At 37.9% G+C, this 576716-nt stretch overlaps 7 protein-coding genes and 2 long non-coding RNA genes across 62 annotated transcripts; 4 read left to right on the top strand and 5 right to left on the bottom strand.

The window, feature by feature from the left end:
* Window positions 1–28635: 28635 nt before the first annotated feature.
* Window positions 28636–30735, bottom strand: LOC125803981 (uncharacterized). Its single transcript, XR_007440461.1, has 5 exons — window positions 29991–30735; window positions 29537–29587; window positions 29417–29461; window positions 29274–29338; window positions 28636–29187 (listed from the first exon to the last, which is right to left on the bottom strand). It is a non-coding gene; the product is annotated as an uncharacterized LOC125803981 (long non-coding RNA).
* Window positions 30736–39531: 8796 nt separating this feature from the next.
* camk2d1 (calcium/calmodulin-dependent protein kinase (CaM kinase) II delta 1) lies at window positions 39532–164092 on the top strand. 16 transcript variants are annotated; one of them, XM_049482047.1, is made up of 21 exons: window positions 39533–39850; window positions 42762–42856; window positions 105437–105496; window positions 110342–110396; window positions 113867–113932; window positions 117680–117752; window positions 124097–124199; window positions 127897–127980; window positions 130596–130690; window positions 133939–134061; window positions 135992–136075; window positions 136787–136829; window positions 141902–141936; window positions 149253–149312; window positions 150992–151036; window positions 152070–152118; window positions 157706–158005; window positions 160629–160704; window positions 160835–160929; window positions 161046–161277; window positions 162327–164092. In XM_049482047.1, exons 1-21 carry the CDS (start codon window positions 39789–39791, stop codon window positions 162328–162330), a joined length of 1839 nt encoding a protein of 612 aa, XP_049338004.1. In that variant the 5' UTR covers window positions 39533–39788; the 3' UTR covers window positions 162331–164092. The 16 variants fall into 16 exon arrangements, with proteins under 16 accessions (XP_049338005.1, XP_015464116.3, XP_049338004.1 ...); XM_049482046.1 differs by lacking the exon at window positions 117680–117752 and adding an exon at window positions 114772–114844 and having other exon boundaries at window positions 39534–39850; XM_049482049.1 differs by lacking the exons at window positions 117680–117752; window positions 149253–149312 and adding exons at window positions 114772–114844; window positions 144468–144497 and having other exon boundaries at window positions 39534–39850.
* Window positions 164093–166891: 2799 nt separating this feature from the next.
* ank2b (ankyrin 2b, neuronal) lies at window positions 166892–447896 on the bottom strand. Of its 29 annotated transcripts, none has more exons than XM_049483040.1 (51): window positions 324809–325058; window positions 280774–280875; window positions 266297–266395; window positions 263139–263237; window positions 262847–262945; window positions 260180–260365; window positions 258551–258574; window positions 252785–252883; window positions 250710–250808; window positions 238630–238728; window positions 237201–237398; window positions 235595–235693; window positions 233481–233579; window positions 233261–233359; window positions 232793–232990; window positions 229138–229236; window positions 227724–227822; window positions 227201–227398; window positions 226294–226392; window positions 224179–224277; window positions 223988–224086; window positions 223785–223883; window positions 222606–222678; window positions 222419–222466; window positions 219877–220018; window positions 219020–219107; window positions 218188–218285; window positions 215757–215792; window positions 212426–212650; window positions 210622–210720; window positions 208814–208968; window positions 208438–208649; window positions 206893–207097; window positions 204886–204982; window positions 204568–204796; window positions 204324–204449; window positions 203347–203469; window positions 200911–200943; window positions 200084–200105; window positions 193452–195851; window positions 190893–192998; window positions 190095–190172; window positions 189832–189963; window positions 187070–187216; window positions 186688–186874; window positions 186523–186598; window positions 173059–173142; window positions 171470–171634; window positions 171199–171387; window positions 170985–171076; window positions 166892–168548 (listed from the first exon to the last, which is right to left on the bottom strand). In XM_049483040.1, exons 1-51 carry the CDS (start codon window positions 324941–324943, stop codon window positions 168290–168292), a joined length of 10452 nt encoding a protein of 3483 aa, XP_049338997.1. In that variant the 5' UTR covers window positions 324944–325058; the 3' UTR covers window positions 166892–168289. The 29 variants fall into 29 exon arrangements, with proteins under 29 accessions (XP_049338997.1, XP_049338998.1, XP_049338999.1 ...); XM_049483041.1 differs by having other exon boundaries at window positions 190893–192995; XM_049483042.1 differs by having other exon boundaries at window positions 194070–195851; window positions 324809–325057.
* Window positions 183215–184204, top strand: LOC125804001 (uncharacterized). Its single transcript, XR_007440517.1, has 3 exons — window positions 183215–183302; window positions 183864–183932; window positions 184125–184204. It is a non-coding gene; the product is annotated as an uncharacterized LOC125804001 (long non-coding RNA).
* Window positions 447897–469416: 21520 nt separating the features above from the next.
* Window positions 469417–490941, bottom strand: nsmaf (neutral sphingomyelinase (N-SMase) activation associated factor). Its single transcript, XM_007231061.4, has 31 exons — window positions 490691–490941; window positions 490038–490133; window positions 488497–488575; window positions 488353–488417; window positions 488083–488119; window positions 487928–487978; window positions 485892–485963; window positions 485755–485802; window positions 485589–485641; window positions 484210–484339; window positions 483994–484065; window positions 483794–483902; window positions 481591–481767; window positions 480938–481017; window positions 480254–480344; window positions 480054–480117; window positions 479900–479951; window positions 479667–479787; window positions 477821–477952; window positions 477309–477351; window positions 477010–477176; window positions 476316–476424; window positions 476163–476221; window positions 475982–476049; window positions 475331–475398; window positions 475107–475230; window positions 474096–474179; window positions 473728–473878; window positions 473509–473611; window positions 471895–472004; window positions 469417–470041 (listed from the first exon to the last, which is right to left on the bottom strand). The coding sequence occupies exons 1-31, from the start codon at window positions 490726–490728 to the stop codon at window positions 469947–469949; spliced, it is 2748 nt and encodes a 915-aa protein (XP_007231123.2). The 5' UTR covers window positions 490729–490941; the 3' UTR covers window positions 469417–469946.
* Window positions 490942–493610: 2669 nt separating this feature from the next.
* ggh (gamma-glutamyl hydrolase (conjugase, folylpolygammaglutamyl hydrolase)) lies at window positions 493611–498577 on the top strand. The gene is made up of 9 exons (XM_007231062.4): window positions 493611–494044; window positions 495248–495356; window positions 495894–495944; window positions 496044–496128; window positions 496400–496538; window positions 497468–497574; window positions 497764–497854; window positions 498037–498171; window positions 498343–498577. Exons 1-9 carry the CDS (start codon window positions 493951–493953, stop codon window positions 498462–498464), a joined length of 933 nt encoding a protein of 310 aa, XP_007231124.2. The 5' UTR covers window positions 493611–493950; the 3' UTR covers window positions 498465–498577.
* Window positions 498578–499424: 847 nt separating this feature from the next.
* Window positions 499425–508098, top strand: LOC111194246 (gamma-glutamyl hydrolase). The gene is made up of 10 exons (XM_022677723.2): window positions 499425–499458; window positions 499928–500098; window positions 500920–501028; window positions 501191–501241; window positions 501330–501414; window positions 502724–502862; window positions 506689–506795; window positions 507168–507258; window positions 507567–507701; window positions 507898–508098. The coding sequence occupies exons 1-10, from the start codon at window positions 499425–499427 to the stop codon at window positions 508017–508019; spliced, it is 1044 nt and encodes a 347-aa protein (XP_022533444.1). The 3' UTR covers window positions 508020–508098.
* Window positions 508099–508354: 256 nt separating this feature from the next.
* On the bottom strand, window positions 508355–547914 carry unm_hu7910 (un-named hu7910). Of its 10 annotated transcripts, XM_022678208.2 has the most exons (21): window positions 543701–543916; window positions 539379–539528; window positions 538211–538282; window positions 522315–522371; window positions 520967–521071; window positions 520761–520796; window positions 520009–520038; window positions 519835–519870; window positions 519700–519753; window positions 519341–519532; window positions 519163–519248; window positions 518969–519055; window positions 517085–517235; window positions 516865–517001; window positions 515310–515408; window positions 515116–515205; window positions 514862–515002; window positions 513935–514070; window positions 511856–511947; window positions 511258–511391; window positions 508355–509817 (listed from the first exon to the last, which is right to left on the bottom strand). In XM_022678208.2, the coding sequence occupies exons 1-21, from the start codon at window positions 543744–543746 to the stop codon at window positions 509667–509669; spliced, it is 2082 nt and encodes a 693-aa protein (XP_022533929.2). In that variant the 5' UTR covers window positions 543747–543916; the 3' UTR covers window positions 508355–509666. The 10 variants fall into 10 exon arrangements, with proteins under 10 accessions (XP_022533929.2, XP_049337862.1, XP_049337864.1 ...); XM_049481905.1 differs by lacking the exons at window positions 508355–509817; window positions 511258–511391; window positions 511856–511947; ... (13 more) ...; window positions 520967–521071; window positions 522315–522371 and adding exons at window positions 524477–528440; window positions 528561–529732; window positions 530293–530343; ... (2 more) ...; window positions 536615–536788; window positions 547734–547809 and having other exon boundaries at window positions 543701–543782; XM_049481907.1 differs by lacking the exons at window positions 508355–509817; window positions 511258–511391; window positions 511856–511947; ... (13 more) ...; window positions 520967–521071; window positions 522315–522371 and adding exons at window positions 524477–528440; window positions 528561–528620; window positions 528651–529732; ... (2 more) ...; window positions 535940–536002; window positions 536615–536788 and having other exon boundaries at window positions 543701–543895.
* A 1749-nt stretch (window positions 547915–549663) lies between these two features.
* On the bottom strand, window positions 549664–576377 carry LOC103044635 (syndecan binding protein (syntenin)). 2 transcript variants are annotated; one of them, XM_007231065.4, is made up of 9 exons: window positions 576162–576377; window positions 575390–575477; window positions 558112–558223; window positions 557130–557236; window positions 556875–557036; window positions 555183–555358; window positions 553994–554165; window positions 551282–551373; window positions 549664–551150 (listed from the first exon to the last, which is right to left on the bottom strand). In XM_007231065.4, the coding sequence occupies exons 2-9, from the start codon at window positions 575438–575440 to the stop codon at window positions 551096–551098; spliced, it is 927 nt and encodes a 308-aa protein (XP_007231127.2). In that variant the 5' UTR covers window positions 575441–575477; window positions 576162–576377; the 3' UTR covers window positions 549664–551095. The 2 variants fall into 2 exon arrangements, with proteins under 2 accessions (XP_007231127.2, XP_049338694.1); XM_049482737.1 differs by having other exon boundaries at window positions 576276–576296.
* Between the last annotated feature and the right edge of the window lie 339 nt (window positions 576378–576716).

Genomic DNA, 576716 nt, shown 5'->3' with positions numbered 1-576716 from the left:
CCAAAAACGCAAAACAACAACCCTAACACATCTATTTCACCACAAACTAACATCACAATACCTCAGAAAAAATCCTCCATACACAATTCCTTAATTATTAATCAAATTAAAAAATTTAACTGCACCCCAATGCATCCTGGGAAAGCTCTATGTCACAGTATCACATGACACTGTGTGGGTCAGTGAGTGTTCCTATTTTATATATAAAAAAAAAACAGTAAATAGAAAGCCAGTGCCGCAAAACAACTAACCTAACTCACTAAAGAGCTCATGACAAACATGTGATTTAAAGTGGGATGGACATTGTAAAATAAATAAACTTTTGTAAAAGAGATTAAAAAGTGAACAGAAAAAAAAAAAATAAAAATAAAAATAAATAAATAAATTGTACCTATTTCCCTGAATACCCATTTTTTTCCATTAGATTTCCCTTGTGTTTTTGATTTGACATACTTTAGACAAGCACCAGTTTCTCAGTGTTCAGTACTGACTACAGAGCCAACACATTAGTGCCTGGGAGACGGGGGCCTTTTAAAGCACGGTTCCAGCACGCTTTACTTCTTCATGGTGACTGCTCAGAATTACCCAAAAACGCAAAACAACAACCCTAACACATCTATTTCACCACAAACTAACATCACAATACCTCAGAAAAAATCCTCCATACACAATTCCTTAATTATTAATCAAATTAAAAAATTTAACTGCACCCCAATGCATCCTGGGAAAGCTCTATGTCACAGTATCACATGACACTGTGTGGGTCAGTGAGTGTTCCTATTTTATATATTAAAAAAAAACAGTAAATAGAAAGCCAGTGCCACAAAACAACTAACCTAACTCACTAAAGAGCTCATGACAAACATGTGATTTAAAGTGGGATGGACATTGTAAAATAAATAAACTTTTGTAAAAGAGATTAAAAAGTGAACAGAAAAAAAAAAAAAATAAATAAATAAATAAATAAATTGTACCTATTTCCCTGAATACCCATTTTTTCCCAGTAGATTTCCCTTGTGTTTTTGATTTGACATACTTTAGACAAGCACCAGTTTCCCAGTGTTCAGTACTGACTACAGAGCCAATACATTATTGCCTGGGAGACGGGGGCCTTTTAAAGCACGGTTCCAGCACGCTTTACTTCTTCATGGTGACTGCTCAGAATTACCCAAAAACGCAAAACAACAACCCTAACACATATATTTCACCACAAACTAACATCACAATACCTCAGAAAAAATCCTCCATACACAATTCCTTAATTATTAATCAAATTAAAAAATTTAACTGCACCCCAATGCATCCTGGGAAAGCTCTATGTCACAGTATCACATGACACTGTGTGGGTCAGTGAGTGTTCCTATTTTAAATATTAAAAAAAAACAGTAAATAGAAAGCCAGTGCCACAAAACAACTAACCTAACTCACTAAAGAGCTCATGACAAACATGTGATTTAAAGTGGGATGGACATTGTAAAATAAATAAACTTTTGTAAAAGAGATTAAAAAGTGAACAGAAAAAAAATAAATAAATAAATAAATTGTACCTATTTCCCTGAATACCCATTTTTTCCCAGTAGATTTCCCTTGTGTTTTTGATTTGACATACTTTAGACAAGCACCAGTTTCCCAGTGTTCAGTACTGACTACAGAGCCAATACATTAGTGCCTGGGAGACGGGGGCCTTTTAAAGCACGGTTCCAGCACGCTTTACTTCTTCATGGTGACTGCTCAGAATTACCCAAAAACGCAAAACAACAACCCTAACACATCTATTTCACCACAAACTAACATCACAATACCTCAGAAAAAATCCTCCATACACAATTCCTTAATTATTAATCAAATTAAAAAATTTAACTGCACCCCAATGCATCCTGGGAAAGCTCTATGTCACAGTATCACATGACACTGTGTGGGTCAGTGAGTGTTCCTATTTTATATATAAAAAAAAAACAGTAAATAGAAAGCCAGTGCCACAAAACAACTAACCTAACTCACTAAAGAGCTCATGACAAACATGTGATTTAAAGTGGGATGGACATTGTAAAATAAATAAACTTTTGTAAAAGAGATTAAAAAGTGAACAGAAAAAAAAAAAATAATAAATAAATAAATTGTACCTATTTCCCTGAATACCCATTTTTTTCCAGTAGATTTCCCTTGTGTTTTTGATTTGACATACTTTAGACAAGCACCAGTTTCCCAGTGTTCAGTACTGACTACAGAGCCAATACATTAGTGCCTGGGAGACGGGGGCCTTTTAAAGCACGGTTCCAGCACGCTTTACTTCTTCATGGTGACTGCTCAGAATTACCCAAAAACGCAAAACAACAACCCTAACACATCTATTTCACCACAAACTAACATCACAATACCTCAGAAAAAATCCTCCATACACAATTCCTTAATTATTAATCAAATTAAAAAATTTAACTGCACCCCAATGCATCCTGGGAAAGCTCTATGTCACAGTATCACATGACACTGTGTGGGTCAGTGAGTGTTCCTATTTTATATATTTAAAAAAAAACAGTAAATAGAAAGCCAGTGCCGCAAAACAACTAACCTAACTCACTAAAGAGCTCATGACAAACATGTGATTTAAAGTGGGATGGACATTGTAAAATAAATAAACTTTTGTAAAAGAGATTAAAAACTGAACAGAAAAAAAAAATAATAAATAAATAAATAAATTGTACCTATTTCCCTGAATACCCATTTTTCCCATTAGATTTCCCTTGTGTTTTTGATTTGACATACTTTAGACAAGCACCAGTTTCCCAGTGTTCAGTACTGACTACAGAGCCAATACATTAGTGCCTGGGAGACGGGGGCCTTTTAAAGCACGGTTCCAGCACGCTTTACTTCTTACGCTTTACTTCTTCATGGTGACTGCTCAGAATTACCCAAAAACGCAAAACAACAACCCTAACACATCTATTTCACCACAAACTAACATCACAATACCTCAGAAAAAATCCTCCATACACAATTCCTTAATTATTAATCAAATTAAAAAATTTAACTGCACCCCAATGCATCCTGGGAAAGCTCTATGTCACAGTATCACATGACACTGTGTGGGTCAGTGAGTGTTCCTATTTTATATATTAAAAAAAAAACAGTAAATAGAAAGCCAGTGCCGCAAAACAACTAACCTAACTCACTAAAGAGCTCATGACAAACATGTGATTTAAAGTGGGATGGACATTGTAAAATAAATAAACTTTTGTAAAAGAGATTAAAAAGTGAACAGAAAAAAAAAAATAAAAAAATAAAATAAATAAATTGTACCTATTTCCCTGAAGACCCATTTTTTCCCATTAGATTTCCCTTGTGTTTTTGATTTGACATACTTTAGACAAGCACCAGTTTCCCAGTGTTCAGTACTGACTACAGAGCCAATACATTAGTGCTTGGGAGACGGGGGCCTTTTAAAGCACGGTTCCAGCACGCTTTACTTCTTCATGGTGACTGCTCAGAATTACCCAAAAACGCAAAACAACAACCCTAACACATCTATTTCACCACAAACTAACATCACAATACCTCAGAAAAAATCCTCCATACACAATTCCTTAATTATTAATCAAATTAAAAAATTTAACTGCACCCCAATGCATCCTGGGAAAGCTCTATGTCACAGTATCACATGACACTGTGTGGGTCAGTGAGTGTTCCTATTTTATATATTAAAAAAAAAACAGTAAATAGAAAGCCAGTGCCGCAAAACAACTAACCTAACTCACTAAAGAGCTCATGACAAACATGTGATTTAAAGTGGGATGGACATTGTAAAATAAATAAACTTTTGTAAAAGAGATTAAAAAGTGAACAGAAAAAAAAAATAAAAAAATAAAATAAATAAATTGTACCTATTTCCCTGAAGACCCATTTTTTCCCATTAGATTTCCCTTGTGTTTTTGATTTGACATACTTTAGACAAGCATCAGTTTCCCAGTGTTCAGTACTGACTACAGAGCCAATACATTAGTGCTTGGGAGACGGGGGCCTTTTAAAGCACGGTTCCAGCACGCTTTACTTCTTCATGGTGACTGCTCAGAATTACCCAAAAACGCAAAACAACAACCCTAACACATCTATTTCACCACAAACTAAAATCACAATACCTCAGAAAAATCCTCCATACACAATTCCTTAATTATTAATCAAATTAAAAAATTTAACTGCACCCCAATGCATCCTGGGAAAGCTCTATGTCACAGTATCACATGACACTGTGTGGGTCAGTGAGTGTTCCTATTTTATATATTTAAAAAAAAACAGTAAATAGAAAGCCAGTGCCGCAAAACAACTAACCTAACTCACTAAAGAGCTCATGACAAACATGTGATTTAAAGTGGGATGGACATTGTAAAATAAATAAACTTTTGTAAAAGAGATTAAAAAGTGAACAGAAAAAAAAATAAATAAATAAAAAAATAAATTGTACCTATTTCCCTGAAGACCCATTTTTTCCCATTAGATTTCCCTTGTGTTTTTTGATTTGACATACTTTAGACAAGCACCAGTTTCCCAGTGTTCAGTACTGACTACAGAGCCAATACATTTGTGCCTGGGAAACGGGGGCCTTTTAAAGCACGGTTCCAGCACGCTTTACTTCTTCATGGTGACTGCTAAGAATTACCCAAAAACGCAAAACAACAACCCTAACACATCTATTTCACCACAAACTAACATCACAATACCTCAGAAAAAATCCTCCATACACAATTCCTTAATTATTAATCAAATTAAAAAAAATAACTGCACCCCAATGCATCCTGGGAAAGCTCTATGTCACAGTATCACATGACACTGTGTGGGTCAGTGAGTGTTCCTATTTTATATATTAAAAAAAAAACAGTAAATAGAAAGCCAGTGCCGCAAAACAACTAACCTAACTCACTAAAGAGCTCATGACAAACATGTGATTTAAAGTGGGATGGACATTGTAAAATAAATAAACTTTTGTAAAAGAGATTAAAAAGTGAACAGAAAAAAAAAAAATAAATAAAAAAATAAATTGTACCTATTTCCCTGAAGACCCATTTTTTCCCATTAGATTTCCCTTGTGTTTTTGATTTGACATACTTTAGACAAGCACCAGTTTCCCAGTGTTCAGTACTGACTACAGAGCCAATACATTTGTGCCTGGGAAACGGGGGCCTTTTAAAGCACGGTTCCAGCACGCTTTACTTCTTCATGGTGACTGCTCAGAATTACCCAAAAACGCAAAACAACAACCCTAACACATCTATTTCACCACAAACTAACATCACAATACCTCAGAAAAAATCCTCCATACACAATTCCTTAATTATTAATCAAATTAAAAAAATTAACTGCACCCCAATGCATCCTGGGAAAGCTCTATGTCACAGTATCACATGACACTGTGTGGGTCAGTGAGTGTTCCTATTTTATATATTAAAAAAAAAACAGTAAATAGAAAGCCAGTGCCGCAAAACAACTAACCTAACTCACTAAAGAGCTCATGACAAACATGTGATTTAAAGTGGGATGGACATTGTAAAATAAATAAACTTTTGTAAAAGAGATTAAAAAGTGAACAGAAAAAAAAAAAATAAATAAAAAAATAAATTGTACCTATTTCCCTGAAGACCCATTTTTTCCCATTAGATTTCCCTTGTGTTTTTGATTTGACATACTTTAGACAAGCACCAGTTTCCCAGTGTTCAGTACTGACTACAGAGCCAATACATTTGTGCCTGGGAAACGGGGGCCTTTTAAAGCACGGTTCCAGCACGCTTTACTTCTTCATGGTGACTGCTCAGAATTACCCAAAAACGCAAAACAACAACCCTAACACATCTATTTCACCACAAACTAACATCACAATACCTCAGAAAAAATCCTCCATACACAATTCCTTAATTATTAATCAAATTAAAAAAATTAACTGCACCCCAATGCATCCTGGGAAAGCTCTATGTCACAGTATCACATGACACTGTGTGGGTCAGTGAGTGTTCCTATTTTATATATTAAAAAAAAAACAGTAAATAGAAAGCCAGTGCCGCAAAACAACTAACCTAACTCACTAAAGAGCTCATGACAAACATGTGATTTAAAGTGGGATGGACATTGTAAAATAAATAAACTTTTGTAAAAGAGATTAAAAAGTGAACAGAAAAAAAAAAAAAAAATAAAATAAAATAAATAAATTGTACCTATTTCCCTGAAGACCCATTTTTTCCCATTAGATTTCCCTTGTGTTTTTGATTTGACATACTTTAGACAAGCACCAGTTTCCCAGTGTTCAGTACTGACTACAGAGCCAATACATTTGTGCCTGGGAAACGGGGGCCTTTTAAAGCACGGTTCCAGCACGCTTTACTTCTTCATGGTGACTGCTCAGAATTACCCAAAAACGCAAAACAACAACCCTAACACATCTATTTCACCACAAACTAACATCACAATACCTCAGAAAAAATCCTCCATACACAATTCCTTAATTATTAATCAAATTAAAAAATTTAACTGCACCCCAATGCATCCTGGGAAAGCTCTATGTCACAGTATCACATGACACTGTGTGGGTCAGTGAGTGTTCCTATTTTATATATTTAAAAAAAACAGTAAATAGAAAGCCAGTGCCACAAAACAACTAACCTAACTCACTAAAGAGCTCATGACAAACATGTGATTTAAAGTGGGATGGACATTGTAAAATAAATAAACTTTTGTAAAAGAGATTAAAAAGTGAACAGAAAAAAAAAAAATAAATAAATAAATAAATAAATAAATTGTACCTATTTCCCTGAAGACCCATTTTTTTCCATTAGATTTCCCTTGTGTTTTTGATTTGACATACTTTAGACAAGCACCAGTTTCCCAGTGTTCAGTACTGACTACAGAGCCAACACATTAGTGCCTGGGAGACGGGGGCCTTTTAAAGCACGGTTCCAGCACGCTTTACTTCTTCATGGTGACTGCTCAGAATTACCCAAAAACGCAAAACAACAACCCTAACACATCTATTTCACCACAAACTAACATCACAATACCTCAGAAAAAATCCTCCATACACAATTCCTTAATTATTAATCAAATTAAAAAATTTAACTGCACCCCAATGCATCCTGGGAAAGCTCTATGTCACAGTATCACATGACACTGTGTGGGTCAGTGAGTGTTCCTATTTTATATATAAAAAAAAAACAGTAAATAGAAAGCCAGTGCCGCAAAACAACTAACCTAACTCACTAAAGAGCTCATGACAAACATGTGATTTAAAGTGGGATGGACATTGTAAAATAAATAAACTTTTGTAAAAGAGATTAAAAAGTGAACAGAAAAAAAAAAAAATAAATAAATAAATAAATAAATAAATTGTACCTATTTCCCTGAATACCCATTTTTTTCCATTAGATTTCCCTTGTGTTTTTGATTTGACATACTTTAAACAAGCACCAGTTTCCCCAATGTTCAGTACTGACTACATAGCCAACACATTAGTGCCTGGGAGACGGGGGCCTTTTAAAGCACGGTTCCAGCACGCTTTACTTCTTCATGGTGACTGCTCAGAATTACCCAAAAACGCAAAACAACAACCCTAACACATCTATTTCACCACAAACTAACATCACAATACCTCAGAAAAAATCCTCCATACACAATTCCTTAATTATTAATCAAATTAAAAAATTTAACTGCACCCCAATGCATCCTGGGAAAGCTCTATGTCACAGTATCACATGACACTGTGTGGGTCAGTGAGTGTTCCTATTTTATATATTAATAAAAAACAGTAAATAGAAAGCCAGTGCCGCAAAACAACTAACCTAACTCACTAAAGAGCTCATGACAAACATGTGATTTAAAGTGGGATGGACATTGTAAAATAAATAAACTTTTGTAAAAGAGATTAAAAAGTGAACAGAAAAAAAAAAAATAAATAAATAAATAAATTGTACCTATTTCCCTGAATACCCATTTTTTCCCATTAGATTTCCCTTGTGTTTTTGATTTGACATACTTTAGACAAGCACCAGTTTCCCAGTGTTCAGTACTGACTACAGAGCCAATACATTATTGCCTGGGAGACGGGGGCCTTTTAAAGCACGGTTCCAGCACGCTTTACTTCTTCATGGTGACTGCTCAGAATTACCCAAAAACGCAAAACAACAACCCTAACACATCTATTTCACCACAAACTAACATCACAATACCTCAGAAAAAATCCTCCATACACAATTCCTTAATTATTAATCAAATTAAAAAATTTAACTGCACCCCAATGCATCCTGGGAAAGCTCTATGTCACAGTATCACATGACACTGTGTGGGTCAGTGAGTGTTCCTATTTTATATATATAAAAAAAACAGTAAATAGAAAGCCAGTGCCGCAAAACAACTAACCTAACTCACTAAAGAGCTCATGACAAACATGTGATTTAAAGTGGGATGGACATTGTAAAATAAATAAACTTTTGTAAAAGAGATTAAAAAGTGAACAGAAAAAAAAAAATAAAATAAAATAAAATAAATAAATTGTACCTATTTCCCTGAATACCCATTTTTTCCCATTAGATTTCCCTTGTGTTTTTGATTTGACATACTTTAAACAAGCACCAGTTTCCCCAATGTTCAGTACTGACTACAGAGCCAACACATTAGTGCCTGGGAGACGGGGGCCTTTTAAAGCACGGTTCCAGCACGCTTTACTTCTTCATGGTGACTGCTCAGAATTACCCAAAAACGCAAAACAACAACCCTAACACATCTATTTCACCACAAACTAACATCACAATACCTCAGAAAAAATCCTCCATACACAATTCCTTAATTATTAATCAAATTAAAAAATTTAACTGCACCCCAATGCATCCTGGGAAAGCTCTATGTCACAGTATCACATGACACTGTGTGGGTCAGTGAGTGTTCCTATTTTATATATTAAAAAAAAAACAGTAAATAGAAAGCCAGTGCCGCAAAACAACTAACCTAACTCACTAAAGAGCTCATGACAAACATGTGATTTAAAGTGGGATGGACATTGTAAAATAAATAAACTTTTGTAAAAGAGATTAAAAAGTGAACAGAAAAAAAATAAATAAAAAATAAATAAATAAATAAATTGTACCTATTTCCCTGAATACCCATTTTTTCCCAGTAGATTTCCCTTGTGTTTTTGATTTGACATACTTTAGACAAGCACCAGTTTCCCAGTGTTCAGTACTGACTACAGAGCCAATACATTAGTGCCTGGGAGACGGGGGCCTTTTAAAGCACGGTTCCAGCACGCTTTACTTCTTCATGGTGACTGCTCAGAATTACCCAAAAACGCAAAACAACAACCCTAACACATCTATTTCACCACAAACTAACATCACAATACCTCAGAAAAAATCCTCCATACACAATTCCTTAATTATTAATCAAATTAAAAAATTTAACTGCACCCCAATGCATCCTGGGAAAGCTCTATGTCACAGTATCACATGACACTGTGTGGGTCAGTGAGTGTTCCTATTTTATATATTAAAAAAAAACAGTAAATAGAAAGCCAGTGCCACAAAACAACTAACCTAACTCACTAAAGAGCTCATGACAAACATGTGATTTAAAGTGGGATGGACATTGTAAAATAAATAAACTTTTGTAAAAGAGATTAAAAAGTGAACAGAAAAAAAAATAAATAAATAAATAAATTGTACTTATTTCCCTGAATCCCCATTTTTTTCCATTAGATTTCCCTTGTGTTTTTGATTTGACATACTTTAGACAAGCACCAGTTTCCCAGTGTTCAGTACTGACTACAGAGCCAATACATTAGTGCCTGGGAGACGGGGGCCTTTTAAAGCACGGTTCCAGCACGCTTTACTTCTTCATGGTGACTGCTCAGAATTACCCAAAAACGCAAAACAACAACCCTAACACATCTATTTCACCACAAACTAACATCACAATACCTCAGAAAAAATCCTCCATACACAATTCCTTAATTATTAATCAAATTAAAAAATTTAACTGCACCCCAATGCATCCTGGGAAAGCTCTATGTCACAGTATCACATGACACTGTGTGGGTCAGTGAGTGTTCCTATTTTATATATTAAAAAAAAACAGTAAATAGAAAGCCAGTGCCACAAAACAACTAACCTAACTCACTAAAGAGCTCATGACAAACATGTGATTTAAAGTGGGATGGACATTGTAAAATAAATAAACTTTTGTAAAAGAGATTAAAAAGTGAACAGAAAAAAAAAAAAATAAAATAAATAAATAAATAAATTGTACCTATTTCCCTGAATACCCATTTTTTCCCAGTAGATTTCCCTTGTGTTTTTGATTTGACATACTTTAGACAAGCACCAGTTTCCCAGTGTTCAGTACTGACTACAGAGCCAATACATTATTGCCTGGGAGACAGGGGCCTTTTAAAGCACGGTTCCAGCACGCTTTACTTCTTCATGGTGACTGCTCAGAATTACCCAAAAACGCAAAACAACAACCCTAACACATATATTTCACCACAAACTAACATCACAATACCTCAGAAAAAATCCTCCATACACAATTCCTTAATTATTAATCAAATTAAAAAATTTAACTGCACCCCAATGCATCCTGGGAAAGCTCTATGTCACAGTATCACATGACACTGTGTGGGTCAGTGAGTGTTCCTATTTTATATATTAAAAAAAAACAGTAAATAGAAAGCCAGTGCCACAAAACAACTAACCTAACTCACTAAAGAGCTCATGACAAACATGTGATTTAAAGTGGGATGGACATTGTAAAATAAATAAACTTTTGTAAAAGAGATTAAAAAGTGAACAGAAAAAAAATAAATAAATAAATAAATAAATAAATTGTACCTATTTCCCTGAATACCCATTTTTTCCCAGTAGATTTCCCTTGTGTTTTTGATTTGACATACTTTAGACAAGCACCAGTTTCCCAGTGTTCAGTACTGACTACAGAGCCAATACATTAGTGCCTGGGAGACGGGGGCCTTTTAAAGCACGGTTCCAGCACGCTTTACTTCTTCATGGTGACTGCTCAGAATTACCCAAAAACGCAAAACAACAACCCTAACACATCTATTTCACCACAAACTAACATCACAATACCTCAGAAAAAATCCTCCATACACAATTCCTTAATTATTAATCAAATTAAAAAATTTAACTGCACCCCAATGCATCCTGGGAAAGCTCTATGTCACAGTATCACATGACACTGTGTGGGTCAGTGAGTGTTCCTATTTTATATATAAAAAAAAAACAGTAAATAGAAAGCCAGTGCCACAAAACAACTAACCTAACTCACTAAAGAGCTCATGACAAACATGTGATTTAAAGTGGGATGGACATTGTAAAATAAATAAACTTTTGTAAAAGAGATTAAAAAGTGAACAGAAAAAAAAAAAAAAATAAATAAATAAATTGTACCTATTTCCCTGAATACCCATTTTTTTCCATTAGATTTCCCTTGTGTTTTTGATTTGACATACTTTAGACAAGCACCAGTTTCCCAGTGTTCAGTACTGACTACAGAGCCAATACATTAGTGCCTGGGAGACGGGGGCCTTTTAAAGCACGGTTCCAGCACGCTTTACTTCTTCATGGTGACTGCTCAGAATTACCCAAAAACGCAAAACAACAACCCTAACACATCTATTTCACCACAAACTAACATCACAATACCTCAGAAAAAATCCTCCATACACAATTCCTTAATTATTAATCAAATTAAAAAATTTAACTGCACCCCAATGCATCCTGGGAAAGCTCTATGTCACAGTATCACATGACACTGTGTGGGTCAGTGAGTGTTCCTATTTTATATATTTAAAAAAAAACAGTAAATAGAAAGCCAGTGCCGCAAAACAACTAACCTAACTCACTAAAGAGCTCATGACAAACATGTGATTTAAAGTGGGATGGACATTGTAAAATAAATAAACTTTTGTAAAAGAGATTAAAAACTGAACAGAAAAAAAAAATAATAAATAAATAAATAAATTGTACCTATTTCCCTGAATACCCATTTTTCCCATTAGATTTCCCTTGTGTTTTTGATTTGACATACTTTAGACAAGCACCAGTTTCCCAGTGTTCAGTACTGACTACAGAGCCAATACATTAGTGCCTGGGAGACGGGGGCCTTTTAAAGCACGGTTCCAGCACGCTTTACTTCTTACGCTTTACTTCTTCATGGTGACTGCTCAGAATTACCCAAAAACGCAAAACAACAACCCTAACACATCTATTTCACCACAAACTAACATCACAATACCTCAGAAAAAATCCTCCATACACAATTCCTTAATTATTAATCAAATTAAAAAATTTAACTGCACCCCAATGCATCCTGGGAAAGCTCTATGTCACAGTATCACATGACACTGTGTGGGTCAGTGAGTGTTCCTATTTTATATATATAAAAAAAACAGTAAATAGAAAGCCAGTGCCGCAAAACAACTAACCTAACTCACTAAAGAGCTCATGACAAACATGTGATTTAAAGTGGGATGGACATTGTAAAATAAATAAACTTTTGTAAAAGAGATTAAAAAGTGAACAGAAAAAAAAAAATAAAATAAAATAAAATAAATAAATTGTACCTATTTCCCTGAATACCCATTTTTTCCCATTAGATTTCCCTTGTGTTTTTGATTTGACATACTTTAAACAAGCACCAGTTTCCCCAATGTTCAGTACTGACTACAGAGCCAACACATTAGTGCCTGGGAGACGGGGGCCTTTTAAAGCACGGTTCCAGCACGCTTTACTTCTTCATGGTGACTGCTCAGAATTACCCAAAAACGCAAAACAACAACCCTAACACATCTATTTCACCACAAACTAACATCACAATACCTCAGAAAAAATCCTCCATACACAATTCCTTAATTATTAATCAAATTAAAAAATTTAACTGCACCCCAATGCATCCTGGGAAAGCTCTATGTCACAGTATCACATGACACTGTGTGGGTCAGTGAGTGTTCCTATTTTATATATTAAAAAAAAAACAGTAAATAGAAAGCCAGTGCCGCAAAACAACTAACCTAACTCACTAAAGAGCTCATGACAAACATGTGATTTAAAGTGGGATGGACATTGTAAAATAAATAAACTTTTGTAAAAGAGATTAAAAAGTGAACAGAAAAAAAATAAATAAAAAATAAATAAATAAATAAATTGTACCTATTTCCCTGAATACCCATTTTTTCCCAGTAGATTTCCCTTGTGTTTTTGATTTGACATACTTTAGACAAGCACCAGTTTCCCAGTGTTCAGTACTGACTACAGAGCCAATACATTAGTGCCTGGGAGACGGGGGCCTTTTAAAGCACGGTTCCAGCACGCTTTACTTCTTCATGGTGACTGCTCAGAATTACCCAAAAACGCAAAACAACAACCCTAACACATCTATTTCACCACAAACTAACATCACAATACCTCAGAAAAAATCCTCCATACACAATTCCTTAATTATTAATCAAATTAAAAAATTTAACTGCACCCCAATGCATCCTGGGAAAGCTCTATGTCACAGTATCACATGACACTGTGTGGGTCAGTGAGTGTTCCTATTTTATATATTAAAAAAAAACAGTAAATAGAAAGCCAGTGCCACAAAACAACTAACCTAACTCACTAAAGAGCTCATGACAAACATGTGATTTAAAGTGGGATGGACATTGTAAAATAAATAAACTTTTGTAAAAGAGATTAAAAAGTGAACAGAAAAAAAAAAAAATAAATAAATAAATAAATAAATTGTACCTATTTCCCTGAATACCCATTTTTTTCCATTAGATTTCCCTTGTGTTTTTGATTTGACATACTTTAGACAAGCACCAGTTTCCCAGTGTTCAGTACTGACTACAGAGCCAATACATTAGTGCCTGGGAGACGGGGGCCTTTTAAAGCACGGTTCCAGCACGCTTTACTTCTTCATGGTGACTGCTCAGAATTACCCAAAAACGCAAAACAACAACCCTAACACATCTATTTCACCACAAACTAACATCACAATACCTCAGAAAAAATCCTCCATACACAATTCCTTAATTATTAATCAAATTAAAAAATTTAACTGCACCCCAATGCATCCTGGGAAAGCTCTATGTCACAGTATCACATGACACTGTGTGGGTCAGTGAGTGTTCCTATTTTATATATTTAAAAAAAAACAGTAAATAGAAAGCCAGTGCCGCAAAACAACTAACCTAACTCACTAAAGAGCTCATGACAAACATGTGATTTAAAGTGGGATGGACATTGTAAAATAAATAAACTTTTGTAAAAGAGATTAAAAAGTGAACAGAAAAAAAAAATAAATAAATAAATAAATAAATTGTACCTATTTCCCTGAATACCCATTTTTTCCCAGTAGATTTCCCTTGTGTTTTTGATTTGACATACTTTAGACAAGCACCAGTTTCCCAGTGTTCAGTACTGACTACAGAGCCAATACATTAGTGCCTGGGAGACGGGGGCCTTTTAAAGCACGGTTCCAGCACGCTTTACTTCTTCATGGTGACTGCTCAGAATTACCCAAAAACGCAAAACAACAACCCTAACACATCTATTTCACCACAAACTAACATCACAATACCTCAGAAAAAATCCTCCATACACAATTCCTTAATTATTAATCAAATTAAAAAATTTAACTGCACCCCAATGCATCCTGGGAAAGCTCTATGTCACAGTATCACATGACACTGTGTGGGTCAGTGAGTGTTCCTATTTTATATATATAAAAAAAACAGTAAATAGAAAGCCAGTGCCACAAAACAACTAACCTAACTCACTAAAGAGCTCATGACAAACATGTGATTTAAAGTGGGATGGACATTGTAAAATAAATAAACTTTTGTAAAAGAGATTAAAAAGTGAACAGAAAAAAAAAAAATAATAAATAAATAAATTGTACCTATTTCCCTGAATACCCATTTTTTCCATTAGATTTCCCTTGTGTTTTTGATTTGACATACTTTAGACAAGCACCAGTTTCCCAGTGTTCAGTACTGACTACAGAGCCAATACATTAGTGCCTGGGAACCGGGGGCCTTTTAAAGCACGGTTCCAGCACACTTTACTTCTTACGCTTTACTTCTTCATGGTGACTGCTCAGAATTACCCAAAAACGCAAAACAACAACCCTAACACATCTATTTCACCACAAACTAACATCACAATACCTCAGAAAAAATCCTCCATACACAATTCCTTAATTATTAATCAAATTAAAAAATTTAACTGCACCCCAATGCATCCTGGGAAAGCTCTATGTCACAGTATCACATGACACTGTGTGGGTCAGTGAGTGTTCCTATTTTATATATAAAAAAAAAAACAGTAAATAGAAAGCCAGTGCCGCAAAACAACTAACCTAACTCACTAAAGAGCTCATGACAAACATGTGATTTAAAGTGGGATGGACATTGTAAAATAAATAAACTTTTGTAAAAGAGATTAAAAAGTGAACAGAAAAAAAATAAATAAAAAATAAATAAATAAATAAATTGTACCTATTTCCCTGAATACCCATTTTTTCCCAGTAGATTAGCCTTGTGTTTTTGATTTGACATACTTTAGACAAGCACCAGTTTCCCAGTGTTCAGTACTGACTACAGAGCCAATACATTAGTGCCTGGGAGACGGCGGCCTTTTAAAGCACGGTTCCAGCACGCTTTACTTCTTACGCTTTACTTCTTCATGGTGACTGCTCAGAATTACCCAAAAACGCAAAACAACAACCCTAACACATCTATTTCACCACAAACTAACATCACAATACCTCAGAAAAAATCCTCCATACACAATTCCTTAATTATTAATCAAATTAAAAAATTTAACTGCACCCCAATGCATCCTGGGAAAGCTCTATGTCACAGTATCACGTGACACTGTGTGGGTCAGTGAGTGTTCCTATTTTATATATAAAAAAAAAAACAGTAAATAGAAAGCCAGTGCCGCAAAACAACTAACCTAACTCACTAAAGAGCTCATGACAAACATGTGATTTAAAGTGGGATGGACATTGTAAAATAAATAAACTTTTGTAAAAGAGATTAAAAAGTGAACAGAAAAAAAAATAAATAAAAAATAAATAAATTGTACCTATTTCCCTGAATACCCATTTTTTCCCCATTAGATTTCCCTTGTGTTTTTGATTTGACATACTTTAGACAAGCACCAGTTTCCCAGTGCTCAGTACTGACTACAGAGCCAATACATTAGTGCCTGGGAGACGGGGGCCTTTTAAAGCACGGTTCCAGCACGCTTTACTTCTTCATGGTGACTGCTCAGAATTACCCAAAAACGCAAAACAACAACCCTAACACATCTATTTCACCACAAACTAACATCACAATACCTCAGAAAAAATCCTCCATACACAATTCCTTAATTATTAATCAAATTAAAAAAGTTAACTGCACCCCAATGCATCCTGGGAAAGCTCTATGTCACAGTATCACATGACACTGTGTGGGTCAGTGAGTGTTCCTATTTTATATATATATAAAAAAAACAGTAAATAGAAAGCCAGTGCCGCAAAACAACTAACCTAACTCACTAAAGAGCTCATGACAAACATGTGATTTAAAGTGGGATGGACATTGTAAAATAAATAAACTTTTGTAAAAGAGATTAAAAAGTGAACAGAAAAAAAAATAAATAAATAAATAAATTGTACTTATTTCCCTGAATACCCATTTTTTCCCATTAGATTTCTCTTGTGTTTTTGATTTGACATACTTTAGACAAGCACCAGTTTCCCAGTGTTCAGTACTGACTACAGAGCCAATACATTAGTGCCTGGGAGACGGGGGCCTTTTAAAGCACGGTTCCAGCACGCTTTACTTCTTCATGGTGATTGCTCAGAATTACCCAAAAACGCAAAACAACAACCCTAACACATCTATTTCACCACAAACTAACATCACAATACATCAGAAAAAATCCTCCATACACAATTCCTTAATTATTAATCAAATTAAAAAATTTATTTGCACCCCAATGCATCCTGGGAAAGCTCTATGTCACAGTATCACATGACACTGTGTGGGTCAGTGTGTGTTCCTATTTTATATATTAATAAGTACACAGTACATAGAAAGCTAACTAACTAACTCACTAAAAAACTCATGACAAACATGTGATTGAAAGTAGGACGGACATTGTAAAATAAATAAACTTTTTAAAAGAGATTAAAAAGTGAACAGAAAAAAAATAATAAATTCCACTAATTTCCCTGAATACCCACCTTTTCCCATTAGATTTCCCTTGTGTTTTTGACACTACATTCTTTAGACAAGCACCATTTTCGAAGTGTTCAGTAATGAGTACAGAGCCATTACATTAGATACACTTGCACACGTGATAGCCAAGGACAGTCTCTTTCAAGTAGTAGTAGAAACATTGTGGCATTACGGGCCAATCTTGAGTAATTTAATTTAAAGCATTAATTAAAATAGCTAAAAATTAATATAAAATCAACCATACAGTGAAATTTGCCCAAACTTGCACAGGTGATAGCCAAAGACAGTCTCTTTTAAGTGGTAGCAGGCCCGGAGTGACTAATCGGGAGATTCGGGAGGATTCCCGCTGGGCCGGCTCATGTCAATCTCGAGTTTGTTCCGCTTGGACGGAAAAAATAATTTTGACACTTATCTGTCACTTATCTAATCTTATTCTTGCATTCATTTCTATCCAACTACGCATGCATTCTATCTAGCCTATTTAGCTGTATATCCTTTCAGAAAATAAACATTTAGGGCGAAATATGCCTTGTTTATTAGAATTATGATTCATTATTACCATATTATGTTTTATATATTAGATTCACAAGCTAAGCTGTTGCAGAGGTTAAACAAAGGCTTCGCCTGTGCACATTTTCCAAGGGTTGTGAGCACCTGTAAAGTGGACATTTATTGCCTGATTCAGTAACTTTGGTCTCTATAAATCTGCGGCCAACCTAAACCCGTCCATTAACTCTCTGAAAACACGATGTCGGTTGGTCGATTGGCTAGGCCTTCAAGTAATGTCAAAAACGGAATTATAATTAAGCAATAATACACGAGAGAGAGTGCTATAACGTGTAATATCGGCAGTGCTGTGATGCAGTTGTAGATCCGTAGATGCTGTAAATCAGCACAGCAATGCCAATATGACACGTTATAGCACGATTCTCAAGTGTATTATTGCGATTATACCACACTTCCATTATCACTGTTTATTAAAAGATTTTGAGTTAAAGGGGACGAGAAAATACGATCGGTTTGGTTGGAAACACTCAACAAGTTAAAATAGTTCCATAGCTGCTCTGCTTGTAGCTGCGCTGTAAGCTGTGCCTTTTCGTCCATTTCAGTTAAAATTGTGAAAATCTAAGCATACTGTAAGTAAACGGAAGTGCTTTACTCACCCAAATAAACATGTTTTTTTTTGGAGAGAAATCTGTGTGTAGATCAAAGTCCAGTGCTTGTTTTACTTAAAGAAAATGTTTTTTTTTTTTTTAAGAATTAAAGTTTTACTTTGGCGCACCCCGGCAGCAAGACCTGCGGAATTACAAGACCTTACATTCAGCTTAAAATATATACACTTAAGCTTTTATTTTAATAATAACAACTCTTAACCTGATATTAGTGGCTCATAATGTGTATAATTATCCCTTTTTAAATGAGACCCCTGGTCATTATGGCTGGGTATTAGAACCTGGAAAACTGCCCTATAGGAGTACGTGCAGTTTGGTGGGTATTGATCAAAGGGAATATTAGGATTTGTTAAGAAGGAAAAATTAGTGGGAGGAATGAGAAATGAAAAAAGTACAGCTGTGGATTATAACCTGGGGAACTGCGCTGAAAGATTTGGTGAGTAGTGGACAGTGGGAACATTAGGATTTGATGAGGAGGGAAATTAATGGGAGTGAATGGGACAGAAGCCAAAACAGCTCCTCAGCTCTGACCCTATTCTGAATGTATGAACGGAAGCGTTAATTTCAAAGATGAAAACTACGACGAAAATTTTAGTTTACGACCAATTTTTCATGATGAAAACGAGACAGAAACTAAATAAAAATTAATATTTGAAAATAAAAACTACAATACAATTTATTACACTTTTCAACAACTTTAAAAACTAAATGAAAACGTCAAAGACGAATGAGGAATGGGGAAATTATTTGTAAATAATTAATTATACTGATGAACAGTCATCTGTCATGTTTTTACAGCGATTAATTGATAAGTAATGTAAATCTAGTCTACTGAAAGCCAGTAATGTTAGTATAAATCTGTACTGGGGAAGAGGTGTAACATTTCAGAAACTTGGTTTTATCTGTCCCACCTTCTTTACAGATCACTTACTTTAAAACATTTTAATGTTAGCATAATTAAATTATTAATGAATTAATATGAAATTAACATTATATGGTTATATGCAACAAAACGTAAAGGTTATTATTTTATCAAACATTAGCAGTAAATAATCTTAAAATAACAAAACAAATCTAAAATAGTGAAACAAAAATATGTTAAACACTTTTTATCTGACTAAAAGTCATTATAAAACTAGATTTAAAAAAATAATAACGAAAAAACTAAAATGACAAAGAGGTTTGACTGTAATATCTGTTCTAAAACTAGTGTTGCAGGGTAATACAGTTTTGCACTGGCACTTTATTAACCATGCTGTCAGTGGCTGAAAGAAATATATATATATTTTTATAATGCTACTTTTATTCAGCATTAAGTTTTGTTTAACATATCTATTTATGTTTAGCAAAATATTTTAAATACTTACATTTATAATGAGTGTAGATCAATTAACCATGCTTCTAACAGTAACAAACTTGTTGTAAAATGGTTGATTATAGCCTCAACTAGTCATTACATTTAGTAATATGTGATAATGGCTTGTTTAGAGTCGTTTAACAATTTTATTTAGTATAAAAAGAAGTTTGGCTCTAAGCTGAGTTTGGACCGGTGACCTTCAGTATGGAGGTCTGATACCTTAACCACTGCACCACTGAAGAAGACTGACCAGAACTGCAGGACTCAATACCTTATATGGATCAGAAACCTGCACTTAGCTTAATACAGAGACAGAGCAGCCAGATCTCCTCACCTAGCTTACCTTAACACAAGCCTCTATCAGCAGCACCTTCACTCCCTAACTCCCTAACTATTATTATGGGATTTCACCTACACTTCTTTATTTATTATCCTAGCAACACCATAGCAGCAAGCTAGCAACATCTTAGCAACCACCTAGCAACCACTTAGCAACATCCTAGCAACCAACAGCTATACCATAGCAACAACTTAGCAATCACCTAGCAACCACCTTGGACAAATTAACAACCACCTAGCAACAACTTAGCAACCACCTAAAACACCTTAGCAACCAACTGGCAACATCTCAGTTAGCAACAGCTATACCATAGCAACACCTAAGCAATCACCTAGCAACACCTCAGACACATTAACAACCACATAGCAACACTGTGGCAACCACCTAGCAATGCCATATCAATTACCTGGCAACATTGTAGTGATCAACAGCTATACCTTAGCAACACCCTAGCAACCACATAGCAACACCTTAGCAACAACGTAGCTACCACGTAGCAACATCCTATCAACCAACAGCTATACTATAACAATGCTTTAGCAATTACTTAGTAACACCTTAGCAACCACCTGGAAACCACTTAGCAATCTTAGTATCTTAGTGATCAACAGCTTTAACTCAGCAACACCTTAGCAAACACCTAGCAAAAACTTAGCAATCACCTTGCAACAACCTTGGACGAATGAACAACCACCTAGCAACAACTTAGCAACCACCTAAAACACCTTAGCAACCAACTGGCAACATCTCAGTTGGCAACAGCTATACCATAGCAACACCTTAGCAATCACCTAACAACACTGTGGCAACCACCTAGCAATGCCATAGCAACTACCTGGCAACATTGTAGTCATCAACAGCTATACCTTAGCAACACCCTAGCAACCACCTGGCAACACCTTAGCAACAACCTAGCACCCACTTAGCAACATCCTAGCAACCAACAGCTATACCATAATAATGCTTTAGCAATTACTTAGAAACACCTTAGCAACCACCTGGAAACCACTTAGCAATCACCTAGCAACCACCTTGGACACAATAACATCCACCTAGCAACACCTTGGTAGCCACCTGGCAACATCCTAGTTAGCAACGACCATACCATAGTAACACCATAGCAACCACTTAGCAATCACCTAGAAACCACTTAGCAACAGCATAGCAACAACCTAGCAACATCTTAGTGATCAACAGCTTTACTTTAGTAACACCTAAGCAACCACCTAGCAACACCTTAGCAACCACCTGGCAACATCTTTGTTAGCAACAGCTATGTCATCACAACACCTTAGCAACCACCTAACAATAACTTAGCAATCACTTGCAACCACCTTGGACAATTAACTACCAAATAGCAACACTGTGGCAACCACCTAGCAATGCCATATCAACTACCTGGCAACACTGTAGTGATCAACAGCTATACCTTAACAACAAATTCGCTGAACCCACTTTTGTCCAGCAGACTGCCAGCTAGAGAAGTGAAATTCATTCATTTACAGAACACATTTCTGGAGGAATATCCAGGAATGTCAAGGATTAAATATTTAATCAAGAATTCAAAATTCAATGTGATTCACGTAAATTGTCTTTATTTGTAAATCCTGATTCCTAATTTACTCATTTTTACTCAAGATTGTCTACAAATAATATTTGTAGCATTTGTTACCTGTCCCCACTTTCTAAATACAAATTTTGGGAAAATCACTAGAAGTTGCTCAGTGTATTCATGTTATTAGCATAGCCACCATTTAGCTAATTTTCACGGTTTCATGCTAATTCTATGCTAAAACATCCTTGCTGTTACTCAAAACATAACAAGTAATAGGACTGAGTGCCAGTAACAGGAATGAGTACCAGTAACAGGAGAAAGTTCCATTAACAGAAGTGAGTTCCAGTTACAGGAGTGAGCTGAAGGAGCGGAGCTGGAAGAGCAGAGGCTCACGGCCTCGCGCCTCACCTGCAGAGACTGAAAATGGAAACTGTTTTTACAGCTAAATAAACATAATTTACCAGGTCTAATCAGCAAATTTACACCAGAAACCTACTTCCTATCTGCAAAGCAGTGTAACCTTTTAGAAATATTGTGTGCTGTCCTTTGGATTTCCACATCAGATATTCAGCATGACTTTACTGCACAGGTTCAAGCCCAAAACAGGCTACATTGTTTTATAAGAACAAAAGATAGAACAAACATACCAATGCATTTATTGGATTTTTTTGTATAAAGTTAAGTGATGCTGGTCTTTTGAAAAACGTGATTTATTTTTGTAAAGTTGTGTATCTGATAGTTCTGCTAGTTTTTTCATAAATGTTCTTTAAATATTTATTTAACGTTCTTAACATTTTCATTACATCGCTGTAATGTTTCATTTACTGTTAGTTAAAGCGATGAGGGTCTTTCAAAAACGTGCTATTTTAAATCAGGTGCTGGTCAAAACAATGCAAAATATTTACTGTTTTCTAAACTGAACCATTACATCTTTATTTAATAATTATAGAATCCACCACATTTTATTGTATCCTTGTAATGTTTAATTTACGTTTAATTTACTTAATTTAGTTTTTTTTATATATAAAAACCCAGATAGCCACCGAGTGCTGGCCCAGTACTGGGCCTTAGCTGGTTTCTGACTGTCCTCAAAGGTGGCCCAGAACCGGCCACCGGACTCGGCCCAGTGTATTTTTGAACGTAGGACCAAGTCTGGGCCTTATTCGGTTTCTGACTCCTCGAAGCTGGCTGAGAGTCGGTCACCGGACTCGGCCCAGTGTCTTTTTGAACGCAGGACCAAGTCTGGGCCTTATTCGGTTTCTGACTCCTCAAAGCTGGCTGAGATTCGGTCACCGGACTCGGCCCAGTGTCTTTTTGAACGTAGGACCAGGACTGGGCCTACACTGGTTTCTGACTGTTCTTGAAGCTGGCTGAGATCCTGCCACCGAACTTGGTCCAGTGCCCAACACAAGTTAAGCAAAACTTTTGTAACTGAAGGTACTTTGTCTTTTACTGTTGGTGAATTTGTTTTCTAAGAACTAGGAGCAGTGTTGGGAAGGTTACTTTTAAAATGTAATCCCTTACAGATTACTGATTACATCACTTAAAATGTAATTTGTAACGTAATCAGTTACATTACTTCAAGTGAGTAACGTAATCTGATTACTTTGGATTACTTACAATATTGTCATTTTTTAAGCCTGAATGAATGTAGCAACCACATATTGCATATTATCCTTTTATTTTTCTTTCCAGTTAACAATTAGATAAACAAATAAAACAGCCTTTTTAATCACTCTATAAAAATACTTATGAAAACATTTCATCAAACAATTTTATGAAACACTTCTATAAATTGATGATAAAACCATTAAAAAACATAAAAAACCAAACAATGTAACAACAACTGTAAGCTATCTATTTGCAGGTTTGCCACCAGTGTTAATTTTGACAACAAATTTTGATTTAGTCTTAGTCATAGTTTTGTGACGAAAATAGCATTTAGTTTTAGTCACAATTTAGTCATCTGAAATGTTTTTAGTTTTAGTCGACTTAATGTCATAAGAATATAGTCGACTAAAATTACAGTAAATTTAGTCGACTAAAATGTAAAGGGTGTAAATGTAAATGCTTTTTCATCAGTTCCCTTGAATTATTAACTATACACTTATACGAAATGAAACGTTTAATAACCACTTGAGTAATATTGTTAATGTTTGAATGTGAAATATATTTATATATGATTTAATGTATATTATTATTATTATTATTGTAGGTGTGTGACTATACATATTTTACATTTAAAATTTTGCTCTAGAAATCAGGTCATAAAACATCTGAATAGTTAAATTATAGTTTAAACAGAGCTGTAGATGCAAAAACAACTTTTAAATGATCTAGTTTTATCTCCAGCACATCTACTGGAGCTACAGTCTATAAATGAGATCAAAAACACACATTCACTCACTGTCCTGTAGAGATGCTCTCAGGATGTACTGAGAGACTTCATGAGTTAAAGTGAGAAACTTATGAGAAAGTGCTGTAAGAAACTTTACACAGACTTTTGGGTTCATAGATTCACTTATTTTATTGTTTTATTTTCGTTATATTATTGAGTTCTTTCTGACCTGTTCCTGTTTTAACACTAGCTATATCTTTCCCACTGTGAGACTAAACAGATGATCTGATCTTAATGAGTGAGTTCTGTATCAGTTCTGTGTTTTAGTGCACTGCCGAGTTAAACACATCAGCTCATGAAATAACATCAGCATTAAAACGCGGATCTCTGCATGGAGATCCACGCGGTTTACACGTTATCTTGTTTTTCGCGACGTCAAAGGAGAAATATATCGCCTCTCCCCTCTCTGTCTCTCTCTCTCTCTCCCTGCTGAACACTGTCGAGTTAACTTCCAGTCGAGCTCCGTAACGACAGGTTAATTCCCGGGTTTGTAACTGAGCGCGCGGCGCTAAAGTAGCAGTGATTGGATCCCTTCTTAACTGGTCCCTACCTTTCACAGAACTAAATCAGTTCTGATTGGATTTCGTCCCTGCCAAACATTTTCGTCTCGTTTTTATTCGTTGACCAAAATGTCAGTTAATTAAAAGGTCTCGCTGTGTGAGCGCTGTCTGCCCCTCTTCCCTGTGTGTGTGTGCAGCGAGACGGGAGGAGGGGCAGAGAGTTCCCTGTCATATCAGAGCGATTTCACCGCAAAATGTTATTTGCGTTTTGTCAGTGTTGGATTGGAAGAGCAAAAATAGGAAAGTACCGCAATGTAATCCTTTAATTTTAGCAGAGTAACTGTAATCTGATTACCACTTACTGAAGCAGTACCTGTAACGGATTACAGTTACTTATAATTTGTAATCTGATTACGTAACGCCGTTACATGTAATCCGTTACTTCCCAACACTGACTAGGAGGTTCAGGAACCTACAATGTTATTCCTACTACTACAAGCTACAAGCTATTTGTACATAAAATTTATGTAAATAACCACTTTGTACATCAGTACATCAATATGATTATTATATATTATTATAGGAAACACTAATAAGGAATTTACCATTGGTTTAAATAGAGTATTCTGTTTACTCAATTAGTGTTAATGAGAGAAAAACTTTGTCTGGAAGCTCAAAGAAAGACATAAAACAAAGATTTATATTAAATTTACGTTTAATTCATAAAGTTTACATATTTAAAAAATAAAGGGAAAAAAAGAAAACAGAAACAGATTACAATTTGCAAATTCTTTTTAACTCATTCAATTGAATACACTACAAAGACAAGAAATTTAATGTTGCAAATATTCACTCATTTTGAATTTGATGCCTGTAACATGTTCCAAAAGTTAAGACAGGGGTAACAACATTATGCATGCATTATGAAGACCAAATACGAGAACGAACACCCCGGACTGTTTCTTTAACTAGCTGAGCTCTGCGGTACAGTTAAAAAGCTCCCCACGACAGTGCTCTTACTGCCTCTCCCTATTAGGCTACAGAGGGGCATGTAGTGTTGTGTTACAGTGTTTGTTGTTGCGCCACTAAAGTATGGAGGATGAAGAAAAAGAAATCCAACTGATTTGAAAGAATCAGGAAAAAATTGAATTGTGACCCCAAGAATCAATTTTGAATCGAATTTTGGGATTCCCAAAGATTCACAGCCCTACTTTGTACTATGAAAAACATTGGTTTAATAGGTTCGCCCAAACAAAGGTTTGGCACCTGTGGACTTCTTGTTACTTTTTACCGTATTTATTTTTATTTGTATCTGTTTTAATACGTGGTACCTTTGCCAAGTAAAACTCAATATTAACTCAACTTAATATTGAGATGATTGGTTTTAAGAAATTTGCATCGGCCTAAAACATTTTCACAGTACTGTACATATACACACATACTGTATAGGTTTTTGTGTGTGTGTGTTTGAGCTGTACTATGGAGGACCAAAAATGACATAAGTATAAATAAATAAATGCAAACATAAATGTAGAAATAATAAATATATACATGAATAAATGAATAAATAAATAAATGTTGAAATAAATAAATAAATATATAAATAAATGCACATATAAATGAATGAATGAATGAATGAATGAATATTTGCATAGGTAAATAAATAAATTAATACATTTCTTATTTATTTATATATTTATTTATATATTTACTTATATGTGCATTTATTTATTTATTCATTCATTTATTTATTTCAACATTTATTCATTTATTTATTTCAACACTTATTTATTCATTCATTTATTTATTTCAACATTTCTACATTTATTTATTTATTTATTTCCACATTTCTTCATTTATTTATTTATTTCCACCGTCCTGTACTTCCGGTATCAGTGAGACAGAACAAAAGGGACGGCACAGCAACATCGCGGCTATAACCCCTACTGCAGTAACAACTGCTGAAAATGAATGAGGGTCAACAGCTTAAAAATGTCGCCGCTGCAGGCCAAGGCAGGAGCAGTGTCACTACCCGATCTGTACCCCCTGCCCGATTTGTTCCGCGCATGCGCACGCATTGCAAACTGAGCAGGGGCACAGATCAGGTAGCCACGGCTGTTACACCAGCCGTTGTGCGCATGCGTCAACAGTTTTCGGCTCTGTGAGGTCGCTGCTCAAGCTTAACTTCCGTTTTCTGAATTATAGATAGACTGATAGGTGTTTAAACGAAATATTTCGAAAATCAAACAAAATAATCTATTAAAATGTATGTATGTGGTGTTTTTTTTTACATATGCCAAGTCTGTAAACTACTTCACATTTTATTAACTTAATTACACCTTTAGCGATAAGATTAACATCTACATGCTCAAGTATCAATTTATAATGCTTACCATGAATTAATGAATGAATAAATTCATAAATAAATAGAGCCAGAACACAATAATTCGCATAGGCTAACTAGCAGTTTATCTTTCTGTAATCTAGATAGACTGGGAGATATAAATAAGTAAAATACAAACATCAACTAGAAAATAATGTTCTTTGTTCTTGAGCAGTTGATATATAAACTGTGCATTTTATGCTTTGTCAAATTTAGTATTACAGGGTGTATGAGGCATTTAAAAAATTTAATTTGTTTACCATTATAACAAACCTGTTTGGGTTATATCCATTATATGGGGTGGTGGTGTGGTCTTTGACCATTTGTAGTATTCCTCAAGCTAACAAAGAGTTTATTAATAAAAAACATTTATTTTTGCTTAAAATACACAGCAGAATGTTTAGAAATGGGAACCAAATACCATGTCTCTAAATGTGGTCCTGTATCAATATGCTACTAACCATTAAAAATAAGGTACAACACATTTATCAAAATACCAGTTTATTTTCTTCTCAGAGAAAGCATGAGAGCAAAAAGCAAAACAAAAGAAAAACATCCCTCTCAACACACAACCACCCAGCCACTCCCACCCTACCTCACCCCACCTCACCCCGCCCCACTCCCACCTCACCCCGCCCCACTCCCACCTCACCTCACCCCAACACACCCCACCCCACCTCAACACACCCCACCTCACCCACTCCCACCCCACCTCACCCCAACACACCCAACCCCCCCGACACAAACACCCACCACAACACAAAAACCCACCCTCCCCAACTCAAAGTACCCCGACACAAACACGCAACCACCCACCCAATTAAAATGGTAGTCACAATAAATAAACATTCATACAGATATTTCAAACACAGGTAACTGTTTTTACCTTCTGCTGTAGTTAGGACCTGAAAGAAACAACTCTTCAGCCTCTTGTATAGTTATTCCCTGTAGTGTAGACATGGCTTGGGTGATGCACTAACAAAAGGGTTAAAAAAATTAAATATAAATTATAAAACTGCATTATAAAGATTCAGCACTGCAGTGCAGTGATTAGAAGTGATTAGCAATGGTGGTGGTGTATGAGGTGTTAGTGCATGTTGTGCTGGTACAGTGAGTGGATCAGATATATCAGTGCTGCTGGAGTTTTTAAACACTGTGTCCATTTATTGTCTCTCATTCTATTAGACACTCCTACCTATCTGCACCACAGTGTATATGTAAAGTCAGATAGAAGCTCTGAGTCTGTTGCTGCATAGTTGGTGCTGTCAATACTCTAGTCCTTCATCAATGCTCACTGGATGTCCACCGCCGGTGGACTATTCAGGTCAAGCAAGTGAAACTGAGGTGTTTAAAAACTCCAGCATTAGCGTTAGTATCACTGCTGAAAATGACCCAATAACTGTCTGAGAAAATGTATTGTGGTTATCATGGTCTCACAGTACTACTCTATTGGATTTTAAAAAAAGATACATTTGATTAAAATTTTTATGTAACTTAAGTCACAACAGGCTATTTAACATTGTTAATAGATATTTACTGCATACCTAGTAACCTTACCTCTGGGAACAAAACATCCAAAATGAACTGCACTTGATCCTCAATGTGGAATTCTACTGGTGCAGATTTCAGGACATCCTGAAGATAGAAAAATAGGGAGTCCTGTTCTTCCTCCGAGTCCAGGTACACTGGCACCCGTAGAGATGATCCCTTCTGGATTCTGCTGAGCCACTTCGAAGGCTCTTTTCCACAGAGTACACCCTTAGGTCAAAAGGCAAAGTGCCAAAAGCACTTCATCAAAACATGAGCAAACATTTAACATTTCTAGTTGAATGTCAAAAGTAGTTTATGTTAAAAGTTTTGGACTGTAAATCCACATTAAAAAAAAAAAAAAAAAAGTCCCCCAACACATGGTGACAACAAGCATGAATTATAAGGCCTTTTGCTTATTTGCTTATAACACTGTAATGGTAAAACAATGTGCAAATTGTAAATAACAAACATTGTTAATGTGTGACAAACATACCAACAAATGTTGCCGGACTCCATGGTCTTGTACAGCAAAGTCTACCAGCTTCTTTTCTTGGGCTGTGCGGTTGACCATGGTTTGCACATGAGGTGGAATGTCTGAAGTGATTGACCTAGATACCCTAAAAAGTGGCTGAAGGGTCCCTTGCAATAGCCTGCTAGCCCTGTCAGTCCAGAAAGCAAACCTCTGGCCATGTCTGTTGAATCAAAAAACTTAATCAGCAGGTAATCAAATGAAATAAAATGCAGAAAAGGCATGAATACTTTAGCAGAGTGGCCTTACCCTTCAATCTGAAATCTTTCCATCAGTAAGATGCACCACCACTGGCGGATTAATGGCACATCATTCTAAAACATATATAACAATGATCAGACAATTGGGGTGGGGTTTGAAATATTTTTTCTATATTAATAGATGCAACTGACCTCTGTGAAGATAAATGGGGTATTGGTGCAGATACAGAGGGCATACTGTAAAAAAATAAATCTCTCTATTATACCCAATAACTCAAAATGCTGCTTATCACAACTTAAAAGGATGCTTACAATGAGTATAAGGATGCCACAGTAGTTCCCAGAAGTTTGTTGAGGGAAGTGCTGGAAACAAAATATTAAATATTACTGTTAAGTAAAGGTGTTGAACCAATAGAAACAGATGTAGACAAGTGCTTCACTAAAGTAAGCTTAGGTTCCCCCTTACTGAGTTACTGCCAAAAGCCATTAATACATGAAGTAGATGTGCTGAAGATAGAGATTGTTTCAAATTGTGTAAAATAGACAGAAAGTCCCTAGGTCTGGACAAGAAAGAATGTATGGTGGAAAGAAGACGAATGAATATAGCAAAAAGTATCAACTGGTGGGCTAGTCATGGCTCAGTTTCCCAAAATCACAGTAGAAAATTCTCTTCAAAAGAAAATATCTATAGTCTTACATTACATTTAAGCCAACTGATGTCCAGAGTTTTATATAACCCAGTAAGAAAATAAAGAAAAGGCTTTACATCAAAACTTCTGCCGGTCTTCTCTGTCCAGGGTCTTGGGTCAATCTGGCCTGCAATATGTCTGCACATAAAATGGAAAAAAAAATTAATTATGGACACACACTTACTGAAACCTATAGTCATACAATTGTTCTCCATGGTCTTGTTTCATAAAATGAGACCTAATCCTACAGCCATCGAACAAGGCTTCTGCGTAAACATAAAACAAAAGAACAAAGCTATAAATAAGCAGCCATAGAACAAGGCTTTTTGTAAATCATCAGCCATAGAACAAGGCTTTTTGTAAATCATTAGCCATAGAACAAGGCTTTTTGTTAATTTTCAGCCATAGAACAAGGCTTTTTGTAAATTATCAGCCATAGAACAAGGCTTTTTGTTAATTTTCAGCCATAGAACAAGGCTTTTTGTAAATCATCAGCCATAGAACAAGGCTTTTTGTTAATTTTCAGCCATAGAACAAGGCTTTTTGTAAATCATCAGCCATAGAACAAGGCTTTTTGTAAATCATCAGCCATAGAACAAGGCTTTTGTGTAAATCAGCAGCCACAGAACATGGCTCTTGCGTAAAATATTATTGGTAAAAGCCACTGAACAAGGGCAACTTTTTCCTCTCTCTTAACCTAAATATCGTTTTGTACGAGTCATCTCCAAAACCACCAGGGAGTACAGAATCTAGAAAAATGATCTCTCTCTCCACAACCAGTAAAACCTGCAATGGACATATTTCAAAATGATAAGCTAATCAACAAACTTCATTCTAAAAATCTGAATATCTATTTTTTGAAACTGTAACTCAACACATAGCAAATAGTGATCCAGTTGATTCTGTTGCATACTCCATGCAGGGAACAAAATCGCATCCTTGGAACACAGATTGTTCTGGTGTAGAGAAAGAAAATGCAACCATTCAACTACTGTGCATTGTACAGAAATCATTGCATTAATGTGCAACTGTCTGTCTGTGTGTGTGTTTAACTTCACTTTACCGGTAAACTTGAGAGTGGGTCCACATTCATCGTTTTCCATGTGGGAACCACATACATGTCAGCAATGTAAACATCTTTCCCCTATTTACAACACAACAAGATTAGCAAATGTATACAAGTACCCATGAAGAAGTATACAAAATAACAATGTTTGAGCTTCTGTAATTAATTACATGTTTTTGAGCAGCTTCTCTGATGATCTTAAAACATGCATTCCCAATCTAGACGTAATAAAACAAAATAAAGGCATAAATTACACACAAAAAAAACTATTTCTGTGCCTTTGAGCAAGCATGCTGCAACATGAATATACTTACAGTAGACTCCATGCACTGATTTAACCCAAGACTCCACAAGTCCTCACGTGTAAGACAGATATTGTCATCTTTAACAATCAATTCTGCTGCTGGAAGGCTTTTGTCCAGGACATATTTCAACTGCAATTAAAAGAGTTAGCAAGGGAGGGGGGGTGAGAATGGTGTGAGAGTGTAAGTATGTGAGAGATGGTCTGAATATACGATTGCAAAAAATTATTGGTAGTGTCTAACAGTGTGTGAAGGAGAGTGAAATTTGGAATGGGCTAGGTGGAATCATCCCCTACCAGTTTTTCCTGGAGAGGACCCAAGTCTTTTTCCCATTTCTCTCCAGAAAAAGCATAAGGATGGTCCTGTTGCTTCATCAGGTGTACCATACTCATGGTCCTGAAGTGACACACATGGAACTGCTCCATGATCTGAAGAGACAATAAAAAAAATTAAGTCTAATATTAATAAAATAAACTTTACAATATACACCTTACATGTCAACCATTAAAAAAAAAACACTACTTAGCTCTTACTTTCCAACCTGTAGAAAGGCCTTAGCCGTGAGACATTGATGCAACATCGAGTCCCATTATCTTTCACCACTGATGCCACACCCTTTTTAGAGATACTATCCACAGTGAAAGGACCTTTGTGGCGGTCAGCAAGGGTGCCAGGACTGATTGTGCTCATAAGCTTTCTCTTACGGTTCCTGTAAGACTTTTGTTGTCTTTTCTGCGCATTTTCAATGTTGCTAAGCACCTGAAAAAAAAAAAAATTACACTTTACTACATGCCATTGAATAAAAAAAAAACTTCTGTGGTCAGACTACATGAATTTGGACCTAACCTTCTCATTTAAAATTTTCATTTCATTTACTCGGGTGTCAAGATCATCTTCTGGGTCAGCAATTTTAAAGTCTTCTCCCATGGGACAGGCGTTCATAACCTCTGGCAAATGAGGGTGCCGATGGAAGAATAAGAAATACGGGGTGTGCCTGGTTGAAGACTGGTTAAAAACAAATTAAGTTATCAGAAATAAAACATTATATATCGATTACATTATATATCGACCATAATGAATGTATAATGAATACCCACTTGCTTAGCAGTTAGTACCATACACAACTGCAGGTAAATGGATGTCCCAATCATTATGGCTTTCATTTACATACTTCCGCAATACACGTTTGACATTTTGATTTGTTCGCTCATCCTATATATATATAAAAAACAACAATTAAAACATTTCCTAATTTTTTTTAACATTACAGGGAAATGTCAAATAAAATTATGTTGAAAATTACCTGCCCATTTGTCTGAGGGTGGTAGGCACTTGAGACAGCATGTTTGATTTTCAGAGTTGCAAAGATGTTTTCATTCAGCTGTGTGCAAATCATCAAAAAGGAAATACAGTGTGCATAGCAGAATGTCAGAAAAACATGTGTGCTAATTAAGATAAATATCAATGTTAAGAATTCACATTATACTAGACTTTTACCTCATTAACGAACTCTCTCCCTTGGTCAGTAATAATCTTGACCATGCCGAACAAGTAGAGTGTCTTTATGATGGCTGCTGACACTTCAGTTGCAGTCTTATTTTGCAGTGGCTCAGCAACAACCCACTTTGTATATAAATCAGTCATGGTCAACACATACTTGTTTTTTTGACCAGTTTCTCGCAGTGGGCCAATTAAATCCAGGCCAATCACCTCCCATGCAGCCTTCACCTAAACACATATTTTCCATTACCTTTCAAAACATTTATTTTCTCTATTAAACAAAACAGAATTTGGAATACCTTAATAGAATGTAACACTGGTGTCCCCGTCTTCATGGGGTCATTTAGTTGGCAGCGGCGACAACACTTCACCTAAAAAAAAAAAGAAGAATTAAGTTGGGACAGTGTCTAAACATGTACAAAAAGTAAAATAAAATGCATATCATAAATACATATTAGAACAAGGGGTGTGCTATATAATTTCGTGCACAATAATATTTGTCGTTACATTACTTTGTTTTTGTTACACTATTTTTATACAAAATCAGAATCTTGGTAACTATCTATGAAAGATTTCTTTTGTTTCTACTGAATAAATAATATGAGGCTGAAGTTGGTTTGATATTCGCAGCTGCCGCTTCACTGAACCACCGTGAACTAAAGGGAGCGTTCACAAACTGTTCCGCATATTATATTTAACACCTCACATATCAACACTGAAGGAGCTATAATGAAGAAAAGCAGTACAGCTGTTTATTAACTATGTAAATATACATTATGTTATAAAATGCAATTTTATATACACGACCTTCCACTTATTTTCTGTTCTAGTGTAATTCATTCATTTCCTAAGTAGAAAACATCTTAAATAGAGAATTAGCCTCCTACCTTAAGGGAAAACCTGGCATTAGCCTGGCCAGAGCTAACTGTTAACTGTAAAATATTTATTTTAATTACTGAATATTAAATTAATAAATTTTATATATAATTTAAAAAATACAATAATATTTTAAAAGCCGTTGCGCTCAAAAAAAAAATATCCAGTGTGATTTTAAGAAATTTTTCATCTTGGGCCAGACCAAATACTGATACTGATAAATGATATGAAATTCTAGTCTCCTATTTTAAGGAAAACCTAGAATTAGCCTGGCCCGAGCTGATTTTATACTTTAAAATGAATTAGCAACATAGCATACACAGCCATAATGCAGCAAAAATTTAATATAAGCTGATGGTCCAGTACGATTTTGAAGGATATTTAATCTTGGGCCATGCCAAATACACATGATATAATGAGTTTTAGTCTTCTACTTTAAGAAGAACCTGAAATACTTTATACTTTAAAACGAACTGGCAACATGGCATACAAGCTATAATGCACAAAAATTAATGAATATAAAGCCAGTGATTCCAGTGCGATTTTGTGAATACTAGAACTCTTCATCTCATGTTTATTTGTTCTGGTCCAAAATGAAAAAGTCCTTCAAAATCATACTGGAACGTCAGCTTAATATTCAATTTTTGGTGCATTATGGCTCGTATGTCATGTTGCTAATTCATTTTACAGTATAAAATCAGCTCAGGCCAGGCTAATTCTAGGTTTTCCTTAACATAGGAGACTTCAATTTCATATCATGTGTATTTGGTCAGGCCCAAGATGAAAAAATTATTTGAAATCACATTGGAACATTAGCTTTTTATTCATTTTTTGTGCAGTATGGCTCACAAAGGTTTTTAAAATATAATTTTATTAAATATTTTTTTCATTATATATTAAATTGTTAATTATATATTCAATAATTAAAATAAATATTATACAGTATACAATTAGCTCTGGCCAGGCTAATGCCAGGTTTTCTCTTAAAGTATGAGGCTAATTCTCTAGTTTAGATATTTTCTACTTAGTAAATGAATGAATTACACTAGAACAGCACGTTAAAGTAAAACTGGAGAAAGTAAGTGATGGAAGGTAGTGTACATACAACCAAACGAATCAGGAGCTGCGAATATCAAACCAACTTCAGCCTTGTATGAATAATACTGTAATATTTATACTAAATAAAACATTTATATGTACTGTGTTGCAGTTTTACGCTCTGGAAATAAATAAGAAATTGTGTTATAACTTCACAACATACCCACTCAGTTACATCTTTCATTAGGGTAGGCCAGAAGTATCCAGCAATCACCCTGTCTCTCGTGCCTCGTACACCGTTGTGGTTGCCGGTGCCGGAGTTATGGCACTCCATCAAAACAGACCTTTTTTCCTCCTCAGTACAAACAACTAGTCTCATATACGTTTTATTTGGTCCAGTGTAAAACAATCGGTTGTCTGCCGAAAAAAAAACACGTTTCATATTTAATTACTTATTGATATAATAAAATACTCCGAGCTAAATTAGCTAGCATAGTTAACCTAGCTATACTAACTAGTTCACATAACGGGACACTTCGCTTCCTCAGCTAACGCAAACCTTTCTAAAATATGATATGATTTTAACTTACCTTTTGCTATGAAGTTTTCAGACACACGCCGCATTTCCTTGCACATTTTTTTGTTGCATGGTGGAGTAAATGTTCCACTTAAAATGTACTCTTTCAGAGCTCTGTAAAAACGTAAGTCCTTCATTTTGAAACCGCGTTTTACAAGCTGTTTGCGACAGTGTGAGCGGAACCACAACTTGGCATTGCCTACCTGATCTGTGCCCCTGCTCAGTTTGCAATGCGCATGCGTGCGCATGCGCGGAACAAATCGGGCAGGGGGTACAGATCGGGTAGTGACAAGCAGTAGAACCAAAACTTTTGCAGCTCAAAAACCAATCCTGCTTTAGAGCGAGGATAGGACCGCCTACCTAACTATCATACAAATGCAGAAATACAGAAATAAATAAATTAATAAATGTGGCAATAAATCAATAAATAAATGTAGAAATGTTGAAATAAATGAATGAATAAATAAATGAAAAAATAAATAAATGCACATATAAATGAATAAATAAAAATAAATATAAAAAATTAGAAATGTATTTATTAATTTATTTATTTACCTATACAATTATTCATGTGTGTATTTATTTTTTATATATTTATTTATTTATTCATTTCTATGTGTATTTATATATGTATTTATTTATTTCAACATTTATTTATTTATTCATTTATTTATTTCAACATTTATTTATTTCTACATTTATATGTGCATTTATTTATTTATTTATTTATACGTATGTCATTTTTGGTCCTCCATACTGTAATACTTAAATATATAAATACATCTACATTAATTATAAGGAAAATGTGTTGATTATAAAGATTAAAATAATATAAAGACAATTAAAATAAAGATAATTTAATAATTCATTGATGTCTCCTCCTCAGTAAATTTATATCTTACTCCCTGAGAGCATTACACACCCACCAGTATAGTTTTTCTTATTTATATTTTCTGAGTAGGCTCTAAAAGCAAGTTATACCTTCTCTACACATATTTAATTGTACGCTTGTTTCTATAGATACAACTATCAACTAATAGAATCAAAGTACAGTAATAGTTTAATGTTAAATATGTTTATTGCAGTCATATTTACAAATATAATGCTGTTATGTTTTTTCTTTTGTATGACATGACCATTTTAAATTCAGCATCACATTCTTGAAATAAGTACTTGGAAAATTGGGCACCAGCAGAAGCGAAAGTAGGGGCAGCAACATTAAAACATATTAATTTACTGACAATAATAAAATGTATCTATGATTTTCCTATTTCCTTTTTTGCCAATATAAAACATGAATAATTTAATTGCTCTGAAAAGCTCCACTATTTTACTTAATGTTGTTAAATTCTCCTGTTGTGTCTAACAGGATAACTGTGTGTGTGTAATTTAATTTTAAACTTTTTCAAGTAAAACATTTTTGTCTCTAGTATACTAATATACTGCATACACAAACAACTTCTAGTGTGATTTTACAAATTAGAGAAATGTTGACTAAAGCTTATTTGGTAGTAGTGAGTGTGTTTATATAAAAATGTGCTAGCTAAGTTAATAACATACACTTTTAACGAAGTAGCAGAGTGTGCAGGAACGTATTACTGAACTCTGGAATAAACAATACAAATAAAGATTTTTTTATATTAACTCACAGACACAGCACCATTTTATTTAACTAAAAAGCTAGCTAAAACAAACATTACACAGTGACTTGTAGAGACACACAACCACTAAGTTAACCTAGCTGACTAGCTAGCTAATGTACAACATCTAAACAAAAGTTCTGTGGAAGCATTTAGGTTAGCTAGTAAAGACCAATTCGCTAGCTAACTACCAAATTGGTTAACTAGCAAGCCTAAATGCTTTTACAGTATGTATGTTTGTAAAAGCATTTAAGCTAACGCTAGCAAACTGGCTGGTTTCTATCCTAGCTAGCTAACTGTTTATAGCTTAGCTAACGTAAATACCGAAACAGTACTTCTGTTCTGGCCTTGTACACTAGTTAACAATTTGAATTTCAAGTAAAAACATACTTTTTGGTTGTCTGTTAGTAACTGTTATAGCTACATTAACATTTACATTAACATGAAATGTGTTTAATGCTACATTCTGAGATAATTTAGCTTCAGATAATATCACCTTGATATGCTGCTAAGTTAGCTAGCTTAGCTAACTGAAGAGGCAACACAGATAGGGTTATAAATCATATTTGACGGCCAAAATATTTATTAAGTCAAAATAAATTATATTTCAAAAAAGGTACGTAATATTAGTTAGGTTTCCTACCTACCTACAAACTTCAAAGGTTTCAGGATAGCTGACAGTTGAGGAACGTTGTAATGTTTGAGGAATCCGCGCGCCAAGTGCTACGAGAAACCGCACGGGTTGAACTGGGCTGATGCGCAGGGGCACCAAGGTAAATATCATCTAGATTCATTTACACTCTAAACGTGATCACACGTTTGGGGTGTGCGCGACGGTTGGTTTTGGGGTCTAGGGATGCTGATCGTGTGTGTGCGTGTGTGTGCGTGTAGCAGTACTATAACAGGCTCTGTGTGTGTGTGTGTGTGTGTGTGTGTGTGTGTGTACTATAACAGGCTCTGTGTGTGTGTGTGTGTTTGTGTGTGTGTACTATAACAGGCTCTGTGTGTGGGTGTGTACTATAACAGGCTGTGTGTGTGTGTGTGAGGAGCAGCATAACAGCGGGAGTAAGTATTCTTACGGACAGGAGTCATCTATAACTGTAAATAAAAAGAAAATATACAAGTCAGCTTTGGTAGAAAAGTGCTAACAGTAGGGAACAGTCAGTTTTCCACTTTGTTAGTGCAGTGCTGGTACAGGGTCGTCTGCCGTATTTGAGCCAGGACACACCTGTGTTCAGAGAATCAGCAGGTTAGGTGCGACAGTCGTTCACCAGCACCAAAACGACTGCTCAGTGACACTGATGTAGAACACTCAGAAAGTGACACTGGGCCAGCTGTGGGCCAGAAGTATTTTTCTGCTTGCGACTCTAAACCAGCAGTGCCGACTTAGAAACGACTCCGGGCCAAAGTCGCTGGCTATCTGGGAAGGGTTATTATAAATGCTGTATGCCCTGGTTCTATACTGCTTTGCCTGGTTTGGCAGTAGATCATAATGAGTGGGTTTGTTTATAGTAATATTTTTAAAAACAGAGCTAATGATACTGGCTAAATTGATGTATGAAGTAAAGAAATAAAAACGTTGCATGTGTCTCCATCAGATAATGATGCATTATAGGGTTTATGAAATAAAACATTCATAAAATACATGCAGAGGGGTATCAAGTTAAGTCAGTGATTGGAGTGTTTGGATTACCAAGTTAGACAGCTTGCTGCTAATACTACAAGATAAGCATCAAAAGGGGTACAAGCCAGTAAGCAACAAATCCACACAGTTTAGCAAACGTTACAAAGTGTAGTCAGTTTAAACTGGAAGAAGTGTTTAATTCGCCCTTATATATCCCTGCCTCTCATGTTTACACTGACAGGACTGAACCAGAACGTCTCTGAATGAACTTCTCCAAAACAGTCCGCCGCTTTTGTATGACTCAAAGAGCCAATCAGAAATAAGCAAGGAAATGTCTTCGCGTTTGCGCAGCAAAATGTGTTTTCGTGATTGGTTCAGATATGTTTTCAGAGATCATTTAAAAACAGTCGTTTCCTGCATTGCGTGTTATTGTGGGTTCTGCTGCTATCAGTCTACTGGGATGAGTGTGAGCATGTGACTTTCAGCGGATTTGCAGATTATTCGTTTAAGAGGATCGCTTAATTGGACGCAAGCTAACCCAAGGTGAATTTACCCCCTGCTTGGGTAGGAAGAGAGCGAGCCTTAGAAGAGCCTTTGTCTTAGTTTAAATCAGATATCTTTAGTCTCTATAGCGTTATCAGCTCAGTATAAACTCAGATTTAGCGCCTCCCTCCATAGAGTAAGTTACAATATAACTACAGCTCTGGAAAACATTAAGAGACTCCTGGTGCAAAAAAATCAAGCAGTTCAGCTTGGTTAGATGGGTTGTGATCATCCATATTGCTCTTGATTATAATACAGAGGTTTTCTATTTGGTAAAATCAAAGAAACATCATTTTAAGTGGTCTCTGTATACTGTAACAGTGGCTGAAGCACTGATACTGACATATTATTATTATGATCTGCAGTTCCTCTGACCGCCGGTAGGTGGGAGCGCTGCATTAGAAAACCTGAGTTTCACCATCAGGAAGCGGCGGTGAAGGCGGTGAAAGCGGCAGCGTCCAGAGTCAAAGCGGCAGAAGAGCTGCTGTGTTCACCAGCTCAACTACTTCTCCAGCCTGCTCCAGCGGAGAACCGCCTCCTGCAGCCCCGGGGCTGGACTTTTCTCCCCTTCCTCCGACTGAAACTCACTTTAGTTCAGTGCTAAAAGGAGCTGTAAGAAAGAAGAAGCAGCAGCAGATATACTAAAGAAGAAACACTGACTTCTCCTCCTTCACCTTCCTCCGCTTAGATTTATTTACCCTCTCTCAGCATGGCTACAACTACCTGCACCAGGTTCACCGACGAGTATCAGCTGTTTGAGGAACTGGGAAAGTGAGTTCTGCTACTTTAATCTCAGTGCATGCTGTCTTAGCCCTGTTACTGTGGTTAAACTGGTGTTCGTGCTAATTGTTCAGGTGTTTGGTTGGTTAGTTGCAGGGAATAGTTACTTGCTGTAAGGTTTTTGCGCTGCTTTGCTTTCACTTCAATCTGGATTAAATAGCACGTTCCTATTCCAAAAAGGGCCATATATGTATTTGTATTAGCTGGGGATTATTTATCATGATGTGTTTTATTTATAGTATACTATATAGTGGTTGTTAATCTGTTAAATGTCTCAATAAGCCATGTAGTTTAACCCTTTAAAATGTCTTGTCCCGTATACAGGCTACAGGTGTGGGTGATACAAAACCTCTTTTCTCTGCAGTAAAATAAACTCTTTACAATCTGAAAATTTGAGCGCTTTGAAATCTCCTACATTATAGTTAGAGAAGCTGCTTGGTCACTCTCTACTGCACTTACTTATTTAATTCCAGATCAGTAACAGAAATCAACCTAAATTCTGCATGTTTAAAATATACGTAAAAACTAGACAAACATAACGAAATTAAAGGTCTGCAGGACATGAACTATTTTATTTGTATTCAGGAAATTGTTGATTTTAAAATGAAGTTCAGGAAAGAGCCAATTTTACGAGTTTATTCATTATATTTTCACAATAGCAGATCTACTTACGTGTTTATGTTTTCTATTACGATTACAATTATGCAATGTTCCTTATCAAACATGAAAGCTTCTTATGTAATGCTTGAATAGAAATCCTCAAGATTTAGTAGTGTAAAGTCAGTCAGACAGTTGATAAAAATGTAAGGGGTTAAAGTGCTGTGTTTGAGAGTGTTGGTTTCTTAGCCTACCTGTATGTTTATTATTTGGCTGCTTTTCAGCCAAGTAATAAGGAGCCACTAATGCCGTCCATACACTACACGACTTTAAAAAGCCCCTGAAAAGACTTTAAACAGACTAAGGTCTTACACCCTCTCACATCTAAAGATTAGTCTCAGACTAAGATTTGCAAAGACCAGGGATCTTGCAGAGTCACTAGATTCTTTCTGAGATTATTTCCCACCATGCATCTGGTTTACATATAATACATATTCCATGTTAAGTTACACATAATGTGTATATCAATACTGTGATTTATCAGAGACTCACAACTTTTGTCCCCATCAGCAGTTTATTTTTCTGCCACACTGTTATTTTATGATATTTTATTAGTGTACATTTTGGGTTTGGCTCTGCCTATAAGTTTCTACCCTCCCCTTTTTTTTGCTATAGCTTTGTATAGCAAAGAATCACAGTTTCACTGCTATACATTTGCCTTTGTTTTAGATAGAATTAATGCAAGAAAAAAAAACATAATTCTAGCAAAATGTGTATTGCAAAATAAAATAATTGTAAATATAATGACTAATACAGTGCTAACTGTATTTTGAAATACTGTATGTATTAAAGTAAGAACCATATAAGGCATATTAATTGCAAAATGCCTTGCGGCTTCCCGTAGCATTCCTATTGGCTGTTGACACTGTACTCGTCACTATTTGCGTGGGCCAAGTCTCAAGACTTACGATAATATTAAACACAGTTGATTTTATCTGAACGCCAGGACGAGAAAATGACTGACAAAAAGCTTCAGTCTTAACCACCTTACACTGAACCATCGAGATGACGCCGACTTGGACGATTTGTTAAGCTGTGGGAATGAGAAAATAATGGCCAATAATGGCAAGGATCTCTTTCATGTGCCGCAATACAGTGGTATGAAAAAGTTTTGTCAGTTTTTCCTGATTTTCCTTTAGAAATCGGATCAGCAGTTTCAGTTAAGTATATCATATAGCAGATGACCACAGTGATATTTGAGAAGTGACATGAAATTGATAGGACTTACAGAAAGCGTGCAATAATTCTTTAAACAAAATTAGGCAGGTCCATAAATTAGGGCACCCTTGTTGTTTTATTAATTTGAGTACCTTTAGCACTAATTATTAGAACACAAAATTTGTTTGGTAAGCTTGTTGACCCTTGATCTACACACACAGGTGAATCTAATTATGGGAAAGTGTTAAGGTGGCCAATTGCATTGCATGTCAATTAGTTTTACTGGCTGACTAAGTCCTGTAAGATGCACCCTTCACTTTATCTTCTGAATTTCTATAGGCAGTTCAAAAAATAACTGTAAAAGTCAATAGTTTCCTGTTAATTTAAAGGTTACCATTTCTATTTCAATACTGCCGGGCCATGCACAACACATTTTTCTTCTCTACCGATTTTTCTTTGGGATTTGTTTTCAGGGTTAGCAATAATTGAATAATTGAAAATATTGAGCATTGAATCAGTCAATATATTCAATACATTGTAGCTGCAAAGTACATCAAAGCCCCCCCTGCCCTCAATATACACTGCCTGGTTCATCTGAAATTCTTAACTCTGACATTTAAAGGAGATTTCCACAAATGTCAGACACATGATTTAAGCTATGAACCAGCTGTAGTTACATTCCAGTCAGCTACAGATAATGTTGTAGTTCTTACTGTCTGTATAGTAGTATTACAAATAAAATTTACATTAAAAAGCTAAAAATGTACAATACAACAATTATATTGTTGTTTTAAATAATAACCAAACACAAACTGTGCAGACTTTTGTGTTAAGCAGATTTTATCTGAAAGAAAATCTTAAATGGAAGATCAGAGAGGTACCCTGGTACAGTGACCCATTTCTTAGATTGTAACTCTACAATGCTTCACATTGTTTTGGTCTTGCTTCCTGAATTTAATGGTATTTGTGTCTGTATCCTGTATAGAGTAAGTTGGGTAACCCTCTCATAAAGTTTAGTTTTTTTGATGATGTGGTGAAACATGCCTATAAGAGAATACGCATTAATAGTTTTGACTTTGCCTTACAGGGGGGCTTTCTCAGTGGTGAGAAGATGTATGAAGATCTCCACTGGTCAGGAGTATGCTGCCAAAATTATCAACACCAAGAAGCTGTCTGCCAGGGGTGAGCACATAAGATTGTCCATGTTGTTGCCTTTTTCCAATATCCCAATATGTAGCTGCCTTTTGTTTGTCTTGTTGACTACACAGGTGATCCACACAAAAATTAATACTGCATTATAGCCAGTTATGAGTAACTAGGGTGCAACTATGCTTTGACAATGCATCAAAACAAAAAGAATTCACACTGTAGTATTTGACTGGACAGACTTTAGCTTTAATTATGTCATACATTCATTGTGATATTGCATTGATAATGGGAGATTTAGAAGAAGACTGCATGTGGTCTTCTCCAGTTCATCCCAAAGATTCTCAATGGTGTTAAGGTCTGGACTCTGTGGTGGCCAATCCACATGATGTCTCATGTTTGCAGAACCACTCTTTCACAATTTCAGCCAGATGAATCCTGGCGTTGTCATCTTGATAAGAAAAAAATGCATTGATGGATAAACCTAGTCTTCAGTACGTTCAGGTAGTCAGCTGACCTCAGTTTTGAGCACATACTGTTGCTGAACCTAAACCTGACCAACTGCAGCAACCCCAGATAATAGCAATGCCCCCTATAGGCCTGTATGGTAGACTTTAAAAATGTTGAATGCATCACTTCAGCTGCCTCTACTCTTACCCTGATGTGCCCATCACTCTTGAACAGGGTAAATCTGCACTCATCAGACTTCACGACCTTCATCCAATCTGTATGCTTCCTTGAAAATTGAAGCTGTTTTTGCAGGTTTACACAGCTTTTTGACTCTTCTGAAACAGATTTTTTCACAACCACAGTATGTGTCTTTCCACATGAACAAATGAGAAGCTACTCACTGCACCAGTTAGGTTTAAATAACTTTCCCATGCAGTGATTATCCAATGGGAGGCTCTTATCTATTTGCTTAGTTAAATTCAGGTGGTGACCTTGTTTTTGCCCAGGCAGCGTATATTTACTTACTAAATTTCAGTGCATTTTACGTTTAAACATATTAAAGGCAATGGAATTCTACTTTTAACTGATTCTTTAATTTTTAAGTCAAGCACATGGGCATGACAGAAATAATGGCTAAATAATCGAAAAATCATCATTAGATTAGTCGACTACCAAAATAATCATTAGATGCAGACCCAGGCTCCAGTAGTAGGTTCTGTAGTTTTCATTTTTTGAATTGAATTGTACTCATGTACCAGTATCATAAATCATGGGATGACAATACTAATATGAACATTATGAAATAACCATATTTTTCACCTATAAGGTGCACCGGATTATAAGGTGCACTATCAATAAACGTCTATTATTTGATCTATTTTCATACATAAGGTGCACTGGATTATAAGGCACATTTTGTTACACTAGTAAGTAACAAGTGTGTCGCCATGTTTTCTTTCTACTTCCTTCTACTCTAGCAGCAGTCCCGCAGCTGGGTGGTGGTGGAGGGAGTAATTACTTAAACAAAACTGTAATTCTTTAAAAATATATATATTTTAAAGTCAAACTAACACTTTGTCCTGAAAATATTTTTTTTTGGGTGAGTAAAGCACTTGTGTTTATTTACAGTAAGCTTAGATTTCCAGATTTCCACTAAGAGCAAGTGCAGCCACATTAGCATTAGCAGCTAACTGCCAGCGCTAGCCGCGGTTAGCACTAGTAAATGCTGTTTGACAGCGCTACACTGAGGACGAATGAGCGCACCACGAAAGCCAGGGCGATATTAGGTAGCGGTTCGTCCCAAATAACTTATTTTAGCACAGTAAACATGCAGGCTGCAGTCCAATAATACTAATCTCTGATTGGCAAAAGAGCTAGCACTTAGCGTGGTTAGCGTCTAGTGCTAATGCTGCTCCAGCCTTGGTGCTGGGGAACTAAACTGAAACTCCTGCACTTCAGTGGAGTGGGTTTACTGCTCCTTAATACCTGACTGGTAAAATTCATACATAAGGCGGACCAGATTCTTCATAAATAAGGCACATTGATGATATTTGGGAAAATGAAAGGACTTTAAGTGCACCTTATAATGCGAAAAATATGGTACATGTACACAATATTGGAAAACATGAGTTTCTCTGTACGAGTACCACCAATTACTTTCATGCACGTGTATTTCCAGTTGTTCAAATTGTTCCATTGTTGAGTAGAATCAGTTCTTTTTGCTACGAGAGCAGACACAGGACATTGCTGTTTGTCCTGCTCTGCATTTCACAAAGCTTACCTCGAGCCACTCTTATCATTGCTGTGATCAGTTATAGTTTAATTACAGGCAAGAACAGCTATAATAAAATCCACTTCCCAGTGTACAATAACCAGCATACAAAGCCACAAATAAATGTCATATTTTAGTACTATCTTCAGGGGCGCGGCCCACGACCTTCCACCCACACCAGCTCCTGTCCTTACCTCTTGCCTGCATAGTGGCTCGGGCAGCCAGTAGCAAAATGAGCCTGTGGACTGAAGCGCCATGTCCTTTCATGTCTAGCAGGGCTTTCACTGGCAGCTGTTTGCTAAGTGGAAGTGTGGGATGGCCCTGGTGTCTCTGTATTGAGTGAATCCTTAATAGACTGGTGAGAGATTGAGTGAGAGAGATGGACGGTGTGTATGCAAGTGTGTGTGTGTTCATGTTTAGTAGTTCATCTGGCTGTTTGTGTGTGGAGAGCAGGGGCTAGAGGAAGCGTTAGGTAAGAGGTGGAGAAAGGAAGGAAAGGAATTTGACTGGTGGAAAGGTTGAGTGTCGATAATTATAGAAGGGCTGCACAGTTTATTCATTGTTAATCATTAATGACCCTTTTGTTTTTGCTAAAATATTTACATGAACAAGGCAGTAAGATCCAGTCACCATATGCTAGTTTGTGAAGCCTGTTGGACTAAAATGCACTAAAAATGTTGTTTTATCGTTAAATATCTTTGTTTGGTCTGTGTAACAATTTAATACAGTAATCCTCTGTACTTTCCATTACTCTCTGTTACTTAAATCTAAGGAATAGGTTACCCATAGTCCTGGACTATACACCTTTCTTAATGAACATAAATGTGGGGTCACTTCTCCAGATATGGATAAAGCCTAGCCTTGGACTAAACAATTTTATATGGATTCATCCAATGAAATTAAAATTTAGTCTATGCCTAGGTTTGATTCCTATCCAGGAAATCAACCTTGAAGTTTCCCCAGACAGGGATTAAGCTAAGTTTTGGACTACACTGCATTTTAAATAGTGATTTATTTTAAAATTGAAAACATAGACTCAATCTCATTTTACGCCTTGACCCTACTACTTAGCCCTACCCCTCTGTCTTACACATGCATGTCTAGAGGTAGGATGTCCCGATTCTTGTTAGGCTGGAGGGGCAGGAGGAAGTGTTCGAGCTACATGACCTTTCAAACTGAGATTTTTCAGAGGTACACTTAAAACACAAGCAACCAAAGCAACCAATAAATTTTAGTATTTTCCTTGTTTAAAAATTATATTAACTACTATATAAATATATAGTTTGTGCATCGTTTCATAACAAGAATACAAATATTGGTAGTAGTTTGTCTCAGTTGCGACCTAGCTACTTCTTTCATTTTACTGTTCCACCTTAAATAGCGCAACAGACTGCAGACATTGCAGCATTTAAGGTGGAACAGAAAAATAAAAATAAAAAAATAATAAAAGCTAATTTCAGCTCCCCATTACAGAAGAATTAAGGAATGGACCCTCTCTTCCAATGTGAAGGGTTACACTTGAAAACAAGCGATAGAGACAAAAGAGAAATGTGATTGGGCCATAGCCTACATAATATAGGCTACACACAAGTATAGTATAATCTAGGGTTAAACTCAAACCCTGTCTGGGAAGTTAACTATTAGTGTTGTATAAACTTAGTATTGGTATTAGATGTGGTATAATATATGTATATTGTAATACCAAATATTGTAATCTCCAAAATGAATGACAGATTTACTGTAGAAGACAAAAACTTTAAAACTTGCAATGGGTATCTGTGTAAAAGAATATGCTTTTAGCTAATTTTGAGGCATTTCTATCAGTCAGTTTATCATGATGTAAAGAATGTTTGCTAGATTGCTGTTATGTCAAAATACTGACATTTTAAAAAAAAAGTATGAATGTAAAATAATGTAATGTAAAATATTAAACTTGCAGTGTATGTATGCTAAGAGACTATTAGGTGATGCCTGAGGCTGTTGATTTAAGAATTGGCATTTATTTCAGTTGTGTTCTCCTGGGATTGGAATTCTCTGAATGATGTGTGTGTGTGTGTGTGTGTGTGTGTGGGCGCATCTACAGACAGCTTGATGGTCATCCATATGCAATAAAAAAGAAACCCCATCCTCTTTATCACCCACTGAAGGTCACCTCAGACTAGGGATTCCCTCTGCCTGTCAGTGTGAATGTGCTCTGAATAGAAATGAACATTAGGAACAGACCCTGCTGCTGGACTCCAGGGCTGTCTGTGTTTACTATGTGTGAATTGTTGCCATCACAACTAATTGTCCAAATTATGATTTAGCAGTTGATGATTTGCGTTAAGAGCACTTTAGTTTTGGAACAATTTGTCTTAATTAGATTTAGCTAATGGTAATAATGGACATTGCTTTCAAAAGGGCTTGTTCTGTGGCATTGCTGAAAATACCCTTTGTAGTACCTTGATTTATAACAGTGTGATCCAACAATTGTGCTTAATGTCAGAAACAGTGATGGGGTGAAAAGGCTTTATTAGAGGAACAGTAAGCCTGAAAACGAACTAATAAGGGCTCAGTACCCTTTTTTTAGGCATTTTACGAAGAAAAAGTCTATAAGCCTGTAAAAGATTGCAGTAGTTATGATAATTTTTAACAAAGTAAAAGCTATATTTTTGAGTTTCTTTAGTCACTTGTGCAGCCAAACCTTGCATACATTTGCAGGTCACTGTTTTAGAAGCCAGTATCGTGATATACTTAACAAAAGACCCGCATTGTGTGGCTCTAGTATTGGAATAGATAAGAGCAACACAACAGGAGTTCATAACTATCCCTCCTGTGAAGTCAGAAAGGAGTGATTCACAGTGAAATTACCTGTGTTCATTTTCATATCGTTTGAAAGCAGCACTCCACTCTCAGTAACCACTTGAATTTCAAAGGATGCTGCTGGCCAGGCTGGAGACAGTGCGTCTGAACGAGTGACATCATGTCTCTGCTGAAGCTTTTGCCTGCTTTGATAGATATGGCCTAAGCCTGGACGCGCTGTGATTTTCTGCTCAGAACGCTTGCTTGTAATACAACAGGGGTGTTAATCTGTGTTAAAACAAATGTTTATGTTCTCAGTAGAGTATATGTTAACAAGTCTATATAAAGCCTCTAAATCTCATGTTTTTGAACACTTGAACACTTCTTATAAAAGTTTGAGGTAGTTATGAAGCTCATTGGAATTCAAGGACGTTTCTCTGGCCTTCAGGGATCTCAATTTGGGTCATCACCTGAGAATGGTGACTGGAATTAAGAGCAGCTGCAATCATTTATGTTAGCCTTCAGGCCAAACCTACGCACTAACCTAGACTCTATTTGGTGTCCTTGGTGTAACATCCAAAAAAAGCTTCATTTCTTTTGAGTGTTTACTGACTTTAAAGGTCAGGAATGTCTGTAGGTTACACTAGACATGAGGTAAACATTTCTGAGAATTTGGAAGAATTTGAAAGATTGAATCTATAAGCCCAGTGAGCTGTGAAGAATAAAGTAGAAGCACAGGCCTGAGGTCACTTGGGAAAGCACTTAAATATTGAACCCTGGGGTCAAAATAATGCGTGGGTTAGGCTTGATTTCCAGACAACATTATGAGCAGAGGCTAAATATCCTGGTTTCACGTTTCAACCAATCAGACATGCTCAAAATTTGATTTACTTAACCCAGTGTATAGAAATATATAGTGGTAAGGCTTAGGGCTGAGCGATTAATAGTTCTTCAACTGGAATCTTGATTTAAACAGACACAATCTTTGAATTGCTGGAGCTGTAATTGGAATTAGCCAATAGCTTGCAAGTGTGTTTGTGAAGACGAAGCCTGCTCATCCGGAGAGGCGCCACAATGTTGCAGCATGTGTGCTGTGACTCCATTGCGTTTGTAGTCCGTAAAGTGCTGGGGATTGTAGTTACTCCCATGCTTAGCGGAGGAAGTGTTGTATAAGTTGTGGCCGGCGTGACTGTCTTAATATTTATGTCTATCAGTTTTGAAGTGAAAAAAAAAAAAAATAAAATTAATACATAAATGCATATTATGCTTATACGCAAACACACAAACACACACAATTTTTTTTTCTTCTTTTGTTTTTTTTTTCACAACAACAAAAATGAAACTGACAACTGCAGGGTTCCGAGAACCCTGGGAATATGTATATATTTATAATCGCAATCGCCTTATTCTATGTAGGGTTGGGCGATGTCTCCTTAATTGGCAGATGACGATGTTTACAGTGAAACATTGCGATGGACGATGATACCGTCCTATTTGACAATATTTGATTACCTTTACAGGTCCTCACTCATGTTAATTTATTAAACTAAACTGAGTTGTTATATTATTTGTAGCCTCGCGCTGAATTCAGCTCAGTGCTGCGGGAGGGAGAGAGGGTGGGGTGGGATGGGAGGGTGAGAGAGAGAGCGCAGCGCGGCGCATTTTGCCTGATTTCTCTTGATTAAATATCTATAAATATGTGAATTTCACTTGATAGGACCTATTTATTATTATTATTTTATTTTTTTTTATAATCGCAATGCCGCGCACGCGTTCCTTATGACTGACACTAAACTATTTGATCCAGCTGTTATATTATATTATGTTATATTAATACCATTTTAACGTTTTTCGTTTCTATGTTTTGAAAATCGTTAGATTATATTTTTGTCAACATTTTGGGTTTCATTTTGTTTGTTATTTTTCTAATAATAATAGAAATTACATAATTTATTTTCTTTAGTACATTTTTTAAGGGGTGAGAAACAAAAGTATGTGCATGTTTCTGGAAAAACAAAAAAGTGGGCGTGGCATCGCGATGGTTACCATCCATCGCAATGTTGGGTCACGATGATATCGTCCATCGGCACAACCCTAATTCTGTGGAAAAATTGCAATCAGATATTTAGCCCAAATCGTGCAGCCCTAGTAAGGGTTGTGGTGGTGTTGATGTACCAATACTTGATGGATAATTATTGTTTTTCCCCTGGTGCAGTAACATATTTAAGGTTCTAAAATTCAGTGCAGTCATGAAGCGTTTGTGTGGGTGTGGGGGGTGGTTGTAGAGTTGAGGGTTATGGGTTGTCAAGGTGTGAGGCATTTGTTGTCAAGGCTGCCACCCCAACAATAAAGCACTACGGGAAGCCCTGATAAATCTGCCCAATGTCCTTCTTGAATTTATGGACACTAGCTCCTTATTATTGAGAAATTTTAAATTATTGAGAAAATTCTTATAATTGTTACATTTTAAAAACAATATTTATTGCAGAGTAAATCAACTATTGCAATGCCAGTTTTTTCCCAATATCATCCAGGCCTGATACCTTTCTCATTCTCAAAGCTGTTGTTATAATATTGAAACCAATATTATTCCATAACATTTACACAGTAGTGTACATACATCTACTGTGGGGAAATAAATAAAGCGTTTGCGTGTATCAGCTGTTTGTCCTACCAGTGAAGACGGCCTGAGATTCTCAGGTCAGTGTCTGTTCTGGTTGGAGAGCAGACTGCTTTTACTTCCAGATGGCTCTGTTGAGCTCATCATTCCTGGAATCAAGATTAAGGACCTCTAGGCGAGTGGTTTGTGCAAACATATTCTCAAACATTGACAGAAGATCCTCTTAGTGCACTCGATGGTTTTTAGGGGGAAGTCTGATGTTTAGTGGCTTAGCTATACTCTGTGGAAAGTGTTGGTGATGTCATATAATATGTCTTCATTATATTCATTACAGCATGTAATACAACTGTACTCGTACAAAGGTGATGTGAGCGATTTGGACTGTGTATTGCTTTTTTTTATGATCTGAGCCCTGTCTGGCTTTTCCTTTAGCAGGGCCTTGAATCATTTTCCCAGAAAGCTTGTCACCAGGGATAGAGAGATGAACAGATGGAGTGCTTTTTTTTTTTTTTAAATAATCACTGCTGGGCGGTATGACCAAAAATGCATATCACAGTATTTTATCACAGTTTCATGGTATATCACAGTATTTTTTTAATTTATTTATTATTATTTAATACTACTACTAGGCTTTTATATATAGGTTTGTGACTTACTTTACTGTCAGGAGTACATATCATCTAAAACACTAAGCCTTTAAATTAAGGCATTGGTTACTGTTGGGTTTACTTTGTCCCACGAATTTACACAATATATGAAGAATTCAGACTTCATTAACAGAAAAACAGCTGAAGAATGTAAACAACAGACCTGAAAAAGAGCTACGCAAACAACTTAAACACAGCTTTTATTTTAAATAGTTTCATTAACACTATAATTGGATAAAATACTTTAAAATATTAATATTCTTATGGTCTATTGCACAAATCAATTTACAAAATGTGATTATTAAAGCCAAGGCATTACAGTATTAAAGTTAGCCATAATTCCCTTCTCAGGGTTCCCGTGGGTCCTTAAAAGGTCTTAAAATGTCTTAAATTTACTGTAAATTTGCTGTTGGTATTAAATTTTAAGGTGGTGCGTTTAATGCCGGTGGGAAAGCACATACTAACATTAGCGATGAGTTAACGGGGAGAGAACTAAGGTTACCGGAGAGCTAGCTAACATTAGCTGCAAGCTAGCTAACGTTACTGGGGAGAGATATAAGGTTTGCAGATAGTTAGCTAACATTAGCTGCGAGCTAGCTAACATTTCTGGGGAGAGAACTAAGGTTATCCCAGAGCTGACTAACATTAGCCGCGAGCTAGCTAATAGTACCAGGGAGAAAACTAAGGTTAGCCGAGTTAACTTTTGCAATGAGCTAACTAGCGTTACCAGGTACAGAACTAAGGTTAAAGGAGTTAACTTTAGCAGTGAGCTATCTAACATACTAATGTTGGTGGCAAGTTAGCTATGTTACAAGGGAAAGACTTAGAGGAGAGCTAACTAACATTAGTGTTGAGCCTGCTAACATGCTAACATGTTCTGCATTACAATGGAACAAAATTGAAAAGAAAAAAAAAAAATATATATATATATATATATATTTTTTTTTTCTTTTCAATTTTGTTCCATTGTAATGCAGAACATGTTAGCATGTTAGCAGGCTCAACACTAATGTTAGTTAGCTCTCCTCTAAGTTATATATTATATATATATATTAGGGGTGTCACGATTCTCTAAATCCTCGATTCGATTTCATTTTCGATTTGAGGGTCACGATTCGATTCGATTCTCGATTTTCTTGTTTTTTTTTCTTGTTATTATTTTATGCCTCATAAAATTTAAATAATATATTTATTATTATTATTATTATTATAAATATTATAAATATTATTATTATTATTTATTAAGATATATATGGTAATGCCATCTAGTGACTTTTTTTGGTAGCAACAGTGTGCACTATTAAAACAAGCAGTTTATCAGAGCTGTGTGTGGATGGCTGGTGAAACTGCTCATTACATGAAGCTGCAGTTCTTCATCCAACCACTAGCAGCAGCAGCACAAGCCCCGCTCTCTTCACTCAGTCACTACTTCAGTACAGCCCAGCCACGGGCTACAGAGCTCAGCCAGTCCGTTTTTACTGTTTCTGTAAACAAATAAAGGTTTTAACCCCACTAACCGGATAATACAGCTCACTACAGTTCATCTTTCAGCCCAAGCAGCTAACAGCAGCAGGTTAGAACAGCCGACACGGAGTCACTGCTCGGATTACATTATAAACAGGTCAGTTAGCGCGCTGCTAACCTCAGGATGTTTATAACTACGGAGTTTAGTGGACACACCACGGCCGCCAGGTAAGTCTTTTAAAGGCTACTGAAGACTATTAAAGGCTATTAGAGTGTAACCCCTGGCTCCCAGGGGTTACAAGAGGTTATTGAAAGCATTATTGGGGGGCAGAAATCAGTACAGGCTGGTTAGATAAGTGATGTGGGTATTGTCTTATAAATATTTACACATAACTTATATCTCTCCTGAAAAGCTTTTATTTTAGTCAGAAACACGCTTGTGTTTACTTTATCTGAGAGAAAGATGTTTTTTTAATTCAATGGAAAGCAACAGGTGTAGTCAATTATAAGTTTAAGATTTTTAATCCACCTCACTGTGATCTATAGTCAGTGTTCTCAAGTCACACTGACACACGCATTTCAGCGAGTTCACACGCTCTCACCTGCGCGCACCCACCCCTCCGTTAGATACAGATACAAAACCTGTGCGCACCCCAACCCCCGCCCCCCCCTCCCCCCCGTTGGACAGATAAAAACAGTGATCACACTCCCGCCGACTGCGCTCATGCAGTGGCTATCTCTATTTAAATGAATAGGATGCGCTGTGTTGGTGCCGCGCCATTTGCGTAGCGCGCTGCGCTATTTGCGTAGCGCGCGCGGGAGGGATCGTCGATCCTCTTTTTGACTTCGATACTCGAGATCGTGACCTCATTTCGATTCGATTTCGATAAAATATCGAGATCGTGACACCCCTAATATATATATATATATATATATATATATATATATATATATATATATATATATATATATATATATATATATATATATATATATATATATATTAAATTTGACTTTTAAAATGGAGCAAGAACCGTGCTTCCTTCTCCAGATAACAAATAACATTCAGTTCAGTGTGCATTAAAATTAAAGCTACAGTATTATTATATCAGTATCAAGCTACAGTATTAATATATTTATACAGGGCTATAGTTACTTCCTCGTATCCAAAGGCAGGTCTGAATCTGGACTTGTCTGGGGCACAAGAGGAACGTTTGAATCGGTATAACGCCCAGCACTATAATCACTACCTTTTTTTTCCCCTTTTTGAATCTTAGTATAAATTTTAGCATGTCTAAAATGAATGGATTTTCTGCTTAAGCATAAACAAAACACTAATGAACTCTCTGGGTCAGCCAGTGGCTTGTTTAATGCTCGTTTCAGTCAAAAGTCAACAAAATGTTAAGCAAAGCCTTTTTACCCTCTATTTTTCATACTTACATTTTCATACATATTCGTATTGTATGAATGTGTAGCTCAGTATTGTGTACACTTGACATGCAAATGTCCGTGTCTTAAGCACGAGGGCTTTCCTACAGTAGAGCTTAGTGGTTAAGGGCGATATTAGCATGTGGGTCAGGGTCTGTTCATGCTACATTAAAGATTACCCCCGTGGCTAGTGGTCCCTCCCCTTCACAGAAATATGCGTAAGCCTTGCTTGAGCTTGTATAGAAGAGTCTGTAGACGGAGGAAAAAAAGATGCATGACATTGAGGTTTTTATTTTTTCCACCTCTGATTGTCACAAATGATTTTGTTCAGTCAGATCACAAGAGATGTCTGACACACTGTTATGCTCATAGTAGAACATAGTGTGTGTACTGGTTATTTCTGTTGGCTCTTGTATCAGCTGGTCTTTTTTGAAAATGTAGATTTAGGGTTCATTCCTCATTTATTCGATTGTAATTTTGAGTAATTTGATTCTAATTGACTTGGATGTTAATTTATTGTCAATTTAAAGTGTGTAGTATTTTAGCGATCTTTGGGTGATCCATCAACCATACCCTGTGCGTCTTGATTTTATATGTTGCCTTTGCTATCATAACAATGGGAAAAGTATGTCTCAAACACAAAAAAGGCATGTACTAAATCTCTTAATTAATCATGGGTGTGTTTTGGAATGCAAGAAACCAATCAGTGTGTCACTTGTCATGCCCTATAAGAGCTGGGTGCATTTTTAATACAAATTATACAATTTTATTTTTATTTTGGTGCATCCCCCCAAAAAATATACGTATATATTTGTGGTGTCACTCCAAAAAAAAAAAAAACATTATCAGATTAATCTCAACAATATTCTGTGCTTAAATAAGATTAATTAGACTTGTTTACACTTGTTTTATGAGACTTCCCTGTATTTTATGAGGGAGACAAAACTAACTGTGTTGCAGATCCTATATATATTTTAAATTTTCACACAAATCAATCAAAACCCCTCAGGCTCTACTGCTGCTTTCCAAATGTGCTGCTGCAGCTGTACAATATTTACGCACCTCTACCTCTGATGAAGACTGACAAGTTATTAATATGATGGGTATGTCCTCAGTGATTTCCTGTGTGTCCATTGTTCAGTTTCTCACAAAGCAAAGACAGATCTAAAAGATTATATATTACGCAATAATATACTTTAACATATTCTTATTTTTTTTAGAACCATATGGGCCATCAAGTTACAACTATTTGCTATTTGTAGCAAAAGAAAAAAAAAATCACACTGTTCTAATTTTTTCATTAAATAAATCACATTTTTTTTTTACTAGTGCATTATTAGTATCGTGACTACCGTATTTTTCATACTATAAGGCACACTAAAAATCCTTTAATTTTACCAAACATAGTCAGTGTGCCTTTTGTATGTGAGCAGTAAAGCCACTTCGCTGAAGTGCAGAGATATACAGGAGTTTCAGTTTAGTTCTCCAGAACCGAGGCTTGAGCAATATTAGCATTAGCTGCTACTGTCGATAAGCGCTAGCTCTTTCGCTGTTTAGAGGTGAGTATACCTGAATAAACAGTTTTCAGGAGCAAAATCTGTGTTGGTTAACAACATGGTGACACCCGTGTTCCTTACTATTGTCGCTTAAAATGCACCTTATAATACGGTGCGCCTTATGTATAAAAATGGACGAGAAAATAGACGTTTATTGATAGAGCGCCTTATAATCCCTTATAGTGTGGAAAATATGGTAATCATGTTGGATCATTGGCTTCTGTTACAATTTGGTGAAATTTACAATTTGGGGGCCTTATTAAATCAAGTAAAATTTAATATTCTTTTTTTGCAGTAGTGTATTTTGGATTTATTTATTATTTTTTTTTGTTAATTCAATGTTTTGTCATATCGTAAAGAATATTATTTCATACAAAAAAACCTTGAAACACTGTTATATTACTTAAGGGCCATATAGCTCACAAAACAATGAAGTATCGTCATATCGTAAATGTCCGTGTCCATACTTTTGTACACTGACCCTCTACTACTGAAATAAAAATAAAAAAACTGCCATGTAGAAACACTTATGACATGTGAAGAATTGGATCATGGCCTTAAATGGAGCATGATTTCAGTTAATATGTCAACTCACATCAGCTGTCCTGCCATGAAATAAAAAAAAACATGCGTACACACTGTCACTAGGCCAGACTAACCTCTACCCCTTTCCTACACAAACACACACATATATATATATATATATATATACACACATACATACATACACACTCTCACACACAGGGAGCTCCTTACATAACACACTCGCTTGCCTTTGATTAGCTTGCAAGAGAGGAAACCACAGCCAACACATGCATGGAGTGCAGCACAAGAGAAACGAATGCAAAACGTCACACCACACACGCACACACACACCTTCTCAATGCTGGGTTAGACTTTGCTCTCTCCACCAATCGCAGCATTTCTGGACTCTTTGTGTGATGTCAGAGCGTGGTTGTGTATGCATTCAGGGAGGTTAGAGCTACCCTAGGGCTCCCTGGCTGAGCACAGTGTGAGTCTGCCAAAAATAGATCATTTAAGGAAAGACTGTGTGAGTGAAGAGAGGAAGAGAAAAGAGCAGGAGCCACAGATGGACATATAGAGGGACAGATAGAGGGGATTTGGCTGTATTGTCAGAATTGATTCTTTTGTTATTCAGGCTCCTGCTGTGTTGCTCAATGGTAGATTAGATCAGTCTGAGGGGTTGATTTGTGAGAGACGATAAGAAGAAGCTCTGATTAAGGCAGCTGACTGAGGCTGAACAATGCACTACGTGTCCAGATGTCGATGTTGTGGACACTCCTTTTAATGAATGTATGCAGCTATTTATGTAAAAGTTGCACCATCCCTTGTTAACACAGATGTGCAAATGCACATTAACACACAGCTTGTTTAGTCCCTGTAGGTATGTTCTAAATTAAACTCTCTGGTACAGACAAACATGAACCTATTTGCACCATGTCTGATTCCTGGTATGGGCTAGAGGGAAACTGTATTCTCCATCAAATTAGAATAAAATTTAGAGGAAGTATCATAGTGATGATAGTGATCATTATTTGGTGAAATAAGTGAAAAGACTAATATATATAAATTTATTTAAAGTCGTCGTTCAGTAGGGATGTGTCATATTGTATTGTATGCAATAATATGACCAACATTTTTAAATATCATGAAATATCTTGCCATATCACCCAAAAATTCACACTGTTCTCATTTCCCATTATAAATCTACTAGAGACAGATTATATCTGTCCAGTATATATGGATTTATGAAGATTTAAAGTGCATTATTAGTATCATGACTTCTGTAACAAATCTGATAAAATATTTTTTTTATATCTTAGTTAGGGGTGTGCCATATTGTATTGTATGCAAAAGTAAAATTACATTTTCATTTTGTCTCAGTAGTGTATTCTTGAAATATTTGTTTTAATTCAATGTTTTGTCATATTGCCAAGAGTATCGTTACCGTGAAAATACCATAGAATATGGTGATATTATTTAGGGCCATATTGCCCACCGCTGTTGTGCAGTGTTTTTCCTCTAATGTTATTTTTTTTTATGCAGCAGCAGCAGCATTTGGTCATATGTTGTTTTTGTTTGGTTTCAGTTCTGATCAAAAAAATGTATTTTCTGTGCATTTCTTCTTCTGACCAAATTTCAGATTATAGATAGATTATCAAATAATATTGAGGTCATGCTCATTTATTGTGTGATAAATGAATAATGTAATTATCGTGACAGGACTGAAGTAATGAAAAATAAAATGCACAATACCAGATGGCCATAAGAACAGAGCTCACAGATAAACACATGGGTAGAGGTAAAGACCTATTGGTTATAGACATGCATGTTAATGGTAAAAAAAAAATGATGTTAATTAAACTACAGTTTTGGCTAACCAAAGCACAATCCAGAAATGGCAATATTCACAATAATGTCTTTCATCTGCAACATGCATTCCCATTGGAAATGTATTGCATAAGAAATGAACACCTTTTTCAGCTTAAAGTTGCATATGGAATTTAGATATTTTAATATTTGTAATAAAATGTGTTACTACAAAAAACTGTTTAATCTATGTCCCATCACTACATACTTTCCTAGAATTATGTAAAATGCATGGCTTTTAAAAAGTGTGTTTGCTTAGTTTTTATTCTGAGGTTTCTATGTTTCTATTTGTTCTATAAGTTTGCTCCTTTGGGAGCTCCACTTACGGCCTGGCAGATGAGAGAACCAGAGAGACAGAGACAGAGAGAGAGAGAGGGAGAGAGAGGAAGAGAGAGAGAGATGGGCATTATATAATCAGAGAACAGTCCCATTCACAAATCCAGCACAGCATGCACATTCACATCCTTTTTACATTATATCAGTCTTTATATTTGACGGCATTGCCGTAGATCATACTGAATTAATAATAATTTGACTGTGAAGTAAGAGTCACATGATATGATGTAAAATGTATGATTCTGAAATCTGGACATAAATTCCATACAAAAATATAACATGCACACCCATAACTGAAATAACTACATTAGTTGTTCTGTAGAGGTGAGGCAATATATTGATATTGTAAAACATCATATTGTTTGGTTGTTTTATTTTTGTATAACATCAATATTTTATGTAAAATATTGATATTTTTATTAAAACATGGGTGCTCTGAGCTCTTTAAGCCTCGTCAGCCAGTTAGACTTAACTAAAGTGACTGCTTAATTACTCCATAGGTTAGCTGCTAATGCTAAAGCTGCTGCACCCTGCCTTAATGGAAATCTGGAAATGTACGTAAGCTAACTGTAAATAAACAGAAGCGCTTTACTCACCCAAATAAACAGTTTTCAGGAGAGGAATCTGTGTAGATTAACATTAAGCGCTTGTTTGACTTTGAAAGATTTTTTTTTTTTTTAAAGAATTAGTTTTGTTTATTTAACTTAGCTACCCCCACCACCACCCAGTGTCGAGACCTACTGAATTAGAAGGAAAACATGGCAACACCCCTGTTCCTTACTAGTGTTGCATAATGTGCCTTTAAATCCAGTGCGCCATGTGTATGAAAATAGATCAGAAAGTAGACGTTTATTAATGGTGTGCCTTATAATCCCATGTGCCATATAGTCCGAAAAAAAATTCATTTAGTACAACAGATGCTGTGAAGTATCAAAGAGAACTGTCTTGCGATATATATAATTAAGTGTCGCAGAATAACAATATTGTGAGATCATATTATGAAAAAAAAGTTTTGTAAGATTACCTGTGATTTTCACCCTTACTGTTCACTTTTATGTATTTGTGCATGTAAAAAAAACAACCTCTGCTTATAATCATGCACCACATTTCTTGTTTTTATGGGCAGTTACTTTCAAGTAAGATAATAAGTGTTGGATAATGTCAGAAATCATATTTGTTTAATGTTACATTTTTGCTTGAAGCATTCACAGTGAAAATATGCAGTAACTGTAAAACAGGCCAGAAGGAGCAAACACTATTAATGTTGCTGTACTTTAATATCTACACTCATTGTCTGTGTCATCAGATACTCCAACCCTGTAGGCGTGTTTTAGGGTTTGAACAGCTCGTTGTTTATACTTAGCTGAGAACAGTCTTCTAAACTGAAAAAAACCCAATAAAGTGTGTCTATAGTCAGAAACTGACCCCTGAAAAAGTACTAGAGCTAAAACTACATTGCTAATTGGTCTGCAAGAACCAATACAGCAAGGGTGTTCAAAAATCACCAGTTCATCTGTATGTTTACATTAATTTATATCTGTAGAACCCCAAATCAACCTATTTGGGTTGGAGTGTCTCAGACATCCCAAGTTGCAAAAGTTGATTTCAGGGAGGTTAAATACTCATAAATAACAAATATCATAAGTTATGGATTTGTTGGTGTCAGTTTTACAGAATTTACGATTAAAGCCATTAGAGGCAATAATATATTTAAGTAGCTGTTTATCAGTCACAATTTCCCTGGTTCTCCAGTCAACAAATTCATTCAGTTCAGTGTGCATTAATATTATCCATCAAGCTACAATATTAGTATATATAAAAGGGCTATAGTTACTATAGTTACTGCTCTTGAAACTTCATTTTACCTTATATCGAGGATGTTTAGGAAGTTTTATTATTTGTTCTAAATTCTGCTAACCAGGTCCGATTCTGGGCTTGTCTGGAAGGTCTGAGCTGTGAATCAATTGCGTAATTCTATTCCTCTCTTTTTCTCTGAGTGAATAACTGCTGTCTGTTGTTGTTTTTCTATTTTACTCAGATAAAAACTCTGTGAGGAATAGCAACAGGAGCTCCTCAGATAAAGTGCTTTTCTTATATCACATAATGTTTCTCCAGGCAGGACAGAGTGAGACAAGCGTTTGACTCCACAGAGCTGATCTACCGTCACTCCAGTTTGTTAGGCTAACTTGTTATGTTAACTGGCTAGCATTAGCTAGCGAGCTGAATCAGTATGCTTCTATGGTGGTGCTGTTCTACGCAGCACTCTATAATGCCCCTAGTGGTATGGCGGGATGAAAAAAATGCGTAACTGAGGGGAAATTAAAACAGGTATAACAGATGCCCTGATATACAGCCCAACAATACATTCTGATAAGCTTTGGAAAAAAATATCTTGCTTGTGGAACCAGCATAACTCTGCATAACCCTAACAATATAAACAAAGTCTAGCAAGAGTGTATTGTAAGCTAATATCTATTAATTTGTTCTGTGTTAATTGCATTGTATTTCATTTAATCTAACCATCCTTAATGCACTCAAAAAAACGCTACTTATATGTTGCAAAATAAACTGGCAGCCTCAAGAATACTCAAGCCTCAAGTGTTCCTGTGCTTCTAAAGTGGTCAGCTGATTACAGAAAAACAACATTTATGACACCAGATAATTCACATTGCTGAGATAATCTATACTAATAGCACGGAGATGAGCTAGACCATGGCAAGGGATAATCCTTGCACAGCCATTAAGCAGAGTTTTATACCCAGAACATCCCCGAACATCCCCTCGCTACAAGCCAAAGCTTTATCTCCCCTGATCAATTTCTTGTCTATTTCAAACATCAGGCTGGAAAAGTAGATTGGTCCCTAGAGTCTTCAATCGACATCCTAATTTACACAAGTAGGCCAGTGGCTCTGAGGAGCGTTTAGCTTGGCTTAATTAGAACGTTTTTGTCTTTTTAAAGTGGGAGGCAATCTGTGGAAGCCCAGAGGTGCCCTTCTACTTTTAATAAACAATGGTGCTCTACTCTGGGGCAGACTTTCTCAATGGCAAAGGTTAGAGAATTAAAGGTTTAAGGATGATCTGCAGGTACTGGATGGAAACCAGCAGGTAGTTATTCGATATCCCTTTTTTTTCTAATACTATTTCTAATGCTATTTTTTTTAAATTGCAAAAATACTAGAATTGGCATGACTGCTGGCATTGTGACACAACATGCTATTTACAATACTTTGATAGTTTCAGAACACACTGTGTGTGTATTTTTTCAAAAAGTAGTTAAATTTTTTTATCCACACAAATTTGTTGCACAATATCCAGATAAAAAGGTCTGATGATAAAAATACTGATGGTCATTGTTTAAGAACTGTCAATACCCATACAATATGTTCATCATGATACTTTCATGTATCGCCAAGAAAAAATAAGTAAATATTTCTCACTTCCTTGATGTTTTTTTGCCCCTCATATCCAGTGTTTTAGGGAGTCTTATCTCTAGTGCTGAATAAATGATTCCGCACCCAGGATTGATTCTGGGCTCATCTTGGAGACAAGATGAACTTTTTTCTGAGCTGATGATGGATAACATAATTCCTTTCCTCTCTTTTTTTCTAAATTGTGAAAACTTTGCTCGTTTGCTGTTGTTTTTCTATTTTACTCAGATAAAAACAGTCATACAGTGAGCTTCTCTCAGGACAGAGCAAGACAATTGTTTTACTCCACAGAGCTGAGCTGCAGTCCCTCTAGTGTGTTAGCTTGTTATGCTAACTGGCTAGCAAGCTGTAATAGAAAGCTGTTGTGGTGGTGCTGTTCTACACAGCGCTTCGTAGCACCTCTAGCCATATGGGAAAAATGCATACCAGTGCTTCAGTAAATATCAGTACCCAGACATCAATGTGTATTGTAAATTGTTATCATATTGCACACATTCTGTGATAAATAGCAGTATCCTGTGAGTGATTATTTTTGATGATGATTTAAAAAAAATCTGTATCATCTGCCTTTTTCAACAAATATCTGTGTACAGACAATAATGATTTGTGATACTGGTTCAACATGTCCTACTGCCTACCTTTTTTCTTTGTATAGAAATATTGCTATCGGGAAAATAATGATTCATAAAAATGGCAGATTGCCTGCCTCCTTTGATAAATATCAATATCTGAATATTAATGTGTTATTTTGATCATGATACAAAATGTCACGTTGTCCACCTCCCTCAATAAATATTGATTTCTTGCCAAAAAACAATTTGTGATAACAATTAAGAAATGTCATGTCATATTGTCTCACTCCTTCAATAAATATCAGTATCCAGACAATAACCATCTGTGATAATAATTTTAAAGAAAATCCAATTTCCTGATTATTTGTTGAGTATTGTGTTATGGTTGATATTGTGCCTCTCTTTCTATCTGGTCATAGTGTGTAAATAATTTTAGATACTTTTTAAAATAATAGTTGAAGTGGTACAAATAAAGCTTTTTCTTTTAGTAGTTTTCACATCTGTATTAGATCAGAAAAAGACGTATAATGCACTAATACCTAATACATTTAAATTATTCAAACAGTTTACTGCTTCACCCCTGATATCATTGACATTAACATGCGTGTACTGATGTTATCATTTTGACCTACTTTAGGGTGAACCATTTATTTGCATTGCTCAGTTCAAATACAATGTGCTGTAATTATTATTTATGAACACCACTATGACTTTTCCGGTAGAATAACATTTGCACATGTAGCACAGCATGTTGTAAGAATCTGTATTTCTTGCTCCTGGACTCCTGGGCGATTACATCCAGCATTATGCAGGTTATGTAGCCTTGCATAGTTCTGAGGAATGTTGCCCTACCCACTTCCCCAGATACTTCTTTTCCACCAACAAAGTGCTGGAGCCGGAGCCGGTTCCTGCGAACCTTTTAAGAACCGGTCCGTGTTTCCACTGCTCACTACGCATGTGAATGTGGGCATAAACAGAAGTTGGGGGGGCAATTTGAAAACAACACAGTGGAACCTGAGCTCCTTTTAAAACTTGTGCTGCTGTCCTCAGTGGACCACTGTTGATTCATTTTCATTCATTTAGCTGCTTCTGCTGCTCTTAGCTGTGAATGGAGCTGAGGTTTGTAAACAACTTTGCCCTGGAGACGATTCAACGCCCCAGCCTTTGGCCGCTCGCGTCACAGGTTCGCTGGTTCCAGACCAGCAAGATTGTGTGGCCAGAATGGAACCAGCTTTTCTGGCCTGTGATTTTGCAGTGGAAATGCAAAAAAACGTTCGAGAACCTGGCACCAGCACAGGCACCATGCCGGTGGAAAAGCGCCCAGAGTTACATAGTGCAGTTAGCAGCACGCCAATCCTGGAATAGCAATGATAGAGGAGTCTAGCATACACATGATTCTGAAGCTTTTTAAAGTGAAAATGGTACATAATGGAGATTTTAACTGTTCTGGTCAGGTATTTTTTCATGGAATAAAAAGCCCTCTACTATAGGAAACTGTAGTTAAGTTCCAAATACAAAGATAACTCTGGAGGAAAGTATAGAAAACAGAATAGTATGTTATGGGGTTTCAGTTGTGTAGTGCACAGGTCAGAGCAATCATTATTTGTGGTAGTATCTTGCCCAGTGGCTTTGCATTAGTGCTTTAGTTTATTGTAAGTGATTCAAAATCTTTATCTGTGTAAATGACCTTCAGTGTCCATAATTCTTTTAAAATGAATTTAAAATCAATATTTTCACATATTCAATATATCACATATCAATATAGTCACATATTTTCCTTCTAACTCAGCAGGTCTTCATGCTGATGGCATGAATAATAAAATATTATTATTTGGGTGAGTAAAGCGCTTCTGTTTATTTACAGAAAACTTAAATTTCCAGATTTCTACTACGGCTGGGTGCAGCAACAATAGCATTAGCTGCTAACCACAATGCTAGCGGGTTGTAAATGCCGCCCAACAATGCTACGTTGTTGAACCCTACAGGCCCATAACACTCACCTCTGAATGAGCTAGAGCTTTGTGGGTTTGTGCCAGTGTTAGCAGTGGTTAGCAGCAGGCTACAGGCCAAACATACTCACCCCTGAACAGCAAAAGAGCTAGCGCTTGGCGTGGTGAATGCTAATACTGCTCCAGCAGTGCTATCCAGGGTAAGCAGCAGGCTACAGTCCGATATTACACACCTGTGAATTCCGAAAGAGTTAGCGCTTAGCGGCTAATGCTCCAGTCTCTGTGCTGGAGAACTAAACTGAAACTCCTGTATAACCCTGCACTTCAGCGGATTGGCTTTACTGCTCCTTACAACCCGACTGGTAAAATGTACATTATTATGAGTAGAAGCCTGAATGGAGCCCAAGCAGAAGAAAGAAGTTCTTCCCAACCTCAGCATTACATTAGAGTTAATCTGCATTTAAAAGAAGGGTTTGCTGAAAATGAATGTTCCCTAACTTATCCCAAATGAAGTCGTTTAGAAGATGTTTACTGTTAGATATGTGCTTCTTTAGTTTAGAATGGGAAATGCTATTTTTGTTGCTTGTAAATTACAATCACTAGGTATTAACATCACTAAATTACCATTGGATATTCACAGTATTGAAAGAAAATAACATTGATATACATTGCAAATATTAAACACCCTTTTTTGTATTTTTATTTTGCTAGATTTTCCCTATATCCGCATATTTAACCTGTTTTTTGGTAGATGTATCACACAAAATAAGAAAATATGAAAATATTCTACTTTTGTGTCAGACAAGTTGTTTGTCTTAATTGAAATGATATTTTATGTCCTTTAATATGACTATTACACATGCAGATTGTGATGACTAGACTTAAACAATATATTGTGAACCCCTTAATCAGTTCCTTTTTAAAAAAAAGCAAATATATCTCTGAACATATTGTGAACATATATTATTCTGGTTGGACAAATAGCATAGTAGCAGCTGCTTACGTCTTCGCCTTTTCTGCTATATTGTCATTATTTACAGTCAAACATGTGCACAATAATGGAGCTACACTACATTATTTTTTAAATCCTAAACATTGGCAAGTTTAAATACCTGACTAGGTATAGTAAACCTACACTAAGACAAATGCAAATATCTGTATATTTGAAGAGCCGTGCTTATCCAGTGTAAATAGCAGAGCGTTTGTGCATGTTAAAACAGGTCCTGACCAAGCCATTATCTGCAAAAATGCAAAGCTTGCAGTGCTTTTCTCCAACTCCAATATTACAGGTGCTGCAGACTCTACAGATTCGTCTTCATTCTCACTCCCTGCTTTACAAGTCCTAATATGTTAGAGATGGTCATTAGATAGCTATTACACGCTGTAGATTCTGCCTTAGAGAATTAGCAGCGAGGAATGAAAAATGAGTGTCTCCGTCAGTAATTACACTCGTCTGGACGGCCCTCTGTGGGAAGGAGGCAAAGAGGAGCCAACAAAGAGTGCTAACAGGACAGTGAAGAGCATAGAAAAATAAACTGGGGATTTGAGCTTCAATTATCCCTGATATAATAGCCATTTTAAGGTCGTAAATATTCTCCGAACTGATTAAATCTGCCTGTGTAATTTTATATGGTGGGATATTAAACTCTAAGGTGCAGTTTTACTCAATTAGTTCCTTGTTACGGAGAGTTTATGCAGAGGTGGTGGTCAGTTTAGCAATTAACAACTCTCATACAAATAAATATAGATAGATATGACTTTATATTTAAAACATGAACCAGCAAAATATAAGCCCCTGTTTTACTTAAGTATGTTTTGTATGGAAGCCCTTTTTTTACTTTTATGTTTACTTTTAATTACTCAATTTAAAAACAGAAATCACTAGAAAAATAATGACATTGTAGGATTGCTAAGTAGTGTTACTGAATGTTTCATTATCTCATTCTATTGAGAACATAACATTTCCCTGCTGGAAGGAAAAAACAGTCAACTTGCATTACCAAGCTGGGTGACCAGCTTGTCCAATGTGGTTAAACAGACTGACCAGCAAGCTGGTTAAACAGCTTTATGACCAGCTTGGTTGAATTCCACCTACAACTGTGACATTTAAAGAACTGCATGCCCTCGGTCACTTTACCAGCCTTAAGCTTTTGTACCTCTATATTGCACTATTGTGTGTACAGTTTCTACTGTCATTCACTCTCTAATAATCCCTCCCATCACTATTGCACTATTGTCTTGTGTTTCTTGTCTCATGTATGTCTATATCTGTGAGCTTGTTGTATTGTACATTTAGTGTCTCTCATTCTTATATTATTTATAATTTTATTTTGCAGTACTTGTAACTTTGGGAAGGAGAGTAACATAATTTCAATCCTCTATATGTCCTGTACATACTTGACTTGATTGTGCTGGATGCTGTGGCCAAAATTTTATCACAATGTTTTTTTTTTTTTAATTACTGAACTATAGTGACACAGAATGAATGCCAAATAATTTATGATATTATTCAATCTGGGCCCCAAAAGCATCTTATGAGAGAGCTAGAGAGGCAGAGCTAGAGAGGCAGAGCTAGAGAGGCAGAGCTAGAGAGGCAGAGCTAGAGAGGCAAAGCTAGAGAGGCAGAGCTAGAGAGGCAGAGCTAGAGAGGCAGAGCTAGAGAGGCAGAGCTAGAGAGGCAGAGCTAGAGAGCCAAGAACCTTTTGGGAAACTCACTCCAGTTCAGTAAAGCTCTTGACCAATGTGACCAGTTATGTTTTTGAGTTCAAAGGTTTACTTGGACAGATATACAGTATAAAGCCAGAACATGGCTACAGTAGCCTGTAGTGTTCTGCTGTTTCTGTTATGATCAATAGACAGTCACACATGCCAGATGTTATTTTCATCATAAATATGCCTTAAACAGTCATTGTAAAAAATACTACCACCTTGACTATTAAAGCCCTGCTTAGACCTTCTTAAATCCAGCTGATCTTGAAATTTTAGCAAGGAAATCATTGTTTTGATGGTATATAAGAAAGAATAAGGCATCAGTCAGAGGAGTTGGGTATTCTTTTCTCATACAAAATATTTGTCAAAACATGGTGTCTTAATGTTAAAGCATATAGGTTTGGCTGCATTTTCTGCATGTTTGTTTTGTAATTAAATATTAGTGATTTGCTGTCTATTTTTTTTTTAACCTGTATATTCATTGTAGAAAGTGCTGTGTTGAAGCCGATACCAGTATCAGTCAGGCCTACTGTAAATCCTGCTTAGTTAATGTGACATCTCTCCCACTCCCTCTCCCCTCCCTCCCTTATAGTGTATCTCTTAAGCTTTACTTAAAGCACAATTTCCTTCTTAATCTTTCCTCCACTCTGGCGGTTTGGCCAGCTGTTGTTTGTTTGAAGGCTTCCATTAGGCCTCATGAATGCTGCTCATGGCTGCTGCTTGTTCTTTCACAGGGAGATGAATGAGGAAGCTTTATTTTGTTAGGTCTATATTTCACTGCAAACTGTATTTGTGTTTAATGTGCTTGGAGGTAAATCTACTCTAAATGAGGTAATGGGACGACTTAATGAATCTGGTTTCTAGCAAATGACTTAAGGGGGAGCTGGATGATTAGTGTGGTCTCATGTTCAGACTTGCTAGGGCCTAGATGTCTAGCCTTGTACATCAGAGTTGAATCCAGCAAGCTTAGAATTAGTGTGTTGGGTGCTTAATTATGTTTAACCAATCACAAATGACAGCCAGAATGAGAAAGGCAGACCTACTCTTGTATCAGCATTGTTTTTTTGTTTCAAGTCTGTATGTAATTATTGTTTTGGGTTTTGTACAATAATGGTCAGAATTAATTTTTAACTCTCTGTATCTTTGAATTTAGCCAGCTAAACATCTAAGGCTGATTTATATGTAAGTGACCACTGATCTAATTGACTGATCTAATTGGCTTTGGTCTCATTCCAAAAGCATTTTAGGTCTGACACTAGAACATGAATAGACAAGCTAAACTGCTTTGAGTGGATTTGTCAGTGTTGACATCCCAAAAATGCCAGACAAAACTGCCAAAAGCCTGCTTTAAATTCAAATTCACATTATTCACAAATTTAACTCATAAATAAGTTTACCATATTTTTCGGACTGTAAGGCGCACTTTAATATTCCCAGAAATGGTCAGTGCCTCCTATAATCCAGTGCGCTTTATGTATGAATTTTACCAGTCAGTTTGTAAGGAGCAGTAAAGCCACTCCTCTGATGTACGGCATCATAAGGGGGTTTCAGTGAAGTTTCTTCAGGCTGGAGCAGTATTGGCATTAGCCGCTAACCGCACTAAGCGCTAGCTCTTTTGCCATTTAGAGGTGAGTATTATCATACTGTAGTCTACTATGTCTTAAAACAATAAATGAGGGACGAACCGCTAGCTGATAGTGCCCTGAGTTACCAGAACACTTATGGTTCCTCAGTCTACTTCTGTCAGGCTGGCTAGCACTACTAACCAGGGCTGGCTAAGCACTTGCTAACCGGGGCTAGCGCTCACCCTTGAACAAAATACTGGAATTCTAAGCTAAGTGTAACGGAAGCACATTACTCATCTAAATACACAGTTTTCAGGAGAGAAATCTGTGTAGACTGATATCCAGTTTGGAAAAAAAAAGTTTTTATTATTTATTTATTTATTTATTTTTAAAGAAAATTTTCGTTTTTGTAGCCACCCCTAGAGGCGAGACCTGCTGAATTAGAAGGGAACAATGGCGACAACTAGTATGCATTCATAGTGTTGCTTAATGCGCCTTATAATCCGGTGCACCTTACGGTCAAAATTAATACGGTCGATTTTTTTTGCTCAGAATAGATTTGGCCATCTTGATGGTTCAATTTGATAAATGTTAGTGACCTGTATCTGTCTGTAACGTAAATTAATCACATTTAAAATATACAGGTTGTAGCTCTTTTTTTTTTTTCGTTCATTTTTGTTTGTGTTTTGGCCTGTGACTGAGGGAAACAGAGTGTTAAGAGTATATATAAAGATACATGTTTTTAAAGCAGATTTGCCTTAAATTAGCAATACACTTGTTACATTAAATGCTTAAGTAATTAGTTAATGAAAAATGTAACCTTTATTACCAATGACAAATTATTACTTCAATTATAAATGTGTTACAGGCTGGTGGAGTCACAACAATACATGTGTACATGTGTTAGTATTTTTTTTAAGGGGACACTGCATGAATACACACAGGAAGGGCTGTATTGACAAAAAAGTGTGTAATTTGCTGGATAAATCATTGAATGTCTTTGAAAATATATAGATGTATTAAACACAGATTGATCCATTTTAAGCATTTATTTCTTCTATTGTTGCTGATTATGGCTTACAGCTAATAAAACCCCAAAAATCAGTATGTCAGAAAATTTGAATATTAAATAAGGCTGATTTGGTACTATCTGCAGTGTGGGCAGTGTGCCAAGTCCTGTTGGAAAATGAAATCTGCATCTCCATAAAAGTTATCAGCAGAGTGATGCGTGGAGTGCTGTAAGATTTTCTTTAGACTTGATATACGTAACACAGTGAACCAACTCCAGCAGAAGACATCTCCAAATGGTCTCTCCAAACCATCTCCAACCACTGATTGTGGAAACTTCACAGTAGACCTCAACCAGCTTCGACTGTGTGTCTCTCCACACCTCTTCCAGACTCTTCTCCCTTGCTTTCCAAATGAAATGCTAAATTTACTGATGGTAAATTATGGATTGGCATGCTTCCCTTTGTTGACAACTTTTATGGAGATGCGGATTTAATTTTCCAGCAGGACTTGGTCCACTTCTCACATTGCTAAAAGTACCAATTGGTCTTATATAATATACACATTTTCTGGGACACTGGTTAAAAATAAAAGAAATAAACTTTTAAAATAGATGTTAGGGTTCTGGCAGTTTAGATGAACTTTTAATCAATTGTCCATAGCCACTGATGTGTGCTAATGTGTGCATTATTTTTGCTATAATTAATGTGCCGGACCTTAATATACATCAGAATCCATAATCTGTACACTGAAACAGTGAAATAGATTATTTTTAAGCAAAGTCATGTTGTAAAAGTGTCTATTTCATTAAGTAATTTTAAGTTTCACTTTAATAAAACATTTTACTTTTTTTTTTCTTCTTCTTCTTTTCTTGTTCCCACAAAAATCCCCACAGTCACCTTAGAAGCTATGCTATCATTTTCATTTCATAGTGTGAGAACTTCTTTCCGTTTTCTCCATGGCTCTGTGCTCCTCAGTTGGCTTTTCCACTCTTTGTGAAACGTTCATTTTTTCCGCTCCACTGTGGCTAATTAAAGTCGCAGTGACTGGACTCCTCACAGCAGTAGAGCGAAGCAGATGGCAGCTGGATATTGCCCGGCTGTATAAACGCTGGTTCACCCTCTAACAATGAAGCAAGCACTTTTCTTTAAACTCGTGCTTCCAGATTTAATTCAGGTGGCCTCAGTTTTAATTGGACTGTTTCTGACCTCTACAAAAATAGAAGCAGCACTTTTTTGGCTTTTGAAATGAACAAGATCCAACTAAATAACCCAAATTAGCACAGCTTGACTTCATGCTAAATGCAAATACGCGTTTAGACTTACTGGGGTTTCTTTTCTTTCCTAGTTTTGTGTGCCAGCAAAATGTCTGTCAGTCTTTTCTTTTCCTGTGTTTGTTCCAGACCTCAAAATCCTTTCGATTTATGCTATGAGTCAACATGTAGAGTAGGGCTGCGCAAAATATAATTTCCTCACATCCTCATCGCATGTGCTGTAGTGCAGTAATGCCCATTGCAGTTTAAATCAAATATGTTGTGCTACAACTTCTTTTTTTTAATGCAAAATCTAATTTAAATTTGCACTGTTCTCATTCTTAGGCAGGTTATATCTACTGGAGCTGTGCTTTGGCAAGAACGTGACAATACAATAATATACATCACTATACAGGGCAAATTACAATTTAATGTATTGTGATATACTGAAATACTCTCAGTAAGAAGATGTATTGCGAATCTGGATATATGATTCATGGCAACAATCCATTGATCTTTCTGCTGACCACAATTCCTCTGCAAACATATTTGTTGGTCATCTCCACAAAGACTAAAGCAGTGAGTGTATATCGCAGCCAAAAATATCCTTTTTTCAGTTTCACTCAACCCTGTTGTAATGGAGGTTACTTATTTTCCTTTTGTGTTGCCAAAGAACACTGAGTAGCCAGAAAAAAAATCTGACCTGTCACTTTAAAATAAGCCCCTTGTCCCGTAAGCAAATCATGTATTTAAATTTTGTGTGGGCTGTTTTCCGTAAATGGAAATGGGAACTTTGAATACAGAGACCAAAAGAGCATTGATGACCCGTGTTCTTGAAGAGCATTACTGCTTCATGCTCAAAAAGAGAGACAGACAGTCTGTATCTAGCTAGTCTTTCTTTATCGTTCAAAAACAAAGATAATCATATACAGCTCTGAAAAAAGAGACCACTTGAAAATGATGAGCTTCCTTGATTTTACCAAATGGAAAACCTCTGGAATATAATCAAGAGGAAGATGGATGATCACAAGCCATCAAACCAAACTGAACTGCTTGAATGTTTTGCACCAGGAGTGGCATAAAGTTATCTAAAAGCAGTGTGTAAGACTGGTGGAGGAGAACATACCAAGATGCATGAAAACTGTAATTAAAAAAACTGGGTTATTCCACCAAATATTGATTTTTGAACTGTTAAAACTTTATGAATATGAACTTGTTTTCTTTGCATTATTTGAGGTCTGAAAGCTCTGCATCTTTTTTGTTATTTTAGACATTTCTCATTTTCTGCGAATAAATGCTCAAAATGATATTTTTATTTGGAACTTGGAAGACATGTTATCCATAGTTTATAGAATAAAAAAACAATGTTTATTTTACTCAAACATATACCTATAAAAAGCAAAATCAGAGAAATTGATTCAGAAACTGAAGGTCTCTTAATTTTCTCCAAAGCTGTATATTCAAACTTACTTTTTATATTAAGCCACCTGATTTTAATTTACTTTGACTTACTTTGATTTAATAAACGAAATAATACACATTAATCAACATCATTTTATAATATAAATGTACCAAAATGAAATGCTGGAAATTTCTTCTTTTCACACAGGTCTAAACAGATTACCCAAGTGTTTAATGGTTAGAGAAAGCTAAAGGTTGTAGCTGGAACACTAATCCTGTATCAGAGCAAAAGGGGAACTTCTAACCGACTGTGCTCAAACCGCTGCAGTTGCAGGTCATATTAAGTGTGAGTGTAATTGTGCAGCTCTTGTTTCAGTGTGACTCAGTGAGATGTTTGAGGTTTCTCTGGTGGGAGGGAACCAGAACAGGAGGTTTCAGAGCGAGTATGTACATGACTGCCTCTTGTTTGTGAATTTTTGTTTGTTATATAATTACAGCAGGTATTTAATACTACCAGATATTAAAGCTTAGTAATAAGCACTGTGTTCATTTCTTTACAAAATAAACCAAAACCTAATCATTTTTCTGTATTATAACATGATCTGAAGTAAAATCCCTGGTGGCCTTCTTGTGGTATTGCTCCAAACAAGCAACCTGAAACCTTTTGTAGTTGGCTTTGTTGAAAGGGTGGAGGATTGCTGTTAAAGTCTGTGGGTTTGTGCAGGGCTGGATACAAAATTTCTACGGTTTGGGGTCACAAAAACATAAAAATATATATGTTAAGTGTATTTTTGGACTATAAGGTGCACTGGATTATAAATCGCACTTTCAATGAAGGTCTTTCATACATAAGGTGCACTGGATTATAAGGCTTATGAAGCAACACTAGTAAGGATGCCTACATTGAAGTGAGCAAGGATATTGCCATGTTTCCCTTGGTGAAGTGCCTACGGAAACAAAATTATAGTTCTTAAAAAAAAAGTATTTTTTTTAAATGAATGCTGGATATTAATCTTCACAGATTTTTCTCCTTCAAACTGTTTATTTTGGTGAGTAAAGTGCTTTCGTTGATTTACAATAATCTTAAATTTCCAATATTTTGTCTAAGCAGGACATAAATGCTTCCATATAGTGCTAGACTGAGGAATCCTGAGTATTCCGGTTACAAGGGTGTGATCTCACGGTAAACACGCAGATTACAGTCTACAGATTTTTTTTTTACTTTTAATAAAGACTGGACCCAGCTTTGTGCTCCCATAGCCTAAATAGGCAGTACATTCCTACAGGCAACTTAACCTAATTCCTGGTGCAGTAATACAATAAATTTATAGTAGAGTGACTAATTAGTTCACCTACAGCTTCTGGTTTGGCCCTGATCCAAGGGTTTTCATGTCTTCTGCACCATCTGCATCTGTTTTTTTTTTTACAGATAAAAAGGACTTTTCCAGGTGTAAATCTGTCCCTGTGTTGCAGCGTCTCTGAGATGTTCCATCTGTTTGTTTTGTTGGATATTTTAAGAATAGGTCTGCAGTGCCATTCAGTAATTGTTCATTGTTATGAAAGTGGCTCAGGATGTGGGGGTTTAACAGGACACTGCTTGTGAGAGACTTGAGTCACTCAAGATGTTAAAAGTGGTCTTTCATGGGCTTAGCACTCTCTCCACTGGTAAAAACCTACCAGTGCGTTGTGCACATTTCTGACTGTTATTTTACCTTATGTCTCATTTGGAATGTATCAAATCTGCATATAGACGTACATCAGTGTTGTGGATTACAGCATTGCATTAAAAACTAGGTTCAAAGTGCATTTTACTGCCGTCAGCTAACTTGAATTAGCTTTTAGACTAATTTTAGTCTTCAGATGCTGAACTGTGCCACCTGTTCGGACGCTTCTACAATAAAGAAAGGTATTCAATACACATAAATGTGTCACCCATCATGTTTAGTAATGTTTAGTAAGTCAGTATACTGTTTAAGGATTTTTTTTCCAACACAGCAACACTTAGAGAACTTAAAAAAAGAACCCTCATGTTCAGAATTGAATGTTCTACGTCCTCTTTAGGTCCATATTTTTGGCAGCACACATCACAAACAGTGTCTTTCCATAAGGGATTATCCATTAGGGATTATATTTTCTGTGGTAACTCATAACATGATCAGGATGTATCATCAGACACTGAAACAGTATTTTTTTAAACTGTGTGATTCATCACAGAAATCTTTGTGAGTTGTGGCTTTCAAATCTGCCCACTGTCACTCCCTTAGTCCCATTTCCACACTCAGGTTTGTCAGGTATAGACAACAGCACACAAACATTGTGCTGCAGCCATGAAAACGGATGTTCTGACTCTTTATCTGCAGAACTAGTAATCACTAAGCCTCAGTAAGGTTGCTAACCATGGCTGGGTAATTTAATACAGCCACTAAAGTAGTAGAAATGGGCATTTTGGACATTGAAACATATATATTTACTGATCAGCTACAGAGTTAGACTCGTTGTTGCTTGCCACTGTGTGCCAATCTGGCAACCCTTTGGGAGCTTTGTGTCTCTAGTGTTTGTAAATTGAACCCTTGTAGACATTTCCCACACTCTCTCTCTTTTATTACTGTTTGTTCCTTTAAAGGCCGTAACTCTGTTTAACATTAATATTAACTGAGTTGCCTTGGACATAATTTCAGTCCACAAAATGACTTCTCTTTTAAAGACTGTCCAGAAGTGTATGCATTTAGATGGTTTTTGGTAGATGCTGTTAGTAATTAAGTTTGGCTCTCTTTCCAGCACAAGGAATTGTTTTCAAACCCCCAAGATTCCAAAAGCTAACCTAGTCTTCCCAAAACAACTTCCACATTCCACTGTAGAGCCTCTGTTCACCATTATCTTAGTGATCTTTTCTTTAGCTTCTAAAACTGAACAAGGCTCTAAAACTCTGGGCAATGATATAAATGGGAGCAAGCGCAGGGGTGACTAATCTTATCCACAAATGGTGTGACGAAGTTTTCATTATACACAACCAGCAGTGCAGCTGATTCCTCTTGTTTAATCAGTTGGTCAGTATTCAAACATCTGATCATGTGCTTCTACTTGGCTATAATAAAATCCTGCAGTCACACCAGCGCTTTACAGATAAGATTTGTCACCTCTGCTAAAGGTAATGTTGGGACAATGTTTACTGGCATCTTCACCTTCATCTCTATATGTAAAATGAAAGGCATGCATTTTTACTGTTTCCACAGAGCCTAGCCAGGTTAATTTTTACATAATTGTAACCTTGCAGCGCAGGATTCTTCCCTCAAAACATTTGATTGTCTACCTGGCCAAAACAATATGGTGGTATAGCATCAGTGTAGTGTTAAATCTTTGAACTTTCGTACATAAGTAAAAATCCGCTCTTAAAATCCTTTAATTTTACTGGTTGGAGCAAAATTAGCATAAGCCCCTAACTGTGCCAAGCGCTAGCTCTTTCACCGTTCAGATCTGAGGATTATCGGCCTGTAGCCTGCTGCTAACCTTGGCTAGCACTACTAGCCTGCACAGTTACTGTGTTAAAACAAGCTACGTGGGACGAAACGCTAGCTAATATCGCTCTGGTTTACCATAACACTCAGGGTTCCTCAGTCTAAACTGTCGGGCGGGTTTTACTAGAGCTAACCATGTCTAGCGCTAATGTTAATGGTGCTGCACCCACTCTTAGTGAAAATCTGGAAATCTGATTTTCACTAAAAGTATAGTTATTGTGGTCGACCTTAAGATGCTAATCTCTGAATCTAAGGCTATTTTCTCACAACAGATAAAACAATTGGCCCAAATTCAATTTTCTCAACAAATCAGATTTTTTTTTGGCCGTTGACATTATATGTTTTATGTGATCGATATTTAACATTTGCCTAAATAGTTGTTGCTGCACTGTGTACCTTATGTGCATACAGTTAAGAGACACATTTCACGTTTAAGGTTTGGTTTAATCCTTGTTTGACAGCTGAACTGAGATCACTAGGAACTTGATCAAACTCTCTGTAAAGAAAATGCACATTATTCTGCAAGGGCCACTTCTTTGGTTTCTGTCCTTGTTTTTAAATAAAAATGTTTAGCTTTTAAAATTTCTGTTGACTCTGTGGCTGTGTTTGCACAGAGACATCACCCTACATACTTATGAGGTCTGTTACTTCCCTATCCCACCACAGAAACTCAGAAGCTGTTGTCCATTTTCTCCCATTTTAATTGCCTTTTTTCTTGTCCTTTACATAATTGTCACCTCAAGTCCAATTGATGTCCCTTTGCTGCGTACTAGATTTGTGTTAAAAATGATGTTTCTTTGATTTTACCAAATTGAAAACCTCTGGAATATAATCAAGAGGAAGATGGATGATCACAAGCCATCAAACCAAGCTGAACTGCTTGAATGTTTGCACCAGGAGTAAAGGCATAAAGTTATCCAAAAGCAGTGTGTAAGACTGGTGGAGGAGAACATGCCAAGATGCATGAAAACTGTGATTAAAAACCAGGGTTATTCCACTAAACAGTGATTTCTGAACTCTTTATGACTTTATGAATATGAACTTGTTTTCTTTGCATTATTTGATGTCTGAAAGCTCTGCATCTTTTTTGCTATTTCAGACATTTCTCATTTTCTGTAAATAAATGCTCTAAATGACAAAATATTTTAATTTGGAATTTAAGGAAATGTCTGTAGTTTATAGAATAAAACAAACATGTTCATTTTAATCAAACATATACCTATAAATAGCAAAATCAGAGAAACTGATTCAGAAACTTAAGAGCGGTATTAAAGTGACTAAAATCTGAATCTAAAAATGTCAGATTTTGTGTGGGGCTTTTTTTTAACTTATTTTTTAAGCTTTTTATTTTAAATTGACTCACAACACCCCAAATATTTATAAGGTCTGGTACATCCCTGTTTCACCACAGAAATCCTTCCTCGCTGCTTTTGTCCATTTTCCTGTCTACTTGTGTGCTTTTTCATTTCTTCTCACTACCTTTTTGTCTTTGTCCTTGACATCAATGTCAATTGAATTCCAGTTTAGCAGGAGTAAGATGGCTGCATATTGAATTTTTGTGTCAGATTTAAAAACCACATATTGAAGTGACCCAAATCTAAATAAAAAAAAAATCAGATTCTGTTGGGTTTTTTTTTTTTTTGTTCACACTGACACACAAATGACTCATTGAATTCGAGTCACTTTATCTTCTTCTCTCTATACATTTTTCTCTGTCTCCCTCTTTCTCTCCCTTTCTTTCTTTTACAATACTTACTCGATCACCACTCACCTTTCACTTTTTCTTAGTGATATAAGAAGTGAAACTGTCTCTGTACCGTGTATATAAACGCTGACAGCTCATGAATGTTAATCTGATGAACTTTAGGTCAGCAGTTTTAGTTCCTCGTGTTGTACTCTGTTAATTCGATGCTTGCGATGTGCCGTGTAGTCTCGTAGACGCAGCTGACCCCAGCGTGTAGGACTCAAACGCACTTTTGGTGTAACAATGCATTCCTCCCACACACACAACCTCACTGCTGACTGGCTTTTACTCATAGCCCAATTTCAGCTCACCTCTCAATGCTATTCTGTGTTCAGTGCTGGAATATGAACAGCTTGACTAATAGAACAAACACAACTGCATGGTATTTATGAGTCAGACTGCCAACGCACATGAACACACACACACACACACATACATACAGTGCCCTTCACTTCAACCCCCTCCAGCTTTCCCTTTTAGTACACTCTTCACATCTCTCCCGTCTTTCCCTCTATCTGCACACACACTCCTGCCCTTTTCTCCATGTCCTTTGGGTACATGCACAAACAGGAATACGCACTTCTGCCCACCTCAGTGTCCCCTCTCCACACACACACTAGGCTCTTCGGAAACCTCTTTATCAATACGCATTACCCTTGTGCACATGCTTGCACTCTTCCTGTTGATTATGCTTCTGTGCACACACACACACACACCCCTAGTTCAGCTCCCGAAGGAGGCGGGGTGAGTGTCTGTCAAGTGTGAATCTCACTCTAAGCTTTAATGAAAGGTTGGGTCATGTGATTAGGTCTGGAAGGCAGTGCCTTGGATTGATCAGAACTGGAAAATAATGAAATCATTAAATGAAACCTTGGAATGGTACACAGAAGAAAACACACAACCTGTTTATTTATATTCTTTTTTTGTATTAGGTGTAAAAGAACCATAAAAAGGGAGTTTGATGATGAGAGATAAAATAAGATGATGCCCAAAGTAAGCTTTGGAGAATTGATAAATTGGTGGTGTAAATCTGTTAAGGGAGTACCAAAGTACCAAAGACTCCAAAGCGCTGACCCTAGCTCTCTGTTGGTCTGGATTAGAGCTTAGGGTTGGGCTCCAGAGAATAGTCTGAGACCTAGGTATCTGTTTTTTAATGCTATTTTTATTTTATATAAAGCTATGGGGTGATAAATACAATCTAGCTAAGTAACCAAGGTTACCTCACGGTCTGTGGCGTTATGTCATTTTCTTGTTTCAGTGCTTGCGCTAGCCGTGAAATGCTGCAGAATTCTGCATGGGGTTAGCATATGAGCGTGAGGGAGATAAAAGCATGTGTTTTGTAGTGAAACAGGAGATGCAGTATGCAAATTAAAATCCTCACAAATATCCTCACAAGTCCATCTGAGAAGCAGCTGTGAGAACCTTTACCTGTAAGTAGCTCATCCACCAGAACACCCCACGCCGGAGGATGAACTGATAAATCTCTGAAAAATCTCTCTGAAGAATTAATATTAACTAAACTAAATCTAAGCACTTATGACTTGCATCACTGTGTGTAGCTGTTCTTACACATTTTTCTTAAATAATAGGTCTGTGCTCCTTCAGTGTTGCAGTGTTAATTAACATCATTCTGAACAGATTTCGCTCATTTAACCAGCCCGGAAACAAATAGTTTATGGGTCAGGCCAGGCTCTGGCTCATAATGACAGTTTATGGATCGGGCAGAGCAGGCTCGGGCCGGGTTGGGTCTGTCATGAGACAGTGCACAGGTGGAGGCAGGGCTGGTGTCACGTCCTGCATTTTTGAATATCGCAAAATTATCTTAAAAAAAATGCTATGTCCAATTTTTCCAACATCGTGCAGCCCTAGTTGAAACTGGGATCATGGACACGTGACATGTGATCTTGGTGCAGACCACGGTGCTGCCAGGCAGAGGCAAAAAGAAGAACTTGTCACTGAATTAATTTTGTCACTAAATATTTATTTCCACTGATCTTATGGTTTAGACTCTGGACGGGGGAGTCAGTTCTGAAGAACACCAGAAGCTTTAATTCAATAAGCATGTTATTTTTGTTCTGTTGATTTTTAAGTGTTGTTTTGGTTGGCCCTATGCAGACAGGATTAGTTTCTTAGGGGGTCCTGGGGTAATTTTTCTCTTTTATGGTGGATCCTCTGTGATTTTATTCCTGTCCGGAAAGGCCATGTTTGTGTTCTTCTCAAACGTCCGCTGAGAAAATTACAGACTGAAACCTTGCCTTTCGTAAAATAGCTATTTGTCCTTTGCTATGCATCGTAATTACACTTTGGGCACACGTTTCCACGGAGATCCACATCAACACAACAGAGAGTGGAAATGGAGGAGCTACTGAACACGCAGACACGTGACCAAGAAAGCCAAAAGACTCACAGGTCCTCCTGTTTTTTCAATTGCAGTCTGGATGCAAGAGTTTTATGACTGAGTAGAAGTCAGAAATATTTTTTTACAGACGTCCCCCTGATGAACTAATGCCGTCCTAATATGGCTTTTTGGATGGTGCCTGGTTTTATCTGTTTGTCTGTGTTTTTTATGAACATTTTGAAGTACAATTTGCATCTTTTTCTATCTTTATCCTCTTTTTTAATCTCTTTAGAAACATCTCTTACAAAGTGAATGGCTTTAAGGGAGTTCCCTGACTTTATCACTGTATGATAGCTGAATATGTTATGCCATGTTATTCAGGTATTTAGCTATTCACTCTCATACAGAGACACTTTTAGTAATGGCTAAATTCTATTCAATAAGCCTTCTTTGGGCTGGCCGTTAGTATAGAAGTTGCATTCCATCCTGGATGAGACCTGCAGTGTTATCCACTTTGTTTGTTTGCATGTTTAGGCTCCCAACCTCACCCTATACCAAATAGTATAGAAGGCAGGTTCAGACATGTGAGGCAGGCCAGGTGCAAGTGACAGAAATCCACATTCCTGTGAAGGCCTTTATTCTCTGCAACAATGCGTGCTGTGCTTTAAATGTGGTGTTTAGTGAGTTTTTTTTGTATGTTCAAATGTTCAAATCTAGAATTAGCACTAAAAGCCCTGCAGACTCCCAGTTCTGCTGCAGCTCACTCAAGTTTCCTAAATAAAGGCTCAGGAAATGAGTGATGGGTTTACTTTAAGGCAAAGGAAGGCATTGAGCTGTGCAGTGTGGTTACAGTTCCCCAGAACTGGCTTGGCTGAGTTGCAGTTCTAACTTTTACAAGAGTGTATTGACCCTCAGTATCCACTGGTCACAAGCCCTCTCAGCATGTGTGAAAAATGTGTGTAAGAGGGTGTGGTCAGTGGACTTGTCACTCCTTCTAATGCATTTGAACTTGATTAAAATGCAGCAGGGATCATGTATGTGGGGGAAAAAAAATAATAGATCAAAAAAGAAGAAAAGATGTTTACTTATTTATAGATCTATACTTACCTACATTCAAGATATGCAGGTCAAATTTATTTAACTACACCTTTTAAGTGTCAACTTAACTTTCTATATCTGGAGTTCAGATCACATCTTGCCATCTGTCTGTTTTATGTAATTATTTAGTGATGTCAATTGTAGGGCTGCACCAATTAGTCAACGTTATCCACAATGTTGATTGTAAAAATGTGTCGACTAATTGTTTGTAATTGCACCAGACTACACTAAGTGCTGGGTACAGAAACACAATGAGAAGGGTAAGGGCTGCTCACTCATTTGATTAAGATATTAAGATAAAATTTAATATTCATGTTTCTTTGGCCATTATTTAATTTGCGGTGGGAACTTTTACTGTTAAGGCAGAGATTTGAGCAGGTGAGATAAAATGTGCATTAAAACAGGAGTCATGCTCTCGGGAAGCAGGGATTGAGGGGATGGCAGTAGAAGTCTCTTACCTAATCGACTAATTGAAATAATAACCGCCAGATTAGTCGACTGCCAAAAGTTACTGCTATTGATACTGTTACTGTTGTTTTTACTTTCACCTTTGTTGTTACTGTTGTTTTAACTTTTGTTTTTACTGTTGTTACTGTTATTGTTATTGGTGCTGTCTGGATTTGTGAATGTGGGAGGAGCTAAAACACCCAATGAATTATTAATGCAGAAAACATGATTGAGTAAGATGCTGAAAGAATTTTTACTCTAGGTTACATAGTTGATGGCATATTGGCCACAATGCAAAGCACTGCTCTATAGCGCCCCCACTAGGCCAACTGTGGTCATTTCATGTGGGTACCCAGCTATATCTACATACAAAGTATTTGGATGTCTTTGGATGACTTACAGTTTGGTCTCCACAATTTACCAAGCTACCTCTGTCTCTATTTTAAATCAGGTCTGAAAACTTGTTAGGGATTTTAGTTTATTTGTGTTTTATCATGTTTTTATTTATCTTATCTGTGTGTTTTTTTTTTATGTTGGACTACTTATTTTAATATATTATTTAAGTGATTTCTTTTGCCTATGTTTGGTTGTATGTATTATGTGTTGTCATTAGTCTTTTAAGGTACAGCACTTTGGTCAGTGCAGGCTGTGTGAAGAGTGCTTTATAAATAAAGCTTACTTACTAACTTATCACACAATCATTCCTAACAGAGAAAAAAATATATAAGATGAAGAAATAATCAAAAAAGTGGGAGTGTCCTAGTTCGTTTTCACACAAAACACTCGTGTTCATTTGTCCCTGTTTGCACTAATTCTAACTTACTTCACCTTACATTTCTCTCTTTCTCTCTCTCTCTCTCTCTCTCTCGCTCATATTTAGTGTAGCACTCTGCCAACAGCTGGTCTTTCTCAACACTCAAGTCCCCCACACCAAAGCACATACGCACACACACACACACACACTCTGTGATGGGTGATGAAAGCTGAGAATTGTGCTAAACTGCAGTAAGAATAAGGCAACAAGACAGCATTGTACAGTTTTGCTCTGGAGACTGCTGAGCTTTCCCATAGGAGTTCCTTTAGCATCACGCTACCCCAGCTCTTCAGTGCCAAAACATACACACACTTACTACTTCATTCAACATCCAGCTCATTACTTTCTTCCTGCACACAGTGAAGTGTGTCAGTGTACGTACAGTATATGAATCCAGTTTCATCAAGGTTCCTCTGTGAGTTTATGGTGTGATTGATGAATGCTGTCATTGGGCAGTAATCGAGTCCTTCAAGATATTGGATTTAAATGATTGTTCACTTAAATTGGAGCTACCCCTCAACCAGGCTTTGTTTACCTTTATTTTCTTGCTTTATGTAATGCGTGTGTGTGTGTGTGCGTGTGTGTGTGTTTTTGTGTGTGTGTGTGTTTTATTTATTTTTATTAAAGGAGGTCAATGATCTTGTTTTATTACTCAAATGAATTAAAAATTAAGATCTGTCAGCTGTGCAGAGCCATGACAGTCTGATTTATGACAAGAAAAGTGCATTTTTGGAAGGAAACATTGATTTGTTGCACAGCTAAAGTGGTTGCCACTTCCAGGCAGTTGCTATGCTGTTGCTTTGTGGTTGCTGTGGTAGTCCATGTGGTTTCTATGGTTAGGCAAAGGTTAATTGCTGTGATGTTGCCAAGTGTTTGCTTTTGTGTCACAGTTGATTTGCTATGGTTTTGCAGGGTGGCTACTATGGTATCCAAGTTGCATCGGGGTTAATGTTCTTATCATATCAACTGCTCTTTTAATGTTTTGTATGCAGCAAAAATGTCATACATTTCATTGTTCTGTGCATGAAAAATTAGATTTTAGTTAGAGTATCAGCATAAGTCTCAGCATAAATATACCTGTTCTGTGAAGGCCTCAGTGATTTGTTAGAGAACACTAGTGAAGAAACAGCATCATAAAGACCAAGGAATTCTCCAGACAGGTCAGAGATAAAGTTGAGGAAAAGTTATAAAAGGTTATAAAACATATCCCAAGCTTTGAGCATCCCAATAAGCACTGTTCAATCCATCATCAAAAATGGAAAAAGTATTCTACAAGTGCAAACCTACCAAAACATGGCCATGGTCCACCCAAACTGACAGATTGAGCAAGGAGAGCACTGGTTAAAGAAGCAGCCAAAAGGCCCATGGTCACTTTGAAGGAGCTGTGGAAATCCACAGTTTAGGTTGATAATCTCGAGAATATGTCCAAGTATTTTGAAAATCTGGCCTTTATGAAAGAGTGGCAGGAAGAAACCCATTGTTGAAAGACATACATAGAAAGTGCTGCAGTTTGACACAAGCCATGTAGAAGACACAGCAAATATGTGGAAGAAGGTGCTGTGCACAGATGAGTCCCAAGTTGAACCTTTTGGCCTAATGCAAAGCTCTATATGTGGTGGGAAAGTAACATTGCTCATCACCCTGAACACACCATCCACACTGTAAAACATGGTAGCATCATTCTGTGGTTATGCTTTTCTTCAGCAGGAACAGGGAAGCTAGTCAGAGTTTAATAGAAAAAAGGATGGAGTACAAGAAAACCTGGAAAAAAGCCTGTTGGCGGGTGTAAAAGAGTTGAGACCTTTCAGCAAGACACTGACCCTAAACATACAGCCAGAGCTACAGTGGAATGGTTTAGATAAATGAATATTCATGTGTTAGAATGGCCCAGTCAAAGTCCTGACCTAAATCCATTGAGCATCTGTGGCAAGACATGAAAATTGCTGTTCAGAGACACAATTCATCCAACCTGGCTGAGCTTGAGCCATTTTGCAAAGAAGAATGGGCAAAAATCTTTGAATACTTTTGCAAGCTACTGTAAGTATTGTGTATCGTGAAAACATCTTTAAATGTCATGATAGAATTTTTGTACAATAACTCATTGTTCTACTATGAGGTTGCCAAGTGCTGCCAGTGACATCTCCCTCTCTGGTGGTTGCTATGGTGTTGCTGTAATGTTCAAAAACTAGTGCAGAGCATCTGACAGATATCACAGCAAGAATGCAGACAAAACAGGAGTTTCTTGTCATTTTTACAGCCCCCCTTCTCCTTCTTCCTTTATCTCACACCTCCTATCTCCATCTCCCACCTCCTCTTCCCCTTACAAACCACAGCTCGCCATCCAGCTCCTCAAATGAACTGGCTCTGTTTGTGCTGGTGAAACAATGGGGTGCATGAGTGCAGAGCTCATTTGAATGGAGCTGGAGTTATCTGATGCACATTTGCATATTCAGATGCGGGGGAGGTAGCCAAAATTAGAGGAGTCAAAAAAAAAGAGGAAAAAAAATGTAAACAAGAATCAAGAGCTCGACTGACGGATCAGTAGAGCCTCAAAGATCCACAGCAGACAGCTGAATGAGATATACCTGCAGCTGAGGAGACGTGGATTAGAGATGCACAGTATTAATATACCGATATATAATTAAATACCAATATAGTGAAGGGTAGCATTTGTAAGGCTACATGATGCCTACAACCTGTCAGAGGTTTAAATACACTTGGCATGGACAGAAAATGGGTGGTTTTGGTCTTGATCTGTAGCATACATATTTAATACACACCTAAACTTTTGTCTTTCACAGAATTACACATTTGCCAAGGGCTGGTTGATTTGGTATGAATATTGTCAGCCTTTTAACGATACAGCATATTAATCATGATCCAGGTAGTCACAGTCAAAATGCATCAGTAGCTACAGATCGTTAAAAAAATATTTAATCGAACATTGACGGAAAACAACAACATACCGTATTGACCCTGTTAAACAAATAAGACAGAAAATGTTATACTTGGTCATTCATTTTTTGATCCAAAATTATGAAAATAATATTTTTAGTACTATAAGGTGCACAGGATTATAGGACACAATCAGTAAATGTCTATACTCAGGTCTATTTTCGTACATTAAGCACACCAGATTATAAGGCTCATTATATGTGACACTGGTAAGAAACAGGGGTGTAGCCATGTTTTCCCTTTACATTATCAGGGTAACAAAGTTAAGTAAAGCTAAGCTAAATAAACAGAACTAAAGTTTGGTGGCCTCTATTCTCTTTATAAGTTTATTATAAATAAATGTAACCAGTTTACTCACCCAAATTTCAGAAGAGAAATGTGTGTAGATTAATATCCAGGACTCATTTTATTACTTATTTATTTATTTTTTAAGAATGAAGGTTTCGGTTACTTTGGTGCTCCTCAGCAGAAAAAAAATAAAGGTCATACAAACACAGGATAATAATCTAAAAAGATTTCAATACTTTAGGAAAGAGCTTCTGTTTATTTACAGTAAGCTTAGATTTCCAGATTTCCACTAAGACTGGGTGGAGCAGCATTAGCATTAGTGGCTAACTGCTAGTACTAGCCATGGTTAGCGCTAGTAAATGCCACCCAATTGCGCTACATTGAGGAACCCTGAGTGTTCCGGTAAGCCAGGGTGATAGCAGCTAGCGATTTGTCCGATGTAGCTTGTTTTAACACAGTAAATGTGCAGACTACAGTCCGATATTCTCGCCTGTGAATAGCAAAAGAGCTAGCGAATAGCATGGTTAGCAGCTAATTTTGATGCTGCCACAGGCCTATAATACCTCTGAATGGTGGAAGCGCTAGTGCTTAGCGTGGTTAGCGGATAATGCTAAACTAAAACTCCTGTATAACTCTGCATTTCAGTGGAGTGGCTTTAGTGCTCCTTACAACCTGACTGATAAAATTCATACATAAGGGGCTAGATGGCTGGGTTTATGAGTTCTTTATGAGTAGCAAACTTAAAACAGGGTCAGATAGAGCATGAGATCAGACAGTAGAGAGAGAGAGCTTGTGAAACCAAGGCTGTTTTGCGTATCTAAAAAAAGTCTCTTGTGAAACTCACACAGCAGTATTGTTTGTGTGAATGTTGCAGTATATCCTATTACTAAACATCAGAGTAAAATGTTTAAAGGATCCAGAAACAGAACCACATGGTGAATGACCCACACCAGGTTTCAGCAGAACTTACCGTCACCACTCACTACTATTAATAGAGAAGTGTAGTGAAGAGGGACTACCTCTACGGGGTATTTTTGAGTGTAGGAGTGTGCGGGCGTGTGCTTGCTTTTAATGGCATCCTGTCGTTTTCTAACAGCTCTAGGGATTGCTCACAGCTGAGGTGAATCAATGGTGTGTTTCACAGTTTTCCTTCCTTCTCTCTGGGCCGCTAGTGCTTGAGCAGCCGCTTGTGGTCTGTTTGTGTGCGTGTGTTAACAGCAGGTGGTCTTTTCCCTTTCATTATCAACAAACTGTGCTTTGCTTTGTGCACCATGTCATACTTTCACTGGGAGCCAGCTCCATTCCCATAAGAACAGATACAGTACTATAATAGTTCATGGATAGCAGACAATACTGGACAGTATTTAATAGGGATAATATTTATTAGGCAGTGTGTTTATGATGATTGGCATCTTTTGAAATATGAGCTTTGGTTACATTTCTCTGCATTTTTACTACTTAATGAACCCTCACTGTTGGTGCTTGGAGTTTGACAGCGATTTAAATGTTGTTAAATACAAAAGGTAAGGTACATTTTATCTTGTGAGTCAGTGCAGAACATTGCAGAAGCACTGCATGATGATGCATTACCAAGTATTGAATAGGAAGGGTTATGTGACATCCAATCCCACCATCAATTGGTATTAAAATCATGCTGAAAGTCGTTCTGCAAACTAAGTGATCCACCTGTAGCTTTAAAAAGACAGTAGCATGAAAGCATGTTATTTGCATTTATCCCAATATAAGTGTTTTACTGAGAATATGAATACGTTTTTCCAGTTTTTAAATGCTAATATTAAATGTATTCATATTTGTACAGTGTCTCACCTCTGAAGATGCCCAATTCCCCCGTGAGAGCGAGTGTAATTCGATCATGCATTATTTTATCTTATTTTGCATGTTGTATTCTTGTCAGTGAACACTAATTTGCATATCAGGTACATAGCGGCCACCCCTGGTGACTATCAAGCTTTATCACATATTTTAGTGTTTGTTTCATCAAACGTTCTGTCTGGTTATCAGATTTTTTTTATAATGTCATGCTCAAGGTCTTTTCTGAATAGTAACAGAGGTGACATTTGTGATAAAGCGTCATTTCTCTGTTTCAGCATTTCATGTTGAAACAGAGAAAGAGTTAAGTTGAAATTCTGGGGAAGATGTTTCAGTTGATGAGTCAGAAATGCATTTGTTTATTCCAGGGCTGATATTTCTAAAGAAATTAAATTCATAAACAAATATTCATATATATAGTCTTCCTCTTAACCCCAACTAAAATAAGTTAGAGTTATAGTAAGTAAAGTTGTTTTCAAGGAGAAATACGGTGTGAAATGGACTTGGGTTGTAGTAAACATGATAATGAGATCAAACTTTTAGCGAAAAGCCCACCTCTGTTCACCCCCAGCAATTTGAAATACAGCCTTTTTAGCAAACGCTCCCAACAGGCTTACAATGCTAGTGATGGGGGCATAGTTTTGCCCGTGTTAAGAAATCACTATTTTTACACCATTAACAAGCTCAAGGAAGCTCCAAACTTCACTGTGTAGAATTCTGAGGGCCCTGACATTTAAAACGAGGCACTGAGAACTTTGAAAGTTCACAGATAGTTTATTAAAAAAAAAAAGACTAGTTTGTACACACTAAAAATCTAAATGTCTAAATATTGTAAATATTCAGCAAACTTAACTAATTCAAATGTAAAAGACAATAATTAATACAGAACAAAGATTTTTTGTAAAGCAGGAAAAAAATACATCAAGACCATTTCATTTCACTTGAGTGATTAGGCTAATGATTGAAAAAATGAATAAAAAACAACAAATGAAAAGCAGTATTTGGTCCTTGGCCAGTGGGTTATTTTGTTGTGTTTTGACCAGTAACGTTTAGGTAAAAGCAGTTGTAAACTTCTGTTAGTGATTGTGAAAGTTGCCCAATCATGCATGACTGACTACACACTGAGGGCCAGCTGTTGACTTCATGATAAATGTGTGTATAGGTGGGGTGACTCTTTTGCAGTGCTGTGTTCTAGCTCACGCTCTTTGATTTCTGGTATTCTGGCTCATGATCAATGAAGTGCAGAGGTTTCCCAGAGACCCCTACCTAACTCTTGGATTAGAACTCAGAAACTGTATCACACAAACAAGCATACATTCACAGAAAAAAGTAAACTGATGAAGTTGTGTCCAAAAACTAAATGGTGGAATACCATACTTTGGCTGATAGAGAAATGTCCAGAAACATTTAGATAAATGCTATAGTCCAAAAATGTGTGCTAAATGACAGGACACCCATACTTTGGCTGACAGAGCAGTGTCCAAAAACTTTTAGCAAAAATGGTTGAATGCCAATCAATTTGTTTGATACAGCATTGTCTTAAAAACTTTAGGCAGTTGCTAAGGTATTATAGTTGGTTGTTAAGATGATGAGTGAGATGGAATGTTATGGCCCACCATAAATTTTTATGAGGAGAGAATGTACGTTAATTTTACAAAAAGCATGAATTGCATCAGTTCGACAAGCATGTATTCTGAAATGTCTTTCAGTATATCAGCATACTGAATTTCGTGGTTCTAGATAAAAAATTGTGACCTGTAGAGCCATATGTTTTGGTATTTTTTGACAAAAGTTTTTGGACATTTTAAAATGAATTCATTTAAAATGGTGAGTTTCTTTGATTTTACCAAGTTGAAAAATCAAGAGAAAGATGGATTATCACAAGCCATCAAACCAAGCTGAAATGTTTTATATTTTTGCACCAGGAGTGGCATAAAGTTATTCAAAAGCAGTGTGTAAGACTGGTGGAGGAGAACATGCCAAGATGCATAAAAACTGTAATTAAAAACAGTATTATTCTCTCAAATATTGATTTTTAAACTCTTAAAATTTATTTGAGCCATTTCTCATTTTCTGCAAATAAATGTTCTAAATGACAATATTTTTATTTGGAATTTGGGAGAAATGTTGTTTATAGAGTAAAACAACAATGCTCATTTTACTCAAACATAAACCTATAAATAGCAATATCAGAAAAACTGATTCAGAAACTGAAGTGGTCTCTTATGTATTTCCAAAGCTGTAGGTTGCATGTAATCAGAGCTGCACAGTGTGAGTTTAGGGATCCAGAGCCCTCTCAGGTGGAAATATGTAACTGCCACCGCCGTGTGAGAGGGTATTTTTGTAAAATCGCAGCCTGTTCCAGTTCATACTTTTATTTATTTTTTTTTTTTTCCCATTTTCTCCCCAATTTACACGGCCAACCCAATCATTAGGACTCCCCCTATCACTAGTGATGCCCCAACACACCAGGAGGGTGAAGACTAACACATGTGAAGCCAGCCACCGCTTCTTTGATGAAGACTAACACATGCTTCCTCTGATACAGATGAAGCCAGCCAGCACGCTCGGAGGAAAGCGCAGCGGCTCGACTCCGGTACATCAGCTCACAGACGCCCTGTGCAGTGGACATCACCGTAGGAGTGATGTGGGGAGAGAGCGCCATCTACCCACCCAGAGGGAGCAGGGCCAATTTTGCTCTCTCTGACAGCTCTGGCAGCTTGATGGCAAAGCTGCATGAGCTGGGGTTCGAACCTGCGACCTCCTGCTCATAGTGGCAGCGCCTTAGACCGCTGGACCACTCGGCGCCCCCTGTTCCAGTTCATACTTGTGGTCGTCTGTACTCGTGTTGGTTTTCTTGTGTTTTAGGTTACATCCACGAAAACACATGGTGCAAAACCACACTTGGCTGATGTTTTTCCACGTTTAACAGCACCAGCCAGTGCTGCTACTGATGCAATAAAAAATAAAGATTAAGATGCATATAAAGAGAAAATATAACCCTTTATTTTTGAAGCACTACAAAAAAGGATTTTATCTAACGACCTTATCAATAACATTTTTGCACTGAATGTATACATCCAATCACCAGCAAATCTTGATTGGAACAAGCTTATTGTTTTTGGATCAATAAAGTGGATAAAACTAAATGTGTTCACTATCTAGGCCAAGTTTAGGATCGACGTCACTGACTCAAGACATTCCTCTGCAACTTCACTGTGCTATCACTTCACAGCATCAGTGAGGAAACCCCCCCCCCCTTCTCAAAAAAAAAAAAAAAACAGCCAGGCCAACCAGCCAGACCTTTGTTTGAACCAAAGCATGTGACATCCAGGCTGTACAGATCCAGCGAATTGACTCTTAAATTAATATTTTAATATTTTAAAATTGGCAGCCAAATATAGAACGTTTTCTTTAGAACGTTTTCTTTGTTGATTAATACATTGCTTTCTATAGAAACTTTTGCTTAAAGCAGCAGTCCCCTAAGTTTTATTTTATTTTCATTCTAAAACAGAGTTGTCTGGTAGGTTTGTTGTATGTTACTGCTTTCTACATTTTCTCAGTTGCTCTGTTGAGCTTTAATGCAGCTTTCTTTCATTTTCATTTCACCAGTCACTGCAGAACCGTGATCTCCAACCTTCCTCCAACCTTTGTATAATTGTTGTTGCCAGATTTACCTAATGTACTTTGGTTTATTCTGTAAGGCTAGCGGAGTATATAAAGGGTATGGACTGGGGAAAATGGGGCGCTTGGAGACGAGAAGGGCTGACTGGATGTGTTGAACTGTGATTTTTTTGCAGAGCGAATAGAGGGACTCCTTTACTGATTGTGGTAATACCTTACAATCTAACCTAGTTATTACAGCTGACTCAAAGCTAAAGTGTATAATATGTACAGGTGCATAAAAAAAAAAAACATAATTAAAAAGTTACTTTATTTAAGTAATTCAGGTCTAACATGTGAAATTCATATATTATATAGATGTATTACACAGAGAATAATCTATTTTATGGGCTACAGCCAATGGAAACCCAAAAATCAGTGTCTCAGAAATTTTCATATTTTCATATAAGACCAATTGGTACTTTTGGCAGTGTGGGAAGTGTACCAAGTCCTGCTGAAAAATGAAATCTGCATCTTCATAAAAGTTGTCAGCAGAGCGAAATTCTGCACCTATTGGAAAAAAAAAATTCTTCTGTCCCATCACAGACATGGGAGTCTGCAGCATCTGCTCTTTTAACTTTTTGTTCTTACACACACATGTTTTTCGCACTTAAGGGCACACTGGATTATAAGGCGCAGTATTCGACACTTGTAAGGAACAGGGGTGTCGCCCAGTTTTCCTTCTAATTCAGCAGGTTTCGCTGCTGGGTGGCAAGACCTGTAAAGCTAAGCTAAGCTAAGTTAAGTAAACAAAACCATAATTGTTAAAAAGTCAAACGAGCACTGTATGTTAAACAGTTGTTTAGGAGAGAAATCTGAGTAGATTATTTGGGTGAGTAAAGCACTTCCATTTATTTACGGTAGGCTTAGATTTCCAGCTTAGATAACCCTCTTGTGCTAGCTGGTGTTAACGGCTAATGCTGCCCGACAGCACTACACTGAGGAACTGAAGTGTTCCAGTAAGCCAGGACAATATTAGCTACCGGTTTGTCCTACTTAGCTTTGTAAACAATAGGGGTGTCTCGATTCTCTAAATCCTCAATTAGATTTTATTTCCAATTTTAGGGTCACGATTCGATTTTTGATTTTCTTTTTTATGGTTTTTTTTTACAGCAGAGACGCTTATGCCTGTTTTAGATTAGTCTATGATCAGTCATTGGTTTGATTCATCAAATTTACAATATCTTAATTTAAAAGGTGGGCTTGATATAAGTGATGCAAAGGGATACAAGTGATCTGTAATACACCACATTAGGAACTAATGGTCAAATTTAAATAATTGAATAAATATATATATATATATGTAATGCCATCTAGTGGCTTTTTTTGGTAGCAGCATGACATAACTTCGATCGATTTCGATGAAATATCGAAATCGTGACACCCCTAGTAAACACGCATGCTAAAGTCCGGTATACTCCCCTCTGAGCGGCGAAAGAGCTAGGGCTTAGCATGGTTAGCAACCAAGTTAAAGAATTTTAAGTGCGCCTTATAGTGCGAAAAAGGTTTTGCGCTTTTATTTTATAGAATGTATTTTTGCACAAATACAGGGGAATTTGGAGGCAAAAAAAAAAACATAGCTCGATGGGTAGCTTGCTAGCATGGTAACCGGCCACGCCAATACACATCACTCACGACACTGTAACACTAGCAAGCTGTTTCCTGCCAGCACTGTGTTGGTTTTAGTGCAGTTTTTTTTTACATAGATGCTAAAAGCTAGGGCTGGACCCGAATACTCGGGTATTCGGATATTCGTTCGTTGAGTAGGTATTCGGTTTTTAATTTTGGTATTCGGATATTCGTTTTTTTTCTCCTTTCCAGAGTTCCACCTCACTCTAACCACTTCTGTTCTCGCGGGTCCCGTCAGAATATCTTGCGCGCGGGACAGAACTGAACTGTTATTGGCTGGAGCGGGAGTTTAATCCAGACGATGCGGGAGCAAATTAATAAATAGTTAAGAAAACTGTAATAATTGTAAAAAAAAACCTAAAGAAAACTCTCAACGCGCAGGATGGACCGACACACACACGCACACACCGATGGTGTTTGGACTGGGGTAAGGAACGGGACCGCACTATTCAGCGCTGCTGTTTTAATAAATATATAAGTAAATTTGAAGCATTAAATGTAGTTTATTTAATTTATATTAGGAACGTGGGGCGGGAGCGGCAGAAATGTGTATGTGGCGGGCGGGCGCGGGATTAAAAGAAGCAATTTTTTTGCGGAGCGGTAACGAGACAGAAACGCGGGAGCGTGGAAGAGTGGGTTTAAAAATCAGTCTCGCGCAGACCTCTATTATACATGATAAAAAAAAATGCAGGCTCTTCGAAACTGATTTATATAATAAAACGTAAGGGGTAATGTGGCAACAGTAGGGGCTAAATCGGTTACAAAAGCCTGGCCTACAAAAATGATGTCTGAACGAATTTCCTCTTATCTAATATAATTTAAAATGGTTTAAAAATATAAAATAATTTCTAAGCAAACGAAATATTTAATATTGAGCTTATAGCCCAAGTGCAAAAATACAAAATCAGTAATATGGCTATGCCCTGCACAATCCTTAAACCGAAATAGACCAAGTACAATAACGTCATTAACAATGACTTTCCTCTACTCTAATATAATTTAACATGGTTTAAAAATATAAAATAATTTCTAAACAAACGAAATATTTAATATTGAGCTTATAGCCCAAGTGCAAAAATACAAAATCAGTAATATGCCCTGCACAATCCTTTAACCGAAATAGACCAAGTACAGTTTACAATGACTGTCCTCTAATATAATCAACAATGTTTAAGAATATAAAATACTTCCTGAACAAACGTTTTTTTTTTGTTTGTTTTTTTAAGCAAATAGCCTAAGTGTGAAAACACAAACAGCAATTTACTGGGCTGGCTTGCGCAGCGGAGAAACCGTGCAGCAGCAGCCTCCTAGCCTGCTTATGCAGCGGATAAGCCGCGGTGTGGGGCAGCAGAAATTCCGGGATAAAAACACAAAGAAATCTGGGCTAAAAACACAGAAAAAATATGGGGTGAAAACACAAAAATCCGGGATAAAAACACCAAAAATCCGGGGTGAATATGTCTCGTCGGTCAGAGCAAATTGAACATTTTTCAGTGGATTAAAGGGGCCGTGATTTGCTTTTTTTATTTTTTTTTTTACCTCTTTTTTTAAAAACGAATATTCGAATATTCGCTTCGAATCAGTGCCGAATATCCGGAGCTCAAAAAACGCTATTCGGGCCAGCCCTACTAAAAGCATGAGAGGATTAAGATGTACATGTTGTTGTCATTAGCGTGATGGTGTGTTTGCTATAATAATGTGTGTAGCATTTTGTACTATTTGAGCCAAGCAGCTCCTTGAGAGTCTAAAAACCATATTTTTATCAATGAATGTTTAAGTAGAAATCCTAATACCTGCTTTCAACTTCCAACTCCCTCTACTCCCTTCTCTCTCTCTCTTTCTGCTATTAATCTCTCTCTCTTTTGCTTGCTTGACATCTGAACAGAGCTATTTTTCACCTCTTATCGCGCTTATAGTCGCCCACGTCTACTGCATTCCTGCTGCGGCTGTTTTAGAGCACAGTGCACACAAAGGGGGGTGATATAATGGCAAAAATAGTATGATATGAAGGTACTTGAAAGGATTTTCATAATGCACATCATGATGTTTCATTTTTCTGAAGATTGAAGTAGATAAAATTAGTGTTGCCGCCATACTTGAGTTCCCAGACTCAATACAATTTAAGAATAGTATCAACACTCAGACTAGTGGAAACAGATCGCCAGTAATTGATCTAAACAGCAGTGGTTAGAGGGGTTTAAAGAGTCACATTGGTTAACCTGCCATTGTTGACATTTTTTAATGTTTTAACATAATGTGATTCTGGCTGTTTTTTAGTTGGGGCAAAATTTAATAAAGCTTTGAATACAATTGCTTTTTTTGCTCTGGAACAAAATAAGAGACAACTTGAATTTTCTGGGTTTTTACCAAGTTGAAAACCAAACTGAACTGCTTGAAATTTTGCACCAGGAGTGGCATAAAGTTATCCAAAAGCAGTGTGTAAGACTGGTGAAGAAGAACATACCAAGATGCATGAAAACTGTGATTTTATAAACCAGGGTTATTCCACCAAATATTGTATTATTTGATGTTTGAAAGTTTTGCATCTTTTTTGTTATTTCAGCCATTTCTCATTTTCTGCAAATAAATGCTCTAGACAATATTTTTATTTGGAATTTGGGAGAAATGTTGTCCGTAGTTTTTAGAATAAAACAACAATGTTTATTTTACTCAAACATAAACCTATAAATAGCAAAATCAGAGAAACTGATTCAGAAACTAAAGTGGTCTCTTAAATTTTTCAGAGCTGTGTTCATGTGTAATATAAGATATCTGCATCGGGCCAGAACTTTCACATCGGTACATTCCTATATTAAATCAAATAAAACTAATAGTTTTATAAAAATCACAGGGATGCAATAAATATTTTGCAACTGAAAATATTCAGCCAAAATTGCTGAAAAGTCATTTCATCAATATAATAAAAAAAGAAATGGGTTTTTATACTAATTCTCAATTATTCAGATTTTTTCATTTCAGCCTTTCGCAGACAGAATAAAAAAATAATAAAAGTTTAATCTTCTCTTTTCTTTTTTTTATATTTTTGTATCTTTAAACCCAAATACGGTGGTATTATTCAACTTGCAAAATGCAAAAATGAAAAGAAAAATCAGAAAATAAAGGAAAGTTAATTTTTTCCTTTTTTTCTGAAATTCTGATTGTGAGGGGTAAAGATAAAAAAACTAAAATTGAAAAATGGATAAAAACTTTCTTGTACACTGTACTAAACTGAAAAATAAATGAAATATTCAGCTTTTAAATCCAGTTTTCTATTTTTGCATTTAGCTTGTAACGGTCAGAAAGTTAAATTAAAAAACGTTACACTGGCCACTGCTTCCCTGCTTTTTGTGGCTTCCTATTTTGCTACCTGACCTGTTTGTGTGCGTGTTTGTGTGCGTGTTTGTGTGCGTGTTTGTGTGTGTGTGTGTGTGTGTGTGTCAGGGCTCAGGTGTCGGATTTGTAAGGATAGCTGTAAGCTTTTGAAGTACGCTACCTTTTTCCTCCTCTGGCTGCCAGGGCAACACTGCATGACACGGCCTGTGTGTGTGTAATATATGTGTATGTGTGTGTGTGTGTGTAATATATGTGTGTGTGTGTGTGCTGGGTGGGGGTGTTGGGGGAGTGGGGGTGGTGCTAGTGGTGAGGAGAAGATGCAGTTGGGTAGGGCTGGGGCGACGCGTCGACATAATCGACGTCATCGATTACGAAAATACATCGATTTGCATAACGTGCGTCGGCGCGTCGTAAATATGTTAATTAACACGGTAACATAGAAGCATAGAACTATTATTTAATTAAAATGATTTTTAAGAACAGCTAAACACAGTTCTGCAAGTCAAACGCGGAGGAGTTCACGTGCGAGAGAGAGAGAGAGAGAGAGAGAGAGAGAGAGAGAGAGACACACACACAGAGAGAGAGAGAGAGAGACACACAGAGAGAGAGAGAGATTCGCTTGTTCTGGTGAGAGCTCATATTCTAGTCCCATACATAATTCTGCAGCTCCCTCAGTGTTTTCTGCCGTATTTTGCGGCTAGCGCGAGCGCTTACAACTGACACCGCGGACCGCGAGGTGCTGCCGCGCTTGTGCCGAATCCGACTCCCTGCTGAATCCGACTACCGCTTCGCGGACAGAATCGGCACAACACCCCCGCTGTAGAACTGCGGTAGTGAAAACAGCTACAAAAAAACGCCAGCGGGCATCTAAAGTTTGGGAGCATTTCACGCAAAAGGGCAACAATGTGCTCCTCTGCCATATGTGCAAAAGGAGCACTTGAAGCGCAAACATACAGGAGCACTATGTCAACAGGGTCACACAGTAAGTTACCGTTTACATCAGGGTCTCCGCGGGTGTCCTTAAAAAGACTTAAGGCCGTCTACCAAAGGTTTTAAACCTGCCACAGGCAAAAAATATACATTTTTGGTTTATATTTGTGCATGGCATTTCGCAGTTTCCAGAAACAGTAGCATTATTCATAAGTTCAGGTGTTTAGCTAAGCTAGCTGCCTTAAGTTATTTTAGCTAGCGCCGTCGGCGCTGCGGTGTTACACCGTTTTCTGTCACCGTCGGAATTTTGTGACCAGTGCTCACGGTTATGAGCGTTCATTGGCAAAACGGAAGCTTTCTATACCTACACCTTACCCTCAGCCCTAAACTTAACCGTTTTGGCCAGTCGGGGTAAACATTAGAAATGAACACGTTTCGAATCGGCCAGTGCACCGGTCTGCTGAGAACTACTTGCCCGTGGTCACAAAATCTAGCGGTCACAGAAAACAGTGCAACACACGGTTGTGGTGTATGGGAGCTTATTCATTTTTAGCGTTATAGATCTAAACGTGTTGTACATGTAAGTGATTATAAGTGTGGGGTTTGGTTTAGTAGGCTTGTGTTGCTGTTGTTGTTATTATATATAAATATAGTATTTTATCGTTTGCTTTAAAACGTAAAATAATAATTATTTAAATATGTTTCTCAATAAATAGATTAGTCGACTAATCGAAAAAAATAATCGTTAGGGACAGCCCTACAGTTGGGTGGGTTTAGGTTCTAGAGGTCCTGTCACACAGCAGCATCACACTCCAGTGGATGATTCTTAAACATGCATGCACTTTCATATCACATGACTCTATAAATAGAAGCACACTCTCATGGTTGCATTCATACATGCATGCGCACACACATACACGACTATATACTTCCCCCGACTATACACATTTTTTACAGTTTCTCTTCTTGCGTTTTTTTTTTTTTTTCAAACTTTCTTTCCTCTTTTTGCTGATTTGCATGGTATGCAAATTTGTCCCTCCTTTCACTGCTGCTGGTCCGAGGCCATCGACTTTGCATATTTACACCCCTCTATTAGCCTGCTATTTGAATAAAGGGACAATCTTGCATTATCTACACAGTGTTTTGTGTTAAAGATGAGAAGTGGATATTCCTCTTTTTTCTGCATTGTGTCGGTGGCTGAATCTGCTTGAATGACATTTTGAAGCATGCCACTGCAGCAGTGATGAATCAGCCTCTCTTTGATGTTGAGTGGTCTGTGTTTGTGTGAGAGAGTGCGCATATAGTGATGTGTCTGTGTGTAAGTGTGTGTTACTGTCTCTCACAATTATCGCACCAACCTGAGAGCTGACTTATGAGCTTTTCTCAGGAATGCTTGAGGGAGCACAAGAACACGTGTTGAAACCTTTGTCTATTGAACGCAGACAAATCCTCTAATCTGTGTGAATCTCTGTCAGTGACAGTTCACTGCAACTGCAGGGACAATGTCGAAAAATCCCTGTTAAAAACCTTGTTAAACCCACAGTGAGAAAATGTACAATACCAGCCATTCTGTAGTCCCTAATTTGTGAGTATTAAATGTGTTTTTACCTGAATAAACAAGAACTGTACAGTGCCAGTCAAAAGTTTGAACACATCTACTCATTAATATTAAACACATTACAACAATTAAAGGTCTCCTTTCGCTACAATCCACTTTTTCTTGTTGTTTGTATAATACTATAGGTCTCTCTGAGTTGTATATGCATGCTGTTTCTCAGCCTCCTTTATCTGCAGTGGCTAAGAAAAGAAAATCCTCAGAAATACGAGCTGATCAGAGAGATGTTGATGAACTCCATTCTTGTTTAATGTTTTCCCTATTGTAGATTTGTCAGTAAAAATGTTAACATGTGTCAGAGATTTCTGTAAGTCTTCAGCTGACACTCTAGGATTCTTCCTCACCTCGTTGATCATTCTGCACCAATAAAATACAAATACAGATTCTCAGTTTGCTTGAGTAAAATGTTAACAGCAGTTGTGAACTGTGAGCAATGAATCCTAATGTATAAAAAAATGATACATACATGTTCTACATGATTAGTGTAATTTTATTTAAGGTCAAATAAATTCTATAGTTTTAAAACCAAACTTTTCTGGCAATTATTATGCATGAAGCAGCAGTTAATTGTGTTTAGCAGTTTAGTGTTTTGTAGTCATTACCAGTAATACAGTTAAGATTTTCATTTCTCAGAGCTGCAGTTAATTTAGTTGCATTTGACTGCTCTTCTGTGCGTAAACTGCAAATGGGTAAACTGCATGAATAGTCATGCAGCTGTTGGTGTATGTACACACACACACAATCAAACGCCAGGACTGATCGGTCTTGCAAAATGATGAGTGACACATTACCATGGAAACATCTGTCTATTTATAGTCCCTGCCTGTGTACAGTAATGAATGAAGTCAGGGCTGTATTCATGAGCGCACATCTGTCACTTTTTCATTTTTCCTCCTGATCACCTAAACCAGCGTTCATCCTCCATTCATTCCTCCCTCCTTCATCTCAGACGCCCTACATCAGGTTCTCCCGCATTCTCTCTCCTCCCTCCAGACTGAAGGAACAATCTTCATGGGAATGGACGCTTTATTTATAGCTGCTAAACTAGATAATCTCTAATATGATTTTAATGAGGGAGACTCCTTTTCTCTTTCCTTTTTCAACTTTTAATTGAGCTTGTCTTTGTTCCATCGTCTTTTTTTGGCATAGTATGAATAGTGAGGTGGGATGTTCTCTGTATTATCATGGGAGGAACATTTAGACTTTTATTTAGTCAGTAAGGGTTTTAAATGCACCCCCCCCCCCCTTTTTTTTAAATATCTTGATTTGATTTTGCAATACTGATTTAAACTGATTAAATGATAATATTCCAGTTGGGGAAAAGGTTTTGTGAGCTCAAGAGGGTCTAGCTGGTTGACTGGCTTAGCTCTTGACTATTTTGTTTGAGTTTGACTGTTTAGCTGGTCTGCATGATCTGTATTTTTCACACTTTAAGGCGCACTGGATTATGAGGCGCACTGTTTGATAGTATTAAGGAGCAGGTGTGTCACCATGTTTTGCTTCTAAAGCTTAGCTAAGTAAACAAAACTGTAATTATTTAAAAAAAAAAATTCTTTTAAAGTCCAACGAGCGCTGGATGTTATTTTACACAGATTTCTCTCCTAAAAAATGTTTATTTTGGTGACTAAAGTGCCCTCTATTTCTTTACAGTAAGCTTAAACTTCCAACTTTTCAACAGCATTAGCATTAGCAGGCTGACAGCGCCACACTGAGGAACCCTGAGTGCTCTGGTAAGCCAAGGCGATATGAGGTAGCGGTTTGTGTCCCACGCAGCTTGTTTTAACACTGTAAACACACAGACTACAGTCCAATAACATTCACCTCTGAACATCAAAAGAGCTAGCGCTTAGCACAGTTAACGACTAATGAAGTGAAACTCCTGTATAATGCTGCACTTTAGCAGAATGGCTTTACTGCTCTTTACAAAAGGGGGACTGGTAAAATTCATACATAAGGCGCAGCGGATCAAAAGGTGCACTGATGTTTTTTGGGAAAATTAAAGGATTTTAAGTGCGCCTTATAGTGTGAACAATACGGAATAATGAACTTGACCAAGCTATATAACGAATATAACCAGGCTTGACTTGCATAACCAGGTTTGACCAAAATCAGATATGCAACATGAACTATGTTCGTTAAGAGCTGGTGAGTCAGAGTATGTTTTTTTTGCCTAGATGAGCAGCTTCTCTACATGCTTTACCCATAAATACCAATTTATACCATCTGAAACCAGCAACAAACAAATGTTGTCTTAAAATTGCTTTACAGAGATAAAGGTCCAAGCAAGGTGGTGGCCGTGGCAACAGTGGCAAGAGAAATCTTTTTCACACTAAGTCTGTTTTCACACCTGTAGTTTGTTTCCATGGTTCAAATGAGTTGATGGGTTCGTTTACTTGTGGTGTTTTTTCTTCCTCTGTTTGGTTTGACTTCACACAGGCATGAACCTAAACGCACCAAAATGTGCACCAATAAACTACAGAAGCACGTTGCCCCTCTGATTGGTCATAGCTGTCTGCCTTGGGAGCAAGAAAGTAAATAAAGCGAGAAGATTCTGTGTTCCAGGGCATATGTATATCAAACACGATATTTTCAATACGACGTGCAGCTGCGACTAGTGAATGCAGCGCGAACAAAGTGCATGTAAACAGCATGAAGCAGCAGAAACAGCGATTGTTCATAGCTGTGGTAATTACCATTATCTGGCTAAAATATGAGATTAAACTGTGCTTTATCAGCAAATAAAAGGAGTATATTTGATAGCTTGGTCAAATCGAGACCAGATTAATTTTTTTACCAAGCAAAACCATTCCAGAGTACGGTTAAGAATGGACTGAGATGACCTTCACAAGCAGGTCTCGGTCTGGTTGTTTTGTTCTGCACCCGAGTGCGATTACTGGATTCAAACCTGCTCAAATAAACCACACTAAGCGTATAAATGAACCAGAGTCCGATTTAACCAGATCAAATAGTGCTGGTGTGAAAACGCCCTTATACACATTCTCAGAAATTTTTAAATGTTTGCGTCTATTCACAGTAAATGGAACATACTCCAGTGATCGATTAGAACAGAGTCACTGAACAAAGTCTGATGTTCTCAGGCAGTTTCTGTTCTTTCTCTTCCTCTTCTCTTTCTTACAGGAACAATATAGAGCAGTTTACAGAGTATTTTCCATCATTTGCACTGTAACATTTTCTGCTGGTTAAGTGGCTGTACAGTCCAGCAGAGCATTAGACCAGAAAGACCTGCATGTTTCCACATATGACTCATGCGGAACAAGATCCAATTTTCTTACTCCACAGAACTTCAAGTGTGTTGGCTCATGGAACTGTGCTTGTGAGCTGCTCTGTAATGTTTTCTATGAAAGAGTCTTTTATTTGTACTGTGTGTGTGTGTGTGTGTGTGTGTGAGAGCGTGTGTGCTTGTGTGAACTATGTCTGTGTCAGTGTGTGCCTGTGTGACATAATTGAAAATAGCCGCCCCATTTCCTGCATTCCTTCTGTCATTTGGGACTTTGGTGAACTGGGTCAAGCCAAAACTTTCATCCACAGAAGATCTAGATCTGAATCTGAGTCATGCTTACAGCAACAGGAGAAGCTACTGAACATACTGTGACATTTCATATATTCATAACATGATTTGCGTACAGGTACTTTACTTGCCTGGACTTGAAAGGAATGCTGTTTGATGTACAGATGATATTCTGTAAGGTGTCAAAATAGTACAGAGAAAATATAAGCAGTTTTAAAGAAGAGACAACACACAGGTCTACTTCCTGTTACTGGTATTAGAGTGTATACCAGAAAAGGCTGTACAGGATATAAAAGGGAAAATAGTAACCACTCAGTTTGACTCTAATTCTGTTTTAAAGCTATTGTGCATTATAAAGTAAAGTAGGTTGCATAATAACTGCAGGATTCACTTATACATTTATATCAAGCATGGCAATGGCTAAACACATGGCTACTGCACTGGATCAGCACTCTTCCAGTACTTTTTCACATGACATTTTATTATTATTATAAATATTATTAGAGGTGGGAAGTAAGAAAATACTTACACTTTGTTACTTGCCACCTGTGTTGAAACTGCTTAAACAGTATATGTATTTTACTCTGATATTTCAGTCACTTATTAGTGGTTTAACTTCTTCTCTGTACATTTCACTAGAAAATCTGTTACAAAGCTTACATAAACATTTGAATGTAACTTTTTTTAATCGTGCAGATTTTAATCTGGCATTAAGGCATATAAAAATGTGTGTGCTGCGGTTGGTTTGCCCCCTGCTGCAGTTCTAGCATAATCCTTTATTTTTACTGTATTAGGCTTGTGTTCATTTATAACTAATCTTAAAAAAAAGAAATTGCTTAAATTTAGAAATTATCCTTTTATACTTTAAATACACTTTAGAGCAGGTACTATTATACATTTACTGAAGTACAAAAATAAATTATAAATAACTTATATAACTATATATAGATAACTATAGATAACTATAAATAGCTTTAACTTAAAGGAGAAATCCAGAGTGAAATGGGCTTGGGGTGTTGTGAAACATGATTATGGGTACGAACCTTTGTTAAATAGCCCACCTCCATTCAGCTTTCAGAAATACAGCACTTTTGGTCGAAGCTCCCAACAGGCTTACAATGCAAGTGATAGGGGCATAGAATTGCCTGTGCAAAGAAATCACTATTTTTACACCATTAACAAGCTTAACGTAGCTCCACACTTCATTGGTAGAATTTTGAGGGCCCTGACATTTAAAGTTCTTGTTGCCTTTTTTTTTTTTTTTTTTTTAAAGTGCACAGGGAGTTTAGTTCTCCAGGTGCCGCTCTCTTAAAATGAAGTCACAAAAATTCAACTGATATGCATTAATAAATAGTTATAGGGGAACAGGATTGCAAAATGTATTCTGTGAAAATGCATGAATTCCAGCTGTTTCTGAAAATATCTTTGTAATATATATGCATTTTCACAGAATATTTTTTTTATCTGTTTGAGCTTGTTAATGTATATATTATTTTTATTTCACTAAAAAAAGTTATTAACGAAACAGTTGCCTGCATCTAAAATACTTTTACCTGTTTCATTTTATTTTAAATCACTTAATCACTTAACTAAAATGCTTAACATAAAAGTATCATATTTTCTGGTTTCTGTGGACAAGCCTTAAACATTTGTATTGGGGGGAAAATGATATCACAATCATGCTATATATAGATAATATCTCTCTCTCTCTCTCTCTCTCTCTCTCACTTGCTCTCAGTGTGAGTCTAAATGTTGATCTTTAGTGTGTAATAACGGGATTGTGTAATGACATTCATTCAAGACTGCAGGGAAGAGCGAGAGAGAGAGAGAGAGAGAGAGGGAGAGAGAGAGAGCAGGAGGAAGACATGGTCATTAGACTTTAGAGCAAGTGAACAGTGTAATCCTGTTATGTCACAGATTACCCATCCTCCCTCATGAGGAAGAGCCAGCTGAATGCTCAGGGCAGCCATGCAAATGGTTCAAACAGGATTACAACTATTGTAAAACAGGATGTGATTGAAAGGAAAAGTAGAGCATTGTGAATCAACCTTGACTGCTGTGGTTAGGATTAGCGCTGAAGAAATAGCATATCTGGTTGGACCACCAGGGTTAAAAGGCTCAGGACAGAGTGGTATTAATATGTCAATGTTTGTTTGCCACTGAATAGCCTTAAATCCTGACTTTCTTTGATAATAATCAGGATTATATAGATTGTTTGCACCAGAATGAATGCAGCCTGAACAAGGAAGGCATTTCGGGCTCCTCCCCTTTCACGACCTGGAAAATAACCTGCTTAAGCCATTTTGTAATTTCTTTGCTTGCTAGATATGTTTTGTTTGTGGTTTGTTTGAAATGAAAAAGATAGCATTACAATTAAAATAGTTGTTTAAATTGTTATATTAACTACAGACATAGTTTTTTCCCAAATTCCAAATAAAAATATTGTCATTTAGAGCATTTATTTGCAGAAATTGATAAATAGCTGAAATAAAAAAGATGCAGAGCTTTCAGAACTCAAATAATGCAAAGAAAACAAGTTTATTTTTTATAAAGTTTTAAGAGTTCAGAAATCCAATATTTGGTTTTTAATCATAGTTTTCATGCATCTTGGCATGTTCTCCTCCACCAGTCTTACACACTGCTTCTGGATAACTTTATGCCACTCCTTATGCAAAAATTCAAGCACTTCAGCTTGGTTTGATGGCTTGTGATCATCCATCTTCCTTCTTATTATAATCCAGAGGTTTTCTCATCATTTTAAGTGGTCTCTTATTTTTGTCCAGAGCTGTATGTGTATGTATGTATGTATGTATGTATGTATGTATGTATGTATGTATATATATATATATATATATATATATATATATATATATATATATATATATATATATATATATATATATATATATATATATATATATATATATTTTTTTTTTTTTTTTTTTTTCTGTTTTAGTTTTTTGTTCATTGGCTACAAACCAATACATAGTGGTTTATATATTTATTCAGTGTCTGATGTTGGGTCTGGGATGAGAGCCCGAGTCTTAACAACATCTGTCTGTTATCCTTCTGATGCATGTGATCATGTTAAAGTATTGGTAAAAAGATGATGTGAGATTGTCTTTAAGGATTTTTTGTTTTATCGATTCCATAAAAACTTAATTAATTCATGAGTTTATTTAGCTCAAGTTCCTGGTGTCATTAGGACAAAATAAGAACTCAATCCAATGCTAAACTTCTGAAATTGATCTCTTATCTACTAGAATATTCTGTATTTTTGTCTACTTTGAAAAGGTTAGAATCCTAACATACATCTGTGCTAGAGTTTGGCTAAATACAGAAGTATAGGTATCTACAAAACAGATACATAATGCTCAATAACAACATACTATACTGAATGATAAGGAATCTTAAGGAAGACAAGAGTGCAGACATAATTTAGCATTTTTAATGCATATATTATAAGCTTTTTAAAGTGCTGTTGAAAGAGATGTCACTTTAGTCTGGGTTTGAGAGCGATATCACCTGACATGCTCTTTTTTCTTTCTTTTTTTTTCCAGATCACCAGAAGTTGGAACGAGAGGCCCGCATTTGCCGTCTGCTAAAGCACCCCAACATCGGTGAGTGTCACCACCAACAAACTAAAGTCTTGTTCACACCCACTCTGATGTTCACTTCTCAGTGATGGGGTCGTGGGTTCAAGTCCCTATCTGGGTGGAGTTTCCATGTGTACCCCGGTTTTCCAACAGAAACATGGAACCCTATTTCACACCCTGCACAAAGCATGTCACAATGCTCATTGCTATCTTACGCCCCACCAACAGTCTATTTTCACATCTTGCACCTGTGTTGTTTTTAATAGCAATGGTGTATGTGAATACATCTAAGCTGATGAAATGAGATGTGTTTAGGTACATTACTGGCATGTTGCTATCTTGGCAACGGAAAACACGGAAGCGTTGCACACCTCCATGTTGCTGCGCACCTGATATAGCAATCTGTCTAAGACAACACAAGATAAAAAGTGCATCATACTTGGTGCAAAGGTTCTTCTACATTTACAGTTTTTCTCGGTCACTTTGAAGCAGTTCTCACATCAGAAATCAATTTCATAAAACCAGTTGTTCAATCTGCACATCATGTAGTGCACATCACAGAGGACATTTCTCATTTATTTTATGCAAATGCAAATAAACTGTCTGCTGTTTCGTAGAACTCTCTGCTGTTTCCCAAATTATCAGTCGCTTCTGTCATGCAGATTATAGTCAGTATATTATTCTGTGCTGTGTTGAACTGTGGTTAACTAAGTTAAGTAAAGCTAAGCTAAGAAAAAATAAAAAAAGACTTTCTTTTAAAGTCAAACAAGCACTGGATGTTAATCTACACAGATTTCTCTCCTGATAACTGTTTATTTGGGTGATTAAAGCACTTCCATTTATTTACAGTAAGCTAATGCAGCTCCAGCAGTGCTAGCTGGGTTTGGCAGCAGGCTACAGGCCGATAATACTCACCTCTGAATGGGAAAATAGGGGCTAATGCTAATACTACTCCAGCCTCAGTGCTGGAGAACTAAACTGAAACTCCTGTATAACTCTGCACTTCAGTGGAGAGGCTTTACTGCTCCTTACAGCCTGACCGGTAAAATCCATGCATAAGGTGCACTGACGATATTTTGGAAAAATTAAGGGTTGTAAGTGAGTTTTATAGTGCAAAAAATACAGTATTTAAACAGTAAAATAAAAAGGTGAATTCTGTCCAATTTCTTACAGTCATGCTCTTATAAACAGTATAACAAAAACTGGAGACTTTTTAAAAGATTCTCAGTCGGACAGCAAAACGTTAGCATTAAGAAAATCCTTATAGAGTAAACTGAAAGACGAGTACATGACTAATCATTTGTTTGTAATTAATGACTAAATAACTTTTAATTCTAATGACTCTGACAGGTTCACTCATATAAATGTATGTCTTTTGGGTAATGAACAAAGGATTTAGAGTGAAGTACAGGCATTAGCTGCTCTTCCATTATGTGGTGCTGTTTGTACAAACTGTTAAAAAATGTCCACACTGTGGGGCAAATTTTAAGAAATGCGTCTAAGCGAGTAAGTGAGTAAAAACTGTAAATTGGTGTGGTAATTGGTGTGAATTAGCCTTAATTTATGGTGACCTGCCCCTTAATGTGCAGCTTAAAAAAAAAGTCCTTGTTTAGAGAAAAAATGAAGATCCTATTTTCATTTGGTCACTGGATAACTATAAAACTCATATTCCGTAAATGCTTTTGCAATTTGCCTGCCTGCTTAAACATCTCAGCCTGCTATAGTGCATCCATAACACACAAAATAACCTGTTTGCACCTTTTTTCTTCTTTAAAAAAAAAAAACTGAAAGAAGCGAAAACAACAATGAATGTTTCTCTTTAAACAGGGCATGTGAATTCGACCTCTAATTCAAAGCACTGATGAGTAATGTTGACCCAGACTCTTCACGGCCAGCCAGAGCAGGCGTGGGTGCTCAGCGGCCCTAATTAAGACTGTTGTAGCAGACTGTGGCTTCACCCCAGACCTTAGAAAAAAGGAGAAACATCTTTCCTTCTGCACGGCTGGTTGCACTGATTACTGCTTCAATTCGCTGCTTGTCCTCGTAGAGTTTCATTTGTGGAATATAGTTTTTGTGGGTCTATAATTTTGGTTTTATGAAGAGATGAAGGCTTGACTGGGGTGATTTATTGCTGGAGAGCTGTGCTCAGTGGTTTTAGTTGGGTTGTAAAATCTTTCTTCTGTTTTTCCCTTGGTTTTTTCCACTACTCACCACATAAACACGACTGAAACAGAAAAGAGAACCAAGCCGCAAACAGATGTTCTATCACGCTCTGATAAATATCTTTATATGGAACGCTCTCTGGTGCCTCATTTATTTTAGCAAATTTACTGGTGAACAAAATCGAGTGTTGAGTTCTCCTGTCTAGATTTTCAGTGATTGCACTTGAAACATAAATGTTCCCTTATGGTTCTTGGCCTTAATATACTTAATATACAGCTCTCAGAAGTTCCTTTATTCATATGAAATAGACCTGTCACAATAACTTTTTTGTTGGAACGAGATCTATTTTAATGTATTTATTGTGACAAGACTAACCAGAACCTTACATTGTGTTTAGGTTCTGATAAACCCTAAAAGAAGGTTCTTCTCTCACATAATGTTTACTAGTAAAGGTTCTTCAGGGAACATTCTGTGATGCCGTTCCAAAGCAGCATATTTTTTTAAGAGCATCTCTGCCTTAATCAGCCTCTTTTTCTCACACACTGAGCCCAAACTGGAGCGGGTGCTCCCTTTTTGTCCCTGGCAACCGTTGCCGGGAAAGCCTGTCTCCCCTGGTTGCTATGGAAACAGAGAGATGTGGTGAATCACTGCTGAGAGGAGATGCCTGAGATATTGATACTAAGGGGATTCCTTTGCTGCTGCTGTGTCCATACTTTCCTTTCATACCCTTTTTTTTTCTTTCTCACACCATCTCTCTTTCTCTAAAACTCTCTCTTAGCCTGTTTCTCTTTTTCTTTCTCGTGCACTCTTTCGTGATCTCTCACTTATATGCATGCCCTCTCTCTCCCTTGCTCTTTAACTTATTCTCTCTTTTAAATGCTCTCTCACTCACACATTTTATGTGTTCTCTCTCTCTCTGTTGCACTCTCTTGCTCTCTCATTTAATCTTTCTTTCTTGAATGCTTGTATCTCTTTCACACTCCCTCAGTTATTCATATGCTAACTCTGTCTCTTGTGTGCTCTCTCTTTCTCATTCTGTCTCTCATGTGCTCTCTCTCGCTTGCACCCTCATTAACTCTTTCTTCCTCTCTTATATTCTCACTCCTTCTCTCCTTCTCTCTCATTTACTTATAGTATATGCATGCACTTTCTCTTGTATGTTCTTATACTGTATCTCTCTCTTTCTCATGTGCTCTTACGCTCTTGCTTTCTTGCTATTTTTTCCCCTTTTGTCCTGTCTCTCACTCTTTGTTGTGCTCTCTTTCCTCTTTCTCTCTCTCACTCACTTTCTTGTGCTGATATGTTCTCTCACTCTCTTGGGCAGGGTTCTCTTTTCCTTTGCTTTTTCTTGTGTGCTCTCTTTCTCATACACATGCATGCACTTCCTTTTGTGTGCTCTCTCTTTCTCTTGCATGCACTTTCCCTCACCCTCTCTCCCTCTCTCTCTCTCTCTCTCTCTCTCTCTCTCTCTCCACTGTCTCCGCTGTCAAAAGGTCAAGCTGTCTCATTCCGCAGGGAGATTACAGAAAGAATGGTTTTATCTAACACTCTTTCAATCAAACATCTGTAATGATCTCTCCATCTTCAGTATGATCATTCCCTCTTTATTCTCTCTGTCTGTCAGCAGTGGGGATGAGGGCTGGGGAAGGGTTGAGGATCAGGGGATCACTGTTCGGAATAGAGTGCAAGAGGTTGGAATTTCAATGAAAGTCTTTTGGTTTTGAAATGGAAATGTAGATGTTAAGAAACATTTAAACATGAGGAAGGAAATTTATGAACAGACCAGTAAAGAATGTTGGAACCCCGTTTTTCATATCTAGTGTTCATAATTTTATACCATATTTTTTTCACTATAAGGCGCACTGAAAATCCTTTAATTTTCCTAAAAATCAACAGTGTGCCATATAATCTGGTGCACCTTATGTATGAATTCTACCAGTCAGGTTGTAAGGAGCAGTAAAGTCACTTCGCTTATACAGCAGTTTCAGTTCAGTTTTCCAGCACCGAGGCAGAAGCAGTATTAGCATTAGCTGTTAACCGCAGTGCTAGCTTTTTTAGAGATGAGTATATCGGTCTGTAGTCTCTGCGTTTACCATGTTAAAACAAGCTAGCTCAATGTAGCTTTGTCTGGGGCAGTGTTTACTAGCGCTAAGTGCTGCTAACCATAGCTAGGGCTGCTGCTAACCAAGCAGTTGAAAATATTGAAAATCTAAGATTACTCTAAAAACCTCACCCAAACAGTTTTTAGAAGAGAAATCTGTGTAGATTAACATCCAGTGCTCGTTTGGCTGTGTGTTTTTTCTTCTATAAGATTTGACCTGTGTTAGTGCTTAAATGGAATGGTGATTTTATATTTGTATAATTGCTTTCCGAGGTGTGTGTGTGCGCACGTTTGCGTGTGTGTGTGCGTGCGTGTGTTTTCCATGTCAGGCAGTAAGATTCATGTGTTGTTTATATAGATTTAAACTATACTAAGGATGGAATGTAGACGAGCGTGGGAGTAGAAATCAGTGTAATTCATCTAATGGACAAGTTTTTCCTCATCCAGAAGACATCTTCCCACACGCACACATACACACATACACATACACACAAACACACACACACACACACACACACACACACACACACACACACAAAAGTGGGTATGTCTGCTAAGCTGAATTGAATCTAATCATCTCTCTGTTTCTGCCTCTCCCACCACAGTGAGGCTTCATGACAGCATATCTGAGGAGGGATTCCACTACCTCGTCTTTGATTTGTAAGTATTTGGAGTGTGTGTTTGTGTTTTTGTGTTTTTGTGTGTTTTTGTGTGTGTGTGTGTGTCGTTAAAGTTTAACACATACTGCACTGACACACGGCTCATGGTAAGCTCCTCCCCTTACCAAATATAACCAAAATAATGATATTGACTCCCTGCTAATGTGCACCATTGCTGTCTGGGTGAATGCACACTAATTGGCGTGTATGTGTGCGTGGGTGTGTGGGTGGGTGGTTAAATGGCGCTCCAGCATTTGTTTACCTGAATTCTTCTCCCTCGATACCAGTGTGTTTCTCAATGAGTCCTCAGTGCCTTTTCTTTATGATGTAGCACAAGAAACTACCACCGTATCGCACGTATTTATTATGAAGTATTTTTCATTGGATTTTCATTGATCAGCTATAAAGGGATCCCCCGATCCGATCATGTGATCAGAACTCGGGTCTGATCACTTAATTTTTGAAAGGATCGTAATCGGGAAGGAAAAATCCAAATCACTGATTTATCTAGTCCGTACGATAAACACTAAAGATTTGCTGGAAAAGGAGAGTAGACACGTAGAAACAGTAGACTAGTAGACATTAGACTTGTGCTAGTTGTGTAATTTTTAAGGTTCTAAAAATATATATATATATATTTAAATGTAAATGACTATTAGTACTTATTAAAGTTATGATAAAAAATCTTTTAACTGATTTGCCAAAGTATCAGATCAGGATTTGGTTTTGTCAGACACTCAAAATCAAATGACAAATTGTTATCAGGACATCTATAGTTCTGACATTTACTCAAAAGCAGCTACCAAACTCTGCAAATTCAAAACTGCTGCATTGCCCAAACATGTTTTAATTATTAATTAGGTCTTTCTGAAGGAGAAATTAAAAACAGTCAAAAGTAGTTTTAGTTCCTGAGCTTTTCTGGTCTCCTTGGATATCTGGAGAAGTCTCTAAATACCGCTGTACCACTACATTCTGTAATGAATTACAATAAATTATTCATTCTGTTAAAGTAGTTCTAACTCTAAAGATTAAACATCCAGACTGAAGCAGAATTTAAGAAAACACTGAGCAACTTCTGCAAGTTTCCATAGGATCCGGATACACTGAACTTTATAGTGGCTTGATGTTGAAGAAATTGAGGAGCTGTGTATTTACATTGATCTGCTGATAATTATAATTTTGCAGATTTATCTTGAGAACTGATCAGACCATGCTCTGATTGCACATGCATTTTGTTGATGCAACATTTGCGAGGTTACAAGACACTTTACATCCTCATTATCCCTTTTTTCATTGGTTATAACTCACACCTAAATATTTGTTATATATTTAAAAGTAATGTGCCTTATTGTGGGAAACAGAGTAAAGATGTAACACTAACTGGTTACCCCTTTTAAGAGTACATACTTTGAAACATCAAGGGAGACAGCAGGGGAGTGCTGTGTGATCCAGCGGTCTAAAGTGCTGCCACTATGATATCACTGTTTCAAATCCTGGTTATGTAGCTTGCCTTCAGCTGCCAGAGCCCTGAGAAAGAGCACAAATGTCCTTGCTCTCTCTGGGTGGGTAGATGGTGCTCTTTCCCCTCCATAACTCCTAGGATGAGTCGCTGCACTTTCCTCCGAGCGCGCTGTGATGCTACTCGACAATTTGGCAGTTCGAAAAGAGGGGTTGGCTAACTTCACGTATATCGGAAGAGGCATGTGCTAGTCTTCACCCTCCTTGTGTTGTGGTATCACTTGTGATTGAGTATATACAGCTAAGTAGCAGCTAAATGGGTGGGACCATTGGGCTAGCTAAATTGGGAGAAAATGGGGGGGGGGGGGGAATTTTTAAAAATGTTTTAAATGAGGTTTTTGACTGTTTTAAATGAGGTTAATGCCATAAACTAAAGTGCATTCCATCTTGATTTTCCTGTACATTGACATCTGGCACAAAAGCAACGACCAGTTGATTTCTAGGATTCACTTTTAAATACTAGTATCATTTTGGTTAGGAAACCCATTGAAATAGTATGAACCTAATGTTTTTGATTTTTTACCAATGTATTGAAATGTGATGTCTCACTATAATTGCTAATTATTTATCAATATTTTACACCTTTTTGTTTGCTGAACAGCATTTATCTGCAGCCTAGCTTCTGTTGACGCATTTATCTTTTATCTCTGAAACCAACAAATGTATTGGCTTTTCTGCGCACCTGACTGCTGTCATTGTGTTAAATACAGCATTCAGTCAATAGAGCACTTCACTAATGCAGACTAATAGAGCTAAATAGCCTAACAGCCATCTAATAGCACCCAAAGGCCAAAATCAAAGATCCCATCGACATTCTTATTGACAAGAATGCCCGCCGTCTCACTTCACAGCGCAAACATCATCAAGAATTGTGCCCTTTTCTGAACGTCCATATCAATATTCCCCACTGAGAGATTCATTTTTCTCTGACAGCCTTCCTCTGTTCTTCACCCCGTGTTTCTCAGCTCTGCCTGGTTGTCGATTGCATTGTCGATCAACTTCCGAATGTAATTGAGCTAATTGGACTTCAGTGCTATTTTTACTGTGAACATATTTTTAGTGTTAATCACATTTCTGCACACGGGCAGGGACACAGTTTGTGAGAGTGGTCTTTTTAAAGGTCATTTTACAGAGGCCTTTGTACAATATATACATTTATTATTACATATGTCATATTACATATTATTACATATGTCTATGCAGTATATTTATTAAAAAATTAAAGCAGTACTAAAGCCCTTTATTAAAATATTCAGTTGGAGTGTAAAAATTCACGGAACCGATTTGCATTCTTTATCAAGGCAATATTTTTATTATAATAATTTTATTTATTTTAAGTTTAGTTTGTTTTGTTGTATTTTAAACACATTAACCATAAGCAAGCATATTAGTAACAGTAGACTACAATACAGTTTGAATGATGTTTTTATTCTTAATATATAATTCAGGTAACAATCTCTGGATCTCTGCTTTAATCTTGTGTCATAGTGATCTCATTCATGAAAAATGAAAAAACCTAGACATTAAAAGCCTAATTTGGAGCCTTTCAAGTTGAAGTCAGCTGGAAATAGGAGCTTCAGAAGAATGAACCACACTACATATTGTTCTCTTTTAGTGGGCTGGAGTCTTGGCTTCTCCCATTTTAGATGTTTTATTTTTGTCAACTCTGTTTTTCTTTTTTTATGTTTTTATTTATTTGTGTTACACTGGTTAAAATACATGGGTTACATGGCTATCAATTAAAAATGTCAGGCGTTGTACAAACGGTATAATCTATACATTTTAACACCTCAAATATGGAAAATCAAATCCTGAGCTTAGGTTTAAGAACTATATTCAAGTTGAAATATTTGTATGGTTTCACCAGTAGGATTTAATACAAAAAATATCCTTGAAATTGGCCTTTTTTTGGATTTCATGGTGGGATTTATTTTCTAATTCTAATGTTTTCAGAGTCACAGGAGGTGAACTGTTTGAAGATATTGTTGCCAGAGAATACTATAGTGAAGCAGACGCCAGGTAAGTGTCCTTACCTTAGTGTGCTTTCTCTCATTTCTGTTTACATCAGTATACTACCCCTACCACGACATATAATGAATTAAGTGCAATGATTTCACACATAATGAGTTAAATGTGTTATTAGTAGTCCCTTTATTCAGCCAATCAAAAGAAATTAGCAGAAGTTTACTCCTTATTTCTTTCATGTGAATGAATAGAAATGCTAGTGGACAGGCAAATTGATAGACTTGATGAATGAAGATTTGCATTTTTATATATACATAATAAAGCTTGTTGTCATAAAATGTAAGCAATGACTGTTGCTAGTGGCCTTGTTTTTGTGCCTTTTGTTTCCTGGTGCACTTACACTTATATCCTTTCACATTTCCCTGTGATGAGCTCTAGTGATGCTTTAGCTGTGAGGTGCGGGTCCAAATGCTCCTTTTGTTCCCCTTTAGATTTGAATAGAAAATCTCCATGTCCATGAGACGATCCATATGCGTACCAGTTGCAAACCTACTGTACCTGTTCATTAAATGTTTTGTATTCATTGTATGCAACGTCAGTAGTGCAACCTAAGTTTTCTCTCGCTATTTATATAAAAAGTAGACTCTTCATTCAGTTTCAGCTGAATTTGAATCACTGCGCACTGTGTGTAAAAGCAGTGCGGGTGTTTTCCACTCAGTTCAACCAATTCAAGTCGCCGCATTTAACTTCAGAAGGAAGTTTTGCTGTGTTCACTCGTTTTTTTCCTGTTTGTTTGTGGGTCATTCTGTCGTTTGTTTCTTATTGTGCTTGCTGAATTGTACTTCTCTTCTTTTGCTTCCCCCCGCCATGTCTTTCTCTCCCTCTCCCCACAGTCATTGCATACAGCAGATTCTAGAGAGTGTAAATCATTGTCATCTAAATGGCATTGTCCATCGAGACTTGAAGGTTAGTATGGCAGGCCAAAACCTCCGTAAACGCTGGCGCCGAATCTCCAGACGAACAGTTAACAGGCAGTCGCCATGCCCAAGACTCTCCTCTGTCTCTCTCCTTCTTCCTCTCTCTCTTTCTCTTTCTCTCACTCTCTTCCCCTCTACCTCACTCACCTCCTGAAGCCCCACTCGCGTGCATTGAGCCGTTTGCATTCGGGGGTCTGAAACACACTGCCCGATAGCTGAGGCGTTGCGCATGTAGCGTCGGAGAGACATGCTCTAACCAGTCGCTGTGAGGTTTGACTCAGTGCGGTGTTGTTGTTTTTAGGTGGCCTAAAATACTATTTATATATATGTATATATATATATATATATATATATATATATATATATATATATATATATTTATATATATATTTATATATATATTTATATATGCATATTTATATATAATTTTTTTTTTTTTTTTGCTAGAAAGTCATGAGCTAATAATAAACCACCCCTGCCAATATCATTATTGAGTCAAGCCCACAACCGCCCCTTGCGCAAACACCACTTCTGCTTTGAGGTCAGTGGCGGCAGCATGGGGAAGATGCTGAGGATGTTGTTGATGATTGGTTGTCATTCATCAAAGCTAGATGATATCAAAGGAATACCCCAGTGGTTTTGATCATAATTTTGATTCGTTGTATCTGTAGCATACAGATAATTACCACAAACAGTAGCTGCAGTAAGCTTAAAAAAAAAAAAAAAAAAAAACAAGACACCCTATTGACTATTGACATCTACCACCCCTGTAGCATACAGTGTCAGTTACTACAGACAGCATTCCTGTGATTTGTAAAAATAAATAAATGGTAGGTGAACACACCAACTTACACACTTACAATAGACCCCAGTGAGGGGTGCTGAAGTGAGTGAGGAGTGCTGAAGGGTCAATATCAGAAATGTGTTCCTTTTGAATGACGCTCATCAAAAAGTGATTGGTTAATTTAACTTAAAAAGTTGTAAAATGTCAAACTAAAATCCAGGTAATAAAGGGCTTAAATTGTTTTAAATTTACAGTAAATTTGCTGTAGGAATTACATTTTCAGACACAAAAAGCACAGTGGTCCACCATAAACGTATAATCCGGGACGAGAACTAAGGTTAGCAGACAGCTAGCTAACATTAGCAGCGAGCTAGCTAACATACTAATTTCAGCAGTGAGTTAGCTATGTTAACAGAGAGCTAGCTAACATTAGTGACAAGCTAGCTAACATAGTTACATTATTGGCGAGTTTGCAAACGTTATCGGAATGAAGGTTAACGGAGAGCTAACCAACATTAGCTGCGAGCTAGCTAACATGCTAACATACATACGCTAGCGGTGAGCTAGCTAACTAGGAGGTCAAAATAAGTTTTATCAATTGCATAATGATAAATGGACACTGCTAATTATTAATAGAGAAGATACTTTATTAATATTATTATTTTTTTAAATTATTATTATTATTTTTTAGTAGTATTAGTAGTAGTAGTAGTAGTAGTAGTAGTAGTAGTAGTAGTAGAAGTCGTAGTAATATAGTAGTAGTACAAGTAGCAATGGTGGTAGTAGTAGTATTAGTAAGTTAACATTAAGTTTTGATTTCTAATACAATAAATTATTTTCTACCAAAGAAATTATGACTACATTTTTGGGTTTTCAATTATATTTATTGAGGTCTTAAAATAGTGCAGGAACCCTGTTATAGGGTTGAATGTGCCTTGTTTGAAAGTTTCAAGTCAAAATGGCATTTACTAGGGCTGCAACTAACGATTATTTCAATAATCATTCATCTGTTGATTATTACAATTAAACAAGTATTAATCTAATAAAAAAAAATGAATACACAATTCATTGACACAAAACACACTTACCGTATATTAAACGCTGATGCGGTAGTGTTGTGGGGCCAATTTCAGAAATAGGTTTCTTTTTAAATGGTTGTCATCAAAAAGTGACTGTCATTTAACTCCTTTAAAACCATTCAGTTGTATCACATTGAAAAATGTAATGAGGTTGAATGTGATGGTTTTGATGGTTTGGGCAAAATGGCAAAAAAAAAACATTCTAGGGCTATAACTAACAATATATCATTTCATACTAGATTAATCTGTTGGTTATTTCTATAATTATTCCATTATTATTATCTGATTAAAAGGGTAAAAAGCTGTTGATAGTGCACTCTAATGGAAAATGTCAATGAGGGCACAATGCTGATATTGGTCAAAACAAACTCAAGCTAAATGTTTATTAAAGGAGACATCTGGTGTGAAGTGCCTGTTGGGAGCATTGGCTAAAAGCTCTGTATTTCAGAATGCTGGGGTGAACGGAGGTAAGCTATTCGGCAAAAGGTTGTACTAGTTATTTTCCACTACACCCCAAGTCTAAGCTCTCCTTTAATTAATACAATAATTAAAGATAATATCTTCAGCATTGCATTGTAAAACCATGTTAATCTGTTACATATTGAAAGCCAGTTACACTAAATGTTTTTTGCTAATTGATAATATTAACCATATGTTTTAGAGCTTAAACTACACCAAATGATGAGAATCGCTCTAAAGCTTCTTTCTCCTGGCATCCACTTTAACTTTTTTAACTAGTTGATTTATAAGTAACTGATCATATGCTACATGTGTGCTAAATGGCAAAATGCATATAGTTCACAATCACAACCCTATAAAAAGTATATAATAAATACATAAGTCCCTCTTACTGCTATCAGTATCAGCGGCAAAGCTTCCCTACCTCCTCTGGTCTCAATGCAAACGCAGATAGTGAGTGTGTGCTTGTCACTAACCCACACCCCCTGGTGTTTGCATGCAGTCATTGCATTCAGCAGATCCTTGAGGCCGTTCTCCACTGCCACCAGATGGGAGTGGTCCATCGTGACCTAAAGGTGAGTATAGACACTGGGGGTCCTAACAGACACACACAGATCCTTCCTCCTCTTTCCTCTACTCTTTCCCCTCACAGGTTGTTCCTGTAGAGACCTAATTTAATCTTCTGGAAGAGCAAAGGTCATTCTATAGTACTAATTTTTAAGATTAAACATTGAGATTAAATAGGATATCCATCACTTGTCTGGAAAGCACAATTCAAAAATTCAAATCAATTACAATGGTGTTTATGATGGGAGCCAGGAGATATAATGTCTAGAATGCATATTTTATTTTTATATGTATAACTACGCAATAATACAATTGAGGTTTGTGCTATAACATGTAATATTGGCATTATACTGCTGTGCTGCGGCCACAGATTAACACTGCAGTTCCGATATTACACATTATAACACAAACCTTAAGTGTATTATAGTGATTATGCAACAGTTACATTATCCCTGTTTATTTTTTATTTGAAGTTAAAGAGGACAAGAAAATATGATCTGTTTGGTTATAAACACTCCGCGAGATAAAATAGTTCCATTGCTGCTCTGTTTGTAGCTGTGCTGTTTGGCTTGTAAGCGCTTTATCTTTGCTAGGTTACCTGTATGTGGCGAAGCAATACATGGAGAGCTTCGGTTACAGTGCATTACCGGCTCAGCCAATCACATTGCAGAGTCGGATCTAACTGTGGTATATCTCTAAATATATACACTCATCATCAAAAATATACCATCACCCAAAAGGAAGTATCTGATTGCAGTGATATTCATAAAAAGATCAAAAATACCAGGAACAGTAAATGATTAAACATTTATACTGTTTTGGGTCTTTTTTATTAAGCTACACATACAGAAGTAATGTATAACATACATATGTGAAACACAATGGAGTCTAGAGTTGTAGAGGTTCCTAATAGGGTCCTGCAAAAATCCATTCCATGCATGGGGTGCAGTGTTCAAAGCATGTTTTATAGCATCCTGCACATCTTTATATGGGGATAGGTCTAGTGAGGCCTCTGGCTATGGTATAGTATCTGTATCTGTCTTCAAGGCAAGTTTTTGAGATGGCAGCAGTATGTGGACGAGCTTTGTCGTGGATAAGATTGCCTTTAGTAAAGGTAGGGCCAATATTTGCAGCAACTCCTAAAATTGGACCAACGCAATGCAAAAGTGTAATGAAGACCAAAGGTAATTTTACATCATGCAAAATTGCACTCCATACCATAGGACCAGGTTATCTTTGGGATGACTGTGGTGCCTCCACAGACAGATTTGATGGGGACCACACACTCTCACACGTCTTTCTTCTGAATAGCAGTGCAATCTGACACTGTCCTCAATTATTGTGCAATTATTATTTATTTGATAATGAGTGTATTCGATTTTTATTTTTTAAGAGAATGAGTGCTGATAACGGTTTACTGAGGCCTGTCTTCAGGCTTTAGCATTCATCTGGCCGTATTGGAATTCTCTAGAGACATGATACATGGAGCATTGAGCATTTGTCTCAAATCGTCTTGTAATTAAAGCTAGTAAGCTTTCATTCAATCTGATTGATAGCGTACGCCTGGGGAAATCCTTGCTGAGTGAACGCAATGTTATCTTAGCTGAAGATACAGCCTTTTCCCTCCCCCACCACGCCAGTGCCAAGGCGCAGCGTTGCAAGCTCTAATTTGCTAATCAAATGAGCCAGGTGCAGCTAGGAGCTCGTTTTCTGTCCTGGAATAATCCTCCCCCTGCTCTTGTAGTCCCAATTCATCTCCGTGATTGGCTGTTGCTATTGTGTTACCATGGTGAACCTAAAAAATAGACCATTAGAGACAAAAGCATTAAGTGAAGAGTATATTGTGTAGCCTAGGTATCTTGTTTTAGAGAAAGATGCATGTATAATGTATATCCTGCTGGGAATTATTCTGCTATTAACTGACTGCTATGTGCAGAAAGTTACAGAAGTCACACTGTTGGAACTTCTAGGAGTTCTTTCTCTCTAGTTGGGTCTTGCTTTATGTATTTTCATGCATGGTCTGGTGTATTGAATGAAAATGGAATAATAATCACAATTCAGACAGATATCAATAGAGAGATAACTAGAGGTGGATAAATAGTTTGCTAATTGAAAGAAAAAGTGCATTTGTCAAATGATCAGTGTGAGGGGAAAAAATTGACTTCTTGCTTTTTAGTGTCTAGTTGTAAACTACCAAATATCACTCTGTTAAATCAGAAATTGCTCTTGGGCTCCCACTAATTCACCGATATCCTCTTCACAGTAACACTGTACACATGCCTTTGTTGGCAAGTGGAATTGAAAGAAGAGACGTGGGCTGTAAAGCAATATTACAGGTTTTACACGAACATTAGGCTACCTAAGTTATGCCGTTATCACCTGTCAGTGGATTTAATTTTCAATCTAAAAGGGTATAAAATACAACCACACAATCAAACAAAACTGCAGTGCATGTTATGCACATTATTATTTCTCTGAAACTCTATGGGTCGGTTTCTTGATCTAGGATTATGCCTGGATGTAGACTGTGTTTTCCTTTTAATAGAAATACAATATCCATTCAAAATACTGTGTAATCCAATCTCACAGACCAGACTAAGGACAGACCCTCGCAGATAACAATCAAAGCTAAAGGGACTAGGCTTACAAAAGTTGTGAGGGATGGGCTCGGTCAGTAACAAAATGGCAGCAAATGTAAGCAAAAATGGTGATACGAAAAGGGTTGATAACAAAAAAAGGCAAATACAAAAGAATGTATCATAGAAGAGTTAGGAAAACTAGATTCAATATTTAGCACTGAGCATAGCAAACTAAGGTTTATTTATACAGGGGAGGACAGTTGAAAACAAGTAATAGCTCGGAGAGAGGGAGACGGCGTAAAACAAAATCTTAGCAAATGAAATTTTTATTTCAAGGCAGTTTTTTTTTGTCTAAGCATTATAAGCGTAAGATTATTTTGCTTATTTTAGGAATAATGATCTTAATCAGTCTCACTTAGATTTTTCAACATATTTTAAAAACAATTGGCACAAAAAGTCACCAGTTGAGTTATTCTGATTTACATGTCCAAATTTAACCCAAAAGCTCTGTTACTTTAGCTTGATTTAAGTCTTCATTTACTCATTTTGAGCTTATTTTAAGGAATCTTAAGAAAAAAATTGCTCACCCTAGGTTTTGCCAATAGATTTTTTTTGCAGTGTGGTCATCAATAATTAGATTATTAATTTTATCAGAGACAGACCTCTTAATGTGACACATGGGCATAGTGATGACCAGCTTTACAGAATGATGCCCCACTTAATTGATTGCTCTCCTCCGTAGCCTGTTAGCACCTTATTAGTAACACAGAGCATTTATTTAATCTGCAGCAAACACTTATGATGGCCCAACGCATTGTACTGTAATGAACTGACCCACTGTCAGTAATTTTATGATATCATTTCTTCGCTGTTGATGCTGTGCAGCATACTGAATACAATATGTTTGAACATATGAGAGCTGGATGAGCTGGATAACACAATCATAAGCATTCATCACATTCTCTAGCCAAACACTGACATATACTGTACATGAGTGTCAGTGTTGTAATCTCTGATTCATCATCCCATGGGTCATATTTATAGACCTGTGTGGTGTAGGTACTGAATCTGAATATGAAGAATGCTTCTTGAATTAATGAATTTTGTAATGAATGTGTTATCAGGCTCAATTAGCGTCATCTTATGAAACTGATTAACTAACTAATCTGTGTTTAAATACGATCTGATTCACTGCACCGTGCCTTTTCATATTTGTTTTTGTTCACAAGAATTCCATCTCTTGTGCTGTATTATAATCCACTGCTGGTCTGTTCAAGGCCTTTCAAATATGTCCGTTTTGCTGGTCTTAATGGGTTATGCATGAGTTGTTGTCCAACTCTCTTCATGTGACATATTGTTGTTGTCAGATCAAAACCTTGTACAGTTTTTGAAATAGCAGCTGTTCTCTACATTCTCAGTCAAAGTACTACAAAATACATTCAAATATATAATTTGTGGAAGCATTACGGGAATCCTCAGGATGGCAACTTTTAACTAAATAAACTTAAATGCAATATTTTGAATCATTTTAAACATTTTAATGTAGATTACAGAACAACTGTCAGATTCACATTTGATCAAAAAGTGAAAATGTTCAAAAATGCAGATTCAAGGTTTTGAGGTACAGCAACAATTCACATAAATATGCACTTTTTGCATTTTTATAATTCTTTTTAGCTTTTTCCTAATAATTTTTACAATTCGGTACTGTGCAAAAATCTTCGCATTTATTATGGCATATTTATAAGCTACTATCTGAGCAGTATGTGACTGTTGGTATAAAATAAAATAAATATAAATAACATATTTTTCGGACTGTAAGGCACACTTAAAATATGTATAAATTGGTCAGGTTGTAAGGAGCAGTAAAGCCACTCCGCTGATGTACAGTGTTATAAAGGAATTCCAGTGAAGTTTCTCCAGTGCAGCAGCATTAGCATTAGCCGCTAACCGTAGCACTAGCTTTTTTGTCGTTTAGAGCTGAGTATACCAGACTGTAGTCTACACATTTACCATGCTAAAACTGGGGCTGGCTAGCACTGCTAACCAGGACTAGCTAGCACTCACCCTTGGACAAAATACTGGAATTGTAAGCTTACTGTAAATAAACAGAAGCACTTTACTTACCTAAATAAGTTTCCTTGTGAGAAATCTGTGTAGATTAACATCCAGCTCTCATCAACTCTCAAGTGTTTTTTTTTTTTTTTTTTTAAGAATTAGTTTTGTTTACTTAGGGGCCCCCAGCAGCGAGACCTGCTGAATTAGAAGAGAAACATGGCGACACCCCTGTTCTCTTTAAGTGTGCATTCTTACTAGTGTCGCTTAATGCCCCTTATAATCTAGTGGACCATATAGTTTGAAAAATACGGTAACAATCTGTACAGCTGCACTAGATTTCTCTGTAAACATTGCTTTCCTGAAAAGGGATTAAGCCTGGGTGTAGACTGTATTTTCCTTTCAATAGAAGATGTAATTTTAGCTGTAGTTTTACTAAAAGGATATTGGTCAGATTATTATTATTATTATTATTATTATTATTATTATTATTATTATTATTATTACAGATTATTAAGTCAAACTTCAAAATGTTAAACATGATATTTATTGGACTTTTAATACTCCTGACTATTTTAAAACCCATATAACTGGAGATTTCCAGCACCTTCAAAATTGTATTTATGGCCTCTGAGTGGTCCAGTGAACTAAGGTGCTGCCACTATCAGGAGATCTCTGGTTCAAATCCTGGTCATGCTCCTTGCCATCAGCATGCAATTTGTTTTTTTGCTATTGGTGGTTATAATGAATTTGTACATACATTGACTGGTGAGGTTTGACATTATTTTGCACAGTACTGTATATAATGATCAAGAATCTTACTTGTCTAATATATTTCTATATGTTAAAACAAAAATTAAGCAGTAGTTTCCATTAACAGCTTCAGTTACCTGCTGCGCCTGTCCTTTGTCACCTGATCTGTTTATAAGAAGCTTCATTGAAAATGACTGAAATTTGAACATTGCTGATAATACTGTTCATACTTGTTCAGCTCTGTTTGTAATAACTGTGCATAACCCTGAAGACAAAACTGACTGTTACGCATGGCCTGGGTCACAAATGGAGCTGTGAAGATGTCTGAAAGAATGTATTATCTGTGCAAAACACTATTGTATCGTTTCCTTTTGTACTGCTGAGCATGCGGAACATTAGTAGATTGAGTATAATGGAAATGACCCCCATTACAGTCGTTTGCCTTTTTGCGGCAGTAAAGCGTAGGTAGAGTTAAAGACACACTTTTCATTTTTGACCCCGGTCTTGTGTAATAAGACAAATCTACATAATTTGTGTGTACAGTCTTATGCAAAAACCATGTACCCCTGGTCAAATTGCATGTGGTGTTGATTTTCTAAGTGCACTCAAGTTATCCTCCTCTACAGAGAACAAGCTTCTGCACAGTCCAAATCATTTTACTGTTTAATAGTTTACGTAATGTAGCTTATTGCATGTGATGCATACAATTTGTTTTTTTTTTTATATTTTAATTTGTTACAGTAAGAAAATAAATAGGACTGTCTAAAATCAATTTAAACTAATATTTAAAGTTTTGTTTTTTGTAGAGGGTTTGTTTACTCATTTTCATCTTAGAAAATCAAAAAAGATGCCTTTGCCATTGATCCTGGGGGGTTCAATCTTTTGAATATGACTATATAAAGGTAACACATGACTTACTGGGCTTAGACTGCATCTTACATTGAATTAATGTTCTGTCTTCAAAGCCAGAGAATCTGCTTTTAGCCAGCAAACTAAAAGGAGCTGCTGTTAAACTTGCTGACTTCGGCTTGGCCATTGAGGTGCAGGGAGACCAGCAGGCATGGTTCGGTACGTATCTGTTCGATTGTTTGTTTGCTATGTTCTTTAAGACGGCAGTATTGTATTTCTTTTAAAGGTGAGTAATCTGTGTTACAGTATAAAGCTCTAAATGTAATGGGGTGTATACTATTGACTAAGGCTTCACAACATTGAAAAAAATTGACATAATTTTTTTTTTTCGTCTACGATATATATCACGATTTTACAAAAAGTAGGACCCGTGATGTCACCAGCCCCATCCCCAGGCCATGTGGTTACCTCGTGTTTATGCCCGCTCCCCCTCCCCCTTGTGCTTCTCAGGCAGCAGTAGTATGTCAGTGTGAATGCTTTGAAGGCACAAAACGGGAAAGAGTAGTGTGATCGACTGTTTTAACAGATTCTGAGAAATATCGCAGCTATCATTTTACAGATTGGCAAAAGATAAAGAAATGAGAAGAAAATGGTTTAATGCAATTCACAGAAACGACTGGAAATCAATGCACTGGTACATATAGCTTTCAGGCTTCTTTTGTGTATTTCCCTGGCATTAGGATCAGGTATTTAAAACGATGTCAGAAAACTTTTATTTAATTGCATCTTTTATTTTTGGTTTGGGCATTTCTCCTAAGAAATGCTGCCATGTTGTAGAATGTTTTGCCACTCAGTCCAGTGTTAAGCCCTATCTGGACGGGATTAGTTTCTCAGGGGGATGTCTGTGAAAAACATTTCACACTTCTACTCAGTGATAAAACTCTGCAATTAAACTACAATTGGAAAAAAAAACATTAGGACCAGTTTTTTTGCTTTCTTGGTCACATGACATCGCATTGTCACGTGGTATCACGTTTGCACATGGAGCTCGATGGCGGCATCTAAGCATTCTAAAAGACACTGGAGCAGAGAAGAGACACTCTTATAATCGGTTTGGGACAAAGCCAAATTTCAGCAACAATTCGAAAGGACAAAGTGTGGGAGTCCGTATGGAAGCTCATCTGTGAGCTGCGTCCCTCCATCGGTGCCACACCTGTACTGTTGTGTTTATGTGGATCTCCGTGGAAAGTGTAATTACGGTGCGTGGTAGTGGACGAATAGCTATTTTATTAAACACGAGGTGACGAAGATGTGAGTCCAGACAGGACTAAAATTACCAGAGGACCACGGAGTTCAGTGAAAACCAGTGGATAATTCAGCCTGTAATTTTCTCAGAAGACATCTGAGAAAAACACACACATGTTCATTCCAGATGGGAGTAAAATACACAGAGGACCCCCCCATAAAAGAGAAAATGACCCCAGAACCCCCTGAGAAACTAATCCCGTCCAGATAGGGCTTAAGGAGACAAATTCCGGTGGGAACGTGGCATCAATGCATACTCTCAGTTAATTTTACTTTATTGGTGTATTGGGTAGTGTAGTGGTGTATTTACTGAGAGTGTATTGCATAATCATTACGATTAAAACGAAGGACTTTACAAAATAAGAATTAAAAAGAATTAATTAGTACCTAACAAAAAGGTGTTTTTTTTAACCTTGCATTTATTTTAGAGTAATTGGTTCAGCTCTAAAAATCATATACTAGACTTCTCTTTTGTTTTTGCTGTTTAGTTTTAGTTTAAAATCTTCAGTGAAGTTCAGATGGATCAGCATGAGCACTCACATTTATTCCTCCACTGAAAATGAAATGATCACACATCAACATTGCCATGCCTTCAGTAACGTTTCTTTGGATTGTCTAATTGGGCTCAGAGGGAATGATTATTCTGTAAAGCCTGCTGTCAAACAACATTACGTGAAGGGCAGTGATGGCATCTCAGCTTTCAGTACAAAATACACAGAAGAAAAACAAGATCACACAGCCATTCATTGATATTCATTATTGTTATTTTTATATGGGTGTAGCGTTTTATGTAGTTGTAAGAATGAACATTTAAAAATCACTTTTGAGATGAGTTGCAACCAAAAAATTTAAAATTACTATTGTTAAAGAATGGTGCATCTCTCACTCTGTAGCAAAAATAGACCTTATTTAATTAAAGACATGACGTTTAGAAGTAATTAGAAACCTTACAAACAATATTGATCTTAAATGCAGAGTAACTGATTAATGATCTAAATATGTAGTAGCAAACTTCATAATACTTATTGGGTAATCTACAATCTCTTAATCTACCCTATTTTTCGAACAACAAGGCACACTTAAAATTCTTTAATTTTCAGAAAAATCGACAGTGAGCCTTATAATCCAGTGTGCCTTACAAATGAGTTCTACCAGTCAGGTATTAAGGAGCAGTAAAGCCACTCCACCGAAGTACAGCATTATAAGCACTAAGGCTGGGTGCAGCAAGATTAGCATTAGCCAATGACCGCAGTGCTAGCTCTTTTGCTGTTCAGAGGTGAGTATATTGGACTGTAGTCTGCGTGTTTGCCGTGTTAAAACAAGCTAAGGGGAAAGAAATACTAGCTGATAGCACCCTGGGTTACCGGAACACTTAGGGTTACTCAGTTAAGGGCTATCTTGGGCATATACGTCCCACTATTGCTGTGGTTAGCGGCTAGTGCTAATGTATAGAACTAAATTAGTGCCAAAACTACGCAAATAAAGGAAACGTGTTTTTGTACATATTATACCCCTTGCAAACAATCACTACACTTTTAACAAATACAAAACACGACTATCTAACACACACAGTGTTTTTTACAAACACAAAACCTGATGGTTGTAAATATATATGTAACCTTCAAATAAATATGCCACTGTTTTCTAATACATTGCTTTTAAAAAACAAATATAACAGGTTGTACAAATGCAAAACAAATACATAAAACAAATAAAACATGATTTTCAAACATTACTGTGTCATGATTCAGGAACACGCACAGCGCATTTGTAAATCATGTTTTATTTTTTTGGCACACTTTTAGCAGAGTCGCAAATTCAAGCATAATATAAAGTATTTCAGCATGAAAGCAGGTATTTGTAATGTGTAACAGCATCCTGTCTCATTACTACATCTCTGCTGTTTGTAACAAACCAAACTGTTTGGAAATCGGGTATAAAATGGTAGTTGGAGTTGTGATTAATATAGATGTATTAAACACCTTAATCAGTGTAAATTAATGCACTGGGGAGCGCCGGACAGGAGAGCTTGCTTTGCTGAACAGCCACATCTTGTAAAGTGTCCCACAGCGCCACCTGCTGTTATGGGGCAATGCATTTGTACGAGGTGAGGTGTATTTTTTGGAAAATCTCAACACAAGTTTGCGTGCCAAAAGCCACGTGATTTACAAATCATGTTTTATTTGTTGTATTTATTGCTTTTTGCATTTGTAAAACGTGTTATATTTGTTTGTTAAGAGCAATGTATTATAAAACAGTGACGTATTTATTTGAAGGTTACATATTTACAACCATCAGGTTTTGTGTTTGTAAAACACACCGTGTGTGTTAGATAGTCGTGTTTTGTATTTGTTAAAAGTGTAGTGTTTGTTTGCAAGGGGTATAATATGTACAGAATACGTTTTCTTTATTTGCGTAGTTTTGGCACTAATTTAGCTCCATGCTAATGCTGCTGCACCCAGCCTTAGTACTGGAGAAACTCACCCTTAGACAAAATATTGGAAATCTAAGCTTAGTAAATAAACAGAAGCTCTTTACTCAGACAAACGTATAAACGTATAAAAAACTGAATCATTTTTATTGATATTTATATCTTTGGTTGGTGTTACAGGTTTTGCTGGAACTCCTGGTTATTTGTCTCCGGAGGTGTTGAGGAAGGAACCCTATGGGAAGCCGGTTGATATGTGGGCCTGCGGTATGTATTCTTCTTCAACAAGCTTTAACTCAATAAGCACAGTTACCTATTGTTTTAATGAGCTTTAATGCACTAATTTCTAAAGTATATGATTTGTTTTGTTGTCAGTTGGTTCAGTAAACATTGCATTTTGAAAAATTGTCACAAGGTATTCTTATGAACCAAAGTCAGGGTTACTAGCTGATTATTAACCAACTTGTCCCAGTTTGAAAGCCACTCAGCAAAATCTGCAGGAACTGAGGATATTGCATTAAAGTTGCTAGGGATGGATTATCATAGAACACCATTAGGAACCTCTACAACTATTACACACTATCAGATGCTATATCTGTATGTATAGCTCAATAAATATTGCCCATATCAATCTAAATTAGTAACCATTTATTAGTGTAATGATGCACTCTGCTCACGATTCTGGATTCACCATTCCATTTTTGTTCTCAGTATTTAGAACAAACTTTGATTGACAAAAAAATTAAGGACTTTTTTTCTTTTTATTTCTTTATTGTTTATACAATGAAAAATACACTGTTAAAATGACTGACATATCCTTTACCCTTTGCTTACACCCACTGGTTCTTTGACCTGCACTACCAGGATTGCGACCTCTGGTGTTCAATTATTGCATAACAACTGCATAACATTTTATAAACAGGACAGAAAATCGTATGTTTCCACAATGCACATTTGTTCATTTTTTGTTCCCTCTGGGTACAAACCCATCACATGTAACTGATTAGGACTTTATTGTGTTCTTTGTATACATTTGTATGTGTTCTAGCAACATATATTTTTTTCTTCACTCCCTATTGATCCACTGCTTATTATGTTCTGCTGAATGGAGTAAATAATGGGAGTGAAATACAATACAGTGAGGTAGTGCTTACAGCCCTACACAGGCATTCCCGCTATCTTTTTTTTTTTTTTTTTTTTGCATCATGAATAAAATCAATGGCGGTGTAGGACAGCCTTAACAAAAATATAGATGCTTGTGACATTTCTACAGTCTAGTTTTCCAGATAACAGAAAGGTTACGTTGACAGGTGGGATTATGTAGGGAACTAAATATATACGTGTGTGCTGTTTGTGAAAACCCATGAACTGGAAGGTTGTGAACGCTTTACCTATAGAGAGGATTGTGTTCCTGGGGTTTGCATTGTGTACACAGTGAGAATAATTGACTCATGTGAGTGTTTGATCCAAAGTGGAGAGGCTCCCTCAGCTCACAACCCTATTGTATTCACTTTCACATGTGAGAGAAAAGGGATGGATCATGAAACCAAAGAAACGTCTCCATGGAGATTGTGAGGAGACTATAATAGGATAATATAATGGGAGCAGTGATAAAAGTACCTCCTCTGCTATAAAAACAACAGTATTAATGATGATCTGAGTAAACATACTAGTTAGTGGCTGACATGACCTGTGTGTTGTTAAATAAGTGGGTATAAAGTTTATATATGAAAGAATCACGATTAATCACACGTTTTCTTCCTTAAGCTTTTAATAATAGGAATTTAAATGTGAATAATCAAATAATCAGAATAATCTTAGATTTATTATCGGAGCCCATTGTTTAAAAAAATAATTGTATTAATCACAAACATATTCTGTGACTAAATCTAGATCATTTAAATAGGGCCTAAATGACAGTCAGAGGATAAAAAAGGTCAGTTTTGAATAATCATAGGTTGCATACCCAGCCCTAGCTATACAGCTCTGGAAAAATTTAGAGACCACTTCAGTTTCTGAATCAGTTTCTCTGATTTTGCTATATTTATAGGTATATGTTTGAGTAAAATGAACATTGTTGTTTTGTTTTATAAACTACGGACAACATTTCTCCCAAATTCCAAATAAAAATATTGTCATTTAGAGCATTTATTTGCAGAAAATGAGAAACCTTGAACCTTCTGATAACTCATGCGATTAAGAGAAATTCTCCTCTTATTAATAGTTATCTACCATAACACTGCAGCTGTCAGACTGACAGATGGATGAGCAGATGAACAAATGTATTAATACAGTGGTGCTAGAATACTAGAAACTAGAATGTTCTGCTTTTTCAGAGACTTTTCTGTACTTGTTCATAGTTTATTTGATGTTGTTATGGCTGTAGGTGAGGCGTTTTAGAGATGCTGAGCTCAGGTTTTGTTTTCTTTCTTACATACATAATTTATTACATAATTTACATTAAATAATTTATCTATTTCTAGCGTTTTATAGGGTTTGTCTTGGTGCATCCTAAAAATCGTATATGTTATTAATGTCTGAAGAATTCCTAAAAATATATATATATATATTTTTAATAACAAGATATTGAAAAGTAACTGCAATGTGATTTATAGTATGATTATGGTGTTGGTTATGGCGTAGTGGATAACACCACCACCTGCTTGTGAGCTACCACAATTTCCCTGTTCAATTCCTTGTCTGGGTGACTGCGTTTGTTGTAAAGCTCCTAACACTAAATTGGCCCATCTCTGTAATAGGAATAACCTTGTAAGTCACTCTGGATAAGAGTGTCAGCTACATATCGTAAATGTAAAATATAAATGATTATTTATATGATTTATTATGATTTTATAGTAACTCATCATGTATGTTGTCTACAGGTGTGATTCTGTACATCTTACTGGTGGGTTACCCTCCATTCTGGGATGAAGACCAACACAGGCTCTATCAGCAGATCAAGGCTGGTGCATATGATGTAAGCTCCCATCCTCCTTTCCTATCACACACACACATTAATATCTTCTGAAATGAAAGGCGTTAAAAGAGTTAATCCTGCTTATGTTTAAAAGATTGTTTACACTGTCCAGTGTAGATATTATACAAGATTTTGAAACATGGGGGCTCCAAGTGGTCCAGCGAGCTAAGCGCTGCTACTATGATCAGGAGATTGCCGGTTTGAATCCTGTTCATGTAGCTTGCCATCGGCTACTGGAGCCCTGAGAGAGCACAATTGGCCTTGCTCTCTCTGGGTGGGTGGATGGCTCTCTCCCTTTCTCTCTCCCCACATCACTCTAAAGGGTGATGTTGATCAGCACAAGGCGTCTGTGAGCTGATGTATCAGAACCGAGTCGCTGCGCTTTCCTCCAAATGCGCTGGCTACTGGGCAATGCTGCATCATAGCGGTGGCTGACTTCACATGTATCGGAGGAGGCATGTGCTTGTCTTTACTCCCCTAGAGATAGGGGGAGATAGGGGGAGTCCTAATGAGTGGGCTGGGTAATTGGCCTTGTATATTGGTAAGAAAAAGGGAAAAATAATTATGAAATAAAATTATATAAAAAAGATTGTGAAACATTGCTGTAAAGATTTTATTCTTTCAGCAACTAGAGCAGCCTTAGTGAGGTCAGTATGTTGGATCCAACACAGGTTCATTGCTCCACAGCTCAATGCCGGGGACTTCAAACTCTTCTAAACAAAGCCTGCTACCACTAAGTACATATTCCTCTGCTCCAGAGATTACTATTTTATTGGGAATACTTCTTTACAGTGGAGAGACAAACTGAGTAACTTAAAGTAGCTGAATGCATTCAATACAAGCTGTCTCAACAATTCACATGTATGGCAAACTGAGTTTTAAAGACCACCCTGAGCCGAGCTTGCACCAGCCTTCTCAGACAGTGTCTCAGAGAGAACGAGAGAAAGAGAGAGATGTGACATGAGCAGCACAGCAGCTTTCTCCCAGCTTGGCTTTGTTTCAAAGCTCCTGGATTAAACTTGGATTAAAGTGTCTCTAAGAGTTTCCCAAACCCTCAGTCTTACTGTTCCTCTGCCAGCTTCCTCTTTCCATCTTCACTCTGAAAGTTTTGCCTGTACTTTCCACACTTCATTAACTGTAACTTTATGCAGAGTAATCATTTAGCATAAATAGAAATCATTATGCCAGGAGAAAAGCCTCAGTTCTGTTAAACTCTTAATAACTCACACAGATCACATTGCAACTGGAGTGTGTGTGTGTGTGTGGTACATGAAAGATTTATGGAGTATTTGGAGAAGTTAAAAAATTAGTGCTTTTGTAACAGCAGTAAAGATGCCTCCTGTTCTTAGAATGGATTGGCTGAGATGCATTTATGCGCACACACATGAATAGGGTGCAAATGTTAAATAGTGAGCAGCTTACTAGAAACAACCCTTATACATGTACAAGATTGACTTAAACACTATGTTGTGTAAAATACTTTTTTTTACACTATAAGGCTCAATAAAAATCCTTTAATTTTCCCAAAAATTGTCAGTGCGCCTTATACAGGAGTTTCAGTTTAGTTCTCCAGCACCGAGGCTGGAGCAGTATTAGCATTACCCACTAAGCGCTAGCTCTTTTACCGTTTAGAGGTGTGCATTTCGGACTGTAGTCTGCGTGTTTACCGCTTTAAATCTTAAAATTTAAGCTTCCTATAGATAAATGAAATTGCTTTACGCACACAAATAAACAGGAGCGAGTTTTCAGGAGAGAAATCTCTATAGATTAACATCCAGCACTTGTTTGAATTTGAAATATTTTTTTTTTTAAGAGTTACAGTTTTGTTTACTTGGCTTAGCTGCGGAATTAGAAGGTACACATGGCCACACCCCTGTGCCTTACTAGTGTTGCTTAAAATGCACCTTATATTCTAGTGCGCCTTGTAGTGCGAAAAAATAAAGGTAAAAAAATAGTGTAGAATAGGATCTTTCTAAAAAAAAAAAAAAAAAAAAACCTAACAGGTCTGTGAGAGCCTTTAAAATTGCAAAATTGGCAGCGTATCAAATACTTTCTTCCCCACTGTACATACATGATTCCCTACAGGATAAGCTCAGGAACACTTCCAGAAACTGATGGCTGTGAACACAGTCCTCTGTACAACACACAAATGCAAGTTAAAGCTGTATCACTCAAAAAAGAAACCATTCAGAAACACTACTGTCTAAGCACAGAACAGTTTTTCATTTAGCCTCATGTAGTTTGAAACAAACTTTGGCCCAGAGAATTTGCTGATTCTGGATTGTGTTGATTATATCACACATACATACAATCACTCTAACCTTGTGTATCACTTGCTCACTAAGCTTTTAACTGGAGAATGAGTAATTCCAGGTCTCACAGGCTTAAGTGAGTTTGAGCTATATTCAAACTGTGTAGGAGGAATCTGTGGAGTATCTACTCATCACATGGACATATACTGTGTTTAGCCTAACCTTTTGCTCACGTAAGCAGGTGATGTCTGTGTGTTTTACAGAAAGAATGACTTTAGTGAGAAAAATGGCAATTCTGAACAAGTCTGATTGATTTCTAACTGCTTTTGTTGACTAGCCAAGTAATGGGGCCAGTGTCAGCAGCAAACAGCGCTTGGTGTACCGGTAGTTTCTTTTACAAGCATCAGTACATGGCAGCTGCACAAAGTATGTCTTTAAATCCCTATCTGGACAAAATTTGTTTCTCAGGGGGTCCTGAGGTAATTTTCTCTTTTATGGGGGTTTTATCCGTAATTTTATTCCCATCAGAACAACCATGTACATGTTTTTCTCAGATGTCCTCTGAGAAGATTACTGGCTGAATTATTTACTGTTTTTTGCTGAACTCTGTGGTCCTCCAGTATTTTTAGTCCCGTCCGGAGTCACATCTCTGAGTTTCCTCACCTCGATTTAATAAAATAGCTATTTGTTCACTGCCATACACCGTAAGTACACTCTGGGTGCTCTTTTCCACGGAGATCCACGTAAACAAAACAGAGAGTGGAAATGGAGGAGCTACTGAACGTGATGTTGTGACTGAGAAAGCCAAAAAACTCACTGGTCCTCCTGTTTTTACAACTGCAGTCCAGATGCAAGAGTTTTATCACGGAGTAGAAGTGTGAAACATTTTTCACAGATGAGATGAAACGAGACACTAATCCCGTCCGGATAGGGCTTAATTCTGTGTTGTGCAAAAGTGACATGCTGTGTCTGAATCTGTGTGAATTTTACCTACAGTTTCCTTCTCCTGAGTGGGACACCGTGACCCCAGAGGCCAAAGATCTGATCAACAAGATGTTGACCATCAACCCTGCCAAACGCATCACTGCCGCAGAGGCCCTCAAACACCCTTGGATCTGCGTAAGAATCTTATACATCTCGTACTGTCTCATACTGTACATATACAGGTCAGAACAGACAATCCCAAAAACTAGAACAGTCATTTATTTTACTTCCCGTTTCATATTTTATTCCACATTATTACATCCAATTTAACTGGGCTATTTATGCCGTCTCCTGGTAATAATGTGAAAGCTTAGACGGCAGCCCTTGAGAGATCCCTTTTTAATGAAAATTTAATTTGATTTATTGAATTAATTCATTTATTTGAAACACGTACTTGACCAAAGTATTGGAAGCACTGATAAAATCATCTGCTTATCACAGAATCATGCAGTGATGAGATTTACTTGAGATTTTTTGCTAGGGATGCATAAAAATATCTATATTTTTTTGTCCAAAACTGTACAAAAAACATGTCTTTTTTGTAGTTTTTGGTTAATTTTTCAAATTAAAAATTCACCACAGAATAAATTAAAGGAACAATCAGTAATAACTGTAAGAGAGTGTGTGAAATTCCTACAGTTTTTTAATTTCCAAACACTTAATAGACATTTCTGCCAAACTGACCATTCACCAGACGCCAAGCTTACACAGGTTGCCAGATTGACACACAGTGGCAAACAACAATGAGTCTTACTCTGTAGCTGATCAGTGTATACATATATACATTTCAGTGTCCAAAACCATATCTCAATTACACTAGTGGCCATGGTAAATTACCCAGCAACCTTACTGAAGCTCAGTGATAACCTGTTCAGCAGAAAAATACTGACACCAGCTGCCAGTGCTTAAACTCAGCATGTTTTCTAAATATCTGATGATACATACTATCCATATTATGAGTTACTACAGAACATATATTCATTAATGGTCCTTTAAATAGTGTAAATGTATTTTGTTCTTAAACTCTTTAAAAATTCCCGCAGACAAACTAACAAAATATCATACATGTACCTTTGTTATTCTAACCATGAACTTATTTCAGCAATGCTATTCTAGTCACAAAATTTAGTTACCTCTGCAGTGAAACTTAAGTCATATATTTACCTCATCAGTGCTACTCAAGTCACATGTGAGGGAAAAATACACAAAGAAAGGCAGCCAGGCTTTTGGTGAACAAACAAATGGCACGATTAATTAAGCTAGCTATTTAAGCTAGCTACCCAAATAGCTACTTACCTCAGCTAACAACTAATATTACTGTCCTAGTCCTGTGCAGCTGGAACACAACCAGCTTGTAAAAAGAAAGTAAATATATACCAAGCTTTATTATTATTTTTTGTTTGTTTTTTCTTCAGAAAAGAACTTTTGAATTTGTATTTTTTTAAATAAACTTAAACCTGCAGTTTAGTGTCTACCAGCTAGCCATACAGCATTGTATTGCTCTGGAACTCAACACAGTTTGGGACCAGGGAAAAAAGGGGTGTAGTGTGGGCCTGCTACACCCACTGCTAAAAATTAATGTCTTAGAATAAACTATAGATTAGTCATTGTTCAGTGTAAATTATTGTGTACGTCACTTATACACTGAAAACATTTAAAGTGTTTTTTGCTATTTTTGGGCAACTAATTTAGATTTACCACATTGCAGCAATATACCAGATGTCAAGCTATCTCATATAAAAACTCATTAACAGACGACTCTATTTCAGTCTTTAAAACTCAGGCCCTCAGGCTTTTTATTACCCATAATTACTTCCTCTGTAAATCTTCTTCTTCTGCTTATTTTCATGTCACATTATTCCCCTTGCTGTTTGGCTTTGTGGATTTTCTGAGTCTTTGAAGCAGCACAGTGTGACATTTGGTTTCATTTTTAGTTATGCCTGTACATACACCTACACGTTTTACTGCAGGAGCTCGCCTACATGGATTATATATAACCATATCAGACACTGTACCGACTATATATAAATTCTCATGCTTTTAACTAATTTCTCTGTTTCTATAGCAACGCTCCACAGTGGCGTCCATGATGCACAGACAGGAGACTGTGGAATGCCTGAAGAAGTTCAATGCCAGGAGAAAACTGAAGGTGAACACATCACCACACACAAGCACACCATACAAACAAACACATCATACACACATGGCAAATTGTGGGCCAGAGCTTTAGGAAGCTTTATGTTTTCTGTCCAAATTGAGACATTCATTAGAGTTGAATGATTCCTATACCACCAAACAGTTGTGTGGAAATGTCAGCTTTCTAGCTAAGCTGTTGTTACTTCAGTGAACTAATAAAGTAAAAGCCCATTACTTAAAAAGAAGACTAAAGTAGAAATACAAAAGTAGCAGCTCCAAAAACTAAAAAAAAAAAACACTTAACGTAATGTACAGAACAGTTGTGTAACTTTATACTACATCCAGCAGCTATAAGTATATCAACACTGTCATGCAGAAAGCTTGTATATACATTTTTACCATGGTATCTTGAATTTTTTACTTAATTATAGTCTGGAAGTTGTTCTATTGAGGTTAGTACTGCTAGTACTACAAGTTAACCCCTTGTCCCATATACAGGCTACAGGTATAGGTGTTATAAAACTCTTTTTTTTTTTTCAATAAAATAACTTATTTACATTCTAAAAAGTTAAGGGGCATCAGAAAAGCATGGAATCATCAGAAAGCAAGTGGACTCTAACCTGCATGCGCCTAATTATTGTCTTAGCTCAATGTTCCACACAGTTATGAATTAAACCAGGTTATACTTTGCTCTCACTCTTCTCATCTCTGCTGTCTCGTACAGGGTGCTATCTTGACCACCATGCTTGCCACGAAGACCTTCTCAAGTAAGATATAAATTTTTTTGTGTTTCTGCTTTTGAAAAAATATATTTCTTTAATGCATAACTGATAGTTTTATGGGGTGTTAAAGCAATCTGACTTTACAAACATTAGTAAAATAAATGGGTAGTTCTAAAGAACTCACTGATTTTGAGAGTTTTACTGTAATAGGATTCCACCACTGCAACAAATCAGTTGGTGAAATGTATTCCATCCTAAATATTATTTCACAGTCCAATGTGGTGTCTAGGTGTGTGTGTTGTGAGTGATTTTATGGAACAGTGAAGTGTTTAGGAACCACGGCAACTCGGCCAAGAAGTGTCAGACCACGTAAAATTGGCAACAGAGCGGGATATCCGAGTGCTGAGCAGTGTAGTGTGTAAAAGTCTCAATTTCTGCTCTCCAAAACTGCATTCCACACCTGCTGTTAGAGCTGCATAGGATGGGCTGACTCCACACTAATGACTATGGATTTAGAATGGGATATCATTTCATAAAAGTTTGTGTAGGCTTTGTATTCTGTAGGCGTTGAAATACTTTTGTACATATAGTGTAATCATTATTCTGTAAACAGTTGATATACATTTATTAAGAAGCATTATTAGTAGCTAGCTAGCTAAGTTGAAGAAATGTAAGCTAAATAAACGAAACTGTAATAAAAAAAAAGACTTTCTTTTAAAGTCAGACCGGTGCTGGATGTAAATCTACACAGATTTCTCTACTGAAAATGTATTTTTATTTGTGTGACCAAAGCACTTTCATTTATTTACAATAAGCTTAGACTCCCAACTTTCTCCAGTACTAAAGCTGGAGCATTAGCATTAGCAGCTAATCGTTTCAGCAGTGCTAGCTGGGGTTAGGAGCAGGCTACAGGCAGATAATACTTCTCATCTAAACAAGGACATAGCAAGTGTGGTTAGCGGGTAATGCTAATGCTGCTCCAGCAGTGATAGTTGGGGTTAGGATGATAGTAGGCTACAGGCTGATAGTACTCCCTCTGAACAGGGAAATAGTGGTTAGCGGCTAATGCTAATGCTATTCCAGCCCCAGTGCTGGAGAACTAAACTGAAAATCCTGTAGAACACTGCACTTCAGTGGGTTATTGCTTCTTACAATCTAACTAGTAAAATGTATACATGAGATGTGCTGGATTAAAAGGCGCACTGACTATTTTTGGGAAAATTAAAGGATGTTGTGGTGGAAAATAATGACAGGAAGAAAGAAATTTCAGAGTCTCTGAGTCTTGATCAGAATGAGTAACAAGATTTATTGAGAAGACACACGTATGAATACAGAGTGATCTCCTGCCTTGGAAAAGTGCCACGCTCTCTTTTATACCTTTTCAGATCCTCCCAACCCTTTCTGTCTTACTTCCTCAATTATGGGCACAGTGCCACCATTGTGACACGTCAACTTCTTCTGACATGTGATATGACATAATCCCTCAGTGAGCATATCAGGCTGGTCCTCAAAATACTGCAAGCAGAAAGGAAGATGACCCTGGCGCCAGGACTTGTAGACAGAACAGCTGTGACGTGCATTCCTCAACACACATACACACACACATAGACACACACTGCTGGCGCCAGATAGAGAAAACTCTTACTCAGCATTTCAGAAAAGCTCACTGAGGGTAAAATGTTCACAGTACACATTATCATCGCATAGAACAAAAAGTAATATCATTAATAGTCGTCATTGTTTATGAATCATCACACGTCATTGATTATGAATCATTTCAGTAAACACTTTCCATCACAATGTGTGCCTTGTAGTGCAAAAAATATGGTAACTTCTTTTAATTCATCATTTCAACATACAGAAATGTTCTGACTGTTAATTTGTTCAGAGATTAGTCAATGTAGAATCTGGAAAAACTTAGCTAGTGTAAAATTATAGATGTATTGGGTTACTCTTTTCATTCTTTTACTGCATAATGTTTTGTTACAGTTTTATTTTTAAACAAGTAATTAGTAGGGAATGTGAGCAAGTGTGTGTATAATGGCTAAAGCAGTCAAATTTCCAAACACTGCATAAAGTTTTCTGCCCCACCTCCTTCTCCCCAGAAGCAAAGCTCACTGATGTTGCTAGATTGACACAAAGTGGCAAGCATTGCGAAGTGTTGCTCTGTATATAATCTGTAAATATGACAAGCTTTCACATATATACATTTCAATGTCTCTACTACGCTAGTGGTGGTAATAATTACCCAGGTATGGTTAGCAACCTTACTAAAGCTCATTGATGACCTGTTCATCAGAGAAACAGCCAGCTCACCCGTTTCCATGGCTGCAGCACGCTGTTTTGAAGCTGTTGTGTTTTTTTTTACTTGACAACCCTGAGTGAGGAATTGGGACTGGGGGACCGGTGGTGGGCTGGTGGTGGGGTGAGACCACATCCCACACAGATTTCCATGGCATACGGCACAGTTCAAATAAGAAAACACTAATGAAGCTCTGCTGACACCAGCTGTCGGTGCTTTAAACAGCATATCGTATCTGTCCCTAAGTCAATTTTTTTCAAAATCAATCACATTTTAAATTTGACAAGCTTTCACGTGTAGTAGAGTATAGGCTGTACAGCTTATGAATGTCCAAATCTTTTGTTGGTGATGGATGAGGAGAAGTTAATCAACAAAAATGGATTCATTAGATAATAAATCATCTAAATGTCAGATTGCTTTATCATCTTCTGTGTAAACAAATCGTTATGGCACTCTCACTTTAGCTCTTTGATGCTTGATGTGCTATATCAGGTGAATGACAGCCTTTTGAGCCAAAAATATGAACAAATTATTTTCAACTTCTTAAGAGGAAATTTTAGAATGTTCTGTTCAATCTCTTTTCCTAATATGTAAACTAAGATGCAAAAACAGTTTTTTTTTTTTTTTTTTTTTTTTTTTTTTAAGAGTTTAATATTTGTTTTTTAACTATATTGGCCTCTTTCAACCCATTCAGTGTGAAGCAGTTTACCTCCACCCTTCTTGCTGGAGTTATGAGGAGTGTTTCAGTCCAGACTGCTTTTTGAGTTAGGCATAGGACAGCCAATCAGTACAGAGCTAATTTAGATACAGTCTGTGCAGTAACAGAAGCTGTTTGTTTAATTCTAGGGAATAAAGGGAGGGAAAAAAAACACTAGAAACACTAAATAACATGTATGTATAAATAAAATATATGTGTGTGTTCTGTATGCATGCAAGATACTAGCATTTCTTATCTTCTGGAAAAATGTCTGTCAGTGGCTCTCAGCTCGCTGACATTGTGTGTGTAACTCATTATTTCTTCACTGTATGGCGTTCAGAATTCTGCAGATAATTACAAGGTAGTTTGGGTAATTATAGTTGCAATACATAAATTACTCTGTCATTCAAAAGCTATTTTTCTCCCTTTACAAGCATCTTTGTCTCTATACTGTCGCCACCTCCACTCCAGTGTGAGAGAAGTGCGCAGCTAATTGGCCACCTGCTGCAGAGTGAACTAGAGTGTGTGCGCGTGTGTGCGTATATGCGCGCAGGTGTTCATATGGATAGTGTGCAAATGCAGTAGTGTGCAAATACAGCACTGGAAAAAAATGAAGACCACTTCACTTTCTAAATTAGTTTCTCTGATTTTGCTATTTATAAGTATATGTTTGAATAAAATGAACCTTGTTGTTTTATTCTATAAACTACAGAAAATTTCTCCCAAATTCCAAATAAAAATATTGTCATTTAGAGCATTTATTTGAAGAAAATGAGAAATGGCTGAAATAACAAAAATGATGCAGATATTTCAAACCTCAAATAATGTAAAGAAAACAAGTTCAGAAATCAATATTTGTTGGAAAAACCCTGTTTTTTAATTACCTTGGCGTGTTCTCCTCCACCCGTCTTATACACTGCTTTTGGATAACTTTGCACTCCTGGTGCAAACTTTCAAACCATTCAGCTTGGTTTGATGGCTTGTGATCATCCGTCTTCCTCTTGATTTTATTTCAGAGGTTTTCAATGATCAAAATAATTTTTAAGTGGTCTCTTATTTTTTTTTCCAGAGCTGTATTTAGGCACCCATGCTCAGAAATTTGGTTATACTGCTGCAGATTAGGTGCATATTCCAGAAGAATTGCCTGACAGCACTTCTTCAAGGTCAAATTGGAAGAGGAGATGCAAAATGCCCGAAAGGGGGTCACTCAGTTAAAAAGGTTAAAGGAGAACTCCGGTGTGGAATTAACTTTTTGTGTGGTAAAACATAATAAAGAGTACTAACCTTTGTATAATGGCCCACCTCCATTCTCCCGCAGCTTTCTGAGATCCTGTAATTTGGTACTTTTTGCTCAGCACTCCTTACAATGGCCACTTCGGGGCATATTTTGCCCCAATAAATCACTTTTTACACAGTTATCTAGGCTCAAAGTAGCTTCACATCACATTGGTAGAAACCGAAGTGCTCTGACATTTAAAACAAGGCATTAATAACTTTAAAAGTGCACAAGAAGCTTATAAAAAACACTATTTACAACCCGTACCTTTAGCTACAGCTCCAAGCACCGCCATTACTGTACTGCTCATGAGTATAGACATGTATACATAGATGTTGCATAGCTTTCCTCCTGGCGTAGCAGCCGACTGCTGTATTAGAGGAGTCAACCACGCGAACCCAGCAAGGTGTATAAAACAAAAAAGCTATTTATCAGGGCAAAATATGCCCCAAAAGTGGTCTTTGTAAAGAGTGCTGGGCAAAAAGCACAAAATTCAACAAAAGTTAGTATTCTATCATGTTTTACTACACCAAAGATCAATTTTACGCTGGAGTTCCCCTTTAAGAACCCCTGCCCCTGCCTGGCTGTGCAACCATCCTGCATTGGTTGCACTGGAAAAAGTAGGCCTAGAAGATGATTTGTGCCAATTGTTATGCTTGTATCACAAAGTGAGTGATTCTTTCACTAATCTGCAGCACTATTAGTGTGGTTAGCTGAGTATATTATGAAATCATCTCCAAGTAACAACTGTTCTGTTGTACAAGTGTAGCTCACTACAGTGTGTATAAATACAGTCCTCTTAATCTTTCCCTCATTTTCTCTTTCCTTTTTTTCGTATTCAGGCAAGAATCCCTACAAGAAGCCTGACGGTGTTAAGGTAGGTTCATTTCCAGATACCAGTGTAGTAAACTGAATGTTGATTTATAAGGTAATCAGGTGGTTTCTATAGATTATCATACTCAGTACTTCCACTGTGCGTTGATCTTGTCTGTAGTTTCTAAAGGAATAGCTCACTCATGCATGCTGATGTAGCTCGCTAACAATGAATGAATGCCAGTAGCCACTGTTTTGACAGTTTTTTTTAATTTGTTAATTAGTGGCTGTTTGCTTTCAGTCGTTAACTGCATAGGCAGTTTTGTCTGGGTCATGTCTTTAATGCAGATAAATTGTCTTATACCCAAAATCTCATACACTTAGGCCCAATCCCAGTTCTCTTTTTACCCCTACCCCTTGTTTTTGAAGGGGTGAAATCCTTCCCCTAAGAATTGGGAGAACCCTTCAGGAAACAGATACAGATATAGCTATAGCAGTGAGTGCTAAAATTCAGCAATCTAGCTGCTGCTGGTTAACTACTTAACCTCGGGGCATTGTACGTCTTTAAAAAGGGGGCAGGTAGTGCTGTAATTAATTATTATTGTCCATTTCCTAATTCCTCTGTAATGGGGAGATGAAATTAGCGTATTAGCTTTATTTTCTTTTGTTCTTCCTTTCCAACTTTAATGCTGCAGCTTCTGCCTTCTGTTGCACCGTTTAAGGTGGAACAGGAAAGTTAGCTAGCTTGCTAGCTACTGAGACAACTACTTTTTATGCTTGTTATGAAAGAAATTACTAAAAACATTGAAACTGTGTTAATGTAGCGATTACTGTCATTTTTAAAAACAAAAAAAAACTTTATTTATGGGTTTCTTGGGTCAATTCTGTCACTATCTTGCCGGTTACCTCCAAAAATCTCCATTTGAAGGGGCCATGTACCCTTGCCACAAAGGGGGGTGAAATTGGATTAAGCCTAGGTAAATCTTAATCAGTGATTGAATCATGCCCCCAAATGTACTACTATGCTGGTATTACTATTACTTGTACTGTTTCTTCCACTCTTATGCTACTAGACTATTACTTTTACTATGTCTACTGCTATTGCTTTTAATCATACTACTACTGGTACTACTAATACTACTATTGCTATTGCTCTACTACTATTAAACTGTTGCTACCACTGTAATCACATGACGACTGCTGTTAGTTTTACTACTACTACTACTGCTGCTATTACACAATTACAACTAAAATTGCATGTATAATAGTATTGATAGTACCAGTACTAGTATTATAGTAATTACTGCTACTAACGCTACTAAACGTTGTACAACCTGTAATATGTATAGCAGCTTTTTAGAGTTTGTGAACCCTTACAGAATGTTCTATATTTCTGCATAAATATGACCTTAAACATCATCAGGTGTCCTGAAAGTAGATAATAATTAGAACAAAGTAGACAAAAATATTATATATAGTCATTTATTTATTAAGGAAAATTATCCAATATAATATATATTTGTGAGTGGTACAGTTGTGAACCTCTGCTTTCAGTTCCCAGATTGCAGAAATAACTGCAACTTAACATTTCTGGTACCTGTTGATCAAGTTGATGACTTGTGGGTTCAGGATCGTTGTCTTGCTGCATGACCCACCTTCTCTTGAGATTCAGTTCATGGAGCTGACATTTTTCTTTAGAATATATATTTCTCTGATATTATTTAAAATTCTTGATTCAATCAATGAAGGCAAGCCACCCTGGCCTAGATACAGCAAAACATGGCCTAACCATGCTAATACCACCGCCATGTTTCACAGTTGGGATAAGATTCTTATGCTGGAATTCAACATTTTCAAACATAAGCTTTTCAATTAAACAAAAATTCTATTTTGGTTTCACACTTCCATAAAACATTCTTCTAATTGACACAGCTTTGCCCAATAAAATAAGAAATAAATGACCAAGTATAATAGTTTTGTCTCAATTGTTTGACTGGGTTCTCTCTATCTACATTTAGGATTGATTATGTTTCAGGTCATATTTATGCAGAAATATAGAACATTCTAAAGTGTTCACAAACTTTCAATTACCACTAAAACACCCCCCTTCTCTTAATCCCTCATTTCATGTGTTTTGCTTACTCGCTGTTTCTCTCTTTTTCTAGCTTTTTCACATTTATTTATAGAAGTCTAATATTATAATAAAACACCTCAAACTTTATACCTTTGGGTAATTTCTTTTTAAATCCACTGGAAGTCTGTTTTAATCAGCTGCAGGAGGCTGGGCATCTGCTGGATAGAAATCTCAGTCTGTGTTATTTAGTGGGATTAGTTTATAATGTGTAATAGGGGGATGTTCTCCACTCCTTAAGATGTACAGTATGTTTGCTGGGTCAATAAAACCAGTTCATTGCACCTTTCAGATGGACAGAAATACATGTTTGTAATGGGTACATGAAATAATAGTAATTTAATATGATTGTGGTTAGAGCTGTTAGCTATTTTGTCATTTGTAATGATAGGAGAGTTACAGATGACTCCATTTAAAAAGAAAGTTTTTTTTTATTATTTCTGTTTTGCTACATCTTGATGCAGAAAAGGAAGTCCAATTCTGAGATTATAATGGTGAGAGGTTTAGGGAGATGGTATTGGTCTTGTAGCTCCCCTCTAGATACCAAGTCTGTGTGTGTAATTTTCCCATAGCAAATGATATACAGTACCGTATTTTTCGCACTATAAGGAGCACCATATTATAAAGTGCTCAATCAGTAAACCTCTGGTCTATTTATTTTCTGGTCTATTTTCATACATAAGGTGCACTGAATTATAAAACACATTTTAAGAGACACTATATGGAACTTATAGTGGGTGGTGGTGGGCGGAGCTAACTAAGTTATGTAAAAAAAATACTTTCTTTCTACTAATCTACTCTGATTTCTCTCCTGAAAACTGTTTATTTAGGTGAGTAAAGTGCTTTTGTTTATTTACAGTAAGCTTAGATTCCCAAATTTCTCTAGCACTAAGGCTGGAGCACTAGCATTAGCGGCTAACCGGTAAATGTTAGCAGCTAATGCCATCCGACAGAGCTACACTGAGGAACTCTGAGTGCTCTGGTAAGCCAGGGTGATATTAGCTAGCAGTTTGTCCCACATAGCTTGTTTTAACACAGTAAACACTAGGGGTGTCACGATTCTCTAAATCCTCGATTCGATTTCATTTTCGATTTGAGGGTCACGATTCGATTCGATTCTCGATTTTCTTGTTTTTTTTTCTTGTTATTATTTTATGCCTCATAAAATTTAAATAATATATTTATTATTATTATTATTATTATTATTATTATAAATATTATAAATATTATTATTATTATTTATTAAGATATATATGGTAATGCCATCTAGTGACTTTTTTTGGTAGCAACAGTGTGCCCTATTAAAACAAGCAGTTTATCAGAGCTGTGTGTGGATGGCTGGTGAAACTGCTCACTTACATGAAGCTGCAGTTCTTCATCAAACCACTAGTCGGAGCTGCAGCAGCACAAGCCCCGCTCTCTTCACTCAGTCACTACTTCAGTACAGCCCAGCCACGGGCTACAGAGCTCAGCCAGTCCGTTTTTACTGTTTCTGTAAACAAATAAAGGTTTTAACCCCACTAACCGGATAATACAGCTCACTACAGTTCATCTTTCAGCCCAAGCAGCTAACAGCAGCAGGTTAGAACAGCCGACACGGAGTCACTGCTCGGATTACATTAGAAACAGGTCAGTTAGTGCGCTGCTAACCTCAGGATGTTTATAACTACGGAGTTTAGTGGACACACCACGGCCGCCAGGTAAGTCTTTTAAAGGCTACTGAAGACTATTAAAGGCTATTAGAGGTTATTGAAAGCATTATTGGGGGGCAGAAATCAGTACATGCTGGTTAGATAAGTGATGTGGTGAAACTGTGACTAGCGCTGTCACAGTGATGTTTATTAACGTCTGCGTAGCGCGCTGCGCTATTTGCGTAGCGCGCGCGGGAGGGATCGTCGATCCTCTTTTTGACTTCGATACTCGAGACCATGACCTCATTTCGATTCGATTTCGATAAAATATCGAGATCGTGACACCCCTAGTAAACACACAGACTTCAGTCCAATATACTTACACCTGAACGACAAAAGAGCTAGCGTGGTTAGCGGGTAATGCTAATCCTGCTCCAGCAGTGCTGGTTGGAGTTAGCAGCAGGCTACAGGCAGATAATACTCACCTCTTAATGGGGAAATAGCGATTAGCAGCTAATGCTAATGTTACTCCAGTCCCAGTGCTGAAGAACTAAACTGAAACTCCTGAATAACACTGCACCTCAACGGAGTGGCTTTATTGCACCGGATTATGAGGCACACTGGCGATTTGTGGGTGAATTAAAGGATTTTAAGTGCCCCTTATAGTGTGATAAATACGTTCATGTTTATTCCAGTATATTACTTTGAAGCTGAAGATAGTTGCAAATACCTGAAATAAGAGATAGTGGTGGTTTCCTGTGAGATTCCAACCACTGTTCTCCCCTCACTGTAACCCATTACATCTGTTTTTCTTGGTGTGTTTTGTGGTGAACAGGCTAATGTAAGATGATCCCATTGCCACTGGACAGATATTGTTGTTGAATGTTTTCATTTTAAAATGACGTTATTAAGCCAGAAGGAAATAGCAGCATTATAATACACTGGACAAATTGCAAATTGAAAACTGTGCTTTAAATTGTGTTAAAATATAATGATGAACAGACCTCCATGAACAGAAATGACCATCCTCTCACTCTCCCTCTTTTTCTCTCTCTCTCTGTCTTTCTCTCTCTGTCTCTCTCTCTGTCTTTCTCTCTCTGTCTCTCTCTCTCTCTCAAACACACAAAAAACATATATTATGACTACCTCTTTGTTCTAGACCATTTTTTCACCCTTACTGACCGTGTAGTTCTATGATTACAGACAATAGTCCATCTGTTTCTCTACATACTTAATTAGCCACCACAGAGCAGGTCTTATTTGGGTGGTGGGTCATTCTCAGCACTTCTGAGACACTGACATGGTGGTGGTATGTTGTTAGTGTGTGTTGTGTTGGTACGAGTGGATCAGACACAGCAGTGCTACTGGAGTTTTTAAACACCTCAGTGCTGGAAAAGATAAAATAAGATAAGAATACTTTATTAATCCCATAATGGGGAAATTTGGAATGTTACAGCAGCACAGAGGAAAGAACAGATAAACAGGTCAGGAAAATATATAAACAAATAATAATAAATCTATATATACAGAAGATTACAGAAATATATATATATATATATATATATATATATATATATATATATATATATATATATATATGATTATGGTAGGTTGTGATCAGTATTATTGCACAAGGGCTAACAGTGAATAAATAACAAATAAATAGTAGATGAAAAGGTGAGAAAAATGGAGCAAATGATGATGAAGAGATGACAGTACACATAGTGAATGTGGACATAGCACACAATAAAGCATTACAGCTATACTGAGTAAGTAGTTCTGATTTTGCATGAAAACCCGACCTAGCCCATGCCGTAAACTGTCATTTTGAGCCCAGGCCTGATTTAAACCCAACATTTTTTTTGTAAAATTAATGTTAAAACTGAGCTTTTACCAGAATTCTGAGTTGTAGGTGCCTTTACTGCATGATTTATGCCCCCAAAAAGTTTCTGTTATCTTGCCTGTAGACCACATACTCACCCACACTATGTGTGCAGCTATGGACAGGTGGAGGAGCTGCCGTGTGCACACTGCACATGCCGGTGCTGTGTGATTATACCATTCTAACTTATGCAATAGCACTTTACTTTGCTTTATTGTGATTCACAGCGTAGTTTTACATGAAATAAAACCAATTGCATTAAAAAGAAAGGGCTACGTCACAGACCATTTTCTTGAGCCTGACCTGAAAGGGCTTGAGAAAAGAGGGGGGAATTCTCGGCACGACCAGGGCCGAGTACAGGTTGGGCATTAAGTTGGGCTCGGGCAGAGATTCTAAACCCAGCTGTAGGCAGTGTCCTATGGGCAGTTCCCTAACACACTGTGAAGCAACAGATGAGCTCCTGTCTCTGACTTCATGAGAGCATCTACATGAGAGATCAGCTATGTAAGAGTGTTTAATGTAGTGTGGACAGTGAGTGATCAGTGTTTAAAAACCCTAGCAGCACTGCTGTATCTGATCCACTCATACCAGCACAAAATACCGTATTTTTTAGACTATAAGGTGCACCGAATTATAAGGCGCACTGTGTTTAAACATCCATTTTCTTACACAAGGCACACTGGATTATAAAGCACATTTTAAACAGCACTTGTTAGGAACAGGAATGTCAATGTCAAAAGTTAATTTGGGTGAGTAAAACGCTTCTGTTTTATTTACAGTAAGCTTAGATTTCCAGATTTCCAAATGGCATGGTTAGCTGGAAATGTTAATGCTGCTCCAGTAGTGCTAGCAGCAGACTACAGGCCGATAATACTCACCTCTGAATGGCCAAATGGCTAGCACTTCGCGGGTAATGCTGATAGTGCTAGAGAACTAAACTGAAAGTCCTGTATAACGCTGCACTTCAGCATAAAATATTCTGGATCACCAGTTGTCATTTCAGTAGAAGCTAATATAATTGTGTTGTAGTAGTATAGTATTTTGATATAGAGCATTTATTTGTTACTGTTGCGTTAAGCAGATGAGGCATTGTTGTGCTTTTAATTCCAGCCTCCTCAAGCAGTTCTAAAAATACACTGAGTAACAGATAATCACATGAAGAGCTGGGTGTTCATCAGTGGGGTGCTGTGCCTTTTCCTGGAATGATTAACCTCGTTTGAACTATAAGAGAAAAAGAAGGCTGGGAGAATAGGGGCATGTTGTATCGAGAATACGGAAATTGTTTTTCTCCCAGTGATTAATGAGTTCTTTACTTCCTTCAGGAAATGGCGGAATAGCTTACAAGAGCATGTCCTCTGGTGTTAATTTCCTCTTGCAGATTTCTTCTGGTTTTCTTCAGACACTTTTGATGTATTTAGGTGTTACTAACTTTTTTTCCCCCTTTTCAGACCTAATTAAACAACTATCATGCATGTGACGCCAAACATGTGGTGCTATTGCTACTCTACGTCTAAAAATAAGATACTATAATGATAATGATGATATCTATTTGGCAGTGGTTGCCAAATATTCAGAACTGGAATCATTTCATTAACTGGTTGAGCTTAGAAACCGAGCGCATTGCTCGTGTATGCAATAGCCCCACATGTTGTACATTTTCAGAATGGGTCTCACCATTCCCTGTTCCTTCACTGGTCAGCTCTGCCTGTCTTGTTTCTGTCCACTCCCCCTTATAGATCAACAACAAAGCCAACGTAGTCACCAGCCCTAAAGAGCCCGCCCCCTCTCCTGCTCTGGTACTCTCCGTCTGTCTGTCTGTCTGTCCGTCTATCTGTCTATCATCTCTCATCACACTGAATCATCTCCTCTCACCATGTTCTGTGCTTTTGCTGCTGTTTTTAGCTTGAGACACATTTTCTTATGTAATAATCTGTTGCACCCCTGAATACTACTACTAATAATGATGTTGTAAGAAATCTATAGAACATATATATTCATTCCTATTTTATTCCCAGTAACTACTGCATTTACCCATATTCATTTGGTGTATTAAGTATTGTTGTAACTGGTCTTTCTTTATCTTTATAAGTTTTTATTATTTCTTAGCACAGGACGTAGCAAGTAGCAACGTATTGTTGCTGTCATACAAAAAGAACATGAATCTTCATTTTTGCAACTTTGTACTTTTTTGCCAAAATCGAAATCAGGAAGTTTTTCTGTTTACATTCCGTCTATTTGTATTATAGATAAATCCAGTGATATCGGAATCTTAGTGGAATTGTTTGCTTTAAAGAACATAATCACCATTTGAATAATGTGACATTCAGTGAACAAAACTTCTACATTAAGCAAAATGTCTGTTGATGCAGAATGATACTTATTTTTAAAAAGAATAACTACCATTTTTTCTACACTAAAGGTGTGTCATTGTGTGCGTGCGTGTGTCCCTGTTTTTGTGTTTTTTGTTGAAGTAAATAATTGTACCGTTGCCATTAAACATTTATTTTAACCATTTTAACAAATCTGCACATATGTTCACTGTAGATGATTGTTCCCTTTTTAACTAAGACATTGTGCACATTTAAAACATTTAATTTAACCAGCATTTCCCAGGACCTTGGCCCACAACTCCCATATTAGTACATCCTAAGGTCTTAGTGTGTCTTCTATTAGTTGTATGAATAAGTCTGGTTAAAGTAGAAGTAAATGTGAAATAAACAGTGCACTTCTGTTCATGGAGAGCCATGATGATGTTTTTTTGTTTGTTTGTTTTTGCTGTGCATATTTTTAGTTGTGGATTAATGTGGTGATGTGTAGTATTGTGTTTTCTCATCATATAATGCTAAGTTAAATTAATATTGTGCTGAAAACTCTAGAACTGTAGAACTAACAATTAAGGATATAAATAAATGTTTAGATTGTTTTCACAGCTCTTGATCTGTAGTTGGTTAAGATTCTCATGCGAGTTCCCTTTTACTGTTTACCTTACTTTCAGATTTTAGCTGCGCATCTGCATCCCTCATAATTCCTATTTCATAATGTCTAAACCATTGATTTACTCTTTTTCTAAAGACCACCAAGCATGTATTGGTAGATGTTGCTAGTTTTATGCACAGTTTAAGATGATGCAGTTTTTTTTTGCTTAAGAAGTACACTTACAAATGTGAAATATTAATTGTTTTGTCTGTAGTTGACCCTAAATATTCATTATATAAGTGTTTTAATCAAGTTTGAACCTTTTTATTTTTTATTTAGTTATTTATATTAAGTAGGTTTTTGTAGCCACAAATCTACATTCTTTAAAAGTATAAGGGGTTAAATTGCTGGTTAAACAATGTTTAAAGTTCAAAACAGAGATTAAAACAAAGTGATGCTTGGTGACCTTTAGGCTTTACCTTTCTATTTACCAGAACATTGCTCTCAAGTCTTTCCTTTTCACTCTTTCCCTCTTTTTTCCTCCAAACCTCTTGATCAGGAGCCTCAAACTACTGTTATCCACAATCCAACTGATGGAAACAAGGTATTAAATATATAAATGGGTGTGCTTGGGTATGCTCAAGCGTGGAGCTTACTAAAGTTATATATTTGTACCACTGTGCTGAAGTTTCTTTCCTGAGCTCAAAAGGATTTAATAGGGTAGCTAAGAATCTGTATAGCAAAATATTGTATCTCCAAAAGAAGCTGTGCATGCGTTTTACACTGATATAGTGGTGGTTGTGTGCTTCTTTCTTTGTATTTTTGTCTTAAATGTAAGTCTAGTGCTTTTTCCTGCATGTTTTAAGCTTTTTGCATGTTTAATATTAATGCATGGGGTGCATAATTTGTTGCATGCTTTATGGGGAATACTAAAAAAAAAACTTTTAAGCAGGTGTAGCGGGTGTTTAAAAGATGTCGTGTTAATGTGGTTTTTCAGGTGGATATGAGATGAATAAAGCAATGTTTAAAAGCTTCATGTCAGTGTAGCTATACTGATAGTTCATTTCTTATTACAAAAAGTAAATGCAAAGAGAATTCGTAAAATATATATTTGCAAAATACTGTATTTCACCAAACATTGCTCCTCAAACTAGTCCTCAAGTTCCTTAAGCCAGGGGAGCTGAAAGCACTTTTCTAAATGGTTTATATCTTTTGACCAATCGCAGAACTCATAACTAACATCCTACAAACCAATTTATATAGACGAATAGAGAGATGCAGGCCATGTAGCTGATGATGACAGGATATAATAAAGTTTTTTTAATGAAACCAAAACTATCCGGACCAGTCCACAGTCCACTTCTTTGTTCTAACTCGGCTTCCAACAATGGGAGAGTTTAGTGAAAAGTATAGTCTGTTTCTGATCCCATGAGGACTGGTTTTTGAGCCGCTGTTGTTCTGTAAATTGATCCCTACTGTGACTTTCTTTTTTAAATCATCAAATTGCTGTCCAGCATTGTGTCCAGTATTTTGTACACTATGTTGCTGACCGGTGGTTCAGAGTTCACCTTCAAACGTGTGCCTTAAATCATATATTTAGAGGTTAACAACTAACTTTTTTCTTCTTTTTTTCCCAGGAATCCTCAGAGAGTGCCAACACCACTATTGAAGATGAGGATGTGAAAGGTACAGTAGAGCTGTGCCTGTAAACTAAGATCACATGCAAACATTTTCAGAGATCCTGATTTAGCTGTGGTTACAGAAACCAGTAGCCATGGTTATGAACATCAAGACCTTTTGACACGAGACGTGCAAGACCTACAGGTGCATCTTGAATGTCATTGAAAAGTTACTTTATTTCAGTAGCTCAGTTTTAACATGTGAAAGTCATATATTATATAGAGGTTTTACACACAGAATGATCTAATTTAAATGTTTATTTCTTTTAGTGTTCATGAATATGGCTTACAGCCAGTGAAAACCCAAAAATCAGTATCTCAGAAAATTTAAATATTATACAAGACCAATTGGTACTTTTGGCAGTGCGGGCAGTGTGCCAAGTCCTGCTGGAAAATGAAAACCACTAAAGGGAAGCATGAAGTGCTGTAAAATCTCCTGGTAGAAGCTGCGCTAACTTTGGACTTAGCAGATTAACATGAACCCACTGGCAACATGTTTAATTCCAGGTATGGGATAAAAGGATTAAAAGCACTCAGCACTGAGCTGAAGAGGAATGATGGCACGCCTTTTGGAATGAGTTGGGTATGAAGCAGGGTGATGGTTGTCTAACATTCTTGTTGCTAAATACAATCAAATACTCACTGCAGTGCTCTGAAATATAGTAGAAAGACTTCCCTGGACAGTAAAGACATTAAGACAACTAGCAGGATAAACTCTTTTTTTTCCCAAAACCATTGTTTTCAGAAGAAATGGTTGCGGTGGGGGGTGTGGTGCGCGCAGTTCTTCAGTTGTTAAACGTGTTTCAGAACTTTTGAATTGGACAGTTCTTCGTGCCTGACACTCTGGCTGAAATTCCACCCTCTTTGACTAGGTCTGCCTAACAACAGAGCGATCTATATTCTTTCCATTTTTCTTTCCTTTTTTTAATAAGCATTTATGTCTTCCTCTCCATCAGCTTTCTTTGAGCTCTCTGACTCATTCATGCGTTTAGTCATTTAGTAGGTCATCCTGTTTTTGTCTTCACAGCTGCCCTTTGTAGTCTTCTTTTAGGCAAAATTGTGGTTACATCAGTGCAGGGCGGAGAGGAAGGAGGCGGGCATGCAGCTGTCAGTGTATAACTCAAAAGTTTGGATGCACCATTAAAAAGTTTAAAACCTTTGTTGTAAAAAATAATAAGAACAGTTTTACTTATGAAGCTACTTTTCAGTTCAGTTTTACTTTTCAAAATTCTATATTTTAAAAAATATATATTTAATAAGTATTTTAGTATATAGAATCAAAGTTTAAATCAAACATTTTAATTAATAAAATAACAGCCTTAATCAGCACCAGATTTTTCATTTCACACTGGGTGTGATATAAGAAAGTGTCTTCACCTTCCTCTGTTAGTCAGCATTTTGATAGCAGTCAATAAAATGTTCTTCATTATGCCATTAAGAGACTGCTAGATTTATTACAGACTTAGTAATCTGATTGTAAAATTACTGCATGTACCTTAATGGCCAGCATTATAAGTGAGTTTCAGTAAAGTTTGTCTTCATTAGCCTAGCTTTATAAATGGACTTAGCTTTAACAAACATTCACTTAAATTTACTAAATATATTTTCTCCATAATTTGCAGCCCTTTGTACAATGTCATCATATTTTATCATAGTTTCTGTTACTGGAATATATTTATACTGTGTGTTAAAGCCAGTTTAAATATTCATACCCCCCCCACACCTCTTTATGTCAGTGAAATGCTATTGTGTAATGTTGATTACTCAAAGTTGTCATGCTAAATAACAAAGTTATGAAGTTATTTTGGTCAAATAATGCGAACTGATTTTTAACCATGTCATATCACAAATTGTAATGCCTATTGCAGTTGCAATTTGCAGCATTAAATTGCAGCCCATGCAGTCATCTGACTGTATCATAGTTCTTATTACTGAAATATATTATCCTGTGTGTTAAAGCCAGTTTAAATATTCATATTCCCCCTTTATGTCATTTGTCAGTGAAAGGCTATTGTGTGATGGCACAATGATGGCTAAATCCTGGAGGTATCAATTACTGAATCTACAGGCAGACAGGCTTTTTAAGCAGACCTGCACTTTACTGATGCTTTCTCACAGTGTAGTCTTCTCTGCTCTGTCTTTATCTCATTTTGAACTTTCCAGTTCCGGAGAGTTATTGCCTTTTTTCTGCTATTATTGCAGTCATTAGAAAACAGTGCTTCGCAATCACCCCGAGCTATAGCCGTGTGTATGTCTATTGGAGAGGGAGAGAGAGAGAGAGAGAGAGAGAGAAAGAAAGAAAAAGAGAAAAAGAGAGAGCAAGGGAGGTTCACAGAACCTTAATCTTAGTCTAGTCATTAGTGAACTGTCGACTCAGTTTTGGCACCCAACAAAAACAGGATCGTTTGCTGTAGCCGAATAGTATCAGCCCCAGCCTCTTTTTTTCATACTGGATATAAAATGAGAAAGGGTCTCCTCCTTCCTCTGTCAGTCAGCATTTCAATACCAGTCAGTAAAATTGCAATTGAGAGAATGGTAGATTTATTGCAGACTTAATAGTCTAATTGTAAAATTACTGTATTTACCTTAATAGCATACCTTGTGCTCTTTATGAGACTGTATTGAGCATTAACCCTGGACATCTATACAGTGATTGTTTGGTATGAACACTCCTGATATTATGTTTTGTTATACCCCTAATTAACAGGCAACATATAAAGGTCATATAAATATATAAAGCATGTTACTGAACTGGGGTGTATCCTGAAAATCTGGACCATGGATCCATTTTGTGATTATTTTATATGTGTGACTTCGTGGCAGATCAGTTAGATATATCCTTAATTATCAAGTAATTATAGTTACATTTAAGGCATTTAGCAGGGGCTCTTATCCTGGCTTACAAAAGTGCTTTGTCATTTACCTTGAACAGTGTATGTACCTTTCAATTATGTATATTTTTGTACTTGCAGATGCCAATATAGATAACTACTTAGAATTAGCATTATGTTATAGCGTAATTGTAAGTATTATAGGTTAACAAATATTATGACCAGAATTTAGAAAAATTATGAAATTATGCCTATATAAAAAGTAAATTAGTTTTACTGTATGGACTTACAGGTGCTGGTCAACGAATTAGAATAATTTGAAATAGTGCAATCATGAAATTCTTTGAATGCATTTTTTGTGCAGAAAGCAAATCAGGTGTTCACCGCACCTGTCCTACTCGTTAGACTAATCACAGAACTCGTTACCTGGAAAAAAAATTTGCTCAGCTGAGCTTTCCAAAAGGCCCGTTTAGGCCATTTAACTGTGACACTGTTGTTTTATTGAATTAGAATAATGGAGAAACCGTTTCATTGAATTAGAATAATTTTTATTATAATTACAATCATCACTTTCTCAGTATTTTGTGGCTGCCCCCTTGGCTTGTATGACTGCCTGAAGTCTCCGCAGCATCGATTTGACCAGCTTGTCGCAAGTTTCTGCACTCACAGCTTCCCAGGCAGTGGCGATGTTCTGCTTCAGTTGGTCCAGCGTAGTAGGCTTTCTGTCGCGAATTTTCCGCTTGACGATGGCCCAAAGGTTTTCAATGACATTGAGGTCAGGCAAGTTGGCCGGCCATGCCAAAACTTCAAGCTGTTTTTTAGTGAACCAATCTTTGGTCGACTTTGCCGCATGAGCCGGTGCAAGATCCTGTTGAAATATGAAGTCTTCTTCGCCGAACTGTTCCTCAACAGTCGGAATCAGGAACGTTTCCAGAACATCTTGATATACGGCAGCATTGACAGTCTTCTTGAGGAAGCAGAGTTTCCCTACACCTCGAGCGGACATGCATCCCCAGACCATAACGCTCTGGGGAAACTTGACGGATCTTTTCACGCACTCGTGGTTGTAGGTTTCGCCACCACGACGCCAGACACGAGGACCTTGGTCACCGAAGGAGATGCAGAAGCGTGATTCGTCACTGAAGACCACTTTCTGCCAGTCTTCAGCAGTCCACTCGCCGTGTTCTTTGGCCCACTTCAGCCGTTTCTCCATTTGTTTCTTGTTCAGCATCGGTTTTACTGCTGGAACGCGAGATTTGAAGCCGAGTTCGCGCAGACGACGGTAAGTGGTTGATCTGGAGACGTCAGCGCCGGTCTGCTTGTTCCACAAGTCGGTGAGCTCGGAAGTGGACTTGAACCGGTTGCTGACTGCGATCTTTCTCAGCTGCTTGTTGTCGCGAGCAGAAGTTTTTCAGACGCCGGAACAGTTGGTGCGCTTGCTGCAGTTTTTCTTGAGAGCTTTGCAGACGGAAGACTGGCTGATGCCGAGCTGCTCAGCAATTTTAGTTTGGATCAAGCCTTGTTGGCGAAGGGCTTGAATTTGAGCCAGTATTCCGGTTGAGAGGTCGCGCTGCTTACCCATGATTGATTTTACAACTTAGAAATTCTACTCAACCCTGACTTTATACTGCACAGTGAACACTCTTCACAGAAAACAAAAATTCGAGCATTTATTCTAATTCAATGAAACGGTTTCTCCATTATTCTAATTCAATAAAACAACAGTGTCACAGTTAAATGGCCTAAATGGGCCTTTTGGAAAGCTCAGCTGAGCAAATTTTTTTTCCAGGTAACGAGTTCTGTGATTAGTCTAACGAGTAGGACAGGTGCGGTGAACACCTGATTTGCTTTCTGCACAAAAAATGCATTCAAAGAATTTCATGATTGCACTATTTCAAATTATTCTAATTCGTTAACCAGCACCTGTATGTTTACTTTCTCAGCATGGTCGTGGGACACCGGGCCCACATCAGCCAATCAGATGAGAGACTTTCAGGAAAAAAAAAAAAAAACAGCAAGTAAATAGCAGGGAAGTGAGAAGTTGGGAGTGGGAGGCTGAGAAATGCAAGCAGCATTTCACTTTTACTGGCTTTTATTTATTGTGTTTTATTTGTACTGCATGTGGAGTTGTTTGCGATTACAAGTATGAGTAAATGAACATGCAAGCAGTAATTCTGTTGTTGCATACCAACAGGACCTCGCCAAACTGGGGCATGTGTAGTTTTCCTTTAACTGTGAAATGCTGACTGTCATCCAGTGCCTGAAACAACAGATTATATAGTCTGTCTGTCTGTCTGTCTGTCTGCTTTCTGTTTTTTTTATTTTATTATACCAGAGTAAAGGAAACAAATAAAGCAATTTGAAAGCAACAACTGGAAAGCAGCCATTAACCACGCACTGATGCTGTAAAAGCTGTGATAAGGATGGTAATTTCAGGAATCAACATATGCAAATGAAATTACAAGAAAAGCTCTTTTGTTTTTCACTTCTCACACTTATCCTTTTATCCTTTAACCATGTCTTTCCTGTGCTTCACTTTTTTCTATTGTTTTCAGTGGGACCTCTGGAAACAAATCTTACATCAATTCAATCCATTCATTCAACCCTTCTGTCTTTTTGCTTTTTGTCTCTTCTGTCTCTTCCTTTTACTGCTTCCTTGTGATTTGCTGCCCTCATTCTCATCCTTATCCTGTATACAAATGTACCCATAATCCTTTTCCCACCACCACCATGTACCATCACCTCTCTTACTCGCCTGACTAGCGCGCCGCCTGCAGATCGCTTCTAGAATGTATTATCAGCAAAGACGCTCTCTCTCTCGCTCTTCCTCCTCCTCTTCTACTTGTTCCACCTCTTTTTGGTATCTCCCTAGAGAATGGCCAGGAGCAGAGGCCTGCTGTAACTACACGCTCAAACTGCTCCTGGCCGTTTACTTGTTCGTTTTCCTCTCCGCCTTTCTGGCGTTCCTCTTTGTCAATTCTACAGCCCGTTGTGGCCAGAGTCTAAACCCAAAGCCTGCTCTCAAAAGGCCTCAACCACTCCAGAGCCCCATCGCCATACAGTGTAAGTGTCAGAGGGGTGAGAGGAAGTGAATTTAAGCTGATCTAGTCCATTCTATGCCTGTAGAGAAGTTTTGTAGAAAAGCTCTTCACAGAATGCTGATAAATATCCATTCAATATGATGAGATCCCAATTTGATGCTACTCTATTAACTGGTCTGGTTTAGTAGCTAATCAGAACCAGGCCGGATGAAAATAACAGCAAATGTTCCACCCAGCAAGCAATTAGCCTTAATTAAAGTAAAGATTTAGACAATTTTACATAAATTTGTCCTTTGAGTTTTGTTTTGTTTTTTTTTCACTGGGATGAATATGATTTTTATCAGCATTTTGGTTTTGTGGAGCATGGAGCTTCAGAGTGCATCATGATAACGGGTACAAACGTTTGACTTCTTGCCCACCTCCATTCACCCCCAGCATTGCATAATACAGCACTTTTAGTTCTATTCAACAAAAGTTTGTACTCATTATCATGTTTCACTCCACTCCAAATCTATTTCACACCGGATTTCTCCTTTAAAGAAATTGGGTGAAGTATAGATAGTAGTTGGATCTACTGTGAGCCATCTAAGTGTCCAATGGTGTCCAATCTTCTTAGCAATGGGCTGGTGTGCCTGCAGGTTTTCAATCTACACAAGCAGAAGCACACCTGATTCCACTTGTTTAATTAGTTTAATCAGTGGGTCAGTCTTCAGACTACTGATCACGTGTACTTCTGCTTGGCTGGGATAAAAATCTGAAGATAGGATTGGACACCCCTGGTCTAAGCATTAGCACTATCAATGGAAAGTGGTTATTGTTTTCCTTGTAATACAACATCAGCAGTAGTTTGGAAAGATGGTGGAAGCATCTGCTAGCCTTTACCCTCCCAGCTCTGGTTGCATAGTGTGATTGTGGTGATTAATTTGGTTAAAATTGTTATTTAAGGTGGCTGACAAGACAAATTACCGTATTTTTTGCACTATAAGGCGCACTATTAATACACCTCTATTTTATGGTCTATTTCATACACAAGGCACACTGGATTATAAACCACATTTATTTTTTTGATCAATTTAAGTCAAATTAGAGCTGGATGTTAATCTATGAGATTTCTCTCCTTTTTTGGGTGAGTAAAGCACTTCCATTTATTTACAGTAAGCTTCCACAGAAGCTAGCCAGACAGCGCTACTCTGAGGAACTACACTGAGTGTTCCGGTGATATTAGCTAGTGTTTCGTCCCACATAGCTTGTTTTAACACAGTAAACTGGAAGGCTACAGTCAGCAAAAGAGCTAACTAGCAGTAAGCAGGTAATGCTAATACTGCTCAAGTGGTGGTAGCCGGTGTTACTAGGCCAATAATACTCGCCTCTGAACGACAAAATAGCTAACTAGCCCTTACAGCGGTTGGCGGCTAATGCTAATACTGCTCCAGCAAGGCTACAGCCCGATAATACCTCTGAACGGCAAAAGAGCTAGCACTTAGCGGGGTTAGCAGCTAATGCTAATACTGCTCCAGTCTCGAGTCTCAGTGATTGAAAACTAAACTGAAACTCCTGTATTATGCTGTTCTTAAGCAGAGTGGCTTTACTGCTCCTTACAACCTGACTGGTAAAATTCATACATAAGGTGCACCGGATTATAAACTGCACTGACCATTTTTTGGGACAATTAATGGATTTTGTCCATTAATAGTGCCCCTTACAGTGCGAAATATACAATACTATTTTTTTCTGACAAAACACTAATACTGGAAACACAATAATAACTGGAAAATAGAAACTGTTACACCAAAACAGGGTGTGAACTGGGTTCAACTTCAAATGTCACTTTATTTTCCCCAGTTTTCTTGTTTATATGTATTGCTACTCTGCGCAGCACAAGGCTTCAAATCAACATCCAAACCAGCAGTCAGAATCTCACAGAGAATTTTTGTTTGCTTGTTTTGAGTGTTGAGTTTCTGTCCACATAATGTTGTCCTTTACTGCTTCCTGGTGGTATGTGTCGGAATTGCATCACTGATTCTGGAACAATGGTGATTTGAAACCCAAATTAGCCTCAGATTATAATGTTTAATGTTAATGTTTAATGTTTATAATATGTAATCATGGCTGAGTAATATTTCAAAATATCCATTTTGATATAAAACAGACTTAATTTTGAAATTAACAAATGAAAAAAATTAACAATAGATGGACAATTAATTATGGATTTACCGTGTGCAGGACGACTCAAAAACCACAAGACACCCTTTTAATTCATAAATAAAAATTAAAAAAAATAATAATTTTCCCTTTTGTTTGACACTTGTGACATTTGACTCTATTCAGATGTAGAATCTGTAATTGGTGTTTTGAAGCCTCTCTTTTTGAGGTACTCTTGTTCCATACAGGGCTGCCAATGTTCTGAGAACGTACTAAATGACTTTTGACTTTATTCAGGATTTTATATTAGTATGATTGGTGCTGCCTCTCTGATGTTCGTGGATCTTTGGGATATAAACCTCTGATTGTCATAGCGTCCATTTTATTGTTAACTTGCACATCGTCAATGAGCTTCAGAGCCTCAATAAGCAGTGCACCATGGTACTTTGACTTGCTTTTTTTTTCTTCACATGAAGTGGCCTTTTCTTGTTGTCTCTTCACAGCGAAGAAGCAGGAGATTATTAAAGTGACTGAGCAGCTGATTGAGGCCATAAACAACGGAGACTTTGAAGCTTATACGTGAGTCACAATTATGTATAGTTATTTCTGTTTATCTTGTTGGTCCGTATACTTGTCTGTCCTAAATAAAATAAAATAAAATAAATAAATAAAAAACACCAATATCTCATGCTGTCTGATTTCCTCACAGGAAGATTTGTGACCCTTCACTGACCTCTTTTGAACCCGAGGCTTTGGGGAATCTTGTGGAGGGGACCGATTTCCACAGGTTCTACTTTGAGAACTGTAAGCACCACATCATATGTTTCTTTTCTCCCACAGAAAAACAATTAAATAATTTTTAAAAGAATGTAAAAAGGGAACAGATTAAAAATAATCACTCATCATCTCTCTCCCTTCAGCTCTCTCCAAAAGCCACCGGCGTACCGTCCACACCATCCTGCTGAATCCGCACGTTCACCTGATTGGAGAGGACGCCGCCTGCATAGCCTACATCAGGCTCACCCAGTACATCGACGCCAACAACATGCCTCGCACCATGCAGTCAGAGGAGACCCGCGTGTGGCATCGCCGCGAGAGCAAGTGGCAGAACATTCACTTTCATCGCTCCGGATCACCAACTGTGCCCACCAAGTGAGTGCTGCACGTGTGTGTGTTTATTATCTGATTGCATCCATGTAAAACAAGGGTCAACAAACCTGTTCCTAGAAAGCTACCTTCCAGCAGATCTTTCTCTTCACCACTAATCAATCTAATCAATCCCACCTAAGCAATCTAATTACTGCCTGCAGGAATAATTGATCAGATCAGAAACATCAGAAAAGATAATCCTTCTTTAATAATATTAGATTATTAATGTGATAATGGAAATAATATGAATACAATATGAATATATATATATATATATATATATATATATATATATATATATATATATATATAAATGTATTTGTATAAACATTACAGTCTAAATAAGTATATATATATATATATATCTTTGTTTCTCTTTTGTTGATGGAAAATATTTTGCTTGCCTTTTTAAAGCTTTTATTTGTTAAATGATTAGATAAGTACTTATATTGACTCTACTTTCTTGCGCAAATAATAAAAAGAACAGTGAAATAATTTTAAAATCAGTTTTCGAAGAGACAATCAGTGTAATGAGGCTAGAGCAGGTGTGATATGCTCTCTTGTTCTTTACCAAGTTTTGAACTATTGTGGTTTTGACAGCTCAGTAAACAGTGAGCTGCAGTTTAGATCAGACAAGACAAAAGCATGGGTCTGCTTTTCGTTTATGTTATACACTTGATGTTTTTGGTGTTGGAATTCTGACTTATTATTCAATGCAGTAACAAGTATAGTAGATGAGCAGTAAATAATATTTTATCTTGATGTATTTTTGTTTGCTGTTTGTGTATTTTGTAATCCTGAAGCTAGATTTTATTAGATTAGATTTTATTGCTGTAATTTCAAACATAGAAAATATGAGAGGAGCCTGGTAGTTCTGCACCTGTATTAAATAAAGTATGGTGTTTTGCATGGGTCAGTTTTTAACATCATGTCGCTTTAGGATGGACCTGACTTTGCTGCTATATTTTTTGTAATATGCTCTATTAATGATATTTAAATGATAATGTTCACAGTGTTGTAACGTATAAAATTCCTCTTTTTCTCCTCTACAGTTAATGAGGCCTCGAGAGAAGACACTTCATGTTAGATGAGCGTCGGTCCTACACACCCCAAGCCCACCTGTCATGTTTCTCTACCTTATAAGTCTTGTTTACATATGGTCACTGCTGGACTTAGCCAACATGGAGGTGGAGAAGAATTATCATTTTGTATCAGGATGTGTGCACATGTGAGTGTATGTGTGTGTGTGTGTGTGTGTGTGTGTGTGAGTGTGTGTGTATGTTTGGGTGTGTGCACGCACACTGTTTGCGAGTACTGTTCGCAAGTTGTTCTCATAAGACATTAAGTATACTTTTATCTTTTTTAAATGTTGATATTTTCTATGGTGAGAGATTAAATAGAGGGTGTGTTGTGTTGCTCTATATATAAATATATCTATTAGGGTGTTCGGGTTTATCAGGAATTGTAATGTCTGATTTCTGTCCCCACGGTTACACCTAACACAAACAGTGTGCACACTTCTAAATCATAGCCCTTAGTTCCAAGGGGAGGAGGAGCAATAGAACTTTACCACAAGAAAAATTAGGACCCAATTGCACAGGATTAAAAATGTCTGCGTAAATGACTGAGATGGGAGCGACTACTCGATTTATACACTTTTAGTGTGACAATTAGCAGCTACATGTTTACGTACAGACGCTAAGATTAGCTAAAGATCTGTGGACGAGGTATACCACAATCCTAAACGTTCCTAAGTATATTTGACATGCATTATGAAACTAAACGCCTCCTCGAGTGCCTGTATACTTCAGAAAAGCTGTGTTTGGACTCACACAAGTGTTAAAAAAATTATATTAATCCTGTGTAACATGAGATTAAAGGTGGCAGATTTTTTTGTGAGCACACGGTCCGTAAAAATGGCTGACATAGTCTGACCACTACCACCTCCCCATGTAAAACTAACCCCGGGCTAATAGAGGCTTAACAATAAAAGTCAATAGAACCTCAAGGATATGACTTACACATATTATCTGTCAATGAAGCGTATTGTTGCAAAGTATTATAAAAAAATCTCAGCATGCCATTAGTATATGTTATGTCATGCTTATGAAATTAACATCTCATAGTTATGAGAAAGTACCTTAAAATGAAAAGATATGGTCATAAAAACGTGTTGTAATTTTAACTTACAGCATCTCATATATATGAGAAAGTATCTCGTTATTATATGTGAGATAAAAAACAACATTTGTAAATATGACATCTCGTAATTAGGAAATACATTCTCTTTATTAAGAAATATTATGTTATAAAATGTAAAATTGTGAAACATCTCGTATTTATAAGAAAGTTTTTATAACAATGAGAAGATATAAAATTATATTTTTTGAGGATGTCATAATGTCTCATAGTAATGAGATACTTTCTAATAATGACAAGATTATTATTATAATACTTTACAATAAGTGTACCACAGTAATAAATATTATTAAATGCTTATATAATGCTTTATCTAATTATTAATTGACACTAGTTAAGACATTAAGTATTCCTAAATTTTAATGTATATGAATGTTATAAATAATAATGAATCAAGACGTTACATTAAAACATGTTCTAATGATCATCGTATTTTTCACACTATAAAGTGTACCATGTTATAAGGCGCACTATCAGTAAACCTTTGGTTTCATACACAAGACACACCAGATTATAAGGCGCATTTTAAGAGACACTATAAGGAACTTCTAATTCAGCAGGTCTCACTGCTGGGTGGTGCTGCGGGTTAGTTAAGTAAAGCTAAGCTAAGTAAAAAAAATGTTTTAAAAAAAGACTTTCTTTTAAAGTCAAACGAGCGCTGGATGTTAATCTACACAGATTTCTCTTCTGAAAATTGTTTATTTGGGTGAGTAAAGTGATTCTTTAATTTACAGTAAGCTTAGAGTCTCGAATTGCATTAGTGGCTAACTGTTAGCAGGTAATGCTCAGGCTACTCCAAGCAGTGCTAGCCAGGGTGCAGGAGAACTAAACTGAAACTCCTGTATAACGCTAAACTTCAGCAGAGTGTCTGTACTGCTTCTTACAACCTGACTGATAAAATTCATACACAAGACTCACTGGATTAGAAGGAGCACTCACGATTTTTGGGAAAATTAAATATATGGTGCAAAAAATACGGTGATAACGTCTTAACTAGTGTCGTTTAATCATTTGTTAAGTACTGTTAACTAATGTACCCTTATTGTAAAGTGTGACCAATAATTATATTATATTACTTCACAATTGTAATTTTCACAACACAGTATCATTAAACTGAGATGTTCATTTCAGAATTAGGATCTAGTAATAGCTGACATGCTGAGGACTGTATTGTAATACTCTGCAGCAGTACGTGTTGGTGCATTTCAGTCAGTGCTTTTCTAGAGGTGTAGACGCTGGAGTGCACTGGGAGAATGGTGAACAGTGATCAGACGGACGAGCTTGCTTATGTTTGGGGTGGTGTGTACGCGTTCTGTGAAGTGGTGAAGTGCTGTTCCTGCTTTATCCTTTAGAGTGTTGGTAGTTTAGCGTGATCTTAGTTCACAGGCTTCGCTCTGTTCCGCTCTGTTTTCTAGATCTTACTGGCTTTAGCTTCAGCCGTGTGTAAAACTGATAAAGGGAACGCTTTAGCATAGAGTCGCTATTTTATTCTGTGTGTGTTTTCGCAGATACACAGTAGAAAAGCTGAGATATTATTATTAATATTATTATTATTTGTAATAAAAGAATGTAACAGGCTAATGTACTATATCAATGAACATGAATATCTGTTCATATCTGTTCAGTCAAATGTTTTTATTTTAACTGCTTATTGTGAACGATCGTTTTCATTTTGTTTTATATCGTCTTCTGATTACTTGATGGGGTTTTCTTGAACTATCAGCTCTCGGTCTTTTCTCAGTCTCACATGCTACTTTTTTTGTATTAATATTTTTTTTGTTCTTTTTTGTATAGGGTCAAATAAAATGGAATAAAAATGAATCTTTCCTTAAAAAGAACTGGTTGAAAATACATTTAGTTTGCATACATTCTTATTTCATCATTCAGTTACAAATCAGTTCAGAATTTTCTTTCTAGTGATAAACTGAGCAGAAATAAATATTTATGTAGGAATATTTACAGAAATAGGTAATTCACAGATTTTTTTTCAGTGTAGCTGATATAAACTGTTTGATTTTCTGTAACTTGTTTTCAATCTCTCTGTTTGGTTAAAACATCTAATAGACTAACAAAATAAATCTGAACTCTAAATAGACATTTTATAAACACTTACAGAAATAAAATCTTGCTTGAATTATTATTACTCTTAAAATTAAAAATACATGTTTCATTTTTAATTTCAGTGTTGATTTTCTGATTAATTCTCCAGTGTGGTAACAGGAATTGTAGATGAGCAGTAAATATTATTTTATCTTTCTGTATTTTCTTTTCTTTTGGAGTATTTTGTAATCCTGAATTTGTGATTTCAAACTCAGAAAACCCCCAATTGGAACTTGTACACTAAGAAAAAGGTGAAATACTATTGAGAGTAAAAAAAGAACATATCAATAAATATATAAATGAACTGATGTTGTTTTGATTCTGTTTCCTTTTAATTGCATTATGTTGTAGGTTGTGTTTAATAAAAGTTAAACTGAGGAGATGTGCAAAGCATTTAAGCAGTTTAGAATTTTGCAGCTTAACAAAATACTGTATATAAAAGTAAGGAAAAATGTTCTAACACTGATACCAGTGAAGAACCACTTTGGGTTTCCTGCATCCTTTAACCACATAAAACTCAACCAAAAAATACTAACAGTTACTGAGATCATTCTGGAGAAGAAATAAGGTATCAGTTTCTCCATTCAGGCACACACACACACACACACACACACACACACCCACACATAAAAAAATGATGTTCATTATGATGTAATGGATGCAGGGTCTGAAAGGGTTAATATTAATGTTGATGTTGAGTTTAATGTTTTTCATACATTTTTTATTCAATTATTTATTTTAAAGTGGTTGTAATGAAGTGGCCTGTCTGCATATATTGCTGTTGCGGCTAGAAGTTGCAAGGACAGAAGTCCAAATCAGTGTCAATTTACCTTAATCCAAACTATGTTCATCTCAGTGTCTGTTAAAAATATATATCCTATATCCTATAGCTATGTTTAGCTAATGAGGTGCCACTTCCTGCATTCTTGTGTATTTTTATACCTAATTTTACCTACAAAAGTGACTTAATTCAGTGACTGTTTTAGAGTCAGGCGCAGCTCCCTTGTCAGCAGCTCTAGCTCTGTGCAGCTCACTGGGCTTTTGAGAAACACTGTCTGCATCCTGGATTTACACAATAAAGCTTTACTAAGCAAACTTTAAACCACATTTCAAGCAACTCATACAAATCACATGGTACTTTATGAAATGATCCCCATTTCTACAATTTTTTGGTCAGAGCAAAAATGAAAAAATGTCAATAAAGTGAGATTACCACTTTCTTTATTTTACACCATTTGCAACATCAGAAATAAAAACAAAGCAAAGAAAACCAAAAACCCAACTCCACCTTCTCCTTCTTCTTTTCCTTCTTGGTTCACAGTGCTCTGAAACACCGCTCCGGATCCATTTCGTATATGTGCCACTATTATGGAAGGAATTAAGATCAAGCTCACAAGCACAGAGAGTCTTTCTGGGAGTTATCGGTTAATAACCTCCATCCTAAACGACGGTGAAGAAGGTCTTCAACCCGGACAGCACAAAGAAGTATGTGGGTTAAGTTAAATCAAGACGGAAGGAACGTGACGGCTACTTTCATATACGCAGTCGTGGGGAGGCGGGGCTGGGGTAGGAGTAGTAGTGTTCTGATTGGAGGATAACATAGTCAAGAAATGCTTACATACACAAACTTCCGGACACACACACACACACACTCACACACACACTGTACATAGATAGGGTGGACCGAGTCCGCCGTGCAAAGCTGTTTCGTGGCCTCGCATAAAAAACTTATGCCAAGAACCAACAAAGTCCAAACGGAAAGAGCATGAGTTGGGAGTTATTGGCTAAGCTTTCATTCAGTAAGACGCTCTAAATGCACGTTAAAAGGCAGGCATGTCAAAATCTAGCATTCCAACCACCATGACAGCAGACTGGTGAGAGTGAGTTCAACATTTATACTGAATACAAATTACTCAAGCTCATTCTGGTGTGATGGAGAACTACACAATGACATTCATTCCATGTTTAGTTTAGTTTAGTTTTTTTTATCTATTTAGTTTTGTTTTTAGCTCATCTCAACACTGTCCAATCACAGACCTGCATTTGTGGTATGTGAGTAAAACATGCCCCAATTACAGACACTCAGTTATCAAAAGCCTTCGGAGAGGATATTCGAGCGAATGGAGCTTGTTTAATTGCAGTAGTGCGTTGGTGTGGTTGTACAGCAGGTATGGAGACAGTGCACTAGAATATGCTGCAGATTCATTTTCCCCGTTTCCGTTTCACATTTAGTCTAATATTTACACGCGTCCCCGTCTGTCCAGCACCTCCTGCCCACCGCCAGCCAAGAGGTCTGAGATTCAGGTTAAAGTCCAGAACGATCCTTGTGTTTAGTTTTGATTCATGGTTTCAGGTTATTTTTAACTACAGCAGCCAAAAAACGAAATAAAAAAAAAATAAAGCGATAAAGCCTGACTTAGAACTGAGGAAGAGGAAGAGTGAGCTTCTATTATCTTTGGTCACAAAAAGAAGGGAAAAACTACAGTGGGAACAAAACGAATTCAGAAGCATTAAGAACCGTTACAAAGTGTACCTTCTTGTGATGGAGGGAACAAAAATGATGTATATGAGAAATATATATATATATATATATATAAGCAAAACTCAACAAGCTGCTGAGGTTGTGGGGCTGTGATGGTTATTTTGGATATGTGCCGCACAGCACAAAAACAAAACCAAAAAAAAAAACTCCAAAAACTGCAGAATTAGAATCGGACTATGTAGTAGAAAATTTGTCGTTTGTGTCCCGCTTTTCTTCCTCCCTCTCCTCTTCCTCCTCTGCCAACGCCCCCGTCTCCGGCTCTTCTGTCACTTCGGGGGTGCAGTAGCGCTGGAGCAGTTGGTGAAGGTGCTGCTGAAGGGCATCAGGTCGCAGGGTCTCCGGGGTGTCCTCCAGTCGCTCCAGGTGCGTGTGTTTGCTCTGGCCGTCCCTCACCACCGTCTTCTTCTGAGTGCGCGTCTTCCGCATGCAGGTCCTGCAAATGAAAGATCCCGAATGAAACGTTGTGTTTAATTAAGAAAAAGTTTTTAGATTTTAGAATACAATGAACCAGATTCATAAAGCTCAACAGTAAAAGTAGTAATAGATCATGCTAAACGTGATTCATTCTGGATGTGGGGTTTTTACATGTTGCCTAACTAACAGACAATCAAAATATGATAAAAGTGTCCGAATCAGAGCCACAGATTATAAAATAATTAGTAAATAAAGCAACAAATAAAGAACTAAGAATTTCAGAAAAAGAAAAGAAGACTACATAAAAACCTCTAAATAATTTTTATGAGTACAACCCAACCCCAGCAAATACAATATCTCTGACATTTCTGTCATATTGACGATAACGATAATACTCAATATTTTGCATTATTCTGAAATGTGTTTGTAAAAGTATTATACAGTTCTGGAATAAATTAATAGACCACTTCATTTTCTGAATCAGTTTCTCTGATTTTGCTATTTATAGGTATATGTTTGAGTAAAATCAACATAGTTGTTTTATTCTATAAACTACAGACAACATTTCTCCCAATTTACAAATAAAAACATTGTCATTTAGAGCATTTATTTGCAGAAAATGAGAAATGGCTGCAATAACAAAAATAACAAAAAACAAATAGTGCAAATAATGCAAAGAAAACAAGTTTATATTCATAAAGTTTTAAGAGTTCAGAAATCAGTATTTGGTGGAAAAACCCTGGTTTATAATCACAGGTTTATGCATCTTGGCATGTTCTTCTCCGCCGGTCTTACACACTGCTTTTGGATAACTTTATGCCACTCCTGGTGCAAAAATTAAAGCAGTTCAGTTTGGTTTGATGGCTTGTGATCATCCATCTTCCTCTTGATTATATTCCAGAGGTTTTCAAAGTTTTTTAAGTGGTCTCTTGTTTTTGTTCAGAGCTGTATAGTACTGGCATATGATCTTAAAGGATCATAATAATTGCTTACTAAGAATATTAATGAAAACAATACATTTAAGGCATATTTATATTTACTTAAAACAAACAAAAACATCAAGGGCCCTATTTAGCCATCTATAGCACACCAGTCAATTGTGAATCATGCTGTTTGGTTTAGGGGCGTGTCAGTGTGTCTTTGGTATCGTGATGACACAAAGAAATATGCCTTGCGCAGCTAGAAACACACAAAAGGTACTAATTATCTGAATCAAATATGGGTGTGTTTTGGAATAAACCAATCAGTGTGACAGTTGTTATTCCCTTTAAGAGCCAGATGTGCTCTGACTTTGGCACGCTGGGATCTTAACAGCACGGCGCTTAACGCGTCTCAGAAGAGGAACGTTTTTTTATAAAATTAGAATATTTTCATGAGCATTAATAGAGTAAATAAATAATAGTGTAGCTGCATTTTGTACCCTGCAAAATGGAAACAAGCGATCAGAGTTTGTGTGTGTATACGCTCACCCTCACATACTTATCCTTCACATCATTAATAATGTCTCCGTTATTAGGTCTGAATCATCCAGATTGAGCTTTTTGAGGGACGTTTGGTTTATAAATCTCTAAACATCACGCTGGTGTTGAACTGGTCTGAATCTGGTTCATTGCATCCCGATCTCAATATTATGCCATTAGTACTTTTTTGTGCTTTAAAATGATCAAACCCATGAAAAACAATGTTATTAGTGTTAATACTGAACACACATCTTTATAAACATATTAATAAATTCAGTTCAAACTTCAACCTGTTTCATGCACTAAATAAAGCACTATATATACGTGTTCTCCACTGCAGCAGATTTTAACAGGCTACTAAAACTTAACTACCAGGTCTTCAGTTCATCGTTAGAACTCAGTGTCTTGTCTTTAAGGCTGTGTTCTCATTACAAGACACATAGCCAAATCCGATCTGAGCAAAAAAACTAATTTGGGCAATCTTGACAGCTCACATTCACAAATGTAACTGACCTGTATCTGTGTGTAATGTGAACGAATTTGTCCCAGAAATGCCTCACAAAAGAGGAGGTGGCTGACTTCACATGTATGGGAGGAGGCATGTGCTAGTCTTCACCCTCCTGGTGTTGGAGAGTAATTGGGCGTGTAAATTGGTGAGAAAGAAAGTGACTCAAAAATCTAATTTTGCACGTTCACACAGATCTGAGCCACATTGAGCAAAAAATCTGATTTGAGTCACTTCAGCCTGGTAATGTGAACGTAGCCTTTGTTTTAGCATTGCAATCTTAAAGGTACTTAAAGTACTTTTGTATGATATGTTCCCTGTTAATTAAAATGAGTAACTCAGCAGCAGCTATAGCTGATTGGTGTTTTTAAGAGAGAGTATATTAATTTGAATCATGCAAACCAAGAGTTAAACATCCATATCAACAAATGTATGATATTGGTTATGCTGGCCTAATCAAACCCACACCAAATCAAGCCACTCTCCAGACCTTCTGACCACAGATCCATCCTCCTTCACCATCTCTTTCTCCACTAAATGGGGCAAGTGCACATTCTCAAAGCCCCCTGCATAACTCAAAGCCTGGATTTCACAGAATATGAAGGAAAGAAAGTTTATTAAATGTTGATATCTGGAAAGCAATCATAAATAAATGGAGTTAAGTGAGTTTCAGAGCAGCAAGCTCACAGAGTTCACCCACAAACCTTTTCAAAGTCATCTTTAGCTGAGGGGAGATCTGCTGACAGCAAGGGGTCACCTATCAGTTTCTCCATCCGCTCGCCCTGCACTACCATGGTTTTGATGACCTTGCTGACTTTCCGGCCTCTGACTGGCTCTACTTCAAACTCAGAGCATGTCGCCCCACCAACAGGTAGTGGTTCAGAGAAAGTCACCTGGAATTTGTTTTTTATTGTTTATTAAAACAGTACATCTGTTACTTTTCATAAATGAAAGAAACATTTAAAACACGCTCACCTCAGTCTGATCTCCCCCACTCTTTACTACCGTCCTCTTCACCACTTTAGAGAAGCTATCAGCCTCATCCACTGTGATAGCTTCCTGCTGACCTCCTTCAACCATCACTTCTTCTCGCTCCACTCCGTCTGCTGACACAAACTTACGGATGATTTTCCTTGTGATCTGTGAGAACACAGAAAAGAAGGTGTATCAATTTAAAGTTAAAAAAAAGTTTTTGGAACTCAAATGAATTGAGTCTGTTTAACATGAAATTGGATATTTCTAAACAATACTCAACTATTTTAAGTTTGAACATTTGCGAAGACATACACATTCAAACAGAGATTAGTCTGTTGCCGTTGGCATCTTCTTTTCCATTGGCTTCTGGCACAATCTATTTGTCCCCCAGTTTCTAACACTCGGCTACTTTAGATAAACATGTAGAGTGAATGATTTTGAGAAAAGAGTACTGACGTAAGCTTGTTTTGTCTACTGCATCCTATTATATTAATTTAACCTAATTTTGATGACATTGTTTATTTAGATTGTTTTTGTGGTGCCCCTTTAATTTAGAATTTGTGGCTATAAAAACAACTACAATATGCAAATATTGAGTGAAAACAATGTAGCCATCGCAATAAACTTAAACAAGTAAGATAGACCTGTTGTGTAATAGTTACTTTAACTTAAAAAAAACTACAAGGTTCAAATGTTTCAGGTGCACTTGTGGTTTGTCTGTTGAACTTAAAGATTTAAAGATAAACATTTGTTCAACTCCATACAGTCTCATAAACATAATTCACTTGAGGCAACAAATTACTGAAGTTAAGCACTGCTCTGAGAAAATTGCACTGCTTTCTGTTATAAGTACACAACACAGTACTGTCCTTTTACTCTCAGTACTTGAGTAATAAATTTTATAATTAAGTATTTGCAATACTTACATAAAGTACATAAAATGTTGAATACTTTACTATTTCCACTTAAGTGTAATGCAGAAAGAACACTTTAAAGGTCTCCTTCTGCTAAAATTCACTTTTTCTTGTTCTTTGTGAAATACAGTAGGTCTCTCTGAGTTGTATATGATGCTGCATGTTAAACTCTTTCTCAAACTCCATTGTCTGCAGTAGCTAAGAAAAGAAAATATTCAGAAAAACGGGATCGATCAGGAAAAGCACCGTGTCTACGTCAAAACAGTAGTGAAATAGTATTCATGGGGTCTGCCCACAGACAGAGCCGAAGCTAAAAAGACTACCGCTTTTGTTTACACCAGATAGATAACGTTACAGGTTTAAATCGGATCTCCAGTGAATTCTGCATTTTACAGAGACCCTAAATATACATTAAAAAGGCACAGTTTTGCCATTTGCGTTGGATTTTATGACGTTTGACACAGCTCTCCCAGCGGCCGAGTGATGCGGAGTCTGGCGTTAAGTGAAGTTTACCTAGCACTCTCTATACAGTGCTATATCTTTACAACTAAGGCTGTACCTCTGAAAACATTTTGTCCTTTAATTTGAGTGAAAAACATCATAATTACACAGTATTTCTTTAATACTCAAGATTATTGTTTTGGTGCCATACTGAAGTGAAAACTATCCATTTACCTTTTTTATAACTATGTTTCCATGCTCGTCAGTGTATTGCTCCTCGGTCACCGCCTGTGGGAGGATCTCTGGAATCTCGTCACCCTAGATCAAAGCACAAAAACAGTGTAAACTCATGCTGTGTAGCAGAAACTGTAGAGGCTGTAGTACATTATAATTAATTATATACTTTCACACAGTGCAACGTATAGTTTGTCCTCTGATGCTGAGAACAGTTCAGATGTGAAATGTCTGTACACAAGTTTCCTGCATACCATCAACTGCATATCTCTAACCATTAAGTCAGGTATTGGTAGTAAGTATGGAAACTATTTTTAAAGAAGAAGATCTCAGAGGAAACCCACAAACAATGGTTAGCAGACTTGATAACAGTATTTATAGTTTTGTGTTTTTGAACCTCATCTAGAAACCAAAAAAATATAATTAAGTATGAACCATATTATCAAGTCAAAGCTTACGATGCGTGTGCAGTTAAATGTTGTACAACAGGACACACTTTATTTATATTTTTATATTTAACATGCACTCCTAAACAAATACCTGGATTATAACTCTGCGTCGCACCACTCTGGTGGTTAACACCTCTTCCTCTGAACTATCGGACAGCAAGCCTAGCTCTTCCGCTATTTCCTGAGAGTCGGAGATGCATTATTGGCATGGAATAACCTTCACAGAAATTGGTAAATACTTGCAGATCACACCATGCAAAGCCGATGCAGTGCTGGGATTTCTTGTTTTTGTTCTAGTGTAAAATAGGTTATGTTTGTTTTTTTTAATGTTGGATTTAGAATTGGCCAACCTCTATGTCAGTATTGCTTGAGTTAAACATATGTGAATAAATGAAACTGTGAAATTATCCAAGATAACCAACTGATATATGATTGTTTCGGGGGCAAAAAGTGGCAGGCAACCCCTTTCAAAAGCTGAGCTACGAAGCCAAGTTCTCCATATCAATGATAAATTAATAAAGTGAATTTAGTAACTTCTTGTTTAATCATCAAATTTTGCACCACTCTAAAGTGTGTCATTAAATATCTAGGCATGCAGACAAACAATGAACAAATTCGAATTTTGCACAGATCAGGGTATTAGCTTGGGCCATTTTTGGGATTGTTGCATTCTCTTTTTGGGGGAAAAGCTCAACAAGCCATAGTAGCACTCATGCTAAGGGCTTACCCTTCCTAGAGAATCATCGTCATCATCATATTGGCCCTCTCTTGGAGGTAGCTCTTCAGCAAAGGAGTGTTCATCTGCATACCCATAAGGATATGCTATGTCTTCACCATGTTCACATACGTATTCATCCTCTGGTTCAATAACAATGGGCAAGTCCAGTTCCTCACTACCCCAAGATATGGTGCGTTCTCTGTCCCTACTGTCTATATGCAAGTATTCTTTTACTTTAAAAGTTCCAGACGAATAGTCAAAGTCTGGGGTGCTTGGTGAATTTGGAGGTTCTTCAACTGGGTAAATAGAATCATGCACATCTAAAAGTTCTCTTGATCTAATCTCGGCTTCGGACGTATCCGAAAATGCTTGTCGGCAATCAAAGAACTCAGGATCTGATTCTAAACTATCTGCATGTACAGGCCCTTGCTTGGCTTCCTGATCAATACCTTTCAGTCTAAGATTATCTGAAGATTCTGTGGACTGTTCAGGTCTCTTGACTTCATTAGAAACTTCCTTGGAACTAGACGCCAAAGTAGTTCCAGATTCAACAAAACCCAATCCTGGTTTATCTCGACTGAGTGCTGTGTATGTTTTCTCAAATTCAGAAAGAGCATGCTTGAAGCCTGGTGAGATTAGGAAAGGCCCAGTTGCTCCTGAAGGCTCCTGTCCAGTACTTGCTGAATCTGTAGATAAGGCTTGGCCAGAAGATGATTCGCTAAAAACTGGTGATAGGGGACTCAAATCAGTGGGTGACACCTCACTGCCGGGGGACCGTGAAACCACATCTCTGTACTGAGGAGGAGCATAGTCAAACTGCAAAGTGGGCGACACAGTGCTTCTTAAATTAGGAGTCACTGTCCTGTGAGAGTCTTGCTTGTAAAACTGGAAAGGAGTGGTATCTACTTGATATGATCCAGACGCAGACGATGCTTCAGAACTAAGAGATGTGGTTCTCTCAGGTATACTGGGTAGAGATCTTGAGAAACCTGCTCCTGACTGTAAGGACAATCCGCTGGTAAAAGACGATGCAACTAATTTCAGCTTGTGCTCTAAGATTGCAGCTTTATTACGATCTTGGACTGTTGCGGAACTGTCCATACTGACAGCTGAATCCTTAAGCAAAGTGGTAGAATTTGACTCTCCTTCATTGAGCACTAACCCTTCTATATTTTGTGCTTTTAAATGAGTGTCCTTCTCTGAAACTTTGTCTTCCACAGCCTGAAAAGGAATTAAGGTTGAGTGTGAGTCACATCCATACTTTACCATTTGTTTCAGACGACATGCACTGATATTTTTGATTGCACACTGCTTTTGTTTGTGGGATCAATTGCATTATTTGTTGTGAATAATAATGTGAACAAATCACAGATCATGACAACAAGATGGAGTAAAAGGTGTTTAACAGCACACCATGCATTGTTTGAGTACCTGAAAACCCTTTTGGAAGTTATTGCAATATGTTTTTGTTAGTTGGCATTCCCAAAATCCACACTGATCAAGAGCTCTTTAATCACGATTGGTATGTTAGTGGACCCAGAAGAACAAGAACGATCCTTCCGTTATTTCACAGCATTCTTCCAGTGAGGCACAAACTCTCACTGAAGTACCGATACATGCTAGGCTTCTTACCCTTGCCTCAGTTTGCTGACAGGTCAGTTTGGTGGTAGCAATATGAGATTTGTCTTCAAGGTCTTCTTCAAGCTCTTGTTCATCCTGAAGCTTCATTTCTTGATTAGCCAACTTGATTCTGTTTCTTTGTTCTTTGTCTTCAATGCTTATGATGCTTCTGCCGGTTTTATACGTAGACGATCTACTAATGTTCATCTTTTCCGAAAGAGGTGTCTGTTGAGTTTCAATATTCCCTTTGTCTTCCTCTGATTCTGAGACACATCCATGACTGGTAGAGGGTATGGGTGTACCACCACTGTCTAGGTCTTTGTAGATAAGCTTCTGGGACTCTTCTTTAGTGCTTGCAGAAGGTTGTGGCTTTACATTGTCAGATTCATTGATGGTCTCAGTTTGTTCTCTGCATGGTTTAGTTGGGAGTATTGCCACTGAATCCCTTGTGCAAAAAGATGTGGTGTCCTGTTTTATAACTTTATCCAAATTTTTATCTGATGAAAACTCACTTGACTGAGTTGTTTTTTCAACTACATCTCTCTCCAGTGTTTCAGATGTTACTGACTCAGGGGATTCTGGGCGGAAATCACTCTCAAATATCAGAGACTCAGGTGTATAAAGCATAACAGGTTCTATTTCTAACCTGAATGCTTCAGGGGAAGGGCATCTGAGTATAGACTCAAATGAGACTGAGATGGGTGACAATGATCTAGAATCGCAGATTGATACATCAGAACTAGGTGAAACTGGTCTTTGCTCAATGTCAGGCTCAGTGTCTGATGTTGGATGTTCTATGCGGGTGTATTCTGATTGTAATGAAGTTAAATGAAATACTGGTAAATCGTGTTTCTCTGGAACTGGTGATGGAACTAGGAATACAGGTATTGGAGAATCAGGTGAAAGCCTACTGAACTCGTTTATAGAAGACACTGACTCTGGGGAGGTCGGTCTGCTTTCAGACTGAAACATCTCTATATAAGGTAATGCAGGTGTATTCTCAGGTATAGGTGAATCTGGTGTGAGAGGTCGGAATACATTCACAGATCTAACAGACTCTGGTGAGGAAAGCCTCTGCTCTGATATTTCCATCACATATTCATGCGAATCAATAGATAAGGAATCAGGCCACACTGCAAACTTTTCATAAGGGGATTCGAAAGATTCTAATGTTTTGGACTGTGGTAACAATGTACATGTATATGTTGTCTGGTGACCCTTAGGCTCAGCTTCAGAAATCGGTGGAGCTATTTCAGAATCATCTTCAGTTATATCAGTTATACCATCAGGGATGTCTGTTCTGCAAGCCTTGACAATTTCCATTCTGCATCCTATATACTCAAACACACCTGTTTTAGGAGCGAAGGTTTCACCCTTGTATTGAGGGTCATGTATGTTAGATCTAAAAGAAAAGGGAACAGCTTTATACACAAGTCTGTACTCAGGCACCATTTTTACAGTCTCTTGGAATGAGGGACTGGGCATAGTTTCAGATACTTGCTGATGTTCACTTTCTGAAAAGTCAGTCTCTTTAACAATGTATGGTAGTGCTATGATTAAATCACATTCTTCCTCTGACATTGCAGTATGTGGGGAACAAGATTTGTATCCAGAAACTGGAACCATATTTTCAGGCAAAGAAGCACTAAACTCTGGGATTGGTGAGTCAATTGATAATGGTCTCCTCTCATCTACTGATGCCACTGAATCAGGTGATGATGGTCTAAGATAAGATGCTGTATCTGTGAGAACATTTAACTCATTATCGGTATCTGATGCCAGGGACTCAAGGGAAGAAGATCTGTGCCCTATTGCTGGCACTACATCAAAAGACAATGGTAAGAACTGTGGCACTGGTGAATCTGGAGAGAATGGTCTGCTACTGCTAGCAGAATCTGGTGAACATCCTCTCATGTCCAATAATAAGGTCATGGACTCTGGTGACATAGGCTTATATTCAGGTATAGAGTCTGGGTAAAGGGATCTATCTTCAACCTCTGATACAAATGAATCTGGCGAATCTGGTCTTTGCTCACCTGGGCACAAATCTCTAAGAAAACACTCATATTCTTCAGATTCTGAACACACTGATTCAGGGGAACATGACCTATATCTAGAAACCAGTGGAAGTACATTCTCAGGCAAGGACAATCTGAATTCTGGAACTGGTGAGTCAGGTGATAATGGTCTTTTCTCATCTACTGATGCCACTGAATCAGGTGATGACGGTCTATTACAAGACACTGCATCTGGGAAAACATTTAACTCATAATCTGTATCTGATGCCAGAGACTCTAGAGAAGATGATCTGTGGCCTATTGCTGGTACGACATCAAAAAGCAAAGCTGAGAACTGTGGTATTGGTGAGTCTATAGACAAAGGTCTACTACTGCTAGCAGAATCTGGTGACTCTGGCCTCTGCTCATCTGTGAATAAATCTTCAAGAAAACATTCATATTCTGCAGATTCTGAACAAACTGATTCAGGAGAACATGATCTATACCCTGATACCAGTGAAAGTACATTCCCAGGCAAAGATAATCTGAATTCTGGAACAGGCGAATCAGGTGATAATGGTCTTCCCTCATCTATTGATGCCACCGAATCAAGTGATGATGATCTATCATAAGAAGCTGTACCTGCGAGAACTCCCAACTCGTAATCTGTATCTGATGCCAGAGACTCTACAGAAGATGATCTGTGGCCTACTGCTGGCACAATGTCAAACAGCAAAGCTGAGAACTGTGGTACTGGTGAATCTGGAGACAAAGGTCTACCACTGCTAGCAGAATCTGGTGAATACCCTCTAATATCTGACAATAAGGCCACATACTCAGGTGACATAGGCCTGTATTCAGGGATAGAATCTGGGGAAAGGGGTCTGTCCTCAACTTCTGATACAAATGAATCTGGTGACTCAGGTCTTTGCTCAACTGTGAATAAATCTCCAAGACAATATTCATATTCTTCAGATTCTGAACAAGCTGATTCAGGGGAACAGGATCTATATCCTAAGGCTGAAAGTGTATTCTCTGCCATTGGTAATCTGAATTCTGGAATTGGTGAGTCAGGTGATAATGGTCTTCCCTCATCGATTGATACCACTGAATCAGCTGATGGTGATCTATGATAAGACACGACATCTGTGAGAACATTTAACTCATAATCTGTATCTGATGCCAAAGACTCTAGAGAAGATGATCTGTGGCCTATTGCTGGTACGACATCAAACAGCAAAGCTGAGAACTGTGGTATTGGTGAATCTGGAGGCAAAGGTCTACCACTGCTAGCAGAATCTGGTGACTCTGGTCTTTGCTCATCTGTGAATAAATCTTCAAGAAAACATTCATATTCTTCATATTCTGAACACACTGATTCAGGGGAACATGATCTATATCCTAGGGCTGGAAGTGTATTCTCGGCCATTGATAATCTAAATTCTGGAACTGGCGAGTCAGGTGATAATGGTCTTCCTTCATCTATTGAAGCCACTGAATCAGGTGATGATGGTCTTTGAAAAGACATGGCATCCGTGAGAACATTTAACTCATAATCTGTATCTGATGCCAGAGACTCTAGAGATGATGATCTGTGGACTATCACTGGCACTACGTCAAACAGAAAAGCTGAGAACTGTGGTATTGGTGAGTCTGGAGACAAGGGTCTACCACTGCTAGCAGAATCTGGTGACTCTGGCCTCTGCTCATCTGTAAATAAATCTGCAAGAAAACATTCATATTCTTCAGATTCTGAATAAACTGATTCAGGAGAGCATGATCTATATCCAGAAATTGGTGGAAGTGCAGTCTCAGGCAAGGAAAATATGAATTCTGGAACTGGTGAGTCAGGTGATAATGGTCTTTTCTCATCTACTGATGCCACTGAATCAGGTGATGACGGTCTATTACAAGACACTGCATCTGGGAAAACATTTAACTCATAATCTGTATCTGATACCAGAGACTCTAGAGAAGATGATCTGTGGCCTATTGCTGGTACGACATCAAAAAGCAAAGCTGAGAACTGTGGTATTGGTGAGTCTATAGACAAAGGTCTACTACTGCTAGCAGAATCTGGTGACTCTGGCCTCTGCTCATCTGTGAATATATCTTCAAGAAAACATTCATATTCTGCAGATTCTGAACAAACTGATTCAGGAGAACATGATCTATACCCTGATAACAGTGAAAGTACATTCCCAGGCAAAGATAATCTGAATTCTGGAACAGGCGAATCAGGTGATAATGGTCTTCCCTCATCTATTGATGCCACCGAATCAAGTGATGATGATCTATCATAAGAAGCTGTACCTGCGAGAACTCCCAACTCGTAATCTGTATCTGATGCCAGAGACTCTACAGAAGATGATCTGTGGCCTACTGCTGGCACAATGTCAAACAGCAAAGCTGAGAACTGTGGTACTGGTGAATCTGGAGACAAAGGTCTACCACTGCTAGCAGAATCTGGTGAATACCCTCTAATATCTGACAATAAGGCCACATACTCAGGTGACATAGGCCTGTATTCAGGGATAGAATCTGGGGAAAGGGGTCTGTCCTCAACTTCTGATACAAATGAATCTGGTGACTCAGGTCTTTGCTCAACTGTGAATAAATCTCCAAGACAATATTCATATTCTTCAGATTCTGAACAAGCTGATTCAGGGGAACAGGATCTATATCCTAAGGCTGAAAGTGTATTCTCTGCCATTGGTAATCTGAATTCTGGAATTGGTGAGTCAGGTGATAATGGTCTTCCCTCATCGATTGATACCACTGAATCAGCTGATGGTGATCTATGATAAGACACGACATCTGTGAAAACATTTAACTCATAATCTGTATCTGATGCCAAAGACTCTAGAGAAGATGATCTGTGGCCTATTGCTGGTACGACATCAAACAGCAAAGCTGAGAACTGTGGTATTGGTGAATCTGGAGGCAAAGGTCTACCACTGCTAGCAGAATCTGGTGACTCTGGTCTTTGCTCATCTGTGAATAAATCTTCAAGAAAACATTCATATTCTTCATATTCTGAACACACTGATTCAGGGGAACATGATCTATATCCTAGGGCTGGAAGTGTATTCTCGGCCATTGATAATCTAAATTCTGGAACTGGCGAGTCAGGTGATAATGGTCTTCCTTCATCTATTGAAGCCACTGAATCAGGTGACTCTGGCCTCTGCTCATCTGTAAATAAATCTGTAAGAAAACATTCATATTCTTCAGATTCTGAATAAACTGATTCAGGAGAGCATGATCTATATCCACAAATTGGTGGAAGTGCAGTCTCAGGCAAGGAAAATATGAATTCTGGAACTGGCGAGTCAGGTGATAATGGTCTTTTCTTGTCTACTGATGCCACTGAATCTGGTGATGACGGTCTTTGATAAGACATGGCATCAGTGAGAATATTTAACTCATAATCTGTATCTGATATCAGCGACTCTACAGAAGATGATCTATGGCCTATCACTGGCACTATGTCAAACAGCAAAGCTGAGAACTGTGGTATTGGTGAGTCTGGAGACAAAGGTCTACCACTGCTAGCAGAATCTGGTGACTCTGGCCTCTGCTCAACAATAAACAAGTCTCCAATAAAAGATTCATATTCTTCAGATTCTGAATAAACTGATTCAGGGGAACATGATCTAAATCCTGATACCAGTGGAAGTACATTCTCAGGTAATAACAATCTGAATTCTGGAACTGGTGAATCAGGTGGTAATGGTCTTTTTTTGTCTACTGATGCCACTGAATCTGGTGACGATGGTCTATGATCAGAAGCTGTACCTGTAAGAACATTTAATTCATAATCGGTATCTGATGCCAGGGACTCAATCGAAGAAGATCTGTGCCCTATTGCTGACACTACATCAAACAGCAAAGCTGAGAACGGTGGTACTGGTGAATCTGGGGACAAAGATCTATCACTGATAGCAGAATCTGGTGAACACCCTCTAATGTCTGATAATAAATTCAAAAACTCAGGTGACATAGGCCTGTATTCAGGTATAGAGTCTGGGGAAAGGGGTCTATCCTCAGTCTCCAACAATTTGCTAGTAGAAAAATCCAATTCTATGAGGGTTGTTTCTAAATTGTCTGGACAAGGCAAGGAATCATGTTCAACTGCAGAGGCTGGTGTCATTTTTGCTTTGTACTCAAAAACACCTGGTTTTGGACAGAGTGTTTCACCTTTATACTGGGGGTCATATACTTTGCTCATGAGTTTATTAAGAACAGCTTTAAAAACAAGTGTGTACTCACCTATGGCTAAAGGATCTAACGGTTGCTTTGCAAATGTAGATGTCATAAGGGGTGCAAATCCAGCCTGATTTTCCTGTACAACTGAATCGGATGGCAAATTGACATTTTTCTCCCCTGATGCCAACTTTACATATGATGAATCTTGACTCAATGTAGTTTCACTTGCTGATTTAAAAAAGGAAGGCTTATCAGTACAACCTACATTTGGCTTCTGTGTGTCTGACTTACTTTTTGATAACTTTTTACGTTTTGGCCGATTTTTAGCAGATGTTTCCAGATCTGAGCTTTGTGGTTTTGTGAGGGTTTCCAGGAACTTTTCAGTTGTTTGTTCTGGTGCTTTTGATTTAACTGAATCTTCAATTTCTAAAAAGTTTGGCTGACAAGGCTTTGGCTGTAGTGTACTTTGCAGAATCTTGGGATCAAAGCTGGAAACATCTGATAATTCCATTTTGACTGATTCTCTATTATCTACATCTAATGAAGTGTCAGGTGTTGCCATGCTATTCTCAGGTACTGATGACTCAGATAAAAATGTTCTGAGGACACATGTAGATGATACTGATTCAGGTGATGATGGTCGATCATTAAACTGTTCTTCCATGAGTGATACAGGACTATACTCTCTATCTGAAAGATCTAATTCAGGTGATTCAGATCTATATCCTTCTAGAGGCAAATTCAGTTGACAAATTGTAGACGTGAAGTCTGGTAATGGAGAATCAGATAAAAGAAGTTCATTTACAGACGATAATGATTCCATTGACAAAGATCTACATTCAACTGAAATAAGATCACCTTCTTGGTCTGAAAGATCTTCGGGTGATACTGATCTACATTCCTTTATAGGCATGACCAATTCACATACGTTTTGAGTAAAGCTAGGTAGAGGTGAATCGGGAGAAAGGCACTTCCTTTCTGATTCAACTGATTCAGGTGAAGATGGTCGAGCTTCGAATTCTTCAAAATAGGATGATACAGGACTATACTCTCTATCTGAAAGATCTAATTCAGGCGATTCAGATCTATATCCTTCTAGAGGCAAATTCAATTGACATATTGTAGACGTGAAGTCTCGTATGGGAGAATCAGATGAAAGAAGTTCATTTAGAGATGATAAAGATTCAAGTGACAAAGATCTACATTCAACTGATATAAGATCACAATCTTGATCTGAAAAATCTTCTTCAGGTGATACTGATCTACAGTCTGTTATAGGCATTACCAATTCACATACGTTTTGAGCAAAGCTAGGTAGAGGTGAATCAGGAGAAAGGCACTTCCTATCTGATTCAACTGATTCAGGTGAAGATGCTCGAGCTTCAAATTCTCCAAGATAAGGGGATATAGGACTGTACTCTCTGTCTGAAAGATCTTCTTTGGGTGATGCTGATCTACATTCCTTTATAGGCATGACCAATTCAGCTATGTTTTGATTAAAGCTAGGTAGAGGTGAATCAGGAGAAAGGCACTTCCTTTCTGATTCAACTGATTCAGGTGAAGATGGTCGATCCTCAAACTGTACTTCCATGAGTGATACAGGACTATACTCTCTATCTGAAAGATCTGATTCAGGTGATTCAGATCTATATCCTTCTAGAGGCAAATTCAGTTGACATATTGTAGACGTGAAGTCTGGTATGGGAGAATCAGACGAAAGAAATTCATTTAGAGATGATAAAGATTCAAGTGACAAAGATCTACATTCAACTGATATAAGATCACATTCTTGATCTGAAAGATCTTCTTCAGGTGACACTGATCTACAGTCTGTTATAGGCATGACCAATTCACATACATTTTGAGCAAAGCTAAGTAGAGGTGAATCAGGAGAAAGGCACTTCCTATCTGATTCAACTGATTCAGGTCTAGATGCTCGAGCTTCAAATTCTCCAAGACAGGGCGATATAGGACTGTACTCTCTGTCTGAAAGATCTTCTTCAGGTGAAATTGATCTACAGTCTTTTATAGGCATGACAAATTCAGCTATGTTTTGAGTAAAGCTAGGTAGAGGTGAATCAGGAGAAAGGCACTTCCTTTCTGATTCAACTGATTCAGGTGAAGATTGTCGAGCTTCAAATTCTTCAAAATAGGGTGATACAGGACTATACTCTCTATCTGAAAGATCTGATTCAGGCGATACAGATCTATATCCTTCTAGAGGCAAATTCAGTTGACATATCGTAGGCGTAAAGTCTGGTAATGGAGAATCAGATGAAAGAAGTTCATTAATAGACAATAATGATTCATATGATAAGGATCTACATTCAGTTGATATAAGTTCCCATTCTTGGTCTGAAAGATCTTCTTCAGGTGATACTGATCTAGATTCCTTTATAGGCATTACCAATTCACAAACGTCTTGAGCAATGGTGGGCAGAAATAAATCAGACAAAAGGCACCTCCCTTCTGAGATAATTGATTCAGGTGAAGATGGTCGATCCTCTAATTGTCCTGCCATTGATGATACAGGACTGTACTCTCTGTCTGAAAGATATAATTCAGATGAATCAGATCTATATCCCACCAGAGGTATATTCACTTCACATACTGTAGAAGTGAAGTCTGGTAACGGAGAATCAGGTAAAAGGCACCTCCATTCTGATACAATTGATTCAGGTGAAGACGGTCGATCTTCAAACAGCCAATCTAATGACAGCTCACTGCCTACATCTGAAATGTCAGAGCGAGATGATGCAGCTGATGAAGAATATTCTTTTCTTTGCTGCGCTAGAAATTCACATACTTCTGGTGTAAAACTAGGAACCGGTGAATCCAGAGAAAGTGGCGTATACTCATTTAAAGATGCCACTGATTCAGGAGAGCATGGTCTATTATTCAAGATGTCATCTGCACTCCAACTACTGCACTCAGAGACATCCTCGGGGGACGTTTCTCTATCTAAGGTTTCGTAAGTAAAGAGCTCAAAAGTTGAAGATTCATCTAATTCAGGGGTGACTGATCTACAGTAACTCCACGATCCTGGTGAAATCGGTCTATCTATTTCATCGGTAACTGTCAAAAGATGATCTGACATCATATGCACAGATGAGTCCAGTGTATCCTGAGGATAAAAGGAACGTTGACATTCTTCAACAAAGACTGTAAATTCTGGCGTTTCAAATTCACAAACTGGTGGCACAGGAGAAGGCGGTCTAAAATCAGGTAAAGGAGAGTCAGGAGACAGTAGTGTCCGATCAGTTCCTGATGCTACTGAATCAGGTGAACATGCTCGGATTTCAGCCATTAATATAGACGAGTCAATTGAGTCTGATCTGTGATAGAATTCAAACGGAACTGGTGAATCTAGAGGCAGCGAGGTTACAGATTCCGGTGATGAGGTTCGATATTCATGTAAAGACATTTCCAGGCCAGTTACATATTCACATTCTGAAATTGGTGAAGATCTACATTCTGTTTGTGACAAATATACTGCAGTAGGAGGTGTGAAGTCAATAGGTGGTGCAGATACAGAACTACTAGGTATGGTTTGGGAGCACTGGATTGGTGTTGTGAACTGATCTGATGTTATTTTGAACTGGTCTTGACTAGAACCCAGATTTGAGGTCTCACTCACAACAGAATGTGATAATGAACGTATATGTCCAGTTTCTGAGTCAGGTAACATCTGAACACATTGAGAAAGGACAATGTTTTCCGCAACATCAGCCTCATGTCTAGACAGTTCTTTTGGTGGTGGAGTACAAATTGGCCTAGGTAACTTAAGAGTAACTCCTTTAACATCGGTGTCTTCGGACGAAACTGAGAGATCTGATTCATGAACAGGTTTAGCATGAATTGAACCATCTGCAATGCTCTTACTAGATGACGCAAATGTCTTTGTTACTACGTTGGTAGTAGTGGAAGAAACATATGTTTCACTAAACAAGGTTCTGTAGAATTTATCAGAAATCTCATCAACATGGCGCTTTATGTACTCCTCGCTGAAGCTTGGCTTTATTGGACTTTCAGGATCAGCTTTCGCCTCAGGTGTTTGGGTTGGTACATTACTTTCATTTGATGCTTCATAGAAGGTATCTGAGGCTGGAGAAACAGAACTGGAAGCATAATCCTTGGGTGTTTGTAGGAGCTCCACAGACAGTTCACCAAAATCTCGCTCAGTTTGCTCAAATTCAAGCAATGTGTCTCCGAAATCAGTCATGGTAATTTGCTCGCACTGTCTACGTCCCCTGCTTGGTTGATCTTCTATATCTACTTTAATTGGGATTTGGACAGGCTGACCCCCGACTGCTCCTAATTCTTGGAGATGATCATCATCAGTGGGATTTAACTGCTGTAGAGGTTCATCTGGTGGCATTTTAGGAACATCTCTCTCTTTGAAATCTGGACCACACACCTGGGACTGGAGCCTCCAAGGCACAGTTTTGTACAGGGTAAAGAAGGGACTTACTTGTTTAATAGTGCCTGGGAACGTTTGCTTCAGGCCGATCATCTCAAAATGAGACTGTGTTGAGCCTCCAAAAACCCTGGAAAACGAATACAGAGTTAAACATGAAGCAGTTTCAAAATTGTGAAAATAAAAGAGTAATAATATTGGTGCATCTCTGGAACTTACTCTTGTCCTTTATCTTTATCTGTCAGTAACTTCTCTTTCTGTGTATCATGGAGGGAAGATATACTGGAAGAGAGATCTTCTACAGACACTATTGGAGGTTCTTGCCCGGATCCTGGCCGTCCTGGAGTGAACTCTGTGCGCCTGCCTGACCTAGGGCTGTCTATGTCCTCGTGAAGAGCTGAGAAACCTGCAGAAAATGCTCTGGTAATTCTAGTTACTTTAAAAGCTTTAAAAGCAAGGCATGCCTACAACTGTCTACAAGTCTTTATTAAGTCTTTTATTTGAGTATTTGTTAAAATTCAGTGAAAAATAGACTTGTCAATGTTAATCTTTTGTTTTATAAGTATGTTTTTCTGAATGTTTGTGTGTTCAATATTATTACCTTCACTGGGATCCAGTGATATGGTCTGCTCAATTTCTGCATAGGTATGTGACGACTGATCCTGAGTGGACTGGATGATCTTGGTCTCGATGAGATGTACGATGTCCATACGATTAATCTTTGTGAGCATCGTGATCAAAGTGCTCTCTGTGGAGACATTTAACAATTCAAACAAATTTCAATTCATTAATTCACTCAATTATGCTTTATCAGTATTGTCTTAAACAATAAACAACATCTACAACTAAACCATTTTTTACATTTAATGTAACATAGTGACTTCCCGAATCGTTGTCTCTGTTGTTATGGAAAATGTTTGTGAGAAAAAAAAGTTCATTAATTAGATACATTTTCTTTCAAATCACATCAAATAACAATAGCTTTTGCATTTAGCATTTACAATGTAGATGAAGTAGAACATTTACAGCTCTGGAAAAACATAAAAGACCACTTAAAAAGTATGAGTTTCTTTGATTTTACCAAATTGAAAGCCTCTGGAATACAGGTCCTTCTAAAAAAAAATTGCATATTGTGATTACGGTTATTCTTTTTCATAATGAAATGATAAAAAATAAATTTTCATATATTTTAGATTCATTGCACACCAACTAAAATATTTCAGGTCTTTTATTGTTTTAATACTGATGATTTTGGCATACGGCTCATGAAAACCCAAAATTCCTCTCTCACTAAAATAGCATATCATGAAAAGGTTCTTTAAAAGAGCTATTAACCTAATCATCTGAATCAACTAATTTACTCTAAACACCTGCAAAAGATTCCTGAGGCTTTTAAAAACTCCCAGCCTGGTTCATTACTCAAAACCACAATCATGGGTAAGACTGCTGACCTGACTGCGGTCCAGAAGGCCATCACTGACACCCTCAGGCAAGAGGGTAAGACACAGAAAGAAATTTCTGAAAGAATAGGCTGTTCCCAGAGTGCTGTATCAAGGCACCTCAGTGGGAATACTGTGGGAAGGAAAAGTGTGGCAGAAAACGCTGCACAACGAGAAGAGGTGACCGGACCCTGAGGAAGATTGTGGAGAAGGGCCGATTCCAGACCTTGGGGGACCTGCAGAAGCAGTGGACTCTGGAGTCTGGAGTAGAAACATCCAGAGCCACCGTGCACAGGCGTGTGCAGGAAATGGGCTACAGGTGCCGCATTCCCCAGGTCAAGCCACTTTTGAACCAGAAACAGCGGCAGAAGCTCCTGACCTGGGCTACAGAGAAGCAACACTGGACTGATGCTCAGTGGTCCAAAGTACTTTTTTTGGATGAAAGCAAATTTTGCATGTCATACGGAAATCAAGGTGCCAGAGTCTGGAGGAAGACTGGGGAGAAGGAAATGCCAAAATGCCTGAAGTCCAGTGTCAAGTACCCACAGTCAGTGATGGTCTGGGGTGCCATGTCACCTGCTGGTGTTGGTCCACTGTGTTTTATCAAGGGCAGGGTCAATGCAGCTAGCTATCAGGAGATTTTGGAGCACTTCATGCTTCCATCTGCTATAAAGCTTTATGGAGATGAAGATTTCATTTTTCAGCAGGACCTGGCACCTGCTCAAAGTGCCAAAACCACTGGTAAATGGATTACTGACCATGGTATTACTGTGCTCAATTGGCCTGCCAACTCTCCTGACCTGAACCCCATAGAGAATCTGTGGGATATTGTGAAGAGAAAGTTAAGAGACGCAAGACCCAACACTCTGGATGAGCTTAAGGCCGCTATGGAAGCATCCTGGGCCTCCATAACACCTCAACAGTGTCACAGGCTGATTGCCTCCATGCCACGACGCATTAAAGCAGTCATTTCTGCAAAAGGATTCCCGACCAAGTATTGAGTGCATAACTGAACATAATTGTTTGAAGGTTGACCTTTTTTGTATTAAAAACACTTTTTCTTTTATTGGTCGGATGAAATATGCTAATTTTTTGAGATTATGGGATTTTGGGATTTTGTTTTTTTCTTTACTTTTTTGCCAAAATCATCAATATTAAAACAATAAAAGGATTGAACTACTTCAGTTGTGTGTAATGAATCTAAAATATATGAAAGTCTAATGTTTATCATTACATTACAGAAAATAATGAACTTCATCACAATATGCTAATTCTTTGAGAAGGACACATATAATTAAGAAGAAGATGGATGATCACAAGTTATCAAACCAAGCTGAACTGCTTGAATGTTTGCACCAATAGTGGCATAAAGTTATCCAAAAGCATTGTGTAAGACTGGTGGAGGAGAACATGCCAAGATGTATTAAAACTTTTTTCTTTGCATTATTTGAGGTCTGAAAGCTCTGAATCTTTTTTTAACAGATTTGTATCCAAACATGCTTAACTTGTTTTAGAAGTGTTCCATGCTTGACTGTGCCTGCCTGAAAAAAAAATAGTCACCAGAACATTGACCCTCCGCTCTCAGTGGCATAGATTTACTACATATATTTTCTTAAGGTTTCAGAGAATTTATATAAAATCACGAAAAGAACACAGAGTACAGATAGGCTAGCCATTTGGGTGCTCTAAGCAAAAAATATTGTTATAATTGAGCTTTAAAATATTCCTTTTCATTTTCATTTTTTGTCTTTGCCCAAGCAGGTTCTATTTAAGTAATTACTTGAATTTACAAATCTATCAGTAATAAGGCCTTGTTGTGGTTAGTAGTGAAATTAAACTCAGTTTTCCAAAAAAGTGTGATTAATCATTTAATTATTCAGTCAACAGAACTATTCTCACCAAAAGTACTGGATAACAGTCCTACCTGTAGCAGTCGCTCCTTCTCTTTCTGTCCATAGCCTTATAAGGGCATGACTCTGATCCTGAAGTGAGTTTGGATTTTCAGCTCTAATCTGATTGATCTGTTCTTCACCAATTTCAAGTTCACGAGCTAATTCTGAAAGAACAATGACACAAAACATTTGTGCTGAAAAAAAATCATATAAAACCTACAGAGTAATGATACAATCAAGAAATTCATACAATAAAGAACTGATAGGTTTAACTCCTAACTAATATGGTTTTTACCTGTCCAGCTAAATCCCAGGTGGTCAGCCATAACAGCTAATAGTCCCTCCTTCCTGTCTGCTTCCTCCTGTGGGTCCACTGCAAACGCCACAATCAAAAGTAATGAGAAAGATAACACCACCAAAATGCAATATTATGAAATGCACATGAAAGAAGCTCATATGATTTTGTGCAGAAGCATTCACTAATTCACTACAGGGAAGAGATCATATCCATTGATATTTGACATAAAAATATACATTCATAATCACTGGCTTTCTCTTGATTTGAAACTTCCTTTCAGCACTTTGGTATAAGGATTAAATCTCAACAGATTTGTACAACATTGATATAACTCTACTTCATAACAATCTGCATTAGTTGTTGTCTCTCATACAATAGAATCATGCTGTCAGGGATCTCCTTTATCAAATGAATATCAATCTCTAATCTTTTCTTTAGTAAATTGTGAAAAATAATGCAACATGGCAATACAGGTCAAGAATATACAATTTGCATCTCACTTGTACACTTATGCAATAGTGAGAAAGCATACATTGTAATAGCTACACAAATATTTCAGCAGTGTTCACAGCATGCTCTGCAGCTTCGTTAACTCCCTAACAGACTTTAAATCATTCTTTTAGACAGTACTACAACACATAGAAGGAAATGAGACAGGCACAAACACAGTTCAAACATCACAGAAGCACCACAAAGAGTTGAAACTTTAGCTACAAGACAGAGAGGCAGCACCTTCATCGCTAATGTGCTGAGGCAGATGAGAGAGAGAGAATGGCCCCTTGTGACGGGGGATACCTTGACTTTGGACTTGGCCTTTATCGGCAGGGATTCTTTCCATCTGCGTCTCAACAGGGTCGTCCCACCGAGGCCTAATGACCAATGGGTCCTCAGGAAGAGGCATCTGCATGTCAGGGAAAGGCTCGCTCTCTATTACTGAGACATCTACGGTGCTGCTTTCGTCATCCGACATGGCAGCTGCCTCCTCATTTTCTTTCTCTGCTTGAGCCAATCTCTCCACTAGCTTAGCTGCCTCATCACTAATCTCTTCAGAAAAATCAATAGTCTGCTTGTGTTTCTCGGCAGGCTGATCTTTCTTCACAGGAGTAGAGGTGTGGAGTGGTTGGCCAGGCTTCCCCCTCACTGGTAGCTTCGATGGTACGGTCTTAGATTTGCTGGAACTCTCAGTACTTGGCGGATGACCTTGGTCCTTTTTAGCTGGTTTCTTGGTAGATTCACTTTCACAGAAGCTCTTGGTTTTGCTAGACCGTGTTGCTTTGGAGCTTACAGAGGGACCCGTGTCTGTCTCAGATTTCCTTCTTGTTTCGGGTTTTACAGGTAACTTGTTTTTTTTGTCCTTCAGAGATTCAGCGCGTTTCATAGATGCGTCTTGTCCTGTTTCAGATTTTTGGGCTTTTACAGGTATTCTTGATTTTGGCTTTTCCTCTTCCTTAGAAGTGGAAGTGGACTTTTTATGAGTTGTAGCGCTACTTTTAGAGACGGACTTGCTTTTTGTTTTTGACATCCCTTCAGAAGTTGGGGATGTCTTCTTTTCAGGGGCTTTGGGTAGCTCTTTTACTGACTGCTGATCCTCTGGTGAAGAATCTGAGGACTCTTGGTCCTGTTGGGAATAAACTGATCTAGTAACTGTTGAAACTGCTGTCTGGACATCAGTTATGACTGTGTCTGGAGAACCAAGATCATTCCCTGATGGGCTACTACTATCCTCTAATAATCTGTCTGATTTAATTTCTTCAGTTTCTGATGTTGCCACTGGACTTTTCTTTGTGGTTTTGGATGAAGCAGAAACACCCATTTTGATAGGGATTCTAGACTTTGAGGCATCTGATTTGGCTGCTGAGCTCAACTGATCATCCTCAGGTGGAGAGAGGACTGATGTGTCTGCTGCCTCTTTGGAAGACAGTTCTACTGTTGCAGCTGATTCTGATTTAATCTGCAATGTTAAGTTAAGGCCAACCTCTTTCACTGCACCAGGTACATCACCACTCTCTTCTCTTCCATCCTCTGCAAGTGCCTCTTCAATTGGTTGCTCTCCTATCTGAAAGAAAGCAAACCCCTCCTCTTCGTAGCCTCTTTTGGTCATGTCTATCGCACCACTTCTTGTCATTTCAAATAGTTTACCCTCTTGAAAAAGGAAAGGGTTTTGTTCGCTTGTTGGTGTGCCATCCTCAGTGGGTGTCCTTCCAGGTGTGGTGTCTGGAGTTGCTCCTTGGGACTGATGGTTATCTACCATTAGACCTAAAATCTTTTGCTCCTCTTCTCTGACTCGTGCAGCAAAGGCATCATCGTCTTCTCGCATAGCACTCCATGCGTCTGCCTCTGTTTTTGCAGTTACTCCTCTAGACTTTGTTTTAGGAGGTTCAACTTCTTCCTCATCTTCTTCAGTGTCATCATAAATACATATTTCTGGTTTAAACGTTTCCCTTGATTGGCCAATAACAATGGGCACAGAATCAGCTTCAGCCCTTAAGTTGTCCCTGGCTAAATCTATAACAGAAGCCCCTGTATGCTTCATGTGATCTCCTTTAACCTCATCTGTTATATTATGTTCTGGCACACTATGAGATTTGCTACCATCTTTCCTCTTTTCGCTACTGTCATCATCTGTGCTTCCCCTTAACTTTCTTAAACTTTCTTCTTTTTGTTCATCAGTTATATTTTCTACCCCTTCACTGCTAGACGATGTTTTGGTGGTCTGTTCTAACTCTCTAGCACTAACAGATCCCTTTCCTTTTTGCTCTTGAGGAGGCTGATTAGCTTTTGTGACATGCTTTTCTGAGACAGACTGAGGTCCCTCCTTTGCTGATTCGTCTGTTGACGCTGCAGTGTGGGCCATGGTTTGATGACTGTCCTCAGCTCTTTGAGGGCTCTCATGCATACCTGCTGGAAAAGGAGAGGGAGGTTGTACTTTAATAGTAGTTTCTACATATTGTGCTACCTCTGACCCTTGTTTGGACTCAGCTGGCACAAGGCCATCCACTGAGGATTTTTCATCTTTGGATGCAAGCCCAATCAGTTTGATGCTTTCAAGTCCTTCTTCAGACCCAATCGTGGTCTGAGAGGACGACATATCTTTTTTATTGTCCTTTTTGCCTTTTGCATCTTGTTCCATTTCATCAAATGTTTTTATTTTGGCAGCCATTTTAAACATCTCTTCCTCTGGGGTGAATTTCCTTTGAGTCATGCCACACTCCAACTCATCATCTTCCTCTGCATCCTCAGGTATGACTGGTGGCTTTAGGGATACTGACATGACCACAAGGTCAGGGGTTTTAGGATTGACTTCATAACTTACCTCTTCAGAACTTGGGGTGTCAGGGGAAAGGGGACTCTTACCCGAACTTGTCAGCTGAGACGTCTGCTCACAACTGTCATCGTCGGCACTACCCTCCTGGTCTCTGAGAAGCCTACTACGCAAATTGTCTGGGGGAAACTCGGGAGCTTTGGAGGATGTCAGGTGCCCTGCAGTCACACTGGGTTGCTCTACAGTAGGAGGAAAGGCCAAGGTGGATTTCTGCTCTACAGGGCTGCTTTCTAGAGAGTCACAGCAGGGGGATTCCTTAGTTGGACTAGGCTCAATTGAGTCTGGGGATTTATGGGAGGAGTTGTCTTCCATAAGGGGACTACCTTCTAAAGAGTCCTTGTGGCTAATGGTTAAAGAGTCATCAGCTACTGGACTAATGGTGTCTGAATCTTGGTGTCTAAGATGCAGCACTAAACCACTATGACCCTGTGTCTTTGCCCTTGAGGCTACAGAGTCAGCAGAGACTGATGCTGGCTGGACATCAGTGGATTCTTCATCACTTAAAAAACTGTCTATTGTTTCTGAACCCCTTTTGGTTAATTTCCGAGATTTAGGGGGCTTGGATGATGATACAGGAATGTCCTTATCAACAGGGGATTTTTCATCACCAAATTTAACAGATTTTCCCCGAGGTGCACTCACACACTCACTTTTTGTGGGATCTTCAACTGCTTTTTTCACAGATGATCGCCGAAGGGTTGCTGTAGATGCCTGCTCATCAGCAGTATCTGCACTAAGGGAAGCAGACTCTTGGCTTTTCTTGTTCTTGGCAGAAACCGTTCCTACTTTTGTCACCTTTCCAAGCAGAGATTGACCTGGCCGCTTGGGTGATGAGAGACTTTCAGGACTTGTTCCTGGACTCTCTGCCATGCCTTCATGTTTGTAACTTTCTTCTGAGCTTATGTGGACTTCCCCTTCACCTACGCTGGCACAGGGTGAAGCCAGTCCTTCATTTTTTGGACTCTCAGAACTATCATCAAGTGCACTATGCTCATGCCCACTTTCTGGTCGTGTCTCTCTGCGTCTAGATAGATCTTGGGGAACTCCAGTGGGAATATCTGCTTCAACTGTAGACTCTGATGAGACTAAACCAGAGCAACTACCTTTTTCTTGTAAGTCTGTCTTTTTAAATTGTTGGTATTCTGCATTATCTTCAAGTTCTGCTCTTATGTCTGCACTAAAGTCTTTGGAATGTCTTATCTCCGGGCTAATCAGAAGTTCTTTTTCTTTCGGTGGTTCCAGAGCATCAAGTGACATTTCTTGTCCAAGTGATGGTGTTTTTGACAGGGACTGTGTGGGCAGAGTTTCTTTTGTTTGACCTATTTTTGTTTGTTTTGCTCCAGAAGCTACTTTGTGTTCAAAGAGTCCAGATTTTCTCTTTGAAGGATCTTGTCCTGTCTGAAAAGCTCTCATGAGTTCTCTCACTGACATAGTGTCTTCTAGTTTCTCTGTCTCAGTTTTGGGTGATTTTGGTGGAGCTTGTGATTTTTTGGGGCCTGAGGTTTTGACAGGTGACTGCTTTTTTTCTGAAGATCCAACAGAGGGTTTGCTGCCAGTCTGCTTTCTGCCTTTTTGTTCCTCCTCCACCTTCTTTTGAAGAGCCTTAACCTTGTCTTTAATTGAACCGATTGGTGTTTCCTCAACAACTGGTGAGACTGGTGATTTCTTTTGGTTTGAAGGGGCACTTAGGAGAGCATCATCACCTTGGGGCTTTCCTTTGTTCTCAGTGACAGAGCCTGCTTTTGAGCGGGGTATGTGGGATTCATCAGTGTGTCCCTGGGGTCCTTTTCTTCTAACAGGCTTTTTCACTTCTGTTACATGTGTTTTAGTATCTTTGAGCACAGTCGGTACAATCTTTTTACCTCCTCGGCGCAAAACAACTTCAGTAAACTTTTCCTGCACCACAGTCTCTTGTGATGCAGCTCCAGAAGTCACAGGAACATCCAGAAGGTATTCTTTAGAATCTCTTTTGACTCCTTTTTGTCTCTGCCCCCCTCTGCTGCCACGAATATCCTTAAGGAGGGGTTCTTGGGTCTCAAAAGCTGCCATCATTTTGGCCTCTTCAATTTCACAGTCTGAGAGAAGAACCCACTCCTCATCTTTTCTATATCGACGACATTCTGTTTTTTCTTCATCCTCATATGTTCCACTCCTTAGAATTTCACTAACTTTCTCCAAATCTTCTTTGACCTTTTCCATTATTTCAAAAGGCTCCCCTGACACCTCCTCCACCCCTTTTCCTAGATCTCCCCTTTGCATAGGGCCTGGCTTCTCTGAAGGATCAGTAGTCAGTATGGCACTCATTTTGATCAGATCCTGTTTCATCTCTGATACTTCAGATAGTAAATCAGGGCTTGCAAGGGCGGGCGACTCTCGAATCAAGTGCATTTTCAAGACGGACGTCTCTGTAGAAGTTTCAGTATCTTCGCCATCTTCCATTTTGAAACGGGACATTTAAGGAGCAAATTAACCAAAATTTAAATTAAAGGGAACAGAGAGTTGAAAATGACATCAGGATAGGAACAGCACAATTTTTCAAGGATCAGCATAGGATTTACTGAGGGGAGGATGAAGTCGAAATACAGGAGGATGGACTATGGACCTACAGGAATGATGAAACAACAACTGCAAAGCAAACACTAACCAAACCTTACATATTCTAGGGAAACAAGCAGGAAATAACTTGCTTATCCACAGTCTGTACAACAGCACATTCACACATGTGAGACAAAAAAGTAAGAATCAAGCTGGAATGACAAATTTAATTGAAGAATTGTATTTAAAAAATAAAATAAAATAAAAACAAACACAGGTTCACATACTGTGGAGGAGCAACACAGACAGACAGTACTGCTCAATATTGCTCAAGATGTAAAACTCATGTCTACAGAAAAGGAAATGAGAAAGAGAGAAGGAGAGAAATAAAACAATGTTTTCAAAAACACTTTTTTGGTTTCCAAAAGAAAGCCAGTGATATAAAACTACCCCAGAACTTCCTGAATTTCAGGAACAAAACAAAACAAATGGTGATAAATTGAGATGTCATTTTGATGTCAGTGGAAAACGCAAGGTAGTCTTTAAAAAAAAATCATGATTCCTTCCTGATTATAAAAACACAATATCTGGTAGGGTGAAAAAGGCTGTATGTGATAGAACAATCTAACTGCATAGATATAAGCAGAAATGTGATGGATGGCGTGATAAATGTGCAAACTGTCATAATGAACAATGGAGAAAGAAATGTTAAGCAAAAAAAAAGAGGAAAAGAGGAAAGGTGATCACAATTTAGGTACACACACATCACACCATCATTCGCACCATTACACACACTGTAAGCCAAGTTATTTCCATGCAAAGTTAAGAACATTGTTAACATGCAGGCTTGGGCGGAAGGTAAGTAAGTATTTGTTTTAAATTGATTTAGATAGTAGTTTTTATTCCAGGCCAGACACTTAGAAGTTTAACTACAACACTTTCATACACTGCATAGTGTGGTGATTTTTTTTTATTGTAGTTTTACATCACAAGGTATTGCTAGTCAGTTCATATGTATGCATTTTTTGCATACATAAATACATGTACATTAAATAGGTAATAACTATTTTTGTATTTATGTTCTGTTATGCATGCATGTGCTAATAAGAGACCACAGTTTCTAAATCAGTTTATCTGATTTTGCTATTTATAGGTATATGTTTGAGTAAAATGAACATAGTAGTTTTATTCTATAAACTATGGACAACATTTTACCCAAATTCGAAATTAAAGTTCATTTATTTAGAGCATTTATTTGCAGAAAATGAGAAATGACTGAAATATCAAAAAATATGCAGAGCTTTCAAGACCTCAAATAATGCAAATAAAACAAGTTCATATTCATAAAGTTTTAAGAGTTCAGAAATCAATATTTGGTGGAATAACCCTGTTTTTTAATCACAGGTTTATGCATCTTGGCATGTTCTCCTCCACCAGTCTTACACACTGCTTTTGTTCCTGGACTCTCTGCCATGCCTTCATGTTTGTAACTTTCTTCTGAGCTTATGTGGACTTCCCCTTCACCTACGCTGGCACAGGGTGAAGCCAGTCCTTCATTTTTTGGACTCTCAGAACTATCATCAAGTGCACTATGCTCATGCCCACTTTCTGGTCGTGTCTCTCTGCGTCTAGATAGATCTTGGGGAACTCCAGTGGGAATATCTGCTTCAACTGTAGACTCTGATGAGACTAAACCAGAGCAACTACCTTTTTCTTGTAAGTCTGTCTTTTTAAATTGTTGGTATTCTGCATTATCTTCAAGTTCTGCTCTTATGTCTGCACTAAAGTCTTTGGAATGTCTGAAAAGTTAAGAACATTGTTAACATGCAGGCTTGGGCGGAAGGTAAGTAAGTATTTGTTTTAAATTGATTTAGATAGTAGTTTTTATTCCAGGCCATGTTCTCCTCCACCAGTCTTACACACTGCTTTTGGATAACTTTGTGCCACTCCTGGTCCATACATTCAAGCAGTTCAGCTTGGTTTGATGGTTTGTGATCATCCATCTTCCTCTTGATTATATTCCAGAGGTTTTCAATTAAGCAAAATCAAAGAAACTCATGATTTTTAAATGGTCTCTTATTTTTTCCAGAGCTGGATGTCCAAATATGTCCAGACAGTTTATTAATGTGAACACAGCTTATGTAATCGTAAAAAAAGCATTGTCAATCAAGTGTAATGCTTTGGATATAAGTCTAAACATACAACTTTAGAGTCTCCATGCCTAATAAATAGCGTGTGGCTGAATGCAGTGAAATCTTTTTTTTGTTAATCTGAATGCAAAATTCTACACAACAAAATCTAATTGTCCTCAATTTCAGAATGAAAACATGTGTCTAGACATATTGGACATATGCATATATGTGTATATGGATATTGGAATCCTACAGGGAGAATGGGAATCTCTAGCTTGCTTTGCAGATTGTTATAACATTTGATGGAGGATGGGAAAGTGCATTGTGATTTCTTTTTTAAAAATGAAACACCCAAGCATCACCACAGTCTGAATACAATTTACTCATGCATACACAGTATCTCTTGTAAAACTCTCATATTTTCACTGAGCACAGTGTCAGTCAGAGTAACACACTGAAAGACAAGCTTTACAAGATTATACTGTCTTACAAATAGTTATAGTTGGAGGCGGCATACAAATGAGCCACTTCAATATACAGAATGTAGAGTATTTAATGGTGTTTGGGAGGTGAAGAAGGGATGACACATAAAAACAATAAACTACTGGTATGTTTTTGTACTAAATCTAATTAAGGTTAAGCTATATGTCTAGCTCAATTAGGGTGGGCAACATGACAAAAAAAATCACGCACTGTGATTTTAATTCGATTTTAATATTCTACACTGACGGACAAACTGCACATTTCATTACAAAGAGTAGAATTGTTACGTTAAACTGGATATAAGGCATCAGATTTCAAAAAATACTTTAAACACATGTTAAATAGGTCAGTCTTTTCAACTGCACTTAAGGATACTTTCAAAGTTCTTATTTATTTATTTTGATCAGATTGATTAACCTTCATTTCTTAAATTGATGTTTTTCTTTACTTAGTTGAGTAGTTCTTGCCATAATACGAATTTAAAACAGAGTTCACAAATAATCTTAGCCCAGGACCCACATTTTATCATGGTTATTAAGTTCCGACTCACTTTTATGAAATATAAACCAAACAAATGTATTTTTGAAAAATAGCCTTTAAAACCGATTTAAACCCATTAAAAAAAAACATTTAAACATACATACACCTTTTTAAAAACTGAGGAGAAGCATGACAACTACATGTACAAAGTTAACTAAAATAAAACTAATATTAAAACTATACAAAATAAACAGGGCCACAAAATGAGATATTTCACTTCTCTGCATATCTCTGTATTTCTCAATATTTATTAATATATGTATTAATAATTAATAATGGCTGGATTAGAAAGTTACTTAAATAGGGCTATTCACTGTATACCAACTCTTCACAACACAACTATTCCAGTTAACTCTACCTCATAAATCTTACTGAGAAAATCCAGCCAAGATTTGTAAGACTGTCATCTAATCAAGAGGTGATACTTTGAAGAATCTAAAATATAAAACATATTCTGGTTTGTTTGTTTTTTTGTTGTTTACTGAACAATTCCTTTTGATTTTCTTCATAGTTTGGATGACTTTAGTTTTAATCTAAATCTAAATCTAGAAAATGAAGAAAAAAAATGAATTTAAGTGTGTCCGAATGTTTCTCTACTACTGTACATGTGTACTGTACATTTAACTGTGTGTGAAAATATCAAGATAAATATGTATACTGCGAAAATAGCTTTAAATATTGATACAGTATTTTTATCATATTGCCCAGCCCTAGTTCAAATAATAACAAATTATAATTGTATTATTATTATTATTATTATTATTATTATTATTATTATTATTATTATTATTATTATTATTATTATTATTATTATTATTATCACCAACATAAAAAAATACTATAGTATGGATATTATTATTGTTTTTAATATTGCAAATGTTAATTCCACTCATAATTCCACAGTAAATCTGCAGATTAGTGGGTTAAATGCATATGATTAAAGAGGAAACAAGAAAACATGAAGAATGTCTTACATTTCCCGAGTGTTCGGCTAGTCTGAAAAGAGAAGCAATAAAACAATCATGTTATTGCCTGAAAAGTGTGAGATTCTTAAACCCTCTATTGTCACTGTCATGCAAAAAGCCATTGTATAGCCATTTTCCTGTGGTTCTTGTTTTGACATAATGTAAATCTTACATCTGGCTGTTGTTCTTTACATTGTGTCAAAATTTCATAAGAAATGGACCAATACAAATGGCTCTAAAATGACTTTAGTACAATGTAAAAACTTTTGTTTAACATTGGATTTAATTGAATTAACTAAAGAAAGTGTCCATGTTGGAGATGTGAATGTTTTTGCATGACAGTGATGTTATACAGAATAGCGTTTCGCTAAGGTAAGCAAGAAGCACAAGTTTCAAACATACAAAGTTCAAACATACAGTCAGAATCTTAAATAAAACTAGGATATTTATTATAGCAACACATGATCGACTCTAAATATACAGCTCAAACTGTCTACACACACAGCAGTTCATTAAAAAAGACCCAGGTTGCAAGTGAAGTGGCTAAAAATGATTTCTGGGTTTCTCTGCATGGGCTTGTGTCATGTGTTAAGATGTGTTTGCTATTTTACCAATAGCTTGAATTATTTTAATTGTCTATAGCAATAAAACTAAACGTAATATTTGGCGCCTATAATCTGCTTTATATTACAGTTATTTCTGCAGGTGATGAAGAAATCGAGCAGTTGTGAGAAACTGAGTGCGATTGCAATTACAGAAAAGTTATATTAGAGAAAAGAGGACACCCCAAAACGAACCGATGTTAAAAGAATAGAGGAAAATATCTCCACAGTTACCTCCTCATCAGGCTCTTGGTCTGAATCTGATTCCTTTGAGGAGCAAGAAGCAGTAAAAGAAAGAGGGAGGGCGTAGAGAGATCGAGAGGAAGAGGGACAGAGGGGTACAGGACAGAGAGAAGGAAAAAGAGAGAGCAGGCAAAGCAGTTACCACAGCAACAGGTTTCTTGAGCCAGCCAATGAGGCGTGGCATGAGATGGGGTTATGTGTGGAGGACAGACACCAGTTTTTTTTTTTGGTCTGTTTAAGGTTAGACGTGACCTTAAAGACCTTAAGTGACCAACCTGACTGTTTACTGTAGGTTATGCTAGGCTACTATGAGAAGTTTAAGTATTTACACTCATCATCAAAATAATAGTTGCAACCATAAAGAATCAGATTGTATCAGATTGCAGTGCGATTCGGAAGTAGGTGAAAGTTATTAAAATTAGAGACTGATATGGTCAACACATGGTTATAATTATAGAGAAGAAAACATTCCACTTCCAAGAGAATAAAGTTATCAAAGTCATAGAAATGACTTTGTTAACGTATCGACAAATCATGAAGCGTCTTCAGGTGAAGTAATGTCATGAAACTTTCCCTCATGAGTTATCCGTAGACGTGCATGGTAGAAGATGCCATACTTAAGGGAGAACTCCGGTGTAAAACTAACTTTTGGTGTAGTAAAACATGATAAAAAGTACTTACCTTTGTTTAATAGCCCACCTCCACTCTCTCACAGCATTCTGAGATACAGCAATTTTGTGCTTTTTGCCCAGCACTCTGTACAACGTCTGTATTGGGGCATATTTTGCCCTGATAGATTGTTTTTTTACACCATAATTCAGGTTAAGAGTAGCTCCACACCTCCTTGCTAGAATCTGGAGAGTCTGGAGAGCCCTAACACTTAAACTGAGGCTTTAATATCTTTAAAAGTGCACAAGAAGCTTATTAAAAACACTGTTTACAACCCATAATGCTAGCTTAAGCTCCGGAAGCCGCCATCACTGTACTGATAGTGACATAGACATATACAGTGTTGTGCCAGTTCACAGCTTTTCTGAACTAGTTCAAGTTCAGTTCATACACGCTCAAAGTGAACAGTTCGCGTTCAAAGTTCACAATTTTAATTCTGAACTAGTTCAAAGTTCAGTTCATTTTACTTTTTTCGTGAGATATTCAAATAAATACTTTTTTTCACACTACAAGCTAGAAATCACTATACGTTCTTTGAAACTGCTCAATGTAGACATTCGCTCATGACACAGCAATTGTGGGTTTCCTACCAGGTGATGAAAATGTTCATAAGGGGAATCGGTGTTTGTCTTCGTGCCATCACTTCCACTAGCCATTTTTTTTTTATTGCAGCGCTTTCTCTCACTCTCGTCATTGGTCTCACTCTCTCTCTCTCTCTCTGTATATCTCTCTCTCTCTCTCTCTTGCCCTCGCGCTCCGCACTCTCGTTGTCGTCTATGTATATATATTTATATATATATATATATATATATATATATACACATAGACTCTGCATAACCTGCCTTCTGGCGCCAGCTGCTATGCCAGGAGGCAGTTGTACAGAGTGCTGGGCAAATGCACGAAATTGCTGTATCTCAAAAAGCTGTAGGAGAGAAGAGTGCTATTCAACAAAGGTATGTATTTTGAATCATATTTTACTACACACAAAGTCAATTTTACACATCTACAGATGTCGTTGAAAGCTGCGTGAGCAAGGTTTGACAACCTTGACAGTAAACTCGGGAAAGACAGAGAGAGCCATATTTGAAATAACGAGCCGTTGTTGTTGTCTGACTCTCCTAAAAATGATGTCACATTCTATATAATAATGTAGTCTTGCTATGATGAGACAATGTGGGTCCCCAGCTTTGGTTTAGGAGCTAGCGTGCAATGAGCTGTATCCACAAGAGGACGTTGGTCGAGGGAAAAGGCTTCTTTTTTTCCTGCTCCGGTACTTGTGACTGTGTGACAATAAAGGCATTTATTCATTCAATTATCTCAACCAAGACAAAAGATTCTCAATGAGGCATTCTCTATTGGCCAACTACCCACCAAGTTTCATGCCTGATGGTTGATTTCTTCTAGGTGAAACCATTGTTGATGATGAGTGTAATAATAATAATAATAATAATAATAGCTTACAGATACTGCTGTAACTATAATTAAGTTATAAGGTGTAAAAGCCCATATACAGTACATTACAAAATGTTAACATTATGAGAGTAAAACAGTTCGACATAAACACAACAATAACAAGAATAAGTGTTATAAGAATTCATGAATAATGAAACTTTAATAGAAACACAGAAGCCAGAAAAAAAAGTGTTTAAAGACATTAAATGGATTCATGTGTGTATTTGTTTTTACTGTGTACTGATATAGATGTGAACAATTGATTGATGTTTATGACGTGTCATGAGATGAGTGAGGGTCAGTTACCTTAGAGTAAGTCGGTAGAGTGATGTTTAGGTTGCATATAGCATTATGGGCCAGACTTCTATACGATCTTGGTTCTTTCATGAAGGATAACCGACCACAAGGCTCCTGAGTATTGTCTCGTATCTGTATGGCAAGATTTTCAACAAGCAATCACTGAAAAAGTTAGCATCACCACTTTAATACACTGCTAAGAAGGATTACAGTGTCAACAGAGCTACAATAATAGTGTTAAAACTGTCAAATGTGTTAAACACTTTCCAAGTATCCAACTACACAGCAGACATCGTCTGAAGGAGGGATCTGTACCTACTGTTCATGGCATCTGCATTGTAGATTAATACTAAAGTCATCCAAACTATTAAGAAACACATACCTTATAATTATTTAGTAAACAAAAAAGTGTTAAGCAAACCAGAATATGATTTATATTTTAGATTCTTCAATGTAGGCACCTCTTGCTTAAATTGACAGCTTTGCATACCTTTGCATTATTTTCTCAATCATCTTTAAAAGGCAGAGTCACTTGGAATGGCATTAAATTAACAGCTGTGCTAAACTTATCAAGAGTTAATTCCTTGGATTTATTGCCTCTTAATGTGTTTGAGAGCATCAGTTGTAAAGTTAAGAAGAGGTAGAGTCGGTGGACAGTAAATAGCCCTATTTCAGTCACAAAGGCCATCAAAAATGTTATGATGAAACTGGCTCTCATCAGGACCACTCCAGGAAAGGAAGATCAAGAGTTACCCCTGTTGCACAGAATAAGTTAATTCAAGTTAGGGGCTCAGGAACTGCAAGTTACCAGCACCACAGATAAGAGCACCTTAATGCTCCGAGTTTACAACACGATTCATTATGTGTTCCTTCATAGTCTGGATGACTTCAGTACTCATTTACAATGTAGGAAAAAACTAAAAATACAAACATTGAATGAGAAGGTGTGTCTAAACGATTGATTGGTAATTTATATGATTTCTCACTTTTATAAAAAGGGCAAGTCGGTTTTCTTTAAAGGCGAAGAAGCTGAAGAGATGATGCTGACCACTCTTGGTCAGGGGAACTAGGTTTCCGAAGCAGTCTGCATATATTGGTTTTCCTTCTAGTACCTTTAAAAAGAGATCACAATGATTAACAATGAAGTTCACACAGATGCAGATTCCAAACAGGGTTGAACTGTATCTGTGTGGCTAAACAATGCATAAAGCATACACTGATCACACCTACCTCCACATCCCGACTGCGAGCCACCTCTGTGAAGTTCTCCTGCTGCTCCAGAGTTTTGTCTATCTTGTCATCAGTCATGCAGAAGCAGCGCAGCCGTGCCTCTATAGGGTCGTGTGTTTTGGCAAAGACGACAAATTTGGCCATGTACGGAACGCAGATGATTTCTCGATACACCTGCGTGGCGAAGTTAACTGACTCCTGGGCCTGCCGACAGTCTATCAGCCAGAATCTAAACAAAGACAGAATCAGAGCACAGTGAGTGAATCCTGTCTTTATCTTCAGGCTCATTGTGTTTCACTGAGGTTGTTTGAAATCTACCTGGCGGACACGTTTGTGGTGAACGACACACAGTCGTTGATGAAAGTTAACGGGGTCGTTCCAGTGATGTCCTCCCACTGAGCCGGCGTGGTTCCACCTAAATAATGATAAATATAAGGAGCTTAAGTAATGTACATTAAACACATTGCAAAGAAACTACTGTGTTGAATAACTATAGTAATCTAATGTGTTTTACAAATACTGCGTATTTCTGTTTACATGGTACAAATGGTCAAAAACAGGTCTGAGCTATGATATGAGACTGTCATTGTAAAGAATTAAATATCATAAAGGCCCATTCATTTTGCCTTTATACATTATTATAAGGAATCAAAATGTAATTGAAGTGTATACTTTCAGCTAGAGCTGGGCGATTAATCGATTTTATCGATTAATTTGAATTTACAGTAAAGGACGATGTGTTTTTATGAAAATCGATTTTCTCTGAGCTTAGCCCCGCCCCTCTCTCCCGTGCGCAGACCCGCCCCTCTCTCCCTCCCTCCCGTGCGCCAGCGCCCCCCCAACCCATCCCAACAATTTGTCTATAATAGGTTTAAAAATAAAGAAAACTTAAAAACAGCTAAAAAAATAAAAAATAAAAAATAAAAAACTGCTCTTATAATAACATTTAACAACACGGCAAAAAAACTGATTTATGTAATTTACGTAAAAATAAAGTTATTTTGAGACGTGACTGCCTATTTAAAAAGCAACAGAAGTTGTTCATTTGTTGAAGTTTATTTGTATCATTTTTAACATTTTTAGAGTGTTTTTTTCTCTCACAATGATAATCCTTTACAGCTTCAAAAACATGTATTATGCAAATTAGGCGATGATGTCATTTAGCGACTTTTATGAGATTTTAGCAGAGGAAAAAATTTATTTAAATCGAAAAACAGATTAAAAAAAAAATATATATATTTTTTTTTTGGGCCATATCGCCCAGCTCTGCTTTCAGCTTTTATTTACACTGCTTATACTGTACACTGAATTAAGCTTTTTTTACATTGTCTTGTTCATCTTTGCAGACTCAAAAGTAACTGTGCTGATTAATAAACTCATTAAAAATCATTAATTTTTAGCCAGGTGCGTCTATTTCCTTTGTTAATAACTTTATAAAACAAGTGAAATAAATATGTAGTAATTTGTTGGAGACATTGCTTTGATTTTACACTGATTGGATTGTAGAAACTGAGCACTATAAACTCAACTATGTGTAAGTCAAAGTATTATTTTAACTTCTAATATCTAATACCTCCTTAACCTTTATGTCTCCAACAATAAATGTTAATAAAGGGCAGTCAATTAAGCTACATATAAGCGACATCATGCCAATAGGTGGAAAGTCTTAGCTTGATTTAGGGTGCATCAATGTGTCTTTGCTATCGTATCCACAGGAAAAGTATGCATTGCTTGGCTCAAAACATGCAAAAGGCTTGTACTAATTCTCTTTATTAATCATGGATGTGTTTTGGGTGTAGCATGCAATAAACCAATCAGCGTGTCACATGTCATTCTCTATAAAAAAAGAGGTGAAGTCTCACTTTGGTGGATTGCTATTTCATAGATTAATATAGATTATTAATATAGATTATTTAAGTAATATAACACTAACCATATTTTGTGGTGATGTAGAATTTTCTGTTTGTATTCTGTTGTATTCTGCTGATGTAAAAGTGCATCGCTGTGTGTCCATGTGTGCGTAACAAGTGGAGGTGTACACGCCTTGGGCCTGCACCTGTGTTGACAATTCACTGCCAAGATAGCAATGAATATCTGACTGTTGGCATCTGTCTCGGTTGTTTTCAGACAGTGATGCACCTGTGTTTTCTCTCTTTAAAATCACCGTGCCCATCGACGTAGGCAGAAGGCATGAAAACAGACTGTTGGTGTGGTGTAAGGTAGCAATGAGCATCACAACGCGCCTTATGCATGAGTAAGATGTGTAAGATATGGCAGTCAGTCTTAGCTGTGTCAGCATGTTTGGTGTACTATGAATGCCCTCACCTGTGATACTGCACAGCAGTCGGAGTGTGGGCGTGTCTCCTCCGAATCCGTTGAGAACAGGGTCGGTGGAACTCTTGGGGATAGGGATGGTCATGGTAATGGGTTTATGAAACTTCCTCCTCCGCGGTTCCAGAGTGACTATAGGGCTAAATGTAGCTTTGTTTCCTAAGATCTTTCTCACCACATCCATGTTCACAGACTGAGCCTAATCAAGAAAGAAAGAAAGAAATGAGAATTGTGTTTAGTAACAGATTAGTAATGGAAACGCATTAAAATATCAAAAGAAGTGTCAAGTATTATTAAATGTAACTGATCTGCCAAGATACTGTATTTTTCGCACTATAAGGCGCACTTAAAATCTGTTATTTTCCCAAAAATCGTCAGTGCGCCTTATAATCCAGTATAAATTCTACCAGTCAGGTTGTAAGGAGCAGTAAAGCCACTCCACTGAAGTACAGCATTATACAGGAGTTTCTCCAGCAACGAGACTGGAGCAGTATTAGCATTAGCCGCTATCCGCTCTAGCTCTTTAGCCATTCAGATAGTGAGTATTATCAGCCTGTAGCTTGCTGCTAAACCTGGCTAGCACTGCTGGAGCAGTATTAACATTACCCGCTACCCACGCTAAGCACTAGCTCTTTCGCTGTTCAGAGGTAAGTATTATTGGCCTGTAGCCTACTCCTAAACTCGGCTAAGACTGCTGGAACAGTATTAGCATTAGCCGCTAACTGCGCTAGCTCTTTTGCCATTCAGAGGTGAGAACTATTGGCCTGTAGCCTGCTGCTAACCCTGGCTAGCACTGCTGATGCAATATGAGCATTGCCCACTATTTGCTCTAAGCGCTAGCCCTTTCGCCATTCAAAGGTGAGTATCACTGGCCAGTAGCCTGCTTCTTACCTCGACTAGGACTGCTGGAACAGTATAAGCATTACCTGCTAACCACGCCAAATGCTAACTCTTTCTCCATTCAGAGCTGGAGCAGCATTAGCATTAACAACTTACTGTGCTAGCTCTTTTGCCATTCAGAGGTGAGTATATCAGACTGTAGACTGCGTGTTTACCTTGTTAAAACAAGCAATGTGGGATGAACCGCTAGCTAATATCACCCTGGCCTACCAGAAAACTGAGGGCTCCTCAGTGGAGTGCTGTCGGGGGCATTAGCTACTAACCGCGGCTAGCCTTAGTTAAAAAATCTGGAAATCTAAGCTTACTGTAAATAGCCAGAAGCACTTTACTCACCCAAATAAACAGTTTTCAGGAGAGAAATCTGTGTAGATTAACATTCAGCACTTGTTATACTTTAAACTAAAGTGTTTTTTTTATTACAGTTTTGTTTTCTTAACTTAGCTTATCTTTCAGGTGAGACCTGCTGAATTAGAAGGAAAACATGGCGACACACCTTTTCCTAGAGTGGCATAATGTGCCTTATAATCCAGTGCGCCTTATGTGTGAAAATAGACCTAAAAAATAGACGTTTATTGATAGTGTGCCTTTTAATCGCCTTATAGTGCGAAAAATACTGTACTACAAAATCTCTGTAGGTACCTGTAAGCCAACTCGAATGCGTTTTGTAAGTGCTCCTTCTGGGAAGACAGCCTGGACTTGTGGAACCACCGTACTGCTCAAGATCCCTCCCTCTGGACCAATCAAATTACTATCCTGTTTGATCCGTGAAACCACTGCAAAGTACTGTGGGAAGTCCCTGGTAATTATGCGGCAAATGCGTTTTCTCTCCAGCTCCTCCGGAGGGTCCAGCTCTGAGGAAAACAAGACATTAGCATAAGTTGTCTATGAAAGACATAATTAGTTAGGATAACTAGATAGGAATCTGATACACTATATCCTACATTACAGATTACTGTATTATAATGTTTAATTGATATCATTTATCTATATTGGAGATCTGGGATGAGATTTTCACCCTCGTCCATCCCATTAAGGATCTGATTGAGCTCCTCCTCTGTGTATTCACAGTGATGCTCCTTCCAGCTTTCTCCTGTCTCACTGCGCAGAATCACCAGCTCTCTCTCCTTCCCCCTCAGAGCAGCAAAGTGAGGGATCTCCACAATCACTGGCCTGAAAGCCCATGAAGAGAAAAAAGATTTAATTAAAAAAGAAGAAGAAGAAACTCCATGAGTAGTCAAGTGCCTGTCTGTGAGTGTCAACAGCTTTTCTGTGTTTCTTGGATGTTTCAACATGTTTATACAGTATATAAAAATGCATAAAACAAAGCAACTCCACCAAAAATTACACAAAGGGGCTGCATAAAATTTTGAGACTAGCTTCAAAAAACAAAACTGCTAAGCTAAAAAAAGGTCCCAAGCCAGTACAACCTTGCTCCTGAAGATCTACTTACCCTACAGAGCTCCAACAATAATCAATCAAGAGTTTTAGAGAATCAACATTATATTAACATTTACCTGATCAAACAGTGTTAGCAACATGTATACAATAAAGGAAATTAGGCTAAATAATGTTGACTTATGTTCAGTTGAGATTTGTATGAGGGTAGATCTCCAGAAATAAGGGTGGGCAGGCCTGATGTACAGTGATCTCCACAATTACTGACACCCCTTCATAAAGATCAGTAAAAACAATGAAGCAAATAGCTTAAAAAGTAATTTAATAAAAATCGAATTAAATTAATAAACTAATCACGTGCTGAACATGCTTGTCCCAAACAAGAAAGGCAACATTATCTACATTTTTTAAAATTCAAAATGATGAAACCATCACCACTACCATATATTATAGTGGGATTGTGTTTTTTTTCTACAGGACCCTGAATCTTTTACCACAAACCCATATCTGACGTTTACAGTCAAAACGACTTTGTTCACAGATTTAATAAAATCCCAGCAATTTTCGAACATTTTGGACAAGTTGACAGTTTGCTTTATAATCCGGTGCACCTTATGTATGAATTTTACCAGTCAGGTTGTAAAGAGCAGTAAAACTCTTAACTTTTAACGCTTAAAAACAGTGTTATATTGGAGTTTGACTTTGCTGAATTAGAAAGGAAACATGGAGAAACCTTTGTTCCTTACTAGTGTTGCTTAAAATGAGACTTATATTTGGGTGCATCTTATGTATAAAAATAGACCAGAAAATAGACGTTATAATCCGGTGTGCTAGTCTGTGAAATACAATACAAATACATTAGCATGGTATCAGGCCCGATACCGATACCAGTATCAGTACTCATGCTTTCCTTGTATTTTCTATACATCTTTATACAGGGTGGCAGTAAATCTGAAAATCGCAGTATGTTTCAGCAGGATTGTCTCATCATGATTTGTCCAAACAAGTGAAAACCTTAAATTGGGATTTTTAAAACACTCAGAATCAGCTGTCCAGGCATAAAATAGGTGTAGATGTGCAAGAATAAATGTTAGACATAAATTCACATTTACTGATCAAACAACAGGGGCGATTAAAAGCTTGCCATGCACAAGCCTGCACAGATTTATAACAGGTTTCCAGACAACTCATGATGCAAGACCTGAATATGAAACACACAAAAACACCAAAGTAAAACCAAGTAAAACAAACAAAAAAAAGAGTCCACTACAGCACAACACACTAACACTGCTACTATCACGCATCACACACACTGAACAATGCACAAGTGAGGAAAGATAAAAGGATAAAAAAGAAGGACGAAAGAAGGAGAAGAAGGAGGGGTATGGGACCAGCATCCATGGATTGTTTCATATGCGTCTCTCCTACCCCAGGAATTTGGTCCCTGGCGGCCCCAGCTGAAGAATGCGGCTAACCAAGCTCTCGCCCTCATTCAGAGGGGGCGGGGCAGTGGGGAGGTGGAGTTTACTGTCATCCAATAGAAGCAGTGGAAAAAGAGAGCACAGACGACAAACAGTTTGGGGGTGGAGTCTTCCTCTTCATTACCCTGTGCTTCTCTGACCAAAACTAACTGAAAGATTTCTATGATTTCATATGATGTAATGATGTTGATGTTTCATGTTAAAAACAGAGGCCAATGTTTTTGTCTATCTATCTATCTATCTATCTATCTATCTGTCTGTCTGTCTGTCTGTCTGTCTGTCTGTCTGTCTGTCTGTCTGTCTGTCTGTCTGTCTGGCACCTGTGAGCATGCTAGCTAGAATTTAATAAATGTGTCAAAAGTATTCACATTTATTAATCAGGTACAGATATTCCTGTAGATACAAGGGTTTAAAATACTTCTGTAGAACTGAAAAGTATCAACTCAAGTAAAAGTGAAAAAATTGTGGTTTCAAAACTGCTTAGTGTATACAAGTAAAAGTAATGTAAGTGTAAAGAAAGCCAAAAGACAAAGGTTTGCTTACATATCAGATTAAACTACGTCCTATAAGCAGTTTAGCTCAATTAACATAAAGTATATTTGATATCTGGGTTTGTTTCAGACCAGATCACGTTCTCACCACAAGCGAACCGCTCCAGAGTTTGTTTGGGACTGAGAAATCCGCACGTTGAGCGGGGGCAGGGCAGATGAAGATGAAGTCAAACTAGGTTGTGTAATAATTGCATTAAAAAAATAATAACATGTTACTGATTCCAAATTAACCATCTGAGTTAACACTTTAACATGGAGAGCCATAGTTTATACTTTACTAATTCAACCACAATCAAATTCACTCTATCTGGATGGAGAGCTTTATCTAGATAGGCTATCTTTAAAATGTAAGGGGTAGGAAGTTCAGATAACTGTGAAAATGTAGGGAGTAGATGTAAAAAGTCAAAGTAAAATAAAAAAATAATTGCTCCAGTAAAGTATAGATAACCATGAAGTATTTGTATTACTGTTACTGACACCTCTGTAATTTTGCTTCGCTCACAAGATAACACCTCACAACTTTAAACAGCTGTGAGTGTTCCAAAAGCCTTTCAATTTACATACTGCTATCCCATGATTCGGCATTTTAGTGTATAAAAACAAAACAAACAAAACCAAAAACAAATCGGGGTCAGTTCTGCTCCTTTTTACAAAATACAAAGACTTGATTTTTGTCAAAATTAGTATAAATGATTGTCTGTGGTAATTGGAGTACAATGTAAAGTCCTATATCGTTTTTTTTTTTTTAATTAAAATAATACATTTTAATAGAGAGGATCTCACTAACATTAATCTTAACTAATGCATAAACTGTAATAACAATAAACATATCAAATCAATCATGGAGCATCTCGTAAGTGGGGAGTTCTGCTTTGCGTGGTTAGAAACGAAGCTCAGATTATTATTAATGCAAGCTGTGAAGCAAAACAAAGTCTCCAGTGTTACTGCAAACGTGTTTAGTTAAGCGCAGATAAGCAAGAAAAGCTTTCTTTTTTTTTACAGGGTTAAAAGAAGAGGTGAGTATTAAGATTTTAGGCAAAACAGCAAAAGCACTGCCATGTACTGTACATGTACATAATAATCTTAAAGACTAGTGTCAAGAATTTAGATTTAGAACATTTAAAGTGGTATAACAGGTCAGGTTACTTTTAAAAATCATCCATTATCAACTGATTTTTCTGTAAAATCATAAGAACTTACCCAAGGAACTGTGCACCGGAGGGCCCAACTTCAATAAGCCTACTAGCCAAACCCTCTCCTTCAACCATGGGGGGCATGGTTGCCAGACGGTGGCGTTTGACCAGGCGGCAGGTCACTCGTGTTGGGGCGCCGCACTTTCTGGGTGGGATGATGATCCTCAGGCCGTTGTGACGGCACCCTCGCATGGCGCCACCGCGAGCGTCCACCATAAAGCTTACGAGAAAGCTGCAGACAAGGAACAAGAGGAAATAAACAGTGTGTTAGAGCTAATAAGAAGCAGATCATGAGACATTTTCTGCTGGGTTAACCCTCTGAGGTTGACAAAAATTATATTGGATGTTTCTTTGTGATAATACAGAGCAGCTGAGAAACTTTTCTTTTTAGCCCTTTCACTGGCTAAAATTTCTAACTGGTGGATTTTTTTACTTTTTTGTAAAACTGTAAAATAACTATAGATGGGGCATTTTAATTAAAGGAGAAATCCAGAGTAAAATTGACATGGCTTGTAGTGAAACATGATAACAAGTAGGAACTTTTGTCGAATACATCACTTTTATTCACCCTCAGCTTTTTGAAATACAGTGCTTTTAGCCGATGCTCCCAAAAGGCTTACAATGCAACTGAAAGGGGCATGGAATTGCTCATGTAAAGAAATGGCTATTTTAATTGCATTAACAAACTTAAAACATCTGCTCAATTCATTGATAGAATTCTGAGGATCCTGACATTAAAAACATTGAAAATGAGGCACTGAGAACTTTGAAAACACACAGATAGTTTATTAAAAACACTGTTCATACACACAGTACCACAGTATTTTTCTGTGCAAATGCAAGAATATTAGAGATGGAGATATTTTCAAAAACAGTTAAATTTCATGCATTTAATAATAGCTTAATTACAAGATTTGTTTTTAATAAACTACCTGTGCACTTTTAAAACTCTCAGTGCCTCGTTTTAAATGTCAGGGCCCCCAGAATTCTACCAATAAAGTGTGGAGTTTTGAGTTGTGTTGAGTTTGTTAATAATGTAAAAATAGTGTTTTCTTTGAATGGGAAAAGCTATGCCCCTATAACTATCATTGTAAGCCTGTTGGGAGCATCGGCTAAAACCTCTGGATTTTTTAAAGGCTGGAGACAAACTGAGATGGGATATTCGACAAAAAAAAAATTGCACTCACTATCATGTTTAATATTTTTCATAGCCTCGTATGATCTTACAAAAAGATACGCTGGAAAAAGCTGATTTCTGTGCTGCGTTATCATGAAGATTTTAATTACAACATAGAGAAACATACATTTTGACAAGCTTTCGTCGACCCCAGAGGATTAATAAGCATAAATACTTATATAATCGCTGTCATAAAAAAAAACACATGAAAATTTTACTTCATATACAAGAAACAATAATATTTTAAGATTTAAAAAATTTATTTGTACTTATGGGATGTATCGTTTTAGCATTAATATTTCTTATTTTTTTATATTAAACATATAAACTGAAAAAAGGAAGTTACAAAACGTAATTACTTTGCTATAACAACGATAACATTAGTTTATAACAACTGTAAAAAAGTTTCCTAATCCATTCCTTCTTTCAAACGTCTAAATTAATTCATTTCCCATTTCATATTTCATTGTGTTGTTCCTTCACATGCACACACACTCAAAAATTAACACATTTACACACGTACACACTGAGAGTACACACACAGCAGCTGCAGACAGAGTGAATTGCTGGAAGCTCAATGCGGCAGGGTACAACCAGACACATAACTCATGACACACACCCAGATATGTACTGATATGAAGATGTTACAGTGAAACAGCACACACACACAAACAGCAGTGGAAACATTCTCCAGCATGCTTGAAGGGTCTTGTCAAAGAACACTGCCAGGATTACTGAGTGCAGAACAGACAGAGCAGGGTGTAGGAGCATGATGACGTCATGATGTCATGTACAGTGAATGTACTGAAAAATGAATGACCTGCAAAGCATTCAGCATCCAGAGAATGCTGTGAAATGTTTTTTATATTTTATTTCCTGTAATGACATTCCTTCCCACAGTATTAATGTAACGTACCTGTGCTTTAAACCCTTTAAAATGTATAAGCTGGTGTCCTCTGTTTTAAAACTTTATTTATTTGTTTAATAGTTTTATTAGCATATTAGCATAACCATACCAACTCATGTCATGAGATGATTTCATAAATCTCATATTTACTGCAATTATTTGTGTGTAAAAAAAAAAAATACTAAAAGTGTGCTGTAGAAATTGTTCAATATTCCTCAGTAGGTTGAAAAGTGAACCTGGTTTCGAAATCTATTAGCAAAAATCGAAAGCACATTTCTATTCTTTGTACTGCATTTTTACATGGCTGATATTTCAGCTCTGTTCATTCATTCTATGAACATTTAAATGTAATATTTAAGATGGTATTTAAAACCTTCAAATATTTATATAAATCGATTTCAATTTAGGCAACTAAAATAATAAATATATATATAATTTTATATAAAACAAATATTTTATAACGTTTCTAAGACAGAGGGCCCTCTGTCTGAGCAGTCTGTAGCTAGGCCGCCAAGCATTCAGCTTGATTAAGGGCATGTCCGTGTGTCTTTGCTGTTGTATCGACGGGAAAAGTATGCCTTGCACAGCTGTAAATGTGCAAATGTTGCACTCCTGCCTTGTCAAGATAGGTTGACTGTTGTCAGGGTTTTAATCAGACAGCGGTGCACCAGGTACCTGAACACACCTCACTTCCAGACCACTATACTCATCAGCGTAGATATATTCATAAGCGGCTTTGCTGTTTAAACAACGCAGACACAAGGTGTACAAATACTGTAGACTATAATGCAGGGTGTAAGATAGCAATGAGCATTACAACACGCCTTGAATCCATAGTGCAACTTGTTGCAGCATGTTTTCTGAGCTAATACCAAACAAAATACTTAAACTTTCGCATCACACAGTAAGTAAAGGAACATATTACATAAAAGACAGTGTTGAATGTCCTTAATGGCAAAGAACAAGGGGTCTCAAACCAGTGAACAACAGGCATCAGGTTTGTTAGTGGGATTCATGTGGGTGAAATGACAGAAATGTTGAAGTCACAGACTGAGGCTTTAACCTGCGCTGCTTTTAGGCGGCTCAGAGTAGAATACTGAAGTGCGGTTTGCTGTAAATCGATATCTACTGTATCTTTTTCAGTTTACTTTTGAGAGGCCGAGAGGCAGAGCAGGTATTGCAGGTATTTCTCCCTTTAACAGAGCGCACACTGAAAGAGGAAGAGGGGTCAAATGTCAAAGTACAGCCAGTCACCTGCTGGTGTCATGGTCATGGCACGGAGATGAACGGCTGGAGAGAGAACAAAATACCCATCAGAGAGCGAGAGACAGAAGGAAATAAAGAGGAAAGAAAGGTAGGAAGAGAGAAGAGAGAGAAAGAAGAGAGAGTGCAAGAGTCTAAGGACGAGCAAAAACAGACCAGACAAACAGAGACATTTATAGAATTGGAGAAGAGTCCTCTGATTTAAAGGTATAACAAACTCACTCAATACTATGGTAAAACAGAATAACGCATTTTTTATACTGAGCACAGTGAACCACAGTACAAAGTGTCCCAGGCTGTAAACAATGCCAGTTTATGTAACCTATCCTACCTGAAATCATTTAAGTAATTTAAAAAAATATTTATTTCTTATTAATTTTGGCATTTCTAAAAATAAATAAATAAATAAATACCTTAATCTTAATCCTACTTAACTGTTTTAAATCAACTCAAACTCAAACAGACTTTCTTAAGCAAGGACCAAAACGTGCGAAAAGATTAAAAACATTTTAAAACTCTGCGATGTAACGAGACCTGTTTTGGGACAGACACTTTTTCTGCTTTTTATGTTTTGATACTGACTTTGAAGCAGTGAATAGAAATACCGTGATTCGAATCAATCGATTCAGTTCAGATCTTAATTTTGAGTTTGACATCACTACTACTTAGTCCCTAAGACTGTTTTAATGAGATTTTGCTATTTGATTTAAGATATTTAACCTGTACTTCTTAATTTTGTGTTTTAACCCTTTGATGCACGACATGGGTCAAAAGCGACCCGACTGAGATTTAATTTTCTATAATTTTCTTTGAATAAATTAATTTAATCATTTAGCATTTAAAATATTCCTCAATTAACTTATTTTGATCAATTTTTTTTTGTTTATTTTTACCTTTCTTACTTTTTGAATAAAAGCCCTTTTTGTATCACTACCCCTCTGATGCACAACATGGGTCAAAAATGACCCACATTCATTTTCTATGTAGCTTCATGTATGGCTATCTCAATTAACAGTGTCCGCATTTGTGTGTGTGTGTGTGTGTGTGTGTGTGTGTCATAAACATGTTGCAAATACTGAATAAGTGTTAACTGTCATCAGATATTTTCTAAAGTTATGTTAAAACAATTGAAAGCAGTACTGAGTTAGTTTGGGATGGTATGTTGGATTGTGATGGGAGCTGTGTGGGTGGTGTCTGACCCGTTTGTGTAAAACTGATGTAAAAATACAAAAGCTTCTTTATAAAGTAATAAAAAGAGAATAAAAATGAAGATTTGTGCTAAAGAAACCATCAGTCATACATGATTTAACATAGAAAATGAATGCGGGTCATTTTTGACCCATGTGTGCATTAGAGGGGTAATGATTCAAAAAGGGCTTTTATTTAAAAAGTAAGAAAAGAAAGTTAAATGAGGAATACCTTAAATTCTGAATGACAATATAAATCTATTGCTAAGATATAGCATAGAAACACACCATACGTGAAGTTACATAGAAAATGAATGCACATTATAGGGGGTGTGCATATATTGCAACTTAAAGGGTTAAGAGATGCTTTGTGCCACCTGGGGTTTCAGACAAGTAAGAAAGTTGCAGCTATAAATTCCACCCCACATAGGACTTCACGGCTAGAAATTTTGTGCAGGGAAATGTATTAAGTTTTTTATTACTTTTGGTAATATTTGATACTGTTCAATTGGATTCTTCCACTGTGTTTATTGAGAACATGCCAAGTTTTAGAAAGTGACTGTTTTAAATAGCTTTTTACCCTTTTCTCGTTTCTTTTATCTGGTTTATTAAAAAAGTCCACATTATTAAAACCCACAAATCCCTAGACAAAGAGGGATTGCAACTTATTTAACTGTCTTTACTGTGCATTTTTTAACCACTGGATTTAATAATTAAATGAGGGTGTCATGATACTGCAGAATAAATCTCAAGCAATCTCTAATAGTAACAGCTTCTCTGGAAATATATTAAAAAATTTATTAAATATAAACACTGTGAAAGACATATTTGAAACTCAGGACCAGTACCGATAAACAAAAAGTACCTGTAATTAATTTTAACTCATTTTCAGAGACTCAAGATTATATAAAACATGCTGTACTATTTATATTATTTATATCTGCACTCTATAAATAGAACAAAAATCTATGACAGTCGTTCAGTTCAAGGACAACAGGCCCACTGCCAGAATAAACCAGATTACACAGCTGCCCACTACAGTCAGAACGGTTGCCAGAGACACAGATATAAATATCACTAAATCCTCTTTTGTGGAACTCTTTGTTTAGTCGTTCTCCAGCCAAAACTACGTAATGAGAGCTGATCTGTCTACAAATACTAGAAATGATCACATTCCCAGCTGATAACAGAGTGCAGGACTGTGAGTGAGAGTGAGCGAGAGTGAGCTTTCATACCCAGAGTGAACAGGACTGGAGGAAAGTGCTATGTTGTCCAGGTTTTCTGTTCCCCAGCTCAGTCTGTACGAGTCCCTCTCATTAGCAAGTGAAGACACCTACACACAGAGGAAGACAGGAAGTGACAGATAGCACTGCACAATATGATCATTTTAAAATAAGCACAGATTCTCAGGTCACCACACTCGTGACTACGATCAATTTGATTTAATTTGGGTTGCACAATATAATTTGCCCTTGTGATGTGCAAAATTAATTCAAGTAATTAAAAATACACATTTTCACAATAACATCTCTATTTTCCATTGCATCTCTTTCAGAAACAGATTATATCTACCTAAAATCATATATTTTACTTTGATGATTAATGGTTGACTGGAGAAATCTGGTAACAATCACTGTATTGTTTTAACATCACAATATACAGTACTGGTCAAAAACTTTTGCCATATTAGCTTTTCAGGTCCAGTCAGTAACCAAAAATTGTACAAAATTCAGTGCACAATATTTTGTAGTAAACTGACAGAGCAAATGAACTAAAAACTAAAAAAAGTAATTTTAGTATTGTTAAAAAAAAATAGTATATTGTAAAAAAAAAACTCTAAAAAAATCATAGATTGTTTTAAAAAAAATAGGGGGTGATTTGTTTTTAGCAAACAGTTAACTGGTTAATAGCTTAAAGCTGGTAAAGTGCAAAATAAACTTTGGAAGCTTTGGAAATAGATTTTAAAACACGTAAATTCACAAACCATCAGCTGAACTGAATCAGTGTTGGAACAGATTGTGTTACTGCACATATCAGGGGTGTCAAGTAATCCTCTATAGACTCTACCTGGTAATTGCGGATTGCATCATCCCCCATCCCGTCGTGCTTCGGGGAGTAATATCCATGGTGAGTGGGTGTGAAGGAACGGTCCGTGCTGAAATAAAACACAGAACAGGTTTTAGCTGTTTATACAGTGACATTAGAACAGGGGTGTCCAAACTACGGCCCGCGGGCCATTTGCGGCCCGTTTCCTTACCTGAAGTGGCCTGCAAGGTGTTTTAGAAATAAAAGTTAAAAAGCTAGGTGTCAGAAAACGGGTTAAAGAGTGTAAAAGCAGCGAGAATGCACAGTTGTAGTGCAAAAATCGACCAAAGAGTGTAAAAGTTGCGAGAATGCGCAGTTGTAGTGCGAAAATCAGAACAAAGAGTCTGAAGCGGCGAGACTGTGCAGTTGTGGCGCTGAAAACGGGCCAAAGAGTCTGTATGCGACAAGAATGCGCAGTTGTAGCGCGAAAAAACAGGCCAAAGAGTCTGTATGTGGCGAGAATGCGCAGTTGTGGCGCAGAAAACGGGCCAAAGAGTCTATAAGCAGCGAGAGTGCTCAGTTGTAGCGCAGGAAACCCACCAAAGAGTCTATATGCAGCGAAAATGCGCAGTTGTAGCGCAGAAAACGGGCCAAAGAGTCTAAAGCGGCCAAAGAGTCAAAAATTGGCATAACAGTTAGTTTACCAGTATAGGGTATATTATTGGCTGTATGATCAGCTTTTTAACCACTTTGCCCATCGAAGACCAGCTTTGGTCATTTGAAACCAGCTACCAGCAAAAATGATTTATGAGGCTTCTTTACTGGGGGCTGGGTTTATATTTTATATATAATGTATATATTTTAGGAGCATAATTATGCAAATGTGCAAATACTGGTACCTGTCAGATCGTCCACCTTCCAGACTAAAACGCAAGTAATTCATGCCATCCAGGTACTGTCCAGGCAACGAATCATCTCCCAGCTCCCTCAGATCCTCCGCTCTCAGATACTCTCCTCCATCTCCTGTCATAGTGTCATCACCTACAACACACATGCAGTGAGATATTACCTGAAGATCAGCACAAATAAAAAATGACAGCTTCATTCTTTCTCTCAAAACAACACACACACACACACACACACAATAGAGGTTGTATGCTCAAAGGCTCAGAGCATTAACACACTGGTTATCTGCCAGGTAGGTACATGCATGCAAATGTGACTTCACACACTGCACACACACACACACACACACACACAGCAGCGTACTAAACTTAAAGCACACACACACACTCTCTCTTATAGGTGCCAATAAAGAAAGCCTGCATATATCAGCAAAGCTTCTAGGACCACAGCGCTCTACATGCTGTAGATTATGGCCTCGGCAGCTGAGTGCTCAAAAAATTACAGAAAAAATATATAAAATATAATAAAATTAAATAAAGCAATAAATAACAATAAAACACCACCGCTGCTGTTGCCATGTGGGACCAGCAGGGCTAGATTTCTGGGATCGGCAGAAAGCAAGGGATACATACTGTCAATACAGTAAATACAAGACGTACTGTAACCTGAGAGTGGACTTCTGCTGTCAATAGCATACTGGCTGCCTAGAGAGTAGAACAATAATGTGTATTTATGACAAAAAGAAGAGTGTCCTTTACTACAGGACACCTACTGAAGATATCTACAGGTATCAACAATAGCACTGTTAACTCTTAACACAGGAATTAAAGGCACACTATGCAACATTTGTCAGTTAATTAACACGTTTCATACAGTTAGATGATTAAATGAGTCGTTACAAAGCAAATGAAGGTTCCTTTGCCTGCCCTTGTCGTCTGAAGCCCTCAGCCCACATCCACAGGCTCACAAGTCTCTGGTATTGTAAGACTCAGGGCCCTATTTTAGTTATCTACAGTGTATTGGTCAGTTTCAGCAAAGTATTGCATAATGATCTGCATGTTCTCGCCGTGAAGGTGCACCAGCAGCTCATTTAAAGGAACAGCAATATTATTTTATTTTATTATTCTGTTTATTGTTGAGGTAAAAGTCTTGTTTGCATGGTGTATGATGTCTGTGTGTGTGTTTAACTAGTGGGAGTGGACGCATGCTGAACAGTGTGCGCACAGCACTCCTGGATGGCTAATATTGAATTGGCCATCTGACTGTTGATTGTTGGCAGGGTTTAAATAAGTCAGTGGCGCACCCACCTGTATTTCCCGCTCCAACGATAAAATAGATAGTTAAAATAGATATTTACCTGAACACACCTGACTTCCAGACCACCACACCAATCAGCGAAGACATATTCCTAAACGCTGATGCTAAAAATAAGCTATTGAGTGTAAGATAGCAATGAGCATCGTAATATGCTTTGCACAGGGTGTACGATAAGGCCCTCAGACTTGCTTTACAGCAAATACTAGGGACACACTCTAGTATTAGTTAGTTGCTAACTGTTTTAAAATCACCATGCCGATAACTGTATACATGTAGGTTTATCATAATGTTGCACACATGGGTGAGCCTCAGGGAAGTCTTCTCCAAATGGTGAGAGCTTGCTGTTGTGATAATAAATAATGCCATGGGATGATTCTCTCTTTCTGTGCATGATTGTGCTTTTAATATGATAGTCATTGTTTATAATTGTTTTTTCCACTATTTTTATAGATGTGACAAATAGCTTCTCTATGTCCACATTAAAAGGGTTTGATGATGTTCATACATTATATTTACACAAGCCAGTACATATGTGTCTTAAAACCATTTTTACAAATGTTTGTATTACAAATCTGTATTACAGATTTTTAAGATCAGACATTCAAACACAAGCTGTTACAAATATAAGCATTATATTGGGAGTTATTAGCCATTATGTTAAGATGAGCCCTGTTCCTAAAACTCTTCCATGCTTGACTTAAATTTAGCAGTTGACCTCATGGGTAAGGGAAGTACTTTGGGGCTAAGATTTAATGGAAAGAAGGTGAGCAATTCAATGGCAAAAGGGTTGTAGGGACTGTAAAACATGGTGGTGGAAGCATCATGCTCTGAGGATGTTTTGAAATGGGTACAAAGAACAAAGTGGAATGAATAGTAATGGACTTCTTCCGAAGTCACTCCAATATAACCTCAAACCAATAGTTAGATAATGGAAAAAACAACTAGACCAAACAAACCCCCCAAAATAACACTCGTAAAATTAATCTGCACCAGAAAAAGAATTGTTCAAGAACTTCCATAAGCCATAATGAGGGCATCTAAACATTTGAATGAAGCACCATGCACTGTGTGTTTAGTAGACCACAGTAGAGCTATAATATGTTATAATGTTATAATACCCGAATCATCCAGTTACTTAATTCACACGTTAATGCTTATTGTGAATCTGCACAGCAATACAGTGCAGTAATCAAGCTTTTGAACACTGGTGCTGTGTACCTTCATCGAGGGAGTCATCAGATATAGAGCCATCAGTCTGCTTCAGTGCTACATGACATTTCATATTGGCAACATGAATTATAATCTGATAAACCATTCTTAACATTAGATTTAATTTGTAAAATTGTAATGTGAGAAATGAGTTTCTGGGTTTTATGCTGTAATGTTGTAAAAATGTAAAACTCACCTTCTTCATCAGAAACATCCAGCACTTCAGTCATAGTCTCTGGAACATTCAGCTTGTGTTTCTCCGTCACAGTCTGTATAAAAGATCATTCCATTATTGATGCCAAGACTACTGGGCAAAAATATGCATTAATGCATCATACAGTGACCCTTTACACTTAAATAAATGCGCATTTATGTACTTAGAATTACGTAAATGCATATTTATGTAATAAGAATTAGAATGATTTTAGGAACTTTAGGAAGCAATCTTTTTGGAGCAGTTTGCTTGTGGTGAGAACGTGATCTGGTCTCGATCACCTTGACTCAGCTATCAAATATACTTATCTTCAATTGAGAGTAGCTGTAGATTAATCCGATATATTAGCCAGATAACACCAACAAACACTGTCTCTGCTGCTCCATGCTGTTCACACACTAACACTCACACCTGCGCTGAAAGTCCCATTGAAAACACTGTGTTTAAAAGCGCAGCGGCAAATTATTTGCATTCTGTGTTAAAGCAGCCTCACACTGCACAGATATATGCGCTGAAACACAGAATCTTCTCTCTATATTTACTTTCTTACTGCCACACCAGACAGCTCTGACCACCCGGTCACTTCATGTAACTGGTATCATGTGCAGGAGCTTTGTTTGTACTAGGAGAGGTTTTGTTTGTCAAATACAAGTTGGAGAATCGGATGTGTTTCTATTGCTCTACCAGACAGAAGTGTGTGAGTGAAAAATCTATTATTCAGAAAAGTTTTAAGGTCAGATGAGACAAAAATGTTTAGAGCTGAAAAGATGAACCATTCAACCCCCAACTATTAAGCATGTGGGTCGTAGCAATATCCTTTAGCAAAACTATAAGTACTAAAAAAACATTTTAAAACTTTTAAAATCAAATGAGCACTGGATGTTAATCTACACAGATTTCTCTACTGATAACTGTTTGTTTGGGTGAGTAAAGCGCTTCCGTTTATTTACAGTAAGCTTAGAATTCCAGTATTTTGTCCAAGGGTGAGCGCTAGCCCTGGTTAGCAGCATAGCCAACTGCGGATGGCAGTCTGGCTGGTAAAATTCATACATAAGGAATTTTTTTAAAATGTATGAAATCTAGCATTTGATAGCCTTCACATCCACAAAGTGATTCCATAATGCATAAACAAGCAGAATATGAAAAATTCAGAATAATCACCGTTGTTGTGGTGATGATCTCCTCTGCGACCACCCTCAATGTGTCCACCACTGAGATGTAACCCAGACGACGAGCAATGGCGAGCGCAGTGTTTCCGTTCTGTAAAAACAGAGTAAGATGCATTGTTCCTTTACAGCATCAGTGATCAGTTTGTGTGTGTGTGTGTGTGTATGTGTATATACAGTATGGGGTCTTCCACTCACCACAGTGATGGCGTTGGGTTTTGCTCCGTACTGCAGCAGAACGTTGATGATATGAGTGTTGCCCTGCTGAGCTGCTTGGTGGAGGGGTGTGTATCCATTCTGAAGAGGAAACACACGAAATTCACCTTCACAGCAAAAACACAAACCCTGTGAATCTCTGTGTTTTTCTGTGATGTTCATAATCAGTGTACCTTGGTTTTGGCATTGACGCTGGCATTGCTCTTCAACAGGAAGTTGACCATCTTGGCATTTCCATAGTGACACGCGACGATCAGGGGTGTGTAACCCAGCTAGAAGTGAGGAGATTTATTATTACTATTATTAATGAATAATAAAAACAATCAGAGTAATTCTAATACAAGGATGTTGAATGGGTTCCACCACTGATGCTACAATACTATCTAAAAGTACATTTAATCCAGGTCCAGATAACCTGACAAGTAAATTAAAACTAGGTATTGTTGTATTTAGATAGTAAGAAAGCATAATTTCATACTCCACAGTTATAATAACAATACTATGATGTGAAGCTCAATTAAGAGTTTTGTAAGCAGACTAATGTGTTAAAAAACATTTTGAGAAGAACCAAAAAGTCTCCTGTTTCTTCTTAATTTGATTAATCACACTTTTGTATTCGTACCAATTCATATTCCTTCGCTCTAATACTTTACACTTGGAATATTCATTATGTTGGCAGTTCACAATCTCTGAGAAATGGGAAATAATATTATTGTCTGGCCAATAATGAATGTTTAAAAGTGTAAGATGTTCTCAAGAACTGTTCAATAATGTTTAAAGTTATGTATGTTAATTTAATCCACATTGAGTAAGTATTATTGATTCAGTAGAATGAAAAAAGTTAAGTTTTTGCCTCCCTAATAAAAAGTGTGTTACTAACAGTAGAGTAACAGATTAACTGTTTGTGAAGTTTAGCTAATTAAATAATCATGTTAGTCTATAATTGCAAATGCTAGTGATAAATGCTAGTGATAAAAGAAAAACCCACAATGGTCACAGAAATAACCTGAATGTGACTAAAGTAATAATCAATAAAAATGCTATGAAAATGAGCAAATGAAAATCTGACATTGATCCGACCCCGATTTTGATCCGTAATTAAACAGAATTATTTTTTTTTTAAATAAACTCATTGAACTTTAAGCTCAAGGAACATCAGTGTCAGATCGCACCATCCATCATTATTTGAGCCAAAGTGGACTTAATGAGAGATGAACAAGGAGGACAAAATTGTTGAAAACAAAAGATAAAAAAGCCAGACTGCAATTTGTCAAACTAATAAATTGACAAGCCACAAAGCTTCTGGGAGAATGTCTGATAGACAGATGAGACAAAAATAGAACTTTTTGCCAAGGCATATTAGCTCTATATTTACAGATGGAAAAATGAGGCGTATCAAGAAAAGAACACCATCCCTACTGTGAAACATGGAGAAGGCTATGTTATGTTCTGGAGCTGCGTTGCTGCATCTGACACAGGGTGTCTTGAATCTGTGCAGGGTACAATGAAATCTCTAGACTATCAAGTGATTCTAGAAAGAAATGTGCTGCCCAGTGTCAGAAAGCTTGTCATGGGTCTTACAACAGGATAATGACCCAAAACACACCCAAGCTAAAAACATCCAAGAATGGCTAAGAGGAAAATATTGGACTATTCTGAAGTGACTTCTATGAGCCATGAGCTAAATCCTATTGAGCATCTTTTGAAGGAGCCGAAGCTTCAAACCTGACAGCTGGAGCAGTTTGACCACGAGGAGTGGGCCAAAATACCTGCTGAGAGATGCAGAAGTCTTACTGACAGATTTGGGAATTGTTTGATTGCAATGATTGCCTCAAAAGGTTGTGCAGCAAAATATTAAGTTAAGGGTACCATCATTTCTGTCCAGGCCTGTTTCATGAGTATTTTTTTTTTTTTATATAATTTTTGGTTGAAAATCAATATCTGATTTTTATTTGTTCATAACAAGTTAGTTCTGTGACTATTGTGGGTTTTTCTTTCATTAACCGAGGGGTACCGACAATTCTGTCCACGTGTATTCATATATTTCCACTAAATGCATTTTGCAATCTGTTCCCCTCTCCTATCAATTTATTCATGCTCATCAGTCTACTTATTAATGAAGTGAGGAGCTACTTCACACCAGAGTTCTCCTTGAATAAATGATGCTATTTAAATAATAAATATTGGTATCAACATGGAACATACTGAAGGTTCCTAATGAGCAGTAATCAATAATACCACAATAAGGTAACATGGGTACAATGCTGTTTATTTTACTGTACTCTTACTTTGGTTTGCTGGTCCGTGCTCGCACCATTTTTAACTAAGATCTCAGCAACACCAACTCTGTCTTCCTGTGCAGCGAGATGAAGGGCTGTCAGTCCACTCTGCACAGAGGAGAACAAAAAAAACAACACCAATAAAAACAGGATAAAATCAGAAGGAAAATAGATTCACATACAGTACATATTGTAGCTGCAATACATACCGGTAATAGTAACACAAGAAAGTGATGGGGTGTGTGAAGGTGTGTGGATGTGTTGAGGGGTGTGTGAAGGTGTGTGGATGTGTTGAGGGGTGTGTAGAGGTATGTGCTAAATGTACTAAAGTGTAAATATAAAACAAGAAAAAATCTAAGTTCAGTATGGCTTTTTAGAATTATTCTGATCCTGATCTGTTAATCTAAGCAATGTTTTTTAATATAATTTTATTTCAATTTTTTTCCATTTCCATCCCAACCCACTCACTAGGACTCCCCCTAATACTAGTGGTGCCCCAAAACACCAGGAGGGTAAGGACTAGCACATGCCTCCTCTGATACATGTGAAGTCAGATTCAGTTTTTAAACTGCTGCTGATGCAGCATTACCGAGTAGCATCACAGCACGCTCAGCGCAGCGACTCGGTTCTGCTACATGAGCTCACAGACGCCTAGTGCTGATCGACATCACCCTTTGGAGTGATGTGGGGAGAGAGCGCCATCTACCCACCCAGAGAGAGCAATACCAATTGTGCTCTCTCAAGGCTCCAGTAGCTGATAGCAAGCTGCATGAACAGGATTTGAACCCGCAATCTCCTAATCATAGTGGCAGCACTTGTTAAGCAATGTTAAAGTCAGATTTTCAATACTTTTCACTTATTTACAGTTAAATTATATATTAAAAGAAAGGTTCAAAAAGTGAAAATGATCAGTAACCTTAGTGGGTACGTTGACCTGAGCGCCCTTCTGCAGCAGCAGGGCAGCCATGTCACTGTGACCCTCCTGAGAGGCCAGATGAAGAGGGGTCACTCCCTGCTTGGTCAGGATGTTGGTTTCTGCTTCGTACTGCAGGAGCGTGGTGGCTATCTCCATCTGGTTCTTCTTTGCGGCTATGTGGAGAGGAGTGTACCCGTTCTACAAACAAGGGGAGGATGACAGGAGTTCACGTTTAATAGAACAAGAGATATAAAGTAAATAAAAAGTATTAGAGAAACAAGCTGCACTGAATTTACTTGAAATAAATGTGTAGAAATGTGTTCTCCTCATGAATTAAATATACTACATCAAAAGTAGCTTCCAAAGAGTGAAAGACAAAGATGTGTTTATGGAAAAATCATGTTTTATTCATGTGGCAATAATGCACACAAGTCAACTTAATGCATCGCTCTTGAACTCTTGTAGTTTTATTTGTAAAAAAAATCATCCACCATCCAAGCCCAGCGTGCAGGTGGGCTCTCACCTTGGCCGTGGCATGGGGAGAAGCCCCTTTGTCCAAAAGCAGCAGCGCCACCTTCTGGTTATCATAATGCGCAGCAACATGGAGAGGCGTGAGTCCGTTCTGTAAGGATGAGGGTCAGTGCGAGATGGTTTAGAAGAAGCTGTTAATAGTGTATAGTGTCACAGAGGCACTCAATTAACACACATACACACACACACAATGACATGAAACCAGTACAGAAGAAAGCTAAGCTGTGTTATCAGAAATTGTTAACATGTTAAAAATTAAAAATAGAAAGTTATGGTTTAGATTAAAGTGCAAGCTGGGCAGGAATCATTATCTGGTTCCTTATTAAAGGAAAGAAACAAAAATAATGGTTGGTTTTATTATTTATGAAAATATCTTGTTATCATCAAAAGAAACTTTGCTTACCGGCCCTCTTGCAGTCAATAAAGCCTCTATGTATTTCTTTTAAACAACATTTCAAAACAAGAGTCTATGAATTAGGTTCTACAAATGGACCACATCATTTTTTTTAAGAACTGAATGCATTTAACGGCTTAAAACGTCATGTTACTGTGCTTGGAAGTGGCTTTTAAGCATTTATCCTCTTGAGACCCTTCATCCTCATATGAAGACTTCACATTGCTGCTTCTCCGCACCATGATACTTCATTTTTTAAGTGGTCATATAATATTACACTCAAATGAATGAAGAAAAGATGGTCCAGACAGAAACATGGATCAGGTTCAAAATCTCAACGAATTTTATGTTTGAAACTAGCTTATTAGCTAAACTTTAGTGTTTAGACTAATTGGGTCCTTCTGATCCCAAATAGTAATGGTAATTTTCAAATGTTAAAATAAACAAGGATCCTCATATGAGACCATATGAGAGTAGTTTAGTTTTTTATACTTTTAAGGTCCTACTAATCTGAAATAGGAGAAACAAAGCAAAGCAAGCAAAAAAATCCAGGTCTCAGGAGGTTAATCAATGACATGAATGGTATAGATTACAGACAAATAAATAATAAAGTGATTCCTTTCTGAAAGTACCAGAACCTTACACTTTTTGAAATAAAGGTGCTACAAAGGGTTCTTTGTGTGTTGTGCTGGTATGAGTTGATCAGAAACAGCAGTGCTGCTGACGTTTTTAAACACTGTTTCCTCACTGTGTTCACTCTATTACACACTTCTACTAAGCTGCTCCACCTTGTAGATATAGAGACAGTCAGAGACAGAAGTTTGTCTGTTGTTTTGCACTTTGTGGTGGTCAATTTAACTAACAATAAACTAACAGGTTTGACCAGTACATTTTTGCAGTCAATCCATCACTCAAAATTTCTATGGTATCTACTTCAATCTATTTGTAGCATCTTATTCTTTTGGTGTATTACTTTTATTATACTTAACATTACATACAAGCACATGCTTACCTTCCCTGCTGAGTCTGGAGGGGCACGTCTCTGCAGGAGCAATTTTGCCACATCAAGGCTGCCGTACTTAGAGGCCACATGTAAGGGAGTGAATCCTTTCTGTAAATAGTGAGAAGAAGAACATGCTGAATTTCACAGCAAGTTAAATGGTCTACAAGAGCACTGAAGCTGAAAGTGGATTGGTATTTAACATTTCAAACAAACAAGCTTTAAGTCAAAAGTGAGTGCTGTAGGTTATCTGAGTGTAACTAAGATATTTTTTTATTTTTTCCTTTTTAGTATAGTAAATATCAAAATACTCTGTGAAACATTTAGGTAGCTCTTCTCTTGGTACATCTTGGTTAAACTTAAAATCAAGCCTTGTGCTCCTGATGAGGGCCAGTTTCATCACAACATTTTTGATGGTCTTTGCGACTGCACTTGAGAATACTTGAAAAGTTCTTGACATGTTTTGGACCGACTGACCTTTGACTAAAAAATTATTCAAATAGGACTATTCACTGTATACCAACTCTACCTCTTCACAACTTTACTACTCTGCAATGCTACACATGTATCGGAGGAGGCATGTGCTAGTCTTCACCCTCCTGGTGTTATGGCATCACTAGTGATAGGGGGAATCCTAATTAGCGGGTTGGGTAATTGGCTGTGTAAATTTGGGAGAAAACGGGAAAAAAAAACAAAATTACATAAAAACAAATCCAGTCCACAAGTTGACCATAAGGAAGATTGATTAACATTAAAAACCAGTAGAACATAACGACATAAGGGAGGAAAAAAGAAGAGTGTGAGAAAGAGCAAGCCAGCGAAAGAGAGAGAGAGAGAGAGAGAGAGAGAGAGAGAGAGAGAGGGAGAGAGAGAGAGGGAGAGAGAGAGAGAGAGAGAGATAGAGAGAGGGAGAGAGAGAGAGAGGGAGAGAGAGAATGAGGGATTCTTCAAATTCAGTTCTTTATTTTTGCTAATTATGTTACTATTAAATGTTCTTGTCTGGGATATAAAACTAAATAGAACTAATAAAACGTTAAGAAAAATAACAATACATGTATAAAACCTTTATAAACTGAATACTAAGTTGTACACTCAGTTGTTTTGACATTTGCTTCAAACGGTTAACAGACATACATTTTGAAGGTCAGGTTTTAGACTGACTTTGGGCTGGATATTTTTGTTAGACCTGGCAACCCTGATTTCAGGTGACTCTACCTCAAAAAGCTGACTGAGAGAATAAACAAGATGTGCAAAGCTGTCTTCTAAGCAATTTAGTTAGTTTACTAAATAATGAGTAATAATACAAATAATAATTAAAAAACAATGAGAAACACTGAATGTAAGGTGCGTCCAAACCTTTGGCCGTAACTGTATATCTGTATATTATAATATACAACAGTTTTACTCTTCACTAATGTATAAATCTACACAAATCATTAAATTCACATAAGCATGAGACAGACAGTAAAGTGCTGATGCAACATGAAGTAACCCCAGTGCAGTGCAGTGAAAATGCAGAAATAATGTGCGCAAGTGTAAGAAACAAACAGCAGGGGGCGCTAGTGAGCCAGATTTCACTCTCTGAGACAGGCGTGTCTGCTCATGAAGTCACGTGATCATCATGTTTATCCACAGCTGAACAGAAAGATCCTCTCAGCACTCCTTGTACACAATCTCACAGTGGATTTAAAAACAGGCCTCTCAAAATAGTGATAAAAACCAAGACTGAAGACAGAACAACACTTTCTAACACTGAAATTCAGAACAAAAAACAATGATCTGTTCATAATTCATCAGTTTCTGTCCATCCTGACCTGGATGTTATATTATCAGCTGGACTGGCTGAATATAAAGATAATTAATAATGAATTAAAAATAACTCAGGCCTGGATTCTGTATTATTAACAGTCGATCTCATTTGACGTCATAAAAAAAATATGGTTTACGTCTTGATTAATCAATGAATCAGCAATTACCATAATGATAATAATGCATATTTACAATATTCTTAAAATTGTCTCTTATAGTAGGAAATAATTACGTTACACACACTCTAGTCAGAATATGATGATCATCTCCTTACACTCTACACTCGCTGTCTACAGTGTTTTCTCAGCTCACCCACATGCATATATGAGAACTTTGGTTCCAGCTTTCCAGAATCCTGTGTTAATTTTGACAGGTGATTTTTGTTTAGTTTTAACTAAATGTATAATAGTTTTAGTCACATTTTAGTCTTTTGGTTTGATTATTAGTTTTAGTCTAGTTTAAGTCAATGAAAAGAAACAACATTTTAGTCTAAATTTAGAATTTTAGTTAAATAAAAAGTATGTATTACATATTTTATTGTTTTACTATTTCAGTGTTGTGTATTGTGTTGTTATTTTAAGATTATTTATTGCTAATGTTTATAAAAATATTTATCAATCATTTAATTATGCTAATATTCAATCTGTTTTAAAGCAAGTGAGCTGTAAAGATGGTGGGACAAATAAAGTCGAGTTTCTGAAATGATCTACTTCTACTGCAGTACAGATTTATACTAACATTACTGGCTTTCAGTAGACAAGATTTTCATTGCTTAACAAGTGTAATTCAAACTTGTTCAGTTCAGTAACAGCAATGTTTAGCTCCGTTCATATTCAAATACACTGATTTATATACAATCTTCTGTATTTAATAAAATATCCAGCACAACAGTCTTTTGTTAAAAACGTAAAAAACAAAGTAACTGCTGTACAAACTGAGACAGGGGAGAATTCTGCCTTCGGGGTTTTCTGACAGAAACAGTGAGGTTCAGGAAAAAGACAGAAAGTGCTGCTTCTCTGTTGTTTACTAATTCGTTACTCGTTCATGCTGGAGTTAACAATAATTTACATTTAAGGTGTATTAACACGGCTAAAATGCATTACCCATCAGTTTAATAGAATGTAAAATACAGTGAAGGCTTGACGAATTGTGTCTCGTGGCTTAGAGAAGAGGGACATTTGTGTCCAAAAAACTGTATATTTTGCACTACAAGGTGCACTTAAATCCTTAAATTGTCCCAAAATACACCTGTGCGCCTTTTAATCGGTGCACCTTATGTATGAATTTTACCAGTCAGGTTGTAAGGAGCGAAACTGCAGTGTTATTCATTAGCTGCTCACCGCCTTTTCCCCGTTCACTTGTGAATATTATCGGCTTGTAGCCTGCTACTAACTCCAGCTAGCACTGCTGGAGCAGTTAGCCGCTAATGCTAACACTTCAGCCTTAGTGCTGCAGAAATGTGAAAGTTTTCAGGAGAGAAATCTGTGTAGATTGACATCCAGCTCTCGTTTGACTTTTAAAAAAAGTATTTTTTTTTTGTTTACATAGCTTTACTTAACTTAATTAGCTTTTCTATTGGTCCAGTCATAATATATATATATTTATTGGCATTTTATTTATGTCAAACTAATTAAGTTTTTGCATGACAGCAACAACATAATTCAACCTAAAAGCTTGAAACATTACAGTTTAAGGCCAGAGTGTCATCTCCCTGCCTTGGAGACAAAAATAGAAGCGATATCCTCTCCGGACAGAAATAACGCCAGCGTCTGTTGTTCTTACAGCACACTGCTGAGCACTCTGTTCCAGAGCTGAATCACTGTGTGCATTAGCTGAATCTGATCTGCTTGTTCCTCACCTTTGTTGCGAGGGAGTGTGAGGCACCGGCCTCCAGCAGCACCGACGCCACGTCCAGCTGACCCTCGCGGGCGGAGATGTGGAGAGGTGTGTAGCCGTTAGTGGTGGCAGCGTCTGGATGTGCCATGTGCTGAAGAAGCAGCTGGACTATCTCCGTCTTCCCCAGCCGAGAGGCGATGTGGAGCGGGGTCTGGTCCTCCTAGAAACGAGGGATGAAAAGTCAGCAATACAGTCATTACAGCATCTAATTTTATTTAGACACTGCAAAAGCATATCTTCACTAGACAGGCGCAACAGTTGCAATGTATCTTTGCAGTAGAAGTCTCTAGCAGGAGATTTTTCAGTTTAAAGACCACCACAAGGCTTAGCATTAGGTAAAAAGGCTTAAAAGAATTAAAGCTAATACTAGAAGTCCAAAAGAAACACTGAAACACTGATAAGACCTTGAGAAAGAGCAGTGAAATCTTACTCTGGCTCTGGCGTCCACCATGGCGCCATTTCTTAGCAAACAGCGAACCACCTCCACCTGTCCAGCTCGAGCCGCCATATGCAAGGCAGTTTCTCCACGCTGTGATTAAAAACAGCATGAGTTAGAGGACACATATGCACACCCAACACACACCCAACACACACACATACATACACACACAAACACAGACAGATACAGTATGTATCTAAACAGTACTCACTATGTTGCTGACGTCAGGGGAAGCTCCGTTCTGGAGCAGCAGGAGGACGATGTTGAGGTGGCCCATGAACGCCGCCACGTGTATGGGGGTTAAACCAGACTGAAGGAGGAGAAACACAGAGTAAATATTTATGTCAGAGTTTAATGAACATATACTCATATGCCATAGTAATAGTATTAGTGCTATCCCATTACTTTTGCCACGTCCCAGCAAAGCTAAAGAACGTTGCTCTGATCTGATCTGAAGAGCGCACTAAAATATTTTTAATATTTTTTAATGAAACATTTGGCTGAAGGCTAAAAACTGCAGACTGGCATTAATAGTAATAATAAAAAAAAAAAAAAAATTCACACTATAAGGCGCACATAAAATCCTATAATTTTAACAAAAATTGTCAGTAATATAATTATATAATTAATATAATAAAACGTGTAATCCGGTGCACCTTCTGTATGAATTTTACTGGTCAGGTTGTAAGGAGCAGTAAAGCCACTCTGCTGAAGTGCAGCGATATACAGGAGTTTCAGTTTATTTCTCCAGCACCTAAACTGCATTAGCATTAGCAGCTATAACCGCTATTTTCCCGTTCAGAGGTGAGTATTATTGGCCTGTAGCCTGCTGCTAACCCTGGCTAGCACTGCTGGAGCAGCATTAGCACTACCCACTAACTGCGCTAAGCACCAGCTCTGTCCTTGTTCAGAGGTAAGTATATCAGACTGTAGTCTGCGTGTTTACCATGTTAAAACAAGATATGTGGGACGAAACACTAGCTAATATTGCCCTGGCTTACCAGAACACTCAGAGTTCCACAGTCTAGCGCTGTCGGTCAGCATTAGCTGCTAACTGGGGCTAGCGTTAAGCTGCTAATGCTAATATTGCTGCACCCAACCTTAGTGGTAATCTGGAATTCTAAGCTTACTGTAAAGAAACGGAGGCACTTTAATCGCCCAAATAAACAGTTTTCAGGAGAGAAATCTGTGTAGATTAACATTCAGCTCTCGTTTAACTTTTTTTTTTTTTTTAAGAATTACAGTTTTCATTACATAGCTTAGCTTAGATTTACAGGCTGCTGAATTAGAAGGAAAACATGGCGACACCCCGGTTCTTTACTGGTGTCGCAAAATGTGGCTTATAATCAGGTACGCCTCATGTAAGAAAATAGACCAGAAAATAGACGTATATTGATAATGCGCCCTAAAATCCATTGCACCTTATAGAGTTAAATATATGGTAATCATTGTTATTTGGTCATTTTTGGACAAATTATTATAGTTGCACATCCCCACCTGCAGGGGAGACACTTGTCTGTTTACATTTTAACCCATTTTAGCCAGGAGCTGTTAGTTATGATCATGATCATTTTTTAAAACAGTGAAGACAAGTACAATAAAACTGACTAAAAACTGACTAAAAACTAACTAAAACTGTGATAAAAATTATTTATAGTAGGTCTAAAATCTGTCTTAAACACAAAGATTTCTGGGTATTTCTATGTTTCCAAAACTTATCCATTTCTTCAGGTTTTTCATGACCATACAAAACCCTGCATATTGCTATCCCATGACATTAGTGTAGCTCTGTATGTGTGTGTGTGGTGTGTACCTCAGTGATAGCCTGGATGGAACTGGTAATTGAGTTTTTGTTCTAGTCTTAGTTACTTGGTTTCCCGGTTTAGTTTTTTTAGTATTTTGCATTTCCAGTGTTTGTTTTCTGTCTTGCTTTTGTTTATCTTGTTTCTTTACATTAAATTTATATACTGCAATTGCGTCCGTCTTCTCACCTTCCTGCGTGACATTCGGTTTCAGTCACCTGACTATTGATTGTTTTCACCTGCTTCTATGTCTATTTATTCACTCTACTTTGTTTAGTTTATCACCAAGTTTTGACTAGCCACCTAGCATTACTAGCACTGCTGTCGCTCTTGTTTGATTTTTCGTGTTTGACCGTTGCTACTTATTTTTGACTTTGACTTTTGCCTAGCCCTTGCATCTTTTGGCATGTACCTGCTTAGCATTTATCTTTTAATAAAAGCCTCTTTCCTAAATCTGCATGTGTCTGACTTCTGGCACCAAATTAGTATAGTGTAGCTCTGTATGTGTGTGTGGTGTGTGTACCTCAGTGATAGCCTGGATGGAAGCGCCGTACTTGACCAGAAGCTCCATCACCTTCACTCTGTTCTTCTTGCAGGCAATGTGAAGAGGCGTGAAGCCGTTCTGCAGGACGTACAGAGATAGACAGTTTCAGTGATGGGAAAGACACTTATTAGCACTTCTGCTAATAACTAAGGTTTAATGGCCCTCCAGAGCTTTTCAGCTTAATCTCAATCTGCTGTAAATGAGCCATCCAGCCAATAATCATCACCCTTTGGATCTAAACTCATTTATAATAAAAGCTAATGGCCAGCTTCTGGTTTCCATTACTTAACATTTATGTTCGTCCAGGAACGGGACCAGTTTTCCAAAGGGAAGAAGTTGTGATATTTTGTTATCAGCACACTGCTGTGGGTGGAGGTTTCATAGGCTCCTTTTTTTGATCACCATGGATACTTACAAAAACCTTAGGGACAGAAAAAGTAGCTGAAACAGTTTCTTTACTGTGATGCATCATCGCTTGAATAGTGAATAGAGTGGTATGAAAGTTTGGGCACCCCTGATCATTTTCATTATTTTTTTTAGAAATCATTGGTTGTTCTGATCAGCAATTTCAGCTAAATATTATATCATATCATATATCAGACGAATAGAGTGATATTTTAGAAGTGAAATCAATTAGATTTACCTGTGTATGTAGGTCAAGGGTCAATGAGCTTACCAAATATCACGTTTCCTCTGTCTTTCAAGCTGAACTGGACTCCATTTCCCAGAATGCTGCTGACACTTCTGATAATCATCACATTACACCTACTTGGTTTAAGTCACCTGACTCTTGATTGGTTTCATCTGCTTCTGTCTATTTATACCCTCTCCTTTGTTCAGTTCATCACCAACTGTTAACCGTTGCTACTCTATTTTTGACTTTGACTTTTTGCCTAGCCCTTGCATCTTTTGGTATGTATCTGTTTAGCATTTATCCTAGTCTTATAATAAAAGCCTCTTTCCTTTTTAAAATCTGCATGTGTCTGAATTCTGTCCAGTCCTGACAAAAAACAAAATTAGTGTTAAAATAATTAGTTTTAAAGGTATCAATAAAATGAAAAGGGTGCCCAAATTTATGCACCTGTTTAATTTAAATAATTATTAAATACTTTCTATAAATACTATAAACTTAATTTCAATTAATTTTCTTCTCAAATATTACTAGGTTCATCTGATATATGATATATTTAACTAAAATTGCTGATCCAAACAACCAATGATTTTTAGAGGAAAATCATAAAAAAGATCATACCACTCTAAATTTTATTTATTAAACTATAACAGTTCTGGCTGAACTCTGGCTTTCTCAGGATGCTTAATCAAAGGCTTGAATTTCACTGTAATTTATTCATATACATGCTGTTTATTCCCATATTTATTCATAGAGTTTCAGCAACTTCCCTACAAATATGTAAGTAAAGTATATTTTGAGTTATTTTAAGTATAGTTTATTTAGAACAGTTAAATACTCTGTAAATAATATTTTCTGCTGGACCCTACTGTCTGCTATAGGTATAACTCACAGGCAATGCATTAAAAACTGAAGCTAAAAGCTGAAAAGAAGACATTAAGGTATTATTGGTACCAGAGCTCGAGCATTAGGGTTCGCTCTTTTGTCCAGCAGAAGCTTGGTAACTCTGTAGTGACCACAGTGGGCGGCAACGTGAAGGGCGGTCAGGTAGTCCAAGGTGACATCATCTACAGGGGCTTTGTGCTGCAGCAGGTGCTTTACACACTCAACATGATCCCCCTGAGCTGCCATGTGGAGAGGAGAGAGACCATTCTGGAGGAAGAGAGAGAAGAAAAGTCAGAGTGAGACGACAATATATATAAGTAGTATATAATCTGCTTATCTGGCTATAATATTTTTAAACCTTTTGGCTCCTGTTTCATTTTGATCAATTTTGAGTTTTGAGTTTACAATGTGTCAGAAGAAATGAACCATTTGAAATAAATAGAAATGCTACAAAAAACGTTTCATTTGAAGTAAAGAAGGCTTTTCCATTTTAACCATATGCGTATTATTGCAAAAGGGGGGTCTGGGCACAAAAATAGTGCAGCTGTATAAAGCTGACCCATGCTACTTCAATTAATGTAGCCTTTATTATTACACAAAAGGTCAATTTCTTTAATGATTCACAAGGTAATTACAGTTTTTTAGCCAATTATGTATTTTTAGGACAATTCTTTTTTTTCTATGTGTGCCTTAAGCTTTCGCAGTAAAGGGGTTGAATGTTATTAAAATAGCATTGTTATGTTTTTTTATTATTATTTTCTTATGGGATGTTTGTCTTGCCATGCCATTGTTTGTCTTACCATTTCAGGTGAAAAACTACTAATACTACTTCTTAGTATTTTGCTTTTTTGCTAGGTGCCTTAAAAGATAAGAGAGAAAAAAAACACTGCCACCCCTTGTGGTCAACCTTAGTACAGATAGCTACTTTATAGCACATGGCTAAATTCCTCAGTGTAGGGCTGTCGGCTAGCCTTGGTGGAAATCTGCAAATTTAGGCTTACTGTAAATAAACGAAAGTCCTTTACTCACCCAAATAAACAGTTTTCATGAAAGAAATCTATATAGATTAACATCCAGCACTCGTTTGACTTTTTTTTTTTTTACAGTTTAGATTACTTAGCTTAGCTTTACAGGTCTTGCCATCCAGCGGCAAGACCTGCTGAATTAGAAGGAAAACATGGCAACACCCCTGTTCCTTACTAGTGTCGCATAATGTGCCTTATAATCCAATGTGCCTTATGTATAAAAATAGACCAGAAAACAGAAGTTCATTAATAGCGCACCATATAATCTGGTGCACCTTATAGTGCGAAAAAATATGGTAAGCGATTCCTAAAATATGTTTTCAACTGTTTTTTTGTGTGTTATATACACAGAAAAAATTGTGTATACTTAGAAATGCACATTCAAATTGTATTCTTCTTACCCTTAAGGGCTTGTGTACTGCAGGACTAGTATAAAAGGATGTGCATGTGTTTGTGCATGCGTGTGTGTGTACCTTGGTTCTGGCAAGAATGGGGGCTCCTCTCTCCAGCAACAGCTCCACTGCTGTGTCATGCCCACTTCTTGCTGCACAGTGGAGAGGTGTGAGGCCATCCTGTGGAGAACATGCAGACAGGTCCAATTCATTTTCATTACAAAACACCCATCAGTCCTGACTCATATCCCAACACACACACACACACACTAATTAGAGTGAGATGTGGGCTCTTGGTCCACTCTGAAAGCTCATTATCTTTACTATGTCTTCATTAATAATGTGGGTATTACTTTACATTAAGTGTTGACTAACTAACATGAATTAATGCATTAGTTACCATTAATAAGACATGAGCATAATAAATTAACAATGCTTAGATAATGTTAGTTAAACACGGAACTACAGCATTAATTAATATTACTTTCACATTACAAGTGAAACATTTGTTAAGATGAACAATAAAGCATATACTTTATTATCATATACTGTAATAAAGTAACAACTGCATTAGTTCATCTTCTTGTCATTTGCTTGTGTACTGCAGTCAATCATCAATTTAACATCTGTTAAACATTACGAAGCACTTATACAGCTCTGTTCAGTAAAATAAACATACCTGATATGAAGTGAAATTAAAATAATAATCCAGGTAGAGATGTATTTCCAATAGAAGTGAAATGTAAATTATATAATACTACCGGTATATTAATTAACTGACATTAGTAAATAAAACAAGTAACCGGCTACCACTGCAAAAGTGTTATCACAGACAAATATATTTATAGTAATATCTAATTAATAAATATTTAACAATTACTGTATGCATAACTGCAGCATAATGTATAAGCAAATGACAAGAAGAGCAGTTGTTACTTGTTTACTCAACATTAGTTAACATTATTAATGAAGTGTCTGATTTAATGTTCATCTTAACAAATGCTTTACTTCCAATGTTAGTTCATGTGAAAATAAAGTAACATTAATTAATGTGTCACGTCTGGTGCTGTAGGCACTTCCTGTCCTTCCACACTGGTCTCCAACGGAGGTTGTCAGCCCAACAACTACAATACCCAGAATGCACCACCCGCTGACAACACACACACTGCTGATCACGTGACACCTCACCTGCCCCGGCCTGTTAGTCCTGAGTATTAGCCACAGTATAAAAGTACTGCTCAGACGCCCTTCGGCGCCGCGTATTGCCTAGGTTTCGTCCGACATTACAAAGCGTTATTCTCTGTGATTATTTTCTGTGTATGACCTTGCTTTTGTTTTTTGACTACCGATTTTTGCCTTTGCCTTCGTTGTGGATTTTTTCGTGTATTACCCTGGACTGTTTATCGTTTATGTTTTTCGGATCATCTTTGATACTGCCTGCCTTGTGTATGACCATTGGATTGTTTATCGTTTCTGTTTTTGGATTGCCTCTGATACTGCTTACTTCGTGTATGACCACTGGACTGCCTCACTATCCTGTTAAGCTCTCCGCTCCCAGGTATACCTTTACTGGTGTTTTGTTTATACTGCTAATCTCATTCTCTGTACCCTGTGGGTTTTTAATAAAAACCTTGACTGGTTCCGCGAGTGTCTGTATTCTGTGCCCCACCATGACAGAATACGCGGCCTCACGTGAACAGACAGCGATCTCTGACCAGTTAAAAACAGGGTTGATTAGCCAGGGACAACTTCTCGGTCAGCACCAACAAACCCTCGTTGGTGTGACTCACGCTGTTACAGAGCTAGCTAGCCAGCAAGCTAATCAGCAACAACAGCTGACTAGCATCCTCGAGCACCTACAGGGATTAGCTTCGGCTAACGCTAGCTCTACTGCTAACCCTAGCCCCATGGCTAACACCAGGCCTCATAACCCCAGCGCTTCTTCCTCCGGATTTTTTGTGTGCAAACCGGAGTTATATGACGGTGATCCGGTGAAGTGCAGCGGTTTTATTTTACAGTGCTCTGTTTACTTCAGTAACTCTCCAGTGACTACTGATCAAGCCAAGATAGGCTTTATTATCTCTCGTCTCTCCGGGAAAGCACTCGAGTGGGCCACTGCTGTATGGGATAGCATTTCGGTGGCTAGCTACACGGATTTTTTGGACACTTTCCGCTCTGTGTTTGATCACTTGCGTTACGGTCAATCTAATGGAGAGTTACTGCTCGCTCTGAAGCAAGGTCACAAGCCAGTCGCTACGTATGCTCTGGAGTTTCGGACACTAGCTGCTGGCAGTGGATGGAATGATGCAGCGCTTCTTTCAGTGTTTAAAAACGGACTCAACCCAGACATTTTAAGAGAGTTAGCTTGCCGAGATGAAGCACTCACTCTGGATCAACTCATTGCTCTCTCGATTCGCCTGGATCAGCTGCTATCTCGTCGTCCCAAGTCCAGCACCCACGTAGCTTCTGAACCCCATCCACACGTCTCTGCCAGCGGTTTCAGTGGTTCTACATCTGCTCCGGAGTCCACACCTGAACCCATGGACATCCAGAGGTCCAGACTGTCTGCTGCCGAACGCCAACGCCGCATTCGTCTCCATCTATGTCTCTACTGTGGAGAGCAGGGTCATCACAAAGCTGAGTGTGGTTTCCTGACCCGATCCATGAGGCCTCCTGCGACGGGAAAGCGTGTGGAAAGGGTTCCACGCGCCAACGTGGTACGTAACTTGACTCCTTGTCGTGATTCTAAGAATTTCTTTTTGCCTATGATTTTAAGTTCATCCACTGGTTCTTTTCCCGTTGCAGCACTCGTCGATTCCGGATCGGAGGGAAACTTCATAAGCCTGGAATTGGTGAAAGAACACAACATCCCCACGAAGGAGCTCCGTCGCCCCATCTCTATCCACGCCGTTGATGGGAAATCGGTGCGCTCCAGACCTGTCACTCTCCAAACTGTGCCACTCTCTCTCCAAGCCAGCGCTCTCCACCACGAGGAACTGTCTCTGTTCGTGCTTCCCAGCACGGAACACCCGTTGATTTTGGGCATGCCTTGGCTCAAGACGCACAACCCTCAGATTTCCTGGCCTGAAGGGGACATTACGGTTTGGTCTGATTTCTGTTTTGAACATTGTTTAGCCTTTTCTGATATAGCCTTACAGTCCACTTCAATTGAAAGCCCCGAAGTCGTAGATCCTCCCGTACTTCCCTCTGAGTATTCTGATTACCTGGAAGTATTTAGTAAGGCTAATGCTACTAAGCTGCCACCACATCGCCCCTATGACTGTGCCATAGATCTTATTGAAGGTGCCACTCTTCCTAAGGCTAGAATATATCCTCTCACTCTTGACGAAGAGAAGGCTATGGCTAATTATGTGGAGGAGGCTCTTGCGCAGGGTTTCATTCGCCCGTCTAGGTCTCCTGTAGGTTCGGGCTTCTTTTTTGTTAAGAAAAAAGATGGTGGTCTCCGTCCTTGTATTGATTACCGTGGTTTAAATGATATCACCAAGAAGTTCGCTTACCCGCTCCCTCTCATCCCTAGCGCTCTCGAACAATTACGTGAGGCTAAGTACTTCACCAAGCTCGACTTACGCAGTGCCTATAATCTCATTCGCATCCGTGAGGGGGATGAATGGAAGACTGCCTTTACTACCACCAATGGGCACTATGAGTACCTGGTAATGAGTTTTGGTCTAGCTAACGCACCGGCAGTCTTCCAGTCATTCATGAATGACATTTTTCGCGACATGATCAACAAGCATGTAGTCCTTTTTATAGACGACATTCTGATCTATTCCCCAGATTTAGAGTCCCACGTTCGTCATGTCCGCTCCGTACTTAAACGTTTGCTAGACAACAATTTGTATGCTAAAGCCGAGAAGTGTGAGTTCCATCTCCAACGGGTCACATTTCTCGGCTATGTCATTAGTCCCCAGGGCGTCCTCATGGACGACACTAAAGTTTCCGCAGTCACCAATTGGCCCGTTCCTCAGTCCATAAAGGACCTCCAACGTTTTTTGGGCTTCGCTAATTTCTATCGGAGGTTCATTCGCAATTTTAGCAGTATTGCCGCTCCGCTTACTGCATTGACTAAGGGGGCCACCAAGGTACTTAATTGGTCGCCTGCAGCTGAGGCTGCTTTTGCTAGGCTTAAGTCCGCGTTTGTTTCAGCCCCTATACTCGCTCATCCCAAACCCGATTTGCCCTGACTCTGGGGTGGGGGCCGTGTTATCACAGCGCAGTGGTTCTCCTCCTAAACTTCATCCCATAGCCTTCTTTTCTAGAAAGATGTCTCCTGCAGAACGCAATTATGGCATAGGGGATAGGGAACTGCTAGCTGTCAAACTAGCTCTCGAGGAGTGGCGTCACTGGTTGGAGGGGTCCGCTCATCCGTTTACTGTTCTCACGGATCATAAGAACCTGGAGTACTTACGTAATGCTAAACGCCTCAACCCCCGCCAAGCACGCTGGTCACTGTTTTTCTCCAGGTTTGATTTTTCTATTTCGTTCCGACCTGGTAACCGTAACACCAAGGCGGATGCGCTGTCACGAATCTTCTGCACTCCTGACAGCGCATCTCAGTCCTCTGAGTGTGAGCGTATTCTACCTCCAGACGTTAAAATAGCAGTTATTCGCTGGGAGTTGGATGATCTGATTCAGCAGGCTGCTGAACGGTCACCTCCTCCTGAGGGTTGTCCACCTCAGAAAACTTTCGTTCCCTTACAATATCGTGATCGTCTCATTAGCTGGGCTCACTCTTCTCTCACGTCAGGCCATCCGGGTGTCACGCGCACCTTACAGTTAATTTCGGCTCGTTATTGGTGGGAAACCATGCGAGCTGACGTACACACTTTTGTAGTCTCTTGCTCGGTATGTGCTCAGTGCAAAACGCCAAAGACCCTTCCAGCCGGTAAGCTAGTTCCTCTACCCGTTCCAGAGCGACCCTGGTCTCATATCGCGGTAGACTTTGTCACGGACTTACCTGAGTCCGAAGGGTACACTACTGTTCTCACGGTGGTAGACAGGTTTTCTAGGGGGGTTAAGTTTATTCCTTTCCCTGCTCTACCTACAGCTTTACAGACAGCTCAGGCCATCTACTCTCACATTTTTAGACACTTTGGTATCCCTGAAGATATCCTTTCGGATAGAGGCCCTCAGTTCACGTCTAGAGTATGGAAAGCCTTCTTTGAACATTTAGGGGTTCATGTGAGTCTTACCTCAGGGTTCCATCCCACTAGCAATGGGCAGTGTGAGCGTGTCAATCAGGAGCTTGGTAAATTCCTCAGACTTTACTGTCACAAACATCCCTCCGACTGGTCTCAATTTCTTATATGGGCAGAAATTGCACAAAACTCCCTCACTAACTCTACCTCTGGTCTCACTCCCTTCCAGTGCATTCTGGGGTTCCAACCTCCGTTAGCTCCGTGGACAGCCGTGGCTACTGAGGTTCCGGCAGTAGACGACTGGATGAAACGGAGTGAGCAGGTGTGGGAGGAGACTCATCAGCAGGTCTCGGATGCGTTACACCAGTACAAGGAGAGGTCTGACAGACACCGAGGCAGTACCCCCCAATACCAACCCGGGGATCGGGTTTGGTTGTCTACACGGGACTTGAGGTTTGAGGGAGAGTGCAGGAAGTTGGTACCTAAATACATCGGTCCCTTTAAGGTGTTGTCTCAGGTTAACGAGGTTACCTATAAGATTGAGCTGCCAGCTCAATACCGTGTACACAACTCATTCCATGTGTCTCTTCTCAAGCCTCTTGTCCCAGGTCCGCTCGCTGAGGGTACTCCAGATGACGTTCCGCCCGCGGCAGTGGAGGGGGAGGCCTCGTCTACGTATGCGGTGAGAGAGGTACTGGATTCTCGCAGGCGTGGTGGCGTACTCCAGTATCTGATCGACTGGGAGGGCTACGGCCCCGAGGAGCGTTGCTGGGTTGCTGCCGGCGACGTGCTGGACCCTGCTATACTGGCTGAGTTTCATGCCCGTTACCCGGGCAAGCCTGCTCCCAGACCCCGTGGGCGTCCCAAGCGCTCGCTTTCCTCGTCGGTTCCGGTGCGTCGGGGTTCCCGGTCTCTCAGCTCCCGCCTGTCCGGTACCTCTGTGGCGACTCCAGTTCCTCCCGCCGGTGCCCCCTGCTCGTCGGGTGGTCGTCGTCGTGGTCGTCCTCGTTCCCGTCCGACTCCTTCGGGGGAGGGTACTGTCACGTCTGGTGCTGTAGGCACTTCCTGTCCTTCCACACTGGTCTCCAACGGAGGTTGTCAGCCCAACAACTACAATACCCAGAATGCACCACCCGCTGACAACACACACACTGCTGATCACGTGACACCTCACCTGCCCCGGCCTGTTAGTCCTGAGTATTAGCCACAGTATAAAAGTACTGCTCAGACGCCCTTCGGCGCCGCGTATTGCCTAGGTTTCGTCCGACATTACAAAGCGTTATTCTCTGTGATTATTTTCTGTGTATGACCTTGCTTTTGTTTTTTGACTACCGATTTTTGCCTTTGCCTTCGTTGTGGATTTTTTCGTGTATTACCCTGGACTGTTTATCGTTTATGTTTTTCGGATCATCTTTGATACTGCCTGCCTTGTGTATGACCATTGGATTGTTTATCGTTTCTGTTTTTGGATTGCCTCTGATACTGCTTACTTCGTGTATGACCACTGGACTGCCTCACTTTCCTGTTAAGCTCTCCGCTCCCAGGTATACCTTTACTGGTGTTTTGTTTATACTGCTAATCTCATTCTCTGTACCCTGTGGGTTTTTAATAAAAACCTTGACTGGTTCCGCGAGTGTCTGTATTCTGTGCCCCACCATGACATAATGCTGTAGTTCCGTGTTTAATTATCATTATCTAAGCATTGTTAATGTATTACCTCATGTCTTATTCATGGTAACTAATGCATTCATTCATGTTAGTTTAAGCAACACTGTTTTTCTGGTTATTTAGCAGTAAACACTGTCAATATTTTCCACCACTTTGTGCCAAGCAGTACAGATGTTCAGTAATTAGCATGCTGTACCAAAAATAAGCTAGACTGCTTGAAAAAGTCAATCAGATGTCCTTCAGTGAACTCAGCAGCAGCAGCAGCATATAAACACACACACACACACACACATATATCCTCACTGTTATACAAAAACCCTGCATCTCCAAAAAGGCAAAGAAAGAAAAGTCTGTATTAAATTTGGAGCACTTCTATTGGTCCATTCAACAAGAAAGATTCACCTTATTTAAAAATATAAATGTGAAAAGCAGCACAAATGGAGATGCAATGTTTTTGCATTACAGTGACAATATGCACACATGCACAAAACACTAGTGCTGAATCCACTTTCACCAACACATGTACTGAAGTCTTGTGCCCCAGAGCTGAGCCATAAATAGGACATACATGTGGGAATATATAAAATGTGTGACTCATCTCATATAGAGGCATTTGAGAGAGGGCACAACGGATTCTATATACAGTTCTTTGATCATTCAAATACATCTAATGTAAATCAGCATTGTGGTCTCAAAGCGTTGCTCCTGGGAGGCTTAGGCCCAATCCCATTTCACCCCTTGGCCCTACCATTTAGCCCTACCCCTCTGTTCTGCATGTGCATGGCTGGGAGTAGGGTGTCCCGATTCTTGTTGAACATGAAATTTTTCAGAGGTACGTCCGAAACTTATTTACTTTATGGACTTCTTGATTTTAAAAGTAACTTAGTTATCTTAGTTTTCACCACCTCAACAAAACAGTTTTGCCACCTTTGCTCCACCTTTGGGACTTGTTTTGATAACACCTTTAAAAAGTAACTTAGTTATTTTATTAATTATTTGATTTTAAAAGTAACTTAGTTGCTTATACGTTACTTTTACATTACTGTTTAGTTACTGCCGTATAAAAAAAACAGTTTTGCCACCTTTGCTCCACCTTTTGGGACTTGTTTTGATTACCCCTTTAAAAAGTAACTTAAACAGTAAACAGTTTAAGTTTCATTAATTACTTAATTTTAAAAGTAACTAAGTGGCTTTTACATTACTTTTACATTACTTTTTATTACTGCCGCCTCAAAAAACTGTTTTGCCACCTTCGCTCCACCTTTGGGATTTAAAAAGAAAATTTGCTTTTAAGTTACTTTTAAGTTACTTTCCCCTCAATATAACAGTTTTGCCAAAACTCGCTTTACTGGAACCTTTGCTCCACCTTTGGGACTTGTTCTGTGTGCCGCTGCGACTCGAAACGTTTCTTCAAATTTGACGTTGTGTTTTTAAAGCTAGGTTGCACTTTGTCTTCAGCACAGAGTGAACAACCAACCTTGATATTGATCATTTTTAACTGATACAAACTCAGAATAGTGTCTGTATTTCCAGCTAGAAAATGCACATCTCTCTCTCCTCCCTCCAGTGTTTTTGTCTTTGCGTGGTGTAACGTGTCGCCACAAGCACAAACTCATCATTCCCATAATTAATGAGGTCTCTGTCTGAAGCATGAAGCTAGGCCCGAGGAGGGTGAAAATGAAGCGCTCTGATTGGTCGAAAGCACTCCGCTTACGAGCAGATCTCTGTGGCTCAGCTGCAGAAGCAGTTCAATGAAAACCTGATGCAAACTGGCCAAATTTGCGAGAACAAATTTAATACACTTTAGAAAACTGAACAGGTCTGAAGGACTACAATCTGTAATTACAGAACTACAAATGCTCCTATATGCTATATGAAAAAACAGGGTGGATATAATGGTATGCTTGTTAGGTGTATGTGTGTGTTACATTACGAAAATTACCGTACAAGGAAATGTGCTCAGAAATTCAACAGAATGTGTAATTTGACGGGGGGCACCCAAACTTTTGCACAAGACTGCACACACACACAGTTACGTAAACACAGAGCAGAAACACAGCAGATTCCTGTTCCTATCTGTCTGTACGTCTCTTCCTCCCTGTCTCTCTCCCTCTCTCTATCTGTCTCTCACTGCAGTGCTGCAGTACTTCAGTGCTGATAGTACAGAAAGCACTGCTGAAGCAGGTACTCGCAGTGTGTGTGTGTGTGTGTGTGTTATGCCGGTGGTGGGACAATAGGTCAGACACACTGCAGGTGGGAGACTGCAGAACAGAGAATGGAGATCAAACAGTAGAGAAGCAGCTGGCACTTCAGTATGAAACCGTGTTAATCAGGATATATAATCAAACCTGACTCAGAGCTGGAAATAGCTGTGCCTGATACCAGCAAGTGACTCAGCAAATTTTCAGGAAATATTACCCAAAAAATGTAATAATAATGATAATAATAATATAAATAATAATAATAATAAGCATTGTGTCTATGTCGACTCGTAAGTTCATGTCCTCACCCACCCACAGCTCAGTTTGCCCAGCTAGTTAGTCTTAGATATCTTTTGTAAATAACTGCAGGTTTAAATCGGATCTCCGGTTGATTCTGCGTTTTTTTCCAAGACCTTAAATAAACACTAGGGAAGCGCGGTTTGATGGGGGGGGTTGTTGTTCACTTGTCCGAGGGGGGTTAGAGCCCCTTGGTGGCGCGTTGGGCAGCCTCCGCTCTCCCCGTGGAATTGATAACATTTCTTTTAGCCACAGGACCGCTCGCCTCACTGAAAGTCTGACGTTGAGTCTCGCACTCAGTGATACATCTTTACAACTCTGAAAACATTTTGTCCATTGAGTTTTAGAGCTGTAAATTTGACTGTGGGAGGAGGCAGCAGGTAGGCGTTCTCTGCTGCAGTGCTGTTAGCCAATCAGAAGCGATGTTTGCAGGTAAGAAAATACACCACTTGCAATACAAAAAATGTTGAATACTTTAGTACTTTTACTTAAGCGTGGAGCTTAAAGAACACTTCAATTTCTACTGAAGTCACTTTTTGATAGAGTACTTGTACTTTCCTAGTGCAAGAGTCTGGGTCTCTAGTACTTCATACACGTCTGTAAATAATTTACACTCATTTAAACAGCTTAAAGCACATAAAAACTTTTTTTTTAAATATATTAGCACCTCAGTCCACAGTTTATTTTATACTCAATGTGCTGTAATGCAGAGACAGAGCAGCTAACATCGCATCACTGTCCAATTACTCATAGGGAGCACAGTAAAATATTTAATAACTGCTTTGGTTTGACAGTATCTTTTCACAAGCGTATTGTATCATCACAGCTGCAATGTGACAAGCACAATATGCCATATTTTATTGCCGTGCTGCATTGTTGTAAATGCAGTAACGAGACAAAAGGGGCAGCAGTGTGCTGAAACTCATCTGATTTCAGCTCTACTAAAAGAGTGGAAATGATAATTGATTTCTACAAGCATTCGCCTACAGCGACCTCTCTCCAAATCAATGAGACAGCCAGCAGAGTGCTTGAGCCATTCAAACACAGCGGCTCTGTGGAATGGGTAAAGGCCAGATGCATTAATTACACTGTGATCAAGTTTTGCCTAAACTCTTTACTAAGACTTTCTTTAAAGTTAGTAGTTTAATAAGGTCAGCAGAAAAATTATGCAAAAGTAATGTACCCTGATACACAATATAACCCTGAGTTAAAGCCAAAAAATACAAAACAACTAGTATTAAGCAATAAGAATACAGTCACATATAACTAAACACAGATCTCAAGTTTCAGCCCATTAAATGAATTAGTGGTTTTCATCAACACCTACAGAGTTAGCTAGTGATCTCATTGTAATTCATCTACAATCGACCGAGCACATCTGGTACAACCACCTCCAGTTATAGTCTTGGTACATGGTAATACATTCTTACTAAGATGTTCTATGTAAAAAAAGGAAAACCTAGTTAAATCAGGCTAAACAGCAGCCATTTAAGCCAGACATGCCTACTTATTTTCAGGTTTTACTTTATTAATCATTGATTGTTCAGATCACCAATTTTAGTTAAATATTTCATAGAGCAGAAGAACACAGTGATATTTGAGAAGTGAAATAAAGTTTATAGGATTTACAGGAAATGGTGCAATAATTCTATAAACTAAATTAGGCAGGTGCATAAATTTGGGCACCCCAACAGAAAAAATACTTCAATAGTTAGTAGATCCTCCTTTTGCATAAATAACAGCGATATTCAAATGCTTCCTACAGCTTCCAATGAGAGTCTGATTGAAGGTTCTGGTTGAAGGTATTTCAAATCATTCTTCTTTACAAATCATCTCCAGTTCAGTCAGGTTTGATGGTTTCTGAGCATGAACAGCTTGCTTTAAATCACAGCACAGATTTTAAATAATATTCAGGTCTGGGGACTGAGATGATCATTCCAGAACGTTGTACTTGTTCCTCTGCATTAATGCTTTAGTGCTTTAGTAAATTCTAAGCAGTGTTTAGTGTTTAGGGTCGTTGTCTTGTTGAAGTATCCAGCCCCGGCACAACTTCAACTTTCTCACTGATTCTTTAACATTGTTCTCAAGAATCTGCTGATACTGACTGGAATCCAGCCTGAAATGCTCAACTTTAACAAGATTCCCAGTACCTGCACTGATCACACAGCCCCACAGCATGATGGAAGCACCACCAAATTTTACTGTGGGCAGCAGTAAAGTGTTTGTCTTGGAATTCTGTGTTGTTTTTCCTCCATGCATAACATCCTCCAAATAACTCAATTTTAGTTTCATCACTCCAAAATTCCATTATTCCAAAATGAAGCTGGCTTGTCCAAATGTGCTTAAGCTTTAGCATACCTCAAGTGACTCTGTTTGTGGCGTGTGCTCAGAAAAGGCTTCTTCTGCATTAGTCTCCCGTACAACCTCTGCTTGTGAAAAAGTGACACCATCTGCAGCAAGATGATGTTGTAGGTCTTTGTTTTCATCTTTCTGTGTTCATCTGCTATATTTATATATTATATATTTAACTGAATTTGCTGATTCAAACAAACAAACAATTTATAAAATCATAAAAAATTATCAGGGGTGCCCAAACTTTTTCATACCACTTTATTTGGTAGACATGCCCCCTTCTCACAAAACAAGCTTCAAGGACCAGTGGATTTTTCTACTGGATGTTGAGTTTTTTTTCAGTAAATGTAATGTTTCAATAATGAAACCACAGTTAATGTATTTTGTCAAATTACAGTACTGAAACTCTGCTCTACTTGTGTACACAAACATGTACCATTTACATATGTTTAGTGCATGTTTTACATAAAGTGCTAAAACTCACCCTTGTTTTGGCATCGATTTGAGACCCTCTGTCCAGCAGCAGACGGACCATGTTTGTATTGCCCCTTTTTGATGCCACGTGTAACGGTGTGATTCCATTCTGAAAGCAATAAAATCACATGTAAGGTTGTAAAGCTATAATAAGCAGTTTTCCTGGTTTCACTCATTTAGCACCCTATACATTTATCAACCTCTTTCTAAGAAAACTTGACATTAAAAACCTGAGCAAATAGGCAAACTAAAATCACAAAAAAAACTAAAATCTAAGGTTAGTTGAGGTGAATAAGTTTGTACAACATATGTATATATTATTAAAAGATGATGTAGCAGGAACAACAGTCACATGTTTGGTAACTAAGTTTGTTTCTACTTGGTGGTGAACTATTTTACACACTATTGAGAGTAGTAGTATGCCATTTGGGACACAGCCAGTGATTTTAGCCCCTATTAAATGGGCCATCTTCTGCTCCACCTGGCTTCTCTGAAATGCTAAATCTACAGTCATGTGCAGCTGATTAAATGATGTCAAAACTGCTCTTCCCAGAGGCTGTAAAGTTTTCAACCCCATCACTGTATGTGTCACATAAGAGATAAAGAGAACCAGAGAAACATAAAACAATGAAGGTGAGAAAATTACAAGGGAAATTAATTTTGAGAATTAGAGTGAGTGAGAAAGAGAAAGCAACAGAAGAAGAGAGAAAGAAAGGGGAGAGAGATTATGAGAGGTAGAGAATAAAAGAGAGCACCTGAGACAATGAGTAAAGACAGAGTAGAGACAGAGAGAAAGAGAGAATCTGCATCATTCTGCACCTCCACATCATTCTTTACCTCTCACATTCTCTCACTCTCATTTTTTGAGTCAGCAAGAAAGAAAGAACAAAATAAAAAGTGACAGAAAAAATAAAGAGAGAGATAGTGAGAAAATGAGAGTGAGAGAGAGAGTGAATGAGGGAGGTAGAAAATGACACAAAATTAGAGAGTGACCGAGAGAAAAAAAGGGTAGAGAATGAGAGAGAGATGTAAAGAAAAAGAGATATGCATAGAAAGAGGAAGAGAGAATCTCCATCATTCTCCACTCTTGTCATTCTTTACCTCTCTCGCTCTCACTTTTTTAAAGACTGTAAGAAAGAGTGAGAACAAGAAGCAAAGAATGACAGAAAGAATAAGAGAAATGACAAGAGCATATTAAATCAGAGAAGTACGAGAACGAGAGGTATTATTTGTTATCTGTTAAATTCTCTGTCATTCTCTACTTCCCTCACTCTCCCATTCATTTTTGAGTGAGCAAGAAAGAAAGAACAAGATAAAATTATAAAGAGTGGTGAAAAGAAAAAAAGGTGAAAGATAGTTAGAAACTGACAGACAGAAAATGAAAGAGTGAAAGAGAGAGAGAGGCAATAAGAGAGGTAAAGAATGACAGAAAATTCGACTGAAAACAAGAAAGGTGAAAAAGACAAAGTCAAAAAAAGTAAGAGTGAGAGAGGTGGAGAATTACAGAGAAAATGAGAGAGAAAGCAGAGAATAACAGAAAATCAAAGAAGAGAGAGAAAGAGAGAGATGTAGAAAGAGAGAAAAAGAAAGTCAGAGAGAGAGAAAGAGAGGTGTTATTTATTATCTGTTATTTTCTACTCTGTCATTCTCTACCTAATCGTTCTGTCACACATTTTTGGGTGAGAAGAGTTAGAGACCTGACACAGAGAAAATAATGAATGAGAGAGAGTTAATGAGAGATGGAGAATGACAGAAAATTACAGTCAGAGCAGGAAAGGTGGAGAATGAAAAAGATAAAGTAAGAAAGCAAGTAAGGGTGAGGGAGGTGGTGAATAACAGAAAATGAGAGATAAACAGATAGAGGCAGAGGATAATAGAAAACAGAGAAGAGAGAGAGATAAAGAGAAATGTATAGAGAGAAAGAGAGAGAGAGAGAGAGAGAGGTCAGGCACTGAATGTCATCATTAATGTGCAGACTAGGACACTCTGTCTTGCTGAACAGGCACGACTTTGAAAGTCTAGCCAACATTTTCTACAGTGTTAGTGAGAAAAGTGTGTGTGTGTGTGTGTGTGTGTAATACACACCCTGGCAGTGAAGTCCACGGCAGCCCCTCGGTTCAGGAGCAGAGTCGCTACATTCACGTTTCCATAATGAGCTGCAATGTGCAGTGGAGTGAACCCACTCTGTAACAGAGGAGGAGAACACAGCACACAGACACACACCAGTTAACACATCTCAACACACACACACACTCAACACACACACTCACATACTCCACAACCACAGCACAGTCAGCAAGTGCAGCTCTAAGGGTAGCGTAGATAACCATAAAGATCTTTCTATAGGAAAAACTGTTGACTTAAAACTCACATATAATAGAAGTGTTAGAGCAGCTGATGAATTCTGGGAAGAAGCACTAGAGATCCAGTTTAGTTCTTCAGTACCAAGACTGGAGTAGCATAAAGATTACCCGCTAACAGCTATTTCCCCATTTAAAGGTGAGTGTTATCGGCTTGTAGCCTGCTGTTAACCCCGGCTAGCACTGCTGGAGCAGTATTAGCATTACCCGCTAACCGTGTTAGCTCTTTCGCCTTTAAGAGGCGCGTATATATCTGTATATAACCGTTTACTGTGCTAAAACAAGCTACATGGGTCGAAACGCTACTTAATATCGCCCTGGCTTACTGGAACACTTAGCATTCCTCAGTGTATCTGGTAGCCGCTAATGCTAATGATCCCGCCTAGTGCTAAAGTAATCAGTAATCTAAGCTTACTTTCTGTTTTCAGGAGAGAAATCTGTGTAGATTAACATCCAGCGCTTGTTTGACTTTAAAAGAAAGTCTTTTTTTATTACAGTTTTGTTTACTTAGCTTAGCCTTACCTTACTTGGTTAGATAACCCAAGTTACATTAAAATAAAACATGCTTCTATCACAATTCTGTATCTCTCAGCTTGTCCAGAAATGCGTGTGTAGATTGTGTCCTTCAGTGTCAGCTCAAAACTTAAGTTGCATGCCTCCTGATTGTAGAGGGAACCCAAAAATATGATTATTAAAGGAATTCAGCAACTGCCCATTAAGTCCTATTAAAATGTAAGTGAAGAAGTTCTCAGTCCTTTTTAAAAATAAGGAAATGTAGCAATGTTATAAATATTATAAGACTACACATTGTTTTTGCTTTGCAGTAATATTTTTAATATTATCTACCCAACTGCTTTTATCACCGAAGTTGCAAGTCAGCAGGTTTTTAATTCTTTAGTAGGCATAAAGCCATGTGTCAAAATGATTGCCTATGGTCATTAATCATACCCAACAGCTGCTGAATGTAGACAACATAGAGAGTAGAGAGAATAGAATATTCTATTAAAGCCACTAACTTAGATCTGCACTTATTGACAGTACTGTATATTTTCAGGTCTAACCATTGCATCCCTGACAGGTAAATTTGCAACACACTGGTACTGACATGCGGCAGCACACATATACAGCTCTGTAAAAAAAAATAAAAGTTATGAGTTTCTTTGATTTTACCAAATTGAAAAGCTCTGGAATATAATGTAGAGGAAGATGGATGATCACAAGCCATCAAATTTAAGCTGAACTGCTTTAATTTTTGCACCAGAATTGGCATAAAGTTATCCAAAAGCAGTGTGTAAGACTGGTGGAGGAGAACATGTCAAGATGCATGAAAACTGTGATTAGAAAACAGGGTTTTTCCACCAAATATTGATTTCTGAACTCTTAAAACTTTACGAATATGAACTTGTTTTCTCTGCATTATTTGAGGTCAGAAAGCTCTGCATCTTTTTATTATTGCAGCCATATCTCATTTTCTGCAAATAAATGCTCTAAATGATTATTTTTATTTGGAATTTGGGGGAAATTGTGTCTGTAGTTTACAGAATAAAACAACAATGTTTATTTTATTCAAACATATACCTATAAATAGCAAAATCAGAGAAACTGGTTCAGAAACTGCAGTGGTCTCTCAATTTTCTTTCCAGAGCTGTATATGCATTGGCATTACATATTACATAAAAGTATTCTAAAAGGGAAAAATCTATTTCATGGAGGGAATTCATTCAAATTTCTCTGGCATTTAAATGCAGTATAAAATTTGATATTTCTATAGTTATTTATATAAAAAAGACATATATAGTAAATATTAATCTAGCTATGCACAGGGCTCACATTCACAGTCAATCATTTTTAGAGATCAGATCCCAGACACAGGCATGCAAACAGAAGAGTGTAAAACTGAAGATGACATCCCAAATCAAACCAACATACAATAAAGATCAATGTTCATGAAAATAATACAAACACAGAGAGGACGGAAGCAGTAACGCACAGTACATTTCCAGAAAATATACTGTGAAGAAGAGAGTAAATAAAGAAAATGAAAAGAAGGAAGGAAGGAAATAAGAAAAGAACTCCCCCAAAAATAAAATAAAAATTATCAGGAAATGAAAAAAGGAGCATTATTGCACTGTAGTTCATTTCAGTGATCAAAGTATGTTAGGAATATGAGAAAGTAGAGATTGGCCGAGCAATTTGAAGTACGTGAAATTCTTGCCTTACCTTTCCGTTCTGAAAGTCACGGTCCGATTTAATGTGAAAACATCATTTACAAAAGTGTGAAGGATACATTGACTAGGTGATACACATTCAAAGCTGGTGCAAAACAAAATATAGGTGGTGCATCATGCTATGCAGTGCATTATCTGAAAGTAACCTGATTATTACAGCCAAAATGCTTGCAGATATTTAAGATCTAGCTCATTGTTTTCAATACCATGCAAAAAAGAATAAATTAAACAATATATTAATAAGTCATAACACAATATGGCCTACTCATTCAATCATTTTAAAAGTCATATGGTTATTCTACCACATTGCATCCTTACATTATCTATTATACATATGTTTTCATATAAACATTCATACATCCTGTTCAGATATGTCACAAATCTTTCAGAAAAAAAAGGACAAAAAGCAAAATATACTAATGGTTCAATGAGATGAAACAATAGTTACATAACATTAGTTATCACTGGATGTATGGATGTTCACATATGATGATTAAACTAATCAATTATGGTCTTAAAGTCTCTATGTTACGGTAAAACACTCTTAATTTACTGATCTGAAGGCATGCATTTGTATTCATTCAGCATTCAGCGGCTTTGTTTTTAAGTATTAAATACTTGCCATTTTAAATGTTATTGAATAAAACTGTCACTATAATTGTCTAATATCGAGCACTGCCAATTTGAATAAAGGCAACAGGCAACATAACCTAATAAGCCAAACAAATGACATTGTCAAGCCAACAGTATTTGTGTTCTTGGCTGGGAAAAAAGAGAGAGTTATTTACAGATTTATAGGGGATAATATAACTTGCAGGTTTTAATATGTACATATGGCCAATACTGGTAACTTTTGTTGTATAAACCAAGCTAAGTACTTTTTGCACTATAAGGTGCACTGGATTATAAGGCACATTTTAGGAGACATTATGAGGAACTTCCAATTTAGCAGGTCTCACTGCTGGGTGGTGGTGGGGGTAGCTAACTAAATTAAGTAAAGCTAAACTAAGTAAACAAAACTGTATAAAAAAAAAGACTTTCTTTTTCAAAGGAGTTAAGTTATAACTAGTTAAACTAGTGTCAATTTATAAGTTATAACTAGCTAACTTAGCTTTAATGTATAAGTTATAACTAGCTAAACTATATTTAATCTATAATTGATAACTAGCTAACCTAGCTTTAATTTATAAGTTATAAATAATTAGCTAAGTTAGCTTTAATTTATTAATTATAACTAGCTAGCCAAGCTTTAATTTATAAGTTATAACTAGCTAACCTAGCTTTAATTTATAAATTACAACTAGCTAACCTAGCTTTAATTTATAAGTTATAAATAATTAGCTAAGTTAGCTTTAATTTATTAATTATAACTAGCTAGCCAAGCTTTAATTTATAAGTTATAACTAGCTAACCTAGCTTTAATTTATAAATTACAACTAGCTAACCTAGCTTTAATTTATAAATTACAACTAGCTAATCTAGCTTTAATTTATAAGTTATGACTAGCTAACCTAGCTTTAATTTATTAATTATAACTAGCTAGCCAAGCTTTAATTTATAAGTTATAACTAGCTAACCTAGCTTTAATTTATAAATTACAACTAGCTAATCTAGCTTTAATTTATAAGTTATGACTAGCTAACGTAGCTTTAATTTATAAATTATAAATAGCTAACCTAGCTTTAATTTATAAATTATAAATAGCTAACCTAGCTTTAATTTATAAGTTATAAATAACTAGCTAGCTTTAATTTATACGTTAATAGCGGGTAGCGGCTAATGCTAAAGCTACTCCAGCTCCAGTGCTGGAGTACTAAACTGAAATGCTGCACTTTACTGCTTCTTACATCCTGACAAGTAAAATTCATACACTGGATTAAGATGTACACTGACGCTTTTTGGGAAGATTAAACGATTTTAAGTGTGACTTATAGTGCGAAAAATACGTTACCAAATATATACAGTCTTGATAGTCAGGGTCCTTTTAGAAAATAGAGGGTTAATAAATGACACTTTCATGGATGGTTCTTTAACCCTTTCGCACACCATAGTCATAAACAGAAATGTATGCCTTTTTTAGAGATCAATACTGTTCTTTTGCTTTAGTAATGATTTTGAAGTATGTCTAGGGCTAGAGTTTCATCGTCATATGACATAAGCAGGCACATAAACATATATGTATTTTTTCATGTTTAAATTAGGGCTGTCAACATTAAAGCGTTAACACACACGTGACACATTTGATATCAGTAACATGTGCAGTTAATTACGCCTCCAAGTTTAAAACTTCCACTTGCAGATTTTGTTTCTGGAGTGGTTCGATTGTGGTGAGAACCTGATTTGATCTCGATCCGACCCAGCTCTAACATATACTTCTTTTTAATTGAGCTAAACTGCTGATAAGGTTTAAAGCAGTTTGATCTGTTTTATTTTATTTATTAGCCAGAAAATATACAGCTATGAACAGAACCTGTCTTTGCTGCTTTTCCATACTATTTACACACTAGTGCGATGTGTACAGTGTTTACTGCACTGAAAACACTCCCAGTATATAATATATATTTAGTGAGAGTATTATCAAAACATTTATTTATATACAAAAGCACAGATATTATTTAAGTTAAGATGTAGATTAAATGGCTTTTTTATCGGCATCAAAGGGTTAAAAAACCTTCATACAGTGTAAAAAATCTAAGTTTGTACATCCAAATTAAGGCCCATTCAATCATGTATTTGTAAAACTGTATCTCACCACGTTTCCTTTATGTTCTCTTATTTATTCCTGCTGTCAGTAAACAGCTGTGCATTGTAAAGTATGGGTCCTGATGGCGAGTTATGTAAATTTCACACCAATTGTACACAAGCACTGTGGAATCCTAATCCATGACGGAGAGGATTACAGATGTTGGGAGAATGTAGACTGTCTGCTTTACTGGATTTCATCATCCCATGTCAGTTTGTAATACCGTCATTTGCGCAAGCAAATCCCTCATAATCAACCAAGGCATCATAAGAAGCAATGGCATGTGACAGTCTAAGGCAAGCACAATTAAAACGTGATACTGATAAACAGTGATAAATGGATCGAACAACTAAAATCCATACAGTGACACGTAAGACGGCACATCTCATGCACAGGTAAATAAATAAATAAATAAGAACAAAAGATTTGCATGCAGTGCAACAAACTAGACAAGAAATATGAAAAAAATAAATAAATAAACTGATGCTGAAGAGATTTAAAACCAGAAAAATATCTCTACCTCAGTAGTCCTATTAACCATCATCTGTAGCAGCAAAGAATACATAGGGGAAAGAGTTCTGTTATGTTTCACTCACGCAAACACACACATACATATACACACATACACACTTTTAGCATATGTTCATGTTCCGCATGCAAACAGATGGTAGATATATTCTCATTATTCTTTGGAAATACTTTTTATTACCCACTATATATCATTATCATATATATAGTGATAGTTTTCAGCTTATGCATCTTCATTTTACAGTTTGACAGGCTGTCTTTACTGTTAATGTATTGAATCATTTAATGATTCACATATTTAGAAAAAGAAAAAGGCCAAACAACACATACAGAATTATCTAAAAAATAGTAAGAAATAAAATTAACTACAAAATGAAGATTTATTTGGCCTATTACTATTTAGTTTAAGTCAGTATGTACAGTATATATATATATACTAATATATATATATATATATATATATACAGACACAAGTGATTTCTGTTACATCTGTGATATTACATCTGTCTGTATTATAAATGTGAAAGTGTAAATGTGGTTTTGTTGTGCCATCAGTTTTGTGCCAAAATCTGAAGTTAATTTGAATAATTTGAAGGTAAAGCTAGTATTAATAGTTAGTCATAATCTGAAACAATATAAATTGCAGGTGCAATCTGTTGTGCCAATACTGCTGGACTTGTGTACATACAAAGAGAAGTCAGATTCTGGCAGGCAGTCCGAATTGGATGCAACAGTGGTGCTGACTAATGATGACAGCATTAAGCACATTCGTACAGACCATGTGACTGCTCACATTCTTATTGCATGCCCACAAATCGGATACATATTTGATCTAGGACTACATTTGAAATTGACTCGTGTAAAGTGTTTCTAGGTTCTATATTCCAAACTGAGAAAGATCATGGTTGAAATCAAATTAAATACTTTGCGGAATCACAATAATAACAACCATCTCATAATTACAAATTAGGGCACAATCTCATTTCTCGTTTGCACCCTACCCCTTGTTTTTAAGTGTAACCCTTTCCCTATGAAACAGAGTTAACTATAAGGGGAACTATACATGCACGCCCACGCTCTTTCTTTTTCCATTTAAAGGTAGTGCATCACACAGTCGTTACTCAGAACCCATGCTGCACATACGTATTGACTTCCAGTCACTTAAAAGCAGACGCTACAGTTACAAGAAGAATGGATTGATAGAGACAAGACAGAAACCCGTATAGCATCAGGATGAAGACACAGGACACAGGTACACTGAGACTGGAGGAGAGAGAGACAAACAGAGAGAAATGCAGAAAGAAAGACACAATCTAATGAACTACAACAACACAACATCAGAGGCTGAGGTCAAGAACACAATGGAGGTCAGTGAAACATGATGAAACATGATCAGAACACTGGAGCACTTCCTCACGCCCATCAAAATCTAACAAATTGGACAAGATGCTGACAGCACTTTTAACACTAGGTGAAAGGGTTAATATCATCACATCACATCAATTCATCTCCAAACATGCAAAACTGTGCTCATCCCAACTTTCCCCAACATCCACCAACAAACCAGACCATACACCAGTGCTAGCTAAGCTCCATTCCTTCAGCGTTTACAGGCTTGTACCTTGGACTGGACGTCTGCGTTGTGGTCGTTCTGCAGCAGCAGGGCGGCTGACTTGGTGTCGTCTTTGCGGGCGGCGATGTGCAGGGCGGGCAGTCGCACTTTGCCCTTGGTGTCGTTCTCCAGTAGGATGGACACCACCTGGTTGTGGCCCTGCTGCAGAGCGATGGCCAGAGGAGTGAAGCCATCCTACAAACAGAGACAAGATATGGCATCACACACATTCAAAAAATACACTGAAAACCGTCAGTGGCATGAATTATATGTTTTTCGGAGAAAAAAGTGTAACCCTCCGTCTTGAAACAGAGTTAACTATAAGGGGGAGGGGTGAAATCCTTTGCTTAATAACTGAAACAATTCTTCATGTAGCTAATACATGTATACTAGTAAATATAGCTGCTGGTTAACTTTAGCTAGTTATCTTTAGTGCTGAAATCCCTCAGTGGCATGAATTATATTTTTTAGGAGAGCTTGAGAGTCCCTGTAGATATAGAAAACAGAAAACTTAAATATAGATTTTGACCATATTAAAATTATATATATATATATACAGTGAGTCCAAGAAGTATTTGATCCCTTGCTGATTTTCTTTGTTTGCCCACTAATAAAGACACTATCCTTCTGCACTTTTAATGGTAGATATATTCTAACATGGAGAGACAGAATATCAAGACAAAAATCCAGAATATAATTTTAAAGAATATATTTTAATTAATTTGTATTTCAATGAGGAAAATACGTATTTGATCCCTCTTGCCAAACACACTCAATACTTAGTGGCAAAGCCTTTGTTTGCAAGCACAGCGGTGAGACGTTTGTTGTAGTTAACCACAAGTTTAGCACACACACCAGGGGGAATTTTGGCCCACTCTTCTTTGCAGATCCTCTCTAAATCATGAAGGTTGGTGGGCTGTCGCTTGGCAACTCTGACCTTCAGCTCCCTCCATAGATTTTCGATCGGATTGAGGTCTGGCGACTGGCTGGGCCACTCCATGACCTTAATGTGATTTTTCTTGAGCCAATCCTTTGCTGTATGTTTAGGGTCATTATCATGTTGGAAGACCCAACCACGGCCCATTTTCAGATCCCTGGCAGAGGGGAGGAGGTTGTCCCTCAGGATTGTGCGGTACATGGCTCCATCCATCTTCCCAGTGATGCGGTGAAGTAGCCCTGTACCCTTGGCAGAGAAACACCCCCAAAACATTATGCTTCCACCTCCATGCTTGATGGTGGGCACAGTGTTCTTGGGGTCATAGGCAGCATTTTTCTTCCTCCACACATGGCGGGTGGAGTTGAGGCCAAAAAGTTCAATTTTGGTCTCGTCTGACCACAAAACCTTCTCCCAATAACTTGGTTCATCTTTCAAATGATCATTGGCATACTTGAGGCGCGCCTCCACATGTGCTCTCTTCAGCAGGGGTACCTTTCGGGCACTGCAGGATGTGAATCCATTGTTGCGCAAAGTGTTGCCAATTGTTTCCTTGCAAACTGTGGTCCCAGCTGCCTTCAGGTCATTTGCTAACTCCTGCCGAGTGGTTGCAGGACGATTTCTGACCGTTCTCAGCATCATTGCCACCCCACGAGGCGAAATCTTCTTTGGAGCACCGGGCCGAGGTCTGTTGATTGTCATGTTATACTCTTTAAACTTTCTGATAATTGCACCAATAGTTGTTACTTTCACATCCAACACCTTACTAATCTTTTTGTAGCCCATTCCAGCTTTGTGAAGGTCAACAATTCTGACTCTGAGGTCCTGTGACAGCTCTTTGGTTTTACCCATGTTGGAGACTTGAAATCTGTGTGATCTGTCTGATTCTGTGGACAGGTGTTTTTCACACAAGTGATTAGTGAGAACAGGTGGCTTCAGGTCAGGTAACAAGTTGATTGGGAGTGTCTAACTGGTCTGTAAAAGCCAGAACTGCTAATGAATACTAACGGATCAAATACTTATTTCACTCCATGAAATACAAATCAATTAATATATATTCCTTAGATTTATTTTCTGGATTTTCTTTTTAATATTCTGTCTCTCCATGTAAGAATACATCTACCATTAAAAGTATAGAATGATCATGTCTTTATTAGTGGGCCAACAAAGAAAATCAGCAAGGGATCAAATACTTCTTGGACTCACTGTATATATATATATATATATATATATATATGCATAAAAATGATGCGTTTCTTTTTTTTACCAAATTAAAAACCTCTGGAATATAATCAAGAGGAAAATGGATGATCACAAGCCAGGAGGAGAACATACCAGGATGCATGAAAAATGTGATTAAAAAAACAGGGTTATTCCACCAATTATTGAACTCCACCAGTGAATATGAACTTGTTTTCTTTGCATTTTTTGAAGTCGGAAAGCTCTGCATCTTTTTTTGTTCTTTTAGCCATTTCTTATTTTCTACAAATACATTTTTTTATTATATATTTTTTAATGCTGTCAAAGTGTTAATGTATGCAATTCATTTGGAATCAGTAACGTGTTTTTATTTTACATTTCTTACATTCATTCTTTTATTAACATTTAACTTAAAACGAATATTGTATTAACCGTATAACATTTTTTAATAAATTGACACAACTGTTCTTTTTTTTACTTGAATGATATACAAGTAATATTTACATTTTAAAACTTGATTTGAAGCATTTTTTATCTCTTACCTCTGTTGCTGTGCTCTGATTGCCTCCATTCTCCAGCAGATACCGCACCACATCCAGATGGTTCTCTTGAGAAGCCATGTATAGAGGCGTGAACCCATTCTGTAATACAACACAATTTACAATTACAAACACATTTATGTAATTATTACTTTGGTGGGGTTTAGTAGAGCATACTGGCTTACACTGGCTGTACATGGAAGAGTGGTGTTCTGAACTGGGCTTCCACACTACAGTATGCTAACACATATGAATTAAAATATCATTAAATCACAATGATGAAATTTTCTCTCACCTGTGACTGTGCGTTGATGTCCGCTCCCTGTTTGACCAGGATCTTCACCACCTCAGCCTGTCCTGCTAGAGAGGCGATGTGGAGAGCTGTGTTTCCTTTCTGTGGGTGAAAAAACACAGAACACGGTTTCAGAGGAACCTAAAACATCCTTTTACATGCTCAGTGAAAGCCTAACAACTGAATTTCTATCCTCCTACTTAAGACTCCTTCATCACACAATGCACCCAAAGTCGGGCTCAGAATGACAATCCAAACACTTAGACAGTTGTTCCACTTAGAAGCTCTATGTACACAATCAGTGATGAAAGTTGACAAGCCCATTGTAGTATCTTTCTAGCTCAGTTTTGTGTTTGGGATCATTTTAAAGTTTAAATCAGTGTTTTTTAAATAGTATTTATTGTGCATCCCACCACATAACAGCTTTTTTAAATATTTATATTGCCAGTTTCAAACCAATTTTAAAGAAGTCTGCAATGCACATCGGCAAGTTCTGAGTTGTTTGGCCTGGGCAATATAAATATATATTTAAGCATATAGTGATAAATGTGTTAAATCATTGTGAATAATTATTCTCAATACATTAACTGTCATAAATTATATGCATATCTAAGTATATAGTGGATTTCATCATTAAAACGCATTGATTAACTGTATATTTATTATAGAAAATGTATTTTGTTCAATTAGATGAAGCATTTGTATATAATATATATCTTGCATTTAGATTTTTTTTATCTTAATACTATATATTGTCACACCTTAGCCTGTGTCTGTCCTGTGTTTTTCCCTATTTTTGGTTTTCTGTGCTCCTGCCCTGTTTTCCTTTCTTGTGTCCCAAGCCATGTGCTTTTTTGAGCACATGGCATTGTTTTGTTATAGTCCTGTCTCCGCCCTGGCCCCGCCCTAGCCCGGCCCTAGCCATTAGTGTTATCACCTTGTGTCTTGTTTGTAACCCCGCCCCCTCATTACCTGTCTTTACCCTCCCTGTGTATAAATAGCCCAGTGTATCAGTGTTTGCTTGTGGAGTCTTTTGTATCTTTGTGACTGTATATTTGTGAATAGAGTTTGTGGTTTGTGTTCCTTAGTATCTTTTTGTTACTATGATCCAGGTCTGTTGTTTTTGTATTTTCTAGTTATTCTTTGTTTATAGTTAATTTTAGAGTTTCTTGTTTCCTTAGTTTTCATAGTCTTTGTCTTAGTTTAATTTGCGTTACCCGCGTTTGTTTTCTATTTTTATTATTCTTGTTTGTTTAATAAATGTATTTAATACATCTGCTCTTACATCCACCCTCTCATCCGTGACATATATACTAATGAAAAACATATGACAATACATTCTGTGAATGACAGGTCTATTAAACCTTTCATAACATACTCATAACACATTATAATGCATTCATAAGGCATTATAAATATGACTATAAGTATTTCTGAAACTGCAAAAACACATTATAGCCATGTTTATTATTCATTATGAATTGCAATCATAATGCATCATAAGTTGTGCATGTAAAAAGTTACACATCTGGGATAAAATTACATATATCTGTCATTTTACTTGGGGTGTACAACGACACATATATTTATCATTTATTATAAATTAATATAAGCTAGTATAATATTTAACGTAAGTATAAGTCATGAGTGGTCAAAAGATTTAATAGTGAGGGTGCCAAGTGCGCCAGAGTTCTAAAGTACTGCCACTATGATCGGGGGATTGCTGTTTCGAATCCTGGTCATGCAGCTGGCCATCAGCTGCTGGAGCCCCGAGAGAGCACATTGACATTTCTAGAAAGTGTTACTATACATACTGAGATGCAAAGTGGCTTAACAAGCAAAAATGACTGCATTTGAGCACTGCATTACAATTTCCAGCTCACTGTAAAAACCATGTGGCCCCGCCTCACAGCCTCATAATGAGCACAGACTATCAGTCAGTGATTTAAGGCAGAATGTTCCAGACTGAGGCACATCAGCAGGGACCCTCAGAACAGTGACAAGAAAGAACAGCGCTGAATTATCGTTTCTATCTGAGGAAGGCTGGGCTACCCAATTAAGGCTTTAATTAAATGTGTGTGTGTTTGTGTGTATGTGTGTGTGTACCGTGAAACAAGCGAATTTGTGGTTTATGGTCGCCACAGACCACATAAACAGGGTACATCAGTTAACAGTAAGTATGACAGTAATAAGCACTGTTAAATGGTTAGGTAATCTGCCAATTAATTATTAATTGACACTGGTTGAGACATTATTAAACACTACCATATTTTTCGCACTACAAGGTGCACTTAAAATCTTATCTTATCTTATCTGGTGCGCCTTATATATGAATTTTAACAGTCAATTGTAATGCGCAGTAAAGCTCTGCTGGAGTACAGCGTTATACAGGAGTTTCAGTGAAGTTTCCCCAGCACCAAGGCTGGAGCAGTATTAGCATTAGCCGCTTATTGCAATTTTTCACCTTTCAGCTGCAAGTATAACATACTTATTTTACCCTGTTAAAACAAGCTACATGGGCTAGCTAATATCACCCTGGCTTACCAGAACACTCAGGGTTCCTCAGTGTAGCGCTGTCGGGCGGCACTAGCCACTAATCGCAGCTAGCACTAGCGGTTAGCTGCTAATGCTAATACTGCTGCACCCAGCTATAGTGAAAATCTGGAAATCTAAGCTTACTGTAAATAAACGGAAGCGATTTACTCACCCAAATAAACAGTTTTCAGAAGAGAAATCTGTGTAGATTAACATCCAGCACTTGTTTGACTTTAAAAGAAAATGTTTTTATCTTTTTAAAAGAATTACAGTTTTGTTTACTTAGCTTAGCTTAGCTTTACAGGTCTCACTACCCAGTGGCAAGACCTGCTGAATTAGAGGAGAAACATGGCGACACCCCTGTTCCTTACTAGTGTTGCATACTGTCCCTTATAATCCAGTACACCTTAAGTATGAAAATAGACCAGGAAAGTAAATAGGATTTTAAATTCAGCTCTAATTGAAATTTTTGGACAAATATCAAACTGCTAACTATCAAATATCTACTGCCATAACTAAGCCACAGCATTGTGAAGTCAGTCCTTCACACCTCAACCCAGAAACCCAGCTTTGGTTTCGCTCTACACCAATTTTAATCAGTCTTAAATTCAACCAGAGAAACTCACCTTAGTTGCAGAGTCCACAGAAGACCCCCTTTCCAGAAGCTCCTGGACCAGATCCATGTGCCCCTCTTTGGCTGCCAGGTGTAGAGCATTGAGTCCATTCTGTAGCAAAGCAGAAGAATCAGGAATTAACTCCAAATCTTCACGCAGGAGAAAGAAATGAGAAAGGCTAAGACAAGCAGGAGCGTATAGTAGAAGATCCTAGTGTTGTACCTCCTCCTCCTCCTCCATTTTCAGTGTGTAGCATGACTGCTGGGCACTACACGACTCGTGCACATCAGACACACTTAAATATCAAAGCAGAATATGATGGTCTGCATTTCTGCTGTGTGACCACAGTGTGGAGATGTGCCAGTGGATTGTGAGGAGTTCATTAGAGTGAGATATTTATAAACCTGCCAGTGTCAAGAGCCATCTCTGCTGCTGGCAGCCGCCCAACTCAACATTAAAGCGTATCTCTAAAAGTTCAAGAGGTAAAAAAAAAAAGGGGAAAACTTAATTTTGCCTCAGGCAAAAACTGCAAATTAGTATTTATTCTGAATTTAAATATTTACACAGTGATGGGGGTTCCTAATTATTTCCAGCCAATCAAATCTATAGCCCTGCACCAGCTGTAACGGTCAAGTTTGGTCTTCTTACATATGACACCTTATACTTGTAATCCTCAACAGAGGTTCCTTAATGCTGCTTGGCTTCTGTGTGCAGTTCTAGGAAAACACATGAATGAGTACAGAGCCTTTATATTAAAAGGAGCTTCCTCAACATTTTTAAGGAGTTATCTATTTGGGCTATTTGAGAAGCCAACATAACCCATATGGACAAAACTAGAACTCAGACGTTTCAAAAAATCCAGCACCAACCCTAGCAGAGCCCGCAGCATTTTTAATGTGTGTGTGTGTGTTTGGGAGCACACTGTAGGATTATGGGGATAGGTATTGTCTGGGGGTCCTCCTTCATAATGTTGTAACCAGTGTTGGGCACGTTACTTTAAAAACGTAATTAGTTATATTTACTGAGTTACTAACTGAGTTACTCCCCTATAAAAGTAACAGGTTACCAGTAAAAGTAACTATTGCGTTACTATTGCGTTACCCCCACCTTCTCAGAGCGTGTTTTATAAGGTTCTCAAGCTTTTCTACTTTACGGCCCACCTGTTTACAACTTGAAAGCGTCAAGGCCCCCCCCCCCCTAATACTACTACTACTACTAATAATAATAATAATAATAAAATATAAAAAAACAGAGTATAATAAACTCTTGCTACCGTAACTTTACCCTGAAACGGTGATTTACGCTTTACAACTATAGTACATTAACTTCTTACTGGAAACATGCTCTAATATTGTGCTTCCTTTGTATTTTTACCTGATTTAAAGTGCTCACTACAGACTACTGTCTTCCTCTGAGGATGAGCCTGTGGAGCCCTAGAGGGTGCTTTGCGGCTCACCGGTTGAGAAACCCTGGTTTGTCGTATCCTCCCCTCCCTTGTGACTAACACACAAACTTGGGTCTTTGTCTGTATGCGCGAAGTTAAAAAAAAAAGTTCATTCAGCTGCTAAAGTAACATGCAGTAACGGGGTGTTGGAAATGGTAACGGCGTTATAGTTACAGTCAGAGTAAGTCACTCAGTCATTTCCTGCATTGTGGTGTATTTTTAACAGGTTGTTAAACAACATAATTCTATCTACAACAGTCTACCGTCTATGACTATAGTACAACTATATTAGAGTCAGGCACAGCTCCCTTGTCAGCAGCTCTAGCTCTGTGCTCTCACTGGGCTCTCCAGAAACACTGTCCGTGTCTGTATTTACACGATTGAGCTTAGCTACGAAAACTTTAACAACATTTTAACACACAAGCAGCTACACATCATACTTTAGCCCTACTAAGTTTGCTAGCAAGCTTGTTAGGCAAATGAATACACACCAATTTGGCTAGCGTAATGCTTTATATATACTGCTTTGAAAAATAAAATAAGAGACCACTTCAGTTTCTGAATCAGATTCTCTGATTTTGCTATTTAAAGGTATAGGTTTAAGTAAAATGAACATTGTTGTGTTATTCTATAAACTACAGACAACATTTGTCCCAAATTCCAAATCAAAATAATGTTTATTCAGAGCATTTATTTGCAGAAAATGAGAAATAGCTGGAATAACAAAAAAGATGCAGAGCTGAGTAATGCAAAGTTATTTTATTACTTATAAAATAAGTTCATAGTTCCATACTCAAACGAGTAACTATAAAACGTAAAGGCAAAACATCCCCCTTAGATTAATGCCAGTGATGCCCGCCCCATAAACTGTCATTATGAGCCCAAGCCTGATTTAAACCCAACATGTTTTTAGTAAGAAGAGAGTTAAAACTGACCTTTTTAACTAGAAATTTTGGTTGTTTGAATGAACTATAATAATGAACTAGGGCAGAAACTAAAGATTATTTTGGAAGTCGACCAATCTGATGATCAATTTTCCGATACTTCGATTAGTCAACGATTATTTCTACCATGTCCTCCATCTCTATGACAGAATGATACAGCGATAGATACAGCTGAACATGAGATTTAAAAGTCATTTAAATGTGTAGATGTTAAATTACTGAAATTTAGTGGTTAAAAATGTAATCAGTTTGGGCACTTTTGGAGTCAGCCATTTACCCATCTCCCATTGCACTTTTGTGTCCATCACTTTGTGTACTGCTGGATTGGTAAAAATTAACGATTAGTCGACAATGAAATTTGTAGTTGACAAATTTAAATAATCAACATTGTCGATTATATTGACTAATCGTTGCAGCCCTATAATAAACACTGCAACACAAAAGAGCATAGGCCTTTTTTTTTTTACAAAAACTGTTTATTAAGAATAAGAATGGAATTTTTGTAATGCACACTGTGCATTACATGTTACATAACAGTGATCTATTAATGTTTTCTACCTCCTCTACATTTAAATGGCATTTTAATTCCCGGTTACATCAGTTTTATTCAATGTGCTGTAACCTTACTATGCTACCTCATAATTTCACCATGCAAGAACAAGGTGTTATTTTATATATATATATATATATATATATATATATATATATATATATATATATATATATATATATAAGCCCATCAAAACATGAATCAAATTTTCAGGTTTCTATTAAATAAATGTGCGCATTCTATGTTTAGTAACTACTTGCCAATAATAAAGCACAACGAAGTAAACTAGAAGGAATAAAAGAAGGAAGGAGTCTTTATTTATATATATATATATATATATATATATATATATATATATATATATATATATATATATATATACTTTTTATTTTATAATTTAAATTATACAAAGAAATAAAGAAACCCATAAAATTAGAAACACACCATCATATCACAGGGCAGAACAGAGGAAGGTCCCGGGAGATCTGAGAGGCTGCACTGTAGATTAGCGAAGCGGCTAATCTAAATCTAATAAGAAGATTGATGTTTTTCCCCCATGTTGCTGCAAAAAATAGACGCTACATGTAAAAGCCTCGCCGAGATATGAAGATTATTTTCCAATGTCACTCAACGCAGATTACCACGAGGGATTAAGCATCTCCACATTTATCAGTTTGTGCCAGTTCCTGCCAGTTTCTGCCAATCCACCCTCACCAAAACTGGGATTGTGTAGAGGGATGATATTAAAATGTAATGTTGTCTGCACGAATTGCTTGGGAATTCGAAAATGTCGTCAATAAAGCCAAGCTGCATGGTTACAGCAGGCATTTCTACAGTAAAATCAACTATGACAAGAGCTACAGGTCCTGCATGGCCAGGTTGGCAGTTGTTTTTAGTATTTTTAACATATTTTTTACATGTACACATTTAAACTGGGCATTCTTTAAGTGTTCTGACTTATGAGATGACTGAATCAGTGAGTCCTGGGTGCTTATGATCTTTTTTAAAACTCGTTTGGTAGATACTGGTCACTACATGCTAATTTGGGCTACTTAGGAAGCCAAAAAAAACCCATATGGACAAACTATGGCTCAGATAAATTAAATGCTATTTCCAGCAATGTGGTGTATTAAGAACAGGTTGTTAAACACATGTTTTTCATACAACAGTCTATGAATATGCTATGGCGGTTTTAGGGTCAGACGCAGCTCCCTTGTCAGCAGCTCTAGCTCTGTTTTTCTGCATTACATTCAATTACACTGACATGTCAAACTTTATTGGCCAGATATCTTGGCCAGTATTGTGTCCCATGACTTTTGCCATGTCCCAAGCAAGCTAAAGAACACTGTGCTGACCTCTGGGATATGCAAGCACGTGGGGCCTCTCAAGCAATGAATGTAGATGTCAATTTTTCAGAGTCGCTTCTCTGTTTGCATGGATAATTCTAGCTAGATGCCACAGGTCACAATCATTACCATCCACTGCACTGTCCAGTGTGGGTGGTAATGCCTTCTATACTGTTTTCCTGGTAGACACGTGACTCTGTGGATTGAGAAACATTAAAGGCCTGCACAACTTTAGACATGGAATGTCACATCCATCTAGAACCCTCTATCAGTGCTCGCTTTAAATCAGATTATTTGCAGTGCCTTGCCATGAGCACACTGTCCAGTCTTACACGGATTGCCATCATCAATGTAAAAATGAATTCAAGTTTACCAAGGAAAACTTAAGGAAGGACTTTTACTTGCAGGAAAACGTAAAACCATCTTTCCGCCAACTGAAGCTCAACAGAGCATGGATGATGCAACAGGATAATGACCCAAAACATAGAAGTAAATCAACAATCGTATGGCTTCAACAGAAGAAATTATGCCATCTGAAGAGCAATTTATGCAGAAATCCAAGTAATCCCAAAGGGTTCACACACTTTTTCTTGCAACTGTACAAACATTCTTTACCAATCAACAGAAACAGAAATTGGTTCTTCTATTGCATCACCCCAGAACACCTTGAAGCACCTTGATTTCTAAGAAGATATCAACCTTTTGCCCATCCCACGCTGGCTGCATTCAGAGACACCCAATTTATCTCTTTCCTACGCCCCCGTTCTGTCCTACATACACCCACCCGCACAGACAGAGCACAGCACCATAATCACTCCAGACCACAGCATCTAACAGCCCCTGCTGAAAAGCCTCACTGTGATTACCTTATTTCCTCAGACCATCATTACCTTCATATAATTGCAGAGATTTGATTCATCACAATGTTCCCACAGCCGTGTGTTTATTCAGTTAAGCGACTGATTAAACCTGTACTGTAATTGTGTGGGTAATAAAACAATCTAATACTAAACAAAACATAATGAATCAGGAGGAAAGATGCAACATACAGCTCTGGAAAAAAATAAAAGAGACCACTTTAAAATGATGAATTTCTTTGATTTTACCAAATTGAAAACGTCTAGAATATAATCAGTAGGAAGATGGATGGTCAAGAGCCATCAAACCAAGCTGAACTGCTTAAATTTTTGCAAGAGGAGTGGCGTAAAGTTATCCAAAAGCAGTGTGTAAGACCGGTGGAGGAGAATATGCTGAGATGCTTCCAAAAACATTTGTCCTGTTAGTCAGGATCAGATCAGAAATGATTTAACCAGTGCCATTATGAACTACAGGCCAATATGTATAAATAAATTGATAAAAAAATCCAATTTTATCAAGGGAAATCTAATGTGAAATGAGTAACATTCACTGTCTTCAGTGAAATATTACTATGGGTTGAATTTGCTTCATGGGGATTTAGTGTGCAGTAGTTAATGGTGTTCCAAGTTTATAATGGGGTCAGTCCAAACATGCTACCCAACCCCCCCAAACAAACAGAGCTCATGTAGTAGCCGACATCTTATTCCAAGTTACGATTTACGAGCAGAGAAGCCAGACGCACACCTGAGCGCTGATGGATCACTCTGGCTGTCGGGGTCTGGGACTGATTTGCAGGGCTTTTGAGGAGGGGGTTCTCATGGTCAATGGAATTGAGTCCCAAATCATTACACAGGGACGTCTGACAGAAACAGGGAAGTCTAGGTAATATCAGAGTGTTGCTTGCTTAACAATATGCTTGGAACCATTTGGTGAGGAACAGTAGCTCTAAGTAGCAAATCAGACTAAGATGCTGACATTATGGCTATGACAATGGTTGTGATGAGTACAAATCCTGGGTGATGCTGCTTTGCACAACTGGCCTTGCATTTCCTTTCATCATCACTCCCACTGTGATGCTGGTGTTTGGGGGGAGTCCTACTAAGAAGCTGGGTTACCTGTTACCTGTTGGGAACTTAATTTTTAAATTTTTAACAATGTCCAATTGTATTTAAAAACTCAGCTCTGGAAAACATTTACAAAATAAAAAAGAAACTGCTGGAAGATAATCAAGAAGAAGCTAGATGATCACAAGCCATCAAACCAAGCTGAACTGCATGAATTTTTGCAAAAAGAGTGGCACAAAGTTATCCAAAAGCAGTGTGTAAGACTGGTGGAGGAGAACATGCCAAGATACATGAAAACTGTGATTAAAAACCAGGGTTATTCAAATATAACACCAAATATTGATTTCTGTACTCTTAAAACTTTATGAATATGAACTTGTTTTCTTTGCATTATTTGATGTCTGAAAGTTCTGCATCTTTTTATTTGTTATTTCAGCTATTTCTCATTTTTTACAAATAAATGCTCTAAATTTTTCATTTTTTTTATTTGGAATCTGTGAGAAATGTTGTTAATATTTGTTAACAACAATGTTAATTTTACTCAAATATTTACGTATAAATAGCAGAGTCTGACAAACTGATTCAGAAACAAAAATGTAATGGCAATACTGGGATTTGGGGATTTTTTCATGAATCCAGACAGTGGATCATATGGTGAAATATAAGATTTTTTTTACTGCAGAAAGGATAAATATAGGACAAATATTGATTCATACTAACCAAAGGTAAGACATTCAACATAAGGGACTCTGTAGGATCTATTAAGCATGATGGTGGTAGCATCATTATTTTTTGCTACCAATTGATCTGGTACATTGTACACAGTGGATGCAGAAAAATACCTAGGAAGGACTACCACAACAACTTGTTGAGCTGGTTGTGCAATAGTTAAATCAAGCTAACACAAAGCTTCTGGAATAGCCTTCCTAAAGTTCAGACCTCCACACTATCAAAAAGGTTGTGCATAAAAGTCAGGCCTCTGCCAGGAAACTTAGCTCAGCTAATTTAGTTGAACCTGACTGATTTTGCCAATCAAAATGTGCAACTTGAAAAGACACATTTAACAAAATATTAGATGTTCAGGAAACCACGCCCTTGACTGGGCAGAGAAGAAGAGAAGAGGGGGAGCAAACTCAGAGTATTTGTGATGGAGTTCGGGGCAGCTTTGTTGTAAAGCTTGAAGCCGAAGCCCCCCCTCACACGAAGAGAAACATGAGGAAAAAGTATAAAATTAAAGAAGGAGGAAGATGGGGAGGAGGTTGGTGCGAGGTTGTTCAAGAGCAGGTAGAGAGGAAGTGACGGTTTAAGTAGGGAAGGAAGTGGGAGGAGTGAGGGCGTGGATCAACTCTCAAAACTAAGCTATAATACATAGCTCCACATTGTCTATCAAAGTTGGCTGTTGTAACTCATTCTACCCCAGAAAATAACAGTTCAAAGAGATCACTTATCCTGTTCATGTCAAAAAGTATGTCAACTTCCAACAGCAAATATGTATTGCAGCCACACATGAGCCTAATCTCACCCAGTCCAATGCCAAGTGTCAGTTAGCATTGGACTTGGTGGAGCAAACCCAGCACTGGGCGGTGGAGAAGTGAACCTACATTCTCTGAAGTGACGGAGCTCCAACCAGCACCTCTGGGATGAACGAGTGTGAACACTGTTTGTAATCTGTACATGACTTTTAGATGACTCTAAAATGACAGTGCATAAATGCAATCAAAACATCACAGCAATGTACTTCGCAAACTTCTGTTTATAAGTATTATGTATTATTTAGTTTGCAGTGTTTCAACCTCCCACTACTGAGAACCTTATGTAACAGCACATTGTATGAAGATTTTCTATTGAAAGAAAAATATAGTCTACAACTGTTCTTAAATTACATGAAACAAATAATTGAACACAGGAGATTAGATGTTGATGTATGCTGTACATTCAAGTGAAATAAATTAAAATAAAATGTTGTTTACAGTATAGTAGTAGTAGTAATAGCAGTATAAGTAATTTCATAGTTCTGTATTTTTTTACACTTCTTTTTCTTTCTTCTTTTTCAGTTCATCTTGGGAATAATTGTGTTGTGTGGCCGGTTAGCAATGCTTCTGGACTAGAGAGTGAAAGGTTAACTTTGAACCTGTTAATGGGTTTGATTTGTAAAATGTAGAAATTGCAAGTGAAGTGTTTTTTTTTACGTTTATTACACCAGTTATTGAAGTATTAATTGATTTTTTTTAATAATGATTTGCCTAGTACTCTGGTACAATAATATTAGAAAATCTATGTAAATTGCTGGTTCAGTTTTGAACTGGCAGGAAGGTTTGAGTGCAAATGCAAAGTACCTTAAGCATCGCAAAGTGAGCGAATTTAGTTACACTGCAAAAAATCCATTGGCAAAAACTAGACAAAATATGTGTAAATTAAAATGTAAGTGCTTAAATTAAGCAAACATTCTGATCTAAGCAAATTTTCTTAGTAAGATTTCTTAAAATAAGCAATCTCGGTTTACCGGTTTCCTGTCTGTTCTTATGTTTCTCTATGTATGTTCCCCACATGACCCATGCTCCTCTGTGTTTCTTCCCCAGTAGTTTTCCATTAACCTGTAATCATTTGTAGCTCCGCCCCCTAGCCCCAGGTGTTTCTTCTTCCCGTGTGTTATATAGTCCCAGTGTTTCAGTCTTTGTTCGTCGGTCTTTGCACCTTACCCTGTTGTTTGATGTTCCACGTATTGCCCTAGCTTATTACTCCTTGTTAATCTCTTTGTTTATTTCTTGTTCATTCCTTGTTTGTGTTCATAGCCCTGTTTAGTTTATTGTCTTGTTTTAGCTCCTCGTTTGTCAGCCTCCCTGTTTGTTTGTTATTATTATCTCTCGTTTGTTTTGGTTTGTTTCTTTGTTTATTCATTTATTAAATAAAGTAGATTAACTTAAACATGAACATGTTTTCAGTTATTTTTTCTTTTTTTTGTTAAGTACATAACTCCACATTTGTTCATTCATAGTTTTGATGCCTTCAGTGAGAATCTACAATGTAAATAGTCATGAAAATAAAGAAACCGCATTGAAAAAGAGAAGGTGTGTCCAAACTTTTGGCCTGTACTGTATTTGAATGATTATACAAAGAGAGTATGGCTAAATAAAGCTAAAACAATAAAAATATCAGGTGAAACAGAGCAAAATGATTTTTTTTTGCATAATATCTGCCCTTAACTTATCACAATATCTGTAGGAGCTTCTGTGTATGACATTTTATTGCATGACTAATCAGCTAGCGTCTTTCCTCCTGCACGATGAAGGTCTGGCAGAGCGAGGCTTCTGCGCTGCGGCAGAAGGGTCATCTACTCACTAGAGACTGAATTATCTCTCCACAAAGGTCAGCGTTCTAGTGTTTCACATGCCTGGCCAGCACGAGGACACCACCCACATAGTAAAAGGAAATCAGATGTGGAAGAAGCAGGAAAAATGCATGATACCTCGCATTTCTTTCTTTTTTTTTTTTACATTTATGATTTCTTGTATTTCTTGACTTTACAGGCTTTAATGCAGATCCTGTGCCTTTATAAATAAACATTAGTGACAGGCCTCTCTCTCTTACTTACTCATGGAAGGGCGAGAGGGGAGGACACTCGACACCTCAGCCAAACGGCTGCATGTGACCGATGTTTATCGCACTGCATATACACACTCTGTTACTGTTACTATGGTGCAGCTATTTATTTACACGCTATCGGCCTCCACACCCCTGCCCTGCTGTGCTAATAGAGGCTGTAATGAGAGATAATAAGGTAAAACACAGCCAACCTTTCACTACCTGATACTATATTTAATGATACTATAATTATTTCTATGAACTCGCAGGTAAAAAGAGCATAAAATCAAAAAACACTGTATTCACACAGGCATAGACATACAAAGCCAGGTCAATTTCCTTCAGTTAGAAAGAAATGAGGTCAGTAGTGTTCTTTAAAAGCGAGCACGGAGGACCTTAAGGTTGCAGGGAGCTCTGGGACCACAGTCTGTTCCTGTACGCTGCTGCTGCTGCTGTCGGTTGCCAAGCATTCCCCCTCATTCCCCAGCTCAATTATTCACAGTGCAATTGAAGTATCAATCACATTTTCAACTAAGGGTTTTCACATCATCCATCACTAAGCCAATACAGTAATTGGATTCTAACTAGAAGATCATTTTTAACATACTGCTAGAATCACAGTTAGAATTAACATACGGCATCAAATAGTAAACATTTTTACCCTTTAAAATGTAGGGATGCACTAAATCAGGGGTGTCCAAACTTTTTTTTGGGGGGCCAGAAGGAGAAATATATTTAAAGTCACGGGCCACACTTAATACAAATAATGAAATATACCACTTTAAATAATACTTTTTTCCTGATTATTTCATTCAAACACCAGTTTACTTGACTAACTATCTTTATCTTTGACAGTGTTGTGTAAACTAAAATTTTTCAAATTGATGTTTAATTTCATGATGTCTCTTAATATTAAACTCCTTAATTACGGCAACTTTTAGACTCTTTTTTCTGCCCTAGAAATGCGCACTCTCTCCGCTTTTAGACTCTTTTGCCTCGTTTTTCTGCACTAGAAATGCGCACCCTCTCCGCTTTTAGACTCTTTTGCCTCGTTTTTCTGCGCTAGAAATGCCCACCCTCTCCGCTTTTAGACTCTTTTCCCCGTTTTTCTGCGCTAGAAATGCGCACCCTCTCCGCTTTTAGACTCTTTTGCCCCGTTTTTCTGCGCTAGAAATGTGCACCCTCTCCGCTTGTAGACTCTTTTGCCCCGATTTTCTGCGCTAGAAATGCGCACCCTCTCCGCTTTTAGACTCTTTGCCCCGTTTTTCTGCACTAGAAATGCGCACCCTCTCCGCTTGTAGACTCTTTTGCCCTGTTTTTCTGCGCTAGAAATGGACACTCTCTCCGCTTTTAGACTCTTTGGCCTCGTTTTTCTGCACTAGAAATGTGCACCCTCTTCGCTTTTAGACTCTTTTGCCCCATTTTTCTGTGCTAGAAATGCACACTCTCTCCGCTTTTAGACTCTTTGCCCCGTTTTTCTGCGCTAGATATGCGCACTCTCTCCGCTTTTAGACTCTTTGGCCCGTTTTTCTGCACTAGAAATGCGCACCCTCTCCGCTTTTAGACTCTTTTGCCTCGTTTTTCTGCGCTAGAAATGCGCACCCTCTCCGCTTTTAGACTCTTTTCCCCGTTTTTCTGTGCTAGAAATGCGCACCCTCTCCGCTTTTAGACTCTTTTGCCCCGTTTTTCTGCGCTAGAAATGTGCACCCTCTCCGCTTGTAGACTCTTTTGCCCCGATTTTCTGCACTAGAAATGCGCACCCTCTCCGCTTTTAGACTCTTTGCCCCGTTTTTCTGCGCTAGAAATGCACACCCTCTCCGCTTTTAGACTCTTTTGCCCTGTTTTTCTGCGCTAGAAATGCGCACCCTCTTCGCTTTTAGACTCTTTGCCCTGTTTTTCTGCGCTAGAAATGCGCACCCTCTCCGCTTGTAGACTCTTTTGCCCCGTTTTTCTGCGCTAGAAATGCGCACCCTCTCCGCTTTTAGACTCTTTTGCCCTGTTTTTCTGCGCTAGAAATGCACACTCTCTCCACTTTTAGACTCTTTGCCCCGTTTTTCTGCGCTAGAAATGCGCACCCTCTCCGCTTTTAGACTCTTTTGCCCCGTTTTTCTGCGCTAGAAATGCGCACCCTCTCCGCTTTTAGACTCTTTTCCCCGTTTTTCTGCGCTAGAAATGCGCACCCTCTCCGCTTTTAGACTCTTTTCCCCGTTTTTCTGCTCTAGAAATGCGCACCCTCTGCGCTTTTAGACTCTTTTGCCCCGTTTTTCTTCGCTAGAAATGCGCACCCTCTCCGCTTTTAGACTCTTTTCCCCGTTTTTCTGCGCTAGAAATGCGCACCCTCTCCGCTTTTAGACTCTTTTGCCCCGTTTTTCTGTGCTAGAAATGCGCACCCTCTCCGCTTTTAGACTCTTTTGCCCCGTTTTTCTGCGCTAGAAATGTGCACTCTCTCCGCTTTAGACTCTTTTGCCCTGTTTCTGACACCTAGCATTCAAACTTTGAATCTCACATTATAAAAACCTGCTTAACAGCGGGCCAACTTTCATTCTATTTCTAAAATACCTCGCGGGCCGCTCCAAAAAAGGAAACGGGCCGCAAATGGCCCAGGGGCCGTAGTTTGGACACCCCTGCACTAAATACAGCAATAAGAGACCACTTAAAAATGATGAGTTTATTTGATTTTACCTAATTTAAAACCTCTGGAATATAATCAAGAGGTAAATGGATGATCACAAGTCATCAAACCAAGCTGAACTGCTTGAATTTGTGCACCAGGAGTGGCATAAAGTTATTCAAAATCAGTGTGTAGGACTGGTGGAGGAGAACATGCCAAGATGCATGAAAACTGTGATTGTGACTGTGAAAACTGCATATTTTTTGTTATTTCAGCCATTTCTCATTTTCTGCAAATAGATGCTCTGAATTACTTTTTTTTTGGAATTTGGGAGAAATGTTGTCTGTAGTTTATAGAAAAAACATCAATGTTTAATTTATTCAAACATATACCTATAAATAGTAAAATCAGGGAAGCTGTTTCCAGTTCGGTTTTTCTTTTGATTTGTTTCTGCCTGCCTCCTTCAGCGTTTGTGTGTGTGTCTATTTTGCAGTGGACAATACCAAGTCTTGCCACTAGGCTTGCTAATTATAAAAGGGTCTATAAATGCCTTACTAATGAAAGCGACTTTTAAGACTGCTCCTCTTTTCTGACCTGGAAAAGCGTCTTACTTAGACCAACGCGGTGTTGTGCCAAATCCAGCACCCCGGCAGGAAATTCATCCCCCCTCTCTGGAACGCGCACACACAGTCCTCTTGGCTTTATCTTCACTTAGAAATATGCTCTAAAATTGAAAATAGCCAAGATGCTGTTTTAAGCTGTGCTGACTTGTTAGAAATAATACAAAAGAAACATGTCACCTGCAACACCTCCCAAGAGAGGGTGCTTCTCATGGTGGGGGTGCTGATTTCGGCATAGCTGTCGTGCCGAATTGAACACCTCTGACATGAAAAGCACCCTCTCTCAGGTTTATTAGTTTAGTGAAATGAGAAGTATTCAATTTAATTTGGGCAAAATAAACAAACTAATGTGTCAGTGGATTATTTCAGCTTTTGATTCAAGCAACATAGCATGTGCTCCTGACAGGGGTTGTTTTGTTTTTTTTTGTCAGGGATGCTGAATTCGGCACAACACTGGCACCTTCATATTGTTTATTTTTTTCTTCTAGCTTTTTGCTAAAATGTTTGGGAAAATGTTTATCTTAGGGGATAAGTGCCATTTTGGTTCGAATACCAGAGTTAAGGTAGTTCTGTGTGGTTCGAATCCTGTTCTTGCAGCTTGCTATCAGCTTCCGGAGCTCACCTGGGAGAGCACAATTGGCCTTGCTCTCTCTGGGTGGGTAGATGGTTCTCTCTCCCCACATCACTCCAAAGGGTGATGTCACTTAATGCAAGGCATCTGTGAGCTGATGTATCGGAACCTGCGCTGTGAGCTGTGATGCTACTCGGCAATGCATCAGCAGCATCACTAGTGATAGCGGGAGTCCTAATGAGTGGGTTGGGTGATTGGCCGTGTAAATTAGGGAGAAAATGGGAAAAAAAACTCAATGTTATACGAATAGGGATTCAGTCTTTTAAAGGACATTAAATAACAGCATAAACTAAGAAGATAACAGCCCAGGCCTTCACTTCAGTTGAAGGCCCCCTCAAAAGAACGTCATAAATGTAATTAATCAATAATAAAAAAGAACTTCTCAGACGTGACAGTGTGAACGTACTTATCCACTAAACATTCTCATTAGTCAGTGAGGGCTTAAAAATGACCTCTTAAACTGTTCTCCTCTTACAGCAATTAATGAGCAAGCCCCTTGTCCAGAAACACTAAAACATGGTCAGTCTCTTTATTGATTGGATCGTGTCCAAGTAGGCATTTAGAACGAGGTTTCTTGCTCACTCTCCGCTGTGAAGGTCACATGTGTTGTTCCTGATAGGCTGACAGGGATTGATGAGCACGCTACTATCCTTTAGGCAAAATTAGTTATTGAGCTAAGGCTCAGGGATTCAGGATTCAGGCAGTGGAAGACAACAGCGTGTCCACTAATGGTCTGTACACATCTGACGTCAAATGTGTCTGAGACGTTTGCGCCGCACTCGACATGAATTCATCCTGTCAGGCTTTAAAAGCACGTGGGTGAAGAGACTCAATCTAACCTGATTGGACGTGCCGATGTCGACGCCGCCCTTTAGATATTCCAGAACCTTGTCGATGTTCCCCGCTCTCGCAGCCCGCAGGAAACTGGTGTTGCTGTCCGACTGGAAAAGAGAGAAAGAGAAAGAAAAGCGGTTATTTAAATGAATTACTGTTAAGAATACACAGCCAACAGTGCCAGCTCTTTTGGTTGACCAATTGTCTCAGACTGCCTTCATTGAGGACCAGAAGCAAAGTGGATTCTTCCAATAAATGGCAGTTTTGTCCAGTAGGTGTAATGTTTTTACAGGAAATGTGCATTAAATAAATGTATTTTCTCATTTATGTTTTTTGATTTATGTTTTTTGTCGAATTACAACACCACAGATCAAGTTTATCTGCTATATTTGCTGTGGAAAGGAACACTGAAAAAAATTATGAGTAAAATTTTTGCTATTTATAGGTATATGTTTAAGTAAAATGGACATTATTGTTTTACTCTATAACTATCCACTGACAACATTTCTCCTAATAAAATATTGTAATTCAGAGCATTTATTTGCAGAAAATGAGAAATGGCTGAAATAATAAAAAAAGATGCAGAGCTTTCAGACATCAAATAATGCAAGAAAACAAGTTCATATTCATGTTCAAGTTTTAAGAGTTCAAAAATCTTTATATATTTGGTGGAATAACCCTGGTCTTTAATCACAGTTTTCATGCATCTTTGCATGTTCTCCTCCACCAGTCTTACACAATGCTTTTGGATAACTTCATGCTACTCCTGGTGCAAACATTCAAGCAGTTCAGTTTGGTTTGATGGCTTGTGATCATCCATCTTCCTCTTGATTATATTCCAGAGGTTTTCAATTTGGTAAAATCAAAGAAACTTAACATTTTTAAGTAGTCTCTTATTTGTTTCCACAGCTGTATATGCCTTATCAAAAACTAGTCCATGACACCTTCCACAAATCCAAATGGGAGGAAAATAGAAAATAAGTGGTGGTTTATGAGTTTTTTTTTTTTTTTGCTCAGTGTGTGTTCTCTAGAATATAAGTGTTATGAGATTGAAAGTTTTTTTTTGTAATTAAACATATGGGGATGGGCGGAGCCTTTTACAGTCAAACTATAAACAACCAAAATATGTGCTGACCTGTGGTGGCTTCACTTTGGAGATACATTGCTTGTAACATTAATTTTACTGTTATCAAACCATTTTGCAAGCTAGACAACTCATAGATCTAGATCACATGCTTCCAGGCTTAAGCTGAGTATGTCAGTATGTTTCTAAAATCAAGATGAATAGCCCTGGGTTTAAGATAAGATATAATAATAATAATTATTATTATTAGTAATCACATAGTGGGGAAATTTGAAGTTAAAAAGGCCTCTGGTGCCAAGATCCTGTTTTCTGGGTTGATCCCTTTAGATATCTTTTCACCAATATTTATTTGTTCATCAGGAAGGCTTGGGGCTGCCAAACTACACTCTCTGACCCACACAGCGTCCAGTTACAGGCACTGTGTTAATGAAAAGATACAGGTAAAAGATACAGATACAGATACAGATACAGTCCAGATGGTGGGGCAGGCCCAAACCACCTGCATACTGACACTAACACCATATGCACATCCATATCCTGCTGCCCTTCAACCGCAGTGTGAATTAAAAGCACAGGAAGATAAATATTAATATAAACCGAGCAAACAGGCATTTCTAAAAAAAAAAAAAAGTATTATATTACACTATGTTAAAAAAAATGACTAAATTGGCCACACTACATTCCAACTCTGTTGGTAATTAGAGCTTTACTCATAATTATTATGTCTTTTTTTTGTTTGCCAAATTGTCATTTGTTATGCAGCTCTTATTTGGGCATAATATCATTAATATAGACTATTTTACTGTTGCTAAATGTAAACTAATTACTAGACCGCAATCAATGAATATTTTAGTACTCACATAAGTTGAATATTTTTCCAATTAATCGATTAGTCACAATTATTTTTATTGTGCCCTCCATTTGTATTTCCTATTGATAAGACTCCTGATCCAATGCATGTTTTACTGTGTCTAGACAGCTAAACGTTTAGGGTCTGCTGGACATTTTCAATAGTTGACGTACCTTAATAAAATTACAAAGCATATTAAAGGAGACATTCTTACATGCAGGATATTGTTATTTTTTAGCAAATTCTACTTAAATGTCTTTAACTGAGATACAAATATTAACAGAAAATATTATTTTGAATTTGACCATGTTTTGTTCAATAATCAGTCTCTTTTACTGTGAGCAAATTTATTGCATTGTATTTTTCGCACTATAAGGCGCACCAGATTACAAGACACATTATGCAACACTAGGGAGGAACAGGGGTGTCGCCATGTTTCCTTCTAATTTAGCAGGTCTTGGTGATGGGGGTGTCTAAGTAAAAAAAAAAAGTATTTCTTAAAAAAAAAAAAAAACATTTTCTTTTAAAGTTAAACAAAACAAGCACTGGATGTTACTCTACACATAATTCTCTCCTGAAACTGTTTATTTGAGTGAATAAAGCACTTTGTATTTACAGTAAGGTAAGATTTTCAGATTTCCACTAAGGCAGCTTAGCTTAGCACTAGCAGTTAAGCGCTGCCCAACAGCGCTACACTAAGGAACCCTAACCCTGTTCAACAGAATGAACAAGGAAAGAAACTAGAAATTCAGAGAGCAGGAGCTTGAGGACGTGGACTGCCTTGTATGTGATTGGTCGCTTGTCGCTCTGTCGCTTTGTCGCCTCTCGCGTGTCGTGATGACAAATCACGCCCTGCCATAGGAAATTAATGGTCGCCTGTCGCTTTTTCGCTTCGCAGTGTGAACGCAGGGTCAGTGTTATTATTATATATTACTAACCACGGCGATATTACCTAGCAGTTAGTCCCACATAGCTTGTTTTGACATGGTAAACACACAGATTACAGTCTGATATGTTCACCTCTGAACGGCAAAAAAACTAGTGCTTAGCATGATTAGCAACTACTGCTAAAGCTGCTTCAGCAGCAAAAGAGCTAGTCCTAAGCAGTGTTAGCAGCTAATGCTAATACAGCTTCAGTCTTGGTGCTGTAAAACTTAACTGGAACTCCTGTATAAAGCTGTACTTTAGCAGATTGGCTTTACTGCTTCTTAATAACCTGACTGGTAAAATTGCTACATAATTCATTATAAGACATTTTTATAAGAGTATTTTTGAAAAAATAAAGGATTTCAAGTGTCCTTTATAGTGCAAGAAATACAGTAATAATTTTACTGAAAGGAAAATGTCAATGTTTTTTTTTATTAATGTAAATTGCCATTAAGTCTGTTTGATATTTCTATATTACTAGTTTATTTATAAGTATTTACTTATTATTATGTTATTTTCCTTTGTATTGCACTCTTAAATTGCCTCTGTAACCTGAGTCGCCAGGTTTGTGGTTTTAGTCGCGGGAAAAAAAATTAAAGGATGAGGTGAGTGTTTTTTTGGGGGGGCTATTTTATATTTATTGCAGCCACCAAAAAGCCTTCAAAGCAAAAGCAAACAGCTCAAAATGAAAATTGTGATATACTGTTTAGTGAATTCTGTGGCAACCTTGGGTATTAAGCTAGTTTAAGCTTCTGACGAAGGGAGTTTTAGACAGACTTTGGGCAGGATTTTTTGCTGGATCTGGCAACTCTATAGAGGTTTTTAATAGCTATTACTGTTAATAACACATGGTATGATAGGTCTGCTGCCTCTAAATGAACAGGGTGGCAATAATAGCCTATATTAAAAGCAATTAACTATTTCTACAGCAATTTCAGGCTCAGCATGTTAATGCTAAGGTGCATCAGACTAGGTAGTATCAGCTAAACGCTCACTGAATGCTGCATAGAGCTGCAGTGCATCAGTCAGCACCGGCCAAGCAATCAGCAGCAGCAGCTCCCTGAACAGCAGGAGGACGAAGCAAACGCTACGCAGCAGAGTGAGGGAATTAAGCTTTTAAAAAGACATGAAACAAAAGAAATGTGTGATCATGTTTCTGATATACAGAAATTAAAATTTTAAGAACTAAAAAAAATTAAATAAAAAAAATTAAGAGACCACTTCAGTTTCTGAATCAGTTTTTCTGATTGTGCTATTTATAGCTTTATGTTTGAGTAAAATGAACATTGTTGTTTTATTCTACAGACAACATTTCTCCCAAATTCCAAATAAAAATATTGTCATTTAAAGCTTTTATAAAATATTATAACATTTCATAAGTTCATAATCATAAAGTTTTAGGATTTCAGAAATCAATATTTGGTGGAATAACCCTGTTTTTTTATCACCGTTTTCATGCATCTTGGCATGTTCTCCTCCACCAGTCTTACACACTGCTTTTGGATAACTTTACGCCACTCCTGGTGCTAAAATTCAAGCAGTTTAGCTTGGTTTAATGGCTTGTCATTATCCATCTTCCTCTTGATTATATTCCAGAGGTTTTCAATTTGGTAAAATCAAAGAAATTCATAATTTTTAAGTGGACTTTTATTTGTTTTTCAAAGCGATATATTTATACATACATATACTCTGCATAAGATAGGAAACAATAACAACTCGCATCTTCTTGTCAATCAAAGGGATCATTTGACAGAGCTTAATTTCACGCCTAATCATGATGTTATTCAAACTGTACAAAAGCTGTTCTAATGCTAAGTTTAATCAAAGCATCAGTGCTTGTCAGCATATCCACTATCTCTCTGTTAGTCTATCAAATCTAAAAATAAATCACATTTTCATGAATCTAATAGCTGTCTTTGCTTACGATCACACTCCTAAAAGTATGCATCTAACAGTATCGAACACTGAGTAGACCTTTATTGATTAGTGATGCTCCCAAGGCTACAAAACACTTACAGAAGGACTGAGTTTAATGACAAAGGGTCTGAACCTACATAAAACCTTCATACAGGTTCATTCCAATCAGTATCAGTTGTATTTAAGGATGCATTTGTCAATTCTGATGTCTGATTTAATTTTTAGCAAATATTAGGGCATAATGACTAAAGTATAGATATTAAAAATAGAGATATCGCTCTGCTGCAGAAACCCATTAAAGCCAGTGACATACTCAACTGTATGTGCTGGCTCCACTTCACAAGTCTGACATTTTTTTTCTTGTTTTTGACTCAAACTCACATATTTGTACAATATATAACATGTAAAACCTGTCTTGTTAAGAAAAGAGACCAAAAATATGAAACACCACTAACTGGATACCCCTCTTGAGAGTTAACAACCACCATTTTCCACGCAAATCAGCAAACAGTGCAGAGCACAACCACAATAAAAAATACAGCAGCATCGGTCAGAAAGCTAAAGGAATCACATAATGATGAGTGATGAGCAGAGATGTAAAGTAACAAAGTAGAACTGCTTCACTACTGTGTGCTCAAAATTAACGGAGGACCACAAAGTTCCTCGAAAAACAGTAGGTAATTCAGGCTGTCATTTTCTCAAAGGGCGTCCAGTTGTTCTGGACAGGAATAAAATTTGAGAGGACCCAGTAAGGGCTTTTGTCTGATATTAAAATGTGTTTGTTAATCTAAAAAAATGTAAGTATGATACAAAAAAAGCAAAAACAAAAGAAAAAAATTCTCTAAAATACACCTTTTATCATCAAAGGCTTTGTTGAGTATAAAAACACAGCCATCATGTTGTGTGTGTTGATGAGCCGGTACACTGTTGACAGCAAACACACAGCACAGCGTACTCTCTCTGTATTTGCTCACACTCTGATTGGACGTTGAAAGTTGTCCAAATAAAGTTAAGCCGCTCACGGATCACTCTAAACCCTGGCTGCCAGAATCAGAGTGATGCAACCTGTTTGTGCTGGTAGTTCCACCACCCCCAGGGGGGAGCAGCAGGTGCCAGGATGTCTGTCTCACACACTGGAAATGACTGGTCCCTGCAGAGCTGCTTACACTGAGGAGACACCACACCACAGAATGACTCTCAGGAGAGCTGCCCATCTCACCAGGGATGAACCGCATTCAAGCAATGGCTGTAACCTGTGCTTAAGCGTTTAAACAGTTAGAGAGTATGAGCTGCTAAATGCTTATATAGTGATTAGAACACTGTAGAAACCCAACAGCACCAATTCTACATTTAATTCTACATCAGAGTTGTCACATTCTCGTCCTGTTTTGTGTCTCTCCTTTCTGTCTCTGTGTTTTTCCTGCCCTCCTGTTTGTTTATTTACCTTTGTCTCCGCCCCTGTCCTCAGTGCTGTGGCCTGTGTTCTTATGTAGCTCTGCCCCCTTGTTACCTGTCCCCAGGTTTTCCTTGTTTCCTGTCCGCTTCTGTGTATATACAGCCCTTTGTTTCCAGTGTTAGCTTGTCGGTTCTTGTGCATTTAATATATGTTAGGTTGTAGGTTTCTCTATGTTTTCTGTCTCAGTGTATTCTGTGTTTCCTCCAGTTACCTTGTCTGTTTATTTATACAGTGTTTACTTTGGTTTATTTCCATTATTAAAATACTCATATTTGTGTCAGCCTGCTGCACCTGACAAGAGTTAAAGGATGTCTGAATGACGTTCCTCTAATTAATCATTTAACAAGGTTTAAGAATATAAATACTTTCTGAACAATATTAAGTTCAAATATATAGCCCAAGTGTAAAAAAGAAAAAAAAAAACAACAACAACAATAAGTCTATGCATTGCACATTCAACTGCAATAGGCCAACAACAATAAAATAACTTACATGCAAAATAAAACAAGATAACATTGGATATTCTTTCAAACAAACTGAAATCTAACAAAAGAAACTAATTACATAGGCCATAGGCTGGTGCAAATGCTCAGGCTGTTTCAAATAAATAATGTAATAAATAAATTGTAATACAATTAATTACGAATGAGACAACATTTAGCAGTCTGAATGATTTCAGAACAGGTTTACACATCAGCGCTGCTGGTCAAGTTTGTATTTCAAGTTGTAAATTTCATGTAATGGCATCCATCTCTGGAAACAGCGGTACCGGTAGTCACTGGTTTACGTCACAGATCTAAAATACATCCACCGCATCGTGTGATTAGTTTTAACACAGGAAGCAGGGAAGAACGATAGGATTTCAGCTCTTGCTCATGAATACATTCATACATGCAAACACATCGCCTCTGATTGGCAGCTCTACGACACAGCAAGATGGAAACAGTCAAAAAACATTTAAAATTAAAGACATTTTTACACTAATAACAGTCAATGTCATATGTTACTTTACAACCTGTGTAATGCTCGCTAAGTGCAGTTCAGCCACTGACCTAGTCTTAGAGTCTCTGTAAAACACAAAATCCACCGGAGATCCTATGCAAACCTTTAGTTACACACAGAGGTGGGTAGTCCAGAAATCCAAAAATCCACCCCGGGGATTTAACTAGTGTAAACAGAACTGTTCTAAAAAATACACCTACCTATCTCAATTGTACGTGTGGTTAGTTTTAACACAGTGCTAGAACTATGACCACACCATGGCTACATTCACATTACAAGCCACACTGCTCAAATCTGATGTTTTGATTCACAAATGTAAGTGTGAACGAATCTGTCCCTGAAACACAGCACATTGATATGTATATAAACGTCGCCTTCTTCACCAACAACAAAAAAACTACATATTAGAGAGACGACCCGTATCTTTATACAGGGAAATGGCTGATTTAGCAGCTCATATGTGGAGAATCTTTTGCTGGAGTAGAGAGAACAGCTGGTCTGAAGTACATGTTCAGGTCGAGGAGGAGAAAAAAGACCAGGCGGTTTGCTTTTGCTGTTTTTGCAGCTATAGCTGCACAGCTGCACCAAGAGATGTGTGGGTCTGAGAGAGAAGCACGTAGTGAATGCATAACAATTCCGATTTGACCGTTCACATTCAAGTCGCATGTCCCTGGATCAGATACGTATCTGATTTAGGACCACATTTGAAATCTGATTTGAAAAAAATGGATTTGGCATGTTCACACAGCCATGAAAAAGTCAGATATGAGCAAATCTGATCAGATTTAAGTCACTTCAGCCTCTTAATCTTTCATTTTTTTTAGTTTCAGATAGTATTTCTTTTTTATGAACTGACTAATTTGAATGAAAGGCATAATTAAATAAAAGAAGGCATACTAATGAAATACATAATCCATTTTATGAAATAAGGTGGATGCAGCTGTAAAATAGCTATTTGTTGTATATAATTATAAAATATAATAACATTTTTGATGGCATGGAGCTGTGCAATTGTCATGTAATGACAGCCATCACTGAAAAGGTAATCACTGTTCATGCCGCAGATCTAAAATACATCCACCACATCGTGGGTTTAGTTTTAACACAGTGCTAAAACTATGACCCCACTCTGAGAAACAACAGGTAAGTCTGCAGTGGCCTTGAGTTACTACACTCTCACCAAGCTTTTTGTTTCCAAACCAAAAAGAAAGAATGTGATCTTTTTTTTTCAGGTAATGTTTTTCATAAACTGACTCATTTCCCATGAAATGTTCAAGCCACAGTCCTTTAATATGAATGAAATGCTTCATTCAACCAAAGAATACAGTAAAACTAATGGAATACATAATCCATTTTATGACATAATGAGGGTGTAGCTCTAACATAGCTAGAGGTGTAAACCTACTGTTTCAAAATACGTTATTTTAAGTCCAAAGCCAATGAAAATGTGTTATTTATTTTACATTTTACAAAAGTGGATACATTGATCTTCTTCCACCACCAATTTTTAATGACATGAAGCTGTGCGAAAACAGGTAATCACTGGTTTACGTCACAGATCTAAAATACATCCACCGCACCGTGGGGTTAGTTTTAACTCAGTGCTAGAACTATGACCCCACTTTGAGAAGCAACAGGAAAGACTGCAGTAGCCTTGAGTTACTTAACTCACACCAAGCTTTTTTTGTTGCCGAACCAAAGAAAAGGAATGTGTGTGACGCCACATACTGGAGTGAGACGCTTGCAGTAAAAATTAGGAGTGACCAAACACGGATGATCTGAATACAAGCAAAAGTAAAAACCAGAAACAAGCCTATCCCAAACATTAAAGCCAAAACACAGTCCAAAACGATTAAGGGTCAAAAAACAGAGCAAAAAAAACAAGGAAAACTAGCAAAAGTGCATGACAAAATCAGAGACAGAAGCCAGAAATTGGTCAAACACAGAAATAGACAAAACAAAGATATAACGCCCTGTATTCAGCTGACCCTGCCTTTTCTCCTCCAAGACACATGAGGTCGCTCTCTCCCCAGTTTTAATTGCGCTCACTTGTTTTCACCTACTCATTGTTTGCACTTTTTAAGGACGTCGTACCTGAGCAGTGGTGCGACATCTTGTTTGTATCTGTATCTCTATGTCATTTCGAAGCATTCTGTATTTATCTCTGCTTTTTCTGCTATTTGGACCTTTTTCTCTATTCTCAAACTCAATTTTTCTATTTGTTTTATTTATTTTTTTGTCTTCTTGCCTGTTTTGACCTGCATTTGGATCAAACCATCAAAAACCCATCTTGTGTGACAAATACTTTGCGGAAAGCTGAACAAAAAGACGTATTTGTAAGCTATATATACATGGGAAAACAGCTGAAAGGAATCAAAACACAGGTGAGGCTGATCTACCAATCAGGTGCTGATTATCTCTCTGAGTAAATGTGAGTAAATGTGAGTAAAGTTGTTTGCTGTTGTCTAGTTTAAACGTTTTCTCTGTCTGATAACGGAAGCTATAAGGAAATCGGCTTGCCAGCTGGTTGACGGTCATCAACCTCACGGTAGAGTTATCTCTCAAGCATACGTAATGCCTTCAGCTGACCACTGCATAATTCCAGCAAGGATTAATCTATAAGATTCCGACAATATACATTAAATCTCAAGCTCTTAACATAACCTCAAAGCTTAGTGGACATAGAGGCTCAAAGCCTTGACAAATGGAGACGGATGGAACCGTTACAGAACATTGTGTCAAAAGGCCTCCGGCTCGCCAGCTCTACATGAAACATTCATTCAGAGAGTGCTCTTCTGCTCTAATCAGTGTACTATCAGAAGGATTTATGAATAATGCAACATCCCATGACAACTAATGCCACTGGAAACATCCATACTCCGCCCAGTATCCATGGGGACCAGCTGGTCTGCACGTACTAATATCCACGACAACAAAGCCTGTCATTTTGTGAACGTGCATAGAATGTTATTTAACTTCTGTTAGTTTTTTTTTTTTTTTCGTTTGATGGTTTTAGAAGTTTATCAGGTTCTTCTAGACCAGAACATGTTACATTAGCTTGGTAGGGTCAGAACTGACACCAACACCATAGTTAACCATGGTTCCAAAATGCCTTGCCACAGAATTCCACAGAATACATTAGGTTCATAAAAAACATACAAATTATTATTTGTAATAATTTCAAAAATCCCACTTTAAGAAAATGACAGTCAATCTGCATCATATGCATTATATGAAGACAATATGACAAGTCTGGATGCTAATTATTTGCTCAATGTTGTTTATCTCACTTCCGCCACCTTTTTATGGAAAAAGTTAAAAAGATGTTTCATTTGAAAGAGGAAAATGTTGCCCAGACACATAAAGTCTGGCTGCAAGTCTAGCTTTCATGCTGATGAACAGTGTCTGGAGTGAGAAATGGAAGACATAAATACGCTGCACATAAAACGGCCCTGAGAAATTCACCATCACAAAACAGAGACAAAATACTTTTCTAGGCCAGAAAGATATATGATATGTATATATATATATATATATATATATATATACCTGCACATTTACATATGTCCCTGTAAAAAACATAGTCGTGTGGCTGCAAGCAGCGAACGCTGCACATACCACGTTCAGTGTGAACACAGCTTAGCATGGAGCAGCAAGTGTACCTTCAGGACCAGAATAGAAAAGCACTGCTGTAACCATTCACAATATCTTGTGACCTGTATGCTGTCATCCTGAACAATCACAGATTCAGAATAGCATCTCTGTAATCCAACATAATGCAATAATACCGGTCAGCAGTTTGATGGTATTCAGGTTTACATCCAGGTTCAGAATGGGGGAGGGGGACTGTGGTTTTAGGGATATTGAGTGTAGCATGATTGTTGGTGACAGATGGGATGGTTTGAGTATTTCTAGAAATTTAAGCTCAGCGTAGTTCTGCCAGATGACTCTTGTGCTACGTTACCTTACCTAGACCAATCACCAGCTTCCATCTGTCTTTAAAAAACCTCAAAACACATCTGTCTTCCTTTTTTTATATGCAACCGATTTACATTTCCCCTCCATCCTTCCCAAAGCAACCAGGCTGGAAAAGGTCCCATTCAGTTGCCCAGGGGTTTGGCATTAACAGTCCCTTCTACACACATGGCCAATGAAGACTGGTTTAGGCCAATGCAGGGGCCTAAACCAAAGACTTTTACTTAAATGTTGTTTCTGGTCAGATTTTGTCTACATTTAACTTCTTTTTTTGCATGCTCGCCTCTGGAGACTACTGGTAGAACTGCTGATCTACTGGGATTTTCAGTAAGTATAACAGTTTCTCTTGTTGATGGGAGGGATTAACAGAGAATGGTAAGGCTCGCTGGAGCTGACAGAAAAGCTACTGTAACTCTTTTGATCTGTACAATTGTGTTGAGCAGAAAAACACAAAAATCTCAACCACTTATGTCAGCCAGAAACAGAGAGCTGCAGCTGGAGTGGTCAAAAGTATCACACGATGCAGTCAAGTCAACATGCACCACAATCTCAAAGGAATATTTCCAAGACATAGATCCATAGGAAGAACCTGACCCAGACCTGCATACTAGCATTAGCAACATAACACACAGCTTAACATACAGAGCCATACAAGCCTGTTCTCATGTTACAATGTTTCCCATGGAAGCTAAATGTAATATGTGCATGGCGATCTTCTGCATTAAGGTGGATGTAATTGTTGCCTTGCTTGTCTGTTTGCATGTACAATTTTAGCCAGATGCCACCAGTCTCAATCTTTGCTTTTCTCAAATGTAGAATACTATGACAGGCCTTGCTTAAACTCCATTAATTCACACCTCCTTGCCATGTGAAAGCTGGCCAGCATTCGGCCTTGCTCACAAGACAACACCTCACAACTTATACAGGTATGAGCATTCCCAAGTAGGGTTGGGGATCATAGAGTATATCAGGATATGATATTTTCATGATACGTTGCCAACAATAATGATCATAACACTTTATTTTAATTCTGTGATACTCAATACTGTATATCACAAGAAAATTCTCTATGATGCAAATAGAATATTCCTAAATAAGCAAATACCAGGAATGGTGTACTTATAGGTGTCATTTTTACAGAGAATTTGACAGCAAATAATCTTCGAGATTAGTAAAGGATTAAATTAAGTAAGTCAAATTGGGGGGTGGGGGGGTCTTAGAAAGTTTTGAGTGCCCAAGTTTTAATAAAAATATAGATATTTGACACCATGTATGGGTGATTCTCACGAAATCAGACTAATGAGGTGGCATTAAGGAGTGTGATGAACAGGTAAATGCTATCAATTTGGGAAACACTGGTTTATAAACATCTCATCATAGGCTATATTGGAAGTGATTAAAAGAAGACATTGTGATATTTTAAATTATGTATTTTTTATAATTTAGTGTGAAATTCTCAGTACCGCAACGCGTCCATTGCTGAATCTCGGCTCTTCAATTATACAATTTTAACATTTAAAATAAATAAATAATAAAAAACTTAAATGTATCTTATAAAGTAAATTGTTACAGTCAATAAAATGTATTACTTGGAATTCATTGGTAAAAGAAAAGAAAATATTTAGAAAAATAACTTTGGTCAGAACCAATGTTCTCAGCCTCCGCAACAATTTTCAAGCACCATTTAAGACCACAAGGAACAGAAAAAAACAGCCATTTTGAGAGGGGGGACACCTTTTAGTATGACACCCAAGATGGCTACCAGGTAAGCACCTAATTTTATACCTCTCCAGATAAATGTTAAAAACTTGGTTGTCAGCGAGCATACACAACTTTTTGTTTCTCATTACCGAAACAGCTAGTTTTTAATGTTTAAAAAAATGATAATTTTATTGTGTTTTGGGAATTTTTAAGGTTTTTAAAGTCTAAATACAAAAAGCTAACAAAAGTTATAAATATATAAATTTCATGAAACAACCTTTATTAACAGTTTATAACAATAAAAGTTGTTGAAATTTATATATTATATGACAATAATCTGTTCCCCGGTGTAGTTACACAGGTAAAATTTATTTCAAGTCACTACTTTCAATGGACTCTTAAAATTCTTTTTCTAAAATACAGATTGCAGATGACCAATATGAGGTGGACACCATGAACTGTGCCGGGGAAAACCGCTTCTATGTTCCATCTTTAAGGTTTTCTGGGGAAAAGGTCTGGTATTACCGCCAGGACATCAGAGACCAAATTCCTGAGCCTCTGCCGGTCACCTCCTCTGCTAGGCATTTCTGTGTTTTGCCTGATATTTGGGCTAAACACAAACAGCGCACCTGAGGCGTATTGTATTACAAATTGGATGTATATTGAATTGCTTGTTTAATTTTAATTTAGTTGCACATTGATGTTTACATTTTTCATGAGATTAATGCTTCATACAAAGATGTTTGATGAGATGTTGAATTGCTTGTTTCATACTTTTAATTTTTAATAACTTTTAATATTTAATTTCAATTCAGTTGTACATTGATGTTTATATCTGTCATGAAATTAATACTTAAAAAAGTTGTTTTATGAGATGTTGAATTACTTATTTTGTATTTAAACATTCCATTTCAATTTAGTTATACAGTGATGTTTAAAGTTTTAAAGAATTTATGTCTAATGAGGTATGTTGAAATTTGTTTTATTAAAATACACAGTTCAAAATAGGATATTTTCACAGCTTGAGTCTTACTGAGAATAATTTTCAACAGCGAATACCACATTTTGTTCAATATTACTACTCCATACAAAACTCAAGAAGTACATCATTAGAATTTGTTATTTATTCACAGCATTCACACTGTGTGTTTGTTGTGTAAAGTGTTATTGTTAATTAAGTAGGAATCCTTGTAATGACTCTCATTACCGAAACATTGACTCTCATTACCGAAACACCATTCTCTTTACCGCAACACATATTTATTTACTAATTATTTTACTGTTATAAAACAAATTCTAGTTTATAATGGTATTTGGATAAATTGTATTTCTTCATAGGTCATCTGTACTAAATAAGTAATTATACATGTAATTTTTCACTTAAATATCCTGAAAAGACAGGACATGAATCATGAAATCTGTTGCGGTAATGAGACAAATCATAAAATAAAAAAAAAATGGGAAACTTATAAATATAATATTTTCAGGGTTATATACACATATGAGCACAACTGTTAATAATATCTATTTAAAAAGTAACAAATGTGTAACTTTTAAACCATATCTGTTCTGTGTTATCATGTTGCGGTACTGAGAATGTGTGTGCTCTGACTGACTAAAATGGTGCAAAATATACAGAAAAAATTAATAAAATAAAAAAAAAGTATTTCTAAGAAGTTCAGACCCTAATCTTGCATAACAAAAAGAAACTTTATATTCAAGTGCCTTTTGAAATTTTTCAAGTGTGAACTCTTTTAAATCTGTTTTTCGTGAGAATCACCCGTATTGATAATGTATCGCAATCGAGAACTATACAATATATCACAATATCGATATTTTGTCCTGCCCTTATTCCCAAGAAATATATAATCACACTGCTCTCTTATGATCCTTAGTTTAACAATGTTCGGTTACACTTTAAAATAACTTTTATTAATATATCATTAACTAATGATTAATAACTTTTATTTTTCACATTTTAAGGAGCAAAAAAGTTAAAATTCTTATTACTAATGATTTATTTATTAGTGTTCAAACTCTGATGAGCTAATAATTTGTTAACATTTCTATGAAAATCAATGATAACTAATAGTCATGTGTGAACATTTGTTGATATTCAAATTCTGATTAACTAATGCTTTATTCACATCTAATTATCATTAGTTAAATGTATATAAATGAAAGTTGTTATAAAGTGCTACCCAATGTTCTTTATGTTCTTTATATATTTGCTGGCGGGAGCATATATCAGTCTAAAAGAATGACAGTCCATTCGTAAAATCCCAAAACTACACTAAAGCACATTCGCTTACATGCCATCCAGCTAAACAGAGCAACACGGCAACTGTTTACTGCGAGTCGAGAAAGAGACAGAGGGAGAGAGAGCTCCACTGGGATGCCCCGGCTTCATATAAACAAGATATCATTCTCTAACGGCAATCACCAAGCCGTCAACGTTTATTAATTGCACAGTGAGTAATAAGAGTGAGTAAGTGGACCACAACACTCCCCAAAGGCCTACCGCAGAGCAAAGCCATTAGGCTGAATATCTACTGTTATAGCGTAGCTTTACACAGTAAGATGATACCCCTGTCAACAGTTATTTGGCATATTCTGCAGAATATGTGTCATTTCTGTCCCTAGGAAATTGCATGTATAAATGTGCACCAAAAATAACTTTAAAATACATTTTATTTTTAAGCATAGTGTCTTGTACACCTAATTGCAAAAGTTAAATAGCATTTATTATCTGTCCCCACTCTCTATCTATAACCTTTACCATGAAATATAGTTATTACAATCCTTCAAATTCAAATTCCATTTATGCTATAAAAATATTTTTATATAATATTTCCATAATATTTAAGTTAAAATACACATTTAATTTTGTCCCTGGGTTTCACTCAGTCCTGTTATCGCAACACATTTCCCCATCTAAAACATCTGGAACATTCTACAAGTCACATCTACAACAGGAAGTGACATCAGCTGGTTCTTCTAAAGACCATGGAAAGATCCCTCATTTGTTTTTCTGTATATTTAATCTTATTGTAACTACGACTGAGGAGTTCAATCTCAACACTCTGTCCTGTTAACTAATTTAAATCTTAGATCTTACATGTTTATTCTTAAAAGTTTTGGAAAAATCAATAGAATGTGCTTTGTGTCCTCTTGCTATTAGCAAAGCTGCCATTTAGCTATTTTTCATGTTTTTGCTAATTCTAGGCTAAAAACTCAGTCAGTAACAGGACTGAGTGCCAGTAAAATGAGTGAATGACAGTAACAGGAGTGTGTGCCAGTAACAGAAATGAGTGCCAGTAACATGAGTGAGTGCCAATAACAGGAGTGAGTACCAGTAACAGGACTGAGTGCCAGTAACAGGACTGTGTGCCAGTAACAGGAGTGAGTTCCAGTAACAGGAATAAGTGCCAGTAACTGGACTGAGTGCCAGTAACAGGACTGAGTGCTAGTAAGAAAACTAAGTGCCAGAATCAGAAGTGTGTGCCAGTAATAGGAGTGAGTGCCAGAAACATTAGTGAGTGCCAGTAACATGAATGAGTGCCAGTAACTGAATGAGTGCCAGTAACAGGAGTGAGTTCCAGTAACAGGCGTGAGTTCCAATAACAGGAGTGAGTGCCAGTAACAGGTTTATTGCTTTATTAAGGTCAATATTAGTTAATGTAAACCACCTTTTTTCAATCTGGTTTGATTCATTCTTTTTATCTATTTGTTTAATAAATTGCATGATTAAAAAATTGATCAATTTCAGGCTTGGGTCTTCTTAAAAAAAGAAAAAAATAGAATACATCGGCGGCACGGTGGCTTAGTGGTTAGCACGTTCCATGTTCCAGTTTCCATGTTCTCCCCGTGTCTGCATGGGTTTCCTCCGGGGACTCCGGTTTCCTCCCACAGTCCAAAAACATGGAGATCAGGTAAATTGAATACTCTAAATTGCCAAGAAAAAATGAATACTCTAAACTGATCCGGTGTGTGTAAGTGTGTGGTATGTAAGTGTGTGTAAAATGTGTGTAAATGTATGCATGACTGTGCCCAGATATGGATTGGTACTCTGTCCTGGGTAAACGCTGTAGTGCCCGATGCAGTCCTCCAGGTGGACGGTCGTTTCCGGTTGAGAGTACGCTGTGCGCTATTGGCTGCCACTTCTCACCGGTGTGTGGAGGTAATGTGTTTGTGTGTAAAAACGTGTAAATTGTAAAGCAACCTTGGGTTTCTAGAAAGGCGCTATATAAGTTGAACTTCATTCATTCATGCATACATAGATTTTTTGTAATAAAACAAGTTTAGTTTGATAAATTTACAACAAGCAAAAGGCACCTGTTTGGTGGAATGGCCTATATATACTAGTTGCATATTTAATTGGCATTACTTAGCATGACCTGCTCAGTCATATACTGTATGTGTTTATAATAATACATCTCTAACAATAAACACCTGGATCTGCTCCATTTCTAGCATTAATAATGCACACTGATCGCCCTGCTGTGATTTACTCCACTCTCAGCCGCTTGGTCTGGTCTCTGCGGCGCAGCACCGTCCTCAAGGACACAGGAAGCGATGAGAGGACAGTTTATGCCGCAGCACTTTCAGCATGGCAGCGTAAAAACACCCTGCTGATGCCAGAAATACAACTTTTCCTCTGAGTCATGCGCCATCAACAGCTTGGGGAGGGAGGGAGAGCCCACAGTCGAAATGCTAAAATGCAGAAATAGTATTATTGAGCTTTTTCTGTGCCTTTTTTCTGTGAGCTGATCCTGATACCAATGCAGAAATCTTGTTTATTACTGCAATATGTGATGTAAGATCTATGTGTGAAAAATGTGTGGAAAATAAAGAGAAGCCATACATTCTTACGAAATGCACAAAATGTACAAGTAATTTTTATATTGATATCAATTCAATATCAATTATCAGTAATCAGTATTCAGTGATTAAAATGATTGCAGCTGTTCTTGTGCCAAAAGAATGTGTCAGAAAGGCTCTAAAAACTGATTTAGTTTTGCCAAAACAAGGTTTTTGCGAGACAGAAAAGCTACACAAAATTATTGGGACACCTGATCATTTAGTCCTCTTTTGGAAATCTAGGGTATTTTAAAAGAGTTTCTCCTGCTCATGTTGGAGTAACATCTGGTAGACGAGCTTGATGTCTCAACAGTCCAAGGAAGTGCACAGTGGCTTAGTGGTTAGCACGTTTGCCTACCAGCACTGGTTTCCTTGGTTCAACTCCTTGTCTGGGTGGAGTTTTCATGTTCCATGTTTCCATTTTCTCCCACAGTCCAAAACATGGAGATCAGGTGTATTTGATATTCTAAATTGCCCAGAAAAAGTGAGAGTGTGTGGGTGTAAGTGTATAAATGTGGGTATGACTGTGTGCCTAGATATGGATGGGCTTGTTCTGGGTCAGGTCCTCCCAGTGCCTGATGCAGTCCTCCAAGAAAACAGTTGTTTCTGGTTGAGAGTACGCTGTACTCGATTGGCTGCCACTTATGGTAGGTTGTTTCTGTTTGGTGTTTGTTGGTTGGTTGACTGCTATGAGTGTAAATGATTGTGTTTAGAATTTAATTGAAAGACAAAAAGGTGCTATGTAAGTAAAATTGTAAGTACAGTATTTCTACCGGGGTGTACCCGCGTTTATGGCGCACTTATAGAAATGGACTAGAGACGATTGACTGTTGTTATGGTTTTCACCAGTCAGTGGAGCACCTATGTTTTATGCCACCAAAATAGCAACACACCACAAATTTACCTGAACACATCTCACTTCCTCACCTCCACACTCATCAGTTTGAATTTATTTGAAAACTATGATGCTATTTTGACGGTATGGGTGCAAGGCTTGACAATAGACGTTGATGTTGATGAGGTGTAAGATAGCAAAGAGCATCACAACACGCCTTGAGCAGGGTGTACGATAGAAGACTATGTGTACATGTGCTGTTAAAGTAAAAAAGTAAAATATATAAAAAATATTTTTACTGTAGGGAAGACTTAAGCATTGTAATGCTCAAAGCTCAGATTCATTGGTATAATTTCCTTTGTGAGGACTACACTGAGAGCACCGGTTGTGGTATAAGCACAGAAATAAAACAAGAAGGGATGGGCCTCCCAGGTGATACAGTCATCCAAGAGCTGGGTTTATTGTCAGGAGATTGCTGGTTTATCCCTGATGATGCTATTGCCGGGAATCCCAGACAACATAATTAGCTTCATAGGATGGTCCTCCCTCTCCTGCATTACTCAGAGCAGTGAGGGTGAAGGGATGTTATAGTACAGGTGGTTAGTGCATGTTGTGCGCTAACCACCTGTTGCACAATAGTGCATTATTGTGTCTTGAAGAAGGGAAAAGTATATTTAGATCATAGGGTCTAAAAATATATTCAAAGAAAAAAAGAAAGCATAATCAATTAGTCCATCCATTCATTGTTAATACACGCTTTTTTCACCAGGGTCGCTACAGCACAATCAATGTCTAGAAATATGTGTTTGTCCTTTCAGCGTCTATTTATTACTGTATAAAAAAATAAAATTTGTCATCACAAAACCAGGACTGGATATTCCATGGTTCTTATCCACACCCCTTTCAGATCCAGTAGATAAGAATTTCAGCCTGGTCAGGCTGGTAAAGATGGTCAACCAGTTTAACTCTTGACCAGCATTTTTTTTTGGCTTGAGTTTTAAGATTTAGCTTGTCTACAAACATGCTGAACCTGACCAAGCCTGTTCCTGCTTGATCAGTATGACCAGCATGGGGAATGTTTTTTCCATGGATGACCAGTTTTAACCACCTTAAAGACCACCTTAAATACCATCTTTAGACAATCAAAAACCAGCTACCAGCGAAATTTATTGGTATAAATTAGGACAAAATCAACAGGGCATATAACCAAAATCCCATCTCCACCCCATTATAGACCCAGTTGGTGGGATCAGTAGTAACTGTGAAAGCAATTTACATTTACAGTTAATTCATTTGCAATTGATCATAAAACCAAAATGCTTGACTTTTGGTGCAGAACCAAAATGGCACATCCCATAAACCATGGCATCTCCCTTTTCTAGACCGTTTTCTAGTTTATATGATCTACATTGTCCAGTGCAATCACTTCACAATATTGCACTATGTATGTATATATATATATTGCATATCAAACACAGACATTTTTTTCAGTCTTTCACTCATTTCACACAATTTTAAATTTCCTATTTCAAAGAACTTGAAGGACACAGAGCCTCAATCTCATCTGCAGCTCAGCAGCTCACTGACACTGTGCTTAGCTGTACAGCTGTATACTGGGTCAAAGTTCCTCGGAATTACCATGGCAATAGAAAGCCTGACAATTACAGACCCGACAGGCCTGAACCACCTGAGCCCTGAGTGACCAGAGACTGCCCACTCGCTCAAACTGCTCCCACAGCCGACTCTGAATCATCAATGAAGTCCTGACATCTCAGAGATCCTACCTGACCGACCTGAAGCAGTCTCATGAATCATATTTGGATGATCACAAACCATCAAACCAAGCTGAACTACTTAAATTTTAGCTCCAGGAGTAAAGGCATAAAGTTATCCAAAAGCAGTGTGTAAGACTGGTGGAGGAGAACATGCCAAGATGCATGAAAACTGTGATTAAAAAACTTAAAGCTTTATGAATATTTTTTCAGCCATTTCTCATTTTCTGCAAAAAAAATCTCTAAATGACAATATTTTTATTTGGAATTTGGGCCACTAATTCTAATGCTGCTGCACCCAGCCTTAGTGAAAATCTGGAAATCTAAGCTTACTGTAAACGAACGGAATTGCTTTACTAAACTTAGTTACTCCCCACCACCACTCAGTGGTAAGACCTGCTGAATTAGAAGTAAAACATGGCTACACCCCTGTTCTTTACTAGTGTCGCATAAAATGCGGCTTAAAATCTGGTGCGTCTTATAGTGTGAAAAATGTGGTACTTGTTTTTTCATTGGACAAAATCAGTGCTTAATGAGGTTAAATCAGATAAACTAGTGATGGAAATGTACAAATCCATGCACTGGCTGAGAATAGAGTGCTATGTTTTTTAAACTAGCTCTCAAGATCAAATTTGATCTAATCCAAAGGCAAGTTAAAAAGAGTTAATTGTGTTACTTTTTATTGCCAATATAACTAGGTTTATACAATGAGCTTAGATGCCTAAAATGTTGCACTTTTGGCAAGAAAATTTGGAATACAGCATCCTGCTGCTTCTCCATCAGCAGCCGAAGTCAGAGAGAGCATAACTCACTTGCTGTATAATGTTGGTCAGCACAGGCATCTGTTGAAAGATGCATCAGAGCTGAGAATTCTGTACTAAGTGTGTTCGCTGCCTAGTGATGCTGATACAACATACCAGAAGAACAGGTATAAACAAGAACACAACTGGGTCCCAACTCACTGACAGAATCATTTTTAACCTTTTAAACTTCTCCACTTGACTTTCATTTCCAGCCAAAAATTTCTCTATGTCCTCTGTAGAGTTAGCACTTAGATGCGCCTCACTTCACCAGGCTGCCAAGAACACTTAACAGCTTCAGCCTGACATTGAAGTTTTAATCCTGTTCCCCAAAGAATAGCCAAGATAATCAAAAGGGGTTTGCAGTGATTCAGTTCATATCATGGGAACATCTTGACTCACAACAAACAAACAAAATATGCTGTTTTATATCTCTCAAACTCTTAAAATCTCCCTGGTAGTGAGATTTAAAAATTACTATGGATACAATGAGAATTCAGAAAGCATAATTATGAGTGAAAAGATGGAATAATACAGTATATACCAAGCAATGTCTAAGTTAGCTCATATTGGGCCCAATTTTAACTCTATAAAAATCTATAGCGTGCCAGAGAGCTGCGCTTTGTGCATATTAATTTAGAGGCGTGTCCTTTGACTTTGGTATCCTGAGGGGGTAAAAATTATGCCTTTGTGCAGCTCAAAACGTGCAAGAGGCGTTTACTTCTTGCATCTTTTTGTTATCTGACGTCATGACCAACATCAACCAGAAATTAACGTCTATTGATATTGGTGGCCATTAGTTATTTTATTTAATACCAAGTATTTCAGCATGAAAGCATGTATCTGTAATGTGTGACAGTGTCCTGAATCATTACTGCATCTCTGCACTTTGTAACAAACAAAACTGTGTGAAAATCAGGTATAAATTGGAAGAGTTGTGATTATTATAGGTATATTAAAACACCTTCCTCAGTACTAATAAATGCACTGGGCTATGTGGTATCTATGTAAATATGTCTGTCTTCATTAGTACTGTGATGGTGGCGCTCAAAGCTGAAATCTAGCGTTATGGGATGTAAACAGTACTTTTTAATAAGCTTCTTGCGCACTTTTGAACTTAATAATGCCTCGATTTAAATGTCAGGGCTCTCCAGATTCTACCAAGATGGTGTGGAGCTACATTGAGCCTGGCTAACGGTGTAAAAAATGATTTATCAGGACAAATTATGCCCCAAAGTGCCACAAAATTATCAAAATTACTGTATCTCAGAAGGCTGTGGGAGAACGGAGGTGGGCTATTCAACAAAGCTAAGTACCCTTTATCATGTATTACCACACCCAAAGTCCATTTTACACCAGAGTTCTCCTTTAAGAGTGCTGCGCTTTGTGCATCTCAGCAGAGGATACTGACCTGCATGTTCACAACAGCAGGATTTAAGAGAGAGATTGCTTGAGAATGAGCATCTGTCAAATTCTCAAACAGCAGAATGCCTATATCTGCTATATTAAGCTACAATAATTTACTCTGTATACTGAACATAAATATAAATTCTTATAAATGTCAGAAAAATAACTATAAAATATAACTAATAATAAATCATAGTTACTGTGCACATTTTAGGTATATTTTAATTAATAGTTGATTTCTGAAGGCTCTGGGGGAGGTGTTTTTTTATACTGTGGTAAAGAAGTAATGGTATGTGGTATAGTGCTTGTGTTGCGCAGTGCGCATAGTGATCCAGTCATGATTGTGTGGCTTAATGTTGACTGTTGTCCTGGTTTAACTGGGTCTGTGGCGCACCTGTGTTTCTTGCCGCCAAGATAGAAACACGTCAGATATTTTATCTGAACACACGTCATTTCCAGGCCAACACGCCTATCGGCTTTAACACTATTATAACAACGCATGTGCAAGGAGTGAAATAAGACTGTTGACGGGGTGTAAGGTAGCAACACGCATAGTGATGTGCTTTTCGCAGATACAGCCCATTGTGTTTTGTTAAAGAATGTTCAATGATCTAGGAAATATTTTTTAACTGTAGTTTTTTTTTATAACTTTTTCTTTAAAAAGCAAGACAAGCCTACATTTAGTGCATTATTGATTATTTAATTAATGCACTGCTGGCAAAGAAATGACAAAATCTGTTCTAAAAGCTTGTGCAAAGGCTTGTTTAAAATTCAGTACTCATCTGTTTCATTTCATTCAGTATCAGTTTATTCCAAACATTTCTTAAAAAACAGCCCGTACTAGATGTTAAAACCCTCCATATAACAAACAGGAATCTGCAGAAATATGCAACAGCTTGTTTAAGACCACTATAGTAAAAATACAGTTCAATATAGGCAATAAATTAAAGAAAAATATCATGCAACAACGCATTACACCAAGACCACCCAGGCTGTAGTATTTTCAATTAGCCAATAGTAAGAAGCCAAACTAGACAGAGAGAGATCAGTGCTTGAAGAAGCTTCCACATGTGCTCTTCTGCAATTGGATATCGGATATCTCTGGACGGCTGTCCTTCCATGTAAACAACTTAAAGAGGTCTGTCTGCACAAGCTGTGTTGAAACCCAGCAAGAAAACAATATCAAAACCAAAGAACAACATTTCTTGCTGCAGATAAAGTCAAGCAGAAGCTCAGAGGTCAAGAGGTCAAGGTTAAATTCAACACAATCGAGAAACCCAGCTGAGAACGTACTGCAAAAACTAATGCAATGCAAAAAAAATTGAGTAAAAAGTGGGTCGAAGCAGTAAAGCAAATAAGCAAAGCATCCAATAAGATCTTCTGCAAGTTCTTACCAAGGATTCAGTGCTGCGGCTTTGGTCGGAACCAGAACGCTGAAAAGGGGACCTCCTCTCCGGACTGTCCTTTGCTGTCTTACTTGCCTTTTGCATCGCTGCATTGCCCATGGCAACTGCCAACAGCTTTCACGTCATTAAAAAGTTCAAAACAAACAAAATAGGATCAGAAGAGGCTAACACAAATTAGCTAAACTAACAAAACTAGCTAAAACTATTGGTAACTAAAACTAAACCTCCATAAGATCCATTCCTGGGCCCCCCAAGGGACCACCACCCTACTTGTTCTGGCTTACTCTTTCTTAGTCTCTAGTCCTAGACAAACATCAAGCTCTTTCCATAAACAGAGCAGAGCAGAGCAGCCATGGAGCTGCTGCTAGCCACAGGGTGCTAATGCTTCTCCTTCATTGCTAATTTGAGCCTCAGCTATTTTTACTCCCACTAGCCCAGCTATGCATGTGAATGGAGGGTCGGCAGGCTGTTTGGGACAAGGGGACGGGGTAACTCTGCCAAAAGGATAGTGATAGGACAGCGCTGAAGGCGGGGGCTTTACTTCCAAAGTATAGACACAGTGGCACCCTATAACTAGCTTTAAAACTGCTGTCACCTAAGAGACAAACCAAACCAATCCATCCACTTTTCTCTTTAGAGCTCACTAGCTGTTAATCTGCCACTGGCTATTTATTAATTGTATCTTTCTGGGGGCTCCTCTAAGCACCTCTATCATTGGCCTTTGTGGCTCTTTAATTTATCTTTAAGACAGGGAATTCAGGGTTGTTTTTCTGTTTACAGAAAAGCAACAAACACGAATGTACTTTTATACTTTAACTTCAGTCATTTCAGTCCCTGAAAATACTGGACAATGTATCATTCCAACTGGTACATTTTTTTATATATATTTTTTTCACTGTACTATTATACAACATAGCACAAAAAGTAAAGAAATTTGTGTTTGTTAAATTATTTATTTATTGTAACAATGATTTTGGGCAATAAATCTAAAACCATTTAAAGCCTGTTAACTCCTCTTTTAAATGGATGTTAGTAACATGCATTTGTGGGATGAGCAGCAGAGCTGATATGGGTTGCACCCATAAAAAAAAATTGCCAATTTGCCGTTGTTACAACAAAGAAAAAATCAACCTTACTTTTTTAGGTATTTAGTTAAACGCAGACTGCTTTGGGGCTATAAGGTGCACTTAAAATCCTTTAATTTTCCCCAAAACAATCTGGTGAGCCTTATGTATGAATTTTACCAGTCAGGTTGTAAGGAGCAGTAAAGCTCTATTATACAGGAGTTTCAGTTCTCCAGTATTAGCATTAGCTGCTATCCTCGGCTCGCACTGCTGGAGCAGTATTAGCATTAGCCGCTAATCACAGTGCTAGCTCTTTTGCTGTTCCGAGGTGAGTATTATCAGACTGTAGTCTGCATGTTAACCATGTTAAAAAAAGCTACGTGGGACAAACCGCTAGCTAATATCACCCTGGCTTACCCGAGCATTCAGGGTTCCTCAGTGTGGCTCTGTTGGGTAGCATTAGCTGTCAATGCTAATGCTAATGCTCCAGCTTTAATGCAAATCTGGAAATCTAAGCTTACTCTAAATAAACAGAAGCGCTTTACTTAACCAAATAAACTGTGTTCAGGAGAGAAATCTGTATAGATTAACATTCAGCTCTCGCTCTCTTGACTTTAAAAGAAAAGGCACAAACACACACACACACACACACACAAAATCACACCCTTCCTAGAGCCAGCCTCCTTTTGTCCAGTACACACTGCAGTATAATGACAGGGGATGATGAATGCTACCCCCTTTAAGCTACAACACATTAAGCGACTCTGGAATGCCAAGTTATGCTAAACTGTGCAATATTGCATAATGCAATGCCTTACAGTACAATGCAGGGCTGACATATACTGTGTTCTGTGTGCGTGCTTACGCTCAGCTCATGTTATGGAATCCTGTGCCGGCAGCAGCTTGGAATATTGATCCTTCAGACCCACCAAATGCATTGATTGGACTCTGATGGTCAATAATACGCAATTCATTTACCCCTCTTGACCTCCGGAGGGATTCCTCTCTCGTCTAATATGCAAAAGTGCTTCTCCTTGGAGATGTGTTAAATCTGGTAAAAGAAACAGTATGTGTGTTTGTGTGTGTGTGTGTGTGTGTGTGTGTGTGCATGTGTGGGGGTCTATACTCCTCCCAGCAGCCACTGAAAGACTAACCACATGACCAAGCATCTCATTAGACTTATCTCTTATAATCTCCATTTTAAAGTTAAGCAAATGAAACGAATGTGAATGGTCAGATCAATATTACCAAAGGTTAGCAATTAGCGAGTAATATGCAAATATTTGAGTAACGCTGATCAAGTGACTTGTTTTTTGTTTTTGTTTTTATTTTATCTTATTTATTTGCAATCACTGTTTAATAAAGGATCATTAAGCATTATATTTTTGTAGTAACTCATAACAAGCTGAGTTTAAGCACTTCAAACAGTATGTTCTTACATAAACTTTGTGGTACATCACAGTAATCTGTCCTCCAGCCTCATTTCCACACCCCGTGTTGCCAGGTATAGAACACAGCAGCAGAGAAAAGAGTATGCTACAGCCATGAAAGCAGGTGAGCTGGCTATTTTTTCTCATGAACAGGTAATCATTGAGCTTCAGCAAGGTTTGCTAACCTTAGCTGGGTAATTTATCATCACCCCAAGCAAAGTAGGGATGGGCATTTTAAGTCGTCTCAACATCCAGTGCAGCATTGGTCGATGTACAGCTGGGTTGTCAAGACAGCTAGCATTTCAGATAGCTAGCTAAAGATATCTGAACTATGCTGGCTAACAACATCATGCTACAACATGCGAGCAGACTGGCCGCAGTGAGATAGAAATATGTATATAATATAAACCAAGCTTAGCATGTAGTAACTCCAACCCAAGAGTGTATATATTCAGAGCAGTGTTTTTAGCTTCAGCTGTAGCCAACAAACTAAACAGTTATATAAAATCCACATGAGTTTGTTTATAATGTGCAAACAATAAAAACATTGCATCCATATACATTCACTAATCAGATTACAGAGTATGACTCATCATCGCCTGCCACTGTGTGTCAATCTGGCAACCCGCATGAGCTTTGTACCTGGGGAGGGTCGGGCCAGGCAGGCAAATCTCTCCAGTGTGTGCTGTAGCAATTTTACACGCTTGTTCTCTTTTAGTAGGCTACTTTTTTTTTTATTATTATTATTATTTTTAGGAGTTTTTAAAATTGTCTAAAATGTTTGCCTCTATTTGCATTTATTTTTATTATTTTCTGCATTGTAGATTAATGCTGAAGACGTCAAAACTATCAAGAAAAACAAAAGTAATTGTGAAGTGTTAAACAAGCCAAGATATGTTTTATACTTTAGATCCTTCTTTATTAGCACCTTTTTGCTTTGATGTCAACTTTGCTTGGCTTTATAAGAGTTCCTGGAGGTGCTGAGCTCTTGATAAATGTACTGTAAAGGCCAAACACTTTTTTGTCTACTACTTAATAGCATATGTGTTCCTTCATAGATTTTAGGTACCATATTTTTCAGACTATAATTTTCCCAAAATTCCACAATGCCTTATGTATGAATTTTACTGGTCAGGTTGTAAGGAGCAGTAAAGAAGCAGTAAAGCCTAAAGTGCAGCATTATAAAGCAGTTTCAGTGAAGTTTCTCCAGCACCGAGGCTGGAGCTGTATTAGCATTAGCCGCTAACCTTAGGGCTAGCTCTATCATTGTTCAGTCTGCATGCTTACTCTGTTAAAACAAGCTATGTGTCACAAATGAGGATGGAGGGAATGACGTAAGAGCACAATATTATTTATTTAAACAAACTAGATTAAAAAAACAGAAAACAAAACACGGGTAGCGCAATAACTCATAAATAAATAAAACCAAGATAAGGATATAAATCTAACTAAGACAAAGACTAGAAAAACTGAGGAAACATGAAACTCTAAATATAACTCTAAACATAAAATAACCTGAGAACACAAAGATTACAACCTGAACAAACTTGGGACACTTACATACAGAGGACAAGGATACAAAAGACTCAACACTGAACGCTCAAACAGAGGGGCTTAAATACATGAGAAGAGTGAGGAACACCTGGGCTTGGATAACGAGGGGGCAGGGTTACAAACAAGACACAGGTGAGAACACTAATAGTTAGGGCGGGACTAGGGCGGGGCTAGGGCGGAAACAGGTACAAAAACACAACACAAGCACATGGCAGGGAACACATGACAGGTAAACAGAGGGGCAGGAGCACAAGAGACCAAATGAGGGAGACAGACATGGGCTAAACTGTGACACTATGTAGGACAAACCACTAGCTGATAGCTCCCTGTGTTACCGGAACACCAAGGTTCATCAGTCTACTGCTATCAGGCTGGCTAGTGCTGCTAACCATGGCTGGCTAGTGCTGCTAATTGCGGCTGGCTACACTGTTAACCAGGGTTAGCGCTCACCCTTGGTCAAAATCCTGGAATTCTAAGCTTACTGTAAATAAACAGAAGCACTTTACTCACTCAAATAAACAGTTTTCAGGAGAGAAATCTGTATAGATTAATATTCAGCGCTTGTTTGAGTTTAAAAGAAAAGGATTTTTTAAAGAATTACAGTTTTGTTTACATAGGGGCCCCAGTGGCACGACCTGCTGGATGAGAAGGGAAACATGGCCACACCCTTGTTCACTTCAAGTTTGCATTGTTACTGGTGTCACTTAATGTGCCTTATAATCCTGTGTGCCTTTTAGTACATAGTAAATATACAATAATATTAATCTACACAGTAGTATATATTAAAAATAAAGAATATATTATTAAAAAATAAGTGTCCACACTTTTAAATGGTATTGTATGTTAGAATTGTCTAGATATACTAAACCTAATGATTACCAAATAATATGTTAAAGTTTTTGCATTAGGATTAATTAATAAAAAAAAACCTAATACGGTTTCCCACATTGCAGTATCAATGATGACTTCCTACAAAATGTGTAGCTGCTGGGCTTAGTCTCTGTCTAGAGAAGACATTCATACATATTCAACACAAATATCTATAAACATTCTACTTCATGTTGGCTGCTGTTTTAAAACCCTGTGATTTAGTTATGCTAGGTACAGCTCCACCAGAGATTTGAGAGACATATTTTTTTACTCCGCTCTGGCTTTACAAGCTCCCACTACGCTGTCACACTCTGATCATGTCTTCAGGCGACTCCTCCTCAGAGTGCAGCAGAGCCACTAGTCAACACTAGCAAAAGCTAGCAAGCACATCTCAAACACACAGAAAAGAAGGATAGTCTCAGAACTACAGTATTTCTGTTATAAAAAAATAAAAACTCCCACTTCTGAAGAATGTTTGCGTATATGTAAAAGTAAAAGGTCTGATGCAGTTGTTTTTTCAGTCAGTTTGGTAACTAGAACGCTAACAAGCTACAATGCTAATCCAGAAATAGTCAAAGTTAGGCTTTTTTATTTTTTATATTAAGTGCGTACTGAAGGGTTTGCAATACACTGCAAGTATAAAATTATAACAGTATAATAAAAAACACTTGTAGATGTCAGTAGGCTAAAGCTGTGTAGAATAAAACATGTTAGCATGATGCTAACATTAACTAACATAAAAAATGCCATTCGCAGGCTACCACAAATGACTAATATTTTAGTGGATAATCAAATACTCAAATACTAATAATCAAATAGCACTTAAAATGATATAATTTAACCAAAAGTCATCAGTGCATCTTATAGTCCGGTCATACCTGTCAAATTTTAGATTTAAAAATAAGGGATATTTTCCTCTGTCCGCTTAAAGTCTTCCCTGCAGCCCAACGAAGATTCAGTATCCCTTACATTTTAAGACATGTTTACAAAAAATCTAAAATAACCACAAGTGAACCACTTACACACTACAATTAGATTATCAGAATCTGAAATGTTGTGGACATTCCTACATATGTCATTCTTTTAATACAGCCAAATTAAAAATCATTTTCTAGATATTAAAAAAAGTTTAGATTTCATGTCTTTTTTTGCCATAAATGCACTCTTTTATATTATATATATATTTATTTATTTAATAGATTTAAAATTGAACAAAGGGTGCACAAATTCTGCAAAATGACTATAGGTGACCTAAAAATAGTATTATGAGCTTTTACTAAAAGGACCAGATATATTCATTCAGTAAAAATTAGTCCTAAGGGGCCTACACAATTCATAATTTTTAATTAATACTTCTTTCTTTTGATCACTCCACCCCTGATCAGTTCAGTTCATTTCGGTCCTCTCCACATTTCTTGTTAAACTGAGTCACAAGCTGTAATTTGTTTATTTTAAAAGGTTTACAGTTTACATGATTAGCCTACCGTTACCTTTCTTTTAGAAAAATCGCTGAATATCGAGATATGTTTTAACATCAGCTGCTCCAACTAGCTGCCTGAACTCACAGCGACAGCTTCACCACGCTGACTCTCCTTTGCAAGCTGATTGGCTGTTTCTCCTGAAAGGCGGGACTTTCTCCTTGAACCGGCTCCACGATTGGTTGAGAGACACAGAGCGGTTAGTGCCCTGTCTTCTCAATAATATATATTTTTTTATTTTAATATAATACGGGAAATTTACGAATACGGGAGGACGGCGGGAAAGAGGAGTAAAATACGGTAGTTTCCCGGCCAAAACGGGAGACTTGATAGGTATGCCTTATATATAAATTTAACCAGTCATGTTGTAAGGAGCAGTAAAGCCACTTCACTGGAGTACAGCGTTTTACAGGAGTTTCAGTGAAGTTTTTCCCCAGCTCCGAGGCTAGAGCAGTATTAGCCACAGCGCTAGCTCTTTCGCCATTTAGAGGTGAGTATATTTAATTGTAGTCTGTGTCGGTGGGTTCCTTAGTGTAGCACTGTCAGGCGGTATTTAGTATGCTTTGCTTATAATTGCTGGTTTCAATTGCTGCTCTGTTTGTAGCTGTGCTGTTTCGCTGCATTGTTGCTAGGTTACATGTATGTTTCCGAGTAATACATGGAGAGCTTCGGTTACAGTGCATTACCGGCTGATAATGTCACTCATAAAACGCCTCTCAGCCAATGACATTGCAGGGTCGGAACTAACTGTGGTATAATCGATGCATTTCATGCTGTTTTAGATCATTTATTCAGCATAATATGACAAATGAAGGTTCTCTTGACTGTCTTTGTGGTCTATAGGCCAAAAACCATGCTTGCAAGTTCAAGATCCCTCGGCCCACATCCAATGGCTTACTAAGTATTTGGCATCGCAAAAGGGTCAGTCTTGCTATACGGAAAATAAAATAAATAAAGTCTTTGTTTTACTTTTTTATGGTTGTGCTCTGTTGCTGGATAGCGAAGTTTATCACTTAGTTAACTAGATAACTGGCTTTCCATCATTTGCTATGTGGCAAACTTGCTTCTTAAGTGAAGTTCAGTCCAGATATGTGCATTTACTTTACTAAATAGCCTGTTTTTAATCCCAGATTTGGTTTGAAGTGTGTTTTTTACGATAAGCAACATAAATCAGAAACTGGTACAAGATCTATTTGAACTCACTAATTCTGGAACCTGATCTTCATGTATAACCACCGACACAGCACCGCTACTTTTATTGTTTTAAATATCTGTAATTTTGTTATAATATTACAAATGATAAAGTGATAGTGATCTAGTGATAATATTGAATAGATTGAATAGTGAATAGTGTATAATTAAAAATATATAAAAATCAAGACAAGCATCCAGTACCATGTAATCAAATAGGTTTAATCTCTTTTAATTATTAACTTATCGTCAAATGCATCTCTTTCAGTCTTTCTGTGAGAGCTTATTCTCAAGCAGCAGAATCATCCAATTACAGGAGACATATTACTGTTAGTAACATGCTAACATCTGGACCCAGCAACAGCAACAACATCAGCTCAGCATGCAGCCATGCCAAGGCCCTTTAGAACCACCAGTGACTGATGTGACTCCGCCCCTCATGGATGACCCTGCTCCTCTCATTGGGCTGACCACTACCTTATCCTGAGGAGTTTTTTTTTTCTAATTCTCCCCTCGCTACGACTCAACTGCAGCAAATAATCCCTTGGTAGGAGCAGAAAACAAACGCCTTTAATCTGTGGTAAACCATATGGACAGTGGAAACGGGGGGAGGGGCACTGTAAAGACCTGCTCGCTCCGGCTGTGATGGGAAGCATTACTCTCATCATCGTTATTTTCAGTTATTATATATAACCTAGCAACAAGCAGCCATTAGTAAATACTGTACTTACACACATAACCATTAGAAGGCATTAATAACAGTTAAAAGTCCCTTTTTTAACAGTTAAATGACATCTAGTACACTGTTTCTAATTTAGCTTTTTCAACCAGATGGCTCCATATAAGCACCTAAATGGGTTCTGTATATCCAGAATCAACAGTATGGTTTAGCTATTTATCCAAACCTGAAACTGAATCCATCTCATTTCCTCAAAGAAGGAAGTTAGCAGCATTTACAGTGGTTCCCAGTTTAAGAGTTGGAGGTGATCTTCAACAGGTGAAGGTGATTGGAAGCTGTGTAGCCTTTAGCTTGCTTGCTAGCTCTGCCATAATGGCTGGGCAAGTTTTGCTGCTCTAATCAATAATTATCTTTGCTCTACTCCTATCTAATCTAACCTATCCACAATTCAACTCATTTAATACACGTCACTTTAGCTAACAAAGAAAATAAACTGTCCTAAAAGGCATTGTGTATTGGCAAAATCTTGGGGATACAATATGTATCATAATACTTGTTTTATTATTCAATATATTGCAATACATATTTGGTGTAGGGCTGCACAAAACTGGGAAAAACTGACGATGGCCTGCGCTGTTAAGATGTTAATGCGACAAAGTCAGAATGCATCTGGCTTTCACACCTATGGTCAATTAAGAGAATTAGTTCATGCCTTTTGCACATTTCAAGCTCTTCAATTTCAAAATAAGTAAAAAAAAACTGTGTATGCAAGAATGTAGAAAAATAAATGATAATAGGTAGAAATTTTGCCTGAAACCAAACAGAATGAAACTATTTTTTGCAGGTTTTTATTCATTATGCCACTTTTTTTGCTCTTTGCTATCTTACAACCCATCTACAGTCTAATTCTTACCTCCTCAACAGTCTAAATCTTGGCTAAAACCAAACAGAATGAAACACAAACACTTTTTTGCAGGTTTTTATTCATTATGCTACATGACGCTCTTTGCTTTTAAAATAGCATCAGAGTTTAGGAATAAATCTACACTGATGGGTGTGGTGGTCTGTGCGTGAGGTGTGTTCAGGTCCATTTCTACGTGTTTCTGTCTTGGCAGTGGAAAACAGTGGTGCGCCACTGACTGATTTAAACCCTGACAACAGTCGATAGTTACATGTCCAATAGTACCTCTCTTAGCCACGCAGGTGCGCTGTGCACGAGGCACATCCTCAGCTTTTACCTCAACAATAAATAGGATAAAGAATAAAATTACATTGCTGTTACCTTAAATTACCTGCTTAAATTCACATTCCACCTTAAATGGTGCAGACATTATGGTAAAAATTCAAATAAGTTCAGCTCTGCATCACAGAGAAACTAAGAGTTGGACAATAATAAACAATTGTCCTTTCTGAAGATGCCCTTAATGCCCTACTGCAGCTAGGTTGCTGACCTTTTCACTCCACTGCTATTACATTAGTTCTGCAGGGCAAGGTTGCACTTCAAAACAAGGGGAAGGAGTACAAATCAGAAATGAAATTGGGCATATATCTAGAAAATACCCACTAGAGGAGACCAAAACACATCCTATCACATTTTGGTTTTAATTAAATAGAAAAAATATTGTATTCTTTAAACAAGCAAATCTCCTCTCCACAGAGGTCTGTTACTAATGAAAATGTACCAAGTGCTCATGAAGAATTCAGCAGGAAGTTAAAAGAGGGCAATAAACAAGGTTAAATGTAACAGATGGAGAGGAGTTTGGTTAATTAATACAAACAAAGTCCAATTAAGTTCTATGTTATTTGAACTATGGTATTTGAACTTAACATCATGAAGCCACTTTACAGGAAAAAGAAAAAACTTATAAACTTTTAGTGGAATTCAATGTGACAAGAGTTTATTTCAGGTCATTTTTAAGTATTTATATTGGTCTGTTCATCCTGAGATTTTGGCACAGTGTAAGGGACAGTTTGTTAGTTCAAATTATGTAGACAAAAATGGAAATACTTGTTTTCCAATGAACAGCGACGATATGTAATAAATCCAGGCACACATGACCAAAAGTTTTCTTTGACAGAAAAATAACCATTTATGGATTCATAAAGAACCAGATATTTGTAAACGAAGAAACTCTTAAATATTTAAATGCGCTTCACATTCTTATCTCTTATTTTATAAAATGTTTCTTTATGGAAAGACAAGTGCTTTTTTCTATTGTGTCACTGAAATAATGCTTTGTAGCACATTTTTATAAGAGTGTGTAACACTCTGAAGAGACTGACTGGTAAAACCATCGACATCTAGAGCTTCTAGAAAAGTGCACAGAGTAAGGACCAGGAAAAAAAGTCTGAGGATAGGTTGCTAAGCAACGCAGGCATCTGTACTGTATGTCTGTATTGCAGAACTTGATTTTTCCTCTCTCTGTCTTCAGCATTTTCTTCTGCGTTAGCCGACTGGCATGCTGCGTGCAGTGGAAGTAAATGTACTGAGCTGGAGAACACAGCACGATGTTCTGCTGCATGTTGAAAGATAGATTAAGATAGAATGTTCTGGAAGGAGCGGCATCATTGGGAATAAAAAAACATAAAAATTTGGGACAGTACAAAAAATGCACATAACACACATACAGTGGTTGGACAATGAAACTAAAATACCTGGTTTTAGACCACAATAATTCATTGTGGTGACAGACAGTTCTGGTGGAAACAGGAGAGTTGAGGTGCACATTAAATTCTGCTGTGATTTGGGCAGCTGTGGTTTTATGTTTTTTGGATACAATCCGGGTTAACACCCGAACATCCCTTTCAGACAGCTTACTCTTACAACGTCCACAGTTAATCCTGTTGGATGTGGTTGGTTCTTCTTGGTGGTATGCTGACATTACCCTGGATACCGTGGCTCTTGATACATCACAAAGACTTGCTGTCTTGGTCAAAGATGCGCTAGCAAAACGTGCTCCAACAATTTGTCCTCTTTTGAACTATAGTATGTCACCCATGTTGTGTGCATTGCAATATTTTGAGCAAAACTGTGCTCTTACCCTGCTAATTGTTGGCAGGTGTTTCAGTGTTATTGTCCAACACATGTAGCACACATGTACACTGTTTTTACTATGGCATGTATTTGATGCAGTACCCATTACTTTAAACGGCAGAGGCCAGGACTTTAAGTAATACAGTGGTTCTTAAAAATATACTTCATATATTATTAAGAAACAACCCTATAGTACCACTTCAATCCACAGTATACTCTAAGTTTTCCAAATAAACAAACACATGACTTTAAAGGGCCAGAAACGATTGCATAAATGAATGTGTAGTTCTTACGTTTTCAACAGCTGGGCTATCAGATGGTCAGGCTAGCCAGTGTCCAGATGTGGAGGATTTGGGGTCAGCTTGGTTTAGTAGCTAAAGCCAGTGCGCAGGCATGTCCCTTCAACCCCACCCCACCCCCTTTTATAGTACAGCAGCCTACTGAGCGACAGGCCAGCTCAGTGGATCCTACCCAGCCAGATGTTGTGTTTTTTTGGAGTCTATCTGGGTTTGAATGTTGACATGTTCCTGACCTCCAAACACACATCAGAGATGTGCAGGTAAACAGGCCCAGCAAGGTTACCGGTGCCTCCCACAGACTTTCACGTGCAAAAGCCGAGGTTTTAGTTTTTAGTTTACTACATAATTTGAACCGACAAATTGTCCCTTACACTGTGCCAAAATTTCTGGATTAACTTTTCAAAATTACCTGAAATAAACTCTTTTTACATTGACTTCAATTGAAAGTTTACAAGATTTTTCCTCTCTCCTGTAAAGTTGCTGTTTTGGAGATATATGTTTTCCACATATATAATGGTGACAATATATATCGTCCATAAACATAAACACCCAGAAAACTCATATAAATCAGGACTATGGTGCTCTAGAGATAAAGAAAGTGACCAAGCAGTTTCACTATTGATATTCATCAAACTATCACAGCAGCAAGTGCAAATCTGAATCCAATAAATCAGTAATACCAGTATATAAAGCCATATTATTTTATTTTAGATATGTTAGATTAAAAAAAAACAGCATGGCATAAAGAATATCTAGCCTTTAAACCAAATGCTGAATATTTTATTATGTGCGGCTAGCATTCCGACCAATCACAGATGATCATTGACTGTTTTAATGAATCAAGACAGTATAAAAAAGACTTACAAGCACAATATGTAACAAATAACTGCAGTACCTCCACGACATGTAGTTCTAATGATTAGATTCACTCAGGTATTTAGGACTGAAGTAAAATGGAGTCTAGGCTTTGATATGAAACATTTAAAAGGCTAAGCACTTCAACAGTTTTCATCAGCGAACGTGTGAGCTTCCACACTATCCAGCTTCTCATACAAAATTCATGATGAATCTGAAGTCCAGAAAGATTGCACTACCATACATAGAGCAGGCAGACAGAAGAAAAACAGACCATCAATGCTTATCTGCTTTCAACTGTTTTACATGTCTTTATCCCTGTACAATACATACATGCATACATATTCTATGTGTTACTAACAGGTTAATTCAGTTGTATTCTACTTATTTTTAAAGTAATTATTTGTGCTGAATTGAAATTATATTCAGAGGGAAGATAAAGAAAACCATCAACAAGACTGACGTGGGCAATAGTTATTGAGCTACACATACAGAAGTGGTGTCTCTGAATCAGGACGCAAGATGTCTCAGTATGGAGTTGTAGAGGTTCCTAATCTATGCCAAGTAGCTTGATTATTCTCAAATAGTTCCTGCAAATTTTGGGCTAGGGATGGAGACACATGACAGTACATTGCTTTAATCATACAGCCGTCTGCCAATGGTGCTGGCACTACCTGTATTCATGGAGTCATGAATTACTCACTATCTCTGTTTGCTGAATGTCCATAATTGTGGCTGTTTGATCCCACTAAAAATGTTCGACAATCCATATGTTCTTCCACACAGTGGTTTGTTTAGGTCTCCCTGATCCCTCAATGTCGTTGGTGCATGGCTTCATCTATCCACAACCACAACCAACAGTGTGCTAGGGTTCGGGTTAGTCCTATTATGCGAAGCCGCTCAAACTCAAATTTATTAATGGCTTGAATTGCTTTCAAACTATTCTCTGAAACATTTCAGATCAAAGATTTGCTTGCTAGGGATGCTAACAACCCAACAGCACAAGTTAGAATGGAAGGCCTGCACAATGGGACAGCCTTATATATTAATTCAGGTACAGCCTGATTAGACCTGTCCTTGCAGCCGTCTGCCAATGGTGCTGGCACTACCTGTATTCATGACTGACAAATATTTTCTTGCTAAGGGTGCTAACAAAACAACAGCACAAATCATAATAGAAGGCTTGCACAACAGGAACTATGAATATAGTTCTGCATTGTGCAGACGTCTGCCAATGGTGCTGGCACTAACAGTATTCATGGAGGAATCTCTGTTTGCTGAATGTCGATAAATGTGTCTGTTGGGTCACTCTGAAAATGTTGGACGAGCCATATGTTCTTCCACTTACTAGTTTGTGAAGCCATGCACCAATGTCATAATGTCAAATCTACCAAATTTTCCTTCCACTGGGTGATTCCTACTATTCTTTTGATGATGAACCATGAGAGGATCCAAAACTCCAAAGAATGGACCTAAAAACACTGGACAGCCATGCCAAATTACAGAATAAATGTTTTCATTCTGTATGTTGAAAAAGCCAGTATGACCAGGCTTAATATACCAAATATTACTGCACAACATTATCACAGCTCATCTTACTGATGGTATAGTGTGGGATGTTTTCCGTGTTATCTAATATGATATGATAATACAGAGGAAGCCAAACCAGAATAGGCTTAAAAATTAAGCTGTCTGTCTGGCTCTTTTCATCTGCTCCAGCAACTGACTGACTGAAAGGTGCCTGTGAAACGAGACCTATTTTCAGCTCTTTTATCCTCTCAAAAGACCATCCAGCAAATATGCCTTCAAATATAATGCTCACATTTAATACACATAATGTACTGTACATTATCAGCCAAACCCCCAGGAACCCAACAGCCCCACAGAGAGTATTATGTTCTCAACTGTTACGGACTGGATGAAAAAATGCCAACTATACACTCACGGACCAAGACCAAGTCCTGGATTGGAACACACTGAGTTGGGGTATCTTAACTGATCATGAAGTGTTACCTCAGGGGAAATTTGGCGGGGTTATCTTGTTAGTGAGGTTAAACACTGGCTTGATGATCAGAGGTCTGATAGTGGGAATGGGAAATTCCATTTCTAGATTTGTGTGTGCATCCATAGTGTCATATGTGTAGCAGGAATACATCTTGGAAAGTATTACCGCCCATAGTGGACAGTTCTGATTGGGAATGATTGTGGTTGGCAGCATCTGGCTAGAACAGTCTGTGGAAGCAGACAAGCAACTCTTGTTGAAATTACATAATCCACATTCAATACAATTTAATTTTCTCATGACTTTTTTTAAGTGGCAGTCCATATAATTTAGGAGAAGTGATTAAATATTGTGTTTAATGGTACCAGTGTGCTGGAACAACCATCCCTTCTAAGCCTAATATATACATTCGTAAAAACTGGGGTGTCGGGTTGCTTTTCACAGGAGTTATTCCGGCCACGTCACGCATCTTTATGTACTTATGTCACACGCACAGCCTCTAAAAGAGGATCCGGCTCAGTTTTACTGAACGCGAGCGGCTGGTGGAGCAATGATGACTTCAGAAGGGGAAACTCAGACCTCAGTAGCTCATTCACTCATAGTAAAAACAAAGAAATGAAGAAGTGAAGTTTCTGACTGAGCGCGCTCTCTCTCTCTCTGACTGAACATAACCTGGAATCAGATTCATCCGCAGATTCAGAGCAGCATGAAGACATAATTGTAATATTTATCATGCCCTGTATTGTTTATTTAAAGGTCATACTTATTATTCAACATTTTATAATGTATATATATTAGCCGGTATACCGGTTAATGCATTTTAATGCATTTTTCTTATACCGCCATAGCCCTAGAGATTCTGTGGAACACTGAGGAAGCACACTAGCAGAGCTTGCTAGCTAACACTAGCCAGTTAGCATAACAAGCTAACACACTGGAGTAATGGCAGCTCAGCTCTGTGGAGTCAAATGCTTTGTCCTGCCTGGAGAACTCCTGGAGCTTCTGCTGCTGCTCCTTGCAATATGAGTAACTATAGCCCTTTTAAAAACATTCATATTGTGGAGTGAAGGATAATATTAATGCACACTGAACTGAATATATGCCTCTAAAGGCTTCAATAATAATATATTGTAATCTGATATTAAGCTTGTGTCTCACTTATGCTATAGAAAATTTGAGGAATATCTACTAAATACTCACATTTTGAGTATTTTAGGACCTTTTAAATTGTTTATGGAACTTTTTTAAATATTTCGTTTTGTAATGGAAGTTGTTGGCATATCTCTTTTTAAGATTTGTTTTTGCATTCTTTAGCTGTTTTTCTGCTAATGAAGTCTGATTTCTCCATATATTGTGTCATTTTGTGTGGAAAAAGTAAACCCAATAGTAAACAAAGCCTTAATACAAAGCCCAAGTGGACTTGATTGTGTGCACTGAATCATTGTCCTGCTGCAGAACCCAAGTACTCCTGTGCTTGAGGTCACAAACTGCAGAATTCCTGGGTCCATCTATTCCAGCAACTTTTTTCAGGCCCTGAAGCGCTATATCTGAAGATTATGCTAAATAGATATTCAGTGATGATTATGAGTAGATAATATGATATTATCATCTAAAGGAGGTTGTGTTTTAAGTACAGGAGGTTGTGGTTTTAGTATGATAAATTAAGAGGAGATCTGGGTCATATAAAATCTGCTGACCTTTCCACAAATGGGTCATTTGTGTGTGAAAAATATGTTTGATCAGAGTTAATGCTTCTTCTGCAATCCAGCACTCCATTCAGACTACAGTTTACCTTTAGCCTCAGTGCCATAAAGTAAATTGATGTTGTATAATCAATTACTTGACCCAGTAAGTTGCCCTTTTCACAGTGCGTGTTCTGTTTGGCCATGTCCCAGATTAGAAAAAAATAAATCATTTTTACAGCTCTGTATGCAGTTACAGCCTGTTCACATGGCCATTATCTATGTAGCAATCACATTAGTAGCTTATGAAGTAGAATAGCTTGTGTCTATTGTGCAGTATTGTGTAAAAGTCAGAAGCCACTGTTCAATTATTTCACATCTAATCAAAAAAGCCTTTAACTTGAACTGTGCATGCCTTGGTAGACCACAATTTAAAGCTTAAATATTTGAGAAAATAATAGTTGAAAATTAAGCTCCATGTTTGTCCAAATGTCACACCAGATACAGACTGTTTAGTCCAAAACCTGAATTTCTCCCTTTTCTTCAACGGACAATCTCCACTCCAGAACTACAATTCCCAGCACGCATCTTGACAATATCACTTGTCCAGACTCCAGCCAATCACATCTTGTTCTAAGGCTATTCCAGATTTTTTTTAGGTGCTGTTAATATTCTTGTCTAGGTTTAGTCTCTCTCTGGTTTTGACTTTCTGTTTTTTGCCCCTTATATAAAAGCCTCTTCTTATTTTTTCTTATTTTGACTCCAGTCTGTAAAATACAATAAAATACTGTAAGCAAGGCGATATACTGTAATATTCAGATTTTTAATGATCAGTAACTCAAGGTAATAGGCATAGTTTTTTTTTTACTTTTTTAAAAGTAAAAAAAAAAAATACTTTTATATACTCTGAACAGTGGGATCTATCTTGTGAAAGCTATTCAGTAGGTGGGGTTTAAACACAACACACACCCACTGTCTACCAGTACTTTTTACAGGTATACTATTGATTTAAAAACGTTAATGTGTTTCTTAAATATCAATAGAGTATTGCAAAACAAAATATCGCAATACATCAATATATATATATATCGATATTTCATTACTGAAAGTGTCTGAGATACATCCTGTGTCACTTCAGGGGAAAGCTTAGGATATAACTTCCACTCCTTAGGATATAACTTCAAACTTCAAAAATTGTGAGGTGTTACCTTGTTTGTAAAGTGAAGTAAGCGCTCATGACAAGACAACACAAATAATTGGAGAATGAGTAAAGGTTGATAGTGGATTACTGCCCAGTGCCATGTCTGTAACAGGAATACATCATAGAAAACATTCCCATCCAAAGTAGACAGCGCAGTAGGTGGTAATGATCATGACCGCCTACATCTGGCTCAAATCGTCCATGTGATTTGATACACATTTAATGCAGTAGGCCCCAAACTCATATCTCTAAGCTTTGAACAGTGTTCCTTAGAACACTATGCAACACCAACCATTTGTGAAAGTTCTAAAATTAGCTATAGAATGAAGCAGCAGGGAACATAAAGTATATATGATATAGACATGCTAATGTCCGCATTATGTTCACCCACGAGTTGGCACCGAACACTGTATACTGCTGGTGGGCAACAGTACACATATGCATGGTTCCTATTGGCTGAAAAGCAGCGCACATGGTACGGGAACCCTGACTAATCAGCGATTTCATAGTGATGATGAACATTTCCATAAATACATGAGCTCCAGCAGTCCATGACATGAAAGGCAACCAACCAACAAGTACAACAGCAGCCTATTCAGCTCTGCCTCAGGAAAATTTCAAGGCAGGTCTGATGGAATTTTTCTTTTTTTGTTCATATGCAAAGAATAAGCTTGAGAGGGGGGCCAGACAATTTCTAAAAGCTTCACAATCTCCTTGGAAACAGTAGAGAGGTGAGAGTTCTTATGGGAATGACTGTAAATGCGGCTATGTATCAGTACGCAAGTCCTGTCCCTCATGACACTATCACATTCCCATAAAACAACAAACCTTTAAAGCCTTTGTTGGTTGAACAGCAAAAGACAGGTGTACGCTGTTAGCAGTTGCGAAAAGAAAAAAGGCGCTAAAGCTCGGCTCGGCTGAGACATGCCCTTGATCTGCTCACTTCCCTGCATGCACTAGCCGGCAGATTCCCAAAGACACAGTCGCATAGCAGCAAATGTACTTTACACGCAAGCGCCGCTGCGGAAGCTTTGCAACGATTACACGAGTAAACACGCAAAAGTCTCTTTTTATCCGAGCTCTAACCAAGCAGGAAACGGGATGACGGGAGTTATGACGGAAGATTAGCGAGGGAGGATGAGGTGTATAGATACTAGGATAGTGATGCTGAACACTATAGGCTTTCAGGAGAGGAGGAGAGGTGTCGGAAGGGTACGTTTCGATGCAGTGTGGGTGGCAGGGATGGGGCGACAGTGTAGAAATATAGATGCAGGTGTTACGTAAAAAAAAAAAAAGCATGGAAAGAGAAGGAGTGAAGAAGGGTGGATGCTAACACAATAGAGATAGAGAGGAAAGAGGGGTGGACATGCAAGAGCATTAAATCTATTAAATGTAAATCAAAGTATGCATGGAGATAAAGGTATCTGTTATGGCAAAGGATGAGCAAGAAATCAAATGTTCTAAGATGAGCAGACCGAGTAAACAGAGTCTTTACAGAAATCAGGAGCCAATCAATAAATGCGACAGGCGCATTACAAGAATGGTGAGAAGAACTTGAAAAGCAATACTATCCTCCATTGATGTATCAAATCTCATCCCTTTATGATAGATCAATGAGTGTCCACCCAAAGGTCCATCTATCAATACATTCATCTACCATCTATTTTGCTTCTTCCCAGTCAGGGTCACAGTGGGTCTAAAGCCTTTCTGTTATCAATCATTGGGTGCAAGGCAGGAATACCCCTTGAAGAGGATACCAGTTCCTCGCAGGGTAACACACACAACCACACTTAGTGTTTAGATTAATGGTGATGGTCTCAGAGCCTAAAGATTCTTAGTACATTGTACCTCCAAATGTTTGTGCACCTACTGCTGACACAAATGTGCAAATGCACAGTAACAGACAGCCTGTCAAGTCCCTGATAGACTAGTTACTCTCTGGAGAACATAATGCCTACAGCCAGGCATGAGGTTAGAGGGGTATAAAGCCCCTAGACCTGTAGAGCATGGAGATGTGAAGAAGTGGATCTGTGTTTCTTGGAATGATCGGGTTCATCATCTATTACTTCCTTGTACTTTTGGGATGAGGTGGGAAGTTTGGGAATGAGGTGGGGTTGAGATAATCCTATTAAACTCCCTGACCTTTCTAAGAATCCCTTCCCTGAATAGCAGAGACTGTCAAGAGTAACCCCTACAAAATCAGGACATTAAGTCCCGACTATAGTCCATATCACAGTTACAAGCCTAAACATTGCCTATAGATAGTCTGGTGTTGCGACAAATGGTGGAAAGATGGAGGCTTATAACTGGCAAAGTAATCATAAAGCATATTCATATTTCTACCCCAAGCCAAGGGAGTGTGACCTCAGATTCAACTGAGCAACGATCTGGGATATGTCTATTCTATAAACAGGTGTCTGTTCCATACACATTATGGAACATGGTGAGTATGGTAGACACGGCAGACCTTGAACGCAGGAACATAAGGTCCAGAAAAAGGGATAGACAGCTCCGCAGCTAAAAGCCAACTCAATGAAGAGGTCAAGAGGGCAGTGATGATTGACTACTGATTAAAATTTGAACAGATGGCAGGTGGGGTGGTGAAAGGAGGGCATGGAAGAGGGAAGCAAGGAGGTTCGGGAGAGCACCTCTGCCCATGATGATGATGGCTGGATGGCAAGGAGGGAAAGGCTCTTTCTCGCCGCGTACCTTGCGCCTGCGCTCGGCCCTCTCTCGGGAACGCCTCCTCCGCTCTCGCGCCTTCTCCAGCGCCTTCAGGTCGGGCAGCTGCTGCTGCTCCATCTCCACACGTGCCTTTTTGATGTGCGCCGCTGCGTGCGCCATGGCGACGGCTCAAACTGAACGCTTCCAGTGGAAACAAGTGAGTTCTCTGCTCCTGGAGAGGAGCAAACGAGGAGCACCTGCTCCAGTAGAGCCGCAGAGAGAGACAGAGAGAGTGCAGGAGAGAGGGAGGGAGGGAGGGAGAGATAGATAGAGAGGGAGGGTGGGAGGAAGAGAGGGAGGGAGGGAGAGAGATACTGTGGTCCTCCCACAGCAGCTCTCTCTGAATAGCCAGCCTTCCCTCACTCTGGGTGACTGCAAGTAAGGTAGGTGATGGGTAGAGAGGCAGAGAGAGAGAGAGAGAGAGAGAGACAGAGACAGACAGAGAGAGAGAGTGGGAGAGAGATATGGAGAGTGTATGCTAGAGAGTACTAGAGAGACAGAGAAAGAGAAAAGAAAGGAGGGAGTGAGAGAGAGAGGCCATGGGAAAAACATGGACTATGAGGATATACTGTATATACTGTTTATATACTGTATATGGTTGTGTAATAGAGAAACATAGCCACAAACCACCGTTAGCCATTTAGCAACCAGTTGTCTCATAACCTATAATCACAAACAGCACATGACTGTTCAACCAATCACATCACAGAGATACTGTTAAATACTCTATATAAACAGTACATACTCTATATGGGTGTGTAATAGAGAGACGGGGAAAAATAGAGCAAGAGACTTAGAGACAGTACAGAGAGAGAGAGAGTGATAGATAGTAGAGCGAGAGAAAGAGCGAGAGAGAGGGAGACACTGTCCCCTCCTCCTGTTGCCACAAACCACCAATAGCCGCTTAGCCAATCACAAACAGCACACGATTGTTCAACCAATTACATTATAGATATGCTGCTATATACTCTATATATACTCTATATGAGTGTGTAATAGAGAGACAGTTAAAAATAGAGACAATAGAAAGAAAGAGAGAGAGATAGTAGAGAGAGAGAAAGAGAGGGGGAGACTCTGTGCCCTCCCCCTGCTGTCACAAACCACTGTTAGCCGCTTAGCACTCAGGTGTGTCGTAACCGATCATCAACCAATCACAAACAGCTTGGACTGTTCAACCAATCATATTACAGATATACTGTTATATCCTCTATATATACTCTATATGAGTGTGTAATAGAGAGACAGTGAAAAATAGAGACAATAGCGAGAGAGAGAGAGAGAGAGAGAGAGAGAGATAATGGAGAGATAGTAGAGATATATATATAGAGAGAGATACAGTAAATGGATAGATAGTAGAGAGAGAGAGAGAAGGAGAGACACTGTCCCCTCCACCTGTATCCACAAACCACCGTTAGCTGCTTACCACCAAGTTGTGTCATAACCAATCATCAGAAACAGCACGCCTGTTCGTCCAAGCACGTTACAGATATCTTGTTATATACACGTATACGTAGAGGGAGACACTGACCCCTCCCCCTTTAACCACAAACCACCATTATCCGTTTAGCACCCAGTCATGTCATAACCAATCATCAGAAACAGCAGCCGACTGTTCGACCAATCACGTTAGGCTGCCGCCCTAAATAGGGGGAAACACGCGAGCGTCAGCATCTTAATTGTGCCCCCTCGCCATCCCCTCAGAGAGAAGACAAACGGGTGCAGCCATGCGCACAAAACAGAGGGGGAGATAAAAGATTAAAGGCACCTCCCGACATCCCCCCTCCGCATTTGTCATCCTCTCATCCTCCACCATCTCTCCATCCCCCCTTTCACACCCATCTCTCACACAGAATGGTGCGGTCTGCTTCCATCCATGGAAGGACGAGAAAAAAAAAAAACACACACACTGTGATTTCACAGCTTGCGCACAATAATACAGTACGTGACACACTCCTCTTCCTCTGCTGTCCTGTTTTCCTTACCCTTCACTTCATCTTGACTGGTCCTGTGTGTTTTTATAATGAACCAATCAGAACACAGACTGTGCAAAACAAGACCGGCACGCCTTTCTTTCTGTCTCCCATAGAGAAAATATAGGTGTGTTTTGTCTGTGTTGAGGCTGAAATAGACAAAACAGTCCTACGATAGCAAAATATACATACAAAACATTGAATTTAAATGCATTTCAAAGCTATTTTTTCATAACTAGACTTTAAAGGCTTCAACAGGCTACAAATTCCTACATTTTTCACTAAAAAGGCAGTGACTGATCTTAAAGTAAACAAGTTAATTATATGATAGCCATACCTCAACCAATAAGTTCACTGGCTTTACTGTGTTGATTTTCTGCGTTTTAAGACTACAACATCTCCAAACAAATGGCAAAACTGCTAATTTCACTAGCTTACAGGCTGGAGCTGTTGTAGCATGCCAACCTCTGGTGCTTCTGCACTTGATGCATGGTAGATGCTTGATTAAACTGGCTAAACTCAACAACACAGCACAATTCTAGCCCTCGGTACACTAGTTTTACACTGGTAAATTACAAGTACAAGTACTATTGTTGCAAAACAAGACCAGCAGTCCTTCCTTTCTGTCTCCCTCTTCCTCTATAACTATTATTGTCTGTGTTGAGGCTGAAATAGACAATGCAGTCCTGCGATAGGATACATATACAATAACTGAATTTAAATGCATTCCAAAACGAAGCTATTTATTTATAACATTTAATATCTGGACTTTAAAGGCTTCAACATGCTAAAATATAACAATTTCCACAAAAAAAGACTGAGCTAAACTTCAACCACTAAGTTCACTGTGTTTATTTTCTGCGTTTTCAGATTAAAATATCTCCGAACAAACTACAAAATCACTAATTTCACTAGATTACAGGCTGGAGCTGCTGTAGCATGCTACCCTCTGGTGCTTCTGCACTTGTTGTCAAGGCAGAAGCTTGATTGAAACTGGCTGAAGTGTATAACACAAGCACTGCATTGCTGTGTTTTTGCATTTCCACCCAAACAAAATCCAAACAGACAACTTTTTAGTCAAAGCAGCAGTCAGAAGCATATTTGCTCAATGCGGCTGCTGTGGGTTCATGGTAAACTGTGGAACTGGAACACAGATTGAGGTCCAGTGCAAACGCTAGCATATGGATCAGTAAGTAAGTCAACCCTATCCTCCTGATATATCCGAGATTGAACATTAATAACATCAATATCAGCCCTGATACCGATATTGAATAAGATTGGTCCCATGTATTCTCAGAAAAGCCTACACCAGTGTAAGTTGGGAGATGTTATCTTGTGAGTGAGGATGAAAGCTGATCAGTGACCAAGATGACATCATCAATTGTTAGTGTTTATTCAAGGCCATATAACATTCCTCAGTCCATAGTGTCACGTGTGACGTGCACATCCATAGGTGCAGTGGGTGATAATGATCATGATCACCGGTGCCTGGCTACAATTGTCTACAATTGTGCGTGTGAAGAGACAAGTGACTATGGCACAAATCACAAATCATATACAATGCAGGAGACCCCACACACACACATCTCCTGTAGGTCCATGCAGCATTTTTTATTTACCATGTGACATGGAACATGATACTAGCTCCAGTCCCAATACTTTTGGCACGTCAGTCCACCAAAATTGCACTTGTGAGTGTGTGTGCGTGTGTGTGTGCATTTATGTGTGTGTGTTTGAGCTTTTTATGATCATCCAGCCAAGTGCCTCAGCCTCTCTAGAGTATGAAGCTGAAAAGCCTCTGATTGGCTGCTTTTTACCCTGCCTACGCCTCACTAAGCATCGCCTCTGAATGCACAATGTCAACCCCATAAACTGCATTTTTCATATGTGCTGAGAGGGTGGGAGACCCACTGGTACTTAGGGTGATTTTACTATTTTATATTATATTTATATCAAGAATAGCGTATTGTATTTGTTTAATGGCATTGGACTGCCAAGAGGTGTGTGTGTGTGAGTGTGAGAGCGAGAGAGAAAGAGAGAGAGAGAGAAAGAGAGAGAGTGAAGGCCATATTGTCTTTCTGTCTGCCAAAAAAAAGATCAGCTGCACCTGCTACCTAATGACATTGGAATGTCAAAGTAGAGAATATGTATATATTTGTGTTTATGTGTGTGGCTATTTGATTGTTCGATGAAAGTCACCTTGCACATATAGAGTCAAAGTCATGGGACAGGAACTACTATCCTGTGCCTTAAAAATGCTTTTTTGATATATGGGAATCAGATGCTACCCACCGTGAAAGGTGAACAAATTCCTGGTACAGACCTGACACTGTAGATCGAGTATGCATCTATCTGGCACAGCCTATCATGCCCGGCTCCAACCTTGATAATTCACATCACCTTGCCATGAGCACACAGCTCAGTGTTCAGTGTCACTCACAAGATATAACCTCATGACTTATACAGGTGTTTGTGTTCCCAAGCTGTCCCCTGAGGTATCACTTCATGATCAATTTACCTACTGTTATTCAATGACTTGTTATGAAACAACAATTAAGGCAAATCCCAGTCCTAGAGAAAACTGCATTTCCCACAATTCAGCACGTTATTTTGACATCTGTTTCAGAGTCCAAATAAAAATCCATTTACAGCATGTTTAGTGAGACACGCCCAAGCCTTTGTTTACCAGAAAACCACACTCTGATAAATGGAGACAACAACCAGTTCCTGGCCCATTTATGCACAGAGAGAGAGTGAGAGAGAGAGAGAGAGAAAGAGAGAGAGAGAGAGAGAGAGAGAGAGAGAGAAAGACAGGGAGAAAATGAATTCAGCAGCCGTGTTGATTATTTTTACACACAGATGAAGGAACAGCATCATGAAAGCAGCAGTCATGAGACACTCCTCATTTCACAGGTGCAAAAACAAGCCCAGCTCAGGCTGCAGCATCAGCGCCACACACTCAGAGCAGTTCCTACAGTAATGGCTCCCTCTTCTGGCTGTATAAATTAAACACAAGAAAAACTGGAAAACAATAAATAAACTAAATCCTGGACAGAAAAGGTCCAGATTACTGTGAGTATCGAGATCAATAATTAAACCATGTGATTAAAATTGTTATTAAATTATAATTATAATTTCATTGTGTACTCCCAGGTTCTCACTTGCTTATTGAATACATAAAAAAAGTCTAAAAATGATTACTTGCCTAGTTTTTCCTTAGTACTGATTTGTAACACATATATCATACGTTTGTTTTTTTTTCATTAATCTGTGAATTTGCGAAGTATTAACAGTATTAACATTCATTTTGTTCTCTCTGTCTTTTGCCGCTTTATTTTGCTTGCTTTTTTTTTTTTTACTTTTACAGTAATATTTTACATTTTTAAATTTCTCTTTCTGCCTATGGTTTCCTTTTACAAAAAAATCCTCTGGCTGGTTTACAGTCTTGTCACTGGTTATCAAGCGGAAATTAGCATTAGCCGCTAACCGCAGCGCAAGCTCTTTTGCCATTCAGAGGTAAATACATCAGACTGTAGTCTGTGTGTTTGCTGTGTTAAAACATGCTACATGGCATGCTGGTTAACCAGAACACTTAGGGTTCCTCAGTCTACCGCTATCGGGTGGCATTAACTAGCACTAACCGTGGCTGGCTAGCGCTGCTAACCAAGGCTAGTGCTTCTAACCGAGGCTAGTGCTTCTAACCGGAGCTGGCTAGTGCTGCTAACTAGGGCTGGAACTCACCCTTGGACAAAATACTGGAATTCTAAGCTTATTGTAAATAAACTGAAGTGCTTTACTCACCCAAATAAACAGCTTTCAGGAGAGAAATCTGTGCAGACTAATATCTGCTAAATGAGAAGGGAAACATGGCGACACCCTTGTTCACTTCAAGTATGCATTCTTACTAGTGTTACTTAATGACCTTTATAATCTAGTGCGCCTTATGTATGAAAATAGACCAGAAAATAGCCGTTTATTAATAGTGAGTTGTATACTAACTAATATAACTTGGAGAAACACTTAATGGTAATCACAATAAAGAATAAAGCATTTAATGCACATTAGTAATACTCACTAATGTGATAAATGTTATTATACAGGTATAAACAACAAATGGACCTGCAAAGCTACAATATGGTCAACACTATATTTAATCTCTGAGATGACAGATTCTTTTGTACATGCTTTCAATGAAATTGTTTTCGTGAGTTCATCATCAACAGTTTTACAGGTTTACAAATTTTAGAACAATGCATATGACAGAAAACACTCTACAGCTTCATTCAGCTCTCGAGGAATGTCCTTCTTCCTCAGATCCAACACAGCTGTGTCACACATACACACACACACACACTACAGCTAAACTCGGGACTGCAGCCAAATCACACTGAATCCTCAACTATCTGCACACAACATGTTAAGATGCACAGAAACACACACACACACACACACACACAGAACGTCAGAGAGAACACAGAGAGTCAATCAATGGAAAATACATGTAGTAGCAACACACACACACACACACACACACACTATCAGTGAAGCAGAAACAATGTGAGTGTCAGGTGTTTCTAATCATTAATACAACATATGGGTGTATCAAGTATTTCCATTTCTTTCAGGATCACTGTGCCTCACTAATCTCAAAATCCTGGAGCCGAAAAAGAAATAGAGAGAGAGAGAGAGAGAGAGAGAGCAGATGGCTTTCTTTTTTCACTCAGCTTGCATGTATTGAAATGGTGGCAACAATACTGGTGGCAGATCTACTGAGCCAAGGAAATTAGATGCCAGGGAAGAAGATGGCATATCTTTCTATCTTTGTGCATTAAGAAAATACAGTAGCACACCCTTTAAAACACACACACACACACACACACACACATGCATAGATACACAGGTAAGCCATTTGTCTGGTAGCCTGCAGGAATACAGCTCTGCTTGGGGTGCTTGTTTCCCCAATCCCCTTCTGTTACACACACACACATAGACACATTATGAAATAGCCAGGCCACAGGTTGCACCACCTTCTTACATTACTGCATAAATAAACAATTAAGATAGTCATTCACTAAGGATTAATGTCAAAAGCTCCATTCTACCTCCATTCTCCAAACTGTACAAGCTGCGTCCCAAGCCTAGGCTGTAGCTGAATTAGGATGGTTTTGTTTAATGTCTTACTATTTTTATATTGGTATTGTTATTCCAATAAATCCGAAGGCCCAGGTTTGTATCTTGTGGGTGTATTTGAGGCTGTTTGTATTGTCGTGCTTGGGTATGTATTGCTGCGGCCAGTTAGCATGCTAGCAAGCTACCTAACGAGCAATCCACTACTTCTTTCCATGCTTTATCTACAAATTGCCCTGTATTTGTTCAAAAATAAAGCATATGAAAAGAAAAGAGCAAGAACAGCATTTATAATCCTCTCTGCTACGTTCAGATCCTCTCCGCTGGTGATATGAACCAAGTACCAATTCTTCGTCAAAGTGCATTCATTTACAGAAAAGCAAGCTTTATTATTCTCCAGCTAGATTTAACTCATTCCCACACCTTAATAAGTTGTGGCCACGCCTTAATGATCCCATTCCCATGCCTTAATTATCTAATTCCCAATGCATTAGGATCTCATTCCCACGCTTTAATTATCTAGTTCACTCATTTTTTTCACAAGATGTCCCCTTAGGGGCTCTGTACATAAAGAATGAAGGGTTGCCTGTTGCTCTGTCACCTGCCAGTGTAAACCTAGAGTAATAATCGGAACTGCAGTTCCACACTCATCCACTAGTTGATAAGTACAGAAATGTATGCATTTAGATGAACAGGAATCAACAGTAACCTTTGATGTGTCATCTGTAAAAAAAAAAAATCAAATCTGATTATCTGGTTTATAGACAAATCAAAGTTTTAATAAGAAAAATACATTATTTAATGTAGAGGAGAGAAGGCAACAGTGTGTGTGTGTCACTATGTGAAGAAAGGGCGACGGGGTGACTCATGGATTACAGTGGCGATACCATCTGTCTGGCCACACACACACTCACACACACACGCACACAGACAGAGCAGAGCTATCTATGCTCTATCTGGCACATGGCCCAAGAGGAACAGCCACTAAAGATTAGAATACTAAACTTCCCCCTCACACGTCACCTGAAACAATTATTTTTTATTAGTTAATAAATAAGTGACTGATAATAAACATGTAGTAAAAATATGTTACACTCTAAGAAACTGTATTAAAGCAATAAACGAGTTAAGAAAAATTTGCTCATCTTTGATTATGTCGATTTCAGTAAAATACTGTTTAAAACCTTAAAAAACATAACATTCCTCTACAACTACAACACATCCCTGACCAGTATGAAAGCACTACAGATCCCATTCACTGAATGCATGTAAATGTATGGAAATGCATTCACTATTCTGAATGCACAGAGCCATGATCCAATGATAGCATGTGTTGAAATACATTAAAATACAGCAGTGGGTCTAAAGCACACACCCACACTGACTATCGCTACACAAAATATTTTTTGAGAATTGTCATTGAAATGTATTCTGTTTAATATGGATTTTGCTGTAGTTTGTATGTATTGCATTGTGGGGAGTGGTCAGAAACAAGAGGGCAGCATGCTTTTTTAAACCCCCGTAGCCAAGTATGCCCACCAAAACAAGATTTACAATCCTGTGTGGGTGTGTGCATGGGCTACTGCATTGAGGAATAGGCTGTTGTTCCTCCTAAGTACTTTGATTTGAAAATATTGACCATAGTCACGTAACCAAAGCAGTGCTTGTTATAGTAACATCACTGTAGTCCTTTCAAAAGTGTGGGTTTATTAGAATATAGAGATTTAAAGGAAGGTAACAAGCTTAGTTAAAGCAGCCATGTTCAAAAATGAACCAATCACACAACCCTACACATGGCAACAGGAGCAGATAGCTTCCATACCTGCAGCAGACCACACCAGAGTCCACTTTAAGCAAACCCCAGATCACCAATGTTAGAAGAACCAGAAATCAGTTCTTGGTTTAAATACGGCTTTTGCACTTGATCAAACGTACTGAACCTGCAGAGCAAGCACACCCAGGTCCACCAAAAAAGGTGTGAAAACACACTAAAGGTCATTGGGTTCTTCAGTACAACCCATTCCATTTAGAATGCTAGTCCACATAGATGCTGTTTGATCATCTTTTTATGAGCTGCAAATATAAATGTGCCCTCAATCCATGCTAGCAGCATTCTGTTCATTGTCTTCTCTTGTTGTTTTGATGAATCAATGCATTCACATAATCAAAGACATGCAAATCATTGAGAATAAAACACTGCGGCCCAGTTTTTACCCCAATCTATGCTGATCTAATATCTCTCAGTTTAAAAAAACAAAGCTTCCTAACCGGATGCTGGTTACAACATACAACATATATATATTTATTGGTATACAGGTTGACAGGTGAGGGGTGGTTTTATGCACATTCCCTTATTATTACGCCACAGTTAGGGAGCCATCCAAAAGGCTTATAGAAGCACATGATTCCTGACACTTCACAGAAAACGGATGGGTGTTTTTTTTTTTGGAGTGTTTATAGGAGCATTTGTTTATAGGAGCAAGTGGAAACAAAAGCAAGCAAAATAGGAATTTTGCACAACATGTCTACTTTAAAGAGCTTTTCTGCTTCTGTATGTCCAAGCTAAGAACCATATCGAATTTTTTATTGTAAGACACAGCAGCATAGTTTAGAAATATAATCTCTGTATAACTGATGATCTGTGCATTAGACTCCAGAAGTCCAGGTTCGAGTTGTCATGCTAGGTATGAAAAGGTGAGCACAGGTTGAATTCAGAGCTCTGAACTCTTCACAGATTAGCTGCAGGTTGGTAGTAGAACAGCTATTTTAAGAACAGCTTGCGATGCTTTTCTGCCATCCATTTTCCCTGCTTCCTGTTTGCAGCACAGGGTCCCTATGGTAACCAGTCATTTCCCACAAAGCCCAGACGTTGCCAAAGGAGACAACCAGCCTCTGGCGTATTTCATCCTGGCTTAGACTTACACTCCCCTGGGTAGATGCCACTCACACACTCACTCACACACACACACACAGTATCCACCTTATTTTGCACTCCAACAAGTAGGGGTCACATTTGTTTACTTTGTGTTGGAAGATCAGGTGCAGCAGCTGATATGGGTGTTAACCACACAGAGATAAATGTATAGTATGAATAGTTTAACATACTTAGTAAGGCTAAGTATTTTTGAAGCTCCATACCACTTATACTCAATGCCGTCTACAGAAGAGGAGCTGTATCTTTGGTAAAGGGGCTACATTTAAAACATCCACCCAACCGTCCAAACTCTGTCTTGCCAAACTCAGTCTTGCTAAGATCAGTCTTGTAAAGCTCAGTCTTGCAAAGCTCAGTGTTGCTAATTGTCATTTTGCTAAGTTCAGTCTTGCTGACCTTAATTTTGCAAAGCTCAATTTTGATAATTGCCATTTTTCTAAGCTCAGTCTTGTTAAACTCAGTCTTGCTAAGAGTCATTTTGCTGAGTTCAGTCTTGTTGAACTCAGTCTTGCTAAGCTCAACATTGTTGAACTTAGGCTACGTTCACATTACCAGGCCAAAGTGACTTAAATCTATTTTTTGCTCAATGTGGCTCAGATCAGATTTTTTTCATGGCTGTGTGAACGTACAAATCAGATTTGTTCAAATCAGATTTGAGTCACTTTCATATGTTGTCTTAAATCGGATACATATCCGATCCATTGAATTGCGACATGAATGTGAACGGTCAAATCAGAATTCATGCGTCTTTTTGATTTTTCGTCCACATTCCACGCAGACACGGGTCACTTACATTTGTGTTTGTGAACCATCAGGATTTGAGCAATGTGGCTTGTAATGTGAACGCAGCTTTAGTCTAGACACTTGCCTTGTAGATGATGACATATCTAAAAGTAATTTTTTACAAGGATCCCCTTTACCTAAAATTGACCTGTCCATGTTTGTTTAGCACAAAATGGAGCATTCAGATTAAATTCCAGATTAAAAAAAATGTGATTTGAAATATTGGAAGACTCTTTAATTATTCTAATTATTCATTTTAATTTTATTACAGAACAGAGATAAGATTAGAATTTGAATTTGAAGTTACTTGGTACTCTGACTAGCAGAGGATGATACATCTAAGCAGGGAATAACACCCTATGTAATGTTGACATAATATTGATAGTGAGGTAGAGGTGCTCAGTGAACACGCACAACAAACTACTTCTCAGCCAAGCCAAGTGGAGAAAAAACATTGAGTTTAAACTAATTTAGGATCTTAATTTATTGTGATTCACATGGATAACGTACATCACCACTAGATCAAAGTGAATCTACTACTGACTCAGGTTTGGATTAATGGAAAAAGAAAACCAGAAAGCACTTTTTTGAGGGTGAATTTGTGTACATTCTTCAGGATGTACAGAACTAAAACACTGTAAAACACTGCACTGCTTAGGTCTAAAGAAATAAATCAAAGAAGAACGAACGAGTAATAACTGCTCTAACTGAACCACAAGTGACTCATCTTTGTCTGAAAGTAAAACCTCTGTTCCTCTCGCCCACAAAACAAATGACCTCCTTTGTCCTTAATGACCTAAAATAATGATTGGCCATGATGAAAAGCTGCAATAAGGGGCTCCATTATAATAGGGATTAAGTTAATCTGGTGGCAGCATTAGGACCTGCCTCCTTGTCTTCTCCTCTTCTCCTCGCTGCTCATTTTGGCTCTGCTCTGCTTAATTAATGATTTCAGCCAAGAAAGGAGAGGCACACTTGGACTGGGATGAAGAAGCTGGCGGAAAAAGACTCGTCAGTTAAAACCCCCGCAGCGCTAATAAAGATCAGAACTCTGAGCCACAAATATAATCACTACAGTACACTTACTGCTAACAAACTCCCGCAGGAAGGAGCCTTTACGTCTTACCTGGATCTGAAATCCTTATCTGCAGCAGAACTGATATGCATACTATTAGGCCTGTTCTTGAATATTTGGCACCATGTAAATGACTACATAACTGATTAACACAAGTATTAATAGTTAATATGTTAAACTACATATCAAGCTTTAATTCTTAATGTTTTGTAACGATAAGTCGACACTGACATTTGGAGTAGACACATTTTTATATGATTATATCAACTTATCGATGCAGCTCTACCAAAAAGTAATGGTTTAATGTTACTATGTTTATTATAACATTTCCAAAGCTCTCTTTATCATTATTATTCATAGTTCACCTCCACCTCTGTTTATGTTTCCCTGCATCTGTTCTATTGTAATATATATTTTTTTGCAAGCCAAAATCTATTTTTTTAAACAAATATCTACCAATATTTTTGTTGTGTATGTTGCTCGTGAAAAGTGAAAAGATTTGTTTAATTCTGTTAAGTTTTTGACAATTTGATTAGGAATGAATAGAAGAAATGATCTTAAAACATTCTTAGAGCATTCTGATGATAGAAATATTATCTATCTTTTCTTTAATTAAGATTCTTAGCCATTTTGAAGTCTACAAGATTTAGAGCATCTAAAAAGTCAGAAGATTAGTAGCTAAATGCAATTTAATAAATAAGCCTGTAAATTAAACTAACCAACAGGTTGCCTTTGAAAATAAAGTGTAATGCAGTGTAGAATTGGACAAATTGAGCAAAATTAGCCCAGCATGATTAAAAGCCAATAATAAAAATATATTGTAAGTATATATATATATATATATATATATATATATATATATATATATATATATATATATATATATATATATATATATCCAAAGACATACAGACATAAAGACATTAATTTAAGATAAATCTAACTAGCTTTATTTGTGCTAAAATGAGAGCACTGAAGTCTGAAGTGCTGGAAACAAGTCATCAAAAAAAGACCAACAACTAAACAATAGAAAGACTCACTACAAGCTACACGCTACAAGCTACAGGCTACGCTTTTTCCAGTCTTACCTGGACAGGAGCTCCAGTCACCATCCCTCCAATCCCTCCACTCATGGGTCTCTGTGGCGGGGTTCAATCAACCCCAGCCCTCAGAGCAAAGTCCAGATATGAAGGAATAAAGGGCCGGACGGAAGGAGGAACAGGGTGGACAGATTGATAATAAGGGGAGACCATACAGTCACCACCGCGAGTGGATTACTGGACTGGAGGTATTAGCACACTGTGATATCTCACGCACACACACACACATACACACACACACACATACACGCACACACACAGATGCTCACAGAAAAAAAAAACGCTTAGAGGATTACGTGGCTAGAAATAGTGAAGTCTTCTTCTCAACTGACCCAGAATCAGGCCTTAGAAGAAGCTACAGCACACACACAGTTACACATTACACAATCACAGAGTTCAGGGGATGTCCCAAAATCCCCAGCAGATGCATTGTGATTCTGTATGTGTGTGTGTGTATGTCTAAGTGTGTGTGTACATATATGTGTGTGTGTGTGTGCGTGTAGACAGGGGGTAAATCTCTCTGTAAGCCTCCTCGAGGTGAAGCAGTAGCAGTGGAAGTATTACAGCGCAGTGTACTCAGTGTAAACTCCTCGATTGCAGGCCCACAGGCCCGATCCCCAGCACCGCCCCGTCTCCGACAGATTAAACTCACACTAACCTGTTCATCAAATATGATAAACCCACGCCTGCGGATTTACGCTGTTTACGTGTCGTCTTAAATCTAATCTCACCATCATATGCATCAAGAGCCCTCATACAAACCAGCTTTTCTCTCAGCAGTGTCGCATCATGTGACCGTAAAAACAGGAGGAGAAAGAAAGAACAAAAAAAGAAAGGAAAAAAGGAAAAAAGAAAGGAAAAACTCAACAATGTAAGAATGTAAGTAAGAAATAATTTACACTCAGCACTCAGCCACACAGACAATGTTGGGAAACAGCAGCCAATCACACACAGCATACCCTGTGCTAGGGCTGTACGATATTGGAAAAATTTGACATCGCATTGTTGTTGTTTTTTTCGGTTATATATCCTGATATTAAACAATGCAGGACCTGTGACGTCACCAGCCCCACCCACACCTTTTAGAGCTGAATCAGCGCTTTAGAGTCAGCCAAGCACTCAAAACCTGAGGAAAACAACAAAACAATAATAATCAAGCATTTAAATGGCCTTTTAAAATATAAATAAAAGCGTTTTTCTGTGAATAAAAGCGTGATTCCGACTGTTACTGGAAATATCTGTGCAAAACTGTGCGAAACTGAGGTACACAGCTTTGGACAGACTGTCTGCCGCTGCTTAAATGCACGTGTACAACCATGTGGAGGCCATTCGGTTGCCGCGTGTTTTCCTTCTAAAGGGATAGCTGATGGAAGCGCCTAAGTAAACAAAACTATCCTTCTTAAAAAGACTATTTTCTTTTACACAAGTGCAGGATGTTAATCTACACAGATTTATCTTCTAAAAGCCGTTTATATGGGTGAGTAAAGTGCTTTCGTTTATTTTCAGTAAGCTAAGATTTCCAATATTTTGTCTCTAAGTTTTTAGTGAAGTTTCTCCAGCACTAAGGCTGGACGCAGTAGCATTAGCATTAGCTGCTAACTGAGGAACCCTGAGTGTTCTGGTAAGCCAGGGCACTATCAGCTAGCGGTTTATCCCAGGTAGCTTCTTTTAACATGGCAAACAAGCAGACTACAGTCCAATATACTCGCCTCTGAAAGGGCAAAAGAGCTAGCGCTGCGGTTAGCGGCTAATGCTAATGCTGCTGCACCCAGCCTTAGTGCTTTTAGAAACTGAAAACTCACCCTTATAAAGTTGTACTTCAGGGGAGTTGCTTTACTGCTCCTTAATACCTGACTGGTTAAACTCCAATCTCCAAACTCTCTTTAGATATTTAGTGTTTTGTAACCTTATTCAGCTTGATGAGCATCATCAGCTCTTCATCTGAGCTTCTCACAAATGTTTTGTGTTCGTGCTGTTATATTCTAAAGCAGGGGTCGGCAATTAAGTTTGGCCGTGGGCCAGATATTTTCCAATTTTTTCACAAAAAAAAAAAATTCTGTTTTGGAAAATGAAGTGTAATGGGATGAAGTGCTACAGACTTGTGGCTCTTCGGCCCAGAGGGTTGTTGAACCCAATTGCAGAACTCAAACTAGGTAAACCCAAGAAGAAAGGAAAAAAAAAAAATGAATAAATAAACACACCACTCCTCACAGGGGATCAAATTCGTGTCGTCAGGGTCACGGTCCAATTGACTACCGCTGCCCTGGCTAGTGAATTCGGACACGGCTGGGAAAAAAACAGCCTTATAAGGAGATAGGGAGCCGAGTGCGACAGAGAGACGGGGAGGATACAAATAAGAGAAGCATTTTATTCATTTATATATATTTTTTTTCATTATCGTTTGTTATAGTTCAAACAACCTCACAAGCCGACCCCTGTTCTAAAGGGTTCTAAGAGGTTCACAAAAGGTCACGCACCACTGTGTTGGAGCTGTTCTTCCTCAGTGTGAACAGAAGCTCTAAGGAGCACAGCTACATCCACATTTAGAGGACTCATGATCCAGTGAGTCACTGCAGCAGACATGTGGTATATCACACTCTGAGTTCAGGCAGGTCTCAGTGAGGAGTCGATGTAAATCGCTGAAGGGTGAAGCTGTGGTGGGAAAACTGGATACTGATTACATATTCAATCAGCTACTTTGCAAACCGGGTAGCAGATCAATATGAGGCTGGGGAAGAGTGTGTGCTGTGGAGCTGTGGAGCAGCGCAGTGACGCGGGGACAGCTGGAGTGTGTTTCCAGTCATAGTGCACGCTAGAACACTGGAGTGAGCTTTTCTTAAACACACTTCTGTCTTTCCATCACAGATTTCCATCCCAGCTCTCGTTTAAACACACATACAGTCTAAAACACTTCAAATCACTTCAGGAAGTGTTAGGATTCACTCTTCCTCTTTATACTGTATACAGTGCAGATCTCATCCCGGAAAGACCTGGAGCACATGAGTAGAAGAAGCAGCATAATGTTTATAATGAGCAGCCAGACTTTAAAGCTTATAACACTCTAACAAAGAACACTAAAATAAAGTGAGAGTGAGGTTTAATGTTATGTTTTGTTTGAGCTTGGATGTCAGAATCCATTAGTGCCGAGTATGAACTTTGGTAACACCCTAGATTAAGACTATAATAAATTATGTTTTTAAAAGAGTTTATTTTGTGTCGTTCATTCGGTAGTAAATGCCATAAAACATGAATAAGCAGTTACAACACACAAAACAAATAGTTTTTTGCCAAATAGTGAACAGAGAACAATAGAGAATATCAATTTAATCATTTATATGTTAGTGTATACCACATTGTTATTACTGGTTAAATAATTAAACTAGTAAAGAAGCAAAATTATAATTGAAGATGAGATGAGGTTGAGTTTAGGTGTTGGTTTGAAATTAAGGTTAAGATTAGGTTTAGGTTTTGGGTTATAACAAGAATTTAGGTTTAGTTTTGAGTTTTTGAGTTGAGTTTAGGATGAGATTTAGGGTTTGGGTTAAATCTAGAATCTGATTTGAGGGGTTGAGTTTAGATTAGAATGGGATTTAGGTTTTGAGTTAAGACTAGGATTTAAATTGAGTTAAAGCTTCGGGTTACATTAGGATACGGATTAGGTTCAGTTTAATGTTTAATGTTGGGTTTGGATTAGGATGAGGTTTAAGTTATGAGTTAAGACTAGGGTTTAGATTGAGTTTAGGTTTTGCGTTAAAATTAGGGTAAAGATTAAGTTTATGTTTTGGGTTGAGATTAGAGTTACGATTAAGTCTAGGTTTTGGATTATAGCAAGGATTTATTTTGAGTTGAGGTTTTGAGTTTATATTAGAATGGGATTTAGGTTTTGAGTTAAGCCTAGGATTTAGGATGAGTTTAAGTTTTGGGGTTACATTAGGATGAGGATTAGCTTTTGAGTTAAGCCAAGGATTTAGTCTGAGTTGAGGTTCGGAATTGAGATTAAGGTTAAGATAAATTCTAGGTTTTGTGTTGAGATTAGGATGGGATTCAGGTTTTGAGATAAACCTAGGAGCTTTGGGTTTTGGGTTGAGGTTTAAAGCGAAACTTAGGCGTAACAAGAGTTAACTGTAAGTTAAAGGTGAAGAGTAACTGTTTATTATACCTTGGGTGTATTGACAAATATCTTTCAGTTATGATTACTTAACTTAGTATCTATAATTACATAATCATTGTGTGAAACCTTGTATTTTATATGCATTAATCAATACTCACATTGTACTTTATATACATTTATATAGAAGATTAACCAATAACCACAATATATATATTCTTTACACATATAGTAAAACATTGTTTGATCAGGCATGTGACTAACACATCTATTATATGACAAATTAACCCACATGATACATAAGGCGTTTACTAACACATAGGATCTATTGTATGGCGGACTAACCACGCGTTACTAACACATTAACATATAACATATGAAATCTATTGTGTGACTTGCGTAGCTCATGCTTGAAGCATTTCGTTCACTGCATGACCCTAACTAACGGTCATCAACTCGACTGGTACACTCGGTACGAGACTACATTTCTACAGAGGAGGCTTTTAGATCAAAGCGGCCTTCTGTGTGTGGGGGAACCTGCAGCGGCTTCAAAGAGGGGGGTGACGCACACTCACACAGATAGTGCCACGATGTTCCATTCTGGAAGAACACAGTCAAGGCCAAACACTAGTGGTCCGGTCAGACACGTGAAACTTGAGTACTAACACGTGAAATTATGCATATTAACATGAGCTAATCGTTAGCAACGCCTCATCAGCAGGTTTCACGTCATTTGGGGTATAAAACATGGAGTCAGATCAGACGGGGTCAGAACTTTTACTGGGACGGCTGTTAACTGTCTTGTATGTATTGGTTCTCCTGAATTCAGTAATAAATACTTGGTTTGCTTTCAACTTCACTCCACCTGTCTGCGACTCTATCAAAACGAACACGTAGGGGAGTTGTACCCCGGATGAGGGGTGGGTGTGGACCCATCTTTCATTTCTTTTCTACAACAAAGGTAAATAAATCATCAGCAGAATGTAACCAAACTTTGATTGGCATAGGATGTTTACATTATGTGGAGGTTCCTTATACTAGTACCTAATACTGGTTCTTCTGTGGAACTTAATTTGGCATGCTCATGCGTATGAGAGAAGTCACATGTTTGGTTAAGCAAGAATCTGAAACAATGGTGAGTGACAGCACGTCAAGAAGAGGGAAGATCAAACGCTCCTGTCCTCAGATCCTGACACTCGCAGTGATGATGATTTCCTCAATGAAAAACAACAAAGGAAGGAAATGTCAGAGACTGACAGAGACACACACAGATTATTCAACAACGGTTTTATTTTTGTATTTTTTTGGAAAGTTTTATCTTTCACTTGGGAGCAAATTTAAAGGCTCTAGTGCACAGAGATGGCTCTGCCTCATCTTCACTGTCTCGTCTAGTGTCAATATCATAACATATCCTTTTATCCTGTAATGCTGTTATAATAGTTCAAATTCCTGTACTGTTATTCTACAACTACACACATGCTTTGTTCACTTCCACAGTTGTCCACAAGATCGAGCTTAAAGCGTGATGTGTATTTATGACAGTGGAGTAAAAGTCAATTATACTCCACAACTGAAGGAGGAGCCCAAGAGCGAAAAATTTTAATTCACACAATGCTACTTTAATATTCCAAGTTGCATTATTTCTTAGATTATTTGAAATATTGCAAAATGAATGGTCAGTAATCACAAAAGAAGCATTTATCAATGTGTCATAATTAAATTACTATTAACAACATTTCAATATTTTCTGCACTGAAAAGCGTACTTAAAATACTTAAATTTTCCCAAAAATAGACAGTGCATCTTATAATCCGATGTGTCTTATGTATGAATTCTACCAGTCAGGTTTTGAGAACAGTAAATCAACAGTATACTTTATACAGGAGTTTTGATGATGTTTCTCCAGTACTGCTGGAGCATTATTAGCATTAGCCGCAACCTGAGCTAAGCGCTAGCTCTTTCGCCATCCAGAGGTGAGTATTATCAGCCTGTAGCCTGCTGCTAACCCCGGCTAGCACTGCTGGAGCAGCATTAGCATTAGCCACTAATCGCATTAAGCGCTAGCTCTTTCACTGTTCAGGGGTTAGCTATCTGGAAAAAAACGCTAGATAATATCGCCCTGGCTTGCCGGAACAATCAGGGTTCCTCAATGTAGCGCTGTCGGGTGGCATTTACTAGCTCTATCTGTGGCTAGCGGTTAGACGCTAATGCTAATGCCCAATTAAACAGTTTTCAGGATAGAAATCTGTGTAGATTAACATCCAGTGCTCATTTGACTTTAAACGAAAATGTTTTTTTTTAAGAATTACAGCTTGTTTACCTAACATTTACCTTGCTTCACTTTAGTTATCCCCTACTAACATCACCCAGCAGCAAGACCTGCTGAATTAGAAGGAAAACATGGCGACACCCCTGTTCCTTACTAGTGTCTCATAATGCAACTTATAATAACGGTAGGCCATATGTATGAAAATAGACCAGAAAACAGATGTTTATTGATAGTGCGTCTAATAATGTAAAAATTACGGTAATCCCAAACCATTAGATAATGGCATTTAGTTAGCATTTACAGTGAATTATTATATATAAAGTTACCACTATTAGTAAGCCATATGGATGATACAATACACACCATGACACTGTACTGTTATATTGCGATACTGTAAGCCAAGTAGATATCCTGCCAATATGTATACTATAATACTATAAAAAAACAACTTAAAATCATGTGCACAAAATTTAAGTAAAATAAGCTATTTTCTGAAGAGCCAAATACAGTATTGCACAACATATTGCAATACTTCTATATATGTTTTAACAGCCCTAATTGATAGAACATGTCATTTTGATTCAACATCAACAGTGATTCTTCTCAGCCAGTAATGCAAATTCAGTTACTCTGTTCAATAAAAGTTCAATTGCATTTTATGAAAGCTCTCCTGGGGGTCACATGTATTGACCAGGCTTCTCAGAAATACCAACTAGGGCTTCTGGGTCTTCTCCACTCCAAAGGTTATATCATATCAAGACACGCTTTCATCCCTGCAAATTAGCATCAGCCAGGTTTTCATAAATATTTACACATCTGTGGAACAGCAGTCACCGCACTGACATTTGCTCCAGTGGCCGGGTCCATACCCCCATCCCAGTTGTCAGACACAAGTACAACCCCCAGGTTTGCCCCTCCCTAGACTTGGATGAATAATGGATCAGTCTGTGGGTGGGTGGGAGGCGGATAGGCACATTATTCAAGATGGCCCGGGGCTCTGGATAAGGGGGGAGCAGCAAGGCAGGGCTCATTAAGGCTGATTTGATTTCCATATTTTCAATTTTGGTAGAGGTTATTGGTTTGACACCATTCAATTTAAGTCCTATATCAAATAAGATAAGCAGAAAATATAAGATCAGCTGAAGAAACTCTACCTGTATTAAGAGAGCGAGGCCTGTCACAATAATTACATTATCGTCTTATCGTACGATGTATAGACATGACCCCAATCATTTCTGCTGACCTCAATATCGTCTAATGTACGTTGTTCTTAACAAAAAGGCCCAAATAATAGAGAAAATTCACCTACGAACCTAATGGCGACAAGATTTAGTAAAGTTCTTTAGTCTGCTGACTAAACTGCTAATGAATATTCATACATGCAAACATTTGGTCTATGATTTGTTCTATATTAAAAAATCTGCCGCGAACGGCGCCCACTTTGACCGGTGTTCTGTCGAGTTGTGCTACCTTGGTAAAACGCGGAATCAACCGGAGATCCGATTTAAACCTGTAGTTACTAACACAAGATAGCTAACGCTAAATATCTGGGTAAACAGACCCACCCCAGCACACTAAGCACAGTATGTGCAGCATTCACTGGTCACAGCCACGAGACTCTGTTTACTATGTGGACATCTGTGCTGCACGTCCCATTGAAAACACTGTGTTTGAAAGTGCAACAGAAAATGTTCAGCGTTCTGTGTTAAAGCAGCTTCACACTGCACAGGTATACGCCCAGGAACACAGAATCTTCTCACTATATTTACTTTCTTTTTCCCACACCAGACAGCTCTGACCAATCAGAGAAGACGATGTGCTTGTGTGGTTTATTGGTGCGCGTTTTAGTTTGTTTAGGTTTATGTCTATGTGAAACTAAACTAAAAATAGGTAGAAAACGCTTCAAATAAACAAACTCATTAACTGATACATACCATAGAAACCAACTGCAGGTGTGAAAACATTTATACTCTCTAATTTAGAAATCCTTATAACCAGGCTTAGATATTTACAATAAAATTTACAAACCAATTGATCATGCATTCTTTATTCCAGCGCACCACACCGGCTTTATCTCCCCTCAAACATACAAGTATATACTAGTATGTTAATTGGTGACACCCCTGATATAAATTTCTTACATTCATTAATATATATACATTAATTGCAGTTAATCACAGAGTATTGTTGTGATTAATTGGATTTTTTTTTTTTTATTAATTGACACCACTATAAATTATATATCTCAATTGGTTCTGGGACAATAGAAAGTCCAAACAAAAACAAAATATTTATCGTCACAGGCCGACACATGCAGGATGCCGATCTTGTTGTTGTGTAGCTACTGGCTGCCTGTATAAAGATTTCAAATGTCTGGCATTTAAAGGTCAAATGTCAAGTGACTAAGACCTCTGTCATGCTCTAACGGTCAAAAGTGTCTCTTTGACCAAACACGAGGATCAGTAGGAAACTCTGACACCCCGGAACCCAGAAATGTCACTGACCGAATGTACTGGTGGTGTGTTTTGGAGTAAATTTCATTACAGCAATGTGGTAAAGTTGAACTGAAGTGGACGAGACTGTGCAGTCATTGTTCGGGCTGAAGAAGACAATGTAAGAAGACAGCGCGAGGTCTGAAGAAGTGGAAAAGGCTCAGAATGATGTTCCTTCAGCACAGAAGAAGAGGAACATTGCCTGGACCTCTACAGAGCCTTTCAAATGAGAAATGACAATATGCCCAATGTTTCAGCTGTCTGTCGCTTCCAGGAAGAGAGGCCACCAGACTGCTACTCACAGCTGAGTGAGTCTTTATTATGCAGTGAACAGACACCTCCCTCTCTGCACACTCACTCACTCGCTCAAACACATTCTCAACAGATTTCTTGTTCTTCTGTAACCTTCTCACCATGTCCCTCACTTTCTCACACTCCTTTACCCTCTCTGTTTGACACAGACATAAACAGGAAATGTAGGATACGAGACTCCATCACAGACACACACACACCAACAGTCATATTTTCCTCACCTTTCTGATTACTGTATTTTTTGGACTATAAGGCACATTAAGCGACACTAGTAAGGGTGTCTATATCAAAGTGAACAATTGTGTCACCATGTTTCCCATCTAATGGGAAAGCTGGGGTAAGCACCTAAGTAAACAAAACAGTAATTAGTAAATAAAAAAAGAATCTTTTAAAGTCAAACGAGTGCTGGAAGTTAATCTACACAGATTTCTCTCCTGAAAACTGTTTATTTGGGTGAATAAAGTGCTTCCATTTATTTTGAGTAAGCTTAGAATTCCAATATTTTGTCCAAGGGTGAGCGCTAGCCGTGGTTAGCAGCATAGCCAGCTGCAGTTAGCAGCATAGCCAGCCCCTGTTTGCAATGCTAGCCAGCCACAGTTAGCAGGGCTACTCAGCCCTGGTTAGCAGCATAGCCAGCCCCAGTTCGCAGTGCTAGCCAGCCCCGGTTAGCAGCACAACTCAGCTGCGGTTAGCAGCATAGCCAGCCCTGGTTAGCTGTGCTAGCCAGCCGAGGTTAGCAATGTTACTCAGCTCTGGTTAGCAGCACTACTCAGCGGAGATTAGCAGCATAGCCTCCCCTAGTTAGTAGTGCTAGCCAGCCCCGGATAGCCGTGCTAGCCGGCCGGGGTTAGCAGTGCTAGCCAGCCCCAGTTAGCAGTGCTACTCAGCGGAGGTTAGCAGCATAGCCACCCCTAGTTAGTAGTGCTAGCCAGCCCCTATAACACTCTGTAATTCATCATTACTGCTCTTTACAACTTGACTGTTAGAATTCATACATAATGCATACTGGATTATAAGGCACACTGATGATTTTTGGGAAAATAAAAGGATTTATGTGTGCCTTACAGCTCGAAAAAACAATAAAATGGATATAAAACATACACAAGTCCACTTGCACTTTTCCTCAAGGCAATAAAAGCAAAAGACCAAACTGAGAATGGACAGTCGCATTTTAAAACTGTTTAGATTAAGGATGCAGCAAATTTTTTTTTTTTTTCAAAACCAAAAAAAAAAAAAAAATTGTATTTGCATTAGGGCTTCACAGTATATTGTTTCAGTATCGTCATTGCATTGTATACATGTGAAATAGTCATATCGCAGTGCATGCAATGTTTTGTGCAATGTCGCATTACTTGTTGTTGCTTGATACAAAGAAAAATTTACACTGATCACTGTCAGTCGCTGTGTATTTCCGTCTCTCCTGTGTGTTCTTTCCCCACGTGCTCCCCTACAAGTGGCCCTGTGTGTTTTTCCCCTGTTTCCGTCTCAGTCTTCAGTGTTTTTACCAGTGTTCACTCCACCCCTTTGTTATCTATCCCCAGGTGTTTCTTGTTTCCTGTTTCTGTGTATTTATAGTCCCTTTGTTTTTCTTGTTCTAGTTTATTTTCTTCGCTTGTGTGTTTGTTTATCTGCTTTCGTGTTTATTTGGTTTCTTTGTTATTAAAAATTACTCTTAATTAATTTTCTGCATCTCCTTGATGTGCAACCCTGTCAACAACAGTATCCATCACATTACTGACGGTACCATTTATGTTACTCCAAACATTCATAAAGATTTCATTATTAATATCAAGACATAGCAAAATTTGGTCTTAATTCCTTTTTTATAATATCTACCTCAGCAGTGCTATTTTCATCATAAATTTACCTTAGCAGTGCAGTTTTTAGAATGATTGGGGAGTGTAAGCCTGCAGTCACTGCTGAAAAAAATCCTAATGTTAGAGGGATCACTGTAATATGCCATTAACATACATGAATCATTGTTCATAATATAATTATAGTATTATAGTGTGGTATTGGTGTCCAGGCTGACTACTTTTTGACACAAGACAATCAAACAGTGCAGTAATCATTTACATGTATCAATCTTAAAGTCACACAAAAACAACCTGATTCATAAAGAGAGATAGATATAAAATGGTAAAATGGATTATGACACCTTTTGAATGGACCTCAGAGACAAGAAAAAAGCAGGATATGTGCTCCTTTAGATTGTGTGACATTTTAGAAGCATCCCCAAGGATGCAGAGGCAATTTCACACCCCACAATAAAAAAATGTAAAGCCTCTTAAATGCATACACATCCATCAATAGGCTGGAATTCCCAAGATATATAGTGTGCCTGTCATCACAATCTGCTAAGTAGCGCATATTCCACACTAATTCATATATGCTTTCCTCCTTATCTAGGAAGCAACAACAAAGAGGCGGAGTCGTAACCAACATAAGATGGCGTGCTCTAGCAAAGCCCACATGTTCACTTATCATAATTAGGCAACAATAAGCTTCACTGACAGCTCTATTGTCTGCTGGGTGATGTATGCACTGTTCCAGTGGAGGAAAAATAGGGCATTCAGTGTAACATATGATGTTCTCATTACAGACAACAGTGCATTTCTGTGTTGTTTTTCACTTTCTGATATAATTCGAATTAGTTGTAGTTTTTTAGACTCAGCATTTCACTATGAATGGACCAATAAAAAATAAATAGAAAAAAAATGCTGGAATAAAATATTTTTAAACTGACTTGAATTGAAGTTTATTGCCTCTTCACACATGACAGGCCCTATTTTAGGGATCTGTAGCTTAATTTAGGGTGTGTCAGTTTGGCTTTGCTATCATAACAACGACAAAAAAAAAAAAAAGATTTTTGCCAAGATAGCAATGAACATTTGAACAATTGATGTCTATGTGGGTTGTATTCATTCAGTGGCGCACCTGTGTTTTCCGTTACCAAGATAGCAATACAGAAATTTACCTGAACACATCTCATTTCCAGACCACCAAGCCCATCAGCATATGTGTACTAACAAGCTCTGTTGCTGTTGAAACTACAGTCAGGTCGACCTCGAGGATGCACAATACTCACTCGTGATAGGTGGAAGGGCACATGATGAGGTTCTTTAGGGCATTTTCACACCAGCACTATTTGGTCTGATTAAAAAAAAACTCAATTTGTTTGTACCCGTAGTGTGGTTCGATTAAGCAGGTGTGAAAACAGTAATCACACTCAGGTACGGATCAAAATAGTCCCAACTAAACTCTAGAGCGGTTCGCTGGTGGCGAGAACGTGATCCATTCGCGATCCAACCCAGCTATCAAATATACTCCGATATATTAGCCAGATGGCGCTAATTACCACAGCTGAAAACAAACGCTGCCTCTGCTTCATGCTGTTTACACTGCTGTTTAAGCCAGCGATGGAAGTTCAACTTTGATTAATTCTCCTTTATTTTTCATTATCCTTTGCATTCCAAACACACTGTTTTGTCCTTAAGATTCTGTGAATAAACTGGTAAATTTATTTTTTGGCCGGGCTCATTTTTTGTTTATGCTGTATCAACACCAGACACAACATAAATTAGAATCTCATTTGACTAAATCTTTCAAATAGTAAGATGTAAGATGTTGAAAGGTGCTAATGTCTCAAGTGGATCCCCATGGTTTTTATTCAAATATTATGTATATTATTAAAATACTCTTGAAACAATCCCAAATCTGCAATCACATTACTATAATTTTGTCCATTTCCATATCCATATCATGCATTCCGGCCCTAGCGAGAGTGGAATTGAGTGTTCTAGCAACTGGCATTGGATCAAAGTGGTGTTCAATAAGAACGGGTTGGTATCGGGCCTTATCGAGCCGTGCAGGGATTGGTTTGTGTGAACCTGTCCTCGTCTCTCAGGGACGTCCACTCCCAAGGCAAGTTAAACGTGCCTGTTATCACGGCGGTCTAAAGGTATTGAGGTTTAAGCTCAGCTTGTGTCGTCTGGGTGGCAGCGAGGGGATGAATCCATGAACAAGAAGCGGGACGAAAAACCGCATCAATCGGATTACTAGAACAAAAGGTTCCGCCTGCTGCTGGATCAGGGAGGGGTGGAGAACGGCCTGTGTAACTGGATTACCTCTTACAATGTGGAGATTTTGTTATGGAAGTGGGAGAATACAGCCGCCTCATCCATATTATGTCTCTTAAGACAATCACAGAGGAAACCGAATGTCTGGGGACACACAGATGAAACTCTATTGAGGCTGTATTTTTTTTTCACCATTGCAGAAATGTAATTAAATAGACTAAAATAACTAAATATTTTAGTTGGAGTGCTATTTACTGATCCCCAATTCATAGTAGGAATACACCAAAATGATTATTTTTGACCAAAACCAAAACTGAACAAAATGATGCATTTCCAAAATACTGAATGTTTAGGGTTGCAAAGGTTTTGTGTGAATTTTGCCCTATGTTTTCACTTTTGTATATTAAATAGCTAAATTTTGGTACCAATTAAAAAAAAAAAAACAATTTCTGAATACTGAATTATTTTAATATCCCAGCAGACATACCAACAGTGCACAGCATGAGTAAAAAAGAGCATTTCCCAAATATAAGCAGACAAAGTGGAACAAGGGATGAAAAAACAACAAATAGATGAGTGCAAGAAATGTGAATGGCTGTGGATTACAAATTGGGGATCTGGGCTGACAAAAAAATTGATGGAAAAAATAATTAGGATTGAATGAAAGAAATGAAAATAAAATGAAAATGAACAAATAAAGTGGGTCAACACATTAGGGATATTCCTGAGGTATTAAATCTGACGTGTGTATTGGTCAAACAGAAATACAGTAGATAGGTGAACACTTTTGCATTCTATTCATTATTAAAGGGAAATATTTTTTTAAGGATTTTAGTGGTTTAAATAAAAAGGGGGTTTCCATTCAAAAACCTGCATTCAAGCTAAAGCAAAGTGTACACTTATGCAGTCGAACACAGAAAATGCTTTTTTAGGCTCAATATTGTAATTATAATTTCAGTTGTATTAATTATATCCATAAATTCATTGTTTGGGCCTTAAACCAAATATGAAGGAACACTGCAATTGCGTACATTAAATAGTCAAAAATGTGCTGTGTTAGTGCTGGATGATATGGCCAAAATTTATATCACGATATATTCCTTAAATTTCGGTCGATACGATATAATTTCGATATTGATATAAATACTTTGAAGGCCTCAGAAAACTGCTGAGAAGCCCTGCAATCCCTGCAGCACTGCAAATTTAAATTATTATATAACTGTGTATTTGCACTTTTTGTATTGCTGGCATCAGATACCCTCATTATATGCACATCTATCTATCTATCTATCTATCTATCTATCTATCTATCTATCTATCTATCTATCTATCTATCTATCTATCTATCTATCTATCTATCTATCTATCTATCTAATGGAAATCTGTACCTACTACTGTCTGAAAATTTAATTTAAGACTTTGAAACCTCCTTTCACAAAAACTGTAATACTTTAGAAATAAAAGTAGTCAAAATAAATGAATGCTCAATATTATTTGCATATAGCAAAATAATAACATGACATCCCTGTCAAACATAAGCCTATATAACTATTACCAATAAAAATAACTTTAAATTACAACAGAGGCCGAGCTTCTTATTCTTTGTGAACAAATTTAACAGATTAAAACAAGTGTTTCAACTAGGATATAGAATACAAGAAGCCTTTATATACATAAAAGCAACAAGATTTTCCCGTCAAATAAACAAACCTACAGGCTTTATCAACTATGAATAACTTAGTTACAACATAAGCTATAAAAGTGCTTCAGTCAGTATAAGAAAAATATTGTATGTAGTGGAGTTGCTTGAAGTGGTGGAACAGATTAGATGTATTAACATTACCGCTGCTGGTCGGCTGCACTCTCCGGCACAATTTGCAGCAAAGCGGCAAGGGACCCGCGGCCGGCCTCGAGCACCCGCGGCCGAGCGAATCGAGTCTACCTTAGCCTTGGATCCGCTCGTCCCGGCTCCGTTTGGCTCCAGCGCGAGACATATGTGCTGAGTAGTGAAGCGGACCCGAGCCTAGCCATTTTAACCTAGCCTTGCCTAGCCTAGCCTATTTGGCTACGTGCCTGTGTGGTTACGTCATCACGCACTGATGTAGCCCAGCTACGGGGGCTGAATGTGTTGAGCTCTAGGGCGAGCTGACGCCAGTAAAAAATGCCTGTCCGTGATTCTAATACATATACATATCGATATACCACAAAACTGATATCACCGTTATTGAAACATTTCTTATCGCGATAAATACCGATATCGAATTATTGTGCAGGCCTATGCTATGTCTTGCTTTTTTAAAGAAAAAGGTATTATAAACTATTTATAAATAATTTTTAAAGACTTAAAAACTGTGTTTTTCTACATCTATTTAGTTTTTTTTATGTCTTTTAATTTTATCACTGGTAATGTAAAGCACTGTGTATGAAAGTTGCTGTACAAATAAACTTGACTTCAAACACAGAACGTGCCTTTCTTGCCATTTTTGGTCAAATAATTTTGGTCGCAGGATATATTTAGACCACTTAGTTAATAGTTAATAAATGAACATGAACAGAATGGGCAAAAACAAAAGCTAAAAATACTAATATTCAAAAGAACAATGAGAGAAAGTATGATAGACGGAGAAATAGCCTTAAAAACAGCAGAGCATAAAGAGAAAGCCGGCTCAGTGGGATGATGTATGAACGAGTCAAAGTAATTAAACCTTAGAAGTGGGAAGACAAAGAAGAGATCCTCTGAGAACTTTCCGGATATGAGTTTTATAATCACCTCATTTAGGTAGGAATGCTCATTTCTCAGCTCTTATCTGATGAAATATTTGAGAAAGCAGCAGCGAGTATTACCTCTTACCCCACAGTTCATTCAACACTAACAATGGAGTCAATGGAGAATTGAGCCGGGAATGAAAAACAATTAAAAGAGACATGCATCTCCCAGTGCAATAGAAATGCAATATACCTCCAAAAAAGACAGAACGTGTCTGTGTAAGTGTGTGTGTGTGTGTGTGTGTGTGTGTGCGCACAGGGGGACATTTGCAGCTTTGTAGATTGTGACGGGCCCCACACCGCCCTAAACGTGAAATATTGTGATCGGTGTCTGAAGGAATGCGTGTAATTGGGAATGTCACCATCAATTCCATCAAAGCTGAGAAAGTTCAAACACATCACATCTCATCCAGCACGGCTGTCAGAATCCTCACTCTCGCTTACCCCATGTGTCACTTCAACAAACTCTGAATCTGGCTCTTTTCCAACACAACTTTCCCCATTCTGAACTTCCACAGTGACACTGCAGTGTGAGCATCCAATGACTGAGGTTAAGAGTAGGGGTGGGCGATATGGCCCTAAAATAATATCACAATATATCAGGATATTTTTGCCATAGTGATATTTTTGGTGATAAAAAACAAAACACTGACATAAGTCCAGCAAGTTGACAGATGCTACTGCATTTGAAGATCATTATTTGTTAAGGGTGCTAGTGTTATGGCTGACTGATGTACGTACACTACCTAAACTGTTGGTCAAGGGAGTAAAGTACAGTGGAAATGATCTTTTTATAGGTCAAGCTCAAGAGCAGGTCAGGACTTTGACTGGGCCAATTCTTTAATCTAAACCATTCCACTATAGCTCTAGCTCTATGTTTTGGGTCACTGTCTTGCTGGAAGGTCTCCTTCCTAGTCTTAAATATATTTTGCAGCCTCCAACAGGTTTTCAATAAAGGCCACGTTTGTGGAGTGCACAACTTCTAGTTGTCCTAAAGCAGCTTCTCACACCCGAGTTGTTGATTTCTGCAGCTCCTCCAGAGTGACCATGGACCTCTTGGCTGCTTCTCCTTGCTTGATCTGTCAGTTTGGGTGAACCATGGCCATGTCTCGGTAGGTTTGCAGTTGTAGAATAGATTGTTCTATTTTATTTTAGGATGATGGATTGAACAGTGCTGCTTGGGATGCTCAAAGCTTGGGATATGTTTTTATAACCTGTGAGGCGAGTTCCTTGGTCTTCATGATGTTCTTTGTCCTTCACAGATCAGCTGTATTTATACTGAAACTAAATTGCACACAGCAGGACTTTTTGAATTCTGTTTTACTTCACAATTATGTGCTACTTTGTGTTGGTTGATCACTTAAAATCTCAATTAAATACATTTAAGTTTGTAGTTCAAGTTCAAGGATACTTTTTCAAGCCATTTGTATTCTATATAATAGAGATGAATACTGTAGATCATGAATTCATTGCTGCATTACATTCATGTCAGTCTGAATTGCTGTAATAAGAATGCGTGTATTGTGTGATACTTTAGCCATCGTTAATTTATGTGTAATGCAGCCTGAGGTTCTTCACAGATGTAGATAACGAGGCGACGTTTTAATGAGCCTCCTAATTACTGTTCATTTCTTTATTTCTGATCCTCACCCACACAAGACTTAGCTCGGAGCTCGGAGGGATAGCAGAGCCGACTGGTTAAAGCGAGAGGAGAGGACTGAGGGAACTGACGGGTGAAATATAATGCCATTTCATTTCACTTATTCCCAAGCTTCCCTGCTTTGAATATTGATTTTTATCCTCTTAAATTCTGTCAATCCAATGGTCGACCTGCTGCCCTGTGAGAGACAGCTTAATAGTGCAGGAGGAGCAGAGCCTAGAGGCATGTTTAGCATAGACGCAGTTTCACTGTCTCACTGTCTCGATAGCTGCTCGCTATACTACTGATAAAAGCTCTGTCTCCAGGGCAAATATAGCACATATACACACATACTCGCTCTGCATACACATACACTTATTAACAGAGAAGACAGTCAGTGATGACTCAGGAGATGATGTATAAAGTTCAGGGTTAAGAATGAGCTTCAGTGCCTCTTTAACCTCTTAAAGATTGGGTTTATTATACATTTCAAAATCTCATCCACCTTATTGTAGAAACTAAGACTGCACAGATACCACATTTTCCATTTGAATGCTGATACAGATGCCATATTTCCAAAAAACATACCTTGTCCTGACTTAACTACTCAAAATATGCCTATAAATCCTGATTTTTATAGTGTTTCAATAAAAACAAGTTTTATTTTGGTAAAAACATTAGATACAATAAGATATAATAAGCTTGAAAGAACAGTATTTATTAGTTACTGAGTAACTGCACATTTAAAAACTTTTAAATTAACTGAAAAAAATAACTGCCACAAGTCAGTAACACATGCAAGTAGGGAATCATATATAATAAACACAAGCTATCTTCTAGTGGCATGTATTTGCATCAGTAAATATAAATGCTTTATATTAAGGATGCTCTCTATTGCCAATACAGAGACACTGTGTAGAACGTGTCAGTATTTACGCAACACTAGAAAAAGCTATTGTGAATTATGTAGACACTATTGGGTTCACCATATAGTCACTGTTCAATGAAAAACAAGTATCTGCAATTGTGACGATTTTTAGACTACCGTATTTTTCGCACTATAAGGTGCACCGGATTGTAAAGGGCACTATCAAAAACCGTCTATTTTCTGGTCTGTTTTCATACACAATGATCACAGAATTATAAGGCACATTTTAATGCTAATGCTGCTCCAGCAGTGCTAGCCAGGATTAGCAGCATACTAGAGGCCGATAATAATACTCACTTCTGAACGGCCAAAGAGCTAGCGCTGTTAGCGGATAATGCTAATACTAAACTAAACTAAAACTCCTGTGTTAAGGTGAAAGGAGGCAGCAGTGAGAGGAAGTTCACTTAGACAGGTTTTCAAGAAGCAGCGTCCAGTGCAGCATTTATTTTACTTTGATTTTTCTCTTTTTTCCTTTTCAGAGATGCAAATATTTACAGTGCATAGAAGCAAAACAGAAAAGAAAACAAATAGCCAAAACTTCAAAATATAGAAAAAAATGCCTTTAAAGGCTTGCTAGAGAAACAAGCTATACATCCTGCTTTTACCAGGAAGCAGGGACGTGGACAGGAATCTTGAAGGGCAGTTTCTCTAACCTGATGAAATGTGGCACAGTAGGTGGCTGTCAGATTATTTAGGATCACTAAACGTCCTAAACTCGACGACATCGGATTTTAGAGAAGTTGATTGTGATCAAGTCTTTTAATACTGTGAAGGCTACATTTCAAGCTCAACTTCAGGGCAGTTGCTCTACTCCCACGGCATCTTCAAACTCCTTTGCTAGTCGGCTGATGCGCCACCCGGTCGTGTGCTGCGATTTTTTTTTTCTAGTAAAGCGTGCTGCGTGTCCCCCGCTATGCCCATGCCCCCCCTTTTGCCTATCTCTCGAGGTGTCTGAATCTGAATGATTGACTCTGAAAACTTTGTTTTACGAAACTTCAATCAAAATTATGAATTCTAAAGAAAACCTTGTTGAAATATGAAATCATATTTGCCTATATTATTTTTTCCCCTCCCTCGGAAGGCCAATATCAGCCAAGGACGGCAAAAGGGTAGTTGCCCGAGCACATTGGGCCATAGTGTCTGCACGTCACTGCCAGGAAGCAAAAACACAAATAGACTATGGCCTTTTCTTAAGACACAATTACACAAGTATGGACTCCCGTAGTTGTCAAGTACGGACTTGGAAAGTTCGGATCGCGAGTGCGGACTCCCGAGGACGGGAGGAAGCGGGACGGTTGTTGTGTAATTGGTACAGCTGTGTACTTGATGACGTCATCCTCTGAGAGGAGCAGAAACCGCTTTTGTTCCGAAAACGTAGGAGCACATTTTCACCTAGCTGCTTTCTTAACAAATAAACCACATATCTGAAGTCTAAACCCCAACATTCTCTCTCAAAAATAACTTAAAACACTGTTTTAGCACACAGCAGTACTGTTTTGAAAACGTACAGGTGCTTACAGTTATGTACCTTCTCATCCTGAATTACGCTGATACTGCTGCAAGGTGCATTCTGGGTTATCGGGCTGTGAGAAGTTCACACAAGTCACCTTCCATGCATCCTCGATAAAGTGGGAGGAGCAAGAACACATCCGGGTATTAGTTGTGTACTTGGCTAACTGTGATCTTCTGAATTGGAACAGTACTTGGGCTGCGACTGATGACGTCTTCTGAGTCCACAAGAACACAAGTACAGACAAGAATGCAGATTGAGAAACGGCCTGGCTCTCCTCTGGGCCAGTCCAATCAAACAAGACCAATTAACTCAATTCCCCAATTATAACAACTTGTAGGCTCTATCCTAAATAATATAGAGACACTGAGACACAATTTACATATTGAAGAATAAACAAAAGTTTTACCGAACAAAATCATTGCAGAAACAAACAAGACACCACTATAATACCCCCCTGCTCTAGATTCAAGAGTGGTATGTCCCACTCCAAAGGCTGGAAACTCCCCTATATAAGAACTTATTGGTACAGCTGCCTCTGTTTGAGAGACTCCATTGCTGCTACATGTAAGTCTTTACAATGCCCAGCTTCCAAATAAAAACTAAATAAATGCTAACTTTTAAACTTCCCTTGAGTAATGTTTTAATTTATAGAACAAGTTAATGCATAATTAAGCTAAAATGGAGCATGTGTTTGGTAAGAAATGTTTCTGCCAGTTTCACCCAATTCTCCTTTTACGCACCTCAGATCCATGATATCCTGTATAATGCTGTACTTCAGCAGAGTGGCTTTACTGCTCCTTACAACCTGACTGATACAATTTATACATAAGGTGCGCCAAATTGAAGGCGCACTGGCAATTTTTGGAAAAAATTAAAGGATTTTAAGTGCTCCTTACAGTGCAGAAAATACAGTACTACGTGCCTTGAATACACATACGGTTTCTTACACTGTATCAAAATGTCTTCATGATCAGACTAATAGAAATTCTCCAAAATTACCTGAAATAAACTTTTATTACATTGACTTCCATTGATAATTAAACAGGTTTGATCTCTTTCCTGAAAAGTTGCTGTTTTTTGGAGAAATGTTTTACATTAGACAGTGACAAAATGATGAGGAGACCCACAGGGTTCTATTTTATGGCCTATAAAACTTGTTAATTATGATAGAAATTTTAGTTAAAATTAAAACTAGTTAAGAGAGAGACAACAGTCAATTGAAGATGAGCTTACTTACAAGTTTATTTGGTTTATATATTTCTTTCCTTTTTTTTAAATAAATATTTAAAAAAAAAAAGTGTGGGGCAGAGTGGTTGAGGAAGGAGTTGTGCATGTATTGGGGCTGGAGTTATCTGGAACATAATCCTGGATCATGCTATAATCAACTGAACAAAAAATACATTTTAAAGCTCCCGAACGGGAGAGACATTGTCATTGTTTTTATTCCCTATAAGGCCTCAAATTACCGCCTGCTAATATTTGAAAGCTTCTGTTGTTGCAGTGCTTTCAGAAAACTGCCTGCTTACAGTGTCAACCCAGTAATCCATTCAAAAGAGCTGTGAATATTACACAAAATGAGGAGATGAAAGAAGCTGGGATAATGCAGAATGATAGGCTGCAGGGCTGTGCTGTTTGTGGAAGCATATTTTCCACTGTTTTTAAAGATCAAATGATTTGCTTTAGCACCGAGGGAGACGCCATCAAAAGAAATATTCAAACATCAACATCAATGGCACTTTCCAGGCAGCCAGGCCAGTTCAGAAGTATGTCTCTCCCTCTGAGATGCTTACAAAATCTACAAAGACACACACACTATCATTTTTTTGTATCTTTAGTATAATATTTAAAAGGCACATGGCAGCATGTTACAGTGGTATACTGCCCTTATCCAAACCTTTACCTACATTCTCTCTGACATTTCTGTGATATTGTGTAATATTGAGTCATGCTACTGAGACTGTACAATACTGTTTACAATAATAACATAATTCATGCTGTTCTGATCATGTGACCTGAAAGGAATGAATAAATAAATACAAACATTTAGTGTGGAGAACCAGTCAAACTGGACACACCTTAAATTCAGTTTTTTTACATTATTAAACATTTTTCGGCATTGTAGGTTAATACTAAAGCCATCTTGATCGCTTATCAGTCAGCTTTATAAGGTCGAATGATTTTCAGTTAACAGCTGTGCCTCATCAAGATTTAATTACTTAAATTTCTTGTCTCTTAATGTGTTTGAGAGCATCATTTGTAAAGTTGTGAGGAGGTAGAGTTGGTATACAGTAAATAGCTCTATTTAAATAATGCTCTAATCCATATTATAGCAAAAACTACTCAACTAATAAAGAAAAAAATAATACCCTAAGAAATGAAGGTCAGTCAAGCAGAAATTTTTAAAGAACATTAAAGGTATCCTCAATTGCAGTCGCAAAGATCAAAAACTTTAGAATGAAACTGGCACTTATCAGGACTGTCCCAGGAAAGGAAGACCAAAAGTTTCCTCTGTTGTACAGGGTAAGTTTATCAAGATATGAGTTACCAGCCTCAGAAACCTCAAGTTAAACTGCTAAACCCAAATAAGAGCCCACCTAATTTTTTCAAACAGTATTTTGGTTTGTTTAACAATTTTAATTAAAAAAAAAATGTAATACATGTTTTCCATATTCATTTTAATGTAATAAAAAATAATAAAAATATTGAATGAAAAGGTGTGTTTAATTTTTGACTGTTACTGTGTGTCATACTATAGTACCACTCTTGTTCACGCAGCTCAACATAATGCAAACAATTAGTAAGGGTCTCTACTTTATTGGAAGCACTTAGACAGATGGGCCACTTGAAAATCTGTGACTAGGATATGGTATGGCTACAAGACTGAAGTCAAAACAAATATATATATATATATATATTTTTCTAACTAACTAAGATCTGTTTTTTTTTTTGTTTTTTTTTTTTTCAATAAACCAGGTACATAGTTACATGAAAGTGAATAGTCAGGTTAGATTAGTCACATGCGTTGTCTGTTTTGTTTGAACATCACCACCAACTCTGCCCTTTAGCAACCAAAGTGCCCTTTTAAAATTTTAATATATATATATATATATATATATATATATATATATATATATATATATATATATATATATATATATAATTATTATTTTTATTATTACTATTATTAAGATTTTACTGAGGCCGGTTTGAAATGATCTTTTCAAAACCTGAGTTTTGAAAAACGAGTGAAAACAAAATGCCCTGAAATCAGCTCACACACACCCGACCTCTCTCTTCCTCTGTCACGTGACCCCGCGCGGTCGCGCAAAGCACACTAGATGAGCTGCAGCAGCAGTTCAGTTCAGCGAGTCTTCAGCACAGCACGCACGCCAACAGATAGGCTTCTTCTCCCACGTGTCCCACCAGCCAGGTAACATACACATCAAGTAAAATCCTACCGTTTGCCCTCTAAGCACAATGTGAAATCAGTTTGTTGTGCAGTAAAATGTCTCATACAGCACCAAACTACTATGTATTTTATCAGTTGGTGGTGTGACATTTTTCCATTGAAAACTCACGTTTAGAGAATGTTACAAATAAAAGTCAAATTTCATTCATGTGCGTGTAATTTTTTTATAATGAAGTGTTACGTGCGCTAAAAAGTGACCCCCCCCCCTCCGAGCACTTGCCCCTCAAAATGTCTGTGCACGCCACTGGTTGGTGTTGTCACACAGGACCAGAAATGCTTGTTCTGGCTACTGCACTTGCGCATATCTCCACATCAACGGGTTAGGAGATTTTTATTTTAAATGATTGTCTCTTTTTAGTAAAAGGTGTGACTTTATTCATAAACAGTTGCCATGTTAAATGTTACAACAGCTTTCTTCCATTCATATATCAACAAGTGATTAATGAGCTAATTACAGCACAGCCCATTTTAACACCCTTTGTCGTTGTTCATGTAGTCTCTCCTAGTGGTGAACAGAGACTTTTGGAAAGTGGCATCAAGCACTGTTTGATCTGGATTAGCCTGGACTGAAGCATCACAGTCAGGATGTTCGTGACAGCATTACACAACAGGTGCCACATTCAATACTAATAACAGCCCAGCGCACAGACACACTACTATTACTGAGGGAGCTCTGGGTTCACTCAATTATAGGAACTAATTTAAATTCACTCTCAAATGAATACATTTCGATTGGACAGTCAATCAAAACTACAGACAATGTAAACCTTGATTTAAGATGCTGCGTCAGGTAAAACTAATGCAGCTCAATGCGACTTTTATATATACAGTATTATAATCAGCAAGACACATTGTGGCACATATGCTTTTTAAAATATTACATTAAATGAAATTACATTAAATCAGTATCAAAATCACAGAAAGCCACAGAAGATCACATGACTAGACACAGCCAGTCTTTTAACAAGTAAATAAATCATAAGGCTAATGTTGCATTTTATCTGAACATGGATGTCAGAATTCCAAAGATCCAAGTACTGTATTTTTTGCACTATAAGGCACACTTTAATTATGAAAAATCTTTCAGTTTTCCCAAAAATTATGAGTGCACCTTTATATCTGGTGCAACTTTTGAATTTTACCAGTTAGGTTCTAAGAAGCAGTAAAGCCACTCTGCTAACTCCGCTAGCGGTTAGCCGCAAATGCTAATGCTCCAGATTTAGTGGAAATCTGGAAATCTAAGCTTACTGTAAATAAATGGATAATAAACGCTTTACTCACCCAAATAAACAGTTTCTAGGAGAGAAATCTGTGTAGAATTACATCCAGCCCTCGTTTCACTTGTCTGACTCTGAATTACAGGTTTGTTTACTTAGCTTAGCTTTACAGCTGAATTTAGAAGGAAACATGGCAACACCCCTGTTGCTACTACTAGTAACAAGTTACTAGTGTTGTATAAAATGCGCCTTATAATCCAGTGTGCCTTATGTATAAAAACAGACCAGAAAATAGTCGTTTATTGATAGTGAGCCTTAAAATCAGGTGAGCCTGATAGAAAACTTTAACTGAAATGTCCCCACAAGTCGGATTTTCTTTTCAAGTCTTACCAACCCTGAGTTCAGAATCCAAGATGGGCCCTCCACACATCAACAGTAGTACAGAAGCATAAATTTGTTATCACTTTAAGTGGTTAGTGTCTCAATAAATGAGTTTTACACACACAGTACTGTCTAACTTCTATCTGTGGACATGTTTTATTGTGTTTGGATGCGCAAAATACTGTATAATGTGTACAACGATAACCTGGGACGTAAAAAAGGGAGACAAAGACTTGCTAAAAAACACCATTAAAGTCTTAAAACTGTAAGAGCCCAATCGCAAATGTGGTGGTCTCCAGGTGAGGTGTTTTCAGGTAAGTTTCTGAAAGCTACCTAGGCAACAGTCATGAGTCAGACATTCATCACGCCCAAAACACACCCACGATTAATTAAGAGAATTAGTACATGATTTTTGAGCCACGCAAGACATACTTTTCCTGCCTTTATGACAGCAAAGACACACCAAACACGTTCTTAATCAAGCTGTACGGTGCATGGTTGACAGCTAACTGTTTTTTAAAGGTTTTAAAATAGTGCACAGGGTGTAAAATCATTTCCAGCTCCTACACCTTACATGTGTGGTAAAGGTAACACAGCATTGGGGAAACCTAAGCTAACATTACAATGGTAGCCCTGTACAGCACAGACCTTTTAGCTTAAAACAGCCAAATGTTATGAAACTGAGTAAACTGATACCAAGCATGATAAGTCAAGCTTGAACTCTTTTACTTTATTTATTTTTTTGCAAGTGGAAACATTAAACTGATCCAGGCATAAAATAGATTCTATATAGTAGCACTCAGATACGTAATGCTCTGCTACATAATGCTCCACTACATAAGGTGTGCAAACAGACTGTTGACGGGGTGCATAATGAAGTGGCTAATACTAACAATGCATATATACAGTAACCTCCAAAAGTATTTTAACAGTGAAGCCAATCCATTTATTTCTGCTGCAAACTGAAAATATTTGGGTTTGATATTAAAAGATGAATATAAATACGAAATAAAATAATATTACAGCTCTTATATCAAGGTATTTATATCTGGATCTGATACACAGTTCAGAAGAGTCTAAACTTAAGTAATATGTTAATAGATTTAAATGAATTAGACTTGGATTTTTAGTTGCAAATCCTTTGCTTGCAGTAACTGCATGAAGCCTGTGACCCACTGACACCATTTATTGTTTGCTAAAAAAATATATATATCTGGACATACCTGGGTAAAAAACACACCTGAACAGTCATATGTTCCAAAACTTTTTCTCACAAGAAAAATGGATGGGTTTAGATTAAGGGTGCTATCTTTTAAACTGGTAAAATTAAACTGGTTAAACTGGTAAAATTTAGATTTTTTTTTTTTGGTAATTCAAGTATTGCTTGTATGGTTTCTCTGATTTAATCTGGACCTAAATTTAGAGCAGAACTGTAGACATCTCAGTCTGCAGACGGCTGAGCTCCAGGGCTCCAGCACCGCTTCCAGACGTTCTTTCCACAGTGTTATAAAAACGGCAGAGAGAGAGAGAGAGAGTTATATGTGGAAAAGGAGCAGAACGAGCAGAGAATAGCGTGATTGTGAGCTGAAATTCATTTTATCCACAGCCTTTAAATCATGACATGAAGGAGTATCACGTTTTCAGTAGATATCAGTCTGAGTGAAGCGCAACTTCACACAGTCTCTGAGGAGTTCAGCACTTTTTTCATTGTTCAGCCCTCATATTTCTCAATAACGGATTTCATACTGAGAACAGGGCTGCACGATTTAGTGCCCCACAGCAGTAAGTCAGTCTGATGAATGCCTGCCTCCACACCCACACAAACACACACACACACACACACACACAGTATTTATCCCCTGTGCCAGGCTGGCACACGATTTCATCATTTGTCATTTTAATAGCTACATTTTGCCTCTGTGTTGGAATCGATTCAACAGTTCAACTGACCTGAATACATAAGAAGCAGCTTCTGACCAAAACTACAATAGACATTGGTTATCTGATTGCAGGAAATCTGTAAGAAAAGGGAAATATAAACTTTTAAAGAAACAATCAGTCATAAGTTTGCAAGCGAGAGTGCAAATTGGCTACAGGAATCCAATTTCCAAACACAGCCTTCCTTTCCTCTTCAGAAGCAAAGCTCACGTAGGTTGCCAGATTGACACACTACTCTGTAGCTACTCTGTAGCTGGTCACAGAATATATAAATGTGCCAATGTCCAAGATGCCTGTCTTTAGTATGCTAGTGGAGGTGATAAATTGGCCAGCGATGGTTAGCAACCTTACTGAAGCTCAGTGATGACCTGTTTAGCTGAAAAATAGCCAGCTCGCCCGTTTCCACCGCTGCAGTACACTGTTTGTGTGCTGCTGTCTACACTTGGCAACCCTGAGTGTGGAAATGGGACTGGGGGGATGGTAGTGGGCAGATTTAGAGGCTAAATCCCACACAGGTTACTGTGACGTACTGCACAGTTTAAATAAGAAAATACTGGCTGAAGCTCTGCTGACAAGAGCTGTTTGGTGCTTAAACTTAGAATGTTTATTTAATATCGTATGATAGATTCTGATCAAGTTGTGAGTTACTACAGAAAATATCATCCTTAATGGTCGTTCAGGACTTTTTAATACAAATCAGAAATTGAATTAAGACAAACAAATTGGACAAAGGCAACAAAACCAATAAAATTGATTCCTGTATTTTCTGACAAAAGAATATTTCCAGCAAAAAATAATTAATAACAGTTTTGCAGAAACTACAGTACTGTCTCCACTAGCTATAGTTATATATAACAATCTAACATCTTCCAAATGTCACATTGATGTAAAAACAAAATTCAATTTGAGTACTGCTGGGAAATATTTCCTCCAATCAACATACTTTTTACTAAACATTTACATTGTTCACAGGTCATAAATAATTATTTGGATAAATGTATGAATGTGACCTCTAGTTAACATACACTGTACTGAACATTTTATATAGTTTACAGGTAATAAACAATTATTTGGACAAATGAATGAATATTACTTTCAATCATCATAAATTTACTGAACATTGTATATTGATTACAGGTAATAAACTATTTGACTATGCAACAGTATAGACATAAAAACGTATGCTTGTGGTTCATGTATCTACTGTAACTGTAGATTAACCTTTATACTGTATATATAAACAGAAGTAAAAGAAATTTCGGGGTTGCCTGTTACACTACTCTAGATAAAGAGAGTCGGATTCTGTCAGGGAGTTGGATACAGTACCAAACCTGGAAAGGCAACTAAGCGAACTGGCATAATTCTACAACCAATCATCATACCAGAAGTATGATGGCTGAATGTAGCAAAATTCTTTAATACAGTGTGAAACCAAAACTAACCGGACAAAATGTAACAAACAATATAATGAGCACTAGGGGTGTGACATATCATATCGTACGCAATAATAACGCCAACATTTTTGAATATCATGAACAATATTATACCCTGCAATATTATGACACATAACCCACCTCTAATTATCACATCAGGGTACTACTTTTTTGCTGTTTTTTACTCTGTTCTCATTTCTCATTATATATTTACTAGAGACAGATTAGAACTGTCCAGCAACATTTATTTTACTTTAATCCTGGATATATGGAGATATATTATGTGGAGTGCATTATTAGTACCATGACATTCTGGATTATATCGCCCACCCCTAGTAAACACACACACACCTTAGTTCAGACTTGTCTGTACTTTCAGGTGTGAAAAATGCCCTAAAGTTGGAGACTGATTTCAACCCATTTCCAACCAAATGTTGGACAATTTAATGTCAATTGTAATCAAAATTCTACATCTGTACTTCTTTCTGATTCTTCTGAGGTCTTACATTGTGCTAACAGCTAACAAACAGCTTATAAACTGTGCAAAATGCTGCATGTGTGCATTCATTTCACACCCGCGCTGGTAAATAAGCAGCAGGAAACAAAAAATCCAATTACAGGTGACATTTTGCACACCCTGCTGCACACAGACTAATATCTGATTTCCAGTGTGCAACAAAATAACCTAACTCACAGTTACAGTTGTGCTACAGCACAACAGACCCTCAAAGGGGGTGAAGGGATGGAGGGCGAAGGCACCAAATTATACTGAACTTGTTCCACTTTACTGTAATTCACTGTTTTCCACTTCAGGGCCTTTTTTCAAATTAATTTGGAAGTCAGTTTTTTTGGAACGAACAGGTCTCGAGATGAGGGAAGTGGTAAAAGAGCTAAAAATAGCCGGGCAGATAGATACGCTTTCATATTCTCTCAGCAACAGGAGCTTTTCGGCTCCATCCGGAGTGCGCTGGAATGCGAGGAGAGACCGGGAGCCACAGGTACCATGGAAACAAGATGGAGTGAAGCAAAAGCCTAAGGAAAGACTGAGATTCAGGACTAAACGTCAGGGGGAAAATAGGCTATTGTTGGCTACACTGTACACCTACTCATTCATGTAATCTATTTATCTAACCAACCAATCGTGTGGCGGCAGTGCAATGCATTACATCATGCAGATAGCTATGGACCAGCAGCTTCGGGTCATGTTCACATGGACCAGCAGAATAAAGAACAGAATTTTTTGTAGATAAAGGAGTTTAACCACTGAAAGCACAACATATCATACCTTAAGGTGGATAAGTTACAACAGCAGAAGTCCAGAAATTGGTTAATTAGTCTTTTTGGGGTGAATACCAATCACTAATCATCTTTCAGTTGATACCGATCTGTTGCTGTTGTACTTTTATTATTACACTTTTAGCATGTGGATAGTGGTGTTTGTTAGCTCTACAATGGTAATACACAATGTATGGGCTGAACAAAGCACTCTTAAGAGGTGTATCCAGTCAGTGTTGTTAAAAGTCTATGCTCTGCTTTACTACAAATACGTATCAAATATGAATCAAAAAGGGTTAAAAAAAAGGCCTTCCCAGTCTGATTGGAGCTGTAGATACTGATGCTTGAATGACACCAATTAAGTAAAGCAGTCCTTTTCATTGGATCATCAAATCATCAGGTGATTAGGGGCTCCAATTGATTAGCAAAGCCTTAATGTGCCCCCTATCCCCCAAGACATTATTAATGGATAAATACTCCCATTAATAATTCATACTGTCCTGTCACTCTGCAGTGAGAGCTGGCCGGGGGGTGGTGTCGTCTTGGGGTGAAGAGCAAGCGAGGGATTTCCATGCTTTTATTCACAAGTAGCACTAAGTTCAATCTTTAATTTGTTAATTTTCCAAATTACAGGAATACAAATTCCACTAATTTAAGGACAATTAGGACAAACTGTTAATTAATATACTGAGAACAAAAATGTGTAAATATATGAGTACCTTGAGATTGATGCCAAAAATATTTTTGCTATGTTCTCATTCATCATTCATGACCATTTATGGTAATGCATTGCAATTTGTCTGCTATAATTTACACAAATCCCCAACAGAATTAGAAGAAATGTCAGAACTCTGTCCCAATACAACCCTGAGAAGGCAATAATTATTTATTTTTGTTTTGGTTTACTACAGCTCTGGAGGAAAATAAGAGACCACTTAAAAATGATGAGTTTATTTGATTTTACCAAATTGAAAACCTCTGGAATATAATCAAGAGGAAGATGGATTATCACAAGCCATCAAACCACCAAGCTGAACTGCTTGAATTTTTGCACCAGGACTGGCATAAAGTTATCCAAAAGCAGTGTGTAAGACTGGTGGAGGAGAACATGCCAAGATGCATGAAAACTGTAATTAAAAACCAGGGTTATTCAACATAATATTAATTTCTGAACTCTTAAAACTTGAATGAATATGATTTTGTTTTCTTTGCATTGTTTAAGGTCTGAAAGCTCTGCATCCTTTTATTATTTTAGCCATTTTTCATTTTCTGCAAATAAATGATATAAATGACAAATTTGTTTTTTGGAATTTGGGAGAAATGTTGTCCGTAGTTTACAGAATAAAACAACAGTTTTAGAGAGAAACTGATTCAGTCTCTTATTGTTTTTCCGTAGGTGTATATATGCTTATTTTATGCAGATTACACCTATTACACCACATTTGTTAATAATAAGTGTGAAAATTCAAGCACTTTTTCTGAGGGTTCACTTACTTTTTCTAGCCTGCACTGTGGACGCTAAATGTGTAGTATAACTGGTATTAGTGTGTTTTTAGACTACGATAACAAAGACCGCATTTTTATTAGTAATCTATGCAGAACTCCAGGTACTTTCAAAGGGTATTTTATTTTTCTTGTGTCTGTAAATCGCTCATTAAAATGGCATAATTATCATTTCATTTCAGAATGATTTACACAGCGTTCACATTCACTTTATTCATTTTACACTCTGCATCAAAACAGATTAGACTCTGCACTCTTCCATTTATTTCCATTTGCTTTAATTGAAGAAATTAAAACAGAACAAAACAGACATGACAAAAAATGAAAAGGATTTACTCACAATGCTATTCAGTTCATCAAATGATATCATCAAATCATAATAAAACATCTTCTTCTACACACAACCCCTAATAAAAACAGCCCCTCAGGCTGAACCAATTAACACTGGAATATGCGACTACATCTGTGGCTCAGGCACCGCCTATAAATCTACGCCACAGCTCCAGCAGTCAGCGTGATGGGGTATTAGCGTATTAATAGCACTGATATAATGTTTGTCATTAAGAAAATCTTGACTAATAAATAGAGGGCCTCTATAAAAACACTGCTGGCCTACTTTGGCTCGGACGCTCAGGCCGGTTCCACTTCACTGGGTGCTTTATGAAGCGCTGGAGGATTTATGATGTTATATTGAGTGACTTCTCTCTTCTAAACCACACAGACAAGACTTCCTCTGTACTCAACCAACACAGCTGATCCCAACCGTCCCAGTCCTCCCCTTATAGTCTTCCCCTTATATCTGTCGCTATTCCTCTCCCCTCAGACAAAGGCATCCTTCTCCACAGATAAGAGCAGAGCATGAAACTGGGTGGGGCTCCACTCTCCAGCTCTCTCTCTCTCTCCATCTCTCTCTCTCTCTCCATTTGGCCTGAATTCTAAATTAGACAAATGTCCCCCTCCACCCAGCTCACATACAATCATACCAAACATGATCGATATCTCTCGCCCTCACTTTCTCTCCAAGCCTCCTCCCTCCTTTATTGTCTCCGATCTTCTGCCCCCCATTCCTCCACGGCTTATAGACCTACCCTCACACAGCGCTCACAGAGCTGGTTGCCCGGGTTACAGGCCACACCCTAAGTCTAACTAAGAGAAGAAAGCACGGGTCATGTTAAAGCACTCGAGTCTGTCCATACCAAAAAGAAAAAAAAAAGATCAAAAACCTGATTAATATTAAGGGTTTAAGAAAATATTAAAATATCGAAGTATCGCAATATTTTGTTTTGCAATACTGTATCGATTTTCAAAAACACAGTATCAGTTTTAAATTATAAGTGTACATGTAAAGAATGCTGGTTGACAGTGGTTTTGTGTTGTGTTTAAAATGTACCACTGATAGCTTCCACTAGATTGATTCCACTGTTCATATTATATTAAAAATCTGATTACAAACCTGTACATAGCAATTACCATCAGGCCAAACAATCTGCAGTTGAAACAGTGTCAATATCTCAAAATCTGTGGGATTAGTTAGGAGGAGATGAGAGTAACCAGGATATAAATAATAATATCAACACAGATTACTTTGATGATACAGTGTGTATTTAATGTAATTCTCGTTATGCGACTTTTCACATATTGCACACATTACATGCGATGCTAGCATGAAACAGGGGTGACGCCACGTTTTCCTTCTAATTAAACGGGTGTCGCTGCTGGGCTGTGAGACCTGTAAGGCTAAGCTAAGCTAAGTAAACAAAACTGTAATTCCTCAAAAAAAAAAAAACATTTTAGATGAGTCAGACAAGCACTGGATGTAATCTACACATATTTCTCTCTTGAAATCTGTTTATTTGGGTAGATAAAAAGAGAGTTTGTTTATTCACAGTAAGCTTAGAGGTCCAGATATCCACTAAAGCTAGCGAGTAATGCTAATGCTGCTCCAGTAATGCCAGCTGGGTTAGCAGCAGGCTACCAGCCGTTATTATTCACCTCTGAACGGCCAAAGAGCTCTTGCTTAGCACTGTTATTGCCAAATGCTAATTCTGCTCCATCAGTGCAAGCAGGGGTTAGCAGCAGGCTACAGGCCAAGAAAACTTACTTAAACTAAACTGAAACTCCTGTATAAAGCTGCACTTCAGCAGAGTAGCTTTACTGGTTCTTACAATCTGACTGGTAAAATTCATACATAATGTGCATTGGATTATAAGGTGATGATTTTTGGAAAAAATTTAAGAATTTAAGGTGCGCCTTATAGTGCGAAAAAATACAGTATATACAGGAAATATAGTAAATCCACCTTTAGAATATAGGCCCTTGTCTGCAATAGTGTTTTTTGAATGGTAGCGCCTGTTCTGAATAACAGTAAAGGCGCGGCCATTGACACGAGGTCCTCAAGTCCACGTCTGTGTTTTGACAGATGTCAGCAAGCATATTTTCTGCATAGATATGTAACATTTCCCCAACCCTGACTGAACATAATGCCAGCGCTGGACCCCAGCTGGGAGGTGATGTCTCATGGGCAGCCGGATCTTTGATTTTTCTTTCCTTTTTTTAACTGTTCCTTGTTGCCCTGGCAACACAGAGTGACATCGGCATTCCCCATCTGCGTTGTTATTTGCCTTCCAGGAGACGCCCAAGCCTTAGGAAGACTACGCTGTGATGGGGTCAACAGAGCGCCGCCGATAAACAAGTGCCACATCCTTCACAGTCTAGCTCCACCGCCAACGAATCTGTGCTTTATCTGAATTCATCTCCATCCGTCTCTGTTTGGAAATATGTAGTGTAAACACTTTATTCTAAACGGACCAATCGAAATGATCTGATATTTTGCTAAATTACAATATTCTAAAAAAGAATCATACTGTGCTGCTGCTTTCTGAAAGCCTCCTTTTAACGTCTTGCATCATTCACTGGGTATCCGTCTTTAATCTTTAGTGCTTGAGCTTTGCTGTGCTTTACAGAAATCAGAGCTCTTAAGCTCGCTAGGGGAAACAGCCTTTAGGCACACACACATACACACAAAGCATTCATCTATCCAGACCCTGAGTCAAGCAGAGAGCTGTGACTAACTAAACCCACGCTAAAAGATCAGAGGTAGGCTTTGAGGAAAGTACGACACACTAGAAAAAAAGTCACAGTGGGATCAGATCCTTCCACAGTGCCGAAAAATGGACCACATGCATGGCAACAGTACTTCAATGTCACCGTGCTTCTTTTTCCCCTTGGTCTGAATTATGTCATTGTTGCTATGCTTTCAGCCTAAAGGACATCACCCACTGTTTCAAACAATGCAGAGACTGGAACCCAGAACAGGAAGGAACAAATCAAAGGTAAAGTGCTATTTATGAACAGCTGAAACTGTACAGTGCAATGCTACCAAACTATTAATCTAAGGGCCCTATTTTAGCAATCTTTAGGAGAGCAGTCAATCGTGCACGGTGTAGCTTAATTTACCCTCAAAAGGCATGTACTAATTCTCTTAATTAATCATTAGTGTTTTTTGTCCGTAGCGTGCAAGAAACCAATCAGTTTGTCACTTACTATTACCTTTAAGAGACAGGTGCGCTCAGACTTTGGCAAATTGCTATTTCAGGGGCGCAGCTACATGAACGTGTCGAACACTTCTCAGCAGAGGAAACTGAAATGCTTGTTCACGCAGGTAATTTACGGGAACAGCAGGAATGAGAATGGCCTATATTTTGCGTTGATGTAGAATAAAGTTAAATTTTATTTTCTATTCTGTTTCTATTGTTGATGTAAAAGTTTGGATTGTGCATTATGGGTTTGTGCACAACTGTGTGTTAATATGTACATAACAAGTGGGGGAGTATGCGCCTGTGTTGAAAATTTACTACCAAGATAGCAATGAACGTCTGACTGTTGACGTCTGCCTATGACAGTTGCTTTCAGTCAGCTGCAGACCTGTGTTTTTCATTTGAACATTTGAAAATTCACAAGAGATTTACCTGAAAACACCTTATTTTGAGACCACCACAACTTTCAGTGCAAATATATTCACAAATCCTGTTGCTATTGAAATGATGCAAACTGAATACATGAAATTTGACTTTTGTCAGGGTGTAAGATAGCAATGAACATTGTGACGCTCCTTGCGCAGGGTGTAAGATGAGGCCCAAATACATTCAATTTTTGATGTTTAGATTGGTCTGAACCAAAGGTGTTGCTAACCACAGTCCTGACCAGTGGACTAAAATGTGGTCCCAGACCAAAAACAGTGTCAGTCTCAGATCAGATCAGACCTGCACAACAGTCAGGAGGAATTTTGGGCCATTTGTTTTGTGTTAACAGCAAAACCACTGGCAATAAAAGTGTATAAGTCTGAAATTTGCAATTACTCATTCTTGATAGGTGCTCAAATGTTCAAATAAAATGGGGAGATCCTTTTAACTTTAAAAATGTTCTCAGAAAAAACAAAATCCTATAAGAATTATTTAGAGAAGGGCTAAATCTAATAACATTTAAATATTCCAGACTCTACATTTACATATTCCAGTTTTCTAACTACCAAAAAATAAAAGGACTGCAGTGCAGTGCATCATGAGGTTTAGGAGCTAAGCTGAACAAAGTTATTCTAACGCAAATTAAATCAGACACTTCATCGGGCCCAGTAATTCCGCAGTGTCGATCGATGCCTCTTCTCCGGTTAGGGTCAACCAATGCTGGAGTCTGCCAACTCTCTCTCTCTCTCTCTCTCTCTATCTCTATCTCTCTTCCTGTTTCTCTATCTCTCTCTCTCTCGAGCTCGCTCTCTCACTCTGTGACTCTCCCACAAAAAGTTAATCCAAACTGTTCGACACCTTTAAACCAATGTATGATCACATCATGTCATATTAGTGACGGGGGTTCACATGCCCAAGGAGTTTGACATGAATTTGACTGTTAACTGTTAAGTATAAATACAGCAGATATTAGAGAGTTTAACAGGACAGGACAGTGCAGTACAATCTAAATGTGTATAGTAAGAATTAGGTGCAGAGGTATGTAACATACTACGGCCAAAAAAAAAAAAAGAATCTAAGGATTTAACTTGTGTGGGGTTGCTGCAGTTGGTCAGGTCTAGGTTCAGCAACAGTATGTGCTGAAAGAATGAGGTCACCTGACTACCTGAATCAGACATCCCAAGTTGCAAAAGTTGATTTCAGGGAGGTCACCAAACCCTTCCGGCCAAAAAAAAAAAAAACTTGCACACACACCAAAGGATAACAAAAATTTACTTTTATATTAATTAATTTTACTTTTATTTTACTTTAATTTTACTTAAATTTAGAGTATTCAGAGGTGAAATGAGTTTTATCTTTTTGGAAGGCCCTGCCTCTTTATTTGACAAAAATTGACAACATCAAAAACATTTCATATCATATTACAATAATTATTAATATTGCCTCTGCCATGATCTGCTTTCTCTCACTCAATGAACAAATCCCATCCGGGAGGGGGGAAAAACACTGCCCGCCCACACTAAAAACTGATTGGCTGTCTCACCAGACTCTTTGCAAAGAACAGGCCAATCAGAACCCTCTCTGTTTTCTCTCTCTCCTTCCCACACGCGTTTAGAGAAAAAAAGTCTGTCGCCTGTGAGCACGTTTGGGGCACTCGTTCTGAATTCTGGGAGATTATATGTGACTCGCGGGCATCAGGGAGCCACTACCGAAATGCGGGAGACTCCCGCAGCTTCAGGGAGACTTGGGTTGTCTGACCTGAATATACTGAATATAGACCAGGTTATTCCATCAAGAGTGATTCAGGGAGCATGAGATCATCATTTTCATACATAAATTGTTCACCACAGAGTCCAGACCTTAACCTCATTGAGAATCTTTGGGATTCTGGAGAAGACTTTGTTCAGCAGTCAGACTCCACCATCATCAATGCTGCAAGATCTTGGTGAAATATTAATGCAACACTGGATTGAAATAAAGCCACAGCGAATGTGTGCCGCAACCAAAGCTAAAGGTGGTTCAACCAAATATTAGGGTTGGTGACTTTTTTTTTTTTTTTTTTTTTTCAGATTAGGTTTTATCAACAGAGGCCGTCCCTCAAGTGAACAATAAAATCTGCTGAAACCGCCAATGATGGTCTTTTTTGTGTTATTATGGTAGTTTTGTCTGCCTTGTTCTGAATAAATAAGTCTGCATCCACTTTTTTGCCCTTATGTGAATTTGTCAAACATAATCTCGTCAAATTAGTCCTCTTTTATTTAAAGCCTTATATTGGATATGTATCAGATTTGTGTGACGTGATTTGATGCGTTTCCTTTTGCCTGTACACATGCATTAAGTGCTGTTGGTGACCTAGGCCAAAGTCCTTATAGGAAAATCTGTTCACTCAGCGGGGATTTTTGCAAGGCCACCAGGCAGTTATTTTCAGTCACACAAGACCAGCCTCTGTTCTCTAATAATGGGGAGAGAAAAGATACTTCAAAAACATTTTAAAACACTTTTAAAAATCTGGTAAACAAAAAAATCATTACGGAATTTGTTTGCAGCATTTGCTTTAAAAATGCACAAAAAGGGGATCTTTTGTTTTGTTCTGGCTACAGCAATTGCACAGATCTCAACATATATAGTAAATCTTGCAACATATGCAACCAATAAGGTGATTGGCTTCTTATTTATAACTCCTTATTATGGCATGTACAGCTCTGGAATAAATTAAGAGACCACTTCAGATTCTGAATCAGTTTTGCTATTCATAGGTATATAGTTTTATTCTATAAACTACGGACAACATTTCTCCCAAATTCCAAATAAAATATTGGCATTCAGATCATTTATTTGAGTTTCGTAATCAGTATTTGGTGGAATAACCCTGGTTTTTAATGCATCTTGGCAGGTTCTCCTCCACCAGTCTTTTGGATAACATTGTGTCACTCCTGGTGCAAAAATTCAAGCAGTTCAGCTTGGGTTGATGGCTTGTCATCATCCATCTTCCTCTTGATTATATTCCAGATGTGTTTAATTTAAGAGCTGTACACTCAATTGTCATTTCAAGAACAAATATTTTCACATACAGTATTATCACGATACGTTGCCCATGATAATGATGATATCACAATACTGTAATGCTGTAATTTTGTGATTGTCAAAAGACCACTGGGGGCAAATCTTAGGACGTTTAGAGGGCCTACACCACATTTTAATACCGAAAAAAAAAATTAATTTAACACACTATCATACTATCATACCACCCCTCATCAAAACAACCAAATCTGAAGACAGATGTGCGAGTTATATTTGGTGCACTCAGTGTACGTTCACTGAGCCATAACATAATTTCTCATTGTTTGCAGAGGTGTCTTCTCTTTATTATGCAAAACCCGAGTGTGTTTTTCTCTCAGACGTTCGTCCAGCCAGAGAGAGGTAAAAGGCACTCTGCAATATCACTGCATTCATCAGAATAGGAGCTCCTTCGTCAGCAACATCTTCATCACACTGCAGAGCATGTGCTGTGGTTGAGTGCTATATGCTTAAGCTCAAATCGTTCCCTGGGGACGGGCTGCTGTAGATGATGTAGATTATGCCAAGAAGCTACTCACGCTGATCTATAGCTGGGTCATTAACTGCACATGCCTTTAGGGAAAGAGTAGCTTAGCGTCTTTTGCAAGTTTCTGAAAGCACAAAACTTTTCCATCAGTTTCACCCAGCTGTGAGTTTATAATACACCATGGGAGCTCACTGATTACTGATTCAGTAGTGATGTAGTGCTCTAAAAAAAGAGAAAAAATGACATGCCCACCTGTAGTGGTGAGTTTAGCAAACTGCTAAGGTTGATTACAAGAGAAAGCAAGCAAACCTGGATGACCCATTCTGACAAATGTGTTTGCAAACAGTCAAAACACACTTAAGACCAATTTCTTTTGACTGTTTGCTCTCCAGTATGAGTTATTATCCTGTAATTGGGAGTAATTTAAGTGTTAATTTGCTGCAACACAGTCTGTGCTGTAGTGTTTAGCCTGTTAGCTAACTTATCAAATGCTGCGTTCCATCAACTGGTATTGATAGCTATGCTAACCTGTGTATATGCTATCAATAATAGCAGGCAAAGACACGGTCCACACAAATAAGCCAATCGATTCGAAAACATGCATTATTACACACATAGACCACTAAAGTCATGCGTTATACTGTAGTCCTCATACGGCTTCCGTGTCTAAGCGTTTTTTCCCTATGAGAAAAATGTCTGTGTCACATTCTGTGGTAAATAAATCTGTTCAGACCCCTGTATGATTTATTCTGTGTGTCTATTTTACTCCTGAACATCACTGGATCCTCTGAATTACGAGATCGTTTAAGAGCCATAATAAGAAAAATGCTAGCTTTAAGCTAATGCTACAGCAGAGTGAACTGACCTCCCAGCGCAGCTGCAGAGATCATCAGAGATTCCTGCTGACTACTTCCAAATGAAATGCTAAATTTACTGATGATCAATGATGGTTTGGAGAGCCATGTCATCTGCTGGTGTTGGTCCAATGTGTTGTATCTTGAAATGTGTGGGTCTAATTCCCAATATGTGAGACTTGACACCTCTGTATTTGTAATGGTCAGACTGACGGTTTAACATTTATTGAATTATTGATTTTAAAGGTTTGATTTAGTCTGTGACCCTGTGAGCAAAGTGAACTTAGAATTAGATTGTCTGGATGCAATATAAACGCAGATCGTGTTATTAGCGTGTTATGTTAGTCCTTGCTCCCAGTATTACCATACACAGTGGTAATATTTTGAGATGGTGTTTTCTGTATGAAAAATGTGGATAGAACCTGCCTCTACTATAACCTGACATCTACTATTGGGCCTAATACATAGGGTCAGTTTCCCAGACAGGGATTACACATAGTCTTCTTGGACTACACAACATTTTGAATGGAGATTTTCCATTAAAAGGAAAAAATATTATACGACTAAGCTTAATCCATGTCCAGAAAACTGACCCATAGGTTTTATAATCTGTTTCTTTTTGTTTATTTGAACTTTAAAAGTAACATCAAAATTGTATGTGTGGGAAACATGGGGTAACAATGCATCAAATATGTAACAACGTTGAATCCACACATTTAATACAGTTCATTAGTATTAGTTATCTTTACTTAACACATCTTGTACAGTAGGATTGACTTGATTCATTAAATTTAAGCCTGAATTCCGTATCTAAAGCATTGAATCTGTGGCTCTAAGCCTGATCTCAGGTTACACCTGACATTTCCCTTCTCCTAACCAGAGGACGTACAGTCTGCAGAGGCCTTTAGTGGGCGTGTAATATGGCTATGGGTTTATATTTAGCCAGAAGTCTGTATGTCATGTGCACATGTGCAATTACTGTGCAATCCAATTTAGTGGAAGTGCCGTGACATGCCTTTACACACAATATACACCATCTACATACACCATTCACCACCGTTCTAACTACATAACTACATATAATCACGCTGTCAGCTGAGGGTCAATAAAGTGCTCTGAAACACACTAACACACACATTCTGCACAGCACAATATTTTATCGTACACTTAAATGCTACATGCTAATCTAGTGAATAACAGAGCTGCTTCAACTGATCTGCTGATTTGTTTGTATTAGCGCTGCACGGTTTGTCTTCGGCGTTAGCGCTACGCTATCCCCAGGGCCTGCAACATGTAAATAAGTCCTTGAACAAATCACTAAATGTTTTATTGTGTGCTGTGAGTCTGACGATCAATTCTCATGTCCCTGGGGGGTTCCTGTGGGTTTTTTGATGAAGCAAAGCAATCACACTCCACTGGCAGGTGTAAATAATTTTAATCAGACGTAATTCAGTCAGTCAGTTAGACTCAATCTAATCTTACAGTATTGGTCCACCCATGTGTTTCTGCTGTAGTGTAAGTAGAGGTGGACAAAATGACTGTAATTTACTGTATTGTGATAAATTTTCATTATTGTATTGATAATATCCTTTTTTAAGCATATCAAGGATAGTATCAGTAAACAGAGATGTGGGCCAGTGTTTTAAAAATGCACTGTTTTCCAATAATAACAGAAATTTTATGCAAAAATTGACTGATCTTCCAGGAGCAGTTGCTTTATTCTGAGTTTGTATTATCTATGATGACACCACACACAGATAAACTTTTTTAAAAATGCGTTATTTTCCAATAATGTACCGCGAAGCTCACCTATTGTCGCTTTGAGCTTTTTAACTGTACTGTGGAGCTCACCTACTGTCGGCAGAGCTTTTTAACTGTACCGTGAAGCTCACCTATTGTCGCTCTGAGCTTTTTAACTGTACCGCGGAGCTTTTTAACTGTACCGCGGAGCTCACCTACTGTCGCGCAGAGCTTTTTAACTGTACCGTGAAGCTCACCTATTGTCGCTCTGAGCTTTTTAACTGTACCGCGGAGCTTTTTAACTGTACCGCGAAGCTCACCTATTGTCGCTCTGAGCTTTTTAACTGTACCGCGGAGCTTTTTAACTGTACCGCGAAGCTCACCTATTGTCGCTCTGAGCTTTTTAACTGTACCGTGGAGCTTTTTAACTGTACTGTGGAGCTCACATACTGTTGCGCGGAGCTTTTTAACTGTACTGCAGAGCTCACCTATTGTCGCGCAGAGTTTTTTAACAGTTAAAGGGCTCCACAGGACAGTTCCAGAGTTCCACGGGACAGTAGCTGAGCTCTGCAGGACAGTTAAAGAGCTCCGCACAACAGTAGCTTCACCCAAAGAAATCAATTTTTGGAAAATGAGAATCGATTCTGAATCGTTCAATGTTAGAATCGCGATTCACCACTACTGTCTGGTGCAGAATGTGCAGTTCAGATATAAAAATAGTAGAGATAGTAAAGTCGCGCAGCTGTGAGTAGTGAAAAAAGCACACACGGTGCGTGTAGACAGAATGGAGCAGCAGAGACAGCGTTTGATCATAGCTGTGGCAATTAGCGTTATCTGGCTAATATATCAAAATAAACTGTGCGTTATCAGCAGTTTAGCTCAAATAAAAGAAGTATATCGGATCAAGACTGCATCACATTTTCACCAAAAGTGAACCTCTCCAGAGTTAGTTTGGTACCAGACCGGAGTCTCCGCGGACCTGCTAGAGGAGGTGGAAAACAGGAATCGCACTCGGGTGTGGACCGAGACCACCTCCTCTAGCAGGTCTCGGTCCACACCCGAGTGCGATTGCTGTTTTCACACCTGCTTATTCAAACTGCACTAAGATTACAAACAACCCAAATAGTGCTGGTGTAAAATCACAGCACATCTTACTTAGACCACAATTAATATGATATGACACTGTAATCAATTCATCATAACACTGTGAATTATTTCAGATCTTCAAACCTGTGCTGTGTAGTCAGGACAGGTTCCTGTCCTATTAAAGAGCAGCAGAACCCATGTTCACCATCCTGCCTCACCCCCAGAGTGAGAAACAGCACAGCTTCCCACAATCCCTCCCCTCATTAGTGCTGACCACAGAGAAACAACCCTCCAACCCTCTATTTTCTGCACTGATTAAACCCCAGTCATCCTGCCCCCAAGCTGGACGGGGGGAGGGCTTATCAATAATTCAGACATTGATCTTTTACCCCCCATTGCCTTCCTGAGTTCCACCATGAAAGCAAGTCGGGCCAGACTGGATTGCGTTTATTCAGCCTGAAGGCATTGTTTCTGCACAGCCGAGCTGAAATCCTACAGCAGTGTTTACATACTGTCACTGTCAAATTTTTATATAGAACAGTTACTAGTTAAAAAAATAATTTTATGTCATCTAAAAGCAGCCTTTGCCCTTTATATATATCAATATTTTTATAAACAACTGGCACACAGAAATGGTCCTATTATGATTCAGATATTTTTAAAAGCACATTTGTGTTAGAAATAAATCAAATAAATACAAAACAGAATAAATAAACTACATCAGAACATCTTCACTCTCCTTCGAAAAAATGTTTATCTGTCAGAATTTGCAATCGATTCCATTCTGCACTGCTTTATTTATGACACTGCTGGCAATAAATCACATTTCAATCCACAATCAACTTTATGGGTGTTACACCTTAGCCCATGTCTGTCTTCTGTTTCTCCCTTATTTTGTCTCTTGTGCTCCTGCCCCTCTGTTTTCCTGTCAGTGTTCACAGCCATGTGCTATTGTTGTTGTTAGTATTTGTCTCCACCCTAGCTCCGCCCCAGCCCTGCCCTGTAGCATCAGTGTTCTCACCTGTGTCCTGTTTGTAACCCCGCCCCCTCGTCTTCCTAGCCCAGGTGTTTCTCACTCTCCTCTTGTATTTAAGCCCCTCTGTTAGAATGTTCAGTGTCGAGTCTTTTGTATTTTGTCTTTTGTATCTTGTATCCAGTATCCTTTGTATCCAGATTCCAGTATGTATCCTTGCTACCCGTATGTTTCCTTGTCTTAGTTTCTTAGTCTGTGTTTCTTGTTTATATCATCCAAGCCTTGTTTTTGCGTTACCCGCGTTTTGTTTATTTTGATTTATCTTGTCTGTTTAATTATAATAAATATCTTTGCACTTACGTCCACCTCCTCCTCCATCCCTCCGTCTCCCGAGTAACATAAGACTCGACCTAAAATATGGACGTAGCAAGGTGGCAGGCTACGAGGAAGGCGGACCTCGAATATCTGCGGTTCCTCGCCGAGCAAATTCGGGGAGATGAACCGCTCCCGGCGCCTCTCCTTGGCTTGGAGCTCGTCAGCCCAGCTCCAGCTAAGCTAGCTAGCCTGCTAACTCCACCGCGCTCTCAAGCCCGGCCGCCTTCCAGCTCTCAAGCCCGGCCGCATTCCAGCTCTCAAGCCCGGCCGCCTTCCAGCTCTCAAGCCCGGCCGCCTTCCAGCTCTCAAGCCCGGCCGCCTTCCAGCTCTCAAGCCCGGCCGCCTTCCAGCTCTCAAGCCCGGCCGACTCCCAGCTCTCAAGCTCGGCCGGATCCCAGCTGTACAGCCCGGCTGGATTCCGGGTTTTCGACTCCTGCTCCGGAAGCAAGCTCCGGTCCGGTGTTTTCAGCCACGCCCACTGCTGAGTCTGCGGTTCCAGTCCGGATCTTGGCGGCAGCCGCACTCTCAGCTCCCGCTGAAGCGGCTTCTTCGCCAGCAGGACCCACCGCCTCTGTTTCAGCGCTGCTCGCGGCTCCGGCTGCCTCTGGATCAGCGCTGCTCGCGGCTCCGGCCGTCTCTGACTTTGTACCCGCGGTGCCTGCCGCGCTCACGCCAGCAGGACCCACCGCCTCTGTTTCAGCGCTGCTCGCGGCTCCGGCCGCCTCTGGATCAGCGCTGCTCGCGGCTCCGGCCGCCTCTGACCCAGTTCCCGCGGCCCCGGCCGCCTCTGACCCAGTTCCCGCGGCCCCGGCCGCCTCTGACCCAGTTCCCGCGGCCCCGGCCGCCTCTGACCCAGTTCCCGCGGCCCCGGCCGCCTCTGACTCTGTGCCCGCTGTTACCCCAGTTCATGTGCATGGGGGTCCAGCCTCTGCTCCTGTGCCTACTCCCAGGTCACGAGCTCCTAGACCCGCCGCGCCTGCTCAAGCTGCACCCGCCGCGCCTGCTCAAGCTGCACCCGCCGCGCCTGCTCAAGCTGCACCCACTGCTCCAGCCTCAGCTCCAGCTCAAGCACCAGCAGCACCCGCTGCTCCAGCCTCAGCTCCAGCTCAAGCACCAGCAGCACCCGCTGCTCCAGCCTCAGCTCCAGCTCAAGCACCAGCAGCACCCGCTGCTCCAGCCTCAGCTCCAGCTCAAGCACCAGCAGCTACCGCTGCTCCAGCCACAGCTCCAGCTCCAGCACCTGCTGCCACAGCTCCAGCTCCAGCACCTGCTGCCACAGCTCCAGCTCCAGCACCTGCTGCCACAGCTCCAGCACCTGCTGCCACAGCTCCAGCTCCAGCACCTGCTGCCACATCTCCAGCTCCAGCAGCTCCCGCTGCTACAGCCTCAGCTCCAGCACCAGCAGCTCCCGCTGCTACAGCTCCAGCTCAAGCACCAGCAGCACCCACTGCTACAGCCTCAGCTCCAGCTCAAGCACCAGCAGCACCCGCTGCTACAGCCACAGCTCCAGCTCCTGCACCTGCTGCCACAGCTCCAGCTCCAGCACCTGCTGCCACAGCTCCAGCTCCAGCACCTCCCGCTGCTACAGCCTCAGCTCCAGCACCAGCAGCTCCCGCTGCTACGGCCTCAGCTCCAGCACCAGCAGCTCCCGCTGCTACAGCCTCAGCTCCAGCACCAGCAGCTCCCGCTGCTACAGCCTCAGCTCCAGCGCCAGCAGCTCCCGCTGCTACAGCCTCAGCTCCAGCACCAGCAGCTCCCGCTGCTACAGCCTCAGCTCCAGCACCAGCAGCTCCCGCTGCTACAGCCTCAGCTCCTGTGTCTGCAGTGCCTGCCGCTCATGTGGTACCCACTGCCTCTGACCCTGTGCCCGCGGCTCCGGCCGCCTCTGACCCTGTGCCCGCGGCTCCGGCCGCCTCTGACCCTGTGCCCACTCCCAGAACTTTGTATACCCCCAGGCCTGCCCCAAGGCCCCCTGTCTTTGCCCCCAGAACTGTGCCCAGGCTGGCTCCTTGGACTTCCGTACAGACTTTCGCCAGTCCTGGGCACCCACCAATGTTTGTTCCCGTGTCTCTCCCTGTCCTGGTCCCGGTGTCTGTGTTTGTTCCCATTCCTGTCCCCGGTGGTTTTCCTGTTCCCGTCCCTGTCACTGTGTTTGTGTCCGTCCCTGTCCAGGTATTTGTTCCAGTTCCCCTGTCCAGTTTTGTCCAGCCCCCTGTCCAGTCTCAGCCCCGTGTCCGGCCCCCTGTCCAGTCTCAGCCCCGTGTCCGGCCCCCTGTCCAGTCTCAGCCCCGTGTCCGGCCCCCTGTCCAGTCTCAGCCCCGTGTCCAGCCCCCTGTCCAGTCTCAGCCCCGTGTTCAACCCCCTGTCCAGTCTCCATTCCTGTCTAGTGTCCAACCCTCTGTCCCGTCTAAGCCCCCTGTACAGTCTTTTGTCAAGTCCTTGTCCCCTGTCCAGTCTCAGTCCCCAGTCCAGTCGTTTGTTCAGTCTGAGCCCCCTGTCCAGTCCCAGTCTCCGTTCCCTGTCCAGTCTCCGTCTCCTGTTAGGTCGTTTGTTCAGTCTCTGCCCCCTGTCCAGTCTTTTGTCCAGTCCCTGTTCCCTCTCTCTCGGCGCCTCTGGTAGTGGCGCCGTTGAGGGGGGGTAATGTTACACCTTAGCCCATGTCTGTCTTCTGTTTCTCCCTTATTTTGTCTCTTGTGCTCCTGCCCCTCTGTTTTCCTGTCAGTGTTCACAGCCATGTGCTATTGTTGTTGTTAGTATTTGTCTCCACCCTAGCTCCGCCCCAGCCCTGCCCTGTAGCATCAGTGTTCTCACCTGTGTCCTGTTTGTAACCCCGCCCCCTCGTCTTCCTAGCCCAGGTGTTTCTCACTCTCCTCTTGTATTTAAGCCCCTCTGTTAGAATGTTCAGTGTCGAGTCTTTTGTATTTTGTCTTTTGTATCTTGTATCCAGTATCCTTTGTATCCAGATTCCAGTATGTATCCTTGCTACCCGTATGTTTCCTTGTCTTAGTTTCTTAGTCTGTGTTTCTTGTTTATATCATCCAAGCCTTGTTTTTGCGTTACCCGCGTTTTGTTTATTTTGATTTATCTTGTCTGTTTAATTATAATAAATATCTTTGCACTTACGTCCACCTCCTCCTCCATCCCTCCGTCTCCCGAGTAACAATGGGGTGAGTCTCTGGGGCTGCATCCATAAAAAGAAACACAGCTAGCTGCTAGCTGTAGATGATTTGGTTCAGGGGACACAACACCACACTGACTTTGCTATTATCCATGACAATGTTACACCCTCAGAAACTCAAAACCAGAGCTGTGAGCCAGAGTGAAAAAATATAAGATGAATTTTCCATGAAGAACAGAAAAATAATGCTAATTTTTTACAGATCTTCCAGGCGCAGTTCACCAACTCTGAGCTGATATTATCTATGATGATATCACCCACAGAGAAACAAGAAACAGAGCTGTGAGCCAGAGTGTTAAATAAAATGCATTATTTTCCAATAATAACTGAAATAAAATGCAAAAATGTATAACTCTTTTAAGAGCAGTTTACCTACTACTACACAGAGACATTAGAAACAGAGCCAATGTGTTAAATTGCACAGATTTCCAATAATAACCAAAATATGATGCTAAAATCTACGCAGCTTTAGGAGCAGTTTACCTACTCTGAGCTGGTATTATCTATAACAATATCACACACAGAGAAAGTGTTAAAAAGTGCATTAATTTTTAATAATTATGGAAATATAATACTTACTCTGAGCTGATATTATCTATGATGATAACACACACAGACAAACCAGAAACAGAGCTGTGAGCCAGAGTGTTAAAAAAACGCACCATTTTCCAACAATAACGGAAATATAATGCTAATATTTACAGATCTTCCAGGAGCAGTTTACCTACTCTGAGCTGGTATTATCTATGATGATATCACATAGAGAAAAAACAGAAACAGAGCTGTGAGCCAGAGTGTTAAAAAATCACTGTTTTCCAATAATAATGGAAATATAATACTAATATTTACAGATCTTCCAGAAGCAGTTTACCTACTCTGAGATTATATTATCTGAGACAGCGTCACAGACGCATACACCAGAAGCTAATTTGTAAGCCAAAGGTTAAAAAAATCCATTGTTTTCTAAAAATAACAGATTTTTAAGGAGTAGTTTATCTACCCTAAGTTGGTTTTATCTACCAAATCTACAATATCTACTCATACAGAAACAGAAATGTAAATGTGCTAAAATGCATGGTTTTCCAGTAATAACGGAAATACAATACTCATTTTTACAGATCTTTAAGGAGCAAGTTCATGGACTCCTCATGAGCCAAAGTGCAGGAGACACAACAATAACATTCTCTCACTAACACGCCCACCTCAACGAAAACACCTACACACACCAGCACAGACACACACACACACACACACACTGACAGGATAAAAATAAATCAGATTTTAAAATTGACATATGTTGACTTTTTGGAATAAAATGTGCATAGAGTGGAGGTGTGCATTAAATATACACACACACACACAAACACACACTCACAAAGACAAGTGGACCCAGCCCATGTTCAGCCCACCAGCCCAACAGCCAGCCACCTCCCTGAGGAACAAAGGTGCTTACAGCAAACTGCACTACTGCAAGAGCCTACAGAACGTAATGTGCTGTTAGATAGATAGATAGATAGATAGATAGATAGATAGATAGATAGATAGATAGATAGATAGATAGATAGATAGATAGATATTTGCTCATATATAAACATACCTTTTTTTTTTTTACATTTTTACATTTAATATCCATATACATACATGGCAGCATGTTGTCTACATATATATATATATATATATATATATATATATATATATATATATATATATATATATATATATACTATGCAGAGTATACTGGTATATAGATATACCAGTAGAGAAAGACCTAATATATCATCCACAGATAGTGGCAGAGGGCAAGTCAATGGAGAACTCTCTGGTGGATACAGTATGTAGCAATAAAGCCAGAACAACAGGATCAGCACTTCTTCTGCACACACATATACACACACTCTCACACTTTCAAACACTCACTCACACACTCACACACACACCATTGCAAAAAGAAAGAAAATGCAGTCCAGTCCACTGTTACTACATCTTGATTCCCAAACACTAAGTCCTCATTAAGACAGATCCACTGGAAATAACAGCATCTGTGCGCCAAGCCCTCACAACCAGCGCTCACACACACACACACACACACACACACACACTCACTCCACCTACCACCAGCCAACCTCATGGGAGAGCATCAGCCAGTGCTGCTTCCAGAAATGAAGCTTCAGCACAGGTAAACTCATCTTCAACTGCTTTACACAAATCGTTTAGATAAACAACACTCAGGGAGCATCTTCTTCTCCAGAAATGACAACCACAACTCTCAAGTATTTCAAAGTGTTTAAGACTTTTAAAGACGGTTCAAATGATTCAAATTTCTCATCCATGATCAACATATCTCCAAATGAAATCAAATCTGAAGTTTCTTCTATCTCAGGTTCTTCTAAAGGAGCTGTCCACAGATCCACAAAACAGAAGGATGCTAGAATTCCTGATGCATCTCTCAACTCAAGAGCTTGTTTACCTTTTTGGGTCTCCTCTTTCTTCCTCCCAGTCCATTGAGTCTGTCCATAGTCTCCATCCTCAGATGGGACTGGTTGTCTTCATTCATCTTCCAAACCAGAAAGATCTCTCTAGTCTCGTTTGGTGTGTCTGAACTCTCTCTCAGTCAGTGAAGTCAGTAGCTTTTACGGTACTCCACCATCCAGTGGAGCCCCCTCTCCTCGCTCTCCTCTCTACAACACTCTACTGATGCTGGCACTGAAACCCGCGCCAAGAGCTGGAAAAGGGGGAGTGGTTGAGTGAAAGAGAGAGAGAGAGAGAAGGCGCAAATGAGCGTGCAGGGCCGAGAGAGTCGAAGGAGGGGAGGGGACGAGCACAATGGTGTTGCCATGGCAGCAGCTGCCACCAATGTTTATCTGGAAGAGCAACTGAGGCAGATCTCCACCAGCTCCCACCCATGCTGGGCGTGAAGATGTGTGGATCTGTTTGTTGCACATCTATTCTCTTCCTTTCCAGATACTACAAACATACAGGCAGCAACAGGAGCTCATCAATCAATTAGCTCGAGGAGAGCACTCATTTCCAGACCATTATCAACAGTGCGCCAAAATCAACAGTGCGGTGCACCTTACAGTATGTATGAATTTTACTCAGGTTGTAAAAAACAGTAAAGCCACTCTGCTGAAGTACAGAGTTATACAGGAGATTCAGTTTAATTCTCCACCAGTATTAGCATTACCCGCTAACTGTGCTAGCTTTTTGGCCGTTCAGAGGTGAGTATTATCAGTCTGTAGTCTGCTCCAAACCCAGGCTAGCACTGCTGGAGCAGCATTAGCATTGCCCGCTAACCGTGCTAGCCATTTGACCGTTCAGGTGTGAGTGGTTTACTGGAACACGCAGGGTTCCTCAGTGTAGCACTGTCAGGCAGCAGTTAGGCAGCATTAGCAGTTAGCCGCTAATGCTCATGCTCCAGCCTTAGTGGAAATCTGTAAATCTAAGCTTACTGTAAATAAACAAAAGCCTTTAAGGAAAGAAATCTGTGTAGATTAACATCCAGCGCTTGTTTGACTTGTCTGACTCTTCTGAAAATGTTTTTTTAAAGAATTACAGTTTTGTTTGCTTAACTTAGCTTAGCTTTACAGGGGGGCGAGACATGCTGAATTAAAAGGGAAACATGGCGACACCCCTGTTCCTAACAAGTGCCACTTAAAATACGCATCATAATCTGGAGCACCTTATGCATGAAAATAAAACCGAAAATAGACGTTCATTGATTTATAGTGCAAAAAATATGGTACATATAATATTGCTGGTCTACATGTGCACTCTTGAAATAAAGTTTTAACAGGGTTCTTAGAGAGATGATGAAGAAGAAGCACTTCTAATTCTATAAAATAATGATGATTGTAAGATTTTTTTTGGACCTTTTGAAATCCAAGTTTGCTTCCCTTGATATAAAGATTCTTCACACTTACTTCTCTAATACAACCATGGTTCTTCATGGAAACATAAACTGAAGGACGTGCTAAATTGATTCAATTAAATTATATATTTATATACTCATGATAGTGCTGGGTGGTATACCAGTTCATCCAGTTATTGCTCTTTTGGAATGATAATAATAAATGATAATATTAATACACACTGAAAATTACAATGTTTTATTTGTTAACTGGATGAATTGTGAGGGAATTGTGACTGAAAAACAGCCATTTTAATATTTTACAATGTTTATAGAATTTTTAAAAATATATACATTTTTAAAAAGAATATTAAAGTTGGAATATTTTTTTAAGTTCTATTTTTAATATGTTGCACAATAAATATTGTTTAAATTTTGCAACTGTTTTCTGTAAATGCAGAATGATTCATTTCTCAATGTCTAATCTTGTGAGACAAAATAAACCCTATGTTAAACAAAGCCTTCATTTAAAGCCTTAATGTTTTATATTCTACATACTCCTGGCTCATTGTCAAAAAAATAGCACCCAGAAGAATGAATCAGCAGAAATTGGTGAAACATGGAAATTAGAAACTTGGTGAGTAGTTGTGGCAGACTGTCAATGAGTGACTCAGAATGGAAGTGGGTCATCTTCAGTAATGAGTCCTGCTTTTGTCTGGGTGGAGACAACCCATGAATCTATGTGTGAAGACACCGTGGTCAGCGCCAAGATCAATGCTTTTTTGTCACATCCTTGATCTTCATTAAAGGCAATTTGACAGTCTAACATTACAATAATTAGGTCCTGCAACCAGTGGCTTCATTGGTTCTAAATGCACACTTCGGTGTGCTATTCCAACAGAACAATTGTCCCGTTGCCTTAAAAACATAGATAATATACCACGGCCAGACGCATCACCAGACCTATCTCTGATTGAAATACAGCTCTGGAAAAAAAATAAGAGACCACTTCAGTTTCTGAATCAGTTTCTCTGATTTTGTATTTATAGGTTTATGTTTAAGTAAAATGAACATTGTTGTTTTATTCTATAAACTACAGACAACATTTCTGCCAAATTCCAATTAAAGTATTGTTATTTAGAGCATGTATTAGCAGAACATGAGAAATAGCTGAAAAAACAAAAAGATGCAGAACTTTCAGACCTCAAATAATGCAAAGAAAGTTTCAGAAATCAGATTTCAGAAATCTATATTTGGTGGAATAACTCTTATGCATCTTGCCATGTTCTCCTCCACCAGTCTTACACACTGCTTTTGGATAACTTTATGCCACCCCTAGTGCAAAACCTTGTGATCATCTATCTTCCTCTTGATAATTTTCCAGAGTTTTTTTAATTTGGTAAAATCAAATAATTTTTTTAGAGCTGTATGGTGGGATGATATTGGACATGCTATAAACACTTCACATCTATCATGATGCCTGTCATGACATTATCTGAAATAAGCTTATATGCATATACTGTATGCATGATCTTACTGATGACCGTTCACAGATTTGTTCTCATAAAACAACAAACAATGACATTTCACAGCACAGTGTGATATTTATAGTGATATTTTTTCAAATTCAATCAGACAATTGTGTTTCGCTGACATACTGAGTAATTTATTTGACAGCTTTAGCACTTTTACAGTCATGCTGGCCCTGCCCACTGCCAGGTTCTCTGGAAAAACAGCTTCAGACACTTAAATACTGCTGGACATCCCCAGTGGAAACTACTGCTACAGTAGTGCTTCAAAAATATTTTAGAACAAAAATCACACCTAAAGAGTTCATATTATATTCACTTTTCAAACTAAACAAGTCTGAAATAAAGTGCAAATAAGTGGAAAACAAATTGATCAGTCAAAAGTTCCATATATGGAAAATGTAAGCAACAGTGAAAGGCCTACCAGGAGACTCTAATACACAATAACCAATAATCACATGCTCACACTCCCACCTGGTTGCCAAGGGGTGTAATCCTCCCCTGTCTTCTTGGAGCGGCAGGATCTGTGAGAGTTTAGATGTTACAAGACTTAGGCCAAAGTTGGGACCTACACCAAAAACTTAAACTTACTGTAACTGTTATTTATCAAATTGTTAAATTGCACTACTGTCCTGGTAGGTGCCTGGTGTCTCTTTTTAGCATCTCACCCGCTAGCATTTAGCATCCTGTTAGCATCTCATTATTGTTATTTTATGGTACTTTTTCATGTCTCAAAAAGCTTTGTGATGTCACAGAAAACTAATTTACATGTATAAGGCCATATCACTTCTACCATGCAGAAAACTGACAAAATCGAAGACTTGACTCATGAAAACGGATTTTACGTTCGGATTGCCCCAATGTGGATAAAATCTTTATGATTTGTAAACACTAAGCTCACACTAAAATAAACATACCCGTCAAATGCTAACACTAACAAAGCAGTAAAACAAAATACTTTCAAAACGCAAGCTAAAAATCATTATTTGATCCAAAACAATAATAAATTTGTGCCTATTTTTTTATGCCTTCCATCTGTGTCGTTTAAATAGCAAGGACGCTTGTGAACACACCCCCTGGTTACACACACAAGGACACACAGCAGAGTGTAATGTGCAATAAACCAAGCAGTTCACTTGCCATTCCCTTTAAGAGCCAGGTGCACTCTGACTTTGGCGGATTGCTATTTTAACAGTACAGCTACCTGGACATGTCCAACACTTCTCAGCTGAGAAAACTGACCTGCGTGTTCACACTGTACATTTAACACTAACAAAAGCAATATGACAATGAACTATTTTGTGTTGATGTAGAATAATATTTTATTTTGTATTCTGGAACACTGTATGGGTTTGTGCACTACTGCTCGCGTGCGTAACTATTCACTGCCAAGATAGCAATAAACATCTGTCTGCTGGATTCAAGAACTGCTGCCTAAGTTGTATTTCCAGACCATTTCCAGACCTCCACGCCTATCAGCGCAGATATATTCACAAGCTTTGTTGCTATTTAAACGACACAAGCAGAAGGCATGAAAATAGATTGTTGACAGGGTGTAAGATAGCAATGAGCATCGCGATTCTCCTAGCACAGATTGTAAGATACAGCCCTCTCTTACCCTTATCATCATTTTTATAAGACGTGTTTCAGACACTGATTCCTCTCCACTCTTGTTCTTCATAGCTCCCACTGAACTCTCTCTGGTTCCACCTCTTTTCTCCTCCAATGAAAAATCAGAGTGTGGTGACCTCTGACCCCCTGTTCACAGCTCTATTCAAACCCACGGATGCATTCTGTCTGAATGGACTGAGGTCAGTCATGACCAAACACTAGAACAGAACAGAAGATTTATGGCTTAATGAGGGGAAAGTCTTCATTAACCCTCCTACTAAAGCTTTCCACTGATATATAAAAAAATACTTTAATAGCTGTTACTAACTAAATGTAGCTTTTGAAGCCATTAAGAATAATGGCTGAATAACAAGCTTTCAAGGGTTTAAACTCTGGCCTCTGTTTTTAAGATAAAATAAATAAATAAGTAAGTACTGTGTCTGTGTTAATCAGAGCAGAAATGAGGTGACATCAGGGAGGCGGAGGATCTTCACACTGTAAATATTTAATTGCAACAATTTGTTCTCATATGAGCCAGAGATCACGGCTCCTGTACTCGAGGAGTGAAAATCCAGATATCCTTTGTAAAGTATTACTAAGTATTAATACAAAAGTGTTATACTGCTTCATTTTAAATGCTTTTAAGTAACTGATGTAAAAAATACTGTTGTGTAGTTAGACTGTTGCTGTGGCTGTTCCTCTGGAGTGACTCTACAGCAGGGGTATTTAAATAGAATTCAGTTCGGTCCAGTTAGAGGAAATTTTGCCAGGCTAAGGTCCGGACCGTCGCCACTTGCGTTATGATTCAGTATTATATACTGTATTCTGAAGAAACCTAGTAGTTCTGTCAGGGTTTTATGTCATCAACAATTAAAAGACAAAACAAATTACACATACTAATATTTTAACAATATGTACTGTTTTAAATAGGCCTGTCACAATAATTATATTATCAACCTATCATAAATGGAAACACCCTGAAGAACTTCTATTAATGTGAATCTGTATGTTAACTTTGTTTCAAAATGCTATATTTATTATATTTGTTCTATATTTATTTCTATTTATTTCTATTAGATTTAGGCCTGCCTGTCATGATAATTACATGAATGATAAATCGTACAATATATGGAGAAATGTTTGCTGAACTTGGCCAAAATATCAGCTTTGTTTAAAACAGCAGTTTTATTTTATTTAATATTATTACTGTATCAGACCTTATTATGATGTGGGAAGTTGCCAATGCTTTTTGTCCCCTGTGCCAACGAGAGAGTGTTTTTGCATTGTCACTCTCAAGACTGCTGCACAGCAGATGTGCCATATATTTACATTTAAATTTAGGGTATTTAGCAGAGTGGTACATCCTTGAGGTCAACTGGGCCCAATTTAACCCTGGTCATGTTTTTAGTAGTACAGTGTTAAAATGGAGCTTTTTAACTACAATTTAACATTGTATGAATAGGCGCAATCTGTTTTGTATAATGTTAATAAACAGTGCAGCACGGATTCATTAAGAAAGGAACTCCAAAGTGTCATGCTGTCAAGTGAAGGAGCTCACGTGTGCCACTGTCCAACCCAGCACAGCACGATTATAGCATTCTAACTTGTACACCTGTTTTTACGATCACAGAGTGATATGTTACTTTGTTATATTGTTATTATCACATCATAATAAAAATAATAATAATAATGTAACCCTACATCACAGAGTATTTTCTTGAGGCTCAGGCAGAGAATAAAAAAAGTCTAACACACCCTACAAGCATTTGCAGCAAACAGATTTACATACTTATACATTGTAGCTATATACACATTCAGATATATACACCTAGACTATATGTGAGCAACCATAAATTGTCAAAATTTTGGTAACAGAGGAAACAACAGCACAAACATCCTGTAAACATCTCATTATTGTTATTTTATTGTTATTTAAATTGGGTAACACCTGATTGGGTAATGTTATCAGAGTAGAAATTAATTACAGGAGAATATCAAGCAATCATTGTTCATCATCAATAAATACTTTTAATCTTAATGCTAAATACATTATACTGACAATGTGTCATGTCTGGTGTCGAAGGCACTCCTTTCTCCCCTACACTCAGCTCTACCTGCGATCTCCAGCCTCTGAACTATGATACCCAGATCACATGACACTGCACACGGCACTACCAGGAAGCTCATCACCCGAATATTGAACACACCTGTTTCACCTCCTATAAATACACCCTTACTTCACTCACTTCTCACAAAGTATTGATGGTTCTCCACATTACAAAGCATTATTTCCCTGCCTGTTAAACTCTCTCATTTCGACCATGATTATGTACCTTTTGACCTTGATTTTTAGCTGTTATCTAATATTGGCGTGCCTGTGTATGACCTGTGTATGCTTATTGGTGGGGACACTGTTTGTATTTTATTTATTAAAGTACGTTTATTGCATCTGTGCGTGTCTGATTTCTGTCCAGCTATGACACAATGATATACTATACAGCACAGTGCAATTAAAAATGAGCTAAACCCAAGATCCACCCTAAAAGTGTATTTTGGATTTTTATTCAATAAAGCTCACCTTCCGTACCATAAAGCATCACGGTTTCTGAGCAAGGTACGCACTTTCAGTGGGACCAAAGGCATGAACTAAAAAAAAATCAAAAAGGCCTTTTCTATTTGCTAATTTAGATTTTAACTAATAAAAGTGCTCAACACAAGTGAAGAGAGAGAAAGAGTGAGTGAGAGAGAGAGAGAAAGAGAGCGAGAAAGAGAGAGACAGAGGTGTGCAGGTCACAGACAGGAGACAGACAGAGAGTAACTGTTGTCTAGGCAACCAGCCTCTCTCTGTCATGTCAAAAAGACTTAAACCCTCGGCTGCCCCTCCCACTACACACACTTGACTCTCAGGCTGTGTGCCGGTGTTTGATCAGTCAAGGCCGCCTCTGAGAGTCGATCAGCGGCTGCCTCGGGCAGAATCTCCACATTAAAGGAGCGAGTCCCTGCCACATGTTCCTAAATCAAAATCTAATCAGATAGAGAGTTCAGCAGTTTAGACCCCTACCATAAAAAAACGCAATAAATTACCTTTCCTTACGTTTCTGCTGAGAATAAGTGCGAAACAGGCTCAAAAAAAAAAAACTCATCCTGTAGCACTTCATCACATACTGTGTATACACAATACATTCATAGAAAGACATATAATACATAGATATACGTTTTAAGCTAATATTAGAAGTGTATCTTTTCTTAAAAGTGCAGTAGGTAAATTCCCTCCCGTTTTTTATAATAAAAATAAAACAAATATTTGTATTAACAAACAGCATCTGGACCATAATACTGTACATAATATGCTAATAAAAACTGTAAGAATCATTAATACTTGGCAGCTGCAGCTAACAATTCTAACCCAGCTAAAAAAGGGAGTGACTAATAAACTCATCAGATGATAAATACTCTCAACTCACAGTGACTAATTGTTATGAGACCAATTATGTAACACAGGTGTTTCTAAGTTTTTAATGAGTAATATTTTTAAAGTTTTAAAAAGGCTTCCATTTAACAGCTGTGCTGAACTGGTCAAGAGTTAATTACTTGAATTCCTTGCCTTATAATGTGTTGATGTGAGAGGATTAGTTGTGTTGTGAAGAGGTAGAGTTGGTATACAGTGAATAGCTCTATTTGAGTAATGTTCTGATCCATGTTATGGCTAGAACTACCCAATACGTCAAGTTAAAAAATACTTTACGAAAATGAAGGTCAGTCACTTTGAAAAATTCAAGCACTTTAAAAGTATCCTCGAGTGCAGTCACAAAGACCGTCAAAACCATTAAAATTTAACTGGCTCTCATTAGGACCAAAACAGGAAAGGAAGAGTAAGAGTCCCCTCTGTTGCACAGGATAAGTACATCAGAGTTACCAGCTTCAGAAACTACAAGTTACAGAGTCACAGAGTATTTTGGTTGGTTTAACACTTTTAAGTTATTACATGATTCCTCGTGTGTTTCCTTTTAGCATGGAAACCTACACATGTCAAAATCGAAGCATTCTGGATTAATTAAAAAAAGAAGAAATAACCTTGCATTAATAGTCACAAATTTAATATACAAATATTTACTTTAATACCACAAGCACTTATCCGAACCCCATCAGTAATGAATAAGCATGAAATATTAACTGAAATGTGGCTCTTGACAAGCATATGTTGTCTATAGAGCTTTGTATTCAATAATTAATAGACAAATATGATAAACACTCAATTACTGAAAACACCACCGGGATGAAAACCGCACAGGCTGTGTGAAGCAGAAGTCGATTTTTAAGAGTTTGAATTAGCTTTAAAATTGAACTGTGGCTAGCCAGTGTGTCTGATTGTACCCGTACACTAATGAGCAGAAAACACAGCAAACTCCAGCTGTGTTTGGGCTAATTATACTGGAGCCAAGAATACATCCACATTCTGCCAGTGAGTGAGTGAATGTGTGTGTGTGTGTGTGTTAGCAGCACAGATAAATGAAGAGCATGTTTTAGCAGCCCATCCCATCCAGAAAGAGAGAGAGAGAGAGAGAGAGAGAGAGAGAATGAGAGAGAGAGAGGCTGCAGGGTTGGCATCATGGAAAGTGCCCAGGGGGTGCCACCTGTGCCAAGTCTGGCATTGGCTGTTAAAATGTCTGGATTCGAGCCAAGGTGTAAATGTTTAATAAGAGCAGGGACACACAATCAAACTTTGAAAGAAAAAAAAAATGCTCCTCAGTTTCTCCTCACTTTCTCCTCATTTATTCCTCAGTTATGTGGTATTAATCAATTGCTGAACACAGACAAGAAGAAAAATAGCATGATAATGTGGTTTTCTCTCAGTTACTGGCAGCTGCAGGTGACCCTGCACAAGCACAAGAGCTCAGAGGAGGCGCTGAAAGGGTCATCACTAATGCCATGTGACTTGAAACCATAAACAGGCATTAAACATTCCAAGCCAGTATAGTATAGCACAGTATAAAAGCTGGGGTGTTGCAACTAGTGCTGGGTATCAGACTTTAGCCTGAGCATTTTAGTGAATTATAGCACACCGGTCAACTGTCTATCGTGCAGCTTGATTTAGGTGTGTTTGTGTGTCTTTGGTATCATGAGGGCGCAAAAAACACAACTTGCGTGGCTGGAAACACACAAAAGACATGTACTAATTCTCTTAATTAATCATGGTAGTGTTTGGACATAATGTGAAATAAATCAATCAGTATGCTAGTTGCCATTTCATTTAAGAGGCAGGTGAGCTCTGACTTTGCGAGTTAATATTTAAACAACGCTGTGAAAAAAGGCGCCAGCAGGTAATTTACAGGAACAGTAATGTTATTTTATACTTTATTCTGTACATTGTTCAGTAAAAGCTGGATTTGTGTTCTGCAGCACATCTGTGTGTGTGTGTGTGTGTGTGTGTGTGTGTGTGTGTGTGTGTGTGTGTGTGTGTGTGTGTGTGTGTTTAACGAGCGGGGTTGTAGATATGCATGGCTATGATATGTTTGTGTGGCTTACTGTTGACTGTTGTCAGGGTTTTAATGCATCAGTGGCACACCTGCACTGTAAAAAATGATGTGCTGGTTTTACTTAAAAATATAGTGCAACGTTTTTGCAAGCTTGTTTTTAAGTGTTACCCACAAATCTTTTTTGATAACTTTTAATTAAAATATTAAACTGATATTACTTAATAATTTGCTTGCAAAAATGTTGCACTATGTTTTTACGTAAACCCATAGAAACATTTTTCGTCATTTTTACAAAAAAAAATTACAGTGAAATTACTTAAAAATAAGGTTGCAAAAATGTTGCACCATATTTTTACGTAGAACCAACAAATATTTTTTAGTCATTTTTAACTAAAATCTTAAACTGACATTACTTAATAATAAGGTTGCAAAAATGTTGCACCATATTTTTACGTAGAACCAACAAATATTTTTTTACTCATTTTTAACAAAAATCTTAAACTGGCAATACTTAATAATACGTTTTCAAAAATGTTGCACCATATTCTTAAATAAAACTAAGAAAAGTTTTTTTGTCCTTTTTTCAAAAAGTCTTAATACTGACAGTACAAAAAAAATCACTTTACGCCTTCACATAAAAAATGTCTTTGTCCAGTGAATAAACTTAATATTAACTTAACTTAATATTGTAAGATGAACATGAGCAAGACAGCAGGTTGAGCAGCTGAACATTAAATATTTAAAAGCAGTTAAAAAAAAGTCTTAGACCATTTCAAATGAACTCCATTTATTTTTTTTAACAAACAGTCTGTAATTATAGAAATACATGTGTTTTATGCTCATCTGCAAAAACTCTGTAAAACAGTGTAGAAACAAAAATAATATTTTATCCCTTTGTCTCCCTAACCTGCAGGCCAATTACTGAAAAAAAACATTTTTACAGTCAGTTGAAATAAGTAGATCAGAAAGGTGTTTGTACATAACTTTTTATATTTATTGCACATCAGAATAGAGCAGAATAAAATCCTTTAAAAAAACATTTTTTTTTTATAAAAAAAAAAAGCAAAAGCAAAAAGTAAACAGTTACAGAGAGTGTCACAGGTGTGCTTATGCACACGTGTAAAAACACTGGCTCTGATTGGCTACCACCTCTGTCCCGCATAACTCGCCACCTGATTGGCTGAGCCCAGACCTCTTTTTTTTCTCAGGCTGAAGCCCATGGAAACGCGCATGCGCAGTTTATCGCTGTAGAACATAGAGAAACTCCTAAAATAAACCGTTAAAGTTGATAATATTTTTTTCTAAAAGCAGTGCTCGGATATGAGGATTACTGGAGACTGGACTGATGGATGTTGTGATGTTTGGAGGGGTTCTGAAGCCCGGACTCTGAGGTACGCGCTGATATTCTCTGTTTGCGTGTGAGGGGTGTCCTGTAGTAACCCCAGGCGGATCAAAGAGCGTGTTCACAGACCGAACCGTCTAACGCACTCTTATTCAGGAACCGTACATCCGACAGTAAAACGGTTTGCAGCTCCGTAATCCTGAGAGTCAGCAGGCTGTCATTGATATATTGAGCCTGTAATTATTCATAAACACAGCCAGATATTAATTATTATATTTATCTGGCCCGCCGTCGGGCCAGGGCGTGTTAAGAGCGTGTCAAGTTCAACAGGTGTTACACCGAGAACTGTCACCTGTTTAGACCTGGAGTCACAGATCTCTATAGGTCACAGTTCATGGTGAAACACCTGTTACTACTCACTAGCCTGGGCAGGGGTCCGCTCGAATTACTGTTATTATATCATTATATAGTAACGCACTGCTTTTAATCACCAGTAACGTCAACGGCGTTGTAACGACAGGAAAAGTAATTAATTATTTTATCCCGTTACTGACAAAATGACGTCGTTACCTAACGCCGTTACTTATAACGCTGTTATTCCCAACACTGATAATTATAGAACTAAGTGCACCAAGCTGCTCAGTGAAAAGGAGAATGTAAAAAAGGGGTTGAAGTGGCCAATCATTGTAGCTAACATGCGTTAGCCTTATAGCACGCGAACAATACTTTGATTAGCCAGCTAGACCGACTCTGGTCTGGCGTTACTCACCGGGGTCTCTAATGCGGTGCACGCTAACGCGGTGTAAGCATTATAGCACGCTAACGCTGTGTTAGCATTACAGCACGCTAACGTGGTGTTAGCATTATAGCACGCTAACGCTGTGTTAGCATTACAGCACGCTAACGCGGTGTTAGCATTACGGCACGCTAAAAATAAGTTGATTAAGCCAGCTAGACCGACTCTGGTCTACTCACCGGGGTCGCTAATGCGGTGTTAGCATGACGGCCCAGCCCGGTTTGTACGCGCCCAGTGCCGGAATAGCCACCCGGGTGGTTAGCCTACGTGCTAGCTAGCTACATTTGCCCTTTCTTTCGGTTTGATGCTTGCCTATAGCTGCAGGCCAACACAGTTCACTGAAGCACCGTGTTTCTAAAACCAACTTAAACTACACAGATAACTCACAACTGTAAATATCTCAAAAATAATCAGTCACTGTGCTCTTACCCATGCAGTCCATGCTCGCTGCCTTCCAAAAGTTCTTCATCAGTGGAGATAAGTACTTGTATCAGTGCCTCGTGGTCTCCCAAGCAGCCTTAAAATATTTAGTTAGGCGTAACAAAATCTTAACATAATACACACTAAAACTATTGGGTTGTACTTATTTTTGTAATTAAGCAAAGTTCGAAAAGTATAATTTTAGGTAAAATCTTCTCATTATAATGAGCAAACATCACTGGGCTCAAATCATGTTGATTTTACTCAAATATTCATGCAATATTTCTCCAAATTTCTAAACAAAATAAACACACAAAATATTGGTTTGTACATACTGTTTTAATTAAGCATAGTTCAAAAAGTATAATTTTAGGTAAAATCTTCTCATATTAATGAGCAAAGTTTACTGGGCTCAAGAATCGTTTTTTGCAGTGTGTGTTTCCGGCCACCAAGATAGAAACACATCAGTGCAGGTTTATTCCTAAACTCTCACGCTTTTTTAACAGAGAGGGCAAAAGGCGTGAAAATAGACAGTTGACAGGGTGTAACATAGCAACGAGCATTGCAACACGACTTGCACAGGTTGTACGATAGAGTCCTTCATTTTTCTAATTGATTCAATTTCGAGTCCCTATTTCATTTGATTTCCGTTTTTATTATCAGTAATGTAATTTTTTACAGACACTACTATGAATACATGAATACACCTAAACATAACTGACGTATTTGATGGTATAATGCATAATTCGTTTTGACCAAAGGAAGATGGGTCCTCCCTTGTGAGTACTGGTTTCCCTCAGCATTTTTATTCCCAGTGTCACATTTGCTTGCTTTTATTGATTGTTTTATTGACTTTTACTGGTTGTCTTAGTGTACCCGGGTTTGTTAGGCTGTAACTGTTGGGCCCTTGAGCAAAGCTAGTGTGTATGTGTGGGTTTACTGCACTTGTGCCCAACACAAGTATGATGTATATTGTTGTCTTGTCTTGGCTATAACTGTTTTTTATAACACTTTGTACTTTGTGACCACCACAGCTGTAAAATTTAATTTATTATGAATTACTATTTGTAACACTGAGCACTGACCAGTAGTTACATTGTTATTGCCAACATTTTTAATGCATTACTACAACCATTTTTAAACACACTCAATAATCACACACTGAAGCACTGAAGCAGAACCCAAAGTCTATAAGTGATTCTGACCACACAGTCTTTTCACCCAAAGGCTGCACCTGATCTAACACACTGACACACTGCACAGCTCCTCAAAAGCCGGTGTTGGAAAATCATTACGCACTCGTCTGCTCTCGCTGTCTCAGTTTGATCCTATTGAATTAGCTGAAGTGCTTACAAACAGGGCGCCAACCCCCCACTATCACTTCTCTCTTTCTCCCTCTCTTTTCTCTTTCTTTCCGCTTAACTTTGAGTTCTACTTGTAAGCAGTTAACAACCCCCAAGTGTTCCAGCAGTGTGAAAGCGTTCGGTCAATAGAGCCCCCGGCCCCGCGCTGAAAGAGAAGGCAATTGACTCAGCTAGTTCACCCTATATCCGCCCTACCCCCACACCATTCATGCCTGCGCTCACAAGGACACACACACATTTCTGCGCCTGCTCCTTCACTCTGTAGGGATTCTGAGGCTTAAGCTGTTTCCACTCGCCTTGTTTCTCCCTCCTACGACATCTTTTTACAAGATCGTTTTTGTATTGTTCAGAATTAGTCAGTGTAAGATGACATATTCTGCCTGATTCTGTAGGCAGGTGTTGAAAAAAACAGGTGGAAAAAATGATTGGAATATACAATAAAATACACAATTAGACACTTAAAAGATATGGTGAATTAGTTATATTAAGTTTAATATTTAATAATTATTATTTCTTCTTCAGCACCTGCTCATTGACCTTCATGTACAGCTATGTATAAATTTTGAGACCAAACATGCAATTAGCCAATAATTAACCAATGCTGGCAGCTGGTCAGATTATATCATCACTGTCCAATGAAAAACATGTATTTCTAAAAAAAACAGGATTTTTAAAACATTCTTAACTTTCAAAGTCAATGTAAAAAGAGTTTATTATAGGTAATTTTGTTGGTCCATTCATCAAGAAATATAAACACAATGTAAGAGACAGTTTGCTTGTTCAAATTATGTAGTCAAGTAAAAATGGACAAAAAAGGAGATACTGTATTTTTGGCACAATAAGGTGCACTTAAAATCCCTTCATTTTTTCAAAAATTGTCAGTGTGCCTTTTAACCCAGTGTGCCTTATGTAAGAATTTTACCAGTCAAGTTGTAAGGAGCAGTAAAGCCACTCTGCTAAAGTACAGCGTAATACAGGTGTTTTAGTTTAGTTCTCCAGCACTCAGACTGAAGTAATATTAGCATTAGCTGCTAAGTGCTAGCTATTTTACCGTACAGAAGTGAGTATTATCAACCTGTAGCCTGCTGCTAACCCTAGCTAGTACTGCTAGAGAAGCATTAGCATCACCCGCTAACCACAATAAGCGCTAGGTCTTTTGTCATTCAGAGGTGAGTATATTGTGCTGTAGCCTGTGTGTTTACTGTGTTAAAACAAGCTATTAGTGATGAACTGCTAGCTAATATCACCCTGGCTTACCAGAACACTAAGAGTTCCTTAGTATAGTGCTCTCGGGCAACATTAGCCCCTACTCACAGCTAGCCTAGTGGAAATATAGAACTCTAAGCTTACTGTAAATAAACAGAAGTGCTTTACTCACCCAAAAAACAGTTTTCTGGAGAGAAATCTGTGTAGATTAACATCCAGTGCTCGTTTGACTTTAAAAGAAAATGCTTTTTTAAGATTTTCAGTTTTTACAGTCTTATAATCAGGTGCACCATTCAGTGTGAAAAATACAGTTCTTGTTTTTCATTGAACAGCGACAATATGATCCATATTTTGCAAGTTACTGCAGAAATCACAGGAGCCTGCAGTTTCATAATTAACCACTAGATGGTCAACTCGATCAGCCCAAAACTGATTGGTCCATCTCTTCTCCACGGTAGGTGTGTTTAAAGCACTGACTGTATAAAGGATGGATGCAGATTTGTCCCCCCCCCCCCCCCCCAAAAATAAAATGGTTTCGCTCAGATCAGCTGTACTATTAATGAGGAGGCAGGTGACCGCTGAGTAAACGGGAAATCTCTTAACGCCAATCCCGGAGCCGGTTCAGGAATTAAGTTCCGCCTCTCAGTAGAAACAGCCAATCAGCTTGCTGGTTTTGGGGCGTGCTCAGGAGAGTGTGCTGGTGGGGGGAAGCCCCTCCCCCGCTGTGAGATTGAGCAGCGCGATCGGAATGCAGCAGCTGATTTTAAACCAGATCTGGATATACAGCGATTTTTCTAAAAGAAAGGTAACGGTAGGCTAACCATGTAAACCATGTAAACTGTGTAAACTGCTATGTTTCTGATAGCTGGATAAAAATGCACTAATCAAAACATACCAACTCTGCGCTTAATAAAATACAGCCTGTGACAGTCAGTTAGCTTAACTTTGGAATTAGCTTTGGAATTAGCTTAGTTTAAGAAAAACAAAACTACATAATGTTCAGCTTACACTGTGACTGATCAGCTAATAACTATTTAATTTTCATTTATTTAGATAACTAGTCAGCTAGAAGCTGGATGAAGATAATAGCTAGAATTTAGTACAACACTTTATGATTGTAGTTTAAAGCAGTTTCTTAACCCTGATCACTGCCCCTAAAATTGTGTGTTTTCCACCAGATCCAACTGATTAGCTAATAAACAGTCCTTTACTGAGTTTACCTGTATCCTTTAGCCCCCTATGAATCAAAAATCAATCATTATGTATGTCCAGCAGTGTATAAGACACATTATACCATCACTTACTTTATTATGTGCATTTAAATCAGAGAAAGCTCTACAATATGCAGAACAGTGGGAGTATGCAATAGAATATGTAAGAACAGGGTTAAGAAACACTGATCTAATCTGACTTCTGTTCATTTGTCGTTTACAGTAAGAACACATGTCCTGACGTCTAACGTTTATATTAACTTCTGACAAAAATCCCTATGAAACGTAAAGTTACATTCTTTTTCATAAAAGGACACCATCATAAGAAGTGCTTTCAGTAGAAACAATTAAAAGTGCTGGACACAATGCTAGTCAGTTTGGAGAAAATGTAAATATACAACATACAATACATACTTAATAATAATAATAATAATCAAATCTTTTATATTATTTTAAATATTAGGTGATAATTGATCAGTTTTTGTCATTTGTCATATAATTTAGACCTTTCACGTATAATTTATTCTAGCAACAGTAAATGTAATCTGGAGTAACATGTTTAGGTTGTAAAATCACCTTTACTTGGATGTAACTAATAATAAACACAATACAGAACAAAATGATTATTTAGGATTAAAAGTAATTCTGCAAATGTTGTTCTAGGGCTTTGGTTCATATTAGCAAATGTGTCCCCCCCAATATCAAACCCGCTCCTACGCCCTTGGATGGATGCCATGGTCCCATTCCCTTACATTCTATAAAAACAAGGCCAAAATCCTGTTGTCAAATATGCAACCAGAGTCTTCACATAGAGATCTGAGATGGAGCCAGATTCGCCTATTCACACAGGCAACGCTGGTCTCAGACTGCCTTCATTGAGCTTACAGCGCAGAAACAAGGCAGATATTTATTACAGGATACCCAGTTTGTTCAGTAATTGTGAACAGTGTGTTTTAACTGCTGTCTGCAAATTATTCTACATGAAGAGAACAAATATATATATATAAATAGCTTGCAAATTACTCGAAATAAAGTCTTTAGATTTTACTCTTATGATAACTCCAATAAAGTCATCACTTGCAGATATGTGTTTTTAATTGAACAGCAACGCTATGTAAGTTCAGTTACAACTCATCTACTTCTAACACTTTGAACCTGGTTCAGCAAACCTTACACATACTTTAAAGCAACAGTATGTAGCACTATTACCTCAACATAACAGCTTTAGAATCATGTTCTACTGACTTGTAATAAGGAGAATAGCGGCTATGTCATTATTGCTCTTACCCAATACATCACAAACATTGCAAAGCAAGATTATTTATATTGCACCTTTCATACACCAGTGTCATTCAAAGTGCTCATATATTTTAAAGAAGGAAAATTAACTAAAATGAATTAGAATAAAAGTGTTGTTACGGAGCTGTATTGTTTTAAACTGAGCTGAAGGCCTGATCAAACATGGAGATTTTGGATAGTCTGGATTTAAAAGTGTCTAGTGTTTGGGCTCTTCTAATGCTCTCTTTTAACTGGTTCTATTTAAGAGCAGGATAGTAGCTAAAATCTCCCTCTCCATGTTTAATTTTTACCTTAGGCAGCACTAACTGACCATTTCCTGATGGTCTGAGAGTTCTGCTTAGCTCATATTGCTGGAGCACATAAAATAAATGTGCTGGTCCTGCGATTCATTCCTGTTAGATATCATGTTCTACTGTTGTGCTATACAGTAGGGGTGCACAATAAGAATGAGTCAATTTCTGTTCTAAACAAGCAACTGATAACCAAACAATTTATTATTTCGATTTGTCTAGCAGATCTGTCTAGCAGCTTTTTTTGTAGTTCTATATTTGATTTATTGCTATTAATATGGGTTAATTATTTTAAATTGGAGAAGTATCCTCATTGAACAGCAAAAATATTACTTATATTGTAATTTTCCAGAAGTATGTATATATGTATGTGAACAACATACACAGTCAGCAGGAAATAGTGTGTGTAATGTAGTGAAAGAGCGAGACAGCCTTTCACTCTGTGTGACTTCATTTGAGAGCGTCTGTGTGTGTGTGTGTGTGTGTGTGTGTGTGTGTGTGTGTGTGTGTGTGTGTGTGTGTGTGTGCCTTGGCATCTCGTAAACTTTCAGGCTTATGGAAGCTGTGTTGCCATGGAGACACAAGTGGATATATAGCCATGGCAACCGGTTCAAAGTGAACAGTCAAGATCAAAACACTGGCGGTTACTGGGGAAATGTGTTACTGGGGAAATGTGTTACTGGGAGTGTGTGTGTAGCTTGGTCACTGGCAGGTTGAAGGTTTTGACCTATATATTGCATATGAATCAATAAAAGGATTTTCAACAGGACCATTTTAAAACTCATAAAAATGATCACCTTTTGCAATTGTTCAAACATGAATAACGTGTACACATGCATGCGAATGTATATTTTGCAAAATGTCATGTGGTGCAATAATGTGATTGTGGTGCAAATGATCTTAAAATGTATTAATTTCTATAACAAGTTCTCAGTAATTTAATATGTTTATAAACGATATATGTTTATAAAGTATTTGCATTAATTTGAGTCATTGTAAATTATATTTCCTTTTTTGTATGTCATGTCACAGTAGCCATCTGGCAGTTGTTCCTTAAATATGTTTCAGATATTATGATAAATGGATCAATAGAAATGCTCTAAAATTACTATTTTTTTTATCAAAATCTTAATCTGAGATAAATGTTCCTTTTCCCTTAAAGTCACAATTTTTATATGCATTTAAAGCATATTAAGATACATATATGAATAGATTGAAAGATAAATAATAAACACATGCAAGCCTGGTAAAGCACAATCACACTGTGTATGCAATACAGTGTAATCAGGGCAACACCCAGTTGGCTGCGCACTTCCCACTAGAGGGCAGCACTACTGTACACTAAAGCAGAAAGCCAGAAAAAGAAAATATATAATATACCCAGAAGCTCTGGCCTTCCTCAGAGCTGCAGATGTGCTGACTTGAGCAACATAAGCATTACCAAGAGATCATTACTATAGAGACTATAGACTATAGAGCTGTGTGTCTGATTCTGCCATCCAGTTACTACAGGGGCATCAAGGAGGATGTTTAGCATGGAATGTTTTTTATTGTGTAATTTTGTCTAATTTAATAGCGGAAAAGACAAACGAGGCATTATATAATTTAGGGTTGGGAGCATCTCATGTTACGATATTACGATACACAGTATATTGCTATAAATCGCTAGACAATTCCCTATTATATGTCATGGCCTCTGTGTTACTGAAGATGATAAAATACTCCTAAATAAGCAAATACTAAGGCGCACAGGATTATACGGTGCATTATGCAACACTAAGCAACAGGGGTGTCGTCATGTTTTCCTTTTAAATTAGCAGGTCTCGCCACTGGGTGGTGGTGAGGTAGGTTAATAATGTTAAGTAAAGCTAAGCTAAATAAAATAAAATACACTTTCTTTTAAAGTAAAACGAGTGCTGGGTGTTAATCTAAACAGATTTCTCTCCTGAAAACTGTTTATTTGGGTGAAGAAAGCACTTTTGCTTATTTACAGAAAACTTAGACTCCCAAATTGATCCAGCACTAAGGCTGTAGCATTAGCATTAGCCACTGACCTAGCCCTAGCACTTAGCAGCAGACAACAGGCTGATAATACTTCTGAACGGCTAAAGAGCTAGCGCCTAGCATGGTTAATTCCTAATGCTAATGCTGCTCAAGCAGTGCTAGCCGGGGTTAGCAGCAAGCTACATGCTGATAATACTCACCTCTGAACAGCGAAACTGCTAGCGCTTAGCGCAGTTAGTGGCTAATGTTAATACTGCTCAAGCCTTTGTACTGGAGAAATGTCACTCAAACTCCTTTATAAAGCTGTACTTCAACAGAGTTTCTTTACTGCTCTTTTCAACCTGACTGGTAAACTTCATACATAATGCGCACCCAATTAAAAGGCGCCCTGATGATTTTGGGGAAAATTAAAGGATTTTAAGTGCGCCTTATAGAGCGAGAAATACAGTATCAGAAATTATGGATTTATTGGTGTCACTTTCAAGCAATATGAAACAATGTACAACAAAGTGCATAGTTTAGCATGCTTACGTCTTACATTACTGTGGTCTATGGTTTAAAAACAAAACAAAATAATCCACTGACAGACACCAATCTTTATATCTAAACTAATAATTAAATAATTAATGTTTACTTTATTTTGAAAAAACAAAACAAATACAGATACAGTATTGCAAAGCAAAATATTGAGATATGATGATGATATTGATATTTTGATAACACTTAAAAAAGGGTACATTGATTAAAAGTACTTCCAACAGAATATCTCAACTGATTATTAATTGACACTATTTAAGACATTTTAATCATAACAGCATTTTAAACTAATCTTTAGTTTCAATTCATTATTATGTACATGAATCTTAAGCATTAAAGTTCTATGATGGTAAATAATGTCTTTTTTTGTCAATTAGTAATCAGATAAGGCATTACTTAACCATAAACAATGATTATTTCTGTCATTAGTACTGTAAATTTCAACCCTTATTGTAATGTGTTTTGTGTAAAATATTTTTTTACACCCTTAGCAAAAATTATTATAGTTTCATCATTCTCCATGTTAAAATGAACAATTAAGTGTAGTACATACATACTGTACATATATTATAATATAAGTGAAGGCTTTAGCAGAGCCACCACCTTTAGCTGTGCTTAAATATCACTCTCTCGCACTGCTGAGTATCATCTGGCATAGGTAGCAACAGCAATCATCATAATGAGCTCCCCCAGCTGCACCATACCTCACCATCCGTCACGCCCGTCCCATCACCCTGCAAACCCCAGCCCAGGTGACTGTTGTCAAGGCAACAACCCCCCGCATCCCCCCAGTGGAATGTTAAATAGGGGAATACCTGACCCCTGAGGGACGCAGGCAGACAATAGAGGGGTACGGCTCACAGAGCTCATCTAATCCACTGAACACAGCGCAGGACTCAGAACAGCATCCCTCTAAATAACCCAGCAATTATCAGCCAATTACTGAACTCACTCAGCCAATCGCATTTACTCAGTCAGATAGAACACTGGAGCTGCCACTGGTCATTACTGTGACTGGCTGCATTTTATTACTGCTGCTGTAAATAACTGCACACCACCAAGTTGAACTGGAATCTACTGCACTACGCAAAACTGTTCATATATACATACAACAGACAACATATTTTGTAAAAGAGCTTCACAAAAGCAGAGATGGCACAAAAGCACTTACATACAAACAAATGATGGCGATATGTCAAGGGGGGGCAAAATTAAGTAAAACTTAGCTAAACAAAATTGTACTAAAAAAAACCCCAACATTTTCTTAAAACTCTTCTGTTTATTTACAGTAAGCCTAGATTTCCAGATTTCCACTAAGGCTGGGTGCAGCAGCATTAGCATTAGCAGCAAAACCGCTAGCCGCCTGACAGTGCTACACTGAGGAACCCTGAGGGTTCCGGTAACCCAGGGCATTACCAGCTAGCAGTTTGTCCCACATAGCTTGTTTTAACATGGTAAACACACAGGCTAAAGTCCGATAATACTCATGTCTGAACATCAAAAGAGCTATCACTTAGTGCAGTTAGTGTCTGTTAATGCTAATGCTGCTTCATCAGTGCTAGCCGGGGTTAGCTGTAGCTAGTGCTGCTGCTAACCACGTTCAAATATTGGAATTCTAAGCTTACTGTGAATAAATGGAAGCACTTTTCTCACCCAAATAAACAGTTTACAGGAAAGAATTATGTGTAAATTAACATCCTGTGCTCGTTTGACGTTACTGTGAGTTACAGTTTTGTTTACTTAGGTGAGACCTGCTGAATTAGATGAAAAACATGGCGACACACTTGTTTTTTAATATTGTCGCTTAAATGGCACATTATAATCCAGTACGCCTTATGTATGAAGATAGACCAGAAAATAGACCTTCATTTATAGTGCGCCTTATAATCCAGTGCACCTTAAAGTCCGTTAAATATGGTAAATAGTCGCTGTGATGTGTATTTAGTTTACTAAATACACATGTACAGACTGCTATTTTAGGTTAAATATTAATGTAAAATGTAAAAATGTTTCCCTAATTTAGTATTTTCCTTATATTTGCAGCATAATACGAAACAAGCCTTTATCATTTCAAATATTGTACAGAATTTGATTCCAGCATTTGCAGCACATTCTTGCAGTCTGCTGGAGATGTGCAGTGGGAATGTATTTTACAGCACAGAGAAGAGTCTCAAAAGATTCATTAAAACCCTGCTGCAGTCGGAGCCCACGCCAAAGAATTGCGACAATACAGTGCTTTAGCAGCGAGATGGAGGAATGCGAAACATTTCTGCTGAACTACTTCCACTACGACTGGATGGATTCTTCTTTGTCAGATCACTCTATTGACTACACAGAAAGTGACAGACCTTGTGTAAGTGTTTGTTGGTGTGTGTTTTGGTGTCTTTCAAATGTTATAAAAAAAGTCACAGAAATGTCATAGAAATAACTTTTTTTTTTTAAAGCAAAAAGAACAGAACTCTTACCTAATGGAGATGATTAAATCACTCTAGCAAAGAACAAATCGACAAATCGACATTGTAGTTCAAAATTAAAATTACACTCCTGTCTACATGGCATTTCTTTTCCTCTGAGCCCAATCTTATGTCCGTGTTGCGATGTTCATTGCTATCTCACACCCTGCCAACTGTCTATTTTTACGCCTTGCTCCTGTGTCGTTTAAATAGCAAAAAGGTGCTTATATATAAGAATATATTTCTACATGTGGTGTAGAAATGAAGCTTGTTTAGGTAAGTTACGCTGTATTGCTAACAGTTTTTTCATACCTGCACTGGTTAATTTTTATCCTTAATACGATTAAGTTGGCCAGGTGTGAACATAGAAATCACACTTGGATTTGAACCAAATCAACTCAACAGAAAAGAAGAGTTGGTCTTGGTTCAATCCAAAACAGACTCTGGAGCAGTTTGTTTGTGCTGAGATATACACAAAATAAAATGTTTTTCCTTGATTTTTACCAAATTGAAAACCTCTGGAATATAATCAAGAAGAAGCTAGATGATCACAAGCCATCAAACCAAACTGAACTGCTGGAGGTTTTGCACCAGGAGTAAAGGCATAAAGTTATCCAAAAGCAGTGTGTAAGACTGGTGGAGGAGAACATGCCAAGATGCATGAAAACTGTGATTAAAAACCAGGGTTATTCCACCAAATATTGATTTCTGAACTTATAACTTATAACTTTATGCATGTAAACTTGTTTTCTTTGCATTATTTGAGGTCTAGAAGCTAAAAGTCTAAAAGAGACCTGCTAAATTAGAAGCTTATGTTTACTCAAACATATACCTATAAATAGCAAAATCAGAGAAACTGATTCAGAAAGTGCAGTGGTCTCTTAATTTTTTTCCAGAGCTGTATGTTTTAATCTACAGTGGTAGCATTTAATATAGCTAATAAAATAGAAAGTACACTGTTTGTCAATATGTCCTACATTCTTCATTCTTGTGTTCTTGCACGTTTGTTCTTGCGAGATAACTAATCAAGAACATTCTTCCCAAAAACCTAAGTCCATTCTTTGTGTTCTTGGTATAGAGAAACGCCCATGATTGAATGATTTATGTAATCTTTATGTAGTATTTGTATATAGTATTTGTAGTAGTGCGTAGAAATGTATATATCTAAGAGTTAAAATAATTTCAACATTACACATTAATGCATACGTATGCATGTCACTGTATGATTCCACATACAGTATGGTTTTATCAGTCGCTGCAAAAAGCCCTTTCTCTCTTTCTCCCTCTGAGGTGTATATTTGATATCATGCCATCCATCAAGATGTAGCAATGCTGGTGTATCTTTCTTCCTTAGGGAAGTATAATTTTATAAAGGCAGTGTAACAAGAGCTTTGAGGCTTTTAACCCAAACTAGCCCACCGCCACCACTCACTGCTCCTCCACCGACCTCCTGCGGCCTGACAAACCTCACACAAAAAGAGCAGATCAGACTGAGATCACATCAGACACACCAATTAAGGAGTAAAATCAATTCTGAAAGCTCAATCAGAGCTCCAGGCTGAAACTAGATCCCCATTTACAGCATGATGTCAGAGATTCAGAGATATTCTTTCACACTCTTCACTCTTTGGGTTCTGCAGCTGTGGGGAAGCACTTAATGAAGAACACTAATAGTCTGTAATGTTCTTTTAAGAGTGATTCATTCATCTAATGTAAAATCTACCAGCATCTGTGTTTTCCAGTCTTGCACCTGTTATTGTTTTCTGTGCTGTTTCACACTCATTTCTACTCATTAATGCCTTTTTAATCAGTTGATAAAAATAAATTTCAGTACTATGACTGGCAACTGGGAATGCTTTAATACCAAGTAAAATGTGTTTTTAAATTTTAACCTATTTTTCTCTCAATGAAGCTAGGCCAATCCTTGCACTCATTTAACTGCTAGTCAGCTGTATATCCCCTACACCAGGAGGGTGGAGACTAGCTCATGTCTCCTCCGAAACATGTGAAGTCAGCCACCACCTCTTTTTGAACTGCTGCTGATGCAGCATTTCTGAGTAGCATCACAGCGCATTCGAAGGAAAGCCCAGCGACTCGGTTCTGATACATCAGCTCACAGACACTTTGTACTGCTCAACATCACCCTGGGAGTGATGAGGGGAAAGAGCACCATCTACCCACTCAGAGAGAGCAAATCCAATTGTGCTCTTCGAGAGCTCCGGCAGCTGATGGCAAGCTGCATGATCAGGATTTGAACCAGCGATCTCCCGATCTTAGACCACTTTGTGTCTAAGTTTTTACTGTCTGTCGATTTCGCATTGAATGTATGAGCTCTTTGATTTCAAGGTGGACTAACAGCCACTTCAGCTTCAGTGGGCCATGGAGTGCCTTCGGTTTGCTGAGCTGCTTGTATTTAGACAGTTGCGTGTTTTCTCTTTCTCTCTCTCTCTCTCCCTCTCTCTCTCTCTCTCTCTCTCTATATATATATATATATATAATCGCTTATTCTACATGTGTTCCTGTATAGTTTTAATATAGTCTTCAATATTAAATTTACAAAGTAAAAAAAAAAAATCATAAAAATAAAAAAATTAAATACATTGAATAAGAAGAGGTGTGTCCAAACTTTTGACTGTTGACTACTATTTTGCTTTTTTTTATCAAATTGTAGAAAAAATACAATGGTATGAACAAAATCATATTTATAAAACTGATGTTACATTATCTATTCCATTACATCATTTTTGTTTTTATAATGTTTTACAAAAACAAAGTCTTTACTTTACTAAAGTTACTAAACAAGTCACAAAATAGACAAATGTTTCTGTTTCTATGGACTGTCTTATAAAACTAACATTTATTTTGTTCCTGTAGTATATATTTTTAATTAATACAAATAATATTTTTATATTTTTATATCAGCAGAAATATAGTTATAGAAAAAATATATACTGAAATATGGGTCAGATCAGGTGGTGGTCGAATATGTTTAATGTTATATTTAGTATGGTGGTCTGAGCCTAGTGATGCATTTGCCATATTTGGAGTTTTAGATTAAATTTGCTTTTGCATCACTGGTAGGTAGCACATAGGCAGATCATTTTAAATTGGAAATCATCAAATCCCCTCAGGACTGCACAAAAATTACAAGATCTGATGCTGTTCATACAGCTGAAGAAAATTAAATATTCCATCAGAGGGTCAATAAAAAATCTATTACTCTGCTTTTCCATAAATTCAAGCACTTTCTACAGAATAATACAAAGACCTCATATTCCAAAGCGCTCAATCCTTGTGCCCTGTCTGCTTTAAAATACACTCTTCATCAAAGAAAGGGGTTGCACCCAGAAGGAAATGTCAGATTGCAATCCTATTAAGGAAGATAAAGATGACCAAGAAGAAGACATGATTAATCATTTAGACTGACTAACACAGAGAAGTAGTATGTAATGCATGTGTACAGCAACATGCAGATTTCTCTGCATGAAGGTGTAGAGGGTTATAATAGCACCCAGTATTCCCATTCTGCCTTTTATAATATGTAATATTTTGTGTATTTGCAAATTTTGCATGCCACACATTTCCAGTTGGGGATATGTTTGGTGATTTGGTTAGTTATATGGCATAGCATCTAGGGTAAGCTCTTTAGAAGGCAGCACTATATAGATTAAAACCATTATATAATTATCATATTAGCCATATGATAGCCATTAATTTACGTTTACATTTTCATTTAGCTGGCACTAAACATGAGGTAACAATAAATAATAGCTTTGCATAATAGCTTGACCACATATATTACGTTCATACATCCTTTCCTTTACTGATTCATTATTTGTTAGCTACACAGCATCGTAGGTCCACTATAAATCTACAAAAAATTAACTTTACACACCAAATATTATAGAATTCAATAATTCTCGAAAAAAATAGTCTTGCGTGATCAACAATATTTGATATAATAGGAAACTAACTGGTCAAACCATTGCTTTAATAAAAATAATATATAGGCCAAACCTTAAATACTTGTCCATCTCTCCTTTCCCACAGTTTACAGGCATACTACAGCATACTGTATCAACCAATGAAATCACACTCTGGGTTCACAGCAACCCCACACATTTACAGCCAGAAGGTGGCAGTAAAAGCACATCTGTTATTGAGCCGCAGGCTTTTGGAACGAGGTTCATTCAGGTCTTAAAATAATAGCAAACAGTGTAACAATCAATGTAAACAAAGAGCTCAATATATTAAGATGTTCTGTAAAGGCCAATCTGCTCCTTACAAATACATAGCAGAGACCTGACAAATATTATTGTGCCATTAGGTTAAGATATAAGAACATTAATTAACTTTAAATACTGTAATATTTAATGTGTTGTTTAGTAACTAGTAACAATTTAGTAAACAGTACTTGAGATGGGCAACATCAAATATTTTATCTTATTGTGACAAAATGTTCTTATCTTATTGTGACACATTATCTTCAGTGTCAATTTGACCTCATTCAGTGTTTAAGGTCTCTGAAAAAATGTGTTGCCATTAGTTTTGTGATTCATATTTGGTGTCTTTTCTTAATTTGACGAAGACAGTAAGTAAAAAATAAAATGTTTCAAATATTTCAACTTTAATGTCTGTTTTATTGAGGCTGGTTTATTGGTATAAATCCTAAGAAATATTAATATTTTACACAATTTGTGTGGTAAAAATGTTGAGGTCACTATGACATTCAGTTTTATAATCTTTCTATAAATGTCCCTTCAGTTTAGGTCCTGACCTAACAACATAATACTTATAATACTTGTATAATATTAATAAAACACTTATAAAAATGCCAGATCTGCTGATAATTTGTCGAATAAACACAAAAAAATGGCGAGTAATCTTTGCTAACATGTTTAATTATCTTTAATTATAATCATGTTCTGGAGGTTTGAATTGCTGGGATCATACTGACCCAGAGAATCAAGGGTGTTACTAAATTTGAGGATAGCAGAAGGGTTAATCATGATACTAACAGTGTGCTTTTCTTGGCATGTTGGTCATCAGTGCTTGAAGAACACGCACCAAAAGCACATTTCATTACAAAAACTGTAATTCTCAAATATATTTAAGCTTTAGTCATTTATATTAAAATATATTTAATATTTAACTGAATAAAGTGTAGGACCTTTTAAATATGAATTACTATTCTAAGCATGAGGCAGTAATTCAATAGCAGTTTTATGAATCTAATGGTGCATTATGTCTGTGTAAGAAACTGTGATAAAAAATGACTTATAAAAATATATTTGTAAAATGTAATTATCTGTAATTATCATGTGCTTCACACTTGATGATTTAGTAAGTGCTTTGAAATTACTCTATGTAACTTGTGTGATTTGAATATGAACGACTGTGAAGGGACAGGCTTCCCTTGAAAAAGAGATCATTGTGTCTCAATGGGACCGACCTGGTTAAATAAAGGCTAAATAACACAATAACTTCACACAAAAGGAACAAAAAGCAGATTCATCATGTTGTCACTGGAGGTGATAAAAGTTTGTCTGTCAGACCTGTTGCTGTCTCAGTACGGCTGTTTAATTCTATGCCTCCAGTGGCATTTGATAAAATCCAATGGCATCAATCAACTTACCTAGAAGAGAGAGAAAAGAAGAAAGTCAGACATTTTATTAATCAGTTACACAAAAGCCAAGTCTCCTAAGCTGTTCCTACAATGGCTTGTAAAAATATTAGGGGTGGGCATAGATTAATTTTTTTAATCTAGATTAATCTCACTGAAATCTTGAAATTAATCTAGATTAATCTAGATTAAAATGGCTCATTCAGAATATGCGTGCTACCCAAGTAATGACTAAAAGTCAGTCTTTGAGATAGGGTTTCTTAATACAGAGGGTGCATTAGACCAGGGGCTCATCTCCTGTTTCCAAAATGCATCAATGACTGCTTGAGAAAGCTGTTCTACTTTGATACTTGAAGAAAAAAAACATGCTCAATAAAATGTACTCGGGGTTAATAAATTCCTGTCTAATATATATGTTCTGATTTTCTCTAATATAACAGCTCAATTTTAATTCTTCAGGTTAAAGGTGATAACTCCTTTAAACAGCTATAACATGTATTTGTATCAGGCTACAAACAGGGCTGCTTTATGAATTCATGCAACACGACTATGTCTTAAAAGCATTTGACTCTTATTCTGTGTGGGCATACCTCTTGCTAATATTACTTTTATATTTTTACACCTACTTTTTAAGTTAACTGATTATTTATTAGTTTTAAAATATGTTATTTCACTTGTTTTAGTGCTTTTTAAAACATGTAACAATGTAAACAATGCAGCCTTTCAACACACCTTTAACCTTAATACCTAAGTCCCTGTGTTATCCTAACTTTACTAACGTTACTACCTCACATTCCTGCTCAGTCTGTCCCTCAGTTTCTCCATCACACCCGGTCTGCTGCTTCACCTACGGAGGACGTGGAGGCTACAGCAGCGAACGTCTGTGATTTTTACACATTTTTCCGCTTTTGTTTCTCCATACTGCCTCTCCTTTAACACACGCGCTCAACACTGAACGTACCACGCAGAGAAAAGGTGTAGAACCGGCGGATACACACGTGCTTTCGCGTGTAAACACTCGTGTAGACTGGCAATCCCACGCTTTCTTCTTCACACACACACACACACACACACACATAGTGGCGCAAAAAGGGGGTATGCAGCGTATGTCAGGGGCGCTGCACTAGAGGGGGCGCCAAATCAAAGCCCCAAAAAAAATCCTCTCCGGAGAAACAGCTGGTTACCTATTACCTATTTTGACCCAGCTCCCAACCCAACTTTAGAATAGATTAATGGCGATATGTTTTATATCGCCCGATAAGAGTATCACATTATCGCCGCACGTTAACGCCGATAACGGCCCACCACTAAAAAATATTCATACCTCTTGGACTTTTTTCACATTTTGTCACCTTACAACAACAAACTTACATTTATTTTAGTAAGATTTTAAGTGATATACCAACACAAAGTAGCACATAATTGTGAAATGGAACAAAAATCATACAAAAATTCTTTCCAAAATATTAATCAAATAAAATTCTGAAACTGGACATGCAAACGTATTCATCCCTCCTATATCAATACCTCATAGAGCCACCTGCTGTAAATCTTTTGGGGTTTGTCTCTACCAGCTGTGCTTAATCTAGAGACTGAGATTTTTGCACAATTTCCTTTTGCATAATATCTCAAGTTGGATGGAGTGCGTCTGTGAACAGCAATTTCCCTATCTCGCCACAGAAGCTCAATGAGATTTAGGTCAGGACTTTGACTGGGCCATTCTAAAACACACATATTCTACATATGATCTAAACCATTCCACTGTAGGTCTGTCTGTATGTTTTTAGGGTCATTGTCTTGCTGGAAGGTGAATCTCCTTCCCAGGTTGCTCTGCATTTAGCTACATCCTTCTTCACAATAACTCTGACCAGCTGCCCATTCTGAAGAAAAGCATCCCTACATCATGATTCTGTAATCTTACGGGCCAGTTCCACCCAAATAGTAAGTGTTGTGTAAGATAAAAATAAAATAAAATAAGACTAAAATAGTTAATAAGATAAAAAGATAACAAGACAAATACACATATATAAATAGGAGAGTAGCGAGGTAGCAGCAACATGTAAGCCAGAGTGCAAGTGCATGAGGCACATTTGCTATAGCAGCATGGATGAGTATGAATGAAGAGCAGTGACATGATAAAGTGTCTCAGAGTACAGTGTTGTTTTAAATATGTAATTGTCCTCGTAAAGTGACAGTACAGTGTGTTGTTTAGGTGGAGTTTAAGAGTCTTACAGCTTCTGGAATAAAGCTGTTTCTCGGTCTGGTTGTTTTGCACTTAATGCTCCGCAGCCTCCTGCATGAGGAGAGCGGCACAAAAATTGAGTGTGCTGGGTGACACATCAAAGCCATGGCAGGTCTGGAAAGTATCCAAGTAATGATGTAGAGTCATTCTGGCAAAGGCCTAGAAAGCAGAAGCTGACAGCACTATTAAAAACTGGAAGAAAAATCAGAAATGTGACGAAATTTTTTTTTAAATCAAAAACATAAAAAATTAGAGCCCTACATATCCCACACACACCACTACAAAAAAATGAAACGAATCACTGACTATTTTTTCTTTCTTTCTCAGCTGAGGAAAATATACAGAATGTGAGAAAGGGGGAATCTTTAGGAAAGAGTATGCGATGAAGATGAACTGGCTTACAGAGAGCTGCTGTAAGACATCTGTCTGTCAATCTGCCACGGAAGCCTCAGCAATCTGGACATTAGACATGGTCATTACAGCATGGCTGACCTCATCACACACACACATACACACACACACTCCAGAAGTATGTGGCCACATGCTTTTCCAGTATGCTCCGCAAGGGTATTAATAAGAAGTGTCTTTCCACACAGGTTTAACTTTTCCAGGAAATGTTTTAAACGGCTCTGCAGAGAGAAACTGGTTTAACCTCCGACCCCTAAAAAATGAAACCAACATCAGCAAGTTTACTCTGACATCCCTGAATAAAAGTGTGATTGTTCTTGAGGATGAATGGGCATAAGTATGACTTAAAAATACCTGTAAGCTGTAAACAAAACAGAGTCCCTTCTTCACCTTCATCAACTAACTCTGACAGAGTTCCACTAAAACTTCCACTTGTAACAGCGAGCAAGACAGCAAGCAACCTCAGATATCAAACTTACAATCTAAAAACTTCCTAAAGCTTCGCTCAGCCATCCAGTCTGAGCTGCTGCATCTGAAAGGAACATTCTGAAATCCTCAGATATTGAAGTCACACAGGAGAGACATATCTAGCACATGTAAACACTCACATTTTAGACGATTTGAATTGAAACCCAGTATACTGAGACTCCTTTTTTAATTTAAAATCTTTAAGATTTCCCACTTAGCTGCTACTCTAGCTGTATATCCCCCAACACAGGTGATGCCGCAACACAAGGAGGGTAAAGACTAGCACATGCCTCCTCCAGCACATGTGAAGTCAGCTGATGTAGCATTGTCGCATAGCTTGCACACTCAGAGAAAAGCGCAGTGACACTGTACCGCTACATCATCTCACAGATGCCTTGTGCTGATCGACATTACTCTAGGAGTGATGAGGGCAAAGATCGCCATCTACCCACCCAGATAGAGCAAGGCCAATTGTGCTCTCTAAGGGCTCTGGCAGCTGATGGCAAGCTGCATGACCAAGATTCAAACCAGCGACCTTCTGATAATAGTGGCAGTGCTTTAGACCACTGGACCACTCTGCACTTCAATAAAAGCTTTCAGCTTCAGCAGCACCACCTAAGAGAAAGTCTGGTGTTTAATGAGTGACCTGGGGCGATTTGGCTTCAGAAAGACGATTGAACAGTGGTTTGTGCTGTTGCTGTGCAATTGAGAGTAAGTTTTGTATAAATGGATTCTCTGTGTATTGTATTTGATGTTAGAAGATTAAAATTACAGTGTAGGTGTAAAATTTGTCAAGTACCCAGCATCCCATGAAATGCAACCCCCCAAAACACTAGCTCCACTCTCCCCACCCCTAGAAGAGACATCTGAGCTATAGTCTCTGCCTGCAGCGAGACATCAGTGACACTGATTCTCACAGTAAGATGATTTATAAATGTAGAATAATCTTAAATGAGAGAGAGAGAGAGAGAGAGAGAGAGAGAGTGTTGTATGTAATGCTTGGGCTACCATTTAAAATACATATTTATTATGTGCTAAAATTCAGCAGATTACTACAAAATAAAGCTTAGCCTAATACAAAATAGGTTAAAAAAGTTTCACCGCAACATAACTACAGTCCTAAAAGACCTACTTCTAGAATCATACTAAGGATCTAATGATATAATATGAATGTTTTTCATTGTTGAGTGCTTAGACTTTTAATGATTTACCGTATTTTTCGGACTATAAGGCGCACCGTATTATAAGACGCACTATCAAAGAACGCCTATTTTCTGGTATTTTTCCATACATAGGGCGCATCGCATTATAAGGCGCGTTAAGTGACACTAGAAAGGGTGCCTATATCAAAGTGAACAGGGGTGGCGCCATGTTTCCCTTCCCCCGACGGGGGGGGGGGTGTCTTGCCGGTGGAGCATCTCAGTATACAAATCTAGCTATTTCAAAGTCAAACGAGTGCTGGATATTAATCTACACAGATTCCTCTCCTGAAAACTGTTTTATTTGGGTGAGTAACGTGCTTCAGTTTATTTACAGTAAGCTTAGATTTCCAGATGTCCACTAAGGCTTGCTGCACCAGCGTTAGCATAGCTATCCGCTAGCACGCTAGCTAGTCCCCTAAACTAGTAAAGTTAACCCAAACTTAAACGACAGCGTTACACTGAGTAATCCTGCGTGTTCTGGTAAGACAGTGAGATATTAGCTAGCGATTCGTCCCCCGTAGCTTGTTTTAACACGGTAAACAAGCAGATTACAGGCTGATAAAACTCACCTCTGAGAGAGTTAGCGCTTAGCATCTAGCTAATGCTAGCCAGGCAAAGCAGCACAGACTTACAGGCTGATAACTCACCTCTGAACGGTGAACGCTTAGCGATTAGCATCTAACTCTAATAATACTGCTCCAGCAGTATTAAAAGTACTAAATTTAGATAATACTGATCTCTGAACAGTGAAAAAGCTAGCTAGCTTAGCGGTTAGCATCTAGCTAATGCTATTGCTGCTCCAGCCACGGAGCTGCACGGCTCTGCACAGAGTGTGTGTTTACTTTAGATAATTTAGATAATACTGATCTCTGAACAGTGAATAAGCTAGCTAATGCTATTGCTGCTCCAGCCTCGGAGCTGCACGGCTCTGGACTCTGTATAGCACTGAAACTCTCTATAACACTGCACGGAGTGTGTGTTTAAAAGTTTTTAAGTGCGCCTTATAGTCCGAAAAATACGGTAAGTACTTTTTCGTTGTTGGCTTAAGTGCAAACATGCAAAAATTCATGCTTTAGATATAAACACCTGTGGCTATGGAAGTGACTGGAACCTCAGTTTAATGATTTGGATGTCTAAACATATACCTTTGGCAATAGACTGTAACATGATAGAATTATACCTTATTTTAAATCAAATGTATTGTTCAGTTTGTTTTGTTATTATTCTGTTAATTATGTTATTTTTAAATATCATACCATTGCAACTAGAGCTGGGCAATATGGCCCAAAAAAAAAATCTTCGATTTAAAAAAAAAAAAATCAGATTTTCGATTTTCAATTTTTTCAATTTTTTCCCCCTACTAAAATCTCCTAAAAGTCGATAGAAGTCGCTAAATGACGTCATCACCTAATTTGCATAATACAGGTTTTTGAAGCTGTAAAGGATTAACATTGTGAGAGAGAAAAAGTGAGTAAAAAACACTCTAAATATGTTAGAAATGATACAAATAAACTTCAACAAATGAACAACTTATGTTGCTTTTTAAATAGCGGGATTGAGAGAGAGAGGGGCAGGGCTGCGCGCGGGAGAGAGGGCCGGGGCTAAGCTCAGGGGAGCGTCGGTGGTGAAAATTAAAACTCAGAGAAAATCGATTTTCATTAAAACACATCGTCATAAAAACACAACTGTAAATTCTAATTAATCGATAAAATCGATTAATCGCCCAGCTCTAATTGCAACTATATTTCAAGGTTCATCTTTATATTTCAGACCAAAAATAGTCTGAAGAGAATAGAGGCTAATAAACCTCACCTTCAACGCTGACAAAGGCTAGATGTACCGAGAAGATCCACTGCAGTTCTCTAGCAGTGTTTTGATTAATACCCACTGCATTATTCAGACCTGAGTGTGATATTAATCTGCGCTCTGAGGTTAAAAGGGCTCTTCTGCTTGTGCGTTATCATTATGTATGTTTTACCCATTCCGTCTGAACAGTCCTTCCATTGCACTTTAGCTTCCTTTCACTTTCCTCTGTCCATGCGGATCAGAAGCAGCCTGCAACATTTCAACTGATAAATCAAGTCTGCTGAATCGTCCTGCACAGCCAGCCTTTTCATCAAGTGACAAATCTAGAGCGCATTTACATTTCAGAGAAACAGCTGAGCCAACTTCCTGCAAAAAGTGCGGAAGAGAAGATGAAAACAAATGAACACGCTGTAGAGAAACAGGGTACATGAGCCATCACACAAGCCTCAACTCCACTGTTTACCATCAGCCTGTGAAACTCTTCTTCTATAGGTCTGTGTGACTATCCAGTGTCACTGTGATCCATGTTTCACTCTCACTGTGCTCCATTGTGTTCATTATATCTTCTCCTCTGTTCACTATCTATATTTTCCAGTGTTCAGTCTCTGTACCACTGTTCATTATATCTGCTCCACAGTTCACTATCAATGTGTTCCAGTGTTCAGTATCTCTTCCACTATTCACTATATCTGTTCCAATGTTCAGTATCTCTTTCACTGTTCAATGTCAGCCTATTTTTTTATTTCACTTAAAGTATATATGGAGTAATATATACAATATAGCAAAGTAACAAATCTGACTGTGCACATGCAAGCTTCTCCAGTTTTCCGCAATAAACTTTGCAGTTCCATTCTTAATAAAATGTTTTCTTAAAGAATAGGTCTATGCTTCTTTTGTGTTGCACTACTCATTCAAACAACTTAAATTTGTAATAGCAAAGTTGTACACTGAGAAGAAAGTGAATATGAGCAAAAGAGATAAAAGGAGATGAAAAGAAAGAAAGAAAGAAAGAAAGAAAGAAAGAGACAGACAGGAAACAGTGAAAGAAAAATAAGGCCACATTTACACAGCAGGCATAAGTGGCCCAAATCTGAATTTCTCACTAAGAAACGGCCACTTTTACTTGCTGTGTAAATGTAAAATAACAGAGAAACAGTGAGAATCATGAAATAAGAGAAACTGCGTGTGAAAAAAAGAATATGTGAGAGCGACAGAGACAGAGAAAGAAACAGAAGGTGAGAGACAGTAGGTATGAGGGAAGATATCAGACCTGATTGTAGTCAGAGGGAAATTGAATAGAGGGTAAAGAGCATGAGAGACTTCCAGAGTTTGTCTAAAAGAAGAAAAACTCCAATGAGACAAAGAATAAAAAGGAAAACAGGAAATAAAAAGGGAGGGGTAGAGGAGAAGAGACACTCTTTTATACTGTGTGGAAATGCCAAGTCTGAATAATGTTGTTTAATTTCCCCCTGCTGGGCCAGGACAAAAAACACACACACTAACACTCACACACACACACACACACACTAACACTCACACACTTCACATTCCCATGAAATGCCAATCAAGCTCAATTCCGATTACACTCCTGTGAAGTGTAACACTCTTGTGTGTGTTTATGTGCTGTTTTTAATGATGTATTCTTCGAAGTCACTGTAATCACCAGCAATAACAACATACTGTAAATTTTCCTTGATTAGATGTCAATTACAAAAAAATTATTATATCAAAAGTGTAAATTATTACTTTTATTAAGTGTCAATATATACATTAGCATGCATTGGCAACCTGGCTACGAGAAATTAACTCTATTTTATTTTAATATATTATAAAAGTATGGTGTCTACGGTTTCTATATAAGAATATCCTAATTGAGTGAGTAAAGGTTTCAGGGGGAGTTCAGGTAGCATTGTAAGAGGTATTTACATTAATGGGTTAAAACTGACAGCACTAGTCAAAACACAATGTAAATTTAAAGTGAATATAGTTCATAGTACAACTATGTAGTTAATATGTACTAATGTACCATATTTTCAGACTATAAAACGCACCAGATTATAAGGCGCATTAAGCAACACTAGTAAGGATGCCTACATTGAAGTTAGCTAGGGTGTCGCCATGTTTCCCTTCTAATAAGGGAAGCTGGGGGAAGTACCTAAACAAAAAATCAAATGAGCGCTGGATGTTAATCCACACAGATTTCTCTCTTTGAAACTTGTTTTTGGGTGAGTAAAGTTTACATTTTACAACGCTTCTGTTAACATTCTGTTTCTATTTACAGTAAGCTTTTATTTTTCCAATATTTTGTCTAAGGCGTGAGTTGTCAGTGAAGTTTCTCTAGGCTATGTGCAGCAGCATTAGCATTAGCTGCTAACTGCAGTGCTAGTGGAACATAAATGCCGACTGATATCGCTAGACTGAGGAACCTTGAGTGTTTTAGTAACCCAGGGCACTATCAGCTAGCAGTTCGTCCCACGTAGCTTGTTTTAACACGCACACTACAGTCTACTAACCTCGCCTGAGGATTTTTGGGAAAATGAAAGGATTTTAAGTGCACCTTAGAGCCCTAAAAATATGGTAGTTACATTTTAAAATTACAGCAAAACATCAGCATTAATCAAATAAGCTCTAGCACAATAAACAGCTGCTACAGGACAGCACGGTATTCAAATTATTCCTGCTATGCGGTCACTGTGCTTCCTGGCATTGACCTTCAGGAATAAAAAGGATTTCATGTCCATTTCAAATGAAATAAGATCTCTTTCCTAAACCCTACACCTTCTTATGCAGGTTATTAACATTTTAGAGACTCTTTTACAGAAACACATCAAATTAGTGCTGTGCCATATGATATAGCCAAAATTTATATAACAATATATCAAATTTTTTTTTATACAATATAATTTCAATATCGATATGACCAGTATAAAAGCCTCCACCTGTGGTGTTCATTCTCACATACTGACATTGCCAGGCTTAAATGCAGTAAATTGAAGGCAGCATTCTGTAAAAAACATCAGTCGCTGACAGATGCTGTAAATACTGTATATCTCATAGAACCAAAGGCCAATTAAAAATAACTAATAGGAGAGTCACACATGCCTGATGTTTTTTTTAGGAGATCCTTGGCTGCTTAAATATGTCTTCATTTGAGACGCAAATATTAACATAAGTTAGATATTTGATCACATTTCAAACAAAGGTTTACTTAGTAAAGCAAAAAGTAAAACTAGTTCAACTAAGAAATAGGATGTCCTTTATTAGATTATGAGTTTCATAACAAAACATCTGAGTAATGTATAGATGTGATAACTATACTATATAGTGCCATTAAACCTGTAGACAACTGTCAGCGAGTAATCCAGCTGGGAAGTTAACGGCTTCAGTCCAGCAGTTATCCTTTTGGCTAATGCTTTATTGTAAACTCCATAATAGTCAGAAGTACCCAGGTCAGATCCTATTAATTAAAAAAGATAAGTTCACTCATTCTAAGGTTTGTTTGAACCACCATTGTTTCCTAATTTTCTTACATTTTTCAACCAATTTAGGCCAATTGTCCCACCCATTCAGCTGCTACTCAGCTGTATATCCCCCAACACAAGGGTGCTTAACTTTAAATAGAACCAGAATATCAGATAAGCATAAATAAGATAAGCTAATAAGAGCTGGTAGCATATAAAGGAATTGTATTGTTATACTAATCCCACTTTTTTATTCTGCATAGTAATTTAGAACCATACACAGTGACAATCTAAATACGAAAATAACTGTGTATGTGCGTCTGTGTGTGTGTGCCTGTGCGTGTGTGTGTGCCTGTGCCTGTGTGTACACAAGCAAGATCAATACAGTATATATATATTCACTTTCCACTTCTCTCCACTTTCTAAAACCGGAATCAATGAATTATGCACATAGATATTTCCTCATTTGTCACTTATCTATTATTCATTTCACCACTTTCACCTCTGTGTCTCAAAAAACCTCACCTTACGGCCCCTCTCTGACCTCTAACCTAAGACGACCTGACTGAAGCCTTTCCTTTCAAAACACAAGCTGTATTCCAGTGCTTTGGCACTTTTGCTGCATCATATAAGGCTGTTCCAAAATGAATGATCCTTCATACAAAGCTAAGGAATGCAGACAATGTTCAGAGGACGCAACTGATACTGTATACTTTGTGGCCTTGGTTAACCACAACTTACTGCTCACAAACAATATGAAAAAAGCGCTACAAAAAGTAAGCAAAACTAGTGGAAAACAAAGCATCTAAAGCAGTTTTTTTAAATGCTTGTTTTTATAATTACACATATCCTATTCACATCCATTGGATATGAGAAACACCCATTTCAAGCCATTCATGCACCACGCCTTATATCTCTCACACACAGAAATTACTAGGAAAACAACCACCAATGTGAACTGCTCTTTTTTAACTGAGGACAAAGAGGCAGCAAGCGGATTTCTGCAGAGTTTGGAAGAAAATTGCCAAACACTAGTCAATAAATTGAGAAATGTAGCTACCCAACAGCCAATCAAAAAATAGCCCTGTGTAAAAGTTATGTGATCCAGCCAATCATTTTCCAAAGAAGACGATACAGACTGACACACATTGGACAATGCGGGAGTGCATATGGCAATAATTTGGTCAATCATTTATTGTTTACTTTTAAAATCTATAAAGAGTTTATCCTGCGTTTGTTGGAGTAACTGTCTCTACTGGCCAGGAAAGGTGTTTAACAAGATTTTGGACTAATAGCTGTGAGGATTTGATTGAAATCAGTGACAAGAGCTTAAGTGAGGACAGGAGGTTGGATAATACCCACCCAGCCTCATCTGCAAAGTGTTCTACAGAGAACCTTTATTCCATTATGATTTTAATAGGTTTATGTGTATCTGCATGTGTATTTGGCAGTAATTCTCAACATGGACTAGAAAAGCTGTGTACACAGGCCAACAGGACAGGCAAACCAAGCAATTGCTTGCGGCCCCCAGACAATGACTGGTTATGAATTGAATGCAACGACAAACTGTGTAAGAGGCTGTTTAAATTCTGTGCTAGTCAGTGCAGGAAAGTACAACAACACTGTTATCATAATCCCCCTCAAGGTAGCCCCTCCCACTAGTTTCTGACAGTAGCATACAACCAGACTGGAACATGTTCAGCAGTATCCATGTACACCAGGATAAACAGATGAACCTATCCTTTATATTTGTCAGTATTTTATCAACTTTACATGTCCTTAATCAACTTAAGTTCATTTAACTGACCTGAGTTTTATATGGTTATATTTGTAACCGCGCTCTGTCTGAACTCAGTTCTGCACGCTGTGAAAGAGTTTAGGCGCAGTACACTTTGCCTTATCTTGGTCAAATAAAAATATCTTCAGTAAAGATGGTGGTTAGACAGAGTGTCCACAAATATTTGGAGTTGCATTAATGCCTCTTTGAATTACAGGTTGAAAGTTCCCATGAACGGATACCAGATACATCAATATACAAATTCCATACATTAAATAAATTCCAGATATGGAGTGTGGCAGAGTTGAGTATGCTTTGAGTTAAAATATAGCATTATATGTAGCGCTAAGGCCTCGGGCCTCTTCAGTGTCGTCCACGCTAAGCTGAGCTGACCCGTCATAAACTGCTGCTCACACTTCAGGGTCAAATGGGAAAGCATGACGGCACGGTCCTTCACACTTCTACAGAGAGCCAAAAATAGCATCCATATTTAACAGAAGGAACTGCCCTCAGCTGCACTACATCTAGCCTCTAATTGCACTTCTGACAAGGTGGGGGTATGCAGCATATTTATATATGAGCTCTGCTCAGTAGGGGAGGAATACTGAACGGAAGAATATAACATGAGTTTGCACTGAAAAAATTAGTTATGATATGCTTAACATTTTTTTTCTTTTTTGAGTTGTGTTGCTGCCATCAAGTTCTAAATGAATTTTAATAAAAATGTTTTTCATAAAATGGTAAAATGTCTCACTTTTTACATCTGAAATGTATTTTATGTTCTATTGTGTTTATAAAAAAACACATATATGACATTTAAAAATCATTACGTTTTGTTTTTATTTACATTTGACTAAGTGTCCCAACTTTTTCTGAATTGGGGTTGTATAATAGTGTTACTTTCACATGCCAAATGTTATGGGATAGCAATTTGTAAACTTAATAGTAGAGTTGCCTCAGTGGATGGCTTGGTACGCCCAAACTAGTAAAAGTTGTGAGGTATTTTCTTGTTTGCACAAGTTTTTAAATGAAAAGAATAATAAAATAGGCTTTACGGTTTTAAAACAGCATGGCTCAAAGTTATTTACCCTTCCATTCATCATGAAAGCATCATCGTAGAAAAATGCAGTGGCCTACAAGTTATGAATTATTAACATTATGGCTGGCATGGATACCCTTAATAAAAACATCCTGATTTTCTTCAAGAGGAATCAGGAATCACATTACCACAAACCATTGGCAATTAGGTCTGGGCAGTATCTAAAAAAATTTTTAATGATACCTTTCTTCCTGTTATCTTTATGAGATTACTAAAATAATATCAAGCTTTAATTGCATTAATTGTGTAAACTATCACTGACATCTCCCTATATAGTGGCCAGGGCTTTTATGTGGAGATTATAAAAGCTGTGTTTACACACAACTGAACATCTGTGCAAGCAATGGGTGCACCTTAAAGTAGGTGAAGGGCATCTGGATACATTTGGACACACACTGTGTGTGTATATAAATATCACTGGTCATTAACATACACTCATACCAGCACAGTTCTTTACTAAAAAATATGATAATTACGAATGCACTGAATATTTGGCAGCTATAATATTTAGCCGAAAATGGCAACAAAAGAAATTTTAGTGTTCGGCTCAATTAGAAGACCAATTAATTGGGGCAAGCCTGAATAATTTATAACGAACAACAACTATAAGCCTTATGTCGGTATTTTCTAAATTGAGGCGGTCAGAGATAGCAGCACTCAGAGCAGGGAGTGGGGGAGAGAGCTGGCAGGGAGCCAACAAACTGCAGGTTAAAGTTCATTTTTGTGCTCTATACATAATTATATTATGCAATTAGTTTCCAGGTGAAAGATATGAGTTGTACAGGGCTAGAATAGTAATGTTAGCTGACTGGCTAGCCTTAGCTTTTTTGTGACTACTTTTTGTGCACTACTACTACTACTACTACTACTATAAGGTACATTTATAAACAGAAGAGCACTGCTGAGGCACATTTATAAACATAACAGCACTACTGAGGTACATTTATTAACAGAATAGCAGTACTAAAGAACATTTATGAACAGAACGGCACTAGTGAGGTACATGTATGAACAGAATAGCAGCAATGAGGTATATTTATGAACAGAATAGCACTACTAAGGTACATTTAAGCAATAATACACAAGAGGGAGTGCTATAACGTGTAATACTGGCACTGGTCATAGGCACTGCCGTAGATAAGCACAGCAGTGCTAATATTACACGTTATAGCACGAACCTCAAGTGTATTACTGCAGTTATACCACAGTTCTATTGTTTATTAAAAGATTTTGAGTTAAAGGATGAGAAAATCTGTTTATTTCTAAACACTTAGCAAATTAAAATAGTTAGAAATAAAATAGTTAGTTTTAGCTACAGTGCATTACCTGCTGAAAACGGCACTGTGGTATGCTTATGAATAGAATAGCACTACTGAGGTACATTTATGACTGGAATTACAATGCTGGGGTATATGAATGACTGAAACTGACTGAAGCTGTACAGTAGCAATGATAAAAGTGCACTTCTGAGGTAAATGTATCGTGTTTTGTTATTTTGTCTGTTATGATAGTAGAAAGTAACTTTTGGATGAATAATTTTTTGTCTGGTAAATGGGCTATTTTGATTGGTGGACACCAACATGGATGTAAGATGGTTTAACATAGAAATATTAGAAAAATAGTTCTAAATAGCACCAGACAAGTTACATTATCATTATCAGTCAAATTGCTCTTTTAGGCCCTACTAAAAGCTGAAAGAGTATTTTATCATACAATTTTAGGTACAGAATTATCTAAAGAAAAACAGCATGTGCAGAAAAATTAAAAAGTCCTAGACTGATCTGAAATGAACATGATGCTTTAAAATTGGGTTTATCTGTGATGAGCTAAATGCCAAATAATGACATAACAGTAGATGTGAAGTACACACTTCAAAATGCCCTGTATTTAATAGTGCAGAACGACTTTACACTGTTCATATTTTCATTTTTAGAGTTCTTTAGAGCCAACGTTTTCGGCTGATTAAGGCAGGAATGGAGAGAGTCAGGCTGAAGATATGACAGGAATGAGAGAGTAAGCAAGCAATGGGACACATGGTTTTCATTTTCTCATTGCAGAATTCAAAGAAAAATATCCATTAAACAATGCCTGGTCCTCCTCTAAAATATAAATGAATTAAAAATAAACAAATAATATTTTAATAATGCTCTCTTATAAAAACAAAAAGAACAAAAACAGAGAGAACTGAAGAGGAGAAGAAAAAGTTATATTTTGGTTTTCTTTCACACACTGATGGGAACAGCTTCCTAGAAAGTGTGGAAAGTGGGGCAGATTCAGCATTTGAAAACACGCCTGTGCACAAGCAGAAAATAAATTTGCACATTCCTTAATGTTAAAGTCATGGGGCGCCTCCTCAAAACAGTGGGCTAAAGTTTTATTCACTGCTAAACTTATTGCACAGAAACTGAACCCTGATGGAAACTGATCACCACTGTCAAAGCTATCCCAGTCTTACCCTGTGATTTCACATTAACATAATTATTATCCAATATACAGAACGTCCTAAAAATCTGAGGCTGCTAGTAAAAATATATTTCTAAGCTTTTAATCACATATTTTATTAACAGCAGAATTTTAGTAAAAATGACATATGGTATTTTAAGTATTTTTTTTAAACAAAAAATAATAATAATAAAAATAATACATTCAAATAAATAAAAAAATTAAAGAAATAAAAATCTCTTTTTCTGTTTAATCTCATGTTTTGATAGTGACTTTTGATATCTACACTGTTTGCTTTTGATCATTTATCTGCATTTTAAGCTTTATTCATGAGTTTCAATATAGATGAAGAGAATCCAGAATGAAAAGAATTAAGGAATCAGTCTTATTATCTGACAGAAGCTGAATGCAGCAAGAAATTTTAATATATGTGTTTTTTTAATATAAATTAATTTCTAATTTTTTTATCCTATTTTCTCCCCAGTCTGGAAAGCCAATTACCCAACATACTCATTAGGAATCCCCTTATTACTAGTGATGAAACAACACTAGGAGGGTTAAGACCAGCACATCCTCCGACATGTGACGTTAGCCACTGCCCCTTTTCCAACTGCCGAAGATGTAGCATTACGGAGAAGTCAGCAAGCTTGGAGGAAAGCGCAGCAAACCTGCTCAAATGCATCAGCCTCTACTGACCGACATCACCCTTGGGAGTGATGTGGGGAGAGCACCATCTACTCAGCCAGATAGCGCATGGCCAATTCTGCTCTCTCGGACTCCGGCTGCTGATGGCAAGCTTCATTAACCGGAAAATAACCCGCCAATTCTCACCAACAGTCAAGGTGGGGATAAAACTTGTATTGTCAGTAAATGTTGTGCCTTCCAGAAACATGTGTAATGATAATACTCTGGCAATTAGAGATCATGTAAAGTAGAATTCAAAATAAATAAACGTTGGCTTTTATCTTTGTCAGAAATGATTTTGATGTGATTCAAATGCCAAACTGACAAACAAGAAACACTGAAAAAGAAAGACTGTATAAAAACAACTCCCACATTTTATTTTAAATGTCAAAATTCCAGTTAATACTCAACAATGAAACATGTCTGTAGAGTGGGCATAAAACCCTGCTGCCATTCTTCACACCCTCCAAACAGAAGATCATCCATTTCCAAGTTCAGTATGGATTAGCTAGAACTCTAATCTAATTTCTGCTCTGTCCTTCATCGGATTACCAACCCATCTCTCAAGACAAAGAAAGGAGAGAAGGGAGAGGAAGAAAGAGAGGCAGTGAGCACTTTCTTCGATCACTCTCTCACATCCACCACTAAGTAGCAGGCGAACATCTCCAGAGGTTGAAGGTAATGTGATTTATTCACGTTAAATGGAAGCGCAAGACCAAAGCCTTCATGAAGCCTTAAGTGATACATCTGTACAAGTCATCTGTGAGGCCCTCGATAAAAGTGAACACTTCACTGTGATGCCTGCATGAGTCTGAACACTGAGAAAACTGAAAAAAAAAAAAAAATCTTTCAATGCAATATAAATATTACAAATGTATTGAAACACCAGTTTATTCACTGTTTTTACTACAAAGATATGATCCTGCTTTTGTTGGGCGAACTGTTTCTACCCTCCAGAGAAAACGTTCTACTAGACTATGGACTATTGCTTTTGGGATCTAATTGAATTGAGCGACAAGAATGAGGTTAGAAAGGTCAGTATATTAGATGATCACCACCCACCTTATCCCCAACTCATAATAAATCATCCCAAACGTTTTGGATGAAGCTCTAGGATACAGCTCACTGCTGGGAGGTTTAAAAAAGTTCCATGTAATAAGGCACTAAAATTCATGCATTTTTAAAAATACAGTAATTAAACACAACAGTTTCTTTTTTAGAGGGCTGTTCAGCACTATGCAAAATTACAGTATCTTACTGTATTATAGTTTAATTTTATTTTGTTTTCACTTTTTCTCCTTCAATTCAGTTAGCTTTTATAGTGGGTTTGCTAGTTTTTATTAGTTTTTACACATCACATCAGAGCGCTCAATCTGAGAAACACATAAACCAACTTAAAAACTCAGTAAACTTTACAGCTTTCACTAATTTTCACTAAAATTGTTAACTATGAGTGAGTAAGAGAGAGAGAAAGAGAGAGAAAACTAGAGAGAGAAAAAGAGATTTATCAGTTCATCCTTCTGCTACTCACAGGTACTTATAGCTGTGTGGTGTTTATTCCACAGTATCTCCTGTTTCACTTCAGAACTCGTGATTTTATCTCCCTCACGCTCATATTCTAATCCCATTCTGCAGCTTTCTCAGGGTTTTCTGTTGTTATTTCGTGGCTAGAGCGAGCCGCGCGCTGCCACTGTTGTGCCAAATCTGACTCCCTGCAGAATCCGGCTCCGCGTGCGGCACAACACCGCGCGCAGTAAAACTGCTGGAGTGGAAACAGCGCTTATTAAAAAATAAAAAACACGAAAACAAAGGGTATTCTATCAGTAATTTCAATTTGTTTTAGTTAGTTTTATTAACACAAAATACAGTTCCAGTTAGTTATGTTTTTTTTTCCTTTTACCGTTTTTATTAGTTTCAGTTAACAAAAATATTTTTTCACTTTCAGTTTTAGGTATTTCGTTCGTTTTCGTTAGGAATAATACTTGGTTTCTTAGCCTCATTGTGATTATCACACTAGAGCTTTATATAAAATAAAAATATAATAAAAAAAAAGATGCCTACATCTCAGACTATTTTCTGGAGCCTGACCCGACCAGGCCCAAGGAATGGTAAAAGTCGGGTTTGCAGGGTGCAGCAATGTCAATGTGTGTGTGTTTTAATTAGTCAGTGACGCACCTGTATTTTTATTTTTGCATTAAGCAGCAATTTCAATGAGTACTAAACTGACATTAGGGGATACAAGTTTCCATACAATCTCAACCTAAACAGACAGTCTTTTGAATATACCAACAACAGTTGTGTTTCTGACACGTTTCAACACTGTCCAACTCTCCCATCACAAAAAGCCCAACAAAACATCTCCTCATTCAACTTGAACTCATTTTACACACAGAAGGTTTTAAAAAAAGAGCACACACAACTGCATCCTGAATGAATAGTGTGTGTCTGGTGAAATTCCTGTAGGGCAGGAGATAAGAGCTTCTTAATTTAGCCACCGCTGCCCTTAACTCCCAGCTCATTCACAGAGTATTTGCAAAGGGTTGCAGCTAAAAAACAGACTTCCTGTAACGCCCAACTCTAGGAAATTCTGGGAAAAATGTGTAAAAAAAGTTGTAGAATGATTTAGCTGCCTTTAGGCAACCTTCAAACCCTACAGTAAAAGAAAGAATACACTGAATATATATATTTTTAAATATTAATATAAAAATCAACCAGAATACAATCTTGTATTTTAGTTTACTCAAACTGAATTATTACGTTTTTGGTGTATGCAATTTTCTGATGCTGCCAGACAGTGGTATGAAGTTTGGGCAGCCCTGATAAGTTTCATGATTTTACTTTATAAATCATTGGTTGTTTGGATCAGAAATTTCAGTCAAATATATCATATAGCAGACAAACACAATGATATTTGAGGAGTAAAATTAAGTTTGTAGGATTTACAGAAAGTGTGCAATATTTTTTTTAACAAATATAAACAGGTGCATAATAATCATAATCTGTGTATGTAGGTCAAGGGTCAATGAGCTTACCAAACAAAATTAGTGCCAAAAGTATTCAAATCAATAAAACAACAAGGATACCCAAATGCATAATGCACCTGCATAATGTTGTTATTGCGCACTTTCTATAACTCCTATGAAATTAATTTCACTTCTCAATATCACTGTGTTCCTCTGCTATATGATATATTTAACTGAAATTGCTGATCCAAACAAGCAGTGATTTATAAAGAAAAATCTGACCTTAATCTGATCAAACTATCAAATATATTCCTCATATTTGAGTTAAACAGCTGTTCAGGAGCAGTTTAATCTGATTTATTACCCACATAATTCCTACAAATATAAACATGCAATCTCTAATGATATTCCATATGAAATTGCTCTAAACTACAATTCAGTTCAGAAAATAGAAAAACAATTCTGTATTTATTTTCATGCCCCATTGACACATTCTGTTGCACTTGCACTTTCCCTGTAGTTCCTGTAACTACTTTAGCCCACCTCCTCAGATAAATCTAAACCTGAACAAATATCCTTTAGACCAACTTCTGCAGTGGTTTAAGTGATCAGATTTGTATCTGTGTTTTACAAAAAATGCAACTTAACCCCTTAAAATGTCTTGTCCCCTTTGTAGGCTACAGGTGTAGGTGATACAAAACCCTTTTTTCTGCAGTTAAATAAGTTGAGGGCTTTGTAATGTCCTACGGGACACTTGGGGAAGCTGCCTGTTCTCTTTCTGCTTCACTTAATAAATCCAGATCAGTAACAGGAATCAACATATCAACAAATTCTGCAGGTTTGAAAAGAGACGTACAAAATAGACAAACATAACAAAACTAAAAGGTTTGGAGGACATGAACTGCTTGATTTGTATTCAGAAAAATGTTGATTTTAAAATGAAGTTCAGGAAAGAGACAATTTTATGATTTTATTCATTATATATTGACATTAGCAGATTAATTTAAATATTTATTTATATTTTATCCATTACAATTACAATTATGCTTTTCAGTAATGTTCCTTTTAAATCATGAAAGCTTTTTATGTAATGCTTGAATAGAAATCCTTTTGATTTAGTGGTGTAATGTCAAGCAGACAATTGATAAAAATCCTGGCCTGTTAAGGTAATGGTTTTTACGCTTGAATTTTTAATTGTGTTGGCCTGATCCAAATATATTTCTGGTATTAAAGATTACTGGATTGACCAGGTGTAAACAATCTTTCTGTTTATTATAAACTTCAGGAGTAACATGGCTTAATCATTTGCCCTAAATAAGACTGCTCTGTAGGTAATCTCAGTGCAAACTTTCAGATTGGCTGGCTATCTAATTCCAGCAGTGACCTGAGTCTCACCACTTTCTCCAGAAGTGATAAGGATCATTTGTGGGCCTGGAGCCCACTGTGAGCTTGGGGGTCAGTCTTAGTGCAACAGGTGGGAAGAACTACAGTATTTCGTTTCGCAGTCCGGCTGGAATGCACAGCGCTGGTGGCAAACTAAATCTGCCCTGATGTCGGTCAGTGTGAAAGAATTTCCCCACAGACGGAAAGAAACAGTTCCCGCAAGAATGCCGAATTGTTGTAGCGTGCTGTGCGCCTGCCTCCCACTGATGAGGACAAGGCTGTGTCTTTGTTCCACCAGGGGCTGAAAAGAGCCTATTCACACACTCACACACACTGAACAAGACACAACTGCAAACAAGGGTGTCTATTTCTCTCTTGACACTATTGATCTATGTTAGCATGCTCGCTGACATTGAACTGTACATTGCAGCCTGGCAGCCCACTCAGTTCAGCCTCTTTGGATGAAGGCTGTAAAAATGAAAACAATTCCACTCATTTCTACAGCAGTATAGAAGATCCAACGTAGGTGGATCGGATTTGATGAAATCTATTGACTATGCTGCATGTCCCAGCAGTCTTTCATTCCTCTGTCCATCAAAGCTTTAAAAGACAAGTGTGCTAGGGGTGTGCCATATCATATCGTACGCAATAATATCACCAACATTTTAGAATATCGTGAATGATCTTATACTCTGGAATATGGTATCGCCCAGCCCTAATTATCACATCAGGGTTCTACTTTTTTTTTTTTTACTGTTTTTAGCAAAAGAGTAATTTGCACTGTTCTTATTTTTCATTATATGACAGATTATATCTCTCCTCTCCAGTATCATTTATTTTACTTCAGTCCTGGATATATGGAGATATTTGGAGTGCATTTTTAGTATCATGAAATTCTGGATCATTGACTTCTGTTACAAATCTGATACAATTCTTGTATTCTTTTTATATCTCGGTTAAGGGTGTGCCATTGTTGCAGAAGTGTACTTTTGAAATATGTTAAATTCAGTATTTTTGTCATATCGCCAAAAATATCATTATCGCGATAATACAATGAAATATCGTGATATTATTTTAAGGCCATATCGCACCCCCCTAAAGTGTGCTAGAGGTCGTCCTGTGTAATGCTGTCTTGAATGTTATGAACGTGTCTACTGTCCCTGGAAAATTTGGAATGGATGGAATAACCTGGTCTATATTCAGTATATTCAGGTAGTCAGCTGACCTCATTCTTTCAGCACATACTGTTGCTGAACCCAGACCTGACCAACGGCAGCAACTCCACATCATTTGCTTAATTAAATCCAGGTGGCGACTCTTTTTTTTTGCCAGGCAGGGTATGGTACATTAATAAAGTAAAACCACTGAGTGACTGACACAGTGTAGGTTAATTTATGAAACGTGCCAATGGGCATGTGCAAAATCTTCTATAGGCCTACATTACCTATCTGAATAAACATAGCAGAAACACAGACTATCTTAGCTTTAATAAAGCAATCTACTATAACCTTTCCTTATAAAGTGCACAAACAGTGCTCTGAAAAATGTGAATGGCAGCAAAATGGAAATGAGAAAATTGTCTATTCTTAATTCTAAATTTAGCCTTAAATTCAAACAAGACATAAAATTGTTCAAAGGCGAGTGTGTCTATTTTATATCCTAAAAAAAATCCTGACAGTGAGTATAGCATCAGTAATTAACTGTATATGGATTTTGTCCAAACACACGGATGCACACTCACCTAGACAAACACACAGCCTATCTACAGGTCCATCAGACCCACACCTGACAGAGGTCTGTCCTCAGTAGGAAAAGGAAAGGGACTGCAGAGAACAGCATGACTGGGCAAAAAGCACAATGGTCCTAAGGTGGGAGGGGGAGGAACAGACAGAGTGTAAGAGAGAGAGAGAGAGAGAGAGAGAGAGAGAGAGAGAGAGAGAGAGAGAGATAGAAATAGACTGTCTGAAGCATTATGTGGAACTGTAGTGCTATTAACGCTCCCCATGATTAAACATAATGCACTACAAATCAAGTGTCTCAGTTCATACAGGCTATTCTTCTGATAGTTTATGTGAGAACACAAACAAAACAAATATAAATATAAAATATGCAAAATTAAAAGTCTACTCTTTTTTACAGCTCATATTTACAGCTGTGAGAATCAGAAACTGTATTGCATGACTTTTACTTTTAGCAAGAGAAAATTAAGTTATTTTAGTGCTCTGCTCTGTCTATTCATCTATTTTATTCTATTTCATTCTTGTTTAATTTTATTTAATCTAAATAATAATTGCTATTTGAGTGGAACTGGACTGTGAGATTCCACATGTGATGTGAATGTCAATAAAGTCTCCTTGAATCATTTACTTCTGCTTACTAGTGTGGGCAATTGCAACCACACAAGGATATATAGTACCATTAATCGTGGCTATTTAAGAAGACATTCAGCTTTTTTAAGATGCACCTATTAGGAGACGATAAACCTGAACCTATTGACCCCATACCTAATCCTTACCTTATTAATGGTCTTGTCTGAATGTTGGGCTGCAACAACTAATAGATTATTGATTAAAATCCCTTATTCAAATAGTTTAATAATTGATAAGTTGGGTCTACGTCATCATACCATAAGCACAGTTGCTATCCCCTGAGGCAGCTAGAAGCATGGAAGCATGTTGAAGCCATGGGTGAAGGAAATTCACTATAAGTTTGAGTAAGTTAATTTTATTTTTTCTCTCACTTAAAGTTCCTAGACTAGAGCCTGCTAGAGTAGTTAAACAAGATGAGTCTCATTTTTAGTAAATTTATATCTCACTAACCGTTTAGTGAACAGGTTAGCATTAGGAGTTTCCCCTGTTTTCCTTTCCACCTTAAATTCCACCTTAAATGTGGCAGCTCGACCAGCAGTTCCAAAACAAGCCATAGTTTTAGTCAAGCTCATGTTAGTGACAAGTTCATTTTTTTCTCTCATTTAATGTTACTAGAGCCTGCTAAAGCACTTATACAAAAGATAACACATTTTAATACATTTGTAGTACATGAATGTAACTGTCTGGTTAATTGTTCATGTAAACCCTAATATTTTTTAATAAAACAAAATATATTATTTTCTATTTATATGTATTGGTATGTTATCTGTTCTTTATACAATTGCAAAATTAGCACAAAGGCAGAAAGAAGTACGTCCTTCAGTATAGTGTTTCTCCAGACACTTAGCTAGCTAGCTAACTTAAATCATAATCACAATATGTGCCTATATCGTGTGCAGTGTAGCTAGGTTAGATAGCTGGCTATAACTTTTATCACTGCTGCCTTATTTTAACATATGGCAGCTATATCATTTTTAATGTTTAGTTACACAGTTAGACAAACAAACTTCTTTTACACCAGTTAGCCATTTGCTAAACCCCCTTACAGCTAGCGTATATAGATGCCTACCCACTAGTTAGCTGCCTACCAGCTAGCTAATATATTATAAACCAAACAATATGAGGTACCAAAGCAGTTAGCTAGCCAAGACTAGCGCTCCATATTGCATACAAATGAGACAAACTGGCTTTTCCCTGTGGAGTAAGAGACTCAAGGTGAGGTGTTTTCTCCCAGTGTTTTTTGTTGAATGTCCATCTAAAAAATTTAGTTTTTTTTGTGCTGCTTGCTTGTTAGAAAGCAGTTAATAAACAGTGTGTAACATTCAAAAGTTAATTTGTTTGTATGAAGAAGGTGTCAATATGTCATGACAGTTTTACTAAAGTTTTACTAAAGTTGTTAAAGAAAATAAGGTCTTTTGTGCTTTTTTGTATCAAATATTGGAAAAAAATTACAATTCACATCTGCAAAACTAGACCAACCACGTTTTTATCAAATGCCAATTTTTGCAACCCTGTTGTTGTAAATGCATGAAAAATAGAAAGTGAAAATAAAAAGTGTTTAGATTGGACAAAAATATGAGTTCTTTATAGGAGTAGTCCTATAAATATATGTGATAAATATACATTTATATAAATATATAAAAATAAACATACAAAAATAAAGATTAAGAATCTTTTCAAAAAGCTATTTTTAACATTTTGATGGCCTAAAAGCACAGTATTCACTGATTCAAATAGAGAATTATAACTATTTAACAACTCATGTAAACAAATAATTTGTTTATTTTATGTAATATACTTCACAGCATCTTATACATATATTTCCCTCTATGAAATATAAACCTGTGATCTGTATCTTTCTCTCTCTTCCTCTCTCCCTCCATCATTCATTTATCTTGGTCTGTCTCAGCCTTTTTCTCCTCACTATTATTTCCTTCTCCTCCTCCTCTCCCCACCTTCTGCCTCATCACTCTCAATCTTGGACCCAACAACACTGGCAGGATGTCAGATCTGCAGCTTAGCATCCGAGCCCTGCTCACCATCTCTGATCCTCTGATTCTGCCCCAGTAACTGATATAGCATGATGTCATCCCCTGTTACCATATTAAAGGAGACGATACCACCCCTTCTCCTGTTCTCTCCATCCCCAACTTTAACATTCACTCCATCAACCAGTCTTTCTCTCTGTGTTCTGTCCTCACTAGTGATCGTGTTGGTGAGTAAGTGTGTCATAAGTGGCAATAGGGCAGCAGATGTCCACCACAGGAGCAGACCTGGTGACAAACTGACATTTATCTTGTCTGTAGTCTCTCCATCACACACCCTCATACAAATTCAGATCTTACACTCGTCATGCAATGCCACAGAAAAAAAAAGCTTTTTGTCTCCATAAAGAAATGGACAAGAAAAGGACAGTTTGCAAGTTCTTTTTTTTTGTTGGGGTTAGGGCTAAACGTGTCAGAATGTCAGAAGAGGTAACTTAAAGTAAACAAACCAGTTAAAAAACACTACATATTGTCTATTTAATCCATTAAATGTTCTTCAAATATACATCCTTTTATAAACACATGCAAATACATAAATACCTAAACGTAAATTCTTCTAGTAACAAGGCCTGTGTATTGGTAAGAACCTAGCAATATCACTCATTACTCATACTATTCGATATACAGCTCTGGAAAAAAAAATTAAAGACCACTTAAAAATTATACGGTTCTTTGATTTTACCAAATTGAAAATTTCTGAAATATAATCAAGAGAAAGAGTTATGATTGCAAGCCATCAAATCAAGCTGAACTGCTTGAATCTTTGCACCAGTAGTGGCATAAAGTTATCCAAAAGCAGTGTGTAAGACTTGTGGAGGAGAACATGTTAAGATGCATAAAAAACTGTAATTAAAAACCAGGGTTATTCCACCAAATATTGATTTCTGAACTCTTAAAACTTAATGAATATGATCTTGTTTTCTTTGCATTATTTGAGGTTTAAAAGCTATGCCTTTTTTTGTATTTCAGCCATTTTTATTAGGAATTTGGAAAAAATGTTCCTAAATAAGTTCATAAATAGCAAAATCAGAGAAACTGATTCAGAAACTGAAGTCTCTTAATTTTTTCCAGAGTTGTATATTGTGATATATATTGACATATAGCATGGAAATACTAAAAACATTTTTATCCAATGATAACAGCGAAACCAGAAGACATCTCTACAGTATACTAGAAATATCTAGCACTCGAAATTTAAACATAATATAAAAAAGTATTGTATGACATAAACCTTTATCTATGATCTATTCATTTAAAAAATAATAATGGATTTTTTTTTTACGATCAACACAGTATTGCACAACAGAATCACAATATTTTGATATATTAATTTTACTTACACCACACTTTATACTAGTCACATATGTTAGTCACAGCACTGTTCTTGAATCTGAAACACTCCCAAAGAATCCAATTGAATCATGTTGTGATTTGACACTTTATGATTCATTGAAACATTCCCTAAAGATTTGTTAATGAATCAAATCATTGTGAGGTCAGTGTGTCACACCCTTCATCCAAAGTGGGAGTACAATTATTTAACTCAACATAGTGGAACACTTTAAAGACCTATTTTAAAAACCTTATTTAGAGGAAAAAAACAAAATAAAATTGCATCACCTAGAAGAACTATTTATTCAGGCAATGAACCACTTAAGCATTAAAACGTTTCTATATGATACACTGAACCATTTCTTAAAGAATCATAAATTAATCAAATCTTTGTGATCCACAGCTCATTAAAAGCAGTTCCATCTTTGAGAAGAAACAAATAATCAGCCAATGAAGCAATAAAGCATATATATATGTTTTTTTGAGTTCCACTAAAAAAAACCCTTACAGAACTGTGGAACTATTAACCTGTAAAATATGTTTGCGTGGACCCCCGTGCACTAGAATGATGGCACTGGCATATTCTCGACAGACGGCTGTAAAAAACAATCTGCTGCCATGGAGCTGAGGAACCGTGCCTACCCCCTGGGTGTTTTGGGCTCTGAGGCTCAGTGTCACCTGCTGCATTCTGCAGCTCCCACCCGTGAACTCCCCCCTCACCCTCCATGCCAAAGCACTTCCTGACTGTAAACAGCAGTAATGTCTAGAATATTCTAAACTGTCCTCTTTCACACATCACTGATCTGCCTGTAGGTCCTCAATGAGCCACTAAAAATGGGGAAATCAATGTTATGAATAAAACATGATGTGAATTGTGCCAACACCGCATGATCTCATGATACCCACACAGTCATTTCTGTAAAAAAGGAGATGATATTAAATTAATGAGTGTAAAATGAATAACACAATGATAATAATTATAATTTGCATAGAATTTGACAGTATTGCCAAACAATATTGTGTACTCTATACTAAGTCAGCCCCCTGTAGATCTGCTAAACCTATCAAGATATGTACATCCAGAAATCCCCATACATCCTCAATGGCACCATTACATTACATTACATTATTTCTGTATCGGAATAACACAGATGAGCTGATCCTAATGAACATACAGAAAAAAAGCAAAGTTAAGACTTTTAAATGCCTTAAACATGCCCTAAAACTTTATGGGAATTCCAGACAACATCTTAAAGGTCCTAGGCCATGCGTCAGACTTCAGGACTGGGCTACAGTGGGCTAAAGCAGTGCAGAGTTTAGCATTCTGCATCATTAAACACACCTGATTCCACTCTTCAGCGGATTAGGAAGTTCTTCATGTTTAGTTCAGAAAGTAAAAAGAGAACTCGTAAAGAAATCATGGGGAAACCAACCTTGACTCTGCTCTCCCTACAGGCCCACTGGTTTGTTTATTAAAGACAAGCAAAGAATCTAGTTTGTGATGTTTTTAATATGGTTCTATAGTATATAATATATATATATATAGTAGATATACAATAAAATCTCTAATTATGAATTAAATTGAACTTTCCTACGTCAGTTAGCATGAGACGGGAACACTGACAATATTAGGGGTGGGAATGTGCAAAATGTAAGAAATGGCTGAACTGAAATGTATTAATCTAGCCTTCTATTTTATTGGACTGAAATAATAATAATAATAAGGATTACACAGCTTAACACTTATATCTAGGAGTGAGCGTTAGGACATAATTTTCTTCCTGTGACTATGGATTTGGCACCATAAAACAGACTAACACTTCTGGCGCCCCTAAGCATTAAAGTTTTTACCCAGAAAACCTAATAAACTTTATCTATCACTCAAAATGTATCCACTATAGATAAAAATATTGCAGCAGTTTTTCTTGTTAGTCTCGAAAATATGACGTTTCATCACAGATCATGCCATATCAGATTTGCTTTTGCATTTAACTCATTTGTGAAGTCCCAAACCCGGTTATTGAACCTACAACCTTGTCATCGAGCCACCACTGCCCAAGACCCTTGTCAGTGTCAGATATAGGGCCCTATTTAAGCAATCTACAGTTGAGCCATCAACCAAGCCCTGCACAGCTTGATTAAGGGCGTGTAAGTGTATCGTTGTTATCGTGAAGATGCTAAAAATATGCAATTAAACCAATAAGCGTGTCACTTGCCATTCCCCTTATCAGCCAGCTTTGACTTTGGCGAATTGGTATTCTGACAGTGCAGTATATTTACTTTACTTTGTGAAGGTGTGTGAGCAGGTAATTTATGGGAACAGCAATGTTATTTTATTTTGTATTTTGTTTATTGTTGATGTAAAAGTTGGGTCTATGCACTGAGGTGCGTGCTTGCGCATGGGGTGTACTTGCACTGAGCGCTTCTGCATAGCTGAGATAGGAACGGATGACTGTTGTCAGGGTTTTAATCAGTCAGTGGCGGACCTATGTTTTCTTCCACCAAGATAGCAATACACTAGAAGTCTGCCTGAACACACCTCACTTCCAGACCACCACGCCTATTGGTATAGATATGTTTGGAAGTTTCGTAGCTATTTTAATAGCACAGGCGCAAGGTGTGAAAATAGACAGTTCACGGGGTGTAAGATAGCAAGAATAGTGTCCCATAGTGTCAACATAAAGAGGAAGGACACTATATATATTGCACTACAAACTGTAGGACATTTAATCTCTATAAGCCTTCATTTCTTGGAGGGAGTATACAGGGACCTAAACCCTCGACCTTGTGCTGACATGTATGAAAGCAATTCACCTCCGTACAACAGCCTACACACAACCATTCAAGAAGAAGAAATGTCATGTTTAAATGATTGCAGCTGACAGTTCACACCTCCATCAAGAGAGTCTTACAACTGCACCATTCACTCGCAATTCAGAAGAAACACAAACTAAATCCACATCTCAGCTGCAGCTATTTCTGGCGTGGAGCCGTACAAGGATAGGATTGCAGTGATCCACAGCGGAGAGAGGCACAAATTAAAAACAGAGCTGACACAAGAGTAACACTCTGAAGACTTACATAACTTTACACATCAATCATTCATAAGATCGCATGAATGAAAAGAATGGTGGTCCAGGTAAAGCTGTAAAATGGAGATCCACAGTGGAATTTCAGCATGCAGGAGTTTGTCTGCCAAAGCAGCTGATCAATGAAGAAACTTGATAAATGACTTCAAGTATAAGATATAGAATGGGTTTCCTGTTTCAATTTCAATCAATAGACCAGGGTCCTTCGGTTGCATTGTCAGAGGGATCGAGTCCAGAACAATTTGGTAATTGTTATACAACTTATTCGTTAAAGGAGAAACCCGATGTGAAATGGATTTGGGTCGTAGTGAAACACAATAACAATTACAAACTTTTGTTCAATTGGAAATACAGTGCTTTTTGCCGAATGCATATTACAGAGACATTTGAAATTCTCGCAGTTCCACTGAATTAATTTTGCGTTCTGTTGTGTTGTGTGTGTTGTTCTGGTAGAAGTGGATCAGACACAGCAGTGCTGCTGGAGCTTTTAAACACATTAGAGCCACTGCTGGACTGAGAACAGTCCACCAACCAGAAATATCCAGCCAACAGTGTACTGTGGGTATTGTCCTGTGCCCACTAACGAAGTACTAAATACACCCCAGAACTGTTGTCTTTTAAAAGCTACTTCCACTGTTGTGTTCTTGTCCAGCCAAAGTGTCAAATAACTTTTGAGTACATTGGTAAATCCAGTGCTGAAAATCATCTGATTTGATTGTGACTGGCTGCCATAGGGACAGATTGTGTACAGCTTAAGGATCATTGGTTTTGGTCCCGAAGGGCAAGACTCCTGCACAGTTCTGTGATTTCCCTGCTCAAACACATATGAATCATCTCATGCATTTTTTGCAGAGCTCAGTCGTTGTGTTGGAGCAGAGAAATGACTCAACTCTTCTGGGCACTGGCCCTTCAGGGATGGAATTGATGACCCATGGTAGATGTCAATTTAACAAATTTAACCCTTACAACTGACACTTATACAGTTTAACTAACTCACTGGAGCACATGATCAGATATTAAATACCATAACAAAAAAGAAATTTGGTCAGAACCTAAACAATCTTTGCAGTGTATCTCACTTTGATGTATTTATTTATTTCACTTTATATATACAAATACATCTTTCAGGTATAAACATAACTACATTGTAAATGTTTTTTTAATGTAGTTTTTCAATTTTTTAACTAACTGTATAGTATTTTCCATTAGTTAATTCCCCCATGTTAATTGTTTATTAAAAACTGTCATTATATATAAATCATTATATATAAGTGCAATTTTTAACAGCTGCAGTTGGCAATATTAACAAAACTAAATATAAAAGTAAAGTATTTTTGATTAAAAACTTAAGGTTTTTGCACTTGTGCAGTTACATTTACTGCAGTTATTTTAATATATTAATATATTTAATTTATTACTTAAAGGTTGTATTTCTACAATATAGTTGTTGCTTCACTGTCACAGTCATTTATTGTTTTTAACTGTTTTTTAAATATCAACACCTTCCTCATTTTTTAAGTTTTTCAAGAAACACAAAAACATACAGTATGACAGTTCTTATGGCTATTTGAAAATTTGCAATGGTTTAAGAGAATAGTTATTTGTAGATTGTGGCTGCAATCAGCAATTGATTTATGTAGGAAAAAAATGCACTGAATAAAAAAATGTAAACTAAACAACTATGCAATATTTATAGCCTATATCTTTTACAGCCTTTGTTTACATTATTTTTGGTTCACTTTCGCTTATAATGGTAAACTAATGTTGTAAGATATTTATAAATTTGCTAATTCTAATGCTAACCTTACATTTATGCAATGTTTTGGATTAGCCAGGCTAGCACACGGACACCCTGGCAAGACAGCAGAAACAATGTGCTCCCGTTAAAACAGTATGCAGTCTATTTTCTACTGGATGATTCATGTTTTTTAGATTAAATATTTGTTTGTTTTGATAATTTGTTTGATTTGATAATCTTTAGGGCTCCATTGTTGTTTTTTACATCTTAAATGTGTAATATATTCGTATATTAGTATATTAGCTTGGTAACTTTCTACATGTTTGAACCTCTAAAATTTGCTATTTCTGCATAATTTGTCTGTTTCTCCAGTTTTTAGCTTTAAATTCTCCAAAGATAAGATAAGCGCATGTTTGTTTCTAGTACCTGTACTGCAAGGCACATAGTAAATATACCTTAAATATGAGGTTTTAGTGATGCTTTTTGTAGTAAACACAGATGACTGTAAATGACTGACTGGGATGAGCCTTGAATTGTTGAAACTAGTTCAGTGAAGGCAGCCGCCATCTTGGAAAGCTATTAAAATAGCAAAAAGTCAGATTTTATTTTGATTTAGGTATAATAATATGAGCTTAAGTCACACTTGACATAGACCATTATCCTAAAGAGTAGAATCAAATGATCTGATCAATATAGAGTGTGGCGATTTTACCACAGATGGCCATGTAGCATCACAAAATGAATTAGACTAGCCCTAAATGTGAATTTTACAAAATAATATTTTAGGAATGTGATGATTTGATATTTTTTGTAGTAAATGTGCTACTGTCTTCATATAAAATTATTTATATAACTTAAATAGATTTGAAAGGCCCAGGTTGTGAACGTGCAGAGTTCTAGTCTTCGAAACCTTTATAAAAGTTTTGAAAAATGGCCAGAAGGCGAGATTTATAACCTAGATATGAAGCTCTTGAGGACTTGAACTTGACTCGTGAATCAGTGAATCGTTCAAACTTTCAAAGGAAGCGTGAAGCGATCATTCTACCAGGTTCTGAGGTTCAAATGAATCGATTCGCGCAACAGAACCGAACTCAATCGTCAGTGTAAACATCGCTCTGAAAACGCAGCGCAACTTTTTGCCCAAAGCTGGGCTAACTGCGCATGCTCACTCCTCCGGTCACCAGGGAGACGCCTTTCAGTGTCCTCCGCTCCGCCGCGCGCGCGGTGTGTGTTTATTTACCCCGCGGGTTAAACTGTCACTCTGAGGGTCTCCTACCTGTTTACCCGGCTCCTCCTGGGCTGGGGACGGGGTGCCCACTCCGGACGATGCCGTAGGAGAAGCCATGAGGCTGAGTGTGTGTCTCTCCACTGTTTACACACTCCGTACACCCCGCTTTCACACACTCTCACTCCGCACAGAGGCTGATTTGAGGCTCCGCTCTAAAACACCCTGAACACGCTCCCGGTTTGAGGACCAGCCATTATATTAGTCCTGCTCCTGCTGCTGCGCGCGTTACTGCGAGTGACCTCCAAGTGGTGAGGGTGGTCGCAGTGTGTGTGTGTGTGTGTGTGTGTGTGTGTGTGTGTGTGTGAGAGAGAGAGAGAGCGCGCGCGCTGGAAGTGAGGGGCAGGACGGAGCAGCTCTCACTCCCTCACCTTGAAGGAAGGAGGCAGAGCACGGACAGTGATGAAGAGCTCTCTCTCTTTCTCTCTCTCTGTATCTCTTTAAACCTTACTGATTCTCTCTCTCTGTATCTCTCTCACAGACTTTCTCTCTCTCTCTTTCTCTCTGTATATCTCTCGCCTCTTTCTCTCTGTCTCTTTCTTTCTTTCTTAACCTCACTGATTCTTTCTCTCTATGTATCTCTCTCTCTTTCTCTGTCTCTCTCTCTATCTCAACCTCACTGATTCTCTCTGAATCTCTCTCTGTGTATCCCTCCTTTACTTTCTGTGTATCTCCCTCACTCTTTGTGTATTTCTCTAACTCTTTCTCTCTCATGTCTCTCTCTATCCCACTTTCTCTGTGTATCTCTTACTCTCACTGTATCTACTACTCTCTCTCTCTCTCTGTATCTCTTTCACTGTATTTTTCACTCTCTCTATATATATCTCTCACCGCATCTCATTCTGTATCTGTGTCATCTCTCTGTATCTCTCTCTCTCTCTGTTTCTCTAACAAACATGACTTTCTCTCCATGACTGTAATAACAACAATATTACCAAAGCATTACAATGATAACAACAAATTACAATAAAATAGAAGCAATGATGGAGGCCAATATTTCTTCCCAAGAGGGTCCTTGCATAGTCACTAAGGGGTTGCAAGAGTAATGCGAGAATGGACTCTTTGACCTGGGTTGATTCAGATTACTGCATGTGCATCATGAGTCTGCATATTTAGGATGGCTTAAAATTGGATTGCACTGAAGCAAAATTAGAAGCATTAATGCAAAATGTACTGTGCAACGCTTAACTTCAGAAAAAAGTCTCATCAGAAAAATAAAAGATTAAAAAACACAATCAAATACTTTGGTCCTACCGAGCCAGTCATTTGTTTCTGTATTTTGAATGCTAAAAAGTGGTTACATAGCAGAAAAGATTAAGAACTCATGGTGTAGGCAGAATAACCTCTGGCTCCTACCATCACCACTATAAAGAAAACAAAAAAACAAATGTCTCTAAATTAAACCACTTGGAATGACTTTGACAAAGTTAATGTTTACATCTTAACAACTGTAAAATCAGTGGAATTCCCCTGTTCCTCAGAAAACATTTCCTTTTCTAATACAAAAAATGAATGATCATAGGTCAACAACATTGGAATATTTACATTTTCCAGTCGTTATCCTGGGCATATTTGTTCCGCACAAACAATAAAACGCTCTCCCACACACTCACCCAGGGAGAGAGACAGAGGGAGTTTGGTAGGATATTTGGTCATGCCACATTTCAACATCATCCATGGCCACTGGAGCAGAAATACAAAGGCCGCAGTACCATCCCTCCGTGAAGAAACACTGCAATGAATTTACGGGATTCAAATGTGCAAACCATTTCCACCTCAGATATCTTCCCTCACTGTAACTGTTGTGTTTCAGGTCACTTACTTCTGTGTTGATATACGCAAAGCAATTGAGCCGCAAGGAAATTCAGAGTCAGGAATGCTGTGGGGGTGCTGCTGGACAGTCAGGCAGACAGACGAGAACGAGAGACACCTAAGAGAACTGTGTAACAGGTCAGAGTCAGTTGCACATATATGTACATTACTTTACAGTTATAAAATGCAAAACGTTAAATTTTGGCGATTAGGTGGCAATTTCATGAGCTCTAGTACAATGTTAATTTTAAATCCTCACTCTTAGTAAAACCATTCATAAAGATATGAATGATATTTAACGATAAAACATTTCTTTAAAATGTTTAGCTAAGATTATACTTTCATTTACATCTTTACAGTTTCAAAATACCAGTAAAGAGATGATTTTGACATCTGGTAACAATTTAATTCTTGTTAAAGTGATTTTCCCCTATTCTTGGGTCGTTGTCCACACTCTGTTCTTTTCTGTGCTACTGACTTTGACATCCCAAAGCATAATAGATCCATGCAATTTTTTTTCTCTAAGCTATTTTTCTCATTGCAACCAAAAGTCTAGTTTTGACTTCAGCAAACCACAGGACTGGTTTCAATTTTATGTTGAGAAAATTAAAAAGTTTTTTTCTGATGACTCTCCAATAATAGCCTAATTTTACAGATGCTGTTGCACAGTAGAACAGTGCACTCCAACCCTGATAAGTCTGAGTCTGATAAGCCTTCCTCAAGGTCTTTTGCAGTCAATCAGGAATTTGATTAGTCTTTTTAGCACTCTTATCAGTAGTTATCTCTGTACTTTTTCTTGATCTCTGTCAACTTCATCTCCACTATTTCTGTTAATTTACACTTCTAAATATCATTATATACTGAATAAATGACTGCCTGGAAGTGAGGGCTTTACTTACTTGTTCTTTATATTTTTCTTTGTGGGCATCAACTATTTTAACCCTACAAGAGTTTTATCAGATTTGTAACAGAAGTCAATGATACAAAATGTCATACAAATAATATATAATAATAATGCACTCCATATATCTCCATATATCCAGAAATGAAGTTAAATGAATGATGCTGGACAGATTTAATCTGTCTCTAGATATCATAGGGAAATCCGGGAGATAAAATTGTTTGGTGTCCAAACTTCTCCTTTCGCTTTTTCCTCATTTTTGGACGAAACAAAAATAATTGACTTCAAATGTTGAAACGAATCTGCCTCAGAGGACCCCATCTGGGAATAAGACTGGGAAATTATTCTATCAGGAACCAGGCCTGTCACAGCAGGTGTCATCTGAATGATTGAAGGCTGTACAGGATGCATCACTGACACACTTCAGACATGCGGGATGTGCTCTAGACTATACCACACACACCCAAACAAAAAAGTGAAGAAGAGCGCTCATCAATGCTTTAGGCAAAAGGAGATGGATGGATGGAGGAGCCTCCACTCGCCAAAAAACAGTTAATCAACTGTGCCCTGTGTCAAACTCAGCATCTCAGCAAACAAAATCTTGATTAACTAAATCTCTGAGCAGATGCCCAGTAGATAAAGATTTCTCAGGGGGTCCCAGGGGGTACCAGATCAGGAGAATCTCTCGCTATCTTTAAGAAACTCCTGAAGACAGAGCTCTTCAAAGAGCACTTACTCTCCTAACACCTCTAACACACTAACTACTTCTAACCTCATTTCCTTCTTCCCCTCCTTCACTTCTCTATCCCTTTATTTCCCTTCGACCTCCTTTAAGCCCTATCTAAAAATGGTTTATCTTAATTCCTATTACTTTTGTACTTCATTATTGTAAGTCGCTTTGGACAAAAGCGTCTGCCAAATGTAATGTAATGTAATGTAATGTAATAAAATAGCTATTTGTCCACGTCTATGCACTGTAATCACATTTTGGACGTTTTTCCATGGAGATCCACGCAAACACAACAGCGAGTGATGAAGGAGCTGAAGGAGCTACTGAACGTGATGTCATGTGACTGAGAAAGCCAAAAAAACTCACTAGTCCTCCTGTTTTTTAATTGCAGTCCAGACGAAAGAGTTTTATCACTGAGTAGAAGTGTGTAATATTTTTTTTACCATTGTACCTCTGAGAAACTAATCCCGTTCGAATAGATCTATAGACTATGGAGAATGGCCCGATTATGGACTATGGCCCGATTTTCTTGTAGTGTCGCCAAGGCATAAGATGTGAGACAAGATAGAGCATCTTTCTAGTTACTGTAAGCCAATAAAATTCAGCCAAATATTTAATGCCTGTGTGTGTCTGTGTTATCTACACTATCTCTGTTCTGTCTACTCACAGAGAGACCTCACCTGCTGGCCTGATTTGGAAGTCTGTGGGTGTGGTAAATAAATACACACACACACAGGCTGGCCTTGCAGGGCACTTCAGCATGATGCTCACTGACAAGGGAAGTGGGCCTGAGTCACCTCAGCTCCTCTGCTGCCTGCTCCAATATACACAACTCTATTCACACAGAGTCACTCCTATAGAGAACAAATGTCCCAATAATGACAGCAAAACTGACATTATGGGGACTTCCAGCTTTAATTAAAAAACTAAAGAAGCCTAAATGTAGGCTAGCTAAATGTATTTTGGGATCAACTCTTGTTTATCACAGGCCTGTTTCTGTTTCTTTTCTGTTGTTTTTCACTAAGTAATAATAATTACACAATTAAACTTAACTTAGAAACTCTAATATGTAACGCATGTACATTTATTTAACATTGTCCACCACAGTGTTCTCATTGTTGTACTATTAACATATAGTCTATGTTCTTAAAAAGAGTATGTAGCTATGGTAACTGAAAGGGTCACTAAAAACAATGAATGAATAAATGAATTTACACTTATATAGTGCCTTTCTAGAAACCCAAAGATGCTTTACAATCTTTTTTACACAAAACCATTTACACTTAGCCACACACACACACACACACACACACACACACACACACCGATGAGAAGCCGCAGCCAATTGCACACAGCATACCCTCAACCAGAATTGACCGTCCAGCTGGAGGACTACATGGGGGAACTGGGAGTTGACCCAGGAATCAAGTGCCAATCCATATTAGGGCATACAGTCTCACATACACACACATACACACACAAACTTACACAAACACACCAGGGCAATTTAGAGTATCTGAGTATATTTTATATAGTAGTATATCATATTTCTGATCTCCATGTTTTTGTTCTGTGGAAGAGTCTCTCTAGGAAACCCACACAGACAAAAGGAGAACATGGAAACTCCAGATAGGGACTTGATGTCGACAATACAAAAAATTTAATTTCATTTTCTATCTAACCCCCCAGCTAAAATACCTGCAGTATTGATAGTGGTAAAATTATGAGAACCTGCAAATAATCTACCTGTTGTTAAAAAGTGTCATCACCTTTAGGCAGAGTATTCATAACCATTTTGTGTAATAATTTAGCTTTTAGAGGCATCAAATTCTTAAAACACACAGGTTGCCATCACCACATCAACACCTTCCAGACCAGGAGGGACAATATATGGCCATTTTTTATGATTTTCCTGCATAAATAAGGCTATTAAACCTGCCAATTAACAGATGAGTTGAATCAGGTGTTTTTAGAAAAAGACATACTAATGAAACTCAGCAGCCTTCCAGGACTGATACCAAAGAATCCTGTTCTTTTGCATTATTTCACGTAACTCCCAAAAGGAGGAACGTATCTTCACATTTTGGATCACATCTACCCACATACATCTGAGGAAGACACATGGCTCCTGAGAGATGGGAGCTTCATACAAATCTGAGTGACAGGAAAAGAAATGGGCAGCGGGGGCGGGTGGATATTTCACAGGAACAGGGCCGGGATATTATGGGACAGCAGCATCATGACTCAACAGATTCAACAGTAATGACTTTAGCCTGGCAGGGCTACCATGGTGATACCATTAGCCAGGAACAAACCTTCTGGAGAGGGTTTTATAAGAAACAGCTCATGATGAATGATGAGGAAAAGACACAATAATGAACCCTCTATTAATTGAGATATTGTTCTCATTGTTTGACCGTATGGTTAATGGAATTATTTAAACATATGATTAGACTCTGTCTATACAAATGAATACTATGTTAAACAATGAAACAATTAGGAGCAATTTCACAGTTTAGGCTAAGTAGCCATATGTAAAACAAAGCTAATATGTTTGTATAATATTGTATTATATTATATTCTAGAAGCAAGCTGAATTTGTGATTTATATATGCCCATGCTCACACTACAGAGTCGGGAGAGGCTCAAAAATCAATCGTAGTAAAAGCAGAAGTATTATAGAGTTTATGACTTCTGTTTATTGTGTCTCATTAAATCAGTCATAAGCCAGTCATAAGTTTCTCACTGGGTTTTGGGGTAATTTTCTCTTTTTCTCTGTGGAAATGTTTACATGAAGTGGCTGCACAAATTTCTGTATTATATATTGTATCTAGTGGTGTCAATTATTTAAAACAAATTATCAGATTAATCACAACAATTATTTTGGAGGTTAACTGCGATTCTTCTTAAGACACAAGTTTTTATAATGGATGTGAAATGTAAATAAAAGAATCAATGTAAGAAATGTAAATGCAATAATATTTATGCTATTGATGTCAATTAAAATTGTATATACTGAGTTATAAGTATACAACTAAGTATATACTTGTAGGTTTAAGGGGAGATAAAGCCAACATGGGGTTCTGGAATAAAGAGGAATATAGTAAACATTTTTGAATTGGCACTTAATTTGATTTATCAGTTGATAAGTTTAGTTGGAGCATTTCTTTCTCTGTTTGATTTTGTTTCACACAGGCATTGTCAGGGTGCGGGAAGGAAGGACGAGGAGAGCGGACACAAATGCGAGTGAATTTATTAAACAATAAACAAAAGACAAAAATAAACAAATAAACCGAAACTAAACTGAAAACAAAAAACACGGGAACAGAGACGCAACCATAACAAAGCACAAGAACTGACACAAGGGAAAGGGAGCACGGACTATAAATAGTGGAACACACACACGGGAAACAGAAAACACCTGGGGCTAAGGGGCGGAGTTACAAATGAACACAGGTGAGGGCAAGAAACACTGAGGAACACGGATCACGTGGGAGACACACTCACAGGCACAAGCAGAGACAGGCACAGAAAAGGTAAATAAACACAGAAACACGAGAACAGACAGGGACCACTTGACAGGCATGTTGTCTCCTCTGATTGCCTAGAACTATATAGTAAATATAGTGAGAAGATTCTGTGTTCCAGCGCGTATATCTGTGCAGTGTAAAGCTGCTTTAACACGGAACGCTGAAAATTTGCCGCTGCGCTTTGAAACATATTGTTTGTAATATGATGTGCAGCACAAAGTCGCATGGATGCGAGCAGTGAAAGCTGCACATACTGCACATGTAAACAGCATGAAGCACAAGAGACAGCGTTCGTTCGTAAAAGTATATTATCTGGCTAATATATCGGATTGGGATTGGGTAGGGCAGATAACAGGGGAAGTTGGGATCAAACTTGATGCCGTAATTAAGTTGTGTAAAAAAACAATAATGCGTTTCTGATTTCAAATGAATTGTGTGCGTTAACGCTTTAACGTTGACAGCATTAACGCTTTAAAGTGTTAAATCATTATTACAACTGGTACTGCTAAAGTGGAACAATGCTACAATGATAAAAATGGATATATTTTAATTGTCAAGCCAGTTGTAGTAACCCCTAATTTTTAGCTATCTATTTTTTGGTAATGTTTTGAAATAATGTCAAATTACAAGAATGTTTAACTGGAGTGCAGTCAACCTTGGGGTAATTTCCAGCTCCAGCATCTGACTTTTAAGGTTAATAAAACACTGTTTCCCTATTCTGATAGTTAGTTTTCTAATATTGTTAATACGGTCCCATTTTACTTTTCCCGAAATCTTTTTTTTATATTATTTTGCTATACCTTAATAACGTGGGGTTACACTTAGGAATGAAGTGATTGACAGCTTTGGCTGGAATAGACTGTCTTGAAAACCTTTCTGTAGCTAAGCTGTAGTAGAACTTGCATAAACTGCACTTTTACTGGAGAAATGTACGCTTAATGGAGAAGCTGGGCATCCGGGGGCAAACACTTTGTTTGTCTGCTGTAAACTAAATGAATTTTGTCTGAGAGATGCTTACTCTGTGAGAAGGGTGGGTTTGCCAAATGAGAAGACAAGTCTGGCTCCACCTTTGACTCCAGCTGGGTCCCAAAGCCAAGGCTGCAGCCGAGGTGGGCTGCAATTTTCGGCTGCTACGGGTTAGAAGCCGGACCCTTTGAATACAGCTGAGGGTCCCACCTGATATCCGGAGTGAATTGAAAAATGGAACTTATACTTTTTCTGCCAGTTTTACACGATGGTGGAAAAATGATCAGTTTTATCATTCAGTTTGCTTTAAATGTCTGCTGCCTTTCTCCTCTGGAGCATTTTTTTTATTAGAATTTTATATTAATCTGTTTTTAAAAATTCCTTGTGGTGGGTCAGTACTCTTGACATCATCACAAGGTAAAATGAATGCTCGTTTGGGTTAAGGTCTAGTGACGGACTTGTTCAGTCTAAAACCTTCCATGTTCCATATTTTGTTGTTGGATGAAATGTTTTAGAAAATTGCACACAAGGTCACACAGATCTTTCTCTCTACACTATGCAACTTTCGTCAATTTTGTAGAGGTCTTGTTCTCATCACAAAAAAACTTCAATCAAGAAGATTTGCAGGTGTGAATATGGTCATTTACCCTTGAATGCAGACCATTTTTGGAAGCCATGACACTACCTCCACCATACTTAACATCATGATCTTTCACCAGATCTTCCTCTTCACACTTTCAGCTCCATCTTTAATCAAGTTTGTAAGGATCTTGGTCTTATCTGCAAATAAGACTTTAAGACATTAAGAACTCATTTGTTTTCAATCTTGGAGCAATTCATTTAGGCTGGTACATTAATCACAAAAGGATGAATATCAAAACAACCACACTGAGACCCCTGAAAGTTAAAAACTCTGACGCAGCTAGTTTGTGGTGACAACATGATCTGACCTTGATCCAACCCAGCTATCAGGTGTACTCCACTGGTTTGGGATAAACATTTCACATAGCCAGTGAAACCTGGTATATTATCCAGTAAATTACTCCTGCTATAAACAAACTGGAACTAATGTCGTCTCTGCTGTTACTCCATGTTAAATTGCAAATAAATTTGCACTAGTCCAGAACACAGAACTTTCTTTCTGTATTTACTATCTTGCTCCTACCCAAAACAGAGTTGACCAATAAGCAGGTAGAACATTCTCACTTGACCTATTGTGATGGATTTTGGCACACTTTATTTTTTTCCCTTTGTAAAAAAAAAAAAGAAAGAAAAAAATCAGTAACTGATTCAGAACAAATTGAACTTAGACTAAAACAATGTCTGAATCAATTCTGCATCTTAATGCCAGCCCAAGCCATAATTCTACCACCACCATGCATGAGCAGATCTTTGTCCACACTTTGCCCTTTAATTCATTTCTCAGATGTTTTATTTTGCACCAGGATTTGGGTCTTTCACTAAGGACTTCACTAATTTACAATTTACAATTCAGACTGTTCAAGTCTGTCAGATTTTTCTTCTTGCTTAAGTCTTAAGTGTTGTGGTAGAAATGATACTATATGTGTATTTACAAAATAGCACTAAAGATTTAAAATGACAAAATAAAATGTATTTACTAGCCATATAAAAAAATGAGAATATACAGCTCTGGAAAAAAATAAGAGACCACCTAAAAATTACAATTTTCTTCGATTTTACGATTTTTGAATTGGAATTTCTGAAATATTATCAAGGGGAAGATGGGTGATCTCAAGCCATCAAATCAAACTGCTAGAATTTTTGCACCAGGAGTAGTGTAAAGTTATCCAAAAGCAGTGTGTAAGACTGGTGGAGGAGACTCATGCCAAGATGCATGAAAACTGTAATTACAAACCAGGGTTATTCCACCAAATATTTAATTTTGAACTGCACATAAATGCTATAAATGATCATATTTTTATTAGGAATTTGGGAGAAATGTTATCTGTAGTTTATAGAATAAAATAACAGTGTTCATTTTACTCAAACATATACCTATAAATATCAAAATCAGAGAAACTGATTCAGAAACTGAAGTGATCTCTATTTTTTTTTCCAGAGCTGTATATAAATAGATTAACAAATAGAAAAGTATAAGGTATTATGTTTCCTGTTGTGTATTAACTGTCAAGGAAACTCTGGAGAAATAGAGAATATAGTAAATCTGGCAACCACACACAATAAGCAAGCTAAGACATTCCATTAACACACACACACAGTAGAGAGGAAGCACTGCTGCAATGAATCACTCTCGCCCAAAATAGACACGCAAATGAACAAACATAACAGAGATGTATTTTGGTACTAACCTTGTCAGACTATTGGTTTGCTGCTTGAAATCTCATTAGTACACAGCAGATCTGCATTTGGATTATATTTCTGCTAGTAATTATCCGCTGCTATTAGGCCCCTGTCATTTGTTTATCTGGCTTTTATCAAGTTAAGTGATAAATATGAAATGACAGCTAATTATTTCAGCTGAAAGGCGTTTACATAAGCATTTCATTACTCAAATATATATAGTTCACAAATATAAATGACAGACAGAGGAAGGAAGCGTTACAATCCGGTGGAGTCAATCTTGGGGGAAACCCTTGCTGTGTGTGGGTGAGAATTATCCTGCTGAAACATGCCAACTGGAAACCCTGGTAGGAGAGGCAACACATGTGTGGTTGCAGAATGTCCTGAACATATTGCTGAGCTGTTAGTGTCCCTGGTATTACTACTAGGGGTGGCTGACTGTTGTATGCAATGTCTCTCCAGGGGCCTCATTTATAAAACTCTGCATAGATTCTGGAGTGAAAGTGTGCGCATGCAAAAAAAACAGGAAATAGTGTACGCCCCCAAAAAATCAGATTTTAAAAAGTGTGCGCACACACACCTGCATGCAGTTTCCTATAAATCACAACCTGCTTATAAATGAGTGCAGGTAATCCAGCCTTGTGTTCCACCTCTGTACCGCCCGTACAAGGTCCAACCCACTCATTAGGGCTCCCCCTATCACACCAGGATGCCCCAACACACCAGGAGAGTGAAGACTAGCACATGCTTCTGTGATGGCATGGACCTTTATTTTGCTTTTTGCTGTGTTCCACTTCCTGGAGCGGCCATTTTGTCTCTTCCTGGTTATGCTTATTGTTGCTGTTTTCCCTCCTTCATGTAGTGGCTAATTAGCAAAATGGTTTCTTCCATGCTCTGATTGGCTTAGGCCCTGTAACAGACAAACCAAGTCTCCCTGAAGCTGCGGGAGTCTCCCGCATTTCGGCAGTGGCTCCCGGATGCCCGCGAGTCACATATAATCTCCCAGAATTCAGAACAAGTGCCCCAAACGCGCACTGCACGCAAACGCGCACACAGACGACTTTTTTTCTCTAATCGCGTGTGGGAAGCAGAGAGAGACAAAACAGAGAGGGTTCTGATTGGCCTGTTCTCTGCAAAGAGTCTGCGAGACAGCCAATCAGTTTTTAGTGTGGGCGGGCAGTGTTTTTCCCCCCTCCCGGACGGGATTTGTTCAGAGAGTGAGAGAAAGCAGATCATGGCAGAGGCAGTATTAATACTTATTGTAATATGATATGAAATGTTTTTGATTTTGTGCAATTTCTTGTGATATTGTTACTGTCAATTTTTGTCAAATAAAAAAAAAGCATAGGCAGGAAAGCAGAGGCAGGGCCTTCCAAAAAGAAAAAAGATAACACTCATTTTATTTCAACTCTGAATACTCTAAATTAAAAAAAAAAAAAAAAAACGTAAAAATAATTAATATAAAATTTAAATTTCGTTATCATTTGGTGAGTTGGTTGATTTTTTTTTTTTACTTTTGCAACTTGGGATGTCTGCTGTAAATTAGCTCCTTTGACCTCCTTAAAGCAGACAACACATGCACCCTTACTCTCCATTTTGATTTGCCCCCTCTAGCTGCTGCTGGAAGCTCCTGTTTGAAGCCAGTGCTGTTTATGCTTTTAAGGTAATGATTACTGTTTTTAGGTACTTGGTTAAAAGCTAGAGGTGTTAGTCCTTTTTTAGTGTTTCTTATCTTTTGTGTTTAATGACTGTTTGTTTCATTAGGATCAGTTCTTGACTATTGCCTTGATTTTATGTACGGTAGGCCCAGCCATTCGGGTTTTAAGGTAAAAACAAGTTCTTGTTTTTGTTCAAGATATTGTAAGTGATGTTAGTCTCGTAACAGTTTTCAATTTCATTTTTTTGTAGGACTGACCTCTAGCTAGCTGCTGTTTTGTAATTATTGTTTGTTTTGATTTGTTTTGGTTTATTTTGAGTATATTGGTTTGTTTGTTTCTTTGTTTTATCTGTTTCTTTTGATTATTATTATTTTGTATAAGGGTACCTTTAGGGTTCTGCTCAATTGATTAAAGTAAAGAGGTTTTATGGGCTGTATTAAGTCACTGCCATCATTACACTTTTTGCTAGTGGGTCTTGGAAGCCTGGTTGGACTTAAGAGTAAACATTAGGGAAATAGTTTTGTCACTTTTTAAAGTTTGAGGTTTTAAGCTGTGAGATCTTTTGTTGGTATTTATAAACACAAGTGACTAATCAGATTTTTTGGGTGTTAAATTTCCCTTTTTCTCCTCTTGTCTACTTGTTTGTGGATTTATGCAGTGGTGTTCAGTCGCATAAAGAGCCCTGTGTTTTAATAGAATAATTGTATTCTTAATTTGGTACCAATGTTTTAATTAAAGTAAAAATAAATGTGAATGATTTATATTTTGTGTGGAAAATAAATTAATTATTTTGGAAACTTGTCTCTTTGCTCAGAAGTGAATCATTTTACTGTAGCAGTGTACTTTGCTGGGTTACTTCTATAGCTAAGGCCAAGTGACTTACATACTGTTACACTTCTTTTTGAGCTGTAGTAGCCCAAGTAGCCAGAGCGCTCAGACGAAAGCGCAGAGACTCTGATCAATACATCAGATCACAGACGCCCAGTGCTGCAGGCTTTAATGATAAAAATCTTGAGAACAATGTTAAAGAATCAGTGAGAAAGTTAAAGTTGATCCGGGGTTGGATACTTCAACAAGACAACGACCCTAAACACTGCTCAACATCTACTAAAGGGTTCATGCAAAGGAACAAGTACAACATTCAGGAATGATCATCTCAGACCCCAGACCTGAATATTACTGAAAATCTGTGGTGTGATTTAAAGTAGGCTGTTAATGCTCAGAAACCATCAAACCTGACTGAACTGGAGATGATTCATGAAGAAAAATAGTCCAGAATACCTTAGAAGAATACAGCTAGAAGCCAGACTTTCATTGGAAGCTATAGAGAGAATTTAGAGGCTGTTATTACTGCAAAAGTAGGATCTGTAGTTTTCTGTTTCTGATACACTCCAACGTTTACTGTAATTCTTTATTATTGATGGCTATATATTACGGTTGTCAACATTAATGAATTAAATCATGCAGTTAATCTGGAAACTCGTTGAATAAATGAAAACAAATAAAAATATTTGTCACTCAAAGCAATCAAATCCTCACAGCAATGCTCCAAATTCTAGTTGAAAACATTCCCTACAGAAAATTCCAACTAAGAAGAATAAACTCTATTTTTAATACACTTAAATGTCCATAATTTTATAATACATGTAATGTTCATAAGTGTTTATAGGAACACCCTACATTTATTTTTTTTAAATACATATTAGGGCTGTATGATATATCGTTTAAGCATAGTCATCGCAATGTGCGCATAAGCAATAGTCACATCGCAGGACGTGCAATGCCACTTAAGGCAATTAAATCAAACACTTCATCTTGACACAAGAAGTAGATACACAGCGTTGTCTCTGTGTCTGTGTGAGTGACAGGCTGCTGCTGCCTGAGAAGCACGAGGGGGCCTCCATCCACATGGTTGGGCATGTGCTTGTAAACGTTGAAAGCTGTGCACCTCAGTCCAGAACAGTTTTGCACAGATATTTCTAGTTACAGCTGAATTCACTCTTTTAATCCCAGAAAAACTCTTATTTGCCTCTTAAAAGCCATTTAGATGCCCGATTAAAGGGCCGATTACTGTTGTTTTGCAGTTTTCCTCGGGTTCAAAGTACTCAGCGCAGGTGAGGGTGGGGCTGGTGACAGGCATTGTTTAATATCGTGATATATATCGCCAAAAAAAAAAAAAAAAAACATTTGCAATGTAAATTTTTTCAATATCGTGCAGCCCTAGAACATATACAGTTAGGCCCATAAATCTTGGGACAGTGACACCATCTTCTGATCTGGGCATCATACAGCAACAAATAAAAAAACCTGGCAAAGCATTATAAAGGAGTAAACCCAGAAGTTGGTGATGTGCATGGGTTCCACACTTCAGGCAGTCATAACCTACAACAGATTCTCATTAAAGTTTAAAAAAAAAAAAAAACTTCCTATCTATAGTAAAGTTCATTTGTCCAGCTACTTTTGAGCCCTTGAAATGAAGAGGTTTTGTAATTCCTCAACATTTAATCAGATTTTTTTGTTCAATCCCTTAAATTAAAGCTACACTTTTACACTTCATTTATATCTCAGTGCTTCATAGTGAGTGTCTGTTTCTACTGTATATTCGTTGGTTTGTTTGAAAGCCAGTGGCAACAGCAGTCTCCTCTCCCCAGCCAAATAAATAAAAGGATCACACACAGCAGGTGTGAGAAAGCTGGACGGTCACATTGTGCTTGCGACAGCGTGGGCACACACTGGTCACATGGCCTCTCTTTTCTCATGCCCTGTGCCCAGTTTATTTAGGTTTTAGCTCGACGTCACGGGTGCCTAATTGTTCCAGGAGCGTGCCCGAGTGGAAGAATGCGCTGAGCGACCGTCACACAAACAGACTGAGCTGTCAGTCAAACAGAGGCCAGTCACGGTCACCTTCAGGCTGCGTTATCTAAAGATGAGGGTGAATCTGAGGTCAGGCCAGAATTTAAAGCTGAGCTGAGATATGTGGTTATTATTTTGGTTTTGTGGTTATAAAAGATTAGAGGTTGGTGTTAGTGCATAAGCACAAAACACAGCTCTTACAATTTCCCTTCTACATGTACTCACTCCTAAAGGCTTATGCTTATTTAGTATACATTGACAAAGCAATCCAGACTGTTCTCATACAGAGTTCCCCAATGGTGGAACAAACTACCTTCCACTACCAGATCAGGAGAATCTCTTGCTATCTGTAATAAACTCCTGAAGACAGAGCTCTTCAAAGAGCACTTACTCTCCTAACACCTCTAACAAACTAACTACTTCTAACCTCATTTCCTTCTTCCCCTTCTTTACACCACTGTCTGCTATTTTATGCCCTGTCAAAATATGTTTCTGACTTCAACTTCTGTCTTCTATTGCTAACGTACATCATTATTTGTAAGACGCTTTGGATAAAAACATCCAATAAATGTAATGTAAAAGTAAGTTTAACTTTACAGTAGAAGCCAAGGCATCCTACAGAGTCCCTAAAGCAATATGTTTTGGCCGCAGGCCGGATATTTTTCAAACCATTACGCGATGAGCCATGAAAAATATATATTTTTGTGGAAAATGAAGCATGTAAACCCAGGAAGTAAGGAAAAAATAAATAAATAACATGGCCGGTAAAAAATGCCCTTATAATGAGAAACAGAGCCAGAGAACGGGCGAAAAAACAAGAACAGGTGGAAACTAAAGTCACGCCGAGCACGACAGAAAGACTAAGTGGTAAGCACCCCATACTAAGTGATGAGCACCAGATAGTAAGTAGTGAGCACCACATACTAAGTGGTGAGTACCAGATAGTAAGTGGTGAGCACCACTTACCAAGTGTCGAGCACCTCTTACTAAGTGCTGAGCAGCAGATAGTAAGTGAACACCACTTAATATTTGGTCCTCACCACTTAGTATATTCACTTGTCTGTACATGACTTTACAGACTATGTTTTGCTGTGCACATTGCTCTGTAATCCTCCATCCAGTTATCAAAATCATATTTTTTAGCTGCCATTTGTGATCTAATATAGGCTGCTTTTGCAAAGGTCTAGCTAGCTAACCTAACGCTAGCTAAGTTAGCTTAGTTTAAAAGGCTTGCATTGCTCTCTGTACAATATATGGTGAGCTTAAGGGGAAAGTAGCTCCTTTGTTTTTCTACAAAATGATACCTCCTGCCTTGTGCACGTCAAAAAGTGTAAGCTGACTATCGTTAGCTCTGTGCTTATAGCTACCTTTAGCTACTTAGATAAAACATTCCCAACTGAAATAAAGCAGTTAACATTAGCTAACCTAGATAACTAGCTAGCTAACAACATTATTTCCTTATGGAACATATGTGAGTTTAAACTATAGCTTGCTAGCTAACATTATCTGGTGATTAACACTCACTTTCTGGTGCTCACCATTTACTATACACCACGTCCCTTCAGGGGCTCTGTATCATCCTAATTTACAGTGGTATGAAAAAGGTTGGGAACCCCTGAAAATTCTCCGATTATCCTTTATAAATCACTGGTTGTTTGGATCAGTAATTTCAGTTAAATATACCATATAGCAGATGAACACACTGATATTTAAACAGTGAAACTGAAGTTTATGGGATTTACAGAAAGTGTGCAATAATTATTTAAACAAAATTAGACAGGTGCATATATTTTGTCATTCCAACAGAAAGTGCAGGCAGTGCGTGAACACAGTGTTTAAAAACTCCAAAAGCACTACTGTGTCTGATCCATTTGTACCAGAATAACACACACCAACATACCACCATCATTTCACTGTGTCACTGCAAGGCTGATAATTACCCAACTCCAGAATAATACCTGCTCTGTGGTAGTCCTGTGGAGTACAGACCATTAAAGGACAGGCTGAAAGAGTAATGGTAGTAATATTGTGATTTTTATATACATATTTTTCTATTTGCCTTGAATATGATTTTTTTTTTCTTCCTCTCACAAACACAGTTGTGTCAGATGTCTGAATGCATCGAGTGTGACTGGGCTGGCCTACTTTTTATCCTGCTCCTGCTATGATTCAACTGGGTTAGTGGGTTCAGTAAACTGACGTTTCTACATACTGTGAAGATGATCCAACATTGAGTCATTTCTTTTTTATTGTGACTTTTCTTGAGGTTTTAATTAATTGCTTTCATTGTCTTTCATCCAACTGGAATGTATCTAAAATGTATCCTGTGGTTTGGTTGAATAATTGAAATATAATGATATAATGATTATTAAATCATTATTAATGTACCTGGAGTGATCAGAGCTATATTAATTCCAATCAGACACAAGTTCAGTAGAGATTGCATCATCCCTGTGGAGAAGGACAGTTACTATTTCAGGATGGCATGAAAGATCACGTGACACACCGAGTGAGAGATTATGACCATAATCTATTTGGCTTTTTATTATTTTTATTTGATTACATTTGGCCTAGACCTGTCACAATATTTATGTGACACTCTTATCATACAATATACAGACCAGATATAGATCAATCTGAACTTGCATAGTGGTTGCTGTGGTATTACAGGCTACAATGGTGTCCAAGGAGGTTGTCATCATGTTGCTAAGTGGTTTTGGCATGCCAGGTGGTTGCTACAGTGTTACTGTAATACATGTTGCATCATGCTATTTTAGGTATTGTGGTTGCCGTGGTATCCCATACTAATGTTTAGGTGTTACAAATGTTTTTGTCTCATCATCATATTTTAAAAAGTGGAAAATTCCACAAAAACCCCTATGTGGAATTTGTGTGCTCGAACAAAAAGCTGTGGTCTGCAAACAGAACTGACATTTTGAAAACTGCAGGATGACTTGCGCATAAAAAAAAAACCAAGCAAGAGATGGGTGGTATTATTAATCGACTGATCTGCATATTGTAATGTTTCTGTGTACCAAAGTACATGACACATTGGCCCCGCCTACAGTGCAGTTAAACCTGAGAGGTGCTGTAGAAGCGTAAATTGCTTCAATAAAACCTTTTTTTAAAGGTTAGGAAATGTAATAGAAAATTTAAGCAGGACTTGTATGTTTTATTACTTAAAAGGAAAACATTTTAGTTATTAATGGAAAAATATTGTTTTAATATAATATGTTTTCAATTTTACAGGAGAGAGAAAAAAAAACCTTCCAAAATTTCAGTGGAAATCATAGTAAAAAGAGTTTATTTTAGGTAATTTTGAAGTATTTCTATTGGTCTGTTCATCAAGAAATTTTGGCACAATCTAAGGGACAGTTTGTTTAAATTTTGTATTAAGCTAAAAATCAAAAATCAGCGACAATATATTTGTCTTGTGTGCAGATAAAGATAAACCCTTAAATCTGTAACTGACTGGCTTTTATATGCGGTTACCATTTATTATAAAACATCGCCATCTGCTGGAAGCTTATAGTAAATACAATCACTTCCCAGCCTACACTAACTGATAGGTAAATTAAATCAAACACTATAGACCCATGTTTATGTGCATCAATTCAACGTTCAATGCTGTGAAAATGGAGCGAAATGACATTTATTTAGTGCAGAACACAAAAAATAAACAAGTGAACGTTCAAAAGACTGATCCGGATCTCCAGAAAAAAATAGTATGACACACTTACCACAGGTCTAAGACTACAGCTCAGAAACATTACTATTGAGTCAAAAGAAATTATCAAAAGAAAATAATAATAATAATAAAAAAACACAAAATAAGTCACTTGTTAAGCACACATACATGAAAAAAATAAAACACCACCAGCATATTATTTGAACTTAAACTACACGTGTATATATTGTGTTATACAGATTACTCAGAGAACACAATACTTCATCAGATACGCCATCATCATATCTTTTGTTAGTAATGCTACTTCTGTTGATGTTCCTAGATATAAAAATGAACTCTTCACTGAAGAGCAAACTCTGAATACTTTCTGCAATAATTGGAATCATATAAGAACAAAAAATAAAACTTAATATGTGCATTATATGTATGCATATTATACATACTCACATAAATTGTGTTCATGTTTGGAGAACTATTAATTTAATACAGTTTAATACCTTCCTATCAATATATTGATACATAATAAATATGAGCATTTTTCACAAATGAACCTATGGGCAGGGTTTAAGAATATTGAAGCTTAAAACATTCAATGATTAAGGCACATTTCTGAAGCTTTAAACAGGCTTTGTAGGTCAGAACTGCATAAACGTTTTATTATGTTAAATTGCAAAAGAATTCAAGTTATATCCGAGATCACTTTCACATACAACTACAGTGTATACTACACTAGTGATATTTATCACTAGACATGTAGCGTAGAACAGCGTAGAACTGCATGATTTACTGCATAATGAGTCTAATCTAGTTACCTGCAGTGAGGTGGATATATAATAGCCTTTTTGAAGTTTTAAATGTTTAAGCATTTGTATTGTATGATAATCTGATTACATAAAATGTTGCATATTAGGTCACATTTATATATAGTCATATAAGAGAATTGTCAGATTCAAGTTTCAAATCTGAACTTCTACAGAACAGGTTTTTAATAACAAAAACCCAGCCAGTATAATGTGCAATAAAAAAAAAGATTCCTATTTATGATGTATTGGTCTACTTCATTATTAACTGTAGAGCTAGCTCTGCATGTTCATGTCACTGTTTTAGGCTATTTTAAATAGCAGGTATTTGGGATAGCATGCAGTGCTACATGGTAAATTTGTGTAGATTACTTCATGTAATCTTTTTTTTTATATCTTTTTTTTATTTTTTGCTTAAATTGTCATTAGGCCTGTCACGATAAGTACATTATTAACTTATCATACAATAAGTGGAAATAAACTCAATAATATTTGATATTCGTGATATTGTCTATTATGTTTATTTGTATGTTAGTTCACATATATAAAAATGAACAGTATTTTAGACAGCCTTGCAATACCAGACCAATGATTTTATAACTACGACTCCATACACAGTGTGAACTGCAGTAGGTGAAGTATATATGTATCAAACTATGATTACTGCATTTTTCGTACTATAAAGTACACTTTAAATCCTGTCATTTTCACAAAAATCGCCAATGCGCCTTATAATCCAGTGCACCTTATGTATGAATTTTACCAGTCAGGTTGTAAGGAGCAGTAAAGCTACTCTGCTAAAGTACAGCATTATATAGGAGTTTCAGTTTAGTTCTCCAGCACTGAGACTCAAGACTGGAGCAGTATTAGCATTAGCAGCTAACCACGCTAACCGCTAGCTCTTTCGCTGTTTAGAGTTGAGTATTATTGGCCTGTAGCCAGCTGCTAACCCCGGCTAGCACTGCTAAAGCAGTCGGCCGGCATTAGCCCCTAAGCACAGCTAGCGCTAGCTGAAAGTTGCTAATGCTAATGGTGATGCACACAGCCTTACTGGAAATCTGAAAATCTAAGCTTACTGTTAACAAATGTTAGAGCTTTACTCACACAAATAAATAGTTTTCAAAAGAGAAAACTGTGTAGAGTAACATCCAGCGCTTGTTTGACTTTCAATTTTTTTTTTCAAGATTTACGGTTTAGTTTACTTAGGTTAGCTTTACAGTCCTGCTGAATTAGAAGGAAAACATTGCAACACCCCTGTGCCTTGTTTGCATACTGCACCAGAAATAGACCAAAAAAATAAACGTTGATAGTACATCTTATAATCCGGTGTGCCTTACAGTGCAAAGTATACGATTTAAGAAAACATTTAAAATTCTGTCATCTTTAAAAGTGTGTCTATCATTATGTCTGCAGTACTTAATGTTTCAATAATGACGATAATATAATTTATTGCATTAATTTCTGGTATCTTATATCGTCCATAAAATATTCTTATTGTGACAGGCCTAATTGTCATATTTAATCTCAGCAGATTTCCAGTTCCACTACACATCAGCAAGCAAGCTAGTAAACACTTCCTTCTATTTAAATTTGACTTCCACATGATCAATATAACTAGTGCTGCTGCATTCCTTACTGGAAGAATGAGAACCTGCCATCCTTCCTTCCTTATAAGAAAGCAGCCAATTACAGTTTAGCTCAGCACTACAAGACAATGTTCCTATTGGTTAAGCTACTTCAAGTCTCTATAATGGAGAAAGCATCACTGACATGATTGACAGATCCAGTAACTTCAGTGAGTAACAATGTGTTGCAAGATCTGTAACAGGGCCTGATGTATTTTCAGCACATTTTATGCTGTACATGAACTGGACGTAGTTACAGTTCTGGACATAGTTCTGTTCAATACTCTACCATTCCAAAAGTTTGAAATTACATATTCATATTTAATAACTTTATAACACCAATAAACCTGACAGTATTGCAACATAATTCCTGTTTTTCCATTATTACAGAATCATCTATAGCTCTGGTCTTGACACATCAAACTTAGTAAGTTTAATAATTGTTAGAATTTCACCGTTAGCGATTACACTGATGTAGCAAAAGTCAATGAATTGTAAGATGTTACCTCAGGGAATGGCTTAATAAGTTGTGAGGTGTTATCTTGTGAGTGAGACATAAATTATGATGAATTATCAGCAGTCGAGCTGATCGGCCTGATAATTGGTGCTGGATGGATTTCTGAAGTTGTGCATGCCTTTAATATATATTTTTTTATTTCACAGTGTCACCTGTGTTCTGGAAATACATCATAGAAGGTATTACCATCCACAGTAGACAGTGCAAGTAGGTGATGTGGATCGTGACCTGTAACTACTGGTCATGTCAGTGTCTATAGCATCATTTGATTCATTTGTCTAAAACCAAATTGAATTAATTTTATTAAAGCTTTGATTCCAAACTTCTGAATAGTAGTGTATATTTGCTGTACATTCTATGGGCATAAATACGATACTGTGAGTTTTTATTTAAATGGGAAATGGGAGGAAGTGATGCAGTTATAATAACACAACCCAATCTAGAATGTTTATGCAATTAATCATGAATATTACGGCTCACTATTCCACAAGTGGCCACTTTCAACAACACCTTTGTATCAGTTTTAAAGAAAAAAAATTAAAAGTAATAAAATATAAGTATAAAATGATAAAACTGGGAATGGCGTGTATCTAGGCTAAACATACACTGCATTTGCACTGTAAAAAAGAAAGAAAGAAAAAAAAAGGACACAATATCAGTAAAACCTGGGATCTCTAACACACTTGACCCATCTAATCAGTTCATTAACAAGCTGATATTGTGTTGGGAGTTGTGGTGTGTTAGAGCAGAAAACACACCACGGCCATGTACAGGCTCCACAGACAAAGTTATGTTCTCCATTCAGTATCATATTTATGCTCATACTTGAATTACAGGCCTGAACTGAACACCTGTGTCCAGCAAACTTGGCTTCATGTGTTGTGTGTGTGCGTGTGTCTTAATACTGGTGTTTCCAGAACATGATTTGTTTATCTTCTCCTCCTGTGATGACACTGCTGCACTGCTCATTCATCCAAATGCAAGTGATGGGACCTGAAATCAAAAAGCAAAAATTCATCAAGATTGTGTTCATGGAAAGAAACAAGGCTAAAAAGCTGTAGTATTGCTTCCACTTACAGAAATAGTACACTATATGGTGTGTCAGATATTTTGTAGTACATTTCATTTACTATATACAGTGCCCTCCATAATTATTGGCACCCCTGGTTAAGATGTGTTCTTTAGCTTCTCATAAATTGAGTTTTGTTCAAAATAATATAGGACCACGATGGAAAAAAAAGAGTAAAATACAACCTTTAACTCAAGTGAATTTATTCAGTAGGAAAAAAATCCCACATTAAGAAAATTATTTAACATCAAATCATGTGTGCCACAATTATTAGCACCCCTGATGTTAATACTTTGTACAACCCCCTTTTGCCAACAAAACAGCACCTAATCTTCTCCTGTAATGTTTCACAAGATGGGAGAATACAGAAAGAGGGATCTTTGACCATTCCTCTTTGCACATTCTCTCTAAATCATCCAACGACCTGGGTCCTCTCCTCTGCACTCTCCTCTTCAGCTCACCCCACAGGTTTTCAATGGGGTTGAGGTCTGGGGACTGAGATGGCCATGGGAGGAGCTTGATTCTGTGTGCGGTGAACCATTTCTGTGTAGATTTGGCCACATGTTTAGGGTCATTATCTTGCTGAAAGACCCAGTGACGACCCATCTTCAGCTTTCGGGCAGAAGCCACCAGATTTTGTTTTAAAATGTCCTGGTATTTTAGAGCATTCATGATGCCATGCACCCTAACAAGGTTCCCAGGGCCTTTAGAAGAGAAACAGGCCCACAGCATCACTGATCCCCCGCCGTATTTCACAGTGGGCATGAGGTGCTTTTCTGCATACTCAGCTCTTGTGTTACGCCAGACCCACTTAGAGCATTTGTTGCCAAAAAGCTCTATCTTTGTTTCATCTGACCAAAGCACACGGTCCCAGTTGAAGTCCCAGTACCGCTTAGCAAACTCCAAACGTTTGTGTTTATGATTGTGAGTGAGAAATGGTTTCTTCCGTGCATGCCTCCCAAACAGCTTGTTGGCATGTAGATAGCGCCTGATGGTTGTTTTGGAGACTTTGTGACCCCAAGAAGCTACCATTTGTTGCAATTCTGTAACAGTGAGCTTTGGAGAACTTTTTATTTCTCTTATCATCCTCCTCACTGTGCGTGGTGGCAAAATAAACTTGCGTCCTCGTCCAGGCTTGTTTACCACTGTTCCAGTTGTTTTAAATTTCTTAATAATTCCTCTGACAGTAGATATGGACAGGTGTAGGCGAGTAGCGATTTTCTTGTAGCCATTGCCTGACTTGTGAAGGTCAACACACATCTGCCTCACTTGAATGGTATGTTCCTTTGTCTTTCCCATGTTGAAGATAAATGGCCTCTGTGTCACGTCATATTTATACCCCAGGGAAACAGGAAGTTGTGAATTACTAATTAAATGTTCCTACATACTCTGATCAACTTCGCAAACTACTGTAGAAGTGACAGAAATACTTTTATTAAATTTATTTCCTAAGAATTGTTAGGGGTGCCAATAATTGTGGAACAGGTGATTTTATGAAGAATAATTATTTCTTAGTCAGGGATTTTATTTCCCCCTTAAAATTTACTTGAGTTAAAGGCTGGACTTTACTTTTTTTTCCCATCGTGGTCCTATATTATTTTGAACAAAACTCAATTTATGAGAAGCTAAAGAACACATCTTAACCAGGGGTGCCAATAATTATGGAGGGCACTGTAGTTCATTTACTATTAAAACACTCAAAATGCATCACAAAAAATATGATATACACTAACAAAAGGTTTCAGCTAAACAACAACCACACATTGTGTGATTTTACCTGAGTGAGCAGGAATGCTGTGTATGACTTTACTGGAGAGAAGGTCCCAAACCAGCAAGCTCCCTGACTGTCCTCCAGACAAAACAACGTTACCATCCCAACAGAAACACCTGTTATCACAAAAACATCACAAATAAAAAAAGTACACAACTTGCAAGTATGAAGAGAATCGTACTGCTTAACATGAAAGAGTAGGGGTGAGACAGTACACGTATAAGTCATGAATTGAACAGCACAGTTTAGTTTGACTGAATTTGATACAACCTGATACAATGCAGATACATTGTCCTTTGATTTGCAGCTTACACTCGCCATAGTCAGCTTCAGCTAAACTTGGCATGCCAGATTTCTGATTTGTTACATTTCTTAAAAGATGTTCTATGTTAGCTGCCTGTGTGACCTCAGTTTCTCCCTGCTTTAGGATGATTGATTGGTTGTTGGGGTTTTATTGCTACTTCAGCACATATTTGACTTTGTGGCATACACTTGGTTTTATATGTCCAGACAGAGCAAAGTTGTTCAAAGGTTCTAGTACGATAATGGAAATATATCTCGCTACATATGTATTAAATTAAGTGTTTGAGGTTAAGATGCAATAAGAACTTTAAGATTGTTTTTTTTTTTTTTAAAGGTCTTTTATGTTCTTTTTTGGTAGTAAGATTGTCTTGTATGGTTTATAGGCAGGACAGTCAATGAGGATGTGTTTCATTGTTAGTGGGATGTTGTACGGTTGACAATATGGTATTTTGACATTTGTTATTAAGTGTCTATGTGTTAAATTTGAGTGACCTATGCAGCACCTTGTGTAGATTGTCTGATCTGATCTTAAGTTGGGCTTGTAGATTGTCCGTCTCAACAATGGCTGAAACAATGGCTGGTCCCACTTTTCTTGCCATTTGGATTTGATGAAGAACTTTATAACATAAAATGTGTCCAAAAGTGGGATTGAGAACTTTGTGATCTCTTTTGTCGATGCTTCCTTGGCAAGTTTATCTGCAATATATTTTCCTGTAAACACACAGTGGCCTGGGATCCAGCAGTAAGCTATCTGGTATTTGTTTACTCAGAATGCTGACTTTTGAAAGTATATCAGAAATAATGGGATGCTCTGTTTTTTAACGATTTCAAAGCTTTAAGGCAGGACTTTGAGTATGATCAGATTAGGTAGTTAGGGTGTGTGCTGATTTTGATGTATTCCATTGTCAGCAGCAGTGTGTATGCTTCAGCTGTGAAGATGTGAAGGTACTATGGCTTGGTAGGTGAATGCTGTGGTGAAAATCTGTGGTCGAGAATGCTGCTGCTACATGAGTTTCTGTTTTTGATCCATCTGTTTAGATCCAATTGTTTTGTGGGTTTCTGGTTTTCGGTTATTTTTTTCCTGCCTTAGGAAAATAACATAACTTGTGGCTTTTATAATATGTTACAAGACAAAAATAGCTTAAAATGTCAGTAAAATACTAAAAACTTTTTAGTTATTTAGACTTTAGGCAGAAAAGTGAGTGGCTGGATAAAGAAAGGAATAAAAAACCAATACTGAGGAAGCACAACTAAACAATGAATGTCTAAAAGAAAAAACTGTTGATTGAATGATTAACTGAATTACAAGGCAGTTACCTCTGCTCATCCTCTGCATGAATAGTGGACAAAAGCATGCCTGTCTGCACATCTGTAACCTTCAAACACGAATCCTCGCCCACACTTAAAATATTTCTACTGTCTGAAGAAAAAAAACACACAAATAACACAATTATCAGTCACACTATTTTGGGAATCTTAAAACGAATCAACTGCCCAGCAAGTTGACAGACAGAGGAAAAAAAAAAACACACCCACCTGGACTGAAGGCCACTTGGTGGATCTTTCCAGAATGACAGGATAGTTGGTGAAGCATGGAGAAACTGGCAAGGTCCCAAACACTAAGAGTGCCCTCTTTAGTGCCTGAGGCTAAAAGTGTACCAGCAGGGCTTATAGCTATTGTGTTAACCTGTAACAAACAGATACACTGCTCAGAGGACATTTATTAACCCAATGTAAGCCATTAACCTAAATGTCTGTATGTGTTGTTAACATATTAACATTAATTTTACAACTATAAAAGACAATACATGTCTTTACAGAGTACGTATATAGCTGAGGTCACACCTACTTCACACACACCTCTACTCTGGGATACTGGGTGAAAACACAAAACCACCACTTACTCCAGCTTCATGTTCCAGTTCAGCGAGCGGCTCAAACTGAGTTCTCTTATTACTGGATATGTCTGCTGCCATACATTTCCAGACCTGCAAGAAAATGTTCAAAATGAGACAAACATTCAACAGATCTGTAAACATTCAAATGTTTTCTGCACAGCAAATAGCTTGTAGCAATCTTGTTATTTTCCAGTATTATGGTATTTTCCGCCCCTCCCATAAACTGTCATTATGATCCTAAGGCCGATTTAAACCAAACATTTTAATAGTAAGTAAACACAAAAAAGCATTAAAATCTTATCTAATATTTTTGTTGTTTGAATTGATGAAACCTGTTCACAATGACAATGAACAGTGCAACACGGAAAAGACAAAGGCCTATTAAAAACAAAACTGTTAAACACAGCGCAGCAGGTGTAAAGGCTGGTTTATACTGTCCGAATACAGAGCTGATAACGTGTTTTTGCTCACCCTGCGGTGCCTGTAATTCTTGATTTCTGCCCCCAAACATTTCCATTGATTTTACAATGTGAATGGGCAACCTGAGGAACTGACGTGCTGAGCTTTCACATGTCTCTGTTTTTAACTTAATTTAAGCTGTGATGAGGGCTGCGGCTTTTGAGCTGAGTCAATTATAAATCAATGCGGACAAGTGGAGGGGCTCAGGTGTGTGTACTGCCGAGACCAGTGCTGCATGATTATAACATTTTAACTTTATGATCACAGTGTGATGTGTTATTTTGCATTTTATGATTATGACCCCATAGTTTTATAAAAATAAAAAAAAATTGCATTTAAAAAACAAACAAACAAACCAACAAAAAAAAACATAGGCTTACGTCACAGGTCATTTTCTTGAGCCTGATAAAGGAAATCAAGAATCAAGTAAAGTGGTGGAAAATCTCAAACCGGCTCGGGCTGGGGCTCAGGCAGAGAATCCAAATTCTAGTCTGAACACAGTTTAAATAATTTTAGAAGATAAGGAATAAATAATGACAGAACTCAATAACATCGGACCTTTACTGTAGAGTCCCAGGAGGCCGTATACAGCTGATTGTCTCTCCAGCAAATCTGACTGACTGCATCATCGTGGCCCATGAGCGTATCCTGTCTTCTACCATAGGCTATTGAGTAGAAGTACCTGTTGAGAGGAGTAGAGGAAGACACATTAATGAAGACAATGAAGTAAACAGGCTCACTATATATGAAACATATATGAATGAAAATGAGTTTTTACTCACAGATTATTGTCCCATGAAGAACAAACCACTGTTTTGTCTTCTGGTAGCATTACACATGAGGACAAAGCCTAGATGGAAGAGAGAAAGAAAGATGTGGAGTTTATTAGATACAGTCACTAGAAAGTGATAAGCCATATGAGCAAATGTATTAGGACAACAGCTTTAGTAAGGCCCATTTCCTCCTATTGTGACCTGATGTTGACCAGCCTGGTTCTCTGCTCTGATCCATTCCTGCCACACTCCACAGCTGTACAAACAGATACCTAAACTGCCTGGACCTTAACAATGAGCATGTGCCCAGTAAGTACTCACACTCAAAATTCATAACCTGTTTCTATATTATCTATAGCTCGCATTATCTCTCTGTACAGTTGGTATTTGTTTGTGCTGCATGGGTCAACCAGAAAAGGAAATGTTTTCTCCTCTTAGTGTTTACCTTGCCACTGTTGCTATTATCACCATGGTGCTTACTCATGAGAGCCTTGGACCTGTATCTTTGTAAAGCTGCTTTTTGTGAAACATTCATGTCAATTGAACTAAATTTATATTAGATGATCACCACGTTTCCTCAACCCAGAACTACTGGATGGTGTCCAATCACTCTGAAGAATAAGTTTACTTTTAAGTTTTTAATTTTAATTTAAGACTTACCATGTTGGAAAAGGACACACTCCTCTGCAGTGCACTGCTCTCTTTAGAGAACATCTTCAAAGTTGAATCTGTAATTAAAATCATAATGTAAGCTTAGGTTTTAGTTAAGTACATATAGAAACACTGTCAACATAAACTTAATAACTATTCTGATGAAACAGAAATCAAAATCACTCTCTACCTTGAGACGTTGTGAAAACGGACGCTCCATTAGAAGTCACTGCAATACCCGTCACTGCCCTGAATAAACACAACAGACCAGAAAAAAATAATTAGACTGACTTATGAGATAAATCAGACAGACAAAGAGAGATAACAGAAAACACACACTTACTCTTTGTGTATCTTGTGATTGGACTGTGCTGTAAGTCTGTTCATATTGCTCCAGGCCAGCTTTTTACTCTCCTCTGTCAGATCCTCAAAAGATTCCATACTTGGAGATCCTGAAGACACACAGACAAGGATTTGTTTGTACCTTTTGTTTAATAGTTTTTTTAATGCTTCTTTAGTTTTGTTCTGGACAGTAAAGGAAGGTAGAACATTTAAAGCAGCATTATTTACCATTATTTATCTTAATATATCAGCTTCACAATTATGTTGATGCTCTACTGACTGAAATAGGGAGAGTAGTGTCTTGGCTATTCAAAGCTAGAATATGTTTAAATGTCATAACCAGGATCGTATTAGTGTAAAATCCTGCAATATTAGTCATTATCATAGACGATTACATGATTCTGCATCTTTAATCTCTGAATAGTTCAGCCTGTCCAGAAATGCATGTGTAAATAAAGCGTGTCTTTAGTAATAGCTCAAAGTATGAATGGAGTCCAGCAGCAAGAAATGCCAATTCTCACATAATGCTGCTTTAAATCTGATTTTTTTTTTACTGTAATTCTGTTCAAATTAAAGAAGTATACCAAACGCCAAACAATAAAGTATTTGCTCATCGTCTTCAGTAAGTTTGAGTTATATTTTTTACAATATTACTTATTTAATGTATTTTGTGTATTAAAGTTGTATATGAACACCTGGTGAAAGCTCATTGGGCGAGGTGCTGTTGCTGGTTCCTGATGAGATGTTGTGGAAGCGGGGAGTGATTCTCTGAGGATGAGGAGTGGTGAAAAGCTGTCGAGGCGTTTGCCCAAATTCCAAAATCTGGGTTAGCATCGCTATCTTCTGATCTGGGTCTTCAATACTACACAAATACAAGAATGCAGAAAAGCACACTCTCAATTAAACATACAGATGAAATTAATACTAAAAAGACTAAATATAAAGAAAAATGAAAGAACACATCCACATGACAAATATATCACCAATCATTTACCTGTCACAATCAATGCCTCCTTCATATGTTAATGGGTGGAAAACTGGAAATTGAAAGAGATATAGCTGCATAAGAAAAAGGATACACTACTGTATATTTGTCTGCATCTCTCTCTATATACAGACATACATAATAAATGACTATTAAAATATAGTGCATATGTTTTAAAGATTATTCAATAATTATGATTATAAATATGTAATACATTCATTGGAAAGAACAGGCAGTCACTGTTCAGTCAGGTGGTGATAAAAATTGGAAACTGCCTAATACTTATGTTGAGGCTCACATTAACATTGTAATCGCGTGATATAAATATATGTTATTAAAGGTAATACAGATACATAACGAAACTCAATTATAGCTATAGATTTTGACTATTGTATTAAACTGCTTTTGTATTAAAAATGTATACTTTTTAATATAAATTATAAAAAAAGTTTATTTGGTGTAGTTCATTTGTGACTTATACATAGATGTATACGTATGATAACTGTGTGCATGTCTGTTACCGTTATGTGCTGCCACAGCTTCACTGCCTTTCTGTTTGTAGCCAAAGATCAAATCGATCCATTCGTGCAGATGCTCAGACACATGCTGACTCTCCAATGCAGCACGCATCTTCTGCAGGAAGTCATCAGCATCTAGAGACAGAGAGAGGGACAGATGTACAGTGTTTATGAACCCTATCACACGCACTAATTCCCTTTTAAATAAATAATGGCTGTTATGCACTGCAAATTCATACAATCACTACATATATCACTGTGTCATTACAGGAAAAAAATCATGCATCTTCAGCTTCTCAATGACATTTTAAAGGCACACTAGGCAAACCCTGGTGGTTTTTCTTAAGAGTCTCCCCCTAGAGCCGAGAGTAAATGTTCACAGTCATAAAGATGCGCTTTTGTTGTTTTATGTTCCTCCCCCTAGCCATGTGCTTGTTTTTACAGACAGACCTTGAAAACTAATTGAAAAGGGTTTTGTGCATTGCATGGTTGAAAGTTTAATCTAATCAGAAAAAACAAAAACATTCTTGGGTCATCTGTAAATGGTAGTCTAGACAGATACACTAGTTTTGGGAGTTTTATGAGTAACAAACACGACTAGATCTTGTACGAGTTTCTGATTTTTGCAGCTCATAACAGGCTATTTAGTGAAGTAAATACACATGTCTGGACTGAACTCTACTTATGAAGTTTTCCAAATAACAAGCGATGGAAAAGCAGTTATGTAGGTTAGCTATTACTGACACAGCAATGTTTAGATAATTAGCTAGCTAGACCACTGGCTAAACGAACATCCCCACTAGTCAGCAATCCAGCTCAGACCACATCCATAAAAATGTTCCAAAAACACCTTCACAAACAATGACATAAAAGTGAAAACACAGTCATTAAAATAAAGAGAGAAATCATCCCAATTTTATTTAGAATCAGCCTGTTAGCTCTCCATTTGGAGAAGGCTTGCTCGAGGTTCACTGAGTTGAACTCCTATCTGTCAAGAGCCCTTGACTCTCATGATACCTGAGGACTCCTGCACTTGTAAGGGTGTTTTCTCTCGCCAATAGACCGCAAGGGAGGCCAATTAGCTTTGTAATAGTGCTGGGCGATTTTGGCTTATTTTTTTTAACAAAAAAAAAAATTGATTTTCAATTATAATCGATTATTTTACCCCTTACTAAAAATCTAACTACATGACAAATAAATTGTTCAAAACTAGGTTTACCTAGGTGTTTGGTGTTTAGACACTTTGGGTTGAGTCGACTCATTGAGTGAATCAATGATTCAAAACATTGTTTACAAGTCCACGTGCTGACCTCATGTACACACACAGTTGCGGAGAAACTCACCCTGATGGATAATGGATTATATTTTAGAATGCGGGTTTGTGACTGAAAATTGAGAAATGACGCACTAAACTAGTCACAGAGGAAACTTTGAAGGAGAGATTATTATTATTTTCCGCAATTAATCACAGATCCTTACTGGAGAATGATGATGCTGCAGTTTTTTAGAAACGGTTTATCCCACCGGATGTTTGTGTCTAAAGTGCTGAAACACACTTTTTTTCTGTACAAGCTTCTATATGAACTTCTAGACTTCAGAAATGAGTAGCGCTTTCAGATATTTTAGATTAACAAGATAAAATGTCTGTAAAATCGCAATTACTCCATTTTGAAAATGGCATTAAAGCTGTAATTAATCGTGAAAATTGCCCAGCACTACTTTGTAATTATTAATTTACTCAGCCATAACAGTATGAAACATAATAATTAACTTAAAAGGTTGCACAGTGTGCCATTAATACAGTCAAGGTATGCATGTGTGTTCTTTGAACACTTTTCAGATTTATTACCTGAAGCCCAAGGAGGAAGCTCCACATCTCCCACCTGCCCTCCACCCTGCCGCCGACCTAAATTCAAATTCAGCATGTTCTTCAAGAAGCTGCAATCAGTTCCATAGAATTCTGGGATCAGCTGGTTTAAAACACACAAACACACACTTACAATTGGTACTGTGAGAATTCACACAAGGGTGCAGGATTGTGCTGAATCATGTAGTTGCTATACATTTTTCCCAGTCTCTCACCTCCTTGAAGTCAGTTCCTCCTTCTAAACAATTTTTCCATGTTTCTCCAACACTGACCGAGAAAATAAGTCAAATACATATTAGAGGGTTCAAATTAATTATCAGATAAATAAGACTACAGTTAGGAAACAATGACCTAAAAGAGTAATGTTACCTATTGAACATTCTGTCTGCGTGATCATAACGTCCATTCTGCAAACACAACATGTGCTCTGGAGCTTTAAGGGAAAAGACGAGGCAAACACAAACACAGAAACATCAGCCAATAAACTGATTACTTTACATTTATATTCAGATAACGAAAAGTCAATTAGACATGTAAAGACAAAATACACAGACTGAAACCTCTCTTACCCACTCTGACGAGGTAGAAGAGAACGTATCCAGGAGAAGAGTAATGACTACCGTACATGAAACGTGGTTCAGGCATGTCCCTGTAGCGGTCCTGCAGAACACACATTTATATATACTGTTATATGTTAAGGCTTTTGACTGTGATATCTTTTGTGCAGTCCTGCCAACCTTGAAAGAATTTAATAAGTACAAATCCCAACCCCAAACACACCCAATGCCCGCAACACGCCTTCCCTCCCCAACCCTACAGAAAAATTCTGCAATTTTTGACTATAATGATAATAAGCGATATTTAGCATTATTCAAAAATGTGTTTGTAAAAGTTTAATTTATAGGATAGTACTTGTTTACTAAATGTATTAAGGGAAACAGTATATGTACAACTTTCAATTCGTTTAAAACAAATAAAACATTAAAATTGCCAATGCAAATATTAAACAGTGCATGTATGAGTAAACCATGTGACATACCAGATTTTTAACCTTTACCTTTTAATAATGGGTTTTAAAAGTACAAAAAAAAAATTAAATGATATTGATATTAGCGGTGTTAATCACTTAAAAAATAATTTTTAATACAGTAGCTTAATGTAATTTTTTTCCAGTAATATATAAAGACGATCAAACCTTACAAAGCATTTGAAACTCAAATTTGGAAAGTAGTTGATGTGAATATATCACTTACCAGTAGTCTTTCCAGTCTCTCTGTGTTTAAAGCTCCCACAGGTTTACTGAGATCCCGAAAGGAAGCCGGATTCAACAAATCTTACATAAACAAACCCAAAAATACCTTTAATATATGTACAATATTAGAATAAATTAAGATTTTGAATCTTCCACTACAATATAATTTAAATATATATATATATATATATATATATATATATATATATATATATATATATATATATATATATATATGAATTAGAACACACACAACAGTTAGGATAAGTACATTCAAATGTACTGCCATTTAAACTCTCAATTTTACAATTTGTTTATTTGAGCGCAGTAAACATAGATTAAAATAAATATAAAAATATGCAAATTGCTTTGGCTTAACAGACTCACATGATGACCAATCTAGATGATATACTATTGGCAATGCAGTTAAGTCCACTGCAAAGCTTAAACTATTTCTGGAAAACTGGCTACACTTTATATTTTAGTAAATTTATATGTAACAACATAAACATAGAAACTACCCAATGTTTTGACATTTTTCCATATTTACTAATAGATGCTGTGTGAGCAATCCTTGACTACAGATCAACATACATTCTTTGAAACTCTATTTTATGTATCAAAAAACATGTACTTAGTTGTAGTATGACTCACCTAATTGAGGACTGCTGTAATCGTCGATAACCCAGGGAAACACAGGATACTGAGAGAGATCGTTAACACTGCGGTCTGCCAGGTTGTTGAGGTGCAGCAGGTACTGATAGTTAGAGATGTGTCCCCTCTGCCACAGCAACATGTAACTCTCTGCTGTTTGCTCTGTTATGTGGTTCTCTGTATCATGGAAACACACAGACACATTAAACACTGAACACATTTGTTTTAAATAATAATTTAATATACACCGCTTCTACAAGAAAAAACTGGGGATTGTGGTTAAAAATGTTACTTTGATTATTAAAAAGGACTCTTTTCTTTGAGAAGAAAACAAGATTCATAGACAAGGATTCTTGACAGTAACAAAAATGTTTGTTTAAAAGGTCTTTCTTTAAATACTCATTATTTCACATGCATGTTTTCTCATTAAACATACCCATCATCTCATTCACACTGTGAAAATGTAAAAAGGCCAAGCAGATCAGCAAGTTGTCTGATGACTTTTACAATTATTTTGATGCGCAGCTGATCTGTAATAAATATTTTCCGGTGACCTAAAGAACTGCAATCTATATGAAACCCCCAGAAAGACTACTGTTAACGAAAAGTTCATAATGGCGAAGCATTTCAGGTCAAAAGGGGCAACAAGAAAGAGCATTTTTTAACATGGGACATCATCATGATTATTTAGCAATTTTACCTTAAAATAGCATTTTCAGAACGTTGCTTTAAACCATTTAAATACTGCTCCATTAAAACATGATGCTTGAGCTTAATCTTGTGCAGCTCAACTGCCAATAAACAGGATGTTCTACAGTGGACAGAGCTAAAGTGACAGATGCACATCAAACTACAGCTTCCAGGAACACAGTAATTGCGTTAAAGTAACATGTGACCCACAAAGCTTAGGCTTGTATTAAACTAAGGAGCAGCTGAGCGACTGGCAGTGTCATTGCCTTAGTGTACACAAAAGCCATGGTTCGACTTGCACTGCATTTTGGACCTCATTGATTCTTATGAATACAGTATTAGCAATACTGTACTGTTCACAATATGTCGTGGCACCGCAATGTCATGATTTAATCATGAAATTGCAGTATTCTGTCATGAAATCATTCTATTATTTACTGTAAAGTGTTAAGAGTATTTGTCATAATTGCTTATATTTGCAGTTCACCTGCAAATATTCTGCATTTTAGTACTGGTATATTTTTTATATGTTTCATTATTTATTTTGTTGCATTATTATTATTCTATACAAAAGCAAAGTCTTCGTAAGTTATTCTTCACCCATATTTGGTCCAACAGGGCAAAATATAAAAACATAAAACGAACCCAAAACAAATTTGCAGTTTAGCAATACTCTTTGGAAAAGAGTTAAATGGGGTATGAGGAGAAAAACCTACCCTGGGAATTGGGACGACCCTACAAGTTTTTGACATTTGCCACTAAAGATTGAATAAAAAAACACTTCATGCTTCATTATCAGGCTACTATTGGTGATCCATAAGTGACCCTGCTGGGTTGACATGATGGAAGTGGAGTGCTGAAGTTCAGAAACCTAGCTGCTTGTTAACTAATTAACTTTAGGGAAGATGGGAGCTAAAACTAGCATTTACACCAAAGACCATGTATTCTATGTGCAACTTTAACACGGCTTCCTTTACAAAACTAAATATTTTAAATAGTTTTATAAACACTATAAATTAACCTAAAATACTCAGTGTTTAAGTATTCAAAAGAGATATTTCTTAAAACTCTACTGCACAAGTTAGTCATTCAAATTAAAATTATCCTTCAAGCTACAGTATTAATATGTTTAAAAATGTCTCATTTTGACTAAATAAATGCTGTTTGCTGTTGTTTTTCTATTTTATAAACACTCATATTGTGAGGAACAGCAGCAGGAGCTCCTCAGATAAAGTGCTGTTCTCCTTTTTCTTCAGGCAGGGCAGCACTAGATGAGTATTTGATGCCACAGAGCTGAGCTTCCAGTGTGTTATCTCGTTATGCTAACCGCATAGTGTGCTTTTTTTTGCCGGTGCTGATCAAACACAGCGCTCTAACACTAAGGCTACTGTGTAAATTATTTTTTTTTATACATTTTAATAAATATACATTTTCTGGGGAGCGTACACACACACTTATCATACCTATCATTATACTCTTAGTGTAATTGTGTGTGTGACTGTGTGTAACATACCTAAGAAAGTGGCGATGTAGTAGTACAGTTCATCCCTGTCTTTAGTATTGTAGAACTTCAAGTAGATATCTGAACACAGATCATTCTCAGTACAAAACACCTCCAGCCCCTGTCACACACATACACAATGTATAAACACATACTGTTAACAACCACATAATGACTGTCTACATAGGCAGCCTATTTACAGACACACTTACCAATGGTCTCAGGCCGTGTCTTCTCTTGTAGATACGTCTGATGCTACGGAGTCCAATCTGCACCACTGAGTCCTGTCTCCCACACACAAACAAATACTAAACATACAGTACTGTGCAGACATTTTATAATAGAAACAGTACCTGCACAGATACATGCCTAAAACCTTTGCAATACTAATAAACACGCAGATAAATAAGGATGTGTTGGGAACTCACAGGGTAACTGTTCAGGGGCTGGAAGTAGAGGTTGTCATCAGTGATGCACACATGTCCAGGGTTGGTCACTAATGGGGTTATCATCTCAGCCTCGCAGTCCATATGTGGGCTCTCAGACACACACTGAAAGCTATACACAAACAAGAAAGCATATTTTAAAAGCTGTAAGTGTTTATAATGATCAACATGGCATCTGTTTGCTAAAAAGTCCCACCCTTCAACAAACAGAACAAATCTGTTTGCTGCTTACACAACTAGTTGAGGAGAGAAATGTGGAAATCTGCACAAGTGCAGTAGCCAGCACAATGAAGAATATCAAGTAAGGTGATACAAACTATTACTAAGACCTTCATCAGATTTTATCAGTTGTTTAATATCACTAATGATCCCATAATTTAACCTTTAGTTTCGAGTGTTTTGCTCTCTACCCATTTACATAGAGCCAAGCCCGGTCTTGTGTGACTGGAAATAACTGTCTGGCAGTGCTGCAAAGAAGGCTGCCAAGTGAACAGACTTTCCTATAAGGACTTTGCCTCCGTCATCAACAGCATGAAATGCACTACAACTATTCAATTACATGCTGTATGCTGACAAATCAGATAAATTAGATGCATCAGTATTTAGGACCACATGAAAATGGATTTAAAATGATTGGATTTGACATTTCCACACAGTCTTTAAAAAATCTGATATTTGTGATATTAAAGCAAACGTCCTTAACATTTTTTTTTAATATTGCCGTGTTCCTGAGTGGACAGAGCACAAAATATTATAATACATGGCATTAATGTTCCTCTGCTACTAATTCCTTTATTCTAAAAACCGGGTGTCTGGTAGGGACATAACCTTCTAGGACCTTTTTCTGGCTTTTAAAGGTTTTCCTGGTTACTTGAGCAATCATTTGTCTGCTAATGGTTCTTATAAAAAAAGCTACTGCAAAATAGAGATATTAGAACTTAAGGCCTTTTCACACCGTATTTTGTCACCACACCAATTTCTAAAAAAAAAAAAAAAAACATGCGTATATTAATTATATTTTTCTGGGAAACTCCATACATTTTTTAATTGGAGCCTGTTCAAGCTGGCAGGCTAAAAGAGACATAAAAAGAGACGGCACAACAATTCATGTTTTAAAGGTACTTTAAAATTATCTGTGCAATTACACATTTACACCAAAAATCTATCAACTGAAACAAAAAATCTGATTTGAGTCTTTCCAGCCTGGTAATTTTAACACAGCCTAAAATGACTAATTCTTTTGACACATTATAATTCCAATCTCAAGGACAACATTAAATATTTTCCACTAGATTTAGGTTATGTTATATTCCCCTTAGCATAAAATAGCCTTTCAGTAAAGTGCAAATAAAAAGTCTTACCTGTTCTTATCAAAAGATGTTCGTGCCAACCTGGATTGTAAGTTAGCAGCAATCTAGAAAAACAACACAGATAAAAATTAGTACTGCAAACACCATCTATAAACGTCTATCTAAAAGTGTGTATGCATGCATGCGTGCGTGTGTGTGTGTGTTTATGTATACAAACCATGGCTGTCTGGTCACCCAGCTTGTCCAGACATGATGCTCTGTGCAACTACAGAAAAAGAAAAGAACCCATCAATCAAATCTCTACAAAACATTTGCCTTATAAATGAATAGAGTACTGAAAGCAGCAATGCAAACCTGCAGCAAAGTCTGTACAACATCTTCTGTTTTTTTGGAAATGTCCAGCTGGAATATCACAATTCTTTCACCCTAAAAGCAAGCAAAGATAGATAAGATCAAATAATAATAAACATTATTTAAAAATCAGATGTGAACGACAGCCAAGCCAAATAAATATACAATCACCATGCACTTTATTAGAAACACCTATACACCTTATCATTCATGAAATGATCTAATCAACAAATTGTGCAGCAGAAGTACAGTTCATAAAGCAGATACAGATCGGCAGCATTAGGTAAAATCCAAGAATGAGAAAAATGTAATCTCAGTGAGCATGGTGTGATTGTTGTAATAAAGAAAACAGCAGCACAGAAACAGCTTGTTGATAAGAGAGGTCAACAGAGACAGGTTTGGGCTTGCAGAAACGTCATCTCTAAACGCAGAAGACTTAGGTCAGCTATAAACAGAAAACATTGACTTTAATGCCTTCACCTATGTTTGCTGTAACTGTAAATATATTTCATTTCAGGTGGCAACAGAAAAACACAAGTAAACAAAAAGGTGTGCTGTTTGTGATGTATCCATCTAAAGTCCATCTAAAAGTATGAGCTTCTGATGTATAGTTGTATGACTAGAATGGATCCACCACCCAATTAATAATCAACTATAAAGGAAAGAACATATTATTTGAATAAGCGAACAGTTAAAACACAAACAACATTGTAACATGTCCTTATCATTTCCAACATGCATTAGTACCGGTTGCATAAACAGGTTATTGGCTGAGCCATGTGTACACACTACGTACAAACACAAACTGAATTCTGAATCAGTAATAAACATTCAGTAACCCATTGAATAGTTATTATACCCATGTTGCTTAGAAACATATCATTGCTGTCCATAAAATATGAGTATCTCAAATTTTGTTGATTTTTAATTTACTACATAATCTGAATACACAAACTTATACCATGCCAAAATCTCTTAATGATTGGACCAATTGAATGGACCACTCCGCTAAAATACAGGAGTTTCAGTTTAGTTCTCCAGTAGTGTTAGCATTAGCTGCTAACTGTGCAAAGCGCTAGTTCTTTGCCAGTCCAGAAGTGAGTATTATCGACCTGTTGCCTGCTGCTAACCCCGGATAGCATTGCTGGTGCAGCATTAGCATTAGCCTCTAACCACAGCAGTATTATCACAGTATTATCAGACTGTAGACTGCACATTTACCGTGTTAAAACAAGCTACGTGGGGTGAACTGCAAGCTAATTAGCCACTAACCACTAGCGGCTTTAGTGGAAATCTGTTCATCTAAGCTAACTGTAAATAAACAGAAGCACTTTACTCACCCAAATAAACAGTTTTCAGGAATTCAGAAATCTGTGTAGATTAACATCCAGCATTTGTTTGACATGACTTGTCATGGCGACACACCTGTTCCTACTACTAGTTACTAGTGTCGTATCAAAATGCGCCTTGTTATCCGATGTGCCTTATGTATGAAAATAGATAAGAAAATAGACATGTATTGATAGTGCGGCTTAAAACCCGGTGCACCTTATGGCGCCAAAAATATGGTACTATCAATTGTAAGTGTATTGTGAGAAACCTGAAGTGCCTTCAAAATCACATAATCATAAGGGATCCACAGGTTTACCAAAACTGGACAGATGATGATTGGAAAAATGACTTAGACTTGTAAGTCTTGATTTCTGTTAACCTGCCTTGTGTTAACAGTGAGGTGTAAGTGGTCTAAGTGGTGGAATGGGTTGTTTGGAACAATTTGAGCATGATAAATAAATAAATAAATATTATAATCGATTATTGCCTCAATGGTTATTTGAGTATTGTTGCTGACCACTGCACATCCCCTCAAACATTATTTATTACCATAATTTACTATCTTCTAATGACTATGACCAGCATAATGATGCTTTTATGATCCATACAGAAAAAAAGATCCATACCTAGTATTAGTACAGTATTCCTAATAAAGTTTTGGTGAGCGTATCCATGAGTATAAAAGATTAAATCAAACATGCTCTCACCCGCAGATATCTGTACGGAGAGACAGCGTTGCCCTCTTTGATAAGATACACCTGTTAAAAAAAAAAAAAAAAAAAAAAAAAAAAACATAAAAAATCAGACAAAGCCACTCACACACAATAGTTTTTAAAGCTTACACTCTGAAGGATGTGCTCACCTGCTTGGTTTCCATAAGTAGACATGCAGGTTTGGTTCTGCAGCAGAAAAGGGAAATGAAAAGAGGAAAGAACATTTAAGAAGAAAATAAATAATATCAGTCATATTAAGACTGCATTACAAATCAACCAGCAGCATTATGTTTTACATTGAAGTAAATGCTGCACACAATATGCTTCTAACCTAATTGTGTTTTAATATAATTTAAGTATTAGAGTATCTATGATTCTCCAGCATTAACATTAGCAGTGCATGTGGCTAAAACACTCACTCTTTAAAAGGGTTGCTCTCATTCTCCTCCAGTGCTTCTATCCTCTTGCAATCTTTGAGGGGAATCTGTCAGAAAAACAGCAGGTCAGCACTTTCTGCCCCAAGCTTATTACTCATTGATGGCTAATTATAGTATTATATTTACCTTCAGAATGGGTTCATTCTGATCATCCGGCTCAAAAATTATTGATTTAGAGCAGATCTTTAGGGAACCTTGATTATGTCTGTTGGCAAAAAGCAGACAATTAGAGAACTCTTTAAACACGATCCTCTATTTTCCACTTATGCACAAGCATTTATTTTATCAAGAAACGGGACTTTAACAAAAAAAATCACTAATAGTCCATACGAAACCTTTTAAATATTATCTTAATATCTTAATGTTTGTGAACACATTTAGGGCCCTATGAAATCTGTTTCATTTTTTTTATTATTTTTTTTATCACACTTCAGATTTTTAGTTTTTAAAAATATAATTTAACAAACATTGCAGTAAAAGGCAACCTGGTATATATTAAAACTGCAGCCATAACGTTTAGCAATAACTTGCTTTTAACTCCCTAAGTCTCGCCCTCAATTTTACTCGCTTAAGTTACTACTTAATTCCTCCAATTGGTGGATCTAACCAAATAAAAAAAGGTAAACCTGCGGTGAAGAAAACTGGTTGTCAAATTCTGGGAAAAGGACAACAATAAATCCTTAATTCCTTTTATTTACTAATTTAGGAGTATTTTATCTTCTTCAGTAACAAAGATCCTGTCAGGAATCATAGAGAATTTTCTTGCGATATTGAGTATAGCAGAATCACAGTATTGTGATAACCTTGTTACCATGGGCAACATATTGTATTAATATAGAATCTCCTGGTTGACAACCATATTATACTCAAACACCATCTTACATACATGTAAAGCAACAGCAACATCTTACATACAAAAATTAATATGTAAAATTCTCAGGCTAAAAAAATAAAAGATAAATATTTGACAATTTTTTTTAACTTTTATTTTATATTTTATAAACTGATTAATATTTATATACAAACTGTTAATCCACTAGTATGATTTGTTCTTTAAATGGCTGTATACAATACTTATTGGCTAATACTTCTGTAAATTATCATTTATTCCATTTTAAAAACTCAACATTCTAAACGATCAATAAAGCCAATAGTACACTAAAATACGCTTTTCCCCATGATCTGACATCTTCTGGCAACAGCAAAACCAGATAGGAAATCAATCATTATTGGAATCATTTACGCAAATAAAATACAAATTCGTATTTTACAGGACACGTGGAAATCCTAATTTAAATCCACTGTGTGATACTGGTGACAACTAATCACATTTCTGACTTTTCAGAGGTTTGATTCCATGGCCTGGCAAGCACACAACACTACACCAATAAAAGTCCCTATGAAAGACTCCTAATGCTGCCTAATGCTAAGAAGAAGAACCACCTTCTTAACTTTCAACGCAAATCAATGTGGGGAGATTTAATTCCTTCAATTAATTTTTTTTTAATCCATTGTGTGATACTGATGACAACTAATCACATGTCTGACTTTGTTTTAACCATTAACAGAATGTGTAGTTCTCAAAGTCTGTGTCCTATTTCCCAGCTGTTCGTAACACAATCATTTCTCAGACCTTATCATTAATTTAAGGCTCTTTCAGTTCTCACCTGTTTGGTGCAGCACTGCTGCCACTGCCAGTCATATGATATGCAGTGTGCTGTTCAAAATAATACTCCTCCAGATCCAGCAACAACAGAGAGAACCTGAAACAACAACAACAGAGAGACAGAGAAAGAGAGAGAGAGAAAGAGAGAGAGAAGTAAAAAAGATAGTAAATAAAAACAACCAAGTGACGCCCGAGACCAGGGCTGTAAAATGTTCAAATTTTATATTTTACAGTCTTACAGAATCAAAACACAGGTTTCAATAAAACCACAAACTCCCATCAGTCACATCCTGAGAGGCGCTTTGTTCTCGAGTTCAGGCAGCACAACAAAACATCACGGAAACAGAACAAAGAAAGTGTCTGACACAAACTGAAGATGCGCAGAAAACAACACGAGGCCCTGAACTTCTCCTCTGACACGTTTAGAAGTGTTGACACTCCTGAATAAACTAATCCCTGTACTGTTTATGTCCCTGCGGAACCCGGCGGCGGGCCTGCAGAGCGGGAGCTGCAGCGGCCTCTCCTAGCAGAGCGAGCCCGAGGACAGAGCGAGGAGGTCGGCTAGAGCCGAGACTGAGTGAAGGGTCACTCAGAGAGAGAGAGATAGAGAACACAAAGTGGAGGTAAAACCTCATTACACAAAAACACGCTTACCTCTCCCGGGAGCGCTCCTTCTTCCTAATGAAAGCCATGGCGCCTCGGGTCCTGCATCAGGAGGACAACAGCGGACAGAGCGAGCAGCTGAACACGGAAATCCTCTGAACCGGAGCTGCAGAACTGCAGCCTGCAGGAGCTCCTGCCTCACAAACACTGTCATTAACAGCCCTCACTCACTCACTCTCTCACACACACACACACACACACACACACACACACACACACACACACACACACACACATACAGCCCCCCTGCTGGACCACCCTCCCCACACAGCATGCAGCAAACTCTCAGATCCTCACAGCAAACAGTTTTAACTTTTAATCCCTATTTTCTAAAGAAATTAGGCAAATAAAAATGTTAATATTACTTTATTCATTTTTATAGATTTTGTAATAGTAGAATAGTGAGATAATGATGGTAGAAGTAAAAAAAATAATATGTATCCAACAAAAAAAACTAATAAATATAAGTGAAATAGGTGTAAATTAGACAGAATAAAAGTATCCATAAATTGAGTTACTTTTTAAAAGCTGCCTGGCAAATATCTTTTGAAAAAAAAAAAAAGCAAAAAGGTTGTGCCTATTTTTTGCATCATTTCAGCATTTGATGACCTGAACTCATGACTCAGGAATAACTGCACCCCTGACCTGAAGAAACTGCTACATACATGAATGGATAGATGAGTGCATACTTATTCATGCCTATGTACTTCATAAGTCTACAGTGGCGGTTGCTGTAGTATAGAGCCTCAAACCAGGGCCTTTCCCTGTGATAGACTAAGGTCCAAACTATTTTTTTAATGCCTGGCCAGGCAAGCACACCACACTGCCCAGGAGTCCCTGGGGAAGACGCCTAATGATGCCTTGTTTGGCAACTTAACAGGAATAAGAAAAACAACTCCTTTCTTAGCTTTAAGTGTATGTCACTGTGGGAAGATTAGATTTCATTCCAAATTATGTCAGAGGATTTTATTGGTTTATTCATAATGAAACTGAAACAATGTAAACATTATGAGAAATGCTAAATATGCTTTCCAGTGTAACCTGCTCTGGATAGGAGTGTCAGCCAAGTGACAGTGTTGGGGTTGTGCATAGTTGTGTAGTTGTTGATTTCTGTTTTATATATGCAATGTGCCAACTAAATGTGTATAATATAAAGTTCTATGTTTACAAGCAAGTACTAAAAATAAATTAATGTGCAAGATATGATGTATTATACTTTTTCCAGACTTGCTCCTCAACTATGGAATTTTCTCCCATCTGCGGTCAAACAATCCTCCTCTCTTTCCTTGTTCAAATCTACACTGAAGACTCACCTCTTTTCTCTTGCCTACGGCCTTCCCTCTGTTTAATGTGCTATACCACTTATCCCTGCTGTCTGTTCTCGTACTATGTTGTTTGTCTGTCACCACTTGTTGTGTAATGTTTCTATTTGTTTTCACAAATGATGACTGTAAGCGTCTTTGGGTTTTAGAAAAGCGCTATATAAAAATAAAGTATTATTATTATTATTATTATTATTATTATTATTTATATAATATTTATCATACTATTTTATACTATTTTATATATTATACTACTTTTGCTACAGCTTCTTCTATTTATCTAAAGCCATTCTTTCTTACCCCAGCTGACCACCAACGTCAATAGATGTTCATTTTAGGTTGAATGATGGTCATGACGTCATATGAAAAATTGTTTACGTCAGGATAACGTCTAAAACTGTTATGTGCCTGCAGTGACTATATTCAGAGCTGAACTCTTAAGAAAAGGGGTTCAGTTCAGACAGAACTCTTAGTCCTATAAATACTTTTACTTGATTGAATGGAAGTTCTAAAATAGAAAATGTAAGTCAAAGTATGTTTTAACGAATGTTTAAAAATGCTTAAAAATGACCTTTTTAAGCTTGTACAAAATCAAGGGGACAGATAAGACCCCAACACTCCCTCTCCCACCCCTGACAATGTGACTGTAATTTGACTTCAAAGTGTCTTTAGCTCAATGCTTATAGCCTGAAGCCTAAAGATTAAAGCAACACAATGGGATATTGTCATTTCTTAGAGTCCCCTACAGCCAGGAAGTCTAAATTTACACATTGTTCCACCACTAAACTGACAGATAGAGTGACACCATGATAATTTAAAGAGGCATCTACACTGATGTGGTACCGTAATTTTAGCACATTTTACATAAATAAGCTCCAACAGACAGTGTCAATTAATGTGGCGTCTATGTATATATGTCTATGCTACTACTCAGGTGACTGACTTCCTAGTAGAGACATATGATGTGTCATGTGATCATGGGTAAGTGTAGTTTCTGTGTGTGGTGCATCCTGGTCAATGGAGTCCGGAGGCTGCAGATCGCAGACACAGCTGAGGAGAGCTTTCAGCACCAGGCCTGACACTTTTCTTTGGCACACCATTCTACACAATAATAGTCCTTGGGAAAACTTCTAAACCAAAATTCACAATCATGGGTTTTACGCTGAATAAGAGCATCAAGCAAATGCTATAAATGTAAAATTAAAAATGTTATTAAATAAATTGTATTAAATAAAGACAAACACTGCAGGATTTAGCAGAGTTGTGTTTATGGATAGTTGTTTACACAACTGGAGAGACTCTAAAAGTGAATTGTCAGTAGATGTGAACAGGAGGGTAAAAAATACTACACTCAGAAAACAAAACAAACAAATAAATGTTTCTTCATTTTGCATTGTTTTGTTTTACGTAAAAGTACCCTCTGAGTTTGTTTTTATTTTATTTAAATACATTCACCATTTATACGTCCTTAGAAAGATACAATCACAGTTTTAATGCCTCTGACGAAATATTAAAGATTTTATTACATCGAATTCTTTATAACCCAGAGCAGGCTGTTTATCTTTACCTCGGAGGGACCGCCCACAGGAGCGCGTCAGGAGGAAGTGGTGGTGAGCCGCGGTGAGGGAGCTGTTAGTCAGATGTTTAGAGTGGTGAAGTGTTTATGTTCTCAAATATCGGTCAGCTGAAGGGTATTACAGATAAACACTGAAACACACCGACAGTCTGAACAGCGGGGAAAGCGCTGCGAGAAGCAGCTCAGTTAGGAAACAGCAGGATTAGAAACACTGCGCTCGATTTTGAGGACGAACCAAACCCTTCGACTGGTTGAGTCCCGGTGAACCGATTCACTTAAAAGAGTCATTTGAAAAGCCTCGATTCACTCGCGTTTCAACATAGCGCTCATTTCTTCTCTGGAGTGAAATAGAGATGTACGGAGTTCTGTGTTTCTGGGTTTTACTGCAGGCTGTTTCTTCAGCTGACATCCCAACAGGAGTCAAGACTAACGACAGTCCGGTTATAGGTAAAATAAGCCTCTATTTTAGTCCTTTAACAGCATTTTTTACTGTAAAGAAATTGTAAAAACTCAAATTACAAACTGTAATTACTGTAATTTACTAGTTCTGACCTGACTACTCTTCTACATTAGAAGTACTAATGCATTACTTAGTAGCTGTGAATTTCAGCTATGGTTAGGTTTAAATCTCTATAAAATAAATGTACAAATATACAATTTGTGTTTAACTAGTCATTTTTACCCCTTATGTCATGGTGTTGCCCTCAGACAACAAACCACTTTTTGGGTTATTACACATGCATGTTCTTTGTTTGTCGCAAAATGTCACATTTATTAATGTTTTGTTTGTTTACTAACTAAAACAGCATTTTTAATGTGTTGCCTCAGGGGAACAATATTTAGATGGACCCCTTTTTGGGGAAATAATGCTAGGGCAGTGATGGTTATTACTTACCTTCCAAAGAAAACACACCATAGAGGCCTAAGTGGTGGTTATTACTTACTTAAACACTGTAGTTATCTGGTATTACAACTTCTACTAGTAAAAAAAGGAATTATAGATATGAGAGAGTGAAACTGCATGTACGTAAATTAATGATGATTACTCTAAGTACAAAAACATAGTACAAAAAGGAAGGAAATGTGTGTTTGATACATATTTCTTTGTTGTATTAATGCTTCTTGGCAATAAATCTTATACCACTGGAAAGCCTGTTAATTTTATATAGGCCTATGAAACATTTGCCAAATGTCTCAAATCTTCTTTGTCATTGCCAAATTGACACTTGTTTTGAGATTTTGGTACCCCAAAGTCAGACGCTACCCCAAGAAGAACATTAAACACCAAACGAGTCAATGGCAGAATCAGCTGTTTGACAGAAAGGATTTGGCAAATTTTTCATGGGTGCAACCAACAATTTCACATTTGCTGCTCATACCAGAAATGCATGATCCGTACAAGTGTGGTGACAAAAAAAGCAATTTACACGCTTTCCAACAGTGTAAGATTTATTGCCAACAAACATTGTTAACACAACAAAATAATCTCCCAAACACAAATTTTCTTACTTTTTGTACAATGTTTGTTATGGCTACATTCTTCTGGTAGTATGACTTTCAGACGGGATTTATTGACCTGTAGATCTGATATATTATTAGGTTTTAAAATGAAACTTGCTACTAGTAATGAACATCACCCTCTCTTTCCAGGTGTTCTCGCTCAGGAGGTGTATGCAGCCCCATCTGGCAAAAATGCTTACATCGCTGCCTCCTATGTTAAATATCTCGAGTCTGCAGGAGCGAAAGTCGTTCCAGTCATGTAAGTAAAACAAAATTAGCTACAAGGCAGCTAAGAATGTAACTAAGTAGTACAGGTTTGTCATCCTAAGATCTGGCCTGGACTTCCTTCTTATTGAGTTTGTAGCAGAACAATAACAACCACAAAAAAGGAAGAATACTTTCGCTTTGTAAAATTACTGTTTTTTGTAATGTAAGGAAAAACTCTGTGGATTTGATTATTTGGTGTACTGCTTCTTTAAGTGGCCATTACTCTAGTGATCACTTCTATGTCAAGGTCAAGTAAGACATGTGTTTGAGTTTGATAAGAGAAATACCATCAAAAGTGTCACTTGTTTACTTGTTTACAACATTGTGTTTTAGCTCTTTCAGTTAAAGTTATTTTTTTTTTAAATTATGAGTATTAAAGTTATTACTGTTACTACTAGTGCCTTGTCAGCACTTGGTACATGGCTTACACTCAGCTGGGATGTCAGCTTGGATTCATTGGCCCAGTTGTAAAATTATGCAATTTTATGATATGGTAGAAGTGCTGACTGCCTTTTTTTCATGTCTTCAGGATCAATAGGTCTGAGGAGGAGTATACCCGGCTGTTCAAATCCCTAAATGGGTGAGTTACTAGTAAAGATTAGTAGTAACACCTATTTCACTCTGAAAATATGACACTATACTGTATTTTATATACCCATGTTTTCTTTTTTTTTTGCAGAATTCTTTTTCCAGGAGGTGGCGTCAGCATCACATCCTCTGGCTATGCCAAAGCAGCTGGTATATTCTACAGACTCGCTCTAGAGGTGAGAAATATCAGCAGATGTGTTTGTGTGGCCTCGTGTGAAATTATGTTTTCTGTCTTTCACCAGTGTGAATTTAATTGTGTGAATTTAACAGTGGTCTAGTGTCTAAGATTATGATTGTTCTTTCAGTGTGTGACCTGTACTCAGACAGGGGAAGCTGTCTGGAAGTTGTAGTGTAGCCATTAATTATTTAACAAAATAAAACTATAAACCAAATAATTTAATAGGTAATGGGGAAATATGTTTAATTTGCTGATATGTGTGTTGATAGGCAAATTCAAAAGGTGATTATTTTCCTGTATGGGGAACTTGTCTGGGCTTTGAGCAGCTAACACTGTTGACTAGTGAGAAGTTACTACTCTCCCACACTAACACTTCTGGAGTTGCACTACCACTGAACTTCACCTCAGGTATGTTAACTGTATTAACAAGACAAGCAAGTTAGTATGTTAATTAACTATTAATCATGAAAACCTATAATAGCCTTAGTAAGGTAGCACAACAATATTGGAATAACATTAGTATTGGCTGATACTGCTTGATTGATAATTGATTTCAAACTTTCAAAAATAATAATAATAATAAGAGTACAAATAAAAATGAAGTTTTTTATTTTATATTTTATTTTACCAAATTGAAAAACCTCTGGAATATAATCAAGAGGAAGATGGATGATCACAAGCCCTTAAACCAAGCTGAACTGCTTGAATTTTTGCACCAGGAGCGGCATAAAGTTATCTAAAAGCAGTGTGTAAGACTGGTGGAGGAGAACATGCCAAGATGCATGAAAACTGTGAATAATTATTGTTTTGTCCACCAAATATTGATTTCTTAAAACTTTATGAATATGAACTTGTTTTCTTTGTATTGTTTGAGGTCTGAAAGCTCTGCGTCTTTTTTGTTATTTCAGCCCTTTCTCATTTTTTTGCAAATAAATGCTCTAAATGACAATATTTTTATTTGGAATTTTGGAGAAATGTTGTTAGTAGTTTAAAAAATAAAACAATAATGTAAATTTTACTCAAACATACCTATAAATAGCAAAATCATAAAAACTGATTCAGAAACCAAACTGGTCTCCTAATTTTTTCCAGAACTGTATATTGTCCAACTCCAACTAGTAATGCTTCATGATTTTACATTTCATTAATTCCATTAGTTTAGTCAGACCATTTGATTGGTCTGCAACAGTCCTCATCTACGTAAATGAACATATAAGCGAAACAAACAACCCCCTGAAGCCAATTCAATGCACATGCAAGGGGTATAAAGTATTGTAAAATACATACAGCCCAGTAAATGTCAGACTTAACAAATTTTATTGTTTTTTGTGATGTAGAGGTATCCGACAGTAGAATGTTCAAGGACTTCCCCAAAGACCTGATGACCTCACTGGCAAATGAGCCGCTAACAGAGAATTCTCATCAGTGGAGCATCACCACCGAGGTAGAGCACTAAATTTGGTCATGCTGCTGTACCTTCAGTAGATGCTTAATGTAATTAACCTACCTATGTTTTTGCATCATATATGCTTTCTAAATGCAATTGCATGGAATAATGCATCAGTCACCACCAGTATCCTCATCAATACACCTTGGTAATTAAATAATTTTCTTTATTTTTCCATTGTAACAGAGTTTTAAAGGTAATGAAAAGCTAAACAAGTTCTACCGAATTCTGAGCACCAACACAGACGGACAGAAGGAGTTTGTTTCCACAGTGGAGGGTGAGAACATCACATGTACCTGTAGTCATTTTGTTTTTAATTATTGTCTGTTCATCAGAGTATGTAAAAATGTTGCGTTTCACTTAAAACTGTCAGTGGCTTTGAAATATCTGCACAAAAGTGACAATAACATTTCCATTTAATGTCTTTAATTGTCTTTAATGTCTTTAACATGTACACAGCATATGACTACCCAGTCTATGGAACACAGTGGCACCCAGAGAAGAACACCTTCGAGTGGACTCGTCCATACATCCCTCACACACCCTCTGCCATCAAAACCACTTTCTATATGGCTGACTTTTTCGTCAATGAAGGTGATTCCTCTTAAACAGATTGTATCTTTAAACATGCTCCTGAACTGTCTGTTTTTGTGTAAATAATTATACTGTGACAAACAATTGTAGGGCTTATGTTTGCAATAAAAATCCATAACACTGTTAAAAATGTAACATTGTTTTTTCCCTTTTCCAATCTTTCTTTAACAGCAAAGAAGAGTCTTCATAGTTTTTCCAGCCAAGAAGAGGAGCAGAATGCTTTGATTTACAACTACAGTCCATCATACACTGGAAAGATGTCTGCGTTTGAACAGATTTATTTTTTTGCTTAGTTTTTTTTTTTTTACTTGTGCTTAATAAAACTCTCAGTTTAAGTGAGATTGATTTTGATTTTGAGTCATGCAAGTTGTGCTCTTGGGATATTAAACTTATATAACAAAATAAATCATTTTCTATGGTTATTTGAAAGCAGCATAACACAGAAGCCGTGTTCGGAATGGTTTACTCTAACTCACTTAAGTATTCACACCCCTTGAACTTATTCACATTTTCTCACCTTACAAACACAAACTTTATGTATTTTTTTGTGATTGTAAGTGATAGACCACCACAATGTAGCACATAATTGTAAAGTGGAACAAAATGATACATGGCTTTTAATTTTTTTTTTTTACTTCTAAATCCCTAAATAAAATTCAATGCAAGTCAGATAATTAATTATTTTAGTCCAGCTACCTGTAACCTAATAGTATTAATATAAATACATCTGTTCTGCAAAGGCCACAAAGAGACGAAAGGTGACTACAAAATATTAATATAGGGGCTGAATACTTTTGTACATCACCAACACACCATATAGTGCACAATTTTTAGATATTTTGCGGACGTAGCTTAAGAGGACATTGTTCTTATGCCTGTTGTTAGGCCACAGTACATTTATTCAAGGCTGCAATTTGAACATCAGCACAAAAACAAGACTGTGTGCTTCCATGCTGTCAACATTGCTACTGCTACTAGCTAAACTACTGCTTAGCACCACGTTTCATAGCCAAGCACTGCCTCTTTTGTAATGGTCAAACTGTTGTGGCAATATTGGAGAATTATGAGAAATGTAAATAAAAAAGATACATTTCAATTAAGAATATATTTTTAAAAAGAAAAAAATATATACAGTGAACTTGCAGTATACATAAAAAAATAAATTATGTTTTATTAAAAAAAAATTATTAAAAATGATAGAGTGAATTTATTCCAGAATTGCACTAGTAATAGCCAAATACTGCCTCTCCCACATGCTGGTGAAACTGGTGTGGCATTATGGGAAAAGTAAGAGAAACTAAAATGAATTAAAAAAATTGCACTGAATAGACCAGAGACTGTATACCAGAGACTCTTTTTTTACAGTCTCTGGAATAGACAAACTACTTTAAAATTCTGATACCATAATAATCAAATAGTACTGAAGTATTTTTACGAAAAAAATAAAAATAAAAATAAATATATGAATAAAAATATGGTCAGTGCTTATAAAGCCATTTAAAAATAATTAACATTTTTTGGTGTTATTTGTTGAGATTTGAGTAACTTGAATCCGTTCTCTAACTCGTTTCTGTGTGTGTTTGTGTGTGAAAGAGAGAGAGAGAGAGAGAGAGAGAGAGAGGGAGAATGAAGGAATAAAGCATGTCCGTCTCCCCTTTCTCTGTGCTTTTTCGGCGTGATTTCGGCTGCGCGTTAATTTACCGTAATTTCTCGCGTATACGCGCATTGGGGAGGTTTAATAATTTACATTTATGAGGCTCTTTAAAGCGCGGAGAGCTTGAACGCGTAGTTCATTTCCTCTCAGGACTGAAAGAGAGACTGAACAGAATGAGCGGCTCCAGCCTTCTGTGTTTCTGTGTTTTACTCCAGTGTGTGTCCTCCGCTGTGATCCCAACAGGAGTCAGGAGAAACGACAGTCCGATTATAGGTAAAGTAAACTGAAACACTGAAGTATGGCAGAACGTTTTAGCCAAACATTATTTAATAGTTTTAATGTAAAAACTCGAACTAAAGATCTTTGTTATTACTTTTTAATTTCAGATATTAACTATGGAACAGTATTAATATCAGATCTGCAGATCAATAGAACCATTTTAAATAGACATATCAGGACCATATATAATGTAATGTTGACAGTGTACATAATTTTAGATATTTCATACTAGTAAAAATTGCATAAATCAATTCAGAGTAGTACACATAAAAAAATAAATTTAATACATCTCTAATTTTGAGCTTTACTCTAATATTAGATATTAGTGATATATATAACTAGTCCTTTTAGTAGTAATCCAAATAAGTGTAGATTTGTAGGCAGTGTCTATTTGTAGATAATTGTAGATATCTGTAATCTGTAACTAAGGTTTCTACAGAAATCTTTTTCACGCTTTTCCATAAAAATCAATATTTTGTTTCTTGCGTTGTAGCATTACTAGTGATGGGGATATACAGCTGAGTAGCAGCTGAATAGGTGGGACAATTGGCCTAGCTAAAATTGGGAGGCATAAATAGACGGTACAGTGCATCAAGACAAGCATGCTTAAACAGAATAATAATGCAGGTACAAACTGCAAATAAAAATGACATTACCGTATAATAAAAGTACATTTAAGGAAAATAAAAGAAACAAAAAACAAGTAAAAATGTATAAAGGAGGAAGCAAAAAGATATAATAGCACATAAAAAGAAAAGTAAAAGATAAGGCAGAACTAACCATCTGCAGTAATTAATGTGACTTTGTTCTTCCAGGTGTTCTCGCTCAGGAGGTGAAGACACCAACACCTGGCAAAAATGCTTACATCGCTGCCTCCTATGTTAAATATCTCGAGTCTGCAGGAGCGAGAGTTGTTCCAGTCATGTGAGTTAAAAAAAAAAAAAGTCTGGCAAAGATTCAAACTTAACTTAGAGTAAAAATACTAACATTAATAGTGTTTTGTCAGGAGTGGATACACATTTTACAGCTGTGATACAAGTACTTGATACTTGAAAAATTCTAAGTGAGTTTTCTTCATGTCCGCAGGATCAATAAGTCTGAGGAGGAGTATACCCAGCTGTTTAAATCCATAAGTGGGTGAGTGACTGGAGTGAAACAAGTGTTTTTGCTGATCTTCAGTGATATGGTACTGTATTTTATGGACCCTTGTTTGTTTTCCTCATAGAATTCTTTTTCCAGGAGGTAGTGCCAGTATTGAATCCTCTGGCTATGCCAAAGCAGCAGGTATATTCTACAGACTCGCTCTGGAGGTTAGACATTTTTGTACAGACTACTTTTCAGATAATTGTCCTGTCTGTTATTTCAGAGTGAAATGTATTAATCTTTATGTGTGACTTGTGGAAAGCAGGAGAAGTTTACTACCTGCTGAAGAAGCCTGCAGCACTGGAATACAACCCAAATTGCAAAAAAGCTGGGAAGCTGGAAATTATGTAAATGTAAATAATACAAATAAACAAAAACAGTATGCTGTTTTTCTATTTTCAAATTACAGCATAGACCTGTATTTTATTCACAAACAAACATAGAACAAATATATTGTGTTAAAAAAAAAGACATTTTACCATTTCATTAAAAACATTAATTAATTTAAAACGTGATTGCAGCAACACATCAAACAAATGTTTAGACAAAGGCAGTAAAATGCTGGAAAGTATTTAAGTGGTACTAGTAATTTTTTGCAGTACTCAAATGTTTTATTGTGAAGAAAATGTGAGTCTGAGATTTTCTTGTCATTGCATTCTGTTCACATTTTTGCACTATAAGGTGCACTTAAAATCCTATATTTTCTCAAAAATCATCAGGGCACCTTATAATTCAGTGCATCTTATGTATGAATTTTACCAGTCAGGTTGTAAGGAGCAGTAAAGCCACTCCACTGAAGTACAGTTTTATACAGGAGTTTCAGTTTAGTTCTCCCGCACCGATACTGGAGCAGTATTAGCGTTAGCCGCTACTTATTAGCTCTTTGGCCTTTTATTGGCCTAAGAGTCTGCTGCTAACCCCGGCTAGCACTGCTGGAGCAGTATTAGCACCACCCGCTAACTGCGCTAATTACTAGCTCTTTCTCTGTTAAGAGGTGAGTATATTGGACTGTAGACTGCATGTTTACTGTGCCGAAACGCTAACTAATGCTTACCAGGCCATCAGGGTTCATTAGTGTAGCGATACTGGGCTGCATTATCTGCTAACCGCGGATAGTCGAGAAATCTGTGTTAATTAAAACTTTTTTACAAGTTTTGTTTACTTAGCTTAGCTAAGTGCCTGGGTGGTGAGACCTGCTGAATTAGATGGAGAAAATGGCGACACCCCTGTTTCTTACTAGTGTGCCTTATAATCCGCTGCGCCTTATGTATTAAAATAGACCAGAAAATACAGATTTATTGATAGTGTGCCTAATAATCTGCCTTATACTGAATAATACTTTTTGACACTTTACATAGTGTCCCAACTTATTTTGGAATTGGGGTTGTATATTAACAAAATAAATGTGATAAAAATGAAATGATAACTGACAGTGAAATATGTTTAATTTGTATGTGTGTGTGTGTGTGTTGATAGGCAAACTCTAAAGGTGATTATTTTCCAGTATGGGGAACGTGCCTGGGCTTTGAAAAGCTAATGCTATTGACTAGTGAGAAGAAACTACTCTCCCGTACCAACACGTCTGGAGTAGCACTTCCACTGAGCTTCACCTCAGGTACATTAACTGTATGAACTGTTTTATTAGATGAGTGAGTAAAATTGTTAATATGCAAGCAATAATAACAGCTTTAAATTGCTGAGGGCTTAAAAATGATAAAAAAGATGTCCACAAACTTTTGGACAGACAGAAGGAAAATTATAACCACCACTGCATTAGCATTATTCCCAGCAAAAGGTGAACAAAACAACTAAATGTAAAGTTTTGTAACAATATTTAAAAAAGTGGTTTGTTGCCTGAGGGCAACACAATGGCATATAAAGTTAAACATGCTGCAGTTGCAAATGTAACAGTTTAATTTTGGCCTAGCATCTAATAGGGGTGGGACAATATATCAATATACTGTATCGTTTTGAACCAATTGCACTGATATATTGTGTTAAATATTGATATATTTTTTACCTCATAGGCATTTTAAATTCTCTAAGACTCAAAATTAATTAGTAGACAATAAACAATGTTGGACTTTCACGAACACCTGACATACAAACAACCCAACCCAGGTGATTTAGGATGAGTTGGAGCAGAGTGAAGGAAAAACAGTTTTGCAAAAAAAAAATTGCCATCAAAGCATTGGCTTGTTAACACTGTATTTTTATTACTTCATAATTGCAGGTAGGTTCCTTCATAGTTTTGATGTCTTTAATATAAATCTACAATGTAGAAAATATTAAAAATAAAGAAAAACACATTTAAAACAAATGATAAAATGCAGTGGTTTGTGCTGTGATGCTGTATATTGTATATTATTACATTACATTTGGCAGACGCTTTTGTCCAAAGCGACTTACAATATTGAAGTGCAAATAATAGAAGAGGTTAAGTACAAAAATAATAGAAGTTAAAAATAAAGCATCTATAGATAGGGCCTTAAGGAGGTCAGAGGGAAATAATGGGATAGAGGAGTAGAGAAGAGGAAGAAGGAGATGAGGTTAGAAGTAGTTAGTGTGTTAGAGGTGTTAGGAGAGTAAGTGCTCTTTGACGAGCTCTGTCTTCAGGAGTTTCTTAAAGATAGCGAGAGATTCTCCTGATCTGGTAGTGGAAGGTAGTTTGTTCCACCATTGGGGAACTCTGTATGAGAACAGTCTGGATTGCTTTGTGTGAATGTTTGTTTGGTAAAGCGAGGCGAGCGCAGCGGCCGGGAGGTAGCGTAAGCCTTCAGGAGTGAGTGCAGGTAGGAAGGAGCTGTACTGTCATCACCTTGTAGGCGATTGTAAGAGCTTTGAATTTGTTGCGAGCAGCAACCGGTAGCCAGTGGAGCTCAATGAGCGGCGGAGTGACATGTGCCAGTTTTGGTTGGTTGAAGACCAAACGTGCTGCTGCATTCTGAATCATCTGTAGTGGTTTTACTACACAGGCCGGGAGGCCAGTTAGTCGAGGCGTGAGATTACCACTGCTTGTAGGAGTTGGGTGGCCTGTTGCGTCAGAAACGGTCTAATTTTTCCGATGTTGTAAAGCGCAAAGCGGCAGGATCGAGCAACTGAGGCCACATGGCGCGTGAAGAGAAGCTGGTCATCAACCATGACACCCAGGTTCCTAGCAACCTTTGTCGGTGAAAGAGAGAGAGAGTCGATGGTTATGGCAAAGTTGTGTTGAATAGAAGGTTTTGCTGGTATGACCAGAAGTTAAGTCTTTGAGAGGTTTAGTTGGAGGTGATGTTCCTTCATCCATGCGGATATGTCTGAGAGACACTGTGATATTCGTGCAGAGATTGAGTGATCATCTGGTGAGAACGACAGGTATAGCTGAGTGTCGTCAGCAAAGCAGTGGTAGGAAAAAACATGTGAGCGGATAACCCGGCCTAGAGAGGTGGTGTATATTGAGAAGAGAAGAGGTCCCAGTACCGAACCCTGGGGAACCCCAGTGGGTAACGAGTGGGCTGGGGACAGCCGTCCTTGCCATGACACCCTGAACGAGCACCCAGTGAGGTACGATCTGAACCATGACAGCGCATTGTCTGAGATCCCCATGTTCGAGAGTATAGTTATCGCGTAGTTAACGCGCATCATTAACATTGAGTGATGAAAATGAGCCTAATGGAGGCATATTGTCAGTCACCAGCGAGGAGTACTGGTCTGCTGGGAGATCTCGAAGATTTCGGCGGAACAAGACCATAGTAGGAGTAGCTGTGGTTTTTTTCGAAATGCGAACGTTGAGTTGCATGAAGAAGTGGTCTGAAAATTATCCAACCTGGAAATGAACCAATAATGTTTTCTATTCCATTTGTTTAGATAGTTTGACCCACTTGGACTAGGAACAGGCCTGCTGAAAGTAAAAGAACAAACAAGCTAATTAAATAGACCCCTGAAGCCAGACACAGAGAGTCCAAAGAGTACAGAATGTTGAAACACTACTGTCTCACTCAAACAAATGTGCCCAGTGAGGTACGATCTGAACCATGACAGCGCATTGTCTGAGATCCCCATGTTCGAGAGTATAGTTAGGAGGAAGTCATGGTTGACTGTGTCGAAAGCAGCCGAGAGGTCCAGCAGAATGAGCACTGAGGACTGTCCTGCAGCTCTAGCAGTTTTTAACGCTTCTGTCACAGACAACAGAGCCGTCTCAGTAGAGTGCCCTTTCTTGAAACCAGATTGGTTCTGGTCCAGGAGGTCATTCTGGGAGAGGAAGCCAGAGACTTGATTGAGAGCTGCTCTTTCTAATGTTTTAGAAAGAAAAGACAGTAGTGAGACCGGTCTGTAGTTATCAACCTGGGTGGGGTTGAGAGAAGGCTTTTTAAGCAGTGGTGTGACCTGTGCTTGTTTAAAAGCAGTCGGGAACACACCCGATGTTAAAGAGGCATTGATCGTGTGAGTAATAGCCGGAATGATTGCAGGTGCAATGGTTTGCAGAAGGTCTGAAGGACTCGGGTCAAGTGGACACGTAGTAGGACGGCGTTAGGAGAGCCAGTGTCTCGTTCTCAGTGAGAGGAGCGAACGAGGAGAAAGCGACGCCTTCGGTAGAGGGATACCGGGCAGCAGAGCATGATGTAGGACTGCTACATGTCGCATCAGTAAACTGTCTGCTGATAGCTGCCACTTTCCCAGTAAAGAATGAGGCAAGAGCTTCAGCCGTAAGGCAGGTAGCCTGAGGAGGAGGTGGAGGGTTGAGTAGTGTTTTGAATGTAGCAAATAGTTTCCGGGAGTCTGTGAGGGAGCTGATTTTTTTGTGATAGAATTCAGCTTTAGCAGCAGTGAGGCTGGCTGAAAAAGAAGCCAGGAGCAGTTGGTAGTTTTTTAAGTCTGTCTGGTTTTGCTTTTTTGCCATTTTCTTTCAGCAGCTCTGAGTTTGGAGCGTAGTTCCCTGAGCGTGTCATTTTTGAGCCATGGCTGCGGTTTGCTTGGTTTAATGGCTCGAGATGTTTGAGGACAGAGGTCGTCCAAACAGGAGCTTAATGTGGAGCAAAGAGTATCAGTGGCATCATTAACATTGAGTGATGAAAATGAGCCTAATGGAGGCATATTGTCAGTCACCAGCGAGGAGTACTGGTCTGCTGGGAGATCTCGAAGATTTCGGCGGAACGAGACCATAGTAGGAGTAGCTGTGGATTTTTTCGAAATGCGAACGTTGAGTTGCATGAAGAAGTGGTCTGAAAATTATCCAACCTGAAAATGAACCAATAATGTTTTCTATTCCATTTGTTTAGATTAGTTTGACCCACTTGGACTAGGAACAGGCCTGCTGAAAGTAAAAGAACAAACAAGCAAATTAAATAGACCCCTGAAGCCAGACACAGAGAGTCCAAAGAGTACAGAATGTTGAAACACTACTGTCTCACTCAATTTCCAAAATAACATGTTTAACAGTGTGCTTTTTTGTGATTCAGAGTTAAATAAGAGTAGAATGTTTAAGGACTTTCCTGCGCACCTGATGACCTCACTGGCAAATGAGCCGCTTACAGAGAATTCTCACAAGTGGAGCATCACCACCAAGGTACAGCACTAAACTGGATCATGCTCAGTAGACTCTTAACGTATACAGTATGTAAATAGGGAAAGCATTGTGAGGTGTTATCTTGTGAGTAAAGTGAACACTGGCCAGTGTGCTCAGGAATCAAAGTTCAAGTGATGTGCCATTGTGATCAGTGACACCTGGCTAGAATTGTCCACGTGAACAGACAAGCAGCTCACAGAAATCACATCCACATTTAATGCTAGGGGTCTATCACTTGACTTTTATTGTGATTGCCTCTGGTATTACTTAGTCTGCACTTTTTCTAATGATAATACATTAAATAATGCATCAGTATCCTCATCAATACACCTCAGTAATTAAATAATTGTCTTTGTTTTCACACTGTAACAGAGTTTTAAAGGTAATGAGAAGCTGAAAAAGTTCTACCGAATTCTGAGCACCAACACAGACGGACAGAAGGAGTTTGTGTCCACAGTGGAGGGTGAGAACATCACATATACAGTACCTGTAGTCTGTGCCTGTTACAATATTTAGTATGGAGTGTCTGCATGTTAGTGTGAAAAAGCAATCTTGTGGATTCTATTTAGATTTTGTTCATGATAGTGTTTGCTTTTCAATTTGGCCCTAATTCCGCTCTATAAATTTGATCTGTTACTGTTGTTTTTGTTTGTTATTATTGTAATGATCTATTTTAATTCTTGAGTTTAAACAAAGAAAACCAGGTCAGATTATTTACAATTTCATATTTTGCATTGAACTTTTTTGAACATTAATCTAACACATAAACAGCTTATGACTACCCAGTCTATGGAACACAGTGGCACCCAGAGAAGAACGCCTTTGAGTGGACTCGTCCATACATTCCTCACACACCCTCTGCTATCAAAACCACTTTCTATATGGCTGACTTTTTCGTTAATGAAGGTATTAACAGATTCTATTTAAAACACTGTATCTTAAGACATGCTTCTTAACAAGTTGTTCTGAACAGTAAATAACTATATTGTGACTTTGTTATAAACTTTGTTTTATTAATGTTTGCAATTTTATTAATGTTTTTCTTAATACTGACAGAAATCACTGTTGTTGGTTTTCCTCTCTTGTCATCTCTCTTTAACAGCAAAGAAGAGTCTTCATAGTTTTAGCAGCCAAGAAGAGGAGCAGAACGCTTTGATTTACAACTACAGTCCATCATACACTGGAAAGACGTCTATATTTGAACAAATCTATTATTTTGAATAGTTGATCGGAACCCTGGAATGATTTAAAACTCTCTGTTTGAACTGAGATAGAGATTTTGAATTAAAAAAATTGGAGTCAAGCAGGTTGTGCTTATAAAATAATTAACTTTATATAACAAATCCACTTTAAGGAAGCTTGATATTCACTTTCTTTATAATTGGTTATTCAACATACTGACCCATATTTATTAAAGGCTCCAGGATAAGAATGCTGATCTAGTATCAGCTTATGTCTTTTATGTAATACTAGAACTATACAAGACCTAATTCAAGACCAGTGTTGCATATTATCTGTGATTCCACACCAAAGAGACCTCAGAACAGCAGCAGTCAAACTACAATACACATCTCTTTTATTTAACAAAAATAATGCTTGATTTGGGTTTGCCGTGCATGGGTAGTGATATCTTTCTGGGTTTAAGGCACAGTTTATCAGTTTATAAATGACAAAATATGATAGATCAATGGCACCTCACTTAATATGAGTTTTTCAAATACAGTCATACACACACACACACACATACATACATACATACACACACGTACAGACTTTTAGAGGCATTTAGTGCAATGTTAAGTCACATCATTTTCATATCATCAGAAAGCACTGATTGTGTCCTCTATTAAGTGGCATATTTATGAAATAATACAGTAATGCACAGTGTTGGCTGTTGTGGAGGTCACAGTTCTCCCTAATGTGTGATCATATTCAGTAATCTCATTTACAGCTACCTGTTCATTTTCATTTACACTTGTCCTCTCAATTCTCAAACTCCAATTTATATCAAATTCATTCTGTTCCAAAATGATGTGAAACATCTAAACCACCAAATTACAGTCAACTTAACATACAGCTCTGGAAGAAAATAAGCGACCACTTAAAAATGAGGAGTTTCTACAAATTGAAAACCTCTGGAATATAATCAAGACGAAGATGGATGATCACAAGCCATCAAACCAAACTGAACTGCTTGAATTTTTGCACCAGGAGTGGCATACAGTTATACAAAAGCAGTGTGTAAGACTGGTGGAGGAGAACATGCCAAGATGCATGAAAACTATGATTAAAAAACAGGGTTATTCCACCAAATATTGATCTCAGAACTCTTAAAACTTTATGAATATAAACATGTTTTCTTTGCATTATTTGACGTTCGAAAGCTCTGCATTTTTTTATATTATCTGCAAATAAATGCCCTAAATGACAACATTTTTATTTGGAATTGGGGAAAAATGTTGCCGTAGTTTAGAGAATAAAACAACAATGTTCATTTTACTCAAACTTATACCTATAAGTAGCTAAATCAGAGTTCTCTTAAGTTTTTTTCAGAGCTGTATATACCAGGAATGTCAGGTGAAAACTGGCTAACCCTTACCAAACCCATAAACAGAAAAATCTACTTTTGTTTCTACTCAAATCTCCAGACGATGCATAGACAAAATCTGTTCCATACGTTCTTCATAGATGACATAAATTACCCATCGTTATTAAAAACAGTGTACATTCAAGTGGCCTTTTGTTCAGTACCAGAGATCAGCCAGAGGTCAGAAGAAGTCCGTGATTGGCCAAGAGCTTAAAAACAAGTCACTCAGATTGGCTGAAAGCTCTGAGTAACACTGGATAAGACTTTGTGATTGGGTAAGACCTTCATATGGGGGAAAGTGAGTGTCTCTGTGATTGGCTGAGTTCTGGATGCCAGACGTCCACGATGAAGATGAGCCTAAAGGTGTCCGCGTCCTGCCAGACCTCATGCTCGAACGAGTCGTCAAATATCAGCACCTTCCCCTCCTCCCACGCCCTGTAACAATCACAGATTCCAGTCAAAACTCTTCACTGTACTGCTGCAGGTATAAATGATCTACCTATCCACCACAAAATATTCCATAGCTCATACAAAAATGTCATCAACCAATTAAAATCTAAATACTGTAAATCCTTGCTGTATAATTAAAAAACAAGTATCTCTAAAACAGCAACTTTACAGGAGAGAAAAAACCTTCTTAACTTGAATGGAAGTCCATGTAAAAACTGTTTAATGGACCAATGGATTTTTTTTTAAAAATACCTAAAATAATCAAGAAATGTTGACACAGTGTTAGGGACAGTTGGTTTGTTGAAATTATGTAGTAAACTTTGAGATATCTGTTTTTCATTGGACAGCAATGAAATACAGCATTATAATCAATGCAGCACATCAAATTGATTGGTAGGCTCAAATTACCCCAGCATCTTTTATAATAAAATACTGTTTTTAACCATTAATTCATGATTGATGATACTGTCACATTTTATATAAACTAAAACAACCATCACTAGCTTGCTTATCCACCTGCAATTTCTTTTCTGAGATTTCTATTTACCTGTAGTAACATGTTTAAATGTATTAAATGTTACATATTGGTTTACTGCCTTAAAAACAGCATTTCCCCCCAAAACTATATTACTTCAAAATCAAATTTCAGAACTAGAAGTAGGAATGTGCTAGAAATGTACAATATTAGAAAACTGACATTGCTGACATTACCAGTAATTCTTTTTTTGTAATATATGGTATTAGTCAAAAATTTGAAAATTTAAATTCAGTATTTTTTTCATTATTAAAAAAAAAATTTTTGTAGATTAATACTAAAGTCATCCAAACTATTAAAAAAAAAATCACACATAATTTTTTTAACTCTAAAAGTTTGCATTAGTTGAGAACTACTCAACTAAATAAAAATAAATAAAGAAAGAAATGAACGTCAGTCAATTCAAAAAAGTTTGAAAGTTGAAAACTTTGAAAGTGTCCTTAAGAGCATTTGTAAAGACCATCAAAAACGTCATGATGAAACTGGCACTCATCAGGACCACCCCAGAAAGGTTTGATTCCTTATGTATTCCTTCATAACATAAAAGTAACTATTGAATGAGAAGGTGTGTACAACTTTTGATTGGTACTGCATATATGAAGTTTTAAATATTACTGAAATTGTCACCAGATTTCTTCGTTATAACAATAATGCACTTTGTCATGGATAATGAGAACAGTGTGAATTTTCCTTTTGCATTCAGAATTTGCCTTACATGACATCACATCATCACATGTGATTATTATCAATGCGTACATTGCGATAATGATGCTAAAACAGTATATTGTGCAGCCCTAACCAGAACTACTCGTTTTGTAATATTACTTCTGCTAAAGCAACTGTTTGCTTTATTCCACAATGATTCATGTGTAAGTTTGCTCTTAACTGACCTGGTCTGGTTGGTGCAGCGGATTCTGCAGCCAGTACGTGGAATAATGAGGCCCAGGTGCATGCGCAGACGGCAGTTAGTGGGACCAGTGTGAGGCCACACATGGGTTCCAGGCTGCATCACTGAAAACTTTATCTAAAAGAGAAAAACAGGCAGAAAGAAAAGTATAAACCTGTTGCAAAATGACCTTAATGGACCTTAAGAGTTGTTAGGAGAAAACCTTTTCTGCATCCTCACCAAACTTAGTCATTGAATAAAAAATTACTTTTAGTTTGTACATTGTTTTAGGCATTGTTTTGCAAAAATGTCACATATACAACAATTAAATAAACAGAAATTAGATGGGATGTACTATTTGTCGGTATAAACCTGACTTGATGATTTATACTATGTTAAGCACCATAATAAAATACATCCTGTATTCATTTGTCAGTTCAGTCTTCTTTAAAAGATGAACCACACACACATTTCTAATTATAATCATATGAGTGCTTTCCAAATAATATACTTCATTTCTCTTTTTTGGAACAGTGCATAAATTGGCTGCAGGCTGTAGCTGCAGCACAGGGAGATAAAAATTCTATATCAAGGAGCTGTACCTGGCCTCTCTTGCAGGAGGTTGCTTCTGGGTATCGTTCCATAAAAGCACAAGTTTTAGGAACACTTTGACAGGCAGAGGTAACTTTCCTCCCTGCAGGAAAAAAGAGAGAGAGAAAGAGAGTATTCTAAATATACATTTTATGCACTAATGATATTTATGATAATATTGTTGGTTAGTAGGGGTGTAACAGTACGTGTATTCTTTACGAACCATCACAGTACGGGGGTCATGATTCCGTCTACACAAACGCACGCAGAATACACGGTACACAGGCAGTCTATTGTGTAACCGATGAACATAATGCAGAACTATTGTTCACAGAAGATTTTGCACCTGAAAAGCGTAGCTGTAGCACTGTTGCTATTAACTCTGATTAGAAAAATGCACTGCAGGCTGGAGCACACAAGCGGAGAGCATGCACAGAAACACGGATGAAAGGAGAGAGAGAGAGAGAGAGAGAGAGGAAACAGAGTGAAATCGCACCCTGCCATAGGATGATTTAAATTGTTCACACACTGTCGCTGAGAGAGAGAGAGCTAGAGAGAGACCCTGCCATAGGAAATTAACGGTCGCCTGTCGCTTATCAGTGTGAATGTAGGGTTAAGGGCTCGTACTCTCTCTCTCTCTCTCTCTCTCTCAGATATACAGCACAAACTGATCTAGTCTGCCAGACCTAAACCACACTACACTATTTTAACTGTCCCCTCACAAAGATACTGAGAAATTTCAGCATTAAAAAAATAAGTGATGATTTGAATTCATTTTTAAGTGATTGACACCACCAATATAATTTAATTTTAACAATATAATGATGATATTTCTTAAATAGAACTCAAACACTGAAATGTAATCCAGTAATATGCATACGAAAACATATTTGTAGTTTAATCAGTTATAGCAATGCTGTTGTTTGTGTTCTTAATAAAGCGCCACAATCAGGCTCATTGTTTGTTTGTTCCAACAAGATCTAAAAGATGGAGCCTCTCATGATGACGGTAAGAGAGAACCCAAACATTTAATAAAAGTGCTCAAACCCCGTTACAACATTCCATCCCAAAAAACAAAATGAATGAAGATTCATAAATAATGAAGATTCATAAATATTATAAAATTAATATAGGTGAGTCTATACAAAATGCCCAGCTTCTATATTTTTTCCATCAACCGTACAGAAATTGTACAGAAAACATACAGAACTGTGGGGTATATACCAAGGTGCGATCCGAACCATGAATTTTCTCTAACATTACACCCCTACTGGTTAATTATGTCGAATCGAAATTATGTCACGGTCTCGAACATTGAAGTCAAAAAGAGGATCGACGATCCCTCCCGCAACACACTACACAAATGGCGCAGCACACTGTAGCTCAAAGAGCAGCCCTTTCTCCAGAGAATGTGAACATTCTCATCTTCATAAAGAAAAACTTGAAAATATAAAAATAACAGTTGTTTTGTCTAGCCTCAAATATGTTAATAATTTTGGTACCTTAAGGAGCATCTTTCTCTCAGATAAAGTTAATAATATATCTTTGTTAAAGAAAAAAACTTGTCATTCTCAGGGACCAAAAAAGTCTTAAAGTCTTATTTTTCATGTTTAACTGTTATAGTAGGATAGAGTTCAGTTGGTTAAGGCTCTAATTGTTCTATTATTTTGTATGTGACTATTCCTGTATTTTTTTTATTATTTATTTTGTTATGTTGCACATTGCTGTTTTAATAGTGCACACTGCTGCTACCAAAAAAGCCACTAGATGGCATTACAAATATATCTTAATTCAATTATTTAAATTTGACAATTAGAGCCTAATGTGGTGTATTACAGATCACTTGTATCGTATTGTAAATTTAATTAAGCAAACCAATGACTGACCATAGACTAATCTAAAACTGGCATAGGCCTCTCTACTGTAAAAAAAAAAAAGAAAATCGAGAATCGAATCGAATCGAATCGTGACCCTAAAATCGGAAATAAAATCGAATCGAGGATTTAGAGAATAGTGACACCCATTTATTTACAATTTACTGATATGATAATTAAACAGTATTTGATTGGTTTGTGTGAATTTTACATTACCCTGCTGCCAAAGTGTGAACTGGCCCCAGTCTCCAGTCTCTCTAAGATTTTCATCCTCTGGCATGAACAGTCCACGGCTGGTGTCCAGCACTGCTAATGCTTCATCTCTAATGGTCATCCAATTTCGCTCCAGCATCTACACACAAGAATAGAACAAAACAAATAAACTGTTTTTTTCTTTCTAATTTTTATCCAATAAACTCATTAGGACTCCCTCTATCCCTAGTAATTCCCCAACACCAAGAGGATAAAGACTAGCGCATGCCTCCTCTGATACATGTGAATTTAGCCACCGGCTCTTTTCGAACGGCTGCTGATGCGGCATTGCCGAGTAGCATCACAGCGCACTCAAAGGAAAGCGCAGCGACTCGGTTCCGATACATCAGCTCATAGCAGCCTTGTGCTGATCGACATCATGCTTTGGAGTGATAAGGAGAAAGAGTGCCATCTACCCACCCAGAGAGAGCAAGGCCAATTGTGCTCTCCCAGGGCTTTGCTAGCTGATGGCAAGCTACAAAACAGGATTCAAACCGGGGATCTCCTGATGATAGTGGCAACGTTTAACCCACTGGACCACTTGAAGCCCCATAAACACAGTTTAGAAATATGATGCATTGGAAAAATAATTAATCTTGTTTGCTGTAGAATGTAATCAATCTTCAGACATAGTGTTGATCTTAGGCAATAAAATGAACCTGGTAAGAAAATAAATATTACTAATGGCTGTATGAGAAGCCTCATCATATAGTACCACATAACAGACACATCTCTTGGTAATTGCTAATCATGTTACAAGTAGTTTACCACATGTTTATTCCTAAAGCTTGTTTTACTCCAAACTATAATAGAACAGTCACACATATTTAGTCAAATCTAGGCTTAATTAGTTTATGTTGCACTCATATACAGACTCAGTAAGTTCAGTACCCGGACTAGGTCGGTAAATCCAGTTTCTTTGGGTGTCCACCAGGGTTGAGCTCGCAGTCCTTGCACATTATAAAGTGATCGCTGCCACACGGATGCAAAATGACCATGCTGGTGACCAGTCTCGTACCAGTGATAAGCCTCCTGCACACACAAACACACACACACACACACCTTAACACCATTTATCTGTATCATTATCTACAGAAATATTCATTATGTGTTTGAAGTGCCTTTTAGTTGTTTGTAAAAGTTACATTTGCGTCTCCCATCCTCTGCAGGGCGTCACCGAGGTGAAAATAAAATCTCCCATCATCTGTGCCTGGTGCCCCCGACTGCAATCCGTCCTGAATGGATACAAACAAACCCAGATAATAAGTGAAGAGTTTTGTGTATGTATGTATGTGTGTGTGTTTAAAAATGTATTTATTTGTAGAACTCAAATTCTTACCCTGAGATACGGTATGCTTTCTGCAATCTTATTTTCAGATTTAAGAATAAATCCATAATGCACTTTGGCAAATCCATCGTTTGGAGCCACAGCCAGAACCTTTGAAGAGAACCAACAACAGGAAATGTTTAGAGCAAATGCATTGTATTGAACTGCACTACACCATATCCAAATGTTTGTAGAAAATGCATGCCTTCTAAAAGGTTGCAGTCATTGCTGGCACAAAGCCAGAACTTTGATGCTGCTCCATATTCCATTTGTAATTGTGGTTCCTGACACTGTATAATATTTACAGCTCTGAAAATAAAAGAGAGACTACTTAAAAATGATGAGTTTATATAATCAAGAGGAAAATAAATGATCGCAAGCCATCAAACCAACCCTGAACTGCACCAGGAGTGGCATAAAGTTATTCAAAAGCAGTGTGTAAGACTGGCAGAAAAAAAAATATGCATGAAAACTGTTCATTAAACCAGGGTTGCTCCACCAATTATTGATTTCTGAACTCTTAAAACTTCATGAATATGAACTTGTTTTCTTTGCATTATTTGAGGTCTGAAAGCTCTGCATCTTTTTTGTTATTTCAGCCATTTCTCATTTTCTGCAAATATAAGCTGTAGTTTATAGAATAAAACAACAATGTTAATTTCACTCAAACATATACCTATAAATAGCAAAATCAGAGAAACTGATTCAGAAACTGAATTTTTTTTTCAGAACTGTATGTTATCCATAAAAATTAACAAACAATCTAAAATGAATTATGATTTTTGATTTATTGTAATTATGTGTGTCCACTTTTCATGATCCAAAACTTGTGAAAAATGCAGTAAAGAAAATTTCAGCCCCTCACGTCATATCTGACTTCACCATCTTTGGATGTTAAAAATAATTCACTCTGTGATTTTTGCATTCATGGAACACTATGTGAGGAGATCCCATTGACTGATTAAATTGTTATGTAGTCTTTATTTAAACACAGTGTATTATTTAATTTATTTTATACACCAAAGTGCATTGCTATTTATTAGGGTGTTTTTGCATTTTTTGCTATTATAAATGACATTATATTAAGATAAAATAAGAGGACAAGTAAAAAATAGAATGTGTATACATATAATATAGTATTTGTATGTTAGTGCATTTTATTATTTTTTAAATTGATATATTTACTTATAAACTAATTTTAAAATTGTTTCTGGAATAATTTATCATTCTTTAAAAAACAGTTATTGTGACAGACCTAGTGGCAACAGTAATTAAAGGAAATACAGAAATAGAAGTCTAAAACATTACAGGCGCTCCAGATCTAACCAATGACAAACAATACATACTCATGTTCAACATGTATTTACTGATAATGGAAGCTAAGTACCACATCAAAAAGGGAGTCTTACTTAACATCTCAGCATCATTTAAAAGAACTATTTGTGGATGCTGATATGTAATGTACTATATACATATAGTCGGCTATATAAGCTATATTGTTTAAGGGGGATACTTTTGTCCAAATCATTATTTCTAAGTGGTTGAAACACATTTTTAACAAGCTCACCTCCTCATAAACTCGTTTAGCACCGTTGTTATCACCAACCAGCAGATGAGCAACTCCTAGATCATTCTTCAGAGCAGTGTCCTCTGGGAAAATCTGCACAAGCCTCTCCAAGGTAGCCAAGGAGCCTCTTGTACGACCTGAGGAAACACATGCTTTAGAGTGATCCCTGAAGACGGGTATATAAAGATAAGAGAAAGTTTGCGTGGTCACATGTGCATACCTAAGAACTGCTGTCTGTCTGCACGTCTCTTCAGTGAAGCTTTGATGAGATCTGCAGGGGCATCTGGAAGTTCTGCTGCCTCTTTGTAAGTGTTTACTGCCTTTAGTAGCATCTCGTTACTTCGCAGTTTCTCAGCCATATCGTCCTCAGCCTAGATGTAAAGCAGGGAAAGTTATGTATTTTTCGTACTATAAAGTGCACTTAAAATCCTTTAATTTTCCCAAAAATCGCCAGTGTGCCTTTTAATCCGGTGCACCTTATGTATGAATTTTACTGGTCAGGTTGTAAGGAGCAGTAAAGCCACTCCACTGAAGTACAGCGTTATACAGGAGTTTCAAATTACTTTGCTAGCAGTATTAGCATTAGCTGCTAACTGCGCTAAGGGCCAGCTCTTTCACTGTTCAGAGGTGTGTAATATCTGCCTGTAGCCTGCTACTAACTCCAGCTAGTACTGCTGGAGCAGCATTAGCCACTAACAATGCTAAGGACTAGCTCTTTCGCCATTCAGAGGTGAGTATTATCTGCCTGTAGTCTGCATGTTTACCTTGTTAAAACAAGCTACGTGGGATGAACCGCTAGCTAATATCACCCTGGCTTACAGAACACTCAGGCTTCCTCAGTGTAGCACTTTTGGGCAGCAATTTTACATATTATAATGTGCATCGTATTATTAGGCACACTTTAAATGAACGCCTATTTTCTGGTCTATTTTTATACATAAGTTGCACCGGATTATAAGGTGCATTTTAAGCAAAACTAGTAGGTAACAGGGGTGTCGCCATGTTTTCCTTATAATATGGAAGCTGGTTGAAGCACATAAGTAAACAAAACTGTAATTCTTTGAGAAAAAAAAAAATTCTTTCAAAGTCAAATGAGCACTGGATGTTAATTCACACAGATTTCTTTCCTAAAACTGTTCATTTGGATGAGTAAAGCGTTTCAGTTTATTTACAGTAAGGTTAGATTTCCAATATTTTCAACAGCACGGTTAGCAGCAGAGCTAGATGCAGTTAGCAGCACTTATTGCATATAAATGTCGCCCCACAGCGCTACACTGAGGAACCGTAACTGTTCTGGAAAGCCAGGGCACTATTAGCTAGCAGTTCATCCAAAGTTAAACTTGTTTAAACATGTAAAAAAAAAAAAAGAAGAGTACAGTCTGATTAACCTCTGAACGAAGGCTAAGCTGTTAGCGGCTAATGCTAAAACTGTTCCAGCCTTGGTGCTGGAGAAACTTCACTGAAACTTTTTTATAAAGCTGCACTTCACTTTACTGCTCCTTACAACCGGTAAAATTCATACATACGACGCACCGGAGTGTAAGGCGCACTGTTGATTTTTCCTCATACACATCAGTGATTGTAACTAAATTGTTCCATTCTGGTTCCACTTTTATTTGACACAATATTATTATTCGATGTGTTTGTTAATTTTATCATTGCCTGCAACATCAGGATATTTGCAGGTAAGGTGAAATTAACTTTAGGACATTTTTTTACTACCGCTTACAAACAAACAGCACACAATACCAATATTACGTTCACAGATTTTTCAGTAAGTTTGTATTTCCTATATTATATAACAAATATTTTATACATAAATTAGCAACAATTTAACTATTCTTACACTAAAATTAGGGTCTAGTGCTAAACAGAAGTCTAGTGCTAAACATTAAATTTACACTTCCGTGCCTACAATATAATCGTAACTAGCTAGCTATACACCTTGCATATGACATTTGGGAAACATAACCAGAAATGTATTTAATGTCTGTCATTTTTAAGATCTTTGGAAGATGGATTTAAAAAAAAATTAAGGAAATTTGAGGCCCTTCTTAGACAAACAAATTTAAAACCATTTAATAATTCTTAATAAAACTGTTACCTGCGCTTTGCCATAGCGGCTCCTCGGACTTTGAGGATATTTCTGGACAAGAGCTTCAAAGGCACGAAGAGCTTCTTCAGCTTTTCCCTAAAGAATCAAGGCAAAGTATGATTACAGTATATTTCTAATGTGTTTGAAGTTTTGAAAGTGGCTTTGAAATGGTAACTTCTGGAAAGAAAATGGGTATTACCCACCTTTTTACGCAGTTTCTCAGCTGCATTGATTTCAGCTTTAACTGTTTTGTCAAATTTATTAAAAAGTTTTGGCTTCTTCTTCTTGGCTGTGGAAGAAAAAGAAACAAAGTTTTCCAGTAACTCAGAGAGACAAATCTGTAAAGGCTTTACAGCATATCTGTATTTTTTTTTTACCAACCTTCTGTTTCTGCTGTAGCTTCTGGTGCAGATTCCTGGACAGGTGCAGATTCAGTTATTGTGTCTGAGGGAGCTTCAGGTTCAGATGTTTTAGATGTAGTCTCAGGTGGAGATACAGATTCTGCTGTGTGTTCAGGCTCAGGCATCGGCTCTGGAGAAGCTTCACTTTCCAGTGTAACCTCTGGAGTGGAATCTTTATAATTAAAGGTTAACAACATTTTATTTTTACCATTTCAACATAATATAATTTTACAGAAACGTTTAAATCTTTTAGAAGTAACTCTAAAACACAAATTAAAAGAGAAAATGCAAATAAGAAAAAACAAACTTCAAAATCTTCAATAAAAAAGAATAACCTACTAATTTCTTCTGAATTAAATAGCATTGATTCTTGTTTTTCTGTTGCAGATAGTTCTGGAGGAACAAAGAAAAGATAAGGTTTACAAGCGTGTTGCTAGCGTGTGGAAATAAGTACATATTTTATATATACTTTACCTAGAGTTTTCTCAGGTAAGGCCTCTCTAACTAACTCTGAAACACACAAAACCACACAAAAAAGTAAAATATATATTTTTATTTAGATATTACACTGTATAATTTGTAAACTTATCATAACTTATCATAAAAGCATAAAAAGTGTGTTCTGCACATTATTAATGGAAAGCTCACCTCCAGTGCTGTCAATTGTTTCTAATGAATCTGCAAAAGAAACAAAGTAAAGTAGCAGTTTAAACCTTGGTGACAAATTATGTTTAAGGCACTACATGATATTGCCATATACCAGAGGTCATACGTAAGTTTGGCCAGGCCATGTGATGTTTTGGAAAATTAAGTGTAATGGCATGGAATGCTACAGTCTAGTAGCTCTCCAGCCCAGAGGGTTGTTGAACCCAATTGCAAAAAATAAATAAATAAACACACTGCTCCTCACATGGGATCAAACCCGTGTCGTCTGGGGGAAAAAAAACTTATAAGGAGATAGGGAGCCCAAGAACAGGCGGGAAAAACGAGAATGAGCAGAAACTAATGTCACGCCGAGCGCGACAGAGAGACAAGGGAGGTATGTAAACAAAAGCTCGCCAGAGAAGCATTTTTTTTTCATTATCATTCATCAGTTCAAACAACATCACGGGCCAGATGTTTCATGTATGTGGGCCACATCTGGCCCACGGGCCACCTATTGCTGACCCCTTATACAGCGACTACTGTGCATAAATATAAAATAATGAAACAATAGAATAACAGTATATTAATAAAACGCTAGTGATCGATCATAAAAGCAAAACTATCTAGAAAGATAAATATAAAACATTATACTCGTTTTTGAAGATATATATGAAATGTATATTAATGTATACTATATCAAAAATAAATTGCAATTATTTAAAAAAAACAAAAAAAAACAAAAACATTTTACTGACCAAATGAGTGAAAATCTGATGTTCTAAGGATGTTTGCTGCAAAGACAAAATAAAAAAAATGTTAATAAAAAGCAATTCCTTCTTCCTCTCATTTTCTGTTCACTTGTACAGTGTTTGATAATTTTAAAATCAACAAAAGTTATATATTTTTTTTCTTTTTGCCAGAACTGTGTGAGAGTGTGTAAAGATAATTCCTGGTAACATGCCTTTATCGTCAACAGAAGAAACAGGGACAGACTGGGGCACTTCATCTTCTTCATGTCCTGCTTCTGACTGGCTCTGTTCTTCAGTTTTTTCTTTGACTAAAGTATCTAAAAACAGTAACAGAACATCAGAGCACTCCTCATGATGATTCAGATTACCTTACCTAAATTTCTGTAAACTGTACAAACTTCTAAAACCTGTTTGTGACAATTTGTCTGTATAATTCAATTGGAAACATACTGCTATTTAGATATATGGACAGATGGGTATCTAAACTGATTTTTGTTTGTACAATTAAAAAGCACCTTGCAATTCACACAGGGTTTCACACACCATTCAAACAGGGGTACTTTTCCTTCCTAGTTTATGAAACAAATCTGACATCTATTACATAAAGGCCAAGTATGCCCAGCACAGTAGCTGACCTGAAATTTTCTTTCTTTTTACTGCGATTGTTGTTAACATTTTGTTGTTAACAAAATGTGTTAAACAAATGGGAATATGTTTTATATTTTAGACTCTTCTAAGTAGCCAAATTTAGCTTTAAAGACAGACCTTTTTTTTAAATTCCCACTGTCTTCCCAATTTACAAGGCCAATAACCCAACCCACTCATTAGGACTCCCCCGATCACTAGTGATGCCCCAACACACCAGGAGGGTGAAGACTAGCACATGCCTCCTCTGATACATGTGAAGCCAGCCACCGCATCTGTTCTGCTGTGGATGTAGCTTTGTCAAGAAGCCAGCGCTTCAGAGGTAAGCGCCACTACTCGGTCCAAATACATCAGCTCTCAGACACCCTTTGGAGTAATGTGGGGTAAGAGCGCTATCTACCCACCCAGAGAGAGCAAGGCCAATTGTGCTCTCTCAGGGCTCCGGTAGCTGATGGCAAGCTACATGAACTGTAATGCTGTTTTAGTCTGTATTCTGTTTATTGTTGATGTAAAAGTTGGGTTTGTGCGCTGCAGCGTATCTGTGTGTGTAACGAGCTGGGTCTACACAAGCAAAGCGTGCACAGAGCTCACGACACACCTGTGTTGCCAAGATAGGAATGAACATCTGACGGTTGACTGTACTCAGGGTTCAAATCAGTCAGTGGCGCACCTGTGTTTTCCACTACCAAGATAGCAACATGCCACTATTTCACTATTTTAACATTGCAGGCACAAGGTGTGGAAAAAAGGCTGTTGGCGGGTGTAAGATAGCAAAAAAGGTAAAAGTAAAAAAGGGCCCAAAGAATTTCCTAACTGGGTGACTATTTAATTTCTAACCCTTATTTTCAATAATTTCAAATCATAAGGATTTGTTCTGTTGATTGTAGGTGATGTTGTTTGTGGTTGTGTGCTTACCTGCTTGTTTGTAAGGTGTCTCCTTTGTTTCCACAGAGGCAGTTTTCTCCTTTAGCCCTGTATGTAGTTTGTGAGAAAATGAGAAACTAAACTTTACCTACACATTAATATAACTGTACAGTGCATAGAAATGATAGATAGATAGATAGATAGATAGATAGATCGATAGATAGATAGATCGATAGATCGATAGATCGATAGATCGATAGATAGATAGATAGATAGATAGATAGATAGATAGATAGATAGATAGATAGATAGTCTTTATTGTCCCCAACGGGAAATTTGTTTTCACTGTCAGTACATAGCCTCCGAAACACAGATACATGTATAAATACACTTAACACAAACATTCCATCCCGTCCCCACCAACCTCCACCATCCCCACATACAGTCCAAAACACACATATATAATCAGGTAGACTCCAAACAAAGTGAGTAAGTTCAACAATTCACCGCCGCGCACTTTCGTTTAGGGTGGATATCGCAAAGGGCACAAAGCTTTTCCCAAAGCGTGCCCGTTTCCATACCAATGTTCTGTATCTACGCCCTGATGGGAGCAGAATAAAAAAGGGGTTTAAAGGGTGGCTGGGATCCTGTGCAATAATTTGTGCTCTATTTCTAGTGAGTTTAGTGTTCTGATCTGATAGGTTGGGAGTTTGTAGGCCTATTATCTTGGATGCAGTATTAGTGATGCATATAAGTTTGTTCCTATTGGCAGCAGTTAACATGTTGAAAAAGCAAGGTAGACAGTAAATGAGAATAGGCTGAACTATACTCTTGTATAAAATATACATGATTCAGTTTTTGAGGGATATATACTTATGACCTCTATCTGTGCTGTTCACATAAAATGTGTATTTTATAGTGGTGTCAATCGATTAAAAAATATAATCTGAATAATCACAACAATATTCTGTGATTAACAGCAATTAATCTCACTTGTTTTACCCAAGACGCACGTTTTTATAGTGGATATTTAAATGTAAATAAATGAATAATTGTAGGAAATATAAAATGCACTTTTCTTTTTATTAGTAGTGTCAAATAAAATACTAGTATGTTTGAGGGGAGATATAGCCAACATGGGGCACTGGATAAAAAAATACATGACAAATTTAATAGAAGAAACTTTTTTACTGTAAACATCTCAGTTTGGTTGTAATTTCTTTTTTTTTTTTTTTTCAAATTTTTATGCAATTTTCTCTCCAGTTTACACGGCCAATTACCCAACCTACTCATTAGGACTTCCCCTACCACTAGTGATGCCCCAGCACCAGGAGGGTGAAGACTAACACATGCCTCCTCCGATACATGTGAAGTCAGGCACTGCCTCTTTTGAAACTGCTGCTGATGCAGCATTACCAAATACATCAGCTCACAGACGCCTTGTGCTGATCGACATCAACCTTTGGAGTGATGTGGGGAGAGAGTGCCATCTACCCACCCAGAGAGAGCAAGGCCAATTGTGCTCTTTCAGGACTCCGGTAGCCGAAGGTGAGCTACATGGACAGGACCGCCGATCTGCCGATCTCCTGTGTGGAAGCACTTAGCCCGCTCTACCATTAGGAGCCCCATTGGTTGCAATTTTTGAATAAGAATTTGAGTATAAAAGGGCGGTTCAATGGAACGTAGATTGAGCCAGAAGTTGGGGTCAAACTTAGTGGTGTCATTAATTTGCTTAAAAAAAAAATCTAAATTCTAAATTAACTGCATGCATTAACTTTGACACCCCTAGTATTTTATATTAATGTGGCAAACACGTTTGCAATAAAAAAAAGTTTTATTACTATATTCATTATTAGATTTTTAGGCTATATACACATCATGTAATGCATCTGTGCTTTTAATGCACTGGTGGTCTTCACTAGGTACAGTAAATAAGATGAACTGATACATTACTCAAAGAATGCTTCTTAACCAATTCTATTGTGCACTCTAAACTAAGTGGAATATTAAGAAATTAGGATTTTGTTGGAGCAGCACAAACAAGTCAACTGGACAGTTCTACATATGCTGAAAACCATACACTTACACTCATACACAAAATGGAACACACACACACACACACACACACACACACACACTGCATGACTGACTAGGGTGCTTTCTAGTGCTGAACTATTATCTTATATGAAAAGAAGAAAAGAATACAACCGCTGTCCCAGTTAAAGCCAAGTTTATTTTCACTGCTCATCACAACAAAAGTGCACTGCAGCAGAAAATTGGTATGTGCGGATCACGGCATGTAGAATCTGACGTTATGTACTGTGACAGCTGATTACTGTTGAATGATTTGCATATAAACACTTCCTGAATCACAGTTCCCAGCAGCAGAACAGAACAAAGAGTAGATGGGTACTATGGGAACATCCCCTTACTGTAAAGCACAACTTTGAGTAAGTTAATTTCTTTGATAAGAGACTAAAACAGACAGTGACATGTATGTAAGTGATGTATTTATACAGCAGAGAAAGAGAAACATGAGCAACTTTACTGGGTATCAAGATCATACGTGTTTCCAATCTACGCCCTCTTGGCTTCAGTCTGTGAAAAGCATCACCCTAAATACTAATAATAAATCTACTGTCTAAAAGTAACAATGACGCAAAAAAATAATAATTATTGGTGCAACCAGAATTCTGTACATTTGCGCTAATGCTAAACACTACTTTCAACTGAAACAATTTACATCCTAACTGAAACCTAAATTCAGCTGGTGCATCTGGCTACTGGCAAATTTGACATCAAAAAACATCAAAAAATCTACAGGACCTCAACATGGGCTCATATTATCAGCCAACCAATGTATCAGTCAGGTCCTAGCATAAGTAATACAACAGTTTCAATAAAACAATAAACATTAAATTATAGGTGTCATGAAATTACAAGTTCACAGTTGTGACAGCACAGTATTTTACTGGTGTCCTGAACACTTGTCGAATACTATTTAGGATAAATACTGCTCATCTAGAACAACTAACTATATCAGGAATTGTAAACTCCAGTCCTGGGGGGGCTGGTTTAAAAACTGGTTGCCTCACCAGTAGGGGTGGGATAAAATATTGATATGATCATATATCATATATAATAATACTGTATGGTATCAATGTGTGGAGTCAACTATTAATATCATTATTGAAACATAGGCACTCTAAACTCCCTAAGACTTAGGGCTGCAACTAATCAACTAATTAGTCAACTAATCTATTGATTATTTTTTTGATGAGTCAACGATTATTTCTGCCATCTCCTCCATCTCTAAAAATGATAGAAACAGCTGAACATGAGATTTAAAAGCCATTTAAATGTCTATATGTTGTTTAAACATGGAAAGTACTAATATTTAGTGATTAAATATGTAATTCTGTTGTGTTTCGTCACTTTTGAAGACTAAGTTGAGTGTAACCTGTGTGAGTAAGCCATTTACCCATCTCCCATCGTGCTTCTGTCCCCAGGAGCTTGTGTAATGTGGTACTGTTACAAATGAATGATTAGTCAAGAATTTTAAACATTTTCGATTATATCGACTAATCGTTGCAGCCCTACTAAGACTAGCACCCCAGTTACTGCTTCATTACTCCATGTGGTGGCACTAATCAAATGAATAGGGTAAACCTGGGGTCATTAGAAAGTGTTTAGAAGGTGTGGACAGGAGGCCATCACCAAACTGTGTTGGACACCAGTCCCCCAGATATCACAGTTCACCCCCCCTGGACTTTTTCACTCAAAATACAGTTTATCCATTGTTACAGCATTCAGGTAACATACAGATTAAAGTATATCTGTAAACCACATGTACTACAATAATACAAATAATAAAATAATAAACAAAAAGTGACTTACTGTCTTGAATATCGTAACAACACAAATATTAATTAAGGAAAACCAAGACCAGCACCATGAAATACAAGAAGGAACTCTTAAGATGGCATTTTCTCACTTTGAACAAAAAAAAACAAAGCATATAAATAACATTATTTTGGCTGCTGATAATAAAAAAAAGAGCAGGCCATCAATATTTTCAAACTCTTCAAACATTTTTGGAGCATGAAACCTTTCACTTATAGCCAGGCTTAACTGGTATAATAAACTTATGTAAATTAAACATTTCTACTGTAATCTAATCTAAACCTTATGTTTTTATAAAAGTAATATTAATGTCAAACATATTTTTATTTATTGTAATTTATTTATTATATTTATTATTTCATATGTTTAATATGAAACCTATTTTATATTTATTTATTATGTATTATGAACTGACTGTTCTAGTCAATTTAAGAAGTAGTAATGAAAGCTTTAAAGAGTAAATATTTGTTTATTCATTTAGAAATATAATCTGTAAGGGGATTATGTAAAGTACTAATTATATTTTTATAACTAAGCAAAAAAACAATGTTTATGGACAAAAAAGTTTAGTATCAACCTTTACATTGGTACCCAAAACATGCTTAAACACAGGGTCAATTTGACCTGGGAACATTACTGCTGTTGAAAATAGCAGAAATAAAAGTTAATAGCAGGTTAACAAAGTGACTCAGCAATACAGAAAATCAAATCAACTCCACTAACAGTTTCAATATTTTTAAAAAGTACATTTACATTAAAACAAAAACATAAAAAGTATTTACCTGCCTTTTCTTTAAATTCATAACTTTCATAAAATATTTAGATTTTTTTAGTTTAGATTTTTTCGTCTTTTATAATATTTATATTATAATATTATAATTATTATAAAATTAAATTATTTATTTTCTCTTATCTGACATAATATTTCAATATAGTAATAATATAACTTCTATCATCAAATCTACCCAAGCATTTTAGCAAACAGCCACATTGAGTAGATAAACTTGACTGACTGGAATCTGGAAATGACCCTACAACCACAAGTTCGTTCCAAAGGGAAAAGGGATAAAAATTCCCAAATCCAAGTTTGCCAAATCATGCTTATAACTAACCACCATGATTAGTCTTTTAATTCTGAGCAAAAAGGCTGAATACTTGATTCAGTGTATATAAGTTTATAAAACATATTTAAGTTTAGGCTTACTATGTCTTACAGTCTGTAATATAACAAAAGGAGAAAAGGGAGATTCTAACATCCCATAAAAAAGAAATCATTGCTGCTTGACATGCTGACAATTTCACAAAGGCTAATAATAACAACAAACAACAGTAATCAAGAATGTCAAATGTTTCTTATATAAATTTTTAGATGTTCATAATATTATCAAAAGTTCACCACCTCAAAAGCACCACTCCCTTTTATTACTGTACTCCAACCATTATAGGCTATGAGAACGCTGACACCAGCTCAAGCCTACACCAAAGAACCTGAACACACACGTGATCTACACTGTACTTTACTGCATTACGTCTGCGTGTACAGTATGTTCAGTCTAACATTTACTTAAGATTTAGTTATATCTTTAGATTCATGTGAGAGAATTTACTAAATCTTACATTTCCCATGTCCGAGTAGGTTAAATCCAACCCTGTTTAAAACCAACTTGATTTATTTCCACAGATTCTTCCAATCCTGACAAGCTTTATTTTATGCCGGGTTTATCTTCCCATGTCTCATCATTCTTTGTTCTTCCTGATTGAAGATTTCAGCAGACCTCTTGTAGACACTTTCTCCTCTTTGCCATTCCTTTCATCTTTCTTCTCCTTCAATCGTTCAGCCTTCTCCTTCTCTTCTTTTTCTTTGATGAGCTTTTCTTTTTCTGCTTTCTCCTTTTCCTTTCTTTCCTTTTCAAGTTTTTCTTTTTCTGCCTTCTCCTTTTCAGCCTTTTCTTTAGCCAGTCTCTCCTTCTCAAGTCTTTCTTTTTCAGCCTTTTCTTTCTCAGCTTTTTCTTTGGCTAGCCTTTCCTTTTCTGCTCTCTCTTTTTCAGCCTTTTCTTTGGCTAGTCTTTCCCTCTCTGCTTGTTCTTTAGCTAGCCTTTCTTTTTCTGCCTTTTCTTTAGCTAGCCTTTCTTTTTCTGCCTTTTCTTTAGCTAGCCTTTCTTTTTCAGCCTTTTCTTTAGCTAGCCTTTCTTTTTCAGCTTTTTCTTTAGCTAGTCTCTCTTTTTCTGCTTGTTCTTTAGCTAACCTTTCTTTCTCTGCTCTCTCTTTTTCTGCCTTTTCTTTGGCTAATCTTTCCTTTTCTGCTTTTTCCTTAGCTAGCCTCTCCTTTTCTGCCTTTTCTTTAGCTAGTCTTTCTTTCTCTGCCTTTTCTTTAGCTAGTCTTTCTTTCTCTGCCTTTTCTTTAGCTAGCCTCTCCTTTTCTGCCTTTTCTTTAGCTAGTCTTTCTTTCTCTGCCTTTTCTTTAGCTAGTCTTTCTTTCTCTGCCTTTTCTTTAGCTAACCTCTCCTTTTCTGCTTGTTCCTTAGCTAGCCTTTCTTTTTCAGCCTTTTCCTTAGCTAGTCTCTCTTTTTCAGCTTGTTCTTTAGCTAGCCTTTCTTTCTCAGCTCTCTCTTTTACTGCCTTTTCTTTAGCTAGCCTCTCTTTTTCTGCTTGCTCTTTGGCAAGCCTCTCTTTCTCTGCCTTTTCTTTTGCCAGCCTTTCTTTCTCTGCCCTCTCTTTTTCTGCCTTTTCTTTAGCTAGCCTCTCTTTTTCTGCTTGTTCTTTGGCTAGCCTTTCTTTTTCTGCTTTTTCCTTAGCTAGTCTCTCTTTTTCTGCTTGTTCTTTGGCTAGTCTTTCTTTCTCTGCCTTTTCTTTTGCCAGCCGTTCTTTTTCTGCTCTCTCCTTTTCTGCCTTTTCCTTAGCTAGCCTCTCCTTTTCAGCTTGTTCTTTAGCTAGCCTCTCCTTTTCTGCCTTTTCCTTAGCTAGTCTCTCTTTTTCTGCTTGTTCTTTAGCTAGCCTTTCCTTTTCTGCCTTTTCCTTAGCTAGCCTTTCTTTTTCTGCTTGTTCTTTAGCTAACTTTTCTTTTTCTGCTTTCTCTTTAGCTAGCCTCTCTTTCTCTGCTCTCTCTTTTTCTGCCTTTTCCTTAGCTAGCCTTTCTTTTTCTGCTTGTTCTTTAGCTAGCCTTTCTTTCTCTGCCTTTTCTTTAGCTAGTCTCTCTTTTTCTGCTTGTTCTTTAGCTAGCCTTTCTTTTTCTTCTCTCTCTTTCTCTGCCTTTTCTTTTGCTATCCTTTCCTTTTCAGCCTTTTCTTTTTCTGCCTTTTCCTTGGCTAGTCGTTCTAGCTCTGCTTTCTCTCTTGCCGCCTTTTCCTTGGCTAATCTTTCTTTGAGCTCTTGTGCCTCAAGCTCCTCTTTGGCTTTCTTAGCAGCGAGGATGAGTTGCTTCTCCTCTTCCTCTCGAGCCAGAATGGTGCGGACCTCAGCCAGTGCTAGCTTAGCAATCTTTTTAGCCTCAATCTTCTCATGGATCATCCGAAGCTGCTCCTTCAGAGCGGACTTCAGCTTTTGCCCAATTTCTCTGGTAGAGGGTTCTAGATATTCAAGGAAAAATGCTCAATTTGGAATTTGAAATTTCCACCTTCCATGCAAGAATGTAGCTCACGCTCATGAACAGAGTTAGTGTTCACACACAAAGCCATCTCAAAAACCCGCACAGTGACCTCAGTGTCCTTTAAATTAATTCATGTGACTCCGCTAAACCAGGAATTAAAGATGTGGGTCTTAACATTTTCAGTGTCATAGGCCATTCACTTCTTTCCCTGCAGACACATGCCTCCCACTTTACAAAAGGGATTACCTTACCTAGGACCTGGTACATAAATGAAAATAATTTAATTTTTGAAAAAATAATACAAATCTAATTGCAGTGTAAAAAATAATTCAAATCAGTGTGCAAAATCATTTTTAATAAATATTTCCATGAAAATGCATAAAATGGCCTGCCAGGCCCTAAACAAGTTGTTATGGAAAAGCTGATTAGTATATTCTTTTAAACATACAATGTGCAGTGATCAGCTTTCAGATCTGCACTCCATACAGCCATACAAACCAAGCCTAAATCACACTCAACAGCACAACTCATGCTATATACCTTTACTTCTCTCATCTTCCTTTTGTTTTTCCACTTCTTTATGCTTTTCAGCTGCAGTGAGAGTGGAGGCAAACAACATCAGTAAACACAACTGTGAAATTATCATAACAATCAGGAATTTTAACTCACAGACCGATTTAAAATAGATTTTTTTGTCTAATGTTTTGTATTTTTATATGCTTTGTGTATGATGTATTTGTATACTTTGAATGTCACAAACTTCTAAACTTTTAAGAATGAACAATTCCCAATATGTTTTCTGCTCATAACATCCAGTAGCATACACCTACATGTTTTTGTCAATTATCAAATCAGCCAATCGGGTGGCAGCAGTGCAGTGCTTACAAACACGCAGGCACTGATCACAAGCTCCAGGTATTATTCATTAACCGAAAAACTTAGAAAATCTCATCCTGATTTTAAATGTAGAATGATTGTGTGTGCCATTGAATTTTAGAAGTGCAGTTTAGAGCAGTTCCGAATGCATAAAATGTCAAATTATGAGCTGGCCTTCCTACAACTGCAGAAGGCTGTAGAGTTGCACGGTGTACCGAAGGTTCGATTCTTTTTCGATACTACGTCATCACAAACGATTCGGTTCTTTAACGTTCGATGCTTTCGATACTGTATATAGCCCAGTCACTAGCTTCAAATGAGTCAAATTAGTAGGCGCGATTTGATTCAGTTCATAAGAAAACTGATTCACACCGCAGCAGTCGGTGTGGCAGGATTCAGATAAACTTAGTGTTCTGAACAAATGAATCGATTCACGCGCAAGCCAGCAGAGCAGCAGCGAGTGTAGAATGGCGACGGCTAAAATAACAGATGTCTCTCGTCCGCGACTTGTGGCCAAAACGGGCGCGAGGAGTGAAGTGTGGGAAAATAGTCTGAGATGTAGGCATCTGTTTTTTATTGATATTTTTATTTTTAAATAAAATAACGAAAACTGAAAGTGAAACTAAACTACTTTATTAGCGCTGTTTTCACTCCCGCAGTTGTACAGCGGGGGGTGTTGTGCCGATTCTGTCCGCGAAGCGGGAGTCGGATTCAGTAGCGGATTCGGCACCTCGCGCTCCGCGGTGTTAGTTGTAAGCGCTCGCGCTAACCGCAAAATACGACAGAAAACACTGAGGGAGCTGCAGACTTATGTGTGGGACTAGAATATGAGCACGAGGAGATCAAAGAGAACCTTTACCTGTGAGTAGCTCACATCAGAACACGCAAATCTCTCACTCTCTCACTCTCTCACTCTTTCTCTGTGTCTCTCTCTCGCACGTGAACGCCTCCGCGTTTGACCTGCAGCACTGTGTTTAGCTGTTCTTAAAAATCATTTTAATTAAATAATAGTTCTCTGCTTCTATGTTACAGTGTTATTTAACATAATTCTGATCATATTTCGCTCATTCATTTAGCAGAGATCTCTACAAAGAGCTGAGAAGTCGACAGGTTAGTGGAGTTAGTCAAGATACACTCTGTCTGTAGCTTTACTAAGATTTACTAGCGACTGCTAGTAAATCACGTTAACACGGAGAGGAGTGTGCAGGAGTTTTGTTTTGGACCCGTGGTTCGCAAATCTGTGGTCAGGCACGTAGCCTGCTTGATCGTTACACTGAACATGGGCTTATTAAAAACGGTAAACGGTTGATTAATAAAACGGAGCAGTGAGTGTTAAAATGAACATAACATTGTAATGTTCTTCTGTCTCTTTATTTTCCTTATTCAGAACTTAACTTCTGCCCGCCCGTCAGGTTCACATAGTCAGGTTACCATTACCTCTGGTTTTAGTTTTAGTTTTTAGGAAGTGTTTAGATAATTATGTTATAGTTAAGGTTATAATAACGAAACTTGTTTTTTGTACAAATGTTTCATTTTAGAATAAAAACGTTTGCACCGATTGTTCAGTGTTCAATCCAGTTCAGTCAAAAATAAACATTTTATGTTCAGATATTTTTATTGTTTTTTTTTCTTCCAAGTATCGTTTTGGTATCGAGAATCGTGATACTACAGTTGGTATCGGTATCGAAGTCAAAATTTTGGTATCGTGACAACCCTAGAAGGCTGTGTCTGGCACCATTTACTGTATTTTCCGCACTATAAAGCACACCAGATTATAAGGTGCACTATCAAAGAATGTCTATTTTCATATATATATGGTGCACTAAATTCTAAGGTGCATTTTATGTGACATAGTAAGGAACAGCGGTGTCGCCATGTTTTCCTACTAATTTAGCAGGTCTCGTCGCTGGGTGGTGGTGAGGTAGGTTAACTAAGTTAAGTAAACCTAAGCTAAGTAAACAAAACTGTAATTCTAAAAAAAAAAAAAAAAAAAAAAAAAAACACTTTCTTTCAAAGTCAAACATGTGCTGGATGTTAATCTACACAGATTTCTCTCCTGAAAACTGTTTTTTTGGGGAGTAAATTGCTTCCATTTACTTGCAGTAAGCTTAGATTCCCAAACTTCTCAAGCCCAAAGGCTGGGTCATTAGCAGTAGCTAATGCTGGAGAACTCCTGCATAACTCTGCACTTCAGCAGAGTGGCTTTACTGCTCCTTACAACCTGATCAGTTAAATTCATATATAAAGTGCCCTTACGATTTTTTGAAGATTTTAGCTAAGACCAGACTATTTATGCACCTTCTCACAAGTATTGTCAGCAGGATAATGCATCATGTCACAAAGCAAGGTTGTCTTAGACTGGCTTCATGAACATGACAATAGATTCATCAGTTATTCAGTGCTCCTGCTAGTCACCAGATCTGATAGAATACCTTTCGGATTAAGCAGAATATGGGATTCCCAAGATCAGAATTTCAGGAAAGGAAAGTTTCCAAAATATTGCAGAATCCAGAGTTATAATAGTATTAGTAATTAGTGGTCGGCAGGTGACGACAGTGTATCCACATGAGCTTAATTCTTACTCCAGCCACTAGGTGGCAGAACGTGAGCGTGAGTTCAGTTTGCATGCTGACTAAAGACAACTGGATTCATCAACCATCAGAAACTGGATTCAAGGTCTGGATTTACAGACCTCTGCTCTAATCTGATCATTAGATTAGACCTCTTATTAAATTCCCTGATAGATTAGACATTAGTTTAGTCATGCATTTGGAGTAGTACACTTTCAGATAGCAAGGCAGGTGTTAAGCTGTGGTACAGATACACCAGCAGGACTGACAATCCAACAAACCACTAACTGAAGCAAATTCCCATATGGTATTGAGAATATCACAATTACTACTTAATTCAGGCACACTTAGCCATTCTTATACATCATTTGCATACTTTTTTCAGCCAATCAAAAAAGCTCCACATCCACATAAGAGCTATTTATGACGTATATAAAGCTGCAACATAACAAAAACAACGACGAGAGCAGTGTCACCACAGTCACGGAAATCAGTCTTGAAATACCTTTGCTTGCATTTTTTTTCTTAGTGGTCACTGGAGCTTTCTCTGATTCAGAGGAAACAAATAGTTATTAGATTTCTGACAGACAATACAAGCATGAGGATCTACGCTACACACATCCACACATGATATACAAACACATACATACAATACACACACACACACACAACCCTGGTTCCACGGCCCTTTTTCAGAAAACAAGGCCAGTGATCACTCAACTGGTGATCACCACACAAACACACACTCATCCTCTTAGGCAAACATGCTGCTGCCATTTATAACAGAGGTGTCAAACCACAACTAAAAATATATAAGATGTATATGTTATCGATCACTAAGATCACAGAAAGAAAGTAATTTTAATATGATCGGAGTATGATTGCAATTCTATACCATTTTTCTCAATGTAACAGCTTCTTAGATGCTTTCTGTACATTTGTGATCTTCAATGGGCTAAACACTAATAAGAGACATTTTTGACACTCGGCACAGGCTAAGGCTGTGTCCAGTATCCTTAAAGAAGACTATTACAGATTTTGGAGTGACATCACTGTGGCAATGCCCACAGAGCCTCAAGCATACTTCTTTTTTAAATTCATTAATTATTAATTAATTCATTAATTTATTGAATTTTGTAATACATTGTGAAGAAATAGTAAAACATGACAATAAAACTTTATAATCACATTAACTGAAACTTCATTTATCAAATTAAAGTCACTTAGATTTCAAATGTAATATTGGTAAGAAAATAACAATCACAAGTATTGTGCACAAATTCTTTGGTTATATTTATATTTACACTATATGGACAAAAGTATTGGGACACCAGCTCATTCAAGTTCATCCAAGCATAGGAATGAAAGAGAGGAGCAGGTGGAATGGAGAGAAGGAGGAGGTGGAATGGAGAGAAGGATTAGTTTTTGGGGAAATGCTGAACTGAGCCAATGACAACACTCACTTTTAGCTCACCAAATACTGTTCAGCCAATCACAACTGCTGCAAGCAGCCATCCTTGTAATTGTGTCAAACGTGGATGATTAAACTCAAACCCCGTCATTGAGGAGAAAATACTACATTTCTAAAATGTTGTGAAATATTTTCCAATCAGATATAAAAGTGGCAGCCTGTTTATTTTATTTTATTTATCTATTTGTTATGTGCTCATATAAAGTGATTACATACGTTCTAATGTCATGTTTTACTATTTCTTTACAATGTATTACACAATTCAAAATATAACTAATGAATTTAAGCGGATGTCTGTAAGTTTGGGGATTTAGGCCCCTCTCTGGTGAGAATGGGTAATTGCACCGAGCATGCAGAAGAATCATTCGAAACTTGGCAGGTGTGATGCGATCTTCTTTCAGAGTGGATGAATCCGATTCCAGGTTATGTATAGTTAGAGAGAGAGAGAGAGAGAGCGCACTCAGTCAGACACTTCAATTTAACTACAATTTTTTTTTACTATGGGTGAATGAGCTACTGAGGTCTGAGTTTCCCCTTCTGAAGTCTCCATTGCTCCACCAGCCGCTCATGTTCAGTAAAACTGAGTCGAATGATTATTTAGAGGCTGTACAAGTGACCTAAGTACGTAAGGACACATGACATGGCCAGAAGAACTCCCACGAAAAGCGACCAGACACCCCAGTTTTTAGAATGAACTTTAGGCTTAGTGGGGATGGTTGTTTCAGCACACTGGTACCATTAAACACAATATTTTATCCCTTCTTCACTTAGAAATGCTTCTGCTTTCAGTTTAGAAACAAAATAATATGGACTGCCACTTTAATAATTAATTAATTTTAAAAAAGTGTGCTTGTGACACTGTGGGCATGGCCACAATGATGTCACTCCAAAATCTGTAAAAGTCTTCCTCGAGGATATTGGACACAGCCTGAGCCTGTGAAAAATGAGTGCAGCCAAAAATCTTAACAAAATTTTCCAACAGTTTTACCACATACCATTTCTTTCGCCCATATTGTGCACTACTATAGATCTAATTGACCGATCCAACGCAGCTTTACAGGAAAAGGAAAAACCTCTTAACTTTGAATGAAAGTCAATGTAAAAACCTTTTAATACAAATAATTCTGAAGCATGTCTGTTGGCCCTATCATTATGAAGTTGTGGCACAATGGCCATGTTTATGTATATGCATGCATACGTTTGACACCCCTGATCCCATACGAACTATACTACGTGCAATCCAATTCAGACTGTGTTTACGGTGAAATACCTTGAACAGGGCTTTTATTTCTTGGCATATCCACAGAGTCTTCAGATTCGAACGGAGAAAACTCTAACAGCAATAAAAGAAAACTAATGTAATCAACATCTACCTCATAACAACTGAAGTCTACAGCTGTAAATAACTATGAAAGTTAACTCTGCTATTTACAGTAAATCAAACAAGAATCATCATCACTGCAAATATGAAAGCATCCTCTCCAATCCTGAGCTCTAGCAAACCTGACGCTTTACCGTCATTCAATGTACAGACATACATACAAACACACATACACACAAACTCACATACGCACAAACTCATGGAAGGAAGATAAACATTTCAACTATTGGGAACATTGCATGCCAACTTCCAAGAAGCTGAATCAGACCAAGATGCCATCTCGAAATTTCAAACATCAAAAAAAAAAAAGAAAAAAAAGGCTGCTGCTACATACTGCACATGCATGCGAGCACAAAAGCAGCTCCAAAAGTCCCTAAAACATTTAACAATCAAAACTCCTTCACTGGATTCTGAAGACGAGCGCACATCTACACATTATCTGCAAGACGACTGCATTCAACACAAGCTCTCAGAAGTGACATAAGCCTCAAAGCAGACACGTCTCTCGTGTGCAGAAGAGCAGCTCGAGTTACAGGGTGAATGCCCTCCAACTTCACGACATACCAGCGCCCCTCTCCTCCAACACAACACCCTCTCCATCGTCTCCTCCCTCACACTGAACCAGTGCATCACAGAGGAGAGCCAGGGAGATTTTCAACCAATCAGAGCCTTCATCTGCTAAAGCATCAGCGCTCACATTCTGCACAGAGACATCGCCTTTGCAACAGCCAGGCAAACCTACATAGCAGAGAAGAAATAAAGTCAGACTGAAAGCAAAAGATACGAAGACAGATATGACGACGGAAGAGAAAAAAGAAGAAGTGTCTCTAAAAAAAAAAAAGCAGAAGAACGTCTGTCTGAGTTTCAGCTATTCAGAAGTCTCTCTCATGACCTCAGTCTGCCACAGATTTGATTTGGAAATTAATTAGATATTTTTAGTCAAAACAAAAATAAAAAATCTAGTCTAGAAGTCAGTCATAAATGTCAAAAGTATTCACTGCTGCTTATACACTGACATGCCAAAAGTCATGGGATAGCAGTATAATCATGAAACTGATCATGAAGTTTTTCCTCAGTCATCACAGGTCAGCTACTATATCCTCCATAAGGAATTAACATTAGCAAAAACCAACAGAATCCCCATTAGAATGCTTCATAAATTATTATTCAAACAATACCCAAATGTAAAGTATCTCTTCCATGCTTGCCTCCATAATCTAACATTTAAGTGTCTTGTGTTTTATGAAGGCAACTCTTGGTCTGGATTCATGCATGTGGAAACATGTGGAATTGAGTAATTGGGTTTAAACAAGTATTTGTGGCAGCCCTGTGTGTGTGCTATTATTGTGTTAGCTGCCACTGCGTGCCCAAACTGAATGCAGAGGCACTGATAGAAATACTGATGTTGCATGTTTATCAATAAACATGTTTTAAGTTATAAAAGCCAGAACAGATTAAGCTAAACTTTATGTAACACCTATGTCACAAAAATTCCTTAACTTGTATTTCATTATTTAAGTATACACCATTTTATTAATGCTTTTGAATTGTTCAAATGGTTGGACCAGATCTTTAGAAGCAAAAAGTTACACTTTTAAAATAAGCTGTGTCACTATGGGATCTCTTGGGTTAATGCAAATTTTTCAGGGTTACTTATTTTATTCTAGACAAAAGAGAACATGCTGCAGCTCACGTCTCCAGAGGTTCTTAGTCACTGTGGTCGCAATATTAACGGAGACAGTTTCCGGACCTAAAGGGAAATGTGTTAGCCACAGATGCTAAACTGTCGCTCAAAAAAGACATGCGGTGAAGATACTCAGTTTAAAATGTGTGTCGTAGTTCAGAGAAAGAGAAAGCCATCAGTCCTGCCACTTTGCACACATCAGTAAATCTACTGCAGATAATCTGCAGATAATCTGCAGATAATCTGCAGCACAGATTATGATTACACATTATATTCTAGTTTACAGAAGACCCCTTAATCCTGAAGATCATTTAGGAGTGCACTGAGAAGCTCTGCTCAAAAGCATTTGTTAATAACCTAATAACTGTCCTACAACACTCTTTGATTAAAGAGTAGAAATTAGCCCTCGTCAGTCATGCAGAAAACACACCCATACATATCTGGACAACATACATACATATACACTCAGAACTCACCCATCAGAACTTTGGCATCGTCCACATCAAAGTCCCCGTCACCATCTGCATCATAAATTCCTCCCAGTGTACCTGAAAACAAGGGGAAAATTCATTGCATGGACAACCAACCAAATATCCATTAAACAATATATCCATCAATCAAAACTGCAATCCATAAAAACCTCTATGCAACCACCCTTTTCCTCCACATTCAACCAACCAACCAACCAGCCAAACATTCTTTCAACCAACAACTCATCCATCTTTCCATCCAATTACCTTCCTCCCCATTCAACCAACCAACCAGCCAAACATTATTTCAACCAACCACTCATCCAACATTCCATCCAATTACCCTCCTCCCACTTAACCAACCAACAAACCAGCCAACCAGTCTCCCAACCAACTATCCATCCAAGCTGTCGTCCCTCCAACCTTCTATCTAATTACCCTCCTTTCCATTCATCAAACCATCTTGTCAACCAACCAAACATCCATCCAAGCTGTCATCCATCCAGCCTTCTATCCAATTACCCTCCTTCCCGTTCAACCAACCAACAAACCAGACAACCATCCTTTCAACCAAACATTCATCCAAGCTGTCGTCCATCCAAACTTCTATCCAGTTATCCTCCTCTCCATTCAACCAATCACCCATTCATCAATCCAAGCGGTCATCCATCCAACTTTCTAACCAGCCACCCTTCTCCCAATCAAATAATCAACAAACCAGCCAACCATCCTTCCAACCAACCAACCAACCAACCATTCAACCAAGCCATCTTCCGAGCTGCCAACCTTTTATCCAACCTTCTAACCAATCACCCATCTCTCCATTCAATCAACCATATACCCAACCATCCAACCAACCACTCAAACGTCCATCCAAGCTGCAATCAATAAAACTTTTCTAACCCACCATGTCTCCATTCAACCAACCCACAAGCCAACCAATCATTTAGCTAACCACCCATCCAACCAACCTTTTGAGCAGCAATCCAACCAGCCATCCATCCAGCGATTCAACCAAACATCCATAAACACTTTAAATTCCCTATTCAAATCACCATCCAACCACACTTCCAAATCTCCATCCAACTACCGAACCATCCTAGCTAGACAATTCGTCTCTCTCCTTTCTCAGTCCTATCACATGACAGAATGCAGAACAGAAGAGAGGACATACCTACGATGTTGCTGTAGTCAACCAGGTCAAACCACACAACACCCACTGACATCCAGGCACCCAGCAGAGCCAGCACGATCAGCCAGCTGAAGATAGAATGTCCCTCAGACTTCTTGGGGCTTTTACTGACAGCAGGTACGGCCTGGGGCTCTGTAAAGAAAGAAAGATAGAAATACAACAAATTCATAGATAGAGGTACCCTTTTTTTTTAAGAAGCATGAGACACATTGCAGCAGCATAGTAACTGTCAGTGTTATCTTACCAATGTGTTGAATAGGATGGAGATGATCTGTAAAGATGTTCTTTGGACTAAGGTAAATCTATCTATTTAACCCACAGAGAATTGTCTCTGCATGTTATAGTGTTTCACATAATAAGCCACAATACAAGAAATACTGGGGATATAAAAGAAAGTATGGTAGGAATCAAATGGAGGCCTTGGAGCTCTGTGTCTGCAATTGATCTGCGACTGATGTGAATATATTGTTCAGCCAATGATTCACCGAGTCATTCACCAAGTCATATTTCGTTTGCATGATGTTGAGAAAACCTTAAGTCGATTTGTTGATTATCGCTCTGTTGCCACGTGCCTTACTACTTGTCACAAAATCACCGCTACAAATCACGTATAGAAAGTCAAGCTGCTAATGCTTATAGACCTTTTGAACTATCAAACTCAAAAGAAATCAAATGCTGCACTGGCCAAGAGATCAGCTGGACTAACCGGCTTGATAATCAACATGTTTTTGTCTGGAAGAGCAGCTTTTTAGCCACCTTATTGGTCATTAAGTACAAGATTAGCTGAAACCAGTTAGGAGCAGGAGCCTGTGTTTATCTGGACCTGTCAGCAGGGAGGTATTAAACGTTACAGTGCAGTTACATGCTCTTCCTCTAATTCTCACTTAAAACAATAGAACTTTCCTTCTTGGCTTGCTTGGACAAGCTCTACAAGTTGAGACTGAAAGAGGTTATCAGAGGTAATTCAAAGGACCCAATGATATTCCGGAGAAAACACAAAATGTATAGAGGTCTTATTTACCACAGTATAGGACAAAATAAAAAATGTTTTCAAAAAATGTCCTTGTTTTCCCAATAGTCTTAATAATTGAATTGAATAAAAATAGCTAACTTTTAAATTCAGTCTACATCCAATCAAAATGAGCCAACAAAACATGGTGGTCACTCACCATGGATATGAAAGAGTTGAAAAAAATTACAGCTGTAAACACTCTTTCGACCTCTTCATTTTTTTGAGAATGAGTGCACATTCTGCAATCTTCATTTATTCAGTTTTCGGAAATCAAGGTAAAAGAAAATACAGCTCTGGAAAAAAATTAAAAGATCACTTCAGTTTCTGATTTTGCTATTTATATGTATATATTTAAGTAAAATGAACATTAGTGTTTTATTTTATAAACTACAGACAACGTTTCTCCCAAATTCCAAATACAAATATTGTCATTTAAAGCATTTATTTGCAGAAAATGAGAAATGGCTAAAATAATAAAAAAGATGCAGAGCTTTCAGACCTCAAATAATGCAAAGAAAACAAGTTCATATTCATAAAGTTTTAAGGGTTCAGAAATCAATATTTGGTGGAATAACCCTGGTTTTTATTTGCAGTTTTCATGCATCTTGGCATGTTCTCCTTCACCAGTCTTACACACTGCTTTTAGATCATTTTATGCCACTCCTGGTGCAAAAATTCAAGCAGTTCAGCTTTGTTTGATGGCTTGTGATCATCTATCTACTCCTGATTATATTCCGGAGGTTTTCAATTTGGTAAAAAAAAAAAAAAAAAAAAACAACTCAATTTTTTTCAAGTGGTCTCTTATTTTTTTCCAGAGCTGTATATGAGTGCCAGTTGCAATTGCACACAAAATGACTCAGATAATAAGGCTAACTCCACCATGTTTTACAGTTAGTACATTTCCTTGGATTGAATGCATATCTTTGCTTCTGACCATAAAACTTTTCTTACAGAATTAATTTATTTGCCCATGTGGTTCTAGCTGCAAATATTAGTTAAGCTTGAAAATCAGTCAAACTCACATAAAACTCACTTTACTATGGGCTGTTCCTTGGTGTTTTTTGGACTGTTCCTGACCGTCTGAACCTGTTCCCTCTCAGCTTGGGATAAATGTTAGAGTTTCTTGGAATCTATTAGTTTAGAAAAGGCTCTGTGTGACATTCCTGAATTGGGTAAACCTAATGTCTTTGTTACCGGATCTTTTTTTCTAAGCTCCTTGGACTTGCCCTACTGTACTGTGTGCTGGTCAATGTAATGAGTGCTGAGAAAAAATGCTTTTTAATGTACGCAGAATAAACAAATGTAACCAAGTGTAGCCAATCATGATGACTAACAGGAAGTTAAGAGCATGTGGCCTTGACAAGTAAAAAAAAATAGCACCCATTGTGCACACACAGCCTGTCTAGTCCATGTAGATAACTACTGCCATAGGAATAGGACTCTATGGAACAAACAAACATGAAACTACTGGCACCACGTCTAATGCTTTTCTTATTGAGCTGTGGAGCAGTGGAACTCTGGAATGATGGCGCTCAATTTAACATTTTTGGGATGAGTTGGGGAAGAGTTGGGGGTCATACTGACCTCACTAACGTTCTTGTCACTGAATGCAAAAGTCCTCACAGTAATTTTCTAAATTGTGGTAGAAAGCTAAATTTTTATGACCCATAATTTAATAGAAACAATGAATTAGCAGATGTTTCTGTTATGTTTTTTTAACCATATTCTCACTGTCCAATGAAAAATATGTAATCTCCATTTTGGATGATTTTTGACTTTATTACATAATTGGAACACACAAACTTGATGAATGGGCCAACATAAATTATCCAAAATTACCTGACAAACTCTTTTTACATCTTTACACATTTTTTTCATCTTCACTAAAGTTTTGGTTTGCTGTTTTGGGGATACATGTTTTTTTTATTAGACAACAACAAACTTATGTATATTCTTGAGCCTATTTCAGAAAACCGCCAAACAAAGATTCAACAGATGCTCTTTTTTTTTTTTTTTTTTTTTACTTATTCTGCCCCTGAGAAAGAACTGTTTTTAACTTTAAATTTTTAATATTTCAAGAAATTACTGACAGCCATGGCATTAACATCTATGATGAGTGTGAGTAAACTTTCAATCTCAACTGTGTGTCCTAGGTTGTTTGTGGTGTAAACTCTGAGTGGTTGTGTTGGCCAGAAAATGTTTAGAATAGAAGAGACTGGAAGAGTTTGGATTCCTCAGTCTCAAGTGAATCCTGTACTCAATTCCAAAGTTATCATGTCATGTCACTAGATGTCCTTGAGAAACTAATATTAAGGTTGTCATTATATTGGCTTATTGTAGTACAATTATCCATTTTGGTTTTTCTTAGCAAGAAGAGCCCAATGAATGACAGCTGGTGTGTTTAGTGTGTTAAACTGTATGTTTTATTTAACTTGAATTAAAAAAATAAAAATACTTATAATAATTATATTCCAATGTCTGATAAAAAAACACTCACTATGTTAAGATACATGTTTAGGCTGTGAATGGCTGTAAAATGTCAGAGTGAACAGTGGCTCAGTAAATGACATCAGGATCATATAACACAGCATACATTCTACTGACAAGGTCACCTGTGCACTAAAATACACACAGACACACATGCCTATAGACATAGAAGATACATGAAGACAGACACAAGTATAAAAACACTTACACTTGCTGCAATTCACTGCTTTGACAGAAACAGGTGGGGGGAAGCAATACAATGGGAGTGTCCTACAAAGTTCATCAGGTGCACCATAATTGGGGAAAGTGATGAATGAAGCGCTTCAATGCCAGACGGTCATAAAATTGAGTTAGGATCACTTTCAAAACAACAAGCATGTTAAAAGCTTCCCTGTTCTGAGATACATGCTACTACCAAAGATGGAGGAATGTTCTGGGTCAGTATCATTTGTACTGGTCTCAGTATAAATAAAGTGTGTGAGTCAGAGAGAGAGAGAGAGCGTTACAGAGATAGTGAGAGAATACAAATACAGCTGTATTAAATTCTCAATTCCCTAAAGAACTGTCAGTTAACTGAGGTCTGATATACACACCATATAAACACAGTTTAACCCCAGAAACTTTTCACTCACTCGCTGAAACCCATGCAGACTACTTAGAACGTATGTCTTGATTTAAATACTGGCCCAAAAAAAAACAAAAAAAAAAAAACAGGAAAATACACCACAGGCAGCAAGCAAGTGAGTACTCAAACACTCCACACTGGTCAGCTTCACCTCTCCGCATTCTCCACTCCTCAGTCTACCTGTTACGTTTGCCATGTTTGCTCCGTCCGCCTTAGTTTCTGCCATTCCCGCAGCTTTCTAGACGAACGCTGCTGAAGAAAACTGCAAGGGAAAAGCAAGTCTTTTTTTGCTCATGTGAAGCGGTGCTCGCTGGCTCAGCTGCAACTCGATATAGACCTCTGGGTATTTTTAGTGCTGCTGTGATCACACCACACACTCTCCACTGGACCTCATATGGAGACGAGTGACAGTGGCAGTGGCAGTGCCTTTCTCACATGCACGCGCTCACGCACACACTTGGAGGGGTGGCACAAATACACAGACACACACACACACACTCAAAAACACTAATATTCAAATATACATCCACACATACATATACCGGGCACCCCTGGCTAATACACTCTGACATGGCAAAAATCCAGGGCTAAGAGTTTGTGAATTGGTCATAATATATAGCTCAGGGAACAGACTGGGAACCCCACACCTGTATAAATTCTGAGGGGTTCTCTTCTGAGTGACACTGAACACTGGCCAATGTGTTTATGGCAAGGTGACATGAAATATCAGAGTTAGAGCAAAGCCTTATGGTGGATGCCAAACAGATAGGATGGACATACCATTTCTAAAGTTGCGTAAGCATTTAACATTACTTTATCCTCAGGCTGGACAACAATTCAATATCAATATTTATTGTGATATTTCAACGGCAGTGAGATAAGTTTTAAAACACATTTATTAATTTGGTGGTAGTACCATCATGCTGTGGGGCTGTGTGGTCCATGCCAGTCCTGGGAATCTTGTTAAAGTTGAGGGTTGCATGAATTTCACTCAATATTAGCAAATTCTTGAGAACAATGTTAAAGAATTAGTGAGAAAGTTGAAGTTGCACTGGGGCTAGATACTTCAACAAGACAACGACCCTAAACTCTGCTTAAAATCTACTTAAGCACTCATGCAGGGGAACAAGTACATCATACCATCTCAGTCCCCAGACCTGAATATTATTGTAAATCTGTGGTGTGATTTAAAGCGGGATGTCCATGCTCAAAAACCATCAAACCTGACTGAACTGGAGACGTTTTGTAAAGAAGAACGGATCTACTAAATATTGATGTATTTTTTTTTTCTGTTGAAGTACCAAAATGTATGCACCTGCTTAATTCTGTTTAAAGATTTATTGCACACTTTTTGTAAATCCTATAAACTTCATTTCACTTCTAAAACTCTGTGTTCTTCTGCTATATGATATATTTAATTGTAATTGCTGTTCCGAACATCCAATGATTTATGGAAGGAAAATCATGAAAATTATCAGGGGTGCCCAAACTTTTTTATACCACTGTACATAATGAAAACTAAACCCATACTGATAGTTATAGACTTACAGTGGCTTGCAAAAATATTCATATCCTTTGAAGGTATCCACATTTTGTCACCTTACAACCACAAACTTAACTGTATTTTTATTGAGATTTTAAGTGATAGACAAACACAAAGTGAAACACATCACATAAAAATCTGAAAAGTGTTCAACCCCCTTATAAAATCCAGTGCAATCAACTGACTTCAGAAGTCACTTCATTAGTTAAAAGAGTCCAGCTGAGTGTAATTTAGTCTCAGTATAAGTACATTTGTTCTGTAAAGGCCTCATTGGTTTGTTAGAGAACACTAGTGAACAAACAGCATCATAAAGACCAAGGAACTCACCAGACAGGTCAGAGATAAAGTTGTGGAGAAGTTTAAAGCAGGGTTAGGTTATAAAAGTTTTGAGCATCCCAAGAAGCACTGTTCAATCCATCATCCAAAAAATAGTATTATAAAGTATTCTACACCTCCAAACCTACCAAGTCATGGCCATTCACCTAAACTGACAGATCAACCAAGGAAAGCACTGGTCAGAAAAGCAACCAAGAGGTCCATGGTCACTCTGGGGGAGCTGCAGAGATCTACAGCTCAGGAAGGAGAATCTGTATATAGGACAACTACAATAAGTCATGCACTCAAATATGGTCTTTTGGAAGACTTTTGTCCAGAAGAAATCCATGATTAAAATAAACATATGAATTGTTGTTTGTAGTTGCAGCAAACATGTGGAAGAAGGTGCTGTGGTCAGATGAAACTAATGTTAAACTTTCTGGCCCAAATGCAAAACACTATATGGGGAGGAGATGGATGGAGCTAAATACAGGGCAATCCTGGAAGAAAACCTGTTGAAGGCAACAAAAGACTTAAGACTAGGAAGGAAATTCACCTTCCGACAAGATGATGACCTTAAACATACAGCCAGAGCTACAGTGGAATGGTTTAGATCAAAGAACATTCACGTATTAGAATGGCCCAGTCTTAAATCACACTGAGCTTCTGTGATGTGACATGAAAATTGCTATTCACAGATGCTCTCCCTCCAATCTGGCTGAGCTTGAGCTGTTTTACAAAAAAATAATGGTCAAAAATCTCAGTCTCTGGATGCGCGAAGCTGGTAGAGACATTTCCCAAAGCGCTTACAGTTGTAATTGCAGTGAAAGGTTCTACTAAGGCTCTTCTAAGTATTTATATACTTTTGCAAATTACACTTTTCAGATTTTTATTTGATAAAAAAAAAAAAAAATTAAACCATGTATCATATTTTTTCCACTTCACACTTTGTGTTTATCTATTAATTAAAATCTCAGTAAAATATATGTAAGTTTGTGGTTGCAAGGTGACAAAATGTGGAAATGTTCAAGGGGTATGAATACTTTTGCAAGCCGCTGTATACTCGTTTACACTACCCTAAATACACCAATACACTCTACAAGTTCCTTACTATTCATGCAGAAATCCACAGCTCAGGCAATAGAATCTGTACAGTCACACACAGTCACACTGACGTTTACATTACACCTTAAACAGTGAAGCAGTTAACCTACAGGTGCCTGAACAGAACAGCTGATGCTCCCAACAGGAATACAATGCTAGTGAAAGGGGCTAAGCATTTCCCATGCAGAGAAATAGCTTTTTGTACATTATTAACAAGCTCAAAGTAGCTCCACACTTCATTGGTAGAAATCTGAGGGCAGCTTTATCAAATCTGGTGAAAATGCAGAGCATCTACTGCACTGGCAGCATTATTCATAACATTTTTATAATTTTAACAAGTAACAACAGAGCACATGAAATTCTTAAAACTCATGGAAAATACGTAGTGATGTAAAAGTGGAAGTAGAAAAAAAAAGGAAAATAATACTCCAGCAGGGTACAGATACAGATTTTTTGTACTTTAGTACATTACTACGGTAAACATCTCTGGTGATTACAACCATGTCAAGTTGTGTTCCTCATTGATTTGTGCTTCTTACCGGCACTGGGCATGGGCACTGGGCTGACCCACATTTTATTTTCATAATAAATATTAAAGTTTTCCCTGAACTCACTGTCATTCCTTGTCTGTGTGATACTATATTGTAAATTGCAATTAATAATACAAAAAGCAGCACTAGTTTTTTTTTTTTTAAGAATAGCAAGGTTTTACAAGGTGAGACAACCCGTATGAAAACCATATCAGCTCCGCATCCATCTGTCTATCTCAGGAACATTCACTCTTTATTTGTGCAGAACTCACAGAAGGACAGGAGACAGGAAAAATGGGAAACCGAAGGAGAACAAGGAAATTCCCAAGGAATTGTAGAAATAAAGCGCCCCAGGCTAACAGACTGTTCTCATATTATAGAAACAGTGTGCAGCCCAAACTGCACAACTAAAACGGCAGTTTTTGTGCAAGTTGTTCATGTTTTTCTAAGGAATGTTAGGAATGAGTCAGCTAGAGATTGGCAGTCTAGGAACAGAAAAGGTAAAAATCCACTACGCGATTTTGTTCCAACTGACTGGGAGGCTCTGCTACAGCTTAGATACAGCAGAGCTGTCTACACAGTTGGAACACAATACTGGGATGGATTTTAACTTCCTGGAGCCGGACTACCAATCTCTACCAATCTCTACTAATAGCGCATCATTACTGTAGACAAAAACATCCAGACACAGAGAAAAAGAGAGACGGAGAGCCACAGTTACCTTTTTTAGCCTGGTTTCGCCCCCCTTTCTTATGGCCCATGACCCCAGAGAGCAGTCTGAGTCCGGTCTTATCATAAACTCGCTCCTAACTAAAGTTAGGCGCTTCTGCACTAAACCAGCAGAACTCAGTAAACAGTAAAACTAGCGCTGCAGCTCACCACTCTCTCTGTGTAGTGAAGGAACGCAGCGTGAGAGAGACAGGCGTGGATCTCGTCCAATCCTTGCCTGCAGACAGAGAGGTGGGCGGGACTCCCACCTGTCAAAGCCTATCACCGCTCTGCAGCGCGTGAAGCGGGTGGACGCTTCGCAGGGGTACGTGCGTAACGTGGCAACCTCAGAACTCAGTCAGCTTTTCTCGCGAGAGTTTGGAGTTTCCCGCCCTCTGGTGGGGAAGCAGGGCCGTTGCACTGCATGTTTTTGCTGTTACATATTTTATATATACCATATTCTATCTAAAATGTACATATTATAATATGTGCAGTTCGGTTTGAGTACACAGAACGGCCATACGCATTATTGGACTGAAATTAGATTTTATAAAGGCTGATTTAAAAATAAAACATTGTGAGGGGGACTGTATAGGTTGTGGCATCCCTTTATTTCTGCTGTAGAATGAAAAAAAAATGGGTTTGACATTACAAGATGAACATAAGACAAAAGATCAAAATTTCAGTTTTTATTTTCATGTATTTATATCTGGATCTGAAGCACAGTTCAGAAGATAGCACCTTTTACCTGAACTTACGCATTTATCTTATGAGCAAATATATTGGAACAAATAAATGTAAAGTATATTAAAGTGAATAAGACCTAATATTTAGTTGCAAATCCTTTACTTTGAGCAACTACATCATGTCTGTGACCCACTTCTGTAATGCTTTTCCAGGCAAAGTGTTTTGGGTTATTCTTTTGCTGCATGATAAACAATCTCCCAGTCAGTTTGGTTTAATCTTTCTTTGAATTCACAGACAAAATGTTTCTTTAGACTTCTGAGTTCATTAAACATCAATGAAGGTTAATGAGCCTGTCTCAGACTAAGCCATGCAAGCCCAAGCCATGACACTACCTCCACTGTGTTTCACAGATGAGCTGGTATATTTTTGGAATTATGAGCTGATCCTATCTTTCACCACTCTTTACCATCTTTCCATGACACTGGTAAAGGTTAATCCTTGTCTCATCAGTCCATATGCTTGTCTTTGTACTTCCTGGTAAATTCCAGCCTGGTCTTCCTATTCACCTCATATTAATTGTGGTTTTCATCTTTTGGTGAGGCCTCTGTACTTCTGTTCATTAAGTCTTCTGTGAACAGTAGATTCACTCCTAATAATCAATGTCATAATCAATGTCTTAGGAAACACCTGGGCAACAAAACACCGGACAATCACATGTTCCAATACTTTTGTTCACAAGAAAAATGGGTCAGTTCAGACTAAAGGTGCTATCTTCTGAACTGTGTATCAGATCATATGTAAATACCTGGAAATAAAAACTGAAATGCCAATATTACATTAATCAAATTTAATGTCAAATTCAGATGTTTTCAGTCTACAGCAAAAAAACAGGGATTGACCTCACTTTTCCAATACTTTGGGAGGGCACTGTATAATCACAGATAACAGACAAAACTGTGTTAATTCTGTTACACAGGATACGTAAATCATCCTCGAAAACGTGAGTTAACAGCACTACCTAAATGCTTCACAGAATATTTTATATTTAACACTTTTAAGTTAAATAAACTACTTGAACCCTTGTGTTATTTCATGGTCTGGATGTCTTCAGTGTGTATTTACAAAGCAGAAAAACAATTTGTATTTTACCCAAGGACTGAAACCACTGGTTTAGTTTTTATGACAGAGGCAATTGTAATGCCAATGCTGATATCACCATCGTAATTAAAAGAAATAAAGAAAGAAAAACACAAATATCATTTGTTTGGGTTTTTATTGAGGTTGAATTATCAAAACACACTGATATCTTTGGACAACATGTCAGTTTGGATAATGAAGATGAATATGCCTGTATTGGAGGAATAGAACATATTTACTATAGCTCTCCTTTCCTATGCCATTGCCATTTGTATCAGACACTGGATTAGAGAGTCTCTTGAACAAAAAGTAAATGAAGTGCACGTGCTTCTCTGTTTGAAGTGGAGAACAACGATCTCTAAGAACCAATTCCCCTGATTCAAATACAACTCATTCAGTGATTATAAAGAGACCAGCGATACTAATACTGGCTTTAAACCTGATGTACGGTAGCTTTTACCATCACTGCATGAACTCAACTAATAAAACGCTGTCATCTCTGACTGACAGTCTAGATACTGTATAAATAATAGAGGTTAGGCCTACACATACAACTCAGGCCTGACAGTGTCATTACTACAAATTAGATATTTTTTACAAACTACATTATTATTAAGTTTTCAACATATTTACTAGTCATAAAGCAGGTCTTTTATGTAATGCTTGTCTATAAAAGTTGTCACCTCTGCATAGTTTTATAATGGCTTTCAAATTGCACATTTATCTATGTTTTTATCTTACTTACTTTTTTATGTTTCTCAATTTTTTTTAAGTGTTTTTATATATTATGCATATGCAGAAAATTTGGGCCATTTGTTCAGGAAGCTTTAGTCTGTAGTTTTGTAGACAGGTGATCTTTGGACACTGGGGCATTACAAGGATAAGAAAAGGTTAAACAAGCAGTGGAGATTTCTATCAATGTCATTCAAAAAAAAAGTACAACAGTAAAATGTAGAGGACTTTGCCCTAAAACAAGTTTATTTGCCTATAGCAAGGTAAATGATTAAAATAATCATGCTAATATGTGTCAGTCTTGCTATGGTCAAATAAATACCCTTATTTACTTTTTCAATATAAGATTATTTGCATTTTGAAACTTGAACATGATCATGAACATAATATTATTAAAAAATAATATACATCCTACATAAACAAACCGATTAAAGAAATACTTCAAATATTTAAACATAATCACTATCTCCATCTCTGTAGCACACATGCAGTATGAGCCAGTGAGCAGTACAGTAGCTTCAGCATCTTCTTATGGGATTCTATCACATTTATATTTGCAATTATATGAATCTAACAATGGTAATATGCTGTTTGCAGCAGATCTGGTAAACAGAGATTAAGTTAAAAAACCCGAGAGTATTCCTTTAATCATGGAAAAGAAGAAAACTGAAAAAAGAAAAAGCTCCCCCCTCTCTTTATTTTCTCTTCTATTAAAATGCACACATGCCCACACACTGTGTATGTATGCATAACATCACTCCCACAAAACTGTCGACCTGCACACAAAAACAAGCCTGTTCGGCGCTGGCTCAGTTCATATCACACCTCAGGAATGGAGTGGTCCATTAAGGACTTCACAATGCTGCTGCACATCCTGCAGAGAGAGGAAGTACAGCAAGAAAAGAGGATTAAGAATAGAAAGAAAAGGGCTCTTTTAGGTATGTGTGGCAAATCAAGGCCCTCATTAGCATAAGGTTTTGTTTACCCAGAGTCCCTCCGCCTTACCTCTTCATCATGTGCTCGAAGATGACCATCGGCATCACAGTTACGGTCACAACCCTGTCACTAGAATTAAGGATGTCCAACACTTGAGAGTCCTGGTGAAGGGAGCAAGATTAAATGTGTTTTTAAAGACATTATTCAAAATGTCATAATTTGAAAATGACAGCAATAACAATTTAACTTTCAATAGAGGTCCATGTATATTTAAAGTTTATTCTGAGTTAGTCTGAAAAACAAAGCTGGGTCCAGATTCCTCTTGGATATATGTTAAAATCCATCATTAGTTAACATTATGGTAACTCCAATGAGGAGAGCTTTGGAGATTTTTCAAAGACCACAGTCACATAAAATAATTATTTTTTATTTTAATGTTAATTATATTAATTCTAATATTAGTGTTATATTAAGAAGAGGTGGGACAATATATTGATGCCATGATACTGCCCTCCTCTTATATATTAGAATTATAGACATATAATTGAATGTTGAAAATTACACAGAATTATACTTTAATTTAAAAGAACAATAATAAGTGCTTTCTGATGAAAACGACACAAATCATTTTGCTGTCTGTTGTGTTGCCATTAAAAATACAGAACTGCATTCAATCTGCAGATTTAACTATACTGCTATCAGTGGAACAGCATTTTTCTTTTACCTTTGGTTTTAGCCCTTAATCAACATTTAACCTTTAATCCATTAGAATTTCCCTTTAAACCTAAACCTTGTTGTCACACCTGGCTTGGAAGGAGCTTCTACTGGACGACAGGCTGGACTGGTCAGTGAACACTGACTCCCTCTACAGGAAGGCTCAGAGCAGACTGTACTTCCTCAGAAGGCTCAGGGCTTTCAACATCTGCCAGAAACTCCTCCTGATGTTCTACCAGTCTGTGGTAGCCAGCGTCCTCTTTTACATTGTTGTGTGTTGGGGAGGCAGCATCAGCAAGAGGGATGCTGGACGACTGGACAGGCTGGTGAGGAAAGCTGGTTCTGTGCTGGGATTAGAGCTGGAGTCCTTAACACCACTGGCAGAGAGGAGAGCCCTCAGCAAGCTGCTGAACATCATGGACAATGTTCACCACCCTCTGCACAGCACCATCACCAGGCAGAGGAGCTCATTCAGCGGCAGACTGCTGTCCCAGTCCTGCTCCACAGACAGACTCCGAAAGTCTTTTGTTCCTCAGGCCATAAGACTGTTCAACTCCTCTCAGCACAGCAAACTAAAGACTCTGTGAAACTTTTTCATTCCAGCCACTCTGGCCACACCATGGACACACCCCCAGCTATGGACACACTCTCAGACTTGCTGATGCCTAGAACACTTTTTATAGTTCTACCATATTTTGCACTAGTAGTTCATTCACTAGTTAATTCATCTACTGTTTACGTATCTTTTGCACTGTTTACGTATCTTTTGCACTGCTTAATTTAAATTATTATATAACTGTGTATTTGCACTTTCTGTTTGGCTGACATCAGTTATCCTCACTTTATGCACATCAACTGGTGTTCACTGTCTATTGTGTTCAACTGCACTACCTCCATTCTCCATCTCCATTACACACACACACAAAGACTGTACATTTACACTGTATATTCTATTTCTTATTTGATTGTATTTATATGTATCTTTATATTTTATCTTTTTTAACTTTGTGTATTGTGTATCCTGCTGCTGGATGCCAAGAATTTCCCCCCGGGGATCAATAAAGTAAGTAAGTATGTATGTGTGTGTGTGTGTGTGTGTGTGTGTGTGTGTGTGTGTGTGTGTGTGTGTGTGTGTGTGTGTGTGTGTCTGTCTGTCTGTCTGTCTGTCTGTCTGTCTGTGTCTGTCTATCTATCTATCTATCTATCTTCTACTTGTATTCCTCCTGCTGCACCTGTGTCTACCAGCAATCTCCCATCTCTGGACTCCACTGTCCAAAATTACATCTGACATCACTTATTCACTCCTTCACATGACGCCTCCTAGACTACAATCACCAGAATATTGACTTCACTTGTTACAGCCACTACATATACCGCACACATCCTGCCAAATATTTAATCTGGTTCAGTTTCTTTTGCAGGTGTTTTTTGTCTCTGTGTATGCCCTTTTTTGAATTCTTCATTAATTTTTTTGCCTTTCCCCTTTAATACTGCCTTACCGTATTTTGACCTGGACTGTATGTTTGCTGCGTTACATTTTTGGTTTTGACCCTGCCAGTTGTTGGACACATTTTCCAATAAAGCCTCTTTATTTTATCTGCATTTGTCTTTTTCCTGCCTGGTCCTGACACTTAACCTAACCCAAATTTGTAGTTCAACTCAAAACCTTAACCAAACCTAAACCTATTCTATTCTAAGACTGCTTAATACCATTCACAAAGTGTACTATCTAAATACAATTAAACCAAATAATTATATAATTATATGTTTTAAAAATAATTATATGTTTTTTGCACAGTACTGTGTGAACATGAACCATTACATTATACCCTTCACAGTCTACCCTTTACTATGCTATTTAAGGATGCTGGAAATATTTTTAGGATGACCTCAATGCTATAAAAACTAATTAGGACAAGAGTGACATTACACACACAATTTTTTATACACAAAGAAGTTACATTCATCAAAAAAAATAGACAAAAATGTGTCTATTTTATAAAGAAGTGGTTGTGCCGCAGAGGGAGAGACAGAGAAAGCGAGAAAGAGAGGGAGTGAGAGATCTACCTTCAGCCCAATCACATTTTGTCCATTGATTTCACAGATCTGCTGGTCAGTGAGGAGTCCATTACGAGCTGCAGAGCTGTCCTTCACTATGGAGGTGATCTTGCCTTTCTTAAAGATAAATCCCAGCTGGCCGTTCATGTCCTTGTGCAGAGTGACCGTGCGTTCCAGTGGCCTGCAGAGAGAGAGGGGTCAGCTAATTAGCAATTATCAGCTAATTAGTTCTATTATTATTATTTTTAACTTCAAATATAAAATCACCGACAGCAGCTTTGCTGAGGGATATTAGACTACACAACGAATTTTTCCATTTTACCCTATAGAGCACTTTATAGTTCTATAATTACAGACTGTGGTCCTTCTGTTTCTCTGCATAATTTATTAGCCTCCTTTCAACCTGTTCATTAATGGTCTGGACCCCACAGAACACCACAGAGCAGCTATTATGTGAAAGGATAAACAGATGGACTATACAGTGTAATTATAGAAAGGCAAAGTGCTCTTATATGGTAAGTGGAAATTATATTATAGAAAAAAATGGAACCAAGGAGAAAGTGTTAATGTTTTGATTGATGAAATATCCATTTCAATGTTGTTGTTTTTTTACAATAACCTCAATACAACACATGATATTGTTAGTATGGATCTGTTATTACATTTGGTTCTTATTTAGCCTCTTTTGTCCTTTGTACAATATTTTTTATTTGTACGGAAGAGAAGGAGGGTAAACTGGTAGAGCATTTAAGCACTTAAACAGAGCAAAACCATCTGTAGCTCACTTCAGTGGAATGAGATACATCAACTTGGATTTAAAGAGGTTAAAGTGTGTAAATTTTTAACAGAAGCATAAATGTATAACCATAAAAGAGCATCTTAATAGTATTGATCAAAATAACTACAATATAACTGCCTATCCCTAATATCAAGACTCTTCTACATCTTTCAGGTCTTACACTTATACCCACAGCTAAACATCCACTCAGCTCAAAGCAAAAAGTGTACTACACTCGCTCACTAGTGCTAAGCTGCGTAACTATGGACAGATAAACACGCACAACTGTTCTTGATAGCTTCATCAATTATTCAGCAAGGGCAGCCTCATGCTCATAAATAAAACATTTGTGTGCAGTGCATTGATGACTACCAGATACACTGGTCAAAGACTGGTCGAAGGCATGTGTTGTGTCTGTACCTGTCTCGTACAGCGAGTGTGATTCTCTCAGGGTTGGCGTTCTTCAGTGCTTTGTGTGCACAGTCGCTGCTCCAGCCAGCACACGACTCTCCGTTAATCTGCAGAATCTGATCACCAAATCGAAGTCCACCCAGCGCCGCCGCAGTGTTAGCCTGCACCAGCTGCACAAAAACACCCTGCAAAAAATACACACTAAATGTGATGCATGTTCATGTGCACCTCATTCAAAGGTGTGGAAAGTATTCATCAAGTAGAAGTAGAAATACTAGAGTTTAAACTACTTCTACCTATGGTGCACTACTGCCCTGCCCAAAACACGTTTTTTTAAAAGTCATAATGAATATGTGATATAAAAATGTTAATGTTGACGAATTTGGGATGCACTAGGTAGCCTGTATCACCTGCATATATTCCTATTAAAAAAAATGCTTTTTAGTACAATGCAAATATATTAAAGAAGCTAATTTGGGACAATTCTTTTTTGAGTTCTCTTACGTCTCTATATCGGATCATCTTCAAATAGGCTGCATAGGTCTGCTACATATGTATGTTCTTGCTGGAGTGTGACAGGTGTGCGGGTGTGATGGATTACATATAAACCAACAGGGTGTCGGAATGAACTATATGTATATTTTTCAGTCAACCACAATTACAATAATTCTGCACGGATGGAGAGGGTTATCTGGATAGGTTTTTTTTTTAACGTTGATAAGCCTGAATGAAAACAAGCTGAAATTAAAAAGTAAAAAGATTTCTCCTGTAAAGTTTAGATAACCAAAATTTCTATTTACGTAAAGTAGTTGTACTTAGTTACCTGAAACCTCTGGAACACAAATGGTACAAATGGTGTTATTCCATTAAAGAACCACTTTTGGTCTGTAAAGAACCATGTTTGTAGTAGAGATAGATGTGTGGGAAGAACATGTAAATTGGTAAAGAATCTTTACATCAAGATTTATTAACTAACTTTTCAGCACTCTGGCTGACTTCACTAGTTTACACAGTTACAGACTGAGGCTGCTCTTGGTACTCAGAAAACCACTGAAGGTGCTTAATTAAACTCATTAAATTGGTTAAATTATATATCTGAATGCGTGATGTGTCTTGTTTTGTTATAACGTGTTCATGGTCCAGCGCATACTGTGGACTGGAATCTGGACCACGTAGTGTATCGGCAGGTACCCCATATATTAATTCATCAATATCGAGGCCCAGTATATTGGATCAGATCGATCCCATCTTTAATTGCAATAGATTTTTGTTCTGCAATATTATTATTATTGAAATATTAAAAGAATATGAATTTTTACTAAATGTCAATGATCACATAACAAATAACACACTGTGAATCCAAAAATAGAGTAAATTAAATGATGTTGAGCAGATATAATTTGCTTTTAGAAGTTGTCAATGACAATGAGAACACTGTAAAGGGTTATTTTGTATTAGACAGCAAAAAAGTAACATTTAATTAAATTTGCTTTACATGGCATTGCACATCCTGTGATGTGAATATTGCACAGCCCACATTGCGATGACAATGCTAAAACGATATACTGTGCAGCTCTACAAGACCTACTGTTCATTACTTATTATGAAACTATATGCAGCAGTATCTATAAGAGTAAGGAAATGGTGTGTAGGCCACACTAAGGCCACTAAAGATGTTGAAAGATGTTAAATGTCTCTTACGTTGTCTATAGCTTTGAGTCGGAGGCCGATCTTGCCGTCCATGTCTTTGCACAGCACCACCTCTCTGACACCCTGTCGGATCTCAGCTCTCTTCACGCCCAGATCACCGCCTGTTATGGGAGCAGCTGCCCAGTTCATGCCAGATGAGTGGACACTGAGAGCCTATGGAGAACAACAGAGGATGCTCTGTTTCACACACTTGAATGTTTATGTCTACCTCACAGATCAGCAGATCAGCTGATACATCCGACTTACTCCACTGGTTTGTTCGGGAACAGTAGTAGACAGAACCTGTAGAGCATCTACACTGAGATTCAGGCCCATAAACTCACTCAGCTCGGGGTATAACTTGCCAGAAGTACCTAGTGTCACAGAAAGACACAAAAATAAACACAGGTTTTAAAATATACATAGAATACATATAGATTTATTACAGCATCTCACATGTGCACAATTGCCATAGTGGCCATCAACAAGTGGTATCAATTTGATGAGTAATGAATGTGATCTAACATGGCTACATAAACACGCAGAAAACACATTATGTACAGCACAAAAAGTATGGTAGCACACAGAAATGCAACAATGACCACTAGGTGGCCTGCAGAAAGAGTTACAATGTGGTACTGCGTTGTATAAAAGTGTCATGAATAGCTTAGGTTAGTTTGTGGCTAGTGTGTTAGCTTGGAACTAACATTAACTTGTAAGTATAGCATTAAGACTCAAATACTGTAAAGCACAGACCTTTTATAGATATTGTTCTTTTATAGTGTTGGATGCTCTAAAAAACCTGAAAAATAAACCATTAACAAAGCAAACACTCCTGATTTGTACTAAAAATATATTAAACTGAGACACCTCTGTATTGCTTTAAATAATAAAAATGAAACCTGTGAAATGTTACACCTCTGTATTTGAATTACTGGTGTTACTTCACACAGAATTATACACTTTGTAACATAAAAGATAGCAAGCATACGATCACTATATACGATATTTTATTGCATTTAAAGTATTTTGAGAAATATGCAATAAATAAATATTAACAGTAACTTTTTATGAGGACTGCCTCGTAATATGAAAGTCCGTTTGACACTAAGAAATGCATTCAGTGATTTTTAAATCATCTATATTATCTATACTATATTAAATCATAATTTCTGTTACAGATTCCAATGAATTATTCCCAGACATTAGAAATATAGTGTTGATTCCAGAATTCACTAGAGGAACTAACCTGTGCCAATCTCCTCCACTTTTGACTCACTTTCGGCAGGGCTCGTCGGGCAGTGGGTGGGGTCTGGCAGTGGCAGTGCTCTGGATGGGCTGGCAGTAGGCGTGTTGTGTGCCTGCATAAAGAAGTATAATAACCAAATGGATATTTTATGGATGATACATTGTGACATATAAACTTATTTATTTAATAATAATAATAATAACTAGATTGCAGTTCCTACAGAAACTGCGAGTGTGATTGCAGTGCTGGCCGGGGTACCCAAACTTTTGACCCGTGGCTCCATTACACACAGTACTGGAGTTCTAGCTGCCGTCCTTCGATCTAGCTGCCATCCTCCGATGGCCCCATTCATTCCTATGGGGCCACTTCGTACGACAATCGTACGAAATTCGTATGTCGTAACGTTTCGTGACGCATATTTTCGGAAAGAGCTCAATAAGTTCTACAGGTCCTCAATTGGTTTCATCTTCGTATCTCAAAAATTGTGACGTACACGGCCGTGCAAAGTTCTGCCCATTCATTTTCAATGGGCAAAAAAGCGCACACTTACGAAGTTTTTACGAAAAACGTAAGTCCGATCGGAAAGCTGTATACAAGCCCACCATTCCCGATAAGGACGCACGTTTTGTCTTTTGAACGAAGTCGATATCTCGAAAACTGCGGCACTAGTTAACCGGACAAAAAACAGGTGGAATAATAAGAAGAAGAAGAAGAACTAGATTGCAGTTCCTACAGAAACTGCGAGTGTGATTGCAGTGCTGGCTGGTATCTGCTGTGGTGTTGCTAAGGTGTTGCTAAGTGGTTGCTAAGGTGTGGCTATGGTATCCGGGGTGGTTGCTAAGGTGTTGCTAAGTGGTTGCTAGGTGGTTGCTAAGGTGTTGCTAGGCGGTTGCTAAGGTGTTGCTATGGTATCTGGGGTGGTTGCTAAGGTGTTGCTAGGTGGTTGCTAAGGTGTTGCTAGGCGGTTGCTAAGGTGTTGCTATGGTATCCGGGGTGGTTGCTAAGGTGTTGCTAGCTGGTTGCTAGGTGGTTGCTAAGGTGTTGCTAGGCGGTTGCTAAGGTGTTGCTGTGGTATCCGGGGTGGTTGCTAAGGTGTTGCTAGGTGGTTGCTAGGTGGTTGCTAAGTTGTTGCTAGGCGGTTGCTAAGGTGTTGCTATGGTATCCGGGGTGGTTGCTAAGGTGTTGCTAGGTGGTTGCTAGGGTGTTGCTAGGCGGTTGCTAAGGTGTTGCTATGGTATCCGGGGTGGTTGCTAAGGTGTTGCTAGGTGGTTGCTAGGGTGTTGCTATGGTATCCGGGGTGGTTGCTAAGGTGTTGCTAGGTGGTTGCTAGGTGGTTGCTAGGGTGTTGCTAGGCGGTTGCTAAGGTGTTGCTATGGTATCCGGGGTGGTTGCTAAGGTGTTGCTAGGTGGTTGCTAAGGTGTTGCTAGGCGGTTGCTAAGGTGTTGCTATGGTATCCGGGGTGGTTGCTAAGGTGTTGCTAGGTGGTTGCTAAGGTGTTGCTAGGCGGTTGCTAAGGTGTTGCTATGGTATCCGGGGTGGTTGCTAAGGTGTTGCTAGGTGGTTGCTAGGGTGTTGCTAGGCGGTTGCTAAGGTGTTGCTATGGTATCCGGGGTGGTTGCTAAGGTGTTGCTAGGTGGTTGCTAGGGTGTTGCTAGGCGGTTGCTAAGGTGTTGCTATGGTATCCGGGGTGGTTGCTAAGGTGTTGCTAGGTGGTTGCTAGGTGGTTGCTAGGGTGTTGCTAGGCGGTTGCTAAGGTGTTGCTATGGTATCCGGGGTGGTTGCTAAGGTGTTGCTAGGTGGTTGCTAGGGTGTTGCTAGGCGGTTGCTAAGGTGTTGCTATGGTATCCGGGGTGTTTGCTAAGGTGTTGCTAGGTGGTTGCTAGGTGGTTGCTAGGGTGTTGCTAGGCGGTTGCTAAGGTGTTGCTATGGTATCCGGGGTGGTTGCTAAGGTGTTGCTAGGTGGTTGCTAGGTGGTTGCTAGGGTGTTGCTAGGGGGTTGCTAAGGTGTTGCTATGGTATCTGGGGTGGTTGCTAAGGTGTTGCTAGATGGTTGCTAGGTGGTTGCTATGGTGTTGCTAGGCGGTTGCTAAGGTGTTGCTATGGTATCCGGGGTGGTTGCTATGGTGTTTCTAGGTGGTTGCTAGGTGATGTATATGCATAAATTTGATTAAATGGTGTTTGCACGTTGCTACGCAACGTGCAAATACATCAATCAGCTATGCACGCTAGGTTGCTCTGGCCGTTCGGGGGTGTCCAAACTTTTGACCCGTGGCTCCATTACACACAGTACTGGGGGGCCGGGGTGTCCAAACTTTTGACCCGTGGCTCCATTACACACAGTACTGGGGGGCCGGGGTGTCCAAACTTTTGACCTAACGCTGATTTATCCCATAGCTGCTCCATTACACACAGTACTGGAGTTCTAGCTACCTGTCCTTCGATCTAGCTGCCGTCCTCCGATTGGCCCCATTCATTCCAATGGGGCCACTTCGTACGACATTCGTACGAAATCCGTACGTCGTAACTTTTCGTAACGCATATTTTCGGAAAGAGCTCAATAAGTTCTACAGGTCCTCAATTGGTTTCATCTTAGTATTTCAAAAATTGCGACGTCCACGGGCGTGCAAAGTTCTGCCCATTCATTTTCAATGGGCAAAAAAACGCGTACTTACGAAGTTTTTACGAAAAACGTAAGTCCGATCGGAAAGCTGTATACAAGCCCACCATTCCCGATATGGACGCACGTTTTCTCTTTTGAACGAAGTCGATATTTCGAAAACTGCGGCACTAGTTAACCGGACAAAAAACAGGTGGAACTAGATTGCAGTTCCTGCAGAAACTGCGAGTGTGATTGCAGTGCTGGCTGGTATCTGCTAAGGTGTTGCTAGGTGGTTGCTAAGGTGTTGCTAGGTGGTTGCTAAGGTGTTGCTATGGTATCCGGGGTGGTTGCTAAGATGTTGCTAGGTGGTTGCTAGGTGGTTGCTAGGGTGTTGCTAGGCGGTTGCTAAGGTGTTGCTATGGTATCCAGGGTGGTTGCTAAGGTGTTGCTAGGTGGTTGCTAGGTGGTTGCTAGGGTGTTGCTAGGCGGTTGCTAAGGTGTTGCTATGGTATCCGGGGTGGTTGCTAAGGTGTTGCTAGGTGGTTGCTAGGTGGTTGCTAGGGTGTTGCTAGGCGGTTGCTAAGGTGTTGCTATGGTATCCGTGGTGGTTGCTAAGGTGTTGCTAAGTGGTTGCTAGGTGGTTGCTAAGGTGTTGCTAGGCGGTTGCTAAGGTGTTGCTATGGTATCCGGGGTGGTTGCTAAGGTGTTGCTAGGTGGTTGCTAGGTGGTTGCTAGAGTGTTGCTAGGCGGTTGCTAAGGTGTTGCTATGGTATCCAGGGTGGTTGCTAAGGTGTTGCTAGGTGGTTGCTAGGTGGTTGCTAGGGTGTTGCTAGGCGGTTGCTAAGGTGTTGCTACGGTATCCGGGGTGGTTGCTAAGGTGTTGCTAGGTGGTTGCTAGGTGGTTGCTAGGGTGTTGCTAGGCGGTTGCTAAGGTGTTGCTATGGTATCCGGGGTGGTTGCTAAGGTGTTGCTAGGTGGTTGCTAGGTGGTTGCTAAGGTGTTGCTAGCCGGTTGCTAAGGTGTTGCTATGGTATCCGGGGTGGTTGCTAAGGTGTTGCTAGGTGGTTGCTAGGGTGTTGCTAGGCGGTTGCTAAGGTGTTGCTATGGTATCTGGGGTGGTTGCTAAGGTGTTGCTAGGTGGTTGCTAGGTGGTTGCTAGGGTGTTGCTAGGCGGTTGCTAAGGTGTTGCTATGGTATCCGGGGTGGTTGCTAAGGTGTTGCTAGGTGGTTGCTAGGTGGTTGCTAGGGTGTTGCTAGGCGGTTGCTAAGGTGTTGCTATGGTATCCGTGGTGGTTGCTAAGGTGTTGCTAAGTGGTTGCTAGGTGGTTGCTAAGGTGTTGCTAGGCGGTTGCTAAGGTGTTGCTATGGTATCCGGGGTGGTTGCTAAGGTGTTGCTAGGTGGTTGCTAGGTGGTTGCTAGAGTGTTGCTAGGCGGTTGCTAAGGTGTTGCTATGGTATCCAGGGTGGTTGCTAAGGTGTTGCTAGGTGGTTGCTAGGTGGTTGCTAGGGTGTTGCTAGGCGGTTGCTAAGGTGTTGCTACGGTATCCGGGGTGGTTGCTAAGGTGTTGCTAGGTGGTTGCTAGGTGGTTGCTAGGGTGTTGCTAGGCGGTTGCTAAGGTGTTGCTATGGTATCCAGGGTGGTTGCTAAGGTGTTGCTAGGTGGTTGCTAGGTTGTTGCTAGGGTGTTGCTAGGCGGTTGCTAAGGTGTTGCTATGGTATCCGGGGTGGTTGCTAAGGTGTTGCTAGGTGGTTGCTAGGTGGTTGCTAAGGTGTTGCTAGGCGGTTGCTAAGGTGTTGCTATGGTATCCGGGGTGGTTGCTAAGGTGTTGCTAGGTGGTTGCTAGGTGGTTGCTAGGTGGTTGCTAGGCGGTTGCTAAGGTGTTGCTATGGTATCCGGGGTGGTTGCTAAGGTGTTGCTAAGTGGTTGCTATGCGGTTGCTAAGGTGTTGCTAGGCGGTTGCTAAGGTGTTGCTATGGTATCCGGGGAGGTTGCTAAGGTGTTGCTAGGTGGTTGCTAGGTGGTTGCTAAGGTGTTGCTAGGCGGTTGCTAAGGTGTTGCTATGGTATCTGTGGTGGTTGCTATGGTGTTTCTAGGTGGTTGCTAGGTGATGTATATGCATAAATTTGATTAAATGGTGTTTGCACGTTGCTACGCAACGTGCAAATACATCAATTAGCTATGCACGCTAGGTTGCTCTGGCCGTTCGGGGGTGTCCAAACTTTTGACCCGTGGCTCCATTACACACAGTACTGGGGGGCCGGGGTGTCCAAACTTTTGACCCATGGCTCCATTACACACAGTACTGGGGGGCCGGGGTGTCCAAACTTTTGACCTAATGCTGTTTTATCCCATAGCTGCTCCATACACTCACAGTACTGGAGTTCTAGCTACCTGTCCTTCGATCTAGCTGCCGTCCTCCGATTGGCCCCATTCATTCCAATGGGGCCACTTCGTACGACATTCGTACGAAATCCGTACGTCGTAACTTTTCGTAACGCATATTTTCGGAAAGAGCTCAATAAGTTCTACAGGTCCTCAATTGGTTTCATCTTCGTATTTCAAAAATTGCGACGTCCACAGGCGTGCAAAGTTCTGCCCATTCATTTTCAATGGGCAAAAAAACGCGTACTTACGAAGTTTTTACGAAAAACGTAAGTCCGATCGGAAAGCTGTATACAAGCCCACCATTCCCGATATAGACGCACGTTTTCTCTTTTGAACGAAGTCGATATTTCGAAAACTGCGGCACTAGTTAACCGGACAAAAAACAGGTGGAATAATAATAATAATAATAATAACTAGATTGCAGTTCCTACAGAAACTGCGAGTGTGATTGCAGTGCTGGCTGGTATCTGCTATGGTGTTGCTAAGGTGTTGCTAAGTGGTTGCTAAGGTGTTGCTATCGTATCCAGGGTGGTTGCTAAGGTGTTGCTAAGTGGTTGCTAGGTGGTTGCTAAGGTGTTGCTAGGTGGTTGCTAAGGTGTTGCAATGGTATCCGGGGTGGTTGCTAAGGTGTTGCTAGATGGTTGCTAGGCGGTTGCTAAGGTGTTGCTATGGTATCCGGGGTGGTTGCTAAGGTGTTGCTAGGTGGTTGCTAAGGTGTTGCTATGGTATCCGGGGTGGTTGCTAAGGTGTTGCTAGGTGGTTGCTAGGGTGTTGCTAGGCGGTTGCTAAGGTGTTGCTATGGTATCCGGGGTGGTTGCTAAGGTGTTGCTAGGTGGTTGCTAGGGTGTTGCTAGGCGGTTGCTAAGGTGTTGCTATGGTATCCGGGGTGGTTGCTAAGGTGTTGCTAAGTGGTTGCTAGGTGGTTGCTAAGGTGTTGCTAGGCGGTTGCTAAGGTGTTGCTATGGTATCCGGGGTGGTTGCTAAGGTGTTGCTAGGTGGTTGCTAGGTGGTTGCTAGAGTGTTGCTAGGCGGTTGCTAAGGTGTTGCTATGGTATCCGGGGTGGTTGCTAAGGTGTTGCTAGGTGGTTGCTAGGGTGTTGCTAGGCGGTTGCTAAGGTGTTGCTATGGTATCCGGGGTGGTTGCTAAGGTGTTGCTAGGTGGTTGCTAGGTGGTTGCTAGGGTGTTGCTAGGCGGTTGCTAAGGTGTTGCTATGGTATCCAGGGTGGTTGCTAAGGTGTTGCTAGGTGGTTGCTAGGTGGTTGCTAAGGTGTTGCTAGGCGGTTGCTAAGGTGTTGCTATGGTATCCGGGGTGGTTGCTAAGGTGTTGCTAGGTGGTTGCTAGGTGGTTGCTAGGGTGTTGCTAGGCGGTTGCTAAGGTGTTGCTATGGTATCCGGGGTGGTTGCTAAGGTGTTGCTAGGTGGTTGCTAAGGTGTTGCTAGGCGGTTGCTAAGGTGTTGCTATGGTATCCGGGGTGGTTGCTAAGGTGTTGCTAGGTGGTTGCTAGGCGGTTGCTAAGGTGTTGCTATGGTATCCGGGGTGGTTGCTAAGGTGTTGCTAAGTGGTTGCTATGCGGTTGCTAAGGTGTTGCTAGGCGGTTGCTAAGGTGTTGCTATGGTATCCGGGGAGGTTGCTAAGGTGTTGCTAGGTGGTTGCTAGGTGGTTGCTAAGGTGTTGTTAGGCGGTTGCTAAGGTGTTGCTATGGTATCTGTGGTGGTTGCTATGGTGTTTCTAGGTGGTTGCTAGGTGATTTATATGCATAAATTAGATTAAATGGTGTTTGCACGTTGCTACGCAACGTGCAAATACATCAATCAGCTATGCACGCTAGGTTGCTCTGGCCGTTCGGGGGTGTCCAAACTTTTGACCCGTGGCTCCAGTACACACAGTACTGGGGGGCCGGGGTGTCCAAACTTTTGACCCATGGCTCCATTATACACAGTACTGGGGGGCCGGGGTGTCCAAACTTTTGACCTAACGCTGATTTATCCCATAGCTGCTCCATTACACACAGTACTGGAGTTCTAGCTACCTGTCCTTCGATCTAGCTGCCGTCCTCCGATTGGCCCCATTCATTCCAATGGGGCCACTTCGTACGACATTCGTACGAAATCCGTACGTCGTAACTTTTCGTAACGCATATTTTCGGAAAGAGCTCAATAAGTTCTACAGGTCCTCAATTGGTTTCATCTTAGTATTTCAAAAATTGCGACGTCCACGGGCGTGCAAAGTTCTGCCCATTCATTTTCAATGGGCAAAAAAACGCGTACTTACGAAGTTTTTACGAAAAACGTAAGTCCGATCGGAAAGCTGTATACAAGCCCACCATTCCCGATAAGGACGCACGTTTTCTCTTTTGAACGAAGTCGATATTTCGAAAACTGCGGCACTAGTTAACCGGACAAAAAACAGGTGGAATAATAATAATAATAATAAGAAGAAGAAGAAGAAGAAGAAGAATAAGACTTAAGAAGATCAATACTGTGATTGCATTACTGCAATCACACTAACTAGATTGCAGTTCCTACAGAAACTGCGAGTGTGATTGCAGAGCTGACCGGGGTACCCAAACTTTTGACCAGTTGCTCCATTACACACAGTACTGGGGCACTGGGGTGTCCAAACTTTTGACCCGTGGCTCCATTACACAGTACTGGGGCTCTGGGGTGTCCAAACTTTTGACCCGTGGCTCCATTACACACAGTGCTGGGGCTCTGGGGTGTCCAAACTTTTGACCCGTGACTCCATTACACACAGTGCTGGGGCTCTGGGGTGTCCAAACTTTTGACCCGCAGCTCCATTACACACAGTGCTGGGGCTCTGGGGTGTCCAAACTTTTGACCCGTGGCTCCATTACACACAGTACTGGGCTCTGGGGTGTCCAAACTTTTGACCCGTGGCTCCATTACACACAGTGCTGGGGCTCTGGGGTGTCCAAACTTTTGACCCGTGGCTCCATTACACACAGTGCTGGGGCTCTGGGGTGTCCAAACTTTTGACCCGTGGCTCCATTACACACAGTACTGGGGGGCCGGGGTGTCCAAACTTTTGACCTAATGCTGTTTTATCCCATAGCTGCTCCATTACACACAGTACTGGAGTTCTAGCTACCTGTCCTTCGATCTAGCTGCCGTCCTCCGATTTGCCCCATTCATTCCAATGGGGCCACTTCGTACGACAATCGTACGAAATCCGTACGACGTAACTTTTCGTAACGCATATTTTCGGAAAGAGCTCAATAAGTTCTACAGGTCCTCAATTGGTTTCATCTTCGTATTTCAAAAATTGCGACGTCCACAGGCGTGCAAAGTTCTGCCCATTCATTTTCAATGGGCAAAAAAACGGGTACTTACGAAGTTTTTACGAAAAACGTAAGTCCGATCGGAAAGCTGTATACAAGCCCACCATTCCCGATAAGGACGCACGTTTTCTCTTTTGGACGAAGTCGATATTTCGAAAACTGCGGCACTAGTTAACCGGACAAAAAACAGGTGGAATAATAATAATAACTAGATTGCAGTTCCTGCAGAAACTGCGAGTGTGATTGCAGTGCTGGCTGGTATCTGCTATGGTGTTGCTAAGGTGTTGCTATGGTATCCGGGGTGGTTGCTAAGGTGTTGCTAGGTGGTTGCTAAGGTGTTGCTAGGCGGTTGCTAAGGTGTTGCTATGGTATCCGGGGTGGTTGCTAAGGTGTTGCTAGGTGGTTGCTAGGTGGTTGCTAGGGTGTTGCTAGGTGGTTGCTAAGGTGTTGCTATGGTATCCGGGGTGGTTGCTAAGGTGTTGCTAGGTGGTTGCTAGGTGGTTGCTAGGGTGTTGCTAGGCGGTTGCTAAGGTGTTGCTATGGTATCCGGGGTGGTTGCTAAGGTGTTGCTAGGTGGTTGCTAGGGTGTTGCTAGGCGGTTGCTAAGGTGTTGCTATGGTATCCTGGGTGGTTGCTAAGGTGTTGCTAGGTGGTTGCTAGGTGGTTGCTAGGGTGTTGCTAGGCGGTTGCTAAGGTGTTGCTATGGTATCCGGGGTGGTTGCTAAGGTGTTGCTAGGTGGTTGCTAGGTGGTTGCTAGGTTGTTGCTAGGCGGTTGCTAAGGTGTTGCTATGGTATCCGGGGTGGTTGCTAAGGTGTTGCTAGGTGGTTGCTAGGGTGTTGCTAGGCGGTTGCTAAGGTGTTGCTATGGTATCCGGGGTGGTTGCTAAGGTGTTGCTAGGTGGTTGCTAGGTGGTTGCTAGGGTGTTGCTAGGCGGTTGCTAAGGTGTTGCTATGGTATCCGGGGTGGTTGCTAAGGTGTTGCTAGGTGGTTGCTAGGTGGTTGGTAAGGTGTTGCTATCCGGTTGCTAAGGTGTTGCTATGGTATCCGGGGTGGTTGCTTAGGTGTTGCTAGGTGGTTGCTAGGGTGTTGCTAGGCGGTTGCTAAGGTGTTGCTATGGTATCCGGGGTGGTTGCTAAGGTGTTGCTAGGTGGTTGCTAGGTGGTTGCTAGGGTGTTGCTAGGCGGTTGCTAAGGTGTTGCTATGGTATCCGGGGTGGTTGCTAAGGTGTTGCTAGGTGGTTGCTAGGTGGTTGCTAAGTTGTTGCTAGGCGGTTGCTAAGGTGTTGCTATGGTATCCGGGGTGGTTGCTAAGGTGTTGCTAGGTGGTTGCTAGGCGGTTGCTAAGGTGTTGCTATGGTATCCGGAGTGGTTGCTAAGGTGTTGCTAAGTGGTTGCTATGCGGTTGCTAAGGTGTTGCTAGGCGGTCGCTAAGGTGTTGCTATGGTATCCGGGGAGGTTGCTAAGGTGTTGCTAGGTGGTTGCTAGGTGGTTGCTAAGGTGTTGCTAGGTGGTTGCTAAGGTGTTGCTATGGTATCTGTGGTGGTTGCTATGGTGTTTCTAGGTGATTTATATGCATAAATTAGATTAAATGGTGTTTGCACGTTGCTATGCAACGTGCAAATACATCAATCAGCTATGCACGCTAGGTTGCTCTGGCCGTTCGGGGGTGTCCAAACTTTTGACCCATGGCTCCATTACACACAGTACTGGGGGGCCGGGGTGTCCAAACTTTTGACCCATGGCTCCATTACACACAGTACTGGGGGGGGGCCGGGGTGTCCAAACTTTTGACCTAACGCTGATTTATCCCATAGCTGCTCCATTACACACAGTACTGGAGTTCTAGCTACCTGTCCTTCGATCTAGCTGCCGTCCTCCGATTGGCCCCATTCATTCCAATGGGGCCACTTCGTACGACATTCGTACGAAATCCGTACGTCGTAACTTTTCGTAACGCATATTTTCGGAAAGAGCTCAATAAGTTCTACAGGTCCTCAATTGGTTTCATCTTCGTATTTCAAAAATTGCGACGTCCACGGGCGTGCAAAGTTCTGCCCATTCATTTTCAATGGGCAAAAAAACGCGTACTTACGAAGTTTTTACGAAAAACGTAAGTCCGATCGGAAAGCTGTATACAAGCCCACCATTCCCGATATGGACGCACGTTTTCTCTTTTGAACGAAGTCGATATTTCGAAAACTGCGGCACTAGTTAACCGGACAAAAAACAGGTGGAACTAGATTGCAGTTCCTACAGAAACTGCGAGTGTGATTGCAGTGCTGGCTGGTATCTGCTATGGTGTTGCTAAGGTGTTGCTAAGTGGTTGCTAAGGTGTTGCTATCGTATCCAGGGTGGTTGCTAAGGTGTTGCTAAGTGGTTGCTAGGTGGTTGCTAAGGTGTTGCTAGGTGGTTGCTAAGGTGTTGCAATGGTATCCGGGGTGGTTGCTAAGGTGTTGCTAGGTGGTTGCTAGGCGGTTGCTAAGGTGTTGCTATGGTATCCGGGGTGGTTGCTAAGGTGTTGCTAGGTGGTTGCTAGGTGGTTGCTAGGCGGTTGCTAAGGTGTTGCTATGGTATCCGGGGTGGTTGCTAAGGTGTTGCTAAGTGGTTGCTAGGTGGTTGCTAAGGTGTTGCTAGGCGGTTGCTAAGGTGTTGCTATGGTATCCAGGGTGGTTGCTAAGGTGTTGCTAGGTTGTTGCTAGGTGGTTGCTAGGCGGTTGCTAAGGTGTTGCTATGGTATCCGGGGTGGTTGCTAAGGCGTTGCTAGGTGGTTGCTAGGCGGTTGCTAAGGTGTTGCTATGGTATCCGGGGTGGTTGCTAAGGTGTTGCTAGGTGGTTGCTAAGGTGTTGCTAGGCGGTTGCTAAGGTGTTGCTAGGCGGTTGCTAAGGTGTTGCTATGGTATTTGGGGTGGTTGCTAAGGTGTTGCTAGGTGGTTGCTAGGTGGTTGCTAAGGTGTTGCTAGGCGGTTGCTAAGGTGTTGCTATGGTATCCGGGGTGGTTGCTAAGGTGTTGCTAGGTGGTTGCTAGGTGGTTGCTAGGGTGTTGCTAGGCGGTTGCTAAGGTGTTGCTATGGTATCTTGGGTGGTTGCTAAGGTGTTGCTAGGTGGTTGCTAGGTGGTTGCTATGGTGTTGCTAGGCGGTTGCTAAGGTGTTGCTACGGTATCCGGGGTGGTTGCTAAGGTGTTGCTAGGTGGTTGCTAGGTGGTTGCTAGGGTGTTGCTAGGCGGTTGCTAAGGTGTTGCTATGGTATCCGGGGTGGTTGCTAAGGTGTTGCTAGGTGGTTGCTAGGTGGTTGCTAGGGTGTTGCTAGGCGGTTGCTAAGGTGTTGCTATGGTATCCGGGGTGGTTGCTAAGGTGTTGCTAGGTGGTTGCTAGGTGGTTGCTAAGGTGTTGCTAGGCGGTTGCTAAGGTGTTGCTATGGTATCTTGGGTGGTTGCTAAGGTGTTGCTAGGTGGTTGCTAGGTGGTTGCTAGGGTGTTGCTAGGCGGTTGCTAAGGTGTTGCTATGGTATCCGGGGTGGTTGCTAAGGTGTTGCTAGGTGGTTGCTAGGTGGTTGCTAGGGTGTTGCTAGGCGGTTGCTAAGGTGTTGCTATGGTATCCGGGGTGGTTGCTAAGGTGTTGCTAGGTGGTTGCTAGGTGGTTGCTAGCGTGTTGCTAGGCGGTTGCTAAGGTGTTGCTATGTATCCGGGGTGGTTGCTAAGGTGTTGCTAGGTGGTTGCTAAGGTGTTGCTAGGCGGTTGCTAAGGTGTTGCTATGGTATCCGGGGTGGTTGCTAAGGTGTTGCTAGGTGGTTGCTAGGTGGTTGCTAAGGTGTTGCTAGGCGGTTGCTAAGGTGTTGCTATGGTATCCGGGGTGGTTGCTAAGGTGTTGCTAGGTGTTTGCTAGGTGGTTGCTAAGGTGTTGCTAGGCGGTTGCTAAGGTGTTGCTATGGTATCCGGGGTGGTTGCTAAGGTGTTGCTAGGTGGTTGCTAGGTGGTTGCTAAGGTGTTGCTAGGTGGTTGCTAGGTGATGTATATGCATAAATTAGATTAAATGGTGTTTGCAAATACATCAATCAGCTATGCACGCTAGGTTGCTTTGGCCGTTCGGGGGTGTCCAAACTTTTGACCCGTGGCTCCATTACACACAGTACTGGGGGGGCCGGGGTGTCCAAACTTTTGACCCGTGGCTCCATTACACACAGTACTGGGGGGCCGGGGTGTCCAAACTTTTGACCTAATGCTGTTTTATCCCATAGCTGCTCCATTACACACAGTACTGGAGTTCTAGCTACCTGTCCTTCGATCTAGCTGCCGTCCTCCGATTTGCCCCATTCATTCCAATGGGGCCACTTCGTACGACAATCGTACGAAATCCGTACGTCGTAACTTTTCGTAACGCATATTTTCGGAAAGAGCTCAATAAGTTCTACAGGTCCTCAATTGGTTTCATCTTCGTATTTCAAAAATTGCGACGTCCACGGGCGTGCAAAGTTCTGCCCATTCATTTTCAATGGTCAAAAAAACGCGTACTTACGAAGTTTTTACGAAAAACGTAAGTCCGATCGGAAAGCTGTATACAAGCCCACCATTCCCGATATGGACGCACGTTTTCTCTTTTGAACGAAGTCGATATTTCGAAAACTGCGGCACTAGTTAACCGGACAAAAAACAGGTGGAATAATAATAATAATAATAAGAATAAGACTTAAGAAGAACAATACTGTGATTGCATACTGCAATCACACTAATAATAATAATAAGAAGAAGAAGAATAAGACTTAAGAAGAACAATACTGTGATTGCATTACTGCAATCACACTAATAATAATAAGAAACAGACTTAAGAAGATCAATAGTGTGATCTGCAATCACACTAATAACTAGATTGCAGTTCCTACAGAAACTGCGAGTGTGATTGCAGTGCTGGCTGGTATCTGCTATGGTGTTGCTAGGTGGTTGCTAAGGTGTTGCTAGGTGGTTGCTAAGGTGTTGCTATGGTATCCGGGGTGGTTGCTAAGGTGTTGCTAGGTGGTTGCTAGGCGGTTGCTAAGGTGTTGCTATGGTATCCGGGGTGGTTGCTAAGGTGTTGCTAGGTGGTTGCTAGGTGGTTGCTAAGGTGTTGCTATGGTATCCGGGGTGGTTGCTAAGGTGTTGCTAGGTGGTTGCTAGGTGGTTGCTAAGGTGTTGCTAGGCGGTTGCTAAGGTGTTGCTATGGTATCCGGGGTGGTTGCTAAGGTGTTTCTAGGTGGTTGCTAGGGTGTTGCTAGGCGGTTGCTAAGGTGTTGCTATGGTATCCGGGGTGGTTGCTAAGGTGTTGCTAAGTGGTTGCTAGGTGGTTGCTAAGGTGTTGCTAGGCGGTTGCTAAGGTGTTGCTATGGTATCCAGGGTGGTTGCTAAGGTGTTGCTAGGTGGTTGCTAGGGTGTTGCTAGGCGGTTGCTAAGGTGTTGCTATGGTATCCGGGGTGGTTGCTAAGGTGTTGCTCGGTGGTTGTTAGGTGGTTGCTAGGGTGTTGCTAGGCGGTTGCTAAGGTGTTGCTATGGTATCCGGGGTGGTTGCTAAGGTGTTGCTAAGTGGTTGCTAGGTGGTTGCTAAGGTGTTGCTAGGCGGTTGCTAAGGTGTTGCTATGGTATCCGGGGTTGTTGCTAAGGTGTTGCTAGGTGGTTGCTAGAGTGTTGCTAGGCGGTTGCTAAGGTGTTGCTATGGTATCCGGGGTGGTTGCTAAGGTGTTGCTAGGTGGTTGCTAGGTGGTTGCTAGGGTGTTGCTATGCGGTTGCTAAGGTGTTGCTATGGTATCCGGGGTGGTTGCTAAGGTGTTGCTAGGTGGTTGCTAGGTGGTTGCTAGGGTGTTGCTAGGTGGTTGCTAAGGTGTTGCTATGGTATCCGGGGTGGTTGCTAAGGTGTTGCTAGGTGGTTGCTAGGTTGTTCCTAGGGTGTTGCTAGGCGGTTGCTATGGTGTTGCTATGGTATCCGGGGTGGTTGCTAAGGTGTTGCTAGGTGGTTGCTAGGTGGTTGCTAAGGTGTTGCTAGGCGGTTGCTAAGGTGTTGCTATGGTATCCGGGGTGGTTGCTAAGGTGTTGCTAGGTGGTTGCTAGGTGGTTGCTAGAGTGTTGCTAGGTGGTTGCTAAGGTGTTGCTATGGTATCCGGGGAGGTTGCTAAGGTGTTGCTAGGTGGTTGCTAGGTGGTTGCTAAGGTGTTGCTAGGCGGTTGCTAAGGTGTTGCTGTGGTATCTGTGGTGGTTGCTATGGTGTTTCTAGGTGGTTGCTAGGTGATTTATATGCATAAATTAGATTAAATGGTGTTTGCACGTTGCTACGCAACGTGCAAATACATCAATCAGCTATGCACGCTAGGTTGCTCTGGCCGTTCGGGGGTGTCCAAACTTTTGACCCGTGGCTCCATTACACACAGTACTGGGGGGCCGGGGTGTCCAAACTTTTGACCCATGGCTCCATTACACACAGTACTGTGGGGGGCCGGGGTGTCCAAACTTTTGACCTAACGCTGATTTATCCCATAGCTGCTCCATACACTCACAGTACTGGAGTTCTAGCTACCTGTCCTTCGATCTAGCTGCCGTCCTCCGATTGGCCCCATTCATTCCAATGGGGCCACTTCGTACGACATTCGTACGAAATCCGTACGTCGTAACTTTTCGTAACGCATATTTTCGGAAAGAGCTCAATAAGTTCTACAGGTCCTCAATTGGTTTCATCTTCTTATTTCAAAAATTGCGACGTCCACGGGCGTGCAAAGTTCTGCCCATTCATTTTCAATGGGCAAAAAAACGCGTACTTACGAAGTTTTTACGAAAAACGTAAGTCCGATCGGAAAGCTGTATACAAGCCCACCATTCCCGATATGGACGCACGTTTTCTCTTTTGAACGAAGTCGATATTTCGAAAACTGCGGCACTAGTTAACCGGACAAAAAACAGGTGGAATAATAAGAAGAAGAAGAAGAAGAAGAAGAAGAAGAAGAAGAATAAGACTTAAGAAGATCAATACTGTGATTGCATTACTGCAATCACACTAATAAGAAGAAGAAGAAGAAGAAGAATAAGACTTAAGAAGATCAATACTGTGATTGCATTACTGCAATCACACTAATAAGACTTAAGAAGAACAATACTGTGATTGCATACTGCAATCACACTAATAATAATAAGAAACAGACTTAAGAAGATCAATACTGTGATTGCATTACTGCAATCACACTAATAAGACTTAAGAAGATCAGTACTGTGATTGCATTACTGCAATCACACTAATAATAATAATAATAAGAAGAATAAGACTTAAGAAGAACAATACTGTGATTGCATTACTGCAATCACACTAATAAGAAGAAGAAGAAGAATAAGACTTAAGAAGAACAATACTGTGATTGCATACTGCAATCACACTAATAATAATATTTTTTATATTTACCATGTACCGTTTTCCTTTTATTTCTTTCATACAGCAAAACGCAAGACACACTTTGCAATGATGCAAAATAACTCTAGCTGTGGAGAAGGGCTTGTAAGAGAGACAAAATGGGAGAAAGCTTGGGAAGCCAACCACACACCTTACACTATAGTGATTATTGTTAGCTCAATGCTAACAAACATTAACAATCTTTATAGACTGGCTAGCAGAAATTAGCATTCCTGCTAATGAAAAATAGTGGGAATCATCACATCAAATACCTAAATCACACACTAGAACGGTACGAAGTTGCCGACGTCATCAGGGGATGTGGACATTTGTTTAGTGATTTGCATAATGTGATGTGTCATACACACTTTGTGCAAACTACACCATACTTTGTCATGTTTACCTAGAGAAGGGTTTAACCAGAGTATCGTTACACAACAGAGATAATGATAATAAAAATTGCTACAGCTTGGAAAACGTTCAGTTAAAATGTATTCAGTGGGCTCAGAGTGGTCCAGTAGACTACAGACGTTTGCACACTAGCCTTTTTTTTAAAGATAATTTGTAATGAGATACTTCCATTTATTGTGTTACTTTTCCATTAATACTTGAACAATCATTAAAGAAACAATAAGTAATAAATGCAAACAAATGCATTTCAGTGTCCTAAATGCCCGTCTCTACTACGCAAGTGGTTGTTATGATTAGCAATCTTCTTGAAGCTCAGTGATTACCTGTTCAGCAGAAAAATAGCCATAACTGAAGATTACTGTTTGCATGCTGTTGTCTATATCTGGCAAGACCGGGTTTTGGAAATGGGACTGGGGGAATGATGGTGGAAATATTTTAAAGCCACATCACACACAGACTACCGTGATGTACTACATAGTTTATTTAAGAACATACTGTCTGAAGCTTTGCTGACAATAGCTGTAGGTGCTTAAACTCATATTTTCTTAGTATCTGATGACAGAATCTGATCACGTTATGAGATACTACAGAAAATATAATTCTTTATGGTCTCACATTGGTGAAGTGAAAACAAACACAGTATACTGACCACCCCTTCCCCTAAACAAGCCCAAAATTCGTACCGCATGTAAACTCATTTTTTGTGACAAGTATCAGAACAAGCTGATTATAACATTCTAAGTTGGGCAACTTTTTTACAATCACAGTGTGATTTGTTACTTTGCTATCTTGTGATTATTATGCAATAGCGTTCCTGGTCACACATTTCCACCTGTACCGAACACTCGCTGGATACGCAAAGGCTATGCCGTAGGGTCGACACAGAAGTATAAATTGGCCTTTAGTCAGCACAGGCATCTGTTAGCAGCTGTATCAGAGCTGGTAATCTGGCACTTTCTACCGACCCAGCGATGCTGCATTGGCGGTAGTTTGAAAAGAGGCGGTGGCAGGCTTTACCTGTGTTGTAGGAGGCATGATCCAGTTTCCAACCTCCTAGTGTTCAGGTCATTGGGGGCAGAGGTGATTGTCCACTTAAGGTAACGATAACAAGATCTTGGGCGTGTCTTGGAGTGTGTGTTTACTCTTTAAAGAAATGGTTAGAAAAAACTGAGAGAGGGACAAACCTGGATGAACTTATCCACCTTCATGTCTTCTAAAGACGGGTACAGTGACATGGTTGGTATCTTTTCTCAGGTGCACTGGATCAGTTACCTGAAAAGCACACACACACACACACACATGCACACAGTATGTAAATCTGCTGCTGCTGCAGTGACCCAGAATAGGTGTGGTAGATGATAAAAGGGCAGTAGTTAGTTAACTCGTTTGCTAGGTTAAATAAATAAGAATTATAACTATAACATAAGGTTTAAACTGAATATATTTTATCTTAGCTAGTGCTTGTGTAGAACCTGCAGCAGTATAACCAGTCAGTTTAATCCGCAGTGAAGGGGAGCCCAGTTTGTTTTGATGCTGAGAAACTGAACACGAGGCATATTAATCATCATTTCGATGGAATATAGTCTAGATAACACCTTGGTTATACTGTAACCCCGTTATAACCCCGCTGTGAGGGAGCTTCGTGAATAATTCTGCAGATCAGTGTTTTTTTTTGGCAGTAAAGTGGTAAACAGACCGGGGCACCTTGACAGTCTGAGAGCTCAGAGAGCCGAGACAACACCCGTGTGCCTCAGCATCACCGGCTAAACGGTCTATTAAAGCCCCCCAGGCCAGAAAAACACCGTTTAAACGACCACACACTCGTATAGGTGCCGTTAAGACCTAGATAACCTGACTATAAACACCCAGACAGCGCCGCGGATCGGGGTTAACGGTCGCCTCCGCCGCTGCTGCAGTCACTGCGGCTAATCCTCCTCCAGCGGTGTGGGGACTCACCTCTCCGCGGCTCCACAGCCCCAACAAAACGACGGAATGTCGGCTTTCAGCCCAAACCGCAGCCCTGGTCTCTCTCCCGTGTATCAGTACAGTACAGACCCAGCCGCCGCTCACCGTCCGTCTCCAGTCACGAACCAGCGCGTCCTCCTCCCCATCCGCCTCCGAGCGATACACACACTCACACACAGGCGGGGCTCTGGTATTACCGGCCTAGTGGGGCCCTTTCATATGTGTTGCCCAGTTCGGCCCACTTTACCTGAACAACTGAAACGGCTAAGCTAACTAACCAAACTCTCTCAGTGTTACTCAGCCCAGGCCTTCCCCTTTGTTTTTCTTTCTTTTTTTTATTTTTATATGGACTATGTTTGCACAAGAATAGGTTTACAGTACATTTATTAGTCAACTTTCCAGTCCTAATTCCAAAAAACACAATAATGAACACACAAAAATATAGCCAGGTAGAGAAAAGCATTAAATACAAGGTTCAAGGTTTTAACAGTTTTCTGATTAGGAAGAGGAAGAAAAAGGACATCACAAAACGTTCCACAGAATGTG

The sequence above is a fragment of the Astyanax mexicanus genome, chromosome 8 (assembly GCF_023375975.1).
Source record: "Astyanax mexicanus isolate ESR-SI-001 chromosome 8, AstMex3_surface, whole genome shotgun sequence".
Classification (NCBI taxonomy): Eukaryota; Metazoa; Chordata; class Actinopteri; order Characiformes; family Acestrorhamphidae; genus Astyanax; species Astyanax mexicanus.
This window is presented reverse-complemented; position numbering and strand designations above follow the sequence as displayed.

Bases quoted from the DNA above. Each gene is read 5' to 3' on its own strand.
- unm_hu7910 (XM_049481905.1), bottom strand. From the start codon at position 543,746: ATGGCAGAAACTAAGGCGGACGGAGCAAACATGGCAAACGTAACAG. The intron at 533,746-535,939 runs GTATTTCACCGT...CCTCTGAATCAG, and splicing joins AAATAAAAGCCCTGTTCAAG to AGAAAGCTCCAGTGACCACT. The intron at 528,441-528,560 runs GCAGAGAAAGAA...GCCAAAGAAAAG, and splicing joins AGAGGCTAGCTAAAGAAAAG to GCAGAAAAAGAGAGAGCAGA.
- LOC103044635 (XM_007231065.4), bottom strand. From the start codon at position 575,440: ATGTCACTGTACCCGTCTTTAGAAGACATGAAGGTGGATAAGTTCATC. The intron at 555,359-556,874 runs GTAAGAGACATT...TATTTTTTGCAG, and splicing joins GACTCAAAGCTATAGACAAC to GGTGTTTTTGTGCAGCTGGT. The intron at 551,374-553,993 runs GTAGATCTCTCA...TCCCTTCACCAG, and splicing joins AAAATGTGATTGGGCTGAAG to GACTCTCAAGTGTTGGACAT.
- LOC111194246 (XM_022677723.2), top strand. From the start codon at position 499,425: ATGCTGGTGAAACTGGTGTGGCATTATGGGAAAA. The intron at 501,242-501,329 runs GTGAGTGACTGG...TTTTCCTCATAG, and splicing joins CTGTTTAAATCCATAAGTGG to AATTCTTTTTCCAGGAGGTA. The intron at 506,796-507,167 runs GTACAGCACTAA...ACACTGTAACAG, and splicing joins AGTGGAGCATCACCACCAAG to AGTTTTAAAGGTAATGAGAA.
- nsmaf (XM_007231061.4), bottom strand. From the start codon at position 490,728: ATGGCTTTCATTAGGAAGAAGGAGCGCTCCCGGGAGAG. The intron at 477,177-477,308 runs GTAAATGATTGG...GTATTTGTGTAG, and splicing joins GGAGGCATTGATTGTGACAG to TATTGAAGACCCAGATCAGA. The intron at 474,180-475,106 runs GTCCGATGTTAT...ATTTTCTTGCAG, and splicing joins CCTGGGACTCTACAGTAAAG to GTCTGGAAATGTATGGCAGC.
- ggh (XM_007231062.4), top strand. From the start codon at position 493,951: ATGTACGGAGTTCTGTGTTTCTGGGTTTTACTGCAGGCTGTTTCTTCA. The intron at 495,357-495,893 runs GTAAGTAAAACA...TCATGTCTTCAG, and splicing joins GCGAAAGTCGTTCCAGTCAT to GATCAATAGGTCTGAGGAGG. The intron at 497,855-498,036 runs GTGAGAACATCA...ACATGTACACAG, and splicing joins GTTTGTTTCCACAGTGGAGG to CATATGACTACCCAGTCTAT.
- camk2d1 (XM_049482047.1), top strand. From the start codon at position 39,789: ATGGCTACAACTACCTGCACCAGGTTCACCGACGAGTATCAGCTGTTT. The intron at 113,933-117,679 runs GTAAGTGTCCTT...GTTTGCATGCAG, and splicing joins TATAGTGAAGCAGACGCCAG to TCATTGCATTCAGCAGATCC. The intron at 152,119-157,705 runs GTACAGTAGAGC...TCGCCTGACTAG, and splicing joins TGAAGATGAGGATGTGAAAG to CGCGCCGCCTGCAGATCGCT.
- ank2b (XM_015608638.3), bottom strand. From the start codon at position 324,943: ATGGCGCACGCAGCGGCGCACATCAAAAAGGCACGTGTGGAGATGGAG. The intron at 171,635-173,058 runs GTAAATGGATAG...GTGTTCTCACAG, and splicing joins GAAACATAGTTATAAAAAAG to ATCACAAGGAAAATCATCCG. The intron at 171,077-171,198 runs GTTTGTGGGTGA...TGTGAAATCCAG, and splicing joins CTAAAGATGACTTTGAAAAG to GCTTTGAGTTATGCAGGGGG.